The sequence below is a fragment of the Megalopta genalis genome, chromosome 9 (assembly GCF_051020955.1).
Source record: "Megalopta genalis isolate 19385.01 chromosome 9, iyMegGena1_principal, whole genome shotgun sequence".
NCBI classification, from domain to species: Eukaryota; Metazoa; Arthropoda; class Insecta; order Hymenoptera; family Halictidae; genus Megalopta; species Megalopta genalis.
This window is the reverse complement of record NC_135021.1, coordinates 16,092,966-16,654,466: the sequence shown is the minus strand read 5'-3', so window position 1 is coordinate 16,654,466 and position 561,501 is coordinate 16,092,966. Positions and strand designations below refer to the sequence as shown.

Here is a 561,501-nt window from a genome sequence, read left to right as displayed (position 1 = left end):
CTTCATTAATTCTTTGTTTCTTTTTTCTAAGATGTTTGTCGGGTCTCTCGGTGATGCACGACTCAAAAACGACGCGTGCGCGTGCACGCGTTTCTTGGCGTATGACTGATGTATGTTAGGTACGAGATTACCTGTCACGGTTGTCTTATTGTCTATGCACAAATATATTTTGATATAAAAAAAAAAATCGCACGACTACTTTGTTCAATCCGTTTCTCTTCCCACCTCGATCCAAATTCCTCGGGTGTTCGAATCGAAAATATGTTACAGAAAAAAAATCGCCCGGATTTTTATTTCCCCCTACGTTTTTATTTCCCGTTTCGACGATAACGAATATGTCCATTCCTTAATTTTCATACACGTTTGCATTATTTACGTAATTTTAATAGCTTCGAAAAAATAAAAGTGACCCAAAAGTGTACTAAATCTTGAATTATATTATTACATATATATTATATATATATTATTATTATATATATAATTAATATAAATTAATAATTATATATATATATATATATATATATATATATAATTAAATAGTAATATAGTAATATAGTAAAAAATATATTTATATAAAATAAATAAAATATATATATTTTTTTTTACTATGTAGCATCGCTTTTCCAATCGTTGCTTGTTCATAAAGGTTTCCCAGAAGACGAAGAAAAAATGCCGAGCCGCCGCCCCGGCTCCGCAGTCCCGCCAAAAAATGTTTACATCTGGCAGTCACCGCGTGAAAACAAAACGATCGATCAAAACTTTTCCACGTTTCTTCCGCGACGATAGCGAAAGCAAACACGAGACACCGCGCGGACAATGAAACAGGATCACGCGCCGGTTAGAAAGGAGCTTTGCTCCTTCGACGAGAGGGCGAGAGGGTGGGGGTAGGTAACGCATCAATAAAGCTGTCGTCCGATAAAAATCTCGTCCTGCACGTATCATACATGCATGTAGGTACACGTGCGCACGCGGAAAGCAATCAGAACCGTCGGTCGCGCGAATCCATCGAGTAATGAGTCACAAGATAAGTTCGTTGTTAGTCAGATAAATAGATTAACACCATTGTGACGATCATGGCGTTCCTTTTGTGCTCGCGGTGAACAGGATTCGAATTTCTACGCGTTCCTCGATCTTGCCCATGCCGCGTGGTCACGCGTTAAGTTGACGGCCTTGCGGCACGACCAATTACATCAATTTTTCGTACGTGGGAATTTGGTATTTACTTTTGGTTTTCTAATCAGAACCAATGAATGCACTTGCGACGATAATTCGAAAGTTTGATCTTCGTGTTTGGCCATCGTTCTCCAGCTTCTCCTTGTCTCCTGCTAGATCTTTCGTATAATTATATAGGATGTTCCACTAAAACAAACCATGTAATCATCTTCGCTTGCTGCGATGATACACGAAGTGTTCCTTTTGCGATTTCAAGGAATAAATCAATAAAACGGCAGAAATCAATAAAACCGTAAAATCTGGCAATCAGGAAACATTGGAAGAATAGGCACGATTGTTTCGATGAAAATATATCAACGAAGTTTTATTTAAAAAATGTTCTCTTCTGTATATTTGATACAAAAATTTTCAGTAAAATATTTCTCTTCGTCTGAAAAGCAGTCTGGACTTGGCAGTGTGTAAACTGGAAATAATTTTGGTCCCCTAAGGGTTAAATAGAATCGACGTCTTTCTATAAATGTCATTTTCAATGCATCTTTCAAGATCTTCAATGATTTTGCTCACCGGTTTCCTCATCGTACATACATTACAATCAGCTGTTTACCCATCCATGATAATACAGTACGATCTGAAAAAATACCGCAGCCCCCCAAGCAATGCGAACGCACATAATCTCTGTTACGTACGTTCTGACCCGTCAATGCGATCAACAGGTTCTCCAAGTTGGAGGGCAAACGCCGGAGTTTCCTCGCGCGCGCGCGCGTTCGCCTTCCAGCAATTGAGCCGTTTATTTTGAAAGTGGCATAAGTCACTTTACCGTAATGAAAAGTGGTGATTTTTTAATGTTTACACGAAATTATTTATACCGAGAAAAATATCAGTATCCCGAGATAACAAATACGAGTAAATCTTCTTGAAAGTTAGCATCCATATTTTTAAACGGTGTTAAAACGCGAACCCTTAAATGTATCGACTCAAAAACAACGTGACTTATGCCACTTTCAAACTAAACGGCTCAATTTCAAATATAGTTCGAAGATGCTCAACGACGCGTTACCGTTGATAACCGATTAGGCGTATTCGGGGCTCGCATTACTGGCATTCGTCGACAGAAATTGCGCGATTTATGCGCGCGAATATTACGTTAGAGACTGGTGTCGGATAAATATGTAAATAATCGTGATAAGCGACGGCTACTGTCCTTCCTTAGACACCCTCGATATTCGAGAGCCGTCAGAGCCAGTAGTAAAAGGCACGCCACGACGCGGTGGAACGTTTCGCGAATGGATCTTATCGAGCAAGTGAAAGTGACGAGCCCGTGGGTCTATATTTGACTTCGATAAATCGTCGATGGACAACGGTTACGGCATGACGCGCTGCTTTCCCAAAAGTTTCGACCGGGGAACGTGCCTCGGAGGTACCATTAAGTACCTACGCATTCCGAGGCTGCATGAACTTGTGAGCAAAGTCCTCAAACTTGGCGGTGAGTGGTTTCTATATTTATAGACTTTGACAAATTCAGAGGCTTACGAATTTCGGTGCCTGGGAGTCTTCGAAACTTGGAACGAAGAACATCGTGATCGAGATCGGATTCATTCAAATACCATCGTGCACCGATCTTCTTCCGATTATTTTTCGACCTGATTCATCGAGATCAAGCTCACACCGGATAGCCAACGATTTAAATCGAGTGCTAACAAATTTAGGATCCAGAGATAAGACGCTAGAAACTCTGCTAAACCCAGGCGCTGCATTAGAAATCACGAAGTCGACGACGTCAGAGAATTCCGACGGAATTAGGAGCCGAGAGTCGAAGAGCCCAAGAATTTTGGAACCTGGAAAACTCCGAAGAAACTCGGGCCAAGAGACTCGAAGCCTCGTAACTTTGGGAGGCCTCCGAGATAGCGGAAGATTCCTGCTCGCATGAATTCGAAAAGAGTTAGGAGCCGCTAAACTTAGAACGCCTTAGAATCTCGGGACCTCTCGATGCGCATAGGCCTCCGAAGATAGGGCTGAAGACGTTAGGGTGGACTCCGCGAAAGTTACGGTTCACTTGGCACCGCGTCACGATCCACCGTTAAGAGGGTAACATAATTAGTCGCCGGCTTACGTCAATCTGTCTCAGGGCTGAAGACCGCCCCGGGTTATAAATATGCGGCCGCCGCGAAAAACGTTTCCGGAGTGGTCGACCTTCCGCTGTCCAGGACGAGCTTTCCTGGCCGAGTAGAACGACCGGGAAGAGGCTACCGCGGCGAACGTGGTCGGGTGTGCCTGTTCCAGCGTGCCCGGCGACGGTTCCGCGAGGAAAACGAGCAACGTTGACACACCTGCCGCGGACTAATCGATACTTTAATTACCCGGAGGCGTTGCATAATCGCAGCGCCGATGTTCCGAGGATCGAGTCAGTCTGCCAGCGCTAGATAAGTCGCTCCACACAGTCTGGTCGTCCCGGTGACGGAACAGAAGCGAAACGAACGCGCTTCCGCTCCGCGTTAGGAGGCAGAAGGACAACGAATGCGGATTGTGTGGCTCGACGCCGCGTTCGAACTATGACATAATGCACCGAGTTTTGACGCCGGTGTGTCTGCGTGCACATGTCTCGGTCGTCGCTAGTTTTAGACACAAGCTCTGCCAAACGACGGTCGCTCGGCCGATGCGCGGACGCTCGCCGGACTCGCTAGATTAACTGAGAATAAACGTCAGACTCGAATACGCGACGAGGATCGCGAAATATTCGCGGTCGGCGTCGCGGAAATCACGTTCCGGATGTGCTTCCTGATCGATTGCTCCAGATACCGACTTCCTAACGGGCGAGCCGCTCGCCGTTGATCTCCGTCAAATGTTTCACGGAAGAACGGTCTCCACCCCTGTTGTCGAAAACGCTTTTCCTCCGGCCGGAATCGCCGGGTTCTGACAGTGTCGTTGTTATTAGCGACACACTGGCAACGGGTACTCTCTGTTATACCTTACCTACACCCCCCCTGTTATGCGTCTCTATTCTGGCTCCGACGGTATATGGGTTAGGGCCAGCTCCACCAACACCGTTCCTCACCCACGCGTCCGCGCCCGCTTCTTTCCCTCGCGCTCGAAGAGGAACACGCATTATCTCGCGCGACCGAGCCCGTTCACGCTTCATCTGAGACACGCATAATTTCACCGAGCAATTGGAAAATACGCGCAAAGGACAAATCCCGTTCCCCTTTTAAGTTCGCGACCGGCGGCTCTGTTGTCTCTGTACAAATTAATCCGGTTATATTTCGTTGAATCGAAACCACTTTCCTATTGTCTGGAACATCAAAATACGGTAATGTCAATGATGATCCTTGCGGATCATTTTTATAGTTACGAATTGTCAACAAGTATAAAAAAGAGTTGCAACGCTCGAATAACGGTATCTCCTCTTACCAAATTGCCCGTTTTTGTGCGCGATCTGAGCGTCAATTAGGGAGGCATTACTGTATGTTGCCTTATTTCACTTTATTTCAACAAGTACAGTAATGTCTCCCTAACTGACCCACAGATTGTGCACAAAAATGGACAATTTGGGAAAAGGAAATACGATTATTCGAGTCTTGTTGTACGTTTTTTATAGTTGTTGACAACTCGTAACTGTAAAAACGGACCGCAAGGCTCGAATAATCGTGTCTCCACTTCCCAAATTGTCTATTTTTGTAGACAATCTGAGCGCCAATTAGAGAGACATTACTGTACCAACTGTTCCTCACAAATTGTATCAACCCTAGATCCCTTGTACCGGAAGGTTTCAGATCTGCTTAAGAGAGGGTCATCTTGTATCGACGTAAGAAAAAGTGCTATAAATATAACTTTTTCGCTGCAAAGATAAAATATAAAAGATTTGCGAAGAAAGATTGTTAGGACGAATACGCAAGCTTTCGCGACGACCGATTCTATTCTGTGGCCATTTTTAACTATCCTTTAAGTATGCTAAGGCTAATAGTAAGAAAAAGTGCTATAAATATAACTTTTTCTCTGCAAAGATAAAATATAAAAGATCTATGAAGAAACATTGTTAGAACGAATATGCAAGTTTTCGCGACGACCGATTCGATTTTGAGACCATTTTTTAGCTATCCTTTAAGTATGCTAAGGCTAATAGTAAGAAAAAGTGCTATAAAAAAATATAACTTTTTCTCTGCAAAGATAAAATATAAAAGATTTACGAAGAAACATTGTTAGGACGAATAAGCAACTTTTCGCGACGACCGATTCGATTCTGTGGCCATTTTTAACTATCTTTTAAGTATGCTAAGGCTAATAGTAAGAAAAAGTGCTATAAATATAACTTTTTCTCTGCAAAGATAAAATATAAAAGATTTACGAAGAAACATCGTTAGGACGAATAAGCAACTTTTCGCGACGACCGATTCGATTCTGTGGCCATTTTTAACTATCCTTTAAGCATGCTAGGGTTAATAAATCGATTACGCTTTATGCGTTTCTGGGTTGCACACCGTTTGCAATTCTTCGATGGCCGAAAGTCTAGAAACTTGAACCATGCGCTATTATCTTGAACATCGCATAGCAGAAGAGATGTTCCCAAAAGTAAACGATTCGACCGGCGACCAACTAAAACTCGGAGCTGCCGTTTAATCTATTAGATAATTCACGGACGGTTAAATAGACGCCGAGCAAATTTCTACAGTCATTAAACCGTTCGATATCGTTCTATTTATCGTTACAATCATCAACGACGATAAGATCGGCAAGCAGACCAGGCGAATCCCTAGATTGTCCGTCGTGTCAACGAAACCGGGGAGCCTTGACTACCGAAGCATATCGTCGTCCCTCGAATATCGCCGACAGCAGACTGCGAATGTTCTCGAATCATCCTGCGAGGCAAATTTGCAATGGCCGCATGGTGGGGTACAAGCGTTCCTTTCAGCAGCCTAGCCGAGGAACCTCCGGAGAACACCGGGTTCTCCGTTCTTGTTCCCCTCGCCTGGATTTCCCTGGTCTCGCGCGTCGGATTGAAAAGTATCTGGCCCGGAGTTAAAAGGGGAGTCTCGTAGATCGGCATCGCGGTTCACTGCTGCGAGCACGATGTGGGTGTGACCTGGTTTCCGAGAGTTTCACTTTCCTGTAACATCGTTGCACGGAGGAGGTAAGGAGGATTCGACCCCAGGAGTTACGTCATGCATTGTTATGCCGGCCGTAACGGGTCGTAGACATATGTGCGGTACTCCGCGGGAATTAAAATAAGTGAACGACTATTTCGCTCGGCTAGATGAAAATCGTTCCTCTGTGCTCGGCTGGCTGCCGGACGACGCGGGTTCCGATTCGTCAGAACCATTCCCCGTGGCCGTTCGGTGAGTCAGAAAAACGAAAAGCCGGAGCACGTATGCATGTACCCGGCGAAGCGTTCCCGGCCGATCGATCCGGCTCCCTCTCAATTCGCTCGAAGAAAAATCGACTGTCTCGATCGGTCAAGCTTGCACAACTTTTGCCACGATGTTTCATTTTCAAGGTAACGATCGATTCGCGGCACGCTAAATGCGCAGTTCCTTTTTTTTTTCATGAAAAAGTAATCCGACGTCCTCCGAATCTTTGCGATACCTTTTCCGTTGAAAAGTTTCGATCTGGTTGTTCGAAACTAGATCTTTCTATCGAACGAACACTATTTGATGAGTCGCTTTTTTATGGTATTTTAGATGGACGCGTATGAAATGTCGGATCTTTGTTACGTGCAAATGTTTGTCTCCCGCAAATGAAGATAATATTAACATTTCTATGGCCAAGTTTATCTGTTCGAAAGACGAGACATTTTTAACAGATGACATTTGTACCTTAACCCTTTGCACTCGAAGCTGTTTTAGCTTGAAAACTATGGTATTTCCTCCAACCTATGGTACCTTGATTTTTTTATTAGTTTTGTATCGCACGGATATAAAATTGACCGACTGAATTATTTCCTGATAAATACTTTTTCATCTTTAACAACACTTTAAATATAAAGCCATGTAAAAACTACTTGGAAAAATGGTGTAGCAATTTTCAGCGACGCCTCAGGGTCGCCATTCGAGGGCAAAGGGTTAAAATTTCATTGGAAAAAATGTATCGAAGCGATTAGGTGACACTTGGATCAAATAAATATTTATCAAAAATGATATGGAGTTATTACTATTCGTTTAACAATCGGACATTTCGTATGCACCAACCTGATAGATGCGAAAATGAACATGCTTGCTAAATAGAGGAGAGGATACTGTTATGTGTATATAACTGTTATACAATTATATTATATAATTATATAAATACATATATAACAGTGTATAATATATAATTCATATAATTCAAAAAACTTTACGTAATTATATAACAGTATACATACTACATATACTATAGTATAGTGTATAGTGTATAGTATAGTATATATATACTATAATATAGTGTATAGTATAGTATATATATACTATAATATAACAATATATATATATATATATATATATATATATATATATATATATATATATATAACAGTGTATATAACAGTGTATACATAATTCATATAAATCAAATAACTTTACGTAATTATATAACAATATATATATTGTTATATTATAGTATATATATACTATATAGTATATATATATATATATATATATATATATATAATAGTTATATAATATAATTGTATATATATATATATATATATACTGTTATATACTGTTACATAATTACGTAAAGTTCTTTGAATACAGAGAACTGTGAGACAATCGACGAACGAGGAACCGCAGGAACTCCGAATACCAAGAGACATCCGAAAGAAGCGCGACAGTCTTCGAAAAACCGCGTGTGTGCTCGAACGGTAAGTTGCGCAGACCTCGTTCGCTTGTTAATGACGTGGATAGAAATTATACACCTGTCGGGAAATATGTGACAACAATCTCTTATGGAAATTCGCGGCGTCGCGTACCACGTGACGCCGGTAGCGATAGTATATAAGGTAAAGATCCGATAATGAAGTTTATTCTCTTCCTTCCTTTCACTTGACCGTCGGGCCTTCCGCCGTTCGACGGCTCTCTCGGCGGTACACTTCGCCGGCTAAGTTCAGTGTTTTCGCCGCGGAGCTTTTAATTAAGCGCCGAGCACCGCGCCGCAGCCGCGGCCGCGGCCGCGCCGGTTCCCGACGCGTTCGCGCGCGCGCGGCCCGGCGACGCGCAACGACGACCGCGTTAACAAATTCATAACGCGTCCGATGCGTAATGCACGACACGACGACGTGACGTGTTTTCGGCGTCTTCGTCTCCGTCTTCGTCTTCGTCGTCGCCGTGCACGCTCGCGATCGCGCGATCTTGCGTGCGCGCGCGCGCGCGTGCGCCCGCCTTCGCCACGATCCACGAGCGTGTGGCGGCATATATAAAAGAGCGTTCTAGCGTGCGACCTATATTCCACGCCTGCATTGCTATATTAGACGCGCGCGACGCATCAGGGACGCGGACGGACGTGCCTTCCCCGCTTCGCCCGACGCCAATCAAACACCGAACCACGGAATAATTCGGCGACGCTCCATTGTTCCTGCCGCATAATCCCTCGGATTCGTCAGCCGCGACAGAGTATGCAGATACGATGATTATGCATGGCGCCGCGTCGTGCACGTCGATCGACTTTTAACGCTGAAAATGCCAGCCGGCTCAATGTGGATCATTTTCAGCCTTTTATCGTTATGCGGGTTTATTCGGCTTCGTAACCAGGAAGTAGTAATCATCGACTGTGTTTCACTCGTGCCTGCTCTTTGATTTCACCTTCTTTCCCATCTTATACCTATTCTACCTATCTTACACCCATCATTATGACCTACTGTTATAATAATCCTGCACCTATTGCGCCGTTTCGTATTAATTGCAATCTTCGATGCAGCATTTCATCTTTCGTTTGCTGTACTTTTCTGGTCGTTTCACTATCTTTCAGTCCATTTGCTTCTCATCGTGTCGTCCAGCTTACGCCTTTGCTGATCAGGATTTTTTGAAGTTGTGGAGATGCGAACGGTTCATCCTAATCCTCAAGGTTATCGTATTTGTATTCGCTCCTTTGTATTGCTCCTTTGCTATTCCGGCAAATAAATAAGATATACAATCGGACGGATATTAATGAATATTATGTTATAATTTCGGAAATGGCGGGATCCTCGGATCATTTGAAGCAACTTCTTCCTTTACAAAGATTGTCTCCGATGCACCGTTAACGAGTTATTAACGAAAAACAGTGACCAATAAGAATCGAGTACGGCTGACGCGAGGCGGCCCAGCCAACCAGCGCGCGAAGCCCAGTTCCGCTCATTGGCTCGGTCGCCTCGCGCCAGCCGAGCTCGCCTCTCATTGGTCACTGTTTTTCGTTAAGAACTCGTTAATGGTGCCTCGGAGAACATTTTTGTAAAGGAAAAAGTTGCTTCAAATGACCCGAGGAACCCGCCACTTTCGGATTGCGAGACATTTTTGGGACACCCTGTACATTAATCGTGCAATAGAATATAGGATTCGCGCATTTATCAGAAAATAATCGTGAAAATAAATTCGATAGGCTCGAAAAAGGAGAAATAAGGAAATAGTAGTAATACGATGCAATTACTGATCAAAACATGCAATTTACGGCGTTTTCCATTGCAGCCACAGATGCCAGTCTTTCATTTTCCCTAAAACAATTATTTCTAAATATAAAGCCTGCACAGATATTTGCAGTTTTTGTGTCGGATAGAAATCTATCCCACGAAACCGTTTACTTGCTTGCAAGTTCTGGAATCAGGCATGTATAGTTCTGACGTCGATATGTCAGCATTCGTTCCGAAAGGGTTAACGCCAACATCCATTTCAACGATAGAATAATAACGAAAAAAAATGTAAAATAATGGTACCTTACTCTTGCTATATTTTCGGTTTCTTCGATTCTTTGAGAAAAATAAATTTTTCTAATTTTTTCAATGCGATATTCTTGCTTATCTAACGTTTTTACATAGTGACTAAGCATTTAGAATCGTCCGAAACACTTATTTCGTATACTTTACTCTAGCTCGGTACAATACGTTCGTTCGCTTATTTTCGATTTTTCGGAAAAATAAATTTTTCTAATTTTTTTCTCCTACATATCTGAGCTCTACGTTCGATTTTACACAGGCATTAAGCATTTAGAACGATAGAAAGTGAAATATTCAAACACGTTGCATATGATGTAGACAATATTTAAAATGATCGAACGCCGTAAGGTGAAGGGACCCGGGAACGCGCTGAATGGAAAATAGGGTATTATTTACAAATCGAAGCAGATGCAGACGCGACTTTGAACAGCAGCCAGCTCTAGCGATTCATCCGTCCGAGACCCGCATACGCGGCATGTAGCGTCCCGTCCGCGGCTCTCTTGTGTTGGTTCACGCACCCACGCGCCACGAGGAAGTCAAGCATTTATTTTTATCGCGATTCTTCCGCACGGCTGAACGACGCTTTTCGTCCACTCGATCGATGGACCGGCGACACCGTCCTTCGCCGACCGCGAATTAGGCTCTGATAACCCGACTAATCGCTCTATAGCACCTTGCCCTTTCGTGTACAAACAGAAGAGCGTTCGCGCGTTTGCAGACGCATTCGTCGTGCAAATACAGATGATCAAACACGAAAGATTGTTCCATCCGCGGCGGGCGCCACCGCAATGCCGCGAGAATTGCAACTCCTTCCCGTCGAATCTCCAATATTTATCGCGACGGCCGTAGAAGTTTGCATTGCGGAATCCTATCCGCGATAAATGGAACGCGAAATGTGTCTCGTTAATATCTAAGCAGCCGTCCTTTTCTAGTACGGACGATCTCGAGATCGCTACACTATCCCGGCAAATGTTTATTAGCTTTAGCCGCCGAGCAGATAAAACGAAAAGACACGGAGAGTCTCTTTCCTGGCTGCGATGTAAAAAATAATTAGATTCTATTCTCGTTGCGCACTGTTCAGAGATTGTGTCTTAAAAGCCACGAGCGCATGCTTCTTCTTCTTCTTCTAAAGCGAATTTTTCTCTTCAACATCTCTGTTCAGCATTGAGACTCGCATCTTACTATACACCTACATTTCTTTGCCGTGATTATGATCGCATGCTCTATCTACTCCGACCAACGACCTTCGGTCAGCGTTGCATTGTTGCAGACATATTATTTATTCACAAAATCATCAATAGCCGACTGTTCTGATCAAATATGTTCATTATTTTATATTCTTAATTATTTCCATCTTTCGGACACTCTACTCTATTGCTTCTGCTTCTAATTACGATCTAATTTTTTTTTAATATTTCCCCTATGTTTTCTTAATCTCTCTTTTGCATTTCTTACTTTTGCATACCTGGTAATCTTTCGCTTATTAGTATATTATGTTATTATATATTATATTTATTATATTTATTTAATATATATTTATATATGATATTATATTATATTATATTTATTATATTTATATATGATATTATATTATATTATATTATATTTATTATATTTATATATGATATTATATTATATTATATTTATTATATTTATATATAATATTATATTATATTATATATATATTCATTACATCTACTATATATTTATTAAATATACTACACAATTTCTTACCTCTTCTTTTTCCTATTTGCATTTGATCATTACATATCGTATCATTTTCATCATACTCGTGCGACGACTATACAAAATCTTCTCTTTTTTTAAACAAACGATTACCTTACCCGTACACACGAATAAAATGATCATTGGCATTATTATGAAACAATTGCCGCCTCTGTTACGATGAACATAATCGAGAGAAAAGAAATAACATCGAAATGATTAATCGACGTGACGGGCAGAATAATCCGGAAACCTCGACCGATTATCGGGACAAGGGTTAAATAGCCGCGACGAGGTCTACAACAATCGCGGAGGGAGTCCTTGTCGGAGAACAATACGCGGGACAAACCGAAGAAAAAGACGTGCTCGCCGAGGAAGGGGGAAAGTCCGGAAAGACCGTGGAGCACAGTGTTGCCCGTAGATCGATAGCTCGATGCCGCGATATCGTTGATCAACGTCGATCGGTCCTATTGGCAAGCAGCTTGCACGGACGATTCGGGCTGGCGCGCGGCGCGATATTAATAACCGCGGCGAGAAAGAAACGCGACGATTCCGTTCGCCATATGGTCAACCTAAATTCTAAGAGCCCGTCGTAACTAGCATAACCGGGATAACCTACATAAAGAGCGCGGCGAGAGAAAGAGACAAAGAGAGTGGATAGTGGGAAAGAGATGCGGCGAGGGAAAAGAGAGGAGGAGAGACGCGCACCGTGCGCTCTGGAACGGCTGCGAGCCAGCGAATGGACGAACGAATCCGCACAGTGACTACTGTAACATATGTACAGCGAATGTCGAGAATTCCTTCGGCGTGCCACGCCGCGGTAAAAACTGAATGAAACGTCCGGCATAGCGATGCCGGAGATCCCTGACGCTTAGCCGAAGATCGGCTTATTAGAGCGTCCGTCGACACCGATCTTATCGCGGGGCCTGTTCGGCCCGAAAAAGGCGGCGACACGAGTCCCCGGGTCTTCCGGGTCGGGATCACGATACCGGGGGCGAACGGTCGCGATCGCCGGGGCGCGGCGAAAGGGGAGGAAAATCGGGGATTCGCGAGATTACGCGATTACGGATCGTCAAACCGTGCGACATCGTTTCGACCGCGATTCCGCGAAACGCGGTGGACAAGCGGGACAAAGCCGTAGCTCGCCGTTTCGATGATCAGCTGCACTGTCGTTGTCCTCCTATGGGCTGCGGTCGAGACTTCTCCCATTAAATCACAAATGAATGACATTAGCGGTGCTATAATATCGTACCACTATTACCGTGACGGGTATTACGTGTCACGAGGCGCGCTCGGTCGGTCGGTCGGTCGTTCGTTCCCTCTCGTCTCCTTCCTCTTTGCTCGCTCGCTCGCTAACCGCGCGCGATTCCTCCGTCTCGGTCCCTCGACTCGGCGACTCTCTCTTTCCATCTCCCTCCGCCAGTCTCTGGAAACACTCTTACCGTTGCATGCAAGGAATCAGGTCACTGCGCTGCAAGAAAGCAAAAGCGGTGCTACGAGCCGCGGATTAGTATTATCGAATATATACATATATACCTATATCCTCCGGAAAAGGACGATGACTAAGGCGTCGTTTCGACAGAACTTTCGCGTACACGTACGGCCGAGCATTGCCGCGGACAACGGCCGGCTCGAGCATATGTTTCGACCGAACGACTTTGTTTGTTTGAACCGTTGCTGTCGTTGCTGACGACGGGAACAAAGGTCTCCCCGGAGGATCCAGACGGCATCGGCCAGGATTTCTAGCGTAACTTGGGTTTTTCTGTCTCGGTCGTGCGTCGATTAGGCGCACCGAATTGGCGAAACTGCTCGCCCGAATGTACCCGAAGCAGACAAAAATCCTGGGCATTGGGTTAACCAGTTAGCTGCGGCGCCTCCATTTCAGGGCGCGCACCTATATGTGACGCGAGAATCAAGCGACGACGAGTATACTCGTCGAACACGATGTAAGCGTCGCTGTTAAAATATTGGATCGAAAAGACGGTTTTATTTGATAAAATTAACTATTTTATTGCTAATATTTACTTATTCGCTTGACGTTGACATATACCATATATATAATAAACGAAAAACCCAGGGATAATCGAATACTTATAAAAGTTAAACATTCAAATTGCTGCTGTAGAGAGAGTGGTATTTAGCAAAGCAAGGAACAATGTATAATGGCACTTTGCACGTCGAACACCGATACCGTGATTCTTTTCTAATTTTATTTTTATAACAATGTAAACGACTTCGTGCAGGATCGGCCTCAAAATATTCTGAACATCTTGGAATTTGAGAATATGTTTTTGTTCTCCTTAAAATTACAATTTCAATAGCCAATGGTCACTACTTCTTACGCACGACGAGTATACTCGTCGTGTCACAAAATATTGCCGTTTCTCCATGACGAGTACCATTCAACAAAGCAAGGCATAATGGCACATTTCACGTCGAACACCAATATCGTGATTCTTTTCTAATCTTATTTTTATAACAATGTAAATACCTTCACGTAGGACTGGTCTCAAAATATTCTAAACTTCTTGAAATTTCTCAGAATATGTTTTTGTTTTCCTTAAAATTACAATTTAAATAGCCAATGGTCACTACTTTTTACATACGACGAGTATACTCGTCGCGTCACAAAATATTGCCGCTTCTCCATGACGAGTATACTCGTCGAACACAGCCAACTGGTTATTGATATCGAAGCGGAAAGGTTCGAGATTAGGGGTGGAGATAGACATCGACTCGTGACGAGTAGACCGCGGATCTTTGTGCAAAAACGAAAGTTTGCTGGATCAGTTGTGGAAAACAAAAGTTGAATAAGAAAGTTTGTACTGCTTCTTTCAACAATTTCGTCGAGGACGGAGAATGTAAGAACGTTCTTAAATTCTTCGAACGCCTGAATGTCGGTTGCTACTTCATCTAGCCGATGTTATCACGAATGCACGAAATCCGCAGTCTAATGACGAGTTTTATCGTTCTTCGTGCCATCATTGATCGCATACTCGGCCATCAAATATTATTGCGTACAGTTGGGGAAATTCATTTTTGTGCCGACGGATCGATTGTACCAAAAGCCGATCGACGAAACGCGAGAGAATCGAGATGCTGATCGATATCGGATCAATCCTCAATTTTTATCTTATTAGATAAATAGTTTTAATTTTAGCTAATTCTTGTGCTCGATTGTATCGCTAGGTACAGTATAATGTCTCCCTAATTGACGCTCAGATCGTGCACGAAAATGGGAAATTTTAAGGAATCGATTATTCGAGCTTTGCAGCTCGTTTTTATAGTTGCTAACAATCGATAACCATAAAAAACGAGTCACAAGGTTCGAGAACAATCGTATCTTCTCTTCCAAAATTATCCATTTTTCTGGACAATCTGAGCGTCAATTAGAGAGACATTATTACTGTATCGCAGATGGTTCTATGACATTAGTGTTATCCGATCGAGTCGCAGTTCAATGTCGCAGTTCGCGATTGTCACGTAACCTGCGACGCGATCTGATACGACATAATAGGAGAAAATAACGTGCAGTAATAAAGAGAACGTTGTGCCTGCCGTAACTTTCGGTTCTGCGTTAATGAACGACAATCGAACCGCGGAGTTAACGAGTGACCCCAAACCTATGGGATACCGTCTATTTAAAGTTCACACGATTACGAAACAGGATCATATCAGCTGGACTAGGTGAGCGTAATGCGGTTGGCTCGATGCAACGTGTGTTAACGAAGTTCGTGCCTCCCGGCACAGTGCGTGAACGCTATAATTAATTAGAGAAGCGAAGCAATTACATCCTTCCGCAACGGCCCGAGTTTCCCGACGCTATATCCCGTGTAATCGACTTATCACTATTTTACTTCAATTAACATTCTTTAATTCTATTAGCGGCTATGGATAAGCCCGCGGATATTTTGCCGATGGCTTTTAACGGATTAATCAATTTCTGTTCCCGGAAAATCATCGAATCTTTATTATTCGCTGTTATTTATTCGAAACTTGGCATCCGAGCAAAAAGTTGCTAGCTCCTTAGCCGACGGAATTGTAATGATTTTTTTGGAGTGCAGGAATATAGAGAGCGATACAAGGCGCGGATCAGTAGATTATGCTGCACACGGACGACAGTCTGGCCATGGCCGTCCTTTTCCACGCATTGTACGAGTTGCATATTGTCGCAGCTTACACGCTTCCTTCCAATTTATGCCTGTTTCCATTACGATATCTTCCGTTGTTAACTACAGAATGTACAAACAGCTTCGCTCTACGCTAAATAATAAGATGAAATAGAAGTAAGATTAAAAACAAGAAAAGAAGAAAATTGTGTGTTGTGTCACTGTGTAGAAGCAATTTCAGTGTAGTCATGTAGATAAGGTGCGGCTAACGTCTGTTTATAAACTCTATCTAAAATGATAAACCGAATTCAATTACGCAGAAAGAAGGGGAACACGTATCGCTAAAGAGAGGAAGAAGATTGTTTTTACGGATCAAGCAGAGTAATGTTCGAATCGTTTCGCACAAACGACATCTGACAACGGTATGCTTGAAATTGCCGAGACTGATCGGTAAGGAATGATTAACCCTTTCGCTACGGGCGGATTTTCCGCCGCGGTACTTCTGCTGGACGGCGCGCTGCGACATCGCTGCACGCTACAAGACGCCGATCGTTGCGGGGGTACCGCAGCGGAGAACCCGCCCGTAGCAAAAGGGTTAATCCAAATAAAGTTGAACAAAATTGAAAGAAATAAGGCATATCTATCTATCCGTTGTTGAGAGAAAAATAAGGTGAATTATCTTTCTGCAGTAAGCACTGACTTTATTCGCTACAAACGATCGAACTTATGGAGGGCCACTATAGTGACCCGTAGTACCTCAGTCGCATTTTATGGAGGGCCACTTTAGTGGCCCATAGTACCTCGGTGGCATCTTATGGAGGGCCACTATAGTGGCTCGTAGTACCTCGATGGCATCTTATGGACGGCCACTATAGTGGCCCGTAGTACCTCGGTGGCATCTTATGGAGGGCCACTATAGTGGCCCGTAGTACCTCGGTGGCATCTTATGGAGGGCCACTATAGTGGCTCGTAGTATCGAAAGGGTTAATAAGACGAAAATCAAGAGAATCGTATCGAAGTCTCCGTCAAGTCGCATCGGTATCCATAATCGGTTTCCATGATCAGTCGAACTGAGAAAACGGTCAGAAGGAAAATTGCTTGCGGCAACGAAACGAGCCGAATATGAAGAACGTCGCAATTCGACTCTTGCACCCCTGACAGTGGTGTTGTCCCACTTATTTCCTATTGTAGGCATAAGCGAAAATCCGAGGCCGATCCATAGGCAGCTATTCAACCACTAAATATAGAATGTTGCAAATGCAATTCTTGGTGCGCGACCCTCCGGTCTTTCGCAAGTTTGCGAATTCGCTCGCGGAACAAAGGACCGATATCGCCGAGTCGACGAAAATCCAACGCTGTTCAAGTAGGCACCATCGCGAGCCGTTTCGTGGTTCATCGAACCGTCCGTTGCAATCACCCAGCTGAGCGTACGGTTCTTCCGACGCGCGCGTCACCAAACTCACGGGTCTCCTCTCCTGTTTTCGTGCGCGACTCGGCACCTATTTGCATCCGGCGGATCCCGTAACAGTACAACGGCGCACGGTGTGAATTTGCGTCAATTCAGGCGCCGGCATGTAAATCTAAACGTGCGGGACACATTTCCCTTCCAAAAACTGTGGCTCGAACACGGTCGAGGATCCGGCATTTAAAATGCAGAATTCGGCATTATTCGAATTGTTTCGAATAACTATTCATCTGAAATAATCGTTCGAATGAATTCTTTTCGGTCGAATATATATTATCGAAATAACAATTGTTCGTTACTCGTAACAAATTATTCATCTATTTAGTCGGGCGATTCTTCACTTTTTTTATTCGAATGATTTCTAGTTTCTCATTTGAATAATTCTTCGATAAACGTAGTTCGATTTGCATCGTGATCGGACTCATTTTAATCGGAAGAAACTCGGGAATCCATCGATGCTACGATCATAAATGTAAAAAAAAAAAAACGATAATTACTAGAAATAAAATTGTTCTCCTTGCACGTTAGCTTTATCCTTGTCTATCGAGATGCGAAGTCTCGACGAGCTCGCGGCACTGCGACGAGAGAAACGTGTACGCCGACTTGTGCGGATTTTGTGTAAATTTAACCGTGCACCGTCGTATCGGGGTGGCAGAAATGGGACAAAATGGAGGACCGGTTAGAACGGCGTCGAGCCGGCACGCTGACGTTTCTAATTTTTCCGCGAGAAATTCCCTCGAGCGACTTCCCGGATTCCATTCCGCAAGGACGAGCGGATCTCATCCTTCGAGGCTTCTAGATCTTCCTCTTGCGTCGCTGCGCCCAGTCACGCCGATGGCATGATTCTCTTTGTTCCCTCGATGGCTCGCGGATCATGCTCGCGAGCTTCGACGCGGTCACATTTTTTCGCTCGGTCCTGCGACTCGTCAGCAAATACCCGGCTTGTTCCCGTTTCTTTTCGCTCGCCGACGACACAAAGACGCGCGATTTTTCACGCTGCTGAGCGCGAGCGGACGGCAAACCCCGCGAGAATCCGCGTCGCGTCGCGGCGCGGCGCGGAGCGGAGCGGCGCGTTCCGTCCGCTCGCAATCGCCGGCCGATGCTAATCGGAATCGGAATAGAAAGCTGCAGAAAAAAGCCGGTCCCGATCGCGCCGCTCTCGGGTCAATTCGGCACAGCGCGGCGCGGCGCGGCGATAGCAAATTGCTCGCGTAATTAGTTGCAATCGAGCGAACAACCCGGATTACGATAGATACCGGCGCAGCGGGGCCTACAATCGACAATCGCGGTAATGATGGCGACTGCGACGACAACGCGATCATAATAATTATTGCATAATGACGCCGGCGAGGCTGCCTACTGCCGAACGCCACGGCAGTCACTTTCCTTTTTCAGTGGCCTGGATCATCCTATCTTCCTCTCTCGCCGCTGCGATTTCTATCGTTCCCCCTTGCACCGACACTCCCATGTACACGCCTTCGACGATTCGGTGGTGTAACATTGCCAGGGGTGGATTCACCGGGAAATTAAACGTTTGCTGTATTCCGACGAGTCTGACTCGCGATAGAGATGTCTAGTAATCATCTGTTAGGTATTCTATTATCTATCTGCTATTTTATTCCGTTCCTCCAAGTTGGAATAAAACTCGGTTCATCTAGTTCATCTGTTCTGTAATTATAGGGGCATGATAAATATTTTGCTGTTTCTTTTAAGAAATTATTAATCCTTAGCGCTCCGTTCGCTCCGCTATGGAGACATCCGTCATTTTTCCGTAAATCCGTTTTTGTCGACGTTGGCAATTGTTATTTGTAGTGAAAACGTGCTTAGCGTGTGTACCATTACGATTAAAACATTCTATGCCCATTTTTTTATACTTAGCAACATAAAATGAATAAAATCAAACGCTTTTCCGCTCAAAATAAGACTTTCTTTATCTCAGGCGTTTTGCTACAAAAATGTGCCGGAGTTGCTGGTAGTGACATTTTTCAGAAAAACGCTGTTCAACTTTAATTTAGAACGTGCGAAGAATATTTACTAATTTTTAATTTAATTTAATTATCAATCGAGCCGATTCCAGTGAAGATTAACGATACAAAAATTCCGGCGAACTCGCGCGAAAGATATTTTTGTTTCAACAATTCCGTATCCAAACATAATTCAACGGACGATTCGCGATGCTAATTTTATAATAAATCGCGTCAAAGAACACGAGGGATATATTTATTTAAGAATTGCGAAGAATATCATTAATAGTAAATTTACCCATTTCGATGAGGATGCATTTGCTGCTTGGAAATTTCGGTGACAATTCACGATGTCGATGCACCGACCTCGCACAATGTTAAGTAGATACCATTACGATTAAAACATTTTTCGCTCATTTTTATACTTAGCAACATAAAATGAATAAAATCAAACGCTTTCGCAAGGACGTGTAATCTTTTCCGCTCACAATAAGACTTCCTTTATCTCAGGCGCTTTGCTCCAAAAATGTGCCGGAGTTGCTGGTAACGAGAAGCGCTAAGGGTTAAACGGAAAAAGTTCTAATCATCGCGATTGCAACGAAAATGGTACCACAACGGAACCGAAGATTTTGAACACTCGTTGGTGTCTTAAAAATTCACAGAAGAGCGTGAAGTAATATTTAAACTACTGGTCTCCCTTTATGGGAATTTCCATTTCGTTAATATATTTTATGAAAGTCCGAAGCGTTGTTTCGTCATCCGACAAGTTGACGTAGAAAGTCAAATAAATGTACCAGTAGGTATCGTAGATTGCGTATCTTTATGCTAATTTCCTTCCAAGGAATTTCTAGAAGATTACTTTCAGTGAACGTACATTAGAATAATTTTTTTGTTTCGCATGACAATCTAACACAATATTCTTAATTGTTGTTCTAACTGTAATTTATCTGCCGTCATGTTTCCATTGTACCTAATGCCACCGACTACATTATTCAGTATTGATCGTAACTGTGAATCACACATGTCAGTGAACACGTTAATCAATCAAGTTGCGTTTCGCTCATAATTTCATACTTTGCAGTAATTTTCTTTCCCGACGGTCGAATGATAGTAATTTATATGCCGGCACAAATTGGCTCGAACGTATGATCCAATTTTGAAACCGGTAACGCTCTGTTCTGAAAAACGATGACATCAGAATCCATCGCGACGCTTACGGATAAAGTCTTATACCCATACTAAATTAAGATAACGAAATTTTTATCGTGCGAATTTCGCAATAAATGAAACTGGATTAGCACACCGAAAATTGTTTTCCAATGCGAACGATGTTTTGAATTGGACTTTTTCCATTTCGTCGGAACATCGTCCCAACAACGTACAACGATCGAAGTTCTGATTTAGACATTAAACAACCGCGTCAGAATTTTTATTAGACACCAACAGGTATTACTTCACCGGCAGTAAAAATAATAAAGATAATGAGACCGCGGCTGCGGGCGCAAACTTTAATCCGTGTCTTATATCATCTAACATTAATCGTCTATCATAAAGAGTGACCAACGGTATAAATTCCAGAAATCTCCTTTCACATTCTATTTTATTATTAGTATCCAATGGCTCGTAAAATTCAGTCCCGCAAATGGTTGCATATATCTATCGGCACCGTTCGAGAGAAAAGGAAATATTTCGGAGAGAGAAATCAGAGCTTCGTAGATTCCGTTGTGACTCATCAAAATCTACAACCCGACCGGATACCATCGCATTGACGAAGACCTTGAAGGGACGGGGCACAGCGTCGTATGGTTTCCACGAAATCAGGAAAACTGCGGACCGGTCAGCAGCCGAGCCGTTTTCACGCGGCCGAAGAAACCCGTAACGAGTGATCAAGGATCGAGTGACATCGTGCATCCATTTCGCTCTTCCCGGCCACGTGTCCATGAAACAACATACACGTAGCCGTAAAAGCTGTACGCGCACACAGCACCGTACGACTCGCGGGAGCTGCGTGCGCGTACAGCTTTTATACCGGCCGCGTTTCCGAGAGGAATACTAATGCAGACTTGGCAGAGTCGCCCTAAGTAGCGGTTCCCGAACTGGCAGCTTCCGGTCACGTCACCGGTACAATGAAAAGTCCTTTGCAGGAAATCATCCGCCGCTTTGGAAAACCTTGGAATTTTCACGGTGGAAAATAAAGACGTACAGTAATGTCTCCCTTATTGACGCTCGGATTGTCCACAAAAATGGACAGTTTGGGAAGAGGAGAAACGATTATTCGAGCCTCGCAACTCCTTTTTCATAGTTCCTGACAATTCGTAGCTATGAAAACGAACAGCAAGGCTCGAATAATCGTATCTCCTCTTCTGAAATCGTCCATTTCTGTGAACAATTTGTGCGTCAATTAGAGAGAGACATTACTGTAGTACTTTACGTAAATCATTGAGAGAGATAACGGATCCCTGCGTGCAGTTAACCCTTACTCCGCGCGTTTCTCGAGTACTGCCTACCAGCAACTCCGGCACATTTTTCGAGCGGAGTGCCTGAAATAAAGGAAGTCTTATCTTGAGCGGAAAAGATTACACGTCCTTGCGAATGCATTTGATTTGATTTATTTTATAAATATACATTTTCCTATTGCAAATAAAAGATAAATTTTAAATTCTGTAATTCACCATGGTGCGATATCTTTGGTAACAATCTCCCATGTGCATTCTGGGTTTACTTGGACAAGCGTCACAGTATTCACTTTGTCAAATAGAGTTACCAGATATCTCTTTCAAGTTTAGAACATTTTCTGCGTAACTGTTGGTTTCCTTTATAATTTCATTCACCAATTCGTCCGTGAAAAATAATTTAAAATATTGTATCGGCTGTTCAACGTTTGTAGGAACTTGTGGTCCAATGACCTGTGGCAACACGCTAAAAGGTATTCTATCTGGAATATGTAATTCTTCTGTAACGTCGCGCCATTCATCTGAGTCTTGTAACGAATCTTCGCTTTCACTTTCAATAATTCTCATTCTTCGTCTCTTTGGTAGTATAATTTCGCTACTGCTACTCGAAGTGTCGGAATCGTAACCAACATTGTCTTCCACGATGTCTTTTAACTCTTCAAAATCAAGTACGTCTTCGGTATCACTCGGCTCTAAATTCTCATCGTAATATTTATTTTTCTCCATGCTGCTAACCATAGAAAAGGTCCAAAAATGGTTTAATCGCAATGGTACAGACTTGGCACGTTTTAACTACGGATAACAATTGCTAACGCCGACGATAACGTATGCTAAAAACATTTGGCTCCGCAGCGGAACGCTAAGGGTTAAACAAATATTGTTCGACAATCCATCTAGGATTCCCTTCATGTCAGAATCTTTGATTTTTTGTAGTCCTTAAGTCATGCTTCAAAGAGATCATCAGATTCCTGTGGTCATCGCTATGAAACATGATTTCGGGATTAATCTTGATCTTGAGTTATGAAGCGATTGGAACTTTCTCTAGAAAAAAAAAGTATGAAAAGAGACATTAAAAGTTTGATCCTGTGACGAATGTATGGTGTTCGATTCCTGAGCTTAAGCAATTGAGTTTTTCTGTGTACCAACTTTGTTGTAGATCACGGCAACAACACAAGATCCTACGAGCTACCATTTCGGAGTCATACATTTTTCGACTACCACTACGACCTGAAATTATACACTCTGTTATATCTCTACCGGAGTTACGGAACAAATGACAAATGTCTCCGTAGCGGAGCCTTCGGAGCGCTAAGGGTTAATAAAACATTAATATTCTTCAATTCTTTTTCTTATAATCGAGCGATCTTGTTCCGACAAGCGAACCGTTAACACGTACACTGGCATTTCACAAAGACGTACAAGCCACGGTGGAAATCGGTGATCTCGTAAACGTTGTTACACAAATTAGCTTACAATGCATCCCGCGGCAAAAGAGTTTACGTGCACCGTTCCGCGGCGCAACCGCGAGTCGCCGAAAAGCAAAACAGCGCCGTGTTATCCGCGATTCGCAGTTCCTGCACGATGACTAATGATTCCATCCGGAGGGCGGAGAAGGCGCGGGAGGTATTGTTATCGATAACGGTCTCGATCGGTGGCGAATTTCCGTCGAGATCAGCGGAATCCGACTCGATGGTCCGCGAGCGGCGCAACGAAAACAAAGATCGCGATTTTCAAAACATAACGCGACACGGCCTTGGGCTGGGATCCGCATCGCTCCGGCTTATTTAGGTTATTCGTCTTGTTTAATCGGCAAACAATACCAGCGTGGAACGCCGTCGTCTCGCTGTTCGCGATGGGAAAAACGGTATCGCGGCAAGCCTTCGAGGAATTCGTGCAATATCCTACAAGCGACGAGACTTTACGAACTTCGCTGCATCATTCGAAGTCAAGTGTCTTTTGCAGCCGCCTCTTGGTGCATAATTTTCGTCGCAAAGAAACATCGTGCGTTAATCGACGCGATTCAAAAGTGCATCTGTTTATAAATTGTCTTAATTCTTGGTCGTTTCGTTGAATCGTTCTTTATTTTATAACGGAATGTATTGTAGATGTATTGTGCACAAAATGGGCTAGCAATTTATAACAGTAATGTTTATAAAATTATTAAGTATAATTGTTAACGGTAACGACTTTAACATAACACATTTTTATGCAAATATTGGGAAGTTTGATGCGAATCTCGTAGAAAAATAATGAATATTACTGAATAGTAATATATGATTTTCTTATTGTTAGCCATTCTGTCGAATCGCTGTTTATGTCATGCATTAGGTATAAAATAGACTAACATTTTTGTTACAAATATATAGGTACAAAGTCTAACTACATGTTGGTACAAATTCTGGGTAGCCTAACGCGAATTTGGCAGACAAATAATGAGGATTACATACAACATTCGAAGCAGTGCACTGTTTAGTTAATTAAAATTGTATAGGACGCGTTATGATCTCCTCAGAAAATCAGGTTAGTGAATGAAAATTAGTAACCCAAGGTTGAATCTAAGGGCTAAATCTCATCGTTATGGTACAACGTAGCATCTGCTCCGTTCCCTGCGATCTCTTCCTGAAAATAGACTAACATTTTTGTTACAAATATATAGGTACAAAGTCTAACTACATGTTGGTACAAATTCTGGGAAGCCTGACGCGAATCTGGTATACAAATAATAAAGATTACATACAACTTTCGAAGCAGTGCACTGTTTAGTTAATTAAAATTGTATAGGAGTTATGATTTCCTCAAAAAATCAAAATAGTGAATAAAAATTAGTAACCCAAGGTTGAATCTAAGGGCTAAATCTCATCGTTATGGTACAACATAGCATCTGCTCCGTTCCCTGCGATCTCTTCCTGAAAATAGACTAACATTTTTGTTACAAATATATAGGTACAAAGTCTAACTACATGTTGGTACAAATTCTGGGAAGCCTGACGCGAATTTGATAGACTTATAATGAAGATTACATACAACTTTCGAAGCAGTGCACTGTTTAGTTAATTAAAATTGTATAGGACGCGTTATGATTTCCTCAAAAAATCAAGATAGTGAATAAAAATTGGTAACCCAAGGTTGAATCTAAGGGCTAAATCTCATCGTTATGGTACAACGTAGCATCTGCTCCGTTCCCTGCGATCTCTTCCTGAAAAGTGTGGGCTGACCAGGTAGGGGACCGATCGACAAATTATTTCGGAGAGCCGTAGCCGCTCGATCCTTTCCCTAGCGTCGCGTGGTTCTCGTTCGAGGCTCGGCAAGTGGGTCAGCCAGATACGAAGAAGCGTAGGAGAGGAACACGCCAGCTCCGTGAACAAACGGCCACGGAGAACTTTCGAGTTTCCATTCCTGGGAATTTCCCCCTTCGTTCTCCCCCTCCGATAACGACTTCATCAACGTATCAAAAGCCGTTCGTGAACCCGGTGCAACAGGTGCGTTCCTCCTCGAAAATGTTGCATCGATCGGGCACGAGCGGCCGCGCGGCTTCGACCGATGCGACAGATAATTCGCCGGGTAATTGGAATCGACGTGACTTGTCGTCGAACCATCTTGATGACGAGTACAAATCACTTTCTTCCTGGTAAGTTCGATCGCGTGAAAAAGGTTCGGAATGATATCATTCCGCATTCTTCGACTCTCTTCCTGTTTCATTGCGCCCGCGACGCCTTTAATTTGCCGTGCAAGGATTTTAGACGGAGGAAACGGAAATAGAATTATTCACTAAATTATTAAAATTTCATCAACTAAACGCACCATCGTCGGTCGGTTCACCAGTTCACAATTTTCTACTTTAGGATTATCGAAATGTTAAAGATACTTTTACAGAAGAACGTTAACTAAATTTCTTTATTCCAGTCTATATAGTTACAAGGTTACGACTTTTTTGAAGATTCTTCAGATTTTTACGATCTGAAAGTAAAACTGATTTTGCTAGCGGGTCTTTCTTTCTTCAGCACAACATTTGAACATCATGGAAGTATAACAGGAAATGTTCCGGATAGTGGAGCCGGTTACTGTGGGGTGACCAATTGCTATGCCTTTCCTTTGTTTTCGAGCATGATTAACCCTTTGCACTCGGATGTCGCCGATACGGCGACACGACACATTCGTGTCAAAGTGGCGTCTCTTTTTAATCATTAATTTCTTTCATACCGCGAGGTAATCGCGCGAAATGCACAAATAAAAACACAAAATCCTTCATTCATCACAGTTCCCATAAAATGTTCGAGCAGAACGATACTTTATTCAATTCAATTCTGTATAACGAAATCTAAATGTTTGCAAAATCTGCTCCGAGCGCGAAGGATTAACTTTATATTTATCGAATGAGACGCGTTCAATTTTTGTATTAACCCTCAGGGGACCAAAACTATTTATTTCCAGTTTACGCACTGCCAAGTTCAGACTGTTTTTCAGACGAAGAGAAATTTTTTACTGAAAATTTTTCTATCAAATACAGAGAAGAGACATTCATTTCTTAAATAAAACTTCGTTGATACATTTTCATCGCAACAATCGTGTCTATTCTTCCAATGTTTCCTGTTAGATTTTACGGTTTTATTGATTTCTGCCGCGTGTATGGCGGCATTGGACCGTGAAGGGTTAACAAGTAAAATAAAAGAATTCGAGAAGCTGATGCAAAATCCGTTGTCCAGCGATCAAAGTGTGATCTGTCGCTGCGTCTAAGGCGGAATAACCGACGAGTGTTGATAACAAGCTCTGGAGCAAAACGCTTTCATTTCTCTCGGCTTGTACCGCAAATAAGCCGGCAAGAACGCGCGGAACAAAATACGAGTTCGTAAAAACGAGAGAGAAAAGCAAGGACTGCCACATGTATCACGTACACGCGGCATGGATTAGAGAAACGAACTGCGTAAAAGTTGTCGAATAGTCACGATTAACCGAAGGAAAAAAAAAGAGCGACGCAGATAGGTGAGTGGAAGAAGCAACGGCGGAGATAACGAGGAAGAAATAAAAATGATAAGAACTCGCGTGCTCTTCTTTATCGGTGGACAAGCCGGCGATCGCCGTGACCCGTACTATTTCTGGTCTATCCGGTATTTACGCGCGGCCCCATGAAATAATTCCATTCTTAACGATCCCAGACGCTGATTCCATGACGCGTCCTCGGCGAATTCGCGCGTCGGTCGCGCGCTCGGCGAATCTTTGCCCGGAAACGCTCGCGAACGGCCGCGGACGCCGTCGAACCTCTCGCAGTTTCCTGTCGTTCGAGCGCTTTACAGCGGCATAAAACGCGGCCGCTTCGATCCCTGGATCCCATAAAATCTCACGGTGGTCGACGTAATTCGCGGCGAGGGGGCCCTCGTAACCGGCCAGACATCCGGAAACGAGTATCGAAGCGCCTTTGACAAATCGATAACTCCGAGTGATTTAGCAGAGATACCGTGCCGCGAAGCGTACAGTCTGCGGCGACGAACGATATTTGCACGCCGAGTCTGTTTTCCCTGGCCAGATAAACGTATTTGCCGATCATTACCGTCGGCTTTGCATAGGCTCTCCTTCGCTCTTCCTGCGCGACGCGTATCGCCGATTACGAGGGACCGCGACGAACCGTGCATACACCCGCCAGACGGTCCCTTCATCGCCGATTGCCAGAATTCGCGGGCAACGCGTCTGAGATCTATCCAACGATATCGTTGAAATATTGTCCCGTCGCACCTGTAAACAAATATTTTTCCTACGGATATACGACACGCTGCCGCGGCCGCCGAATGTCTAATTGGATGCAGAATAATTAATGAAAAACTCAAGTCACACTTGTGCTATCAATCGGACAATGTTGTTCGTTAGCGCTTCTTTTTTTTTTGTCGTCGACAGGTTCCTACGAGCGAAAGACGTTTACAGTAACGTGCAAAAGTCTCCGATCGCTTTTCAAACTCGATACAACTTTTCTCAAACTCGACCAAAACGACTCCGATGTTTTCCCAGATGATAGAATGGCTCGTCCATTAGACAATGACTAAGATACTTTTCTTTCGAATTTCGCTGTTATTTGGAACGACGAGAAAGATAAGACACTCGTTCTTTTTTTTTAACTTCTTTATCCGAGCCTCTGCATAAACACTATGCTGTCCGCAGATCTTAGATACATACATAACACGGAAATGTTGGATTTAAAAAAAAATTTCGAAGATCGCGGTAACATAAATTCCTAAAATTGAGACAAGTCATCCAAGAATTTTCGTACTTAATTCTTAATTAAATAAGCACAGTGCTGTAGTTAGTTCGCTGCCTTTTTAACAGCCAAGAAATATAGTTCAAATGTTATTTCAGGTTTTTAAAATGGCACCAAAATGGTATCACCGGCATACAACAGATAGTTTTTGCATGGCACCAGCACGGTGCCACCGGACGGCATAGTGTTAATTGTAATGACCGTGCGTCGACAGAGGAATAATTAAGTTTCGTTTCGTTTTGAGGATGAATAACAATTCGTATTCTGTAAATTACGTTCGAGATAATCAGCCTGACACGATGTTACAGTGCGAGTGGCTGAGCGAAATATACGAAAGGCTCGTTACTTCTGTAATATGTATATGTTTGTGTCGGTAGAGCGTGTAATTCCTATCACAGAATTAGTGCAGTGTCACTGTTAATACAAAATATAGGTCACACCCCTGCAATCTATCTAACGATATCATTGCAAACGTCGGCCGTGTAAACAAATTTTTTAAGAACCGATACGCTGCCAGTAGAATGTCCATGTCGTCGTAGCGCAGATTAGTACAGAATCATTATTAATGTAAAATATGAGTCACGCTTGTGCTACCTATGTCATGATATCGTTAAAGTGAAATACTGTCTCGACGGAAGTGTAAACAAATTCTTAAACGGGCTTAAGACCCGCTGATACACTGTGTCGCGCTCATAGAATGCCTAACGCGCCTGCTGTGTACATTTAGCACACAGTTGTGCTTCTAATAAAGATACTGCAACTTTATCCGGAGTCGCGAGAAAAATCCTCGGGATCGCGTATTCCTCGGACTGGAAAGTCACGACGGAATTCCGGCAACGATTAATAAGAATATTAGACCCGTCTTTCGGTCACGCTTACAACGGATCATGCGTGTAAGTTTCTCGGGCGATATCGTAATCTCGTGTCGAAGTAAATAAAAATCGTACGGTTTTATTGATGTCTTTCCTCGGGCTCGAGTTAATTTTAGAAGGCCGAAATCGCGAGAGGGTTCTTTGCTCTCTATGAACCGATTGCCATTATCGCCAGTTAATTATTAGCTTCGTTTACGGTCTCGATCTGGTAGTATCGTCGCCGGCGAAACAGGCGACACAGCTAAATGGAATCCTCCGGCACGATAAATGCCGATAACAATCGATAACCTAGCGGTAAGAATCTTCTTTACAGCGTCGGTCTATCATTTTTGTGACCTTATCGAGCGCGTGCAGATATAACCTTCGATTGATTAGACCTATCGAAAGGCGTTCTATCATTTTTCGTGCCACCCGCCGCGGCACGCTGATTCATGTTTATGCAACATATCAAAAATGTAGCCGGTGCTCGATCGATCGCCGACGGCTTCGAAACATTTTTGCAATCGATTGGCGGAATCTGCTGTCCCTGATACGGGTCACAAAGCGCGCTTCCAATCTCGAGCACAAGATACAACGGGCACAAAAATGGTGCGCATTCTTTCGCTCGCTGGAGCAGCATTATGTAACAACAACACTAGTTAATACTTTAACTGCCACCAACGTGTATCGCTATCTAACTGACCGTGCATATAGATAGCATATTCTCTCGCCACGTGGATATTCCATCTCAATCTAAACCAGAGCCTGCCGCTCTCGGTTTCGTCGCGTTCTCCGTCGATGCAACTCGGAACATAGTACGGGTTTGCACATTATTATCGAACTACTGACTTTTGTGTCCCTGGAATTTGCTTCTTTTTTGATAGTCCAATACGTTCTACTCGAATCAAAAGTTAAAAGTATAACTGGATATTCCATCTCAATCTAAACCAAACCCTGCCGCTCTCGGTTTCGTTGCGTCCTCCGTCGATGCAACGCGGAACATAGTACGAGTTTGCACATTATTATCGAACTACTGACTTTTGTGTCCCTGGAATTTGCTTCTTTTTTAATAGTCCAATACATTCTACTCGAATCAAAAGTTAAAAGTATAACTGGATATTCCATCTCAATCTAAATCAAAGCTTGCCGCTCTCGGTTTCGTTGCGTTCGCCGATGCAACGCGGAACATAGTACGAGTTTGCACATTATTATCGAGCTACTGACTTTTGTGTCCCTCGAATTTGCTTCTTTTTTAATAGTCCAATACATTCTACTCGAATCAAAAGTTAAAAGTAACTGGATATTCCATCTCAATCTAAACCAAAGCCTGCCGCTCTCGGTTTCGTCGCGTCCTCCGTCGATGCAACGCGGAACATAGTACGAGTTTGCACATTATTATCGAACTACTGACTTTTGTGTCCCTGGAATTTGCTTCTTTTTTGATAGTCCAATACATTCTACTCGTATCAAAAGTTAAAAGTATATATATATAACTGGATATTTCATCTCAAACTAAATCAAAGCTTGCCGCTCTCGGTTTCGTTGCGTTCGCCGATGCAACGCGGAACATAGTACGAGTTTGCCCATTATTATCGAACTACTGACTTTTGTGTCCCTGGAATTTGCTTCTTTTTTAATAGTCCAATACATTCTACGCGTATCAAAAGTTAAAATTAACTGAGACGATTTTTCTTATAAAAACGGGACGATCGAATTTATTTAGATTTCGCGCGATCTTTATTAGGAAATGTGTTCGAACAGAGACATTTGTTACATCGTTTTCCATCGAAACATCAATGATCGTGAAATAAAAACTCGACCGGCATTGATAGGTACAGAAAAATGGACAATTTGGGAAGAGGAGACACGATTACTCGAGCCATGCAGTTCGTTTTTATAGTTGTTGACAATCGATGATCATAAAAGAACGAGCCACGAGGCTCGAACAATCGTATCTCCTCTTCCAAAATTGTCCATTTTTGTGGACAATCTGTGCGTCAATTCGAGAGACATTACTGTACAGCATTATAAAACAAGTCTGTTTCCAGATGCGCTGAAACGATGTATAACCGGCAGCTGCATCAACGTTAACAGAAGCAACTGAAAATGTCACACTTTCAATTGCCACCACGCGGCAGAAAAGGTTTCATTAAGGATAATTAAGGATTCGTTGTGGTCGAACATTTCAGACCGCGATGAAAAAGCCTACAAAATGCGACTTCCCTAGAATCGTAATCCCGCGGCAGACTCGGACCGGAATCCCGGTTGACTCCTCTACGATCATGATACAGAATTAACCTTCGCGCTTGTAACATCGTATTCTGCCGATTGAAAATTAGAAAGGCGCTAATCTATCGATTGCGCAATAGAATGAATAGCAGCTGCGCCTGCCTAGACGATTTGCTACCGGATCTCGGAAAAAGTTTCGCGCGTGGGGGGGAGGGGGGCGCCGTTCTCTGCGCTATTATAGAAACAAATATCTTGAATATTCCGTGGTAGCATCGAGGATCTAGCCGGCAAGTTCTCTGCGGAGGCCCTCGCGATCGGCGAATCGCTCGGATCCTTTCACCGATTCGCGGAGAACGACGCGCGGCGCATTCGAAACGCGCTCGATCGACCGGCTGCGAATAAATTAAGCGAACGGCCAGGGCCACTGCTACGAGATCTAATTATGCCAGCGGGAGTAATTCTTGCCGGATTCCCCAAGAGAGGAAGGAACGGGCAACGCGAGTGCGAACACGCGCACACGCACTGTACGGCGCACACCCGCGTTCTCTGAGGCCGTTATTCGCGCGTGGCTCGCAAGGTCGTGCAATGTGCATCGCAAGACCGCGCGCTGGAGTGCATTACGAGCGCGAGCGCGAGCGCGCGCGCGCGTGCACACGCGTAGCTCGCGTTACAGTTCGGTCGCGTTCCCTTCCTCCCGGCAAGCTCTTCCCCCTTTCTTTTCGCGTTCCCTCTTCGACATCTTCCGCGACACTTCGAGCGGTCCGGATGCGAACAGCGTGAACGGGCGGGAAGATGACGTAAAGTGACCCTCGCTTATGTCACGTTACGCTGCCGGGTATTTATAGTCGCAGAAAGAGCGTCGGTGGAGCCGAGCCGAACGTCACCGTCGTCGACGGAACATCGGTATTTCATTGAAGGGGACTTGTTTCTCGCCGACGCGTCGACGCGATCGCGCCCAGCCTCGTCGAACGGGGTGGCACAGGGGAACGGGCAGGTGAGGCTTCGATCGCTGATCGATCCCGCAGGTGGAACCGTGGAATTCATTGCAGAAACGTTGTAAGGGAAAATGTAAATATATAGGCGACCCTCTTATTTTTTCGTACGTACCTCGGGAACGTGTTTTACAACAGTTAACCAGTCAGCTGTGGCGCCTCCATTTCAGGGTGCGCACCTATATGTGTCGCGAGAATCAAGCGACGACGAGTATACTCGTCGAACACAACGCAAGTGTCGCTGTTAAAATATTGGATCGAAAAGACGGTTTTATTTGATAAAATTAACTATTTTATTGCTAATATTTACTTATTCGCTTGACGTTAACATATACCATATACATAATAAACGAAAAACCCAGGGATAATCAAGTACTTGTGAAAGTTAAAAATTCAAATTGCTGCTGTGGAGAGAGTGGTATTTAGCAAAGCAAGGAACAATGTATAATGGCACTTTGCACGTCGAACACCGATACCGTGATTCTTTTCTAATTTTATTTTTATAACAATGTAAACGACTTCGTGCAGGATCGGCCTCAAAATATTCTGAACATCTTGAAATTTGAGAATATGTTTTTGTTCTCCTTAAAATTACAATTTCAATAGCCAATGGTCACTAATTCTTACGCACGACGAGTATACTCGTCGTGTCACAAAATATTGCCGTTTCTCCATGACGAGTACCATTCAACAAAGCAAGGCATAATGGCACATTTCACGTCGAACACCAATATCGTGATTCTTTTCTAATCTTATTTTTATAACAATGTAAACACCTTCACGTAGGACTGGTCTCAAAATATTCGAAACTTCTTGAAATTTCAGAATATGTTTTTGTTTTCCTTAAAATTACAATTTAAATAGCCAATGGTCACTACTTTTTACATACGACGAGTACGCTCGTCGTGACACAAAATACTGTCACTTCTCTGTGACAAGTATACTCGTCAAACACAGCTAACTGGTTAAACTGTGACTGAAATGTTATATAAGAAGAAGTCCGTAAACGCTTTTGTTGAGAAGTTATGATAAAAATAAAAAAATGCGAAAGATATGATAACGGCAACGTACAAGAGACGAATTCACTGCAAGAATCAACATCGCCTGCGACGAGATTAGACAAAATCGCAACCAACTGAAATCAACAATAAATTCAATAACTCGTCGATGTCAAAGTGTCAACAAAGACGGACGCCTCTTTGAAGTGGAGATACAGATATGCTTAGCAGCGTTTAAATCATATTTTTTGTATTTCTGTCATAAATTCTTAACAAAGCGTTTATGTATTTTTTTGTTATATAACATTTTAGAGTTATTTTTACTTAGCGGTGAGTTTGGCATATTTGCACACAGTGTTGCTAGATTTCAATCAAGAATTTAGAAACTGTCTGTTTGTGATTCACTGACTCTGTGAGTGTGTATAAATAAATATCGATTATATATAAATAAATAATAATATAGATAATATATATATATAGATATAATATATAATATATAATATACATAATAATGATAATATATAAATAAATATCGATTCAAAGTTGCGATGGACCGTCCTGTTATCAGTCAGAAAAATTGGCAAATAAGAGAAGTTCTTCTATCTCTACGAAACGTTTCTAAACATTTTCTACGTATCTACAAGCTTCTAAATATTTTATGTTGTGTGTGTAAATGTTTCTGTGTATAAAGTATTGGTATAGCGACTCTAAATCACATTTTCGAAAATCCTGACTTACGTCTTAATATATAATCTCTACATACGAAAATGTACTTAACTCCAAATTATCTTGACAATAAGTTTGGTCAGTAAACAGTACGCATGTTAGTAAACAATAATACTCCTTGATTCTCGCAATGAGGAAAATGTGACTTACGCAACTATGATTCTAGCCTACTCATATATGTATTCGAGGAAATCTTTGTAACCATTTGTGACGACCAGACTGCGAATCTTTTTATGCAAACCAAACATTCTTTGCGTCAATTGCAAAGGGCTGAAGCCAAACAGAGCTTTCATTCGCCCTTTTAATAATTTTCATAAGCTTTCACTAATACATTAATATTCTTAAATTCATTTGATCTGTCCATTGGCAATCTGTCCATTATCGATTATAAATGCATAAAATCTGTAATCTAACGATTAACAGTGTCACAAAATAACTGCGAAGAATGATTTTTCTGTATGATGAACTTAAACAATTTAAAGCGAATCGATACAATAACTTTAAATAATATTGATGCTAGAACGACCCCCAAAAATGTTTAATTTACCTGAAAACGTAATATAAACATATAAAAATAAATAATAAATGTATAAATATTAAACATTGAAGTTTCTATCAAGAAACAACAAAAATTTTTTTACTGCGTGTTTAATTTCTGGCTTTTTATGTTTTGAAAATAAATAGTATTTTCGTTACTAAGATTTGATATTAGGTCGCAATACAGTGATGTCTCCCTGATTGACGCTCAGATTGTGTAGAAAAATGAACAATTATTAATATTAACTCGTTTAAAGTTGCGTGGAACCCCTGCGACCACCATAATCCCGTTAAGGGTTAACCCTTTGCACTCGAAGCCATTTTGACTATAAATCTAAATTCATTCTTCTGACTATTTCCATTCTATATGACAAAGTGCATTTTATGCATATAAAATTTAGTCTTGCGACTCATACAACAATTAGACTTTTAACAATTCTTTGTGTATCTATGCTTTTATAATATAAAAGTTATCTTGGAAGGTGATGTAACAATTTTAGTGGTGCCTGACTCGAGAGAGATTTCACGAACTAAATAATTACATTAACGTATATTAACTCGTTTAAAGTTGCGTGGAACCCCTGCGACCACCATAATCCTGTTAAGGGTTAACCCTTTGCACTCGAAGCCATTTTGACTATAAATCTAAATTCATTCTTCTGACTATTTCCATTCTATATGACAAAGTGCATTTTATATATATATATATATATATATATATATATATATATATATATGCATATAAAATTTAGTCTTGTGACTCATACAACAATTAGACTTTTAACAATACTTTGTATCTATGCTTTTATAATATAAAAGTTATCTTGGAAGGTGATGTAACAATTTTAGTGGTGCCTGACTCGAGAGAGATTTCACGAACTAAATTATTACATTAACGTATATTAACTCGTTTAAAGTTGCGTGGAACCCCTGCGGCCACCATAATCCCGTTAAGGGTTACCCCTTTGCACTCGAAGCCATTTGAACTATAAATCTAAAATCATTCATCATTTAGTTACGAATTGTCAACAATTATAAAAACAAACCGCAAGCCTCGAATAATCGTATCTCCTGTCCCCAAATCGTCCAGTTTTGTGCACAGCGTCAGTTAGGGAGACATTACGGTACCGCGATGCAACTTATGCCGAAAAATTACAAATGCTTGTCCTTGGGTTAATCATTTCGTATGCGAAGGTAAGGACCATCGGGGTAAACGAACCGAAGGAATCGCAGCACGTTCGTAACGTATAATTCTTCGGGCAGAGCGCGCACAGAGAGCGAGAGCAGCCGCAGATACTTTGTTGATAATTCCCACAAATTAATCACCGCGCTAATGGGAGAAGACCTTTCGCGAGGCATTGATCGGAACAGCAGATAAGCGGCTAGGTAGAGTCCATTGTTTCGTGGGCCGACACGTCGCGCGGGGCCCGGATCAAAGCGATCGTACCACAGATTGTTAAACGACCGCGTCTGACAAACGTGGGCAGCCGAGGTTCGCCGATTCGCGGATTTGTCCGCGTTTCAGGAGGCATCGTTCGGCAGCCGCGAAGTTTCGCTCGGTATCGGGGACAAACGAAGACGGAAGTGCCCGACGTTACCGTTTCGAAAGATCGCGCTAGACAGGTACGTCGGAACCACGGCGTTTCTCGTTCGACGAAGGGGGAATGGGGGGCAGAAACTGCACGTGCCGAAAGTGAGTCATCGAATTGCTGAAAGGTAAGTAATATGGAGGCCGTTGGCACGCCGTTGATGACCGCTCGCGGGAATCGTCCCCGTTTGCGAACCGAAATTTCCACAGAACACCGACAAATGCGACGTCCAAGGTTCATCCGTTCGTCAGATTGCTTTCTTCAATGAATCAACGGCTCTCCGGATCGCGTACGGTGATCCGCAGAATTTTGCCCGGCCGATTGCCGCACGTGGAAAAATTGATACGCAGATCGACGAGTCCAGGAAAGAGAAAGAGAAGATAAAAACGATCGGCTGTCGCGTTAAGAAATACGCGGACGTGTGTCGCGGAAACAAACGATAACGAGAAAAGTCGCACGAGCCGTGATCGCCGTTGAAAGGCGGACCGATTGATCGGTGATTCTCGCCGTTTGTTTGTTTGTTTGCATTTTAGAGAACACAGCGTGACGCGGTCGTAAATAATCAGCATTCAGAGTCGTTACTAATTTCCATAGGATTATGGGCCGTGCTCGTGCATTTTGATTAGTCACACAAAGCTTTAGCTATCTGCGCGTATTTCGCGGCTGAAACGAAACGCGTCCCGCAACTGCGAAGGTCGCAGGAGAGATGCAGGTATGTATTAGATCTACCGGAAAGTTCCGTCCGTTTTTGAATTGAAATATAACACAATTCTCATACGTTTGATAATATTTTTATTGTAGAATATACTTTCCATCGTTACTTACGACTTCTCGCCATGGCAACTTGTAAATGCCATTTTTAAGAAATGATTTATTTTTAGAGGCGAAGAACTCGACCAGTGCTTGGTCGACGTCAGCTTCGGTTTTGAATTTTTTTTCCTGTAAAAAGTTTTGCAAAGAGAGAAACAAGTGATAATCGGAGGATGCTAAGACAGAATTTCCCAGCCTAGCTCTGCGATTTTCCGACGAGTCGCCGAAGCAGCATGTGGTCCGGCATTATCATCGGTAGCCATGTTTTCACGATCGCGTCTCGCTTAATAGCGACACGAGACATCTTTGTTTCAGTTTATTTAGGAGAGTACACGTGCGTAAATGCAATGATAAAGAGGGATAGTCATACATGTCTCAAATCAACATGTGCATATGGATTGAAACTCGAAGTGACACTATCGGACAGAACTTTCCGGTAGACCTAATACAAAGTTGCCCCCCATTCCTGTTGAAAATGACAAGGAAGCCGCTCCCGTGATTCACAGACCCTTTAATTTTTGATTAATAGAGCCGCGGATCGCGGGAACGCTTCGGCGGATAACATCGCGCCGGAATTCACCGTGGATGAATTAATCGACGTGACAGAGATCGCGTGGGTGCCCGGCTCGGCCCACGTCCTGGCCCACGTGCATCTTCCATCGTGCTTTTAATTCAGCCATCGCTTCCAACGCTAATTACCTGACGTGCGCTCAACAGCGAAATCACAATCGTTCGATGATATCATAAACGAGGTCGTCAAACTCCCGCTATCTCTGTCCGACACCGAACGTCGACGGCGAACTCCCCCGTTTCTGTGCGCGACATTCGACCGTGGATCGGGAAGGAAAAACGCGGATGTGGGATTATTTTTATCGGCGCGACGACGCACGGCGAGGGGCACGGCGGCTGCTCCTTGCGTTGCCCGACACGATGCGCCGATAGTTGCACACCAACGCCGCGGAAATGCACGAGTACCTAAACCCGTTCGAAGAAAACGGAGCCGACTCATCCTTTTCCACGAATCCACCTGACGCCGCTCGTCTCTCGAGCTTTCATAAGCCGATAACTTTTGTGCATCGGCGAATCTCTGCGTCATCGAAGCAGGAACGTTCATGGCAGTCGTAGGAGATAATGCAAAAAAAGAAAAGAATGTGACAGAACTCGTGAACAAGTGAAATTGATATTTCTCGCGACCAACTCGGGCAATTTGTCTTTCGCGCAATGATCCGATAATTAGATTTTTCGACAACGTCGCGATCGATATTCGATTCGAATGCCGAATAAGTATTCGAAGATTTACAAGTCGACTTTATTGTTCTCATAAAACTATTTAGTTCACAGAAGTATGTATAAATATAGTTCTTATATAATAATATAATAGTTTTATATTATTAATAGTACTTATATAAATAAAAGTACTATAGATAATATAAAATTATTATAATGTCACTATTCTTGTCACTAATAAAAGTACTATTTAGTCCCACAAAACTATATTTAAATAAAAGTACTGTAAATAATATAAAATTATTATAATGTCACTATTCATGTCACTAATAAAAGTACTATTTAGTCCCACAAAACTATTTAGTTCACAAAAGTATATTTAAATAAAAGTACTATAAACAATATAAAATTATTATAATGTCACTATTCATGTCACTAATAAAAGTACTATTTAGTCTCGCTTTAGAACAATAAAGTCGACTTGTAGATCTTCGAATTGCACGAACGACAAATTGTCTGATTTGGTTGCGAGAAATATAAATTGGTTGAAAACGTTCGTTCTCTTTCAATAATTGCAATGAATTCTAAATAACGTAACAATCCCTTTAAATTCTTCTTATGCTATTTTCAGTATTGTATACGACCTTATCATAAATGCATAGAGGCCGCAATCCGATTATCTATGAATTGGGTCCTTGCACCGACTTTTAACCGTCTCTGTTCCATAAGCATGCGAATATGCTCGTGTAAAAATAACAGTATGCGAATATATACTTTTAGAGTCCCGGTTACTTCGAGCTGAGACACACTGCAAATTCGCGATTACGCGAATTCAATTTCGCCGAACATAATTCCGACGTACTTCTGCTATTTTGAATCACAAATATTGATTTAATATGTAACGAGCATTTCATATTTGAGACGATTGCATCATACACGGTGGTTCTTCGGTGTTCCTGTTCACGTCGATAAACATGAAGCGGTTCGAGATGAGATAGGACTCGGCGCTTATCATTCGACCGTCTAGAGCAGGTGCCTCTGACACACTTACATGAATTGTTTTCGGTGTTTATTGTGGGATCGGGGATCGGGGCGATCATGGACAAACAGTGAACGATCGTTCTAGTAGATAACGCTTTTCGCTCCGTTTTCTTGCATATCTACGCTATCATTCCGAATTATTTGGACGCAAGGAAATCATTCGTGTTTCATGATGACATATACAGATGGAATAATAAAATTCAGCATTTGACCGTGGTCCTTCGTGCGTATACAATATTTATAAGTTAAAATAAGAGCAAAAATGTTATCTTAATAAAGAAGGCTATCGAGACTTTGCACAAGGATCTATCGGATCTTTAACAAGTACAGTAATGTCTCCCTTACTGACGCTGAAAAGTGGACAATCTTGGAAGAGGAGATACGATTATTCGAGCCTCGCGGCTCGTTTCTATAATTCTTGACAATCGACAACCATAAAAAAACGAGCCACAAGGCTCGAATAATCGTATCTCCTCTTCCTAAATTGTCCATTTTTGTGGACAATCTAAGCGTCAATCAGAGAGACATTACTGTACATTCTTTCTTCTATTTGACAAAGATAGTTCAATATCTCGAACGATCTCAAACTTCTTGCAAATTCATCTATCCATTAAACTAATGATCTACTAATCACTTCGTTACTTTTGTTTACCAACTCATCATCGGCTTGCATGAAAATGTGAAACTTCGTTCGCTCGTAGACTTTGACACTGACCGCTCGAAAGATCGATCTATTAACCAAAAGAATCGATTCGAAAGGCCGAACTATTAACACGTTCCGTGCCACGTGTACCATCGATGGTACACGCTTGCATGTTTACTTAGTGAACTGAACAAATTGTTTACAAGAAATTTAGAACCGAAGAATCAATTTCCACCGCAAGAATGGGCGTTGATAAGTTTTTGTTACGTTGTTATGTGTACGAGAATTAATAATTGCACGTGATACATCAAGTTTTAGTCAAATATCAAAGTGTGAAGATTCGAGTAAAAAAAGCTCGGCACGGAACGTGTTAACCAAAATAGTCAATTTTCTAAAGAACCGAATTCGAATCGAACGCCACGTTTGTCGGCATCGTGACTACTCAGCTGTACAATCAAGAATTAATGTTCTATCATTAGAGCATATCGCCGCATTATCTTCGGCATACTATTTGCGCATAAAGTTTTAAATGGAATACCGTAAATTCTCCTTAATCGACGCACACAAAAATGGACAATTAGGAAGAATTGACTGTAATCTCATGCCTGCCATTTTATCGCGTTTTCCTTCAAGTGTTATCATCGGTAGCTCTTAGACACCGCCCGATCCTCTCCGAAGAATTACATAGTACATTTCGTGGGGCCGATTTGACTCCTTAAATCGTATCCTCTCGTCGACGTGAATCGTTTTAAAGATTCGCTCGATTTTTCTATCGCATTCGCACGTTTCAGAGACACCTTTTTATGTATTTCGCGACATTGCGAAATCTCGCTCATTCAGCCTTGTGATTCTTCTTGTACCGATGACTCACGCCCGTTAATTAATAAACGATAATAATAATAATAATAATAATGATAACAATCGCTAACTGGCACCATTATCCGCCACGAAAAATGAATATATTTAATTTAACGACCGGCGGACACGCGCGAGACGCTGGAATAATGCGAACAATAATTCTGGCTAAAAAGTACCTAATTAAAGATTCCGTCCTCGGAACGATTCCGGAAAAAATTCTCGCTACGTGATTCCCGACTCCGCGGCTTTCCGTCTCTAGGAAAATTCGCTATCTCGCGCGTAACAGGGATCCGCGCGTGCTGGTTTTACCCGTACGCGCGCCGATCGCGGGCCATTATCGAGCGTCTTGTATTTATGAAGCGTGGCATCGCGCCGCGGCCCGTTCCGTTGCAAAACAACGGAAGACCGGCTCGCTTTCATAATATCGTGCGAATAATCTCGCTGGAATAAAACCGCTAAAATTAGCCGCGCCGCGGAGTCGTAACCGCGTGCAATTAAGCGTGCAATTATCGCTCGAACCGCCGTCACAGAATTTCCTACTTCGTGTTTCCATTAGTCGGACGGAGCGTGTCGGGCGATCGTCGTCACGTAGGCGACGGTTACTTTCGGCGTCGTGTAAGCGTCGGAACGACGCGACGCGACGCGGCGCGACGCTGGTCCGCGTCCCGACGCGACGCGTCTCGCCGCGCACGTGTCCCCCTGAACTCATGAATGAACGCGCAGCGGAAAACGCGCCAGCGCGGCCTCGCGGGCGCGCTGGATGCGCGCGTAATCCGCGGCTATTTTTAAGTGGAACGCAGACGATTATCAGTGATTCTCGCGAGATACCGCGGGCAGCTCGGTTTATCGATAGGAACGCGCATGCCCGACAACGCGTGTGTATGACTAAGAGAAAACAAAGGCTTTCCACGCGTTCTTCCGCGGTTCGATTCGAAAAAAAAAAAGAATAGGGACACACGATTTCGTACACCGCCGGCGCTGTTTATCTTCGCGCGGTTTATCTTTGTTTCCAACGCGCCGACTGCGCTTTCTATTATCAGACGATAGATATCTTTAACCCCCGCTCGAATCTCAAGGTGAGGATTCACCTATATTCCGCTCCCAGACCGCGTGAATCGCTCGAATTCTGTCTGTTTGCCTTGTTGGAAAGCAACTTTTTAGCTGGGACGTTCGATTACGATTCTTCGGAAAATCGATTCTTCTGATCGAAAGAGGCCGGAAAAATCGAAGGTTTGGTATTCGATTTTTCTCGCACAAACAATTCTTCGATGTAAGAATCGAAAACCGATTTTTGTCCTCCGCAAAGAATTTTGTCCTCCCTATATTTGAACGAGATCCGAGTTACCTAAACGTATCACAATAAAAACTTAAAATGATTCTAATAACTTGAAATTCTATGTAGAAAAATGGACAATTTAATTGTTGACAATTCGTAACTGTAAAAACAAACCGCAACGCTCGAATAATCGTGTCTCCTCTTCCCAAATTGTCCAGTTTTGTGGACAGTCTGAGCGTCAGTTAGGGAGACATTACTGTACTGCAATGCAACTTATGCCGAAATGAATGTTATATGAATGTTATAGCATTCATTGAATGTTAACGCGTCGATCGTCGGAGCTGCCATCCCGAAAATCACAGCCGATGGAACTGAAACTGGGAAGTTGAAAGTGGCCGATAGTCGCGTTTATGTTCGTTCTAGATCCGTGAAATTTGAACGAGATCCGAGTTACCCAAACGTATCACAGTAAAAACTGAAAATGATTCTAATAACTTGAAATTCTATAATTTAGACAGGAATTTGTATTAATGCAACTTGTGTGCATACTGTTCGACGTTGGAAGTTGAACTGCAAAGTTAACTGAAATATTATCATTCAAAAAGTATGTATAGTTATCTTTAATGTTCCTCGAGATATTGCATCTTTTCTTCAAGAGATTTCGCGAACTAAATAATTACATTAACGTATGTTAACTCGTTTAAAGTTGCGTGGAACCCCTGCGGCCACCATAATCCCGTTAAGGGTTAACCCTTTGCACTCGAAGCCATTTTGACTATAAATCTAAATTCATTCTCCTGACTATTTCCATTTTATATGACAAAGTGCATTTTATGCATATAAAATTTAGTCTTGCGACTCATACAACAATTAGACTTTTAACAATATTTTGTATCTATGCTTTTATAATCTAAAAGCTATCTTGGAACGTGATGTAACAATTTTAGTGGTGCCTCAGGATCACCACTCGGGTGCATATTGTGCCTGACTCGTTGCGAAAATTTGGAACACGATCTACTAAACGTGGACGTTATTCGATTTATTATTATTATTATTATATTTAAATCGAAGTGAAACTCTATCTTGCTGTTATCAATATTTAAACGTTCAAGTAAAGGTTAACAAAGAATAAATATGAAGCATCTGTTTGGCGTAGAAATTTATTAGTGACAAACACGTGCTAACCGCCGTAGCTTAAGAAGAATCGATTGTTTCGTGTCGATTCGTCTCTCGTCGATTTTTGCAGAATCCACTCTTTGATTTAGTTCTTAAGATTCAATTCTTTCACGAATATCCTTAATTGTTAGTATTTTAGGAAGTCTCAGCTACCAGACGAAACGATTAGATAACGTTATTTAGATTCGATGATTTACGATTGAAATCGCCACTGTTGGTAGCGACGATCTAGCATCGATCATTATCATAAACTAATGTTGGGATACAGGTTGATACACTCCGATGTACATAGGCTCTGACTCGTTTATCAGGGTGACTCGATCTAGTGCATTATTTTCTTTGTGACAGAACAATATAATGACGGTGCTCACAAATATGTAGATACAATATCTGTGCGAAGGCACGATGTAAAGAAAAAGCGTTTCTATCTTGCAAACAAAGCATTTCCTATGGCCTTCTTTCATCCGGAGAACCGCGATACGCAATTCGCGCTAAAAAGTTTACCTTCTCGGCTTGCTCTATCGTTTTATCTATGCGTAGCAACGCCGAATATACAGGGTGTCCCAAAATTATGATATTTCCGGGAAATGAGGGGTTCTTCAGGAGATTTGAAGCAACTTTTTCCTTAGCGAAAATGCAATCCGCAGTTTTGTTTACGAGTTATTAACAGAAAGCAACGACCAATGAGGGGCGAGCTCGCCTGGCGCTAGGCGGCCGAGCCAATGAGCGGAACTGGGCTTCGCGCGCTCGTTGGCTGGGCCGCCTCGTGCCAGCCGAGCTCGCCTCTCATTGGTCAGCGTTTTTCGTTAATAATTCATCAACGATGCCTCGGAGAAAATTTGTGTAAAGGAAAAAGTTGCCTCGAATAACCTCAGGAATCTCTAAATTGCCGGACGTACCATAATTTTGGGACACCATGTATACACGGTATCCGGATGCACCGAGGCAAATAAAAATCTGGCGGAGACAACCGGGCCCAATTAGATCGGGATTCGAAAGGATAAGAGAATTACCTAATCCACTTAATCCGTTACTCAATCCGTTGCATCATGATAAGACGAACGGCCCAAAAGCTGCGTGAACAGAACTCGGTGAAACTCGGTGAAACGCGAGTCGGTCTAGCTGGCCTCGGGGAGGGGCGACGTGAAAACGATTTCGGTCCGAAATTTCTCGCCGTTGCCTGCGATCCACGGTGACAAAAAATCATCTGTCAAGCAGCGCTAAACCACCGCGACCACGTTCGCACTTTCACTGTGTTTGATTCAGGAAACGATCCCTCTCGGTCTTTTTTCCTTGCGTTTCTTCGATCGTCCGATCACGCGCGACCGCGTCCAAAACGCAGGTGTTTGCGTTTTTGTGGACACGGCGTGTGGCACAATCGTCGGAGATCGCGTTAAGATGCCGATAGTACCTCGTTCCAAGATAATTGTTATATTATCCAAGTTTAGGTATAAAAAGTTGTTAACAGTCTAACTGATGTATGAGTCACACGACTAAATTTTTAGGATTGCTGGTGAACAGTTCTGCTTGTGTTTTAACGGTTTTGAAATGTTGGGGAACTGTTCGCTGTGTTCAAAGAGTCTGTGTATCTTTGACATCTCGTAGAACATTGACACGTTCTATCGTTAATTATTGTTTGTCTCTTTGTTTCCTTAGTTGCCCAAATTCTATGCTACAGAAATATTGATATTCGATGCTTTCTCCAGTTTTCGAGGATTAACTCTTTGCACTCGAGTGGTGATTCTGAGGCACCACTAAAAAATTGTTACATCACCTTCCAAGATAACTTTTATATTATAAAAGCACAGATACAAAGTATAGTTAAAAGTCTAATTGTTGTATGAGTCGCAAGACTAAATTTTATATGCATAAAATGCACTTTGTCATATAGAATGGAAATAGTCAGAAGAATGAATTTAGATTTATAGTAAAAATGGCTTCGAGTGCAAAGGGTTAACCCTTAACCGGATTATGGTGGCCGCAGGGGTTCCACGCAACTTTAAACGAGTTAATATACGTTAATGTAATAATTTAGTTCGTGAAATCTCTCTCGAGTCAGGTACCACTGAAATTGTTACATCACCTTCCAAGATAACTTTTATATTATAAAAGCATAGATACACAAAGTATTGTTAAAAGTCTAATTGTTGTATGAGTCGCAAGACTAAATTTTATATGCGTAAAATGCACTTTGTCATATAAAATAGAAATAGTCAGGAGAATGAATTTAGATTTATAGTCAAAATGGCTTCGAGTGCAAAGGGTTAACCCTTAACCGGATTATGGTGACCTCAGGGGTTCCACGCAACTTTAAACGAGTTAACATACGTTAATGTAATTATTTAGTTCGCGAAATCTCTTGAAAAAAAGATGCAATTTCTCGAGGAGCATTAAAGATAACTATACGTACTTTTTGAATGATAATATTTCAGTTAACTTTGCAGTTCAACTTCCAACGTCGAACAGTATGCACACAAGTTGCATTAATACAAATTCCTGTCTAAATTATAGGATTTCAAGTTATTAGAATCATTTTCAGTTTTTACTGTGACATGTTTGGGTAACTCGGATCTCGTTCAAATTTCACGGATCTAGAACGAACATAAACGCGACTATCGGCCACTTTCAACTTCCCAGTTTCAGTTCTATCGGCTGTGATTATCGGGTGGCAGCTCCGACGATCGACGCGTTAACATTCAATGAATGCTATAACATTCATATAACATTCATTTCGGCATAAGTTGCATTGCAGTACAGTAATGTCTCCCTAACTGACGGACTGTCCACAAAACTGGACAATTTGGGAAGAGGAGACACGATTATTCGAGCGTTGCGGTTTGTTTTTACGGTTACCAATTGTCAACATTTAAATTGTCCATTTTTCTACATAGAATTTCAAGTTATTAGAATCATTTTCAGTTTTTACTGTGACATGTTTGGGTTACTCGGATCTCGTTCAAATTTCACGGATCTAGAACGAACATAAACGCGACTATCGGTCACTTTCAACTTCCCAGTTTCAGTTCCATCGGCTGTGATTTTCGGGTTGGCAGCTCCGACGATCGACGCGTTAACGTTCGTATAAAGAAAAAGATCGCATTAAGCCGATCGAAGTCGTCGATCGCGTGATAGCCGTCAACGACCGAATATTGCGGCAAGAATACCTCGTATCGCCGCTGATGGCAATTAAAATATCGTTAACGACGATCGGAGTCTGTACTTTCTCCTCGCATTCTCGACCGTCGGTGGACTAGAAGCGGCGGGTTTAACGTTCTTTGTCTTGGGAGCACCGCCGCCACGAATTTTCCCCGGCACAGGGGAGACGAACGAGAAGTCGACGGAAGAAGTCGCCGGAAGATAAGTGTTTAATGACCGTAGATACGGTCGATCGACTGCCAAGACTGTTCCCAAATACAGTTATCGCGAGTGGACACGATTTTGCAGTAAACATGTTCACGGAAACGGATTCGCTGGGAACGCGTACGTGCGTGAATCATCGAGTGCGTTACGAGGTAGATTGTGGACGCAGAATAAAAATTGTCTAAGTTAATCTAAAGAAATGTATGTTCGATGAATTCGATGAATTTCCTCTTATAATCATTTTAATAAATTAGTATTCCGCCCGAATCGAAACGATTGTCCTATCTGCATAAATTATTTGTATCGAAATGATTGTGTCCCATTTTAAAACCTGCTCCATCATTCATTTCAACGGGTAAGCATAATTTATCAAGTATGATACAGCTGTACGAGTATAATAACTGTTTATATAACTTTTATTTTCTATAATAAAAATAGAAGCTTCTATCTCTTAATTCGATGCACATTTATACGTAGATCGGACAATCGTTTCGATACGGAGGTGGTAAACAACAGGAAGTTCTTTTAATGACTTCGAAGTTTTGTATTCGATCTAGTCAATTTTGTGAAAAATTCAAGTTGGAATTCATACGAACTCCGACAGGCATTTCTATCTTTCTTTCAGTGTTTCTATCAGAATCGTTTCTATAAGAACTGCAGAAGTACCTACGCAAAACTGTACGAAAGTAGTTATTTCAGTTCTGTTATCAAACTTTGCGGATTTGCATCATGTAGCTCGTAAGTATTTGCGAAGTATGACAAACGTCGTTTCCAGTCGTTAAGAAGTTCTAATGTTCGAAATATCTTGCAAACGAGCATAGCTAAGCATTGGAAGTTTTCGGTTTGTGTTCGTCCAACTATAGTAATGTCTTCCTAATCTAATTTAATCTTTCTTTCAGTGTTCCTATCAGAATCGTTTCTATAAGAACTGCAGAAGTACCTACGCAAAACTGTACGAAAGTAGTTATTTCAGTTCTGTTATCAAACTTTGCGGATTTGCATCATGTAGCTTCTAAGTACTTGCGAAGTATGACAAACTTCGTTTTCAGTCGTTAAGAAGTTCTAATGTTCGAAATATCTTGCAAATGAGCGTAGCTAAGCATTGGAAGTTTTCGGTTTGTGTTCGTCCAACTATAGTAATGTCTTCCTAATCTAATTTAATCTTTCTTTCAGTGTTTCTATCAGAATCGTGTGTTTCTATAAGAACTGCAGAAGTACCTACGCAAAACTGTACGAAAGTAGTTATTTCAGTTCTGTTATCAAACTTTGCGGATTTGCATCATGTAGCTCGTAAGTACTTGCGAAGTATGACAAACTTCGTTTTCATACATATATTTTGAAAAACGAGCGTAGCTAAGCATTGGAAGTTTTCGGTTTGTGTTCGTCCAACTACAGTAATGTCTTCCTAATCGACGCTCAGATTCTGCATAAAAATGGACAATTTGCGAAGATGAGATACCATTATTCGAGCCTTCTAACTCTTCTTTATAGTTGTTGACAATTCGTAACAATAAAAATGAGCCGCAAGGATCGAATAATCGTATCTCCTCTTCCCAAATTGTCCACTTTTGTTTATAAGCTGAGGGACAATTGGAGAGAATTTACTGCACATCATGCAATTTATAAATTAAATTAAATCTACAAAGATTTTGAGACGAAAAAAAAATTATTGGTTAATTGTATAAGTTTGAATTATTACACGAATTGTTTTCTGGAGTCTTAATAACTACAATTGCAGTAAATTCTCCCCGATTGATGCTCAGATCGTGCACAAAAATGGACAATTTGTTTTTATAGTTACCGATTGTCAACAATTATACGAGCGAGGCTCGAACAATCTTATCTCCTCTTCCCAAGTTGTCGATTGTTGTTTACAAGCTGAAGGAAAATTAGGGAGAATTTGTATTCCGAAAAGGGAACAGGGAAAGTGTTTCCGAAAAGTACAATCCGAGTCACAATCAATTACAGAGACATTACCATACGTTTTAAATCAGAAACATCTACGATAAAATCGCGCGCGATATCGATTCGAGCAAAAGGGACGTCTGGATCGTAGCAATCCGCTCTAAGACGATTTATTAAGACAGCGACTTCCCTGGTTAATTTCGCGTGCACCCATCGCAATCTCGCGCCTGGGCCGCGATAAAACCGAAATCGTTTTGTCTCGAGACTGTGAGCTCGTTCACGCGCGTTTAAGATTTCCGACGAATCGATTTGGTACAGCAACGAATAACGAAACCGCCGAATAAGGAAACTTTGTTAGTTCGCCCGGAGCGCGGGATCTTTCATAAAATCGTACAGGTTCCGTCCGGGCGCTTCGGATCGGTGTGTACCAGACGAAAGCGAAACCGAGCAAAAGCGGCGCGAAGCGCGCCAACGACGCCAGGAAAAGTAAGGAGCCCGTAAAGAAGAAGGAGGCACTTCTGCCTCCGCGGTTATGTAACCGAGCGATTCTCGGAGCCAGCCGCAGCTTGAGCGTGTGCACGCTCGCGCTCGCGCTCGTGCTCGCACGCGCGCAGCTGAGGTCAATTTGCTTTGGAGCTCATCGGGCGCTGGCTAAGCGATGTGTCGCGCGTGCACGCGTGCGCGAGTCGCTGGACGAACAGGATAGGACAAATTCGAATTATCTACGGAAGGAACAACACCGATGGATTTCGGAGAGAGACATTTTTTTTCCTCTCCGATCGACGTCAGCGTTCCCGACCGCATAAACGCGCGCGCGCGCGGGCGTGCTCGCCGCGTATGAGTCAAATTCAGCCGCGTGAGAATCGCAGAAGAAGGTATAAGCCGTAAGGAAAGTCATTACCGTGAGAAGGGGACGGTTATTGGCACTTACACATATGAATTACGCGCGCAGCGTGGTACGCGTCCGGATACACCGGCGCGCGTGAGCAGAGTCACGTGGGCCGGCCCGCGTTAATGTCGGTCGAGGTGTTCGATAGGAACTCCTCTTCCCCGATGAAGCGAAAGTGAGGGCTACGAGTGCCTGGCCCGCCGTTCGAGCGTTCCCAGCACCATTTCGGAGACGAAACGACAGTTGTAATTATACACGATTTTGTCCCGAGGGACCCGCGGTTCCGCCGACGGTCCGCAATCGCGACCGACATACGGCCGAGTCCATGTAGCACTTCATTACCGCATGTACTTTCTACCTCTGAAGAAGCAGAGCCTCATTGAGAATGAAACGCACGGACGGGGAATAAGAGGGATACGTGATTTCACTGAAACGATCTCGAGTGCCAACCCTGCTGCAACCATCGGCCTAGCTGCGAGCATTTCCAACTAAATCCTAATGTCGCACGCGATCGTAACAGCGTCGATGAAGACGATTAAATGTCCACTGTTCGTTATGGTAGCGAAGCCGGTTACCGTACGGTGACCAATTGCTGAGCCTTTGCTTTGTTTTCGGGCATAATTAACTTCGTATTTATCGAATAACGCGTTTCATTCGGTAATAAACGAAATAAAGGAGTGACAAAAGCCCGCAATAATCGGCTGCGCTACTCTAATTAGGTGGTCTAGGTCTGCAGAACCCGTCGAAATGGCGGGTCACCGATTTTTAGTTCACGAAATAGGAGAATGACAAAAGCCCGCAATAATCGGCTGCACTATTCTAATTAGGTAATCTAGGTCTACAGAATCCGTCAAAATGGTGGGTCACTGATTTTTAGTTCACGAAATAGAAGAATGACAAAAGCCCGCAATAATCGACTGTGCTACTCTAATTAGGTGGTCTAGGTCTACAGAACCCGTCGAAATGGCGGGTCACCGATTTTTAGTTCACGAAATAGGAGAATGACAAAAGCCCGCAATAATCGGCTGCACTATTTTAATTAGGTAATCTAGGTCTACAGAATCCGTCAAAATGGTGGGTCACTGATTTTTAGTTCACGAAATGGAAGAATGACAAAAGCCCGCAATAATCGACTGTGCTACTCCAATTAGGTAATCTAGGTCTACAGAATCCGTCAAAATGGCGGGGCACCGATTTTTAGTTCACGAAATAGAAGAATGACAAAAGCCCGCAATAATCGGCTGCGCTACTCTAATTAGGTAATCTAGGTCTACAGAACCCGTCAAAATGGCGGGTCACCGTTTTTAAGTCCACAAAATAAAAGAACGACAAAAGCCCGCAATAATCGGCTGCGCTACTCTAATTAGGTAATCTAGGTCTGCAGAACCCGTCGAAATGGCGGGTCACCGATTTTAAGTTCACGATTATTCAAATCGTGAAGATACATTTATAAGTTATTTATTCAATATACGCGTTACTTGCGGCAAATATTACAGCAACGCTCGCTAAATATCAGAACGAATGTCTCACTGTTACTTTTACAAATGAACACGAAGCGGCTGCTTTTGGCGATCCGTAAACCTATCGTTAACGTTTGTCACAATTTTCTATCTCTTGCCGGCGACTGGCACGATCGTAAGTGCGAATCGCACGCGATGCCCGGTACAGCGGCCGCGTCGACAAGCCAATCGGCAATTAGACCCTGCTGGAAGACGAATCCATCGGTTCCGGGCGGCCCGCAAAAGCTCGGGCGAAGCTTTAGGTATGCGCGGTATGACTTCTAAGTTAATCAAACGGAACAGTGAAAAGAAGCCAGAGAAAGGAAGGCGGGGGGAGGAAGAGAGAGAAGAGCGAACGAGAGGACAGGCACGGCGGGGAGGAGGTCGGTCGGATCGTCTGTGTGTGGATCGGCCGACCGCGGAACCGTGTACGGAGCGGAGTTGGAGCGGCGTGGAAGCGGACTCGAGCCGAGTCGAGTCGAATCGAGTCGAGCCGCGCCGGGTCGAATCGAGTTGAGTCGGGCCGAGTCGCGTTGAGTCGAGTCGAGCCGACACGAAGTGGAGTGGAGTGGAGTGGAGTGGAGTGGAGTGGAGTGGCGTGGAGTGGAGCGGCGTGGGGTTGCGCCGGTAAGTGTGCCAAGGTGCACTTCTCGAGAAAGCCGGACCGACCGGACCACTACCGCCGCGCGGCGTGCCCCGACTATCCCAAGTCGCGAGCGCCGATTCGATCCTATTCCATCCTGTCCTGTCTCGATACACCGGTCTCGATACGCTCCCTATCCTGCGCCGACCCGATCCGATCCGATCGGACGATATTCCCGCGGTGAACGGATTTCTCGGTGCCGCCGCGCCGCATCTCGCTAGGGGACACGAGGATCGATCCTCGCTCGATCCAGCCGAGCCGAGCCGAGCCGAGCTGTGCTGTGCCGAGCCGCCGCCACGCCGCTGATCTTTGATCTCTTACGAGCGGACAATTAACGCTCGGCCGGCTTGCTTCATCTAGGAATAGATTGCGATCGATGGTTTCAGGTTGTTACCTGAAACGATGCATAACTCCTGTGCAAGAGATACCGATGCTGATGGAGCAGTCTCAGCAGCAGGACGCCGGCTGCCGAAGGGGGCACCCAGAGGAGGACAATTGGCAGCTGCTCATGAAAGTATCCGAACGCTAAATTTCCGGTGTTCAGATTGTGCACAGAAATGAAGATTTTGGGATAATTGAGAACTATAATTGACAGATAATTGAGGTAGTTGAGAATTTGGGAAGAGGAGATATAATTAGATTGTACGATGACGCTCAGATTGTGCACAGAAATGAAGATTTTGGGAGAATTGATAATTTGAATAATTGAGAATTATAATTATTAGATAATTGAGGTAATTGAGAATTTTTGGGAAGAGCAGATACGATTATTCGAGCCTTGCAGCTCGTTTTTATATAGTTGTTGACAGTTCGTAACTATAAAAACCGAACCGAAAGGCTCGAACAATCGTATCTCCTTTTCCCAAATTGTCCATCTTCGTGGACAAACTGAGCGTCAATTGGAGAGACATTACCGTACTACGTCTTCGCAATGGACCTGAATTCGGTTTCAAGCTCGAAATCCCGAGTCTTTCTGCGGATACTGGACGATATTATGGAATGTCCTGTATCGATATTTGACCAAAATTACGGATCGCTTCAAACTAAGTTTAATCATTTACCGCTCAAAGGGACACGCGCGATAGATATTATTTTTGCTCGCAAGATACTTAATGGCTTCGTTGTCTGTCCCGAATTCGTGGCTTTATTTTGCTTAAGTTTCGCGTCTGTTCGATCGAAAATACTTCCTCGACGAGAACACCATCGTAAAACTTTATGGCAAACAGAATTGTATAAATCGCGTCTTCATCAATGAGTGAATACATTCGAACGGCAATTGCGCTTTGCGCTCTATCTGTCAGCGAACGTCTCTATAAAGTTCACTGCAAACAGATTATTAAATAAATAAATAAATAAATAAATAACTAAAATTAAATAACTAGGTTTTCGAAAAAGAAAACGATAATTAACCTGACATGACGCAGCAACGTCGGCCTGGCGCCAATTTACATCCGAAACGACCACCCTCGCCAAAAGATGTTCCACCGATAAGTATCCGCCATCACACATTCGTTGGAACATGCTTGGAAGACGAAGACACTTTCAGACGATTTTTAACCTTGTTCCAATCGGTCGCGAGAAGAAAATCGACGTTGTTCGTTATCCTATCGAATAATAACGGAAGTATGTACGCGAAGATCCGAAGAAGAAAACGGACCTCACCTGGAAGAGCCGTTCGGCTGGCGGAAAGGCTAAAAAAAGAGGAAAGCTCCGAGCCGTCGAGGGGAAAGAGAACACAGCCGACTTCCGTCGGGGTTGATTCCGTTCGGCCCGATTCCGCTCGATTTTCTAAATATACCGGCGTTTCGGGTCTGCGAGCGTTTTCGAGTCCCTGGTCCGAGGAACGTCGAGAAGCCTCTTGCTCCTGCTCGGCGGCCTAGGCCAGGCTGACCGGTCCTCCTCGCGTGCATCGTCGTCGCCCCCTAGGCCCTCGCTATACATAGGTGTGTGCGCGGCCGCACACACACGCCGGCCGACGCATGTGCGTACACGCTGAATATAGATGCCGGTATTGAGGGCAGCTACCCTAATAATAGAAGTCGAGAAAATTTTTAGCCCTTGATGCCGGCTGGTTACACGAGATAGAATTCGATTTGGGTCTCGCGCATGGACGAACCCGTTCCCCGACCGGCGGCTCCGATAACAGGGCAGAAAGGTCGCAAGGGCGAGAGGCCGACGACGCGGCGGGAGGAAGCCGGAAGGTTCGGCTCGCGCGGGGAAACCAGCGCCGCCGGCCGTGATTTAATTCGATAATTAACGATAGCAGCGATAGCCGTTATCAGTGCACCGTGACCGTGTCAACAAAAGATTACGGCGTGTTTCGCGAGAGCGTAAAAATAATTTTCATTGCCAGCCCGACTTATTGACGGCACCAGCTACGACGACGACGCTCCGATCGCGCGTATATTTCGTCTTCGATGCAGCACCGCCGGCGCCACGAACTTCTTTTTTTATCAAGCGGAGGCGATATCCGCCGCGATAACGTGGCCCCAAAAGGAAAAATTCAATCATTCTAAGAGAGCGACGTATTTACGAGAATCTGTTCGGGATACGTGCACGCGCGTCCACGTATCTAGCCTCCGAGCGTCGACTCTACGAGAAGAATTCGAGTTCGTTGTTTGCCGAGCCGGCCCGATCTTCTCGGCGGACACTCGAAATCCGCTCGGATCGCGCCGGATGTCGTTACACTCGCGCGCGCGTTTCGCCCAGAATCGTCGGAATCCAGCGTCGCGTCTGCACCGTTTGTTCCGATTCCTGCGAGATACCCCGCCGTGATAAGATAACGGCTGACGCGGTGGAAATAAGAAGATAAATCGGGCCAGCTCTTACGATGCGCGATCGTCGACGCTTACGCGGGCTCCCTGGAATCGTCGTCACTCCCGTGAAACGTCATGTCACGAAAATGGGTAACTCCTTTTTCAGGGAACACGCGATATTCGGCAAGATAGGTGTGGGACGTCACGCGTGGCCTTTGCACGCCACTCGAGCCTCGATACATCTCGAATCATGATTCTGATCGAGCAGCTCCGCTGTACGATCCTCGATTATCGGCATGAATTCTTCGTACTGAAAGAGCTCCGTCGAGCATTCGCAACGAATTCGGAGTCCGCTGCTATTACTAATGTCGCGCTTCATCATTTTTAACACTAGACCTACCAAGCAGTAATACTAACTGTAGATTTTGAACAATATTTTTGCGAGGTTTTCAGCTTGACACTTTACTTATCGGAAGCCTAATTCGTTTCTCAACGACTGAACTGCGTCTAAGAGAAGTTCGATCATTCTCTTTTAAATAAGAATTTCAATACAATTGTGTCAATATAAATAATTCGGTGGATCGTGGATGAGATTATTGTAGATTCTGAACAATATTTTTGCGAGGTTTTCAGCTGTCGGTCTTCAATTTTTAGAGGAATATTAGAAAATTGCCGGTGGATGAAGCGTTGACTAGCGTTAGAATTTCAATACAATTGTGTCAATATAAATAATTCGGTGGATCGTGGATGAGATTATTGTAGATTCTGAACAATATTTTTGCGAAATTTTCAGCTGTCGGTCCTCAATTTTAAGAGAAATGTTAGAAAATTGCCGGTGGATGAAGCGTTGACTAGCGTTAGAATTCCAATACAATTGTGTTAATATAAATAATTCGGTGAATCGTGGATGAGATTATTGTAGATTCTGAACAATATTTTTGCGAAGTTTTCAGCTGTCGGTCTTCAATTTTAAGAGAAATATTAGAAAATTGCCGATGAATGAAACATTGACTAGCGTTAGAATTTCAATACAATTGTGTCAATATAAATAATTCGGCGGATCGTGGAAGAGATTATTGTAGATTTTGAACAATATTTTTGCGAAGTTTTCAGCTGTCGGTCCTCAATTTTTAGAGGAATATTAGAAAATTGCCGGTGGATGAAGCGTTGACTAGCGTTAGAATTACTAACTGGCATGTACTGCTTCACAAAAGTGAGAAGACCGAATTTATTTAGAATTTGTAAAGTTTTTATTATAAAACTCGCTCCGATAATATAACTTATTATTAATTATTAATATAACTTATTATTGTGTGCAAAATAAGAAAACGGTCACTTTGACCGCGGTAGATTTAGTATTAACCAGCTAAGCGCGTTTGTTGTGTCTTTCTTGTTTACGTATTTGATTATTATTTGAGAATCGTTAAGTTTATGGTAACAATAACTTTTCAGAAATAAATTGTTAAGTTTTCGTTTTTCGTAAAATTTGTAACAGGACCATTTTGCCCTGCGTTCGTCGTGTATACACGTCGTCGCTTGATTTTGATTCCGCACACTGTGAGGGGCTTTTTAAAACAAAATTCGACGCTTAACTGGTTAAAGGACGATCTCCGCTATTTTCTTCACGATTCCGACCAAAGGCATTTACAGTAATGTCTCCCTAATTGACGCTCAGATTGTCCACAAAAATAGACAGTTTAGGAAGAGGAGATACGATTATTCGAGCCTTGCGGCTCGTTTTTATCGTTACGAATTGTCAGCGATTATAAAAACATGGTGCAAAGCCGGAATAATCGTATCTCCTGTTCCCAAATTGTCCATTTGTCTGCAGAATCTATGCGTCAGTAAGGGAGACATTACTGTGCTCGCTTTTCTTCGGTTAGTAAACTGATCCTTCGAACATTTCGTAACAATTGAAGTCGCTCGATCGAATCGGCCAGATTTTCGTATATTGTTGGCTGAAGAGCGTATGTCTGTTTGTGTAAACCACGGTACGTCACGAAATAACGACCTTTGATGGGAAGATATTGAAGGAATACTTCACGTTGATGAGCTAAACATGATCGAACGAAAGTTCATAGCATATTAATAACCGGAACGACTTTCTAATACTGTTCCAGGTAAATTGTCTGAAATGAACCGCGTACGGTGTGTGTGTGTGTGTGTGAAGAAATTTATTCTGTTTCAAACGGTGTTCCAAAAAATGTCTCGCACTTAACTTTTCTTCGAAATTTAACCTGCAACAATCGTGTTTATCGATCTTCGAGATCGGATTTTCGAATCAAATCAATTAGCGGCCGAAGAATCGATCGTGAAATTTGGAAGCTACCCTCGGAAGTCCCATTATGGTAGCAATCGATCGAAAACAAAACGTTCGCCTGTCTGGTAAAATAAATATAACAGTCACGAAGATGGATGTCGCCGGATGCAGGTCGCGAACGCGTTAATCCACTCCCGAGCTCCCATTGACGAGAAATGAATCGCCTTGAACGAGGAGTCAGAAAATGAAATGGTCGCCTGCGGTGTATCGCTGCAGGTGTATTTCCGCCGCTGCTGCGGCCGCGGACACCGTGGGATCTAGTGTCTCACGGCTCGATCCTCCGGCATGCCGCGGAGCACAGATTCCCCTCGAGTTACGTGTACTTTTTTAGAGTTAATTGTAAGGCGATCGCACGGCCATTTAATTGGGATACGAGCCTCGCGCGCTTGGGCCAAGAGGCCTCGTCGTCTATTCATAGTCGTACTAGAACTAGATTCGAAGGTGTCGCGACTTTGATCCGAAGCCTCGTTCCGAGCCTCGCCATTATTCCCATCGTCGCGCAGTCGCCAAAATTCCTCGGTCCAGCTGGACAAAAATAACGGCACCCGACCACCCTTTCACTGGAAAAAGAAAGCTACGAGTACCTTGCAGGAGTTCCGTGTTATCTAACGCGAGCGAAATCTGTCGGTCCAATGGAAGACCTTGGTAGGCGTGGGAATTAGACAGGACCAATTTTCGATCAAATTCTACTTGACGAAGCTTCTGATATTAAACAACTCGGACTTGACACTTCACTTATCGGAACGACTGAACTGCGTCTAAGAGAAGTTCGATCATTCTATTTCAAATAAGAATCTCAATACAATTGTGTCAATATAAATAATTCGGCGGATCGTGGAAGATATTATTGTAGATTTTGAACAATCTTTTTGCCAAGTTTTCAGCTGCTGGTCTTCAATTTTAAGAGAAATATTAGAAAATTGCCAGTGGATGTTGACTAGCGTTAGAATTTCAATACAATTGTGTCAACATAAATAATTCGGTGGATCGTGGATGAGATTATTGTAGACTTTGAACAATATTTTTGCCAAGTTTTCAGCTGTCGGTCTTCAATTTTAAGAGAAATGTTAGAAAATTGCCGATGAATGAAACATTGATTAGCGTTAGAATTTCAATATAATTGTGTCAATATAAATAATTCGGTGGATCGTGGATGAGATTATTGTAGATTTTGAACAATATTTTTGCGAGGTTTTCAGCTGTCGGTCTTCAATTTTTAGAGAAATGTTAGAAAATTGCCGGTGGATGAAACGTTGACTAGCGTTAGAATTTCAATACAATTGTGTCAACATAAATAATTCGGTGGATCGTGGATGAGATTATTGTAGATTTTGAACAATATTTTTGCGAAGTTTTCAGCTGTCGGTCTTCAATTTTAAGAGAAATATTAGAAAATTGCCGATGAATGAAACATTGACTAGCGTTAGAATTTCAATACAATTGTGTCAATATAAATAATTCAGTGGATCGTGGAAGAGATTATTGTAGATTTTGAACAATCTTTTTGCGAAGTTTCCAGCTGTTAGTCCTCAATTTTAAGAGAAATATTAGAAAATTGCCGATGAATGAAACATTGACTAGCGTTAGAATTTCAATACAATTATGTCAACATAAATAATTCGGTGGATCATGGACGACATTATTGTAGATTTTGAACAATCTTTTTGCGAAGTTTTCAGCTGTTAGTCCTCAATTTTAAGAGAAATATTAGAAAATTGCTGATGAATGAAACGTTGACTATCGTTTACAGCAAAACCGTCAATTTCGTCCGAGACAAGAATTGCCTTGTGCGAACTTTCCACGCAAGTACTAAAACTGATTAGCATAATACATTCGAGTGAAATTGAATCTGCATCGTTGATCATCATACGCCGCAGCGATACTGAAACTACGAACTCGTGAAACCTCTTTAAGAACCACTTAAAAGGGTCTGCAGGTACGCCGGAGTAGAAGAAAATGTTAATTCGTTACACGCGCACGTTCCCGCGACGTATAATTTCTCATCGAATGAATAATTTTCGTACGGAGGTTTTCTGTCCGGCTCGATCATTAATTTCACCCGCGATACCTCGTTAAAAACCTCGGATCCTGTCTGTGGGTTAGTCAAATTTCGTTTGGAACGTATGGGACCGCTGGGAGACGGTTAGCACGGTGCAGGAACAGAACCAGCCGGCCCTTTTCGGGTTAATCGAGTACAGGCGCGAGAATGAACAGGCACATAATTCACTTTCTCGTCCTTGATCGCGCCGGGAAGGCACAAAAGCGTTTCAGTTCCGGCTGCCGGTGAACGCGGATTTCGTGAAGGCCCACGAACCAACGAGGAACCAAAGTGGGTCGTGGTTTGGAGATTATTCGACGATACGCACGACCCAGTTCGTTACGAGCGGAGAAAACTTTTCGGGCAAGATTATCGTCGCGACCGTGGAAACTCTGTTTTCATTGATTAATCCACGATGGATCTTCGTTGCACTAGTAAAAAGCTCTGCCAGAGTAATATATTATTATTATATCCTGTATGCAAGCTTGCTTTCCTTTCTGGAATTTATTTCTGGAATTTGTTTATTTATTTATTCGTGGAATTTATTTTAGAAGATGCCCTAAAGTTGCGTGTTATATCCTTTAACATTTAGATTTTTTGATAGTGAAAGATAAGTATGTGTTTTAACCCTTTGCACTCGAAACCATTCTAACTGTAAATCTAAATTAACTTTCCCGACTTATAGTATCTCCATTTTATACGACAAAGTGCATTTCGTGCGTATGAAATTGAGTCTTGTGACTCATACAACAGTTAGACTTTTAACAATATTTTTATATCAAAACTTTGATAATATATATATTATCTTGGAGCGTGATGTAACAATTTTAGTGGTGCTTCGGAGTCACCACTCGAGTGCAAAGGGTCAAGATATACGTTTTAAAACTATTAACATATGAAAACTCAGGTTTAACTCCTTGTCGTGCCATTTTCATCACAATTTGATTACAACTTCTTCGATTCTAATAATTTCTTAAAAGAAACAAAAAATTTACATTTACCGCGTGTCTACCCTTGCTGGAACGCTTCAATATTGATGGAAAAAGAACAGTATTTTTTCCCGAATCCAATGAACGGTAAACTTCCATGATCGGCAGATTATTACTGTAAATCCTCGTCGGATTAAGTCTATTAAGTGGCTACAACACTTTATCAATATATCGATTAACGCTGCCACGTATTGATTAATACGCTGAAGAGTGTATTTGTTAAAGACGCGAGGAGCAATAATAGCGAAAAATCAATTTGTACCTCACGGATCGAAACGCGGTGATACGAACACAAAATCCCCGCACTTAGGCGCCGTGAATAGCGTCTAATAGCGCGTGTAAAGAACCATAAATCATGAGGGAGCATGAACAAGTATCGGATTTAGACTAAGTACAAGTACAACTTAATGACTTCTGCACATAGGATAATTCGCTCTACACACTCCTATGTCGTAAGTGTGAAATGTACGGTCAGCTATTTTTGTCAAGCAAAGTCAGACCACAGTCGATGTTCATTCATTCGTTCGTTCGTTCATAAACGAACGTAAAATAAAAAAATCAATATGATATAATCAATAATTTACGCAAGAATTCTCCACGAAATCCGTTCGTCTAACGCCCACAAAAGCTACCCGAAGAAATCATCCTTACGAAACGTTTGCTCGGAGCAAAACAAGTCGACCGGCAACCGGCGAGACAAAACCGAAATGATCGATACCTGCCGGTAGTAAACAAGTTAGGGAACGAGAAAAACCTGGCGGGAAGAGGCACGAGCAGAAGGTTCACGACCGTTTCCAAGGATCCGTCGCATTTCGGGCGCAAGGCTGCGTCCCGGAAGAGGCTGGCCGATCCGACCAAGAAGAAAAAGAGCCCCGGCTGGTGTCCCGCGGGTCGAGGAGGAATTCGAGCGGCCGCCCCCGTCGCCGCTCTAAATTTACCCGCGAACACCTAGAGGTATTTCAGCCGATCGAGGGATGCCATTCAAGTATTTTCAATTAGGACAGTTCGCCGAAGCCGGTCAGACGATCTTAGGAAAGAGGAGGAGGGGAACGGGCGAAGCCATGGCGTCGCCACGGAAAGAAAACGTGACCACCCTGGCCGTGTCCTTAGATGGAACAGCTGGAAATTAAAAGAAACCCGCGTCGATTGGACGGCGAGGGAAACCGACGGGGCAGAAGGACCCGAGGAGTCGTCTTCAGGGACGGCGACGCAAAAGCGACGCCGCTCTGCTCCGCTTTGGGTCGCGACGCTGCTCTCTGCGACGCGACGCGACGCGACGCGCAACCAAGCGAATTTCCATAATTTCCAATTAGTAATCAGTCGGTGGCTGCACCTATATTGCCTTCACCTCATCACCGCCGCTGCCAACTCTCCGCCACGGCGCGGCGCGCCGCGCCGCGACTCGGGTTTGCTCGGCTCGGCTCGGCTCGCCTCGGCACGACACGGCAGAACTATTCGCCTGGATACGCAGCGTGCGTTAACGCGCGCGCGCGCACACGCGTCACGTAGGCATGCACGAACACGCAGCCGCGAGGCTCGTGCGTGTGGGTGAACGACGGTGGCGGCGGGCCGTGCCGTGCCTGACCAGTGTGCCACTTTCACTAGCTCGTATTTGGGTCATCGCATCCACTTTAACGGCTCCTCACCTCCCTCTCGCGCGCTCTCCTCTCGAGGGGGTTGGAAAGGGGCACGGTGTGTTGTTGTTAGCGGTTCTGTTACACCTACGTCCTACGCTCTATCCGTCTTTCGCTGGGGACCTCTCCGGGGGATAGCCCGAAGAGCCGTTTCTCGTTAACCCTTGCGCGCGGCGAATGTTCGACTTCTTCCGGGACCAGTTTCTACGGCATCAGCCGGACGATTTCAGTTTCTTCGGAATTTGCGGAGCGGTTTTTAGGCTGCCGGTCGGAGTGCTGAATTATGGGGAACGTGACGTCGAAGTGATCTGTTGCGGAAATGATAATTGAAAAGTTAACCCTTTGTAGTCGAAACCGTTCTAGCTCTATATTCTATATAAGATCTATAGTATTAGATCTGTAGTATAAGATCTATAGTATTAGATCTGTAGTATAAGATCTATAGTATTAGATCTGTAGTATAAGATCTGTAGTATAAGATCTATAGTATTAGATCTGTAGTATAAGATCTGTAGTATAAGATCTATAGTATTAGATCTGTAGTATAAGATTTATAGTATTAGATCTGTAGTATAAGATCTGTAGTATAAGATCTATAGTATTAGGTCTGTAGTATAAGATCTATAGAGTATTAGATCTGTAGTATAAGATCTGTAGTATAAGATCTATAGTATTAGATCTGTAGTATAAGATTTATAGTATTAGATCTGTAGTATAAGATCTGTAGTATAAGATCTATAGTATTAGGTCTGTAGTATAAGATCTATAGAGTATTAGATCTGTAGTATAAGATCTGTAGTATAAGATCTATAGTATTAGATCTGTAGTATAAGATTTATAGTATTAGATCTGTAGTATAAGATCTGTAGTATAAGATCTATAGTATTAGGTCTGTAGTATAAGATCTATAGAGTATTAGATCTGTAGTATAAGATCTGTAGTATAAGATCTATAGTATTAGATCTGTAGTATAAGATTTATAGTATTAGATCTGTAGTATAAGATCTATAGTATTAGATCTGTAGTATAAGATCTATAGTATTAGATCTGTAGTATAAAATCCATGGGGTATAAGATCTGTAGTATAAGATCTATAGTATTAGGTTGGAAACTATGAAACGGACGTTTCTGTTTAGTCTGTGTTCAGCTGCAACTGTGTTCATTGTAATGCGCGCTCGATATTTTTATATATAAATTTTAAAGGTATTCTTCTTATTCATTTCGTACAATTTTTTTCATCTTTGTATCCCATTTCTTGGAATCATTTGTGATGTCATTTGGTCGACATTCGTTCGAAAAGGGTTAAGATGTATGGTGGTGAGTAGTCTTTCAATCGTCTTGCATTCTGAAAATCCTAGACAAATTTGACGCACGCGATGTATTTCGTACCAGCATTGCTGTCAGTTTTTAGGGGTTTGTGCACTGTTACCTATCAATATCACAGGAATGTTTGCATATCTTTTTACTATCCTTTTTATTTCCTTTCCGTTTCCAAGTTTAAGAATCTGAACGGTACGATCAGTTTTCGAACTTTCGGTATAAATCGTGCGCATCATTTTCAACGTATCATCCGCAAACTATGTTCGAAGCATGTGGTTTCATACGGCACACGAACTGCGTCTTCCAATCTTTCGGTGCGTGTAGGCGGCTGCAGGAATTCACTTCAGCTGGTCTTTCGATTTTACTTCGAATTCTTCTGGCGCCTCGAAACGATACTTCTTTAGAATGCATGGGACCGATAAAACCAACTTACGTCTGTGTGTACATGCACATATGTAGCCAGATGAAGTCGGTGCACATTTCAAAGAAGTACGAACGAAATTATTTGAAAATGCAACGAATAGGAATGGATATATTATCCCAAATGCAGTCCGACGCGTGTATTCTCATTTGTATGAACACAGGTATAGACTAATAACAGCGACTGACAAAGTAGCTAAGGAGGCACTATTATTCGAAATCGTCGATTATCCGAACAGCCTAGTTGTCAGACAGGTTTGAACGAACGAGCCACTACTGTATAGCGTGTAAGGACTATAATTTTTCTGGAAGAAAGTGAAATAATGCAACGGAGGAATAGCTGTCTAACGTTCAGTGTCCCATGCATTATAATCGCGTCTGTTTCGCTGCGTTCAATGCGTCACGTTCGATCCTCAATGTTAAGCGCATGACTTTTATTTTAACAAGATGTTTTTCATCTGTAGTTTGACCATCTAAAGAAATACTTTTTACAACAGGAACACAATGAAAACGAAGATCCGAGGGTATTCGTGAACAGGAAATTAGCGGATCTTCGTTCTAAAGAACGTTTCAGGGTAAACACATATGCGACATAAGACCGACGCGTATGATTCGAAAAGAAACCGATGTGTAAAGCAGATAGAATAGATAAAAACTCAGTGGTCGAAGGAATAATGGAGGTACGACGATAGATGGTTGACGATAAGTGGACATTTAAATGCTTTATGAGACGTGTGACAGCAGTTCACGCCACAACCATGGATAGCGAACACGGTAAGTATGCAAACTTAACCCTTTGCAATCGATTAGTGACTCCGAGGCGCCACTAAACATTTCTATGTCATGATTCTTCGAGTTGCGTGAGTCCACTTTGACCCAGAATTACAAGCGTCCCATCAAATTCTAGTATTCAGGGTGTCTTAAAATTATGGTATTTCCGGAAAATGAGGAGTTCCTGAGATGATTTGAAGTAACTTTTTCCTTTACAAAAATGTTTTCCGAGGCATCGTTTACGAGTTATTGAGGAAAAACAATGACCAATGAGGGGCGAGCTCGCCTGGCGCTAGGCGGCCGAGCCAATGAGCGGAACTGGGCTTCGTGCGCTCGTTGGCTCGGCCGCTTCGCGTCAATCGAGCTCGCCTCTCATTGGTCAGCGTTTTCCGTTAATAACTCGTTAACGATGCCTCGGAGAAAATTTTTGTAAAGGAAAAAGTTGCTTCGAATGGCCTCGGTAATCTCTAATTTCCCGGAAGTGCCATAATTTTGGGACACCCTGTATACAGTAATTTCTTCCTATTAGGCGCTCAGATCGCGCACAGAAATGGACAATTTGGGAAGAGGAGATACGATTATTCGAGCCTCGCAACTCTTTTTTATACTTGTTGACGATTCGTAACCATAAAATAAATCCGCAAGGTTCGAATAATCGTATCTCCTCTTTCCAAATTCTCCATTTTTGTGCGAAATCTGAGAAATGGATACATGGAAGAATATACAGATATATCTTATTATATAAATAAAAAATCCTTCCTATATATAAATATATAGGAAGAAATGATTTTTTTTATTAAAGTTAATCCTTCGACGATGATTGTCGACAGACCATTTGATCGCGTATGTAACAAAAGAATAGAATACAATTTAGTTTTACGAGGCAAATATTCTTAGTACAGCAAAACTCCATTCCTGTGAACTCGTCGGAACACAAGCAGTTCATATAATTATATAATCCATATAATAGGAGTCGACCGACTGCCCCCACCACTTGCCACTTTGCGTCCAAATAACTGGAGTTCGCTTTGGAGTTCGTTCGTTGCGCCCAAAGCTGGGCATTGACGAAAATTTCCGTCGCATAAATGAAGTTCCATTGTGTTATACGACGAAAAATACTAATCCTCAAAGAATTGAAGCAGCTTCGAGCGTTTCCCGGCAGATCTAACGCGATCCTAGGAACCAAAGCCAGCGTTCGGCTCGGTTGTTCGCCGGCTGAAAAACGCGTTTGAGGTACATAGAAGAGGAAAGAGACCTACCCGACGAGGGTCAGAGATTTGTAGTCTGTTCGCGAAACGGCAAAACAGCGTCGTCGACGAGCGGCGGATAAGAAACCGCGGCGGCTCGTGCCGGCGAACCTTTTACGAATTCGTGAGCCTGCTTCGCCTGTTCGCTCGGTTCGCTTGCTCGCCTCGGCTTCGCCGCGCCGCGCCGCGCCGCGCCGGTAGGGGCCTAGCTAGTTTCAGCTCGAGAGACACAGAACCGCGCGGCGAGCCGGCACACCGACACACCGCTAAGCCGTCACGCCGGTGGTGCAGGCGCAGATTGTGGTTCTCCCATTTACCCAGTTCCCCTCGCGCTCGCGCGCACCAACGTACACGGGTTATGTAACCAAGTGAAAGTGGCACAAGCACCGAGCGCGCACACCGAGAGGACCGACATCGGCATCGACGTCGACTCGCGCGAACAACCACCATCCACCATCCGCTGTGCCTACAAACCCACCTCCAGCACCCATCCGACCAGATACGATCCTGTTCCACGACTTCGACAATAATCCGCGTCGCTTCCTAAAGAGTATCGTCGGCACGGCTGTCGCTCGATTCGGGAAAAACCGTCGTACGATCGTCTAACATTGTTCCCCGCCGGACCAACCTGAAAAAGACAGCATTGCTACCATTCGGTTCTTTGCGACGCGACTTATAGACCACGATGAACCGTATGCAAACTTTACCTTTCGGCGAGACTCGATCGCCTAGAGCATGCGATTATTCGGCATATTTTTATAATTGCCGATCGTCAACAATTATAAAAACGAGGTGCAATGCTCGAATAATTGAATCTCCTCTATCCAAATTGTTCATTTTTGTTTCGAAGCTGAGCGTCAATTACGGAGAATTTGCTGTAATTCTCCCAAATTGACGCTCAACTTCGAAACAAAAGTGGACAATTTATGAAGAGTAGATGCGATTATTCGGCATATTTTTATAATTGCCGATCGTCAACAATTATAAAATCGAGGTGCAATGCTCGAATAATTGAATCTCCTCTATCCAAATTGTTCATTTTTGTTTCGAAGCTGAGCGTCAATTACGGAGAATTTGCTGTAATTCTCCCAAATTGACGCTCAACTTCGAAACAAAAGTGGACAATTTATGAAGAGTAGATGCGATTATTCGGCATATTTTTATAATTGCCGATCGTCAACAATTATAAAAACGAGGTGCAATGCTCGAATAATTGAATCTCCTCTTCGCAAATTGTTCATTTTTGTTTCTAAACTGAGCATCAATTACGGAGAATTTGCTGTAATTCTCCCAAATTGACGCTCAACTTCGAAACAAAAGTGGACAATTTATGAAGAGTAGATGCGATTATTCGGCATATTTTTATAATTGCCGATCGTCAACAATTATAAAAACGAGGTGCAATGCTCGAATAATTGAATCTCCTCTACCCAAATTGTTCACTTCTGTTTCGAAGCTGAGCGTCAATTACGGAGAATTTGCTGTAATTCTCCCAAATTGACGCTCAACTTCGAAACAAAAGTGGACAATTTATGAAGAGTAGATGCGATTATTCGGCATATTTTTATAATTGCCGATCGTCAACAATTATAAAAACGAGGTGCAATGCTCGAATAATTGAATCTCCTCTACCCAAATTGTTCACTTCTGTTTCGAAGCTGAGCGTCAATTACGGAGAATTTGCTGTAGATGCTGCTACGAGTTGCCAATGTAACAATCTACGAATGGTACGTGACCATTTGAAGGGTAGAAATACGATTCGTGTCATTGAAAACTGACAAAACAACGTGCCCGACATACTAATACCTGTCCAGGATCGGAGAAACGCGTGCCGAAGGGTCAATGTTGCTGTGACCTGAAGCAACGATTGTGCAACGTTGATCGAATAGAATCCGCGTGAAACAGTTTCCAGGAAATTGTCGAGGGAAAACGATGAATTTTACGATGAACGTTCGATCATCTAGGTCAGGTGTGCTAGCCGTTCTTTCGCCGTGGCACCTGTTCACTGAAAATCGTTCACCGCGCGAACATATTTGCATGTTAATCGTCGATAATTCCATATACTGAATAATTCAAGCGGCTTTTCCGAACAAATTGCTCGGACGCCTTTCATAAAATTCCAGCCGATAGTTGTAAAGCCTCTCCGGCGTTAACGCGTTACGTTATTACATATTCCCGCGTGTAAGTTCCCCGGACGTTTACGCTCGCGTTACGTCCGCGATCGGCGTTCTTCAACAGCCTTGTACCGACGCCACCGGCGAAAGGGTTAAACATTGTTTCAACTACACGTTGCAAGAGCATCGAGCTCCTTCGCTGTCCACAGATTAATATCCGAAGGTGATTCTCGTAGATTAGACAGAAAGTTTCGTGGTTCCTGATCGCTCGGTGTCAAAGAGAAGCAAAATCGTCCGAAGCGGATTATATCACCGATAAAATCATCTCTGAAATCTTTGATCTACAACTCGAAACCTAACACCGGTACTACAGTTAGCCGACGTTCACGAACAGTGTTCCACGCATCCACCGGCTATCAATCATGCTTCTCATCCTGTTTCTCGCGGCTGCACCACCGAACGTCTTCCAGCGGTATCGTCTAACAATTTATTACTCTTTCTGCATTCTATAATCCACGCGGTAAATACGTTGAGCAGGGAACGAGCACTTGTCGTAGCCGCAGCACAGTGTGGATAATTAAGACGTTGTTAAAAATTGCGTTAATTCATCGATGGAACCTTTCACTTTTCATTACAATTTCATTAATTACGGTGGGAAACGATTTATAAGAGCATCAATTACGAGACGGACACTTCGGGCGGGTTCGATAAGGAACAGTCATCGGTGTTGACTTTATGAGCGGAATAGAGATTGAAGTGTTTCCTTTTATCTCCATCCAGGTGACTCTTCGATCCCCAGAATCCACTGGCAACGCCATATATGGGCCGCCTAAGCTGAACGCTTCTTTCGGTCCGCAGTTCGCAGGTAAATCCGAAAACAGAGCGCTAGGAGAACGGGAAAATCAGGTTCTCGAAGGATTACCGGAATAGCAAAAACAAAGCGTCGGCTTTTAGCAGCTAGCTAAGAGCGTGCGCCGATAGTAGTACAATCGTTGTGTCTATTGTTTATCATTGGACACAATGAGATTCTTTTTGGCAGCCGGTCGACGCGTTATCCTCCGGCAGGGCCGTGAAAGTATCAATCGGACGTCGAATCATTATCGCCCACGTACATCCCGATAACCGTGGAACCGTTTGTTCTTTTAAACTGTCTATTATTTCGTTATCTCTCTCGCCTCTTACTAGATGCTGTGTTACGAGACCGTCTTATCTAGCTCGCCTATAAATGCCGTACCATTACAATACCGATTACTCTATTTATGTGTACCGATAGTTTTAATTTCTCGACAGCTGAACTTGCTGGTCCTATTCTTGGCCCCAAACCGCGCCAGGTACGGTAATGTCTCTCTAATTGACGCTCGGATTGTCCACGAAAATGGACAATTTAGGGAGAGGGGATACGATTATTCGATCCTTGCGGTTCATTTTTATAATCGCGAATTGTCAACAACTATAAAAACGAGTCGCAAGACTCGAATAATCGTATCTCCTCTTCCCAAATTGTCCATTTTTTTTGCGCAATCTGAGCGCCAATTAGGGAGATATTGTACTCTAATAATAATATTACTGTACAGTAATGTCTCTCTAATTTACACTCAGATCGTCCACAAAAGTGGGCAATTTAGGGAGAGGAGATACGATTATTCGATCCTTGCGGTTCATTTTTATAATCACGAATTGTCAACAACTATAAAAACGAGTCGCAAGGCTCGAATAATCGCATCTCCTCTTCCCAAATTGTCCATTTTTGTGCGCAATCTGAGCGCCAATTAGGGAGATATTGTACTCTAATAATAATATTACTGTACAGTAATGTCTCTCTAATTTACACTCAGATCGTCCACAAAAGTGGGCAATTTAGGGAGAGAGGAGATACGATTATTCGATCCTTGCGGTTCATTTTTATAATCGCGAATTGTCGACAACTATAAAAACGAGTCGCAAGGCACGAATAATCGTATCTCCTATTCCAAAATTCTCCATTTTTGTGCGCAATCTGAGCGCCAATTAGGGAGATATTGTACTCTAATAATAATATTACTGTACAGTAATGTCTCTCTAATTTACACTCAGATCGTCCACGAAAGTGGGCAATTTAGGGAGAGGAGATACGATTATTCGATCCTTGCGGTTCATTTTTATAATCGCGAATTGTCAATAACTGTAAAAATGAGCTGCAAGCCTGGAAAAATCGTATCTCCTCTTCCCAAATTGTCCATTTTTGTGTACAGTCTATGCGTCAGGTAGGGAGACATTACTGTACAGTCGTAATTATTTTAACAGAATCCGCGACTAATTTGCGAATTGTGCATCAACTCTGTGCCCATTCCAAAATTTATTGCGAATTTCTTTTGGAAAGAAATCTTTTCAAGAAGAAATCTTCTCCTGTGTTACTGTCGCAAATCTCTTTGGCACTTCGCACAGCGAGAAACAAAACTGAAAACGCTTTCTAAAACTGTATAACTTTTTCAAAACTGTATTAAAACATTATTTATATTTAGAAATAATCTTTTTAGGCAATAGGAGAACTAGTATGCTGTGGACGAGTAAAATACTTTCTTAAATTTTGCTATTACAGTAAATTCTGCCTAATCTTGTGCGTCTCGTTTTTAGAATCATTGTTAATCGGCAACTGCACAAATGAGCCGCAAGCCTGGAAAAATCGTATCTGCTCTTCCCAAAATGTCCATTTTTATATACAAGTTGAAGGAAAATTGGGGAGAATTTGCTGTACTTGGAACGACCGAAAGAAATAAAAGTGCTCGTTTTTTTTCAACTTTTTCGTTTGAGCTGACAATTTAAAAAATGTATCTTGCAGAAAATAATGATGGAACCGAACTAAGATTTTCGCTATCATCAAAATCGAGGGAATCGTGGGACAAGGAGCCACCGTTTCGTTTCCCTGCAGTTCTCGGTTCGATAAGACTTTCGATAGTCTCTCGAAATCTAAGATCAACGCGTTGCTAGCTGCTCAGGACGAAAAGTGGACCAGCTCGCCGCGTGCAACAACAAACCCGTCTTTGCATTCCCGCTGCAGGCAGAAAAACGTTTCGTGGTCGCGAGAGTACGTAGCCAACCTCCAGTGTAAACAGACAGTGTCGTAATGCTTCTCAGCCGGTCTGGCTCGATCAGCCATTCAGATAGACAGGGTACAGTGGGTTGAAAAAGTATTGGCACACCTGTCTTTTTGGAATATCTTAGAAAATTCGAATAAATCAGTCATGGTATGCTAACACCGACTACGTTCCTCGCGGTATCTTCGAAATTGCAGAGGTAGCCGCTACCTGTATTCTTTAGCGCAACGTAACGTTGCGGCAAATTAAGCTAATAGTACGAACTGCAAAGGAAAATATTTTTACTATCCGTTCTCTAAATTATATTTCTCTTGCTTGCATAATTGCTCATAAAAAACGAAAGATCGAGAGAACATAAAATATTTCTTCCAGCAAATATACACTGATTTTCGATAAGCGACGATAATCGCGTGAAATTGAAACGTGTCCAGCTAGTTCAAACTGGTGATCGCACGTTGCTAGTGGGATACAGTCGAAATGTTTTACCAAAAAACACAGCGTCCTCATAGATACGTCCTAATAGATAGATTATTCGAGCCTTGCGTTCTTATAGTTATTGACAATTGGTAACTATAAAAACGAGCCCGCAAAGCTCGAATAATCGTATCTCCTCTTCCCAAATTGTCCATTTTCTTGTACAATCTAAGCGCCAATTCGGGAGAATTTACTGAACAGTAATGTCCCCCTAACTGATGTTCAGATTCTGCACAAAAAGGGAGAATTTCGGTAACTATAAAAACGAGTTGCAAGGCTCGAATAATGATATCTCCAAAATTGTCCATTTTTCTGCACAATCCGAGCGTCAATTAGATAGACATCACTGTATGTATTTTGAAAATAAGCAAGGCACGATTAACCCTTCGCACTCGAAGCTATTTTAACTCTAAATATGAAATCATTTTTCTAACTTATAATATTTCTATTGTATATGACAAAATGCATTTTATGCAAATGAAATTGACACTTACACAATTACACTTTTAACAATTTTTTAAATCTAAACTTTTTTAATATAAAAGTTATCTTAAAGCTATCTTAAATTAACAAATTTTAGTGGTGCTTCAGAGTCACCGTTCGAGCGCAAAGGGTTAAAATTGAATGCGATACAGGCTGCATAATACACGATACAAGTAAACTGATTGCGCTTAAAGATTGTTCCGTGGACTGATTTAGATCCCTGTATAACTAACTTATGCTATTAAATTTCCTACGTAAAGTATCAACAACAGAGAAAATTATGGAAGATTATTACCAATCATTCCGAACTCGGCACACCTTGGAAATGATCGTGAACAGGATCCACAGAAAGAAAACGGTCGTCGATCGTCGTCGTTCGCCTGGCAGCCGAATTTTTTCGAGTCTGCGCAAACCAGAGAGAGAGAGAGCATAGATACGTCCTAATAGATAGATTATTCTATTTTTATAACTATAAAAGATTATTTTTTTTACACTTATTGACAATCGGTAACTGTAAAATCGAGCCCGCAAAGCTCGAACAATCGTATCTCCTCCTCCCAAATTGTCCACTTTTGTGCGCCATCCACGCTCGAATCGAGGAGAAATTACCGTATTTCGAGTTCTTTAGATTTCGTAGCTACCGCTGTACTCTCGAGAGCGAAAGGAATTCGCTGTTTTGTCGGGAGAACGTAAGAAAAAGGGAAAGGGCGATCAGTCGATTAGATATGCATTACGATCGGGCCGAGGCAGTGCGCGGACGCGGTTCGCCATTTTGTGGTTTGGCAGCGCGACGTCCTTCCTAGATCCGCGGGGATCGTCGGGATCCCTGGAAGATCTAGACGTGTAAGCGCTACCGGGAAGGTTACTAAGCGCTCTGGAATGCTTCGCCGCGGACGTTGAATGTTTTATAGACAGCGAAAATGGCGCCAAGTAGCCTGCTATCTGCGCACGCCAATATCCTGATAGTTATTATCTATCAATAAGATGCTTATCGTTAATAGACGACGGAATGGATTTTAGAAGCTGCACGGTGAAGTCGTGTTTAGCATAATCGTTCGATCGTGGAACCGGTTGCGATCCTGGTGCCATAACAATTACAAACGGACCGTGTGCGTCCGGTGGTAAAGGTCGGCCGTGTTTCGCGCAAAAGATGTTTATGAAACGTCTGATCAATTACCAGTTGTCGGAGTTGTGTTCGCAGCATTTTCGAAATTCTGTAGACGCGGAGGCTTCTTTTCAAACCTACGCGGCGACGGCAGCCGCGCGCAATTCTGGTCTGAGATTGAAGGAGAGAAGAGAGTTAATTGTTCAAGCGACACGCGAATATTTTTTGATGCTTGCTAATTTAACCCTAGAAAGATAACCATATGACAACGTACGTAAAAGATAACCATACGCTTCAGAGGCGCATGCTTTTCTAAGGCGTCAATTTTATACTAACAATGGATATTTATTTAAGTTAATCTAGTCATTTTAAAGGTTTGGCATTATTGTAAAAATAAAATGCATTTATATTATATTTTTTTATATTTTAAGTAATTTTAAACTTAAATCACTAGACCTCTATGAAAACGGTGCAGTCAGTTGTTTATTTCGCAGGCGCCTCTGCGACGTAGGTTATCTTTCTCGGGTTAAGACAAATGGCGTATACATTTCCTTTTTATTGTTTAGACAGCTCTTGCCGAATCCAGTTACAGTTTAAAGCAATTGAAATTCTATTCGGTTAGTTCGCTTATTGATAAATCACGATAGACAACGACTTGTTTCGATTCCTCAAATAAGAATACGAATGGATTTATCCACAGGTGAAATGAGATTGTCGAAAGCGTCCGTCTCATACGTGTCAATGAAAACAGCGATCTAATTCGAGAAGCCGTAAGTCGGAAAGATAGATGTCCAGAAACATAAATCAACTGGAAGACCGATGGACGGAGCTGGGTCTCGGTGTTCTAGAGCGATTAATTAAGATTATTGACGCGAAACCTAGTGGATCGCTCGACGGTGAGAAGAATCATTCGATTCTTTCGACGAAAGTCTCCGTTTAACTGAACACTGAAAAAAGACAAAGAAAACAGAAGCCGGCTCGGGAAGCGAAACTGCGATTAGTATTGTCCGCAGGGGGTGGAAAGGTGGTGCAACGAGCACACACCCTGCCCGTTCCAGAACTACGTCGCGGCGAGTGGCGCCGTGTCGAGACACCGCGGCCTATGAACTCCGTTTCAACCGGTTATATAACGGCTTAATTACTCTGCCCCATTTTCACGAGGCATTGTCTCGATGGGGCACTTACTTTCGAACCTCGCGCCTCGGACGAGGCGTGCAGCGGTTTAGACGCTTAGAAGAGACTGCGGCACTCCACGAGTACGGCTAACCGCAGTCGAGTGGCTTCTTGCGCAAGAAGCCTCTCGCTTTTTTTTTGCCTTTTCGTTTGTACCTTTTGTCGAAGTTGCCGGAAGTGAGGCTGCCCCGCTGCTGATTTCGATGCCCGTCGCGTTTCACCCTCTGCGACCCCGAACCGTTTCGTGACGCGCCCACGGGAAACGGAGACGTTGTCGAAATCAGAGCAGAAACGCGGTCGGTCGACGGTAAACGGTCTCGCAAAATAATCAAGTGGCAACTGTGCCTTTGTCGAGAAAATGGCCAAGCGAAATGGTCCTGTTTCGATCGAGATTTTAGGAGAAGCAGATCGCTAAGAAGCTATTTCTGACATATTTTTGGACAGGCTGTGAAATTAATTAATTAACGATCTGTCAGAAATATTTTGTATTATACATCTCATGTTACACAAACGTATGTATTTAATTTTACCGTCAAGGTTACTTATGTATTTACTTTCACCGTCAAGGTTACATACGTATTTACTTTTACCGTCTGATTCGCGATGGAGATTCACGGTAGTAATCTATTAACCCTTTGCACTGGAATGGCGAGTCTGAGATGCCGCTAAAAATTGCTATATAATATATAGCAACATGTATATAGTAATATAAAAATATATAGTAATACACTACATAAAATATATGCTAAAAAATATGTAGTAATATATAGCAATATATTAAGTCTGCCGGAAAGTTCTGTCTAATAATGTCATTGCAAATTTCAACAGATATGCACATATTCATTTGAGACATATATTTTTGAAAAATGTTGCTCACAAATTGCCATCACGCTGGCAAGAGGTCATAAGTAACGACGGAAATTATATTGTACAATAATATTACTAAATTTATGAAAAATCTATTATTTCCTTTCATTTCTCTTAAACGGACAGAACTTTCCGGTAGACCTAATACTATATAAAATATATACTAAAAAATATATAATAATATATAGTAATATACTATATAAAATATATAGTAATATATAGTAATATATAGTAATATACTATATAAAATTTATAGTAATATATAGTAATATACTATATAAAATATATAGTAATATATAGTAATATACTATATAAAATATATAGTAATATATAGTAGTATATATATAATTAGCTATATATATTTAATAAATTTGTTTACATTGAAAGAATGATTAAAAGTGTAGTTATTGTACGAGCGAGTAAACTGACTTTCATATGCAAACAATACAAAAATAATGCAACATTGAAAGGGGGGAATATTTTAGTCTTAAAGTTAAAATAGCTTCGAGTGCAAAGGGTTAAGTATGAACGTTATGCCGTACCTTCAGGTCTTTGTTTCTTAAGTAAGTTTTTATTTTAATTTCTGTTGTTCTTTACAAAATAATCACAATTGAAAGAATTATAGTTATACGGCGATAATGACGACGACCCGTTCCGCGCAGGCTGTCGTTTAGACGACTAAAACAGTGGGTTTCCGATGCGCCACAGCGTCGTAGTCTCTCGAGATTCTTCAAGAGACTTCTCGACGAAGTCTTGGACCCGAGCGCGTCAAGAAAACACCTATCGCGAATTAGCCTGACACTGTTTCCCCTGCATTGCGAAATCGATGTAGTAGCATCGATCGGCTCTCCAAAGTTCATTAGAATAGAACGCGCCTTCGCGGCAGGATGCATTGTGGTTTGCTGAATACAATTAACCACAATTCGTCATATCCTCCGCCTATCGGGATTCGCATAAATTCCCTGGAAAATCTGTAGCGTCGGTGGCGGGCAGACGTGGGTGGAATTGACTCACCCGTAGAGTCGGTCGCCGTGAAGAGGCACTTTTCTGTTCGCGGAAAGTTTTCTGGTGCCCTCTCCGCGTGGCCACTTCCTGCGAGCAGCAGCGAGCAGAACGCGATCTCTCGCCGGGACTCGATTCGATTCGATTCGATGTAACAGGCTGAAACCGCAGCCTCGCTCGCGGCTATCAGTCATAGAACCGCTAATGTCCGATTTTTCTAACTCGCGCGTCATTCCCGCGGTATCGTTAAACGGCCGAGCTGGATTTTACAGCGAAGCCGACCGGGTAATCCGGTCGGCGAGAAGAATTTTTCTCGGCCGATCAGAATTTTTCATTCGCGGAAACTCGTTTCGAAAGAGGTGCACACGCCGTTTACCTCATGCCGTTTTACCGATGGAATAATTCATCGTTTTGTTACGGATCCTGGCTGGTATCCTTCGCGCAAGGACGACCGTCGAGCACCGATCCCTCTCTCAAGGAGATCGTCGATACGCGCGCGCGCGCACCGTGCACACCGTCGTTTCGATGATCGTTATTTCATCGGCCGATACATTTCAAATCGCGAAAGGTTACAATCGATGCCGCGCGACAGATAGATACGCCGCGCGCTGCACGGTAATTGCTGGTATCTGGTGAGGGGAGGAGGAAGGGGGTTATGTTTAATTGACTGGAGTGCGGCCATAATTAACGCGAATATCGGCCAGGATCGCGCGATGGAAAGGGAGAGGATAGGGAGTACGTACGTACGTACGTACGCGCTTACGCGGATCGGCACTAAACGTAATTGCCGGAATTGCTCAATCCGGTATGCCGCTACTAGATTTCACCCCACCGCACCCTGACGTTTCATACGGCGGAGCGGTGTTTTTCTTCCGCCGCGTATCAATTAAATCCTATCGTGTCGATGATTTCACAATCATCGACAGCAGCTGTCGGATTTTTATGCATTTCGCTGCATTTCAATGGGATATCCAGTTTTACGGCGGCCACGTCTTCGATCATCGGATTCGAGAGTCTCGTTAGATCTCGATCGTTAACATGGATTACGCTGAATCATTTTACAAGTAGCCTCGATTCGGGATGGGTATCTTCGAAAAATTTCTAATTAACCCTAGAAAGATAACCATATGACAACGTCATAACCATACGCTTCAGAGACGCATGCTTTTCTAAGGCGTCAATTTTATACTAACAATGGGTATTTATTTAAGTTAATCTAGTCATTTTAAAGGTTTGGCATTATTGTAAAAATAAAATGCATTTATATTATATTTTTTGATATTTTAAGTAATTTTAAACTTAAATCACTAGACCTCTATGAAAAATTAACAAAAATCAACAGTCTTCGCAGGCGCCTCTGCGACGTAGGTTATCTTTCTCGGGTTAAGGAAGAATCAACCCTCTATAGTAACTTCCAAGTCACAAGCTGATATATCCACATTTTACCAAATAGTTTTAGCTTTTTTCATAAGATGATGTGTACGTCTTAATTATGTCTTAATTACAAAATGCCTCTGAAATAACCGATAACAATATTGACGACGGTTGGCAGCACCATCAACCTGAAATATCAAAATAAATACCTCGCAAGTTGTCTGCAGACAGAAACCAAAGGGACCATCTTGTGCAATTGAGATTACTTGTGCTTTTGTCGGTGTTTACTGAATAAAGAAAAGCGTATATAATAGCTCCGGGTTCGTATATCAATAACAATTTATTTATTTGCATTGCAATAATCATTTTGTTACTATTCGTATACGATACAGTTTTGTAACTTTCAGGTTACATTGGGATATTGTGGTAGATTCGAGTGTGTTTAGGATAATAGTTGTGCTTTCTTCAATTTTCAAATTTATGTATCAAATACCTCCAAAATATGGATACAAAATCATAGAAAGATAAAAGAGGAATTAGAATTAGACGCGTCAGCGGTAACAGATCCGAAGATTCTTTATTAGATTCTGAGTCCGATGAAGGTCATCCAGTAGCATTTACCAGACGACGCATAAATGTTATTGCCAGTGACGATGAATTTAGTACCGAATTATCGTCGGATGAGGAACAATCAGAAAAACTATTCGGCAACCAGTTCCAAATGCAACGTACATCAATGTTTAACGCCAAACTCAAACTGTTTTATGGAATCTCGCGCTTAAGCATTTATGCACAGAAGTGGAAACATTGTAAGCCGTTGTTACTTCAAAGTTACAAATTGAATCAATTATAATAAAGTTGTTTGAACCGTTGAATATTTTTTCAATCAGCATATATAGGTTTATAATAATAGATTTTCCGTTGCATCAATTTTTGTATATTTAAGAAAAAAAATTCGGCCCGTAGAGGGTTAATTAGTGCTCGAGTAGACTCGAGCCAAAGGGATGCAAAAATGTTAACACTCCAATGTGATCCCAATAATCTTGACATAATAGTGTTCGAAAAATTGATCGCTATGCAAATATACATATAGCTGAATATCGTGTGAAAAGATTGTGAACGTGACGACACGTTGCATGACATCTTACATGTTACATTCGGTAACTTGTAAACCAACGATTGAGGTTCGTAAAAAGTCTCGTGTACGTTTTCTTGGCTAAAAGACAAGTATCAGAATCTGAGTGAACATCGTTTGCGGTCGGTGCAGCATTCGATCCGGTAAGCAAATGTCGCGTGTTTGGCGGCACTCGTTCAGAATGGGTTAGCATTGTCCCACCTGTTGGACCCGGCCGTGCATCGGTGAAATGTTTCGAACGCGCACGCGTATTTAGTGCAGCGGGTTGCTTATCAAATAGATTAGAACGAACGTCTGGAGAACGATTTTCGATGTGATTCATACGCTATATCGAAACCTTTGCTATTCCCCGAGCACGCGATGTCCGAGGGCTCCGTATGCCGTCATCACTGCATATAGGATTCCTTCGATCATGACTATCGTTCGAACATGCTATCCTATCGTTACTTTCAACTTTTTCGAATTGTTTCTGGTTACCTCGGTTACGTAGACGCGGAAAGACTCGTCCGATGCGTTCGAAATCCAAAATCGAAGATCATCGCCTCAGTACGGATCTCTGTACAAATGCATTTGAAATAGCAATCTACAGCAATCGCGAACTTCGCATCACGACAGAAATCGTAGCCTACGTTCTTAATTTTCGAATCGTTCGGAAACGCATCTTTTCCGTTCCAATTAGTTGCGAGGCAAAACGTTCGAATCATCGTCGTCGAGCAAAAGTCGCAGAATGTAGCTGTAAAAACGGTGCGAAACGCTTAAAAATCACTCTCTTCGAGCGGAATAGAAGGCAATAGCCGCATCTTATCAAGCTCTATCGAATTATTGATGAAAATCCTAGTCGAAAAAAATTATAATGATAAAATTTACTACTTTTTAGTTTTTTCTTGATTGAAGATGCTTTTCTCGATTGGACGCTGCTGCATACTTCGCTAGAACATGATAAGAACCATCTCTTCTACTCGCTCGCATGCGAGAACTATCGTTTTTAACACGTTCTACCCGGTGTGGACCACCGGTAGTCCACAGGCATTGTTTTCATCTGGCGGCGTGGACCACCGGGGGTCCACAAATGTTTATAATTTTATTTCAAAACCATACTTTGAATTAGATACCTGGGAAGGGACAAAGTGATAATAAACATTGGGAAATAAAGAATATCTATTTGTCTTAGTTGTTTTCAATATAAATAAAATGTAGAGACATCGAAATTCAATATAAATAAAATTTAGAGACATTAAAATCATAGAGACACCGAAAAAATGCGCCGAGTAGAACGTGTGAAACTTTTTACAGTGGATTATAGCTTTTTCGACTTTTTTCCAATCGAAGATAACTTGGATCTCGCATTTCGGCTTCTTGTCGACCGTTCGTTGTCTTCTACGTTTAGCAGATCCGTCGCCTAACCGCGCAGCCCGTCGATACAGTCGAAAAATCAATTAGCTCGGGCCGATCGCGGTACGGCAATCCACTTTCGATGATCGGTGAAATCTGCCCGAACTTTCTTTCGACCAGCCTAATCGTTGTGCGATCCTATCGGCGGGCACGATCAACCGGAAAACCGGGGAGTTCATTCGAAGGCGAGCCACGGACTCGGCAGCGGAGCGCGTTTTCGGGCGTCGTCGTCGTCGTCGGCCGCGAGCGCAATTTAACGGGCCGGCTTCCAGGTGAAAACGAGCCCTTTCCCGAACTGGAAGGTCCGTGCACGTGTCAACGGGGGTCGAGCCCGAGATCCGCCCGGTCTCGGAGAGCCGAGAGCCCCCACGGAGACCGAAGTGTCTGGTCGCGGCGGTGAAGGCAATCGCTGTGACTGGCTTGGCAGCGTTCACGATCCGTGACGCTCCGTGACTCGGGATCTAGGCCGATTGTATAATGCCGCGAACGTTTCACTAAAATCGTTAAATAACAGCCTACTTTAGTCGGATCGCTCGGTTCTCTGCTCGCTTGCCTTGCTTCGGATTGCCTTGCCTTGCCTAGCCTCAATCTCTCTCTCTCCTTCTCCTCCTCTCTCTTCCTCTCTTCCTCTCTCCCTATTTCTCTCTTTCTCTCTCTTTCGCTCTTTATCTCTCTCTCTTTTTCCTCCTCTCTCTTTCTCTCTCCCTATTTCTCTCTTTCTCTCTCTTTCGCTCTTTATCTCTCTCTCTTTTTCCTCCTCTCTCTTTCTCTCTCCCTATTTCTCTCTTTCTCCCTCTTTCGCTCTTTCTCTCTCACTCTCGCTTTCTCTCTCTCTCGCTTTTTCTCTCCTTCTCTCTCCGTCCCTCTCTCTCTCCGTGCCTCTTTTTCTCTTTCTCTCTCTTCTGCCGTCACTCTCTCTTTTTCTCTTTCTCTACGACAAGGTACTATGCTCGGCCGCTTAGTCATCGTCCATCGGCCCGCTCTCTCGTCCTCTCTTCGCTGCTTCGTCGAATAAATCAATTTTCGCTTTCGGTATGCACGGCCCGTCATGTTCTGCTCGGACGGTGCCGGGTTTCGCGTGTCCACGCTCCACGACGACGATTTTCAACTGATCCCTCTCCCCCCTCTCCCTGAAAGCCACCCGACGACGATCACGCTCGGCCTGTGAAACTGTACATCCGACGCGGATAACGGACGGCTTATGCATGCGCATAACTTCCAGCCGGGAGAAAAACCGAGCGGCCTTCGTCGCCCTTTGAAATGCCTAAGATCGATGGGATTTACGTTCGCCGCGGCTTACTTGTCTTCTCGGACCATACATGATATATGCGCGATGAAGTCGATGAAGTTTTTCTTCTTGATCGACACCGTATTGACACGATGCTAATGACATTTTTTTCTTTCGATTTTTACACATTCTGCGATCGCAAAGTAAGCAATTGAAACAAGTGTAACGTATATCGTTCAACGTATTGCGCTATTATTACTTTCTCGACAGCTTTGGCTAGCAATTCTTTGTCCTTAATAATTTCTCCAATAGAACGAGGCAATCTTTGCTTTTTGTAGCTCTCCATTTAATCTCGATGCTTAGATTTTTATAACAGAAGAATCCGATATGGTCTCGATTTAGAGGAAATATTACAGGGTGTCCCAAAATTATGGTATTTACGAGAAACGAGGGATTCCTGAGGTGATCTGAAGCAACTTTCTCCTTTACAAAAATGTTCTCCGAGGCATCGTTAACGAATTATTCATGAAAAACACTGACCAATCAGGGGCGAGTTCGCTCGGCGCTAGGCGACCGAGCCAATGAGCGGAACCGAGCACCGTGCGCTCGTTGGCTCGGCCGCCGCGCGCCGGCCAAGCTCGCCTCCCATTGGTCACTGTTTTTCGTTAATAACTCGCGAACAAAGCCGCGGATTGCATTTTCGCTGAGAAAAAAGTTACTCCGAATAACCTCGGGAACCTCTCATTTCCCGGAAGTACCATAATTTTGGGACACCTTGTATAACGTTAACATTCGATTCGCCGCCGTTCTAACAAACGAACGACCGATATCCGCAATCCGGGAAGGGCCGATCGAAGTTTTCCCGTCCACGTCGGTACCGTTCAGCTGTGCGTCAACGCTTGTCCAGGTTTTTCTCTCGAAATCGGCGGGGATCGGCGATCGTTCCTTTCCACGCGGGTAAACAACGGATTACTTCACTCGTTAATTCGTTTCGCGAACCACGGATCCCTGAAATAAATGTTATTGCCAAAGATCTCGTGCGCAGCGAATCGTTGCTGCTCGCACGCCACGCAGGCATCTATCATTTACAATTCCGCCGCGATCGGGCCCTGCTTATCGATACTTTGCCGTTTACGTAACGGCAATTATTCCCCGGTCGCTTCGCGGCGATCTTCGCGCCCGTTTCGGATCCGGGAAAAGTGACACGACCAGTCAGTCCGCCACCGGTAAAAACCGCGTCCCGGTTCCACCGCTCGAAAGTATTTGGAAAGTGACATAATGCGTCACATCTGACCCTTAAACCAGAACCTGAACGTAACTACACGCGGTACCGGTTCTACGTCCGACACGAACTTAACCCTCCGTGACTCGCGCGCGCTCGAAACCTCCTCCAGTTGAATTATACATTTCGAGAATATACGCGGACTGTTTCGACAAAGTTCTAATTCGTTCTACATCGGAACGGAACGCGTAATTTATGGAGCACCTGTTGCGGACCCGACAAGGTACAGCGATGTCTCTCTAATCGACGCTCAGTTTGTGCAGAAAAAATGGACAGTTCGGGAAGAGGAGATGCGATTATTCGAACCTTGCGGTTCATTTTTATAGTTCAGAATCGTTAACAAGTATAAGAAAGAGTTGCAAGGCTCGGATAATGGTATCTCCTCTTCCCAAATTGTCCATTTCTGTGCGCGATCTGAGCGTCAATTATGGTGATATTACTGTATATTGCTTTATTTCACTTTATTTCAACAAGTAGAGTAATGTCTCCCTAACTGACGCACGGATTGGGCAAAAGAAATGGACAGTTTTGGAAGAGGAAATCGATTATTCGAGCCTTGTTGCTCGTTTTATTATAGTTGTTGACAACTCGTAATTATAAAAACGACCCGCAAGACTCGAATAATCGTATCTCCTCTTCCCATATCGTCCATTTCTGTGCACAATTTGAGCGTCAATTATGGTGATATTACTGTATATTGCTTTATTTCACTTTATTTCAACAAGAGAGTAGTACATGTAATGTCTCCCTAACTGACGCACAGATTGGGCAAAAGAAATGGACAGTTTTGGAAGAGGAGATACGATTATTCGAGCCTTGTTGCTCGTTTTATTATAGTTGTTGACAATTTGTAATTATAAAAACGATCCGCAAGACTCGAATAATCGTATCTCCTCTTCCCATATCGTCCATTTCTGTGCACAATTTGAGCGTCAATTATGGTGATATTACTGTATATTGCTTTATTTCACTTTATTTCAACAAGTACATGTAATGTCTCCCTAACTGACGCACAGATTATACAAAAAAATGGACAGTTTGAGAAAAGGAAATCGATTATTCGAGCCTTATTGCTCGTTTTATTATAGTTGTTGACAACTCGTAACTATAAAAACGACCCGCAAAGTTCGACTAATTATATCTCCTCTTCCCATATTGTCCACATTTGTGCACCATCTGAGCGTCAATTAGAGAGACATTACTGCACTTGGAAATTCCTTCTTTTCACTATGGCTGAAACACTAATGTCTGTTCCCGACATTATTATTGCTATCTGCATTCCGCATGAATCAGAAGCAGCATTGTACCGTAACTTCTCATTTACACCGACGATCATATCTGCAGCATTATGCCGTTGGTACTGTTTGTAATCTTGCTTAAAACTGTCTACGGTTGTACTTACAACGCGACAAAACAGACTAAATTGCGTAATAAAGACGGATGGCTATCTCTGGTTTGGCGAACTGTGATGTTAAATACGCATAGTTCCGAGGGGGGTGATCATTAGCCGTCTTATGGGTGCGCTATTATTTATAGCTTCGAACGAACCCTTTGCGTTCCAAACATGCTTCATCAAAATGCTAACGCGTTTCAAAACCGCGCGCGTTACATTGTAAACTTCGTTCGTCGCGTGTACCCACGCCCGCGCGACCGACAAAATTTTGTATGCTTCGAAAGCAGGTAATGCGAGTTTCCTTTCACGTTTGTGGAAGATGGAGCCGAACAATGCAACCATATGTTGTCTTACGGAAGCTGAGGTGAAACATGTACAGAAGATTATCAACTGCGATCGATCGCGTAACTCATTGAATGACCTATTATTTAGAGCAGAGATAACAAGTAAATGCTGCAACGCTGGCTAATAATAAAAAGAAGAAAAAAGAACTCGAACGAAGATCTCCCAAGAATTGATCGAAAAATTTCGATCACGATCGAGAACGAAATTCGAATCTCGAGGGAAAGTTTTCAGCCGAGCCGCAGGAAAATTGCGTTCGATCCGCCACGGTTTTTTCTACGGTCCCGCGAAAGATCGATGGACATCGGAGCATAACGTCGATCGATTACGCAAAGCGGTAGAGAATCGACGGATCGATTTCCTCAGCCGACTTATCCGGTCCCGAGCGTTTGATCGGCAGCCGGAGCCAGTCGCGGCACTTCTCCCTCGGAAACCAACGAAAGAAAAGACAAGACAAAAAAAGAAAAAGAAAAAAGAAAACAGAAACGAGATGGAAAATCAGTGTCGCGGGAGCCTTTTCGCGCCGCCTCGGCCGACCCACTTACCCGAAATTTCCTGCTCTCCGACCGAGGCGGCGCGTAGATAGCTGTTACGCAATAGGTGCAGCTTCGCGACGAGAACGAGTCGGGCAAGACGCGGGAGTACGAGGATGAGAGACCGGCCGTGCACCGATCGCATTTTATTTGCACTCGACGTAGACCCGGTGACACACTTTGGCAGCGCGCGCGCTCCGGGAAGCGCTGCTAGCAGGGAAAGTGACAGCATCGGCGTGTCCAGCCGATCGTAACCGCGGTTACGTGGCCCGATGATGCGCCCCGCGCAACCATAACATCACGGAGGACGGCGCGAGCTAGCGATGGCTAGAACTGCTACTTTTGAATCATCGGCGATTCGATCACGTCCGTCCCCAATCGCGGTCATTTCTCGCAGCGAGTTTTCGTGAATGCCTCTGAAGCACCGAAGAGCACAACTGCTTAGTCAATTCAAATGGGCTGTAATTCTAGCCTGTAATTACATGCGAATCAACTAGCTCCGGAAATGGCGGGTTCCTCGGATCATTTGAAGCAACTTCTTCCTTTACAAAAATTGTCTCCGAGGCACCGTTAACGAGTTATCAACGAAAAACAGTGACCAGTAAGAATCGGAGTACGGCTGACGCGAGGCGGCCCAGCCAACCAGCGCGCGAAGCCCAGTCCCGCTCATTGGCTCGGTCGCCACGCGCAGGCCGAGCTCGCCTCTCATTGGTCACTGTTTTTCGTTAATAACTCGTTAACGATGCCTCGGAGAAAATTGTTGTAAAGGAAAAGGTTGCTTCAAATGACCCGAGGAACCCGTCACTTTCGGATTGCGAGACATTTTTGGGACATCCTGTGGAATATTCTATAGAATATGTAGCGTTATTTAAATTCATGCTTGTATACATTTCTTCGTAGCATCTTCTGTTTTTATAAGATTTATACACTTTTCATTAAAATGTAAACATCGTTCCATTGCAACGATTGCAACGAGGAAACATGTGCAAGCATGAATTTAAACAATGCTACATATTATATACAATATTCTATGATTATAAAAAAATATTATATTATGTATAATATAATATTATGTATAATATAATAATATATTAATATAATAATATATTAATATAATAAAATATTATATTATATCGATTATATTATATTCTTGCTATTGATTCAAATAGCACGCGTGTGCATGCTTACATCATATAAAAGTAACTGTTTGCACTTTTATGCGCCATTTGAACGAATATCTGTTACTATTTACTGTTGCGAAAACGGGTCGAAGAATCAATTTCACTTCTTAAAAGGTTGGAATGGTGTAGGATGAGGAGAGCAAAATTCAGTCAGCTTTCATTTTTCAATCGAAACAAGAACGTCACGATCACGGTCGTGAACGAAGTTGAATCACGACCGTGATCGTGATTCTACGATCACAGTGATAAATCACGGTTAGCGACTATTCACGCCATCTCGAGTACGAGCCACGCGTTTCGATATTTAAATCGTTCCCAAGCAGATCGAACGACAATTAGTGACCATGAGATAAAGGGGAATCTGACGGATGAACTTTGCGACGGTAGAAACGTCGAGCAAGCGTTTACGCTTCTCTATCGAGGAACGAGGCGATTGATTTTTCCTCGAGTCGCGCGAAAAAAGCCATTGAGAATATCCAGTCGAGAGGAAATTTTAATCATCCTTATAAGAGAGAGTGTTGCATCGAAGAATTTTCTCCAGCGTGTTCAGATTGTAGACAAATTTTTGCTACGCATCGTTTTCAACAGCAATTACTTCGTCGACTGATGTCTCCATAGCGGAGCCAACGGAGCGCTAAGGGTTAAAAGGCTAACCGTAAGAAAGAATGAAATTATATGAAAGTATCTGTCGCATTCCGTCCGATCTCTACAAATTACAAATCCACGCAAATCCACGGTTTAATAGCAATCCCAAGGACGATCCAAAGGACCGTTCCGACACGATCGCTGCACTGCCGTTCCCGAGGAGAAAGCATTCAGAATACGACCGTCGCAACGACGCGGTCGCGTTCCGAGGCTAAAATAAAGAAATCCCTCGACGAAGTCGCTAATATTATATTCAAACGCCGTCGTTATCGACAGCACGATCGCCGGTCGTCGACGGAGGAGAGAGACACAGAAACGAAATCACCGGTCTGAAATATCGTGCAGCGTGCGGCAGGCCGAGCGGGGATAGTAGCGAAATTCCCGTCTTTTCGGAGCTGAAATCGAAAGTTCGTGTCTCTTGGCAGAAGAAATCTCCTCGAATGCGTGTCAGTGGGTCCCTCTCTCCCTCTCCCCGAGACGTTACATCAGAGAGAGGATTCGCTTCCGTCACGGAGCGGAGATTCCCCGGCGCGGATGAGAAACACGCCGGCAATTATTCCCATGCCCCGGCGATTACTTCACGCTCGCGAGTTCGCGATAAACGAAGACAAAGTCTGGTGGCTCGATACCGCGGAAGTTTAACCCCTCCGGCGACCAATTTATGCTACCGCCACCTTTCGCCTTTATTTACTCGAAAATTGTTCAAACGATACGTACCTTCGAGTTAGAACACTTCTCGCAGACTTTGAATGAAATTTCAATAATTTGCGCGCTATTTTTGCTTGTACAACCCCTTAATGAGAGTTTTTTTAATCTTTTTTTATCGTTCCAAGTAATGATAGAATTAAAGGAAAAGTATTCTTGTCATCGTACGTTAAACTTGTCCCTTTAACATTTAAAAAAATGCACGTTCTTCGGTCCAGTTTGAAGAAAGCTATCGCGTTTTAATAGACGTTCGAAAGTACTTTTTAGTTTTCGAAAAGTATTCGAACGTCTATTAAAACGCGATAGCTTTTTCAAAACTGGACCGAATAACGTGCATTTTTTTTTTTTAATGTTAAAGGGACAAGTTTAACGTACGATGACTAGAATACTTTTCCTTTAATTTTATTATCACTTGGAACGATAAAAAAAGATTAAAAAACTCTGATTTCATAACATTTTTATCCGAACTCGGTAACTTATATGCGTACTGAAAATTTCATTGAAATCTGAGAAATCGAGATTTTCTGCGAACCGATTTTCTTGAATTTTTGTGATAAAATGTTCCATGAACATTAATATTGTTGCGAACCTCTCTGCTTTTCTCGCGTCGTGGCATTTTATTTACATTTAATATAGAATATAACACAACACGATTCAATTATATAACAGATCTTTGAATTCGTAGAATTCGCATAATTATTCCGCGGCAACCCCTGTCTTCCATTATTTTCTAAGGAGTCGCTCGCAACAGGGCAGTTTCACATTGCAGCGACTTGATTTGGACAAATCGTCGTAACAATATTGATATACAAATCGCGGGCTGTTCGGTTTCCACGGATCGTCGAACAATTTAAGCGACTCGCAGACGAGGAATCTACTCTGCTATCTTTGTTTACAATGTGTGTTCTTTCAACTATTTCCTGGTATTATACGTCAGTCAAAAAGAAAGAGAATGGATACCATGCGCGTGTGACGGAAAACGTTCTTTGGAACTAAATGCGATAACTCCGAGTTTTGGCATCGCTTCATAGCATTCCGCGGAAGACATCAAAGAAGTAATAATTATAAGTCCCGCCTGAGATCCAAACAGCGGTGTCCCACAATAGTATTTTGAAGTACAGCGGCCCGCAACAGTAGTGCCGGTACACAACGACGAGATGTGCTGAATTTCATTAATAAAAGTGAAGTTCTTAGCCAGACTGTGTATCTCAAAATAAATGTTTACCGAAGCGGTTCTCGTCTCCGCTGTTAGTTAACTGTGTTTGCATAAATTAATGTTACCGTTTTGCAACGTGCTCCGAGGCTACTCTTTTTACTCTGTGTTTACCTGTTTTCTAACACCTTGGACGAGATCGTCGATATTAGCAGCTCGAAAAGTTCTATTTCAAAGCCGCCACTTCTGTTCTAAGCTTGTTCCCATTTTTTGTTTACTTTAATCGAGAAATCAGCCCTTTTTTATCCGAACCGACCCTTCTAAGTGTGTGCTTGTACATCGCGAAATGATATCCGAAGATTGTTCAAATAAAAGTTACATCATACTTTCGAGCCCATAATCTGTACGAAAGTCTCTCCGAAGAGATGATCGATTTTTTACGAAAAGTAGAAGAACGCGACTTTTGAAACTGAGAACGCGATACAACTTTTATTCGTCATATTTCTGGGTAGCTTTCGCGTTTACGATTCGTAAATTCGTACGTAGAAGGACGGGATGATCTCTTAACACTTTGAGCAATCTTAACAAATTTCAGCAACTTAAAACATTTCACGAAACCAAAGCGTTTTATTTCACCAAATTAAAACGACAGCTTTTTACTTTTTCCAAATTCTTACGTTTTCCGGATCCTGATCAAATCGGGAAGATATAATCGATTGGCGTGCAAACGAATTTTCAGTGTTAAAGTGTTCAGCGTTAAAAAGTGAATCGAAGTGTTACAGTTCAAAGCGGTCGCGAACGTAATATGACTAAATGTTTAGATCAGATCTACCAAACATTGTACAAGGTTCCATCGAAATTAAGATTCAAAAGTTAAATTATACGACAGCTATTACTTTTTCCAAATTCTTACGTTTTCCGGATCCTACTAAAATCGGGAAGATATAATCGATTGGCAAACGAATTTTCAGTGTTAAATTGTTCAGCGTTAAAAACTGAATCAAGGCAGTCACGAACGTAATATTGGCTAAATGTTTAGATCAGATCGACCAAACATTGTACAAGGTTCCATCGAAATTAAGATTCAAAAGTTAAATTATACGACAGCTATTACTTTTTCCAAATTCTTACGTTTTCCGGATCCTAATAAAATCGGGAAGATATAATCGATTGCCAAATGAATTTTCAGTGTTAAATTGTTCAGCGTTAAAAACTGAATCAAGGCAGTCACGAACGTAATATTGGCTAAATGTTTAGATCAGATCGACCAAACATTGTGCAAGGCTCCATCGAAATCGGCGCGCATCGCGAGGATTCCATGCAAGTCGGACCAACCAACCTCACTCTGATTCGCGAGCACATTGTCGAGCGGCAGCAAGTGCTACAAAGTATCGGCGAAGGGTTAAAAATAAAAGCGGCGTGGCTGCGCGCCGGCTCATACCTAATGAGCCGCCTGCAATTAGCGTGCGATGAATACGTATACCTGTGCGCCGCCGTACGAAGGAGTTTCACTTTCCTTCTCGTTGGCTGGCTCTTCCGCCGCGCCGGTTATTTTCGTACCTTGGCGTATACGCCATGTGGCCCGACCGTGGATCGTCCGTCACAAAGGCCGAGCCCGCGTCGTCCTCGCGGAGAAAGTCCGAAAATTTCGAAGGCCCCTGGGATCGTCCGTTCGCCATGGCCACGGTGATCCATGGACGGTACACGGTGCGATCCAAGCCATGGAATCGAAGCCACGGGGACTCTTCGCACGTACCTACACGTGTCTCCCGGCCGCCCTGAATGGGGAAAGGGCTCGCCGAATGCGGGAACAGGAACAGCATACTATCGAGTACCTATGCCGGCGATGCGTTGCGACGCGCGACGGCGCTCTCCGCGGGCTTTAGGTCTCGTACGCGAGCAACAGGTGGTCTGAATGCGCAGCCGCGCCGGAACTCGGGCCGCTACACTTGCGGCGAGAGTGTTCATTCGGGAAATTACTTAACCAGGAACGTGGGAATCCGAGAACTCAATTTGCTGGGACACGCGGCTCAGGGTCCCTAAGACCGTCGTTCGACCTTCTTGTCGCACAACGCGTGTTTGTTTGGAGAGGCACCGAAATGTTTCTAACGCGACGTTCTTCTCGAATCTGATCAGCTGGAGTCACTGCAGATCTCGCGTTGAACGCGAGTTGGAGATGGATTTCCTGACAGCCTCGATTGTGTTTTTCTTTCTTTTTTTATTATTGGCTCTAACCGATTCCGCGATCAACTTCATTTCTTTTGCAACTGTTATTCTTCCTTCGAGCTTACTTCGTTCAGCCAAGTCTACATTTCCGATCACACGATCAAATTATGTGTGTTACTTATGCTTCTTTTCTTTTCTTATATATCCGAGTTTTCTTTAGCTAAGTTTTATACTTTAGTTTTTATACTTTATACATCCTAACCGATACTGTGATCAACTTGGATTTCTTTTACGACTGTTATTCTTCCTTCATGCTTACTTCATTCAGCTAAGTCTTCATTTCCGATCACATGATCAAATTATACATATTAATTTTATATAATTTATATATATTATTAAATATATCTTATATATTATTATTATTATTATTATATATTATATATATATATATCTATATTATTAAATATATATATATATATTTAATTTAATATATTAATAAAATATAATATTAATAATATTAATTAAATATATTAATTCTAAATTTTAAATATATATATATATATATATTTCTTCTTTTTCTTTTCTTTTTTAGATCCTTTTAGCTAAAAAAAACTTGAATATAAAAAAAGAAAAGAATAATATATATATTATTCTTCTCTTTTTTTTATATCCAAGTTCTTTTTATAATATATAAGAAAATATATATATATTATTCTTTTCTTTTTTCATATCCAAGTTTTTTTTAGTTTGTACACTTTATCCGTCCTTGTGTGACTGCTACATTATCATTACCTCCTCTCGCATTTCTTCTGTCGATACACGAAGTTATTATTATAATTATTATAATAAATCTTTTGGAAAAATGAAAGTTTCGATGGTTGAACTTCTGATACGTACACGAGCAATAACGTGCTGTCTTATTGTCACGTGAACGCGATCTTATTTATTATCGTTCGGAGTAGATTTACACCGATGTTTACCTTTCAGCTTCTTTGATCGAGTCTTCAGAAGGGGCGTTTTATAAGATTCACACGCCCAAGCATCTGGCAGCCGGCTGAGTACAAAAGCCCACGGCTGACTACTGCAAACGCCTTCTACTTGTACAGGACGTTTTGGAAAGAGTTACCAAGTCGAACGTTTAATTTCCCTAACAATGCCGAAGAAGGAAAATCTCGATCTCAACGTGGACGGTCCATCGTCCAAGATTTAAAGCGAAACTTTCGTTGAAGCGACGCGCTTCGTTCGCTCGAAGCGAAACTTTTAAGGCTGGGAAAGTTCAAGAACAATTTCTGCGGTTGCGTAACAACGGTGTCAAATACTGTGCAGCAACGATTCCAATATATTCCATTCCACGAGGCAAGGTAACACTAATTTACGGAAAGGAAGGTGTTCACGCGCCCGTAATGAAAGATCGAACAGCGCGAGTCGTTCCTCGATCCCACGAGGCACTCTGAAAGTTCTGCCTAACGTTGTTACATAACCCGTTGCCGATTACAATAATGATTTACGACAACAGGCCGGAATTTTTCTCGCGATCGTCGATTTTCGTCGGGGAAACGGCGACAGGATCGGTCGACACGGATCGCGTCTATGTTTCATTTTCCCGCGTGGACGTTCACCGTCGGCACGGGCAGGCTCTCGCGAGCGTGAAAATTAGGCTGTAGCCGAGCATTTAAAAGAGCGACGCGTTCGAGGCCGCGGCAGCTCGAGCCGACGGGCTCTCGAACTCTTTCAAAAACGAAAGTCCCGCCTCTTCCCGTATTCCAAGCTCGTGTCGCCCCGGCGAGTTTCACCGGCGAACATATTCGCTATGTACGCGCGCGTTTAGCGGGCATCCACGAAGAATTCAAAAGTCACGTCGCCGGGAAACAAGGAAGGAGAGAAAAGGAATCGGTCCGCGGGGCCAATGGGGAGAACCAAGGGGGAGAGAAAGGATAAGCGTTTGACATTACCGAGACACGCCGATCCGTCCTCGGAAACCGGGAATACGCTTCGGCCCTAAGGAACGCGGAATTTTTAGAGACGGTGCTCGTGTTTCGGCTTGAAACATGTTGCACGGTAGAATCTCGATTGGATCGGTCCATCGATTCTCTGTTGTGTCCGGATACGTTTCACGTGCGATTAACCAGTTAGCTGTGGCGCCTGCTTTTCAGAGCGCGCACCCATGTGTGTCGCGAGAGTCATGCGACGACGAGTATACTCGTCGAACACAACGTAAGTGTCGCTGTTAAAATATTGGATCGAAAAGACGGTTTTATTTGATAAAGTTAACAATTTTATTACTAATATTTACTTATTCATTTGACGTTAACATATACCATATACGTAATAAACGAAAAACCCAGGGATAAGAAAATACTTGTGAAAGTTAAAAATGCAAATTGCTGCTGCGGAGAGAGTGGTATTTAGCAAAGCAAGGAACAATATATAATGGCACTTTGCACGTCGGACACCGAAACCGTGATTCTTTTCTAATTTTATTTTTATAACAATGTAAACGACTTCGTGCAGGATCGGCCTCGAAATATTCTGAACATCTTGAGATTTGAGAATATGTTTTTGTTCTCCTTAAAATTACAATTTAAATAGCCAACGGTCGCTACTTCCTACGCACGACGAGTATACTCGTCGTGTCACAAAATATTGCCGTTTCTCCATGACGAGTACCATTCAACAAAGCAAGGCATAATGGCACATTTCACGTCGAACACTAATATCGTGATTCTTTTCTAATCTTATTTTTATAACAATGTAAACACCTTCATGTAGGATCGGCCTCAAAATATCCTAAACTTCTTGAAATTTGAGAATATGTTTTTAATTTCACTAAAATTACAATTTAAATAGCCAACGGTCGCTACTTTTTACGCACGACGAGTATACTCGTCATGACAACAAAATACTGCCACTTCTCCATGACGAGTATACTCGTTGAACACACCTAACTGGTTGAATCAATCTAAGGCAACACATGCGCGCGACAAATGACTGGACAAATCCGCAAAGACGAGATCGGACGCTGTAAATAAGTAACCGAATGATCTATTATCCGAATATTCGTGATACTCGGCTTCGTTAGGATAATCGAGGTTCCAATGTATGTATACAGGGTGTCCCAAAAATGTCTCGCAATCCGAGAATGGGAGGTTCCTGAGGTAATTTGAAGTAAGTTTGTCCTTGGCGAAAATGCAATCCACGGCTTTGTTTACGAGTTATTAACGAAAAAGAGTGACCAATGAGAGGCGAGATATGCTGGCGCAACACGGCCGAGCCAATGAGCGGAACTGGGCTTCGTGCGCTCATTGGCTCGGCCGACGAACGCTAGGCGAGCTCGCCTCTCATTGGTCAGTGTTTTTCCTTAATAACTCGTAAACAAAGCCGTGAATTGCATTTTCGCTAAGGAAAAAGTTACTTCAAACGATCGCAGGAACTTCTCATTTCTCATCCGGTTTGCGAGACATTTTTGGGACAGCCTGTATGCAGAAACCACTTGGAAGAATTCGTAGCTAGATGCCTATGGTTTCTTAGCTTCGCAGTGTAAAACCCATAAAACTGTCAGTCCTTCGAATACAGCATCTGGCATCTCATTCTACCGAATTGAGACTAATCGTAAGTGCTGGTTCAGCATTTGGCTTGGTTTTTTTTATCCGTCTTTAATCATTTTCTTTCTTGAAGTCGGAATCAGATCCTCTTTGTCCGTTATGTCAGTACCTTGTCCCTTAGTCGTCGGAATTAAAACAGGTATAAAACAAATCTGCCACTTCTTAATGTTTAAAAAATTTATTCAAAAAATTTTCAATATCAAAGTTGTACAGAAATCGTATAGGAAATGGCGAAGGTTCCATAAATACGCAAAACTATCCTCATAAGTACTTCGCAATTAAGTACTCGAAGTCTAGGAATGAACCCAATCTAATCTCGGAATACACGCCCATAAAGGATTACCCTTCCCTGTACTCGGTAAACCATGGAAATACGTACCTAACTCCGGAACTATCAGACCCGTCAAAATGACTCACGTTCATTATTCTATAATTACGATGGGGCATCCTACAACGAACTGAATGCTACGGCGAACGGTTTTTCTCATTAAATCAAAGTGCTACAACGAACGCGGGGAACTACAATAAGAGTAGAATCGATGACTCATCTCCTTCGTATTTATCATAATTTTTTATAAATCCACACACATAAGTACGTCCAACGTTTAAAATTTAGATACAGTAACGTAAATTTATAGTATGTATATTTGCATGTTCTTATATTTTTTATCTTATATTAAATTTATCCTACTTCGTGTGAAATTGTAATCATTGTAATCAATAATAACTATTGCTTGATAGCAATATTCGGCAATAGGTATATATACAATGATTTCACACGAAGTAAGATAAATTTAATATAATATTTCATATATTTCTATATTTGTACATAATACATTTTAATATTTGTTATTTTATATTAAATTATCTTAGATAATTTATATAAATTATATTAAATGTCTTAATATTTCATATTAAGTTATCTATATTAAATTATCTTGTATACTGAACATGGTTACTTAAGAAGTAATTACTTGATAAATTAATTACGTAATAAATACATTGATATATATATATATATATTTATAATGTATAATAATGTATTTATTACGTAATCAATTTATTAAGTAATTATGTCTTGATAAATGTTGTTTCCGTTCATACAAATTAATCATAGTTAGTCATATATAAAAAAAATATATATATATTTATTTATAATATATAATAATGTATTTATTACGTAATCAATTTATTAAGTAATTATGTCTTGATAAACGTTGTTTCCGTTCATACAAATTGATCATAGTTCAGTTAATTCTCGCGCCAATAGGATCGACGCGTCGAGCCGCCCTAAGCTGGTCAATCTGAATAATTAGGGTGAAAAAGAAGGATCGCAGGAATTCGTGGTTGAAATGATGATTCGGTCGGTCAACGTGCTGCCCTTCGTCGCGCGGAGAAGCTGTTCGAAGATAATTGGAAGAGGAGGAGCCGAGATCCCAAAACGATTCCTCGTATTCACCGGAATACGTCCGTAGCCGAGCCGTAAGCTCGCGTGCGTGCCTACGCGGCTCCGCGCTCAGCGCCGGGACGAGCGTCGACGCTAGACGAGCCGATCAACCTCCCGATGATCGCGGAGCGTGGCGTCGAACGCTGAAAAAGTGAAACTCGGCTCGCTGCGCGTGTAACCTAGAAACGACCAAGCGGTGCTCAACTCTGCGGGCGCCCGTACATCTACGACCGACTTGGCCCGGACGATTAATCGACTCGTTATCTGGAAATACGCGTCGAACAATCTGTTTCCCGCTGACACAGAGCCACGTTCCCGACCGGACGAAGGATCGCGCTCCGCTCTCCGTCGACGAGCTCGCGAAACGTCTGGCCATGGCTGGCATATTTCCCTGCGCGACCTATTTCACTTCGCGCTTCACGCGGCCCGCCTAAAGCTTCGATATCGATGTGCGCGAAATTTCGACGGTTCCGCTAAGCTCGTCTACTCGGCCCTTCCGTTTCCGTTAATTAAGCTTGCTTCGTAATCTTGCAGTCGAAAGTAACGGAGATTACGTCATTCCAGAGGTGTCATTGGTTTCTTAAGCTTTAATTGATCGGCCGGTTAACGATGCGCTTTCATATCTCGGGCGGATTGAAATTATCTTTGGAAAATATTTCAAGCTGTAGTTTGGTTCGTGTGCTAAAGCGATGTTATTCGTAGCAATTTTACGTTGGGGCTCCTGGAGCCTTTTGTACTTCGGAGCGTGAATATTGTTAATTGACTATCTGGTTTCTGACAACAACAAATTTCTCTCGATGCTCGCGTCTGTAGAAAAGCCTAACGTGTCTAGAAGGGGAACTTTGACAAATATGTTGGACAAAATTGATAAACGATTAATATCGTTTTAGTTGTTATTAATATATTTGTTTATTATTTATTTATATATTTATTATATAATATATATTTATAACCCTTTGCGCTCGACACCATTTTCACAACTGTAAATGTAAAATAATTTCTCTGACTTACGGTATTTCCATTTTATACGACAAAGTGCATTTTATGCATATGAAATTGCATCTTACGGTGATTCGTATAACAGTTACACTTTCAACGATTTTTTCAATCTAAACTTTGTTCATATAAAAATTATCTTGGAACGTGATACGACAATTTTAATGGTGTCTCGGAGTCACCACTCGAGCGCGAGGGGTTAATATATGTAATATATATTTATTTATTATTTGTATATTTATTTATTGTATGTATTTATTTATTATTAATATATTAACCCTTAACGGTCCAATGCCGCCATACACGTGGCAGAAATCAATAAAACCGTAAAATCTGGCAGGAAACATTGGAAAAATAGGCACGATTGTTTCGATGAAAATATATCAACGAAGTTTTATTTCAAAAAATGAATATCTCTTCTCTATATTTGACACAAAAATTTTCAGTAAAAAATTTCTCTTCGTCTGAAAAACAATCTAGACTTGGCAGTGTGTAAACTGGAAATAAATAGTTTCGATCCCCTAAGAGTTAATGTTAATAATGATACTAAACATACTCGGCCATATTCTTCTCAAAAAGGCCCACCGTTCTAGTGTTAAAAAATATCTGAATAATATTCTCGAAGACTCTACTCCTAACAAAAGACATTTCGAAGGATGACTAACGAACGTTTTATCTATCGCACATCAAAGCAACGACACACGAACACTCGACGAGGGGTGAATCGAAAATTTATCCATGGGGTATTCTTCTTCTTCTGCACGAATATTCCACCGCGTTCGCGAATACAGTAATGTCTCTCTAATTGACGCCCAGATTACGCACGAAAATGGACAATTCGGGAAGAGGAGATACGATTGTTCGAACATTGCGGTTCACTTATATAGTTATAAATTGTCCACAATTGTAAAAACGAGCCGCGAGGCTCGAACAATCGTATCTCCTCTCCCCAAATTATCCAATTTAACTCTTTGCGGTCGAAACCATTCGAATTCGAAATCCAAAACATGATTTCCGATCTACGGTAGTTCTATTTTATATCATTTATTGCGACTTGTGCACATGAAATTGAGCCTGCTGACAAGTACAACGCAATTTTAATAGTTTCTTTTCAAGCAGAAACGAGTCCGATGCTCTTACAATGATTTTGAAAAGTAGTACACCAATTTTTAGCGGCGCCTCGGAGTCGCCATTCGAGTGCAAAGGGTTAATGGACAATCCGAGCGTCGGTAAGGGAGACATTACCGTAATCGGATGTTAAGCGACAAAGTCGATCCGCGAGGAGGAGAACCGTGCGTCGCGGCCATAAAAGAAGAAAGTACCGAAAAGTGGAAAGGTAAATGTCAGGCAGTTATCTGGCCGGATCGGGCTCGATAAGAGCGACGTGGCGTCACAAAGAGGAGAGGAAAGAAAGAGGAGGGAACCAGTTGAGAACCCGTTCTAAGCTCGGTCTAGCTAAGCGAGCATAATGCACGAGGTACGTGTACGAGCACGGTCGGGATAGGACAGGACAGTACAAGACAGGATAGAGTACTTAGTGAAAGTAGCGAGTAGCAACGAGCTCGGCCGACTTCGAGCGACTCTAGCGCCAAGGATCAAGGCCGGCCGCTTAGACGACGACGGCGACGACGGCGACGACGAGCGCGGAACGCAGGCAGGCAGACGCTCGTCTTTTCTATGCCGTTCTATTTCGACTGCGAAGCCGGGGCGACAGACGTCGAAGATGTCGTTATTACCGGCCGTTTCCGAGTGCGTGCCGCAATCCAATTACGAATAGCAGATCGATCCGAGCGTCTAACGAGCGGTCGCGCACTCGGACAAACGTAACTTGCCTTTGTATCGGCTTACAAAATAAGAAAACCGCGCTGCCCAGCCGCAGAACCTCTTGCCGGCGAGCCTCAGCGTCGGATGTCATTCCGCTGGCTGTTCTCGCTCGGTTAATCCTATCTAGCCTATTCCTTTCTCTCTGTGTTACAGCCAGTTCGGACGCGGCTGGACCGCTAGACGATGGCGCAACACCACTGTCCTCAAGCACCGTCTCCGCCGCCATTTTTACGGCCCGCCGAAAAATCCTCGTCCGAGTATTAACTCGGAGGATAATTAAGGCGGGGATAATTAATCCCCCCTCGAAAGCTAAAATGGATAGGGCTCAACGCGATACAGTAATGTCTCTCCAATTGACGCTCGGATCGTCCACAGAAATGGACAATTTGGGAAGAGCAGATGCGATTGTTCGAGCTTGGCGGTACGTTTTTACGGTCACGAATTGTCAACAATTATAAGAGAACCAGCTACAAGGCTCGAATAATCGTGTACCCTCTTTCCAAATTGTCCATTTTTGGGGTTTGAGGCTCCTTTCCGGGGGCTTCGGCGGGTGAGCTGCGCATGGTACAGCTCGGGCACCGTCCTCCAAAGACGGTAGAGCGTGGAAAGTCGCTCGGCACCACCGGTTGTCTGCTCACAGGACCTACATCCTGGGAGTATACCGGTAGTCCCTCGAGGACCCGCTGATTGGGCGTTATCCCAATCCCGCGCCCATGGGGGCCGTGTGGATAAGCCTTTAGGCAGGAGCCGCACGTTAAATCACTAGAGACTTAATGTCCATTTTTGGGGACAATCTGTGCGTCAATTAGAGAGATATTACTGTAGAGTAATATTATTATTATTATTATTAGAGTACAATATCTCCCTAATTTACGCTCAGATTGCGCACAAAAATGGACAATTTGGGAAGAGGAGATACGATTGTTCGAGCCTTGCAACTCGTTTTTATAGTTGTTGACAATACGTGACTATAAATATGAACCGCATCGGACAATCGTATCTCTTCTCCCTAAATTGTCCACTTTTGTGGACAACTTGTGGGTCAATTAAAGAGACATTACTGTAGCTTTTTTTTAGAGACATTACTGTGCTTCGAGACTTCAGTCTGTTCGTTACCGAACCGGTGGATCGAAATATTCTGCAAAGTTAGAGTAACTCCATCTTGGATAGTCGAAGTAGCTAGTGGACTGCGGGTTTTATGCGTTTATGTCAGAAATGAGTAGATCGAATGCAAAATAGCGAAATCGTTGAAACAATTTGAAGATGTTATTGCATCGCTGTCGACTTGCTAAAATTATTAAGAAAAGGAACAAATGTCTACGTAGTTCCCGTATCTTGCAATTAATGGAGACTGATTTTATCTTGCACAAAGATCCGCGGTCTAGTAATTAGTTTACGCAACGAATGTAGCATAATTGTTCGTTTGAGCGCATGAAATTTTGTGCCGATACATTCGTTGTATCAAAGATCGGGATTTGCGAAATCTAAGATCTTAAACCCCTTCTAGGATTTAAAAATAATCCTTTCAATGCCACACAATCGATATATCGTTCATATTCGTTAATTACAATCGAGAAAACGTTGTTCTCTTAATGTTTTTAATAAATAGTTTTATTTCTTATTTCTTCCTCGTTTTCGAATTTTCTAATTATCCGGCTTCGCATCATTGTTATAATCCCTGATCAAACAAGCTTCGTATATTTCGCCCGAGTACAGGCGACACTTTTGGTCGCCACTAAAAGGGTTAAATATTCTAAATCGATGTGCGAACGCGAATCTTCCAGAAATAAAATGACTGCAAAATTTCCAATTTTCAATATACCCATGCAGACAACTTGTCGAACAATTTCTCTGTGCAACGAATACATGAGAAGATTTACCGTATCTTCGTCTACCAAAATAGAAATGACAGCGAGAAAGTATGTACCGGCGATTTCGTTGAATTTGCGACAAGTCGTACGTAACCGGTCCTCCACACCAACCCCTATTATCTTTCCTCCGGCACAGCCATTTTCTCGCAACAAAATCGATTGTGTTTTATCACAGTCGGCGTATCCCGCCGCCATGTTTCATTTATAACTTCATTTCGCTCGTAAATAAACTGCAGCGGTGAACAGTGCCGGACCTCTAACCGATGTCGCAACACCGACGGTAGCATTGTGCAGCCGACATCGTCCGGACAGCGACGTGGAACAACCAATGCTGCCCGGTGAAAAGAAAACTACAGTTGGCTGGCTCGCGTAGATCGATCGCCTCCCCCTCGGATTCGAATCGTTTTTGATTCACGTTAATAAATTCGAGCGACCGCGATAGCCGATCCCTGATAAAAAAAGAATCGTCGTCTCGGACCGTTTACAGACAGTCTCGGCCAAGATTACGGGGACGGGCCTCGGGAAAGGGATTCAATTTTACTTTCGAGACACGATCCTAACGCCGAGACCTTCTTCTCGCCCCCGTTCCACACCTAATGCCGCCTACATCGCGCTCCTTCGCGCGTATCTGGTACGCGTGTGCGCGCGCTACGAGGCGGTCATTCGGCGTGAGAATTTACCGCACGATTGTGCGTACCACGCCTCGGTTTCCTACGCATTTTTCCCTTTCCACCGATGGCAAAGATCGGCCGCGATTTCAGCGATCGCTACGCCTTTTCGCGGCCTCGATCGAAAAACCGGGATCCGCATCCGGAAAAGTTGGAGGCCTCGAGCCGACCGATCAAGAAGGGACCGCAGTAATGTCTCCCTTACTGACCATTGTCCACTAAATTGGACCATTTGGGAAGAGGAGACACGATTGTTCGAGCCTCGCGACTCGTTTTTATAATTGTGGACAATTTAGAACTGTACAAACAAACCGCAAGGCTCGAACAATCGTATCTCCGCTTCCCAAATTGTCCATTTTTATGCACAATTTTGGGCGACGATTAGGGAGACATTACTCTGTACCTTGTAGCTCCGCGGTTTCGATCTTTAGCATCGACGTGGCGATAAATTACATAGGCGTGGGACTAGCACAGGGAAATTCGCAGAAACCCGAAATTTGGCATTTCCGGGAGACATTACTGTAACGCGATTTTGATTTCGAACAAGAGCAGGACTTGAGGCTGATATGAAACACGTACGGAACGGACGTTTGATCTTTTAAGTAAAATTTTGCCCGCGGCACAAACGGCGGGACGATTATCGTTGTCGCAGTTTCGAGTTTAGAGATTGAAAATTATCTGTGTTCCTTCTCCAGTGGCCGCGTGGATTCGATTCCTCCTCCTCGCTGGAACTCTCGCTTTCGATCAGGTCGGAACTGAAATAACACTCCCCGGAGCCGTACTTCGTAAAGTAATGGACCACCGCGAATTGTATCATAGTGGCGAATATGAACGCGAACGAAAGGAAAACGAAGAAATCTAGGGCAGTGGGGTAAGGAACTTTTCGGCAGATCGGTTCGTGCATCCAATCCCAAAATTGCCATCGTCAACACGGTCGTTACTCCATAATCAAACGCGGACAGCTCTCTTTCATAGTCATTCTTCTAAATGGGAGATCGTTATCAGAGGGAAATTGTGTTTATATATGATACATGAGTATTATATGCTACCATACTCGTACAGAAAGTATCTCGATAATGTGGTCGAACGAAATCTCCGACATTTGAACTTGAAACTTGGAACTTAGAAGGATGTAAAAAACCTAAGTGCAGACGATGGCACTTTCCAGTCGATAATCGTGCAGAACGAGCCACAAGTCTCGAACAATCGTATCTCCTCTTCCAAAATTGTCCAGTTTTGTGGACAATCTGAGCGTCAATTGGAGAGACATTACTGTACACGCGAAACTCGTTCGAAGAAATTCTTTGACACGCATTTCTTCGCGTCGATGTAAAGCGGGAGCAATATAAAGCGGAAGGAGCGTGCTCTCAAACATTTTTCATCTTTTCTACACATCTTTTGCACACGTCTTCTACACGTCTCCCAGACGTCTTAAGGACGTCCAGTTTAGGTCGTAACACGTTCGGACCTAAAATGGACGCGAAATGGCCGTCGTTGCGACATCGTGTGCTATCTGCGTTATGGTTCAGTCGAATCATTACAATTTTGTCGAGGTAATGTACCAAAAATGTTTATATCAAACAGATGTTTTTTTCTGATTCAAAGATGTCTCTATAGATTCTGTATTGTTCACAGTTACCTGGAAAAAGAATGAAGAACATCTGTCAGCGTCCTTCCAGAGAGTGGAAAGATGGTTTAATCGGAAGTCGATCGAGCATCGGGCATTCGAACAATGCGGCTCGAGGTGTGATCTGCAATTCCGAGGCAGACCGATGCAGTCTTCGATACCTCAGACATCCGAGTAACGTGGCTCGAGTCGTCCCGTGACGTACTCCTCTGAGACATTTTCGCGGAAGTTAAGCAGACGCCTTTTAGCCGGATGTCCACTGTCTGAATGTCATATGGAAATCGGCTCCCAAGCAGGTGCCGAGCTTTCGTTGTAAAATGCATTCGGCGCACTCCCTTATCGAGATCTCCAGGACGAAAGAAATGATGCTGTTAGCCAAGAAGTGTTGTTGTTAGTCAACAATTTCTGATAAATTGCCCGTTAATGCTGGACTTTTTCTACAGCTTCCATTTCGACAAAGCATTTTCAATGTACAGTAATGTCTCCCTAACTGACGCTCAGATTCTGCACGAAAATGGAGAATTTGGGAAGAGGAGATACGATTATTCGAGCCATGCGGCACGTTCTCATAATTGTTGACAATCGGTAACTATAAAAATGAGTATCCTATCTTCCGAAATTGTCCATTTTCGTGTACAATCTAAGCGTCAATTAGGGAGAATTTACCGTACCACTATACGAATAAGCAATCGATCATTTTGCCGAATAATAATCGCTAAAGGATCCCGCAAAATCGGAACAATTGAATCGACGAATACAAAATTAAAAAGCTAAAGTATATTAAAGATATCCTAATATTTAATAATAATATTAATTATTATTATTATTATTAATATCATATGCTAATGAATTACAGAACGTAGAATTAACTACTCGCCCTATATAATATCATGTCATACTCGTTACAAAGATTTGGAAACATGGTTATGAAATGTGGATGTTTCTCACGTCTTATAAATCGAAATAATATTCCACTCTTCTGTTATCAATATTTAAATATCGAAATAAAGCTTGGCGTACAATAAATATAAATTATCTGTCTCGCGTAGGAATTTATTAGTGACAATAAGTTTTGATCAACGTACCTGTAAAAGAAATCACAAAAATTGATCATTCTAGAGTACGTTTTTTTAGAAGACCATGGGACGATTTAGGAGATAAGTATTTTATATATAATTTTTTGAATAATTCAGACGCTATATGCATTTTCATAATAATTATTTATCATTTAGAAGATACCTGGGTCGATGTCTACTAACATTGGTTGCTTCCTTACATTTCATAATACAGTAATATCTCCCTAACTGGCGCACAGATCGTGCAGAAAAATGGAGAATTTGGGAAGAGAAGATACGATTATTCAAGCCTTGCGATTCATTTTTATAGTTACGAATTGTCAACAAGTATAAAAAAGAGTTTCAAGGCTCGAATAATGGTATCTCCTCTTCCCAAATTGCCCATTTTTCTGCCCAATCTGAGCGTCAATTAGGGAGATATTACTGTATATTGCCTTATTTCACTTTATTTCAACAAGTACAGTAATGTCTCCCTAACTGACGCACAGATCGTGCAGAAAAATGGACAATTTGGGAAAGGAAATACGATTATTCGAGCCTCGCAACTCGTTTTTTAATAGTTGTCGACAATTCGTAACTATAAAAATGAGCGACAAGGCTCGAGCAATCGTATCTTCTCTTCCCGAATTGTCCATTTTTGTGAACAATCTGTGCGTCAATTAGGGAGATATTACTGTATATTGCCTTATTTCACTTTATTTCAACAAGTACAGTAATGTCTCCCTAACTGACGCACAGATCGTGCAGAAAAATGGACAATTTGGGAAAGGAAATACGATTATTCGAGCCTCGCAACTCGTTTTTTAATAGTTGTCGACAATTTGTAACTATAAAAATGAGCGACAAGGCTCGAGCAATCGTATCTTCTCTTCCCGAATTGTCCATTTTTGTGAACAATCTGTGCGTCAATTAGAGAGACATTACTGTAAGTTTAACAACTCCATTGAAATCCCATCTACGCAAAATTGACCGCGCGCGTAAGCATTTTAGTATAATAACGCTTGGAAGAATTTTCGTGGCTCCCTGGCGTCGGGGATCCTACGGGTTTCGGATTCCAGTGAGAAACGTTCTGAGCCCCGTGTTTCGTCGACTTTCTTCCTGGAGATCGAAGCGCTGCGCCGATCCGGCGATCCGTGCCGCGACCCGAGATCTTTTCGTATAGGTCACGTACGATCTTTCCTCCTACAAGATCGTGACACGCGGCGGCCTTGGTGACTCGAGGGAGAAAAAGCGCGCTTGATCGTGACCTTTGGCGCGAGCCGCTACCGTTCGAACTCTCGAACGCACGCGTGTACACGCGTGCTGCGTGCTTGCGTTCACGAGCCCAAAGTATTGCATGTCACGGAGCGAATTCGATTGCGTAATCGCGCGGGTTACGTGGCGGTGGTAAGCATTACGTGGACGACGACGGCCTGATCTTTGCCGGGCCGTTGTAGCAGCATCCTGGATCCACGGGCGCCCTCGAATTCCGTGGCAATTATCCTCCCAATTTCCAACCCACTTATGCGAAAAGCGTTCTTCCATTCTGGTTCATAGAACCCGTCCTGGAACCTCTGCAATTATCCCTCGCCCGTGTAATTTATTTACGATATTCTTTATTCAGTTTCTCTATCTGTCGTTCTTCGTTCGCTCAGAAAAGGCACGAGAATAGCTACAGGATGCAGGAGGACTTGTGAAATGGAAAATGTGACGCAGAGTTCGAACAATGGTTCTCCGAAGCCGCGTTCCTCTGTCAACCCCTTGCCATACTTTGACCTGTTCTTTTCTATTGCTCCGTTCTTTTATTAATTAGTTAACCGTTTTTGCTACCTATTTGCATAGTGTGCACCTACGTATGTCGCAAAGGTGAGCGACCGTGAATATTGTATGTATCATTTTTTATGTAATTCAGGCAGTTCATATGCGTTTTCATAATAATGATTTATAACTTTTTACTCGTTCATTTTATTTCATCTTGGCCTCCGAATATTCAAAATACAGTAGAATCTTCATTATCCGGTCCTCCGATATCAGGATCATCTGTAATTTGAATGCTTTCTTTTGCTGTAATCAGCTCAGTCAAGGGCGAGTCATATAGAAAACGCTGTATTGAACAAATTAATAATAATGACATCTTGCACTTTAACTAAGTAACTGTTCTATTATCTAAACGTTTATACCACTCTGCTTAGACCGGATAATCGAGGTTAAATTACTGTTAAATCTACTGTATCTTAAAATTTACGAATATATTTTGGGGTTCTTACTAAAATTTCAATTTTCGACAGTAAATTTTCCTGCATGACGAATATGCTTGTTGTAACACAAAATATAGCAGCTAACTGATGAAATCACAATAAAATTCTGTTCCCTTGTCATCGATATTTAAGCACTCGAGTAAATGTGGACACGCAATAAATATCAACTTTCTCGCCCTTCTAAGGAATTACTACGAAAATTATAATCGAAAAGGTTCCAATCATTGTAACTGTGAAATGAAAAAGGTGCCAATCGAAAAGAAAGCTGATAAATCGAAGAAGTGACTTTATTGCCAATAAATAAAAATTATCGATGCGTTATGTTACTGTTCACAGGCTAGTTGAAAGCTTCTATTTGATTTGACACAGCTGAACCACGGTTTTAGGCAAACCATGGGCCCACGGGTAAATTTTCCTGCAAGACGAATATGCTTGTCGTAACGCAAAATATAGCAGCTAACTGATGAAATCACAATAAAATTCTGTTCCCTTGTCATCAATATTTAAGCACTCGAGTAAATGTGGACACGCAATAAATATCAACTTTCTCGCTCTTCTAAGGAATTACTACGAAAATTATAATCGAAAAGGTTCCAATCATTGTAACTGTGAAATGATAAAGGTGCCAATCAAAAAGAAAGCTGATAAATCGAAGAAGTAACTTTATTGCTAATAAATAAAAATTGTCGATGCGTTATGTTACTGCTCGCAGGCTAGTATTCTTCAATAGTATTAATAAAAGCTTCTATTTGATTTGATACAGCTGAAGCACAGTTTTAGGCAAACCACGGGCCCGAAGTCTGTTCTACTTGGAAAGAGGAAGGGCGCCGTGAAAGGGTCTACAAGTTTGGGGTCACTATCCCGTTGCGATGCGAATTTCTCGGATATAATTTGTGGCAGGTCGTTTTCTGGGCACTGGAATTAGGAAGCAGAGTATACCTTCCAGAAATAGCAGGTCTCGACTGGATTGGGTAGCCGCGAGGTGTTCCCGGTACAGAAATTAAAGAGTCGAACCCGCGGACTAGGTAGTAGCACTATAAACACAGCCGAGAATGCTCGAAGATAATAGAAATTCTTGAAGAATGATATGCAGATGTTTCCTTGTGCTCTAATTCTTTTGTTCCGAAGTAGACGTTAGTTTAATATTAACATCAATATATTTAATTAAAGATTATTTCATAGTAATAATTTTAGTCGAATTAAATTTCTGATTCTTTCAATGATAATTATAAAGATTATTAGTATGGTTATTTTATAGTAATGATTTTATTTTAATTAAATGTATTAATAAATTAAATTTTTAGAGACGATTTCTCTTATCTTCGGACAATCCGGATGATCAAAGAAAGCCATTCATCACGTATGAAGTATTATTTTTAATGTAGCCATTCTCTTCGTTCTTCGAGTTGCATCATTCAGGAATAACAAAGCGAAGAGGTGCATAGAGTATGGCAAATGTGTCGATTACCGTGCTCCCCTCTGGTTACTGTGCCTTTACAATAATTTTACTTACCTTACTATACTTACATTATATTATACTATACTTTATTTTCCTTGATCTTGTTAAAAAACTTTAGAAACGCGTTGAAAAAACGCGTAAAATATCGTAAAAAACGATAAAAAAAGTACGAAAATGGTGCTTTCCGAAACAAAAGTAAACTATTATATTCATAAGACTCGGCCAAATTATACAATCATTAGAATATCATCAGTATAATCATTATAATAACATAATCGACTTCTTGGATATATTTTTTGATGTAAAGTAATTCGGTAAGTGAAATCAATTTACATCTTGGATTAAGTTTTCACGTCTTTTTCGATGCATGCGTTGATTACTGAGCGACCTCTTTAATGCAAACGCGTTACATCCGATCATACTAATTTAGGCCGTGAAATATGTGTACGTGATTTTCTTTCCTTGTTTTGTATTATGCTAAATAATTAAATACGGAACATTACAGGGGTTTTTACATTTTTCTTGTAGAATTATTTACTTATAACGGATCGCAGTAATTGAAGCACACTAATTAGATCAGCGTACAGAAATTGACACGCAGTAATCAGAAATGGCTCGGTAACCGACAAACAGTAATGAACTTTTCGTATCTTTAAGGACAGAGTAACTCGCTCAAAAACTGTTACGTATATTTTATCTAATATTTCGTGTTATTTATATATATATTTCTCTCTCTCTCTCTCACTTACGAAAACATTCGTACTTACATGAAAAATTATATCTCAAAACATGTAATTGAAGCGTTTCAGCAGGTGCGACATGGGTAAAAAAGACTATTTAATTTGTCGAAAACTTCGGACGTTATTCCAATGAGCACGGTAATCGATACACTTAATATAATAATAATTAACAATTATAATAACATAATAATAATTCTCCAGAAGCAGTTTTCAGTCCGTCGAGCTGGTCCACGGAACGAACAAGCTTCGAGAGACCACGAGTGCTCTGCAGGTATCGTCTGCAGCCTGAATCCGTAAAATTGAAGGAGGACTCGCGTCGCAGCTCCTCGCGTCGGGCCTCGAGAGGGGCCATAAATCGTTGCGAAACGGGAGCACCGGTGCAAGTAAAAACGAAAGGAAAGAGACGAGGCGGCGGTAAATTCCGAGCGTTGCGGTTTCCCTCGGCCCATCCCGGAGAAAGGATATCGCGGATAACAACAGTTACAGCTCTCGTGATCCAGGAATGACGTAAACACGGCGGGCTCGGCAAGATCGGCCGGGGCGGGCATAAAGGACCGGGCCTCGGGTAGCGGTGCGGATATTTGCGAGCCGAGTACGTAACGTTTCGCGCTCGCATGTGGGTTGGGTTAGGCCTAACAGCTGTTTCGCGAAACCTTGACCTTGGTTGGCTCGCGCCGCCTGTATGTACGGCCTACGCCAAACAGACAGGCCAGTCAGCCACGGCTAATCAGCCAGCCAGTTAGCCAGTCAGTCAGTCAGTCAGCGAGGCAGTTGGGCGAGCAAACGGATTTTCGCAATCGACGTTACTGACCTACGGACTTACGGTTACGTCCTACGGCTGAAACAATGCCTCGTTGCTCACACCTCGTACCGTTTCCTCTTGTGCTCAGCCGCGGTGTCGATGCTCTTTGGATCGGGTTGCGTCACCAACAACCGAGTTATGCTCGCGTTTTAGTCAAACTTTACACGTCACCCGATACACGGCCTCGATGGCACGTGAACTCGCTACGCGGACGATTCGTCCTCCTATCGATAACCATTTCATTTTTCCCTGGTCGGACCCAAACGATTAGCGATTTAGACCGAATACGGTAATGTCTCTCTAATTGACGCTTAGATCGCCCACGAAAATGGACAATTTGGGGAGGGGAGATACGATTATTCCGAGCCTTGCTGCTCGTTTTTATAGTTACAAACCGTCAACAGCTATAAAAACGAACCGCAAGGATCGAATAATCGCGTGTCCTCTACCCAAATTGTTCATTCTTCTGCGCAATCTGTACGTCAGTTAGGGAGACATTACTGTATATTGCCTTATTTCACTTTATTTCAACAAGTACAGTTTTTTATGCTTGTTGACGATTCGTAACTATAAAAATGAACCGCAAAGCTCGAATAATCGCGTCTCCTCTCCCCAAATTGTTCTTTTTTCTGCACAATCTGAGCGCCAATTAGGAAAATATTACTGTTCATTGCCTTATTTCACTTTATTTCAACAAGTACAGTTTTTTACACTTGTTGACGATTCGTAACTATAAAAATGAACCGCCAGGCTCGAATAATCGCGTCTCCTCTCCCCAAATTGTTCATTTTTCTGCGCAATCTGAGCGTCAGTTAGGAAGATATTACTGTACATTGCCTTATTTCACTTTATTTCAACAAGTACAGTTTTTTACACTTGTTGACGATTCGTAACTATAAAAATGAACCGCAAGGCTCGAATAATCGCATCTCCTCTCCCCAAATTGTTCTTTTTTCTGCGCAATCTGAGCGTCAGTTAGGGAGACATTACTGTGCATAGAAAATTCGGAGCAGCGTCAAGCGAATGTTTCGAAAACTTGAACACTGGAAGGCGAAGAACCATTTGACTTTATGGAAGCATTAGGAAACTTCAAACTGATGACTATGACAGAGTTCACTGTCCTGATTGATACTGCGCGAATTATGTTACAACCCAAGAGCACCGACCTCGGATATTTGTATGGATGGAGGTTGATGACTTTGATGAATGAAACCAGGTATCCCTGAGAATATTCGTAGAAACGGTATTTGCAACGGTCATCTAATTAACCCCTTGCACCACGACTTCTTTCATAGCCACGTTGATTAGCACTTCTCCGTCTTTTTCGTTTCCTTAATAGAAGGAGACAATTTTTCCTTCTTCTTCGGAAGAAGAATCGAATTTTGTTTCCGTTCGGAAGAAACGAAGAACATTTATTAGTCAGTATATGTGTTCAATACATTTATGGCATGGATCATTCGATGCTACCTTTAGGAGTTGGTTTTATACGCAAACATAATACGTCGTCGTCATAGTTTTCGTAACTTTACGGAGTACAGTAAATTCTTCCTAATTGATGCTTAGATTGTACACGAAAATGGACAATTTCGGAAGGGAGAATACGATTATTCGAGCTTTGCGGCTCGTTTTTATAGTTACCGATTGTCAACAGCTATAAAAAAAGGGCCGCAAGGCTCGAATAATCGTATTTTCTCTTCCCAAATTCTCCATTTTTGTGCAGAATCTGAGCGTCAGTTAGGGAGTCATTATTATACAGTAAATTCTCCCTAATTGACGCTTAGATCGTACACGAAAATGGACAATTTCGGAAGGGAGAATACGATTATTCGAGCTTTGCGGCTCGCTTTTATAGTTACCGATTGTCAACAACTATAAAACAAAGGCCACAATTTGACCATGTTCGTGTACAATCTGAGCGTCGATTAGGGAGAATTTAATGTACGTACTTTACAATTACTTCTAATCATTAAATGAACGAACAATTTTGAAATTAGTCCAATAGATTTGCTGTCAACTAAATATTTATAGCGAACAGCGAATGACAATTACGCCTGTAGGTCCAAAAGCTGCTTCATTAAGGGAAGAAACAAGGTGCGCCCGGCGAACTCTGGCGCTTTGTTTCCTCATTTTTCGCGCGAGTGTGAACGTTCGCAGGCATATCGTAGGTCGGGAAACCGGGTAAAAATAACTCGCGACGAACAACACGCGCGAAATAGGATCTCCTTCGATCGGAGCAAACGTTCCCATGATTCCGTCGTTCGGTGTCTAATCAGCGGCGAGAACGTCGCGCGGGGACTATCACTTAATCAACGCATTTGGGAACCGAAGTGGTGCACGTGAGACACATTTACGTTTCCACTTGTTGGTACTTTCTCCTAATCGAACGTCGTTCGCTATCATTTATTTATCCAATGATTAATTCGGTGATTCATTCTAACAGCGTGAAAATATTGTTCCAAAGGTCGACAAATTGCCGCGCAAATATTTGAAATAAGCGTAAAAGGGGATGCAAATGCAATGTCATTATTGTCTCTAGAAGTATCGTTTACAACAAACCTCGATGCAAAATAAAGATTGTCCGCATCGATTGCAAAAGACAGAACACAAATGCGAGCGTATTTCCCCCTGTGACGGGTTAAATAAATTTAAATGTATCGTTTACAACAGACCTCGCTGCAAAATAAAGTTTTTCTGTATCGATTGCAAAAGACAGAACACAAATGCGAGCGTATTTCCCCCTGTGATGGGTTAAATAAATTTAAATGTATCGTTTACAACAGACCTCGATGCAAAATAAAGATTGTCCGCATCGATAGTAAAAGACAGAACCCAAATGGGAACGCATTTGCCTCTGTGACGGTTTAAACGAATTTAAGAAAATATAACAACATTCTGAAAAATTCTTCTCGACGCGAGAAAAATGCCACTTGCATCTCGATGTTCCAAATGCCTCGTCATTGCTGATCGTCGGATATCCGAGCCTTAGGAGATTTCTTTCGTCCGACTATGCATCGCAATAGCTTTTTCCCCGGGCCGCCTACGTGTCCAATAGACGAGTGACTCGTTATCGCCGGTTTTCCAAGAATCGCTGAGGCGAACGGTCGCCGGAGACGCGGCAAAAAGAACGCAGCGGAAGCACGCGGGAAAAAATCGCGTGAAATGTGCCGCTTGGCGGGAACGAGCATAGCCGGCGACGAATGGTAGCGACGAATGGCAGCCAAGTTCGACACGAGCAGACTCGGTTCCGCGTAAACGAGCGACCGCACATGTACGAAAACGTGACCGCGGCTCGCGAAAACGTCAGCTTTCGCGTGCCCCGGCTATCAGTCGCGGAAGAAGTCGCGCTCTTCCCACTCCGACGACCAACACCCCACCCTCGCCCCGATGTCAACGACGCTTGTGAATCGATTGATCGCGTATTCGCTGATCCGTGTGAAAAGTTTCTAATTAACCTGCTAACTGCGGAGGACCGGTCGTTCGCATCCGGTCGTATTAATCATCGGTTCTCCTGTTCCTGTCTCCGCTTTCGATCGTTTCGCCATTTAACCTTAGATTATTTCGTACGCGTTGATTTACGGCTGCCATGCCGTTGCCGTGTCCAAAAGTAGCTTAATTGTAATTCTCTTTCGATCGACAGCCAGAAGAAACGATACGAAGACGTCTCGTTGGTGCGCGAACCACGTTGCTATCGCTGCGGAACAATTTATTAAATAATTCTTGACCGTTGATCTTTAATTTTTAGAGGACTGTTAGATAGCTGTCGGGCTGATAATACTAACGCATATCAATTTTTATTAACACCGCAGCATGTCATATCGGAATCACAGAATTATCCAGACTTGCGAATCAATCTCTAGAAGTTGTTCCGCGAACTGAAACTGCTTGTATCAAATTTTCCGTCTTTTCGCAAGCCTTCTTGCGACTGCGGAAAAATCCTGAAGAATATTAACCCTTTGCAGTCGAGTGGTGGGTCTGTGGCGCCGCTAAAATTTGTTATATCACGTTTTAAGATAACTTTTACATTAAAAAAGTTTAGATTTTAAAAATTGTTAAGAGCGTAACTGTTGCATGAGTCCCAAGAGTCAATTTCATAAGCATAAAATGCATTTTATCATATAGTATAAAAATACTATAAGTGAGAAAAATGATTTTATATTTACAGTTCCACTCGAATGGCGATTTCAAGGCGCCATTAAAAATTGTTACGTCACCTTCCTAAATTATCTTATCGATCAAATTTGTTCATATTCGAAGAACTGTTGAAAGGATAACATCAATCACAAAATTCAATTTCATACTATATTAAATAAACTATACTATATTACTATAATATATAATAAACTATACTATATACTATATTAAAAAACTACATTAAATTTAAACTATATTAAAAATTGGTATACTATTTTTCAAAATCATTCTGAGAGCATCAGACTCGTTTGTATATTTAAAAAACTATTAAAATTGCATTGTACTTGCTGCAATAGGCTCAATTTCATATGCGTAAATCGCAATAAATTATATAAAATAGAAATACCGTAGATCAGAAATCATGTTTTGGATTTCGAGTTCAAACAGCTCCGACTGCAAAGGGTTAATATTCGCATGTGATCAAACGATTCCGCGGCTCATGTATTGTACGACAAGCAAGAAAGCCGTTTTCGGTACCGTGTAGAGGGCACGAAATGTCGATCGCTAGATCGCCGTACTCGTCGATGCTATAGATCCGCGGCGGCGAACCGGCGTGCGCTAGTGCACGAACGTGTACTAGCACATATCTCCGTTTATTTATGCACAAAGCAAGCTTGGCCGGTAGCCAAAAATGTACACGGCGATGGACGCACGAAAACTAGCTGCCAGCCGTTTCTGCCGGGTGATTAGGGGTACGCGTTTCGGCCCGCCTCCGCCGCCCTGTTATTCCGTCTCGGAATCGAGCCGCGCGCACCTTTCCTATTTTCCAGGAACCTGGCAGAAGAGGCTGAGGCCCTTTTAGAGGACGATTTCGATGCGCGGCTCGAACCCGAACCGGGCCGTCGACCTTCCACGCGCTCCGAACACGCGGACCTCCGCGGCGCGTGTTTGACCACCGTTCTCAAACAAAGGATCTACGGGGAAGAGGCTCCGGGAAGATCCTCCGGGACTCGTTGCCCTCGTCCCTCGCACGTGCGCGCGAGAGCGTCGACGATTCTCCGCGGTGGATAAGGTTAATTCGGATGTTAGCCTCGGTCGCGGAAAAATATACGGTTCCAATAATCTAGCGGGGTATTAAATTGTTTGTCGACCGGAGCCCGAGCGTCTTAACGCGAGTTCCCGGATCAATTCTCTGTCGCCTTTTAATTCTACGATAAGTAAGCCGACGCTGTATAGAGTTGAATGGAAACGAGAAACGTAGCAACCGATCGTAGGATGCGTCGTTCGTTTCTGCGCCGAAGATGTTGCCAAGTATTAAATTAGTTGCTGATAGTATTACAATCGAATACTGGGTCGGCGTGCACAAATTCAATCGGCTGAATTTCTAGTTCCTTTCGATGCACTGGAAGCGAACGTCGCGTCGCTCGTACGTCGGACACGTTATCGCGCGTCTTCCATCGTTGGAGAGGAAATATATTATTTATATATTATTGTATATTATATGTAATTATTGTGTTATTTTAGAAGGCATATTATTTGGGAAGAGAATAATCATTGTAGGAGAATAAATATTATTTTAGAGATTAACTTGACGCGATTAACAATTACTTGGTAAAACGACTTTTACAAATTGACGTTTGGCACCGCAAATTTTTCACAATATTAGAAATATTCCGCGCTTTCTCCAGTATTTTGAAATCAATATTAATCCTGCAATGCTGGATTTTATTTATATTATATATTATATATAATTATTATATTATTTTAGAAGAATTATTATTGTATTATTTTAGAAGAATAATTATTGTAGGAGAATAAATATTATTTTAGAGATTAACTTGACGCGATTAACAATTACTTGGTAAAACGATTTTTACAAATTGACGTTTGGCACCGTAAATTGTCCACAATATTAGAAATATTCCGCACTTTCTCCAGCATTTTGAAATCAATATTAATCCTGCAATGCTGGATTTTATTTATATTATATATAATATATTATTATATATTATATATAATTATTATATTATTTTAGAAGAATAATTATTGTAGGAGAATAAATATTATTTTAGAGATTAACTTGTGTGACGCGATTAACAATTACTTGGTAAAACGACTTTTACAAATTGACCCTTGGCACCGCAAATTGTCCACAATATTAGAAATATTCCGCACTTTCTCCAGCATTTTGAAATCAATATTAATCCTGCAATGCTGGATTTTATTTCGGTTTCGTACCATTTCGATTGCGATGTGTACGCACACACGATAGCGACGGATTTGGTGGTAATTAAAATGTACAATTGGCTACGACGGCGAAAAAACGAATTTGAAAGCGACGCGATGTTTCTATTTCTGTAATCGCTTCGAAAACGTCTTTCTAACATTCTGTTTTGAATCGGCGAGACGATATCGCGTTCTCTGTTGTGCAAATCTACGCAGAATCATAATAACCTACGCAGAACATCTATAACCTTGTTCGACTGTTGCTCTCGGCAAGAACAGCGAATCTGCGAGAGCAGCTACTGTTACCGAAGATGGTTCTCTGTTGTCGCGTAGACAGCAATTTTCGAATGAACGTCGCACGACGCTGAATCCTGTTTTTACACTACGCCGTAGTGACCACGGTCACGACAATGGAGACGCTCGGATGGTATCGAATTAATGATGAGCACAGATCAAATGGCAGGACGCGATTGACGAAAACATGTTTCAACGAAAACAATTCCGATTTCGTCGCAAGACTCAACGATCCGAGCGTCGGAACATCTCAGGCACGATTTTCGTCGAGTATTTCCTTGGACAAGTTTCCTCCGAGTTCACTTGTTTACTGTTTCCAGATAGTTTGAAGTGTTCGATTGTTTTCTGATCGCGTTGTGACTCGATTATAATACGAAAATCGATTAACAAGGTTGGGAAAATCATTGCAACCAATTGCAATTTTTGTAAAAATCCCTTCACTCGTTGTCTCTCTAATATCTCGACAAAATTTAAATTAATTGGTCCAAATTCACAAAAGTTATTACATTTTAAAAGCTGTATTAAAAAAGTAGGTGAGTGGTTTTCTCGTTACAGGAGCATTTTATAATATTTTTAATAATATTTGAATAATATTGGTACTATTAGATGTATAGATATGTATAATTATTGACATTGGATACTTGTTGCTGCTCCAAAAATTGTGCTTTAGATTTTATTATTACTTTTAGAATGAAAAATACAGGTACTGCAGACAAGTAGCTGTACCATTGACGATGTTTATAACAATTCTGAGCTTTATTCAACAATTTTCCAAAACGTATTTCCCGCAAATTTATCAGCCTTTCTGTCGTTCCTTATATAAGAACAATTTATTTGATTTAATCGCCGAATAATTAAGTGAACGATTTAACCCGAGAAAGATAACCTACGTCGCAGAGGCGCCTGCGAAGACTGTTGATTTTTGTTAATTTTTCATAGAGGTCTAGTGATTTAAGTTTAAAATTACTTAAAATATCAAAAAATATAATATAAATGCATTTTATTTTTACAATAATGCCAAACCTTTAAAATGACTAGATTAACTTAAATAAATATCCATTGTTAGTATAAAATTGACGCCTTAGAAAAGCATGCGCCTCTGAAGCGTATGGTTATCTTTTACGTACGTTGTCATATGGTTATCTTTCTAGGGTTAAATACTCCGGGTAAAAATTGACACAACCACCGTCTCGCGAGGGTTAAGAAGGTCTCCTTAAGTCAACACAGGGCGGTACGGTCCTCCAGCCGTGCTTCCTAGTCTTTTATTAGGTTTCGATGATCGGAAAGTCGAGCGCTGTAGAAACGATTAAAATGACGGAAGCAGCAACTATTTTAGTAGAAGGTCCGCCACGGTGGCGTGTGACGGGTCGTTGGCCTGCATGAGCATACAGCAAGACAAGCAAACAAGCAGACATGATCCCCCTGCAGGTCCCGCCGATAGAGAGAGAGGCGTTCCTCATTGGGCCTCACCTGCACCAAATTCCTAGCTAGCCGAGCCCGGTCGTTGACCCTCGAGGAGGAACACGCGAGGTACCCGATCCCTGCACTATATGACTACAAGAAACGAGATATCGTCCGGCCAGCCGACGTCCAGGTAGAATCGTGCACTAACGACCCGAGTACATTCGGAATTTAATATCGAGCCGGTGTCGCTCCAAGTACCCGCTATTCGCCTTCCACCAGTTAGCCTAACTCCATTCTTGAGATAGAACTGCCGAGCGCTAATGTGAAACGTGGCATATATTGTTGACAAGCAAATATGATACACTGGAATAGAAATGATTTCTTTAGAATTTAGACGTTGTTCCGTGAAATCAAATTGCTTGTGTCCAATCTTGACCTTTTTTCGTAGGTTTCTTATATAATTGCAGAAAAATCCAGAAAACCATTAACATCTTGACTGTCGCGTCACCCATATATGGGTGACAGAATTATTTGTTTACATTTGAAAATTAACTTGCACGTTGAGAACGTGAATGTTGCAAACATAATTGATGTCGTACAAAACTTAACTTTTCAATTTGATTTCGATCGAATAAAAGATTTTTCGTGAAATATTTCAGACGGTTGCGGCACGGCGATTAGTGTTCTAAATGGGCTATGATTGGATAATTCGTTCTGCACGAAAATGGTACACGTTCAATGTTTCTTGCTCCGTGAGATATTTATTATTATTTATTATTTATTATTTCGTTCAACACTGAACTTCTGTCATCTAAAATTTTATATCAGAGCATCCGTCATTTTCGTAAGAGAATTTTTTAACAAATTCTGATCTTCGACCTTCGCGTTTACCATGTCGAGTAAAGTCTCTATATCGCGCTTTTACGATTGCATTATATTTGATGTGACAATTGTACAATATATTTACAAATACAGTAGAACCTCCGATTATCCCGATTGCCAATGTCTGATTAGTTATCCTGATTCATTCCACATGATAAACAATTCAATCTAAAGCGATGCATCGCAACCGAATTAATTATACGACACAGTAAAAATGTCAGATGGTCATCTAACTCAGTAACTGTTTCATTATCCGAACATTTAACTATCCAAGACTGGCCGGGAAACCCGAGGTTCTTCTGTATTTGCAAGTCATTTTGACTGCTTAGTATATCTATCGGATCGTTCGGAAAGCTGTTTCGTTCTTTTACGAAAAAATGAAAGACGAATTTTGAACGTTCAGATTTAAAAAAAAAAAAGATGAAAGTTTTTGGACATTTTTCTGATTGCTTCCAAATTTTATGCTTGAACAAATTCTAAATATGTTTTATTGTTTATTATTATATACTGTATCGAGTGCTTTTTTAACACGTTTACAAAACGAAATTTTTTGTAAAAACGAAACGTCTTTCCGAACGACCCAATACTTCGATTCAGAATTTAGTCGAACACTCGACATGAATCCATTATGTAGTTGTAATCATGTAATCATCAATCCATCCATCATCCTGGCTCCCATAAATTCGTAAACGTTCCGATAACCGCACAACAAGTGCCACAACTAATCTAATCACAACATTTATTTAGCGTAATAAATAGACTTCTATTTCATCCGAACATCGTTAGCCGACGAATCTGCCATTAAAAAATAATTAGAACAGAGATTTCGACCGATTCGAGACATCTTGGAAATGAGGATACGAAAAATTGAGCAAGACCTCCCTGTAGTAGTTCAACCCTTTGCACACGGACGTCGCCGATACAGCGACACTAAATTATTATTTCTTAAAGTAATCGCGTAAAATACACGAAGAATGGCACAAGATCGTTTATTAATTAGTTCCTGTAAAATCGGACGGCAGTACAATGATTTTCATTTCAATTCAATTTTGCACCGCGAAATCGCAATTTTTGCAATATTTATTCCGATTATCACCGAATTTATAATTTATAATTTATCACCGAATTTTAATCGATCCCCGAAGAATCGGGGAAACGTTGAAACGCGGTTGATATTTATTGTGCCGCGTATCTAGGTGTTTCTATTTTTGAAGCGATTAAAACCTGTTGTCACACTGCGTCATCACAGCTATGCAAGTATGATCGACGGACGGAGAAGCAGAGGAGAGACATCGATGCGTACGGAGCCGAGCACGACGATCTCGGGATGGAAATCGTTCATGGAAATTCTTGAGGAAAATTAACAGGAATCCCCGGTGAATCGTCGCTGATGTCACGCGAACTCCGTTGCATAATTAATGACAATGGACCCCGGCGAAGGTCACGAGCGAGTTACGCTCGAAGGAAATCCCACGAGTGTAAGAAAGTATCGGCGTGCAACGCCGGCCGGTTCTTATTATTTCATTTCTTATTGTTCGAAGCCACTCGGTCGGATCGTGGCGCAAAACAGATCCTTAAGCGACCGATTACAGCATCCAGCCGCTCGATACTCGCCGGAGGTGCCAGCCTGTAACTGGAATTGTAACATGACAGGACCCGAGGATCGTGCGAAAATTGTAACAGCCATTGTTCCGTCTTGAACCAGTTACGGAGAATTCGAGTGCCGGCAATTAATCTGCGCGAGTCGATCGGTTTTCGCGTGATCATCGGTAACAACGCCGGCTCTGCTTTACCTGTAATTAACACGGAACGTATGATCTTTCTGTTCTATTCAACTAGGAGCAGTGCAGCCGATGCCAGTGATTTGCAACAATTTCGCCGTAATAGTATAAAACAACCGGAAAACCGCTACCTTCGCAGGAGAATATTCAATCAAAATTGTGTGATTTTCGCGGACGAATGGAACGAGCCACGAAACTCGCCATTTAGAAATACGAAGTACAGTAATGTCTCTCTAATTGACGCTTAGATTGTACACGAAAATGGAGAATTTTGGAAAAGGAGATACGATTGTTCGAGCCTCGTGGCTCGTTCTTTATGGTTATCGATTGTCAACAACTATAAAAACGAGTTGCAAGGCTCGAATAATGGTATCTTTTCTCTTCCAAAATTGTCCATTTTTGCGCATAATCTGAGCGTCAATTAGAGAGACATTACTCTGTAATACACTGTCCGCCAATGCGACGCAGACCTTGAGTAGCCTTTTAACAGGTCGACTGTTAACTCGACAGCCTCGAAAATTCCATAAAATTGAAGTATTTTACGATAACGTGCACACTTTCGACCGTTTTGCTTTTTGCCGATCCTCGTCAAGGAAAAAAGTATACAATATATTATCGCGCAGAAATTCATTTCGAATTTGGAGAAATAATTCAAACGTGATTCAACGATATGTTTTCTATTCGATGAAATCAGACTTTTTATTTATTAATCTCGTTTCTCATTTCACGATGGATTTCGGTTGAGAACCGAGTAGACAGACAACTTGGCAGCATGGACGAGTGCCAGTGTCAAAAGGTGTGCAAGTCCAGAATACACGCCTCTGTGCATCGATGAACAATGTTCGAGCTGGGCGGTGCCTGGTTCGGAACCGTAGCCCGAGTGGAAGAAGCGCGTTCGAGCGAGCACGCGTCGTAATGCGAACCGATCTATCGAAAGGAAAGTTGTATCGCTAAAAGCGAATCTCATTGTGAACCTGGGAGTGCATCATAAGTTATGTAACCGACTCATTGGCGGCTAGATACCGGTAACACCGGTACCGGCCGAACAACGATTCAAATGCCAGAACCCACATATCTCGGCCCTGGGAAGTTATCGGTGGATCTTCGATCCACGTGTAAACGCGGCTTTTCTTCGTAACCGATTTGCACGTTGACCGCACTGTAACCGCAACAATAAGATAAGAATCGAATAATTTGTGAAAATCGTTACTCGAATAGAAATAATCAGGAAAACCAGCATAGAACGTACAGCGATGGTTGAAAATTTCATTAAAAATATATATAATAATTAATTAATTGATTCAATAGTACCGTGGAGAAGATAGAATCTAGACGAATTAGTTAATCTAGCTTTGTCCAAGGATTAGTTACAATTTCTCACTGAAATTCATGTTTTGAAGTGAACGGTCGGAGGAAGAGGCCGAAGTGCAATAAATCGGTAAGTCGGAATAATTTGTGAAAATCGATACTCGAATAGAAATAATCAGGAAAACCAACATAGAACGTACAGCGATGTACTCTAAGGTTGAAAATTTGATTAGAAATATATATAATAATTAATTAATTGATTCAATAGTACCGTGGAGAAGATAGAATCTAGACGAATTAGTTAGTCTATCTTTGTCCAAGGATTAGTTACAATTTCTCACTGAAATTCATGTTTTGAAGTGAACGGTCGGACGAAAAGGCCGAAGTGCAATAAATCGGTAAGTAAGAATAATTTATGAAAATCGTTACTCGAATAGAAATAATCAGGAAAACCAACATAGAACGTACAGCGATGGTTGAAAATTTGATTAAAAATATATATAATAATTAATTAATTGATTAAATAGTACCGTGGAGAAGATAGAATCTAGGCGAATTAGTTAGTCTATCTTTGTCCAAGGATTAGTTACAATTTCTCACTAAAATTCATGTTTTGAAGTGAACGGTCGGAGGAAGAGGCCGAAGTGCAATAAATCGGTAAGTAGGAATAATTTGTGAAAATCGTTACTCGAATAGAAATAATCAGGAAAACCAACATAGAACGTACAGCGATGGTTGAAAATTTGATTAGAAATATATATAATAATTAATTAATTGATTAAATAATGCCGTGGGGAAGATAAAATCTAGACGAATTAGTTAATCTAGCTTTGTCCAAGGATTAGTTACAATTTCTCATTAAAATTCATGTTTTGAAGTGAACGGTCGGAGGAAGAGGCCGAAGTGCAATAAATCGGTAAGTAGGAATAATTTGTGAAAATCGATACTCGAATAGAAATAATCAGGAAAACCAACATAGAACGTACAGCGATGGTTGAAAATTTGATTAAAAATATATATAATAATTAATTAATTGATTAAATAGTACCGTGGAGAAGATAGAATCTAGGCGAATTAGTTAGTCTATCTTTGTCCAAGGATTAGTTACAATTTCTCACTAAAATTCATGTTTTGAAGTGAACGGTCGGAGGAAAAGGCCGAAGTGCAATAAAACGTTAAGTCGGCCGGGTCATGGCCGACAATAAAATTTTATAACTTCGATAATTATCAGTCTTCCAGTATGTAATTTACGTGGCACGAAGGAAGATCCATTACAGACGCTGCAGAAAATATTTCGAATCGTATTCCGTCACGGGAATTGTATACATATCTTGCCAAAAGGACAGCAGCGCGATTATTACGGTGAACGGTGTCCTTCTTGCGAAAAAACAGTGAATTCAATCGAGACTTCGAATTTTCTTCGTAAAGTCCGTTCGCGACGAAACGATCAACGCGTTTCTTTGTCTCCCCGGAACGTTTTAAAACCATCTTCTCGGTCCCGAAAGAGTGTGACGCGTTACGGACGTTGGACACCGAAATTAGCCAGCGAGAAAGCGCCGGAACAAAGGACGATGAAGCAGGTGCCGGGTATTTACGGTTTCGGTGTTTTTTCTCCCCGTTGAATTCGGCATGGTTCCCCGGCCGGCGACGAATAATCTCGCCGCTGAGAATCACTGCAACTGCGAGGCTTCCTAAACAATACACGACTTACTTTCACTTTGTCCCCCACCGGTCGGCTAAGCCCGTCGTCGTCGTCGTCGTTCGCGGTCCTCTCGTCATCGTCATCGTCACACTCGCTCGATTATGCGTAAAATGTAAATCACGCTTTTGATATCGATTAATTACAAGATCGCTAGACGTGCATCGTCGTGGAGGGCGGCCGATGGTGGGGGCCGGCGATACCGCGATTTCCCGACGCTCGAGACGTTGACATTCGGTTTTTGCGAAATTATTCCGTGGATTTGTTCGAGCGATAACCGCGGCGCGTGCGGCGAGTCCGATATCGCGAAATCCACGTGCTCGTTGGTTCAAGGCAAAAACAGCTCTGATTATTCAGAGCGGAGATTATCGGCGAAGGAGATCCGAAAATGCATCCAACGCTTTTCTCTCTTATATTTCTCGGATTTCTATGCGCTCGGAACACGTACGAAATTTCCTTTCGCACGTACGTATCATCGTTTGACGCTGTCCGACAGCGAGATACTTGAAAACATTCAGCATCGTCGATTTATTAGAAAAAAAGAAAAAACAAAAAGTATTTCGTACTTACCCCGTAACACCTATTAAAACTTACGTAATCGCTATTAGCGGTCTCACAGACCGCTAATGTTTGTTGCGTTATTGACGTAAAAGTGGTAATAGCGAAGGGGTCGAAGTTCGATCGAATAGAAGCAGGTGTATTAACCCTTCGCACTCGAAGCCATCTTAACTGTAAATCTAAATTAATTTTTTTGACTTATGGTATTTCTTTAGACTCTATTTATTTAGACTCTTAACACTTAGCCAACCGAATGGGGAGATCTCCCCGTTTTAAATTCGATCGATCGATGACCGATTGGGGAAATCTTCCGCGTCTAATTCGAAATGACTGTTTAATTTGATTAAGATTTGCAAAAAGTACGAATGTTGAAGGAGCAATTGATGCTACATAAGCTTGCTTCGTAATTTTTGTTTAATCGAATGAAATACTTTAATTTTGGGAAATTTTTGAGATTTCTGGCGCGGTCGCGAAAGTGTTAATAATTTTGTATATCTAAACTTCGATAATATCAAAATTATCTTGGAACGTGATATAACAATTTCAGTGCTGCCTCAGAGTCACCACTCGACTGCAAAGGGTTAAAAATGCGACATTTTTTCACAATTTCCCTTACAATTATATTATCACCGAGCACGAAAAAAATAATTAGTAGCGGCCTCGCAGACCGACAATAGTAGTCAAGGGTTAACGATAAATAGAACGAAAGCGTTGCAACACCTGGTAATAATTGCTGGAAACGACATCCATCCGCACTTCCATAGATTTCAATGTTTCAGGGACCAGAGTTCGAAACTGTCTATGATGGAATTTATTATTATTAAGGGTTAACGATAAATAGAACGAAAGGGTTGCAACACCTGGTAATAATTACTGGAAACGACATCCATCCGCACTTCCATAGATTTCAATGTTTCAGGGACCAGAGTTCGAAACTGTCTATGATGGAATTTATTATTATTAAGGGTTAACGATAAATAGAACGAAAGGGTTGCAACACCTGGTAATAATTACTGGAAACGACATCCATCCGCACTTCCATTGATTTCAATGTTTCAGGGACCAGAGTTCGAAACTGTCTATGATGGAATTTATTATTATTAAGGGTTAACGATAAATAGTACGAAAGGGTTGCAACACCTGGTAATAATTGCTGGAAACGACATCCATCCGCACTTCCATAGATTTCAATGTTTCAGGGACCAGAGTTCGAAACTGTTTATCATGGAATTTATTATCTTTTTTCGATGCTACACGAAAGGAAGCGGTTGCCGACCCATGATCCACCGACCTCCGATCATTCCTATAAAGGCTGGAATGCATTATTGCTTCGAGCAGTTATTTTACGGTCACCGTGTACAACAGTGGCTAGCGCGGCGACCGATAACAGACCGACGATGCTGGCCTATTAATTCAACACGGCCGATCGAGATTCGCGACGCGCAATTAATCGCAATACGATTAACCTTTTCCGTGTAAATATTCATCGCGCATTATCGGGCACAATGGGAGCAAACCGGCGTGGAACGCGGACGATTAAGCGGCGGCGGATTAAGTGGAAGCGTGCCCATATGTATTCCCGCGACGCAGAATCGGCGATAACACCTGGCCGGAGACGGGTCGTAACGATAACGATCGCGATAACGAAGATTCGCCGGTTATTAGTGACGAGCGGCGACTCTCGACGTGCACCGGCCGAAATGAATCGCGATCGAACGAATCGTCATCATCCGTTCTATCGCCGATGACAAACGAATCTTCCTCGTCGCGGCCAGACAGCGCGGTCTCCCGCGCGCCGCTCGTTAAACAAAAGAACGTTAATTATTATAATAGAGGGAAGCGAGCTCGTCCCACGGTGCTCCGACGGAATATGATTATAGAAATATCTGGAGCCATTTCGCAAGGATCTGTACCGGATTCGCAACGTCGCTCATTGTTTCGCGAACATTTGTCGGGCGTCCCTTCTGAAGCGTCGATCGGCGCGCGCGCGCGCGCGCGGGCTAGAGTCGAGCCTGGGAAGATTGCAAAAGCGGAATTCTTACACCGGCGACTACAATGGAACGGGCGACCGTCGAATCCGCTCCAGATTCGCGGGACGAGCCGATCCGCATCTCCCGGCCCGTTGCGACAATTAACCAGTTAGCTGTGGCGCCTCCATTTCAGAGCGCGGCACCTATATGTGTCGCGAGGATCAAGCGACGACGAGTATACTCGTCGAACACGATGTAAGCGTCGCTGTTAAAATATTGGGTCGAAAGGACGGTTTTATTTGATGAAATTAACAATTTTATTGCTAATATTTATTTATTCGCTTGACGTTGACATATACCATGCGCATAATAAACGAAAATCCCAGGGATAATCAAGTACTTGTGAAAGTTAAACATTCAAATTGCTGCTGTAGAGAGAGCGGTATTTAGCAAAGCAAGGAACAATGTATAATGGCACTTTGCACGTCGAACACCGACACCGTGATTCTTTTCGAATTTTATTTTTATAACAATGTAAACGACTTCGTGCAGGATCGGCCTCGAAATATTCTGAACATCTTGAGATTTGAGAATATGTTTTTGTTCTCCTTAAAATTACAATTTCAATAGCCAATGGCCGCTACTTCTTACGCACGACGAGTATACTCGTCGTGTCACAAAATATTGCCATTTCTCCATGACGAGTACCATTCAACAAAGCAAGGCATAATGGCACATTTCACGTCGAACACTAATATCGTGATTCTTTTCTAATCTTATTTTTATAACAATGTAAACACCTTCATGTAGGATCGGCCTCAAAATATCCTAAACTTCTTGAAATTTGAGAATATGTTTTTAATTTCACTAAAATTACAATTTCAATAGCCAATGGTCACTACTTCTTACGCACGACGAGTATACTCGTCGTGTCACAAAATATTGCCATTTCTCCATGACGAGTACCATTCAACAAAGCAAGGCATAATGGCACATTTCACGTCGAACACTAATATCGTGATTCTTTTCTAATCTTATTTTTATAACAATGTAAACGACTTCGTGCAGGATCGGCCTCAAAATATCCTAAACTTCTTGAAATTTGAGAATATGTTTTTGTTCTCCTTAAAATTACAATTTCAATAGCCAATGGTCGCTACTTCTTACGCACGACGAGTATACTCGTCGTGTCACAAAATATTGCCATTTCTCCGCGACGAGTATACTCGTCGAACACAGCTAACTGGTTAATCTACCCCGTTCGCCGTTCCAAAAGTCGAGGGGACCGATCGAGTCTAGGGAACTTTCCCTCTCTCGCGTCGTTTCTCTCTTAATCCTAAGAAATCTGGAGCTCTCCGTTCAACAACTTTTTGCCCATTCCATATACATACACTCTATCAGAAAATGAAATCATCCTTTCGCAACGTGTTCAGGCAAGAGATGAATATATATGAAGCAAGTTTTTCTCTGTTCACGCAGAAACATCGTACACGCGTTCTTTTCTTTCGCGCGATGCGCAGTCACGCGGATAATAATTTCACTTAGAAATATCAATTCTATATATGTAATTATAATTCGAACTCGCAACCTTTAGCCGACTTAGTTTCTAGGCTATGATAATTACGCTTCTTATTAACAGTAACAATGTGCTGTCTAGTATAAATATGTTTCCATATCTGCAAGTCTAATAGATGGAACGAGTGACATCGTTATAGACCTGTTTGTTATCGTCGAGAATCGCGAAACGGCTGCGTAACCGCCAGAGAGACACGCGTTATCCACCCCTTTCTCGGTCTTCAACAATACATATTGTTACGGGGGCTCTTGTTCAAATCAAGTCGCTGCAATTGTAAACAAAGATAGCAGAGTAGATTCCTCGTCTACGAGTCGCTTAAATGGCTCGACGATCCGTGGAAACCGAACAGTCCACGATTTGGATATCAATATTGTTACGACGACTTGTCCTAATCAAGTCGCTGCAATGTGAAACTGCCCTGTTGCGAGCAACTCCTTAGAAAATAATGGAAGATAGGGGTTGCCGCGGAATAATTATGCGAATTCTACGAATTCAAAGATCTGTTATATAATTGAATCGTGTTGTGTTATATTCTATATTAAATGTAAATAAAATGAGTGGATTATTATCAGCGATAGAGTAGAGATTCCTCATCTACGAGCCGCTGAAATTGGTCGACGAGCCTGCGGAAACCGAACAGTCCACGATTTGGATATCAATATTGTTACGACGACTTGTCCTAATCAAGTCGCTGCAATGTGAAACTGCCCTGTTGCGAACAACTCCTTAGAAAATAATGGAAGACAGGGGTTGCCGCGGAATAATTATGCGAATTCTACGAATTCAAAGATCTGTTATATAATTGAATCGTGTTGTGTTATATTCTATATTAAATGTAAATAAAATGAGTGGATTATTATCAGCGATAGAGTAGAGATTCCTCATCTACGAGCCGCTGAAATTGGTCGACGAGCCTGCGGAAACCGAACAGTCCACGATTTGGATATCAATATTGTTACGGCGGCTTGTCCAAATCAAGTCGCTGTAATGCTGTATTGATGAATGTAACCGTCGAACGATCAACATTTCAAATTCAACGGTCTGTAATATAATTGAATCGAGTTGTATCATAGTTCATATTCTTTATTGTAAATATATATAAAATGCCGCGACGCGCGAGAGAAACAGTGAGGTTCGCAACAATATCTACAAATTTGTCGATTTGTTTGTTGTTCGACTGGTTGAATGGAGCCGAAAGCGTTGCCATCCGTAAAAGCTGAGGGCAAACAAACCGGTGGTCGCTTCCCCTCGGCCGCGAAATTTGTTGACAGTTCCCTGTCCAGGGACCAACATCGGCGGCCACAATGCTGCGCGAACGTTTTTGTCGGTTTTCCAGCTACCGGGCCATATCAGAAGCATTTTGTCCCGGTTACTCTAGCGGAATGGTGTCAGTTACATAAGGACTCCTGCCGTGCCCAGAAGTGTCGAGGGTTGCTGGAGGGGGATCACCGAGATATCGTCGATAGAGCGTGGAGGGGGGCTGAGGGGGCAGGGGCGTACCGGGGAACAGAGGAAGAGAGAGGATTCTTGGAGAGTGAAAGGGAGAGAGAGAGAGAGAGCGAGAGAGAGAGAGAGAGAGGAGAGGAGAGGAGGAGGACCGACGCAGGAGGGAGAGAGAGGCACGGGCTTGAAGAGCGACGGAAGAGAGCCGCAGAGAAAGAGAAAGAAAGAAAGAGAGAGAGAGAGAGAGAGAGAGAGAGAGAGAAAGACGCGAAAGAGACACCGAGGGGAGGGAGGAACCCAATGAACGAAGAGATCCAACGAAAATCGACCAATGGCGACGTGGTACCGCCATGGTGGTTTTTACGAGCCGCGCGCAAGGGGTGGGGTGAAGAGACGAAAAAAGTGAAAGTTCGCGCCAACACCAACGGCACAGCCAACACCTTGTACCCTCCGCACTCTTCCCGGCCGCGATCTCAGCCCTTCTTCAATTTTTCCTCCCGTGCCCCCACCGCGCCCCACGCCCGCGAGACCATCCATCCCTGTCCACTCGTAAATCTTAAAACCTTTCGGAACGTTTTTCACGAGCTGTTTCGCCGCCGCCGCGGATTTTCGAAAAGCTGGCGAACTGGATTTCTGTCGGCGGGGCCGCGCTCGGGTCCACGAACGGAAGGTTTCGCATTCGGAAGTTATCGCACCGGTGCGATGCGGTGGCTCGACTCGGTCGGCAGCCGTTCGCGGTTTATTTCGCGTTGTCTGTCCGAAGTACATAACTCTTTGCCGAAGCTGGTAACGGTGGTGGCGATGGCGGTGGTGGGGCACCGCGGTGAAGCGAAGAGCCGAGCAGCCGAGCAAGCACTCTGGCGCCCTCGATTTCACTTTCATTACGAGGCCAAAGGAGCGCTTCGCTTACGCTCATTCACTCTCGTTCCTTCATAGCCCCGTACTTATACACGCGTAATAGTGCGCACTTAGTATGTACCGGGCAGTTTTACCGCTGTGGCTCGGATACCCTGGCGAAACTAGAAACGCATGGTTCTCTACGAACTGGCGCGTCGACCGCCACACACGATCAACGAGGACAACGATGGTCGTTCGTCGGTCAAAATTTGTCAGTTGGTTAAGACGAGACGAGTGTCGGCGAGTAGACAACGATGACCACCATAAGCAATTCGTTAATCCCTTGCGCTATCACCGGTCGAGAGTCGCGGTGAAGATTTCGTATTTACTAAAATCGAAAGAAAACTCGGATCTTTTGTTAGCAAAATCTAGGAACGAATGTATATGAAGACGTGGGATACTGGAGACGGTTATCGTGGGCTGACCAATTGCTGTGTCTTCAGTCCGTTTTCCGGCGTAATTAACTTCATATTTGTCAAATAAGATATAGTCAACTTTTTGTATTCTTTTATTTTGTTTATTTCTTTATGAAAGAATTTTGTATTCTTTCGTCTTGATTATTTTTTAGTAAAAAGAATTTGTTATCCTTTTACTTTGTTTATTTTTTAATAAAAGAATTTGCTTATTCTTTCGTTTCGTATAATTTGTAATACGAAAATTTAATATATCTTATTCTTATATAATATTAATTATATTAATGTAATTAATATTGTATAAGATTATATACACAATATAATTATAAGATAATATAATTAATATTATATAATTATATTAATTATTCTTATAAGAATAATTAAGAATGTAAGATTATATGTGATATAATTATATTAATATAATTAATATTATATAAGATTATATACAATATAATTATAAGATAATAATTTAAGATAACATAATTAATATTATATAATTATATTAATATCAATTGTGTATTAATTATTCTTATATTAGATATTATTATATATGTATCTCATAGTAAATGTAAAGATAATTATGCTCGAAATTACACCACGTGAAACAGAAATTTCCGCGCCCGTTCGGGGAATTATCAAGAACGAGGGGGTGCCTAATCAGCGTAGCTGCGAGAAAAATCGTAGTGCATGGATTTAATAAATTACGCGCAACGCCAACAACATGCGGGAAGTACATCATCGATAACATCGATTAATATTTTACATCGAGTAAAAGTGACAAACGATCTCGAAGTCGGACGCGTGCGTCCGTGACGATCGGAGAAGTACGACATCCGATCGACACGCAGACGGAATGTAACAATGCCAAAACGAAGCCGTGAGCCACGATAGCTAATACCGTAATTAGCACGAATTACGAGAAGACGGGCAGAAACGGTTATCTGGATGCGTAAATTACTTCGCGCACAGGACGTCGTTGGAAGATAATTGAGAAGATTGCGGCCGAAAACGTCGCCCATTTTTCTTTCCCAGCGGTTTCAGCATCAAGCCAGAAATTAATACGTCCGACAGGCTGCTCTCTTCCAATTCCAGCGGGGAGCGATCTCGACGCTTCCATTAGTCCTTTTCTCTTACATTTTTGTCCGACTACCGTGGCAATCCTCGCCGGGGCCCCGAGATAAGAAGCAATTATTTCGGCGCGCGATACCTACCTGAATTACCATTGAAAAACCTCGGCGCGCAATCTGCTACAGCCGCAGAGAACGAGAAGTCGCCAATTACACATTGCGGCCCGGGACCGCGAATCTCGTGATTAGGCAACGGCTGTGTTCGCGCCGGACTTCATTCTTAAAGCGCAATCGTGAAGTTGTATCGCGAAGTTCTTTCAGTCTCTGCGAAGAAGGCGCCTACGCACCTTATCGTCGCCGGTGATTGACTTCGCTGCAAGGCCACGAAGCATTATCAATCGAAGAACGACCAATTAATATTTTAATTGTTCGTTCCTTTTTATCTTAATTATTACTTCGTTGAAAAACTCTGCGAAACAGTTCTGAGAATGGTTTTCTTTTTTTTTAAATAACTCAGCGGCTCGCGCAGATTGCGCCGCGCAGCAGTCATAAGACAATGATGTTCAAGCTCGGTTCTACGCACATTGTGTAACCGTCGCTTATTTATTTATAAACATCGGACAAGTCAGGATCGGGCAGAAAATATTATTCCCGCGCGAATCCAAAGTCAATCGTGTTTCGTCCGACGAATTGCGACACGGTCGCAATTTAACCATCGCGATTCTTTTCGCGTTAATCGTTCGTCCGTTACTTACGCACGATGCCGTTGCAGACGAAAGCTCTATCGGGAGCTTCTGATAAAATCGTTAATCTCAATCACCGTCGGGTAAACGGAAAGCAAAGGAGTCAGAAGAGAAGAAGCGATTATGGCATGCTTGTGCGATGAACGGATCCGTGAAGATCAAGTTACCGGTGGCCAGTTGTGCTCGCTTTCCGCGAGATCAAAAATCGGATCCGGATGCCAGAGGATGTATCTCTCGGCGTCCCGGTGATCCCTGTGTACACTGACCGTCGAAATTAACTTTGAATTTGGCGGAGCATCGGCCAGACAACAGGGACGGAACTCCCTCTCTCTCGAGAGAGAGAGAGAGAGATTCGTCAGCGGGAGAGGGTACATTTCGTAATGTCAACGAAGAAACGCGGTGGCTGCCAGGAATTGACATAATCGGTGAAAGTACGTACCCACTACCTTGGCCTTAGGTTACGAGTTGCGCTTAGGATAAACGAGCGAGCATTTGTGCGCGCGTACCGCGCGCGCGTGTCTGTGCATGTACGTGTGTCGGGATCGCGGGACCGTATACGCCATAACGGGGCACGTATCGCGTAGATCGACCGGGTCGTTTAACGCCTTGTCACTTTTACCGTGCTCCACATACGAGCGAGCGCAACCAAAGTGGGCTGGCTCTCGCGCAACAAGGCGTTCTCGCACATGCGATTCGCTTCGGGCGACAGCACCGCGCTCGTGCACGCCGTTTCAAAACGAAGGCCAAGGTCGGTATCACCGTCCTCATCGCGGACACCCTCCGTTGCTGCGCAAATTAGCCGTGCAGGGGCCATCGGCGACCCCGACGACGCCCATCGGATCGGCTTACTTCCTGTAAACCACCGCGAAACTCGCTTCTTCCGCGCGTCCTCTTCGCCCTCCTCTTAGCCATGCTGCTGAAATCAATACGCGCCCACGAAACTAAGCCGAATCGAACGCGTCGATTCACACCGGTCGCGGAACACCGACACTGGTGCTCATGATTGATGGTGATCGGCTGTACGCGTATGTCCGAAGTACTCCTAAATCCTGCCACTTTGCTCGGATTAGTAAGCGAAGAAGACGTTGAAACGTCACGTAATAATGGCCCATGAGTGAAACCAAGCCAAATCCAATGCATCAACCCACCGTACACAGAACTCGATTGCCGCTCGTCGTTGATGATGCTCAGCTGAATGTATATGCCCCGAGTATTATACATAAGTCCCCGTAAACCCAACAACTTGTACTTGGATTTTTCAGTTAAGAAGTTAAAATGTAACGTGACAGAGAGAGTGATTCATAAATGTGTTAGACAACTGCGCGCTAGATACGCGCTCAGATTGTGTAGAAAAATGGACAATTTAGGGAAGAGGAGATGCGATTATTCTCGATCCTTGCGGTTCATTTTTATAGTTGCGAATTGTCGACAAGTATAAAAAAGAGTTGCAAGGCTCGAATAATGGTATCTCCTCTTCTCAAATTGTCCACTTTTCTGCACAATCTGAGCGCCGATTTGGGAGATATTACTGTATATTGCCTTATTTCACTTTATTTCAACAAGTACAGTAATGTCTCCCTAACTGACGCACAGATTGTGCAGAAAAATGGACAATTCGGGAAGAGAAGACACGATTATTCGAGCCTTGTTGCTCGTTTTATTATAGTTGTTGACAATTCGTAACTACAAAAACGAGTTGCAAGGCTCGAATAATGATATCTCCCAGATTGTCCATTTTTCTGCACGATCTGAGCGTCAATTAGGGAGACATCACTGTATGTACTTTGAAAATAAGCAAGGCATCGCACGATTAACCCTTCGCGCTCGAAGCTATTTTAACTCTAAATATAAAATCATTTTTCTAACTTATAATATTTCATTTTATATGACAAAATGCATTTTATGCACATGAAATTGACACTTGAGACTCGCACAACGAGTCACTTTTAATGACGGTTACACTTTTAACAATTTTTAAGATCTAAACTTTTTTAATATATAAAAGTTATCCTAAAGCATGATATAACAAGTTTTAGTGGTGCTTCAGAGTCACCATTCGAGTGCAAAGGGTTAAAATTGAATGCGATACAGGCTGCATAATACACGATACAAGTGAACTGATTGCGCTTAATGATTGTCTCGTGGACTGATTCAAAAGATCCTCGTTAAGGAATCTGATATGGACTTGTCTAATTTAGATTCCCACATAACTAACTTATGCTATATTAAATTTCCTACGTAAAGTATCAACAAGAGAGAAAATTAAGGAAGATTATTATGAATCATTCCGAACTCGGCACTTCAACACCTTAGAAATGATCGTAAACAGGATTTACAGAAGGAAAAGAGTTGTCGATCGTCGTCGTTCGCCTGACCGCCGAATTTCTCCGTGTCTGCGCAAAAACCGGGGAGAGCATCTCTCAGTTTCCAAAACAATTCAATTCGAGAGAGAAAATTAAGGAAGATTATTATGAATCATTCCGAACTCGGCACACCTCGGAAATGATCGTGAACAGGATCTACAGTGAGGAAGAGTCGTCGATCGTCGTGGTTCGCCTGACCGCCGAATTTCTCCGTGTCTGCGCAAAAACCGGGGAGAGCATCTCTCAGTTTCCAAAACAATTCAATTCGACAGAGAAAATTAAGGAAGATTATTATGAATCATTCCGAACTCGGCACACCTCGGAAATGATCGTGAACAGGATCTACAGTGAGGAAGAGTCGTCGATCGTCGTGGTTCGCCTGACCGCCGAATTTCTCCGTGTCTGCGCAAAAACCAGGGAGAGCATCTCTCAGTTTCCGAAACAATTCTCTAAACACATCCGAAGACTGCGCACGGGTCTGGTCGAAGTTCAAGACGAATGGAAGAGAGGCTCGATAGAGTCGGAGCGATAACGGGCCATCGGAGGAGCGTCGGTAATTTAGACTCGGTGTATTTTTATCTGACCCCGTGTGATCTCTCGAAAATCTGTTCGAGGAGGGAAAGGTCGGGCAATTCGGTGACCCCCGCGGAAGGATCCACGCGAGCCTCGCGAGGCCCGTCTGCGGAGCATCGATATCTCTTCCGATTTCCCGCGTTGGAAAAGGGTTCGTAGTCGGCGAGCTACGTGCGTGGTCCACGGGTGATATCTGCAGCTAGCTGCTCTGACGACAAGTCAGCTAGTAATGCCGTGACCTTGACTCTGGCTAGCCAAGCAGCTGGCTGCTCGGCCAGGAATAAGCTTGATGCGCGGTTACCATGTTGCCACGCTAATATTAGCGTACACAGCCGCGTGCACCACGAGTGACCGAGTGACCGAGTGACGGACCAGAGAGTTCCTGGTGCATCCGTTTCATTGCTCGCCGCATCCCGGTGCCGGGGCAAAACCATCGAGATTCGCCTCGCGTCTCGACGAACCCCTTTATCACGCTCCGCGCGCTCCCTTATCTCGGGACCGATCGGACGAATGAACGAAGAATCTCCATTGATGCGCGGGAACGATCCGATTCGACCACGGAAATACGTAGTCGGGAACAGATTCGAGCTATCATCGACGGACTGTCAGATAAGCGAAAGCTTGTTACGACCGATGTCGTATCCGCGCGTCCTTAAACTAAAAATAGTTCTCGCGCGGCCGTGCGAGGGACCACTGTGATCCGGATCCGCGAAAACGCGAATCGAACTCGGACACTCGATTCTATTGTTTCGGAGAGTTCCTTGGCTCGTGTTCGCCTCTCTCTCTCTCTCTCTCTCTCTCTCTCTCTCTCTCTCTCGTAGCTAGGTCTCTCCATTCCTTCGCTCGAGAGGAGTTTCGATTCGAGCATCCTTTCGAAAGCAGCTTTGAGAGTTTCGTACTGTTAGGAAAGTGTTGGATGATCAGCGGCATTAACATCCGCGTTAAATATTCTTGAACATTGAGTCATCCTAGCGTGCTAGTCGCAGAAAGGAGCTATAACTCTGCGAGACGACGCAGAAATGCGTTACCAGTGGTAGGTTACGAACCTTCGTTAACCCCTTTGCAATCGAGTGGCGACTCTGAGGCGCCGCTAAAAATTGGTGTAATATTTTTCAAAATCATTGTAAGAGCATCAGACTCGTTTGTATTTTTAAACGAACTGTTAAAATTGCGTTGTACTTGCCAGTAGGATCAATTCCATGCGCGTAAATCGCAATAAATGATATAAAATAGAGACACTGTAGATCGGAAATCATGTTTTGGATTTCGAATTTGAATGGCTTCGACTGCGAAAGGTTAATTTTCACTTGCGATGATACGATTTATATGTTTTCTGGTGATCGACTCGAATGTTTTATTATTTATTACCAGGCTGCGGATCTTCGTGCAAAGGAAGATCCTCGGTTTCGTTGTGTCCGTCGATGCAACCCGGAATATAGTACGAGTTTGCACATTATTATCGAATCGCTACCGATTTTTGTGTCCCTGGTATTTGCTTTTTTTGACTAGTCCAATAAATTCTGCTCGTATCTAAAGTTAAAAGTAACTGGAACGATTTTCCTTGTAAAAACGAGACGATCGAATTTATTTAGATTTCGCGCGATCTTTATTAGAAAATGTGTTCGAACAGAGACATTTGTTACATCATTTTCCATAGAAACATCAATAATCGTGAAATAAAAACTCAACCGGCGTTGATAGGTACAGTAATGTCTCCCTTACTGGCGCTCGGATTGTGCAGAAAAATGGACAATTTGGGAGGAGGAGATACCATTATTCGAGCTTTGCAGCTCGTTTTGATAGTTGTCGACAATTCGTGACTATAAAAATGAACTGCAAGGATCGAGAATAATCGCATCTCCTTTCCCTAAATTGTCCATTCTTGTGGACAATCTAAGCGTCAATTTGAGAGACATTACTGTAGTCGTTGTCTATTCTTCTACAGCAGTTGCTATATAAGTTCTTGTGAACTAATCTATAAATATACAGATCAGTCCACAGTATTAGTCTACAATTTATAAATCTATAAGATTTTGTGGTCAATCTAAGCGTCAATTAGAGAGAGATATTACTGTCTATTCTTCTATAGCAATTGTCTCCATCCAAGGGCAGTGTCTGCAAACATTAAATTTGCGAAGTATATGAATATATCAAAAATAACGCGACACTGTACTTGAATTCGTTTACAGTCTTTTTAGTTTTGCATTTCACCATTTGCTATAAAATGCATAAACGTCGAACCTAGGCATCGCTAGCCGATATGTCAAGGGTCGAGCGCGTGGTTCACCGTTTCGACGCGCGTTCGAAATGTTTCCCTTCGGATAGATGCACGACGAATGAAGAATCTGTCGAATTATGTTAAACGGTCATGGAACAGTACACATTGATCACGGAACACGCCGAGCGGAGTATTACAGTAAGCGTCGGCGTAAACGCTGACCAGTGGAATTATTCCGGAGGTCAGAGGGTAGGCTAGTATATAGCTGATTAAATCTGCTAATTATATTCTTTCGTGCCGGCGGTCGACTGGCTTGTGGCAAAAGAGACCAAAGCGCCACGAACTATTTTTCCCGGGGACTCGTTGTACCGCGGAACGTTCGTGTATGCAAATATTCGACGATAACGTGGTGATTCCCCGTGTTTACACCGGCTCGATCAAATTTCGGTACAACGGAATTTTTCAGCGAGATTCGCTTCGTGAAGCCGCAGCGTCGACTGCACCGCTGCACGATACTTTTAATTTTGTAACTGCTATATTTCTTATCCCGCAAGCTTTTGACCTTCTAGCTGTCGTCAAGCGACACGAGCACGAAGGCAGAAGAAAGATCTCTCCGTGACTCCTCCGTAGCTGCAACCCGTATCATCCGAGTCGATTATTGTTATGTAGCCATCCGAAGGAATGTCGATGATGTTCGATCGTACCAACCACGTTCCCTTCCACGATTGTTATTCCTATGATTCTCGTCCGATTCGTTTCTTCCGTCTTCCCTCAAGAAACCGATAACGCTTAATCAGGGACGTTTGCGACCATTAGGTCGCACAGAAAGCTCCGCGGATCACACGCAAACTGCTCCGACTTACGTTGTGTTTATAGTCTCTGCGGTTGCTATCTTTTGTTTTTCACAGATTAGGTATTCTGGAGTATGTAAACAGTCTATAGTTTTCAGATTTCACTGAAAATAGCTCTATAAACTGTGCGATTCCGAACGTAACCTGAACAAGAACATCGGAAGGCCATCGGAATTGAAAACAGGCATCGTTGCTGTAGCCGTTGAAAGAAGCACAATCGGCGAACGAGTTTGTGAAACAGCTTGGATATAAGCGTTGTTGCCGTTTAGAGACGACTCGAACAATTGGAAAAAGCACCGTCGTCGAGTGATCACCACGTTGGATAAATGATGCGTAGACTTTCATAATTATCATTGAAGTTAAACGAAAGGATTCATCGTTTTAATAAAAAACTTTCAGAATCGTGAATTTATTCAATCGAGCTTGAAACGAATTTATTCGATTGATTCAATCGAGCTTGAAACGAATTTATTCAATAATTTCAATCGAACAAAAAATCGCAAACCAAACACTGCAATGTTTTAATAAAGACAGTAACGAGCCTGGTAAAAATCCTTTTACAGCCTTGACATCGAACCAAACAGATCAGATCGATACTACTTCACGATCGGCAAAGATCGAGCCAAAAGTCGATCGTTCGTCGATCACGATCGCGAGATAGAATCTTATTTCGAAATACAGTAATATCTCTCTAATTGACGCTCAGATTGTCCACAAAAATGGACAATTTCGGAAAAGGAGATACGATTTTTCGAGCATGTGGCTCGTTTTTTATAGTTACCGATTGTCAACAACCATAAAAACGAGTTGCAAAACTCGAATAATCGTATCTCCTCTTCCCAAATTGTCCATTTTTGTGCAGCTATCTGAGCGTCAGTAAAGGAAACATTACTGTACAGTAATGTCTCTCTAATTGACGCTTAGATTGTCCACAAGAATGGACAATTTAGGGAAGGGAGATGCGATTATTCTCGATCCTTGCAGTTTATTTTTATAGTCACGAATTGTCGACAACTATCAAAACGAGCTGCAAGGCGCGAATAATGGTATCTCCTCCTCCCAAATTGTCCATTTTTCTGCACAATCCGAGCGTCAGTAAGGGAGACATTACTGTACCTATCAACGCCGGTTGAGTTTTTATTTCACGATTATTGATGTTCCTATGGAAAACGATGTAACAAATGTCTCTGTTCGAACACATTTTCTAATAAAGATCGCGCGAAATCTAAATAAATTCGATCGTCTCGTTTTTACAAGGAAAATCGTTCCAGTTACTTTTAACTTTAGATACGAGCAGAATTGATTGATCCAGTCAAAAAAAGCAATTACCAGGGACACAAAAATCGGTAGCGATTCGATAATAATGTGCAAACTCGTACTATATTCCGCGTTGCATCGTCGGACACAACGAAACCGAGGATCTTCCTTTGCACGAAGATCCGCAGTCTGGTAATAAATAATAAAACATTCGAGTCGATCACCAGAAAACATATAAATCGTATCTTCGCAAGTGAAAATTAACCTTTTGGAGTCGAAGCCATTCAAATTCGAAATCCAAAACATGATTTCCGATCTACAGTATCTCTATTTTATATCATTTATCGCGATTTACGCGCATGAAATTGATCCTACTGGCAAGTACAATGCAATTTTAACAGTTTCTTTAAAAATACAAACGAGTCTGATGCTCTTACAATGATTTTGAAAAATAGTACACTGATTTATATACGAATAATCGTATCTCCTCTATCCAAACTGTCCATTTTTCTGCACAATCCGAGCGTCAGTAAGGGAGACATTACTGTACCGCTGAACCAGAAAACTCGGCGGCCCGTTTATCGGTCCAGGATGGGACCATGGAAAAATCTCCAAAAGCTGGGTGCAAAGGTGAAGGTCAAGCAAAATCGTTCCTGAGCGTTTCGCGACGTGATCTCGCGTACAGCCGAACGAGGAAGATATCGTTGCGGAGAGTTATTATCGTTCGATGGAACGACGAAGAAACGCGCGGGTGAAAATGTTTGATAACCCCGGATTGGAACTAACTCTGAGGTCGCGTCATTACTGGACTACTGACGCAATTCCATCGCGATACGAGTCGCAGGGGGTCCTGGCATCGTTGTTATTATTGTTTTCCACTTTGAACGTTGCTCTTGCAACCCGTGGTGTCAGAGCCTCTCTTTCTTTCTTTCCCCGTATCGAGCTGGTCCGGCCTCGTCGCTCCCCCTCGATTTTCTATTTGCGATGCTCTGTTTTCTTTTTCAAACGCGTAAACATTGCTCGCGCAATCATCGAACTACAACGTCAGCGGCACGAGCTTCTTCGCGAAGAGACGCTCGCTGATGAAACTTCGCCATTTAGTTACTTCGTGCCCGCATTGGCCACCGCGAAATTTTAACGCGTGCGAGTCGAACCCCCCCGCGTCTCGCCGCCCGCGCGACGTTTCCACTGATATTTTTCTGCCGCCGGAACTGATTAAGAGCTCCGCTCTGGCATTCGACGATAATTAGTAATGCATGGTCTCTAGGAATAAATGTTCGTTTTCTACTCTGGTTACAAATTGGAAGGCTTTATCGCGGACAGATGACGAATGGAGAGATTTCATTGCATTTATAGTTTAAATACGACGCTGTGCAAAAATTTGAAGTCGTTGAAGTCATTTTATACGTTCATCGAGCTGAAACGTTTTGCTAATTACTGCTGGAAATCTGCTGCGCCATCGGTTACCCCCGGCGTTCGATTCTAATCGTTACGATTCCAAGATATTAGAAGAGACGCGGAACGAGAGATTGCCAAAAAGATGGCCTTTTGCGAGACCAACGAAAGCACCGAACTGATACGCGCGTTCAATGCTTTTTATAGAAACCAACGAGTTAATTTCACTAAGCGAACAACGAAATAATTGGTGTAACTCGTTACAAGGTGCAAGAATGGACGAGAGCGCGCGATAGCAGCGCGCGGACCATGGACGAAAATGTCTCGATAGCCCTACAGCACTGATAACCCTTTTCCCAGTCGGCCGATAGCCACGAGCTGGAATAATGAATTTTAATCCTCCGGCCAAGGTTAAATTCTCTTGTCTCGATACTTTTTTCTCGTTAATACACGGTGTATTGTGTCTGAACGCGTCGATACTCGTATCACTTTCGAAGGAATGTCCGCCGGCCGACTCGTGCAGTAACGTCTTCATCGACGGTCTTTCACTGGCTTGCTCGCCTCGGAATGATTTAATTATTTACGAGGAAAATTTCGACGACTTGCTCGAGTCTTTATTAAACTGCACTGTTTGCGGCTGACTCATTAGAATTCCCCTCGGACGAGCTACCGACCGGCGCTTGAACAGAATCTTCTCCATTTCTCCAAACAATATCCGTGCAGTAGTGCGATCTGATTCAAATCTGTTAACCCTTTACACTCGAATGACGACTCGGAGGAGAAGGTAATTTCTACGTGATTAAATTGACCTATTTTTAACGAATTGTTAAATTCATACGCGCGCGATACGAAAATAATACACAATCGGAAACTTCACTTTGGAAGACATAGTTTCGTTTCGAAGTTAAAATAGCTTCGAGCACAAATTGTTGACATTATAATTATGTTTCTCGGTCTACCCAAATACATTAAACTCTCTCGAATCTGGCTTGTAAGCAAAAATGAATAATTTGGGAAGAGGAGATGCGATTATTCGTGTCTTTCGTGTTTTTATAGTTGTTGACAATTGATAACTATAAAAGGCTTGAACAATCGTATCTCCTCTTTCCAAATTTTCCATTTTTATTTCCTAGCTGAGTGAAAGTTAGGAAGAATTTACTGTGCTTTAAATAGCAAATTTTAGCGAATTTTATTTTCTCAATGATTGTTACCATTCAATGGTATTATTACATGGTAATGCAGCTGGAAGAGTACAGCAATCAGCTGGGGCCTATATCATTGTGTGCCTATATTTACGCGCATGCTTAAATATTAATTACAATGGAACAGAACTTTATTCCAGCTTAAGAAAAACTGAAAAACATTTATATTTAACAAGATGTTACGAAAAATCTCCTCCACGAGTCAGATACCTTAAAATATGGCAAGAGGTTAAAACGGCTTCGAGTGCAAAGGGTTAAGAATCGAGAGAAGCAGGGGTAGCTTTTCTGACCTCGAACTATCTAATTTAGCCTGCTAGCCTGCGAATTTAAAATTAATCTTTCGTAGCTTGTTTCGTGAAAATTGGAACGAGGAAAACGTTATGTCCGAGGATTTCTCTTCTAATCAAAACAGAGGAATACATTTGCGTAAATCACAGCGGCGTACTTAAAAGTTCTCGTGTTTGAAAGTACAATAAATTCTCTCGAATTGTCTCTCGGCTTGTAAATAAAAATGGACAATTTGGGAAGAGGAGATACGATTATACGAGCCTCGCAGCTCGTTTTTATAGTTGCCCAGGCTCGAGGCTCGAATAATCGTATCTCCTCTTCCCAAATTGTCCATTTTTATTTACAAGCCGAGAGACAATTCGAGAGAATTGAGAATTTATATTATTATATATAATTCGAGAGAAATATATTCTTCTGTTTCGATTAGAAGAGAAATCCTCGGACATAACGTTTTCCTCGTTCCAGTTTCGAGCCTGGGCAACTATAAAAACGAGCTGCGAGGCTCGTATAATCGTATCTCCTCTTCCCAAATTGTCCATTTTTATTTACAAGCCGAGAGACAATTCGCGAGAATTGAGAATTTATATTATTATATATAATTCGAGAGAAATATATTCTTCTGTTTCGATTAGAAGAGAAATCCTCGGACATAACGTTTTCCTCGTTCCAATTTCGAGCCTGGGCAACTATAAAAACGAGCTGCGAGGCTCGTACAATCGTATCTCCTCTTCCCAAATTATCCATTTTAGTGGACAATCCGAGCGTCAGTAAGGGAGACATTACTGTACGACGATACCAACGGCTATCACGGCAGACGTTCGGTTGCAGGTTGCTTCTTCGTGCAATCGGAGTCAAAGTTAAATGACGAAATTAATACGAAGGAGCGACGGAAGGGGCTCCACGGAATTAGAACACCGCAGAAACACTTTTCGATTTCTGATGACCGCACGAATTCCAAAGGATCACCCCGCTCTCCCGTGTCACGATCTACCCGTACAAAAGTGGGTTACGGTTCTCGTTGTTTCCTCGTGGAACCCCCTACGTGCATACTCGCGCACCTACTTTTATCCAAGCCCACTCTCGAGCCTACCACGTTCCAGCGAGTGGGCTCGCTCGTGTACGAGTCCGCTTGTGCGACGAGTCAGCGGTAACCGAGATTTCGACACGGACAACGGACGTCAGGTAATATCCCCTGATAAAGCTCCCTTCGAAAAAAGAAAACAAAAAAAAACGGGACGTCCGAGGATACCCCGCGGCAGGATGCTCGAGTTTCCCCGTTCCGATGGCGATACGCTTCCTCGTTCCGAGCGACATCGATAAATTTCCTCGTTAGATTAGCTTCTATGAAACGCCTTCCTCAATCTTCGCCGATAATTGTAAGTTGTAATACCGAGCTTTTCTGACGTTCTTTAAAGAAAGATAACGGTTGCGGAACCGAGGAATCTCCATTCGGAAGTATGTGTTCGCTAAGCCGGCTTACGGAGAACGCCAACTTTGAATCGACATTGCGTCAGCTGCCACAGTTGACCACGCAAACGTTACACATTGTTTGGTAAATCTGAATGCCGCGATTACCTCGACAGCACTATTTATAATTGTCAACCATTTACGCCCTAACGATTAATCTCGAGTTCCTTATTGTTTTAATAATAAACGTTATGTTAAGCCTATTAAGCATAAACACGATGCCCGATGTGAAAGAAGCAGAACATTAGCGAAGATAACAATGTGAAAGTCTTTAATAACTAATCGCTTTCCTTAAAACGACGTCTCAGAGACGTCGTGTGACTTTTACAGCCGTTATTCGCATGTATACTATTTTTTCTCTGTTTCGCGTTCGCTATCATTTTCAAGAAAAATGCATCAAATTTACAGTCCACTAGCGACGGATGAATAAATTCGGAATCAAAGTCGTTCGACACCATCTTCTTAATTATCTTAGCGATCTGCCCCCATTTTAACGATTAATCTCGAGTTCCTTATTATTTTAATAATAAACGTTATGTTAAGCCTATTAAGCATAAAAGCGATGCCCGATGTGAAAGAAGCAGAACATTAGCGAAGATAACAATGTGAAGGTCTTTAATAACTAATCGCTTTCCTTAAAACGACGTCTCAGAGACGTCGTGTGACTTTTACAGCCGTTATTCGCATGTATACTATTTTTTCTCTGTTTCGCGTTCGCTATCATTTTCAAGAAAAATGCATCAAATTTACAGTCCACTAGCGACGGATGAATAAATTCGGAATCAAAACCGTTCGACAGCATCTTCTTAACACTATGCCGTCCGGTGGTACCACTTTGGTGCCATTTAAAAAACACTGAAATAACATTTGAACTATATTTCTTGGGTGCTAAAAGGCTGCAAACTAACCACAGCATTGTGCTTAATTAACTAAGAATTCAGTACGAAAATTCTCGAATGACTTATCTCAATTTCCGGAATTTATATTACCGCCATCTTCGAAATTTCTTTGAAAATCTAACATTTCCAAGCTATTATGCCGGCGTCAAACGAAAGAATCGTATCTAAGATCTGCGGACGGCACGGTGTTAATTATCTTAGCGGTCTGCCCGCATTTTGCGCAGAATTCGGTCGGGATAGAAACGATTTCTGGTAACAACAGCTCGTTTCGCAATCGTCTCGGAATGACCACGGTCGATCAATTTCCATCGCGAAAGGTGAAAAATGATCGATCCACGGGAACAACGATGTAACCACGGTCGTTGGTCCTTGCTGTTCGGTTTTCCACCCACGGTAGCACGAATCGGCTGCAAGTTTATGCCACGGCGGGCCGCTACTTACTCTCGCCGCTAACTGCTCACCTTCACCTCGTCTCTTACTCAACGATCGTGCCGAGTTCTACCCCCGTTGCGTAATTACCGCCGCACGATCATTACCGAGTCGAATCGTCACTCGAGCGGAATAAGTGCGTATGCCGGCCAATGTAAAATTATGCCTCCGCGGCACGGCGGCGGCCTGTGTGCACGACCGGGCCAACGACGGTGTGAACCGTGAAACGAGCGTCCCCGCAAACATGCCATCAGACAAGGCATAGTCGAGGGGTAGCTGACGATGCAACGTTTCCCTCTTAATGCAACAACAATCGCAATCACGTCCTCCGCCCCGCGATCCCGCCGGTAACGAGAGTAAACGAACGCAAAGCCGATACCGAATTGTTTATTATTATTTATAATAGTTATATATATTTATAGCATTTGACTGCGTTTGACTATATATATATAATATATAATAATTCGGTATCGGCTTTGCGTTCGTTTAGTTAATTATAATAGTTAGTAGCATCTGACTGCGTTTGACTATATATATATATAGTCTCACTAACTATAACTCACTTTGACTATATATATATAGTCAAACGCAGTCAAATGCTACTAACTGTTATACATATAAAAAGCATATCGACACAAATAATAAAGGGAATATATATATAATAATATATTATATTATATTATTATTATAATAATATAATATAATAATAATAATAATAATAATATATATATATAATATTCCTTTGGTATACGATGATTGATTATCAATTAATCACAGGTGGTTAGGATATTAAACGCCTAAAAGTAGTCTCTGAATAAGTCGATCGATTTAGAATATTTGTGGACATCTAATCGTCATCCTATCGATGTAATAGAATTGGCCGAAAAGCGATGTGTCACGCGAGCAAGAAAAAGTGTGATCACCGAGTAGACGACATCGACGAATTTAATCTGAACAGACCTAAGAATCTAGAGGCTTAGGTTGAGGAGACCAAGGGTCTTAAGGACAATGCCGGTTGTATTCATCATGCGCTTAACGAAGCAAAGATCGAATGAAATAATAACACCGAGATATCGCGTATTTCATTAACCGATGCTAACGGCCATTTATTTAGAGAATAATCGTAAGGTCTAATGCGCTTTTTATGCAATAGAACGAAATGGAAAATGTGCAGCATGTTTTGCCCCGTACTCGGAATAGTGCATCGGAGATTGTTCTGATGTCGCAAAAGACGCGCATGAGGATTGACGAGCGATGGAAAAGATTCGTAGACGGTCGGAACGTATTAGCGGAGGGACAGGTGGTACAATGGAAAAATGACAATGACTATTAAGAATGGGGAAAGTTCGATTATAAGACCGATGAAATATTATCCTCGGGATCTTTCTACAAATCCAATCGGATCGGTTGCTAGAAAACTCGCCGAACAATCCTCGTGCAGCCTGATCAGCATGATCGCAAACGATACCGCACTCTCGCACGTGTCCAAATGAGTCCAAGTCGCATAATTGCGTAACGTGAACCCAATAATCCGCGGAACGGGAGGGCCCCGCGCGGAAATCAGTACGGCGGCTGTCCGAGCCCAACTTTTTTCGAATTAACCTCAGATAGCTCTGCGAGTTCCGAGGAGATTACCGCGGCGGCGGAGATACCGCGGTTTAATTTTAGAGTTTCTGCGGAGAGAGACGCTAATGATTCGCGTGCGACAAAAAGGAAACCGGAGAGCGCGCAATAGAAGTCGGCACACGTGTAGGTGCCAGCAGCCGAGGACCTGATTTCTACGATTCTCTTGCTCTGCATTCATTCTTTCCTGTCGGACCACTCGGTTCTGATAAGAGAGACGCTTTCCAGCTTTTCCGCGCGTGTTCGAGGCAAAGAGGCAAAGCTCGCGCGTCCTTGCGCGGATTGAACGTTGATCTCCGTCGACGACGACTATAACGACGACGACTATGACGACGACGACAACGATGACGACGATGACGACGACTATTATGACTATGACGACGACAATGACTATTATGACAACGACGACGACTATAACGACGATTATTATGACGATGACGACTATGACGACGACGACAACTATTATGACAACGACGACTATGACGATGACTATTATGACGACGACGATGACTATAACGACGACTATGACGACGACGACGACTATTATGACGAATATGACGACGACGACGACTATTATGACGACTATGACGACGACGACGATGACTATTATGACAACGACGACGGCGACTATTATGACGACTATGACGACGACGATGACGACTATCATGACAACGACGATGACGACTATTATGACGACTATGACGACTATGACGACTATGACGACGACGATGACGACTATTATGACGACGACGATGACTGTTATGACAACGACGATGACTATTATGACAACGACGATGACGACGACTATAACGACGATTATTATGACGACGACGACGACTATTATGACGACTATGATGTCGACGACTATGACGACGACGACTATTATGACAACGATGACGACGACGACTATGACGACGACGACAACGTCGACGACTATGACAACGACGACGACGACGACGACGATTATGACGACTATGACGACGGGAATCGCTTTCCGTACGGCGATCATGAATCATTGACTGATCAGTTGCATGCAAACGCGGCTTCGATCATCGCAGACGTTTGTGAAAGTGCACCCCGCCGCACGAGTCGTAGGACACTTACAAATGAGAATAGCTCTCTGTTAGGCCCCCGACAATATTTTTCAACCACGGAAGACGGATGATCTTGTTACACAGTCGGCGTTGCTTAGCTCCGTTTAGACCGTTGCTTATTAAATTATGTTCTAGAAGCCACTTCTTCCAATTCAGCTTCATCGACCGCTAATGATCGATTGTTCGACGACTGTCGAGTACACCGATACGCAAATACTTATTTCTCCATTTTGAAATCAACATCCAAAATTGTGAATCTCCAGGCCTCCGCGATCTAGCAAATTAAACGGCTATGGCTCCACAACGAGACAGCAAAGGAGGAACCAATAGGGAGTGCGCTTATCATTGGGCAGCTCGATAAGGAGCCGCGGCTTTAAGGAAAAACTGTTTTAAACAAAAAGATATCAGAACCGGCCGTTAATGTGTGTTCGATCGACCACGAAAAAAAGCCACGGTGACACGCGAATCGAGATATCGGAGAACCATAAACCGCAACAACACCCACCCGAGAAAACATGTTTTGTTCGTGTCGAAGTTCGCGCGCGTGAATCAACACGATCGGTTATTTTGTTTGTTCGCCGCGATACAGTGCTTCCGAGTCGAGTATTATCGAGCGTTCCCTCGTGCCGGCTCCGCGATTTTTTCTTCTGCGGCCCGTGTGACGCGCGAAAAGGACGACGGAGGAGATACGCGGATCGATCCCATGATCGATGGATCAATGGGAGCGTCGGGGACTCGGCAGGGGACGCGATGGGGAAGCACCGAGGAAAATCGTGATCGAGAGAGTCTACGAGAAGTCATGGAAGAGAGGCGTTAGAATACGAAAACTGCTTTAACTTATCGAATCTTGCGTCGTACCATCGACCTCGCCGACCCTCAAAACCCGATAAAACGACGACCGGCTTCTGGTCGAACGTCGAATCCGCTCGCTTCTTATCGAACTCGTCCGGCGGTCTTGTAAACGGAGCGGTCTTTGGGGATGTGCGACGGTCACGAAGTTGCTCGACCCCTACCTGCATCGGATTTCACGGAATGCAGTGATGTCTCCCGAACTGACGCTCAGATTGCGCACAAAAATGGACAATTTGGGAAGAGGAGATACGATTGTTCGAGCCGTGCAGCACGTTTTTATAGTTGTTGACAATTCGTGACTATAAATATGAACCGCAAGATTCGAATAATCGCATCTCCTCTCTCTAAATTGTCCATTTTTGGGGACAATCTGTGCGTCAATTAGAGAGATATTACTGTAGAGTAATATTATTATTATTATTATTAGAGTACAATATCTCCCTAATTGACGCTCAGACTGCGCACAAAAATTGACAATTTGGGAAGAGAAGATACGATTGTTCGAGCCGTGCAGCACGTTTTTATAGTTGTTGACAATTCGTGACTATAAATATGAACCGCAAGATTCGAATAATCGCATCTCCTCTCTCTAAATTGTCCATTTTTGGGGACAATCTGTGCGTCAATTAGAGAGATATTACTGTAGAGTAATATTATTATTATTATTATTAGAGTACAATATCTCCCTAATTTACGCTCAGATTGCGCACAAAAATTGACAATTTGGGAAGAGAAGATACGATTATTCGAGCCTTGCAACTCGTTTTTATAGTTGTTGACAATACGTGACTATAAATATGAACCGCATCGGACAATCGTATCTCTTCTCCCTAAATTGTCCACTTTTGTGGACAACTTGTGGGTCAATTAAAGAGACATTACTGTACAGTAATATTATTATTATTATTAGAATACAATATCTCCCTAATTGACGCTCAGACTGCGCACAAAAATTGACAATTTGGGAAGAGAAGATACGATTATTCGAGCCTTGCAGCACGTTTTTATAGTTGTTGACAATTCGTGACCATAAATATGAACCGCAAGATTCGAATAATCGCATCTCCTCCCCCTAAATTGTCCACTTTTGTGGACAACCTGTGGGTCAATTAAAGAGACATTACTGTACAGTAATATTATTATTAGAGTACAATATCTCCCTAATTGACGCTCAGACTGCGCACAAAAATTGACAATTTGGGAAGAGGAGATACGATTATTCGAGCCTTGTAGCACGTTTTTATAGTTGTTGACAATTCGTGACTATAAATATGAACCGCATCGGACAATCGTATCTCTTCTCCCTAAATTGTCCACTTTTGTGGACAACTTGGGGGTCAATTAGAGAGACATTACTGTACAGTAATATTATTATTATTATTAGAGTACAATATCTCCCTAATTGACGCTCAGACTGCGCACAAAAATTGACAATTTGGGAAGAGAAAATACGATTATTCGAGCCTTGCAGCACGTTTTTATAGTTGTTGACAATTCGTGACTATAAATATGAACCGCAAGATTCGAATAATCGCATCTCCTCCCCCTAAATTGTCCACTTTTGTGGACAATCTGAGCGTCAATTAGACAGACATTACTGTAACGAGTGCAAAGAGTTGCAACGAACTGATTCATTGACCATGGAATCTATTCGGACACCATTAATCTGTAAAAAATTTAATTCCACCGAAAGGTGAAAAGATTCAAGGCTATAGACTGCGAGGTTAGACAAATTTTCTATTTGAAAAAACTATTACCAATCGACAGATACGTTGCGATAAAAATAAAATTAACGTGTTATATTAATCTTGCCAAATTTTTGTGCCATGAAGTAAAAGTCCGCGTATTCCAATCGAACGTTCATAGAAGAACTCACGCGGGATTTCGATGACATGGAAAAGAGGGTTCCTATATTTCCAAGTTTCGTGAATGTTTTGCTTTGTCGCTGGCGATCTCTTATCGTCCACACGTATTTATGATCACTAATCAACAGCCCGAGGCTATCATCCTCATAAAACACTTAGTGAACTCGGCTGGCCTCGGCCACGCAATTAGATTCAGCTCGAATTAAATGAGAATGGACGATTTGTGTTTTATCTCGTGGATATTCCGACGCTCGACTCGGTTTCGATTCGGATGCTGGAGATCGCCCTGCGTAAACTCGGATCGAAGAAACAGGGGAGAAGAAGAAACTGCTGTTCGGGCCGAAACGATCCGTGAGATCAGGCCTGAATTATGCATGTATCGTAGAGCCGTGATCCGATCAGAATTCGATGGCGACTCGCGTATAATGCGAGATCATTATCGTCTCTTATCAGTGATACCAGCTTGTGCTGGTGCTCCTCTACTCTATCGTTGCTAGGCCACTAGCGCGGAACCGCAACAATAAACGAAAAAAAAAAGAGAGGAAAGTGGAGAAAATGCGAGATGATAATGGCGCTTGACGTAATACCGGAGCGATTACATTCGAGCAACTCTACTGTGACAGCCGCGAGCTCGATACCGGATTTCGTTCGTTCTTCGCTCTCCTGGGAAACCTGAACCGCCTCTGTCGTGCTTTCCTCGAATTTTCTTATTGCTCTGAAACTGACTTTTAGATCCACGACCTACTTTCCTGCTTCCACGAATTGAAAGATTACTATTCGAGGACTCTGAACACTCTGCCGCGAGAATTCCTCGGCTTCCGATCGTCTTATATTACGACTAGACAGATGCTTTCGATGAATCGAAGAAATTCGATTACGAGCTGTCCTTCTTTTCTCTTAACATTCTGCGAGTCCAGTTTCTGAGATTTTTGTTCAGCTTATTGGATTCTTTTTTATGTTTATAAATCATTGCACCAAGCACGGGAGAGTGGAAAATCTTGAAAGAATTTATAAATATTATTACATCATTTTCAACTTGTTGAAATGATTGAAATGAATAATTAAATATTGATGATAAATTGAAATGAATAATTAAATATTGATGATAAATTGAAATGAATAATTAAATGTTGATGATAAATTGAAATGAATAATTAAATATTGATGATAAATTGAAATGAATAATTAAATATTGATGATAAATTGAAATGAATAATTAAATATTGATGATAAATTGAAATGAATAATTAAATATTGATGATAAATTGAAATGAATAATTAAATATTGATGATAAATTGAAATGAATAATTAAATATTGATGATAAATTGAAATGAATAATTAAATATTGATGATAAATTGAAATGAATAATTAAATGTTGATGATAAATTGAAATGAATAATTAAATATTGATGATAAATTGAAATGAATAATTAAATATTGATGATAAATTGAAATGAATAATTAAATATTGATGATAAATTGAAATGAATAATTAAATATTGATGATAAATTGAAATGAATAATTAAATATTGATGATAAATTGAAATGAATAATTAAATATTGATGATAAATTGAAATGAATAATTAAATATTGATGATAAATTGAAATGAATAATTAAATATTGATGATAAATTGAAATGAATAATTAAATATTGATGATAAATTGAAATGAATAATTAAATATTGATGATAAATTGAAATTAATAATTAAATATTAATAATAAATATTAATAAGATAATCGTTAAAATTGCAGTTGTTCCGGTAAAGTAAAAATTTCGCATGCAAATCCGCACTCTAGCTATATATCATAAACTTTATCTGCTTCAGCTTTTTAACTTACGTGTGCTTACAGGCTTACTATCGGAATTGCTATCATTAAAAATAAATAGTTGTAGCTAGTCGGATAACCTCGATTGAATAGCACTTCGCAGAGCACAAAACCGCTTTTTTAGTCTTGTCGGATTAAGCAAAATATTACTTAAAAGCAAAATTTCAATACATTTTCCAAACAATATTATCGCCAATTCGTACAAAAAAAAAAAGAAAGAGGATTAAATACGGTCGCTTAAGATTTGCCCACTAACGGCTGTAGAACCGTGTCTCGATTAGCACATGTCCGGAACATTGGTCGAAAATAAAGGTGCACCCACCCTGATCGCTGTGAAATAAATGCAGAAGTCACCGAGGTCTCGGAACGAGTACGCGACCTGTCCGAATCGTTCGAAGACGCCCGCGGTTTCGGAAAAGGGATCGCTCGACGATGATAACTGGCGCTGGAGAAGGGTGGAGAAGGCGTTATCGTTATCGGTGTACCGTGACAGGCAAACATCGACCGCCTTACCAAGAGGATCGCGAAAGAAAATATGCAATTATACTTTATCGTTATTTCGGGATAACGTTGCACGACTTATGGGTGGTGCGATCTCGAAGCGGACCAATCGCTGCGCGCCGAATGGTGCCTTACCCCTTTAGCGTGACCCGTCCTACGTCATCATAACCCCGCGAGAAGCAAAACAATACGCGATGCTGATAGCCGAGGAACGCGTTGCCCCGAAACGGCGTGACGTAAAACGTGTTTTCTGCTCCGTCGGTATAAAAATGCGGCGTGCCCTCGCTTTTGATTATCTTACCGCTATAAATCATACGATACATGGACCGTGGAGTACGCCTCCACGTGGAACGATACGTCAACCGGGCTTGGACCAGCGTTCAGAGAGGCTTTTCCCTTCGTTTCGTTCTCCCGAGCTTGCAGAAGGGTGCTCCTGACATTGGATGCTTAATATATGTATTTTTTTATTTTCAGATGTATACAGGTGGTCCCAAAAATGTCTCGCAAACCGGAAATGAGAAGTTCCTGGGATCGTTCGAAGTAACTTTCTCCTTAGCGAAAATGCAACCCGTGGCTTCGTTTACGAGTTATTCACGAAAAACACTGACCAATGAGAGGCGAGAGCTCGCCTAGCGCTTGGCGGCCGAGCCAATGACCGCACGAAGCCCAGTTCCGCTCATTGGCTCGGCCGCCTTGCGCCGGCATATCTCGCCTCTCATTGGTCACTCTTTTTCGTGAATAACTCGTAAACAAAGCCGTGGATTGCATTTTCGCCAAGGACGAACTTACTTCAAATTACCTGAGGGACCTCCCATTCTCGGATTGCGAGACATTTTTGGGACACCCTGTATATCAGGGGAGGCTGAATTTTTTATTGCTGCGGACGATCTGCTTCTTTTTTTTTAATTATAGGCGGCGGTCTACCAACGTCGGATGCGTTAAGTGATCATGAGAAGAATAATGGTAATTTAAAGGTGGGACACCCTGTATAGAAATGAAATATATATATATAATAAATAAATAATAATAATAATAATAATAATAATATAATATATAATATATATAATATAATATATAATAAATAATAATATAATAATAATAATAATATATATAATATAATATATATATATATGCTAGGATGTGTAGAAATGAAATGGCGTCTTAAAATGAACGTATGCATTATATGCACAACATTCATCATCCCCTTCTTTTCAACTCAAGAACTGTGTAAGTAAATCAGTGTCTTTAGTAACAGCATTCGTTAAAAATAAATTTCACTTCTAAATAGAAGTATAAGTTGATAAGTCCTTATACCTAAGCTTGTATTATTCGTTTCGTTTTCTTTATTCTTTCGAGACTGGTCAAATTACGTTGGTCCCTTTGCTCCACCAATGATAAAATCTTCCGGTTATGTCTTAACTATACAAAACGATGCTAGCGTGCGTTAAACGAACTCTTCCTACACATTTATCGTTCTCGATACGAGCATACCGTACGGCAATAGAAAGGCAAAGATTTTAAATTGTTGCAAGCAGTTTCACTTATGTTTTGTAAGCATAAAAATACAGGAGCATAATTGTTAACTATATGTACCTAATTTCGAAGATTGATCAAATAAAGGGAGCTATGTATTATAAGACTTATGATCGTGATTATGCTGTCGCAGTTCATCTTTTAAAAATGTTGAATGGACGTTTCGTAAAGTGAGTTATTTTCTTCCGGAACGATGGATATGTGCATTTCGAATCGGTTACCCGCGATATTAGAGTACACCTCGCGCCATCAGTCGTCAATGCTTGCAACCTCGTCTATAGTGCTAATCCTATATCTCGTCTGTGGCGCTAAGTCTAACCCTATATATCGCCTCTGCTCTCATCTCTAGAGACTGTCTGCCTTGCCGACTTAATGTTTTACCGATTGAAAGGCTAGACTCCCTAGCGAGGAGATAACGGTAGCGAACACAGTTACCGACAAAATTAGACAAAAACACGCGACACTAATTACCATATTGCGCTATCACGATCCTTGTTACTTATAGTTGATGTATACATCGTTAAAACTGCCTGAACTATGAAATTGTTACATTTTTGTACAGATGTGGGAAAAATTTGGGAAGCAAATCCAACATTTTTTCGACGCTTTTATTTCCATTTTCAGTACCTAAATAACAATGTTTATCTTCGTGAGCCTCCAAACATGTGCATTCTTAAACAGAAACTTCGAATTAGCGAACACCGTCACAAATCGTTCGCATTGTTCTTATTTCCGTTTTCAATAATTAAAATGTTATGATTATAATTGGGAAATCTTTGAACATACGCAATGGAAAATAGAAATTTGCAGCTATACAATCGCCTACTTATACATCACTTTTTCCAGCTTTATCAGACCATCGCTCGCAGCACGGAGAGAAACGCCATGGAAGATTTTACAATCTGTTAAGGAAAAGGCTGGATATCATTTCTGCGTAATTTTACTAAACACGTGTCGGCGAATATTCTTTGTTTTATCAGTTAACAGGAACAAGCGATAGTGCTTACATCGCTGAAGCCAAAAAGCGTAAATCTATAATATTTCCCGGCCGTTAAATACTCGGCTTTTTGTCCGTTTATTAAACAGATTGCCAAAGATCTTCTGTTACTGTTCGTGATGTTCGTCCAATCGGTATCGTAAAACGCTTCGCCCACTTGCAGTGACTAAATTGTCATGGTCGTTTTTTTATTCGCTTTTTCATCCGCATTTTTTGACGATTGAAATAAATAAATATACGAACCTCGTGAACAAGCTGTTCCCCAATGTAGGAGTACAGATACAACCAGGATACCACGATGATGGAATACATAATATAGTTAATAGCGGCCACCGTATCTTTCGCAAGAGTCTGTGTTATGAAAAAAGTGTTAAAAGAAAAATTAACATTACGTTCTCACAAGCAAATCAGAATTTTGAAATCGTGTCCTCCTATTTTATAATGCTAGATATTAAAAAAAATATCGAACATCGTCCACGCAACAAACATATTTCTTATTAAGAATTTTTGTCGTTCTTTTCTTTTTATTTGTCTTCCAAACGTATTTTTCTTATTAATTCATATTATCAAGTGAATTTTGCATAACAAATATTATGATCTTAAACAGCATAATAAATTCTACGGCTGCTATTCGTTATTTTCATTGTCTTGCATTAGTGTATGTGCCTTAAAGAGATTCGATTACATACGATTATCACCACGTACATAGAAATGCCCAATCTGAAACTACAGTTCAGATATTCTATCAGAAGGATATGGTGGAAACAGTCGTTTAGACTGTTTGAAAACCTGAAATACATGCAGATACAATTACTATGTGTATACGTATAGGCGTGAGACTTCTACGCATTTATTGTCATTTATTATTATTTGTCATCTACGCATTTGTCATTTCACAGCAATAGTTGAGAATTATCCAATTATCCATCATGCACCATTTCAGACAATTGGCACCTCTTGTAGTAAAATTTCGAACTACATATATTTACGGAGTCCGTACAGCGCTAAAGCACGAAGTGAGAAAATGCCCAAACTGTTTGCAGAAATCATCTACTGATGGTAATCTTGGGGATTCCAAAATTTCCGTGAAGATGACGACAATGTTTTAAACCGCTAAAAATTCTGTTTCATTCCCGCGATGGCGGAATCGTGAAACCTCGAAATTGCCATTTGTGAATAATTTTTACGAACAGTTCAAGCGTTTCCAAATTACGTGGTTTGTCACTACGCGCACCCTATAACGCTAGTTCGAAATGCCACCACCGGCGTCGCCACTTTCTCAAATGGCGCTATTTTAAAGTTTTCAAGAAGAGATTATGCCTTGCAAATTTTTTAAACTGAGAATTATCCAATTATCCAGCATGCTCGGAATGGAGACAATGTCGAACGATCAAATACACTTAGGCAATTTGACTCTATATTCTTCTTCACTGTCGCTGCGACTATAATATGCGAGTTGAAATAATGAACGAATGTTTTGATGACACAGAAATTTCCACCACAGACGTTTGCTACGTCCGTTTATGGTTACAGAAATCTATTTATTACTGACAAAATAGAGAACATTCCGTAGTTGATACAGCTACACATGTATTCTTGACGAGTTAACAAATAAAAAAGTACATGAGAGAGTATCTCCTATATCTGTACCCCACCTAAACGGAGTATATTCATTGTTGAGAAACAAGAGAACAATGTAAAATCTGAAGAGAACATTCCGCTATTGCAAACTTAAAATACACGCGCTACCATTTAAGACAAGTGGCGTCACTTGTGATCAAATTTCGAACTGGAGTTACCAAACTCGTATGGTGCTATAGCACTATAACTGTTCACCTAAATTATCTACCGGTGATAATTTCTAGAATTTCAAGATTTCTGTAGACATGACGCTCACTGTTTTTTTTAAAAAGGCCGACCAAAAAAATCAATTTTGTTTAATGTAAAAAAAACACAATTTAGAACGTTGTCTTGGCAAGAAAATTACAAAAGTACAAAAATAATCAAAATTTTTATTGCAATTTTGGACTTTGATAACATTGTAGAAAGTAGTCGAATATTGTAATATTACACTACATCGACTTTTTTTATCTTTCATTTCGAATTCCCATTTCAGAATAAACATTATTATCAGTAAAAATATTTATTTATACTTTTAAAACATAAATAACAACAATACTAGTATTTATAATATTTATTATTATATTTATATATATATTATTATTTATATTTTATTTTACATTATATTTTGGTAAGATATAGTAGAAAAAGGATATATTTTATACTTGAATAAGTAAATGTTATAGCTTACAATCCCATGTAAATGATAAATATAAATAAAACGTTTTTTTTTTTTGTTTCCACATTGTTATTTTCAATTCTCGATTGCATTCGAGTGTGCAAAATTATAGCAACATAAAGTACAACGCCGCTCGAATTATCTCGAGTGTGCACAGTTTGGCCAGTTTAGCGCGCTCGAGTTAACTCGATTTCAATGGCTTAGAAATATGTTATAAAGTGCGGTATTCTGAACAACTTTCTCTTTTTCCATTTAGGGTCGCTCGGCTTTAGTTTTCGAGATACTAAGGAAAAACTAAATGCTACTACTACATTGAATTCTGTCATATTGAAATCACTGTAATCTCTGAGGCTTTCTACAACTTCACCGCCGACTGTGTTGAAACCTCAAAGTAAACATTTGTGAATAATTTTTTGGTGAACAGTTTAAACGTTTTCTCACTCTATGCTTTGCACTGCACGGATCCCGTAATGCCAGTTCGAAATTTCGCTGCAAATTCTCAAATAGCGCTATCTTCAAATTTTCAACAATAGATCGCTTCTCACAGATTGTATAAGTTGCTCACGTTATTTTCAATAACGAATAAACTTTGCTTACATGGATTATATACAGGAGTGTTTCTTGAACGTTTTCGTATTCTCTGAATATTCTTTTAGCCATAAATGTATCTAAAAAACTAAAATCCGAATACAGTAGAATTTCGATGGCCAGCACACTCGGAATAAAGACCAATGCCGGTTTCGTCACGGAGTGTGACAAGCGTGCATCTTGGCGAAATTATTTAGCTTTTGAATCAGAGAAAAATTTACGTACTCACTCCAACAACTCCAGATGCTCGATCACTATAGTTTTCATCCGGTGCTGAAAATGTCCCGAAGATTGCGTTAGGGACATTCGTATTCGGCACGCCAGCACCGACAATTTTCCACAAACGTGTAGCGTCGACGTGACGATCAGGCTAACTTCGGCTGCATGGTACACTGCCGCAAACGCAATAGGAAATTGGTAGATGTACAACATAGTGTATATTTTAGCGTTATAGTGGTAGTCGAGAAACATATGAGCCCGAAATGGTAGCACGTACGGCTGCGTGTTGTTGTCTTCATCTATAACAACGTCGTCACTCGAAGAAACACAACTGTTTATTCTCAGAAATAGAACACTACTATCTGTGTGAACACTGAATTCCGTTACGATTACCTGTACCAGAATGAACCAGCAGGCCTATCAAGGGGCGAACGTATATCATGTAAGCGACGACGAATCCATACAGCGACACATATTTGCCGAAATAAACGGATATGTTGTTGTACTTTTGATAACGTCGTTTCTCCTCGTCGTTCCCGAACGATATCGCGCCCTTTATATCTCTTTGGATTCTGTCGATCACCGCTGGCAATTTCTTGTTCGTGCGAATAAGAACGAGAACTATCGTTGCCGAAAGCGAGACAGGCCATTCCGTCGCGCTAACCACCAACAGCTCAAAATCGTGGAAAATGTCGCACGTGTCCCAAACTTGCATCAGTATTACAGAAAAGAAATATAATACTATCAGCTTGAACAGTTTCGGAGTGTCTTGCTGTGGCATCACACCGCCTATCGCAAATATTCGCCGACAGTACGCGAGAGAGTCTCCAATTTGGCTGTAATCGCTGCTCTACAACATTTATGACGAACCAATTCCCACACGTGAGAAATCCGATGTTAATCATTTACCTACCAACGATGGTCCGTTTGGTTTTCAAAGGACAATAGTTATCAATTGGGGATTTTGTAATAGAGGTCTCAATACCAATGGCAAATTTTCACTCGTGAACGAACTTAGTAAAAAGCTTAGGAGTAAGCTTAACATTAAGCTTCCGATAAGCAAAGTGTCAACGTTAAACATTGTTACGTGTGAAAGGCTTGCTCGTTAGAACACTTCGATTTCTCGTTTGCACGATTCATTGACGAATTTCCAAAAAATTCCTATTCTCTGCTTCCGAACAAAACGCGACGTCTTTAAAAAATTGTATGTTATGAATTAGGTTGATTTCAACAAGCGTTTCACATGGAACAGCCACGAGCAAATCGCACCGCCTCGCTTACTGTCATCGCGCTTCTATTCTTGATCCCGTTCTTGAAACGACAACGCTATGGCAAGTGTTTTTTTTTTTACGCGATTTCAAGCAATCAACGGACACAATTACACATGGTATTTCAAGCGACCGAATAAAAGCGAACTAAATCCAACCTTTCCCGTCGATGTGAGTAATTACTGTGTAGCTTTGTAGTCTTTCGGTCATTTTTATTTGCCCCCCGCGATGCTACATGCGCATAGTTTTTTCTAATAGGTTTGAAACTTCGCAAATCTATGGTTAGAGAAAGGTAACAAAGATAATTGTACCAGTGATTTGTGCGCGAGAATTGTGCAACGGCACATCGTTTTGGTAGAATTATTTATCGTACTGAACCGAGGGTGGACGATGAAATAAGAGCGATCGATTGGTCCGCAGTTGCATTTTGTGAACCTCAAATAGTGCAAAGAATTGTTGACAACTGAAAGTATCTCCCGGATTTCGCCTTCGAAAGTTTGTCACCATTTTGATGTAAACTTGGAGTTTTATCGTAATGTTAATCAACATATTGCACTACACGACGATCCTGGCTACTTATAGTTGATAAAACATCGTGAACGCTGCATGGACTATGAAATTGTCATACTTTTGTGCAAATGCGGGAAAAATCTAGTAAGTAAACCTAACATTCTCTGGATACCTTTATTTTTATTTTCGATAGCTAAATATTCTGTTCGTCTTCACGAGTCTTGAAACACGTGCATTAATGGACAGAAACTTCAAGTTAGACGACCGGCGCCAGCTTTATTCGACTCTTGTTCGTAATACGGACAAAAAAGCCATGGAAGTTTTCATGATCTGTTAAAAAAACAATGGATCTTCCCTGTATAATTTTATCATGAGATACAGTATTCCTGTTGAATACTTAAAAGTTCGTGATTATGTATCCGTCAGAAACGTTTGCGGATACTTGCTTTTTAAAAATTAGTTACCAGGAACAGATTGTTCTACTTACATCGCAGAAACCAAAAAGCGTGAATCTGTAAAACTTCCCAGCCATTAAATATTGAGGTCTTTGTCCGTTTATTAAACACATTACTAAAGATCTTTTATCCTGGTTCTTCAAGTCAGTCCAAACGGTGTGGTAAAATGCTTCACCAACTTTCTGTGACTGGATATCATAGTTGCCTCGATATTAGTGTATATTTTACGTAAGATTGCAATTTAAAATGGAAGGAAATGGAGATAGAGAGGCGTTTTCAAGACAATCGAATTTTCGAAATTGTCTCGTTAAAAAAAGGATTATAGACAATGAACGGTACAAACCTCGTGAAGAAGCTGCTCACCAATATAAGAATACAAGTATAACCAGATTGCCACAATTATGGTATATAAAATAAAATTAATAGCAGCCATCGTATCCCTCCCAAACGTCTATGTAATTTAAAAGATAGTGAAAACAAGAACATAACGTTCTCACAAGTAAAAATATGTTTAGGTGGTGTTCCGCGTCTTAACGCATGTGCTTTAAAAAGATTCGGTTACATACCATTAACACCACGTACATGGTAACGGCAAATCTGAAGCTACAATTCAAATATTCTATCAGAAGAATATGGCGGAAACAGTCGTTTAAAAAATCCGCCAACCTGAAATAAACCTACGTACAATTAGTTCCGTTTCCTTCCAACAAGTAGTCTAACAAGAATTTACGTATTCACTCCATCAACTCCAAATGCTCCATCACCATTGTTTTCATCCTCTGCCGGAAGTGCGCCGGAGATTTCGTTAGGGACATTCGAATTCGGCACGCCAACATCGACAGTTTTCCGCAAACGTGTAACGTCGCGGTGACGATGAGACTAACTTCCGCTGCATGATACATTCCTACCAATCCAACGGGAAACTGGTAGAGATATAACAGAGTGTACACTTTTAGGTCATAGCGATAGTCGAAGAACACATGAGACCGAAACGGTAGCACGTAAGGTCTTGTGTCGTTGCCCTGATCTAGAACAAAGTTCGCACACTGAAAAACACAATTGCTCGAGCTTACGAATTGGCCATTACTTTTGTCACAGGATACAATTTTTAATGTCTCTTCTCGTACTTTTTTCTAAAAGGAAGTCTATGTTCAGTTTTCCGATCATTTCATTATTAAAGATCAAGATTAATCCTGAGATTATGTTTCAAAGTGATGACCTCAGGAAACTGATGATCTCTTTGAAACACGATATAAGGATTGTGAACATCGAAGTTTCTGACATGAAAACGAGTCTAGCTGGATTTTTGAACGATATCTTTCGGATATAGTTTTTATGATGTTGATACATGAAATTCCTCTTCATTCACACGATGCAACGATTTAAAATGTATACTGCAAAACAATGGGTCAAAATAAATATTTATGTCTGAACAATGGTTACCTGCGAAAGAATTGATCAGCGGATCTATCAACGGGCGGACGTATATCATGTAACTGATGACGAATTCTAACGCAGACACAAATTTGCCGAAATGAAAGGATATATTGTTGTACTTTTGATATAATCGTTTCTCTTCGTCGTCCGCGAGCAATATCGCGCCATTTATATCTCTTCGGATTTTCTCGATCACTATTAACAGCTTCTTGTTCGTTCGAATAAGAACAAGCGCGAACAACATCGAAAGCGTGAGAGGCAATACTAACGCGCACTCTATCACCGCGTCGAAATCACGCAGAACGTCGCATAAGTCCCAGACTTGCAAAATTGACAGATGGAAAAAATATAACACCACGATCTTGAACAGTTTTCCTCCGCCGTTGCCGGGCTGTGGTAATACATCACCGGTAGCGAATATGCGCTCACAATACAAGAGAGAGTCTTTGATTTCGACTGGATCGTTGCTCTGCAACATTTTAGACGAATTTTTCAGTTATGACAAACAAAATCAGTATGACGACACTTGCATACCGATCTAATTCTATTCCCAATCTAATTCATACTCATCTAATAGTCCTTCCAAAGTCGGAGGTGAACAATTTTCAATAAATATATTAATGCTGCAGGAAATTTCCTTCGTAAACCAACAGGTTATTTTTAACATCGTAGACGACTAATTTTCCTTCTAAGATTATCATTTCAAAGATACTTGTTAAGATTCTTTTTGATCATAGCATAGGTAGTAAAAAGTCTTTTAATATTCTTCCCGTAGATCAAGTATTAATATTAACACTGTCACGTATGAAACGCTTCCGCGTTAAGGCAAGTCGAATCTTAATTTTCACTTGTCATTCGACGCAGGATAACTATTTCTCTCAATGATAAGTTCTCTTTTTTATACTGAAAATATACAAAATTTCGCAGGATTGCAGATAAAACTGTCCAAAAGTTCGTCCTCCCGACTTGGAACAAACGATTCATACGGAACGATCCGTAGCAAACCACGTCAACTCTCTTACTGCCATTGTCAGTCTATCCTTGATCTTGAAATTGAAACAACAACGATGTGGCAACTGTTTTTATACGATCGCATGCAATCAGCGGACACAGTTGCCTACGTGGCAATTCAAGCGCAGAGTAACAGCGAACCGAATCGCCACCGTCCCTTCGGTGAAAGTAATTATCGTAAAGCTTCCTAGCGCCCCGTTCATTTTTTATTTGTTCAAGACTGTATCGCCGAACTGCGAAGGGAAAACGCGGACGAAGATAATTGAACCGGCGATATTTGCTCGAAGATTGACCAAAATGCTAAAGCAGAATTATTTATTCTACCGAACCGAGGATGGCAGAAGAAATAAGCGTGATCGATAAGTCTGCAGTTGCGTTCTGTAAACTTCAAATAGTGTAAAGAATTGCTGACTGCTGGAAGTGTCTACCGGATTTCTCTCGAAAGAGTTTTATCGCTGTAATCGTAATTTATAATTTCATCACACCATTAATCGCCGTATTACACTACCACGAACCTGGCTACTTATAGTTGACGAAACATCGTTACAACTGCATGAGCTATGAAATGGTTACATTTTTGCGCAGATACAGGAACAATCTAGTAAGTAGATCTAATATTATCTGGACACTTTTATTTTCATCAACGGTAGCTAATTACTATGTTTGCCTTCGTGAGCCTTGAAACATGTGCATTAATAGACGGAAACTTTAAGTTAGACGACCAGCACCAGAGCTTTATTCCACTCTTGTTCGTAATACGGACAAAAGAGCCATGGAAGTTTTTATGATCTGTTAAAAAAATGGATCTTCCCTGTATAATTTTATCATGAAATACAGTATTCCTGTCGAATACTCAAAAGTCCGTCATTGTATAATCGATAGAAACGTTTGCGGATATTCCCTTTTTAAATTAGTTGAACAGATTGTTCTACTTACATCGCTGAAACCAAAAAGCGTGAATCTGTAAAACTTCCCAGCCATTAAATATTGAGGTTTTTGTCCGTTTATTAAACAGATTACTAAAGATCTTTTATCCTGGTTTGTTATGTCTGTCCAAACAGTATGGTAAAAGGCTTCGCCAACATTCTGCGACTAGACATCATAGTTGTTCAATGGAAGGAAATCGAGATAAAAATGCGTCGAGATGGTTTCTCGAACACTCAGATTTTCAAAATTATCTCATGAAAAATCAACAATCGGCAGTACAAACCTCATAAACAAGTTGCTCACCGATGTAAGAGTACAAGTACAGCCAGGCTGCCACAATTATGGTACATAAAATAAAATTAATAGCGGCCATCATATCGCTCCCCAACGTCTGTATAATTTAAAAGATAGTGAAAAGAAGAACATAAAATGCTTAGATGGTGTTTTGCGTCTTTATGTATGTGCTTTACAAACATTCGATTACATACCACTAACACCACGTACATGGTAACGGCCAATCTGAAGCTACAATTCAGATATTCTAACAGAAGAATATGGTGGAAACAGTCATTTAAAAAATCCACCAACCTGAAATAGAGCTACATATAATTATCGTTTCCTTTCAACGAGTAATCTAACAAGAATTTACGTATTCACTCCATCAACTCCAAATGCTCCATCACCATTGTTTTCATCCTCTGCCGGAAGTGCGCCGGAGATTTCGTTAGGGACATTCGAATTCGGCACGCCAACATCGACAGTTTTCCGCAAACGTGTAACGTCGCGGTGACGATGAGACTAACTTCCGCTGCATGATACATTCCTACCAATCCAACGGGAAACTGGTAGAGATATAACAGAGTGTACACTTTTAGGTCATAGCGATAGTCGAAGAACACATGAGACCGAAACGGTAGAACGTAAGGTCTTGTGTTGTTGTCCTGATCTAGAACAAAGTTCGCACACTGAAAAACACAATTGCTTGAGCTTACGAATTGGCCATTACTTTTGTCACAGGATACAATTTTTAATGTCTCTTCTCGTACTTTTTTCTAAAAGGAGGTCTATGTTCAGTTTTACGATCATTTCATTATTAAAGATCAAGATTAATCCTGAGATTATGTTTCAAAGTGATGACCTCAGGAAACTGATGATCTCTTTGAAACACGATATAAGGATTGTGAACATCGAAGTTTCTGACATGAAAACGAGTGTAGCTGGATTTTTGAATAAAGATATTTATCCGATATCTTTCGGATAAAGTTCTTATGATGTTTATACACGAAATTCCCCTCTTCATTCACGCGATGCAACGATTTAAAATGTATATTACAAAACAATGGGTCAAGATAAATATTTATGGCTGATTAATGATTACCAGTGCGAGAGTTGATCAGCAGGCCTATCAAGGGGCGAACGTATATCATGTAACTGACGACGAATGTAAACGCGGTCACAAATTTGCCGAAGAAAACTGACATATTGTTGTACTTTTGATATAGTCGTTTCTCTTCGTCGTTCGCGAGTAATATGGCACCATTTATATCTCTCCGGATTTCTTCGATCACCACCACCAGCTTCTTGTTCGTTCGAATAAGAACAAGCGCGAACAACATCGAAAGCGTGAGAGGCAATACTAACACACCCTCTATCATCGCATCGAAATCACGCAGAACGTCGCATAAGTCCCAGACTTGCACAATTGACAGATGGAAGAAATAGATCACCACGATCTTGTACAATTTCCCCTTGTCGTTGTCTTGCTGCGGTAATATATCACCGGTAGCGAATATACGTTCACAGAACATGAGAGAGTCTTTGATTTCGACTGCATCGTTGTACTGCAACATTTTAGACGAATTCTCCAGTTACGACACACGCAACACCTTCATACTGATCTAATTCTACTCCCCCAATCTAATTCATACTCATCTAATAGTCCTTCGAAATTCGGAGGTTAACAATTTCCAAATTCTCTATAAATATATTAATACTGCAGGAAATTTCCTTCGTAAACCAACAGGTTATTTTTAACATCGTAGCCGACTGATTTTCCTTTTAAGATTGTCATTTCAAAGATACTTGTTAAGATTCTTTTTGATCATAGCATAGGTAGTAAAAAGTCTTTTAATATTCTTCCCGTAGATCAAGTATTAATATTAACACTGTCACGTATGAAACGTTTCTGCGTTAAGGCAATTCGAATTTTAATTTTCACTTGTCATTCGACGCAGGATAACTATTTCTCTCAATGATAAGTTCTCTTTTTTATACTGAAAATATACAAAATTTCGCAGGATTGCAGATAAAACTGTCCAAAAGTTCGTCCTCCCGACTTGGAACAAACGTTTCATACGGAACGATCCGTAGCAAACCACGTCAACTCTCTTACTGCCATTGTCAGTCTATCCTTGATCTTGAAATTGAAACAACAACGATGTGGCAACTGTTTTTATACGATCGCATGCAATCAGCGGACACAGTTGCTTACGTGACAATTCAAGCGCAGAGTAACAGCGAACCGAATCGCAACCGTCCCTTCGGTGAAAGTAATTATAGTATAGCTTCCTAGCGCCCCGTTCATTTTTTATTTGTTCAAGACTGTATCGCCGAACTGTGAAGAGAAAATAATAATTGAACTATCTTCTGTCGAAGATAATTGAACCGGCGAACTTGACCAAAACGCTAAAACAGAATTATTCATTATACTGAACTGAGGGTGGCAGAAGAAATAAGCGAGATCGATTAGTCTGCAGTTGCATTCTGTAAACCTCAAATAGTGTAAAGAATTGCTGACTGCTGGAAGTGTCTACCGTATTTCTCTCGAGAGAGTTTTATCACTGTAATCTTAATTTCTAGTTTTACCATACCATACTGCATCCACCATACCGCGCTACCACGATCTATGCTACTTGTAGTTGATGGTAACATCGTCAAAACTGCGTGAACTATGAAGTTGTTACATTTTTGCACAGATGTGGGAAAAATTTAGTAAGTAACTCCATGATTTGTTGAACATTTTTATTTCCATTTTCAATACCTAAATAACTATGTTTATCTTCGTGAGTCTTCAAACATGTGCACTATAAAACAGAAACTGTAAATTATTTGCACCGTTCTTATTTCCGCTTCCAATAAACCAAATGTTACGCTTATGTTTGGGAATCTTTGAACACATGCAATGAAAAATAGAAAATTGCAGCTAGACGATCATCTACTTATATACCACTTTCTCGAGCTTTATCGGACTGTTGCTCTCAATAAGGAGAGAAACGCCATGGAAGATTTTACAATCTGTTAAAGAAAAACATTTGACATCATTTCTGTATAATTTTAACTTTTACTATACATTTACTATAATATTCTTTGTGTTTTATCATTTAATAGTAACAAGCGGTACTGCTTACATCGCTGAAGCCAAAAAGAGTGAATCTATAATATTTCCCAGCCTTTAAATACTCGGCTTTTTGTCCGTTTATTAAACAGATTGCCAAAGATTTTCTGTCACTGTTCGTGACGTTCGTCCAATCGGTATCGTAAAACGCTTCACCCACTTGCTGCGACTAAATATATATAAATATAAATAACGGTTGTTTTGTAATTAGTGGATACTTCACAGACACACTACAACATTATTAACACGTTCCGTGCCACGTGTACCATCGATGGTACACGCTTGCATGTTTACTTAGTGAACTGAACAAATTGTTTACAAGAAATTTAGAACCGAAGAATCAATTTCCACCGCAAGAATGGGCGTTGATAAGTTTTTGTTACGTTGTTATGTGTACGAGAATTAATAATTGCACGTAATACATCAAGTTTTAGTCAAATATCAAAGTGTGAAGATTCGAGTAAAAAAAGCTCGGCACGGAACGTGTTAAGGATTGCAATGTATAAATACGAACCTCGTGAGCAAGTTGTTCGCCGATGTAGGAATACAACCACAACGAGGCTGCCACGATGATGGCATACAAAATATAATCAACAGCAGCCACCGTATCTTTCCCAATCATCTGTATCATAAAAAGCGTGTTGAAAGAAATATTAACGTCACGTTTATCGCAAGTAAAAGAATTTTCAAATCATTTCTTCTTATTTTCTAATGCTAGATATTAAAAAAATATCGAATATCGTTTACGGAACATGTTTCTTATCGATCGTGATTATCAAACTAATTTTCACAATAAACATTGTAATCTTGAAACAGCATAATCAATCTTGCGGCTGTTATTCGTTATTTTCATTGCCTTGCATTAGTGTATGTGCCTTAGAGAGATTCGATTACATACGATTATCACCACGTACATAGAAATTCCCAATCTGAAACTACAGTTCAGATATTCTATCAGAAGGATATGGCGGAAACTGTCGTTTAGAATATTTGACAACCTGAAATTCATGCAGATACAATTACTATTATATAGGTGGAGACTTCTACGTGCTTATTAATCTTTGCCAGCCACTTTCTATCCACAAGGTTCGTTACTTTTACGGCATTTGTCATTTCGCAGCGGCAGCTGCGAAATGGCCCTAATTAACCCCTTAATGCACAGTTTTTTTGAAAAAGGCCGGCCAAAAAAATCGATTTTGTTTAATGTAAAAAGAACACAATTTAGAACGTTGTCTTGGCAAGAAAATTACAAAAATACAAAAATAATCAAAATTTTTATTGCAATTTTGGATTTTGATAAATCATTATTATTATTGTTATTATTATTATTGTTGTTATTGTTATTATTATTATTATTATTATTATATTGTATTTTACATTATATTTTAGTAAAGTATATATTGAAAAATGAGCGAATCAGAATCTGAATATGAATACGCTGTCGGAAAGCGGCTCACAAGGAAGAGATAAGTCGTAAGTGATAAGTAGAAAAAGGATATATTTTATACTTGAATAAGTAAGTGTTATATAACTTACAATCCCATGTAAATGATAAATATCAATAAATTGCTTTTTAAAAAATTATAGCAACATAGCAACATAAAGTGCAACGCCGCTCGAATTATCTCGAGTGTGCACAGTTTGGTCAGTTTAGCGCGCTCGAGTTAACTCGAGCGTGCACGTTAAGGGGTTAAAGTAGGATACCAATTATCCAGCATGCTCGGTATCGAGCAGTGTCGGATAAACAAATATACCAGATAATTCGACTCTATACTGTTCCTCGTCATCGCTGCGACAAAAATATGGTAATCGAGACGATAGAAGAATGTTTTGAAGACAGATATTTAACTACATTCGTTTTATGCTACGGAAATCTATTTATTGCTGTTGATGCAATTACAGACGTATTCTTGCCGAGTTAACAATGAAAAGAATATATGAAGAAGTCTCCCCCCTACATTTCTGCCACATAAACGGAGCGTATTCATTGTTGAAAAACAAGATAACAATGTACATTGCGAAAAAAATAATCGGCCTCTGCAAATTTGACAATAGCGTCATTTGAGACAAGTGGCGCCGCCAAAGCACGCAGTGAGAAAACGCTCAAACTGTTCATCAAAATTATCTACTGCTGATGATTTTGAGACTTTCGAGATTTCCATAAATATGGCGGCCCTGCACGACAAAATTTTGACGAACGGTTCATGGGTTTTCACATTACATGGTTTGACGCCACATGGGCCACATGAAGCTAGTTCGAAATTTCACCACGAATTCTCGAATAACGCTATTTTCAAATTTTCAAAAACAAATTATTTTTCACGCATTTTAAGTTGCTCACGTTATCTTCAATAACAAATAAACTTCGTTTACATGGTTTATATACAGGAGAGTTTCTCGAACGTTTTTGTATCCTCTGAATACTTTTTTAGCCATAAATGTATCTAAAAACTAAAATTCAAATATAGCAGAACTTCGATGGGCGTCATACTCGGAATAAGTACGGTACCGGATGATCAAATATGCCTAACAATTCGGCCGAAGTAGGACAAGTTTACATCTTTGCAGAAATTTCATAGCTTCTGAATCACAAGAAAATTTACGTACTCACTCCAACAACTCCAGATGCTCGATCACTATAGTTTTCATCCTGTGCTGAAAATGCCCCGGAGATTGCGTTAGGGACATTCGTATTCGGCACGCCAGCACCGACAATTTTCCGCAAATGTGTAGCGTCGAGGTGACGACCAGACTAACTTCGGCTGCATGGTACACTGCCACAAACGGCGTAGGAAATTGGTAGATGTATAACATAGTGTATATTTTAGCATTGTGCTGGTAGTCGAAAAACATATGAGCCCGAAATGGTAGCACGTAGGGCTTCGTGTTATTGTCTGGAACAATGTTGAAAATTAATCGCTACTGTTGGAGAATACTGAATACGGTAATGCCTCTCTAATTGACGCTCGGATTGTCCACAAAAATGGACAATTTGGGAAGAATATTTTTAATTAATAATAAGATTCAATTAATTAAAATTTAATTAATATCTTTAATTTAATTTGGGAAGATTATTCGAGTCTTGCGGTTTATCGTTATAGTTATAAATTGTCCACAATTATAACAACGAGTCGCAAGACTTCAACAATCGTATCTTCACTTCCCAAATTTTCCATTTTTGTGAACAGTCTGAGCGTCAGTAAGGGAGACATTACTGTACAGTAGTGTCTCTCTAATTGACGCTCGGACTGTCCACAAAAATGGATAATTTTGGAAGAGGAAAAACGTAGGGCTTTGTGTTATTATCTGGAAGAATGTTGAAAATTAATCGCTACTGTTGGAGAATAATCGAATAATCGTATCTCCACTCCCAAATTTTCCATTTTTGTGCGCAATCTGAGCGTCGATTAGGGAGACATTACTGTATGTGCCGCTTAAGCTTACCTGTATCAGGATCAGTCAGTAAGCTTATTAACGGACGGGCGTACACCATGTAAGCGGCGACGAATGCATACACCGACGCGTACTTGCCGAAATAAACGGATATGTTGTTATACTTTTGATAACGTCGTTTCTCCTCGTCGTTCTCGAACGATATCGCGCCATTTATATCATTTTGGATTTTGTCGATCACCACTGGCAATTTCTTGTTCGTGCGAATAAGGACAAGAATTAACGTTACCGAAACCGAGACAGGCCATTCCGTCGCGCTAAACACCAACGTCTCAAAACTGTGCAAAAAATCGTACGTATCCCAAGCTTGCATCAGTATTAGGAAAAGGAAATATAATACTATCAGCTTGAACAGTTTCGGGCTATCTTGCTGTGGCATCACTCCGCCTATCGCAAATATTCGCCGACAGTACGCGAGAGAGTCGCCGATTTCGTTGGAATCGCTGCTCTATAACATTTTCGGCGAACCAATTCCCATACGTGAAAAATTCAACGTCAACGATTTATCTACCAGCGACGAGTCGTTTGTCTTTTGAAAGCCAATAGTCAAGAATTTAGGCCGTTGTGATAAATGATTCAATACCAATGGTGAATTTTCACTTGTGAACGAACTTGGCAAATAAGCTTAGAAATAAGCTTAACAATGTGCTTAACAATAAGCTTTCAGTAGGCAAAGTGTCAACGTAGACGTTGTTACGAGTGAAACGCTTGCTAGTTAAAACAATGCGATCTTTCATTTCCACGATTCAATCAGAGCAGTAAACGATCTCTTCGTTTCTACGTTAGAAAAGTTCCCAAAAATTGTAACCGAATACAATGTCTTCAAGACAATTTTATTATACGATTTTGGTTGACTTAGACAAGCGTTCCACATGGAACAACCAGGAGCAAATCGCATCGTCTCGCTTACTGTCATCGCGCTTCTATTCTTGATCTCGGTACTGAAACGGCAACGGCATGGCAAGCGTTTTTTACGCGGTATCAAGCAATCAACGGACACAGTTGCACATGGTAATTCAAGCAAGGGAATACAAGCGAACTAAATTGCAAACATTCGGTCGCTGTGGATAATTACAGTGAAGCTGTCTAGAGTTACGAACATTTTCGCTCATTTTGATCATTCATTCAGCACCTACGATGGTACGTGCGCAAGATTGTTTCTAATAGGGACGTAGCTTCGCAAATCCGTGATTGGAAAAAGATAACAAAGATAATTGGAACCAGCGATTTGTGCGCGAAAATTGTGCAACAGTGAATCGCTCTTGTAGAATTATTTATCATACTGAACTGAGGGTGGAAGAAGAAGTAAGCGAGATCGATAAGTCTCAAGTTGCATTCTGTGAACTCCGAATAGTGTAAAGAATTGCTGACAGCTGAAAGTATCTCCTGGACTTCTCTTTCGAAAGTTTTATCATATTGATCAAAACTTGAAATATTGTAACATATATATAAGATATATATATATAACATAATCAACACATTGCATTATCACGATCCTTGGCCATTATACATAGTTGATGGAACATCGTTAACATTCCACGAACTATGAAATTGTTACATTTTTGTGCAGACGCAGAAAGTTTTAGTAAGTAAACCTAACATTTTTTGGTCACTTTTATTTCCATTTTCAGTAACTGAATACTATGTTTGCTTCATGAATCTTGAAACATTTGCATTGATAGATAGAAACTTCGAGTTAGACGGCAACCACCAGCTTTATGCGACTCTTGCTCGTAATACGGACAAAAAGGCCATGGAAGTTTTCACGATCTGTTAAAGAAATGGATAGATATCTTTTCTATGTAATTTTATCGTGAAATATAGTAGTGTTATTCAATATAAAGGTCTGTCATTGCGTGACTGATAGAATATTCGTGGATATTGTTTTTCTTAATTAGTCAATAAGAACAGATTGCGCTACTTACATCAGTGAAACCAAAGAGCGTGAATCTGTAAAACTTGCCAAACATTAAATATTGAGGTTTTTGCCCGTTCAGTAAGCAGATTATTAAAGATTTTTTATCCTGGTTTGTTATTTCTGTCCAAACGGTGTTGTAAAATGCTTCACCCACTTCCTGCGACTAGATATCATAGTTGTTTCAATATTATTATGTATAATAATATTGTACTATAATAATAGTGCCACAGCACGATGGCTTTTCAAACATGCAAATTTTTCAAAATGAATCAAAAGAGATAATGGACAAACAACAGTACAAACCTCCTGAGCGAGTTGCTCGCCAATGTAAGAGTACAAGTACAACCAGGCTGCCACGATTATACTATATAAAATAAAATTAATAGCAGCCACCGTATCCCTGCCAAACGTCTGTGTAATATAAAAGATAGTAAAAATGAACATAACAGAACGTTTTCACAAAAGAAAAACTGTTTAGATGGTGTTTAGTGTGTTAACGCATGTGCTTTAAAAAAGATTCGTTTACATACGACTAACACCACGTACATCGTAATGCTCAATCTAAAGCTACAATTCAGGTATTCTAACAAAAGAATATGGTGGAAACAGTCATTTAAAAAATCTGTCAATCTGAAATAAACCGCCATATAATTATCGTGTCCTTTAAACAAATAATCTAACAAAGAATTTATGTATTCACTCCATCAACTCCAAATGCTCCGTCACCATTGTTTTCATCCTTCGCCGGAAATGCGTCGGAGATTTCGTTAGGGACATCCGAATTCGGTACGCCAACATCGACAATTTTCCGCAAACGTGTAGCGTCGAGGTAACGATGAGACTAGCTTCCGCTGCGTGATACAATCCTGCGAACCCAGCGGGAAGCTGGTAGAAATATAACAGAGTGTATAATTTCAGGTCGTAGTGGTAGTCGAAAAATGTATGACTCCGAAATGGTAGCTCGTAGGATCTTGTGTTGTTGCCGTGATCTACAACAAAGTTGGTACACAGAAAAACTCAATTGCTTAAGCTCAGGAATCGAACACCACACATTCGTCACAGGATCAAACTTTTAATGTCTCTTTTCATACTTTTTTTTTCTAGAGAAAGTTCCAATCGCTTCATAACTCAAGATCAAGATTAATCCCGAAATCATGTTTCATAGTGATGACCACAGGAATCTGATGATCTCTTTGAAGCATGACTTAAGGACTACAAAAAATCAAAGATTCTGACATGAAGGGAATCCTAGATGGATTGTCGAACAATATTTGTTTAACCCTTAGCGTTCCGCTACGGAGCCAAATGTTTTTAGCATACGTTATCGTCGGCGTTAGCAATTGTTATCTGTAGTTAAAACGTGCCAAGTCTGTACCATTGCGATTAAACCATTTTTTGACCTTTTCTATGGTTAGCAACATGGAGAAAAATAAATATTACGATGAGAATTTAGAGCCGAGTGATAACGAAGACGTATTTGATTTTGAAGAGTTAAAAGACATTGTGGAAGACAATGTGGGTTATGATTCCGACACTTCGAGTAATAGTAGCGAAATTATACTACCAAAGAGACGAAGAATGAGAATTATTGAAAGTGAAAGCGAAGATTCGTTACAAGACTCGGATGAATGGCGCGATGTTACGGAAGAATTACATATTCCAGATAGAATACCTTTTAGTGTATTGCCACAGGTCATTGGACCACAAGTTCCTACAAACGTTGAACAGCCGATACAATATTTTAAATTATTTTTCACGGACGAATCGGTAAATGAAATTATAAAGGAAACCAACAGTTACGCAGAAAATGTTCTAAACGTGAAAGAAATATCTAGTAACTCTATTTGGCAAAGCGAATACTGTGACACTTGTCCAAGCAAACCCAGAATGCACATGGGAGATTGTTACCAAAGATATCACACCCTGGTGAATTACAAAATTTAAAATTTATCTTTCATTTACAATAGGAAAATGTATATTTATGAAATAAATCAAATCAAATGCATTCGCAAGGACGTGTAATCTTTACCGCTCAAAATAAGACTTCCTTTATCTCAGGCGCTCCGCTCCAAAAATGTGCCGGAGTTGCTGGTAAGCAGTACTCGAGAAACGCGCGGAGCGCTAAGGGCTAATACAGTTTTCATTCTTCACATTTATACATGATATATTCATATCATCATTCAGTTACTCTTTTCATTCATCACGCTCTGATTGAAAATGTATGTTAGAAAGCATTGGATCACGATAACTATACATATATCACTGGTTAAAGATTACCTGCGAGAGAATAGACCACCAGACCTATCAAGGGGCGAACGTACAACAAGTAAGTGTTGACGAGTGTAAACATGGACACATATTTGCTGAAATAAAAGGATATATTGTTGTACTTTTGATAAAGTCGTTTCTCCTCGTCATTCTCGAACAATATCGCGCCATTTATATCTCCTCGGATTTTCTTGATCACCACTAGCAGCTTCTTGTTCGTTCGAATAAGGACAAGCGCGAACGGTATCGTAATGGTGAGAGGCAATACCGACATGTTCTCTATGATCGCATCGAAATCATGCAGAACGTCGAATAAGTCCCAAAGCTGCAATATTGCCAGTTGGATGAAATAGAACACTACGATCTTGAATAGCGCCGTGCTATCGTGTAGCGGCAACACACCCCCGATGGCGAATATTCGCTGACAGTACATGAGCGAGTCTTTGATTTCGACATGATGGTCGCTCTGCAACATTCGAGATCAATTTCCCAGACGTGACAAACACGATCATAATACTTCACGTATCGGTGCTGATCGAGTAGCATTTTGAAAATCGAAAGTTAGCTATTTCGAGCTTTTCGTTAAATATTTCAATACCGCTACAGGTTATGGTTAAAATCATAATCGAATCATTTTGATTGAGATTGCTATTTGAAAGACAATTATTAAGATTCCCCTCGATATAACGTGGATATTAAACAATCTTTTAATAAGATAAAAAATCTTTTTCAAGCCTTCGATAGATAAAGTGTTAACATTAACATTGTCACGTATGAAACGCTTGTGCGTTAATTTAATTCGAATTTTCATTTCCACGATTCAATCGACGCAGAGTAGAAAATTCTATGCTTTATATCCATTTTAGACAGGAAATATTCAAAGTTCGATTGCAGATAAAAATATCCAAAAACCGACAAACGGTTCATACGGATTGATCCGTAGCAAATCACGTCAACACTCTTACTGTCATTGTCAGTCTGTTCTTGATCTTGAAATTCAAGGTACAACGATGTGGTAACTGGCTTTATAAGATTGCGCATGCAATCAGCGGGCACAGTTGCACGTGACAATTCAAGCGCAGAGTAATAACAAACTGAATCGCAACCGTCCCTTCGGCGAAGGTAATTATAGTAAAGCTTCGTAGCGCCCCGTTCATTTTTTATTTGTTCAAGACTGTTTCGCCGAACTGTGAAGAGAAAACGCTGCCGAAGATAATTGAACCGACGATATTTGCTCGAAAACTGACCAAAACGCTAACACAGAATTATTCATCATACTGAACTGAGGGTGGCAGAAGAAATAAGCGAGATCGATAAGTCTGCAGTTGCATTCTGTAAACTTCAAATAGTGTGAAGAATTGCTGACTGCTGGAAGTGTTACCAGATTTCTCTCTCTCGAGAGAGAGAGACTTTTATCAGTGTGATCTTAACTTCTAATTTAATAATACTATTAATCATCATATTTGTACTACCACAAAATCCTTGTTGTTTATAGTTGATGGAAAATCGTTGAAAATGTACGACGTATGAAACCGTTACATCTTTGCGCAGATGCAGGAAATATTTAGTAAGTAATCCTAAAATTATTTGGACACATTTATTTCACTAGCTAAATATTATATAAAGCATTGAACAGTTGTTTGATGTTAGACGACCATTGTACGCAAAACGGACAAAAATGCCATAGCAGTTTTCACGATCTGTTAAAGAAGTTGATGGATACCTTTTGTGTATAATTTCATAATGAAATATAGTATTCTTATTGAATGTTTAAACATCCGTCATTGCAGAACTGACAGAATCTTTTCGGGATATACTCTATTCAAATTGATTAATAGTAACAGATTGCTTTTACTTACATCGCTGAAACCAAAAAGGGTGAATCTGTAGAACTTCCCAGCCATTAAATATTGAGGTTTTTGTCCGTTTATCAAACAGATTACCAAGGATCTTCTATCTTGGCTCGTTATGTCTGTCCAGTCCGTGTTGTAAAAGGCTTCGCCCACTTCCTGTGACTAGATATCATGGTCAGATTCAATATTAGTGTCTATGTTACATAACATTGTTATTTTACATTGAAGAAAACAAAGACGGAGCTGCGACAAGATGTGAAATGTTCAAGTAATATTCAAGAAACGTTCAAATGTTTCAAAATTGATACATGAAAAGAGAAATAATAGACAGCCGACATTACAAACCTCATGAACAAGTTGCTCACCAATGTAAGAGTACAAGTACAGCCAGGCTGCCACGATTATGGTATATAAAATATAATTGATAGCTGCCATCATATCTTTTCGAAGTGTCTGTATAATGTAAAAAATAGTCGGAAAAAGGATATCACGTCTTCGCAAGTGAAAAGATTTCGAGGTGGTGTGTTGTGTGTTAACGCATGTGCTTTAAACAGATTCGATTACATACGATTAGCACCACGTACATAGTAATGGCCAATCTGAAGCTGCAGTTCAGATATTCTACCAGAAGGATATGATGGAAACAGTTATTTAAGAAATTGGTCAGCCTGAAATAAAAACGCATACATTTATAGTTTCCCATGAAGAATTATAATCTAACAAGATTATATATTATATATTCACTCATTATTAAGTAAGTGATATATATTATATAAGTTATATAATTTATATAATTTTATATATTAATTTATATAATATATATAATTTATATAAATTATATAAAATTTATATATAATATATGTACAATTTATATATGACTATATACATATATACATAAATATTATATATATATATATATATTATATATATAATAGTTATATATAATTATATGACTAGATAACTATATATATATATATATGAAACTATATAATTATATAACTAATATATATATATTATATTTATATATTAAATAAGTTATATAATTCACTGATTATTATATATTCACTTTGTCAACTCCAAATGCTCCATCACCATTGTTCTCATCCTCTGCCGGAAATGCACCGGATATTTCGTCAGTGACTTTCGAATTCGGCTAGCCAGCATCGACATTTTTGCGCAAATATGTAGCGTCGAGGTGACGATCAGACTAACTTCCGCTGCGTGATACACTCCCAGGAACGCAACGGGCAATTGATAAAGGTAAATCAGTGTGTATACTTTAGTGTCATAGCGATAGTCGAAAAACATATGAGAACGAAACGGTAACACGTAGGGTCTTGTGTTGTTGTCCTGAGCTACAACAGAGATGGTACTCGGAATAATACAGTTGCTAATACTCATGAATTGGACGCTGCGCCGTTGTCGCCGATATATTTTCTAATGTCTCCATTTTGTGGGACTTGGAGCGCGGGTTCGACGCCTCTCGAATCGTGTTATGTTATGTGAAAACGATCTGCGAATGTTATATCTTCGCATGGGTGGTGTCGAACGACAAGGTCGTTGCTAAGTCGTGTGAAGAAGTTGTAGCGCCAAGTTACATGCGCAAGAGTAACAGTCACTCCGCACAACAAGTGTCATTCAATGAACAGACCTACCCACAAAGTCATTGGCAGCGATAATGTTGACGAGGACGCATGCCACGGACCGATGGATAAGAGTTAACCGTTTGAGTCCCAGGGGTTATTCAGTAAACACGGTCGAAAAGTGGCGACCAGCGTAATAGCGCTTGTCTTAATTGATTGCGAAGAGAACCAAGCGGCGCGATAGCGCTCGTCAAGATTGACAAACAAAACGAAAAGAAAAAAGATTTAGAAAAGCAGCTATGCGATGTACGTGCGTCACTAAAGTTCGATCGCGATACAAGATCTAAACAGCGCGATCGCGTTGCTTGGGACTCAAACGGGGTTAACACGTTCCGTGCCACGTGTACCATCGATGGTACACGCTTGCATGTTTACTTAGTGAACTGAACAAATTGTTTACAAGAAATTTAGAACCGAAGAATCAATTTCCACCGCAAGAATGGGCGTTGATAAGTTTTTGTTACGTTGTTATGTGTACGAGAATGAATAATTGCACGTAATACATCAAGTTTTAGTAAAATATCAAAGTGTGAAGATTCGAGTAAAAAAAGCTCGGCACGGAACGTGTTAAGGATCGCAAAAATTAAAGTTTCACAGTTGAAAACGAAGCTAAACGGATTGTAAAATACAATGTTTTCTTTTTAATGTAGTTCCTTCTCATTGATATCGCGCAACGATCGAAAAGATATATAGCAAAACAACGGGTCAAAATAAATAGTTATGACTGCAAGAAAGATTACCTGCGCGAGAATGGATCAGAAGATCTATCAAGGGGGTTGCGTACAGGAAGTAAGAGATGAAGAATGCGAACATCGATATATATTTGCCGAAATAGAAGGATATGTTGTTGTACTTTTGATAAGCTCGTTTCTCCTCGTCGTTCTCGAACAATAGCGCGCCCTTAACGTCGCTTTGGATTCTCTCGACCACCACTATCAGCTTCTTGTTCGTTCCGATAAGAACAAGCCCGAACAGTATCGAAAGCGTGAGAGGCAATTCTGTCGCGACCTCTATCAACGCGTTGAAATCGTGCAGAACATCGTACAAGTCCCACAGTTGCAACATTGCCAACTGGAAGAAATAGAACACTACGATCTTGAACAGTTTTCTCTGATCGTTGCCGTGTTTCGGTAATATATCGCCGGTGGCGAATATTCGCTGGCAGTACATGAGAGAGTCTTTGATATCGACAGGATGATCCCTCTGAAACATTTTAGACCAATTTCCCAGACACGACAAACATGATAATACCTAATACTTTACCTACCAGTGATCATCTAATAGCCCTTCGAAAGTCGGAGAGATTAACAATTTTGAACATCTCATTAAATATATCACTACTGCTGGCAGTTTCATTCGTAAACCAACATGTTATTTTTAATGTCATAGCCGACTTATTCTCCTTCCGATTTTCATTTCAAAGACACTTGTTAAGGTCCTTCTTGATATAGCATAAATATTAAAAAGCTGTTAATAAGCTCCCGGTAGATAAAGTGTTAATGTTAACATCGTCACGCATGAAACGCTTGTGCACTAAAACAATTCGAATGTTCATTACCAAAATGAATTTTCATTCATTGGACATAGAACGAAAATTTCTCCGAATGGTAAGTTCTCATTTTTACACTGGAAACATACAAAGTCTCGCAGGGTAAAAAGATAAAAATATCGAGAAAAACACTTAAGACAGCCTCCCGACGTGGAACAAACGTTTCATACGGAACGATCCGTAGCAGACCACGTCAACTCTCTTACTGTCATTGTCAATCTGTTTTCGATCTTGAAATTGAAACGACTCGGTGCGGTATCTGTTTTTATATGATCGCATGCAATCAGCGGGCACAGTTGCACGTAACAATTCAAGCGCAGAGTAATAGCGAACTAAATCGTAACCGTCCCTTCGATGAAAGTAATTGTAGTAAAGCTTCCTAGCGCCCCGTTTATTTTTTATTTGTGCAAGACTTTGTTTCGGCGTCGTGTGTTCCGTGAAAGGAAAACGCTGTCGAAGGTAATTGAACCGGCGAAGTTGACCAAAATGGTGAAGCAGAATTATTTATCATACCGAACTGAGGGTGATAGGAGAAATAAGCGTGATCGATAAGTCTGCCGTTACATTCTGTAAACTTCAAATAGTGTAAAGAATTGCTGACTGCTGTGGAAGTGTCTACCGGACTTCTCTCTCGAGCGAGAGAGATTTATCACTGTAATCTTAATTTCTAGTTTTATCATATCATTAATCATCATGTTGCAGTACTACGATCCCTGCTTTTCCTTGATGGAAAATCGTTGAAAATATACGAAGCATGAAGTCGTTATATCTTTGTGCAGGTGCAAGAAAAATGTTGTAAGTAATCCTAAAATTATTTGGACACTTCTATTTCCATTTTCAGTAGCTAAATACTAAGTTTATGTTCGTGAGTCTTCGAACGTGTTTGTTAATAGACAAAAATTTGATGTTAGATGATTACTACTTGTTCGCGTAACACGGACAGAAATGTCATGGTAGTATTCACGATCTGTTAAAGAAATGAATGGATATGTTTTCTGTATAATTTTATCATGGAATACAGCGTACAGTAAATTCTCCTGATTGTCCCTCAGCTTGTAAAAAAAAAATGGACAATTTCGGAAGAGGTGATACGATTATTCGAGCCTCGCGACTCTTGTTGTAATTGTTGATAATCTATAAAACGAGGTGCAAGTAATCGTATTCCCCCTTCTCAAGTTGTCCATTTTTGTTTACAAGCTGAGGTAAATTGGGGAGAATTAACTAATATATCCGTCGCATGATCATACTGAGAAATGCTTCGAAGATGACTATCGTTTTGATGTTTAGTCGGGACGACGAGAATTGTTATGACGTTGCATACATTCATATTCCGTTTATGTGGAAATTGTACCTTGAAAATAGACTTCTGTTGTGTAAATATGTATTTTATTCTAACTCTCATAGAGAATTACGCAAAACACATGCATAACAAATATTTATTTCATGTATCAATCAACAGAACAATGCAGACGTGCGGAAAGAATGCATACGTGCAGGAACAGTGCAGAAATGGCATAAGTGCACAAAGATCGGTGGCTTAATAATTAGAGAAATTACGTGAATACTTTTATTATCACTTCTACCAGTACGTAAACTTTGCAGAAACATACAATTTATAGGATCTTAGTACAGATTTACGGAATGGAAATTGCAATTGACGATAAGCCAATCACTATTTTATATACTTAATTATCATAGTGTAATTGAAGCATTATTGCGTCATCGTTGTTTTACGCTTCTATTCTTGCTCTCAACATAGAGAAGAACGCCATGGAAAATTTGAAAATCTATACAACAAATTGATATGAATAAAAATTAATATTCCTATTCATTATTTTCTTGTGTGGGTGGGTTCGGTAAAGAGAGGATTACCTTGAAACAACCTTGACATAACCTTGACATAACCTTGACATAACCTTGACATAACCTTGACATAACCTTGAAATAACTTTGAAATAACATATCAAGGTTATAATATTATCAATAACCTTGACATAACCTTGAAATAACCTTGAAATAACATATCAAGGTTATAATATTATCAATAACCTTGACATAACCTTGAAATAACCTTGATATATGTCAAGGTTATATCAAGGTCATGTCAAGGTCATGTCAAGGTTATGTCAAGGTTATGTCAAGGTTATATCAAGGTTATATCAAGGTTATGAAAGTATTCTATTTTCATGGCAGTGCTCCCCTACATATCAGCTTCTGGTTGTTAACGTCGTTAACTATTTCACGAACTGTTAAAATTGATATAATAAAGGAAAGATGATACGTACCTTAGTAAACCCGAACAATGAGAATTCATAAAATTTTCCAGCTGTTAAGCACTCTGTTTTTTGTCCGTTCGTCATACATATCAACAGAACTCTTCTATCTTTATCTGTCACTTCTTGCCATTCGATATTGTACAGCGCATCACCTATATTCTCTGACTAAATGTTATGGTTCTATCAGTATTAAGTTCAATGTAAATTCTATCGCTTTTGAAATCGATCAAGGTGAATTGTATAACCAAAATTTGAATTACTCTTTGTCATACTAAATCGAACACAAACCTCGCAACGAAGTTGTTCACCGATGTAGGAATACAAATACAAATAAGCAGTCACGTCCAGCGTGTACATTACAAAATTGGCAGCGGCTACCGGATCTGTATTAAGCGTCTGTAAAATATATTTAAAAAATAATTAAAACCTGATCCAAGAGGATTCGTACGCATTCCCGATTTTCGAAAATAAGAGAAGGTAGTGGTACAATTATTCTTTCTCGCGAAATTCTGACCATTTAAATATTGAAAATTTCTCGGAAATCGGAAATTTAGTGTTCAAGTAATTTTTGGAACCAGTGCGTGTCGACTTCGCGAATCAACCCTTGTTCGACAACTGGGTCATGCTCGAATCTGTCATGTATCTCTTTTTCGTGCCAATCTAATCTATGTTTTCGGAACAAAGTCAATTCACTACATACGGTTAAAACAACATACATAGAAAGGCTCAGGCGAGAGGAGCAACTGACGTATTCTATCAGAAGGAGCAGGTAGAAGCTGTTATTTAGAATTTCTGACATCCTGAAACACCCATAGACGATGTTACTATACCGTTACTTTCACAGCACGACCAATTATTTATTATGCGTGTACGTTTATGAAAAAAAAGAATGAGTAGACGATATTTAAAAGAATTTAAGAATATCCTTACATTACATCTGTCAAAAGATCTTCTACGTTCTCATGTTCCATTTCGAAGATGGAACAACTTTTTGTTCTTAATCGCATTTAAACATTTCAATGTGTACAATATACAAATATGAACGTTTTCTCTTGCAGCATTATCATGACACAAGTGAACGAGTAACCAAGACGAGAAATATTAACGTAACAAAAACTCCTGTACTCACTTTCTCAACTCCAAATGCTGGTTCACCACGCTTTTAATGTTCTTCTGGAAAAGACTCGACGACTTCGTGGTCACGTTTCGGATACGAAAACATAAAATAGAGAACTTCCCGCAAAGATGTAAGACCATGGTGACGATAAAGCTGACCTCTGCTATATGAAACATGGCCACGTACATCAAAGGCACCTGGTATACGTATAGAATAAAATAGATCATGATGTTGTTTTGGTAATCGAAGAAGATATGAGCCCGAAATGGTAGTGTATAGAAAATCGTTGCATTACTTTCTCCTGCAAAAATACGATAATAACAATACAATAAATCGCACGAGTGGGTAACGAATTACACGAATGGTTACCTGCATAAGACTGCACCGACAGATGTATCAACGGACGAAAGAACATCAGAATGATGAGAGCAAATTGAAACACCGTCGCATATTTCCCAAATTTCCAAGAGATGTTGTTGTATTTGTAATACAGCCGCTTCTCGTCTACGTTCTTCAGATACACGCCATTCTGCATCTCTCTCCTGGCTTCGTCGACGACTGATTTCAAATCATCGCTTAACCAAACGAGAGAAGTCTCGAATATAATAGACATTATTATAATCGACTCCATCAGGTTGAAGATCATCAATTGGAGATCGTCCTGTACATCATACGCAGCCCAAGTAGACAGTGCCATGGACCAGGACAAGTAAAACACTGCCATCTTGAACAACACGGGGATGCGTTGCTGTGGCCATATACCGCCGCACAAAAAAGTGCGCCGACTATACACGAAAGCGTCTTTGATTTCGATCGATTCGCCGCTCTACAAAATTTCTCATCAGCCATTTCCTCCTCCGCGCGCAAAAGTCCGACGAAAGCGGCAAAATTGTCGCGTATGAAACACGTTTGTCCTCGAACACGCCCTGAACTTTAGTGAAATGGTTGTTCCAGAGAGCGTCTATCAAACCCTAGCAGCGAACAGTACCAATCTTGTTGAGCTACGATCACTTTTTGGCTTCGATTTCGATCGAAAGAGTTTCGTCGGTGAAAAGTATGCGAAACACGCGTTTCATACGGAACAAAATACAGTGGCTCGCATTAATATTCGGACACGATATTGTTAGAAGAATTATTGCTCCTTTTTATTGTTTTCGATAGTATTATTGAATCAATTGTTTTCTCATATAATAAAGCACTTCTTAAAGTAAGTAGAAACATACATTTTGTTTAATTATTGCGCATGTTCTTTTGTATAATAAGCGATAAACAAGACTGTGACAAAATTTAACGTCGCAAAGATATTCGGACAGCGAATGAATTACATTAATTTTGTATAAAATGAAAATCTTTTTAATCATGTTATCATAATATTAATATTTTGTCGGTTGACCCTTTCGTTTTGTTACTTCGTGTAATCGCTTGGGCTTGTTACAGATGATTTTATTTAAATATTCCGGTGTAATCCGTTTCCATTCGTCTAACAAACGTTGTTTTATCTCTGTTGTTGTCTTTGCAGGTGTTGTACGAATTCTGCGGTCCAATTGATCCCATCAATTTTCAATTGGATTTAAATCAGACGATCGAGGAGGAGAATGCAGTACTTTTGGACAATTGTATAATAAATATCCCTGTACAATTCTGGCCTTGTATTTAGGATCATTGTCCTGATGAAACTTAAAACTGTACGTATACCCATATTTATAGCACTCGTAATTAAATTTCTTTTAAAAAATGTCCAAATACTTCATTTTGTCCATAATACCAACGATAAAAACTAGTTCACCCACACCTACAGACGAGATGTAACCCCACACTATTACATTCCTACCACCGTGTTTCACTGTCGGTCTTAAATTTGCAAAAGAATATTTTCGCAAAGACAACTGGTGGTGGAATGATGTAATATTTTCGGATGAAAGCAAATTTAATCTTCACGGATCCGACAGTGAAAAAATGGTGTGGCGTAAAGTAAATACAGAATTAAACATTTCAAATTCGAACAATATCGTGTCCGAATATTAATGCGAGTCCACTGTATGTCGCGCAGCACTTTGTTCGTCTTACTGCCATCGTGATCCTCTCCCCGGGTCCCATTCGCGATTGTCTTCGTGAAGTTTCTTCGCCGAGCTATGACCAGTCAATAAATTCAGATATTCAAGTGCAATCAATTTTCGTTCGTCTGTCGCGTAACGCCGGGCTCCTCCGCTACCATGGGTTTCTCATTATTAATAGAGTTCGAACGGTGATTATTGTTGAAAAGTGGCTACGGATCGCTTGTTCGCCATTGAAATTGCGAAGTGAAATTATTTATTGTCGGCGCGGCGGGAGAAAAAGAGAACGATCGATGCACCATGCATTCTTTAAGCGTCAAACAATTATGGAAGCTTCTGTTGACCGAAGAGCAAAAAAATGGGATTTCTTATAGTCCGCAGGCTCGTGGAAGGTGCCTCGCGACGATTAGTAACGTACGATGGCCTCAGAATTCGTGCAGATTGCAGCGGCGAGCATTTCCACCATGGAGGACAGTTTCGAAATGGCAAGACAAAGGGAGAAGCATTCTGTCGAAATAAATGGATCGCGACCTGTGTTTCTGAGGAACTGAACAGGATAAATCTCAGCAGCACACTTGTTGCGTCAATTGAAGGTAAGTATTGTGCGAGCTTCGGTATTCTGATTTCAAGCTATAATAATTTCACTGCTCTTAAATTTGACGTTTTATTTTACGCAAGTAATATATAAATTCAACGATTAAAATAAATAATTACAACTAGCAATATTTTCTGAATCGAGAATGATGCCGATTTACTCGGAAAATTTTACATAAGGGCTTAACTTACTTACGTAAACATTGCCGCTAATTCTAAGGTCTTAATTTAATTACGTAAATTTTGCCGCTGATTCTAAGGCCTTAACTTACTTAAAATTAGCTTAGATTAACTACTTTTAACTACGCGTTTTAGAATAACGCATCTCTCGGTGGATGATTATCCCTCGGCGAATATAAGCTCTTTATTGGACATAATCTTCAATCTTCGTGTCGTCGAGAAATTACGTTTCTCGAAAGCGAGAATCTAACATCAGCGTACAATGGGTCTCAATACAACCCCGCCTCCTCGTGGTGAGACCCGGGCAACGCCATTTGGCGGCTAAAGGGGCTCTGGTCTTCATAAGATTTGGAGTTGGAGAAAGTTTTCAGAATTTTAGTTAATATTGAAACGGAATTACATTTACTTCAAGTTGAAGAGAATTTAACAAATTTTAGTTAAATCTGAACGAATTGATTATGTAAAGTTTATTTAAGGCGACAATGTGTCTCCCCTCTCGAGAGGAGATACGATTATTCGAGCCTTGCGACTCGTTTCCATAGTGGCCGATTGTCAGTGACTATGAAAAACGAGTCGCAAGGCTCGAATAATCGTGCCTCCTCTTCCCAAATTGTCCAGTTTTGTGCAATCTGAGCGTCAATTAGGAGAAGAGTTCACTGTACAGTAATGTCTCTCTAATTGACGCCCAGATTGTCCACAAAAATGGACAATTTTGGAAGAGGAGATACGATTTGTAGCGACCAGTCGTGCGCACAATAAGATCTTCAGTCCTCGTGCAAACGGCCAGCGTAATTTATGACTCTCCTTCGAAGAAGCTATTTTTGAGAAGACAAGTTCCAAACCTTAATAGCACATGTTTGCGATAGAGTCTTTTAACACGTTCCGTGCCGAGCTTTTTTTACTCGAATCTTCACACTTTGATATTTGACTAAAACTTGATGTATTACGTGCAATTATTAATTCTCGTACACATAACAACGTAACAAAAACTTATCAACGCCCATTCTTGCGGTGGAAATTGATTCTTCGGTTCTAAATTTCTTGTAAACAATTTGTTCAGTTCACTAAGTAAACATGCAAGCGTGTACCATCGATGGTACACGTGGCACGGAACGTGTTAAGAAATTCCTCAATAGCTAAAGAGACCGTCATAAATTAGGAGAGTTTCCGAAGGGTACTCGAAGCGGACCCAGCGACCCAAAGGCCATGTGGTCCGACGCGGGTGACCCGGAGGAAAAGTTCCACACGTTGTCACGTACAACTCATCATCCCCTCCGATTACCATGCCGTCCCGAAAATACGCAAAGAGCGTAAGGGGCGGGCGGTAAAAAGGACAAAATGAGCAACGCTGATTGGAAAGGCCCAACGCGTGGGGTTGACCAATCAGGGTTGTTCAAGAATTTTACCAGGGCAAACGGCGAAACGATTAATCAAACTCGATCACTGCATCGCGACTCGTCCGCAGACATAGTCCGCGAAATAAAGAACTTTCTACCACCGCACGCGAGAGTACTATTGATTCCGAACAAATCCTACCCGAAAGATTATTCGAGCCTTGCGGCTCGTTTTTATAATCGTTGACAATTCGTAACTATAAAAACAAACCGCAAGGCACGAATAATCGTGTCTCCCCTTCCCAAATTGTCCATTTTCGTGTACAATCTGAGCGTCAGTTAGGGAGACATTACTGTATCCCCACTACTGGCTTACGTGTCCGAACCGATGCGCGATCACAGAAAGACCTTCCATTTTTTTTTTAAATATTAAACTTTTAGAAAACGCTGAAACTATTATTTATCTATAGAAAAAACGAATGCAGAATCAAACTTTTATATTTTCCAGACGTGCAAGGATTCCTGTACGAAAGAAAAAGCAAGAAACGTATACGTATGCAACGAACAGTTGCATAGAATTTACATTGACATACAAATCATGGTATACCTACTTTATTTAACGATATAATTGATCATGTTAACTGTCGGTGATCTTCTATAATAAACTTTATTTATAATTCTACAGTATCGTATTTTATAAGTTCCACTTTGATCCTCTAGTCATGCGTACCGTATGAACGTATGGCATCAAAATCATTGAGTCCTAAAACATGCTGCAATGCAAATGAGATATACGGAATACTCGATTCTCACTACGAAGCTTAACCCTTAAATGCATGATTTTTTATTTTGAATTTTAAAAAATCGTTTTCTATAGGAATGTAGTCATAGGTTACGTGAAAAATAAATAAAAAAATTTAGGTAATAATATTGAGTATTTATTTTGAAAAAAAGTTGTACGCAGACTTTTGACAACGATATGCGTTTATTGCTAAAATTATCGTAGACGTAAACGAATGGTCACGTATTTATATTATCTATTAGTACAGGAATTTTCACATTATTTATAAATGAAATGCGGCAAAGCGATTGCGATTTTTGTTGCGACACGAAGCAACCTTGCATTCGATGCGCTCGGTCCGTGAAAATCCTTTGCAACCTGGAAGTTATCACCCACCGCATTCAAATGTCAAAAAACATATAACTTACTCGCCAAAAGTAATGTCAAGTCTTTTATTTCACACACGGTCTATCGTCTATTGTTATCAACGTGTGTTCGGAAACGCGCATACTCAGGTTTTTGAATAAAATTCAGTGGAACTGGAATGTAGACAATTGGCAACAATATGCATTTAAGGGTTAAACATTGAAATAACGACAACGACGAGTGCGGCACGGAAATGGTAACTGAATAAAAATTAGATGATGCAATAAAAAGGCGCATTGGGTCTACTCCTATAGCTCGTTTATGATAAGATGTCTGAACAGTTGCGCTTGCCTTGCCCGTCACAGAAAGTCAATGTGCATAGTCATCACCCGATGATAAACTAACGTGTCGGCCGGTGCATTACTGTCAGTCGACAAGAGTTCTATTCGAAAATGCTACTGTACCAACTCGTTTGCAAAGCCTTAGAAAACTGTATTGATCGCGGCGGACGCATGCGTGCGGTATAATTGGATCACATGCGGGAGTATAATGTGCATCGGGGAGACAGCAGTGGAAACAACTACGCTACATTCGCAGTGCACGGTCCGAACTCAAGTGGTTGCGGTGCCAAGAATTGTTCGTCGTCAGACACGTGTCCCAAAGTGATCGTGACAGAACCGCGCCTGACATCCTCGACCGAACATTTTCTTCACCACTGAACGGTATTTAAGCATCTGCTTGTTATCATTGCAGTAACAAATATATTTGAATTAAACGACAACATGGTCAGCATCGTGAAACTACGTAAAGAGCATCAAAGAAATATACATTTTCCTATACGAAACGTCGAAGTGCAATGATATTCTTGTTATTTTCGAAAATCATATCTAATGCTTGCCTCTTTTGTCCTGATTGTGTTAGAACTTAATTGAAGTCAGTAAGGCGTGTAAAAAAGAAAATCGGAATTTGTTATATTGGCGATCGAGAACGAGAACGGGAACGATAAGGAAAATATTTACCTCGGAAAAACAAACATAATTTCGCCTGACGTTTCGCAGGCATACTCTGCGATTTGGCAATTTGAGTAATGCCCAGTATGGTGCAGAGTGGCACAGTATAGGCAAAGCTGCATTGCAGTAATATCCTGGTAGTGTGTACCCATCATGTTTTCAGCGAAGTCAGTCGATCGTTTGTTAACGATACAATCGCATTCGGTTCTTTATCGGGGCTCAATCGACCCGCAAACTGATTCCCTTTTCATTGTCCATCATTATCATAAGGATCATTCGGAACTGCATTTCTAAAGAACCAGAGCGTAAACGCAATGCGAACATTTTCAGAGCTCTAAATTGCCTGCATCAAAATATCCATCCACATTTCTGCAACATATTGCTTGTCCATATGTAAATATTTCCAGGTATATACTGCAATTGTTTGACTATTACATTATTGTTAAATTCGACGAGACCTCGATTGTTATATTTGCGACTGGATTGGTAGAACCGGAGGCCGAAGAACATTCGCAAAATTGCAGTTAGAATTCCAATAGCCTTGGCATGCTTGTTGCTCGATATTGCATCCGCCTCATCGCCACCTCCACAAATGTTTGTGGGTAAGTTAATTTGAAATTCTCGCGGCACCGAACAATGAATGAGGATGTTGGCACGATCGATGATCCGCTCATAGATACGTTCAATAGTTTTCAAGGAAGTTTCGATCCTGGGGAAATTTGGAACCACAGATATCTCTCATAGCAATACATCAAACACAATGAAACGTGTATGAAACATGCGTTAACGAAACGCATTAATTTTATTACTATTATTATTGTCGTTGTCCTAATTGAAGTATCCATAAATACTTGCATTCTAATTTGTACAAAATCATTTGTAAGTACAGCAGATTTGCATACAGATACGTCGGCTGCTCATAACATATGGCGCCATCGTGAAGCTGTCAGCTATCTTTGCAAAAACAAATAAAACATATATCATAGAACAAAATTTCCGTATTCGATATTTTAATTATAAAAGTTTACGTAAAATTCAACGTTTGTTAGGCAGGTGAAAAATAAATTCAGAATTTTAACTGTATCTCTCTCTCTCTCTCTCTCTCTCTCTCTCTCTCTCTCTCTCTCTCTCTCGTGCTCTTTTTGGATCTAATATTAACCCAATTGAGATATTTTTGTTACACTATTAGACTGCAAACCGTTGTGCAACTGTCCTTTTATAAAATACGGGATGAGAATAAGAGTGGTTTCGCGGATCAGAATATTTTTCACGACGAATGTAAAGTTTCGATTCTGTAAATCCTGTGACTGCGTGAAGATCCACGTGTCACAGGACTGTCACAGGTGTAGTCGTCATAACTGAAAGGCGGCTTAATTTACGTGAGATCGATATAGTTTCAGTGAAAACAACATTCTGCACACAGTGACAATAGGAGTCAAGGTCGACGTAACCAGAAGAACGAAAAGTCCTTCTTTTCTATAATTATCAATCATACAGTGGTTCGTATCGATGTTGTAACGAATGCGGTTTCGGCAATGTAAGTTATCTGGCAGAACATCCGCTTTGTATCGTGAGCGCTAATTACTAAGGCCTCATTCACTTCGTCTACGTGTAATGAACGCGCGATAACGATAACGTAACGGTAGACGATTGTTGCGTGCACAAACACATGCGCGAACACTAAAAAAGTTACGTCACGTTGAACGGGCAAAATTGAAGGAAAAAACGACAAAAATTACTATTTTTCGGAAGGAAACCGACGGAAACTTCACGCTTAACTTTTGCTGCTTCATTTCCTTGCGCACAAAGATCGTTTCGTTTTTAGTGGACTGCTTGCCCCGCTAGTAATCGCACGCTATCCCCAGCTGTTCTCGAAATCAATTCGGGCTTTACGGCTTCTCTGTATCTCACTCGTAATCGATGTCTTTCACTCTACTTCCCGGCCCATTCAGAAGCTTCCAAGCCGAAGAATACTGTCGATTATTTCTGGAACTCTACCTTCGTCGATAGATCTATCCTCATTATCGATAATGCTCCGAATTGTATATCTTGAACGAAATATATATTGTTAACCATTAAATTTCCTCCTGTAAGAAATGTGGGAAATTTATTTTTTTTCCTGTAAGAATCATAGGAAATCTTATCAAAGTTCTGATAAGGAACTGAAGCTGCGAAGAAAGCGATTAAACATTAAACCTGCACTGGACGAGTCAACATATTTTGTATCTGACTTCTTCCTTTGCAGAGAATGAAATTGTTGTTATTGGAATTCTAGAATTGAAAGTTCATAAAACAAGCATGCTATTGAATAGATGCCGGCCGATTGTCTGTTCATGACTGAACGTTCTCACTTCCAATTCTTAACAGAGTTGACTATCGGTTTATTTTTTCACGCGAAACCATCTTTTTATTAGTTGTACAATGTATACTGAGCAAACTAACCTTTTTTTTTTATTCGATAACAAGTTATTAGAAGACACAAGTTTTTGCTAGGGAATGCGGAAGTCTTTAAACTATATGATCTAATAAACTATACGATATAATAGTATGTCCGAAGTTCATTATAAATTCCAAATGTCGTGCAATAATGTATCTAGAGTGATGCATTTTTGACTGTCTAATTATAATGGTATACCTACACGTGTCGCCTTATCGTGTTTGAAATATTGTGTGACTTTTCGTTACTGACATTGCAACGATAAATTCAGGAACTTTGAAGAAGGTTACACAACATTATATAAGCTGGTTAACAAATAATTTTGGGTATTAGCTGTGCTGATACTAAACAAATCATAAATATTTACTGCCAATATTACGTCATACTCTTGCTAATAGTATATATACTATAATCTGAAACCACGATTATGCAATCATTACGTGGATCGTTAATTCGCTTCCGTTTAATTAACAGCAAAAGCCATAAATAGTTGTAAAGGATTAAATAGGATGACTGTAAATACCATTGGCAGTTGCTGATAACTGTCATCGGAAATAAAATAGAATTGCAATACGTCTAATTGCAAATATAAAAACGGAATATCTGTGAATATCAAATTCTTATATTAATTTTTGTTTCCTTTTGACTGAATGAGTAAATGTTTTTATCGAAAACTGTCGAAAATTGCTTAACCAAGGTATTCGAAAAGTCCGAATCTTAATATGTATAACTGAATGTTGTTACAAATATTCAGCGTTATGAATGCCATTTTAGGATCGATATCTCCTTCTTTTGTTGTCAACTTTATCGCTTTCCGTACAATGCTCAGATATTACGTTAACACCTATCCATGCATATCGACATACAATAAACGTCCATGTATAGTGACCTACATACGATGCCGCTGGAAATTTTTATTCTAATCTGAAATTATTGCTTTCTTTGTTATCACGAAAACATTTAAAGATAAAAACCGCGTACGAAAATTTATTCTGGACGTTAATATTAAACATCCGCGATTGAACGACTTTTTTTTAAAATACATTTTTACACTTTACTTCGATTCCAATTTGTTTTATAAAAAAGGAAAAGAATTCTTGCGCATGATTAAAGTCGTCTAACAACAGCTCAAGAGTTGCAGCAATTTTACTAGCTAGTTTTCGACCACTCATCCTCTACCCTTGACCTACTGCCTAGTGATTATCAGTTTTTCTGCATTTCAAACAACGCTTTACATCGTGCGGCTTTCAAAATAATGAGAAATCGCTCGAACAGCTTTATAGCTTAAATCACAGACGGAAAAACTTGTCAACACCGACTGCAGCTTTGTCTGTTGTATATTTGTTTCGAATATCCGTTCTTCCCTATTTCTGCAGGCACACGAAAAGACTAGGCAATAAAATTGAAACACCTAGATACTTTCCTATAGTGAATTTTTTGCATTTAAGCAACGGTTGAATCATCAATATTCATAGAATCATACGTTGATAGTTGTAACATACCTGTTGAAGTTCATAAGAATGTAACAACCAACCAACAAAGAATGTGTTAAGATATAGAAAGATACATATATGTATGTATAGCCTTCCAGCTATGTCGACAAACCACTTTAATTTGTTATCCATTTTTTATTCGGTTTCATATCCTATGCCTTATAATGATGTTGTTGACCTTTGACGATGCTTGTTGCACATATTTGTTGCAGAAGATGGTAGACGTGACAACGGCTTTACCATCCACCGGTGGAGCGACCCTAATTGGGCGTACCAGAGGTGCACTCAAGTCTGTCAGGTCCGCGCTGGGAGGCAGCGGAGAGTATCTTCAGGGTCTGGGGAACAGGATAGGCTCGGCTCTAAGTAGCAGTTTAGAAGAAAGTGAAATGACCACGACCCCGTCGACGCCGCCCTCTTCGCCGCAAGCACCACCTCAGACTTCTAAACAGGAGGACCACCTGGCCAGAAGGAAATTGAGGCTCCCCAAGTACATTTCTGTCTAACGAATTCTGTCCCACGAATTCCGTCTCATTTCTGTCCCGCGAACCGGACGTGACAAAAAGCGAAACCTGACGTTACATACCCGACACATTATGGTGCATACTCGAAAGCACATTAAGAACATCGAAACAAATGAAATTAAATGAAGCCAACGCTTTTTCACTTCCGATGATCGCCGCCGTGTAAGACCCAAGAACGAAAGCAAAGCAGAAATGTGTAAATTCGACTTAACACACGTTCGCTGTTCCATATATCGAATGCGGAGTTACGGTCGATATCGGGTAACGTTGATCCAAAACGTATCGTCGATGGTAAAAGATGCAACGGTGCGATAACAACAGATTCGATTCAATTCACGCTCATACGGCTTTAAACAAAGAGCGAAGATCGATAAGAAAAAAATGTACTGTTCATGTTCGGTTTGTAGAAGATTCTCAGGAGTTTCACAGACTTTATTGTTCTTTCACTTGCCGTTTGTAGATGAAATATTATATTAGGCGACGAATTATATTTAGCGAATCGCGCGATAGAAATGAATAAAATTGCACGCGAAAGAATGTTATTCGAAGGATCCTTCATTTGTCACTGTCGTCCGCCGACAGATTCGGGGCTGGATTATCGTACGAAGATTACGAGGCAATGGCAAGGCACAAATTGGAGCGTCAGGGTAGCGCGAATATGTCAAGATGTTCGAGGAAGTACCCGCCGGGCATGACGTACGAGGAAATAGCATCCTCGAGATCAGCCACGAACAAAAAACAGGACAATAAAATCGAGGAAGATAATAGCCCGGATAGAGACAGCCAGGAGAGTATAGAACCACTAGAGGAAAAGGATATCAAAGCCACAGGACCGGATCCATTTGATAAATTAAATTACAGAGCAGGTGAGTGTCAAAGCGAACAATATTTCATTAAAATGATTACACCTAGATACACACCCAGGAGAACATGTACACTAGGCGTTTTAACGACGTGGCTCTTATTTTCCATATTTTCTAAAATATTAATTTCAATCTGCGTGCAATCCTGTAGCATTATAAAGAAAAATGTTAATATTCTAGTAAAATAATCAATAAATAGTATAGTGAAAAGATTGTAGACTAAAGATTGTAGATTATCAATTACTTCAAAACGCATTCGTAATCTTCTTGGAAATATTTGATTCATTGAAACTCACGAAACGGATATATAATCTCTGCATTTTACATCTGTTTTTGTACACACGGAGCCAATTACTCAAACATACACATTATTTTCGACGAGAAATATCGTTTTTTCATGGTTATTTAGCGTGACACCGATTTTATTTTACAATATAACATATTTCATTGTTTTTTGTCACAAAGCCAGGGCCCCGACCCGCTATCAGACGGTCGTTTTTCGTTTAGGTAAATGAACGTTGATGTGAATGTATTGTGAACCACAGCAGGCGTCATTCGTATGCCACAAAATCCTTGTGTCAACCTTCTTCCTACTGCACTGAAGGAAAAGTTTCATTCAAAATCTTATCAACGGGATAATTTCAGCACAGCACGCGTATCTATCTCATGATATTCGTATTGTATCCGCGCGAAGCATTTCGTAGCTTTCGCTTGTATCTCGAGTTTCGTTTCGTTTCATGCACGGGCGAGAAAATATCGAAGCTTTCTCTTCAGTGCGAATACAATAGCGTCTATTTAGACTTATGCTGATCTCGTGGAAAATGTTTTCCCTTGACGAAAGGATGCTTTTGGACGCTTTCACGTGAACTCACCCTCTGCATAAAGATGTTGTTTTACATTCTACCGCTCGTTGTTGAGTAATTCTGAGCTGTAGTCAGAATTTTGGGAAATCACACGCTTCTTAGTACAACATAGTCAAATCCGCGTAAAACGTAATTATCAAAACGACGTATTAAACATCTGGAAGATGTACGATTCGTTGTTAAACCATTTTCAAACGAATTAATTCATAATAAGCGATAAAAAAGAACAGAGAAATATTTGATTTCCGTAACGTTGAATCTGCCTGAATAAAGATCAATGAACAATTTCTCAAAGGAACCCATCTAAATGAAACATTGTTTATAATTTATTCATATACGTTCAAATTTGAATTTTGCTTTTTCTAGGAGCATCGCGTGCCCCAAATTGTTCGAACCATAGCAAAACTTGCGCTTTTTATGCCACTCATCGTGTATCCCAAATTGTTCAGACGCAGAAATTTGTGCTTCCGTACAATCCGCCGCGTACCCTAAATTATTTGAACGTAAATATTTGCGCTTTTATACGATCCACATCTTGAAAATGTGCGATTAGATCCTTACTGTGCCATGGTAGGGTAGCATCACTGTGCCCTTCTCGTTTCTGTAGGCGTCTCTGCTTAGATGCGTCCTTGAAGGTGTTTAAGTAACGATAATGTGACATCCTTTAATGTGATACACGCACTATGTTTGAGTATCGATTAGAAAAGTAGTGGTCATGCTAATAAAAAGATAGAAGAGTGTTTCCTGTAGAATGTTATTTCAGATATGCCTTGTAGCAGCGACTCGACGAGCGACCAAGATGGCTACGGACCTAGCACGAGTCTAGATTCGAATATGGACGGTCGCAGAATGTGGCATAGATCAGGTAAAAAATCTGTAATTGATGAAATCGCATTGTGTGTCACAGATTACAATTGTATTGGTTCAAATCCAGGCTCATCGGGATCAGTTCAATCTTGGGCTTCCAGTTTGTCGGCAGACAGCCAATCGGAAGAGGCTGCTGCAGACTTCATGAAATCGTTTGTACCTCTTCTGTTCGATGCTCCGAATACCATCGAGCAAGAACAAAAAGCAAATTTTGGACAAATGGTTCTCGTATGTATTGATAGATCGTTTAACGTACCAAATATCTTAACTAGAAGATTAAGCAACGTGTTTGTGGATATTTTACAGACAGAATCTGGTAGAATATGGTTCTCTCGGGTGGTAAATGCAAGAAGGGCCCGTCCTTGCGTCACAGAAGCTTCATTTTATTCCTTAGCGCAACATTTCGCAGTGGCGCTTTTCGAATGCCATGAGGCTGATGATTTTGCACCAGCAAAAAGTCTTATGAATATGTGCTTCACGTTCTACCACGAAGGTATCCAAATTTTCGTGTCCCATTTTATTAAACAAACAATTAACTTTCGTTTACTTTGGCTGCATATTTCGTATAGTTAATAATATTGGAAGGAAACATTGACATTTTATTTCTCTGCGGATGAATTAGTACAACGGCGCACCGCACATAGCCTAAAAGTCATTAATTTTCTAAGGTATTCTGAGATGATTTTTGGGCTGAGTGCGTTTCACTATTGTGCAGATATTAACGTGGTCTTGGTAGTGTACATATTAAATTGTGTAATTTTTCTGAATAAAAGTTGAAGTACCGGGCCTAGAACCGTATCGAGAATATTTGTACACGCATCTACGGGTGCAACCTATTTGGACATCGATGAGATTCTGGACTGCAGCATTTTTCGATGCAGTGCAATGCGAAAGAGCTTCGAAACCAGTTCCGCCGAGACCTAAATCTCTTGATCAGGAAGCCATCGCTGCCGAAGATCGCAGGTTCCAGGCGAACATCGTGTTCGGTCAATTAGGGTAGCTATAGATGGCTATTAGACCATTAGACAACAGTTTAGAACTCCGTTGATGTTTCGATTTTCCGTAGTTTTAATTTTGAATTTGTCGATTTTTTAGAACATTCACGTGTAACATGCACGCATTCGGCCTATCACGAACTCTGTGCTTAGAATTTCTTAGGAAGCAGTGTGTAATTGCTAATTTAACAAAAGGTAAGACCATCATTGAACAAGTGTTTGAAATTATCTATCCAACTGTGTGCCATTACAGTTTTTCGCTAAAATTGATTTAAACATTACACACATCTTCACAATTTATATTTACCACTTTCTTGTAATCGTTAATCATTTCTTTTTATTAAATGTAGCAGACAATAAGTAACTACTTTAACTGTACATCAATTCCCATTCTGTAGTACATTGATTCCTATTCTGAAGTAATTCGTTCTTTTTTTCATATCATATGTATGAATTTTGTCTTATGTAGTCAAATGTGAGTAGCGAAACTCGAAATCGTTTAATACTTTTAAAATGGTATGATAAATACCAGAATATTTTAATGCTTTTTCTCAATATAATTAGGTATTTTTATTTACGTTATTATTTATATTCTAGTAACATTTCCATACTTTCAGACTGTTACGTTATACACAGTGTTTTTTGATTTTACAGACCAAGAGAAAATGTTACGTGACAACATAGAAAGAATGTATAACGAGACGGAACCATGGCGGTAGTTACGTTTATCCAAAGGTTCATTAGTTGCGATTTGCGGACAACATCCACGCGGAGTCAATTACAAGGCAACTCCAATATGAAGGGAAACATTCGATTGTTAAGAGAAAATGTCAATTTCAATGAGTGATTACAGTCACAACTGGAACGAAACAATGTAAATTAATCCTGAGTTTGAAGTGCAGAAGGTTCCTAACATTTTACGTGTATAGAATTGTGGAAATTTTATTAAAACTAGAATCTTTAATCAACTATGAAAGTCGTTTCATGATTTTGAATTAGATTTCACTTATTATTAGGTAATATTTAATTATTAACAAGTTCAGACTCGCTTTTATACTACTGTTTGTAAAAATGAATTTAACCGATTGTCTTGCTTAAAATTTGACTAACCATTTAATTAAATCCCAAGAATTCGAGCCACGCGATAGACGAACGAAGAAGAAATCTTGAATCGACAATTCTGGAATAAAGAGGATCGACGACATTATTTAAACAAAGGATAAAACTTCCATGTCCCGAATTTACGTATATTCTAAGTATAAACGGACAATAAATTGCGCGAATTAAAGACGTAATGATAATTGTTTCAAAATAATAATCGACGATAAAATATATTTCTGTATCAGCGATAAATAAGATGAATGCTTCTCTGATCACTGTACATGGTTTTTTGTGATATCACGATTTATGGTGTTCGACAAATGATGGCTAATTGAAAACAAGATTTGCAGCTTTCATTAAATTTTTTAACATTAGATAGCGACAAATTAGATTATTAAGTATTTACCAGGGCAACGGAAATTTATAAAATTATTAGTATTATGCAAGAGGCTTCAAATAATATAGTTAGCATATAAATATTTATTGACGATGTTATAACATTACGTTCTAGTAAAAAGATTTTACAAATATCTAAATTACATTACGCAATTTTATCTCAGATACTAATTTTAACAGTTTTATTGAAACACTGCTATAAACATAAACTTCACAGAAATAAGACAAATTACTATACTGTAAAGCTACATACATACTCCTATAACGAGGAGCAAAAATGTTCTTATGTGGTTAATTCTGAATATAAATTTATTACGAGCTAAGCGTGTTCTGTGATCACTATAACGTTATCCTTTTCTAAACATTTATCAACAACATATGGTAAGCAAAACTTCTTTTGCAACACTCATGTAAATACATAAATCACAAGTGTATATTTAAAGACATATCACTGAATCAAAACAGCACCGTACTTTATTTTGTATATTGGTCTGCACGTCATTGAAAGATTGTTAGCGAACAAAGAGAACGATTAATAAACCTCATGGACATGAAAATAGTTATTGTTAATAAAAAGAAAACATTTCCTTAGAAATTTCTAAGTTTTGCACTTCTGGAATCAAAGCTGGAAAATCGCACTTTATGGTGGATCCACTTAGAATTACCTATTTCTTTCAATTACAATTAAATAAATAAAATCATAAATAAAATAAAACGTAAATAAATTATAAGTAAATGAAACACTTTTTTTCTAAAACAGGAATACATTTTATTTGCTTAACCCTTTACAAATCTTATATTCTTTTATTATAGACTCGTACATTTTTTCTGCTTTCTAATATTGTTCCTGTAAATGGTGTTTCTGTTAGCTTGATTAGTGGGAAGAGGATATAAAGGCGGTAAAGTAGACAGTTAGTGTATCTATTCTTTTATATCGTCTGTAGTTTATCTACTAGTTTGAGCGTTTTGCCACTACATACATAATAAATATTGCTAAAACCAGATTTGAGCGAGTTATCTTTGTCAGTATTTGCCAATGATAAGCAGTTACCATGGACCTACGAATGTATGAACGGAGCGTTAGGTTGAGAGAGGGGTGAGATTCGCGATAAGGAAGACTATATGCATTTCGGTGTTGCGAATGATTCCAAGTCAAACCGAACTTAGGTGCATGGTTCCGAGTGATTCCGAATCAAACCGAATACAGTCGAAACGCATGTAGTCCCCTTTGTCCAAAGTCATGGTACTCTATGGCTCCACTGTAATGTTAGTAAATAATATTTATTACATTTGTACGGAACGGTACGGAAGCAAGAGTATAATATGAACAATTAAAAAGTTTATTTGTGTATCTGTATGAAAAAAAAACAAAATTAGCAATAAACTATTAAATAAATAATCAAAAAGTGACTTTAATGCTATACATACCGAAAACCTATGACAATGAAACGAATTTTAAGGTTATGACGTAAAATACTTAAAAACATATTCTTCCGTTGAAATGAGTTCGAAATCCGAATATAATAAGTTTAAATATAAGTATGAGCACAAGAAACATAGAAAAAGTAATTACTCTAATGAGTCAACATCGTCCAAAATACATACAATTGATTCTAGAGAAAAACGTCTCCATCAAGAAATTGATATTAACTCAGAGAAGGATAATGAAAACTTTTGTTTTAGTAAGTACAAATACGAGTGCAATAAAGTATTTTCAAAAAATTTGAATGTAGTACAAGATACAGAAGATTTTTGGAAATTTGTTAATAAATATGAAGCTCTACAAAAAAAACTTACTACACCTGATACATCCCCTAATTTTGCTTTAAATGAATTTGGTATACCAGAAGTATACCATAGGCTGCATTGCATTAATTTTAAATTAAGTCTCAGCTTCAATGAATTATTTGCATGGATTCCACCTACTGAAGCATTATCGAAAGAGAGATTATTAAAATTTCAAAGTATTATTATTTTATATTTGGATTTCAAACAAAAGGAAAAATACACAAAATTAAAAAAACTTCGAGAAACCCAAGCAAATTTACCTGTTAGTCAGTATAAAAATGAGATTATTGAAGCAATAAAAAATGAACGAGTAGTTATCATAGCTGGTGATACTGGCTGTGGTAAATCTACACAAGTACCTCAATATTTATATGCAACTAATTATCAAAAAATTGGTAAGTCCAATCATATTTACGATCATTGGCGTTCTCTTTTTCAATACAGATTAATAATTAATTTTATTAATACTTATAGCATGTACTCAACCCAGAAGAATAGCATGTATATCTTTAGCTAAACGTGTTGCTTTTGAAACATTAACAGAGAATCGTAATGATGTTGGTTATCAAATTCGTTTTGAGAAACAAAGAAATCAAGATACCAGAATTACTTTTATAACAGAAGGTCTTCTCCTAAGACAGGTAAATATAAGATTCCAATAAATAATAATTGATTATTAAATAATATATTAAACAAGAATAAATGTGAATATATATTTTGTACAGTTATCTGGCGAATCTGAATCATTACCTTATGAAGTTGTTGTTTTGGATGAAGTACATGAGCGTCATTTACATGGTGATTTTCTCCTTGGCATTATGAAATGTATTATCAATCAAAATCATAATGTAAAATTGGTGCTTATGTCTGCTACAATTAATATTGAACTATTTAGCAACTACTTTGCAAAAGAAGATGTTAGAGTAATACAAGTATGTTCTAAAGAAAATTTATCCTCTAATAATATTTAAAGGTAGAAATAAGTGTTATAAATACTTCTTAACATATAGGTTCCTGGGAGATTGTATCCAATACAGCTAATATATAGACCTGTTTGCATAGAAGATATCAGATATAAAAATGATAGATTCAATCCAAGTCCTTATATACAAATAATGCAACTAATTGACCAAAAATATGGAGGTAAAAAATATCTCATGCATGAAGCTCAATTTTTTGTTGTACTATAATTTATTATATTAACAATGTACATTTTCAGTAAATGAAAAGGGTGATTTATTAATATTTCTAAGTGGAATGAGTGAAATTACTGCAGTTGTAGATGCTGCAAAAGAATACAGCCAGAAAAAAAATAATTGGATCGTTTTACCACTTCATAGTACTCTATCTATTAATGAACAAGACAAAGTAAAATTTTATAATCATTTTTCTCTTAATTAACATATGCATAAAATCACATATTGCCTTACATTTAATAGGTATTCGATTTTACTCCCGACGATGTGAGAAAATGTATTGTTTCCACTAATATCGCAGAAACCTCAATTACTATAGATGGAATCAGATTTGTTGCTGATAGTGGAAAAGTAAAAGAAATGAATTATGATCCATCATGTAAAATGCAACGGCTTAAAGAATTCTGGATCAGTAAAGCCAGTGCAGAGCAGAGAAAAGGAAGAGCTGGTAGAACAGGACCGGGTATATGTTACAGGTATGTATACATATACTTTGATAAATGTAATAAATTGTATGCAATGTTTTCATAATTTCGTAACAAAAATATTTTCATTTAGGTTGTATTCTGAAGAAGAATATATGGCTTTAGAAAAATATTCAACACCAGAATTGCAACGTGTGCCTTTAGATTCATTACTTTTACAAATGATAGCAATGGGACTTCCAGATACAAGAAAATTTCCATTTATAGAACCACCACCAGCTGAAAGCATAGAAAATTCTATTTTGTCTCTGAAAGAGCACGTTAGTATTGCTTAAACATTATTAACAACCACGTCATAATTATGCTGTATATTTCTTATTTCAGGGTGCACTTACAGATAATGAAAAAATAACATGTATTGGAAAAACACTTGCACGTTTACCAGTTGACATATCAATAGGCAAAATGTTAATAATGGGCTCAATTTTCCATCAAGTGGAACCAGTATTGTCATTAGCTGCTGCTTTAAGTATACAAACACCATTTACAAACAGAGCATATAGAGATTCAGAGTGTGAAGTAATAATATATACTTTACACATATATTCTAATTCTGAAAAATCATGTTTTTTATATGTATATTGATTAAAAATTTTTGAAGACATCTAGGAAATCATTGGAATCTGATCATGGTGATCCGATAACATTATTAAATGCATTCAGAGAATGGCTAGAAGTGAAACAGCAAAGTTCTCAAGAATCTAGAGGTAGTGGAAGTAGCAGTAGAAAGTGGTGTAGAAGAAGAGGTTTAGAAGAGCAAAGATTTTATGAAATGACAAAGTTAAGAACACAATTTAAAGAACTACTTCAGGTAATTCCACATTTTTAGTAATAAATGTTTACATTTATTGACAAACGTATGGTTCTATAACAAAATTATTTATATTTTATAGGATTGCAATTTATTAAAAAGTCTCCCTGAAGTAAACTCTTCTATGTCCAGTGCAGATCGTGCTATAAGACACGGGGAACTGAAACTTTTGAAATCGTTGAAAAGAACTTATAAACAAAGTGCACCTAGAAAGCGAAAACAATTAAAACTGGAGTCGTTCAATATTCGTTTAGAAGATGATGATCATGACGACGATGAAGGAATCGATATCAAGGATATTGAATTTCGAATGAAAAACGATCCAAGTCAAGTCCAAAATTTATTAACCGCAGCCACTGCATATAGTTACAAAGATTTAACAATGTTGAAAATAATATTATGCAGTGGTTTGTATCCACAATTCGCGTCTGCAGATGAGTTCAATTATTGCAAGGTAACGTCATTTTAGTTACTTTAATTAAATAATCCTTTTTCAAAAATAATACATGATTTTGTAGTCAATGAACGAGCAACTATTTCATACAAAAGCAAAGCCATATATAGCGTTACATCCAATGAGTTTCTTTGGAAATCATCCACAAGTATTACAATTAGAAGAAACAGATATTATTTCTATACCAGAATACAAAAGCAAAACTCCCGTTAGTTCGAAACATACAATATTAGCGTATTTGTAAGTTTCAAATCAGAAAGATAAATAACAATTTTATTATAATTCTTTAAGTACATGTTTATGATTTGTAGATCTCTTTTGGAAACAACAAAACCTTATTTGGTGAACACGATTAGAATGCCTGCCGTACAGACATTATTTTTGTTTGCAAATGAAATTCACACAAACAGTACATTTTCAATGTAAGTACATATTAATGTAAGTTTAACTAAAAAAATTTCTAATATTTAAATGTCACTTCAATTTTGCAGTATTGTATGTGATTCATGGCTAGCATTAGAATTTCCAGTACCTGACAGTGGTCAAACTTTACTGTTAAAAGCCACTAAATTGCGAAATAAATGGGATTTTTTATTGAATCAACAATTGCAAGGTATACAAAATAGAAAATGCATAAGGATTGATAATTTTAAAACTTAACAACTCTTAAAGTGATACGTTATAATTACTTTTTTTTATAGATTTAAATAATAGTAATGAAGATAAGCAAGATTTTAATGAAGTCGAATATACACTTACTCAAGAATTGATTGAATATATGCACACAACAATTCCTTATACAATAAAGCGATTGTTACCAGCTGATCTTAAAACCATGTACGTAGGAAGGGAAGATAATGTTATAGATATAGATCCAAATCCTTTTCAATCTGACTTCACAGCAGTTCCTAATACAGTTAAAGGAGGTGTTCAAGTGTCCAACATAATTACGTATAATTGGTAAGTCATTAATTACTGTTTTTTTTGCTCATTCAAATAAGTAATAAATTGTAACTTTTATTTTTTAGTTTAAACGAAACCGAATGGAGTCGAAAACTTTCTATAGAGATGTTAGAAAATGAATGGCACTGCCAAAACTGTAACATGCAAGCAATTCTTACTAGCATAGAAAAATTACAACATCAAGAGTCTTGTACAAAACAAGACCGGAAGAATACAAAAGAAAATTGTAACAACGTAAAACATAAATCTAACACACAGATATATGAATGTCCCTCTTGTGCACAGACATTATATTTAACACCAATCGAAATACTTAAACACAAGAAGTCGCATATTAAATAATTATTATAGAAGTAGTGTGTATTATACAATAATATATATATTTTACATTTGTAAACAATTTTATTATTACTTAATATATGATATAAATTTCACGTTTATGTAAATAACAATTATTTTTACAGTCGTGTATTTATATCGGCAATACACGTCACAATAAATTGACTAAATTTAAACAACATAATATATATATATATACAAAGTAGATACATATAAATTATGTCCATGGTAAAAAGTTTGAAAACATGAAGCATCCTACAATTGCATATCCTAAAAAGTAAGTTAATATGAGTTTATCCTTCCAAGTATATTCTTTTTGCGTGAAAAAAAATACTTTCCATTTTGAGTACATATTTTCAATACATTCACATCCTCTCTTCTCATTACAATGTGATGCACAACACATAGTTGAAGCACAATACCAATAGATTAATGGACTTGCTGAACATAGTAAACGTGTACTCACTTGAATATGCACGAAAAAGATACAGAATATTGTCATAAATAAACCATGGAAAATGAACACTAACATTTCAGTCGGATATTTCTTTACTTTGGCACATATTTCTATCTTATCAGCTCTTTGAACAAATCCCAACGTACAAAAGTATTTAGTGTGTTCAATAACATATTCTATCATACATGTAATCATAATGTATAAGATTGGAAGTGCTAAGATAAAATTTGGTATTTGTTTAACTGTGTAGTATTTAAAAAATCCTATATTCCAGTATTTTTTTTGTACATAAGAATAAGCTACTGGAAGCATAGTATCACACCATTCTACATTACTGCTACCTGGTAATTCGAAATTGTTTATTGTGCCATGATTTAAAATATGTTGCGGAATGAGCATTTCATTTGACTGAGAAACGCAAAATATGATATAATTATATATTTGTAACAAAACAAATGGGGCTATTGATATAATTACCGTATTACACATTAAACAAATACTTTTCAATGTGGTCATTTTAAATAAAAATTGACATAGAGTACTTAATGAAAATTTTCCATACTTAGTCACAAAATCATTGTACAATCGTCTTAATTGAAAATACATAGGGAAACCAATATTAACCATACCATTTGATCTTGTAAGAATAGATAGACTTATTGGGAAAGCTACATAAATATCCAGATCAATAGATTTTAACATACTGTAATATGTTAAATAAGCAAATAAAGACTCTGAGTAAATAGCAGAGAAAAATATAGTAGCCGGATTAATACAATAAAGTACTGCTGCTTTGTAAGCTGTATTAGTGTTCTTTAGCACTACTTTACTGAGATCATAAAATATTATAGCTGATTTTACGAAACATATGCCATTAATTAATATGGCAGCAGTAATTATAGAACTATTAACATTCAACGAATAAAATACTTTTCTAATACAAGCAGCACTAAATCGAATTAATGTAGGATACAATGGATAGAATGCTAAAGTATTTTCATAAGTGTAACCATATTTAGCAATATGTATAAAGTATTGGCCATCCCATCGTGTAAGACCATTAAATAATAATGTTATTATATTATCATACACTGATACTCTCTCAGATTTATCTCTAGGACTTCTAAATGCATCTGCATAATGATCAGGACAGAGAATATTGAAAATAAATTGCAAACTTAACACTGTTATTCTACTGGTTACTGCAAACCAAAAGATCTTCCTTCGTGGTCCATACATTGTTAATATATTGCATACAAGTGTACAAATTTAATGTTTTACATAATTACACTTCGTCTATATTAGACTTATTAGACAGTAATTTTAATACTACTAAAATACATCCTCGGTTATTTGATAAAAATGTGGTTCATTCCTTTCGGTTTCCTGTGTGTTCTTATCATGTCAGGATGAAGAGATTATGAATTTATCACATATGTATGGTGTTTTTTTTCCTGTCCACAATTTTTACTTTATAAGAGTGCACAGCTAGAACAGACAATTCAATCACAGAGTGTTAAAGAATCTCTTATTAGTGTTCTTTAGCATTATTATTATTCATTTTTATTCATTTTTATGTTTGAAAAAAATGATGTATGCTCTGTTTTATGTAATTGTTATTTACTATTGTGTTATATTCAACTATGTTAATAGTGAAATATCATCAAACTGTAAGTGTGTATATCCTACATAATGATTGTTATATAGTTTCATAGTTAAAATAACATAAATTATCTGAAAATATTTTGGTCAAAGGTGACAAGCCAACAAATTATAACAAACAAAAAGAGATATTATTAGATTGGTTATTTACTGGAAGTTGGGGATGTTGGGGAAAAGATTGTACAAAAAATGGTTTTGAAAATAAAGCAACAGAATATCCTGGTTATGATGGATGGTACAATAATATTGGACGGCCAGAGTTAGGAGCCGTTGATACTCCTTTACTGAGAAGATGGCCAGCTGCTTATGAAGATGGTGTATACAAACCTTCGGGTTTGAGTAGACCAAATCCAATAGAACTTAGTGAAAAACTACTTAAAGGTGATATTAGCTCTGTCTCCAAAACCGGAAGAAATACATTGCTTGTATTTTTTGGTATGTTATAAAATAATAGATCATTCAAAAAAATTTATTTCCTAGTAATTCTCATAAATATTACATCTACAGGACAACATGTTGTAGAAGAAATTTTGGATGCACAAAGACCTGCATGTCCACCAGAATACTTTAACATTAAGATTCCATCTTCTCATGATTACGTAAATATAACTAAACATCATGAAATGCCAGTATTACGTACACGTTATGATACAAGAACTGGACATTCTCCTAGTAACCCGCGTCAACAGGTTTTCAATCTTACATTAATGCACAATTGTTTTCTTAATATAAAAAATATACAGACATAGCTAATAAGAATTTTCATCTAAAATAGTTTTTTATTATTAAAGCAATCTAATAGAATATTTTATGTAAACTCACTGTATATATACATACAAATAATGCATAAATATTATAGTTAAATGAAATAACTCCATTTCTGGATGGTGGACTCATTTATGGTACTTCAAAGGCATGGTCAAATTTTTTAAGAACCTACTCAGATGGTACCTTTGATCAAAATGGATTATTAGCAAGTAGTTACAACAACTCATATCCTGCATATAATACTGAAAAATTGCCTATGTCTAATCCACCACCTCCAATTGGTCATGATGACTACATTGCACAACATTATACAGAAAAAGTTGATCGATTCTTTAGTGAGTAGAATTTTATTTTCGATATACAAAATGTATTTATATATTCATGCCACAAATTTTCTTAGCAAACTCTGCAATGTGATGGTCTTTGGGTGTACATTCGTATTCAATATTTTCCGCGTAAGGCATAGGTACATCAATACCTGTGCAGCGTACAGCAGGGGCATCAAGCTGGAAAAATATTGGATTTTCCATAACAGTAGCTACTATTTCAGATCCTACTCCACATCTAGGCCATCCCAATTCAACTGTCATTAATCTGTGTGTTTTTGAAATCGACTTAAAAATTGTATCCCAATCTAGTGGTCTGAGAGAACGTAAATTTATAACTTCTGCTTCTATTCCTTCTCCTGCTAGAATTTCAGCTGCTTGCAATGTGTAGAATGTAGCTTGACCATGTGATGTTAGTGTAATATGTTTACCCAGCTTTTCAATTTTAGCTTTACCAAATGGTATCATGAAATCCTTATCCATAGCTTCATCAGATACAGGAAATGTAAAATTATAGAGTACTTCACTTTCTAAAATTACAACCGGATCAGGATCTCGAACAGCAGCTTTTAAACATCCTCTATAATCTTCACACGTTGTAGGTGATGTTACTTTCAAACCAGGACAACTCATATACCATGCCCCAAAACACTGAGAGTGTTGTGCTGCTAAACCTTTAGCGTTCCCATTTGGACCACGAAACACAATGGGTACATTATACCTTCCTGCAGTCATATAAAAATTTTTAGCTGCTCCATTTACAACACGATCTATGGCTTGCAACGAAAAATTGAATGTCATAAATTCGCATATTGGTTTTAAGCCAGCTAGTGCTGCACCAATAGCTATACCACAAAATCCGGCCTCTGTAATAGGCGTGTCAATCATTCTTTTATCTCCATATTTTTTCCAAAGACCTTTTGTTACTTTATAAGCACCATCATATTGAGCAACTTCTTCCCCTATAATAAATACCTTTTCATCTCTTGCTAATTCTTCATCAAGAGCTGCATTCAATGCATCTCTTACAGTCATTTTTTGTACAAATCTGTATTGTTTTTTATGAAAAATATGAGATATTTTTGACAATATTACATGTCTTAAGCAATGTAAAATATGCATTTCCAGGATGATGTATGTAATGATTAAAATACATGTATTGCACTCATATGTTGTAGAGTTAGGAAATCCAAGAGGGAATGAAAACCCATTTCTTCTCACTTTTGGTATAATTTGGTTTAGATGGCATAATCATATATCAAATTACATAAAAAGTCGACAACCTAACTGGTCTGGTGAAAAAGTTTACAATGAAGCTCGTAAGTGGGTAATAGCAACACAGCAACACATTATCACAAATGAATGGTTACCTGAATGGTTGGGTAAAGAACTTCCTATGTACAATGGTAATCAATTTAAAACATTGAAGTTAATAGAATTCATTAATTAATCTTTCTTTATTTAGATTTTATGTAACTTTTTATAATTTTTTGAAAGGTTACGATCCAAGTATTGACCCACAAATTGATCAATTTTTTCAAGCTGCTGCTTTTCGTTTTGGTCATACCCTAGTTCCATCAGGTACTTTCCAAAACACTTTTATTAAATTTATCTTCAGCATATCAACTTTTATATGTATTATAAATTAATATCAGTGATTATAGATGAGAGACAACATGTAACGATTCATAGCCTACTTCAACATCTATTGTTATTTTTTATTAAAAAGAATGTCAATTTTTGCAAAATAGAAACATCATACATGCTTTGTAAAATGTGATTACAAAAGAGGTGTAATTAAATAATTCTTTTTAATAGGTGTATATTTACGAGACTATGGTAGAGAGGGTTGCAAATTAGAACAGAATGATAGAGCAATTAGAACATGTAATAACTATTGGATGTCAAAGGTATATAAATACATGGTAAATTATCAATTGTTTACATTATTTAAAAATAACTGATTTGTTTGTGTAGAATTCTATTTATGAAAATATGACAAAGGTGCAAGGAATTATTGATATAGAAAAATTGATTATGGGAATGGCTGTTCAACTATGCGCAGAAGAAGATCATAAAATAGTAGATGACTTAAGGGGCAGTTTGTTTGGTCCACTTGAATTCTCAAGAAGAGACTTAATGGCACTCAATATTCAAAGAGGTCGTGATCATGGACTTCCAGATTATAATACTGCTCGAATAGCATATAATCTAACTAAAATCAATAATATATCTCACTTCAGTAATGTTGATATGGATGTACGTACAAAAAATATTAGTCTTAATTAAACTACCTGATTTCATAGCACAAAAAAATGATATTACTATTCAATATTTCATGGCAAGATCAAGAACGAATTTATGAAACTGCATAACAATTCTTTTGATAATATTGATATATGGGTGGGAGGTATATTAGAAACTGATCATGGACCTGGAGAATTATTTCAAGCTATCATAATTGATCAGTTTCAACGAATACGTGCTGGAGATAGATTTTGGTATAGAAATAAAAATAATAAGTAAGTTATTTTTATCTAAAAAAAACATTATTTTCATAATTCTATGTTCTTCATTATTCACATTCAAATTTACAATAATCTATGCTAGTCTTTTCACTATTGATGAAATTGAAAGATTGGAATGTCTTTCATTTTACGATATATTAATATCTGTTACTGCCATGGATCATGATGATATTCCACAAAATCCTTTTAAAGTTCCTATGTCAGGTATGTTTGATCCTACCCTATTATTAAAATTTGATCTCTATATTAATATAAGCTTTCTTTCGGTTGCAGAAAATGATATCAGTGATGCGTGCATCAATGTTTCGATCTTTCAGGGAAACTGTGGAAACAATAATAATATGAGCTGCTATCATGCTAAGCCCATCACTATCAAAAATGTTGAAAACTGTACAGATGCTGCAACATACGATTACTTTAACAATAGTGCTACGTCATTCATTTCAACATTCGTGGGATTATCTACTATTTTCTTTTGTAATATGTGCACATATCTAAATACATTTCTTACAGTATTACAGAAGTAATTTAAATACATTACAAAACTTTTTAACAGGTTTTATTATACTACTCCATAGTCGAATAACATCGAAATCAAGCAAACAATTTCAATATCCACCTAATTGGACTAAATCGCACTTCATAAAAGAAGATAAAAATACTGCAATTCTTACAGGTAAATTTCCAAATACTGATGGTACGATTTAAATGCATATCTTTAATATTTTTTATTTTTAGTAAATGAATGGCAAGATAAAATATTGCCATTGAGACCTGTAATTATTGTTCTAAATGTGGTGAAAAAACAATTGGAAGTAAGAAATTATTTAGGACATATCACACGAGCAATAGATATGTTACAGTATGCAATAATAACGGTATATTCAATACACAGATAAAAATTTTATAAAATGAAATATTTATTTTATAAACTAGATTATATTATTCAACAGATGCATATTCCTACTGATAGTACCTATGTTATGATCAGGGTAGAACATAATTATGATTTAGTCTTAAAATTTGACACGAATTACTTGAGAGACTTATTTCTTCAAGCTATGAAACAATTTGCTACTGAATTAAATACAATTTCAATCAAAGAAATCCCGAATATCACGACCAAAGAATTATTAAAGCAAGCTGTTACTAAAAGAAGTCGACAAAAGAAGTTAGAACAATTTTTTCGTGTTGTTTTTTCACAGGTATAATAAAATACAACTAGAAATTGTATAATGTTACAATGCAATCATTATATAGACATAGACATTCTTAATAACACCATATTTTATTCTTTACAGGCACTTCACATTACACATACAGAAGAAGAAATTTTAAAAATAGATGCAGCAGTAGCAAAAGATGTGATTCATACTGAATTGACAATAATAGAATTTTCTGAAGCATTGAGTATGCATCCAGATTCAGAATTTATTAAGAAGGTAGCAATATTAAAATGCTTACACATGAAACTATTTAACACATTTAAAATTTTCATTAATAATTTTTAGATATTCGATTTAATTGATAAAGACAAAAACAGTTTCATATCATTTAGAGAATTCCTTGATATGTTAGTTCTATTTTTAAAAGGTTCTGCAGAAGATAAAGTAAAATTTATGTTTGATATGTATGACATAAATGGAACAGGGAGATTGACAAAAAATGATTTCAAAAATATGTTAAGGTAAAAAATTTAAATAAACTTTGTGTACTATATTTGATAATATTATTACATTGTTTCCATGATGTTGTTAGGTCACTTATGGAAACAGTTAATGCAGATGTAACTGATAATAATTTAGAAACTTTGATGCATTCAATGATGGAACATGCAAATATTGTAACAAAAGAAACTATAGATTTGCAAGATTTTAAACAAATTCTAAGTGATTTCAATAATAAGTTTAATTATGCAGAATTAGAATTTAATATTAATACTACTGGGAAATGTAAAAAATTACATATTAGTGCATCTACATCTACATCTCGACCAACGTATATGGGAATAGTACAAACAATAGTGGAAAGTCTGTATGAAGATCCAAGTGAATTACGAAGAAGAATTGGTGGTGATACAAAGATAGAAACGCACAATATACATGAGATAGAAAAAATTGTTGATGATGTTCAACATGTTCAAGATTATTGGTATCCTATAATGAAATATCTTGCAAATAAAAAGTTACAAATATTCTGGCTATGTTTATATACTTTCATTCTTTTTGCTATTTCTGCAGAGAGATTTTATTGTAAGTATACTTTTAACTTTTCTAAAGTTGTTTGTATATGTTACTAACATTATTGCAGACTATTCTGTGGAACGTGAACACTCTGGTTTAAGACATATTTTAGGATATGGGATAGCAATTACTAGAGGAGCAGCATCTGGAATAATGTTTACATATTCAACTCTTTTAATTACAATGTGTAATAATACAATTACACTTCTAAGAGATACTATTTTACAGTTGTACATACCATTTGAATCTATGATTGAAATGCATAAATACATTGCTTGTTGTGGATTGGTTTTTACAGGTAAACAATAGACATATAATGTATTTTAAAGTTTAAATAAAATATTAATTATTTAATCTATATTAATATCTACTTTTAACAAAATTTCAGTACTACATGTAATTGGTCATGGATTTAACTTCTATCATATTTCAACACAAAGTGCTGATGACTTAACATGTCTTTTTCCTAATTATTTTCATGCGTAAGTAATTCATAGTCGATTCTATATAAATTAATACTAATCGGAAACTTATATTTTAGCACACATGAATTGCCCAAATTCCACTACTGGAGTTTTCAGACAATAACAGGATTAAGTGGAATCCTTTTAACCATCATAACAGCATTGATATACCTGTGTACTTTACCAAACGTTCGCAGACTACTTTATAATTGGTTTCGATTAACACACTCTTTATATCCTGTTTTCTATGTTTTAATAATAATACATGGAGCAGGAAGATTAGTTCAAGTATTAATTTTATATAAAATTAATATATAAATACAATTTGTTTTTAGAATTATTATACTACAATATTTAATGTATAACAGGAACCACATTTTCATTATTTTTTTTTGGGTCCGTTAACACTATTTATTTTTGATAAAATTATTACTGTGACAAGGAAAACTATTGAAATACCTATATTAAAAGCAGATATACTACCATCAGGTAAATTTATAATTTATCACATATGGGAATTATAAAGCATAGTAGATACATATTTGTTTCAGATGTGGTTTGTATTGTATTCTCCAAGCCTCAAAATTTTAATTACAAATCTGGACAATGGATTAGGATTGCATGTCCTACATTACAAACGAATGAATATCATCCTTTCACATTATCGTCTGCACCTCATGAATCAAATTTAACTGTACATATTAGAACAGTTGGATCTTGGACTACTAAAATTAGAACTAGATTAGATCCCACTATAAAATTTGATCAACGATTACCAATGGTATGCAAATATTAGAGTCTTAAATAGTTACCTATTTTATAATTTGTTTATTTTCAATAGATTCATATAGATGGTCCTTATGGTGAGTGCCATCAAGATTGGTATAAATATGATGTAAGTATATTGATAGGAAGTGGAGTAGGAGTTACTCCTTTTGCATCAATTTTAAAAGATGCTGTATACAAATTAAATCATGATTTGAATTTGGAATGCAAAAAGGTAATATTAACATAAATACAATTTCAATATAAATTCTAGACATTAATCTTGACATTAATATATAGGTATATTTTCTTTGGATAACGAGAACGCAAAAACAATTTGAATGGATGGTTGATATAATAAGAAATGTTGAAAATGCTGATTTTAATGCTACTATATTGTCTCATATTTTTATTACACAATTTTACCAGAAATTTGATTTAAGAACTATATTATTGGTAAACTATAAATACACACATAATTTTATTAATTTTTTAATTCATGAGAAATCACAAAATAAATGTCAATACTTTTTCAGTACATCTGTGAACGACACTTTCAAAAAATTTCAAATAAATCTTTATTTACTGGTTTAAGAGCAACAACTCATTTTGGAAAGCCCAATTTTCTGAGATTTTTCATGTCTGTTCAAAAATTACATCCCACAGTAAGTAATGTTAATGTCTCTACTTGCTTCTAATATTATTATATCATTAAAATTTTACAAAACATAGTAATTATATTGTATAAAATGTTTTCATTTTAGATTAACAAGATTGGTGTTTTTAGTTGTGGTTCACCATCTGTAACACAAGCTGTGGATGCTGCTTGTAAGTCTATAACTTTAAATGAAAAACTAAATGTTCTATTCCAACATTATTATAAAAGTTTCTAAACATGTAATTAATTATCTCTGAAAATATGTTAATAAATTTCAAACAATTAATATATTCTCTTTCCAACCGCTATAAAATATATATAGTATCGGACAAATTTATCTTAATTGTAAAAATCATAGGAATGTAACTTACAAAATATTTTATATAATCATAAATAATGGATGTACAAAATAACCATTACTTAACCTCAAGAAAATATGTAATAATATTATGAATAATTACAAAACGAAAATTTAAAAAATTACCTTTCGTATATCGAATTATTGTAGAATGCTTCATCGCAAATAGAAAGAACAATTGTTGTTATCACAAACAAACTTATACCTCAGATAACTCCATAGCGGAAATGATGACAGTGAGAATGAGAGTGAATATTCAAGCTTTATGCTCCTCAACTGCACTCAACTGCTCAACTAATACTCAACCAGGGTGCGTCAACTCTATAGGGAAAATTAGAGACACTTTTTGAGCTAGCTGAGACACACCATCTGAGCTAGCTGCAAACTTGGACGAACTAAAATTCAATATGGCTGCTCACTCGCACGTGCATTTGGTGGACTATGGTAGATCATGTGCCGACCCAACGCCATTCCCGCCATTCTGAGCGAATAAGCCACACTTATTTTTATTTCCTATAGTATCTTATATCTTTATAATAGTATTTAGAATACATATATATTTTTTGCAGCCTATCATCGACAATGTAGCAGCGAGGATAGGAGGACAGAACATCAGAGCCAGGAGCGGCAAAAAGATATCGGAGCGGATAAATCAATTTAATAAACACGTGTACGTACATGCTTCATTAGAAATAGATTTTTTGCTGTATACCACTATAAAAAAGAAAATAAAAAATTTGTTTCCTATATTAGATTTTAACTTTGATTATTTTCTTTTTCCCTGCTTCTTTTAGTCGTCCAAGTTTACAGCTAGTTCAGGTGGCAGTCAAAATAGTACTCTAAAAATTTACTAAGAGTCGAGCCCCCCACCCCACCCCCTGTACTCAACTCAACCAATATTCAACGCAACTCAAAGTTTCTAATGGTTCTATGCCTATATCTCCAACTCAACACAAACTATTTTTGCTGGCGATAGTGCTACCCCAAACGGAAAAAGAGCGTAATTAGTACATACTACATTTATTAGAATATGTAGGCTAGCCTGCTTGCAATTATGTATGTATATATACATACGTGCATACATACATATTTAGATTTTAGAATTTTAGATAGAAGGTATTAGAAACTACTTCTATAGTTTGTAATTTTACGCTACATACAATACAATAAAAATACAGATAGTTACAAAATATTACAATGCTTTGCTTTATTGTGAAAATGTAAATTAATCGCGTTTAATTAGTTTATATAATCAATGAAAAAGTTGGGAACCCAATAAATTTGAAATATGAAAATATCTATGAATCTCCTATAATATTATCTATACTATTCAGAATTAAATAACGCATGATAGAATGATAACAGCATATTACATTCATTTAATTGCAGAATGTTTACAGTATATAATTTTTCTACTGAAATTACATACAATTTTAAAAAAGTAATGAAGAATTAATTTATTTTAATGAAAGACTGTTTAATAATTATCAAATTGTAGCATGTTATTTTGTGCAGAGTATTTAATAATCCTAAATACAAGTTCCAAATTTGCATTGCTTCACATATTTTACAGCAAAAACTTTAAAACAGTACATTTTTTCTAAATAAAACTAGTGATAGTACCAGTTTTTGAATTTTCACAAAGATCATATTATTGTTTATGTAAAGTTACCACTCATGTACATATTGTTTGAAGAAATAGAAAAATAGATCGATTTTAGTTATAGATGATATTTGCAACCTGTTTAGTGAGTAGTTAAATCTTCTTTAAGATTATTAAAATTTACTTGCTGAGTGTAACCAATTTTGATATATTTCTAAATTTAAAAAGAGATTCAGTTTTATCTATATATATAATTTTGCAAAAAGTCGATTATCGAAATACTCAATTATTAAAAAAATAGGGAATTTACTTCAACTTTGTTTTTATACCAGTTGCGTAAATCAGTCTCTCGTCCCAATAAGGCCCATTTTGAGATCCATAAATTTCATGCTCGAAACTGTCAATTGAACGCAGTTTATATAGACTTTCATCTGTTTCATTGCAGTTAAGCAGTCCTTGACAAATTTTTAAACATTCTTATGGATCATTCAATTAAAAACATTTCATTTAATAATAGTAATAATAATAATAAAATACATAAATATATATATTATACAATATTATATAATAATATTGTATACATAATTGACAAAGAAACTGACAGATAAAACTGTTTGTACAATTCGATTTAATGTATTAAATTTTGAAAGACAATGAAGCTGATTAAAGGAATGTCATTATTATGTACATGAGTCATTAAGTGTAAAATATAAGCTCAGGAATTTGTCCTTCCTCTGTAGACGTTCCATTATTATCACCTGTCTCAATACTAAATTCAAACTTAACTTTTCCATTTCCTGTATCACTATCTACCATAACAGTTTCTAAACCCTTAGTTCCATAATGAGAACAAGGACCCTGCAAGGATCACGATGCTCGATTAGTATTCAATGTCTGGTTGTCTATAGATTCATATTGTCAAAACACAAACCTGAAATGTTGCTGATGCTGTATAAATTGTATCTGGTAAAATCTCTGCTAATTCTTTGAACATTAGGCGATAAGTGTATGTTGAACCATCACAGCTAAAACTTGATGAATTTGTAGCAATTACTTTTCCAGAAGCAGTATGTATTAATTCTATTAATACTTCATATATTGCAGGGCCATGCGTACTACCATAAACTCCATAGCCAATAAGAAATATTCGTCTATCAACGCTAAATCTATAATAAAATTTGATTAAATTTTATAGAATATTACAGAAGTATAAGCATATAAGCATATGCATACCTAATACGATCGCTTGTTCCATAATATCCCCATCTGCTTTTAGTATGTTGAAACCTACATACAGTTTGTTCCTTACCAGTCATACAACAACGAGGCATTGTTTGAAATCCAACTACTGGTTTTGGATTTAGTATAAAATATGAAAATAAGGAAAGAACCTAAAACCCATGTCATTAATTAGTCAGCTTACAAAAACGTTCACTAAATTGTATTTTCGTGATATCAACCTCTGCATAATTCAAAAGTCCAGATTGTGCTGCACCAGCAGTAAATTCTTCTTTAGACATTAGAGGAAAACGAATCAATGAGAAAGCACTACCCAACACAAAACGTTGATTTTCTGGAGTTAGGGGTAGCTGGTGTCTTACACATTCCGCCTCTGACCATCTGTTGAAGCAACACAAAAATAATGTTATGTATACCAGGCAGATGATAAAAGCATGTTCACACACCTTAGAACTGCTTGAAATATTTTAGATTCTCTAACACGAAGAGTATCTCTCTCCAAAACAATCTTCAGTGTATCAATATCTATATCTGTAAAACCATCTGCATTTAATGCTTCGGTAGTAAATCTATCTATGGTATTCAAACAGACTGCAGCCAGTTGAGGCTCATCGAATAAACGAGCTTGCGTTAAGAGTAAGAAAGCATTATCACTGGTTAAATTACTCTTTAGATATTCAACACAGTGCTTCTCTAAAGCTGATACTGCATACTTCTTAGCTGTATATAACGTCATCATCACACTCTCAGGATCTATTTCTATTTTATCAGTGTATAAAAAAAGAAGCACTGCTAAAAAAGCAACTGGTTCTACATCAGGTACTTCTATTTCTGAAGAAGTTGTAGCAAGTGTTCCATTGAACATTGCATCAAAAACAGCACTTCCAGAAGATAGGACTAGTTTATGAGCTGGTATACGCTGTTTTTGTGCTCCTCTCCCCACTATGAAGCTCACATCAGACAATATTTCATTATTAAACAGAAAGACAATCCTTTCACGCATTGTAGCTTTTGTACCCTGCCAATTATATGCAACAGTAGTTTGACTATTCGTGGATGCATTTTCCAAGGCAACATTACTCTGAGGTCGTCCCTCTAAATGCAATGTATTTGCTGCATTTGTCGGAGGCCTACTAAAACATCAATACCAATGGAATTAGTAAATTGAATTATTACACATTTTAAAAGATTAGAATGTATTCATTCAAAATGTGATGTACACTTTATATGGATACTTACTTATCTCCATTAGAAAATGAAGATTCCCCGCTTCTAGCCATAGAGGTTGTTGGTTGATCTTCATCGTAAACAAAATTAAGTGCACGTCTAGCCCGTGAGAGTGTGACATTACCAATCGGTTGGGTATTTCGAATAGTCTCTGGAGACGAGTCTCCAGATGCAACATGATTTACACTTGCATTTGGTTGGGGATCATCTCCATCTTCCTGACTTAAGCGCAAATTATGCAGTCTCGATACGACATTTGGCACATCATTCCGGGAAGTCTCTGAGGACATTTTCAAGCATGCAACGTAATATTTCTCGACGTACTGCCCCGTTTCATCTAATTACAGTGTATCGTGTCAGGAAAGGCGGCACGAACGTTGGTAGTTCGCCCGCCTTGTTTTTATCCTTTAGCGAGCTCCACACACGTAGGTCAAGATTTCAATGAGAAATTACTACAGGTATCTGGTAAAAGGCACGAACATCATCGTGCTGTGACAATGTCTTCGTCTCTCTGTTGGCAGGTGCCAGACGAAAAATCTACATACACGTGTCTCAGAGAATGGCACCTGATCGGAATGTGCTCCGAATTAAATTGTGCTTCCCCCCACCCCACCCTTGACTATATGTAGTGGCATATTAGTACACTATGCAGACCTCCCAGCATCCTGACCGCTTTATGACTTTCTTCCAGGAAAGTAGAAGTGGGAGAATTACCTATCACAAATGGGATTGGATGATGCCAATAGATTTCCATTGGCAACCCATTGGAATCGTCCAATCCTATTTGTGAGGTCTTCTCTCCGCCATTTGGAGCAGATTCCGAGCAGAATCCCTGACATCATTGAACCAATAGACATACTGTCCTTGAGTGGAAATTCCAAGAACGGTCAGGAGCCAGAAAGCTCTGTTAATAATTCTAAGCCAGTGGCCCCTGCATCGGCTTATTCTAATGAGGCACTACTGTAGTTATTCACGCAAGAATTTGATTATTAAAATGTAAATTTGTGTCTGAACGAATAAATTTTCCAAAGACACGTTATTCATAAAATTGTATATAAGTAACAACGAATAATATTGTTTTGCGTCCACTGTGACAATAAAGACTTATAAAAAATTTAAAGTATATCTACATATATAATTGATTGAATTTAGGGTTTCTTGATGTTTAAGCAGCATTTGCAGAGGACACTCTAAAGGCGGGTGTTCATCTGAGGGTAAAACTCTCGACAGTTGCTCTATTGTCCCGTATATGCGGGCCCCGTCAGGTACTTTAAGTCTGCTGCTTGAATGTCCTAAAATTATAATACTTCCGGGAAATGAGAAATTCCTGAGGTTATTTGAAGTAACTTTTTCCTTAGCGAAAATGAAATCCGCGGCTTTGTTTACGAGTTATTCACGAGAAACTGCCTAGTTCAGCTCATTGGCTCAGCCGCCTCGCGCCAACTGATCTCGCCTCTCATTGGTCACTGTTCTTTGTTAATAACTCATAAACAAAACGGCAGATTGCATTTGCACTAAGGAAAAAGTTACTTCAAATGACCTCAGGAATCCCTCATTTCCCGGAAATACCATAATTTTGGGACACCCTGTATATGCTCCGTCCATACATATATGTATTCTTAGCATTCTTAGGTCCATGGTGAATTGAGATCTTTGAGGTGGATTTACAATGACACAAACTACTTAAGCAAATTGCACAGTAAAGTGCACACACCTACAGGCCGCAGCTTGATCCGTTAGCGAATATCGGTATAGAAATTTTCGTTATTCTGATGGGCTGACGATTCACTGCTGAGGCAAGATCTACTGCGGATTGGATGCGTATAAAATGGTGGGGACGTGCGCGCCAGTGTAGAGAGTAAAAAAAAGCGTGTAGGAGTAGTAAATCACATTATTGTATTAAAATGAGACATTCATTAAAGTTAAATATGCTTGTCGATAGATACATGTTTCTCTCTCTTCCGTGTCTGATGTGATTGTATCACAATGAATGATGCACTGTGTACTTATGTACATACTTATCTGCATGTTCATATTTAAAATATATTATTATTATATATAATTATTAAATAATTATAAAAATATTTATTATATTATATCATATATTTATATCGTAAATATTATTTAAAACCGCCGTAAATATACAATTATAACGCCGAATAAACAATTGTTAATGAATAATATGAACTTCTCAGTTATCGGTTTACATTTTTATATCTGAAATGACCAAATAAGTTATGTAGTAATAAGATAAATAATATGATAAAAATGGTAAAACAAAATTAATAAGACAGTAGGAAGTATTGAAACTTTTTTCATTTTTAAATCTAGAAAAAATTGCCTTTCATGCGCACCCGCCAATACTCAAAAATATAATTTGAGAACGCAAATTATTACGTCACTTACCTGATTGGTGTTCTCACAGTTTATGAAAGACATGCTCCTCTCATTGGTCTATTCGAGCAACGCTTCTAACGTATCGCCAGCTGTTAAAGTTACATTTGTTTGAAATCAAACGGCAACTGAAGTTTGTTCGGTTGCTTGGAGCTTCGAAATTAGATCTGCCATGTATGGACAATAGACTTGGCTGTAACAAGAAAAGGGCATGTTAAGTGTCTAAAAAAGAAGAATAATACCTCGGGAAGAAGAAATATTTGATTAATATATATATATATATATACATATTTATATATATATATATATTTTTTACATATATAAGTGTAACACTAGTAGAAAATTCAAATCCAAATAATGGCCACGATTCGAGTACACGAGGATCAAGAAAATCGTATTGCCGATATTCGCCGTGGTAAAGAGAATATCACTATACCTCTTCAAACTAAAACGCTGCAACAATCAAAACGTGCAGTTCTGGGTGTTATTCACAATAATTGCAATCGCAATTCGAAAGTGGTATGTACTCCATTTTTTTCATCTTACCTCCCGCGTTTTTTCTACTCAGATAGTCATCGTTTCTCTCCTTCATCCTTTAATAATTATCGTAGTTTCTCGTAAAAAATATAGAATGAACCTGTTCGGAAATTATTTAGTGCACGCCTTATTTACTAGGAAAAAATTTTAAACTGTTCATGTTATATTCACTACAGCAACTCTTACCTGTCTTGCTCCTTTTTTAGCAGGAAATTTATAAAGATGAGAAGCTTGCAAAGACAAAAGCAGTTATTCCCACACAGTTTGAACAATTTAAGATCTATGAAGAGAGAAAGGAGGAAGTTCTATTTAAGATATATGAGGATAAATTAGAAGAAGAAACTTCCGTTGCTTTGAGGGACACGAAGGACAAAAAAGAGCAGAAGAATAAACAAGATGTTGTGCCTGAAAGACAGAAGCCAAGATTAGAGGTGAATCCTATAAATATAACGAATTTGCCAACATTTTGCAATGATAATATTCAAAATGTACACCAAAAGAAGCAAAATGAAGAGATTTTTCAACATGATAGTCCAATGTCTTTGGAGAAAACTGTTCCTTACACATCTTCTTCAAAAAAAGAATTACAAAGAAGACAGTGTTCCACGAAGGAAATGAGAATGAGCTTTTTTGATGTGAATGAATATAGGGCTGATATATTTTATTATTTACGTGTTACAGAGGTATAGTAGTTAATTAACCAAAATAGTATTTATTGTGGTAGCTGTTGTATACTTTTGTTATAAATATTCACAACATTACTTTCAGACGCAACATAGACCAAAACCAGGTTATATGAAGAAGCAACCTGATATAACATACTCCATGAGGTCTATACTTGTAGATTGGCTTGTCGACGTAGCTGAAGAATATCAATTACAAACTGAGACTCTCTACTTAGCTGTTTCATATATAGATCGCTTTTTGTCATATATGAGTGTTGTAAGAGCAAAGTTACAACTTGTTGGTACAACTGCTATGTTTATTGCTGCGTAAGACACGTTTTTGCAGTAATTAATGTTTCTAATCTAATAAACAATACACATTGGTTATATTAATTACAGAAAATACGAAGAGGTTTATGCACCAGACGTTGGAGAATTTGTATACATCACAAATGAAACCTATACGAAAAAACAGGTACTACGAATGGAGCATTTAATCCTGAGGGTTTTGTCTTTTGATTTATCTGTTCCTACAACTCTTACATTTCTTATCGATTATTGTATGTGCAATAATCTCCCTGAAAAAATTAAATTTTTAGCAATGGTGAGCAAATGAATTTTAATTATTAATTAATTGTTATGGTGTTATAATGTTTTAATTTTTTGTATACTGTTTCAGTACTTGTGTGAATTATCAATGCTAGAAGGTGATCCATATCTACAGTTCTTGCCTAGTCATTTAGCAGCATCTGCATTGGCACTTGCACACCATACATTATTGGAGGAGATGTGGCCACAGGAATTGGAACTGACAACAGGATACTGTTTAAAGGATCTTAAAGAATGCATTATATTCCTAAATAAAACATTTTGCAATGCATTAAATATTCAACAACAAGCTATCCAAGACAAATACAAAAGCAGCAAGTAAGTTCGGAAATCTAATATTAATTTGTTTTATGATATTTTCAACTGAGAGTCGATTGTATATTCTTATCTAGATATGGACATGTAGCATTGTTATTACCACGACGTATCGATTATGTAACATTGACATCTGAAGATGAAGAAGATAATGCTTAATATTTAACAAGCATTGAGTAAAAACATAGAAGAATCATTAAATTTATACATACATATTTGGAGATAACGAACCTCCCACAATAAATCCCGTTTGAAAAGAACAGGAGGGGATTAAGGGCAAGACTGACCTATTGTTTCACGAATGAAATGTATGAGTTTATTATCTATTAACACGTTGAGTTAGTATACATTGCCAGAGCAAACATGCTGACTTTACTCCACACGTTTCACTGTCACCTATACTTATTGTAGGTTGTAGGTAAAAATTTTAATAACGTTTTTAGAGCTGCGTCATATTAACGAATGAAGCTCTAAATTATGTTATTTAGGAATTGTATTTTTATAAGTATTTTTTAGACGATTATTAAACAGAACATTTACTCTACATACATGACACCTAAATTTTATTGCTAGTGATCTGTCATATTAATAGGAAATGTATGAATAATAACTGTATTTATTACTGACATTGTACTAGAAATACACTTTATTATGATGGAAACATTTCTACGCGTGAAAATGATTGTGACGTTTGCATGTGTACGAGAATCGTACAATTATTTATTTACATTACTCTAAACTATCATAATGGTCATGTTTATTCGAATACAATATATTCTACAAATATTTTGTAGGTCATGCAATCGAATTAATTTATATGCAATTTTTCAAAATTTATTGCCGTATAGTATAATTTAAATTTTGTATAAAAGATTTTGTCATGATGAAGTACATATTGTCTAATGCGTGATCTTTGAAATCAACTTTTGATATAAATGGAAGTACTTGGTACTTGGTAATATAGACAGGTCTATATAATATCATGTTTTTTGTTACGAAACCAATTTACATAAAGTCTCCGTTGAAAATAGTTAATATATAAGATATAAAATATATGATCCATTGTATAATACGTTTGACAAATACATAATTGAAATTCTAAATTAAAACATCTATGGAATTGAACAAATTTTACCAAAAGTTAGAAAAGCAAATTGCAAGGTTCAATTAAATGAATACATTCTATAAAAAGTATTATAAAATGCTTTATTTTATTTTGTTATCATTAAAATATCAATGGGTATTATAGTTATTAAATTAATAATTTGTTTCTGTTTTATAATATAATCTCAAATAAATCGAAAAAAAGTTTTCTTTAACTTCAATTTATTATTAACGTATTCATTATAATTGTGCGTTATTATTATTATTATTATTATTATTATTATTATACAGATGTATGTAATCCCAAAGAAGAAATGAGTATCCCGTCCACGTTTGTTGTGGAATGCGTGCTACTGTCATACCTCACCATAGTAAGCATTTTTATCCCTACCATTTTTTTTTTAATGCGCATCTAGGTCTGCGTATTTGCTTTAGAAAGAGAACGGGTGATGATCAAAGAACATAGAACGAAATCAGTGGGCTCTATGCTGCTGAGTGTCAACACGGATAAGAAACCTGGGCCGTTTCATTGATAATTACTGATAATTAAATATTTTTTGCAATTATAAAACAATAAATTTTCAACACTATTTTCTATTACAACAAAATTGTTTAAATGTAATTATACAAACTACTTTTTACTTTCTAAATATGTATGTATATGAAAACAACAAGCGCACACATATATATATAAGATAAGATACACATGTATATATATATATATATGTGTGCGCTTGTTGCTTTCGTCGATGCTTCTTGTTTTCGTCACAGACAGCGCTACTATCATCTAACAAGCAACTAATTCAACAAAAAAGCCGCGCAACATAATTTGAAATTGAATCGCAAAACACTAATTTCGCTATATGTAATGCTTTAAAGAACGTTCTTTTGAAGGTAAATAATATTTTTGAACTTAAAATATTTTACACTTTTAGATATACGTTTTATACATTACGTTTTTAGATTTACGCATTTGATAAGACGCCAGTTTTATGTAGAGTACATTGCAGTGACCAACAATGACAGGACGAAGGACGTTTATGAATTCTTCAGATTCATTTTTACGAGATAGGAACAATGAACTGAGAAGGACGATTTTCTCTAATAATATCGTAAACAGTGATGAGCCAGATATACAAAAACTAAGTCCAAGTAAATTTTTGTATCCTTACAAATTACAGTAATTTCTCTCTAATTCGCACTCATATTGCGCACAAAAACGGACAATTTGGGAAAATGAGATACGATTACTCGAGCTTTGCGGCTCGTTTTTATAGTTACCGACTGTCAACAACTATCATCTCATTTTCCCAAATTGTCCGTTTTTGTGCGCAATATAAGCGCAAATTAGAGAGAAATTACTGTATATAGGTGGTAAAAGTTTAGTAACTATTAATTGCACCAACTGATTGCTTTGTTTATAGATATAATATTTTCTGATGATGTTACTAGAAGAACATTACTTCAAGAATCAAATATTAGCAATAGATCAAATGATAATCATAATGCTGTTAACGATGATGACGATGACGATGAATTTTTTAAAAAAATAAAGCTTGACATTGATAGAGATCTTTTACTGTAAGAACATGTGTCGTTATTTTAAGATATTGATAAATGTTGATTATATTGTTTAACATATTTTTTCAAATTTAGACAGTCAAAAAAAAACCACAAGCCTAACAGTATCCAACAAAATATTTTCTCATTAAGAAAGAAAAGACCCATAATTGATGAAGAAACATTAAATATTATTAAGAGATTCAAAAAAGATATAAGTACAGTTCATACAAATTCTATTAAGACACCAACTAATATAAGTACCAGTCAGTCTAATTCTTTTATTGACACTACCATGAGAAAAATACCTGAGAAAAAACAAAGTTATCCTTGGAAATTATCAACAAATATAAGCACCAGTCAGTCTAATACTTCTATGGACACTACCATGAGAGAAATACCTAATAAGAAGCAAAGGTATCTTTGGGAAGCATCAACAAATATAAATGCTCAAAATTGTGTGAAGGAACAAAATGGTACAAGATGTGTATGTAATGTACCAACAAGTATAAATAATGGTGGAAATATTCTGAAACAACGAAACATATTTACATCTAATGTTGTAAATACACACATTAGGTATTCTTAGATACTGTTATATCATTGTTTGCATGTTATATTCTTTTAAAAATTAAATTCATATATAATAATTAACGAAAATATGTTAGATCGAGCCGTAAGGAATTTCTGGAATTTTCTGATTCTACCTAATATTTGGTATACATATGCATGATTTCAGAAATCCTGATAGATGTGGGTGTCAAATGAGTACGAAGATAATAAAGGACAACACTTTACCACTGTTTGAAACGGAAACAACGGTGCTCGCACAAAACAATTTTTTTTTTTATACGACATACATTCAGCGTCTGCAGGAATAAGTCCGTGCAAAAGTAATTAAAATTCAAAAACTCAGGATACTAAAGTTCTACATAATCTTAAATAATGTTATTTAAAGATGATTGTTTTAATTCTATCATTCGTTCTTAGTGAAAAATGTTTATTTTCTGTAATATCTTTCAATTTATAATAATAAAATCCTTAAATAATTATTAATTCAACTATGCAATAGGCTGTATATGTATGTATGTATTTAAATAATTTAAGATCAGTTAATAAGTTTTAAACGAGGGCGCGTCATTCATTTAAGTCAGACCGGCATGTGTGCGTCAGAAGTTTCAAACAATCTCAAATCAGTGACTGCTGTTAATGATGAATGTTTTTACATACTGTCAATATTTATGTTAATATAGATATTAATGGAATTATTTTCTGCTTAAGGTAAGTATGTAGTTCGTTTAATGTTCCTTTAGAATGCCAATGCCAATGCCAATATCTTTATACATAACCTAGCTTGATATATAATTTTTAACCAATTGCGTTTACGTTAATTTTCATTGTAGAAGAACGTGCAAACAGATTCAACAAAAGCTTCCTTTGTAAATGCATTGTTCGAATGTACCAATGGTATCAGCAACTTCAAATGCAATCGCAGTATCATAAAAAATTGTTTATGTCAACTATATAATGGTTGTTATTTAGTAAAAAGCCATGAGTGAATTTAAATTGCATCATTTAGTGATTGAACTAATAGGACTGTTGGGGTAAGCAATAATGAAATATCTATAACAAAGCTATATATAACAGTATAAACATTTAGAAATTATATATTGATCTGTAGGTCAACTTCCGCACCTGAAAAGCACATAGAAAGGTTACAAAATGAGGGTATACCAACAAGTGCGAGTGCTTTAACTATAGTTGCATCGCAAAGTTGCATTCGTAATTTGGCAAAAAGTTCTCCTGTTCCTGAACTTTTTATTCAAAAATATGAGGAATTGAAAGCAAAGAAGTTGGTATCATTATGTGTTCCCTGATTTGAACCAAATTAATTTTATTAATACACATGTTTACAATTTCTCAGGATAGATCTATTAGGTTTATTTGCACAAGTCTTGGAATTTATATCTGAAGATAAAGATTTGAAAAGTTATTTAGGCAAACAAGCAACCACAGTGACTTCAACTTCAAGCAAAAATGCTGCTATCACCACAAAAGACTTACCACAGGTTGTATTTTTTTCTGAAAAATTAATATAACTTTTTCACTGTTCTATTTATTATTTATAATTATATCACAGATTTGTAAAAACGTGATTAAAGCTGCTGTGGAAGGAGAAAAGAAGTTAACTCAACAAATAAATGCTATTGTAAAGAAAACAGAACCACCTGGGGTAAAACATTATTGGGCTCATGAGAGGCCACGGATGAGCTGGGACTTCTATAATGAACCAAATGTCTCACCATGCCAGAGTAAGAATCTTTTCAAGCTAATATTGACATACTAGTAGATGATTCGCTAAATAAAAGTTTTTGCAGAGGTTGTACCAACTGTGTCTCAGGAATCTATTTTGCTTTGGGACATTCTGAACTGTCTGAAGGGTATAGATGGATCTTACATTGTTTCTGAACCTTTAACTACTCCATACGCAGTGAAAACATTCAAAATATCCCCAGATGTCTGTAAGGAGCATCAAGATCATTTATTTCTATTATATAGAATGTAAAATATTGTAATTTTATACAGCTATATTGTTTAAAGGCATATCTTACAAGCAAATGGCACAGCAAATATTACCTCTCGCTTCTCATTATTCCATGACGGCGAGATTTGTCGAAGAAAAAGTCGTATCAGAAGATGGTCAAGTTAATCATGCTTTAAGAGGAGCCATAAAAAGTCTGTTAAAGGATTATTTAGTAGGTGTTTCATCTAAATTTTAATTCAAATATTTGATCGACATACTATCAAATAATTAAATACTTTTTAGTTATTCGTTGTACAATTGGAAATGGAGCACATTCGTGGTAAATTGAATTTGCAGAAATTGTGGTTCTTCATACAGCCTACTATAATCGCAATGTCTGTTCTCTTCCAAATAACGTCCACGATATGTAAAGTGAGTTAAACATCACAGTTACATTCTTTAAATTCTTTTTATAAATTGTTACATGATAAAACTGTTTATTTGAGGCGAATGCAAAAGGTGGAAAGGTACTCAGTCTTTTACATGAGCAAGCGAATAATATAAGTGGTGAGGCAAAGTTCAAAGAACTATGCATGTTTCTGATACAAACCGCAAGCGTACCTTACATGCAAATACTTGAAAAATGGGTATACAAAGGTGTAATATGCGATCCATACGAAGAGGTAAGTACAAACTTTATTCATTAGTTCCATTTGTCCAGAGTATATTAAACACTCTTCTTGTATTTTACAGTTTTTTGTAGAGGATAATGAATTAATTCATAGGGAAGAGCTACCGGTAGATTATTCCGCGGATTATTGGGAGAAAAGGTATACTATGAGGTCAGAGAGAATCCCCACATTCCTCAATGAACAGGCAAACACTATTTTAAGAACTGGGAAATACTTTAATGTAATCCGACAATGTGGTATGTATTATCTTACGCATATACAGAGTAATTGCTATATGTAGACAGAAGTATTACCAATATAAGTTTATAGGTAAGACTGTTCAGTGGGGAAAACAAGAACCGCTCATCTATCAGCATCAAGGTCAGAAATATATTGCCACTATCGATAGAGCATATTCTGAAGCTGCGAAAACTTTATTAGAGGTCCTTATACACGAAAGCGATTTAATGGGGCGACTTCGTAGTGTAAAAAGTTATTTCCTTCTTGCCCAAGGTGATTTTGTGGTAAGTTCTTTTATTATTTTCTATGTCCATAACATAGAAGTGGTGCAAACAGCTGTGGCATTTTAGAAAATTCGCTAAGAGAGTTCATAATTTAATTGTAGGTACAATTTTTGAATTTGTGCGAAGCAGAATTAAATAAAAATATGTATGATATCGTGACCCATCGTTTGGCCTCTCTTCTGGAAGTTGCGTTGCGTATGTCCACTGCGGATTCAGATCCGTACAAAGATGATTTGAAACCTGAACTTTTACCGTACGATCTTCAGTTTCAAATGTTCAGAATACTCTCCATTCAAACCAGAGAAGAAGAAGGTAGATCCATACGTCTTTATTGAAATCACTAACATTAATGTACAACCAGACGCTTTTTTACAGAGTATTGCTTTAAAAATGATAAAACTTTAACTGGTTTGGAAGCATTTGTGTTCAACTATGACGTCAAGTGGCCTGTTTCCTTGATACTGAATAGAAAAGCGATCGCTTGTTATCAGATGTTGTTTAGGCACTTATTTTACTGCAAGTACATTGAAAGACGTTTATGCAGGTTGGTATAGCAATTTTACAATCATTTGATTGTTAATTTTAATTGAACATTTATTCGATATCAGGGTATGGGTTAGCAATAAAATTGCCAAAACATTCACCCACAACGTGGCGATGTCTTACAGAAAAGCATTTTCGTTGCGTCAACGAATGCTCGATTGTATTCAGCATCTGGCGTACTACATGATGGTTGAAGTAATAGAGCCAAATTGGCTAACGTTCATAAATAAAATGAGTAAAGTATGATCAGCTTTTAGAAGCATAATTTAAATGCCGAAAGATATTCAAAATTTCTACTACCAAAACTTCAAACTAGGTCAGTAATGTGGATGACGTCCTGAGTGTACATCAAGATTTGCAAGACAGTTATTTGAAAGAATGCATGTTGACCGATCCAGATCTTCTTGCCTGCATTACGGATATATGCGCCGCTTGTATCGATTTTTGCGATTTCATGGAGGTAAGCTCTTGTTGCTCAATTAATAAACGAATGAATATGCACAGGTAACTGAACGTTTATACAGTCGTGCATACGGTACACATACATACACCAAATAAGGATCAAACACTTTTTCTGAGTTGCATACTTTGCTTTTATTAATTAATATAATACAAAATAGATACCTCAGGTATTTTAAACTTAATATACAGGTGATTATCAAAGAATTTTTTGTTAAATGTTACGGATTTAATAGCTGAATAAATAAATACCTTCTATCGAGATCTAGTTCTGGTGCAATATTTTCTGTGTTAAATATTATGAAACAAAAGAAACGTGACAATTAGTAGTAAATTGAACGTTAATTTTTTACTAATGTTAAGCGTATGAGCCCATACTACATTGACGCCGAATTGACGTCCATGATTGGCGCCTATCAGGAAGATGTCTATGATTCTGAGGTATATTCCAAAAGTTCTAACTTCGCTTTCATGCATTTTACGTAGTTCTTAGAATCACAAAGCTTCTCTTTTTTAGCGAATAAAAATCAGTATAGAAGTCATATTTCCTGTTCACACTGAGAATATTTTCTCAAATTCGCATGGAAATTTGTATATACAATATTTGGACATTATGGATTCGTCGATAAAATAAAATTTTTGTATGTTAATAGTTTGTAAATAATACGGACTGAATGAACGTAATTAATAAATTACGCTTTTAATAAATTTCGTTGAAACTATATAAACATTATTCATAAACTTATACATACATATATATAGAAAAAACATACATTAATTATTATTATTGACAATTGCATTGAGAACATAGACGGATGTAAGCGAATAGTTTTATAATACATTTTCTAATCGAATCATGTGGTACATGTACACGCTATACAGATATTTAATAACACAAATAATACACGAGTAAGATCTAAAATGTACATTCTTTTTGACAAATGTTGCAAGCATAATAGAGTCCATACTATTAAAAATATAAAATATTCTGATCTGTAGATGCGTAATGTCTCTTAGTTCTAAAAATTTTATGTCTAATTATGTAGCAATATTCTACTTCTTAGTGTAGCATGCAAATTTCGTATAAAATGTGAATATTATATTGCGATGTAATTTATGATATGTTTTAAAGTGTATTTTTTATTTATTTGAAGTTACACCTCAATGTTTGTAATTGGTATTTAAATATCATTCAGACATAGCATGGTACTCGATTTATGCGTTTAAACATTTTAATATATGTATAGTTGTATTCATAGCGATAGTGAGATCTCATTTTTACATTGCAGGTACGTGAAATTCAAGCAATAAGATGCATTCGCTTTACAAATTTTTAGCTTGCCATCCACATGTGTACGTCAGTGGGTGGCATATTTCAGATATCATTGTGTACATTACATTAATTTTCAATAATGTATGCTCTTCTTAATCATAGTTCTACAAGGGGTTTATTAGAATGTATCGAATTAAATTTAAATATAATCAGTTTATTTCTGTCTATTTTGTTAGAACGAAAACGGAGACACATTGAAAGAGAATGCAGGAAGCTTTGAAGAAACAATTGTATCGCTGGACGATAAATTTACGCAAGTATTAACACGTCTTCTGGACAGAATCTGTGATCTAGGAAGTGATAACAATAATGAAAAACTGTTGAATGTATTCTGTAGGTGAGTCGTTGATTTACAAATGTTAAAATTTGATAATCATATTGACATGAATGTTAAATTTTTTTTCAGGCTAGATTTCAATCTATTTTATACCGACATTTTAATACGACGTGGGAAAGAGAAGGCAACCACTCAAGAGGAGGTCTCCGGTTGACTGTTAAATATTCGTATACAGTAAAATTAATTTATAAACGCACATGCGTATACACAATTGCATCACGAATTAAATAATAAGTGGCATCGAGTAATTATGTACCGATCTTAAATCGAAAATTCGCACTTTGAACAAATGTACTTTAATTTGTTATCCTTAGTAGTTCAATTGTTTTATTTATTTGCACAATTATCACGATCGATTCACTATCATGTACACAAAAGAATGTGATGCGTTTAGTCACCAAAATTTTATATCAACTAATGGCACTGCGGTAAAAGCAATACATACAACTTATTTATCGTACAATGTTCATACTCCAACAATGACGCATCGCACTTAATTTCTATGAAATTTAAATATTTAATTCGATAAAATTATTGCTTTGTTTATAGTCTGGAATATAAAATTCTTTAAATAGTTTAATCATAAGTATAAAAATCTTCGAACATCTTAATCGTAAGTCAACAAATTATAAACAACATATAAAGTCGAAGATTATAGATGATTTTTTTGTAAAACTAAATAACTTAATTAGAATTGAGAACAACAGCGTAGCTACTACGAAATGATATATCACTTTTCTATTTTTCTATTTTATCGGCATCAGTGCTGATGGAACAATGTATCATTGAACATCAATGATCCTTGACGTTTGTAAGCGAAAGAAATTAGAAAAATACATATATAGCTGAAAGTCTTCAAGAAGGAGTGCTATCATCTGTTCTATTATTGTTGTCGAGGCCCTGCCTTAGGGCATTCAGCGAAACATCGATCAAAGCCAGCCTATCTTTCACTTTGTCTAATTCACCGATGATTCTTTCAGTGTCCGATTCCCGATCTTTCCTTGAAAGAATCTCTCTAGCTCGTTTGATAATACCGGAGTCCATCTTGGATCTATTGTAAAGCTCAACACTGAGCGTACCTTTCCTTAAATACTCCGGGAACACAAGGACCTGGCTCGTCAGGAAAGCGAGAGGTTTGCACGGCCAGTTACAAAGACAATAATGCGATAGCCGGCAATGCGGTGAGTGATCGTAGACCGAGTTGGTTACTATATTTTCAACGTAAGAGATCAACCTGATCCTGGAAATCAGGCCAATCAACTCGGCCTTGCCGAGAATCTCGGTTGTGTCGTTCACCGCCAGACCATTTAGAAGATTGAGCAGTACTATGGCGATCAGAAAGACGAACAAGACGAAAACCAGATGGCTCATGTATGGATAAGATTTGAATGGTATTTCGTCTGCATCGAATTCGCCGGTAAGCATGATAATGGTTTTGAACATTGACTGACCAAGGTCCAGGAAATTCTCGTTTTGCTGAAACAGGACGAAGAAGGCTAACGCGAACGCGAAAATGAGGAGCGCGTAGACGGCCAAGAACCGCAGAAACTTCCAGGATACCGTCTTGAATATTTCAATGTCCGCGGACAGCCAGGAGTACTGGCCCATCATGACCACCAAATGCCAAGCGGACAGCAGTGTCACTGGAGCAGCCAAGCTATCAGGGCCCACGTCGTATAGTACTAGGAACTCAAGAAACACCAACACCAGTTCGCACCAGTTCCCAAAATTCGATACGTAACAGCACGGCGACGTGACTAGCTGGAACAGCTTCCAAAACGCAAGTATTGACAGGACAATGCTGGCAAGTGTTCTGAAAATAATAACAGCGGGTGGTATCTCTGGTAACGCTTCGGAAATTTGATTGTCAGGTTTTGTGAATGTTCTTGTCCCCGCTGCACCAATGATATATGCGTTCAGTAGAACGTAGAGAAGCAAATGGAAAGCGAAGCTCGCACGGAGGACGAGGCGTATTTTCTGCCACTTCAGATAGATGAACGAGGACAGCAGGGGATGCTTCAGCAGATGTTTCAAACCGGTGTTGCCGGCGATATACTGAAAGAGATCCATCTCCCGTCTGTGTTGTTTCGGATCAGTATTGTGAGGATTCAAGCATCTGTAGTCGAACTCGATTAGATACTCGTTTGTATGTTCTCTTCTGGCTTGGATGCAGTCGTCGAAGTATTGAGACAGTGTGGACGCGGGTATGTCGGCTACTGCTGGCGAGCCGAACGCGTTCACATGGCCAATGTAGCTTCCCTTTGCCAGCAGCATCGCCATCGCTTCGCGGCTGTCGGCTCTTGCCGCATAGTGAAGAGGAGTATTTCCTTTCCCTAGAACAAAATAATACGTTTTAAGTCATTGTCATCTGTACATACTAATGTACAAAATTCAAGGAAACCGTCTTTACCGTCGGTACAACGAACGTTTACTTGGTCCCTCTCGAGGACCAATCTGAGACATTCGAGGCGATTCAACGTGTCCTGCGAGCCACCACTACCGGGGATTCCTAGGTCGATACAAACGGTGAATAGTAGCCTGTTCGCAGCCTCGACGTCCATATCAGCGAAGTTGTTCAGTAAGAGACGGAGAATATGCGGCGAGTTCTTCTGGATCGCTATGTCTGCGGCTTTCTCTAAGTTATAACTGACAGGTCGTCTCTTAAACAATTCGGAGATCGCGTTCTCGAAGTTTCGCTGGGCGGCCATCGCGATCAGATTCTCGGCATCGATCTCCGCATTGTTCGAAATATTTTTTAGACACTCCAGGAAACTCTTCTCGTCGTTTGCGGTCAGGTGGTATTTGAGAAGGTTCACATCCGGACGCCTATCTACGGGAGGAGGTAGCAATAGGTCCGGTAGCAGCCTCTTTAGAACATCCCTCGTAGTCTCTTTGTTGTAATCCTTGTAGCTGTCCAGGTCTGGGGCGAGTGTCGCTTTATCCAAGATCAATTCCACCATAGCTCTTTGCTTCCTCATAGCCGCCATATGAAGCGGGGTCAGACCTTTGCTGTTAACCACGTTCGGACTAGCCCCCTTCTCCAGTAATAGTGCCGCGCATACCAGGTTGTTGTTACTCACTGCTATGTGCAGAGCGGTTTGAGAAGCAGCCTGCAGATTGGGATTGACCATAGGGTTCTCCAGCAGCACCTGTCGATGACAACTTGTCCTTGATAGCATTCTAAAGTGTTCAAAGTTGCCGTAGTATTAAATTCGAATATCTGACGTACCCGTAGAACATCCTCGTGACCTTGTTCCATGGCGTAGTGGATCGCGGCATAGTTCGCATCTTCGTTGATCCTGTTCACGTTGGCCCCCTTCTCCAAGAGAATTGGAACGAAGTCCGTGAGACCTTCCATGCAGGCGATATCCAGGCAGGTCTCCCCCGGCTCGCCGGGGTACACGCGGTTTATGTCGACGCCACTTTTTGAGATTTGCTCGAGCAGACTTGCGAAGAGCTTGATGTTCCTCGACCGCAGACTGTCCAAAAGCTGTTCGTGCAGTCGAGTTCTCGTGAAAGACGAACGGTAGTCTCGCAACAGGTGCATCTGCAGAACCTCATCCTCTCGATCCATTTTTCTGAAAAAAAATAGATTGTTAAAATGGCATGGTCTGTAACTTGAAAATTTTTTCGCTACTTTGATCATTCAAACGTTGAATAGAGAAATCGATAAAAGTGATTTACCTGGCAATTCGAAGATGTTAGATTTCGGTGCTTGCCGTGACTGCGTATCATTCGATATAGACGTTTGGAATGGAAAGAAACGTTGTCCGGATGCGTTTCCTGTTGTCAGCGCTGGCTCGAGTTCGAGTGAATAGGAATGCCGGTGGTAGCCAGCGTGCTGCGTGCTTCTTTGCGTCCGCGCGGTTCTTACCACCTGTAGAATAATCGGATAGATATAAAGTAATTCAATCGGTTCGCGATATTCGAGGAACGTGGTCGATAGTAATAACCGGAATAATGATCTTATCTAATTGCAATTCGGCTTGGCGAGTTCATCGTCGTGAAACAATCTCGGGATTAATGGAACGCCTGTATTGAAATGTTAAAGGAAATGTGAAGAATATCCAAAATTATTTCTAATTACATACTATCAAATCGATACGTGCACGATCAACTTGTTGCACGGATCGTATCTAGCAAATATTCAGTGATCTATATGATCGACAGAATCTCTGGAATGACGGACAAGAAATTTCGGATCTTACCATCGATCACTTTCCTACTCGATAATGGAACGATTCGACTTGGTTGTACATTACAAGTTCTCTCACGACTCAATGAGCCGCTCTGCTGACCGGTTCTCCACATCGTGATGTCAGCGTGGCAAGAGTGGGGCACGATTAAATGTCCGACAGTGTTCCGAACGCCGCTGCGCTCCCGACAGTGTGACTGGATGAATTAATACGACTCCTCCTCGCTGTACTGACGCATAGCGGATCGGATGGCTCTCAGAAAGCTGACTAAAACGAATTTATACGGTAGAATACAGTTGGATGTGATGTAATGTAATCATGTTATGAAATTTCACTGTAAAGAAATAAATCTGCAGTGCATTATTTTATATTACCCGCGTCGAAGTACATTTCATTTTAGTGGAAAATGTTGTATCCAATTGGGGACAAATGTTCGTGTTGGTCCATTTAAAACGAGCTTGCTTTGTGCTCTAAGTCGGAAACTACTCGTTAACGGATTCGAAGGTAATAGATGCCTATTTAGAATGTCACTGTTACAAGCTTGAAAATTTTCTTGTACTGTCTTCATATCCGTTCAAACTACAAACAAAAAACTACACCGTTTTTAATCTTTTGATAGTCGAGGGACATATAGAAATGTACTTTTTGAAAATGCTAATCAGAAGGACATGGTAACATTGGAAGTACATTCGATGCATTTTCTGACAGCATTCTCTTTGGTTTAATGCTAAAATTAAGATTTGACCTAGGATTTATAAAAATCTAAGAGCATGGTCAGAAGCGGAAGCAGGCCTCGCAGTCGCTTTCTCGTCATTATCCGCGAGAACGTGAGTCCCTAATTTTAGCTGGCTATTACTCCGGGCTCAGGACGCGGCAAGGTCAAAAGTCCAGTGTCGAGGATCACTACCAAGATCGTTGGGGTGCGTGGGTTGTGAAATCAAGAGTTCCGAATAAGGGAGCCAAGGCGATACGTTCGCGATAACCATCTCCGATGTATCGTCACCTGTGCAGGCCTCTCTTCTCAAACGTATTCCATCGAAGACAATTTTGAACGCACAATTATTCTCGGCACTTAGCGTAGAAACCATCCATCAGTAGAATCGACTGCTTTATATCTATGAAAAAAAGAACACAAGATTGCATTTATCCAAATTTTGCAAATATATTGACCAAACCCCATAAATAGTGGTATTGGATACACATTCACCCGGTGTGAATCAATGGAAAAACTGAACAATTCAGATCTGTGATTACATTGCGGAATCTGTGCATTCATGAGAAATATAGGATAATGAATACATCGAAAAATTATTGATATTTACGAATATTGTTACGTTATTCTAATGTAAGAGCACTATTAACCCTTCGTACTCGAAGCCGTATTAACTGTAAATTGACTGTGACTCATACAACAGTTAGACTTTCAACAATTCTTTATATTTTATATATTCTTTGATATTATAAAAATTATCTTGGAACGTGGTGTAATAATTTTTTTACTGGTGCCTCAGTTTCACCACTCGAGTGCAAAGGTTTAAAAGAAGAAATCTGCGCAATTCGCGCAGAAAAATTTTAAAACGCGCCCAACCCAGGTCGGTAGCGTTATCCTAGAATAACGGTGAGCTGCGCATGCGTCGACATTCTGAATCACTGCCGGGATCTATGTAGAGTGGGGATCGAGGGACGCGGATCGGCACTGTGCGCGATTACCGCCTGATTTGATCCTCAGTCAGGAACGCGTCTTCGGTGCGAGCAGATCTATAGGTGGTCGGTTTTTCCGTAATGCTCCACGAATAGTTCGAACGATTAAATCTGTGATTCAATTAGTTACCTTGCTGCTCCTCCACATCATCCTTGCACCATTTAAGGGAGCACAGCTGCTACATAATATACACAGGTGATTCGAACTTACATAAATTGTAAATCCAATAGCATGCAGAAGTATTCGTAGAAGTATTTCAAAGCAAACGATTTAAAGATGCTACAAACCCTTTTTCATTCGAAAATTGTCTGATATTTTCTTATTCGTTGAATTTTGTGCAATTCGCATTTCATTCGTGTATCTTTCAATACGAACTCGTGACGACCATAATATTCCCGAATAAGTCGGGAATAATATTTTAACTACATATTACAGAGTAATAATTAATTAATGAAATTATATTGTATAAGTGACGTATAAAATATCTCGAACTTAACGATAATTTTTAACTGCAAAATGATATGCTTTAATATTGCATCTTAAATATGTACTCACGGCATTCCTCGAAGATAAAAACTAATTTATCGTAAGTTTGAGAACGTAAAACGTTGATATTTCGCAACTCAACATACATACTACGGACTTGAATACGATTGTCACTTGTAATCCGTAAAGAAACCAAACAAGTTCATTACCCAGATTTGAATCTACTCGAGGATTTAGATTCAAGTTTCGTACGCTTCAGCAGTTGGATTTAAGTTCGACTACTTTTAGTAGTCAGATTCAAACCTGAATACTTCCATACTTCGGTGTCCAGGTTAAATACTCAAATTCGATTGCTCGGATGAAGTTTCGATTACGCCAATACTGCAATTCGAATTTATACCACTAAAGCTTGAAACCCATTTGGATTCTTGACAAGACGATCGAATTAGGAATAAATCGATCTATATGTAAGATTCTATTTAAATTTATTCGGAAAATGAATATTTTCACAGAACGGGAAACGGATCGCGTGAAATTGCCGGTGGATCGCTATGTTCCCCATTTCCGCGAATCAGTTGACTGATTCGCGGTCACCCCAAGGTCATACGTCAAAAGCACGCCAAGGAAGCGTTATTACCCCGGTTACGTCAAAGGAACGTGTTTCTTTCGCTCCCCGGTGTCGCCGAGATTGGCTTTTGGGGTGGAGGACACGCCAAGGTCACCCCAAGGAAGCGTTATTACTCCGGTTACGTCAAAGGAACGAGTAAAATTGAATTTGTAATCAAAGAAGTTAGCACAGTCTAGTTATTGCAATGAAATAAACGAAATGTTTTCCTTGACAGGAAAACAGACCTGACGGTCTTGTGCATTGATCCGGCACAAAATACAATGAACCGAAGATTACAGTGTAGCTTCGGTTTTGGTAAATTTTTCATCCAATCGAAGGATGAAGATTGAATTTAACCATAGCAATCGGGAATCAATTAAGGATTTTTCGTAGGAGAATTTGTAGATTGGTAGCTTTCAATTGAATCGCATGCACAATAGCGTGTTCCGTGGGAGGATCGATAAAAGGTGAACGCGGGACGAAAGATAACCGGCAGTACACGCGACTAGGTTGAAAAGGAACTGCGACATCGAGGGTAAGGCAGAAAAGTAAAAAGCCGATGAAGGAACAATGGGAGAGGTGACACTGTTTTTCGTTAATAACTCGTTAACGGTGCCTCGGAGAAAATTTTCGTAAAGGAAGAAGTTGCTTCAAATGATCTGAGGAACTCGCCATTTCCGGATTGCGAGACATTTTTGGGACACCCTGTATATTCGCATGTGACCGTTTGATCGATCGAACTGACAGATCACCGTTGATCCTAGTGCTGCATGCTAATCAGAGGAAATTAAGAACGACTCAACTTGTTTCTTCTCTAACCGCAGGTGAAACTCGAAGTAAATTCTTAAAAAGAAATTGTTAAGTCGTTACGGCAGAAGCTATGAAATTGGCTTCTTGGGAAGATCGATGAACTAAGATGATCAAACGAGGATTGTTTCACACATTAACATATGCTCCTTAATCATAGTTTCACAAGGGGTCTATTAGAATGTATCGAATGAAACTTAAATATAATCAGTTTATTTCTGTCTATTTTGTTAGAACGAAAACGGAGACGCATTGAAAGAGAATGCAGGAAGCTTTGAAGAAACAATTGTATCGCTGGACGATAAATTTACGCAAGTATTAACGCGTCTTCTGGACAGAATCTGTGATCTAGGAAGTGATAACAATAATGAAAAACTGTTGAATGTATTCTTTAGGTGAGTCGTTGATTTACAAATGTTAAAATTTGATAATCATATTGACATGAATGTTAAATTTTTTTCAGGCTAGATTTCAATCTGTTTTATACCGACATTTTAATACGACGTGGGAAAGAGAAGGCAACCACTCAAGAGGAGGTCTCCGGATGACTGTTAAATATTCGTATACAGTAAAATTAATTTATAAACGCACATGCGTATACACAATTGCATCACGAATTAAATAATAAGTGGCATCGAGTAATTATGTACCGATCTTAAATCGAAAATTCGCACTTTGAACAAATGTACTTTAATTTGTTATCCTTAGTAGTTTAATTGTTTTATTTATTTGCACAATTATCACGATCGATTCACTATCATGTACACAAAAGAATGTGATGCGTTTAGTCACCAAAATTTTATATCAACTAATGGCACTGCGGTAAAAGCAATACATACAACTTATTTATCGTACAATGTTCATACTCCAACAATGACGCATCGCACTTAATTTCTATGAAATTTAAATATTTAATTCGATAAAATTATTGCTTTGTTTATAGTCTGGAATATAAAATTCTTTAAATAGTTTAATCATAAGTATAAAAATCTTCGAACATCTTAATCGTAAGTCAACAAATTATAAACAACATATAAAGTCGAAGATTATAGATGATTTTTTTGTAAAACTAAATAACTTAATTAGAATTGAGAACAACAGCGTAGCTACTACGAAATGATATATCACTTTTCTATTTTTCTATTTTATCGGCATCAGTGCTGATGGAACAATGTATCATTGAACATCAATGATCCTTGACGTTTGTAAGCGAAAGAAATTAGAAAAATACATATATAGCTAAAAGTCTTCAAGAAGGAGTGCTATCATCTGTCCTATTATTGTTGTCGAGGCCCTGCCTTAGGGCATTCGGCGAAACATCGATCAAAACCAGCCTTTCTTTCACTTTGTTTAATTCACCGATGATTCTTTCAGTGTACGATTCCCGATCTTTCCTTGAAAGAATCACCCTAGCTCGTTTGATAATACCGGAGTCCATCTTGGAGCTATCGTAAGGCTCAATACTGAGCGTACCATTATTTAAATGCCCCGGGAACATAAGGACCTTGGGCGCCAAGAAAACGAGAGGATTGCACTGCCAGTTATGAAGACAGCAATTCGGTAGCCAGCAATGCGGTGCGTGATCGTAGTCCGTGTTGATTATTGTATTTTCAACGTAAGAAATCAACCTGACCCTGGAAATCAGGCGAATCAACTCGGCCTTGCCGAGAATCTCGGTTGTGTCGTTCACCGCCAGACCATTTAGAAGATTGAGCAGTACTATGACGATCAGAAAGACGAACAAGACGAAAACCAGACGGCTCATGTATGGATAAGATTTGAATGGTATTTCGTCTGCATCGAATTCGCCGGTAAGCATGATAATGGTTTTGAACATTGACTGACCAAGGTCCAGGAAATTCTCGTTGTGCTGGAACAAGATGAAGAAGGCTAACGCGAACGCGAAAATGAGGAGCGCGTAGACGGCCAAGAACCGCAGGAACTTCCAGAATACCGTCTTGAATATTTCAATGTCCGCGGACAGCCAGGAGTACTGGCTCATCATGACCACCAAGTGCCAAGCGGACAGCAGTGTCACTAAAGCAGCCATGCTATCAGGGCCCACGTCGTATAATACTAGGAACTCAAGAACCACCAACACCAGTTCGCACCAGTTCCCAAAATTCGATAAGTAACAGCACGGCGACGTAACTAGCTGTAACAGCTTCCAAAACGCAAGTATTGACAGGACAATGCTGGCAAGTGTTCTGAAAATAATAACAGCGGGTGGTATCTCTGGTAACGCTTCGGAAATTTGATTGTCAGATTTTGTGAATGTTCTTGTCCCCGCTGCACCAATGATATATGCGTTCAGTAGAACGTAAAGAAGCAAATGGAAGGCGAAGCTCGCACGGAGGACGAGGCGTATTTTCTGCCACTTCAGATAGATGAACGAGGACAGCAGAGGATGCATCAGCAGATGTTTCAAATCGGCGTTGCCGGCGATATACTGGAAGAGGTTCATCTCTCGTCTGCGTTGTTCCGGATCAGTATTGTGAGGATTCAAGCATCTGTAGTCGAACTTGATTACACGGATGTTTGTATGTTCTTTTTTATCGGCTTGGATGCAGTCGTCGAAGTATTGAGACAGTATGGACGCGGATATGTCGTAGACTGCTGGCGAACCGAATTTGTTCACGTGGCCAATGTAGCTCCCCTTTGCCAGCAGCATCGCCATCGCTTCGCGACTGTCGGCTCTTGCCGCATAGTGAAGAGGAGTATTTCCTTTCCCTAGAACAAAATAATACGTTTTAAGTCATTGTCATCTGTACATACTAATGTACAAAATTCAAGGAAACCGTCTTTACCGTCGGTACAACGAACGTTTACTTGGTCCCTCTCGAGGACCAATCTGAGACATTCGAGGCGATTCAACGTGTCCTGCGAGCCACCACTACCGGGGATTCCTAGGTCGATACAAACGGTGAATAGTAGCCTGTTCGCAGCCTCGACGTCCATATCAGCGAAGTTGTTCAGTAAGAGACGGAGAATATGCGGCGAGTTCTTCTGGATCGCTATGTCTGCGGCTTTCTCTAAGTTATAACTGACCGGTAGTCTCTTAAACAATTCGGAGATCGCGTTCTCGAAGTTTCGCTGGGCGGCCATCGCGATCAGATTCTCGGCATCGATCTCCGCATTGTTCGAAATATTTTTTAGACACTCCAGGAAACTCTTATCGTCGTTTGCGGTAAGGTGGTATTGGAGAAGGTGCACATCCGGACGTCTATCTACGGGAGGAGGTAGCTTTAGGTTCCATTGCAGCCTCTTTAGAACATCCCTCGTAGTCTCTTTGTTGTAATCCTTGTAGCTGTCCAGGTCTGGGGCGAGTGTCGCTTTATCCAAGATCAATTCCACCATATCTCTTTGCTTCCTCATAGCCGCCATATGAAGCGGGGTCAGACCTTTGCTGTTAACCACGTTCGGACTAGCCCCCTTCTCCAGTAATAGTTCCGCGCATACCAGGTTGTCGTTACTCACTGCTATGTGTAGAGCGGTTTGAGAAGCAGCCTGCAGATTGGGATTGACCATAGGGTTCTCCAGCAGCACCTGTCGATGACAACATGTCCTTGATAGCATTCTAAAGTGTTCAAAGTTGCCGTAGTATTAAATTCGAATATCTGACGTACCCGTAGAACACCCTCGTGACCTTTTTTCGTGGCGTAGTGGATCGCGGCATAGTTCGCATCTTCGTTGATCCTGTTCACGTCGGCCCCCTTCTCCAAGAGAATTCGAACGAAGTCCGTGAGACCTTCCTTGCAGGCGATATCCAGGCAGGTCACCCTCTGCTTGCCGGGGTGCATGCGGTTTATGTCGACGCCACTTTTTGAGATTTTCTCGAGCAGACTTGCAAAGAGCTTGATGTTCCTTGACCGCGGACTGCCCAAAAGCTGTTCGTGCAGTTCAGTTCTCGTGCTGGACGAACCGTAGTCTCGCAACAGGTGCATCTGCAGAACCTCATCCTCTCGATCCATTTTTCTGAAAAAAAATAGATTGTTAAAATGGCATGGTCTGTAACTTGAGAAGTTTTTCGCTACTTTGATCATTCAAACGTTGAATAGAGAAATCGATAAAAGTGATTTACCTGGCAATTCGAAGATGTTAGATTTCGGTGCTTGCCGTGACTGCGTATCATTCGATATAGACGTTTGGAATGGAAGGAAACGTTGAAATAATGATTAGATTATCGATTAGATGATGATTAGATATGATATCTAATTGCAAATCGGCTTGGCAAGTTCATCGTCGTGAAACAATCTCGGGATTAATGGAACGCCTGTATTGAAATGTTAAAGGAAATGCGAAGAATATCCAAAATTATTTCTAATTACATACTATCAAATCGATACGTGCACGATCAACTTGTTGCACGGATCGTATCTAGCAAATATTCTGTGATCTATATGATCGACAGAATCTCTGGAATGACGGACAAGAAATTTCGGATTTTACCATCGATCACCTTCCTACTCGATAATGGAACGATTCGACTTGGTTGTACATTACAAGTTCTCTCACGACTCAATGAGCCGCTCTGCTGACCGGTTCTCCACATCGTGATGTCAGCGTGGCAAGAGTGGGGCACGATTAAATGTCCGACAGTGTTCCGAACGCCGCTGCGCTCCCGACAGTGTGACTGGATGAATTAATACGACTCCTCCTCGCTGTACTGACGCATAGCGGATCGGATGGCTCCCAGAAAGCTGACTAAAACGAATTTATACGGTAGAATACAGTTGGATGTGATGTAATGTAATCATGTTATGAAATTTCACTGTAAAGAAATAAATCTGCAGTGCATTATTTTATATTACCCGCGTCGAAGTACATTTCATTTTAGTGGAAAATGTTGTATCCAATTGGGGACAAATGTTCGTGTTGGTCCATTTAAAACGAGCTTGCTTTGTGCTCTAAGTCGGAAACTACTCGTTAACGGATTCGAAGGTAATAGATGCCTATTTAGAATGTCACTGTTACAAGCTTGAAAATTTTCTTGTACTGTCTTCATATCCGTTCAAACTACAAACAAAAAACTACACCGTTTTTAATCTTTTGATAGTCGAGGGACATATAGAAATGTACTTTTTGAAAATGCTAATCAGAAGGACATGGTAACATTGGAAGTACATTCGATGCATTTTCTGACAGCATTCTCTTTGGTTTAATGCTAAAATTAAGATTTTACCTAGGATTTATAAAAATCTAAGAGCATGGTCAGAAGCGGAAGCAGGCCTCGCAGTCGCTTTCTCGTCATTATGCGCGAGAACGTGAGGCCCTAATTTTAGCTGGCTATTACTCCGGGCTCAGGACGCGGCAAGGTCGAATGTCCAGTGTCGAGGATCACTACCAAGATCGTTGGGGTGCGTGGGTTGTGAAATCAAGAGTTCCGAATAAGGGAGCCAAGGCGATACGTTCGCGATAACCATCTCCGATGTATCGTCACCTGTGCAGGCCTCTCTTCTCAAACGTATTCCATCGAAGACAATTTTGAACGCACAATTATTCTCGGCACTTAGCGTAGAAACCATCCATCAGTAAAATCGACTGCTTTATATCTATGAAAAAAAGAACACAAGATTGCATTTATCCAAATTTTGCAAATATATTGACCAAACCCCATAAATAGTGGTATTGGATACACATTCACCCGGTGTGAATCAATGGAAAAATTGAACAATTCAGATCTGTGATTACATTGCGGAATCTGTGCATTCACATGAGAAATATAGGATAATGAATACATCGAAAAATTATTGATATTTACGAATATTGTTACGTTATTCTAATGTAAGAGCACTATTAACCCTTCGCACTCGAAACCGTAATAACTCTAAATTGACTGTGACTCATACAACAGTTAGACTTTCAACAATTCTTTATATTTTATATATTCTTTGATATTATAAAAATTATCTTGGAACGTGGTGTAATAATTTTTTTTACTGGTGCCTCAGATTCACCACTCGAGTGTAAAGGTTTAAAAGAAGAAATCTGCGCAATTCGCGCAAAAAAATTTTGAAACGCGCCCAACTCAGGACGGTAGCGTTATCCTAGAATAACGGTGAGCTGCGCATGCGTCGACATTCTGAATCACTGCCGGGATCTATGTAGAGTGGGGATCGAGGGACGCGGATCGGCACTGTGCGCGATTACCGCCTGATTTGATCCTCAGTCAGGAACGCGTCTTCGGTGCGAGCAGATCTATAGGTGGTCGGTGTTTCCGTAATGCTCCACGAATAGTTCGAACGATTAAATCTGTGATTCAATTAGTTACCTTGCTGCTCCTCCACATCATCCTTGCACCATTTAAGGGAGCACAGCTGCTACATAATATACACAGGTGATTCGAACTTACATAAATTGTAAATCCAATATTATTTCAAGTTAATACATATTAAATTATGTGCAAAGATTGCAGTGAGAGATTCATGCAGAAGTATTCGTAGAAGTATTTTAAAGCAAACGATTTAAAGATGCTACAAACCCTTTTTCATTCGAAAATTGTCTGATATTTTCTTATTCGTTGAATTTTGTGCAATTCGCATTTCATTCGTGTATCTTTCAATACGAACTCGTGACGACCATAATATTCCCGAATAAGTCGGGAATAATATTTTAACTACATATTACAGAGTAATAATTAATTAATGAAATTATATTGTATAAGTGACGTATAAAATATCTCGAACTTAACGATAATTCGAACTGCAAAATGATATGCTTTAATCTTGCATCTTAAATATGTACTCACGGCATTCCTCGAAGATAAAAAGTAATTTATCGTTAGTTTGAGAACGTAAAACGTTGATATTTCGCAGCTCAACATACATACTACGGACTTGAATACGATTGTCACTTGTAATCCGTAAAGAAACCAAACAAGTTCATTACCAAGATTTGAATCTACTCGAGGATTTAGATTCAAGTTTCGTACACTTCAGCAGTTGGATTTAAGTTCGACTACTTTTAGTAGTCAGATTCAAGCTTGACTACTTCCATACTTCGGTGCCCAGGTTAAATACTCAAATTCGATTGCTCGGATGAAGTTTCGATTACGCCAATACTGCAATTCGAATTTATACCACTAAAGCTTGAAACCCATTTGGATTCTTGACAGAACGATCGAATTAGGAATAAATCGATTCGTAAGATTCTATTTAAATTTACTACGAATCATTCGAATAAAATACTATTCGCCTGGTGAACAAGCGTCATCGTGTGACGAAAGTGTACGGCTTCAATTAACGCGGAAATCGACGACACATCGATTATTGATTCAATGACTCGTTGCGCGCTGTTCCACAGGATTAGCAAAATTTGTGATTTCGTAATTCTCGCGTCCGCGTTATCAATCAAATACCCGAGCACCTTTCAGCGACACCTGAAAGAGTTTCGGTGTCACCGCGTTATCGAATTATCCGAGTGGGTTAACCACAAGGCACCGTGAGTCATCGAATTATTACGAACAATAATAGACGAAGTAAGATAAATTGCCATTTATGTCTTTCCGATCCCGACCGACGCGCGACGCGATCCGACACCGAGTACGCGGTGACATAATATTTGTTTACGGCGATAGCTCCATTATACAGAATTACTCATCGCCCTTCTTTACGGTAAAGGTGTAACCGATGCCGAAATACCCATGACGGTAGCGCGTTACACTATGAATGAAATTTCAGATTCCATTGTTTACTTGTTTACTATATACGACCGAATTTCTCGCCAGTTCTTCAACTTTCGAAATTCAGTCGTTCGTACTCTTTTCATCGATCGACTGGAACACACGAAAAAGATATTATTATCGTTATTTAAACAGCGCTAAGCCGACTTAACAGCGCGATCGCCGCGCTTTCTCTTTATAATGCACCGCAGAATAAATATCCAAAGACACTGGCATTCACTAATTTCTACGTTTCGCCGCGATGAACACGCACGCTGCAAGCAAACGCTTTCCCCGCGACGGTACATGCAATTCCTCGAGATCTGATTTATACCACGGCGACGGATTTCCCTCGGGTAAAATCGGCGGGAAAAGATGCGGGGAACGCGTCGGCGCAGCTTAAAAGGCGATGATTTTCGTCTTCCACGAATCATTCTTGCACTCGTTTTGGTCATGCCGGTGTGTGCACGCCGGCCGTTCTCTGGCCTGCGTCCTCGCCGTATTCGGCAAATGAATATCTTCACCTATGCAAATCGGGATCGTGCGATTGCTCGTTATTGTTCGAGCCGTTTCGCAACCGGTCGGTGCAACGATCCGTGGACAGGAAACGGGTACCTGGTCGCGTGAAATTGCCGGTGGATCGCTACGATCCCCATTTCCAGCGGCTTCTGTCAGTTGACTGATTCGCGGTCGACTTTCTGTCTGGAGCCGGTCTGGCTCTGGTCTGGTGTAAATGTACAGGAGCCAGAGGCAAGCAGGTTTTAATCCGTGGAAATTGATACCGCTACCTGAGGGGACCAAACGACTGAGACTCGAGGCTTCACTCTTAGATCCGATTTGTATTCCGTTCGAGTTCTACGAAGGTTTTCCTCAGGATTCAACGGCTGCGCAAACATTCGTATCGCATCATTCGAAACGTTTAGGAATGACGATAACCAAGGGCAACGTGTTGCTGGCAATTTGCTGGAGAAACAGGAGGATGCTCCACGATGTCACCGCGAAATTCACAGCGATGATATTAGGCACGCGGCATAGAGTTGTTCGCGCGCGATATCGTCGCGAGATAATCGCATAAATCACCATAACTCTGATCCGGCTCGAGGATCGCTCCAAATGCAATGATTATCGTGGCGATACACGCGAGTACAAAGGTACCATAACGTTGTAAAAGTAGGCCGTGAGTCATCCCGTTCGGGCCGTATTTATTCGGGTTGTTTTTCAACGCCGTACAATTTGTGATATTCATGTTTTATTCAGTCCAATGCCGAATGGTGGGCGACTTCTGGCTACCCACCATGGACATACTCTTATATGGAACTTCGTGAGTCGGTTTCTGTGGCCCGGCTTTCGAAGGCCGACGCTGAAGTTGCGCAATCCCGAGGAAAGCTTGCTGCCACCCATTGCTACCTCGCGAAGGGAAAAAGGACAGCGTGACAAGCTCCTTGAGGTTCCCATTCGGTGTTTTATCTCGTATGTTCGCGTCGATCGGGAATAGCCGGGGACAACTGGCACGGTTTCGATTTAGAAGCTGCCGGTTCGGTCGGCAAATCGATCGTCGGGAAAGATCGTTTTCGAGCTAATTAAACCGTTAATCGATTGGATCGATCGTACCGGATCAAGAGCCAATTGAAATGGACTCGATTGGCTTTCGATGGAGATTCAGGCGTCGACAGAGATATCATATTAATGGTGCGATGAACCTGTCGAATCTGAACCCATTTCCACCCCTTGCTAGATTATTATCTTCATTCTTTTCGATATTTATTTATTTATCGTAAACGATTTATTTATTTATTTATTTAGTGTAAAAGTCATGCTCTGTCCTAGCTTAAAGGCTGCAAATTTGATATGTTACTTTGTTATTGCTTCTCTTGAATCTGAACCCATTTCCACCCCTTGCTAGATTATCTTGATTCTTTTCGATATTTATTTATTTATTGTAAACGATTTATTTATTTATTTATTTAGTGTAAAAGTCATGCTCTATCCTAGCTTAAAGGCTGCAAATTTAATATGCTATTTTGTTATTGCTTCTTTTGAATCTGAACCCATTTCCACCCCTTGCTAGATTATTATCTTGATTCTCTTCGATATTTATTTATTTATTTATTGTAAACGATTTATTAATTTATTTATTTAGAGTAAAAGTCATGCTCTGTCCTAGCTTAAAGGCTGCAAATTTAATATGCTATTTTGTTATTGCTTCTCTTGAATCTGAACCCATTTCCACCCCTTGCTAGATTATCTTCATTCTTTTCGATATTTATTTATTTATTTAGTGTAAAAGTCATGCTCTGTTCTATCTTAAAGGCTGCAAATTTGATATGCTATTTTGTTACTGCTTCTCCGATTCAGAAAACGATAACTTATTGCGAGGAGAATGGGCGGTATAACGCAGAGGCCCTGGACACCAACGAAAAGACGAGGTCCCATCGCGGCAGAATACACCAGTCCTGGTCCAGCCTGTGTCACCCTGCCACCATTGATTGGTATTTACGATTGTTCGATTTCCTTAGCATCGCCAAGCTCGAGAGATGAATATTGACAATTGAGCTTTCAGGAAAGACCGTTCCCGACTCGAAGCGAGGCAGAGCTCCGGCCTTCTCTTTCGGAAGCAGGTAGCAGAAGCTATCGTAGAAATCGATCGTGTAACGTACTAATATCTATTTTTATAATAATTCGAAGGCATTCTGCCAAAAACGACAGCCCTGGACCAGGTCCCGGACAATACAACGTTTCCGGGCTCAGCGCGAAAGGTAATTTCTCGCGTGTTTCTCTCACTTCGCGGCTATTCGATCTTCGAGGATTGCAGAACAATTGGACGAATTTCGGAAAAGAGTTTGCTATTCGTTTCGATAAATTCGCGAATCTACTTTTCGATCCACTGCTCGATATAATGTCAATCTATCAACAAATGTAACGTTTCTATCCGTCGGGTCAGTCTAAGAATCTGTCGATACGAGAGGCTATTCATCGATCTAATAAGTCTATCAGGGGATCGCTACGTTTGCAGAACAGTGTCCTCTGAAAGTGTAACTCGGTCGGAGCGATGATATTGCGAGCGTCGCTATTCAGCGTACAGAAGCACAGATGTATCGATCAAACTAACGGAGCAGCGATATTTCGCAACAGCGTAGGCCTCTTTTAATGGACGTCGTTCACGAAATTCCTTCGCCCTCGGGGCCGATAATTTGTGCGATATCACGTCGACAAAATTTTTTCATCCCCGTTATTTGACTTCGGAGCGATCGGAACTCTTGCTAGACACTCTTGCTATATTTTCCTAATTATTAAATTGTTCGGATGAAAAGAGCTTCATTGAATTCATATGAAAGATTTGAAACGCGAACTTGAATTTGCATTTTCATCAAAGTTCACGATCCAATCGGTGGTTACTTCGATGGTCAGAAATTCAGAAAAATTCGTAGCAGTTCATTGGAATCCGTGCGGTTGCTTGAAAATGCCACGAGTCTGATTTCATGTTCGACTGCTATGAATTTCAAGGGAAGGATGCAGCGCCTGCATCGTCGTTGCACGGCCGCAGCAAGTCATCGCGGCAGGAGTCGACGCCGGCGCCTGGCGATTACAATCCAGAAAAAGCGGAGAAGATCATTCTGGACAGCTCGCCGAAGTACTCTTTCGGCATTAAAACGCAAACCGAAAAAGTTAGCTGCACACCTGGTAAGCGTCTCGTTCGATTCTACAATGTACATCGGACTTCCGTCACGAAAATAGTAAAAATTCAAAGAGAAATCCAGCTTGCGACAAGTGCTGCGAACTTGTCGGAATTAATCTAATTGCATCTTGATCGTAGCACCGAGCGACTATTGCACCGAAAAAGTGAATCTCGACAAAACCCCCGAGTATAGTTTCGGCTTAAAGCCGCAGTTGGAGAAACCGAACGATGCTCCTGGTAATTACAAATCACAAAGCCTAGCGCAAACCCCTCCGCCTCGGAACGCTAATTGACAAGTTATTGGTTGAACATACTAATTGCAATCGAAAGCGGAACACGAATTTGCTACCTGAAATCGCTGATAATTTTAACAAATAAACGGCATTATAATATTCTTTCGATATTAATACTAGACCTATCGAATCGAGACAAATGTACAGGGTGTCCCAAAAATGTCTCGCAATCCGAAAGTGGCGGATTCCTCGGGTCATTCGAAGCAACTTTTTCCTATGCACAAATTCCCTCCGAGCAACCATTAGCGAGTTATTAACGAAAAACAGTGACCAATGAGAGGCGAGCTCGGCTGGCGCGAGGCGACCGAGCCAATGAGCGGAACTGGACTTCGTGCGCTGGGCCGCCTCGCGTCAGCCGTACTCGATTCTTATTGGTCACTGTTTTTCGTTAATAACTCGTCAACGGTGCCTCGGAGAAAATTTTCGTAAAGGAAGAAGCTGCTTCAAATGATCCGAGGCACTCGCCATTTGCGGATTACGAGACATTTTTGGGACATCCTGTATTTTCGCATGTGATCGTTTGATCGAACGAACTGACAGATCACCGTTGATTCTAGTGCTGCGTGCTAATCAGAGGAAATTAAGAACGACTCAACTTGTTTCTTCTCTAACCGCAGGTTAAACTCGAAGTAAATTCTTAAAAAGAAATTGTTAAGTCGTTACGGCAGAAGCTATGAAATTGGCGTCTTGGGAAGATCGATGAGCTAAGATGAACAAACGAGGAATAAAGCCTCGTTAAGCGCTTTAGGTATTCGAATGTTAATTTCGTTATGATTTTGAGAATGATCTCCGGTAGATACCTACTACTTTTGCGCAGTTCTGCAACCTTTTCATCGGCTACCTGTTTCATTTCGCAGCTTGATAAACTATTAATTCTTCTTGCTCGCTGTTCGAGACTTCCTCTTTGATGTAGACTATTAATAATCTTGTAGGTAGTACCGTTTCGATCAACAGTGCATGAACCGAAACGTTTGGATCGCATGCGTTACGCTTACTAAGAATTTGTTCACTGTAAACAGAGAGTGTCGGCGTAATCTACTCTCAATGATACACTATTGCCAATTTCAGCCAGAAATAATTTCTGTTTCGAATTATTCGGTTAAGAGTAGCGCAGTAGTCTCTAGTTATTTTTCGAAATTTCTAACGGAAGTTATTGATGGCTCAACGGGGAACGGGCGGTTAACATTTCTAAATATTTACTCTGGTACACAGCGCCTGGAGCTTATTGCCCGGAAAAGGTAAGACTGGACAACGCTCCGCAATTCAGCTTCGGGCTGAGGCCTGCTCTCGAGAAGCCGAATGACACCCCAGGTAATCATTTCAATTATTTGCTGAATTAGCGCTTCGCCGACCAAAGCGTCGCTCGAAAGACTCTCGACGCGAAAGCAATCGAAGAGCTCGATATTCCGCGCATTTTTTGATACCGAAATACGACACACGAACGCGACTCTTGTGTCAACGATATTACAAAAACCGAATAACAGACTGTTCGAACTTATTTACCAATCACTCTACGCGTCGTCAAGGTCTGATTTGTCAGAGACCATTGAACAGGATTCTGAGAACACGTTGAAATTTCCGACGGGAACACGAAACGTAAACATTCCGTTCTGCTTACTTTTGACACTTTCGGCTGGACTCTGGTCAACGAAGCGACAAAACGTTTTCGTCACAAAAAGATATTTCCTTTGTCTTATCCCCGTACCGTCTTTGTTATTCTTCCCTACAAATGTGTGCCACAAACAGGCTGCTTTTTTCTATCTACATATCGAGTGTCCCAAAAATGTCTCGTATTACGGAAATGGGGGGGGGGGGATAGCTGAGGTCATTCTAAGTAACTTGTTCCTTTGCGAAAATGCAATCCGCGGCTTTGTTTACGAGTTATTGATACCATGCAACTTTTGTGTGTCTGAAACATTTTTCTGTATTATGACAATATCTTTGGAAATACTTTCATGTTCATATATGACCCACACATATCCATCTTTCCATCTATTCACCTATAAATCAATCGATCAATCATCGATCAATCCGTCCATCTACACATCGATCAGTCTATCAGTCAATGTGATGGTATCAACGAAACGTGTTCGCGTCAAACAAAACGTTCTATGGAATCGCGTGCACAAATTCTTGCATGTTGATTTTTGTAGCGCCTGGCACCTACAGCCCGGAGAAGGTGAACTTGAACAAAGGTCCTCAATACAGCCTCGCGGGCAAAGGACGCGCGGAGAAAGCCCACGACACACCTGGTACGCGAGTCTTTTCCTTATAGCGTCTGCTCTTGAAAAAGACCGAATCGATCGAACTTAATAGAGACATAATTATTCTCAGCACCAGGTACGTATTGCCCGGAAAAAGTGAAGCTGGACAGCGCGCCGCAGTTTACGTTTGGACTCAGAACGTCGCTCGAGAAGGTGAACGACACTCCAGGTGAGATGATCGTTCGACAGATGTGCTATTTTCTGGGGAGCAGCTGACAGATCCGTGTATTTTCGCAGCTCCTGGCGCTTACAGTCCAGAGAAGATTAACTTAGACAGGGGTCCGCAGTACAGCTTAAGCGGTAAGGCTGCGCATGAGAAACCGGATGACACACCAGGTTTGTAGTCCTCTGTATTGCAATACAGTCGGGGTGAAACGGAGATCTTATTTAATTTACAACGACTTACAGCACCTGGAGCATACTCCCCTGAGAAGGTAAATCTTAACAAATCGCCTGAGTATAGTTTTGGACTGAGAACTTCGCTCGACAAACCGAACAGCAATCCAGGTAAAGAACTATATGATAAAATAAAAAAAAAACTGTTTTCATTAATATAGAAATAAATGCGGGACTTTTTCTAGCACCTGGGGATTACTGTCCGGAAAGAGTGAACTTAAATAAGGGTCCGGAATATAGTTTAAGTGGTAAGGGCCCATCTGAGAAACTAAGTGACACCCCAGGTTGGTATGAGAAATCTTTCGTCTCCGCGGTACACAAAATTTTGTTCTTATTTTACTTTTACTTTTTGTACCTTAGCACCAGGAACTTATAGCCCCGAGAAAGTAAATTTACATAAGGGTCCGGAGTATAGTTTGAGTGGTAAGGGGCCATCTGAGAAACTAAGTGACACCCCAGGTTGGTATGAGAAATCTTTCGTCTCCGCGGTACACAAAATTTTGTTCTTATTTTACTTTTACTTTTTGTACCTTAGCACCAGGAGCTTATAGCCCTGAGAAAGTAAATTTACATAAGGGTCCGGAGTATAGTTTGAGTGGTAAAGGACCCTCTGAGAAACCAAGTGATACTCCAGGTTGGTATAAAATATTTGTAATTTCTACAGTAAGCGAAATTTGATCTTCTTCTGTGTATCTCAGCACCAGGAACTTACAGTCCCGAGAAAGTAAACCTAAATAGAGGTCCACAATACAGTTTGTCTGGGAAGGGGAAGCCAGAAAAACCGAACGAAAATCCAGGTGACTAGTAAAAAAGATAAATAATAATAATTCCCGTAGCGGATAATATTTATATACATATCATACTTGTTATGGCAGCACCTGGCACATACAGCCCTGAGAAGGTAAATTTGGATCGAGGCCCTCAGTATAGTTTATCTGGCAAAGGATCACCGGATAAGTTCAATGATAATCCAGGTAGTTATCATAAGATATATGAAGGTTTATCGTAGAGTATACTAATTTATATGAGTATTGCACCTGTTGCTATAGCACCAGGGACATACAGTCCTGAGAAAGTAAATTTGGACAGAGGTCCTGAATACAGTCTATCTGGCAAAGGATCGCCTGAAAAAATCAATGATAATCCAGGTAAGTAACGTAACAAACATGAAGATACTAAATGAATTAACATTATATTAATTATTGTAGCCCCAGGAACGTATAGTCCTGAGAAAGTAAATCTAAATAAAGGACCCCAATATAGCCTATCCGGGAAAGGGTCGCCAGAAAAGCCCAATAACAATCCAGGTGAATTGATTTGAACTGTTGCTGGAGCTTGTTACTTTGGAAAATTCAGTTGGTATAGGTTTAACAGTTGGTATACTCGAATACTAATGTTTTGATTGCCTTGGTAGGCCCTGCTGATTACTATCCAGAGAAAATAGTAAATCTGGAACATAAACCTTATTTCAGTTTTGGTAACAGAAAACCATTGGATATACCTAGGGATACGCCAGGTAATGGTGTGGATTAATAACCAACTAACGACGTTCCCTTTAGAGCTTATCATCTATTTAACGTTGGTGCAGCCGTCGATAACAATTAGAGTTTTTACTACTCGGAGATTTTTTTGCTTTATGAAGATGTCTCAGGAACGCTAAGAAACCTCATTCGAGAAGTAGTACAAGCCCTAATTAGAACACGTAATGCTTTTCAAGTGTGTTAAAAGAGGATACTCTAGCCTTCTAGATTTCTTCTTTGCTTCTATTCCCTGCACCTCTTACACATAACAGTTTTACTATGAACATGTCTTTCACTTAGATTCAGATACAATTATGCAAATTAAAGACATTGACAACATATTAGCATTGTGTCTTTAATTTTGTAGCTCCTGGCACTTATTCTCCAGAAAAAGTCAATTTAGATAAGTCTCCAGAGTATTCGTTTGGCGTGAAGGCATACGTCGAGAAACCCAATAATCTTCCAGGTAATAAATATTTTTTTAAATCTTTATCATTGTTAATCTAGTATGAAATGAGGTGTCCATTCAGTAAGTGTAAAACATTTTTGTATTGAATGCAGCACCTGGAAGTTATCACCCAGAAAAGGTAAACCTAAACAAATCTCCACAGTACAGCTTTGGACTCAGGACTAGTGTACATGAAACTAATTCGACACCAGGTATAGATACAGACACTCTAGAACTTATTTTCTCGTATCTTCTTGTGGCATTCAATAAGTATACCTCGTTTAAAGGTCCAGGCGAGTACAGTCCAGAAAAAGCTATGCTTTTGTTGGAAAAAGCATTGCGGTTTACATTTGGTTTTAGGACGAACGTAGACAGACCAAACGATATTCCAGGTACTGCTTCTTTGACATCGTTTTGCTGTATACCGTCAATACAGTCTCTGGGAATATCAGACTCTGTTTCGTTAACTTATACAAGGAGAGTCGTTTAACTGCCACCTAATTTGACTTGGAAACTATTTCATTTGAAACAGTTTTTAATATAATTTTTTAATACATTTTTTTACTTCTATAGCGTAGAAGTAAATTTAGGTGATGCTGTAACGATTTCTTAGAATTATGTTTCCTCTTCTCTAATCTGTTCCAGCCCCAAACGTTTATAACATTCCATCCACACTCGGTGGGACGAAGGAGGGAAACAAAAAAACAGCACCAGCTTATTCGATTTCTGGTAGGCAGAAAGTGTTCACCGACGATAGAGTTTTGGTCCCCGGACCTGGCACCTATGAAGCCGTGAAACCGGACGCTGTTAGAGTGAAAAGTCCCGCTTACAGCATGAGCGCTCGATTTCAGTTGCCTGACGATCATTCGCAAATCCCAGGACCCGGAGCACATTGTCCGGAAAAAGTATTAACAATTTCTCTACAGCATAGACAATCGTGGACAGCCTTCCGAAAATATTTTCTACTGATCTAAAAACTTTCATCTTTTTATACATATATCACCCTTTTCAATCTTTTTGTTATTTCATTAAAACTCTACGAAATTCTTTTTATTTTCTTTTTTATTGTTGAGTTTCAGAAAGTTGTTTAAAATTCACGGAAATTGTCGTTTGCAGGTAGTTCTTGATATTCCTCCGGCACATTCATTTGGCATTAGACACTCACCATACATATGCAACCTGAAGGACGTTGTTTATTAACATAAGTGTCTTACTGGAGCCGATGTTCGTCATTATCCTATTCTGAGATAAAGAATCGCATAGCATCGACGTAACAGTAAATAATATCTCATTCTAAAAGCGGCGATTTTACGCGCGAGCAATCATTTCCCTTTAACGCTTTGCAAAACTGATTGCAAAACTTGACGCTGCTAACTAATTAAATATGCTATTGAAACGACGTTTGTACTTTCATGCAAAACAGTTCAGTAATATGACTGTGTGCTATAAACTGTAATAATTGTGTTAGTACGAGTACTAACGATTGTCCTTTTTACTGTATGTACGTACTATGTTTCACAACATAAAAATATGACAAATAACTTATGTAACTTTTGTAATAAAATTTGCATTTTCGTGTAACATGTACATATATTTATTGTGTTCAATAAACCATTGATTACTTGGGAAAATGATAGGACATTCTGGAAGTCTCGCATATGAAAAAGCTTCAGCTTATAAAATAAACGTTAGTTTATTGATCAACAATCGAGCCTTTTTTATCATTCAATACAATAGAACTAAGAAACATTGTTCTTTTATATATGTATATAAGTTCATATATGTGTATATAAGTAGAAAAAAGTGACTGATATTTATGCTGAAGTACTTTGTCAATTATATTAGCACCAGACTATAAGTGATACGAAAATCCTGCGGATTAACAATATCTTCGGAAGTATGAAATATATAAAATATATCTTTTAGTTTGTATATAAAATTGGACGTGATTACGGTATACAAATAAGTAGATGAATACTTTTATGGCTAGAGCAATATTCACAGCCATTCTTCTTTTATATAAAATACGTATTTTGATGTAGGCATTTGAAATGGATACAATCACACTCCGTATTACTGACCATTTTCGAAACACTTACTTTTGTAAACGCATTCACCGGAAATCCACGTAGACAGTAGGTCCAAATTGTCGTCTAACAATACTAAATCTGCGTCTGCACCATAGTTCAAGACTCCTTTTGTTTTCTCAATGCCAAGAGTCCTTGCTGGGTGAAGAGTCGCAGCTTCCAAAGCCTCCACTATCGAACAGTCTACAAAAATAGATAAAAACATGTTATAACGTATTTATATATATTATAAAAATATGTTAGACGAACGTTGAAGTACCCGTTGCTTCTTTGAAGAGACGAACACATTTCGACATCTCTGCCGTACTACCGCATAAAGTATTTGTTCCAGCGATGTATGCCCGACCTGCCCGCATTTCTATATCTAATTGCCCTAACTGGTGTATGCCTTCCTCTAATCCTAGTGCTGATATTGCATCAGTTACCAAAACAAGTCCTAAAAAAGTGGAATAAATTATAACCATAAGATACAAAAAAAGGTTCCGCAATATTGAAAAAAAACACAACCTTCTGGGTGTGTCCTATGAGCTATACGCAATGCGGCAGGATGAGTATGAATACCATCCGCGATTATACCATAATGAATGTTCCTTCCTTCTGGAATTTTGTTGGAAGTTAGAAGTCCAACTAGCCCTGGATCTCTATGATGGAACTGTAAACACAAATTTCAAATTTATGACTTTTATGTCGTTTGTTCAATTTGTAGAAAATAATTGATCTTAATTTGTACGGTATAATTACCGGTAACATTGCATTGAAAAGATGGGTGATAAACGAAGCCCCACTTTTCACAGCAGCTTCACCTTCATGTAAGTTGCCTACAGAGTGTCCTGTAATTTTTCATTTTTTAATAGTAATAATAACATTAGCAACAATAAACTGTCTCACCAAGGGAAACCCTAATGTTCTGTTTACATAATTCTTCAATGACGCTTTGAACATTGGGAAGTTCTGGAGCCAAAGTAACCAGGGATACATTCTCTAAAGTTCCATACATATTGAGTAAGGACTCGAAACCCTAAAATACAAACTGGTATGTTTAAATCTAAATACATAATAAGTCTGTAATCAAAAAATAAGTAACTACATTTGCTAAAAAAAAAATTCGAAAAAACTTGCCTTTTCTAAAGTTTTAATATAATTTTCTGGATGAGCACCTTTTTTCAAAGGACTAATAAATGGTCCTTCCAAGTGAATACCCAAAATAGATGCTCCTTGCATTCCACCATTTTTCCTCTTCATTTTTGGCAGTATTTCATGATACGTCTTACTGGGTGATGTTACCAGTGTTGGACAAAACGATGTCACACCAAATTCCAATAATTTTTTTGATACCTTATCTAGTCCTTCTTGTACTGTGTCGACATTGTGTGTGAAATCTACACCGAAGCCACCTGAGTAAAAAAGGATTGCACATTTCAAATTTCTTTTTTCTTGACAATACAAATGTAACAAAATTAAGTTTTTACAATTTGAATTTGTTAAATTTGAATTGAAAAACTTATAAAATATTGTGATGTACTTGCATCAAATACCATTAATTTGAAGATCAATATATCCAGGTGAAATTATTGCTCCGTCACAGTCAATTCGAATATCCGGTTTTATTTTTTCGTCGAAGAAGATTTTTTCCGGATCGACGATTTTGCCATCGCGTACCCATAGGTCCTCGAGCCAGATTTTGCCATTACGTACAATCCGACAATTGTGGAACTGTTTCAAAATTCCTTGACTCCTCTGTGTCATGTTGACACGATGGAAAATTGTTCCTGTATTTCTAAACCTCTCCTCACGAAAAGCTAATTATCAATGTAGTGCAACACCCTGTTTTGCATTATCAGTCACGCGTAGTTGTTATCAAATAATGGAAAACAGAAAGGCGCGTCAAGTGGCACTGACCGGATGATTTTTTAAAGATGTCGCTCAAACGAGCGTTTCGCATGAAGAAAAACAATTCAAAAATTTGGCGGTTATGATGACTGCTATTTGAATCTTCCAGTTTTTATATTTTTCCCAATATTAATTGTAAAATTGATAAAGCATTCGGACACAACTAAATAAATATTAAACTTAATACCGAAATATTTTTCTTTATGAAATAGCAAAAATACTCTTTATTTTTTGTTCAAATTTACAATTTGATAGTTTCCCCTTGAACTCCAAAGGGTACAAAATATTAATTTTTACAAAAATAACGTATATACGAATTTGGTACTTACCTACATGTACGAACTTACATAAAATTACTAAAACATGTAAATGTGAACCAGAAAATTATTATGTACACACATTTGCGAAATGACTGATTCCTTCTCTTTACCAGTATACGGGATTTAACGAAAAGATTGAAAATAGAGTATTAAAGGAAAACATTACAATATCTTTGCGTGAGAGTAGATCGAGGAAATAACAACAAAGAGCTATCTCCAGTTTTCACAAGTTTTATATTAAAAATGCTTTAACAGTACCGAAAAATTTATCCATAAGTCAACGTGCGTTTTGAAAAAAATTCAACTATCTTCTTCGTATATAAACGTAACAATATAGTATAAAATGAAGCAATTAAAAATGACAATGATTATTTGTATAGAGCTGAGAGCGCATTTCGTTTGTTTTTTGTTTGTTTGTATATATCTATACGACAATCATAGCTGTCAATAAGCCGTATTTCTTTTCACCGTCAATGTTGGATAAAGGGAGGGTACGCATAATTTTGTCATTGGTATGTTGAAGAGTTTTAAGCTTGATCTGGAATAGGAAATATGATATGATTAGATGACTGATACAAACAGGGATTACTTTGGAACCACAGGTGCAGGATATCTAGGCAGTTATCGGTCAGGTTTTGTTAGTGTTTCTTTTTGCTTTTTTCTTTTTGTTTTCTTACTATACGCACGAACGATCTTTTTCTTATTTTGAATTTGTTAGAGTATTCTACTGTGTTTTACACTCGGAAAGGTCATTGCCTTGTTGTTTCCCACCTGATGGCGCATTGGTTAGTGAGAACTCCTCGTCATCTTCATTCTCCTCGTCGGGATCATCCTCATCACCTTCCTCTTCTTCGTAATCTTCATCTTCATCTTCCAAGGCTTCTCCTAAAATAAGATACAAATTTTTATAAAAATTTTATTACTTAACAAAAATTTATATAACACATGTGAACATTTTAAAATAAGAAGTACCTGTATAGTATAGTACGGCTCTAGGAACTATACGTTCTCTAATATAATGACCAATTTCAAAATCACTTGCCAATAAAGCTTGTGTTTCTTCATCTAATTCTGTTTCCGTATCATCTGGCACTAGAATCAATAATAATGAATTACATTAATGTAAACTCTATATTGTAGATTAGTATTAAAAAAAGGAAGTATTGCTTGCTCTTACCAACTGGTGGACTGAAAAAGTTGAAGAAAGAATCGTTTTGAACGGTTTTTGTTACAGTTCGTACGGATCCTAAGGATTTATGTTTCTGATTTTTCTTAATTGTTTTGACAGTAACATTCTTTCCCTTTTTCCAGTTAATTACACATCCCTATTAGAAAAAGATACAGAGTTTGTTAGAGATTTTTTCACACACTCAGAAAAAAGAGAAAAATGTTTCTTATGTTGAACTCTATAGTGCCACAGAATCTATATCGCCTTTTGATTACGTTAATGATTATACTGATTATGTTAACCTACTAATTTTGTAATATAATTATGTTGACCTAACTAACGTTTGGCAAATTGAAAACACTCACCTTACACTTGTAGATTTCAGGACCTTCAAAACTGAATGGATCATTTGCATCGGGAGTACATTTCATAATGTATTCTTTAGTTAGAGTAGTGTTGGTGAAATATTCATTTGATTCAAAATAGAACTCAAGAATAAAGCCCTACAAAAAAACTCATTATCTTTCAATTCAATAAATTTCCACAATCTACATTATCACTGATTGTGTCATTTATACAATTATTATATAATCATATCAGAATTCAATATTTTCCTGCAGTATACAACTTACCATTGGATTAGATTCAAAGAATTTAACTTTAATATCATACAAATGTTTTAATATCGGTTCATCGTGCTCCTGAACCATGTCAGCCAGTGGTGCAACATTTTTAAATATTGTCAACCAAAATTCGGGGATTCCTTTAACGTCTTCTTTCTCGCTTCTAAAATGGTAAACGATCATTAAATAAAAAACATTCTCACTAATTATGTCATTTATACTCCTTCAAATGTGTTCTTCAAGTACTTATTCTTTATAAGACGAAACTGAACAAATTAAATGAAGTGTGAATATATCTAGTGAGTGAACTTGAGTGAAAATATTGAAAAGAAACATGAAATAAATAATAGAACGAACGTAATGCTAAATAGAAATAAAAAAAAAGCATACTCTTCTTTCTTTTGCTCTTTATCTTCTTCGAGATTCGCTTTTGTTTTCATATCATTAGCTAATGCTTCTTCATCCTCATCACTTTCCCATTCGCATTGTTCATCAGTTGGTTCATAATCGCCCGATATTATTTCTTTCCTCATGTCATAAAGAGGAATACACATTTTGTGATAAGCACATTCTAGAGCATGTACCTCCTCATAGAACTTCGCTTCAATATTTGTTGTAAGAACTTGCAACTTTTTTAAAGCTTTGATTCTGCGTTTTACTGTTGCTGGAAGAGACTGCATTTGCTAAAAATTAAAAACATTACATAAAATAAAATTTTCATTACAGAATTTAATATAATGTCTAAGTATTTAATAGATTTTCTATTCTTGAAGTTAAAAAATCTAAACCTAAGAAAAAATAAAAGCAGAGTTTGATAATGATTTTTTTGTGACTTGGGTAACAATTTGGAAAATGTACATTTTTTCATTTTGATTGAGTAAGCAACATATAATGCACTCGTAATTCTACGAATCACAAACTAATCTAATGAAGTGCATGATACTAACAGCTAAATAGACAATAATACAACACAAAAGAAGTTTTTACATTATTAAATTAATATTGATATAGTAAGCAAGGTATGTTAACTGAGAATTCCATAAATGATAAAATATACCTAATGATATTTCTAATGAGATGTGTATGGAATTTTTTAATATTAAGATTTTAAAAATCTGTGGTCAATAATTACTGAAGAGAAGCAGTATACTGATCACCGAAGTACTGACTATAAAGTTGAACAAAAATTACATATATTAGAAAGTAACAAACTATTTTATTGTTTTCATCTTATTACAACCCGGAAATTTAACTACCTAGTCTCTGTATTATAAAAATGTATTTTTATAATTCACACGATATTTGAATACCTCTATCCCTGGTGCAGAGATACGACCTCGCAGAGCAGCTAACAAGTCTGTAGGAATCTCTGTGGTTTCATTATCATCTTCATCTTCAACAGATTCCATATCACTGTTATCACCAGCGCGTTTTGTATCAGTTGTCATAGTACTACAATTCAGATTTGTTTCGCTCTTAGAACTGAACCTTTCATGGATAGTATAAGGGAAGAACAAAGTTTTTTAACTATTAAGGGTAGTCACAAATAAAAGTACTATATTAGAATTTTATTTGATATTGAATGCAATTTAAATTGAGAAATCTAAAATTTGCTTAATTTGTATAAATTTTATTTCATTCAGTTCGCTATTCAAATCAATAATTTTATTTTTAAATTAAGTAAAAATAATAACAATAAAGTTCTCGGTTTTAACGGTAACCGAATTAAAATGTATTTGTTCTTGTCAGACACGATTTAGAGAACGTGACGAACGAAAGAATTTACAGAATAAAGCGACTAAAGTTATGAACGTATGTATGCACATGAGAAAAGAATGGAGAAAGAAAAATAATCAGAACGAATTTTATATAGGAACGAATAGCATGAAAACACTGAAACAATAATTCGGCAAGTGTGTCGGAATTCGGTTGCACGTTGCCATTTCAACCTCTGTCCTTGCGTGCATCAGCGAATATCCTTGAATCTCGGTAGCGTGCACGCGTGCGGTATAAGATAATCGTTTTAGAAGTTGAAAAACGCATATTTCTCACGAATGTCTTGTGATTTCGCCGAAATTTTTAACGCGACATTAAACTGACATTTGAAAGTCACCATACTTGCGACGGAGAAAGGTTATTCGTTGGGTCATACAGAGATCGGTGGTAAAAGAGCGGAGGATATTACTGATTTTTTTATTGTCCGGTTAATTCGATTGTATTGTTCTCAATGTGCTCGCGGCGAATTGTACGCTTTGTTATTAATTACGAAGGATAAAGATGCGGAGATCGGCAAACACTGTTGCATTAATTCGATGTCTTTCGGGGCATAAAAATTGCGTGCACATGGGATAGATGAAAAAAAGCAACGATTTCCGGGGTTATAAATGTGTGGAAAATTATAAAGAAATCGAAATATGACTGCTTTTGAGGGAAAGCGTTAATTGATATTGTTTGAATGGAAACGCAGAATTATGTCCGTTTTAAGTGCAAGACTTACCTTTCGAATTCGAAGCAGATTACAAAAGATGAAAGGAACCACGGAACGAACAACGAACCGGCCGTTGTGTCGGTAGTTTCGTGCAGTAATTCGCACAATACGAAATTCGTTCCTTTTCTATCCTTTTCTGCTCACAGCAAGTGCTGCTATCTTCCGATCGTGAAATTCCCTAACGTTTTTTTAGAATGGCGAATTCTAATCAAAAAAACAAAAGTGAATATTACGTTCACGCACGGATCCACGATAGTGAGTTATTCGAAGCAGATATATAAATATACACATACATACATACAAAATTGCATATATAAAATATTTTCAAAATAATACAAGGATTATAAAAAAAACAACAATTATTTGTTTAAGTTGTAGACTATGTAGATATAAAATTATCTCTACAATATGTTTTAAAAAAATTTGTGGTTTTTGTTTTTTCTCGGACTACAAAAAATATTAAAATTTTCAAAGTCTCATTTTAACAAAAAAGCGTTTTTTCAAGTTGGTAGCACTGTTGATCTCGCGCGCTTTTTGCTGTCATAGAGTACATATATCCAAGATACAGGCACATAAAGTACATAAACTTTGTCTTGTATACGTAAAGCGTTGCCTATCTCTTGCTTATATCGATTTACTGTTGAAAAGCATGCAAAAGTTGTCCAAAGATTTTACACATTTTGAGATTTTACACAAAATTTTACACAAACGTTGATGTACATATCTGTTACTTAAGCTAGGAAGGTATTTCAAATACTTGTTTGTTTGTATTTGTAAAGCAAGAAAATTGAACCAGCGTTAATAATTGATCTTATTCTTAGAAAATAATTGGGGATGAAAATCATTCCAGACAATTATGGTATTATCCACGGTAGAAAGAACAAATTTCTATTCATTTAATACCACATTTATATTGCTACATGTTACAGGATTTATTTGATTTGTAATGTATATGAATAAAAAAAATCACTTGAAACGAATTTAGTGGCTTTTAAAAAAGAATATTTATAATTAACTAACTACGTAATTGAAGAATTTCGTACTTGTCAACTCTAATAAAAAAAATGCAATTAAAATGACTAATGTATTATACAAGGCAAGTTTATATTAATTTAATTAGAGGTTGTAAAGATACATTTATCCACATTCAAATATTTGTGGTCTAATCTTCTAAGATCGCACCATGTAACCATTATCTTCGTACAATTGTTGATTCATCTTAAGATTCATTTCTTTCAGAAGACGAACAAAAATACAAATATCATTTAACAAGCATGGCATATATTCTTTTAAAGATGAAGCTCGCGCTTTTTTCGAAAATCACTTCTACGCGCGCATGCGTGGTCCTTTGTTTTAAAAAAATCACAAGTGATATCTGTGGGAATATTCGAACTCTATACATACTTTGAGTGCGAGTTTCGTATCCCTGTGGATAACAGCTATCAAATGCCATGGTTCAATAGAAACCATATTCCAAGGAATCACCTAAACATCAAACCGATGAAAATCGTTATTTATAAGATATAAACAAGAGTGAAGAAAGATTGAAAAATGCAAAAATTGAAGAATGCCGAGAGAAAAGAAAACTGTGAGCGGCTAGTTTTCGATACAAAGTCAAACATGTGTACGCATGCGCTCTTGAGTACGGAGCATCAAGGCTACGTTCACGAAGGATTTACTTAAGGGCGCATGCGTGCTGGAAATTGGTTACGGGGGAAAACAGCGGCATTTCAACTCCGTAAGAATCGTTTGCGGTCGCGGTTTACGATGGGCCGACAATAGCAAATACAATAGGAACGTGGCTTAACAACAGGCATGCGCACGGCACGAACAAACGGTTTCGCACGAAACCGTACGGGCAGCGACAGATGTCGCGCGAGTGCCGCCGGAGTAGGATGCGCCTCTACCGGCAAGTGTTACGATCAATTCAAACAAACGGTGCGCCACTGGCGAGGGGAGTCCCGAACCGTTTCGAAAGTAAAAATACTGCGCGACCCGGGATTTCGTTTGCACGGTTACGACGAGGGTAAAAAAGCGGAGGCGCATACGGTGGTGTAGTCGGGGCAACGCGGTGTTCCGGCCGCGTAAAATGACGTAGAGAGTGTGCGTGCAGGGTGTGCCGCCGCGCGGTGCGAGAGGTTGTGTGGCAGCAGCGGAAACGGTGTCGCGGTTGTGTAGGGTCGGCGCTGCTCGTAGGCTATCGGTGTACACGGGGGAAATTGGCCGTGGCTTCGCCAATGGATGCCAGGCAGGAGGAGACGCCATTTTGATATACGGGCGCACGTCAAGCGTTCGCTCCAAGGGAAACGCGCTCTGCTCGCGAGAACTGCTCCGGTCTGTGCAGCCGCGTCCGGTCCGCCGCGCTCGAAATCGTTGATACGGTCGACGCTCGACGCTCGACGGGTTATCGTGAGTAATAGGCGCGCGTGGCCGCGACGTATACCGAGCCGAGGCGTTTCGTTGACAAGTGACAGGTGAATCGATCGCGGTCCGCGGGCCCGCGAGGAAACTCGCGTTGCGGCCCGCCGTGTTTCGCTCTCTCTCGCGCGCGGTCGATCGGCAGTGAACTACTGTGTGTGGAACCTACTACGTGTACGCCACGAACCGAGGATTCGGATTTTTCCCCACGCGTGGCCAGTTCACGGCGCGAGGGCTACACGCACCGTACCTAGTCCCAGTGTGTGTGTGCCTGAGTGTGTGTGCGTGCGTGTGTATATATATATATATATTTATATATATATATGTACGCCAGTATATATATATACATACATATATATATATATATATATAAATAAAAAAAACGTATATCGGTGCACCAAATTTCCCGGTGTGTGTATACGGCAACCAAAAGACAGGGAAAACGAAGAAGCGGCGGTTTTGTTTCGCGCGCGCGACAGAGAGGCCACCGGCCGACACTTCGGGCCAGGACAAGACGACCCGATGTCGGGAGCGGGTCGCGACCCCGTGTCGACCCGCGGTCGTCCTCGTCCTCGTCCTCTCCTGTCCATCGTCGCCACCTCCTCCTGCCTCGTGCCACCAGGACGCTCCTGGCGTAAATGTGCTCTCATGAGCGCCCATGTGCTGCTGCGCCTATTTCTCCGACCGCTGCCCCTGCGTGCCCTGTAAACCCAGAGCACACCCCGATTAGCACGCCCACGCACTCTACTCGCTCGCGAACATGGCCAAGATCCTCAACAAGGACCCCGTCACCTACGAGAGGGAGAGGGAGAACTTCCTGAAGGACCTACGTCACTTTCATGAGACCAGAGGGTAAGGGACACCGTCGTTTTTCTGCATCTCGCTTTCTATACTCTCGGGACCGGAGTCGATTCCCGTTATTGTGTACGTTATTTACGCGAAAATTACTGTTGTTCCTCTTCATCGCACGACTCTCTGCCCGCCCGGAGAACTATTTTCACGCGAAGAAAGTTCTCGGTTTAACCATTCGAAAGTAAAGCGACTTTGGCGTTTCTGTATAGAATGTGAACACAGAGTTGAGGTTATGTACGGTTCGAGTCTCGAGTTTTCCAGGGACCCTGTCGCCTCTTTGTGGCTCCGCGCTATTTGTTTACACGTGTCTCGCGTGTTTTCTTTGTCGACGATGCGTATCTCGCTGTGATTGAGGTTAGGAGTTCGATTGAATCTACCGATATTACGATGAACTTGCTGATTTTTTTCTCTCTTTCTATCCCTCTCTCTCTCTCTGTGTGTGTGTGTGTCTCTCTTCCTCACAGATTCTCTCTCTCTCTTCTCTTTCTGCTTTTGCTTTGTGCGTGTGTGTATCTGTTTGGCGATTTGTGCGTCTCCCAGTTGTTTTGTTCATTATAAACGCACGTTCTCCCCCTCTCCCTCTATCTTTGGATTTTGATACACCTATGTGTAGGTTCGAACGGACGAATAAACTAAAATCGTTTCACGCGAAGACGCTACCGTTTATTACGTCATTGTTCGCGTGTTTTACTCGATTCGGAAATGGAAACAAAGCGTTCTGAATTGCAGGCATGTAATCATGGTTTCAGCGAGGATTCGAATAACATCATTTGAGAAAATGAAGTAGTCGGCAGTGTCTGCATTGACGTCGCATTAAAAGTGAAATACTTTTCTCACAACATCGATGGACATTTCATTTACTGCTAGTGTATTTAAAATCATATTTCGACTGTATAATACATTTAGTGTCCGTTGGACTATGTAAATGTGCTGTTGCACACTGGCAGCCATATTGTTTGCATATCGTTTTAGCAATATTAAATGTTTAGTGTTCGTAGACGAATTAACGATCGTATACGCGCGAGATATGTTTCTATTTATGGAATCATTGTTTTTATTATTCTTGCGGGTACGTGATTTTATTAATTGCTTTCTCTAATTTTCAGAACTTCATTCAAGAAATGCCCAAAAATCAACGGGAAAGATATAGATCTGTACTTGCTGTACGTTGTCGTCACTGCCCACGGAGGATGGATAAAGGTGAGTCCATTTATTTGAATTCTTTTACCGCCCTTTATCTTATCGCGAACAATTATTAATGTTTTTCTTACTGGACACTTATTAATATGTTAATGTGTTGTTACATTTAAAAGAAACTTGAAAATTGCCATCGGGTTATCTTTTGTCACATACCACAAATATCTTTGGTGGTCTAGAATTTTTCTGATTAGCAAATATCGTTCTGCATCGAGGGTTAATCTTTTGCAGGAAGAAATTTCATTTGACCGCCAACTTAGCGAACACGTTCAATCGCGTGTAGATCGCCCGCGTGTGTGATTAAGGTTGGAAGAATGCGAGAAACGACACAGAAACGCGGGAAAACGATTGTTCCGTGAAACGGCCGAGTCCAGTGTTGAACTGTGTTCTCGAAGAACGCGCCAGAATCGATCGGTCGAGCGTTATCTCTGTTGCCGGGAACATCTTTGCGCAAGGAAAAAAGAAACAGAGGAAACTTTTGTCCTATTTTGGTTACGCACTACCTGCTTCTTTCGTTCCTTTATCAACATAAAGTTTTCTAATATCTGATTCGTACAGAACAAATTTCTTAATTCTTTGATACTACAATGTTTATATGCAAAGACTAGATATATGTACTACCTGCTTCTTTCGTTCCTTTATCAACATAAAGTTTTCTAATATCTGATTCGTACAGAACAAATTTCTTAATTCTTTAATACTACAGTGTTTATATGCAAAGACTAGATATATAATATAATATATAATATAATAATATTATAATATATAATATTATAATGTTATAATATATAATATTATAATGTTATAATATATAATATTATAATGTTATAATATATAATATTATAATATTTAATATTGTAATATAATATATGAGACTGAAATTTATGAATACAAAGTGAAAGGCATACGATTTTTGTAGAAGCGGAAATAATTTGGAAACTGTCACAGTTCCACGCCCAACTCGTAAATTTTTTCTAGTCGTTGTTAAGCTATCGATTATCCCAAGCGTGTATTGGGTTACATTCGGTTTTGTTGCTGCCCGTTTGCGTCACACACCAGTTATTTAACTATTGTATTCGAAACACGTTCAAGTTATATTTTTCGCATTTAAAGTCAAGGTACTCCCAGTCGGTCTCCCGCTTAAGATAATTCATTGGGAACGTGATTTTTATGTAGGAACGCCTGCAGTGTTACCACTCACCGAAACTATTCTCCGTAAAGAGAAACCAAGGATATCGGTTTTTTTTCCCACTTAACCGGGGTTTTCTTTTGCAATCATGGAAGGAACGTGTGCTCCTTAGAATTTAAGCCACAATCTCTTTCACGTAAATAAATCCCAGCAAATAATAATATTAACCGAGGGAAAATTGATGAATCTAAAAATACTGTAACGATTGCACGGTTTAAATTGAAAATGCAGGATCGGACGACGTCGAAATTTCGAGAGAAGTCTCCCCGGTTAAGAGCCACTGCTTCACGCTAGATCTTGATGCGAATATTCTCTAAAAATATGAAAATTTCACTGTGTGGCCGCCACTGACAAAGTGACTGGTACGCACACGGCGATCGTTCCTTCCACCAGGTTACGAACCACTGGTCTATGTTTTCTTAAGAGCCGAACGACGGTTCGACGGTCATGTATTTATGTACTGGTATGTGTGCACATAAACGGCCGTATATACCGCCGGTAGCTCAGTGGTGGCGGAGCTTTTCACCTCTTCTTTCCCTTCACATCTATCCGTCGGCTTAACTCATCGAGTGTCAATGTGTGTTCTTATTTTCGCTAGCGTTCACTTATCCGTCTCGTTTTGACGCTAATAGTGAACTAAGAACTAGCGATAACAATTTCACGGGCCGAATAAAAAAGGCTTCTTAGTTCAATTCGAATCTTTTTCATGTAGGCTGCAAGCTTTAATTTCCAAGTCTTCATGGGGAATACGTGAATAGGTAGAGTTCACCGCGAAAAGCCGATCTGTAGAACGCATTCCGCACAATGAAGAAGCGTCTGGCTTCTTACCTCGTGCTTCAAATCTCTTCTTTCAGCTCGCGGCGAACGCCGATGAAAAAGCTCAGGCATATAGAGGCAAGTAACCTCGCCAGTCCGTCATCGAAGTTATCGTCAAGGGTATAACCCCTTGAGAGACGAACATAATCCATACCAGTGGCTCCCAAAGGAGCGGCCATGATGGAATTCTTAAAGAAATCGGAAAAATTCGTCTGACAGAATATCTTCACGAATAGATGTGTATATATTTACGTGTAAAGATCATTTTCTGGCAGCAGAAATGACCTCGAAAATGAAAATCTGTACAAAGGTAAAAACTTAAAGTAATCAATATGTACATACACCACATGTGCATAATTTTCAACTGTACCATGTACCATTCGCTACAACAGTTCAAAACCGTTGGTACATACTAGGTATGCTTTTGCACCGGTGATGCCTGGCATGCTTACGCACCTGACACGCGTTACAATGCGTTAGCACTTGATTCGACAATTCGAACCGTTACATCGTTCGACGCGTACGTATTTTTGGGAAATCTTACAAGCAAAGGTTACTCGGTCTTGCAAGAATTCTGTAAATCTGTAAAAAAGAAAAAAAAGAAAAAGAAATATGCTATCCGGTTGTAATTTACACGCCAGTGCTAACTGCCTCGCAGTTCACTCATCGGCCAACGATCGAGCACCGGTTTTACGTGTACAATGTTCACGCGAACCGTACGAAACTGTGGCCGCCCAGCCAGCCGGCTGCACTCGGTTTTCAAAACCGTCGGATTCGTCCGAAATCCGCGTACGGAGACAATACGGAAGTTGACGCAAGGTCAGGGTCACTTGCAGAGGCACTGTTCGAGGGGTGGGAGATAGATCATGAACCGAAGGTGGGAAGAAGGTGCGCGCGGGACTGAATGTAGGGGGAAAGTGATCACGGGAGTGAGAGAAAGGAACGATGGGAAAGGGAAATAGAGAGAGAGAGAGAGGGTGAGATAGAGAGAATGCGGAGGTGAGGAGGCGGTGGTGGTGGACGTAGTGCTGGTCGAGGGCTTCCCCTCAACAAGTGTGATCGAAGCTTGCTAGACTATATAACCTGCAGCCGGGTCGCGACTACGCTCAGAATGCGTCGCGGAGTGCGGTTCTCCGATTCGTGGAAGCTGACGTCACTTTTTTGCCGGACGACCGGCAGAACACGCGGAACAGAAACTTGGTCGCGTTCGTCGTCGCGGCGATGACTCACGGGGAAAGTCCTTAGATTCGCGGACGACTTGCGTTGACAGAGATTGCGAATTCGGTCGCCGATTCCTTGAGACCTTCCCGTGTCGTTTGCGCGGGACGGAAAGGATCGACTTCTGTTCAACGTGTGGCGGACAGTGTGAGATTTTCTCCGATCTAGCTAGATAAATTTCGATAATGATCCAGATGTACGAAGTCACATTCGAAATCAATATTTAGTAAAATATATATTTTATCAGAACATACAAGTTATGATGATCTTAACAATAGAGTTAACTTACTAGACTTAACAATAGAGTTATAAATACCTCATTTGTACCCAACGAATTCATATAATAATGGAGATTCGATTAATTGGAAAATAATATTCCTTTGATGCGACTATTTTCTCCCGTTGAATCGTTAAAATATCGCACGCCAGTTGCGACATTTTTAACATTGGAAGGTCGATTTGTAGGTTCATCACTGATTCCGATTAGGATAAAGAGTATAGGAAGATCGAAAGCAGTCGGGAATGCTTTTCGGCCGCGTTTGCCTGACAGGCAAACGGGAGGGAAACGACCACGCGCGTTTACAAATCGAATTTATCGCGGCGTCGCCAGGCAAAGTCACTCTAGTTAGCGGTAATCACCGCGAAGTGAAAGTGTGCAGGTAGAAATTATTGGCAGAGCCGATGTATGTAGAATGTTCTTATGATGGTAAAACGATTAGATAACGCTGGGTTCGCTTCCTTCAAAGGTATAGAATGAAGAAGGAGGAAACAGAAATCTGTTGTTACAATAATAATCGCCGCTGTTAACTTTTAATGTACGTAGTATTTCTGGGATAAGTATGTCCTTATATCGAGCCAACGTGGCGGTACAAAAAATTGACAGGAATGTGTGGTGTTCGCTGAAGGTCACCGGGATGTTCATAGTAATAATCCAATCGCAGAAATGGCGGCAATATTATTACACGTATGACGGTAGCCACACCTAGATTAAAATGCAGTCTATTGATTCCGGAGATGAAACGGAACGCGCTTTCTCGTAATTGGTAATAAATTCTCATTCAATGTGAGAAACGAGGACGATTACAGAAGAAAACACAATAAACAGAAATATATGCGATACGATGCGCTTTTAAAAAATTCATGAACGTGGAAGTTTGTGACTTCGAACGTTCTCAAAGACCGCCTTATTATTTCAGTTACAAAAATATTTCCGCCATATTGAAATGTGTTGCGCTATTTATACCCAGACGAACAGATGGAAACGGTAAATGTCGATCAAATTCGCGCACGAGCCGGACTCGTAGTTCCGGCAACGGTAATAAATTTTCAGCGAAATGATTAATATACGGACACGATTTTAATCAAATATTTTACGGAGAATTATAAATAGACCGTGAACGTTCGTACCCTTGGTATAAATGACTGTAAAATGTAAGGTAAATCGAATACGATATTGTGTTTACGCGCCGCGAGCATTAATCTACGAAAGTCATTAATAGAGGAAATCGAATTGTGTGCAATTTCGTTCCGTGGAAATTTATTTTCAACGCAAATATTACTCAAGAATATAAACGACGACATTAAAAAAAGAAAATGCTGGTATCCGTTCTCGGACGGGATTATTCATGTAGAAAAAAAAAAATGGTCCCGCATAGTCGCGCACAGCAAAGCGCCGAAAGCCCAGAAATATTCGAGGCGCACGTTTTGCCTGCTCACATGTCGGTTCACTGTTGCATACCAAGCGGCGGCGTCGAGTTCGTCAGGCTCGCGCGTTCTCCAGCCCTAATCTAAATATTTTATCTTAAACTCTCGAAACCGCTGGCTGGCTAGAAAATTAGTCTGCCTTACAATTCCTTTGCCACGGCGAACGAATGCGTATAACACAACCGAAGATGAAACTTTGCGCGCACTTTGTCGGGTCTAGCGTTTACATGCGGCGTTCGTTCGTCGGGCAAGTGAACCGGCTGCTGAAAGCTGAGAGCTTAGGTTCACAGACCACGCTCGAACCTATTACGATACATCGCGGTACAAGTTCCGGGATCGTTTACCTTTCCCGAAACGATAGTACGCTCCTCTCTGTGTATAAAATTCACGATTCCCCGCGTCAGAGTCGGTAATCGGTCGAAAACATAGGCGTAGACTTAGCGGAAAATAAGCCCGTCGAAGAGCCCCGCGTTCCGCCGCGCCGGTGTGTAACGACTTGTCAAAGACCCAATGGGGGAACGTTCTACCGGTTCCGCTAAAAAAAAAAGAGAAAAGAAAGACAAGACTAGAAAGGCGCCGATAGGGGATGAGTAGGAGAGAGAAAAAGGAAAGAAAGAAGAAAAACAGAGGACAGAAGGTAAAGAGCGGTTCTCGAGGAAAGGAACCGGAGGATTGGCGGCAAGGATCCGATCGTCTTGGATCCGCAGAAAGAAAGAGCCAGCAGGAGGGAAAGCGTTGACGGTTCACGCGGAGTGTCCGAGGCTCGCTCGTTCAAGGGCGCGACTAGTAATACGAAGTGTTCGGCGGCGGTCGAATGGGCACGCACCGTAGTCTGGCATTGGTCTGCTCGCTCTGCTCAGTGCGTGTTGCGAAGACACCGCGACGAAGTCGGTAATGCTGACTCAGTCAGGTGCTGCGGCGCCTTGCATCGTTTCGAAGTGCCTGTAGAAAGAAAACGAACCAGAGAGAAAAAAAGAAAGAAAGAGAGAGAGAGGGAGAGAGAGCACAGGAGGAGGAAAGACGATAAAGCGTCCTAAAGGTATATGCACGTATACAGGGTGTTCAACCAAGAAATCGAAAGAGACGAAATTGCTACGGGGGCTCTGTTACCATGCTGCCGTAAGCGTATCCGATCCGCTAGCTACGCGCACAATGGATCTGAGAACCGATCCGGTATCGGCAGATTTGTAATCGATGATAACTTTAGGTCTCGTTTCGAGTCATCAATCCCCGGAATATCTATCGCGTGTAGTCCGACACCCTGTATAGCGAGAAAGAAATGCTCTGCGAGGGAGAACAGAGAGAAAAGGGACGGTATAGCGCGAAAAAGAACGGAGAAGATCGACGAGAGAGAAGAGAGCTGCAGGAAATATAAAAAGGAGAATGGAACGGACAGAGAGAGAGCGGAACTTCGGGCTGCTGGGAGGAGTGGAGACGTCGGCGGGGCTTGCTCGTTCGCTTGCTCGTTCGCTCGCTCGCTCCCCGGCGGTGAGGCACGGTCGATATGGCAACGCCGCGCCCTGCCGCACGCATACCGGCATCGCCGGCCTCCCAGCCGTCGCACAGTCGGCAACACTGCGCCGCTAGAGTGCGGGGGAGAGGGTAGCCGGACTCTCACACATCGAACGACGAGGAGAGCGACCTCATGCCCTGCACACATGTGTACCCGGGGACACCGAAGCTCTGAGACGCCTGGTTGGCCGTTCGCAGCCCGTGCTGCTTGTGCTGCCTGTGCTGGCCTATGCTGGCTTGCTCGCTCGTGCTTTCTGCTTTCTTGCCCGACTCCGACTCCGACTCTGACTCTTCGACTGCCCCACGCACGCGCTTCAACCACCAACACCACCGCCGCCGTGTCCAAATTGGCGATGTACTTTTCACTTGGAGATTCTTTCTTTCACTCGCCGCAAAAAATAGGCATCTGTTCTACCCCCACTCTGTTTCCTCCATGATAGTAGTCACCGTACGCTCTGAACTAGGGGATTATGACGAACATTTTTGTCACGTAATATTTATATAATAGTGAACGCCGATCGTATTCACATCCGATGTAGCCCGCTTGTTCTTGGAAAGTTTTTGGAAAGTCCAGGGGTGTTGATGTCTAGCTTCGTTACGAGGCTCGACAATTTGTTCGGATAGGTCCTTGAAGATGATTAGTTTGTAGATTTTACACTGAGCTACTAGACTTCTTTTGTATTGTGAAATTGTAAATGTACCATAATTTGTTGTCTTAAAGTAGCGAAAATGGATGCATCGTTATCGTAGGATTTGTTGTGTAATTATTTCTGAGGAGGTGAACATATTATATGCGAGATGTGCGCTATTTATATGTATTTTATAAAATAATGATGGTTTCCATGATAATTTCAATGTTGAGATATCTTCTATGGAACGATTCACTCCTATGTTGCAAGTATCGAGTATCACAATGTATGTTTTAATAAGCTACAGTTTACATATTAACCGAAGCGGTTTTTGGGAGCGATTTATAGCATAGTCAAAATCATCAGAAGCTGGATCATACACGATGTGTTAAGTTTTTAAAAACTGATAGACTGCTGAAAAAATTTGTTTCTTTCTATCGTCTGATGGTTTTAGCATGATGCTTCTCCGGGAATCTGGGTCACGTCCAATCGGAACGTCTAGAACATTTGTCGTTTAATTGGAACGCTTTTCGAGAATAATTGTTGTTAACGGTTTTCCGTTAAAAACAATTTTAGTAACGCCGGAACCACGCAACGATAAAAGTACTTTATAATAATCTTATCATCTAATCAAATTTAAATGATGCTGCATAATTCTTCATTGTGATGCATGGCTTGAAATACTACGTCGAGAGAACGTCTGTTGAACAAAAGCAATTTCAAGAATATCAGTGTCCAGCTAAACAATCAATCACAGTTATTAATAACTTTTACCTGTCGTCGACGCGAGTGTATTCGACAAAACGGAAAAAATGAAAAAATCACGACTAATCGTTTTACCGTCGATTCTCTAAATTTTTCACCTCGGGTCTATCTAAAAAGCGAACCGCATTTACGTAAGTGCAACATTTCTTACGAACTGCATCCAATCCAGTTGCCGCAGCTCTAACCGTCGCTTCGTCCGCGGTACAATTTTTCATCTACAGGGTGTCTTCGTGGTGCCTGACATTCCAAGCAGCGGTGCTAACCAAAGCAAGGAGAACTAACTAACAGCAGCCGAGGAACGGCTCCGGCTTTGTTTCTAAGTTATTACTGGTTAACGAGATCCTCCAATAGCTGACGGTAGAATTGGGTCTCCGTCAGAGTTGGGACACCCTATATAACGAACACCTTCTTATGGATACCGTGTTTCTTTTACCTCGCAGCGATGGAATACCGCACAATGATCTGAGCCGATAAAAATAATGTTTTTACAAATGTTGTTTGCTATGAGGCAAGTTGTCGCATGCATAAACTGTATTCCATCAGATCGAGTGGCGGAGGACATTTAAAAGTTAAATTCCGTTTTCCTCCTATTCTATGCCACAAGATTTCCGTGCATATTTTCTGAATGGACGAATCATTGACGTGTGTCTGAGCCAGCCTAACAGTTCCGCGAACAATGAAGTACAAAGAAAACCGAGTACCTGGTACAAGTACGCGTTTTCTTGTGTTTAACGAGCACGCAGACGCGAAGAATGTGCCCGCAGAACCGTGTGGTCTACGTCGCGAGATATCTCAGCAGCCCGAGATAAAGGAAACACCCTATATATCCTTGGTGGAAACGAAGCAGACGTAGAAGCCCATAACCTCGTTCCAGCTCGAGCATCGGAGAGACCGCCACCGCAATATCGCCTGGACGATTCGTCTTTCGCACTGGAAACATTCCTCTTTTTTACTCGTCCCTCGGTCGTAGCTAACGACACCTACTACCTCCTTCGCGATTGTCGCGCGAAAGAGCATTGCCGTGCAACGCGTGCAACGAAGACGCTCGGTGTCGCGGTAACGGGCGGGGAGGGGGAACCTTGGCGAGGGAAGGGGAGGAAAACGTAGGTCGAGGGGCGGAGCAGAGGGAACGGGGTAACGCGGCGCGACGTTGCCGTTTCCTTCGGCAGAGAGCCGACCGCTTCCGAGAGCACGCCTCGCGCCGGCACGCGGATGGCAACGTCGCGCGGATCAAACAGAGACGGAGACAGAGCATAAGCGGTACACGCTGCTTCTGTCCCGGCGTAAGATGGGCTCACCGTTAGTCGGCGAAGGAGTGAGACGGATAAAGGACAGCCAAAGGAAAGCGCATCACCTCAATTCGAACCTGTCGATCGGCCCGGTACATACTTCTCTCTTCGGCGAAAATGTCTGTCGCAATGTTTCGCTGGTGGCCGCGTCGATGGTTCCATGTTTCGTTACATTTGCTATTGTTCGCATGATTTGTCGTAGATCCGGTGTGATTTTTCATTAGGATCGGGCGAACGATTCGTTCAGCTTGAGCGGCGTTTAAACGTCGCTTTATATTCTGTGCTGATATGTTAGAAGTTGTAGCTTCCAAGTATAGGATAGTCACAATTAGTAACGATTAAGAGTATTCGAATTCCGTGTATCCTCTTTCGAATCCTCCCGCGTTAGGGCTGGGTCTGCATAGCAACCAAGCTGACACGTTACAGAATGATTTGGCACTGTGTCATCTTCGCCGATTGCTATTTTTCGAAATGGAAGGCTACGATTTTCTTGATGTTATCGACAACTTTGAAGGTCCGCTAGGAAGTAGACTGGACAAACGACGGACAGGATGAGTCGGGGGGAGGTGGAGGCTGGTTCTACCCCTCGCCAGTGCTCCTAACGAACCTAGAAATTCGATTTCCTGCGGAAGGCACATCGATTTCCCATAACCGCTCGCGTAAAGATACCTCGTTCCATCATTTGGTCGCGGGGAACGTAATAAGGTAGAGATGAACGCCGGAGATCTATATACGTACGTACGCCGGACAAGTAGACTAATATTGATTCGATGGAGGAGCGGCAACAGAGAAAAGGTGCAGTGACCTCCGGTGATGGCTCGTGCTCGAATGATGGCTTACCAAGTGGCACTGTCGTCGGCCAAGGCCATTAATGTCGACGTCTCCGGCCGGTCGCAGGCAAATGCGAAAGAAAGGACGAACAGGATCCGCTTCGTTGCCCCATACGGCATACGGTCTTTCCACGCTGTACGTGCCAGCCAATGAGATTTAGGAACGGATTTCTACCATTTGTTCAAACAGATTTCAGTAGATTCGACTTCTGTAGTATAGCTTCGGAGATGGTCGCTATCGTTCTAGGTATTAAATGTAAATTTGATGTTGACGATGGCACCCTTGTAATCAGAAAGGTCTCTAATGCCGTTCCATGCACTTATAGTGACTTATAGTAGACTTGCATAGCTTCTGCGAACTTCTGAAATTCGCGCCAACGGCTTAAATTTGGTTAAGGAACGGATTTCTACCATTTGCTCAAACAGATTTCAGTAGATTCGACTTCTGTAGTATAGTTTCGGATATGGTCGCTATCGTTCTAGGTATTAAATGTAAATTTGATGTTGACGATGGCACCCTTGTAATCAGAAAGGTCTCTAATGCCGTTCCATGCACTTATAGTGACTTATAGTAGACTTGCATAGCTTCTGCGAACTTCTGAAATTCGCGCCAACGGCTTAAATTTGGTTAAGGAACGGATTTCTACCATTTGTTCAAACAGATTTCAGTAGATTCGACTTCTGTAGTATAGCTTCGGAGATGGTTGCTATCGTTCTAGGTATTAAATGTAAATTTGATATTGACGATGGCACCCTTGTAATCAGAAAGGTCACTAATGCCGTTCCGTGCATTTATAGACTTGCATAGCCTCTGCGATCGAAGCAGGCGAACTTCTGAAATTCGCGCCAATGGCTTAAATTTTTTAATTAAACGGTGCCGGTTAATGGAGGAACAGTGCCGCGGGAAAAAAAGAAACACGCTCGTGGGCGTCCTGCCGTAACAAGTTAGCTCCGGCGGAGCCGCGATATCTCATCGGAGCAGTCGTCACGTCGGGACTTTGCTGTAGATTAGTTTATCTTATGTAACGGGTTAACGCGGAGACAGAAAAGAGAGTGGCCATTGTTTGGCCGGCCAACGGCTGATGAGAGGGCAACGTGGCGCCCGCATACGTTCGCTCGTTTTTCCGCGCATACTAGAAATGGCGCTCAGACAAGAAACAAGAATGAAAAACACGGTGGAAACACTGAAACGATAGATAGCAGCCGTACACACATGCATACGCTCGGTCGGGTAAATTTCAGTGCGGCCCGTGCAAATAGTCCTCATGCAAATGCTCGCCGCATTCCTCGGATAAAACGGCTGCTCAGATGACGATCGTAAGGCTACCTACACCGTGGTCAAATAACAATGAGTCAGTGCACGATAACGGCTGTAGACAGTACCATTTTTTTCTTATTAAACGTATCGATCAATTTACAATCATTTTGAATCCTTCGCGGTTGTTTAGAAAATATGTACAGCGATGTCTCTCTAATTGACGCCCAGATCGCGCACGAAAATGGACAATCCGGGAAGAGAAGATACGATTGTTCGAGCCTCGCGGTTTATTTTTGTAGTTCTAAATTGTCCACAATTATGAAAACGAGCCGCGAGGCTCGAACGATCGTGCCTCCTCTTCCCAAAATTATCCAATTTAGTGGACAATCTGAGCGTCGGTAAGGGAGACATTACCGTACAATGTTTCTGTATCGTATACTAACATAAAATAACCAACGTTTGGTAACCGACCAACATTTATATACATATAAATGTGAGCAAACCGAGATTGGCCAGCCACGCAACTACATTGTTACAATCTTGCGGCTTCCTATTTTTGCTTTGGATTACATTATTGACTGGAATGTTGCGCCTGGTGCACCGAATTCGGCGTTCATTCGAAACCGCTACTCTTGCCCTCGTGCACGCGTACGCCAGGTCCGCATTGTTGTATCGAGTCGCAAAGCTGGTCGCCGGCGGGACAGGATTTTCGTCGCCATATACGAAGCGCGGGCTCCCAAACCTCCGACACTGAATACGCATCGGATTATTTTCAAGCCTAATCATCCTCGTGGCAGAGCGCGCAAAGTCGACTCGTTACAACAAATGTTTGCGTCTGGTATATTTCATTCGAAATTGCACGCTGTCCCGGCGCGACGCGCGCGTCGGCGCAAGTTATCCGTGGACCGGGGGGACGAAGGGGATATCTTGCCAAGAAATGTTTGCTTCCCCGAGTCTTCGGGTCGGAACATCAAACTGGCGCTTCTATAAATACGGACACGCTCGACACTGAACCATGCAACGTTGTACAATTGTGTAACAATCAGTTTCCTCTAGCGGACACATTGTGCTTCACGTATTTTCGGCTTCTCCGGTCAACTGGACCTCGTGAACCGAAGTTATTGCAGACATCGAGGCAACTCGAGAGCCTCCGCCGTACACAGCTACACCAGGATATCGATCATTTTTTAATAAGCTCGTCCGAATAAATTCTTTATACATTAAACAACGAGAACCGATTCTATGCACGGTTATCTACAGTCTCCAATGAAATAAAAATTGCGTCGCTAGAATATCACGATGTAAAATTATTACGCGGCCATTGCGTATAGGGCAATGGGTCAAATATTTCTATGAAATGTGTAAATTATGTTTAGAGCTCACCAGATGCTCCTCCTTTGCAAAAGCGAATCCACAGTCAACGGTCCGTTGCCACATCGCCGCAGTCGTCTCCAGCGGTACGAGGAGCTCGCCCGTTCTTCTGTGGCGCGTTACATGCTCCCCCGGCAGCGTATCGCGTGTTCAATTGTCGCTGATTACATGCACGCTTATTAGAAGCGTGCACCGTGCATACGCGGCCGAGCCGCGCGAGTCGCGGCTGTTAATCGACCGTTTTGCGCACCGCGGGAGAGGGACACCTAATTAACCGTAATTACCGACGTTCTTCGGCCGATCAGGAACGAAGAAAGTAGGCGTTCTGTCGCGTCCCTGTACCGTTAATTAACATCGCACAGTAGACTCTAGGCGCAATCTTTTTGTCGATGCAATGTCTAATTTTAAAAGCGTTGATCCTTCACGTTGACAAGCTACGCGTACTCTAGCGAGTTACCAAAGAGTAGGTGATCGTGGGGTGCGGTCTCGCAATTCAATGATAAATCGAGGACAAGATATGAAGGAAATAAAGCAATAAGCAACTTGAAACCTCGACAAATCCTGAAACCTCGCGGTAAGAACTGGCATCTGCTTTCGGCAGTTTATACTCTATTCAATTTCTAAACGACCCAGGGATGCAAACTCGTAAGGTATAGTCCAGCAGCGATAAAAGTCAGTTGTCGACCGATGGACCAGGTGGAAAGACGTTCATCCTCGATCTTATCTGCTAGAGAAGGATGCGGAGGAGGAGGAGGATTGCCACCGAGCCCACGTGGTCATCCTGGTCTCCGTCCTGGGCCACTTCCACTGATACTAAACGCTCGTTCGCTCCCTCGCGAGTGCTCTGGCGCATAGTTAGGCAGGCACGCGCGCATCTCTCTCTCCCTCTCCCCCTCTCTTTGGCTCTCTCTTGCTCTCTCTCCCTCTCTCCCCCTCCCCCGCGAGCTAGCGAGCGAGCGAACCGGGGCTCCCTATACGTGTACGCACGCGAAGACTTCTTCATCCGCGTTCGTTCATTCAGAGTTCACAGTCAGTCAGTCACCAGCACACCTCCACCGATCAGCTGATCCGGACGACGACGGCAGACTGCGCGTCGCCAACCCCTCCGCCCTCCTTCCCTTCGTCTATAACCGACCCCTCCTCCTCCTCCACCTCCTACACCCTGTCGTCCACCTCCACCACCTCCTCGTGCTACTGCTGCTGCTGCTGCTGCTACTATTGCTACTGGTGGTGGTGCTGCTGGTCTGTTGCCCCCTCGCCCTCCCAGTGGACGATCAGCTGACTGGGAACTGTCAGTCGTGTGCGGTGCGCTGCCATGCCGTGGGCCTTCGAGAACTCACGTGACCGTGGAGCTCTCTCCACAATCCGAGCCGCTTTCTGATCCGCCGGGCCGTCGCGGCGCCTCGGCGAGGTATCTCGCCGACTCCGCGATTTCGGGCCGCCCCGTCAGGCTTTTCCCTCGTCTTCCAGCCGGTTGAACATCCGCCGGAGCGCAGGCAGCCTCCCTCGTGCTCTTCTCTTTGGGACACTTTGCCACCGACGATGACTAACTTGGCTAGCTAGCAACGGTCTAATTCTAATGGAACCGGTAATTGCTGTTCTTATTGCTGCTCTAAGAAAGTTACACAATAGCTCAATCTGAAACGTCCGTCTCCATCCGATTAACCCTGCGAAGGTCGCGACGCAGCGACGCTTTAAACCGTGATCGTTCTCCTTGTATCGTAGGCGTAAACACCGCGAGGGTAACCTCGGAACACCGAAGAATCTGCCGACCGCAAAGCGGGACCATCAATTTTGTTGCGACCTGTACACGCGGAATTACTATTCCGCCATCGAAATCGCTGTACGTTGTTTCTCAACCTCTACGTCTCTTTCTCTCTCGCTCTCGCTCTCGCTCGCTCTTCGGGGCTGCGGTCGGAATTACAAACGGGAGAACGCATTTATCCTCTGATCGACGATTAAGCAAAACCAGTATCTAGCATGCGCTCGTGCGCCACTCGTAACGTTCGAAAGTAGCGGCGGGCAAGGTGCATAAGCGGAAAAGAAGATAAATCGTTGCGGGTGTCGAACGATATTGATGACGTTGCAGGCGGAGTGCATCAACGATATTAACGTGATGGGGGTGATGCCTGAAGAAGCGGTCGTTCAGACGGCAGATCGATCCGATGATTACAACTTCCGATGTTGCATTCCCTGGAAGTCTGCCGGCGGAGTCGCCGAAGACGTTGAATAAGTGGTTCCGCAAAAATCGTGGCTTGCTTATAGGTTATCAGAAGAAGATCAGAATTCGCTGAATTACTTCGATTATATTTTTCCGAAGCGGTTTCCGTGGAATCCGCGCGCCTAGATCGTTCTAAACGCGTTCTAAATTTCGCGAGAAGCGCGGACCGTTGATAATAAATCCACCAGTTCCACTGAACTATGCGATCCACGGATCAAGACGATACACGGTTCGCTCGGTTATTACGAATTCCAAAGGCGACGATCCAAAATAAACAGCTAGGAGGTAGCCAAGAACCCTGTTCCAAGAATACCGCCAAGTAGCGATGCCTCGGTTCGATCCGTTCTGCAGCAAGTTTTCATGATCGATCGTTTCGAATCGATGATCCTGTTAATGAAGAAACGCGCGGATCCATTTTCCTGTCACCCCTTTCAGCCTTAACGGACAAAACTGTACAAATTATAAACCGCGAAAATCCCGACAACCTTATTAATTAATTTTTATCGTTTATTGCTCGATGCCCGGCTTATAGCATACATCGCATAATTAGATGGTGCGAGGTCAGAGGTAGGCAGGAAATAGGTTACATGATCTGATCGTCGAGAGAAAGAAGGGGCAACGAATTGGTAAATTGATTCTGACATTTGATCTTTACACGCGGTCCAACAATTTCGTTTAATAATTTAACTGTTTTCTCCGTGTTTTATACAGTTTCCTGAATATTCGAGACACTGAGTTCTCGAAGGAAGATACCTGGCAGCGTTTTTTAATGTCCGCGAGGGTTGCTAATTAGCGTGGCTCAGTGTGCATCCGTAACGTCTCTCGTTCGAGCACCACATGTGGCCGACAATGTCTTTATAAAGCCCGGTTCCCGGAACCAGACGCAACACCGTCCAGCCGTCGATGATGTCACTGGAATTTACATGTTGCGACGCAATCGTCGATTCATAAAGGCGGCGCGAGCGGACAATTTGCACGGCGCGGCGCGGAACTATGTATTCGAGCGAAGTTTTCCTGCGCGCCGTTACATCATTCGTTGTCTCGCCGTTTCCTGCGGCGACCCCGAAGATCGGCGGAAAGGTGGGGGGTGTGGACGCGACGATTGTCTCGTTCCGGTTGAACAACCCTCGCCGGCTAACTTCGCTATCGAACGAGTCGCGGCTTCATTCTCGAAGAAGTTGCTCCTGCCCTCGGAACTTTGCTCGCAGCTGACTTTGCTAACCGAGCAATCGTGAATGCATTATGTTCGTGTTATTCATCGCGAACTTGACAATACAAAGAGAATCCTACGATAACTTCTTGTCCGCCGCGACTGGATCAAGAAACGGTTCGAAGCGAAATTTCTCGTATTTAAAGATGTCACGCGGTTTCGGATATAACCTATAATATGTAGTAATAATAGATAAGATTCATAACAGATCGCCTTTTGTCTTATAAATTTCTAACGGTATAGCACGAGGTGTGGTAGCAAACTTTCCTTGATCCTAGAACAAATAGTACTCGTATCTACTACGGGTAACATTATGGGATTGCGGGCAATCCAGAATAAAATCTTAATGCTTAAAATATTATTTATAATTTTCGAGATACGATAATAATAATAATAATTATTATTATTGTTATTATTGTATCTTGAAAATTATAATAATAATACTAATAATTATTATTATATCTTGAAAATTATAATAATACTAATAATTATTATTATATCTTGAAAATTATAATAATACTAATAATTATTATTATATCTTGAAAATTATAATAATAATACTAATAATTATTATTATATCTTGAAAATTATAATAATACCAATAATTATTATTATATCTTGAAAATTATAATAATACTAATAATTATTATTATATCTTGAAAATTATAATAATACTAGTAATTATTATTATATCTTGAAAATTATAATAATACTAATAATTATTATCATATCTTGAAAATTATAATAATAATACTAATAATTATTATTATTTCTTGAAAATTATAATAATACTAATAATTATTATTACATCTTGAAAATTATAATAATAATTATTATTATTATTGTTATTGTATCTTGAAAATTATAATAATATTATTATTATTATTGTATCTTGAAAGTTATAAATAATATTTCAAGCATTAACATTTTATTCTGGATTGCCCGCAATTCCATAATGTTACTTGTAGTAGGTACGAGTACTATTTGTTCTAGGATTAAAGAAGGTTCGCTATCTCGTGCTATACTGATAGAAATTTATAAAGCAAAACGCGATCTATTATGAATCTTGTGATACCGAGGATTACCCGAGGAAAGTTCTGGGGTAAGTGCCGAGAGGTCAATCATGGTTCTCTCACCAGAAGACGTCGCCTTCCCCACTCCCTGGCCAGGTCCTACAGGAACAAGGTCGCAATTCTTTGACAAGGCGGCGTCGAGCCACTTGCCTTCTTCAGACATACGTTGTCTCAATCAGCGATCTCTGATGCCCGATAGCCGGAAGACCCAACGTGGTCTCCAATCGTCGTCCGTCTGTTTAGATTCACTTACTCTTCAACGGTCGTAAAACTGTTAAAGACTGTCGGTCATTCTTTCCTCTTTCTAAAACGCGTTGCCGCTAACATATCGTTAAATTCGAACTGTATCAACAATTCATACGAGCGCGATGTTTAGGTAGAAATTGTTGCTGAAGAGAAATTCGCGAAAATTCCGATGATCAGGCAGGGGCAAGCGGGATGACGCAGCTTGAATGATTGTTGCCGATGACCAATCGGAAGTAAACGGGTCGAGCGGTACGAATCAATCGGGCGTCGTCTAACAGGCTTAAAACCGTACCGAGAAATTGGCCAATCGAATTACGAGCCTCGCATCGCGAATCCACTTCGAAGCAATGGCTTGCTCGCGTGCAATCGCGACAGTTTTCTGTGCCGAGCATTACGCGGGAGCCAGGGCCGCGGCAAACGTTCGCCGAAACGATCGGAGCAATACGCCGCGTTAATTACGATCGATGAAATTAATTCGGCCGCCGGTACACCATCCGCGGAATTTTATTATCGCGTCCGGGTTAATTGCTGCGCCGCAACTGACTCTGCGAACGTTTGATCGTATGGTACAGCGATTCCCAACCCTCGGATGTACGGGTACAAGATTCGTAATGGTGAAAAGAGTTTTTTTTTTAACGAATCGGGGAAACATATAATCAGGAAAAACAGTAAGATACAGGGTGCGACTAAAATTAATCACGTAAATCACTCTATATGGTTCTGAAACAACTTTAAACGAATTGTCCGTCTCACCGAATTGTTTATCATAGATATATATATATATATATATGTCACTTTTAACACCTTGTACTCGGATGTCGTCGATACGACGACGCTAAATTATTAATAATAAAAGGTAATCGTGTAAAATACATAAATGCAAACACAAAATCTTTTATTTATTAATTCCTATGAAATGTCACAGCAGTATAATGATTTGTGTGTATCTGAATTCAATTTTTGGTATATTAACAAACATACCAAATATATTAATAAACATATCCTTTGGTATAACGATTAACAAACTGTCTCACGAAACTTATCGATTGTAGACTAGATCCAGAGCAAATCGAGAATCGCCGGTATAGTTGATGTCGCAGCGAAACGATGGCTCCCTGGGTAATTGCAACGAATCGATCAGCCACGGGCGAATGCATAGTGCCTAGTGCCGGGCAATAGTGCCTCGCACTGCAATGAAAACGTACAATTGTGTCTTGGTCGTTCGAGTGCTTCGCATCACTCTGTTGCTTTTATCCCTTCGATGATGATGGCCGGGTTTCCGTCGATCCAGTGCTTCAGAAGCATCGTCTGTTCAACTTCCGACGAGTAATGAATACGAAGTGCAACGAAACAGACGAAGGTTGAGACGACGGCAAAGCAGTTGTTGACAACGTCCGCGTTCCGAGGGTTAATTTGCACGATAGGGCGCCGGCCACCGGTAACCCCCGCGGCATGCGACGCTCTAACACGTGCTACCGCGCGCGAGTTCCGGTCACACCGTCTCGAAACAAGGCGCCGACCGGCTCGATCGAGTTCACCGACGATAGAAACGGAGCGATCCATCGATCCAAGTTGGAGGAGAGCAATGGGGTGACGCGCGGCATTCTCGAAATACGAAAAATCGGCGATAGAAACGCGCCGGAGGAAACCGGAGGAAACGGAATCAGCGCACGCAGAGGACAGGAGAGGCGATGAGCGAAGAAGAGAGGAGAGGAGAGGAGAGCAGAGTTGCATAGTCGGATCTCGCGCGCGCGTTTGCCGGAGGGGGGAAGCGGACGCTGGTTGCAGCTCGCCAGGCGGTCGGTCGGTCGGTCGGTTGGAAGGGCGGCAAGGGGGAGGGGGAGAGAAGCAGGAGAGGAGCGCGAGAGGGGTGGGAGAGAGAGTAAGAGAGACCATGTCCTACCCCAACGAGACCACGTGGCGGCAAAGACACTTTCATCATGTAGTCCCTCGCCGGAGAGCCGAACACGTGGATACGTTCGACGCTCCCGAAGAACGTCCTCCCTGCGCGCGTGCGCGGTGTAATTCATACTGTCAAGGTCAAGCAAAGTCGCGCGATTACGGCCGAGACACCGGGGATCCGCCGCCGCGTGTTGCCCCGCCGCTACCTAATCGCGCTGACAGCCGCTCGCGCCGCTTATCCACAGCTTCGCGCCACTCTGCCACCGATATACCGACCGGTTCTAGATCGCCTCTTCCGTTTCGATCCGGGATCGAGGACTTCCGGTTGACACAGGTGCTTTGTCCGCTAAGTCTAACTCCGGCAGGTTGCTCCAGCGTTCGTTCTGCTCCCAAGTGTTCGCCTCCTCGCGCCACCTTTTTTTTCAGTTCCCTGTTCCCTTTGATGGCTGACCTTGTGGACGTCGCTGGCGGTGCCCGGGTCCGCTTTGACCCGCCCTTTGCATACCGCCTCGAACTCCGAAGCAACGGAAGAGAGGGTTTGTCGAGAAGGCCACGGTGGTTAATCGACGAGAATAATTTGCTGATAGACAAGTTTCGCCGGATGCCAATCAGAAATTTTCGTTTTCCAAGAGTTAGGGCTATACTTGATCGGCGACAAGAACAATAGGATCATGCGACGAAACGACTATTCGAGCACTTGTGACGCGGGCAGACGGGCCGGGTGCACTTTAATAGTACACCGCCGAGGCCCATTCGCATTAATAGCAGCGCTATTAATTTCAGCTTCCCGCGCGTTAAATGTCGCGCCAGTTTTCACAGTGGCGGTCCACAGAATGTCGAGCAGCAGCAGCACTGATTTTCCCCCACCTCATCTCTGTGGTTCCGCTGAAATTTATCGTAACACCTTAGCCCGGCAAAGTAGCGTCCGGACGAACCCAACGTTCGCCAGTAGTCCAAGCACTTGTCGATGAACGGTTCACGAATCGTGACCAGAGAGTTCTTTCATGTTCTCCCTTACTGTTTTCGGAATCCTTCTTACTGTATCAACAAAGACGATATACCCGGTGGCTTATCGTTCGATACGATACAAGCTCGTGTTACCATTATTTTGAATTCCGTGAACAGATGGTGATTAATCGCTTATCTAAGCCCGATGGACATGCTCGCCGGCGGAGATTATCGGCGATCCACTACCATACTTTCGTAGCGAGAGTTTTTTTTTGTTACAGTAACAGGATGTGTCGCCGGGAGAATTCGAAATTCTAAGCCACGAAGGCTAACGAAGTGGACGAAACTATTTTCTGACTCGCTCCTATTTTTATTGCTCCAACATGTCGACCACCAAAAGCCTGAACCGCCGTCCTCAGTGAAAAATGTCTTTATCTACGAATTTGCCACTTTTCAGAACATTTTAAAGTATTTCGTACACCACGCGCGCCTTTCACCTTTCAAGCAAGGCTAAAATATTCTACACGCTTCATAGAGTTCCAAATGTAATTCCCTTTACTTGTCTCCAAAAATGGTTTTATTAATTTCACGCGTCATTCTTTCAATGATTAGAAATGTGTTAGTTCGGACAATTCGACCAAGGAAAGGGCAGCATAATCTTTCTAACGATTGTATCACGACCACCGGAAAGTTCTGTCCGTTTGTAAAATGAAAAAGAAGATAATAAACTTTTCATATACACGTTTAATAATATTTATTGTACAATATAATTTCCGTCGTTACGATCTCTTGCCAGCGCGATGGCAATTTGTAAACACCATTTTCGAAAAAATCTATCTCACAAATGAACTAGTGCGCACATATTGAAACTTGACATGACATTATCAGACAGAACCTTCCGGTAGACTTGATGTTACATTGAAAGATGGTACGGAAAGAATGAGCGCATCGTCTGTGAAAGAGAAGTTCGAAAATCGCTGTTCTACTTCAACCCCCCTCCCAAGCTTCTAAAATCCTATCTGGGGGAAGGTCCAACCGGCCGAAGCGAAAGAGGCGGGAAATCCGAAAATCCTGATCGCGTGGCGTTCGATCCCGCGGAACAGGTTCATTGACTGTCTTCGTAGATAGCGGGAGAGGGGTTTCGTATCAGTTTTCCTGTAGAGGGGCGCGGGGCAGGGTAGGTTTTCGACGAGACAACGCGACGGTGTCGCGAGGTCGGCCACAGTGGGGCGCCACATTCTCGATTCATAAGGTTGAGCGTCGCGCGTCGCGGCGACGAGAATAGCAAAGAAACGGGCGCGGATCCAGAGAGCACTGACCCAGTATGTCCGTCCGTCGTCGATTTTACGACTTCTCGTCGTTTCTCCCTCTCCCACTGCCTCGTTCCGCTCCCCCCTCCCCCCGTGTCCCGCGCCGGCAATCCACCTCTCTCTACCCTGTTGCCCCCTACCCCCTCCATCGCTAGTTTTCGCTGCCGGCGACAAGTGCGACGTGTAATACCGACAACCAGGCAGCAACACAGCCCTACGTGCCGACGATATTTCATTACGTCTACGGTTATCGCTCGGCACGTACCATCTGCCGACGGTTCATTGAATTTTATTTTCCTCGAATAATTAATACAGCGCGACGGCACGGGACAGTCGTGGCGCCACGTCCTGTACACCCCTTTTCCTGAGATCCCACCCCCGAGACAGGATTAAACCCCTTGGTCATTTATGCTGGGATCAGCGCCGGGACGGTAACACGCATGTTCCTGGCAACGTTGAACAATATTTAATATTAGGTCGAACGAGTGGTTCAATTGGGAATCGCAGTGGTACACGAGAAAAAGCCGAAGCCAAGATTTCTTGTGTGCGAGCAAACGAAAATCGCGCGCAGCGTTTTAAAACGGGCCTCCGACCCCGTTCAAAAATATATATTTCATATTAGAAACAGATAGATCGTGGAAAGTAAGTTAGATCAGTGATAATTACGACGTTGTAGAATTATTTTCTACAAAAATTTGAAATATTCAAAGTAAAAGCTTACAATTTGCCGTGGTTGTTTCTTTTTTCTTTTTTTGTTTCAATCGTAAGGGAGTGTATCGTATAACTCTTGTTTGAAAACACATGAAAAATATTTAAAAAAAAATGCTAGACTTGCATTATAGGATCAAATAATCATCTTTACCAATCCGTACCGATTTGAATAGTTCTACTTCAGAAATCAAACTTAGATCGTGTCATAAATAACTTCTGATGCAGTTTAGGTAGACTCTACTGTTCGTATCTACCCACTTTGAGTCACCGGGACGAACGAGTTTTTGCTTTCACTAAGTAGGTTCAAAATGAACAAAAAAGAAAAAAAAGAAACGAAATAAATCTCTGACAACAAATGTTATTTATGATTCGATCTAACATAATCGTTAGAAGTTCGATCATTTTCGAGCGTATGTTCCGGAATGTCTACTCAGTTCTTTCCATTTCTCAGTTGTAAATCTAAATGTGCGCAGTTTTCGCTACAGTCTCTGAAATTTATAACGTTACAATAATTAGAGAAAAGAGACCATTGGATGATATTATTCAAGACAGAATAATTTTCAGAAACAAATAACAGCCCTTACGATCGTTGGTGATTTTAGAAGCATGAAAACATCGAAAGTTGCGTAACAGAAAATGATCGAAATCGAGCCTTTTTCGCAGTCGGATTCCCGTTTTAAAGCGCTGTGCGCGGCGCGACGCAGGCACGCACCCTCTTGATCCGTCCATAAACACGCGACACATGTGCGCGCGTAACCGGAGTTTCTGCGGTTATTTTTCCAACGCGCCCCACAGAACAAATTTATATCCCGGCGGTGGAGCTCGCGTTTTATCTCGGCTCTTCTCACTACCAGGAATTCTCGAGGAACTGTGTGTTGCTGCTCTCGCCGAGCCTCGGTATTCATCTTCGCTCTCGGTATATTCGGTACAACGCGTTTGGCGACGCGTCCGCCGAAAACAGAAGCCATTGGCCCGCGGTGGCCTCGATGCAGAGTCTTGAAGACGTTTTGCCAACAAACAATTTTCCTCCAATTTAAATAGCCGATAATTCCAACCGGCTGCTAGAAGATTAGAATTTAGATAGAGCATTTTGTAACACCGACCAAAATTGTCTCAATGCCCGCCGTTCGAAGGCGAAGCACCGTTTTTTTTAAAGCTACGCCGCGTTTGAAGCACAGTCGTTTTCGAAGGAATTCAGCTGTTTTTATTTTTTACATCGATTCTAAAAATTTGTTTTATTTTCATTTTCAATTAATTATATGTACATTTATTATTATTATTATTATTATTATTATTTAATAATTATATATTATAATTATATATTATATATATAATATATAATATAATATAATAATTATATATTATAATTATAATTATATATAATATAATAATTATATATTATTATTATTATTTAATCACTATTTATTTATTTAATTATTATTATTATCGTAAAGTTTTATTTTCTGTTTATAACAAAAGATTCTTCATCCGTATATACACACAGACGAGTACAAATTTCACAAATACAAAAGTCGTCATAGGGTGGCGGAGCTGGTTAAATTTTCATATTCTTTCATCTTGTTTATGTTTGCAAAAAAACGTGTAATATCTCTTATTCGATTAATATAAAGTACATTATGTCGAAGAACAAAGCAAACGCGCAGCAATTGGTCACCCCGCAGTAACAGGCTCCGCTACCCCACGAGGTTAAAACTTCGTTTGGATATTTAGTCGCCCAGCGGTCGCGGTAAGATTTGGTTCACTTGATCAAAATCAAATCGAAGATTTTGGCCTTTGAATAGGTTAATGTCGCCCCTGTGCGATCGATACGACGGAGTCAACATGCAGAGACCGGGGGCTCTTAGCGCGCTTAGGTTCACCGTTCGGTTCGAAGAAGCCTGGCGTCGTACGGTTCACGAGCACGCTCCAATTATAAATAGTACGCTATAAGCCTACGTTCGAAAGGTATAAATAGGTCACCTGAAATACATTCACGAGCCGTCGAACAATCTCTCGGAGACTCCCTTCGCGGCGCGTGGGAGGACTTATGGGGGGAAAAAATGAAAGCAGCGGAGAAGTTAGTGGCGACGGTTCATTCACGTTTCTGATAAGGGACCGTGTATCGATCGCAGTTATCAGGAGCTCGTTATCGAGCCTGATGACTGCCGTAACAGACGCGGCGGTGTTTATCGAAGTGTTTGTGAAAATGAAAAAAGCGCATTAATGAAAAGTAAACAATGGCTCGCCCCGCGAACAAAGACATTCATTTTGCTCTGTTCCCCCAAGGTGGCCACCGCGGACTGTGCGAGTCTTCTGTTTCGATTGCATTCTCTGTTTAAGTAAGAATCAAATTTCCTGGTATCCTCCTGTGAAATTTCACCCCTGCCTCATCCTTTCATCCGCGCCGCGGTTCAAAGAGACAGTCGGCTATAAATAATAGGGTCTATAAATAGCCGCGTAAGTCCTTCCGTGGTTGCAAAACGAGCCCCCGTTAACGAATATCGAGAGCAATTAGGCGGATCATAAATTTCGACAAACGTTCGTCCCAACATTATTAGCTTCTACCACCCGCAGATTTATTTTCTTATTTACGGAGACATTTTTTACGTTCACGGAGACTCTTCCTAATCTTTTCTTCACGACCCTTAATTTTCCGACGAGCGTAGTATAAGGGGTCTTTTGATCAGGGAAAAGAGTCGCCCTTTTTCGAACCAATGCGGCTGGTAATACAATTCTGAGAAACCTGATATTTGAACCATGCATTGGTAGGCACATTTTACATATATTATTATTATTATTATTATTATTATTATTATTATTATATTTGGTAATATCTTAGAATCGATACCTGCGTTTGTACCGGCGAGAATCGCGCATAGGCCTTCTGACTTGCCCTGTCTGCCGACTGCTCTGTGAAAACACTTCATATTTAAGCACTTCTAAGGTCCTAATTCACTGGGTAGTATGCCTAAGTATAGTGTTGGGTCTTAGTCTATCGAGTTAACTCAATTTTCTTTCAATTCGCATCCTCTTACCGATTTCAGTTACTAGTACAGTGATGTCTCCCTTATCGACGCTGAGATTGCCCAGAAAATTTGGACAATTTGGGAAGCGGAGATGCAATTATTCGAGCTTCGCGGTTTATTTTTATAGTCACGAATTGTCAACGATCATAAAAACGAGAGCTGCAGGGCTCGAACAATCGTGTCTCCTTTTCCCAAACTGTCCATTTTTGTGCGCAATCCGAGCGTCAGTAAGGGAGACATTACTGTATCAAGCTCGCCACGTTGCACTTTTGCCGCACGAAGTGCACACCGTCTTAAGAAGTGTTACGAGGCTAAACTAACAATTCCCTATACCTTTTCCTCCCCTCGTGGGTCCCGGCGGCGAATCAAACGCCGGCTCATCCACGTGTACCTACCACTTGCGGGTTCCGACGGTGAAGCAAACGTCGGCTCGTCCGCAAGTACCTCTTCCCATGGATCCCGGTGGCGAAACAAACATCGCGGCTCGTCCGCAACTAACAAACTCTTTCTTTGTCTCAATCGAATGATTCCTCGGTCACGCATCACCGCCTCAGCCCCTCGGCTCGTAACAATTTCGACGTTATTTCACAATCGCTTCGCCAACAATGCAAACTTCCTTTCGCGAAGGATGCGAACACTTCCAGACACGAAATAGAATTCTCATTGCTCGCGGAATGCAACGCTGAATTTCGTGACGGCGGCGGTGCCCGCCTCGCCCTCGGTTATTTAGAGATGCCTACGCGACCGTTTAGCGCTAACAGCTCCGATCTGGCACTAATTAGCACCTCTACATATCCTGCCTCTCCGTTAATTCTTCTCTACCTTGTACGGCTTCGAAATCCTCATTCCATCGCTATTAGCGCCTCTGTTTCTGTAAAGCCACTGCTCTATCTCCAGCTGTCCCCTACTCCATTTTCATTAGTCCCCTCTATCCCCGCCTCATTTATCTCTCCGCTAGATCCCTCTCTACATCAGCTCCTTCAGATTCTAGTGGAGGATGTCTTACTCAAGTGCTCCTATCTCCGAACAACGCTGACCTACGACAATGCTCAACGAAAGTAGCGGCTCTACGAGTCTGTCCAAATTGACCCGACTTTCGCGCATCAAACTGAGTCCCGATGCAACTTAAACCCTCCGCTGGCGACCTGGGTCTTCAAGTGCCCACGCGACATTTTTATCTTCGAATATCTTCGAAGCGGAAGGGTCGGACTACCCGGTCCTCCCACCTAAAACAAAAACTCAATTATCAATTGTACATTGAAGCGGAGACTTCGCTAAGTGTTCCAGGGTTTTTCAAACGTTTTTAAAGCCTGAAACAATGAAAGAATCAAGTTCGGCGATCAACCGCTCGACGGCGAAGGGTTAATCGTTCCCGTTCGTCCGGTAGAATTTTCATATCTTCTTCAGAACCGATCGGACAGTTTATATCGTGTTACATTTAGCCAGCCTGCGATAGCGCATCCACGAAAAACCCTATTACACCGATATCACATCTATCTCAAGCGAGACTCTTCCCCCAGAACAATGATATTAATTGCCCGTTTCGTTTTCAGGTAAATACGAGGAACGAGTGGGCCACGCTATGCGAACAATTCCATCTGCCTGGCGGCTGCGTGAACAGCGGGGTCGGCCTTAAACAAATTTACCTTAGGTGAGTATCCGATCATCATCTTATTTCAAACACGGTCTCTTCCCATTACCACGTCCATCGCTCGCGAACCAGGCGAATCGTTCGTGTGGCGCGGAATTTTTTCTTTTCTTAACCATGAATCGATGTCATTTTTAATTGACATCGGGCTTAAAATTTCAGATCCGAATATACCCTAAACCCTATTTTAAATCGTTCGAACCCTATTTTCCTGGATGTTTCATTACATGTTTATTACATGTTTTAACCCTTTGCAGTCGAAGCTATTTGAATTCGAAATCCAAAACATGATTTCTGATCCACAGTATTTCTATTTTATATCATTTATTGCGATTCATGCGTATGAAATTGAGCCTACTGGCAAGTACAATGCAATTTTAATAGTTTTTTTTTTAAGTATAAAAGAGTCTGATGCTCTTAGAATGATTTTGAAAAATAGTATACCAATTTGTAGTGGCGCCTCAGAGTCGCCATTCGAGCGCAAAGGGTTAATTACGGCGTTTACTGATAAATAATAATATTTGTTGGTATTCGTGATGGTTTATTTATGCAATACAAATATGATACAGTGTTTAACAAAGCACCTAGCGGATATAAAATGTACTTTCTGTGACGAAGAGTAACTGTATGCGAAGTCGCGGAGATACTGTCTGGACTGATCGTCTTCTAGGCTGACGAACGCCTCTGTAGTTCTATGGGAAGCAGCGTGTCTCGCACTGGAACGTGCAGTCCTTTTATACTATTCCTTCTGAAGACCGGGCTTGCATTTATGAAGCTCGGGCTTGCACCTTTATTTATTTAGACATGTGTATGTGTGTTTGTGTGTGAGTATCGTTGTATATACCAACAATATTGAATACAGTTGTTAGATTAGGAAAAGTCGCTGTGTGTGTGTATCGTTGTATATGTTACAGTGAAACACCGAAATCTGGAGAATGTCGACTTTCACCGGTGAATGTCAACATTCACATAGTCGCTTGGTCTATGTCCGAAATATTTGCTAAATACCCTTATTTCTGACTTACACCGGTAAATGTTGACATTTTCCATGCACTAATGGTGAATGTTGAACATGTTGGAGATTTATGTTTTCTTCTCCGTAATTCAGTCGCTATAAAACGCCACAAGGGTGACGTAACTTTTTCGCCTCTCTTTCTGAAAGGAATGACCAAGAATTTAAAATACACGGTACATTCTACATGAGAAAAGAAAATAACAGTAATAAAAAAATTACTTACTTATGCGATTCAAATCTTATGTATTGCAACAACTTAAACTATTATGACACTTTGGATTGCACAAGAGTCCCTTGCTTTTACAACTGCATTTATTTGTGGAACACTTCCTTTTGCAATGACAGATTTTGGACCTCCCACCAGAGCATATCTGTGATTGTCGACACACACACCGGAGAGGGTCCGAATGTACAACAATGTAATGAAATATTCGATCTTTCACCGACGTATTTGGTATCTGTCGACATTCACCGGTGAAAGTCGACATTCTCCAATTTCGGTCATTCACGGTAACATATATACCAACGATATCGAATACAGTTGTTAGATTAGGAAAAGTCGCTGTGTCTAGTCACACCGGTTACTAGTCTACAGTTGTTCCGCTGTTTCTGGGAAACGGCCAGACCGTAAATAAGTCACTAGGCTGGAGAGGTGACTCTGGAGCGAAGAAGCCAGAACAGGGAAATCATCCCTCAGTTTCCAACCACCCCCGCCTGAAAAGAGGAGGAGCACCTTGATAGGCGAGACCGACCGGTCGAAATGCAAATGGTTCATGGCAGGTCTCCCGGTTCGAGTGGCGCCCTCATCGCCCCCGCTACCGCCCCTGCCCCCTTTCATTGTGATCGTGACACGATGTTCCATTGTGTCTGGCAGTCCGCGAGCGTCTGCAAGAGTAGAACGGCGACGTTTTACCGCACGGTGCCGGCACCGCGTATCGGCACTGGTACCTACGTTCCCCCTCCCCACCATCGCACCATTTTCCGTATCGTATAGTACGTTACGTTCGTCGGTTCGCCGCGTTCGTTCGCGTTCATTCATACTCTCTGGCCTCGCTGACGAGCCACGTGGTTCCTGAGCCGCCGTCCTCTCTCTCGCTCTCTCTCCCGGTTAAGCTCTCTGTGCAACCTTGTTACCGTGCGTCGCTTGCGGAACAAGGACGCGGTCAATTCTTCGCCGCCGTCGTCGCGCGCGTCCTTCGTTCGCGTCTCTTCGGCGTCCTCTCTCCTCGACTCGTCAACGCAAGACCCCGCCAACGGGTCGCGTACTTTTCGATGATCAAAATACGTATTTGCACGCATTCCTGCTGCCGATAATTAGTCCTTTGCTGTTGCGGTATCGGAAGCGTTGTTGCCTTCGAAAACTGGAAGTTGAATGGAACGGATTGCAAGCTGGCCCAAAGTCACGGTGCAAGAAGAAATGGCGGACCCACTTCGTTTCTGTCCCTATAATCTTAACACTTTCACAACCGCTGACGCCACTGTGGCGTCACGGGCAGGCCAGTCGTTGTATGCCGGTGACACTCGTGTGGTGTCATTGGTAGACCAGTCGTTATTTGCCGGTGACACTCGCGTGGTACCATTGATAGGCCAGTCGCTATTTGCCGGTGACTCCCGCGTGGTACCAGTGGCAAGCCATTTGCAAAACTTTTCTTAACCCGAGAAAGATAACCTACGTCGCAGAGGCGCCTGCGAAGACTGTTGATTTTTGTTAATTTTTCATAGAGGTCTAGTGATTTAAGTTTAAAATTACTTAAAATATAAAAAAATATAATATAAATGCATTTTATTTTTACGATAATGCCAAACCTTTAAAATGACTAGATTAACTTAAATAAATATCCATTGTTAGTATAAAATTGACGCCTTAGAAAAGCATGCGCCTCTGAAGCGTATGGTTATCTTTTACGTACGTTGTCATATGGTTATCTTTCTAGGGTTAATAACATGCGGTTGTGAAAGTGTTAAAGGTTTACTTCTGATACAGCATACAGGTGCTCTGTGAAATTTTCGTGTACCCGCTATAGTAACACGACTGTAGCAGTATCACACTTGTAGAAATATAATTGAAAAAAGTAATTTATCGGCGAGCACCGATGGGAACATCTGCGCCTCCCGGGGGAACTCGTGGCAAGTAAACTTTTAGCGTCACAGAAATTTTGCGGCGGGGTAAACCGTAGACGGTTCGCCTTTCCTTCTCAAAGGCTTCTTTCGACTGGCTCGGCCTTGTCACGCAGCCTAAGCCGCGTGGCTCTGCCACCGGAATGAGCCGATACTTGTAAAATATGCGTTTCCACTGCGCCGATCAGGCAGGGGAGTAGGCAATGATAAACAAGTTCGAAGCGTTTCGTATCTCTTCAGTGTCATTTCAGAAGGGCACGGTTACACTTGAAAGGCCGAACGCTATGCCGATTCATTTTCTATCTGATGTCGGTGAAAGATCGAAAGGAAATCGTGCCAAGCGAAGTCAAGACATCGTCGAGGTCAAGAGGAACAGATTCAGTCCTGAAGTAGAATCTAGGACAAAATTAATAAGTCCTAAAATTCTCTTCGAAAATACCGCTAGCTCGTATAATGATCTAACAATTGATGAAAGGAATACGGTTAAACAAAGTTTAGAACATTGTGTATCTTCATGACAATACTGGTTAACCCTTTGCACTCGAAGCCACTTCAACTGTGAATCTAAAACAATTTTTCTGCCTTACCGTATGTCCATTTTATATAACGAAGTGCATTTTATGTATACGAAACTGAGTCTCGCCATTCATACAAGAGTTACGCTTTTAATGATTTTCAAGAAATGCGAACTTTGATAATATACAAATGATCTTGGAACGTGATGCAACACTCTTGGCGCTGCCTCAGAGTCGCCACTCCAGTGCAAAGGGTTAATATTTTCATTTTGTACAAATTCGAGCAAATAAAGTCGCCTTCGAAGTAAAGTTTAACCCATAGCGCTCTGTTGGTTCCGCTATGGAGACATCCGTCACTTGTTGTTCCGTAAATCCGAAGGATTTATTTATTTTATTGCTGTGGAGCCCAATGATTTTAGCATGATTACACCGAAGATGCTACGTTCTTGTCGACGTTGACAATTGTTATTTGCAGTGAAAACGTGCTTAGCGCGTGTACCATTACGATTCAAACATTTTTTGCCCATTTTTATACTTAGCGACATAAAATGAATAAAATCGAACGCTTTCGCAAGGACGTGCAATCTTTTCCGCTCAAAACAAGACTTCCTTTATCTCAGGCGCTTTGCTCCAAAAATGTGCCGGAGCTGCTGATAATGATATTTTTCAGAAAAACGCTGTTCAACTTTATTTTAGAACGTCCGAAGAATATTTATTAATTTTTAATTCAATTTAATTATCAATCGAGCCGATTCCAGTGAAGATTAACGATACAAAAATTCCGGCAAACTCGCGCAAAAGATATTTTTGTTTCAATAATTCCGTATCCAAACAGAATTCAACGGACGATTCGCGATGCTAATTTTATAATAAATCGCGTCAAAGAACACGAGGTATATATTTATTTAAGAATTGCGAAGAATATCGTTAATAGTAAATTTACCCATTTCGATGAGGATGCATTTGCTGCTTGGAAATTTCGGTGACAATTCACGATGTCGATGCACCGACCTCGCACAATGTTAAGTAGATACCATTACGATTAAAACATTTTTCGCTCATTTGTATACTTAGCGACATAAAATGAATAAAATCGAACGCTTTCGCAAGGACGTGCAATCTTTTCCGCTCAAAACAAGACTTCCTTTATCTCAGACGCTTTGCTCCAAAAATGTGCCGGAGCTGCTGATAGTGATATTTTTCAGAAAAACGCTGTTCAACTTTATTTTAGAACGTCCGAAGAATATTTACTAATTTTTAATTTAATTTAATTACCAATCGAGCCGATTCCAGTGAAGATTAACGATACAAAAATTCCGGCAAACTCGCGCAAAAGATATTTTTGTTTCGATAATTCCGTATCCAAACAGAATTCAACGGACGATTCGCGATGCTAATTTTATAATAAATCGCGTCAAAGAACACGAGGTATATATTTATTTAAGAATTGCGAAGAATATCGTTAATAGTAAATTTACCCATTTCGATGAGGATGCATTTGCTGCTTGGAAATTTCGGTGACAATTCACGATGTCGATGCACCGACCTCGCACAATGTTAAGTAGATACCATTACGATTAAAACATTTTTCGCCCATTTTTATACTTAGCAATATAACATGAATAAAATCAAACGCTTTCGCAAGGACGTGCAATCTTTTCCGCTCAAAACAAGACTTCCTTTATCTCAGGCGCTTTGCTCCAAAAATGTGCCGGAGCTGCTGATAATAATATTTTTCAGAAAAACGCTGTTCAACTTTATTTTAGAACGTCCGAAGAATATTTACTAATTTTTAATTCAATTTAATTACCAATCGAGCCGATTCCAGTGAAGATTAACGATACAAAAATTCCGGCAAACTCGCGCAAAAGATATTTTTGTTTCAATAATTCCGTATCCGAACAGAATTCAACGGACGATTCGCGATGCTAATTTTATAATAAATCGCGTCAAAGAACACGAGGTATATATTTATTTAAGAATTGCGAAGAATATCGTTAATAGTAAATTTACCCATTTCGATGAGGATGCATTTGCTGCTTGGAAATTTCGGTGACAATTCACGATGTCGATGCACCGACCTCGCACAATGTTAAGTAGATACCATTACGATTAAAACATTTTTCGCCCATTTTTATACTTAGCAATATAACATGAATAAAATCAAACGCTTTCGCAAGGACGTGCAATCTTTTCCGCTCAAAACAAGACTTCCTTTATCTCAGGCGCTTTGCTCCAAAAATGTGCCGGAGCTGCTGATAATAATATTTTTCAGAAAAACGCTGTTCAACTTTATTTTAGAACGTCCGAAGAATATTTACTAATTTTTAATTCAATTTAATTACCAATCGAGCCGATTCCAGTGAAGATTAACGATACAAAAATTCCGGCAAACTCGCGCAAAAGATATTTTTGTTTCAATAATTCCGTATCCGAACAGAATTCAACGGACGATTCGCGATGCTAATTTTATAATAAATCGCGTCAAAGAACACGAGGTATATATTTATTTAAGAATTGCGAAGAATATCGTTAATAGTAAATTTACCCATTTCGATGAGGATGCATTTGCTGCTTGGAAATTTCGGTGACAATTCACGATGTCGATGCACCGACCTCGCACAATGTTAAGTAGATACCATTACGATTAAAACATTTTTCGCTCATTTGTATACTTAGCAACATAAAATGAATAAAATCGAACGCTTTCGCAAGGACGTGCAATCTTTTCCGCTCAAAACAAGACTTCCTTTATCTCAGACGCTTTGCTCCAAAAATGTGCCGGAGTTGCTGGCAGGTAGTACTCGAGAAACGCGTGGAGCGCTAAGGGTTAAAGTGTTTACAAGTAGAACTTATGTACCATTCTTACGCGAGAAGAAGGCACGGCCCATTTCTGCTGCAGACTGCTGTCCCTCCTATAATCGCAAGCAATGGTCGATGACGGTGACAAAGGTCAACGACGGGTACTAGCGAGGCCGAGTGAGAGCGGATAATGACAGTAAACGGAAAAATGACCGCCTCACTCGGCCTCGCTGCTACCCGTCGTTGACCTTTGCCACCTCCTACGACCAATATCGATCACCGCCTGCGATCATAAGAGGAACACCGAATACACGAATGTCTCCCTAACTGACGCTTAGATTGTGCAGAAAAATGGACAATTTGGGAACAGGAGATACGATTATTCCGGCTTTGCAGCATGTTTGTTCACAATCGTTGACAATCGGCAATTATAAAAACAAGTCGCAAGGCTCGAATTGGCAAGGCTCCTCTTCCCAAATTGTCCATTTTAGCGGAGAATCTGAGCGTCGGTAAGGGAGACATTATTGTAGCAGCTGAAGTTTATTCGTACGGTACCTCCGATGACGGAAGGGGAGGAGCGAGGAAGTGAAACGCACGATCATCGAAGAATACCGATTTCCTTCGACTTCTCAAGCCGTTCGGCATCGACTGAAGCCAACCGCGCCGGCATCCCTGATCGGCGAAAGTCGAGCCAGTGGAAACGAAGCTTTACACGTTGGTCAAAGTAGACGAAATCGATACCATAGCGTTCGAAGCTGAGGACACTGCTCGGTGATTTGTACACGTGGGGCACAAGTGTTGGTAAGCAATTATATCTCGGCTAATCAAGGATGATTCCTCCGTGTATTCGTTTCGTAATTAATGCGGTAGGTCGCGTCGCCAGCTATACCGCCCTGAATGCATTAACACAACGACACGTTCAATTAAGATTGGATTTAGATAATTAGGTGAATCGGTAGGCCGGTCAGGATTCGATCGATTCGGTACACAGGATTCATGCTCGACGAAAGATCGGTTTCCAACAAAAGACAATAGAGATTGCAAATCATATTTTTACACGTCTGTCGTTCCTTAACCCTTTCGCTACGGGCGGATTTTCCGCCGCGGTACTTCTGCTGGACGGCGCGCTGCGACATCGCTGCACGCTACAAGACGTCGATCGTTGCGGGGGTACCGCAGCGGAGAAACCGCCCGTAGCAAAAGGGTTAATCCAAATAAAGTTAAACAAAATTGAAAGAAAAAATAAAGGCATATCTATTTATCCCTTGTTGAGAGAAAAATAAGGTGAATTATCTTTCTGCAGTAAGCACTGACTTTATTCGCTACAAACGATCGAACTTATGGAGGGCCACTATAGTGACCCGTAGTACCTCAGTCGCATTTTATGGAGGGCCACTTTAGTGGCCCGTAGTACCTCGGTGGCATCTTATGGAGGGCCACTATAGTGGCTCGTAGTATCGAAAGGGTTAACGGTAAATTGTCTGACTCGGCCGAGTTAGGCGCGATTCGATAGCCTTGCTTGAGAATCTTCGTACGATCGTTTGCCGGAGCCGATTGCAGAAAAAAAGATGGTATCTCCTAAGACGGCTCGTTACATAAGTATATACCGATAGCTAGCTAGTCGGCATTGGAGTCCCCAAGACTGACTTCTGTGCCGTGTCTTCGACGCGAATCTGCGGTTTCCTTAGCTTGCTCAAGTATTTAGCGCGTTGGAACTGTTTTTCATCGCGAGCGACGCAGTCGCAAGAATGTTGTCCCCGGCGAGATCCACCGATAGAGTTTCTACGTAAAATAAAAAAGAAAGGCGAATACGTAAGAACCAAAATTTCTCATTCGAGTTTGAAAGTGCAGCGTGTCGAGGTTCCCGTGGATAGTACAAACGGGTCCCAGTTATTTCTTTCCCAGTGTTACAATTTACCCGATCGAGCGATGGAAGCCAGGGCTATTCGATCAGATTCTGTTCTTTCGGTCCGGCCTCGCATAAGCGGGGCTGCCTCGGGCGAGCGGAATCCACTGTATCCGCAAGAAGTGGAACCGGTCGGTCATGGTCAGACGGCCGAGCCGGTTCCCATTCGGTGGCACGCGCGCTCGCCGAATTTTGTGAACTCGTTTCTCTCGAAAACGAAGCCTCGAACGGGAAAGCTTCATTCCACATTTTCAAGTTGCCTCTTCGGGTAGAATCAGAAGACCCCCTCCACGGTCCCGTCACCGACAGTGTTACCCGACAGTCCTATACCGATTCTCCGCAGATCGAATCCCGTCGGGCCCGCCGAGCACCGTTCGGTGATTCGAATCGGCGGGTGTTTCCCGGCGACGTCGGTGTCTCGTGGATCCAAAAGCGGGTTCATTCATGAGCGGGCGACGCGCGTCGCGGCCGGTACACGTGACTCTGCCGGACCCTACAGTCGCACACCGTTCACGGCATGGCACCGCTAGTAGAAGAGCAGCGGCAGCTTCCTACTCGCGATCTATACGACGTGTGTACACGTCTGTGTGCGTGCGTGCGTGTGTGTATGCTCTTCTCTCTCCCTCGCGCGCGCGCCTTGTGTGTTTGCGCGTGTGTGTCCGAGTGTTTGTGGCAGCGAAGGACCGGCAGAGCCGCGGCCACAGTAGCAGCCGAAGCGTCTGTGCTCAGTCTGCAGCCAGCAACGGCCAATCAGGCTCTGGCTGGGTGCTCCAACGCCTGCACCTTCCGTACTCTACGTTGGTGCATGAATGGATCCACTACACCTACCCCCACCATACTTTCTTTCGCCCACCCACGACTCCCTGTCCTCCCCCTCTCTCTCTCTCTCTCTCCCTCTCTCTCTCTCTCTCTCTCTCTCCCTCTCTCTCTCTCTCTCTCCAGCCCCTCTCCACCCTTCCTGCACCCCTCTCTTTTCTTCTTCTACTTCGTATTATTATTGTCTCTCTTCCGCGGACACATCTCTCCCCCACCCCACCGCGGCTTCTCTTTTCTTCCCCTCTCTTTCTTTAGTCTTATTATCGTCGCTCTTTCTTGCGCAACCATGCGCATCTTTCTCTCTCTCTCTCTCTCTCTCTCTCTCTCCCTCTCTCTCTCTCTTTCGCAGCTACCCCATTCGAGTGGTGGTCCCGAGTTCGTCGCACTCTCTCGAGGTTCAGTCGGTCGGTCGGTCGATCCGGCGGTCGCTCGTGTGGTCGTTGTCGTCGCTGCGAAGTTCAGTTGCAGCCGCGGTTACCTGCATTGTTCCATAGATCGTGCTCGGCAGAGAACTCGGGCACAGTGTGCGGACGATCGCGATATATGGTACAGGGTGATCGGGATGGCGGACGATCCGGGACGTTGGTCTGGGAAGAAGTTTCTCGCTACTTTCCTGCTGCAGGAAAAGGTTCGTTTGGATCGTATTGGCTGCGGAAGGTTCGACGCGATTTAAGAGGAAGTTCAGTGCGACACCGTGGACGTAGAGAGTCAGCCGGTTTCTCGGATCGCTGTTCTTTGGGAAGGAAGTATCGTTTGATTTCATTGCTCCGGGAGGAAGTTGTCGATCGTAGAAACGGATGTTGATCGGAAACGACATTATTCTGTTATGCTCGTTTCTTGGATTTTCGCGTGCCCCCCGCCCTAATCGGACGTTTGAAATGGTGAACTAAACGGAAGAGGCGGTGTTTAACAACAACAAAATTCGTACACGATTAAGATCCCACACACCGTTATCGATCATCCTGTTCGGTAGCCGAAACACGGGTTTCAGGTTTCGGTACCCTCGAACACACAAGCCTCTCCCCCCCGTATCGGTTTCACCGCACTATACGCCTCGTCCTGACGTCAAAGGCATCCTCCTGGTGGTATTTTCATAGCCGATTACCATTACTCTCGAGAAACGGAGGATCACGCGTGGATTCGTATTCCGCTGGTCGTTGTCCAGAGTATCCTGAAGCAGAAGACGGTCGCTAACCGACGGTAGAAGCAGCGACTGTTCTTGCCGATTTTGTCAATATGCCATCGACCTTTAGGCGTCCATATTATTTTTATTCGTGTTATTATTGTATAATATTATACCGATATATGATATTATATATCGGTGCACGAATGAAAATAATATGGACGCCTAAAAGTCGGTGGCATATTATTATATATATTATTATTACATTGTTATAATATTATATATATATATAAATAATAAAATAAAATATAAAATATAATAAAATAATATGGACGCCTAAAAGTCGGTGCCATATTATTATTATTATTATTATTATTATTATTATTATTATTATTATTATTATTATTATTATTATTATTATTATTATATATAAAATATGCCACCGACTTTTAGACGCCCATATTATTTTTATTCGTGTACCGATATATAATATCATATATCGGTATAATATTATATAATCTTATATATATATGCAAACTACCATTTGCGCAAATGTAGGATGGTTTATACACGTCAGTTTAAAATAAGATTTAATAAAAATAATAATTAGACTGTGGATTTTATGCGTTTATGATAAAAATTACTAAGTCAATTTTAAAACCGTAGTCAGATTAAAAGGAATTAACAAGTGTCATTATATTATTTTCAAGTCGTTAAAATTGTTAAAGGAAGAAAGAGCATTCTACCTTGACAACTGGTTGTCACGATTCGCAAATACAATTTTCATTTTGCATAAAGAGATCCGCAGTCTAACATTAATATTATAAACATGACCATATAGAAGGAAATTACGCAAACGTTCCGGGTCAACGACTCGCCTCTGATTGCCATTCGACCCCGCACGTCTCCAGGAATTTTCAATTTTCATTCTCGCGTCCATCAAGCGTTGTCGAGAATCGTCGTATATTACCGCCATTGTGCCCGCATAAATTAATTTAGTAAACAGAAATTGGTCCAACCAAGTGGAACGTTCGTGTCGCGACGAAAAGTCGAATGAATTTCTCGTTAATTTCCTGCGAAAAGCGTGTTCGTGTGACACGAAGGCTCGGAATTACAGGAGAAGCAGATCCGATCGATTTCGTTGTTACAGGTACCTGGACAGGTACGAGAAGGTGCACTTCCTAGGGGAGGATGGACAGCAAGCCGACGACGACGACGAGGACTCCAGACATAGAAAATGGTCCGCCAGGGCATTACACTCCGTTCCTCTTACATATAATCATCATCAACACAATGTCGCAGGTAATCGCTAATTACGTTCAACATTATCTGCGGACTCGTTCTGTGACGTCACCGGGCTCCGGAATTGCCCCGAGGGCCAGCGTTTATCGCTGCCCGACCAGTGCATCTAATTGCAGTGTCGGCGCACGGGCAATAAGATCGGAGCGTTTTAACGTCGCGCTATCCAATTAGATTTTTGTCACGCAACCGGCCGGATCGCGTTCCTCGTTGCCGGCGCCGTTGAGTTTACGATCGCTCTCTCGCGATCGTTCTCGATCAACCGTTTTTACCAACTTCGCTCGGCCGCGACGCATTTCGCATGCACGCCCGCACGCTCGAACGACTTTCAAATGCGTTTACCGCCGCCCGGCCATTGTTCCTCTCTGTTTTTCTTCTCGTTCCCGCCGATACGTGCTCTCCTCTCGCGTGGTCACGCGAGAACGCTGACACACACACACACACACACACACACACACACACACACACACACACACACACACACAGAGAGAGAGAGAGAGAGAGAGAGAGAGAGAGAGAGAGACAGACAGAGAGAGAGAGAGAGAGAGAGAGAGAGAGAGAGAGAGAGAGAGAGAGAGAGAGAGAGAGAGACACACACACACGGGCACACATACACACACGGACACGCGTGCAACACGCGGAGAACGTGTGTCCGGCGCACGCCACGGTTCAATAATTCGCCGTGTTCGCGATTTCCGTTTGTCGAGGGGCCATTTTCTTTCTTCTCGTTGACAACAACTTCTGGCCCCGTTTTCGTGTGCACGGTAACACCGTCTATGCCGGCTCTCGAATCAAGTGTCCCCGGCTCCGCAATGTACTGTCGCCTACCAGTTGCTTTCCTCGTCCATCGGTGGGGGTCCTTTCGAGCTATAAAGAATCGCGATCTCGTCGATCCATGTTCTTTATTAGTTCCGCGGCAACGTAAGCATTTCTAATATCAACGAATGCGATTGTACAGTTTGTAACGCAATCTACGATAATGTCTCTCGAATTGATGCTCAGATTGTCCGCAAAAATAGGCAATTTCAGAAGAGGAGATACGATTGTTCGAGACTTGTTGCAGCTCGTTTTTATAGCTGTTGACAATTCGTCGCTATAAGGACGAACCGCAAGGCTCGAATAATATCGTATCTTCTCTTCCTGAATTTTCCACTTTTTATGGAGAAATCTGAGCGTCAGTTAGGGAGACATAACTGTATTTGCTGGAAGATTGGCACGTTTAGATCGTGATTTATTCGGTTGTTGCGCATGGAATGACGGATTTCTATAAGCAGATATACAATATTATTGAATGTAATATAATATAACATAGCGCATATTCCACACTCTGTTTACAGTATTACACGTTCGCTACTACCATTCATTCTCGAGATGTTTACTCTTGTTACCTTGATGATACCCCGTAGTTTACAAAATATTCGTCACCTTATTACTCTCACGGAACGATTTCGGTAAACAATCGCACAGCAGGAGAGAAGTTGTCGAAGTTGTCGAGTGACGTGTGAGGCATAATCGTTAGTCAATCGGTATGCGGCATATTTAAATCGAAATTAACACCGCACGAACTTATGCATCGGCTCATTAAAATTCACTCAATCCTGTCTTTACACGGTATTTTTTTGCACGATTTTGACGTATCATGGCCGAAAGAAATTAATTCAATTTTCTTTTCACACGCGGTTTCATTCGAGATTCAGCGCGATTATCAAAAATCATTCGATCGAAACGTTGCGGACAATTATTTCCATTAACCGCGATTTTCTAGATACATTTAGGGCTGGTGCGACCGTTTTTCTATGTACAGTAATGTCTCTCTAATTGACGCCCAGACTGCGCACGAAAATGGACAATTTGGGAAGAGGAGATGCGATTATTTGAACCTCGCGGTTTAATTTTATAGTTATAAATTGTCCAGAATTATAAAAACGAGCCGCAAGGCTCGAGTAATCGTATCTCCTCTTCCCAAATTATCCATTTTAGTGGACAATCAGCGCGTCAGTAAGGGGGACATTAAAATGGACAATTTGGGAAAAGGAAATGCGATTGTTCGAGCCTTGCGGCTCATTTTTATAATCGTTGATAATTCATAACTATAAAAACAAACCGCAAAGCTCGAATAATCGCATCTCCTCTTCCCAAATTATCCATTTTAGTGGACAATCAGCGCGTCAGTAAGGGGGACATTAAAATGGACAATTTGGGAAAAGGAGATACGATTGTTCGAGCCTCGCGGCTCATTTTTATAATTGTGGACAATTTATAACTATAAAAATAAACCGCAAGGTTCGAGTAATCGTATCTCCTCTTCCCAAATTATCCATTTTAGTGGACAATCTGAGCGTCAGTAAGGGGGACATTAAAATGGACAATTTGGGAAAAGGAGATACGATTGTTCGAGCCTTGCGGCTCATTTTTATAATTGTGGACAATTTATAGCTACAAAAATAAACCGCAAGGCTCGAATAATCGCATCTCCTCTTCCAAAATTATCCATTTTAGTGGACAATCAGCGCGTCAGTAAGGGGGACATTAAAATGGACAATTTGGGAAAAGGAGATACGATTGTTCGAGCCTTGCGGCTCATTTTTATAATTGTGGACAATTTATAACTATAAAAATAAACCGCAAGGCTCGAGTAATCGTATCTCCTCTTCCCAAATTATCCATTTTAGTGGACAATCAGCGCGTCAGTAAGGGGGACATTAAAATGGACAATTTGGGAAAAGGAAATACGATTGTTCGAGCCTCGCGGCTCATTTTTATAATTGTGGACAATTTATAACTATAAAAATAAACCGCAAGGCTCGAGTAATCGTATCTCCTCTTCCCAAATTATCCATTTTAGTGGACAATCTGAGCGTCAGTAAGGGGGAAATTAAAATGGACAATTTAGGAAGAGGAGACACGATTTTTCGAGTTTTGAGGCACATTTATATAGTTGCCGATTGTCAACAATTATAAAAAACGAGGCGCAAGACTCAAATAATCGCATCTCCTGTTCCCAAATTGTCCTTTTCTGCGTACAGTAATGTCTCTCCAATTGACGTTCAGATTGTCCACAGAAATGGACAATTTGTGAAGAGGAGACACGATTGTTCGAGCCTCGCGGCTCATTTTTATAATTCTGGACAATTCGTAACTATAAAAATAAACCGCAAGTCTCGAGTAATCGTAACTCCTCTTCCCAAATTACCCATTTTAGTGGACAAAATCTGAGCGTCAGTAAGGGAGACATCACTGTACACGGTTTTCTTCTGAAACGTATCCACCGCGCAAAAACAGAATTGGTTGTACCGTACTGGAATTTTCGCGCGAGGTCGCAACGCGTGAACTTCTCGGTTTGTCGAAGATGATCGCGTGCCATGTGTTCATAAAAGCCCTCGATTTAGTAATTATCGCGCATTCCACCCCCATTAGCTCCTGTCGCTATTGTGTTCCCGACGGTCCCCGATTTACAATGGTATTTAATAATCCGCGATGAAATACGCGAAGGGTGAGGCAAAGGAAAATAAGTGGACAAGGATGTGCGAGGGTGTGGGGCGGGCAGAGCGTGCGTGATGGAAACGCGGAGAGAAACCTGAGCGCGGTCCTCTTCGTGCCGGTCTCTCCCCGGGTGGAGGATCGCGAAGCTCTGTGGAAACAGGTGAAAGCCCCCGAAACTCGTTTCATAAAAAAAGCATCGGGGGTGTGCGCGCGTGTGCGAGCGTGTGCGTGCGCTCGCTCGCTTGCGAGGATCACATGTGCGATGTGTGCAATGTGTGCGATGTGCGCTAAACGCGCTATATGCAGCACGTCGAGGCGGCAACGGGTTATTGACGTGCTTCTGTGGAGCTGTTGTCGGCCGAGAGAGGGATACACAGATAGAGAGCCGGTCTGGCTGCGAATAAACGCGCATACGTGCGCGCGATACCTAGATGCATCGTGTCGGACGCGTACAGGGTGTTTCCAAAATACACCGACGATCGCGGCCGAGACAGAGAGTATCGGCAGTTTTCAAGCTATTCTGACTTTCTGCGACAAATTGGAAGGTTTACAGTAATGTCTCTCTAATTGACGCCCAGATTGGCCACAAAAATGGACGATTTAGGAAGAGAAGATACGATCATTCGAGCCTTGCGGTTTATTTTTATAGTTATAAATTGTCCACAATTATAAAAACGAGCCGCAAGGCTAGAACAATCGTATCTCCTCTTCCCAAATTGTCCATTTTAGTGGACAATCCGAGCGTCGGTAAGGGAGACATTACTGTATTTAACCCCTTGCCGTACTTTGACGAGGCCGACTCGTCACGCAAATTTCTGGTAATAACTTGTTAAACATAAATGTTATTCGGTCCGTTAAAATTGGAATAAAATTCTGATCTTTTGTCATCGATATTTAAGCATTCGTGTGAATTTAGGCACACTGTAAACATCAATTTCCTTCTCCTTCTAAAAAATTATTGCAACTGAAGGATTTCTGATCGCAGTGACTGTGAAGAAAATGGCACATCAAGGGGTTAATAGAGTAAAGAACTGATTTTCTTTCATTTGTCGTGTCAGTTGTTTCTGTTGCTGCAAGGATGAACGCCGCAGGTCACATGTTTCCACCTCCGAGATATGGTCGTTTGAAGTTCTGATCGCTAATGCTTCGTGTTAGTAGTGTTTCAAATTGCATTTCTTATTTCGAGTTTATAGCATTTGTCTTCACCACGTCCTTTTTTTTCCTAATAAATACGTGAATCCTTTATGCTATAGTGCAATGAATGCGTTAACTTACGATATAATATAACATCTTTGTAATTGTGACTTGCGGTATTTTTCCTCATGGCCACAGATTTTTGTGTATACAGATGCTTTTGGATAGGCAAACGGTGAAAGAACAAAGACGGCGTGTTCAAGGAAATGTTTCGCAGGCTCGTGTGCAGTTCGAAAGATTTTTATTGCGGATGAAATTTACACGGGCTTGTGTTATAGATTCGAATTTCTTCTTCAGAATTAGTACAGATACTTTGACATGCGCGTGGTTGTTGCCGTCTTGTCGTATTTCGTACGGAAATTGTGTCCGAATTCGTCCAACAACGGGGGTCGAATTTTTGCAATTTCCGAAGTGCAAGCAAAGGGTACAATGCACAAAATACAACGCGCAACATATAGTGAACAGAATGTAAAATACACAGTGCACATAACGCCACACTGTGCGTTCTACATAACATGTATACGAGGTGCAATGTACGATGCAGCTCATAGGACAGGGAGCATACAATGTACGCATTGGCGGATATAAAATGCATAATACACAATAATGCGATAAAATGCATAAGAGGCGTCGCGTGTGGCGATGCGCCGTGTGTGCAAGCAGCAACGCGTGCATTCGCATGCATTCGCGCGCGGCGTGTGTCAGTCGGCGGTGATCGTAGTAGAGCGCGCGCAACGTGCGCAACATGCGCGAGATAATTTAATGGGCAATAATCATGACACACATAGAACCGCGCATACACCTCCGTGGCCGCGGTCCGACTGTCGGAACTCGGGTCTATATTTCGCGCGCACGCGTACCGTAGCTTATCGCAGCTTCTCTCTCTCTCTCTCTCTCTCGCTCTCTCTCTCGCGCGCGCTCTCTCTCGCTCTCTCTCTTTCTCTCGCGCGCTCGCTCTCTCTCTCGCGCGCTCTCTCTCTCTTTCTCTCGCGCGCTCGCTCTCTCTCTCTCGCGCGCTCCCTCTCTTTCTCTCGCGCGCTCTCTCTCTCGCTCTCTCTCTCGTTCTCTCTCTCCCTCTCTGCTTCTCCCTCTCTGTCTCTCGCTCTCTCTCGCTCTCTTTCTCTCTCTCTCGTTCCGCTTCTCCCTCTCCGTCTCTCTTGCACACCCGCAGCTTTCTTTCTGCACACCAACCCCACCTTGCCTGCTCGTTCTTACGCGAACATGTCTCTTCTGCACCTCGCCGCCGACGAGAGACGGGAAACGATCCTGCGATGACGAACCGTCGCACGGTAGGCGAAAACGCGAAGAGGCTGGCTGAAGTATTTATCCGGACTACAATATCGTTAAATATATATTTCTAAAGGTCGTTTATATTGGTTTTCTTTTCGGGTCGCCGATCACGAATTTAATATCAGATTAATGTTTCAATTGGTCTTTTATAATAGCTTGTTAATAGAAATTTATAATCGTTTGTTAATAGAAGGTAAATTTCATACGGAAAAAAGTAATTATTCGGAAAGTTTGCACGTGCCTGGCATGGAAAACAAATGGGAGTATAGTTTTCATATTAACTCTAGAAATTCTCCACATAGAAACGTAGACTGTTACCTTTCATAAAACGGTGAAACTTTATCGTTGCATTTATCCGGAAACGTTGTTATGTAAATAATAATAATAATACGCAATTTAACTGTTTATCTAATCGTAAAAGTATCATTTTCAATAGAAAATAATAAATAATATTTACACGTTCGTTAATTCATCTAATCATTTATCTAATCGTAAAAAAAGTATCATTTTCAATAGAAAATGATAAATAATATTCACACGTTCGTTAATTCAAGAATGTATTTTTTCGTTGTAGTAAATTTAAGACGAGAAGGTATTTAAAGAGTCGAGGCTTATTTTTCTGTTTTTATTAAAATATTGTTACCGTTATATTTATTTAAATTGTATAAGAATTAGTATTCCTCGGTGACATTATTAAATAGTATAATACTTGATTAGATTCCATTGACTATGGAATATTATTTTCTATGTGCATATTATTTTAGACACATTAACGGCTGCTTTCCGTGCAAAATCAGCGTGCAGGCAGGTGACGTTCATCATTTTATTGCGAATGAAACGTAGTATAAGTGAACTCTTTATCTAATCATAAAAGTATCATTTTCAATAAGGGAGCGGCTGCCGAATTATGCAGATTAAAGATAATCTCACAACAAAACCATGCTATAACTTACGCTATCTAAACCAGTAAATATGGAAATGAAATCATGATTTGACACTTTTGTAATTACTTTCTTATGCTAATTTGTATTGTTTTTCGTACTTCGAAGTCTTTTATTTAAAGATATTGTAACTCATTTAAAACGTATTCGTTGCTTCGAAAAGTTAAGAGTTCGGCCAGCTTTTTTCGCGTTTTAGTCTGCCGTGTCTCTCGTCTGATTCTTTTTCTTTTTTTCTTTTTTTTTTACAGAAAACGCACGAAATTTTATAATCTCGCCAGATGTTACCAATGTATTATTTATATTATTTATTATATTATTATATTATTATTATTTATATTATTTATTATATTATTATATTATTATTATTTATATTATTTATTATATTATTATATTATTATTATTTATATTATTTATTATATTATTATATATATAACATATATAGTATTATAAATAATCTCCGACACTCGGGCGTCGCCGTTCGGCTTCTTTCTCGACCATTTGGGCGCACAGGTTTGGCACGGTTTTCTCCGAGTTTCAGCGTAGTGCAAGGGGTTAATCAATTTCGAATCTTTGAGAATTTGCCCTATCATTATCTCAGTTACTGCTCGAGCAAATTTCTGACAAGTGCTTCGAACGATTATAAAATTTGGTTGGTCACCACCTTGAAATAGCATTTCAGCCGTCGCTGCTATTAGATCGCCGTTAAATTTAATTGGGTATTAGCTACCACTATTAACGATAGTCTGTTGACTATCAGTAAACCGATCACGAGAATTTGTAGGTCATCGGAAACGAGCATAAATTGCCGTCGCGACGAATTAATCCGGCGTGGAAGGAACGGAAGCCGGGAACCGACTCGTGAGAGGTGCAAATTCAACGACTGCGCGTCGTGAATCGCCCCCCGGCGCGAATCACGCGAGCTTCAACCGTTTCGCAGCCACAATGCTGCAAACGGCGCGTTACGGCCGGACGAACCCAACATTCAAGCTCGAAAAAACACATCGAAGATATTTCGGGGTGAATAAAAAGAACGAACGGGAACAGAAATTCTTTTGAAAAAAAAAGAAAAAAAAAATGTTTCGGTTCTTCTCTCTATTTAGTACAGTAAATGTCTCCCTTACTGACGCTCAGATTGTGTACAGAAATTGACAATTTGGGAAGAGGCGATACGATTGTTTGAGCCTTGCGGCTCATTTTTATAATTCTGGACAATTTATAACTATAAAAATAAACCGCAAGACTCGAACAATCGTATCTCCTCTTCCCAAATTGTCCATTTTAGTGGACAATCTGAGCGTCAGTAAGGGAGACATTAAAATGGACAATTTGGGAAGAGGAGACACGATTTTTCGAGTTTTGAGGCACATTTATATAGTTGCCGATTGTCAACAATTATAAAAAACGAGGCACAAGACTCAAATAATCGCATCTCCTGTTCCCAAATTGTCCTTTTCTGCGTACAGTAATGTCTCTCCAATTGACGTTCAGATTGTCCACAGAAATGGACAATTTGGGAAGAGGAGACACGATTGTTCGAGCCTCGCGGCTCGTTTTTATAATTGTGGACAATTTATAACTAGAAAAATAAACCGCAAGGCTCGAGTAATCGTACCTTCTCTTCCCAAATTATCCATTTTAGTGGACAATCTGAGCGTCAGTAAGGGAGACATTAAAATGGACAATTTTGGAAAAGGAGATACGATTGTTCGAGCCTTGCGGCTCATTTTTATAATTCTGGACAATTTATAACTATAAAAATAAACCGCAAGACTCGAACAATCGTACCTTCTCTTCCAAAATTATCCATTTTAGTGGACAATCTGAGCGTCAGTAAGGGAGACATTAAAATGGACAATTTTAGAAAAGGAGACACGATTGTTCGAGCCTCGCGGCTCGTTTTTATAATTGTGGACAATTTATAACTAGAAAAATAAACCGCAAGACTCGAACAATCGTACCTTCTCTTCCAAAATTATCCATTTTAGTGGACAATCTGAGCGTCAGTAAGGGAGACATTTCTGTACCTCGCTTTCCTGGTCCACGATTCGAAAGTTACGCACGATCGGACCAGAATTTTGCGCCAGCTCCTTAAACGTGGCATCGATTTTGCACACGCCCATTATTTCATCACTGTCAGTGACATCTCGCTGGAGGAAATTCGTCCCGATAGGGTGACACGCAAAACTGATTCGACCCACAGTCAGGCGTCGCTGGACGTCTGCAGCGTTTCCAAGAAACCGGAGTCAAATGTAAATTTCGTTCTCTTTTTTTCTGTAACCCTACCAAGCTGAACAGAATAAACCAACATTCTTAAATCATTCGAATTCTACCGATTTACATCTCATCCAGTCATTTTCATCGCGAATACGTTCAAACTAGCATTCCTAAAATGACGCTGCTCAACCTCCTATTTAACACTCCGACGACGCAATCTCTACGTCTCGCAAATTCTCGTAAATACCGATCATATATTTTACCCAGCCTCGATCTTCAACATATTCAATAGCCGATAGGAAATAAAATTTCCGACATTGCGACGAGTAGTCTCGGCGCTCTCCAGCTGTTTCCGGCATGAAACGATTCTCTAGGGGTCCCGGAACACAGCAGTCCATTCTGTCTATAGTCGGAGAAACACAGTGTTTCGAAAATAGCGAACCCGTCGATGTCCGTTTCGTGTGGACCGGTGCAGAAAACAACCCCCGAAACGCGGCCTCCCGCGCGACACACGGAGCTCCCCCGGAAAAAAAACCACTTCGTTACCGGACGCGGCCGAGTCCGTGATAACGGGGAAACCCGGCAAAAAAGCGTCAAAGAGGTTACTGAAAGAAAGGAACTGAAAAAGAGTCGAAACAAACAGAGAGAGAGAGAGAGAGAGGGAGAGAGAGAGAGAGAGAGAGAGAGAGAGAGAGAGTGAGAGAGAGGTAGAGGAAGAGGGTGGTCGGGTAACAAGCAAGCGAGCAAGCAAGCAAGCAACTCAGGGTTGCAGGAAAAAGAGCAAACGCGATCCCCGGGATGGAAAAGGAGAGAGGTCGGACTGCGAGAGACACGATGCGAGAGTCACAATCAATAAGCGTTTGCGGGGGATAGGTGTTCCGCGAGTCCTCGATCCTCTCTCCCGGCGTAATACGGCGGTTCTCGGCGCCTGCGTGATGTGCCCCGTAACTCCCGATCCCGGCCCCGACCAACCTTTCCAGCTCTTCGCTTCCAGTTCTCCAGTTCTCCGCTACCCTTCCCACCACGGGTCGTTGCGTCCCGCCTCGTCGCGTCCCGTCGCATCCCGTCGCGTCTCTCGTCGCCCGAATCCTGCCGTCATCTAGGGAGAAAACCAGACCGCGCCGCCGATTGCTGACGTTTAGACCGCGTGCCATCGATGCACCCTCTTCCAACCCTGTGTCCCAACCCCCACTTAAACTTTCCCACTTTGCCTGCGCCGCACATGCGACAGAGCGTGTATTGCAGCGTTACACAGCGATCCCCGAGAGCCAATCGTCGCCTCTTTCTTCGGCTGCTTCGAAAGCGCTGCGTCGAAATGGATCTTGGCGTCAACATCCAAGCTTCGTCGGTTCTCTTTGATTTTTGGGGGATTATTCGGGGCTGTGCGCGGTTTAAGGATCAACTATCGAGTAGACCGCATAGCTCGCCACCGGTGTTCGCGAGCACAATAGCGTTTCAATTACATTTGATTCGGTTATCGGCGCCCGTTTTAAGGCCGTTGATTTGAACGCCGCCGCGTTACGGGAGGCGCGGAAGAAAAAGGAGTGCGCGCCGGTGCGTTCTACCCCTTGTCATTTTGCAGGGTGTTCCAAAAACGCTAATTGACTAATTATTGGTTAAACTTACTAATTGCAATCGAAAGCGAAACGAATTTGCTACCTGAAATCGCTGATAATAATATGTCCCAGAAATGTCTCGCAATCCGAAAGTGGCGGGTTCCTCGGGTCATTTGAAGCAACTTTTTCCTTTACAAAAATGTTCTCCGAGGCACCGTTAATGAGTTATTGACGAAAAACACTGACCAATAAGAGGCGAGCTCGGCTGGCGCGCGACGGCCCAGCCAACCAGCGCACGGAGCCCAGTACCACTATTGACCCGGCCGTCTCGCGCCAAATGATCTCGCCTCTGATTGGTCGCTGTTTTTCGTTAATAACTCGTAAACGAAGCCGCGGATTGCATTTTCGCTAAGGAAAAAGTTGCTTCAAATGACCTCAGGAATCCCCTACTTTCGGATTGCGAGACATTTTTGGGACATCCTGTAGATGCCGCCAAGTACCGAAGTAACTTCCGGGTCCCGTCGAGTAAATGGTAATTCGATCGGACGTTGTTATTTCGCATCTCATTTAAAGTCGAATGCCGCGTCCGCCGAAGCGGCGAAGTGGATGTAAGCAACGTAATCGTGGATGATAGGTGTTATAGGAGAAGCAATTGCGGTTGTTGAACGTGACCTCTGTTTCTTCATCCAACGATTCGCCATTGTCACCAGGTTAAATACCGAGTTTCATTTTATTTCGATAAATCAGGGCACGTTGCACTAATCCGAGGCGTCGTAGTCTTCGCTCTCGATCGGCGCGTGTATTTCACATTAAAAGAAGCTTCGTATCTGACAATAGTTCGTAGCATATAGTGGGTCGTTCCGGCGACTTGTTTCGTTTTGCAACCAAAATTTCGTTTCGTAAGGGTGTTAAAAAAAGTACTTGATTCAGTATCATCGATCATAAAATAAGATGTCTACGAGCACAAGAGTTCGAAGTTACCGGAAGAATGTCAGTCTCATTTTTACTCCGGACATTAAAAGATCGTCTTTCATTATCTCGCGAAAGAACGAAGCAACTTTCCGAACGACCCAATACTTTGTACTTGAGAATGTCCATTGTACTGTTGCAAGACATGTTTCTGAGCCTAATCCAAGGTTAATTTGTGCGATAAACATGGGTATAGCTGGCGCTGCACCGACGCATTTTGCTCTAACCGAAAAAGTATCCAGTTCCATGGGAAATTTTCGCGGGCTCTTCCCGGTCCTCCTCCGAGAAAGGGACGAGATAGTACAAAGCCGGAGAGCTCTATGCTTTCATCAACCGTTCAATCTTTACGTTAATCTGAAATACCTCGTTTGCTCTAATCCACGGTTGCTTGCACTAATCCAGGGTGTACCCTTTGCACTAAATCGGGGCATATTTCTCCCATTAATCTTGGACGCACACTTCGCCCTAATCCGGAGGTCTCTACCGTGCTCTAATTCCGACATCCGCGCGCATCCGAGTTCGAGCGAAGTAAAACGCGTGCGTTTTCTCGATGTAAGTTTTTGGTTCGGTCAGCGTTTCTTTACCGGCGGAGGAGCGCCGTAAATACCGCCAAAAGGCAACATTTCACCCGGGACGCGATATTGATCGCGGTTCTGCGGCTAAAAAGATTACCGCGAATCGCGATGATATTGCTCTACGGCCGGCAATTCGGGCCCATTTTCCCCATAATGTTCCGCGCTTCTTCCGAGAGCTATGCGTTCCGAGCCTCGTGCACCGAGGAACGAGCGTGTTCGACCAATCCGCGGTTAAAATGATCAATCGATGCCAACGCGTCGTTTCCGTATCGGAGCGAGTTACGATTATTATTTCCTCGTTCGTAATTGTCTAACGTTATTGTCCGTGATCGCTTATTTAGCAATCGATAGCGCGTGTGACAGTAATGTCTCCCCAACTGACGCTCGTATTGTGCAGAAAAATGGACAATTTCGGAAGAGGAGACACGATTTTTCGAGTCTTGAGGCACATTTATATAATTGTGGACAATTTATAACTATAAAAATAAACCGCAAGGCTCGAGTAATCGTATCTCCTCTTCCCAAATTATCCATTTTAGTGGACAATCTGAGCGTCAGTAAGGGGGACATTAAAATGGACAATTTGGGAAAAGGAGACACGATTTTTCGAGTCTTGAGGCACATTTATATAGTTGCCGATTGTCAACAATTGTAAAAAACGAGGCGCAAGTCTCAAATAATCGCATCTCCTGTTCCCAAATTGTCCTTTTCTGTGTACAGTAATGTCTCTCCAATTGACGTTCAGATTGTCCACAGAAATGGACAGTTTGGGAAGAGGAGACACGATTGTTCGAGCTTCGCGGCTCATTTTTATAATTGTGGACAATTTATAACTATAAAAATAAACCGCAAGGCTCGAGTAATCGTACCTCCTCTTCCCAAATTATCCATTTTAGTGGACAATCAGAGCGTCAGTAAGGGGGACATTAAAATGGACAATTTGGGAAGAGGAGACACGATTGTTCGAGCCTCGCGGCTCGTTTTTATAATTGTTGATAATTCGTAACTATAAAAATAAACCGCAAAGCTCGAATAATCGCATCTCCTCTTCCCAAATTATCCATTTTAGTGGACAATCAGAGCGTCAGTAAGGGGGACATAAAAATGGACAACTTGGGAAGAGGAGATACGATTGTTCGAGTCTTGCAACTCGTTTTTATAATTGTTGATAATCGATAACCATAAAAAACGAGCCACAAGGCTCGGACAATCGTATCTCCTTCTCCAAAATTATCCATTTTAGTGGACAATCCGAGCGTCAGTTAGGGAGACATTACAGTGCAATCTGAGCGTCAATTAGAGAGACGTTACTGTATTCGTAATAAATCCCCTCGCGACGGATTCAGGATTTACCGCATTATAATTTTAACGGTTTCGTATTCGGAATTTCGTTACACGGTTCGATGCGAATTTCGCGTTGTCATTCATATTCCGCCACGGCGCGCGCCGACTTTTTTATCCGTCGTGTTTGCTCGACTAAATTAATCAGCCGGCCAACTGTTTCGTTAAGGAGCCCACCGCTCGGACAGAAAATTTTGTCCACAAACAATGCCGACGTTGTTAAGCATCGCGCGTGACGATCGATTAAATCGAGTTAGGTGAAAGTCAGGCGAAAAATTGTTTTGCCCGCTCGAGATATTTTCGTTGCTTAGTTGGAGCCTCTGACCCTGACCGGGCACAACCTACTTACACTCGTGATTTGTCGATCACACCAGTTGCACGGGGCGGTGGTGGTCGTAGGTCGGCCAGACTTGCATCTTTGCTTCGTCCCTTACGCGCGGTACGATCGTCCGCGCCCTCCGAAGCAATTCGACCTGCACAAAAATTGATTTCACTGTTAACACGTCGAATGCCACGCCGGTTTTACAGAAATTGTCCGTGGCGCCACGATGAATTTTCTTTTATGCGATACATGTAATGCTGAAATATTATCTGCAATAGATAAGTTACGGTGTACAACCATGTTTGACATGTTAATTGCGACAGGGCTCACCGTTTGAATCGACGATGGTAATAATACCAAATTTTGGATACTGACATTTGTTTCAAATTATATATATTTCTATCAATTTAGGCGCGCCGGCCACCGGTGGCCCCCATGGCGTCACCGCCAAGTTAAGCGCCGGTCACCGGTGACCCCCGTGGCATTCAACGTGTTGGAAAACCGAACTTTCGTTATAGCCACTCGATAAACGGCCATTCGATTGTCTCTTCTGGTTCCCCGCGACCTTGATCGTTTAGCTGCATAGACCCGCTGCATCGAACAACACGCAGAGAAGGGGATATACTCTCTTCTAGAATTATACGAATTTGAAACCCGTCCGTTTTCGATGCTGTCGCGTACCAGAGAAGCTATTGCGTCACTAAGAGAGCATTTTCGTTTCGTTTGCAGAATCTCTTCGTGAATACAACGGCCTCTCTTCGGATCTTTACAAGCCATCTAACTACGATAAGCTCGCGCTCTCTCTACTGTCGCCGCTGCCGAACGAACAGGATTTCGCGATCAACGTTTGCACGTTGCTGTCGAACGAGGGTAAACACATCCTCCGGCTGGACAAGTACCCCCGTCTGGTGAACATCCTACTAGCGCACGCGGGCGTGTTCGACTCGCCAGGCACAAGGCAGCTCTTCATCGAGGTCTACTCCCGGGTGAGGAACTACTCGATCAACTCGTTCTGGTCGGACGTGCTCGACTGCCAGGACGTGATAGATCTCACGAACGAGAGGACGTTCATGAAGAAACCGGCCACCAGTCCGCAGACATTCTCCAGGCGGAAAATCTTGGAGAAGCAGAACAAAAGCGCCGCCCAGATCGAGAACGATGAGCCCTCAACGTCGATGGACGTCGACGGGGTAAGGCCAACCAATCAATTCAGTTTCTCCCCGTGGACTAGCTCTCTCTCTCTCTCTCTCTCTCTCTCTCTCTCTCTCTCTCTCTCTCTCAGATATTCCTTTAAAAGGAAACTTGATTTCGTTCGCCCTCGAAAACATCGATTTTTCCAACGAATAACGCTAATCGCGATATTGCATAAAAAGGAAGAGATATCTTTGAAATGAAATTCTAAAAACGTTCACGTACACTGAAACGCTTGAACGATAAGAAACATCTCTAATCCTGAAACAAGCGTGCGGCGGATGATTTTTGACAAGACGATTTTATCACCAGGTGCTTCCGGATTGCTCGAGGCTAGACCCACATCAGGACGAGAACTTGAAAGACCAGAACCAAAACTCCATCAAGTTCGAGGAGGAGGACAGAGACCTGTTTTGCGTCGGGCGAACGCTGGGCACGCAGGACCCGTACGGCCAGCGTGTTCTGCAGATAGCGTCGATCCTACGGAATCTCAGCTTCACGCCGGAGAACGCCGCAGTGCTCGGGAGGAATCGGTGTTTCTTAAGATTCGTGTTACTGTGCGTGAGGGCGAGGTGGAGCAATCTGCATCAGCTCGGCTTCGACATACTAGGGAACATAGCGAACGAAATAATCTTAAAAGAGGCCGGGGAGAGGATAACGGACGTCGTGTTGTCATGCGTCGCGAGGGGTGTCGAATCCCAGGACAGGTTTATCGTTATATCCTGTTTGGAGGTGCTTAATAAAATTAGCCAACAAGACAGCAACGAAGAAGTCGTCACATTTGGGTTGGAGGACAGTGTGTACGAACTTATATGCAGGTAAATGGATGATGCGGGGGGTGTTTGTAACGTCGACGGTTCCAAAAATTGCGTCTCTTAAAGTCAAGGTCTTTGGTGATTGTTGGGCTAGTTTTCATGTTCTAAACTGCGTTTCCTCCTACACGGTCGGGGATATTTAAACGATTCGTCTTAATATCGGGCATAGATGACAAAAAGGATGCGGTGTCTTTTCGCAGGTTTCTGGCACTGAACGACATAGCGCTTTTAGTATACACCTTGGAATGTTTGTACGCGTTGACATCGTTGGGTGAGCGGCCATGCACTAGCGTCGCGAGGGTACGCGGGGCTATTGACACGTTGGTCGCCCTTGTGACGGTGGAAGCACAGAGTTATGGGCCGAAGGCTTGCATCTTGATGCGAGTGATCGAGACAGTGTCCACCGTAACTACACCGCCGAGCACTACCCAGAACACTCCGGTTACTGCCGCTGCACCAGCTGCGACAGTGTCACCGTCGGTGCCAACCATACCAGCCACTATCACTGCAGCACCAGCTCCAGTCAGTCCGGCTCCTGCGAGACCAACCACTCCAGCTGCAACCGCAGCAAAATCTGCAACGCACAGTACGTGTCCCCTTGCGATTGGGCCGAGTTAAACGGGAAACCCTGAAAACCCCGGAAACCCTAGACGAGAGTCGAAGCGATATGAAAAGTTTTCTAAAGTCTCTTTCCTCTTGATCTCTATACAGAAGCGGTGGAGACAAGCAGTTCGATACAACAGCAACACGCTCATCAGCAAATTATACAAGAAAACGAGCAATTTGCCCTCGGCTGGTTGAGAGCAACATTTGAATTGGCACCAGGTGTGCGTATAGAGCAAGAAGAATTGTACAAGAAGTATCTCGGTTGTTGCACAAAGATTGGCAGGAGGGGAGTGATCGCTCCGCTTCATTTTCCAAGATGTGTTAGGTGGGTAATCGTATCCTCAAATCATATACGCAATTCATCTGATAGAGTCAGTTTTGTTCGACAGGTGAACAGGAGCATTGAACTCTATTGGATTGGTCCGTTTCAGATCCGTGTTTGGTGGAAGCGTTGGACCAAATCCATTGAAAGGTGAAACAACTGGTACTCAGTATTACGAAGGAATCAGAGTACGGGCCACACCTCCCCAAGTAACTTATCCGAGCCAAACCGCAGTTGGGACTAACACAGCTCCAATTCCAGCGATCAACACAACTCCAGTAAAGGTGCTTCCCGTACAACAGCGTACAATCAAGAGTATTAGTCCTGCTCCTGATAGCACGGCCCTAGACAATCCTGCATCTGGGCCTCAAAAACTCCCCATCCCAGCGTCACCTATCCTGAAAGCCCAATTATCTGCCCCACCGAAACCACCATCCAGTGCATCAAACACTTGTTCAACTCAATCCCAAAATCCAGTCACCAAGGTTGATTCTAAAAGTCAGGTGGGTCCGAGTCCTAGCTTTCTACCATTCTCTCTACCACTCATGACCTATTATTTTGGTTATGGTTTCACGATATGGCTACTGTAATATGGGCTTTCCTTAACAATATTACATTTTGCATGACTCAAGTCCCTGTGTACTCCCATCGCTATCGTAATGCATGCAGATAAGTAAGAACCTGCGTGACGTGGTCCATCTTATTCGAAACACTTTCAGAAAAAAAAACAAATTTTATGATTTTATTGGCGATTCTTGTGATTATTAGTACAAACAGCTAATTAAAGTTTAATATCTAGTACAAAGTATTGAACAGTGTTACCTTCTTTGAAACTTGTTAAAAACATGATGAACTCGCAGGAAAAATGAAACAGATTTTACTATTTGTTTCGAATAAGCTGGACGTGTCTGTGATTTATATAAAATATAAGTATCAAGTGTGATATCGATTCAAAGATAAACATTGAATACATGACTTTTCGATTCATGAGTCTTCCGTTACTATGTGTGATACGAAACATTAATTTTTATGAATTAAATTTTCTATAACATAGAGAAACTCATTCGTGAGAGACATACGATTTGCTTCATATCTTTCATTTTTATAAGTTTAGTTACAGTTTTAGCCTTCATATATTTTTTCTCAGTGATTATTATTATGAGTCTGATATTAGCTATGAGATTTTATTGCTGCATGATTAAAGTAGACCGTACGTTTCTTCTATATGTGTATTTTCGGATTCCTTGTCATACAACTGCAATTTGTATCATGCGATATTTCAACTGTCTTACACTATTATAACAAACAATATTATAATTAATATTTAAGCTACCGAGTTTAACTTGTCTTACTTGATCCATGCTTAGCAATAAATACAACGCTATGAACAGTGTCTTAACTATTACTACAGCTCGACTTTTTTAAAAAACACAAAAACGAAAATAGTTGTATATTTTCTAGTAGAAGTTCTTATCTATGACAAGTAAAAGATCATTAACATTAATTCAATTGCATTATTGGAAATAATATCTAGGTACTTAAGAGCCTCTTCTTCTACTATTAATATTTAAAAATATATACGTAGGAATCATAAGAATGTTTTTATTTGTCTGAACAATCGATTCATCTTTGGGTAACGATTGTTGATTAGGTGTCAGTGTCACATCCTCACTTGAGTCAAGCGTTACTATCCAGCGGGTCCCAGACACAACCGCTGCAGCCGCAGCTGGTGCAGCAACAGTCGCAAACTATTCAGGTAGTTGCGAAGGATGATAATCGAAGTGGTACCACATCCAGTTCCATAATAAAAAGCCTACTGGCTACTAAGGTAACGGTCAGCAGCGACTGCATGCCCAGTACTGCTGCGACTTGTGTGTCTACTCCTACTGCCTGTGTAACAAACACTACTGCTAGCATCGCATCCAGCATCAGTGCGAACCAGCTAATAACCAGCAACCAGGTATCATTGTTGTATATTAACAATGAAAAACTGTAGTATTACTTTATCTTTTTTTGCTGTTATATTGAGTTTGTAGGCTGTCCAGTGTGATATTCTGTTTGACAATAGTCTTGTCTTGTAAAATAGCTGATGCCGAAGTACCACTAAAAGAGTAGAGATAAATAGAAAGACATAATTTTCAAATAATTCAGTAAAGACATAGTAAATTTATGAAACATTCAAAGAAATGCTAACGTAAAAGTTGTAGAGACAAAGTATAAGTTTGATGGAACGCTTCAGCTCTTTTAGAGGATAAGATCAGACCTGAAAATGTTTTTTTGTTGTACGACTTTTTATTTTTGAACATGCATTCAAGCAAAACGATTTCTAATTTGTTTATTCTTACCGTATTGTTTATTCAATAATTAAATTCAGTAATACTTAACAAAATAATTACTTTTCACATGAACAAAGACGTTCATGATTGAAATTTTACTAACAAAAAGCATGGTGTGTTCGATTTCGAAATGATTTTGCCCCAACGATAGTAAAGAAAGAGTATAAACTGTGAGGTTGTGTTCTTCCATAGAACAGTAAAGTGTCATATTTTAGTTTGCTTAAATTACATTTGGTTGGTAGGTTGCGCAACGACAACAGCAGCAGAGGCTACTGCAGCAACAATTAACTAACGTATCACAGCCACCCGCAACCACAACAGCCGCATCTGCAATACTCCCAAAGACTTATGTCAACTCGAAGCAACAAAAGCCAGCTATTACACCCATTCCTGCCAAAAAGATACAAAGGCTTAATGGAGCCAAGTTTATCCTGACTAATAATTGTGACAAGGTATGTTATCGTCATTTTCTTATAATAATTTAATCCTGAAAAGACCAAGATACCCTTTCCAGGGCTAACATTTATCCAGCATGTTAGACGAATAACAAACAATTATCTTTCAGACTGAAGTAAACGATAACGAGAACATCAACCAAATTTCAATATCGACGATCGCTTCCCCACTGTTGCTGAACTCCACAGAGAATCACATATCGTCCACGATCAAACTGTGTCGGCCTCCAATGACGACAGTGACGACCGCTAATAAGACAACGCAGCGGTCGACGTGCACGTCAATCGCAGAGGACTCGGACTCAACCAACAATTCTTTAGCGTCTAGTAGCGGAATCGGTGGCAGCAGGGACTGTTCAGGGGTTGGTGTCGAAGAGGATAACTCCCTAACAAGTTTCGAAGGTATTTTATTGAACGGTGCGCCGAGCAACATGGACATCGATGCGCAGGACGATGGCTCGTCAAAGGACTCTTCTAGCGTTACATCCAAGGAAAAACCGTTGCAAAGCATGATGTTGGCGGATCTCTTAGAGAGAAAGGTGGAGAAAGAACCTATCTTGAACGGCGTTCTAGGGAAAAACTCCATTAACGAGAAAGGCATCGACTTAGTAGAGAACCACATCAAGAAAGTGCTGAAAGAATCTCCAACCGACATAAAAATAAAGACGGAGGTGGAAGAGGGAAATGTTTTACAGACAGAGGTCTCCGAAGACACGTTGATAGAGGCGCCAAGGGGAATAAAGAGGGCCGCCAGCGATTCCGACGATGTAGATGCAAAGAAACCGAAGTACTCTAATGGTACAATGTCGCCAGATCCGGCGGTAGATTCGACGACGGCGGAGTCAACAGTCTCGAGCATAAAATCCGAGGAGCAGGACGACGACAAGGACAGCGAGAAGGCGACGGTCTCATCCACTGCTGCCAACTTGTACGCAGCTCTAGCCGCAGATTGTATGGAGGATGAGACAGATCTTGACGAAAACGTGAATGTGACGAAAGAAGAGCCAGCTGCGACGATAAAAGAGGAACCACATATATTCGTCAATCAGATTAGTCAGACACCTCAGCCACCTCAACAACAATCTCAGCAACATCCTCCACAGCTCCAACATCCTCCACAGCTCCAACAGCCTTCGCAACTCCAACAGCCACCGCAGCTCCAACAGCCATCGCAGCTTCAACAGCCACCACAACTACCACAACTCCAACAGCCTCAGCAACCCCCTCAACCGCAGCCTCAGCCACCGCCACAACCGCCTCCTCAATTGCAGCAGCATCAGCAGCAACAACAGCTGATAGTCGCAGCTCCTAGACAGACACTAGTGGTGCAACAGACGATCCAGCCTAATAATCAGATGATCATACCTGCTGCATCGATGAAGGCTAGACAGGCGCAACCTCAGCCGCAAGTTCTGTTGCAACAGAGTGCAGGGGGGCAGCTGCAATATGTAGTTTCCGGTGGCGTACCGGGCCAGAACTATGTCTTGGCTCAACCTCAGACTACCTTGGTCCAGGGACAGGCACAGACTGTTTTAGTGGCACAGACGACGCAGCAGCAGGGGACTGGCGCGAAGACTATCATTATCCTGCAGCCGCAAGCAGCTGCTCCGCCTACTCAGCAAAAAATGGTAGCTGTCACGCCTCAAGGGCAACAGGTGGTCGTCACTCAGGTTTCGAGACCTATTCTGCAGAGTCCTGCGCTAGGGAATATACCACCTCCGCTTGTTCCAACGTCGGGAACGATACCCCAGACTTCCATCATTGTGAACAGTTCGATGGCGCAGTCTAATCCTAATACCGTGACAGTTACGATCCCAGCAATGGCTCAGCAGACCCCAGTGTCCACTAGTGTGCCCTCAAGGGTCGTGACACCCACCCCGGCATCGACACCACCACCTACAAGGCCGACGACTCCACATCAAGCCGCTGCTACGCATGGACTGCCCGCGAAACAACCCTCGAAAATCATGAAGACTGTCAGTTCCTGTACCTCCACCGAACCCGAGTTGAAACCGTCGACCAGCCAGATCCAACCAGAGAATAAAACCATCACGATCAAGATTGATCCTAATGCCTTTCTATGCGAGTGGCGGGGATGCTTGAGGTAATTTAAAACTAACTCTCGTAGCTCATTTTTTAAGGAAATGATTACCTTGTCGTCATCCATGACTTCTTTCAAACTTTTCATTCTGACAGGCAATTTTATCGTGTTTTCAGGCAATTCAAAACATCGCACGAGGTTTACTTGCACGTATGCGAAGCGCATTGTCCAATCGGTGGGGAGGAAATATTGTGTCTCTGGGCGAGTTGCGATGCCCTGAAGAGGCGTAGGTTTTCCTTGATGACACACTTGTATGATAGGCATTGCAATGCGGAGGTTGGTCGAACGATCATGCAGTATTTGTCAAGTAATGGTGGAATTTTGAGCAGTTCAAGTAATGCATTTTGTTCACAGACGATGTACACGAGGAGGAAACAGTTAACGGTGACCGGAAAGACTGAAGTTTCGACGTCGACGCCACCAACTCCTCATCATCCTGGCTATGCACCAAACGCAGCATTCCATGCTATTAAGCGGCACGCCTTGGAATTCGTTAATCCAAAAGAGCTGATGGTTAGTAGAAAATTTGTTAATCATATTTATCCAGCGAACAACAATATACTCTACTCGCTTCACCAAAGCGATAAATGAAAGAAAGAGTGTCTAGCTAGAGCAGAAAGCGCCATCTCTGTCACGGTTGTAACAATTGAATATTCTATTAGATTGATGTGAGAAATATACTCCGCGCAGATTTCGCAGAATCCTTTTTAGCCCCACGGTTTCTAGAGTCGATAGAGTTTTGTTAATGTAATGAAATTTCTCTGATTTTCTCTCTTGGCGAAGCAGCAAAGGCCGACCAAGCCCGCTGCAGCCACCTCAAGCTCTTCTTCCCCAAGACCTGGGCAAAATCCTCCGCCAGAACAGGTAAAAACAAACGTGTTCAGAAAAGTAGAGGATTCATGATCCATTCCACAGCCACAGCCCCTGTGCGCTGTTAACCTGTCGCATATATCTTTGTTTTGTGCTTTACTTTTTCGTTTTCGCACCGTGCTGAGTTTTTATTTTTAATTCTTGTACCTCCTTCGATACATGAGATACGTGTGCCTCTGAAGCGATTCATCCGATGCAGCTAATCCATTTTTAATATTTCAAGAATTTATCTAGAAGAATTCTTAATTATTAGAACAGAAATTGAATTGTTTAAGTAGGTCTGATTTCTTGGATAACTTTTTGTGATAGGGAAAATGAATCAGTGGCTTGGGATGAAATGCTTCAGTGATTCATCCTATATAGATTTCAATAAATATTTTAGCATGGAGTTCATTTGACTTTCATTTTGGTAGCTAGAGCAGCTGTAATTTATGTGTTTTATGCCGTTCAAGTGCTCATGATGGGCAGGGTGTTGGTATAATTTTTATTTAAAAGGGAGACGCAAAGTAGAACACATTTGTTGTGCTTACGATGTATAGATGTGATATCTTAAACGATTAATGTCTGACTCGAGAATATATAATCACAGTTGTGCTAATTGAATTAGATGGTATTATATGTTATCATTGATTGGTAATTAAGGGAGACCCATTCGACCTTGTACTTGAACATAAAATTTTTGTCGTTATATTTAATTCAATTTTAATATTTGACGAGACTTTAGATTAACTAGATTAATTTAATTAGTTTTTTGTTTATTGTGTGGAACCGTTTGTCCGATAATCAAAGTATGAGGCGTAGTGACAATTGTTACTTTTAAAATAAGTAAATATACTAGTGTATGTTTTGAAAAATTAAGTATCTGAAATTTAATTAAAAACATTAAGTGTATATATTCGCAAGGTTTTCATGTGTATTTTTGCAAACGATTACAAGCCAAAATTTTCCTTTTGCTACCTTACACAGCATGCTGTAGTCTCACTTTGTTTTTTTAAGAATTAGAAACCCATTGCGTGACATGCTTATATTTTAATGTTTGCAGCATCGTTTTATAAATAATTTTCTTAAAATTTTCTTGAAATTTCAAATCAGTGACTCCATTTTGTTTTCCTGATCATATCTGACTAATGTGTTCAAGGTGTTGCAATTCATTAATTCGAACATCATTAAACAATTGTCATACTTGTGTACACATAATATTTGTTGATTAAAACAGTGTGATTAGTTAATTCGATATGTATGTTTCTTTTATATACATTTATTTTTCATCGTGTAGTTGTAAACAGTCACGCTTGGAATTCATAAAATGCTTTACGCTTTCTCAACAGGACGACAACGAAGGTCCAGTGACCAAAAGTATTCGCTTGACAGCAGCTCTAATTCTCAGAAACCTAGTCATATATTCAACACATGGCAGAAGGTGAGATTATACTCCTAATTATTCTATTAAAAGGACCATGATAATAGACTGAAACCTATTCCTAAAAAGATTATATAGGATTTCATTATTTATTATTGGGTGACCCACCCAAGTGAAGCACTTTAAATATCTCTTACAAATGATAATGGTAAAGACTATCAGAGGAAAACATAATTAGGTTTAAAGGAGCAAATATCTTCCAAATTCAGAGGAGCAAAATAATAAGGAGCGCCAGTAAATTTATTAATATCTTAATCCTTTAACCATTTTATCCTAACCCAGATCGTAGATATTTGCGATAATAATTGTGGCCCAATTTTAATTTTGTGGTTCTGTTTTGTAGGCACCTTAGAGCATACGAACCACATCTGGCGGGTGTGGCATTAAGTAACGTTGAATCATCAAGAACAATCGCACAAGTTCTATACGATATGAACGATCAAAGCAGCAGTCACCATAGGTGACCTCTTGAACCAGGCCTCTAAGAGAAAGCTCTTTAAATGTTCTCCGAGCACCGATCAACCTGTTTTACTTTGAATTTTAGTGTAAAGTGAAAGAGTAAAGAGAGAGAAAGCGAATATGGTAGAGAATGATAGGGAGAGAGAGAAAGAAAGAGAGAGAGAGAGAGAGCATGACCGAAAGTGAGAATGAGAACCAGAAAAGTAATAATGTAAGATTATGACTTTTGCAATAAATTGCAAAAATATAAAAGCAAAGAAAAATGTGTGACTGTGCGGTAAAGGAAGGAACAGTGGCAAAAGGCGAAGAGAAAAGTAGGAAAAGAAGGTGATGAAGAAGAAGAGTATGACACGGCAATGTTCCATATTAATTAAAAAGAGGCCTATAAACTTACTAGGCAAGCCAATTTGCCGATTTAGACTATAATAATGTACTGAAAATAAAAACTAGTAAACCACGAAACGAAAGACAGTAGTTGAAGTGATGATGCAGAGAATCAGTGATACAAAACAAAACGTGAGAAAAAACGCAGAAAAGAAGAAAAACAAGAACGAGAATAATATTTCAAATTTAATATTAATATTTATTTTCTCAACAAGAAAGCGGAAGAAATGTTTTTAGTAATCTTGTACAAAAAATAACTGAATGGGCGAAGAAAAATACTTTATGGACGTTATAGTTAATTACGAATCAATATTATATTATTATTATATTATATTATTATTATTAATTATTATTATTATTATTATTGTATGTTTTTCATAAGTCACCAAGAAAGAAAAAACCTAGATTATAAAGAAACCTTTTTATGAAATGTATTTGTTAGGAATTTATCATCATTTCTCTTTTTTTCTTTTCGCTTATATAATTGCATATTGCAGTTACATGGCTATATATTATTGTCTCTCTTTTTTGTTTTATTGTCGCATAATCTTGTTGCCGGAAATGTGACGTTGAGGCAACACATATAGATATACATAGGATGAACCGTATCAAAACATTGGCCGAGAACTATAGTCCGTCTAAAAAATCTAAGAATTCTTCTCCTACTTCAAATCAGTTTCTAGGTAAAAAGAAAGATAAATTCGAACGGATTTTTACGCTTTTTCGAAAAAATGTATAATGTTCAATCTTGTAGGGGTTTTGGACCATAAAGCCAACAGCTTTTTATGCAAGGGGTCCAAAAATTTCTACCATTTGAAACAATTGTCAAATGGAACATGGTACGAAACAATGTATGCACGGAACATAAATATTGCGACCCATTTAAAAAAGTAATGCGACCTATAAATGATCTTCAAATCTACATTTAATGTTTCTACATTTTTTCGTATCATATACTTTCTATCCGACAATTGTTTCAAAAGGCAAAAATTTGTAGACATCGCGAGAGACCAGTTACCATCGTTTCTAATACACCAATCAACTGGGAATTTTATAACTTCAAATGTACTGATCCAATTTGACAATCATCTGATCCGAGTTAACTCTAGTCGCCGTTTGTTTCTTCCACAGAAAATTGTCTGTCACGAAAAAACATTGATTTCGCTTAGAAAAAAATACTAGTTTTATCTTGGAGTCTCGAAACCGTCAAATATTGAAGTTTGGTTCTTTTAAATATTGCCCTAGGATGGCAGAGAGGTAACCGTAGCAGACAGAACTTTTGGATCTGTACGCAGGGTGTCCCATTATTCGCAAGATAGGGTAATTTTGTAAGGAAAATTGAGTTGGAAACGTACAATATAATTTTTTCTATAAGGCTTTCTTTTCCAGAATTTTCAAACTGGGCCTCGTATGGAAACATTATGTTCTAACTACATTTTTGGCTCATTTTTCTAATGTGAAAAAAAAGGTATCTTTTAAGTGATACAGATTTTTCTCAAGAACTGAGATGATATCTAACAGAATTTTATTGTATATTTTTTAGTTGATTTTTGCAGAATACTAGGGCACTCTGTTATGGAAATCGCCGCGCACCCTTAACTCCAAAACTTCCTATAAGCTCTAACATTGCACTTTTAGCGCATCGTGTTGCAACTAAGTCGTTCGTTTCTCGATGGTCTACGCACGTGAGACAAAAAGGAAATGTTTTTCTTCGGTGTGTGCGAGTTGCGGAACTCTTTGAGAAAAACGACGAGGCGGCAACCACCAAACAGAAAGCAACAGCTTCGATTCGATCGGGTTAGAAAATGATCAATTGTTCGTGTGTTCTAGACACAGTCGTAAGTATATTTATACTTGATATTAGCAAAGGCCTAAACTTCGTTGAAGCCAGTGGTTTTCAAATTTTCAGAACTAAAGTGGATGGACCTTGTTAGGACGCAATCGTTCCCGATAATACTCGTTTTAACAGTTTTCTCTTCAATTTAACCAGCGAAATGCTTCTTAAAGAAGAAATAACCGCTGAATGACTTTGCATGGATATTCCGATAAAATTCTACGAACCAGAATTCTGTAATTTATCATTCCATTCATCAACAATTCATTATTATATTCGCAAGTAGAACTCTTCCTAACTGAATCTTCGAGTACTCAGGTACTATGATCTACCCGTAAATCAATGCAATAGTAAAAAGCCTCAGTTACAATTGATAATTTTGTTGGGGCTTTCTACATTTCTTCTAAGCTAATTTTAATTTGAAACACGTCTTTCGATTTTGAATAGCTTGACCCTTTCAAACTAAGAATTTTGAACGAGATCTTTTACAGAAATCTTGAAAAGAAGAACACGACTTGTAATTAATAGTTGTTAGATTTTTCTCATCTCCTCGCATTGATCTACTTTTTTTTTTTAAACTTAGAATTATATTGTCTACTATTTTGTATTATAAGCTGTACAAACAGAAACGAACATTAGATAAAAGAAGTCTACTATGAAAGAGTAATTTCGATTGCTCCGTGTTATGGATTAGATAATGGAAAAAGTCAACCAACTTCGTTTCTTTTCCTACATAGTTTTTAATTTCTTTTGTCCGATTGATGCACGTGAAACATCATTTTTCAGCGTATCATTAAACAAACAACGTTTCTTTCTTTCTTCAATATAATCATTCAGTTTGTGAATGTTATTCAGCAAAATTTGCTCTAGGGGACTAATTATTTAATTTACTTTCTTGAGAGGCGCTACCCAATGACTCTCTCTCCAATTTTTTTTTACCCACCATACGAAACAAGTGATCAAAATTAGGGGCGCATCGATCTCTTTTTCTTGAAAACCATTAATTCTAGAAAGTGTATGCAAGAATCAATTAGAAAATGTTTTCTAATTCTTTTTGTAATGTATACAATAATTGTTTCTTATTTGAAGTTTAATTTAATTTTGTAGAAAAATTATATGATGTCTCGTGTGCGCCAATTAAATGGAACATTCGTTTTTGTTTCTAGGACTATCAATGAACTAATTGAAAATTTCACCGTGATCAGATGTCGGTATCAGTTGCGTTTGTGTGGGAAACTCGCATTTGCCGAACGTGTGTGTATGTGTATTGTTCGCGAGTTACCCCCGGTACTCGTCCATGTCCGTGAAGTTACGATTTAAGACGATCATACTTGGAGTAAAAGTAAAGGAAAGAAACTATCTTATACATATATACATATATGTATAATTATAAATATTTGTACATAATGCCTGTATTTCATTTATGATGTTAACGAGCTCTGTATAAATTTCTTATTAAGGGTGTAAGATTATTAGACGTTTAGAAGCGTCAAGTGGAAGCGAGAAAGTTCTTGTATTATATTAGTTTATGACAAAACGTAGGAAGTTGCAAGGTGTGAGATCTTTTTGTAATTATTGAATTGATGAACCAGTGGACGTCAACCGAGAGAGAAAGAGAGAATGAAAGATACAGGGAGAGAGAGAAAGAGAGAGAGAGAGAGAGAGAGAGAGAGTGACAGAGTGTATGAAATAAAAAAAGTACTGGCTGACACCGATTGTAAACGAAAAAGCCGATACCTTTATTATTAAAAACTCGTAAAACTTGTAAAACTTTGCGCGAGCCTCTATTATGTATTTTATATATAAATTATATGCACACACAGGAGACACATACGTATATATATAAAATACATATATAAGTATACATATACATAATATACATAAATCAAATTGAATAGCTGAACGTTTAGGATCGAAGAAGAGAAAAGAGAATCTTATCGAGAGGCTTTTTATTTTTATTATTTGTAATTACCTAGTTTACATGTTCAACGTTTCGTACGATCATCGAGATCATAAACGTATGTGTAAAGGAATAAAAGAATGATATATAATAAATTACTGAATACGAAGGAGAAACACTATTAAAAACTGAACATACAAATCGTTTGGATATTGTTTATTCTATTTCTTTAGACTTGTCGCTGATGGACAAATAATTTTAATACATTATCTACTGATGTGTGGTTATTTAATAGTACTTCAATGAATTTTTTCATAGATTGCTTAATAACGAGAGCAACTTTATTCAGAAATCAATAAATTATCTCTGGCTACACTGTGTCTCTAACAGCAATTTTACTCAACATAAACCCTCAGTTCAGTTTTTGAAAAATTTAATTTGCTTTAATTCTAATAGTAAAAGGATATTAACGTTAAGTTCGAATTTGTTGAATCATTGAAAAGCTAATATTAATAATCTCCCGGTAGCTGAAGTATTACGATACCTAATAGACCTTTTTCTCGTGGTTATGAAATATTCTTAAATCAACTTTCTTAGGTTTTTACTTCGAAAAAGATAACTGTGTCTGAAAAAGTACAGTTTAATTCATTTTCTTATTCCATGAACAAATTACGTTATTATTTGCTGAACAAGTAAATATAAAACCTAGTACAATAGAAAATATGCTACGCCCTTAATCTATCAGTCATGGCTACTATACAGTAACAATTACTTTAATATAGTCTTATAATTTATTCGTTCAACATGTACAATTATTCCTCCAGATTATGGCCATTACTACAGTTTCCATGTTCACAGATTAAGCTATTAAACATCATCGTACACATTAAACATATTCCTTCTTACTTTATAGTATTAGTACTGTAAATTCGTTTACCACGAATTTATAAAATAATTATTCACAAATACAAGTTCAGTCTTCGTTCGGCGACAATTGACATTTTTTATTTGTACAAATACTTCGAATAAGCTAAAAACTAAACCCTTAAGACAAATTCCTCTTAATACTATAAATACCATAAATTTCACTTTACTTTTAACTTAATACACATATGCCAGATTTGTCTGCTCTCTCTTTAGCGCAATTATCTAAATTGCTTGCGAAACTAACACGAGAAACTGAGGTGGCAGATGTGATGTACAAATTGGACGATTGTGTGCAAGCAGTCGTCCACAAATTGGATATTTTACAATTTGATTGACTTCTAATATGACTGCAAATATTTTCAGTATTCTCTGTCGATTCTAAACACTTTTCAATTTTACACTTTACAGGCTTCAACTGTTTGAACATTGTAGGCACTTGCATTCTGCGCTTCTTTAATATTTCATCGCTTTTACTATTCATTTTATTTATTAAGCATTTAGGTTTAAAATTTTCCAATTCCATCCTTTTGTACCTGGACTTTAAATACGAGTTGTTCACCCCTCTAGTTAAAAATAACATTGTAATAGTCTTCTCTGAACGATTGCAACATTCCTGTAACCGTTCTATGTTTCCTAAACTAACGGTATGATCTTCTCTCTTTAAAGGGTGGCTTATTAATCCACTTAATTTAATCCTTTTTTCCTGTAGTCTTATCAAATTTCTATTGGAAAAGATACTTGTCTGATCAGGAAAAGGACAGAGACACATCTTTTCGCTTAATAAATTTTTGTCGTTGCTTGTGGAGGCTATAAGTGGTTTGAAATTTGAAGAATCAGAGGTGTAATTTGTATTTTCTACAGTTTTTAAGGTGTATGACTGTTCTGTATTGAACTTATCTTTGTTTTCAGATCTGTGAAACATTTTCTTAGTTCTGTAAATTTTTTCTCGTTCATTGCAACATTTAGTTTCTCCATGAACATTTTCTAGCTTCTTAATATCTTTATTACTTTGTTGCAAAAGGTTGTCTGGCAATTTATTTAGTTTTAAATCCACATGAGTACACTTAACAAATTTAAAATCTTTGACGCTAGGCTCTTGTATGCAAATATTTTCCTTCTCTGGTTCCTGCGTAACTATATCTTTCCGCTGTCTACTTTTCTTAGCTTTTATATTTTTGTTCATAATTGTCAGCTGTTCTTCCAATGTTTTTGTGCACTCTTTGATCTCCTCCAGCATTCTTATGCATTCTGGCCTCATACAGTCCACTGAATTTATGTTTGCCGCTACATTGCAATCAATATTTTTACGACTTACACTACTATGCGGATAATTTTGCATGCCATACTTTATCTTGTACTTATCATTATAGTTTTTTATTCCCACTAGCATTCCTTCAAGTATGTTCATTGTAGTGTTGGCTGCTGCTTTAGATCCCTGTTCAAATCTAGTGTGATACAAATTCTTGTCTGTAAACAAGGAATTGTCAGTGACTGTGCCAATTGATTTGCAGCTTACTGTCGAATTCACGCATTTAGTTCCTCGCCCTGCTAAACGACGATGATTGGGATCACAATTTTTGTTCGTGCAACAATTGGGAACTTTCGTCACGTTTTGGGAAACAGTTTCATTTTCTGGAGCAATACGATAAGAAATTTTAGTGTTAGAATCATCAACAGGCTTTACTGATCTGAAATTGATTGTAGAATAGTTACTCGAATCACAATTTATGTTAGAACAATAACTTGGAATATTTGCAGTTAATAAACCTTTAGAAACCGCACTTTTTTGTTTCGGTGTGCTGGTAAAAAATTTAACTGCATTGCCTTCAATGAAATTTTCATACTTGGTTTCTTGACCCATCTTAAACTTAGAATACCCCATAGAATTATAATTTATACTAGATTTAAGTTCTTGTTCTACATTTAATGCAGTACGATTAATCGAATCACGGTCAACATTAGTGCAACAATTCTCTTCTTTTTCACCGGTATCAATAGTTTTAGATACAATTTTATCAAATATATCTTCCTCATACTTAAACGGTGCTTTATATTTTTGATCATATTTATTACAACTGCATAAATATCCTAACTGATCATGCTCTGCTTGTGAATTTGCTCCTACGAAAGTCGAGATATCTTTTTTTAAAAGCTCTTCAGCTCTTTTCGATCTCGTAGAAGTTATTTCACCTTCATACACTCTTCCTGGAGCCTTTTCTAATTTTGTTACTGGTAAAGTTTCCCATGCTGCTTCTCTATAATACCTAATATGATCTGCAATCTTTTGTTCAGTTTTATTAACATCTGCTACAACTCTACCATCTTCATTTGAATCTTCTGTCAGCTTTGTGCTAACCATTCTTGTATCCATAGTCATTGTATCGTTATCAGAATACATCAACTTCTTTCTAACCAGTTCGATTGGATTTTTAGCAATATCTGGTACTTCATTAGAGTATTTAATACTATAAGAAGGCAACTCATCGCTCATGTAAGGACTCGTTTGAATATTATTAAAAACCAATGTGGACTCACATTGGGCTTTAACAGATGGCAATGAATGGAATTGTTTCTCCGTGCTTATATTAATTTGTTCATATCTTCTCTGAGGAGAACTCTGATTCCTATTCTCATTCTGACTGTCATCTTTCTGTGTACAATTATACTGAGTGGATTTCATAGTGCTGTCTGACCGCAGTATTATATTTATACAAGGAACGCCTCTGTAAATTTCATTCGTTGTTTGCATTCTGTTGATTGCAGGACTGTGATCTTCACTCTGCAAAGATCTATTGATCGGTAGATATTAAATGATATACTCTTATATTACGACATTTAAATCTACGTTAAAACTGTCGGGTGTTGAGTTTAAAGACCTGTAAATAAAAAAAAAGAATCTCTTTGCAAACTATTTGTAACAGAACGATTCTACTAAACTGCTATCGATATTTTTATATAAGTTTACTCGTATTACTTCAATGACATTTGATTTATTTATATTTATTAATTTTTTATTTGAAACCAGTGAAATCATATATGCGACTGCAAATGTATTAAGACTGCCACTAAATGAACCGTTACAATTACTATTAATTTGTGCAAGCTCTAATGCATCATAACTCTGAACGTTTATTGGTATTGTTTTGCTTTGAAGCGACTGCTTTGTTGATTGCAGCAAAGGATGCAGTTGGCAATTTATTCGATGATGCGTTCTGTGAAGCCTTTTTCAGGGGCAAACACTTGCAATCCAACGGGAAGGAATGTCGCGCAGGTGTATGTGTATTGGAGTGTATGGAAATCGAGGAGTACGGTTTCTTCGGCCAGTCTACTTGCCTGGCAGGTTCAATTTTGTTTGTTAGTGTCGAGACTTGAGGAGATAAGATAATGCAAAAGTGGAGGAGACAGTTCCATTTCATGTTTGGTTTGCGAAGACAGATAAGTGAAAGAAATCAAATTTCATTCACGTCTTGTTAGAAGAATTTGGGTCCTCCATTTCTGCATTGGATCAGTTGTTAAGCAACTTAAATAGGATTACCTGCACACCGTACCATTGGAACCATTAGGAATTTTGTTATTGGGAGGTGAAAATCTATTTTGTTTGGATGAATCTTCGTCATGGGATTCTGGATATCTATGGAATCAATAGTTCTCGAGATCATATTCGATCCGCCACCTTTCCAATAGTATATATATATAAATTTTTTAAACAAATACCTCCGACTTTCTTCCTCCTTTCTAGCACGATCAAATCTCTCGTTCGTCATTTGTCTACGAAGTTCACTAATCTGTTTAGAATACTCGGCAGCCTGAGTTTGGTACTGTCGAAGCTTCGCCGATTCCGAGCTCCTGCAACAACAAACAAACTGCAATGAAAAATGCATTGAACATTGTAACAATCGAACAACTATCCCTTACAGTTTGCTTTGTAAGTCGGACATTTTTGTTCTCAATCTGGACATTTCATTTTGTAGTTCCTGATTATTAGTTTGCACAGTTATAGACTCCTGTCGGGCTTGATCTAGAAGCATTTCCAGGCGTTCTACAGTCGCGCGATCCCTGTTCATTTGGTCCTGAATTATTGTCTGTTCGGCTTTCAGTTTAGCAATTTGCATGTCATACTAAAAAAAAAAAAAAACGGAATAGTGTTCCCAGAGTGCTGTTAAATTATATATTGATATTTTACAACTAGAATTTTCTTCTATCTATTTACTTGTGCTTTAATCGAATCTTTGTCGTCCAACTGGTGCATAAGCGTGTCCTTCTGCTGGTCCAACTTCATGCAGAGATCTCTAACAGCAGTTAAGTCAGCCTCTGTTCTCTGCCTTTGGTCTCCCTGCTGGCGTAGCTGAGTTTCCATGCTGGCAACATTTTGAGTCAGCTCGCTGATCTAGGGAACTCAAATGTCAACAAAAATCAACAAACTCTTCCTAAACAATCTATTGCCTGCCGGCAGCCTACCTGAGTCTCATAGCCACTTATCAGACTCTCTTTATCGGCCAGCTGCCTTTCCAAGTCCAGCACACGATCCCTAGCTGTTTGAAGTGCTCCTCGCGCCTCTGCTGCCTCGGATTCCAAGCTGTGATTATTATTCTCCAAAACGGTTGCTTCCAAGCTTAAGCTTCTAAAATGGTTCAGCATCTCCGTTCTTTCATTTTCCTATAAAATGCATAATCATGCTACGTGAATCTACTTACAATTTTTCATTTTCATTCATCGTATCCGAAATAGAGGAAAATGTCACCTTTCTGTTGAGGAGCTCTTCAGCTCGGCGCACCTCGCTGACGTAAGTCTGCAGCTGCCTCTTCAGGTCGAAGGACTCGGCTCTCGACGCCTCTAATTCTCGTTGCATGTTTCTCACCTCGCAGGTACACGCTGCCAGATCATCCTGAATCCTGCGATTCTCTTGTATAGCGTTTTCCCGATCGTAGGTAGACGCCTGCAGCTGACGCTGACAATTCTCCAATTCTAACTGCATCGCCCTCGTCTGCCTTTCTTGTTCCGCAGCTCTCTCGATGGTCAATCTGTCGACAATCGCAATAAAAAGAAATCATATTTCTGCCAGATTTGTCACGCGTTTGGCTACCAGCCCGAAATGCGACGCTTCGACCCTGTCACATTTTCATGAAATAGCGACTGCAACATCATAGTATTAATATTCGTAATCGGCGTCTACCCGATTACGCGAATGGCATTGGCCATCCCTCGTGGCGCAAGAACCGTTCTCGAAAGAGGACAAGGACAAACGCGCCGGGTTTTATTCGACGACGAATTAGGCGGCTTGCTTAATCCTTCCTCGAAAACATATCTACGTGGCCAGATATCGATTCGCTTGTGGATCACGTAGCCCAGAGGACAACTTTATTAGGGGCTAAACGCTGAATACGTAAGGACAAGGTGGCATTGAACGGAAAGCCATCGGTGGCTGTCGAAGTTCTTGCTCGTATCCCCGATTTGGGACATGATGGATAAGGGTGTTCTCCGATTAAATGCCACGAAAATAAGTAAACTTCTGCAATTTATTGCAGAAACGATGTTGCAGACAAGTATTGACCGAATACGGTAATGTCTCCCTGATTGACGCTCAGATTGTCCACAAAAGTGGACAACTTTGGAAGAGGAGATACGATTGTTCGAGCCTTGTGGCTCGTTTTTTTATGGCTATCGATTGTCAACAACTATAAAAACAAGTTGCAAGGCTCGAATAATCGTATCTCCTTTTCCCAAATTGTCCATTTTTGTGCACAATCCGAGCATCAGTAAGGGAGACATTACTGTTACTGTGTTTTAAAGTCTTGCAACTCCAGACTGTCGAATCTGTAACAACCCCTCGCGTAACTGGTTCGAATGATTTCCGGTAATCCTGGGATCTTGTTCTGACTTTCGTGCGCGTAGAGGTAAAAAATATGGGAGAACCAGAACCGATAAGGAGCCTCGAAGGGAAGCTGCTGCCGCCGCGACGCCGAGGAAGGACGACGAGATGAGAGAAAGTCGTCTGTTCGGTGTGTTCAAACTTTTTCCTTTTGGTACCGCGTTACCGGTTACGTAATCGACGACAGCGTAATCGAGGGACCGAGGAGCATCCTCCGGAATGTCACTCTCGATTTCCGTAGAGATGCTCGCTCCATCAACATCGGAAATCGACGGATGAAGGAACAGATCAACCGGAAATCTGAACTAACTTTTGCGACTTATGGTATTAACATTTTACGTGACAAAGTGCATTTTGTGCATATGAAATCGAGTCTTGTGACTCATACAATAGTGAGACTTTGAACAAGCGCTTGTCTTAATTGATTGCGAAGAGAACCAAGCGGCGCGATAGCGCTCGTCAAGATTAACCCTTTACACTCGAAGCCATTTTAACTGTAAATCTAAATTAATTTTGTTGACTTATGGTATTTCCATTTTACGCGACAAAGTGTATTTTATGCATATGAAATTTAGTCTCGTGACTCATACAACAGTTAGACTTTTAGCAATTTTTTACATCTAAACTTTGATAATATCAAAATTACCTTGGAACGTGTGATGTAACGAATTTTAGTGGTGCCTCAGAGTCACCACTCGAGTGCAAAGGGTTAAGTTACCGACCAGTAACCGGAAAAGTTGAAACTGTCGCAAAATCGAAGCAATTGAAATCATCGGTTTGATTTTCGCCATCAATAAGTGCGACAAGCGCGCACGAAGAAATGCGCACAGTGTCTGTTCGTTAACATTGTCCTCGAAGCAGAACAATGTTAACGTTCGATCGGAAGTCGGAATCGTGTCACGGACCCAGCGAGCGAACTCGGCAAGAAGAATGCCTGCTTAGAATTAAATCCGACGGGTTGCGCAACCAATTAATAACTGGCATCGCTGCTACCTTTCTGTCACGCGATCATCTGCAATTATTATGTACGAGTGCGATGGCCTCAGCTGTTTGTAAACAGCGACTCTCTATCCTCCTCCTTCCTCTTCTCGCTATTACCCCAATTAGCAGTGGATTTTTACAAGCTGTTCGAGACACTCGCACCGATGAACTGGTCGATGCAGTTTTAAGATGCACCGCCAAAGTTCCTCGTGGCGTTATTTATGCGAGAGATATTTTTCAATGAAGAATTAAAGCATCTGTTGGAATTGAAATATTTTCCGAACAATGGTGAAGTAAAAAATATACGGTAAATTCTCCGTAATTTCCCTTCAGCTTGTAAACAAAAATGAACGATTTGGGGAGATACGGCGACACATTTTTAATTATTATTTTGCTTCATACTGTGTAAGGTGATCATATAAAATGCGTAATTGAAAACAATAGTTCTTTTTATTTATCAGTTCCTATAAAATTGTCGATTCAATTCAACTCTGTACAACGAAATCTCAATGTTTGAAAGATCCGTTCCGAGTGCAAAGGGTTAAGTTAATCTGCGAATCAGCGGTTCGAATGATCTACAGAGCGTATTCATCGTCCTTCAAGGATGAGAAAAGGATAATAGGAAATTATAGCAAAGTAATCGATAAGTACAGTAATTCACGCTCAGATCGCGCACAAAAATAGACAATTTTGGAAGAAGAGATACGATTGATTATTCGAGCCTTGCACTTCGTTTTTATAATTGTTGACAATCGGACACTGTACAAAAATATAAAGTGTCCAGTTTTGTTTACAAGCTGGCGGAAAATTTGGGAGAATTTGCTGTAGCGGAATTTTAAAAGCCACGCGGATCAGTCGGGATTTGAAGCGGTGCCTGAAATAGCTAACGACTGCATTTCCACTTCGCGAGATCGAGGAAGAAAGAAGCAGGTGAGCGACAACGCGGTACTAATGGTCTTCTGGACGGTGTATTTCATCAAAAGAGACTTTCCTGATGTTAATATGACTGAAAACGCGGAAGATTCGGCGGCATCTTACACACGCGGCTACCGTGAACACTTGTCAGCGTGAAAATCAGTTTATCTCGCTTCGTTCGCCGGCCATATCCGTGATTCTTTCTCCCTTTCGCCGTGGAATTTGCACAAGCCGAAGGAAAGTTAACTTCGTCCGCGGTGCCGGAGCGAGAGGAACGCGCGGGCAGCAGTCTCATAGAAAGTGTTATAGAAACTGCGGGTCTGGGTTGGGCAAAGTACTTTTGCCGGGTCGCAGACTAATCTGCATCGGCAATCGTTCCCATGCACGCGTTGGGATCGCTTCGAACCTCCCCCGATCGTTAAAATACGCGATCGATCGATAAAATTCACCGAAATGTATAATTAAGGTCGCAGACGTGTTCAAGAGACTCGAATAACCGTTACTGCGTTGGCGACAGCGACGCACGAAAATTCGCGAACGTAGCTAAAGATCGTGCGAAGAACTGTACAAAATTTCGTAACGATGTATGTTCGTTGGTTTATCGAAGCAAAATTCTCAAAAGTGGACTTTCGAAACTGAGAAGAAGCTGAGAAGAGAAGTACCACAATAAGCACAGTAATGTCTCCCTTACTGACGCTCAGATTGTGCACAAGAATGGACAATTTGGGAAGAGGAGACACGATTTTTCCAGTCTTGAGGCACATTTATATAGTTACCGATTGTCAACAATTATAAAAAACGAGGCGCAACGCTCAAATAATCGCATCTCCTGTTCCCAAATTGTCCTTTTCTGTGCACAGTAATGTCTCCCTTACTGACGCTCAGATTGTGCACAGAAATGGACAATTTGGGAAGAGGAGACACGATTTTTCCAGTCTTGAGGCACATTTATATAGTTACCGATTGTCAACAATTATAAAAAACGAGGCGCAACGCTCAAATAATCGCATCTCCTGTTCCCAAATTGTTCTTTTCTGTGCACAGTAATGTCTCCCTTACTGACGCACAGATTGTGCACAAGAATGGACAATTTGGAGCCTCGCAGCTCGTTTTTATAATCGTCGACAATTCGTGACTATAAAAACAAACCGCAAAGCTCGAATAAATTGTCTATTTTGTCTCTCCCCAAATTGTCCATTTTCATGCGCAATCTAAGCGTCAATAAGGGAGACATTACTGTATACACGTTCTTTCCAGTCCAGAAAAATCATCGCGGATCTCTGTTTTTTTGTTTAAAGTTAAAGTGCATGGTATGACTAACAATCCTAGCGTTGCATCGCTCGTAAATTTTAATGCTCCATCTCGGCCTGCGAGGTCAGCTCTGCCCTTTAGGTGCTCGGTGCTCGTCGAGATTTAGCTCGATTGACCTGTTTTTCGGGTCGATAATAATAAATAAAATGTACATAAATGCATAAATACGTGAAAAATCCATAAATAATAATAGCGATAAATAGACCGCGAATTTTATGAATTCATAATAAAAACGAGTAGAGAAAGATTCAGGAAAATTGACACTGACGATGGATTATTTTGAACTTATTAACCCTTTGCACTCGAGCGGCGACTCCGAGGCGCCATTAATATTTGTTACATCACCTTTTAGGATAATTTTGATGTTAACAAGGTTTACATTTGAAATATTGTTATGAGTGTAACTGTTGCGCGAGTCCCAAGAGTCGATTTTCATGCATAAAATGCATTTTCTCGTATAAATTAAGTTAGAAAAATGATTTTGTATTTTCAGTTGAAACAGCTTCGAGTGCAAAGAGGGTCAAGATTGTTAAAAAAAAGAAGAAGGGAACTTCGAACTGGCTACTGCTTTACTCACTGATTCTCGGCCATTCATCATAAATTATGGTTTTGCTTTTGTTATAAACATTGATGTTCACCCGTGCATACAAGTGAATATCTTTTTCACCGTTACAAGAGGGTGGTCTGCTCGATCATTGACTAGTTACCACAAATTTGACAATAGCGGTGTACGAAAATTCAAGAACGAAGCACAAAGTGGCGCGAAATCAATCTACGAAGTTTCGTAAAGTTGCGTTGCGTATTATAGTTCGTCCAAAGTAAATTCCCCGAGCACGGTGCTGGGAGATCTAGGACCGTAATCTCGGATCTAGACTCGAGATCCAGCTTCCGCGAAGGTGGGAGTCGATAAAACCCGAGAAAAACCGTATGATTTACGACGCACCCACGTGTCAGTCGGGTTCGGCCGTGGAACGATCGCGGAAGTTCACGCGGTATCCCCATTTCCACCGCGTTTAATTGCCCCGCCTGGAGAGTTCACTAATTTCCCTTGCCAGAGCCCACCGCTTTCATAAATGAGGATCGACAGCTCCGCGGTTACATATCGCGGACGCGAACCGGCAGCACCGAATTCCGAGGAAATGAATTGCGAATAAAAGAACCGTTGATCCTCGATCATAATCGAATCCGATTAAAGAAGCGAGGCGCTTTCTACGGAATACGAAAGTTAGAAAGACCCGCGCGCGTTCCCGTTCCTCCGGGTCGTTGCATAATGTTACGATTGCTCGCGAATTTCGTTCGGACCTAGATCCTAATCGATCCTCCTCGCTATCTACGATCAGCTCGCTCGGATACCGAATGATTATACTGACTAGACTGTCGTTCCGCTCTTATCTGATGTTGCTCGACGAACGGCAGCTCCGCGCATCTTTATTCATGCGATTTTTCTACCGCGTTCAGATTCAAGCTGTGTTTCAACGGACATTCCGAAATATTATGCTTCCTCTTTTATATAACACTTTAAGCGGAAAATAAATACTAAACGGTATTTGCTTACATTGTTATCAGATGTAAATCCTTGGGTTGTTGCAACATACAGTTGCGGGCAAAATTGAGTGGACAGACAGTGGAAATGGTTACAAATAAAATTTAGTCGAGCTGGTATTACATACATACGCACATTTTTGTCCCTGAGAAATTTGCTAACTTTGCCGTTAAGTACGATATATTTCTGTGTACAAAAGTATAAACATTAACTTGAGTTTTGCACAACATGTTCTATGTACCATAAGGACATGTGTAATATACAAAACTCGTGTGTATAGTAATAATACCAGTTCGACTAAATTTTATTTATAACCATTTCCACTGTCTGCCCACTCAATTTTGTCCGCAACTGTATGTAAATATCCACTAAACGGTATTTGCTTCCTTCTTGTGAATATTCGACGTTCATATTTCTGTTAAAGCCAACCATCGAACCGAATCGAATCGAATGCGTCGAGGATCGTCATCGCGCGTCCGTCTCTCGTCCCGTTAGAGTTAGAAGACCCCAGACTTAACCCAGCCATCGAGCAACTTGTACTTTCGTTCTCGTTCATCCCGCGGAATTTGTCCTCGAAGTTGAAACCCCGCGTTTCAGATTCCACGCTGCTGCAACAGCACGTCCTCGAGGACCTCCTCATTCCTCGAGGAGAACTTACGAAAGCGTTGCTGCATCCGGCTTTCGCACTTGGACTTTGTTTAACCCTTTTAGCGTCGAACAACGATACATCGTTGCTCGCAACACTTGCGAAAAGTGTCAACGACAACTTGCGAGGTATTTACATACAGGATGTCCCAAAATTATGGTACTTCCGGGACATTAGGGGGTTCCTGAGGTCATTCGAAGTAATTTTTTCCTTTACAGAAATGTTTACAGAAATCCCGGAAGTTGCATTTATGATATTAATTATTAATTAATTATTGTATTAAAGTTGCATTTATTGGTAACGTCGTAGATGAAAAAGGATTTCAGCTGCAAGCGACTGGCTTCGTCGATTAACGAATTCAAAATTGCCGAGTTTCAACCCTTAGCGCTCCACGCGTTTCTCGAGTACTACCCTCCTACCAGCAACTCCGGCACATTTTTGAAGCAAAGCGCCTGAGATAAAGGAAGTCTTATTTTCAGCGGAAAAGATTACACGTCCTTGTGAAAGCGTTCGATTGTATTCATGTTATGTTGCTAAAGTATACAAGTGGGCAAAAAATGTTTTAATCGTAATGGTATCTACTTAACATTGTGCGAGGTCGGTGCATCGACATCGTGAATTGTCACCGAAATTTCCAAGCAGCAAATGCATCCTCATCGAAATGGGTAAATTTACTATTAACGATATTCTTCGCAATTCTTAAATAAACATATCCCTCGTGTTCTTTGACGCGATTTATTATAAAATTAGCATCGCGAATCGTCCGTTGAATTCTGTTCGGATACGGAATTATTGAAACAAAAATATCTTTTGCGCGAGTTTGCCGGAATTTTGTTATCGTTAATCTTCACTGGAATCGGCTCGATTGATAATTAAATTAAATTAAAAATTAGTAAATATTCTTCGGACGTTCTAAAATAAAGTTGAACAGCGTTTTTCTGAAAAATATCATTATCAGCAACTCCGGCACATTTTTAAGTCTTATTTCGAGCGGAAAAGATTACACGTCCTTGTGAAAGCGTTTGATTCTATTCATTTTATGTTGTTAAGTATAAAAATGGGCAAAAAAATGTTTTTATCGTAATGGTACACACGCTAAGCACGTTTTTACTACAAATAACAATTGCCAACGTCGACAAAATCGTAGCATCTTCGGTGTAATCATGCTAAAATCATTGGGCTCCACAGCAATAAAATAAATAAATCCTTCGGATTTACGGAACAACAAGTGACGGATGTCTCCATAGCGGAGCCAACGGAGCGTTAAGGGTTAATGTAGGAAAATGGAAAGAACGTCGCAGTGGCTCTGAATCGAAAACTAAAACTGTGGAGGCGAGCCTAACTAATTGTCCGCTGACTCTGACCACGTCTCCGGATGTCAAAGCGTGGCCGCCCTTATCCAGGTGCCGTTCACCTTTACCGTTACAGGTAAAGGGCATTGCACGGTTCCTCGAAACTTCGATGCTACGCGCGTATCAGCGCGTGAGAGTGCCACGAACCAACGTAACAACCGTTGTAATCTCCTCAACGTTCCCGGACCTCTAGAGATTACGTGATCCTCGAGATACCTGGACCGTTGATGCTCCGGATTCTCCAGTGATTCATCGGAACAACGTTAACACAAGGTCTCCTAGACCCGTGCCGGGGCAATTCGGTACAAGGTGATTTAGATGATGCTAGAAGGTCCGGATGAAGTACCATCAAAAGTATACTGATCGCGAGTGCAAATGTTCGTCAAATAACGAGGATGAATGATCCGTTAACGAAAGACATTCGTGAACCAAGTCGACGTCTCCAACTGAACCTGCAGTTTCTCAACGGGTACTCGTTCCTTGGTCGAAACTATAGAGGGTGTCCCCGAAAAGATCGTATAAACATGGGTTGGGAAACTCTACGTTTTCGAGATACAGTAATGTCTCCCTAATTGGCGCTCAGATTGTCCATAAAAATGGACAATTTGGGAAGAGGAAATGCCATTATTCGAGCCTTGTGGCTCGTTTTTCATTGTTTTCAATAGTCAACAATTATAAAAACGAGCTGCAAGACTCGAATAATCGTATCTTCTCTTCCCAAATTGTCCATTTTTGTGGACAATCTGAGCGTCAATTAGGGAGACATTACTGTAAATACTTTTCGTTCGCGAGATTAGATTTCGAAGAGTTGCGATTTACTTAAAGAAATTGCTGAAATGAATCCGCATCTGCGCTTCATAGACTGCCGAATATTTTCAAAGAGCCCTGATGTTTCGAATTTTGCCACATGCCCCGACGATTAATGTTCTCTGCGTTGCGACATTGTCGATACCGCAATTTCTCCCTAATTCGCGTTGAAACTGCGCACAAAAATGGACAATTTTGGAAGAGGAGATACGATTATTCGAGACTTGGGACTTATTTTTATGGTTATCGATTGTCGACGACTATAAAAACGGGACGCAAGGCTCGAACAATCGTATCTCCTCTTCCAAGATTGTCCACTTTTGCGCGCAAACTGAGCGCGAATTAGGGAGGAATCACTGTACTTATTGATTACCTCGCTATAATTTGCTGTTATCTCGAAAACGAAGAATTTCCGGATCTATGTTTGTATGATGCGTTTCTCGTTCTTCGGAGATACAGAATATAATACCGAAGTCTGTTCACTTATTTCGGGGACGCCCAGTAGATTATTCGATCTGCTGATTTGCGACTAACATAACTCTTCGCACTCGGAACAGATTTTCCAAACACTGAGATGTAGTTGCACAGAGTCGAATCGAAAGAACAGTCATTATGCGGCTCGATAATTACATAGGAACTGATAAATAAAAAGATTTGGTGTTTCGGTGGACTCCGTGCGATCGTATGATGCAACATTGTGCCGTCACCGAGGGTCCGGCAACGACACGAGGCAGCGATCACGAGGCGGACCGACCTTTCGGAGGTCGACGCCGACGAAAGTGGTCCCCGTTTAGCGGAATCGGCGCGAAATTCTTTCGCAATCGGGGAATTTTCAAGGAAATCCGTCGACGGACAGATCCGCGAGTGCAATCGGAACGAAGGATTATGTAACATTGTAAAGCGAGCGCAAACCGGAGGCCCATGCAAGATCGTCCGGGATAGGGTTAAGACCGTATGAATTCCGACGCCGTGCTGTTGCGTCCGCTAACTTATTCGGGCATGATTTCATGCCTCATCGTGGAACGGCCGTTACGAAAGCCTACACGCGACAACCCGCGCGCGATCCGCTTTTTACCTCTCTCGATCTTTGGATCCGTGATCGAGGGAACTCGAGCCGGATGCTAGGCGCACAGCCGCACGGGTACCGTTTTCAGGAGACTTCTTTGACCGTGTGAACCGGTCAGCGGTTCCCGCGGGTCAATTGGATTTTACACAGAAGTTGAGAATATATGATCGAGCATGAGAACAGAGAGTTGTTCGAGCGAGAAGAAACTGCAGGTTCCGTGAATTTTTCGTGGCCGAAAGGTCCGCGCGAAGGTCGTGCTTCGATGAAATCGATAAAGAAGCGTTTTTGTGTACGATATAAAGCAGTTTTTCAGGTCACGGTGCAGCATGGTCGGGGCGGATTTTACATAATCGAGGAAACCCATAAGCCTCGTTAACTGCCCGCGATTTTTCCAAGCCGGACCGGCTCGGCTTGGTGTCGCCAAAAAAAAGGAAAGGAACGTGGAAAGAAGGAATGGAGGAAGGTGAACCGGGGGATCGATTCGGTTGTTGTCGCGGGGCGGTTAGGTAACCGAAGCGACAGCACCAAGAGAAGCCGCTTCGCCGAGTCCTCGGGACTCGGTGGTGTCAGTTTGAACGCGGCACTCGAACGGATAGCATCGTTTTATGGTCGCGTGTACTGCGACCGATACACGCGATATGTCGAGTAACCGAAGGACCCGGTGAAATTATTCTCCCAGGGGCGCTATGTCTGTGATGTGACAATTGTTCGTTTTATTTCATCCCTGTTTCCCTCCGCAAGATCGCCACCATGGAAATCGCTTCGTAAGTTTCTCGAAATCATTATTTTTGTGTGATCGGAACGAAAGAAGGATTACGATCGAGATAAAATAATACTTGAGGAATTATTTAGAAATACTGGACAAATTATTGTTTACGCGATCTGACATTTTATCGTGCTCGGCGTTGACTCGGAACATTTGTATGTCAGATCGTTCGAATAAACCGTTGATTCTTTTCCAAATTGCACGATTATCTCTGATGAAAATCTGTTGGTAACGCCGCTCTGGTCGCTCTTGACCTCGTTAAATAAAATTACGGTAACAATAAAATATGAAAGGGATGAATAAAAAAAAGGTCGCCCTTTCACCTTTTGAAATGCTCGGAATCGTCGACTCGATCGACTTCATCGGAGAGCATGTTCTTCCAGCAACAATCAGAAGACGGTTGCACGATTGCAATGACTAACTCGTAAAGGTCGTTTCGTTTCACCGGCATAAATGTCACGGCGTGATCTTCGCGATAGATTCTCTTTATGACTTACTGGAGAAGATCAATTCGATCTTCTCTCTTATTAATCGACTATGTCGGATTGCGTAACGTGTCTCGTTCCGTTCGAAACGGATCTAATAGAACACTCACTGTTTGCCAATGCGATCCTGTCCTAATAGCAGATGATCGGAGTTTATCGAATTACTCTGTTAGGACATGCGTACGCTATTCGTTTCGAATAAATTTCAGCTGTTTCGTAATGAAAGAGGAGCCACCGGTGTACCTTGACACTGTTTCTGTCTCCACTGGACAAAACCATCCTAAGCGGTCTCCTTGACTTAGACTTACTAATCGGTCGTGGTAGAAAGACTCCGTTTGCATCCCTTATAAAAATTCTTCTAGCGTTCGATCAAAATTGAATCGGCCGTTTGATCCGAAAATTCTCTGTCTAAATTCTACCAGAATTATTTTGGACGCTATCAGAACTGATTTAGATTCTCCAAACGAAAGTCCCTTATCTTTCACACTCACAATTTGGAGTCGGCTAAACATTATGAAAACTGTAAACGAATCGGGCTTGAGATTCTGCGCATCAATTTTTCGTTTCAATTATTTCAGAAGCTTCGAATATTTATGAAGAGACGATCTACGAAACGTTTGCTCCACATTGTAAAATAACAGAACCGACACGAATGACATAACGCCGGCGATTTTTATCGTTTATTACGCGGCCACCATTGCGCAACCGCTTGTAAAAACTGAGAGAGGGAATCTGGACGTGAAAGAAACCATGAAATGTTGAATACCTCGCGAAGAGTAGTCCGCCAAAGAGAGAAGAAGATTATAATAATTCGATGCGAATTTATTATAAAGCACGCATGATTTTGAACCTGTCGTTAGGAGTCCTTTATACATAGAGCCGCGATCGTCCAGGGTGTGCCTGTGTATTATACATAGTTTTCGGACACCGTATGTGCAATCCATTCGTCAACATCGGAATAAAGGAGCATCATATCGTACCTGTGTCGTCTGTCGTCGCCGCGACTGGAACAGCAATGCGAGCAAGCTTTCACGGAATCCATGCTTCCCATGCAAATAAATTTGCTGGACCGCAAATTTTCGTGCTCTTACACGGAATATGGATACAAAGAATACAATGATGCACAAGTATTACTTGCAGTGCAACGTCGTGATGTCAGAAACACCGACGAGACAAACATTTTTCTAACTTCATAAAGTATATCCAGAAAATTTTTGGTGTCGCATAAAGATCCACGGCCTTTCATAAGTTCATACTAATGATTCACGCGGACGGTTCTCTCTCTCGTCGTTTAAACATTTCTTCTTGTACTTAAACACCCAGACACGAAGAATTTTGCACGGATTACACGTCTGTCGTCATTATTGCAAACTATGTCGCCACGGCTACGATTTAACGACGCTCTATTGTCGACGGTAAATCGCGCTAAAAAAAAAGCTCGAACAACGTTACGTTCTTTAATGTTGCAATCGACTACTAATTAGCAAGCAAATAGCACGGGAAACGACTGTGAACAACAACGCGAACGTCCCAGCGGATGATTTGTACGGGAAATTGATCCTGATCGACGTGTATCTCGGTGATTAGCGGATTAAAACTCGGCGAAACGTGAAAGCAGTGATGTAACCATTGCTCCCGGTGGCCACGGTAATTAAATGATTGCGCAACGGGCAATTAGCTGGAGTACACCCGCGTCAAGGGAGATGATAACGAGGATCCCCGTTCGCTATGCTCCTATGAATATTCCAGGTCCCGGTCCGAACAATGGTCTACTTTTACTTCTCGTGTGCACGCGGCCACAATAAAGCAATTACATGGGAGGAAGGAACGCGCGAGCACACCTGTTGTAATCCCGCGCGAGCAGCACTCTCATTATCGAAGGGAGTCCCGAATTAAATCGTATTATCGTGATCGCCGATTTTCTCGACCGGCGCTATATATACAGGCTGCCCCAAAATTATGGTACTACCGGGAAACGAGGGATTCCTGATGTCATTTGAAGTAACTTTTTCCTTAGCGCAAATGCAATCTGCCGTTTCGTTTACGAGTTATTTACGAAAAACGGTGACCAATGAGAGGCGAGATCAGCTGACGCGAGGCGGCCGAGCCAATCAGCGAAATCGGGCTTCGTTCGTCCGTTGGCTCGGCTGGCGCAAGGCAGCCGAGCTCGCCTCTCATTGGTCACTGTTTTTTTTTGTCAATAACTCGTGAACGATGCCTCGGAGAAAATTTTTGTAAAGGAAAAAATTACTTCGAATTACCTCAGGAACCCCCTAATGTCCCGGAAGTACCATAATTTTGGGACACCCTGTATACTTCAAAGTGTACAGCAGGATAGCACTCGCTTTCGAGGCACTATTCTTTTCACAAGCTTCTTCTATGATTTTTCGATGATGAATTAACACCTGACTCGAGTACCCAAAATATCTACGAAACACGATTGGTCTTCGAGAAGAAAATGTATTACGATAAGCGAGAAAATCGTTTCAAGGTCGTAGTTCTGGCGACTTCAAGGTCATCGATATTTTCATCTCAATCGACATAATTGAGAAATTACTACAGTAATTATAGCATACGTTTAGAACGATTTTTCTTCCGAGATCCTGATCGTTGTTACTCTCACTTTTGATTCGCGTGAACAACCGGTTACACTGGTCTGACAGCGAACGACAATAATTGCAACCGGAAGGGGAAGCACGACGTTCTGCGACACACGCGGTAGTCCTCCATAACGGCACGCGACCTCTTCCCTATCGTCTACTCCGAAACGGCACGCGGCAAATTGCTGCTCGTTATATAGCAAGAACAACAAAAAATCAAATGGCGACCGTCGACCAGAATACGTTTCTACATGAAACTTCTCATCCTGGTCGATTAAACATTTTCAAAAGAGACCAAAAATTATTATAAAATGTAATGGTCTTTTAACACTATAATCATTTTAATCAACAAAACTATTCCCTGCTTGGCTCCCGTATAGTTATAAAACTGCTTAATTTACGATCAATGAGAAGGAAGAAAGTATTTGTAATGCTTTGGGAGTTGTGTTTATGTCTCATAGATTCGAGGTATATCTAAACGGAACTGTCTAAACGGAACTGTCCACCAATAAAGATCATTCGAATTGCAGAGCACATATGTAACTAGAGCACCGATCGAAAAAGTGTAATTAGTAAAACGATAACGAGGAGATCTACGAAACTAGTTCCGCAACTGCAATGGGAAAGTGTTGGAGAAAAGCTTGCCGCGGCAGCTGGTGTTCGAATTTAGATGCCAAGGTCCCTTGCATTCTGTATTCTATAAGAGAACCCCATCAAATCCTCGAAACATGCTTCGAATTCTGTGCACGAAAGATACAGAGTGTCCAAGACATTTTGATCAGCGATCACTTGTGCACTGTAAAGAAAAATCTATTACTTGGAGCAATGCATCTTCAGCTGCAAGACGTCTGAAAGGATTCATTGTATAATTGTACTTGAAAGATACAATCTCTCCTCCATCAAAGCCGTACACCGGATACCGCGTTCGAGTCACTAGCAACTTAGAATGCTCGGAGTCAATGAAAAAGAGGAAAGAGAAAAGTGTTTTTGCTTTCAGTTTGCAAGTCGTGAGGTAGTCGCGCGGGATGGTATTCTTATTTGACATGCGTGTCGTCATTCTGAGCCCTGCCGCCAGGGACAATGCCATTGCCATAGTGAAACAGTGAAAGTATGGTCATTTTATTTCTGCCTTGCTTTTGCTCCTCCCTGTCGTTCCCTCAATCCTAACACACGTGCGCACAGTTAGGAGATTTCTTATTAGAATTTTCACTTTTCTGCTTTTTTCACCGCGATCCATTAAATCGACGCGATCAAAATATATAAACCGAAAGAAACGCAACTTGTGTCTATGAATTTACTACTCGCGCCTATGATTTTGTTCGGGTTTTATTAACATAAGCATGTTTCAGCGCCCTGAAGCATCTGCTGGTCATCATCTGGTTCCTACCACTAAACGTTAGATCAGCAATTATGCCTCCACCATGGGCAGATCCCTCGAGCAATCCCTGTGCCGCCCAACCACGTGGCTGGCAATTGTTATTTTGGCCGGCGGATGGAAAGTGTTACAAAATATTCCAGGCAGGTGCTGCATTTCTCTTTCTAGGAAGACCATTGGGTGTTCTCTTGGTAGCTCATCCCTCCAAGAAGCCTCATACATTTCTCTTATGCTGTCACAGTGAAAATAAAGTATCTGAATTCTGTAGCTTAGTCGAAGAAGTTCAGAAGAACAAATGTGCACCTCCCAGAGAACCGATCAAATAAAAATATTGTTTTAATGCAGATTGGGCCTCCATGTCCAGAGACAATGGAGCTAGGACCTGCTGCAGGTGGAGGTGGAACTGTGGCAGAGTGCAGGTGTCCACCTGGTACGGCACAGTCACCTAGAGACGCACTTTGTCATTCGATATACTCAAGGGCGTCATGTCCGAAAGGCCAGTTCTTTGCACCAGTGCCCGAGACCTCTGGGAAATCTAGGTAGTATAGAATTTACGAAGTATATCAAGCATGTGTGCATGAGTCAAACAATTTTTGCTATCGAATGTCATATCAGCAATTTGTATGTTCCTTTAATAAAGATGGGGTGTCTGCCGCGATCCAGAACCATGTCCGGAAAAGAATGAAGTATATTGGCCAAGGGACGACAAGTGTTATCCAAAGCTTACCAGAGGACCATGTCCAAAGGGTGAACTCCTCATTAGAGATGAGGATGGCCTAACAGTGTGTTCCTGTTCGGGAACAGGTGAACTTGGCAGATACCACTGGTTGAGCAGTGTAGAAGGCTGTTACGAACACTACACTAAAGGACCATGCACAGAGCCTGGTGAGCTATTTCTGCCAGGTGGAGTGTGCGGTTGCAACCATGAATTACCTCATTATCACAAGCCGACTGGAATGTGCTATCAATTAGGTAAGACAAGCAAACCGTGAATTGAACGCTGACTTGGTCTACTGTGTTTACAATTGAAGTAATTTATAAATATCTCTCAACAGGCGGTATTGGTCCATGTTTGAAAGGCCATCACTTTGTTATCACAAATTCAGTGATCAGTGAAGACATCGTTCGAGCCCAGTGTGTGTGCAAACCGAACCATGTGCACTACACAGACGGATTCTGTTACAGACTTTATACTAGAGGACCTTGCGAACATGGTCACATGTTAGTGAACTCAACGACTTGTGCACTAGTGCCTTGCAAGCGAGGAAGACTCTATTTCCCTCAAGAGAAGACGTGTTACAAAGTGGGAACGAAAGGACCATGTTCACGTGGACAAATTGTTTTATACGATCATAGTGTGCGACCTTCTATCGATGGAATCAGCTATAACGGAGTTTGTGGCTGTACAAGCGCACTTAGGGGAACTGATAAGTGTTCTGAAGACGTTATCGATAGTTGTGAGTCCACGCCAGGCATGGTAGTGATGAATAGAACCTGTTACAAACTGTATACACAAGGCCCTTGCACCGCAGGGGAATGGTTAGTAGCGAGAAGAATACCGAAACCAACGTTGTGGAAAAACCAGGAGCCTGAATTGAAAGCTAGATGCGAGTGCAGACCTGGATATAAAAGGGTCACGGACAGCTTTGAAGTGTCCGAGCTGGAAAGCAACAGTCTCTTGTCGCCGGGAAATTGTCAACCACCAGCTGTCAGTTTGGCCAGGTTTCTTAACGAAAACATGAAGTCAATCAATTTCTAAGAACTGCTTTTATATGCTTACAAATATGTGTAAATAGAGTTGTACATATACTGTACGAAAATACTGTGCGCGTAATACTTTTACACGCTCGTTTAAGTGTCATAAGAATTCCTATTTATTTTAGTGCATTTTTCTAATGCAGTGTTCGGTATATTGAGTCCTGCGATATTGATTACTTCCTTCTCGATTCAAATTGAATATTACATCTAGGTCTATGTAAATACATGTAATTTATAACAAACGTTTCTAAAATTACGACGAATTTGTTTTTGATAAATGAAAGAAATGATACTCACTCGTTTTTGTGTTGCAATTCTCGGATCTGGTGATCGCATCCTACAACCTGTTGATCCTTCTGCATCATTTCCCTCTCTACCGCGGCTATTCTTTCTGTTTTCTCATCCAATACCATCTAACAATAATTATTTGATTTTATCATTTTATTATATATTAACAAATATGAATCACTCACCAGCAATTGATCCTTTTCATGGTCCAAGTGCGTCATGTTTGTCTTTAAATGATTAATTTCCTGCTGTAAATCCTTTATCTGATTTTCAAACTGTAACTGCTGTCGTTCCATTGTTCTATTGCGATCCAACACCTTATTTAATTCGGACTTCGATTGAGTTAATTGATTCTGAGTGTCACCCAGTGACTGATCGGTCTGGTCTTGTAGTGCTCTAAATACCCAATTTTTATATTAATTTGTTTAAGTTTAAAACAATATAAATTAATAATACAGATACAACTTATTCTAAAATGCAACATAACTACTTACTTTAATAAGTTTACAAATAAATAATTACTACGTTTTGCAGAAAATGCAGAAATACCTGAGTTGAAAATACTGGGTGCGTTGAGTGGACAATTCTTGTTTAGTTCGCTTTAGCTCCTCTCGTAGATCTTCCAATTGATCTTCTAATCCATTTATGGTTGCCCGTCGTGCTCCTTGGGTGAGCAAAAGCTCCTGTCGTTCTTTCTCTATCTGCTTCAAACGAGTTTCCACTTCGGACAATGTTTCTCTTAATCGACGCTGTTCGGACGTGTGTGCTTCTACTGCTATCTAACCATAAAATAATACAATGTTTTATTGATAATAGAAAAAAAAGTATCACAAGAAAAGTGTCATAATATTATACATATTAATGAAGAAGGTAATTACTTTCAATCTTTCTCGTAATGCATCACGCTCTTCCATCAATCGTTCAATATCTGCTCGGGCCATATCCCGTTCGTGTTCCAAACGTTCAATAATACCCTAAAAATATTCTTTTGTTATATAATATTCATCTTCTTAACTATTTACAGATTTTTACCTTTACTTTGTTAGTGTCCCTGAAAGTAGGAGAAGAACAATTGCATGAAATGCTGTGTTTGCATATATTGCAAGGTCGATGGGAGACTTTATGATCGGTTTTATAATTTTGCAATCGCCCCTCTAAATTAGTCTTCTCTCGAAATAGTTCATTTTTTTCTCGCTGTAATTCATCTATCATGGTCTCTTTCTCACTTAACTGGTATTTTAATTCACGAATTCTTGACCACAGATCATCCTATTTTTTAATTAAAAAAAAGATCTATATTTGTAATATACTTTAAAAGATTTAAAAAATGTAGTTAACAATTTAACATGTGCCTCACATGATCTTTTTCTATAGTTTTATTGTTACGATCTTTCACGTTATTGTATTCGTTCTTGTAAAAGTCCCTTTCTCTTCTCAGCTTTTCAACTCCTTGTTCTAACTGCAATAATTGTTAAATGCCACGTATCAAGTATTTTGCATATAATAATATGCATAATAACTTATTTATATTAAAATTCATACATTACTCAATCGAGTTTCTTTCTCATCCAATTGTTTGCGTATACTTTCATATTCAATACTGTTTATATTAATGTCTCTTCCTCTGCACATTTCTTGAATATTTATTCCGTTTTGTCCTACCACAAAAAAAGTTTTTATATTATTCAAAAAATAATACACAATAATTCACATGAATATTATTTATTCAACGTTATACCTCTATTGTAATCGTTCTTCTTCCCTTTTTCTTGAACCGATGCCAAAATTTCGGCATCAGCTTGCAATGATTCCTTCGTATGTATTTGTTCCTTTAATAATTTATTGCTATACTGTAATTGAATAACATCTTGTCTTTGCCTCTCGTTTTCGCTAGATAGTCTATCTATCTCATCGTTCAAATTTTTTTCTATAAAATCAGTTGTAAAACGTTCATTTAGTATAGCAATACCAATGTTATATTAATTACGAATTACTATTCGAAATTTCAAGTACCAATTATTGTCAGTTCATTTATCCTATCTATTATATGCTTCTTTTCATCCAACGTAGATTCTAAATTTCGTTGGATATTACGTTTCTCCAATCTGCAAGCCTCGAGGTCCGCTCTCAATTCCTGTACTTCCCTGCGTTCAACAATTAATTCACCTTCTAAAATATGTACTTGGGTCATGAGATCTTGCAACTTTTGCTAAGAGGAAATAAATAAAAATGTAAAATTTCTATAGAGTGCCAGCATTATTATAAATATTACAAAATTACCTGAAGCTTGGAAACTTTTTCGTTATTTTCTTTAACAGCAGAATTGCAGTCAGCTTCCACAGCTAAAGCTATGTGATCTATGTCTCGTAATTCTTTCTCTAATTCTTCATTACGGTCCGCAAGTTTTAGTGCTTGTGTCATCGCATCGTGTTGTTTATTTAAAGCTTCTGTAAAAAAATGTACTAGGTGAGCCATGTAAGGCTACAAGTTAAAATATTTCCAGATCTAGATTTCTCTGTTTACCTTTCAGTTGTTGCTCCAACTCTAATCTTTCTTTCTGGAGAATCTTTAACTCATGAAGATCTATCCCATCAGTAGACGTTATAAAATTACTTTCCATTTTCTTACAGGGACAATCCTTTGAAACTGCAGAATATGGTCTGCCGCCTTCTAATAATTTTTTCAACCTTATGATTTCTCTTTCCTTGTCAGTTAACTGCAAACGTAGTTGTATATGTATGATAATATCTAATTCTGAATATATATGAATTAAATAATATTTTTATTATCATCATTCCATAGTATTCACAAGCAAATGCATGCAATATAAGAGGAATTTTTCCAAAGTCATGCAAATATAAATTTCAGTAGTATACCTGACTTTCTAGCATTTGCGCATTGTCAGTCTGTAATAAAAGTTCTCCCTTTAGTTTTGTTACCTCATGAGTCAAACAATTCATTTTATGGTCTGCCATGTTTAACAAGTCAACAGTCTTCGGTTCCACTGTACTTAAACTTGGCAGAGGATTGACCTTAGTCCCTGTTTTTGGTAATGGTTCACTTTCTAAAACTGCTCTTCGAAGAGGATAACAAGGACGCTTCTTAGAAGCTGAAAAAAGTTGATAAAGTGAATAAGAAACTACATAGAACTTCAATAAAGTATATGCATTATTTTTACATGCTAACGAATATATACCTAGTCCAACATTACTAATTGTTGGCTTCAAACATTTCCCTTGCAATTCTAGGATCTTTTTAGATTTCCTAGAAGATTCTGTTTCTAACTCCTTAATTCTATGTAAATTACGAGAAGATGCCAGTTGAAGATCATTGCACTCACGCTCCAATTTATGTATCTCTCTCTTCAGATCCTTGATTTGCTTCTGATGATTTTCCTTTGCCTTTGACAAATCAAAGTGAAGACGGTTGCATTCATCTACCAATCTTGCATTGTCACATTTATAAGGATCAATTGCAGATTGTAACTGAGAATGTACCTAAATTAAGATCAAAAACAACAAATAACAAAAAACATTATGAAATTTATGTATAATTCTTTTTGTGATACTCCATCAAAATATATTGATCACTTTTCATAAATTCATTGATAGATTCTTGACAGTATATTATTTGTTTCATATAAAGGATGACATAGAAATACAATTTAGAATAAAATCAAATACATGTTATGTAAGTTCCATTTATTATTCAGAGCGAATGCCATAAAACAGGACATCTACATGACATCTAGAAGTGTTTTTTGTGGGTTTTTTTCACTTTATGATTTATATAAACTATTGGTCATACAAACCTCGATATTGTCTTGTGCAATGCTTTTAAAATGTTTCAAACTTTCTGTTGTTTGAAGAAGATCGGCTAACAATTTTTCTATCAGTGGCAATGAATCCAAAGCTATAGAGTGTTTATATCCCAGGCTATCCAAATGCTTACGAACAGTTCTATACCTAACTGCTACATTGTAGTCGTGTTCCGTATTCATTTTCATTAAATATGTAATTAATATTTTCTTTATTATGCTTTAAATATATATTATGTGACTGATTGTTTCATTAAAAGATACATAGATAAAATCTCTCGTATAACCAAGTTGTTGCAGAGATGTTTCAAATTTTGTCAAGGTAATATGTCTTTCAAGTTCATTTTTTGTGTTGAGAAAGTCATTATTTTCTTTATCATGGAAGCACATTTCTTCATTCTATATTTGATCACACACTATCAATTATTCAATAAATGATCACTACTACCTGCTTCAACAATAGACGCGTTCGCGTCAAGTACAAACATTATTCAAAAACGTTACCAACATCAGAGAAGTTAACTGACTTATATCAGTCAGTGATTCATTTTGGCGCCAGATACAAACTACGACAATATGGTACAGCATAGCGTCAAATGCAACACAATAACTTTGTAATTAATCAACATTTCTCTTTATTGCATATACATTTGTATATAGTTTATTTCTATTTTATTCATACGTTATAAATGATTTTATCTCCTTTATGTTCGTTCAGTTTCATCTAAAATATAAGTATTAGTATTCAATCTACTAATAGTTCAAGTTTCGCGCATATTGATAGGCTTGTAAATACTTCCAAATACTGTATACATACTTCGTAATATGACGTATAAGTTTGCAAAGGCTATTTGAATTATGCTTTATTGTTCATGAATATTAGAAAATGAGAATATATTTAAAAAATGTTAAATAATAATTACTATGCAAAAGTCTTTTTTCAAACTGTAAGGGCCAAACTACGAACAAGAATATTTTAAGTTTGATTAATGTTGCAATATATCATTCATTGTTCTACTATAATTGTATTTTTAATAAGTCTAGAATATTTCGTTATTATGCAAAGATGAATTTAATAATATACATATATTATGTAAATAGTAACTTTACTCGTATCTCGTAAATTTGAGCAGAGAAATTTTCACGAGACTGTTATACAAAAATTTGAATATTGCAGGAAATATTGCATAATTTAAACTTATTATTATCCTTTAATTGCACTTACTGACAACTCCAATCTTAAAAGAGAAATATTGCACTGTCATTGCGATATAACATATTAGACATACTATAAACTTCTACTATAATTAATCATGTACATATGTATGTATTAAAAGTTTTTAAATTATACCAACTCTGAGTCTGTTGACATATTTATATATCTTTACATTAGGAACTGTGTTTTACTCTTTTTAATTTTACAGTACAAAATATCGAACATCACGCGATTGTCTATTAAGTAAATACTGAGACAGTTCATATTCAGAAAACAATAGTTATAGAATTAATAATACACACATACATACATATGTACATGTAACATTAAATTGAATAAATAAAGTAACATTAGAACGCCAGCGTCCTTCTACCAATTAAATTTCGGCCAATGCTTACCATCTAATAAGCTCTTCTATTGCTTTCGAATTTAAAAAAATACTCATCCTATATATTCTATAAATTTTACTTTTTATAACAAAAATAATATTAAATTTCTAACTCCGAAGTTACATCAGTTCATCTTCATTTTCATCTTGAATATGACTTTCTGTATTTTTCAACTTCAATTTGACTATAGTGTCCCTTGACAAATTGTCGTGGGTTTGCATATAGATTTGCAGCACTTCTTGCTCGAAAGTGGGATCCATCAAAATAGCAATGCCTTTCATTCCTAAACGTTTGTTCTTTTGAAATATGACGTTAGAGGCTTCCCACAAATCACAATTTTCTTTCAGTATGTGAACTAGTGGTTGTAGCATGGAGAATAATGTGGCAAGATTACTATAAAAGAAAGTACAGAAGACAGTAAAATGATTTTAAGGCAACAAAATAGCTTGAGTACAATTACTATAAAAATATACTCACGTAAAAACTGGAATAACTATATTTGAAATAAACTGAACTTGAAGGTCTGGTATAGAGGCGCGTTCTCTGTCCATCATTTCTGTAGGACATATGCCCATACTCCTTTCTAAATCTCCTTGTGAGAAGAACTCCTCGTAAATACATTCCTGAAGTACAAAATCGGTGTTAGATAGAGTAATAATTATCTAAATATTGTACTTACTGCAGTCTTTTTCGAAACTGTCCAATGTTTAGTTTGATCACTAAGATCGCAACACGTCATAAGCATTTCAAAAAATAGTTTTCGCTGTTTGGAATCATTTTTAACATTATTATTATTGATCATTTGGTATTGCACTTCCGCAACGCGAAGATGAGCTGCCAAATCAGTCGCAAGAATATTATTTTTCAATAAATCCAATGCTTCATAGTATTCGTTGCTATTAAAATTTTCAAATATATTGCAACCTTCTGTATTCAAAATACACATAGTTTGTGCTAAGTGATGTCTCTGTCGAACAGTGTAAAATAGACATATTATCAAAAGTTGTTCCATTAACAGTTCATAGCACTTTCATCTTTGGAGATGCAAGCTTACCTCCATTACAGAACCTTCGGAACTATAAAGACTTGCCAGTACTGTGCTAGACACCATTTGAAATGAGTTACTGGTTCCTCTGTGGTCGATATCGTGACACAAGCAAGCCACTAAGAAAACTAAAGCTTGCAAATGCGTCATGTAGTTTTCAGAAATCAAATGCAGGTTTCTAATTAATAAATACCCAAAATGTGTTACAGAGAACGCATGTGGCCAATTGTGATAAGGTGCATCCCTATATCCCTTCTTCACGTATAATATAAACCTACACAATTTTTCAATTAATCATACATCGTTTCCTTTTTTCCTTAAAATACTTGACAATTTTATTACCTAGCTAATGTCGACTGTTTCAGCTTCCAATGCTTAGTAAGACCTAGATTATTGAACATTTTGATTGTGTAACACGGCATGTCCGCAAAAGGTACACGTCGCGGTGAAAAATGGAATTCATTAAAATCTTCTATATCAGAGCTGTGATTACAATTGATCAACGCTTGAACATCACTTTCTTCCACCTGCAAAGAATCATTTCATTTACTAAATTACAGTCTCAACAAAGTACAGCTAGTATTTGACGAGGTTCTACCATCATATGATACATCATAACTTCGTTGCTGAGTATGTTTCTCGCTCGGGCATCCTTCATCTTCTTGTAAATGATACTGTGCATTATGGAAAGTCCACAGTAGATACTGAACGCAGTTGCAACTTCTTCATCAAAGATGTCAAAGTACAATCCATCCTTTTTATTACAAAGCTGTGCAACACCTACAGTAGAAAACAGTTATAATAATGTATTTTTGTAACAAGTGACAAATGAACGTTTTACTCACCAACAATTCCTTCCTCATCTCTAATTGGGAAGCACAAAATATTTCTGGTTTTGAAGCCTGTAACCTCGTCTATACGACGATAGAAAAGAGGATGTTCATACGCGTTCCTAATGTTAAGTAATTTACCAGTAGTCGCAACGTGACCTGCTATACCCTTCCCTATCGGTATTCTCATTTCTTTCACAGACTAGAAACAATTAAATCTTAAGTTTTTATTTATCGGACATAATATTCTGTCTTGAAAACTTTCAACTTACTTCTTTCATAGCAATACCGTCAAATACTTTAGCAACTAGATCCTGTTGATCGGGATCCAGAAGAAATAACGAGCATCGCTCTGCGTTTGTTAGATTTCTTACTTCTGCCATAATCTCGCGCAAGAGATCGGAAAACTCTCCTGTTTATTAACATGGAATTGCAATATTATACATATATATGTAATCAATGCAAATACGTATATGAACACAATAATTTTATATTTATAAAATATTACCTAAATGACTAAATAGTTTTCTAGAAATGGCAAGTAATTTCTGGCATTGTTTCTTCTGACGAACTTCTTCATAACATGTGAACGAGTTCAACAAAAATCCCAAGCAAAATCTATACAAAACAGAAATGTATAATAGTTTTCATTGTTCGAAATTGTTAATCCACTTTTAATGCAGCAGAAAAAATATTTCACCGAAAACATTCTTGAACAATTTCTACATGCTTATCAGTTGTTCTATCATTGTTATCATCAATCAAAGAAACTACTACAGCTGTATAATCTTGCTTAGGATGTTTTATAGGAATCATTAAGAATGAACTTGGCATTGGACATTGGCATTGACATTGACATTGGATGCGGCGTATTATTTCCTCATCAACCAATGCGACATCTATAGTTGTTGGTGCCTTGTTTTGTATAGCCTTGTATAAAATGTTATTTAGTATCTGTAAAAAATATTTAAAGTTGCATAAATAAAACATGCAAAGTATAAACAATTATTTAAGCCTTTGCACTTTGATATGACAGCACTATTTTTCTTTGAAACTATGAAGTCACTCCTGAAGTGACATCACTTACTCCCTAGAATTTTTGAATCACTTCTGATATGATAACATTATTCTTCTCTAATATCCTTTAAGAAAGCAAGAATAGTACAAAGGATTAAATGTTGTTTATAATACCTAAGTTTAATGTTCATCTACCAGAATTATAACTTCTGCATGCAGCTTGTGCAAATCAACTATTATTTATTATCTTATCTGTAGGGCAAATAAAACTTTTTCATTTATGAACTAAAAATTAGGAATGTGTATATAATGATAAGTGGTATCTCCACTATTGGTAGTATTTTTCATCAGCCTAATATTATATCAATAGCAGCCTCATCTATGGCTTCCTCCATGTAGGTTTCTATGTATTCTATTTGAGGATTAAGCCATTGTCAGTCAACCAGACTGCATCACCAATGTAGGACAATCCTTAAAACTATTCTATGCCAAGCTCTAAATTTTATTTGAAATTGTATAATTAAATTTTATCTTAGACTTTCAATTTTTAAAATAAATTGAAAAATATCTGATAGAATGAGTGCATTAAAAGAAGCCTGTTGTTTTTAAATATTGCTTAAACATGTTTAAATATTTATAATGTTATTAAAATATATAGCACTGTATTTGGAACAATCTACAGAATTGTTTTATGCAAGAAATATTTGTATATCCTCTACAGCTAAACCAGAAAAAATTCTTAAAGTTGAGAATTTTAAATTAAATTTCCTAGAGATTGAGGATAATAGAGAAACTCAACTTCTAAATTCATATGGAGTGCTTAAAAATCTATAAAAAGATTGCTTATTGATTACCAAGATGCAGACAGATGTTGAACAGTGTTATACATATATAATGTAGATTACGTTACACTTACTCACAAGGATCTTTGTACACCTGTTACATTTCAAATGTTGATTAATTTTTTAGTTAAAACTACATAGATTTTTAAAAAAATGTCATTTCTTCAATTTATTTCCCTAAAAATATAAATAAATCAAGAACACACAAAGTAATAAAATTCACTGTATGTATAGCCAGATTAAGGATATTAAAATTCATAGAATTTACTCTTATGAATATTATTACAATATAGTTAATTTCAACTAAGGAGTTAATTAATATTCAGAACATGTGCTACAAAGCTTTGAATTTTCTCTTAAATATTCAAATTTTACAAGTAAATCAATAAATGTATATTTTTGTATTTCATTGTACTTGCAAATTAATACTTACAGGGAATCGTAATTCTCTTTCCAAAATTTGTTCTCCTATCACATGGATCACCATTTCTTCCGATTTATCGAGAAGAAGCACCAAAAACGTAACCCTTGTATTCGTTGCATTTTGTATCTGCAACATAAATTACACCATTAAAAATCCTACGGATAATTATAGTATACGTAACGCAACGTATTCGAACGGGGACTTGAATGCCGCCAAAAATTCTTGCGCACATGATAAAAATATTGACAGTATTACTGTAACTCACGAATCTGTTCAGCTTCTGCTGGACTTGTGGATACGATAGACCACAGAATTCCTCGAGAAGCGCAAGTATTTTCTCTGCATACGGCACGCTCGTGTTGAGTGAGGACATATTTTTTCGCTTTTCAAATGGCTTTTTCAGTGACAATTATTATTAGCCGTTTATCCGCGTGATATTGTGATGCATTGGCCGCGCTCGTACATAGTGGCATTGTTTATAGTCCATCATAAAATGAGAACATTTTTAGACACTTGCTTGAAAGTACTCTAAGTTTAAGGAACGGCTTAAGTGAAACATTTTTTTAATTTGAATACACGCTCGATGTACAAAATGGGAATGCTACAAGAACAACTGCGAACCTCCGCAGAGGTCTGCATTACGGCTCCTCAATCATGAATAAACAGGTGACGCGCGCAACCAGATTATATACCACAGAACTGTAGCTCGGATTCATTTATAGTGTATGGCGCGTCATTTTCAAAAATATCTATCCGTAGCATTATTTTACTTATTTGAGGGATAGATTATGTTGTACTTTCCTTAAAATTGTGCCCACATGTGTAAATTTTATGCAATTGTTGAACACATGTAAAATGCTTTTCTCGTTTATTCCTTTACAATGCTCCATACAAATCAGAATTTATAAACAATGATACAATTAAAAAGACACTATATCTTTCATGTTTGATATTGACTCGTACAGTTATAATTTATGTTGTATACAATACTAATTGGAGAATTTTTAAAAAAAATTTTGAAAAAGTGAATACGCCCGAACAGGGACTCGAACCCTGGACCCTTAGATTAAAAGTCTAATGCTCTACCGACTGAGCTATTCAGGCAAGTTGAAGTTCCATGACCTCTATATTCTAGTGCTTTTCTCTACTTTGTATTTATATAAAAATTATTTTAAACGTTATTTTAATGTAACTTTATACAGTATGTTTAGCACGATTTTTTATTTGTCATGTTTAAATACAGAAATTATGTGTGATCTGTTAAATAATATATTTTACGTGCATTGAAAATTCAGTATTTATACTAAATGACATCTATTGACAATGAACTCAGAGTGCAAGTTCAACTACATGCAAATATCTTGCATAAAATAATGAAAAAATCGGTTCAGCGTTCAAATTGATTACAACATCGACTAAATAAAATTATTGAATTATTATTAAAAATTAAACAGACGTTATCAATCAAAATCGATTGTTCCCTAACCTCATCTTTGCTACAGAATGTAATTATTTTCTTATTTACGATTAATTTACAATGCATTGAGACCGTACTGAAATAGTTTTTAATTTTAGTATCTAGATATTTTATGGAAAATGGACGTTGCTACTCCAACTCCTCAAGATCTACAGAGGAAATTATATTTCCTGGTAGAGCAACTTCAGCATATGGCTGGTGAACTTCCGCCTAAATATCAAATGAGGCTTCCATATGAACTACTATCTGGATTAGCCAACTCTCTATTAAATGATACGATATTTGAGATTGTTAAAGGCTTAATGGAAATTCAGCATGTTACAGAAAAGCATCTTTTCCAACAACGTCTTCAGTTACTAAATCAGCAGAAGATTGAAACGCAGGAGACAATAACGTCTACTTCCACAGATGAGGAGAGGATAGCAATAAAGACAGCATTGCATAAAAAACATAAAGACGAATTGAAGCAATTAGACATGAAGTTAGTTCTACAACTGGATCAAAAAGTAGCAGACCAGCAGAGCATTTTAGAAAAGGCTGGTGTACCTGGATTTTATGTTACAAACAATCCTATTGAAATTCAAGTGCAAATGAGATTGTGTGATTTTATAATCAGACTTAGCAAAATGGAAGTTCCTAGTTGACACAATGATAATTGATGCCAATAATATATATACCTACCAGTATTTTTCAATAAACTTAAGCTGTAATGGTGTCATTATCGCTATTTATTTGCATTTAATAAAAATTGTACATTCAATTTATAATATAGCTTCCCATACAAATGATTATTTGTTTATAAATGATTTAAAACAATAGAAATTATAATGTTCTGTAGGATTTCTACAAATCAGAATGTTACCAGTAACACACTCGTAGAAAAAATATTTCTTATATTAGTCAGAAGACCTTTAATGTTAACTTTCATCAATTATATACATTGTCTCTATATTTATTTAGAAAACGGTACTGTACGGTGCAAAACACAAGATTTTCTGCGTAAAAACGATAAAACTTATATACAACTCTGCTACAGTTGACATTAATTCTGATCACTAAATTATTACACCATACATGAAGAAAATGAACATTACTATATTGTATTTACGGTATCAGTTTTGTTTTAAAAAAGCAGCTATTATTGTCTCTTTTCGACAATCGAAGTGACTAGCGACTTCTGACATTGTTGAGTTCGTTAATTCCTCGATACGTTAAGTAAAAAAACGTTTTATTAATGAAATCTTTATCAAAATTTGTCTTAAAAAAGTAGATCAGTCAAGTTGACTCGACGAAGTTTACAGTTATGTTTCACCGACGTACTATTTCGAAAATAGTACGTATTCAAAGTATGCTTTGTAGTCTAATGATTTCGAATGGATCTGCGTTTTAAGTACTTAGTTTTTACGCGTCACTTTTACTTAGAAGCGGGGCAGCTTGTGGAGTTGAGATATTAAGATTTATAGGTTCGTGACTACTAATAATCTTAGATTCGTGATCCTCCATGAAACATATACGATATACATCGGCAAAAGTGGAAGCGAAATGAATCTCGAGACCGTCTGTGATGTATTTAGGCAAGTCGTTGTAGTCTTTCTTATTTTCGTCGGGTAGGATCACGCAATTTACACCAACTCGTTTTGCCTGTAAAAATATAGAATAACTTCATGATTAATGTCATTAACAATAGACGAGATATTTGAAATGCTAGAGTTAGTGGAACAACTGTGTGATGTATGAAATACTAATTGAAACTTAAATACTTACGGCAATTGTTTTCTCTTTGATACCACCAACGGGAAGAACCCTGCCCATGAGACTAAGTTCTCCAGTCATCGCGACATTTTGCCTGATCGCTTTATTCTTAGCAAGCGATATTAATGCTATCGCGATAGTTACACCAGCACTGGGACCATCCTTCGGTGTGGCACCTTCAGGTACGTGCAGATGTAAATGTGAATCGTAGAGGAAATTGTTATCAGGGTCTACTTTGCTCAAGAATTTCCTTGCCACTGTCATGGCTATCTGAATGGACTCCTTCATCACATCACCCAAGTGTCCAGTAACTTCAAAACTACCTTCAGATTTCTTTGTGATAGGTTTTCTAATTGTTGTTTCAATAAACAAAGTGGAGCCCCCCATGGCTGTCCATGCAAGGCCCATAACAACTCCGGGCGGTGTTATGTCGTACATTCTATCGTGAGTGAACACAGGTTTTCCTACAAATTCGTGTAAATTCTCTGCGGTGACGTTAACTTTTTCTGCTTCTTTCTTAACAACCTTAAATGCCACCTTCCGGTGGACTTTCTCTATGTGCTTTTGCAAATTTCGAACTCCTGATTCTCGACAATAAAATTTGATTAGTAAATTAAGCGCACTGTCGTCCATGTTAATTTGAAGATTAGAAAGGCCGGAATCGTTCATGGCTTGCGGTACTAAGTACTGTTTAGCGATTGCGACTTTTTCTTCTGCAACGTAGCCTGACATATCTATCATTTCCATACGGTCTCTAAGAGGCTCTGGAATCGTATCGATCACGTTCGCTGTACAAATAAAAAGAACTTTCGAGAGATCAACGGACACATCTAAATAGTGATCTAGGAAGTTCGCATTTTGCTCTGGGTCCAGCATTTCTAGGAGGGCGGACGCTGGGTCGCCTTGATGGCCTCTATAATACAACATTATATTTTGTAGCAATTTATGTTAATATCTTTATAGACATCATTTTATTTATTAAGAAAATAGCTTACTTTCCTATTTTATCAACCTCGTCTATAAGAACCAGTGGATTTTCAGTTTTCGTTTTCTTCAAGCATTGAATAATTTTGCCAGGCATTGCTCCAACGTATGTTCGCCTATGTCCCTTGATTTCTGCAACGTCTGTCATACCACCGACACTAAATCTGAAATATTCTCTATTAAGCGCGTGAGAAATCGATTTTGCTATTGACGTTTTTCCGACACCCGGTGGCCCATGGAAGCATAATATTTTTCCTTGTGTTGAACCTTTTAATTGACTAACAGCAATGAATTCTAAATTTAAGGAAAGAAAGAAAACGAAAGTAAATAAAAGGCATTATCAAAAAAATGTGGATAATTTGAATATTTAGTTACCTAAAATTCGTTTTTTTATGTCTTCCATTCCATAGTGATCTTTATCCAATATCTCGATCGCCTGTTGAAGATCTAAATTTTCTGAGCTTGTTACACCCCACGGTAAAGATGTGAGCCAATCCAAATAATTCCTTGTAACACTGAAAATAAAGTGATACTGCTATACAGATCACGTTTCATTACTTAAATTATGTAGGAATCATTCATTGTTATTTGTAAAAAATGAATATACTTGAATTCACTACTATGACTCTCTAAGAAATTCAATTTATTTAATTCTTCTTCAAGCACATCCATTACTGGTTTCGGAACCGTTTTCGATCTTATTCGTTCTCTATATTTTTCTGCTATCGCATCTTTGTCGTCCTTTTCTAATCCTAATTCTTTCTTTATGACTTTCAATTGTTCGTGGAGAATATACTTTCTATGTTGTTGTTTGACTTTTTCTTCTACTTCTCTACCAATTTTTTGTTGTAATTTACTTAATTCGTATTCTTTCTTTAGCAGCGCAAGCGATAGTCTTAGTCTCTTCGAAATCTACAAATAACATTAAGTTTACAATTGTGATCAATTTATATATTGACATCATCAAGATTCAATTTCACTCACATCCATTTCTTCCAACACCTGTTGCAGTTCCTGTGCATCTGCACCAGTTAGAGCTGCACCCAAATCACTCAAATAAACTGGATTATCTACAACCCTCTGACCTTGATGCAACATTTGTTGCAGAGACTCACGATATAATGGATTCATACTGATTATATCCCGAATTGTTTTGATTAATTCTTGTGTTAAAGCCTACATAATAAACATTGAATTAGTGACATTACTAATAGTTATTCAACGAGTATGCTGTTAATGGTTACCTTAATCTCTTCAGTCTGTCTAAATTTCTCGTGTGTAACATTTACTACTTCCACCATCAACAATGGCTGAGTACTGCCAATATGTGGCTGATTACTATCAGATTCTACTGGCTCAGTTTTTTCCTCTGTACTTTCTGTTGATTTTTCCGAGGCTACACTTTCGGATACGTTATTTGCTTCTTCAATCTTTTTAGTTTTCTCTGCTTCTACTATCTTATTTTCAGATTTCTTGCGCATTAATGATCTACGACTTGGTTTGCTAGTAGTTACTGTATCGTCTACAGGGACGTGAATTGTTGTATTTAGTAGTGGAAACGTCAGTTTCATCTCTGTGTATCAGGCAGTATAGTACATTTATATAGAAAATATTTGAATAATTACAAAAGAAAATACTTTATGCAATGTACAATAATACAATATCTTAATCAGGCTATGCAGAGTGGTAGTGTAACATACAATCCTAAGTGCTCTCAACATTATAGAACAGAATAAAAGTAAAAATATAAATATATAAGTATATCTCATTAAAATATGCTTCCATTACTTACCATGTATGGATTTTGGAGATATTTCTTCCAGAATCTGACCAACAATTTTAATTCTTCTGTGTGCCATCACAACTAATCTTAATCGATTTCCTAAATCTTGTACTTCATGTATTTGTGCAAATGTGCCAACAGGGTAAATATCGTTCAAATTTTGTACAACATCTGCTTCATTTCTAACAAAACAGTTATATTCAGAGATAAGTGTATATAAATTTTAATATTTACAGACACCAGGATCCTTGTTTAACTTACTCCTCTGACTTCTTTAAGAAAATGCCAATATAAGGTTGATTCAATTTAACTTTTCTACGAATTAGGTCCATGAGAATTGGATTACTAAGCTCGATAAGCTTTATAAATCTGGGGAACACAGGATTCCTATTAATTGCTATGACAGGCACATGGGGCCATACCTCTGGCACAACAACAGTTGCTGGTAATGAAGCTGGATCGTCACCTTGATCTCCATTAGATTCACTGAGAAATAAAAATATTTATTTACTCGGGTAATTCATGAATTAACAGTTCTAATCTGTACACATTGCAGGAAGTTGGAGAAGAGATTGAACTTACTTAGGCAGTTCCCTGTCATTGTATTTTTTGGTAGCAAACGATCTTATTGAAATAATAGCTGCGGAATGACGATAGTTACGCGTATTTCTGACGAATGATCCTAGATATTCGGCAAGGCCTGTCCTTCGGAATTGCGTAGGTCGTATATGAGCCGACAATTCTTGTACGTCCGAGTGACGATTTCTGCAGAATGATCGAATAACCGTCAAGCGGTACCGAAAGACAGGCAGTATCTTGAAATTAACGGTTGTCGTAAAACGCATCGTTCCAAAATATTTGCTAACGATTCACATTAAATAGATATTCGTTCGTTCGATCTATGTATGTACTACTTAGAATTCATGCGAGGTTAGAATCTCAGATCCGGCACTCGTGCACTTGAGCAAACTGATTGAAACTGATGAAACCTTGCTAACCTAGAGGAAATTGTTTTCGAAGCTTAATTTGCTGCTCGCGAGCATATTGTAAGAGAAAATCGAGATCATCGATTCGGTTTACGATCTCGACACAAATTCATATTTTTTCTTTCTCGTTTTACCTTGCAAAATTTTAATAAGATACCGGTGCACATAAAAAAGAATGTTGATATTCGTTTGTTGTAATAACACAATCAACGACGCATGCTTCCTGCTCTATTTATATACCCGTGACAGAGCAAAATATTTAAAAACTATTCTTGAGTTTAGATATACGGTATATTAATTAAATATTAATATGTACGACAGAATGAAAAGTCGAATATCTTTTAGGAATATTCTATCTTACATAGTAACTCGGATATCTTAAGATCATTTCTAGTAAAAGTTTTTAATAAAGTTGGTGTATGCAACGATTTCGATCATCATAGTATGTTTATACATGATAATTTCTAATTTTATTTCGAGTTCTTATAATTTAACAAATTGTGAGGGCTGCATTGCTTAGCTGTAAAGCATCAACCAATTAGAAGAGAAGCAGTTTCTCTACCTGCTTCATAATTCTAAGCCGGTTGCCCCCGCCTTGGTTTACTATGGTGAGGCACTACTATACTAATAGGTGCTGTCTCTGCTGACTCCAAACGGAACTTCTTAGTTTCGTCACAAGAGGAGCCACTATTAGTCTAGCAGCAATTGATTCATGCCAGATTACAGTACATATACATATATTATGAAGAAAGCGGCAAGAATCAACTGTTCTAAAATCAATGAATGGACCAAAGATCATCCCCGCAGACTTTTATTATTTCATAACTTTTTAATAATAGAAATCAGTTTAAGTATAAGCATTAATCCATTCGAATATTAAAACTAATGTATTATATCAGATTATCACTGATAATTTCACTACCCAACAGAAGTAATTGGATAAATAAATCATTGAACAGTGATAAACATAACCACAATGTCTGTTTCTCGCGTCGAAGAACTAATCAATTACTTTAAATCCCACAACAAAATCAGGGAACAACAAAGTCATTCTGCAAAAGTGCACAGTGTAGGATGGAGTTGTGATGGAAAACTTTTGGCTTCGGGTTCGTTTGATAAATCTGTATGCATCTTTTCCCTAGGACCGGATCGTTTGGTAAATAAACACAACATCTTTAACTGGCTTGTATTCACTATTTCTATTTTGTTTTTCTCAATTTTAGTGTGATATTTCATCATTTGAGATTCTTATACGCTTATCCATTAGTATACTTGATAATATTTATTCATTTTACAGACAGTTTTAGGGTTATGATTCAAATAAATATGTTGCAGAAACAAGAGACAACATTCAGGGGTCACGGTGGTAGCGTGGATCAGCTTTGCTGGCACGCATTTTATCCAGAATTGTTGTCCACTGCAAGTGGAGACAAAACTGTGCGGATATGGGATACAAGAACACAAAAGTGCACTGCAAATATCAGCACACGAGGAGAAAATATCAACATATCATGGTCTCCTGATGGCAATACAATAGCAGTGGGGAATAAAGAAGATCTGGTTACTTTCATCGATGCACGAGTGATGAGAATTCGTGCAGAAGAACAATTCAATTTTGAAGTAAATGAAATTTCATGGAACAAAGACTCTGATACATTTTACCTCACAAACGGGCAAGGCTGTGTACATATTCTTAGTTATCCAGATTTGGAGTTGTTACATGTAATCAAAGCGCATCCAGGGACTTGCATTTGTATAGAATTTGATCCCACTGGAAGATATTTTGCTACCGGTTCAGCCGATGCATTAGTTTCATTGTGGGATGCAGATGAATTATGCTGTTTAAGGACATTCTCAAGATTAGAATGGCCAGTTAGAACTATATCATTCTCTTACGATGGACAGTTGTTAGCAGCTGCATCTGAGGATCTTGTTATAGACATAGGTGAAGTTGAAACTGGAGAGAAGATTGCAGATATACCCGTGGAAGCAGCAACTTTCACAGTTGCTTGGCATCCGAAACAATATTTATTAGCATATGCATGTGATGATAAAGACACTTATGATAGGAAGCGAGATGCTGGCAGTTTGAAAGTATATGGATTTGCCAATGATTAAATGATTATTAATTTTAGACATTTTTACTAATATATATTACTCTGTATAAAAGCTGATCTGTTTTAGATATTGAAGTCTCCTTGCTCTGAAAAATGGTTTGTTTACTACAATGTTTGCTGTAGTATCTTTTTTATTATCAATAATAAGTGAAGTAAATGAGACAACTTGTATGTAATATTTAAAAAATTACAATTTATATTGAAACATTCTATTGAATTGTATATTGCCTTTTATAGTTGTGCTTGCTACTCATATATTAATTAATAATGTTTACTTAATATATACATACTCCACTGTTGTGACACAGTTTTGCCATGGCAACCAGAAGAAGCATGTACACACAGCATTCATTACTTGATTTTTGTAACTTGGAAATATCTTAGAGTTAGCTTTGTACGAATATTAATTTTTCTTTTCATCTCTATTAGTGCAATTTATTACCTTGTTGCTCAAAAGTAATGGGAACCAATTGTGAGTGTCAATATACATTGATGGTGATGAATGAAATAGTGCAAGAGCAGTTCTCCCAGACAAAGGACAATTTCAATTATGTTCCTAGTATTCATGAAGTGGATGAAGAAGATACTGATGAAGAATATGTTTATGATCAAGATTTCACAACTGCAAACGAAGTTCAACAAGATGCAGACATAGCAGGAAATATGATAGATGATGTTTCGATATATAGTAACGAATCATTCTGCTCTGACGAATCATCCGATGAGACCAATATTACAACAAGAACTTTGAACGGATCTCATATACCTAAAGAAACTGAACATGAGTGTGAAAAGGACTGTAAAGAAAAATGTGAGAGCCCAATACAAGACAGAGAAATTGTAAATTCACGTTGTTGTAGAAGTTCAATGTCTGATGATAAATCTACTATATTGAAAGCAGTCAAATGTAGAAGGAAGAACATGAGTTTCACAGATGAAGAGCTTAGAAAAATTGAATGGGAGAATCAACTCCTTCTGAGTAAGATAATGGCCCAACAAAAACCCAAGGAGAAAATACTTCATGAAAATGTATCACAATCCAAAATTAGCAGTTCAGCGATCAATAGAAAGAAGTTACAGAGAAAAATCGAAAGTGAAAATATAGTAGGTGCCAGTAAAAAGAAGAAGTTAAGTAAAAGGTTGAAATTTATTATGCTAATGTTGTTTACGATTGTAGTTGCTGCTCCAACGACTACAACAAACTAAATCACGTGTTATGAACGCTACAACAAAATCTGGATGCAGGCAGACGATTTTGTAATTTGTAGCAAAGAATTTTTCTACATATTTTACATGAATAAGATTTTATACTTTGATGTGATAAGATTTCTATACTTTATACTAACGGAATATGGTTTTAATCACGATTGTGATATATTTTATTCTTTGTGCCACTGAATAGGATATTGCAATTAAATGACATGCTTTTTGGAAATATGTGAAAATTCATAGGAATATATATTTATAACAAAATTATTGGTTGTAAACGATCTCACTTCTTTAATAGCACATATGTAAAACGAATAATCGGACCTATGTAAAAATAAGACGCACGCGATTAAAACACAGCAATTACCAGTCTTGAAGTGTAGGTACACATTTTTATTTTGTTTTGTATACATCACAACTTTGTAAAATGTTTTGAAAACTTACCGAAGAAATTTCTACAAGTCAAGACTATAAAAATCACAGTTCTCACTCGTTCCAAGTAACTTAATTATTACTTCATTTTGTGTAACACCAAAGACCAACGTTCTCTGAGTATTGTGATCACCTTTTTCTTTATATACGTTTTGTGTAGAAAGTACGACAGAAACGAAGACGGTAGAACCGAGAGGCAAAAGTTCATGAACCAGATACCTTATTTCGCCTTCTGGATTAATCTGTGCTTCAATTGCTGCAAAAAAATCTCACTTCGAATTCAGGTATGCGTTTTTTTCCAGTGCATCGATCGAACTTGAAGTCCCGAGAAATAGAAAAAAAGAAACAAAAATATTAAATGTGCGATCCTTCATCAACAAAAAGAATTTCAATGTATCACATTTAAGCCTCAATTAATAACACAGATTAACAAGTCACAACGTGAAGATTTAACAAGTACAAAGTAATTTTGACCGAAACGAATTATTCGGTGTTATTATGCGAGGTACTATTCAACAAAATATCACAAATCCGCAAAAACCATTGAAGAATAACAAAAACCAGCCAGTAGTTTTTCGTTTTAAGCGTTGTCGATCACCAAAAGTGTCGCTAATAAATACGTTATTACTTCTCGTATTAGAAAAGAAAAAAGTCGTTCAACCAAGTCTACGATATCACAAGGTATAATATCGGGAATTTTGGGAACAAAATTAGTCTTCGTGCTTCTTTTTCCATGATTCGGTGGATGACGGTGTCCATATTGTACTAAGAGAACGAAACGGATCGAAACCAGACCTTTCCTGTAATCATAGTTCAATTAATTAATTACATTTCTTTGATAATAACAAAGTATATCGACAGTATAAACAGATTTTAAGTTTTCACTTGAATGTTTTTTTTTACCTGTGTATCCGGCTCTATCGGCAAAGAGGATAGTTGTGAATTCACAGGTGGGGTAGCTGCCCCCCATGGACCTGCAGCCCATACACCACCTGTATTCACACCCCAAACGCAACTTCTTTCCTCCCCCACTGCAGCCCTTGTGTATAACGGTTCCCAATTTGTTTTAACAGCCATCCAATTGTCTGCAAGTCCAATACAAATATGTTGGTTGCTGAATTGTGATATTAAATTTGTAAAGTTATGACATGTTTCTTACCTCTTAATGTGTCCGCCAGCATCGAAGGTGGCTTCTCAACGGATTTCGATGATTCCAATTGATACCCGCTCGTGTTATCTGATAATAAATTATATACAGGACTATTATCCTCCCATAACTGACATCGCGTATCTTCTTCTGGACTCTCCAGTTCCATTAAGGGTTCGTCTGTCTCTGGAAGATCATCGTACGGCACCAATTCCCGTTCAAACTGAAATTACAGTTAAATTCATAGTAAAAAATGAATTGCATAGCTATGATGTGGTTGCTCGTGATCTATCGAAAGAATGATACAATCTAAAGTAATTCAAATATTTTGTCATTTACCGGCGGTTCTGTGAAAGCATTCATGAAATAGCTATTCGAATGCAGTAACGTGTTCTGTATTTTCAGAGGATCCTGATTAAGTGGCTTCTCCTCAATAGATTGAACACAGAGGGGTGGGGAATTTGATAATATTCTGTATTCGTTCGTGCTTTGCATCAACTCTTGACTCGACTGTTGTTTAGTATAATCTATATCTTTGGTATCGTTGCTGAAGACTGTCGACAGTGTATGCGTGGTCGTTTGTGGTTTGTGTAACTTGTTCAAGCTCGAGAACGGAGAGATGCTCTCTGGACTCCTTGCTACAACGTCGCTAAATCTGGCTCGATTTTCGCCCCAGCAGGATGGGGGTGGAGGTAATGGAGCAGATACTGCACCTAATGTTCGCGACGAGTCTTCTCTTTGGCTAGTGCTTCCATTTAACGATGTTACTGCAAAAGAACATTTGAATATTAAGCTTCAATTACTTCTTCTAGTTAGTGTTATATAGGAATAACATGGAGGATCGAATACCTTTTGCATGTGTTTTTTCCATTCCACGACGTTTCTGAGATCCTTTATCCTTTCTAGGAGGATTCTTGTTTTGTCGAGGTAGCTTGCATGATGACTCAACAGTGCGAGACGAGTGAATATGATGCTTTATAGTTGATCTTGTTGTACTCGTTTTCCACCTATTTGGATTATTATGCCTCTCTTTATCGTACTCGTCATCGTCGCAGTCCCCCTCATAATTATCCCTATAGTCCACACATGGCACAGGCGTAATCGATTGCGGTTTAGTTTTCTTGGTCACCGGCTTTCTTTGTAGCTTCTCAGACTTTCCGCACGGTTGATCAAAGTTCTACAACAGAGAAAACCTTAATAGAAACTTTTCCACGGTGGAGAAAGCTTTTAATAAAAATCAATTGCCGTACTTTGCACGGCGGTGGATCATCTTGAACAGAGCTCTCGGTCGTGGTAGAAGACGTCTCCTCTTCAGAAAGCTGAACACTCCTATGACTGTTATTCGACTCGAATTTCTTGAACGAAACGTGACTATTATTGCTATTCCCAACCGAGTTCTGCTTCCTTTTGCTATCCAGTTTACTGTTCCGGGTATTGCTCAGCAAACCCGTTGTGTCAACTTGAACCTCATGATCCACCAGTTTCGTTTCCTCCTTGATTATCTGATTAGCCTTCCCTTTCCTAGTAGTCACAGGACTCGACTTCATGTATGTGTTCATGCTATACTTTTTCTCTTGCGGTACCTGGATGTCCGGAAACACTGTCTCAGACAGACAATTATCCGTCTGCACTTCTTGCACGTTGTTCTGTTTCCTATTGTTCCTTTTCTTAGCCCCGAGCGCAATATTGTTCATCACATTACTACTGTTATCTAAAGACAACTCGTCACAGCGTTTGAATGACAGCAAGTCCTTCGTCTCGGTGTCCAGTTTGAACCTGCGTTCTTCATCTGCGGACCAGTCCGGAATCTTCAGCCCTTTCTGCGTATTTTCCTTCTCTTTGTACTTCTTCACATTCATCAGCGCCCAATCTGGATACGTGTCCTCTTTCTTTGTTGTTTTCTGCTTCTCTTCGTTTATTAACTTCTCTTTTAAAGGTACAACTGGTGTCGAATGCACTGGTATGTGCGACAGTAATCTTAAATCAAAAGGAGGCTGCATTGGACTCTCTCTAGAGAAGCTAGCTAGAGCCCCTCTTAGCACTCGGTCCGCTTCAAGGAACGAAATAGCGAGGATACAGATTAATAAGATTGACGAGAGGCTCACAGCTGCCCATTGGACTCCATACTCCCACGAGGGTCTTGTTAATGCGGCTCTACAGTCTTCCAAAGAATACGGTGGAAGGGTCGCCAGTAAATTTAGGGTTACCATGCCATTCTCTATATCGTTGTCCGACCCTAAGCTTGTGGATATCACGAGCTTTCTCTCGATTCGCGACAATGTGAAGTCTGGAGTGAAAGCTATTTCTATCTTCTTGGTTGCGTTAGGGTTAAGGCTGAATGGCATGCAGTTTAGTACTTTGAATCCATAACCCTCGCAGCGGAGACCATTTATGAAAAAGTCGTATATTTCTATTGGAAGTTCTCCCGTGTTTCTGGCCATGAATGACCTTTTTACTGTTAGGTTGGGCACAGGATTCCTTTTAAATCGTTCTCCTGTGATTAAGAAGTAAAATATCAGTATAGGTTACCCTGATTGAGACTAAAATTTATTTAAATAATCTTTTTTTACAAATGATCGGAAATGTTTGGAAAACGGTGGTTAGTCATATTGTAGAGAATAAAACTTATTGATGTTGTGTGTTGCTTAAACAGTAGCGCCAAGGTAAAGAAACGTACATACGTTCGCAATCTTTTAGGTGTTTGTCGGCGAGTTCGAAAAGTAAGGGTGTAGTGGAACCTGGTTTTCGGTTTCCAAATCTGAATTGTGCATTTGCCCCTTGACCCATCACACGTAATACCTCCAAAATCGTCATGTTGTTCCTAAAAGAAAAATAATGTCTTTAAACAACAGAATTCGTAGTAATTGACTTAGCTAATTTGTCTTATATCTGTTATAATATTTGCTCTTCGGTGGAAAATAACAAACAGTGTACCTAATGTATAAAAGAGCGGACGATAAAGTAGGAGAGAAGGGAGTGTATGACACTCGTATTGTTTTCGACTCCGAACGTTTCAAGTATAAAGGAATCGATCCAGGTGTTACCGAAACATCCCATTGTTTTTCAAACTGTTCTCTTTCCTCTACATTCTCCTCTAACTTAAACTCCTCCGCAACTGCAGTCCCGCAATCTACGCACGCGAATTTAAATCTGAGAACAGACATAACATTAGATATTTTGTAAATCGACGGTCTTTACAAAAGATTGAAAGCTACATACTTGGCTGGTAACGAATGATACAGCCTCGTTCCTTGCGGATAATTCCAATCCATTACCAACTGTATAAACAAAGGACTGGCACCAGGATTGTACACTTTAATTGATCTGTAAGACGTATTTCCAACTTGCGTTAATGGAAATACCACAACGACTTTATTCTTATTGTTACCGAAACCAGTCAATAGACTGGGCCAATACGGTTTAATGTTCAAGTAAAATTTGTGCCCGCGAACTTCGGTAGTGTCTAGACGCATTGTTATGTTCTCCCATGAACGACCGCCCGTCGAGTTAAGGAAACGCGTATATTTTGTGTTCAACAAATTCAAATCGGAGTCTCTTGTGTGCGATGGGAGAGCCAAAGTGTTTATCCACTGTTTGCCAGCTATAATAGAACGTTGTGTTATTAAACTATTGTAATATCATAAAAAGATTGCATTATTTTAATGCTTACCATTAGTGTCCAACGATAGACCTAAATAACAGTGATGTTTACAAGTCATTGACTGTTCGATCCTAACCGATCCAACATAACTTTCGCCTTTTGTTATAACTGGCATCGATGCCTCCTCCAAGGGAATATACTTTATTCTATTATCCTTGTAAACAGGTGCAAGTCGAGTCACCTGCATGGGTCTTACGAACGTCGAATACACCTTTACTTGTTGTACACAAATCGATCCCTGTATAGAAATACAATTTTACAAACTATTGAGAATTTGTTCATCTTAAAAGATATTTTGATCACTCACAGGGAAACAATCAGTAAAAATAAGTTTCTTCAACGAAAGTCTCCCGTATGCCACTCGCATGTAAACCGGTAAAATAAATCTTTCATAGGTGGTCCTAACAAAAACATCGCCCACAATGGTGTCCTCTTCGACCATTGGAGTTTTCACTTTAATCTTGAAGATCGCTAAGTAACCAGGCTTTATGTATTGCTGTAATTGTGTGAGGAATACTTCTCAATATATAGTTTTTTAAAATACTAAATTTAGATCAAAATATAATGTGATGTTCGTACATTGCCAGTATGACTGCACACAGTTATATTGCGAAGTTCTTTGTCCAGAAAATCGGCTGGGCCCCTATGGCATCCCATGAGCTCCAACACTGCTCCAGGCATATTCACACCCCATCCGTGCAGGTCTATATTAATAGGATTTTGATTTTCCAGAGCAAAAATAGCTTCGCTTTCAGTCCCGCTGCTGACTGTACCAAAATTCATCGTGCCTTCATCGGTTTCCCTTTCTTCTGGAATAATTTTCCTCACTTTTCCATCGTAACTGAGCAATGGAACTTCTGTCACGGATACATTTGAATGAATCAAAATCGACGACTCCATTTTCACATTATCTGTTTTCCTATCTTTGGCAAGTTGTAATGAAAAAATATTAACCTTCTGTTCTGGCTTTATCACCCTTGGAATAAAATTTTTTATCTAAAAAAATTCATGGAAAATAGATTATTTATGTGACAATTTTTCTGAAAGTAAGTGATTTTAGGAGTTTTAGTAATGCTTACCGTGAACAGTGACTTCACATGCGTTGACATTGTGACATTCGTGATAGCTAACGGTAATTTAAATTTATTAACGACGCTAAAATTTCGCGCCTGATTGGATTGAAGAGAGCAATAATGCGTAATTGATGCGTTTACTTCTAGACCACCCTGTAGAACTTGTGCTATCCATGGTATTGTTAGTTTCTGATTAGAACCGCCAGGACCTATTGCTTTAATTACTAGTTTTCCTTTAAAATGTTGTAGCTCTAAACCAGTCTTCCCTAAAAGACAAATATATACCCATAAACATTGTGTGAAAATAACTTGAAACCTACCACATGTGACGTTAAGCCACGTACAGTCATAAATTAGTGCTCCAATCGCAATAGGTATGTCGGTGTCTCCTGGAATTATCGCTTGCTCAAAGTGAAGTTTCAACGCTTTGGACACCGGCGTGCTAATTATATTCTGTGATAAAAATAGTATACCAGTTAGAACGATAATATAAAGATAAACAATTGTAAAATATGAAAAATGTTTACCATAATTTTAATTGGTTTCTTTGCTGAATTCTTCAAAGCAATGGGGTATTGAATGGGCGGCTGTAACGAACCACCCATACCTAAATTGATTACACCAGAGCTTCCACCCCAATGAAGACCAGACCCACTTTTTACTTCGACTTCGACTGTTACAACAAGCACTTCCGAAGTATTGTTTACTTTAAGCCTGTAATTCAAATAGTCAAAAAATAGATGTCCATTTTATCTGAAGAATAGTACAAACAATTTTGTTCAAACATAGAGGACAATGCAAAACTACAGACCTAATATACGTGGTATGATTTTTCTCTGTGTAAGCATTAAAATGTAGTCTTATGATAGGCTTTGTTTGATATGGTGGAATTTCCCATAGCTCACGCGAACCTTCCGCTTCTCCTGATGGTAATTCTAGCTGAAATTCTCCACCGCTACTATATACTTCTAGAACCTTTAAAAATAAAATGAAATACAATTTAAAGATAAGCAAACAAAATAATGAAATAACTGTATTTTAGTAGGGAATATATATGTATATACTTGTAAAGCTTCTGCATGTGGATTGTGCATATATATAAGTGGAGTAAATGTTGCATTTAAAGGTAATTTAACGCCCACTACAGGTCTCAGTCGATAAGGACTACTGACACTTATTCCTTTTACCTGAAACAGTAGATTTTAATATTAGCAAAAGAAACAATCATTGAAGTTATGGAATTAAAGGTGTCTTGAATTAGTTACTTGGTATTTTACAGTTCCATCCGTAGTATGTATAAAAAGATGCGTATCAATGTCGCCTTCTTCTCGACCGAGAAAAACAACATCAAATGTTGTGTTCCCAAGTGGTGGTATTACCTATGCAAATTAAATTATAATAATTATTTGTACTCTTAACATCTCATCATATTCTGCTTTTTAGATTAAATTATTTTGTTTGTACATACATAAATCGCACAAACTATATGATAGTTACATTTTTATTTTTTTGTATTACGGCATAAAGATTTTCAAATCTCTGATCAAATTAACTTGAAGAATTTTATTTTGTATATCAAGTAAGACTTACTTTACTTCGAAAGAACGATGAATGGAAATGTCGTGTATTTCCAGAAATCGATAAAAGATGGATCGTTTTGTTGTGATCTTTATTAAACAAGACCACAGTTTCTTGGTGGGGTATACCAAGTTGTCTATGAAAAAAAAATCCATTGTATGAAGATCTATTTGCAATAGTATAATTACTACTAACAGTCTGCTCACCTTTCTTTGAAGTCCAGAACATGTGGTTGGAAATAAACATGAGACAATGCATCTTGTGCTTTGTCTTCATCAGATGGGGCATCCCTTAAAAGATAGTTAAAAAATTTGAATAAATATGATAGGAATCATTACATGTACTTCTAATAGTGGAAATTGAAAATAGGAAAGGTACAAGAAAAATTAGTATAAGTGACCACAGTTAGTAAAGCAGTGTTTAGAATTCTAAAGCATTGTTCAGATATTGTACTATGATGAGATGATTATATATATAAATGATATTATTATATATATAATGATTAAATTACTGATGCAAATAATAAAGTTTCGTGAACGATTGTTTTATAAGATATTATTATTGTTTGTATTATTAAATTTACAAAAAGAAAAATAATTCTTGAGTTATATTTATTTTTAGTTTTATAAAAAATTGTTTTTATGTATCTGCACATAATCAAATCATCAACATGAGACTACAATAGTATGTATATATGTTTCAAGAGTAAGGAAGGAAATTTGTAATGAAAACCTTTCCTACTTCCACTCACCATTATTTTAATGAGTATTATGCTTACCCAGCCCCATGCACTGTATTGGTAAACTCCTAGAAAATAAATTACTCAATAAAATCATTACTAAATAAGTTTATTTAAATACAAGAAAGGTAATATAACTGACCTTATGCACAGACATAGGTATGTTGTCCAATAGGTATTGAACATCATTGTCATCTTGTACGAATGCTGAAAGGAAGAACATAATTTTCAATTAATTTATTGATAATAATATTGGGATAGTGTAAAAAACAACTGTGGTTCTTAAGTAAAACAGCAAAGTCATTTTTTATAAGACTAATCTATCTAATCTAATCTATCTTTTGCAATATATCAGGCAATGGAAAAGTTTGTGCTAAATTCAAATATAACTTTTATTTATTAAGGCATCAGAATTTTCTAGGAACATTTCTTCATTTAACAAAGTAATTTTATGTGAATGACAGCAGAATTTCTGTTGGAGTTTATCATTGACAGAAAAATTGTCCAAACTTTCTTAAATATCCAATAAACATACAGTGGATAACATTAAGATGTTACATTACACAATGTTGTCACAGAAGTTGCAGATTTCTGTCAGCACAACTAAATGAATACAATCCAACCATATAGAACTATTTAATGGGTAGTTAAGAGAATTAGGAAAAGAAAGTTATGATTCCCTGTATAAATGAAAATGTCTTTATGCGCTAATGACATAGAAAATTGTTGTCACTGTACACAAAAACATCAATATTTTTTTGCCTTGTAGACGTTTAGTAGCCACATAAAATGACAATTTCTTGACCTTTGGAAAATGAGAAACGAAACGTCGAAGCGGAAAAATCCTGATGCACATTAAAAACATCAGACTTTGCGTAAACTAACAATGCACTCGCATCGTTTCGACTGTGTATCGCTGCAGTGGAAGCAAAGAACGTTAAAATAGCGTAAATACGCTCTTACCATTATTGTGTCCATGTAAGGACGGTCGAATTTGTGACGTCAGTTCGAAAAACGTTAACAAGAGGAGGAAATAAAGTACTTTTAACTCGGTCATAATAATCGTTTTCACTGTGTTGTTTGCTGTTTTGTCTTTAGCAGAAATGAAAATCCGCTTTCGGCCATACTTTCGCCACTATCGAATTCTGGAGTATCGATTCTACTTCCGTCCGATTTGAAACCTTTCCACGAGCGAATTTTGTTGTGCGACCAATCTGACGGAGACAGATTATGTCCGCTTCTCGCATCTTTTATTATTATATCGATACACCGTTGATATTCGATGCTCGTCCATTAAATTCGTAGGTCTCTCGTACAGATCGTTTCCTCTTCGAATCGTTGTTCTCTCAATGGACAACTTTCGACGCTTCTGCGTCTATTTTCGTTGAATCAAATTCTTTTAAACTGGCCAAACGATCACTTTGCGACTGAGATTGATTCTCATTACAAAGTGTCCGTTGCTACTTTCATCCTTTCTATATATAAATTATAGTGTACTTTGTAATCACGGAGTTTGTAATGTGTAATGCGTGTATCGATTATGCAGCGTGCAATTAACAATGTTGCAAAATTTAAAAAAATGTTCATTTTGCATTCTATGTACACCTTTGTATTGAAGTTGATAGTTAATGTGTATAGAATTGTTTATGGCAAGTGTATTATTAATTTATTATAGTTCAATTTTATGTAGTTTATCCAATCCTATTGCGTTATCATGGAAAATGTCTGCACTTCATTATTTGTCTTAGTTTCATTATCTATATCAAATTCATAGTTCTTGCTTTATATGATCAATCGGAGGGCAGTAATCAGGGGGCTCGACTCTTAGTAAGTTTTTGGGGCACTGTTTTGACTGCCATCTGAACTAGCTACAAACTTCGACGAACTAAAATTCAATATGGCGGTTTAAAAGCGGTAATTCAAATTTTTGATTCTAGAGCCAAAATATTAAGTACATTTTTTTTAAATAGTTATGTACACCATCGTACAAACTAAAGAAAGCAAAATAATGGTATATATATAACCTAATTTCGAAAAAATGTACTTAATACATTATAACACAGGGGAAAGGAAAATGATCAAAGTTAAAAATTAATATAGGAAACAAAATTTGTTTTTTCCATTTTATAGTGGTATACAGCAAAAAATCCATTTCTAATGAAGTATATACGTACACGTGTTTATTAAATTGATTTATCCGCTCCGACGTCCTCGCTGCTCATGACTTCAATGTCCATGCTGCTATGTTATCGATGATAGAACGGATCAATGTAAAAGAATATTATAGATATAAGAGATTATGGAAAATAAAAATAATATGGCTTACTGCTTATGTCCAATATAGCTGCAAACTGCAGTTCGCTGGTTCGCTTGCGATCAGCTTGGCTTCGCTCATAATGGCGGGAATGCGTCTGCATATGTATGTATTCTGTCTCCGATTCTGTTAGATCGAATTCAGGCGATGATTTGACTAGTATCGAATTGCAAATCAACTCCTCCAACTGTGGTATATCTAGTAACCGATCTATGATGCATCGTTCTCGTATTAAACTTCTTCGTTTTTTGTCAACTGTCTGATCTACAGCTTTCAATAATTCGTCCACTGTCTGTGCGAAGGAATCTGTAAACAATCAAAATTTCATCGATTAGATGCTGACGATCATTTGTAAATATTAACGTACGCTCAAATGCTTATATGATTGCCTGAGAGATATCAAATGGTTCATTCATGGATGTATGCACGTATTTCATTAAGGCTATTTCTAAACCAGGCGCGGACAGATGGGGTGGTTGTACCAAGGGTAGGAGAATAGTGGGATCACTTTGCCGTTGGAGCATGGCGCAATAGTAAGCCGTACGATCACGAACCTCGTCGTCAGTGTCTAACTGACAACGTGACAATGAGACTTACACGTTTGGTAACAATGGACACTGCAGCGCTCTCCAAGAACACGCGATTATAAATGAAACGGATGTATCTGGATGGCTGCTTGGAAGTTGGCCCTTCTTGCCCAAGCAAATGCAAAATGTGAACAGCGAGGGAAATATGTTCGCAGTCTTCGATGAACTCGCAGAGATGTGCTAGACCTGCTTTTAAAACGTGAAGAAAGAATGTGGCTGGCTGGCAAATTGGAAGAAAAAGTGGAAACATACAATTCCTTGGTAAGCTTGACAATTGTGCACAATACATTTCTCATATAGACGTATCATTGTATCCGTAATTCTTGGATTTCTGAAAAGTATGTGAAAATTCTAAAACGGATTTCGCTTCTGACAGATTCGATTAAGGTTATGTCAAGGTTATGTACGCATTCAAAGAATGCAAGCAAATATTCTTTTCAACACAATTTTGTTTATTATTTTATTATTTTTATTTATGTTTATTATATTTATTATCTATTTATAGTAGGTATTATATAATAGTATTTATTAATTTATTATTTATTATCAGCGAAAAAATAAGTAGTCTTTTCAACAATTATCTCACACACATTGTTACCCTTTGACCACTTTCACAATTGCACTATCGACGGTGTTTATAATAATTCTGCGCCTTGTTCAACAAATATACAGTAATAGTCAAAGCTTTAGGAGAATTTAAAAATACTATTTTTATTATTTGCAACTTACGCGGACAATTTTCATTTTGCACAATGATCCATAAAAAGAGGTTTTGGGGACTTTTTAAAAAATATCACATCAATTATTGTTAATTCTTCCTTTTCTTAAAGTCCCATTTGTGATCAGTGAGAGTGAGATACTGTTTTTCGAAGAAAGTTTTAGTTATTTTAAAAGTATTCTATTTTTGTTCATTTGAAGCATGATTGACAAAACGAAATTACAGAAATATTATGTGCGTGCTAAAAGATCTTTGCCTTTATCGTACGATACTTTTGTGCAGGAAGTTTCTGCTTTATCATATTATCAATGAAAACAATCTAGCTTGAATAACTAATTTTCATATATGACAATTTTTTTTTCATACGTTTTCAACATGATAAACGCATAAAAAATTTTTCATGCGATTTTATACTGTAATATGGGATTTGTTGATAATAGGATGTTTTTCTACTATAAACAATATCAAAAAGTTGACGATGACCTTCACGTCAATACATCCATTTTGCAAAATATTCCGGGTACTAATATGATCGATTTTTTTCCATTTGATCACGTGCGCTTGAATTGCACAATAGCTTGATGTGTATGTTAATTACACAATAAAGGTGTACACAAAACAAATGCAAGCGTTTCTTAAAAAAACAGTCTTTTTTTCCTTTTTTACAGATGAAATATGTACAGATTTAATGTGTGTCACGTAATAAAGTAACATGACGAAATACATTCATTTTAATGTTGGATTGATTATAAGATACAGCGGGTCATACAACAAAACATCTCCCTATGTACGCATACGTAATTAAATAATGAAGATCTTAACGGACTCAGTTAAAATATAGTTTTATAATTAAATGTAGAAATAGAAACTGCTAATAATAGCTCCGTGTTTTTTTGTTAATGTAATCTTATTCTTATAATACTAAAAATATCGAAATGATGATGAGTGATGACATAGATTATCGTTATATGCATATATGTAGACTCGCTGACTCCGAAGTATGATGAAACACTTAGGTTTCGAATTATTCTACAGAAGAAATGATTAATTCTGCAACGTCCGGATCTGAACATAGAACCGTTAATTGCATTGTCACTTGAGTGCCGGATAATGCTAATCTTGCACGTGCAAGAATTTCTTTATCACCTCTGAAATAACCACCCAATAACAGATTGTGCGTAGTGGCGCCCGATTGAATTTGATTCGTTCGGTCTACCTGATCCAGGCCCAAAAATTCAGTGAGAATTTGAACGGCTCTCCCCAAGCTAGATGCAGATGCTAAAGCAAACGTTTCCTCCAATTTGGTGTATCCCTGTGCAGTGCCTGCTGCCCATGCAGTATTGAAATCTATACCCGGCTCTGACAATCCTCGAATTTGATCAGCTAGTGGCAACTCTACGATGTCCAACTAGAAACAAGCGAATACGCTCAAATATTGACTATTTGTTTTTTCTTTCCTAGTAGAAAGAGTAGAATGGCACACCATATACTCGTCCTTATATGGTGGAAGTCCCCCTCTGATAGGATGAAAGTCATAAGCCGTAAATCGCAGAGATGCGGGAAGTGTTGTGATGCTAGTTTGAAGATCTTTTGGATATTTTAATACTGTGTACGTTGCTTCTGGTTCATAATAACGTAGAGTTGGACACGGAATTTCGCAGACAACCGTATAACTAAAATCAATAGAATATTGTCACATCGAAAATGTTTTCTGTACTTTGTTATTCGAGTAAAGTATACAAAAATGTAATTACCCCTCATGAAGTAGCAAAAGATCTACCCTTACATCTTCTAAACACTGATGGGGAAGCGTATTTATACAAATGAATTCTAAAACAACAAGATCCGAAAATGTATGCTTGAAGCACTTTACTTGGTATTCTGTCTCCGATTCTGTTAGATCGAATTCAGGCGATGATTTGACTAGTATCGAATTGCATATTAACACCTCCAACTGTGGTATATCTAGTAACCGATCTATGACGCATCGTTCTCGTATTAAACTTCTTCGTTTTTTGTCAACTATCTGATCTACAGCTTTCAATAATTCGTCCACTGTCTGTGCCGAAGGAATCTGTAAACAATCAAAATTTCATCGATTAGATGCTGACGATCATTTGTAAATATTAACGTACGCTGAAATGCTTATATGATTACCTGAGAAATATCGAATGGTTCATTCATGGATGTATGCACGTATTTCATTAAGGCTATTTCTAAACCAGGCACGGACAGATGGGGAGGTTGTACCAAGTGTAGGAGAATAGTGGGATCACTTTGCTGTTGGAGTATGGCGCAATAGTAAGCCGCACGATCACGAACCTCGTCATCAGAGTCTAACTGACAACGTGACAATAAGACTAACACGTTTGGTAACAATGGAGGACACGCAGCAGCGAAACGTGCCAATGCGGTGACTGCAGCTGCTCGAACGCTGGCGCTCTCCAGGATCACGCGATTATAAATGAAACGGATGTATCTGGATGGCTGCTTGGAAGTTGGTCCTTCTTGCCCTAGCAAATGCAAAATGCGGACAGCGAGGGAAATATGTTCGCAGTCTTCGATGAACTCACAGAGATGTGCCAGACCTGCTTCCTTTGCCTCGGCGTTTGCTTCCATAACAGCAATTATTGTGTCCGCGATTGCTGCCTTGTATTCAAGGCCTCCCTCGTCTCTTAACATAGCAGACAGAAAATTCATAAGAACCACATGCTTGCGGGGGAACTTCTGACATAAAGCCCTACAAAAATTCAAATGAAGAATGAAATCGAATGAGATTCCTTATACCTCATCGAATTAAAGAGGAACGTGTTCATTGGTTACTAACCTTATGGCTTGAACAACTACGACCTTAAATTCATCCGAGATTTCGGATACGAAAGTAGCAATTTGTTTCATTAATCGATCTACCGAACTTTCTGCACCAGTTTTTAAAAGAGTGGTGATTGCTAGCGTAGCAATCGACCTGTTAGAATCTGTGATCAAATTTTCTAAGTCCAGGTTACAAGCTGTGACTTCCGCTGGGTGGAGCATTGTAACCTTATTCAGCGTTCTAACTGCTGCAAATCTTAAAGCTGGTTTAGGCGATCCGCAGAACAGTTGAAGAACACTAATGGCTGGAGCTATTTCCCTAGAAACGGCTCTGGTGAGGTTCACCAATCCATGCGCCGCCTCGTACACCACCATTTCCGATTTTTGTCGCAAACAGCATTCCAGGAAACTTACTAATTCTTCGCTTCCGTCCAGTATTTTACATGCCATTCTAATCAACATACAAACAGCATAAGGACTCTTTGGACTGGTTCTCATAAGTTTTGCAACTAACTTAACTACCGCATGTTTATCAGATTTTCGAGCTTGATATAAAACACCTAGAGCATGATACTGAACCATTACATTGTTGGAGTTTAATGCTTCTTGGGCTTCGTTTGCCCATCTGCGTGCCACATCTTCAGATACATTGGTCAAATGTAATGAGGAAACCAAGGCTGCGCTAGAAACTACAGGGGAACGATCTACGATAGCTTGCTTCATATATCGTTCAATAGCTGCTAACATTCCAACGTCTGTGATGGTACATAAAGCTCTTATGGCTGCAGCTCTATACAAATCTTCTTTTCCAGTCATATCTTTTGTTAGACTAGAGGTCACTATGATCACATCTTCCACCAAAGAACTGAGTTCTTTGATACCTAGATACACCAAACGTCTTAGCATAACATCCTTGGATTGAAACAATTTGGTCATAGCAAAAAACGCTTCTGTGGCCTCCATTGTCCCTAACTGTTCTCCTTGATTCAACAGGTACAATAGTTTTGTAAGAATGTGCGCGCATTTTATTGGATTAACTGGTGTATTATTAAAGGTACGTGCTTCCTGGAGAACAGTTGTCTTCTCCAAATTTTGGAAAGGATTCCCTCCACCTAAAAAAAAAGATTACGTTAAGTAAAACATAATAAAATCGACCATCTGAATGTCACTCGGGTAAGAGATACAGATGGAAAGATTTCAGTGAAGGAATACTACTGTTTCTTCGAACTTTTACGAAAAAGACGTCTCAACCTGTTCGGTAGGAACTGTCACAAGGATGTGGCTGACCCGTTTAGTTTCGATTACAACTTAAAATTGACATTAATAAGAGAGGTAAAGTACGTATGTTCATAGTTACCATCTTCCTCCTCCTTCTTATCCCGTTTAAATGTATTCATTTTACAAAACCACAGCCAAGAAACTGAAAAATAGGATAAACGTCAACTTAACTCTTTTATGTCGGAATGGTTGGAACCATTGCGCATCATTGTGTATATTGTGCATGAGATGAGAACACTGTTGTGTCTACGGTGGCGAGATATTGCAACTAAAAAGCCAGTATGTATATATATGTACTTTTGACTGCATTACAATTTTCTACATTACCTAACTTCGGTAACACGGTATTTAATTGAAAGTTATCCACTTACACCGTGAAGTTATTACAGAAGGATTATTACATAGTTAGAACGCTCCAAGCTCCAAACCTGAGACAGAAAAATACATAAGATGCAATGTCTGTCAGGTCTGTATAACAGCCGTCTTTTACACGGCTGTTCGCGTTTGATGGATAGCGACTATACGTGTAATTCAATGGGAGTGTTCATATGGCAATTCTCGCAAGTCCCATTTGAATCTAACTTCAAATACAGTGTATTGAACGTGAATCGCGACTCACAAATCGCCATGTAAAAGAGGTCTAAGCGTACAACTAGAATTGAGTTTAAATAAGGGAGAATTTTCTACATTTTATTACAGGTGGCACATTTGTTTGGCATAACCAGAATTAAATAAACCGCCATATTGAATTTTAGTCGAGTCCCCCTGATAGTACAACCACATTTCACCAAATGCGCATGCGGGTGGGCAGCCATTTGAATTTTAGTTCGTCAAAGTTTGTAGCTAACTCAGGTGGCAGTAAAAAATGTGCCACCAATTTTTCCTACAAAGTTGACGCCCTCTGGTAATAATGGGCTTGATTTAGATTTGACGGCAAATTTAAAATGTATGTTGAAAAAATCAATAATAATTAATTAACTGAATAATAATTAACTGATCAATATCAGTAATAAGGGGTAGTAAAATGAGAAAATTGTTTATATTTTCCTTCATCTATTTGAGACAAAATTTTAAAATGTCTTTTGTATTTTTCTACAAAGCACATAATACACATACATATTTAAAGTATTTATCCCAGCCATATCTCACCTTAGTAAACAATTCTGTGTGTGCATCACCATAGTGAGCATTATTATCCCCACCATTTTAATGCGCATCAAGACCCGGGCAGTTGCTTCAGAAGGAGAACGGGAGATGATCGAGAGAGACAGACGAATCCAGCGGGCTCTATGTGTGTGTCTACACGGACGAGAAATCTAGGACGTCTCACTTTACCGTGCTTGCGGTTTCACTCTTTTCGCGCATCCATACATCTGGCGCTCCATCTGAAACACGTGGCGGGATATTCGTCTTGTACTTTTCGCCCAGTAGGATTCTCGACCACATAGTCCAACATATTTACTAACGTCTTGAAACGGCGATCATTTTTACAATTATTAACATTTTCAAAGATCCGTAAGCTACATTTTAAATAATACTTTCTAGTTTTTCTATCCCCTTAGAAAGACTACACATTCATTGTAGACTACACAATTGAAGTTGAAGTTGAAAATAATGTTGACATAACCTTTACATAATCCTGACATAACGCTGACAAATTTGTCAGGGTTATGTCAAAGTTATGTCAGGATTATTTTCAACTTCAACTTCAATTTGAATTTCAGTTTCAATTTGTGACTTGTTTTGCTTGTGGTTGGGCTGATATCGTACTCTCTTGCTCACTCGCCACTTCCTCTGGCAGCACTGTTTAGCTGTGAACCGTCAACCAATCAGATTTCTCTACCTGATTCATGCTATTAAGCTGGTTGTCCCCGCTTCGCTCACTATGGTGTAAATAGCTGCGGCCTGGTAGTGTGCTGGAGGTGAGGTGTGCGTCATCTAGACAAGTAGTACACGCGGTCACCATTGATCAACATAACCTCAAGTTAAACAAGTATAACTTGCACCATGTGAATTTATTAAATAATTTGCATTTTATAAAGATTTATCTACCATTATATATAGTATATTCTATATAATATTGGAATATATTTATTACAGTAAATAATTAGACATTCTACTGCATTATTGTAAAAGTATTGGTTCAATATGCGGAATACAAAGTATAGTAAGTAATAACATCATGTTTATATCAACTTTTAAGTTTTGAATAAAGTTATTAATTACAATATTCTAATTTACGTTTATTCCTAATTCGACAGCGAATAAAGGCGACAAAAAGAAACTTTCTTGGATTTATCGAAAGAAAATAAAGACACAGAAAGCTAGTAGATCAGTACAGAGCTCAAGTGACAATGCAAATGACAATAAAAAGCCCAGAATTATTATTCGTAATCTCTCGTTTAAGGTGAGTATACTCTATGATGACGGATTATAAAAACCGAAATGAGATTAAAACATATTTATATTTTACTGACAGGCAACAACAGAGGATATTAAAACGTTGTATGAGCCATTTGGTCAGATAGAAGAAATAAATTTTCCAAAACGTGCTGATGGTTCACCTGTGGGATGCTGCTTTGTTCAGTTTAAACAATTAAAAGATGCATCAAAGGCAATATTTAACACAAATAAAAAGGAATTCCTTGGTAATAAAATATTCTTATAGTCTCTGTAATATTATTTATCAATTGCATTAAGTTAGAAAAATTTTATTTCAGGCAGAGTAATAAACAGTAGTTGGGCTATTTCAAAGTCTAAATACTGTGAAAAGTTAAAAAAGGATGCTGCAGAAAATGTAGATGAAGCAGTGAATCAAGATGAGGAAGATAACCAAAATAACGAAGTCAATGTAAGGAAAGAATTTAATCTAGGTGAAGATTTTGATCTAGGTGAAGATGATCAAGAAGCAGAAGAAGATTATCAAGATGAAGAAGGTGATCAAGAAGCAGAGGAAGTAAAACAGGAAGAATTGAAGCCAATAAAGAAAGAAAAAGATCTTTCTAAAAAAGAGGAAACAGTACAGATAAGGAACGAACGTAGAAAGTTAGCGAAGGAAAAAAACAGGAAGAGAAGAGCAAGGATAGTAATAAGAAATTTATCATTTGAGGTAAGGGAAAGTTTTCAAATAATTACATTTTCTTTAGTTTCGTTAATACAGCGTGGTTTAATTCATTTCAGGCCACTGAGAAACATCTAAGAAAATATTTTTCTCAGTATGGAGCAATAGAAGATGTAAACATCTTAAAACGAAATGATGGAAAAAACGTTGGCTGTGCATTCTTGCAATTTGAGCTTGTGCAAAGTGCAGCGAAAGCTATACATTATGCAAATCTGCAACCGCTTCTTAATAGACTCATGGTGGTTGATTGGGCAGTTCCTAAAAATAAATTTGCCATAAATGATAATAACATAGACGAAAATCAAGGAAAGGTGGAAGTTGAGGAAGGTAATGGAGAAAAATTGAAGGTTGAGAAAGATAGCCACACTAAAGACACACCTGCTGCAGAAACTGCAGAGAAATCAAATTCAAGTGAAGAAGTAAGTAGGTGAGTAATATACTTAGTAATATTAAATTTGATTAATATTTTCTCTAAAATATAGATTTATGGAAATTTCATTTAACAGCAATAGAGAACATGTAGAGGCTTCATCAGAATCAGATCAATCTGACAACGATGATGAAGAGGTAAACACTGAACTAGAAAATAAGGACGAAACCATTGATGAGGAATTACCTGAAGATGACAAAGAAGATATAAAAGAAATAGAGAAAGAAAATGATGTGGAAGAACAAAAACGGCCACGTTATGAGTCGCATGACGTTTCTGAGGGAAAGACGATCTTTTTAAAAAACGTGCCATTCTCTGTGAAGAACGAGCAATTAAAGGAATTCATGCAACAATTTGGACCCGTTTATTATGCTCTCGTGTGCATAGATCCACTTACTGAATACTCAAAGGGCACCGCATTTGTTAAATTTAAGGTAGATATTCACTTCTTACATTTAGTATATTATGGGACTTTTACTGTAAAATTGATTGCAGAACATTGAAGATGCTGAGAAGTGTTTGGCCGCAGGAACGGGTTTGGAAATAGATGATCAGATAATGGAAGCGCAAAGAGCGATAGACAGAAACGAGATTGAAAGTAAAGCGAAGTCGAAGCAACTGAAATATAAAGATACTCGGAATCTGTACCTTGTGAAAGAAGGCGGTATTGCTTACAAGAATTTTAATCTACACTGTTTTTATACTTTCTTAAAGACATTTGTACTATATAATTAATTTATTATTTAGTTATAATGGCAGGGAGTGCAGCTGCCAGTGGAGTTTCGGCAACAGATATGGCGAAACGATTGCAAATGGAGCAATGGAAGTCACAGATATTGCGCAATTTACACATGTTCGTGTCTAGAAGTAGGCTCATCATTCATAATCTACCATCTACATTAGACGATGCAAAACTTAGAAAAATCGCTGAACGTTATGCACCTACAGGAGCAATCGTTAGAGAGGTATCTTTAAATTCAAGTGTATTGCACAAAGTGTCTCAACTAACTTGAATATGTCTTTGGTCAAATTACGTAGGATACTTTTTACATGAGCAATTGCTATGAAATAGAAATGATTAAACTAATTGTTTTAGGCACGGGTCATGCGAGATCTCAGAAATGTCGACATGAAAGGAGTAGGCAAGTCCAAAGAACATGGATTCATTTCGTTTACAAGACACGAGGATGCACTCGAAGCATTGAGAAATATAAACAATAATCCAAAGATCTTTAATCCGAAGAGAGTATGTATTTTTGCTTTAAATTTATTACATACTTTCTATGAATTTTAATTTATAACGCTTTGATTATTTCTGTAGCGACCGATAGTATCCTTTTCAATAGAAAATCGAGTTATGCTGAATGCTAGACAGAAGAGAACTGAAAAGAGTCGTGAAAACAATCCTACTTGGCCAGGAAACAAAGCAAAAAGGAAAGGAGAAGAAACGAACGAGGGACCTCTGTTGAAGAAATCCAAATTCGGAAATTCGAGTAAAATCGAGAATAATGAGCCAAGAAAAAAACCATTTGTAGGAATGGTTGCTAAGCCTGGTGAAAATAAAATGCGATCGAAGTTCAAATTAAAAAATCAAGCTGCAGTACATCATCAGTCAGTGAAAAAAGAGAAAAAATTGAAAAAGTCTTCTCAAAAATTGAAAGAGAAACGAAGAAATAGAAGAGAAAATAAAAACGAAGTAAAAGTTAGTATTCTTAATTTATAATGCACATTTTATTGTTATTTTTTTACTAGTATTTTAATTTTGTATCTTCTTTACAGTCAAAACAGAAGATGAAAGTAAAAGCCGCAGATATGAATTTGGATAGACTTGTAAATAATTATAAAAATAAATTAAAGTCGATAGAATTAAAGAAGTCCAAGTGGTACGAATCATAAATATATGGTAAAAAACATTGGAACTGACATAATCTTCTTTCAAATTGTAAAAATAATAATATGAAGTCAAGGATGTAATTAGAAATATATGCCAGTATCTTACATCTTAATTTTTAATAATCCCGAAATGTATATGACTTATTATACATTAAAGATGGAATTGCATTAAAACTGATCACATTCTGTAAAACGTGTTTATATTTACCGATGATCACGTGGTACGCTGCAAACTCTCAAATCGCTAACGATTGGAGCATCTACGACCAATGGAAATCGTTCGCGATTTATGTAGTAGAAGAGGACTATCGAAGTAAGCGATTCAAAGATGCGGTATTCTTTGAACATGTAAATGATTCTTTTTTTTTGACTCTGTCGATCATTCAGTATAATCGGGCGTTGTAAACCGATTAATGGTGTTAACTGCTTTAGACGATAAGATTAGTCAGATTTTATGGAAATTCGACGACTGTTCCCCACCTCATTCTGTCCTCCCACTTGTTCTCATTCTTTACATCATGGTACTTAATAAGTGGCGGGAACCGTCAAAGAGTAAAAGTGCATCTGATATCTTGGACCCCGCTGTCAGTACATATTCACTCGGAAACGATTGATCGATGCACGATGCACGTGTACCTGAAACAAGGTGTACAATTAACAACCTAATAATTAACTCTAACGAACGCGGCTTACGAAAATCGAAAGTGAGTTCCCATTTAAATAGACACAGTGACAATTGCGTTTGTGCAGAGAGTGAAATCCGGGCGCGAGTGACAGTACACTAAACGATTGAAATTTCTCGCAAACGGAAATCAATTTTTAACTGCATCGTGGTAAGTGCTATGGTTTTTAATTCTGAACAATATACAATTATTTCGAAGCAGTCTATATTAACACGAAATATTATTAAGTATTATTCTTCTCCGTTAACTACTGTATGATTGCTAATAACTTCGTATGGGATTCAATGGCATAAATGAAAAGAAAAGTGTTCTATAAGATTACAATTATCGTGACAGTATTTGTGAATCGACCAAAATTACTATTAATTTACATTTATAGATCAAGTAAACGAAATATAAATAAATAAATGAATGCACGTGCTTTTATTTATTTCACAAGCATCGTCGACACAAGCAAATCAACATTAAAATCTAATAACAGGGAGAGAATTGCCGGACCGGAAATTTGGTCAAGGTAAACGTTTGAACGTGCTAACAGTACGACTATAATGTTTATCATTAGATCGTAAAGCTTTATGCGTTTATGGCTTAATTAAAAATATTAATATTAATTAATTTTAATAAACATTGAATAATTTATTTATACCTTTTCTTGAATGTAAAAACACTATATATATATATATATATATATATATTTGAAAAAATATCTACGTACTTTCTCTTCTGAACAAATAAAAATTGATTATAAATTTATGAAACACAAATAAATGATTTGGCGTCTTTACATTCGTTAAAAAATCTAAATAAATTATATTATATTATTATATTATTATATTATATTTTTTCAAATGATTCAGCTGGTGCCATTCTGATACAGCAATTGTTATTCAAGATTCTTGTTCGGCACCCGTTTGACGTCACAACTTCTCTGGCATACAAATACATAGAAATACATTTTTCAAACAGCGAAACGAGTTCCATGAACAATTCTAGCCGGTGAGCACGAAACGATCGTGCCGTAGTTTCACCTGAAAGAGTTTCCGTGGATCCCGCGGTGCAATTTGCTAATACACAACGGAACTATGTCTTTAGTATCGAATGTAGGCGTGCTGGAACACGAGTCACGTTCCACGAATGATTATAGTATTTAGCAGGATTATTTGTAGCGAACGATTATTTGAAGTCAAACGAAGTTTGAGTCATTGTTTCGCTGGTTGCAAATATTTTTGCAAAATATGAATCCATCGACGTAAATAGTTGCGATATGATTCAGTGTTTCAAATTGTACCGAGCACCGAGGATGGCCGGTTCTAAATAGTAACTGTCTTTGGAAAAGAAAAATTATGGGAAACAGGTCCAGCACGGTCTAGACACCAGAGTCTCCAAATCTCTCATTTGCATCTCATTGTTCGATTAATTTAAATGAATTATATAATTATATCTTTCGCACATTCCGTGTTACAGGAAGAAAAAGATGAGAATATTACATGGCAGGTTCGCCGGTTCGTTCGCGTGTTATTTTAAATTTAAACCATGGAGGAGTGCAGTCCGAGAGATCGAGACTTTGGCCACGGAAATCGAGGAGCAAGATTTGACTAGGTGTCGTCCATACACCGAAATTCCTGGGCCAAAACCTATTCCTCTTTTGGGCAACACGTGGCGATTCATACCGTTCATAGGTACGCACCGACTAACACTACCTGCCCTTAAACCTGAAACGAGACTGGAAACATTGTACTACCAGATGTCCTCTCTCATTTTTTCACTTCAACATCTCAGCTACCTGTTCAGCCATTAATCTTCGGACGGGCTCGTCTGGATCCGGCTTTTTGAATTTTTATTTGGAAAACCAATTGTCAGAGATCGTGTTGATCATTTCTTAATTTTGATCGGGATGGTTCAAGCCCGTCCTTAGCATCTTTCTCTTTATCGATAGCTCGATCGTGTAGCATTCAATAAAGATAAGAGTAAGAGTATGGATCACTGATTTATGGGCCACGATTACAGGTGACTTTCAGATCCAATCGGTGGATAAGGTGTCACGGAGGCTGTATGACGAATATGGTGATATTGTAAAGATGGAGGGCCTCCTCGGCAGGCCAGACATGGTCTTCATCTACGACGCGAACGAAATCGAACGTATCTTCAGACAAGAGGAGAGGATGCCTTACAGACCGTCGATGCCTTCTCTCAACTATTACAAGCACGTGCTTCGAAGGGATTTTTTTCGTGGTAACGCCGGCGTGATCGCTGTGTAAGCTTTCAACCGTTGCATTAACAGTTAATGTTTATATTACGCAAGGAAAACTTAAAAAAAAATCTTCTACATCAACCGTACAAAATATACGTGTGTTTCTTGCGTGAAAATTTGACAGTCTAAGGCAAAAATTTACTCCAATTTGGCAAATGCTAACGCAAAAGGATAAGTCCGCATTGAATTTTTCTATAAATGCATATATAGGCACCGCTTTCAAATTACATTTGCGTGTCTCTAAAACGTCCACCTGAAAATCTTGAAGTCATAGTCCGGTGATTGATACATGACTTTCGTCAGTCATACATGCAGTAGTATCGTCGGCTCGGAGAGGTCAATGGCACCTGTTATTTGGACCATAAAAGGGGTAGTTGAAAACGGCACGTAATTCTCGAGGAGTTCTCGAACAGTCAGAAAATTGTGCTACAATTATCCCCACCCGTTCATCTGACTGTGAAAACCGATACTTTTTGAGGCAGTGCAGTTTTACAATATTCAATGCTATAGTTCCGTTGAACATTTTATTGTTCCTTTTAATGTAATACATTCGAATCATTCAATTAATTAGTGTTCAATTAATATATAATATCTTTATCACTACGTGTACGAAATATATGTTTTATTATACGAGCACCCGCTGGCAATTACTCGCTCGTTAAATCGAGTGGCCAGCCACTTTCTTCTGTCATAGATCCGTGTTATTACCCACAATAGAGTTTTCACGTTGCCCTGCAACCCAGCCGATCAGAATACAAGGCAATTTGATATAGCGGGTCACTTAGTAACACTGACAGGCGCGTTGCAGGTTGTAGCACTTCCGGGCCAGACAGATCAGGCGTGGATAGATTCAATGGATGTCGTTACGATTGCACAAACAGCAATAGTCTTTTCAATCTCGATAGGCCTGACGATTACTTGAGGGTAAATGAAAGCGAACGGATGAAGTAATATCCCACAAATGGGAATCGCTGATTAATGCTGATTACAAAATGTCATTATACGTTGTCCAAGGATGAGTAGCATAAACGGTAGTTCCGGTTCATAGCGGTACAAATAGCGTGTTGAAACCTAAGTGTGTTCAAAGATTCGGTAAAATGAATTGGTAAAAACTGATCGGAACTTTGGGTTCAGTGGAACGACGTGTTTGCGATCGGACACGCGTCCTCGCGTTCTCGCAATCTCAAAATGTTTGCAGATGTTCCATTAGCACGCGTGTAATAGTTAAACATTGACTTTGCAGTTCGCAACGTGGTTAGGGGCGCAACCTCTTTTCGCTTGGCAAACACATCGCGTCGCAAATATTTGCGGCTGTCGTTGAACGCTGGACAAGTATAACGATGAGACGCATGTTCCCGTTGCACTTTCATTGTTAGATACGCTTCGGCTATGCTCGCTTTCCTTATAATCTCACGTTGCCATTTCTGTACCGAACGGAAAAACCGTTTGCTCTATTTTCATGTTCCTCCTACTTGCACGGTGCAGGACTAGATCGTGCAATGTTAACAGGCTTTGCAAAAGAACCTTGTGTGATGCATTTTTATCGTGGACGCTAATGAAAACAGCGAAACTATCGGAACACTATCTTCTTAAAATCAATGCGTTATCTCCAAATATTATTAATTAAAACAAAGCAGAAATTTCGTTCCTGCTTCTCGTTGTTCCCGCAGATAATTCTCATTTGCATAAAGAACCGCCGTGATTACCTACCTGTAGGCATTGGTCAATACTTGACGGATATAAGGAGTGATCCTCAGCGAATCAGGATTTAATTAGAATCAGGTATTGTCGACGTTTGTGCAAATATTGATATTTATAGAGGAATTTCAAGCAGAGTTACGAATGTGGAAATTTATGGAAATTTATGTAGCCGAGTTTAAAGGCAGCCGGATAATTGAATAATAATAGCCGGATAAATGAAAGTGCATACAAAAAAATGGAATAGATGAAATAAATGGTACAAATGTTTGCTCTAATATAATGTAATGTTATGCGTAAGTTCTTGTGGTCCGTCGGTAGCGTAACAATGCAATGACGATCGGTTGATGCACCCTGTAAAAGAGAAATCGGTATCTAGTTTAAAAGCAAAACACGACACCGCTGCATCGTGCGTCTCCGCTAAGGGTGTATATCGGTGAAAAGGGGGTCGTTGACACAATGCAATGTAATTGCAGCTCTAGTTGCCATGCAGGAAGCGAGAGTCTTAACCGGTGACGTAACCTTTCCTTTCATGCGGATCGCAAGAATGTATCGTTTACCACCGTTTTGGCACAACGCTCGTTTTGTTTGTCCCAATTTATTTGTACGTTTTTCTGGCAGACCGTCGAGACGGCTATAAGCACGGTAACCACTGCAAGCTTCCCAACATGGTCATTGCAGTCTCCAGCGGTTAAAATATCAATTTCTTTCCCTAATCCGTTAGGTTTCGATAAATCGTGATGGTTTCACTTATTTTATTTAGAATTCAATTGGATACTAAATTTACGAAATTGCCTTCGATCGAAGCGATTTGGATTTATCGTTTTAATGTAACTCACTCTTGTATGTTTATTTATAGTTGTTAATACGTCAGCAAAATCTCTCGTTCTTCTCGCGCGATGATCTACTCGCGTCGGAATTAGAAAGTTTAGTACTATCGCTTCTTTTTTTTTCATAACCATAGTTCAAGGCACACCGTTTGCTATGACCGATCCGCCTGCCGGGTTGGGATGATGAGATAATTCATAGTTTCCATTCGGCCTCACCTTTCACCGGATCATCATCTTATCGACGTTAGCAATGATTCCCGTATTTCGCAGCATTAAAGTGTACGCGGCACATCCGGTGTTGACATTTTCGATGCAGCATTTCCGGTTTCAAGCATTTCCTGCGTTTCGATTGCGGAGGCTGTAGAAACAATTTTTACATAAAACGATTCTGCACAGAATCGTCCAAATACAACGGTATATCTTTTACCGGTATCACAAACGTTCGGACATGATTAGAAATTGTTTAAACAAGCGTGTCACCACCGAAGCGCCAATTTTCTCAGACATTTCGCTTTAGAAAATTAGATACTTTCTGTACGCCACTTAAGTCGGGTGTCCATCTCAGAGTAAAACTACTCTCGCAAAACGAATTGGTTTCGTACTGTGCTAGTAGCTATCTGACAATGGCTCTCGTACGACTTTAACACCTGGTTCCCCGTATACTAAACTATAAAGCAACTGTCGGGAGTTTTACTCTCAGATGGACACTCGCCTTTAGTATTACCTAATACCACTATGCTGTTGCTGTGATAGCAACTGAGTACCCCGAAATACGACTACGAGGGTCCCAGATTTTTCTAACGAAAGTTTCTGTTCCAGACATGGCGAGGACTGGTACAACTTCCGGAGCAAGGTGCAACAGGTGATGCTGCAACCGCGGACCGCAAGAATGTACATTTCTTCCATCGAGGAGGCGAGTTTAGCATTCCTTCAAAGGTTCGCCGACAAACGGTCCCCGATTAGATCCGATTCCACGCGTCTGTGACTGATCGAGACTTTTCAACCTTTCACTCTCCTCTTCTCTTCCATCAATACAACCAGTGTCGACACCGCTAACGGAATCTCTCCCATTTTTCAGAATATCCGCTATACGAGACGAGAACAACGAGGTGCCCGACGATTTCCTCAACGAGGTTCACAAATGGTCCCTCGAGTGTGAGCAGAAAGCGATATTTCGTAATTCCTCACGGCCGATAGGCTTCGTCTTTTAAATATTTACAAATCATTCTGCATGGATTCCCTTCAGGTATTCTTGCACAAGGGAGCATTCGAGGTCTGTCGTTTGAGAAATAAAGTCTGTGGATCCCCGAATTGGATCCCGTTTCACCGTTCAAAATCATGACCATGAACTTCGCTCGTATAAAAAGATTCTTATGCTTTTTATGTTTGATAATCGCGCTGATCTGGAAATAATGGTGCAGCCCCGAGTTTTTATGTCTCCGATCACGCAAGTCACTTTCGTTAATAAGCGAAAGGTGTGCTGGATTCGGGTCCCCGCCTCAAGCAAAATTCAACCGAATGATTTTGGTTACTAGAACTATAAATAGCTAGAATCAACTACCAAAATAGCTGCAATATTTTTTTCACGGTCATTCTGGTTCCACTTTTCAGCCATAGCACGTGTAGCATTGGACGTTCGACTGGGTTGTATGGATGACAACGCGAATGCCGAAACCCAGAAGCTGATTGACGCTGTCTGCACTTTCTTCGTTAACGTGGGAGTGTTGGAACTGAAAATACCGTTCTGGAGGCTGTTCAACACACCTACGTGGCTACAATACGTAAACGCGTTGGACACTATCGTCGAGTACAGTCAATTTTATTGAAAAATCCGATAAATATTGATTGCCCTATGGGACAGTACCCTGGTGCAGTAAATTCTCCCTAATTCGTGCTCAGATTGTGCACAAAAATGGACAATTTGGGAAGAAGAGATACGATTATTCGTGCCTTGCGGCTCGTTTTTATAGTTACCGATTGTCAACAAATCTAGAAACGAGCTGCGAGGCTCAAATAATAATCTACTCTTCCCAAATTGTCTATTTTTGTGCACAATCTGAGTGCGAATTAGAGTGAATTTACTGTAGTTCCGTTGAGACTGTATTTATTTGGGGTAGATTATAAATAGTAGGAAGATTATAAATTGCAAATAGATTGCATTGTCTTGTTTTAGAGATAACTGCTTCCTGCTTCAACTAAAGTGGAGTAAATTTAATTCATTATTTATACAATTTTCAGCACTACTTCAAAGTACACTGAAGCTGCTCTTGCAAGAATTCGAAAGGCAAAGGATAACGACAAAGAACCTTCTCTGTTAGAAAGAGTGTTGACTCTTGAGAACGATACCAAACTGGCCACTATCCTCTCTCTGGACCTATTTTTGGTTGGAATAGATACAGTTAGTAAGATTTTCAAAGTTTAAATCTGCAATCAATAAATCTAACGCACTGAATTAATATATTTAACATTATTCATGAACGATGCTGTAGACTTCGAATTCTGTGGCATCGGTGCTTTATCAGCTGGCCCTGCACCCAAATAAGCAAGATTTAGCATACAAGGAAGTATGTAATGTGATACCAGGCGAGGATATGCAACTCGAAGGGAAACACTTGGATCAATTGAAGTACCTGAAGGCATGCATTAAAGAAACCCAAAGGTTCGTGTATACTTTTGTAGAATAGCTTGAATGTAGTCAGCAGTTATAAATTTCTCTTTTTAAATTTCCAGGTATGCAGAACCCTTTAACTCCTAAACTCTAAGAGAAAAGGGCCCTGGTCCCAATCGTTTGAACGTCGATGACAACCGGTAATCTTTAATCCTTTCGACCACAGTTTCTAACAGGATTCACAAGGATTCTAACAGCTCTGAGTATTTATCAAACAGTTTTTTTCACGCCTGAGGATTCACAAATTGTGTTAACATACCATCTTCCTGTTTCATAAATATGAACTGTATGTACTTCAAAGAAGAGCACACACACACATACACATACACATAAACAGTACGTCGAGTAAACTGCAAGACCTACTATACAGTTGCATAAGTTTCAATGTCTGATATATACGTTACGGTCAAAATGTAAACAAGGTTGGAGACAAGGCTAAATGAATTTATTGTTGTTACTGAGTAACGATGATCTCATTTTTTTCTCAGAATGTATCCGGTCGTTATCGGCAATGGACGCTGCATGACCAAGGACACGGTGATCAGTGGATACCAAGTACCTAAAGGAGTAAGAGAAACACATTCTCATATAAATGAAGCTTCGATGGAGATTCTATTAAATTTTTTTTATAAATCTGGATCAATGTGTTTTATTCATTTTATGCGATAAAAACGAGCAATTAAATCTCTCATTTGCCAGATGATCGTCAGGCGATGATAACATAATTAAGGCCTTAGAGAATTTAAGCGAACTGCTCTTTCATCGCGTCGCGTCGCAATTAAAAAGAACACAGTGAACAGAACGCGAACAAGAGGATTTCTCCTCAATTAACAATCATTGTCTCTACAATTAGGTCCAAGTGGTCTTTCAGCATTACGTGATAAGCAATCTGGACAAGTACTTTCCGCAAAGCAACGAATACCTTCCGGAACGGTGGCTGCAAGCTGATGGCGTGCGTCATAGTTTCGCATCGCTTCCTTTCGGTTATGGCAGGAGAATGTGTTTGGGTCGACGGTTCGCTGAACTGGAAATGCTGGTTGTCATTAGTAAGGTAATAAAATTGTAATCTAATTATCCGGATACTCCAGATTTTAGTTGGACGGTCATTCTATTTAATTAAGTCTGCGCTGCTACGACCATAAAGTTATGCGAACGGACAGTTATTATTCAGCGTTATAAAACAAACGATATCAGTTCTAGTTATATGCAAGGCACGTACACGGTGTCATATTTTTATCGAAGAAAAGAATTTTTCCAAGATTACCTATGAAGCAATCTAATCATAAGATAATCAAAATTTACAGTTCCACTCAAAAAATCCTTCGATTACCTTGAGATATTGAAAACTGTGACCTCGAGAAATATTCTTTGCATACCACATTCGCCATGTCAAATCTAATAATATGTTCTTTCGACGTTTTTTTTATACATATTATCAATAATAAGCGTGTTATTTGATGGAGGACCATTTTTAATTCCTCAAGGACGAGGTATATTATCGCGATTTGACTACACATATACACAGGAAGCGGTAGAGTATAGGGAGAAGGGACCGAGCCAGCATTTCGGAGTTTTATTACGATATAGCCGATGCCCACTTTAACTACAGTCCTGTTAGTTTCCTTGGTGGTCACGGCAAATGCTCACGAACAATAAACATCCGAGAATTCGCCGTTTATTGTGGGGGACAATTAGGCTCCTTGAGATGCCATCAATCTTGTCGTCTGAGCGCCGCCGAGCTACCTAGCTAACGCGAACCTTGAGTGCACATCTGATCCCAGTGACTTTATTTTCATCGAAAACGTTGTCATTACAATTTCCTCTGTTCTAACATTAAATAGGGATTGCGTATCTGACATTAGGCTGACCAAAAGACTAGCATTTTGTCTATCTGAACAATGTTTTATGTCGCAATCTCAGGACGTATAATTATTTTGTAAATATTTAAAATACCAGCTTACCTATATTATTGTATATGAAGTACTACAATCTTCTGAAGTATTTTATTTAAACAAAAAAACTGAGAATTTGTACGACATCAATTTTCAAATCTGTGGAAACAGCAAAATTTAAAATCTTTGACTGTGAAAGTGTTAAAGGGTAAGATACGACACTGAGATAAAATGAAGGGAAATATTCCTGTTCCCAGAATTTCCAAGAACAGCAATAAATTATTCAAATGGTTTCACGATATTCGAAACGTTCTTTTGCTGCTTCTAACAGCGTCAATAAAGATGGAAAATTCCTTTTACCGTCCAGAGGGGTAATAAATACAGGGTAGTTAAGGAACTTGGGATTTTCGAACGCTGTTTATTGCGCGTACTGTGTTCCTGCAGTGAAATTACCTGGGACGTCTCCTGAATTTTCTGACTACGTTGCAACGCATATTTCACTATTCTCGAATAATAACAATTTCGAACGTTTTCTTGGACTTAAAAATACTTGGGACGTCTCCTGAATTTTCTGACTAGGTTGCAACGCATATTTCACTATTCTCGAATAATAACAATTTCGAACGTTTTCTTGGACTTAAAAATACTTGGGACGCCTTCTGAATTTTCTGACTACGTTGCAACGCATATTTCATTACTCTTGAATAATAAAAATTTCATACATTTTCTTGGACTACAAAAACGGTCAGAACGGTGGTAAATGTGCAAGAGAAATTTCCGGCAGTAAAAAATGAGTTCGTGCTAGCTCTGTGCTCGCTTTCTAGTTCTTTGCCTTAAGAAATTTCACTTCATGTTTCCTCTATCGTTCTCCAGAAGCCCATTGATCATTGAGGTCACAGTATACGACGCACGAGGAACAGAGGAACATAATTGGGAGGAAAATAATGGCGAGAGAGCGTGCAGGAAATGTTGACACCCCTTGGTCAATTAGGTTTCGTATTTTTTCTTTCGTGAAATCTACAACGTTTGTAACAAAAAGATAATATTTATTTGGTACAACAGAACTATATACACAGTGGAGCAATTTTCGTTCACGAGTCTACCCACGATGTTTTTGTTAGGATTATGATTTAATATCCTAAGTGAATTCTTCTTCTAAACGATTCTCGTATTCGATCGGTGCAAAATATGGTTTTGTTTCAGATTCTTCAGCGTTACAAAATAGAATATCATTACGAGAAACTAGAATACCACATCAACCCTATGTATTCGCCAAAGGGACCTCTAAACTTGAAGTTCATCGACAGGTAGTTCACATTGAGGAAGCAGCGTGCGAACAATAAATTAGTTACGTATAGACTGAGAACTTTATATGCTACATATTTTATGTCATAAAACTGTGTTACAACGTGTAGGAAAGTCTCGTCAGTCTTATTCTATTCTTTGGGATATAATAGCACCCTTGATAGAAGAAACAAATTTTAAAAAATTCTAATTTGTGTAAAAATGTATATCTGCATAAGCATCGGCGGTCTAGTTATTTATTTTGATATGTACAAAAATAAATAGAAAACGAGTAAGTGCATGGTCTCGGTGAGCATGGTCTTTATTCATTATCTCCGCATCACCTTGAATTTCAGCTCACCGTCTGGGGCGTACATGAACGTAATTTTGTATTTGAGTGGTTCATGGTGGTACTCCAACTTGTAAGACCGTATTAACTGGAGCACAAGAAAAATATGTGAATGTTTAACCTTACAACAATCTATGTGAAATCTATCTAATAATACAGTGCGTCTTAATGAAAATGTTCTGCCTTTTCGACATTTGACATTTAAAGATCCATAATTTTTTCCTTACTTTGGCAAGTAGCACCTGCATCTCCAAATCGGCAAATCTTCTACCTAAGCACATGCGTGCACCATGACCGTAGGGCAGGGATGCAAAAGGGTGCAGTGTCTCTTTCGTAGATTCCTCGAGCCATCTCATGGGCCTAAATATTTTGGAATCTTTCACGTACCGTTCCATATTCCCTGTTACGACCGTTGGAAATACGACTTGTATCTGCAATCGATTAGACTGGCGTTAAATCTTACTCACGATCAGACCGCAATTGGAAGTACTGTCATTAAGAATGCGTTACTTACTCCCTTCGGTACTTTGTAGCCACAGATTACAGTGTCATTTTGTAATGTTCTGCCGTTCCCGATGACGGTAGAATATACCCTGAAACGCAGCATCATGTGCTTTTGACGTTCTATCTACTTGCATGTTTAACGAAGTATGGACTTTTCACTAATACACACCTAAACACCTCGCGTATAAAAGCTTTCATGTAGACGGCTTGATCGAGATGTTTCGTGGTGAGAGGAACAGATGGATCAGGGAGAATTTCTACGAGCTCCTCGTGAATTTTCTGCTGCTCTTCCGGTCTAGTTGCCAGCTGATACAATATCGAGCAAACGGCCATAGAAATCTGCAATACCATGGGACAATTAAATATCTGTTTTCCGTTACATTAGAAACAAAAGGTCGTCATTGCTAGTTTTATACGTACAGTATCTATACCAACTAGAATTAAATCCAATGCAAGGATGTATGCCATTTTAGGGTCAGTCTCTGTTGCTAGAATTCTCTCCATCAAGGATAGATCAGAGTCGTTGTCAGCTTGCTTGGTCTTCAACCTCTCAATTGCAGCATCGATGTACTTCATGCATACTCTGAGGAGTAGAATTATCATATAATATATAATAATAATAATAATAATAATAATAATAATAATAATAATAATAATATATAATATATGTAATATAAATAATAATAATATATATATAATATAAATAATAATATTATCATTGTGCAGTCATCCTACCTATTGCTGCCAAATGTAATTGTTCTATAGAAATTCAGTACGACTCACTCCATAAAGTAATCCATGTTGCGTACATATTTTGTCCACAGACGAGAAGGTAGGTACCTCCAAAAGGGAGCCTTCAACTCGAGAACTGCTACATTCCTCAGAGCAAACTTTGCAGCATCGATGATCTTCTGAGGCTCCGAGTCTGGAGTTAGAGTACCACCCAGGCAACCTAATCTTACATCGAGAGCCACTCGACCGATGCCTGCATATTATGAACGTAATTTCGATGTGTTAAGTAGATTAAGTACTGTAAGAATCGATGGAAACAGTGCAGACATTTTAGATCTACCAGAAAGTTCTAGTTTCAGTAATCGTACTTTCTGCTAAATCTATCGTGCTTCTGGCATAAAATGTATACGAACACTCTAGGGCCCATTTGTGTATCTCATTGTCAAAGTCTCCCGGCAGTTCTCCATCTTCTCCTTTAATTTCTTCAATCCTGAAACGAAATGTTAACAACTTTTAAGCTACATACGCGTCTAAAATTTGTATATGTTTCAGTAGCAATAGGATTAACATTTCCAAGGAAATTGTTGACAACTTATTGTAGCCTGCTAGTGAATAAAGCTTTAACACTCGAACGGCGGACTATTTTGACGAAAATCTAACCGAGTATAGTTCGGATTATTTATAATTTCATTTGTCAATCTTTTTTAAGGCACTTATTCTAGACGCGTCAATTTTTCCGTAGTCCTCATTGAAACACGTTAAAAATCAAAAATTAATTGTCACAAACTAGATACTGAAGTAACCATATTTGTAATCTGGTTCCAAACGGAGCCAGACCTCGTCGTTCGAGTGTTAAAAAGGTAGGACGACGATCACTAATTATAATAATGACCACTAATGAAATCTGCGATGCGTAAACTGTACTATAAAGTAAAATATTTGTCTTCTGGGAAAGGAGGAATTAGTCATCATTGAAGCAAGAGTTTGGCATTCGGGCTTGCCAAGGCTGGCGATCACGACACCACGGTCTCAAAGTGCAAGGTCACCCGAAATTACCTTTTTATAAAGTCGGCAGTGACCACCTCAATGGGCGTGATGTATTTTCGAACAGTCTGCGGCTGGAGCACTGGTTTCTGTACGCGTGTACGAAATTCTCGCCAAGGCTCTCCGTGTCTAGAATAAGCAAATATTTTATTATGTCATCTACGATAGCTCATTCGCGTCAGTCGAATGTTCGCGGCTTGTTTGAGGGCCAAGGAAAACCAGAGACGATCGTCCGCTCGATGTCGAATTTGTTCAATGCAGTCATACGGAGATTTCGAAGAATGATATGCGCGAACTATGTTGCAACGTAGAATAAGATAACACCTACTCATCCTGGCCACAAGTAGTTGTACTTGACAGCAAGTGCGTATTCCAACAAGAATGCAATTTTACAAGAACCGGATGACAACTTCACTGGCTTTCTGTTTCAAGTGTTTGTATTCTTTCTTTTAGTTTTTGTACTTCATCTGTTCTTGCGTGGCTACTATCATATTATCATCATTATCATCATTATCATCATTATCATCATTATCATCATTATCATTATTATTATTATTATTATTATTATTATTATTATTATTATTATTATTATTATTATTATTATTATTATTATTATTATTATTATTATTATTATTATTATTATTATTATTATGATTATTATTATTATTGTGGAGGATTCACCGAGTCCAAGGCTTCGATCCTCGGACCTACCCCTTAACCTCTCCCCCCCCCTTGCGAAGATAGTCCGCGAAACCAAAACCTCGCTAGCATTACTTCGATTCCGGGTCAGTGCTATTGGCACTAATAATAACAATAATATAATATTATATTATAATATACAATATATTATATTATATTATATTATATTATATTATATTATATTATATTATATTATATTATATTATATTATATTATATTATATTATTACATAATAATTATAATAATAACAATAATAATGATAATAATTATTGTTATTATATTTTAATGGGACGCATAGTACAAAGTTGGAGTGATCAGAAAGCTGTACGGTTGATTCATATATCATCGTGATTTAATAGAATCAATTGCCAACATTACTCAACGCATACTCGCGGAAGTACGCGATCGATTCAGATAAGAAAAGGTCTCGCGCATCATCGATCATACAAAGTTAAAACGGAACGATTTCGAATTCTACGTACACTCCAACAACGCCAGGCAGACTTCCAAAGAAATCCTTGCGCACGACGCCTTTGTAACGCACCAAACAGGGCATCGACGGCCTGAACGGCGTTGGCCCTTCCTGCCTGTAGATCTTCTCGATCTCGTCGGCGTCGTAGACGAAGAGAAGATCCGGTCGGCCGATCAATCCACTCAAGCGACAAATGATCCCGTACTCGTCGTGGAATATTTGTGACACTCTCGCCATGTCGGAGATCTGGTACTGACCGATCACCGGGAACAGTCTCCAGGTGTTCCCGAGGATCGGGATCGGTTTCGGACCCGGGATCTCATTGTACGGCCTCGCCTGGATCGATGTGTCGTGATCCAGGCTGTAAATCCGCGGCGAGGTCACCGTTCCCGCTCCTAAACGCACAATGGAGAAGCATGAAGACGCGCGTTGAATGCTTGATCGAGCACGATCGATTTCGATGCGCTTTCTTCGAGAGGAATTCAACACTTTTCCTTCATCTAGAAACGTAGACTATGGGCTTCCGCGCATTTATGAGAAAAATGGCGCAGAGAAACGTTACAAAAGTGTACCATTTTTATGTCGACTTATGGCAATCGATGTTTCTTCTGTGTAACAGATTGAAATTGTTATTCGAATTTTTACCTGTACAGAGATTGCGTTGAACTGCATCCCGCGCTCGCAGAAATTGACCTTTCAGGATGAACTGCAGCTGCCGATGCATTCTGCAAATCGTGCGAAATACATTACTATAGATAACGAAGTCGGGAACGCAACCGGCGAACATTAAAATGATGCTCTTCGGAAATTGTACGGTTGCTTTTACTTAGAGGCTAAGGATTTTGAGCGGGGGATTCGAGGCAAGCGGGATCGATATATTAGAATTATTCAAGGATCAAATTTTGATACAGTTCCAGTTGCGGAAAATTCTTCTTCTGTCTAAAAATTCGCGGTCTGTCGGCAATCGTTCGCTTGCTCTTATCCCCGATGAGCGTGCAACGATTTTAATAATTCTCCGATTTCGGTCACGAACGACTTCATCCTTGAACTATGTTCTTCTAGCATTTCGAAAACCGAGCGTACATAAATTTCCATAAGTTAGCAGTGTTCTTCTCTGAATTACACGCGTGCTATAAATTTCCACATTCCACTTCATCGTTCGGCCCGACTATCGATACACGGTTGATCGCTTAAGAATTATTGCTAATGATCTGCGATTTACAAGCTCACGTTCATAAAGTATGCGATGTCTTCGCAGGAGAAGATATATGTGTTCAGATCTCTATTTAAATATAATTATAATTAATATAATTATAAATTATATTAAAATACGAACTACAGTAATGTCTCCCCAACTGACGCTAAGATTGTGCACAGAAATGGACAATCTTGGAAGAGGAGATACGATCTCTATGACCTAACGTGTAATCCTATACGCGCGTCTATTTTTGCAAATTATATTAACATGCGAACTACAGTAATGTCTCCCCAACTGACGCTAAGATTGTGCACAAAAATGGACAATTTGGGAACAGGAGATACGATTATTCGAGCCTTGTAGCTCGCTTTTATAGTTGTTGACAATTCGTAACTATAAAAACGAACCGCAAGGCTCGAATAATCGTATCTCCTCTTTCCAAATTGTCCATTTCTGTGGACAACCTGAGCGTCAATTTTGGAGAGACATTACTGTAGTTCATTTATTTACATAACATACAGTCCACCAGAGCGATCGGGGAACGCAGTTACATGCTACCGTACATACTGTGCACGGTATATGCAATCTCTATTCGCAATTTCCACAAAATTGTGCGTTCCCGAACGGGAACGTACAGAGACCTGCAATTAGGCACCCAAATCGCACCCTTACCTGTAAATCATCGAAGACCCTCGTGACCCCTCCGGTTCCCCTTTGTCCGGTCGTTCTGTTATCCGCGTTTTCGTTTTCAGCTCTCAGCGTAGACAACGATCGTAAATTGGGCCTGACAGCGTTACCATCCTAATCGAGAATGGTCGCGGGACTCTTAGCACCTTTCCAGGGTCGCGAGGACTCGAACGGGGTCGCGGAAAACTCAACTCCGCGCGCCTTCTCGTAGACGCGCGCTCTTCACACGATACACCCGACAAATGGGACTAGTAGATCTGGCCGCGCTCAGACCCCTCTCCCGACTCTGCCCGATTGATCACCCGCCTCCCACCAGGTGGTTAACGGTCCGAATTCTCGGGCCGGTCGCTATTCCCGGGATTGCTACACGGAAGACTATCCACTGCCACTCGTGGCGGTCACTTTCACGTCGACAACAACCTCCATTTTAATCTTCACTCGACTTTCTTCGTTAGAATTCGGTTCATCTAATTTTTTCCGAACGACAGCCATTCTTGCGTAAATCGTCTCCGTTACCGAAATCGTAGCTACAAGCTGAAACAAACGGAGTTGTAAGAGAACAATTGTTTTGTCAACTATAGAACGTCTTTATAAATATAGTAAATTCTTTCTAATCCGCGCTCTGCTTGTACACAAAGTGGATAATTTTGTAAGCGGATTATTCGAGCCTTGCGGCTCGTTTTTACAATCACCGATTGTCAACAACGATAAATGCTGTATAACTGTAACAACTATAACTATTATATATATACTATATTATTATATATATGTTATATTATATATATATATATATATATATATATATATATATATATATATATATATACTATAACTATTATTAATAACTATTATTATAAATTCTAGCTGTGAAGCTAGAATAATTGTATCTTCTCTTTCCAAATTGTACATTTTTGTTTCCAAACGGTGCGTCAATTGGAGATCAATTAGGGATTAGCGGTCAATTAAGTCTTACTCCTGTGTTCATACAGAATCTTCTTGGCGGTGGTTGTTCTGCACGGAAAACAATGCCCTTTTCTCTCACCGGATCGGTAAAGTTCATGGCGAGAATTCGGTCTTCAAGAACAGACCCATTTATTAAAAAAATGGTATACAGTAAATTCTTCCTAATTCGCGCTCAGATTGCGCACAAAAATGGATAATTTTGAAAGGGGAGATACGATTATTCGAGCCATGCGTCTCGTTTTTATAGTTACCGATTGCCAACAACTATAAAAACGAGGGCCGCAAGCTTCAAATAATCGCACTTGCTCTTCCCAAATTGTCTATTTTTGTGCGCAATTTGAACGCGAATTGGGGAGAAATTACTGTACTTATTGATTACTATGCTATAATTTGCTATTATCTCGAAAGCGAAGAGTTTCCGGATCTATGTTAATATGATCCTTCTCTCATCCTTTAGGGGATCCAGAATACGATAACGAAATTCGTTCATCTATTTCGAGGACGCCGATCTGCTGACTTGCATATTAATATAGCTCTTTTCGCACTCGAAACAGACTTTTCAAACATCGAGATTTCGTTGTACAGAATCAAATGGAAGGAAAAATCATTATGCTGCCCGATAATGATCCATTTTTGTGCACAATCTGACCGCGAATTAGGGAGAAATTTACAGTATTTCGATATATTATTTTTAGACTTGTTCGTAAATATCTCGCGCATGCAACGAACAACATAGCGCATACCTCGATTAGCATAAAAAAAGAACAGGCATGGAATAATTTGAATCGCTTGATCTTCTTCCTCTGTGCGCTCCGGTGCGCGACGATGCGAAATGGCAGTGCGCACGTGGAGGAAATAATTGATATCTTGGCTGCTGTGGTTACTGTCAACCGCTCCGCGCTTAAGGAGTATTTCACGCTCATCGAAACTGTGATTTAAGTGGCAACAAACGTAATACGGAATGGTCGCGGTGTTTCACGCCTTCCGGTTTGCGAGCGGACAGACAGACAGGTAGACGTTTCCGAAGATGATTTGTCGCCTCCGATACCGTTGTCGGCCGTTTTACTCTGCCAGCTGTTTAGGCGACCGTGATTATCCTCAAGGACACCGTGGGTTCTTAAACACCATAATTATGCCCACGCGATGACCCATCCTTCCGAGATTTCCGGAAACGCGGTGGTGCGACTTTAGGGGCGTTGTTGATATACAGGGTGTTCCTAAAACAGGTGAACAAAAAATTTCAGTATCGTATTTTGCACCCTCGAAGGGTGAGGAAAGGTCATATAAATTCTTCGTTTTCGAGATAGATACTTATTTTTTAAACAGGTATGAACTTTTAAAGTACGATATCTGTACCGCGCAATTACAAACGTATTATTACTGTTAGTTCTTCCACGGAAAATGTCATCCGATTGTGTTTCAAGGTACAAGCCACAGATGTGGTAGAAATTTTTGTTTAATTTGAGTATCGATAACAGCGACTCGCATTAATATTCGGACACGATATCGTTGCAAGGATTATTGCACCTTTTTATTGTTTATGATAGTATTATTGAATGAATTGTTTTCTCATATAATAAAGCTCTTCTTAAAGTAAGTAGAAACATAAATTTGGTTTATTTATTGCACATGTTCTTTTGTATAATAAGCGATAAACAAGATTGCGACAAAATTTAACGTCGCAAAAATATTCGGACAGCGAATGAATTACATTAATTTTGTATAAAATGAAAATCTTTTTATTCGTGTTATCATAATATTAATATTTTGTCGGCTGACCCTTTTGTTTTATTACTTCGTGCAATCGCTTGGGCATGTTACAGATGATTTTATTTAAATATTCCGGCGAAATCCGTTTCCATTCGTCTAACAAACGTTGTTTTATCTCCGTTGTTGTCTTTGTAGGTGTTGTACGAATTCTGCGGTCCAATCGATCCCATGAATTTTCAATTGGATTTAAATCAGGCGATCGAGGAGGTGGATGCAGTACTTTTGGACAATTGTATAATAAATATCCCTGTACAATTCTTGGCCTTGTATTTAAGATCATTGTCCTGATAAAACTTAAAACTGTACGTATACCCATATTTATAGCTCTTGTAATTAAATTTCTTTTAAAAAATGTCCAAATACTTCATTTTGTCCATAATACCAACGATAAAAACTAGTTCACCTACACCTACAGACGAGATATAACCCCACACTATTACATTCCTACCACCGTGTTTCACTGTCGGTCTTAAATTTGCAAAAGAATATTTTTACAAAGACAACTGGTGGTGGAATGATGTAATATTTTCGGATGAAAGCAAATTTAATCTTTACGGATCCGACAGTGAAAAAATGGTGTGGCGTAAAGTAAATACAGAATTAAACATTCCAAATTTAAGACCGACAGTGAAACACGATGATGGCAGGAGTGTAATAGTGTGGGTTATAGTTATAGTGGTATCTCCTCTGTAAACTTGTAACAATATCGTGTCCGATTATTAATGCGAGTCACTGCACGACCAGATTACTCGAGTAAAACATGCAAAAAATAAATGTTTCCTTATTATTACGTAAAAGTTATTTTATGTTCTATTGACCATTCATTCATTGTGTATAATTGTCTATTACTTGTGGTCGAGTGGAAAAGTATATAACGTTTATTTAAAAAACGGTCATTTGTCTGCTTTCCGTAGAAACAGGTACGTGTTTAACAGTGTCGTTAGATTTGTTGCTAAATATCGTTGAACAAATTTGCAAAATTTTTGAAATGACAATTCCAACAGTTTTAGTTAAATCACCGCAAATTAATGTCGTTCAGGGAGAAGTTCCAAGACAAGAAGTTAAAAAATTAATGTTTTGACTAAAAATTAACGATACGCGATGTACGAAGCAACCCTCTGCAAGGTAAGAACGTACCAAACGTTGCACTAAGAATACCCCCACGCACCAAACGGAGTGGGGGTAGCTACCCCTGCGACTATATAATGAAGGCCGTCAGGGTTGATTAGTACATTTGCGGCAAACAGTTAGTGAAGTGTACGTCGGTTCACTCATTATCTGTGACTGAGAAAGGCACGGCTCGGTCGAACGGCAAAATGACGGAGACAATCTAACGACTTTATTTATGAACGCGCGTTTAATATCGAGCTGTTCGTAGTTCAACAAATAGAATTCAAAGTTGTGTTTAGCTAGCTCGTTGCTTTTATCTATATTTTTTAAGTCTTCGTTGTTAAAGTTTTATGAAAATGTCTGCGTCGACGGTGTGGATTAAGGATAATATGCTGCTCTATGACCAATGTGTAAGTGTTTGTTTAAGTATTGCTCGAAACAAATGGCAAAATTTGTTCAGCAACGCTGAACATAAAACGTGTCAGATAATCAAGTATTCGGATTTCTGGAACGAAGCATACTCTCTTCATAGATTGTTCGTATCGTCGTTTCTACGTGGATCATCGATTTGGACGTAATTTCTGTTTCTTTGAATAACGTTCATCTACTGATAGTTATGATCAGCAAAGTGTGGTTGCGGCTATTAAGCAAATTAATTCCGTAATTCGTAGATACACGTAAATCGAAATTGCTGGATTGTTTACTTGTGGTGGGACTCCGCGAGCACGCGCATAAAAACGTGCTCGCAGGGTTCAACGTGTTCGCGAGTTAAGTGATAAAAAAACAAACACGACGACAATGTTACTGTTCTCGTGGACGGTGTTTCGGTTTATTATAAAATAAACCTAAAAATAAATAAATTTATATAAAAAATAATATAATAATAATAATATAATAATATAAAAAATAATAAATTTATAAAATAAATAAATTGTTTAGAATAACGACCACCTCGCCAACTGTTTTACGCCTTTGCTCTATCGTGCGCGTGGATCGAGAATCTGCAAGGAAAAATGGTCTCGCCCTCTCTTTTCGTTTTCGCGACATAAAAGTTTATACATATTTGTATATTGGTTCGGCGAGAGTGTCAATGTACGAGTGGCACGGTACCGGCTTTTGACCTTGACACTTTGAACAATGTTTATCTATACATTTAACTGCCGCTCGGCCTTAGTTTTCGCGACATTATAGTAAGAAGCTGGCACGGTGTAACAGCTCGATTAATTCAAATGAAAGAAGGCAATAGACAACACCTGGCACGGCAGAGCTCGCCGAGTTCAGCGTGGAAGTATTCTTCCAATTAGGATTCTTCCAAGATGATGGGCGACATTCGGTCGGAGCGTTGTTTAACATTTTCGGTGGGCTCGACCGTTTGTCCGGCTACCAGTTCGGAATCGAGAGGTTCTTTATCGATCTCTGAACCTTCTGTTCAGCTTCCGTTAGCTGCCTCTCCTGTAAAAAGAACCATAATATACATTTTTACGTCTGAGAAAACGAGAAGGGTGCGACAATTTTTCGCTCAAGATTCTTAATCCACGCATCGGACAATACGATATAACAAAGGCAAAAGGATAAGACAAAATTGCCGAGTAGGACGTTATTCTAAACAATTACCGGTGTTTCGGTAAAAAGGAATTACGGCTAATCTACTTGGACAGAATCGTCCGATCAATTAATTTCCATCTAAATGTGCCAAAGTCCAGGTTTTTGTATCGCTTATGTTTATTTCTTTTTATCGCTCTTGTTTTGAATTTTTCCCCGAGATTATCTTCATCATTTTCAACGAAGAACCTCTTCTAACATTTTCTTTTTACAGGAGAGGCAGTTGACCGAAGCTGAACAGAAGGTTCAGAGGTCAATAAAGAACCTCTCGATTCCCGATTGGTACATGAAGAAGCGCACGAGTCCACCAAAAATTTTAAACAATATTCCGATCGAATGTCGTCCGCCATCATGGAAGAATCCTAACTGGAAGAATACTTCCACGGCGAGCTCTACTACATCAGGTGTTTATATTGCCTTCTTTCATTTCGATCAATAAAGCTATTGTACACTTTCATAACGATTCCGTATTTGTTCGAACTTTTTTTATTTTTTATAACCGAAACTATGAGCCGAAACGTCTGAAAAATTCGAAGGCTTTCGTCGATACAGCGTCGCATCGCTGTTGTTCGCATCATTTCTATAGAAATTTCGTATATTTCAAACGTTCTCGCGTCTTCCATCTTTTATCGCCGAGAGCCGAAATTTTCGATCAGGGAATTGTACGAATTTCCATCATGCTGAACGAGCTTTCAACGATCAGTTACAGATACACTGCCGTTGCCAAAATCGCCTAAAGAATCAGCGCCCAATAGTTCGACCACAGGCACCTACAAAGTCGCGCATCATCAAACGTCCCCGAAGAAAACGAAAGACGGAGTCGAATCCGAACCGAATGTATCCGGAAAGCTTGAAGACACGAAGATCCCAGAGGTGAAGCTGAGAGAGATCAGCAAGACGTTCCCAAAAATGTCGCCGTCCCGAAAAATTCAGAATATAAACATCGTTTTTCCACGGAGACCTTTGAAGGTGTCGAACGAATCCGACGTGAAACCAGAAGAGGACAAGACTCCAATTTCCAAGTACGACACGTTCCAAGTAAAACGGACCGGCGACGAGAACAAAATGACGGAGGACTGCGAGAAAACTCCGGAGAAGACGAACTCGCCGAAGAAGCAGGGAACAGACAGTCTAGCTGCCGCGATGATCGCCTGCACCCCGAGGACACCCAACGTAACTTCTACGTTCCCGGTCCGCGCAACTTCCACACCGAAATTCGCAGCAGCCGTCGATCTGTCCTCGTCGGCGATCTTCGAAGAGCCTCTTAAGACGAGGAAAATGCCATCGAAGAACATCCTGGATAAAATAACGCTCTTCGAAGACAGCTGGAGCAACACTAGCACGCTAAGCGAGAAAGGCTCGAAGAGCACGAGCGAGGAGACTTCTCACGACAGTTGGAACAAAGACGCGTCGTCGGGCAGCTACACGGAGACGCTAAAACCCAGCCAGAGACTGAAAAATTTGCTGGAGAAGAACATCCGATCCGTCGATCCCACCATTCTCGACACAGTAGACTCGGCTAACTCGTCGATCTCGGTTAAGCAAATCGTGAAGAATGTAGAGTCCTTCAGGACCGATCAGGACACTTCTGCGAAGCGATCCGCTCTCGAAAGGAACAAATCGAAGCAGACGAGCGAGCCGAAGATATTTTCGAAGATGCCGGTCCAGCAGAGGAACGATGCTAAAGCTGAGACGAAGAAGAACTTGGAGGCGCCGGTGACCAAGTTTCCGAGGATGCCGGTCCAGCAGAGGAACGACGCTAAAGCTGAGACGAAGAAGAACTTGGAGACGCCGGTGACCAAGTTCCCGAGGATGCCGGTCCAGCAGAGAAACGACGCTAAAGCTGAGACGAAGAAGAACTTGGAGACCCCGGTGACCAAGTTTCCGAGGATGCCGGTCCAGCAGAGAAACGACGCTAAAGCTGAGACGAAGAAGAACTTGGAGACGCCGGTGATCAAGTTTCCGAGGATGCCGGTCCAGCAGAGAAACGACGCTAAAGCTGAGATGAAGAAGAACTTGGAGACCCTGATAGCCAAGTTTTCGGAGAAGCCGGTTCAGCAGAGGAACGACATTAAAGCTGAGATGAAGAAGAACTTGGCGTCTCCGATGGCCAAGTTTTCGGAGAAGCCGATTCAGCAGAGAAACGACGCTAAAGCTGAGAAGAAGAAGAACTTGGAGTCCCCGGTAATGAAGTTCTTGACCACGAGGAGAAAATCAACGGAGTTGGAGAACGTTGTGAGGAGTAGCACGGTCCCCAGGGTGAAGAGCGTTGTTCGAGATATCATCGAAACTCTGGCAGAGAAAACTGCCAGCCAATATTCGCTACCGCGGCAGAACCGGGTCGACGGAATGCATCAGAGCTTCGTGAGAAGCGTGGTGAACACACTGGAGAAACGAAGCAAGTCGGTACTCGACGAAACGATTCGTTGCACCCAAAACGAAGAGGATCTGGGAAGCCGAATTGGAAGCGGAATTGGAAGCGGAGTTGGAAGCGGTAGTGGAAGCGGGAGCGGATACGAGTCCGAGGTGAAGTCTTGCACGACCTCCGTGTCCCCGAAGGACACCGACAGCAGCAGCGACACCGATCAAAAGTCTCCAACGCCGGAGAACGACGACAGCCACAGGACCACCGACTTCGATAGCACTTTGGGCAACAACATGAACACGCAGCTCAACGAACCCCAGGACGAGGACTCCGTTTACTGGATCCCCGTGTCAAGATGCAAACTGCCCAGATCGAGCTCGCTGCTGAGCATCATGTCGAAGCTGTCGGCTAACACGGTTCAGTTACCGAGTGTCAGCCCCATCAAGAGCGACAGCGAGCCGGAGAATGTTCAGTTTCCTTGGAACGCGACCTACAGGAGTACCCGACCTTTGACCAAGAAGCTGTTTCGGATCGACGAGACCGCCGTCATCGATTCTGGTTACTCGGATAAGTCCACTAGATCTGTTGTCGGTTCCTCGGTGGCTGATAGCACTTGGTCCGAGGACACGAAGAATGATAGTAGCGCCGAGGTTGGTAGCAACAGAGGCACGAGGACGTCTGCCAAGAAGCCTGTCATTGGAATTAGCTTCCGCGTGCAATATTAAGGCTTCTGACGGGACTGCCCTCTGGGAGGATATATCGTTTGTTCTCGTTCAAGTAGAGCTTTATTTTTTAGAACTGTATATAATTAAGAGAGCGAGAGAGAGAGCGAGAGAGAGAGAGCGAGAGAGAGAGAGCGAGAGAGCGAGAGAGCGAAAGAGAGCGAGAGAGAGAGCGAGAAAGAGGGCGAGAAAGAGAGAGAGAGAGCGAGCGAGAGAGAGAGAGAGAGAGAGAGCGAGCGAGAGAGAGCGAGAGAGAGAGAGAGGGAGAGAGAGAGAGAGAGGGAGAGCAGTCTCCGTTCTTCGATTGCCAGATTTTGTGATTCACTTGTGATATCGTTCTAAGACACGTTTTAGGTTTCATCGATGAACGGACCGCTGATTTAAATTAATGTTAATGTTTTAATAGGCGAAGATGGCTCAAATCGTCGTTTAAATTCGACAACCAGAAACGCAATTATCTATATATAAATAAGAAATTATCAAATAACAATTATCTATAGATCTAGAAAATAAAACTCTACTTGAACTCGACAAACGATACATTGGTATCTAAAGTGTTGATAAAGGCAATGTTGAATTTAAACGACGAGTGAAGCCATCTTCGTCGTTCGAAAATATGTGTACATACGTGTTCAACGAAACGCGATATTTGTCGATAGTCGTTCATGCTTGTCTGACAGCTATTTAGTGATAAATAGACACGCTCAGGAACGCATAATTATGCAAGCTTGCAAGAGCGGTGTCTCTCTTTCATTTGATCACTTTCTTTGTAAGAGGAGAGGAACATATTAATTTGTCCATAAAATTCACGTTTATCTATTAGCAGCAGGCCGAAGATTTTGCGCATTTATGATATTCTCTGGTTGGCGAAGATTTGCTCCCCGTTCTGATTTTAATAAAATTACATGGATCGCGTGTCGAATAGGAATTCATTTCTTCAAATCTGTCCATCGTAAATGCATCACGAATAATCATCACAAATATCCGCGGTGTATGTGTCATTGTTTTGTCCAAGATTTTATTTGACTTCTATTTCAAAGTTGTAATGGCTGGCGGAAACCGCGCGATCACCATTAGCGTGGCCATTGGGAAGTCAATAGGCGCTCGAAAGAAGCTTTCACTTTTTCTCGGAGCGTTGAAAATTCGTTTCATATCGTGAAAATGTCTCGCGTGTAATTTCGTTACTAGCGACTTCGTGATGCCTCTCTTCCGAACACAGAGCAACAGGTACGAAATTCGTCGTTCAATTTATAATGAATGAAAAATGATTTTATCGTTGACATATTTTCTGAACAGTGGATAATAATGCGCCGCAAAACCGGTGGAAAGTTTTGCGCGCGTGTGTTTGTAAAGCGATATACTTTGTAGTTATCCGAAGCTTCATTGCGATCATTAGTTGATGCGTGCGCGAGAACCGTGCGCTTCCGATTTTTAAACATCCAAGTTGTCCAAGAACAAGACAAGAATAAAGAACATATTTCTTGACCTTGAATGATGCGTTGCTTTCTTGTTCCACCGATGATAAAACAAATAACAGATCCATATAAATAAGCGTGATTTATTTACATCAAGTATTTACTGGTTTCTAGAAAAGAATTTCGATATTCGGATAGATACGAGTCGATTAATTTGTTGGTTTTTATAGTGAGGGAAAATCTTCAACGAGATCCCCGGGAACGGCTGACCGAGTCTCGAGGAATGCAGGGATCTTATCCACTAAAAAAACTCTCGGAACTGTTGATCACGTTATTTCAGGGATGAGTCGATTAATAGAGTTATTTATGCGGTTTACCACGGAATAATATTTTTCATTGAAAGATTACATCGGTTCTATTTCTGCGGGCTGTGTCAACAGATCCTTGTCTCTGCAACGGGCAATCAAGCGTAGCGAACAGATGTTTAACAATCGTGCCGCGCGTCGAATTGTCACTCAACCGAAGAAATTCCCGACTCGATTCGATGAATTAATCGTAGCTCGTTTCGCATGCTTGCAAGCGAAATGTTTAGGTGGACGCAAAACCAGCGACTCTAATCACAAAGGCTATGCATCGGAAAGATGACACGTTGACGAATGTTTAACACGTGCACAATTATATAATTTAGTATAAGAAAAGAATTATAATTTAGTATAAGAAAAGAAAGGATATGACAGTATACAGGATGTCCCATAATTATGGTACTTCCGGGAAATTAGAGATTCCTGAAGTTATTCGAAGCAACTTTTTCCTCTACAAAAATTTTCCCCGAGGCATCGTTAACGAATTATTAATGAAAAACACCGACCAATCAGAAGCGAGCTCGGCTGGCGTGAGGCGGCTCAGCCAACGAGCGCACGAAGCCCGAGTTCCGCTCATTGGCTCAGCCACCATTTCGTGGGAAATGATTGAATAAATTATGTTATTGGAGCGAGTTTTAAAACTAGGACCTTACAAAATTTAAATGAATTCTATCTTTTCACACTTATAAGTCAGTACATACCCGTCACCGTTACTTCTCGGTAGGTCCAGTGTTAAACAAAATATGAAGAAAATCAAATATGTGTGTCCCAAAATTATAGTATTTTCGGGAAATGAGGGGTTTCTGAGGTCATTTGAAGTAAGTTTTTCCTTTGCGAAAGTGTTCTGCGGAGCTTTGTTTACGAGTTATTAACGAAAAACACTGACCAATGAGATGCGAGCTCGCCCAGCACCAGGCGGCCGAGCCAATCAGCGGAACTCGGCTTCCACCGCTCGTTGGCTCGGCCCGCCTTGCGCCAGCCGAGCTGGCATCTCATTGGTCACTGTTTTTCGTTAATAACTCGTAAACGAAGTTGCGAATCGCATTTGCCCTAAGGAAGAAGTTACTTCAAATCACCTTAGGAACCCCTAATTTCCCGGAAATACCATAATTTTGGGACATCCTGTACATACCAACATGAAATAAAATACGTGACCTCCGAAACGGTAAAATTGGTTCGTGGCCAAACAGTTCCCGATTTTGCTTCGAAACTCGAAAAAAAGGATTAATCCGCTTCTCAGCTGCTATGTACACCGACGGTCCGACCTCTACGATATTTATCGCTCGACGGAGAATCAGTACAACTCTGTGAAACGGTCAGAAACGTTGCAGCGAATGTGTATACTATTAGCAATCGAAATTGGAATGAAACTAACAGTCGAACTGATTTAATTTCGTTCAGAGATCAGAGTCGATAAGAAACATGGCACTCCGTTCAGTGAATCGTCGTTTCAAATCAACGTCGGACATCTTCGACGAAGCGGTGAGCAACGAAATGTCGGATGGGGCGCAGGGTAATCCGAAGAATCGCTTCAGCACCTACACGTTCAAAGACCTTCAACAGGAAAGGCGGAAGTTCGTTAAGAAACGCGAGCCGAAGAAGTCTCAGAATTTTCTGAGGAGACTCCTCGCCTCTTTGGACAAGAAAAACGAAGCCTGTAAAGCGGACGACGAATTTGTCACCGAATATTACAGGAGAAATGACTATTCGAACCCGAATTCTGACTATTTAGATGCAACGCTGCAGAATTTCGAGGAAACGAACGAAAGTTCTCGACTTCTCGGAGCAAGATCTTTTCGGACCTTCACGATCGATCGGTGCAGACCCGATTTGGTTTCCAAAAGACAGTCGACTAATGCTGCGGATCACAGGGAAATTAGGACATTTTCGAGCGAAGACTTGAAAATGATCAAGAACAGTGCGGATTATGCAAAATCGCGACGATTTAGGAGGAACTCGAACGATTTGAGCCGATGCACTTTGGAGAGAATATTTACGAATGGTAAAGATGAGGAGAGAATCGAGCCGAAGAACGAGAAAGCGAAGCCCAGTCGGAAAAGGTCGTTGATAGATTTTTTGGGATTCATGATAAGATGGAGGAGATCGGACGAAAAGGAGAAACCACGATGTTTCGTGTCCTGTAATCGTTTGGTCAGTCAGACGAATAGTTTCTATTCGGAAAATGTTATGCAAATGTCCAGAACTTCTTCTGTCGACGCTATAGTGCCCGAGAAATGCGAGGAACCAACCATAATGCAGGTGAAGTATGCAAGTCGAAAGGTGGTTTTCGGAATGATCTAAAATATTTCAAAAATTGATGAAATAGGGATGGAATAATTTTATCGTTTGAATATTTTTATTCTCGAGAAAATTATATTTTCTGTGGGTAGGGAATGATCTAAAATATTTCAAAAAATTGATGAAATAGGGATGGAATATTTTTATCGTTTGAATATTTTTATTCTCGAGAAAATTATATTTTCTGTGGGTAGGGAATGATCTAAAATATTTCAAAAAATTGATGAAATAGGGATGGAATAATTTTATCGTTTGAATATTTTTATTCTCGAGAAAATTATATTTTCTGTGGGTAGGGAATGATCTAAAATATTTCAAAAAATTGATGAAATATGGATGGAATATTTTTATCGTTTGAATATTTTTATTCTCGAGAAAATTATATTTTCTGTGGGTAGGGAATGATCTAAAATATTTCAAAAAATTGATGAAATAGGGATGGAATATTTTTATCGTTTGAATATTTTTATTCTCGAGTGCATTTTCTTAATAAAATAAGGATAAGCAATGATTTAATACGGTGTCCGTTTTGTAGATTGGTAAGCAGAATGCGAGGATGCGACATATTTACAATGAGAAAACGCACGAACAACTTGTGGAGGTTCTCACGAAGAATAAGGAGAACCAACAGATTCTTCCAAGGAATAGAAGCGTGGAATACTTCGTCAAGCCTTCCGCAATTAAGGACATAGCGAAACGTCATCAGCAACTTCCGGAAAACTGGCAGCCTGACAGGAGAATAACAGCCCGTTGGAAATGATTATTAACGAAAGGAGAACGTTGCTGGAACGAGAACTGTTATTAGTAGACCGTGGATTCTATGAATCCGTATTGACTGGAACACGTAGTGCATGTAGACGTAGACGTGGTAAAAAGGTCGAGAGAATGTAACATGGTATTCGCTTTGTTTCGGTCCCGATTGTTTAATCGCGACTCCCGAAATGTAGTCCCGGACTACCGAAATGTGTTTCTAATCTTGAATTCGTCCATCGTAATTTACATTTGTACAGCTATTGAAGGAATTGCGTACACAAATTAATTCAATATCTGTTTTCATTATAAATTAAACCTATATTAGACGGTATAAACGAACATTTATTTCGCAAATCCTACATTCTCCATTTTTATCTTTATTAACACTTTGATGAAAGTACAGTAATGTAAGGGCTGAAAGTATATTCTGAGGATACAGAAATGTGTGGAGGACTCTACTTTAAAAATTGAATTATTATTGCAAATATCGAGAACAGATAATTCTTACCACTTCTGCTGTTAGAATCAATGCTAAATTCAGCACGAATCGTCCACTTTCTGGCGAAATTGAGAAGTTCCGTTAAGGGTCCATGCAGCGCCAATTAGTATGTGGCAAAATGCTGAAACTGCTGGCCAAAGTTAGTTCCGAATTCTAACATTGATGGCGCCACCATACAAGCGCCACCGCGATTGGGTCTTGTATGGGGACGCCATCCGTATTAGATGTTTGAACTATCTTTGGTCAGCAGTTTCAGCGTTTTGCCATGGTGTAATTGGCGCTGTACGGACCCCTAAGGAGCTTCCAGTTTTCACCGTGAGAGGCACCGCTATCGCCAAAATCATGTTATTCCTTGTGTACACATTGCAGGATCGCCGAAATTAATCATAACATAATTAAGGCAACAAGAAAGTTAACCATGGGCATCGAACTGTCCAGGAGAATCTGCGGCATTAATATAGTGTGGCAAATACAGATGACAACACCGCTAAACAATTATTTAACCCCTTAACGTGCACGCTCGAGTTAACACTCGAGATAATTCGAGCGGCATTGTACTTTATGTTGCTATAATTTTTCACACTCGAATGCAATCGAGACTTGAAAATAACAATGTGAAAGCAAAAAGAAAAACAATCGTTTTATTGATATTTATCATTTACATGGGATTCTAAGCTATAACACTTACTTATATATATTCAAGTATAAAATATATCCTTTTTCTACTTATCACTTACGACTTATCTCTTCCTTGTGAGCCGCTTTCCGACAGGGTATTCAGATTCAGATTCTGATTTTTCAATATATATTTTACTAAAATATAATGTAAAATAAAATAAAATATAATAATAATAATAATAATAATAATAACAATAATAATAATAATAGTAAAATCCAAAGTTGCAATAAAAATTTTGATTATTTTTGTATTATTGTAATTTTCTTGCCAAGACAACGTTCTAAATTGTGTTCTTTTACATTTAAAAAATTTGATTTTTTTTGGCCGGCCTTTTTCAAAAAATCTGTGCATTAAGGGGTTAACATAATAGTTGATCAGGCTTCAAAAACCAGTAAATTGCGTTCCGCAGCGTTGTCATTTGTATTTATCAATGACATCGATGCAGCAGATTCTCCTGACCAATCCTATATCCTTGATTTGCTTTCTTATGCTCCAATTTCCGCGTAATTAATTTATTTTCAAGGACTTTGTTAGTTCGGCGACTGTCACCACGTGGATGATAGTGCTCTACGATCCATATGAACCATAATTAGCGATAAAAACGCATAATTATGCCTAATTACATCTATGGTTAGAAATTGATGCGTAGCACCACCACAAACGTGTTAAGTCCAATAACATTAATTTCGAACTCTCTTGGTTACTTATAGATTTCTTTATTTATTTACAAAGTTACTTAGATTTTAGTTTCTTCCAGGAGGCTGGCGAAGACATCTCTGTTTCTCCGTGCTTTCAGATTATTCTTCAATTATTGTGACCACTGATAATAAAAATCTAAATTAGATTGTAGGTTCTTTTTACAGACCGTCTTGTCAGCTGTATCGTCAACGCAACCAAATAAATACAGATGCCAGCATTTCGTTTTACATTGTTTCGACATTTGTATGATTCATTCATTTGTTACAATACATTTGGAAAGTTCGCATCTCGTATATTTGTGGCGTGTGTGCTTAAGTTATCTCTGAATACATAAATTACATTATACGTATGTATGTATTTATGATATTCCTTTTTAATGTAAATGCACCGCTCTGTCTATATATGCAATTACATAAGGAGAAGCTCGTGTGCTTAGCTCGCGCTTGTTCAGTAATCCTGTTCCAAGATTAATCTTTCATTACTTGAAATAACGTTGCCTAGAAAAAAATATAGCCTGAACTAAGTTAACATTTCCTTGTGAACATGTATTATGAACAACAGAGCTTTATAGCCCGCGCAATAAACAACAAGCAAATAAATATTGTTTTCTTCTCTAATGGGAACGATAATTTTTCTACACATGATACATTGCAACGCAAACGCAGGGAAGCAAAAAATGAGAATCGGAAAATTCAGAAGGTTGTTATTACCAAGCAACAGCCTTTTAAAACATTCACCCAATGTCAAGGTTTTATTATTAAAGAAATATCGAATATCCATCGGTAAACACAGTCTGGTCTTCGAAGATAAATAATAATTATGGTAATTTGAACAGTATTTCAAAAATATCTTTCACTCGTTATGGCAATCGTAAATCGAACATCTGCGACAAACATGCCAATGAATGCATTATCATATCCCCCCACCCACTCCATTGCAAAATTACCAATAGCGGGACTATATAATTTCCAGATCGGCTCGATTCAATTATTATACCGATACACGTTTCAACAATGTGGAAATCGTTCGTTTTCGCAGGCTTCGCCTTCGCTCTCACCCTCGTCAAAGGTATAGTTGAACTCCTTTCTCGCTTCGTCTACGAGTCTGCGTTACGATATTCGTAGAAAGGACTGTACATACAGTAATGTCTCTCTAATCGACGCCCAGATCGATCACAAAAATGGACAATTTTGGAAAAGGAGATACGCTTCGAGCCTTGTGACTTGTTTTTTATGGTTATCGATTGTCAACAACTATAAAAACGAGTTGCAAGGCTCGAATAATCGTATCTCCTCTTCCCAAATTGTCCATTTTTCTGCACAATTTGAGCGTCAGTAAGGGAGACATTACTGTACAGTAATGTCTCTCTAATCGACGCCCAGATCGACCACAAAAGTGGACAATTTTGGAAAAGGAGATACGCTTCGAGCCTTGTGGCTCGTTTTTTATGGTTATCGATTGTCAACAACTATAAAAATGAGTTGAAAGGCTCGAATAATCGTATCTCCTCTTCCCGAAGCGTCCATTTTTGTGCAGAATGACAGCGTCAATTAGGGAGAGTTCACTGTACAGTAATGTCTCTTTAATCGACGCCCAGATCGACCACAAAAATGGACAATTTTGGAAAAGGAGATACGCTTCGAGCCTTGTGACTTGTTTTTTATGGTTATCGATTGTCAACGACTATAAAAACGAGTTTCCAGGCTCGAATAATCGTATCTTCTCTTCCCAAATTGTCCATTTTTCTGCACAATTTGAGCGTCAGTAAGGGAGACATTACTGTACAGTAATGTCTCTCTAATTGACGCCCAGATCGACCACAAAAATGGACAATTTGGGAAAAGGAGATACGCTTCGAGCCTTGTGACTTGTTTTTTATGGTTATCGATTGTCAACAACTATAAAAACGAGTCGCAAGGCTCGAATAATCGTATCTCCTCTTCCCACATTATCCATTTTAGTGGACAATCTGAGCGTCAGTAAGGGAGACATTACTGTATTCGGTGAAGGGTTTACTAGTAGATGAAGAAGGCTACGGGTTTGTAATAGTTCTAAAGCGTTGCATGTGTATAATATTTACTGATTTCAGGTGACAAACAATGCGTACCCTATACAGTGGATAACGAATTACTGGCGTGCGTTTGTAATGCAACTTATTGCGACGATTCGCTGAACCTTGAATCGCTTTTCCTAAACAGAGATAACTTTTTCCAATATGAAACGAACAAGGCTGGACTCAGGATGCAGTTGTCGGAGGGTACATTCAGCAGCTCTTTCGATGTACCTACGAACGTGACTTTGACGATAAATAGAGAGAAAATGTATCAAAAGATTCTTGGCTTCGGCGGTGCGTTCACCGATTCGACCGGTATAAACATGAAGAAGCTCAGCCCGGCTACGCAGATGCAACTGATGAGGTATACAACACGCAGAAAATCCTCATGAAATGTCTCGAATGTTGTCATAATTTCTCGTTCAATTGGAGCTCGCACCTTGTGCGGTCCAATTTGGGAGCAAATTGGACGACGGGAATTTATCGCAGCTATAACAGAAAATTGATTAGACGTTTACGATTATCTAAGCGTTTTATTTAATGCGCTCTCAATGATAGCACTCGCATGGAATAAATTTACCATGTCATGGAACAAAGTTACCATTTGCGATCTGCAAGTGCGAGCGTTCGGATTTCGAATGCTTCCGCGTCGACGCATGCTCGAGGACCGAATTCGCTTTACATTCGATTCGTGATACGTTCAAATTCGATTGTTCGCAGGGCATACTTCGATCCGCTAGTTGGAAGCAAATACAACTTGGCTCGGTTTCCAATTGGTGGCACCGACTTCTCGGTGAGACCTTACTCGTTGGACGACGTAGCCAACGATACATCGTTGGAGCATTTCTCCCTCGCGCCAGAGGATCTCAATTTCAAAATACCATACGCGAATATAGCTCGCGAATTAAATCCTTTCACGAAATTCTTTGCGTCCGCGTGGTCCGCTCCTGGCTGGATGAAAACCAACGGGGATTTCGCATCTTTCGGTAAGCATTTGCTCCAACAGTTTCATTCATCCATAAAATAACACTGCAATTAATTTTCCAATAGCGAGTTAACTTCAGTTTTTCTACTAGACCAAAGTTAATTATAGTTATCCGTGTACGTTATACGTTCAGGGTACTTGAAGAAGGAGTACTATCAGGTTTACGCGGACTATCTGGCTAAGTTTGCCGATGCATATAAGATGCACGACCTGGACATATGGGCGATTACGACAGGCAACGAACCGACGATCAACTCCCATATCAATTCCTCGAAAGTAATCTCTATGGGCTGGACACCCGAAAGCATGGCTGACTGGGTGGCCGAGAATCTGGGGCCGACTTTGGCTGCATCGGCCAGCCATAAGACGCGCGTCTTGGCCCTCGACGACGACAGAGATTTACTGCCACGTTGGGTCGAGCCGTTGTATAACAATGAAACAGCGTCGCAGTACACCGTAGGCACCGCCGTGCATTGGTACTTCGGCTTTCTAGCCCCCATTACGGTGCTGGACGAGACCCATGATTTGAGTCCCAATAAACTGATTCTCATGACCGAAGCGTCGCAAGGTGAGCCTTCCTTTCGCTTTGAAATTGCTGTCGTTTGCGATCTCCTATCGAATTCTGTATTTAGGCCCGACGTATTGGGGAAGATCGACTCTCGTGTCGGACATGTGGACCCTCGGGGAAGAATACATCTTGAGTATAATCGAGGTGAGAACAGTTTTCGTTCGCGGTCGGAGGAAATAGCAATCGGGGTGACGACCGTAACTCGTGCGATTTCAGCATTTGAATAATTGGGCGGTCGGCTGGGTGGACTGGAACTTGGTGTTGGATCAAGCTGGTGGACCAACTTGGATCAACAATACTCTGAACGCAGGCATCGTCGTAAATCCGGAAAGCGATGAATTCTTCAAGCTGTCGATGTATTATGCCATCGCGCATTTCAGCAAGTTCGTCGACAGAGATTCCGTCAGGATTAATATCACCGACACCGACACCGTCAAGTCTTCGGCCTTCGTAACGCCGACGGACGAAGTCGTCGTTGTACTCTATAACAAGTAACTGAATTCTTACCGAATTATTGTTGGACACATTGTTCCACAGATTGCAGTTCATCGCGGTGATCTGATTGATTTTTCGTCTCGTTGCAGAGCGTCCGAGCCCACTACCGTGACACTGCAGGACGCAGAGAGGGGTCTGGTGCAGGTGGGCTTGTCTCCGCTTTCTATGAACACCATAATATACAAGCAATAATTCTGGGTAGACTGCGAATTTCATGAACTTATCACAACAACGACAAACACTGAAAAGAAAACAAAACAAAAAAATTAAAGGGTATCAAACTTTATGTTTCATAAGGATTCGCAGTTAAATCATGTATATCAGATTTCCTATGGGTACATATACGTATTCTCGTTGAATTGTATTGTTCTGCGATAAAAATAAATGTGCACTGTTCGACAATGCAAGATTGAAGTTGCTTATCGACCTTCGAAACGATATACTGAACCGGAACAGATTATGGTTCCTTTTAACTATGGACCTGGCGCGTGGTCTACCATTGTAGACCACGCACGTTTGCCGTGTCATAGTTTCCTCTGTGCATTTTTTTGTACACGCGCTTCCTAATAGCCGTTAAATAGGTTGCACTCGATACTGTTAGCGTGTCATTGACTGTAGAGACCGCGCGACCGAGAACACGTGCGGTAAAAGCACTGCTATGCATAGGAACCCACGCCGATAATATCGTAAAGAAGACAAAAGAATGTTTCAATTTGCATAAGGATCATGTATTAAACATTTTCGCGTGGGAGCGAACCGCGTAGACGTGAATTATTTCTTCAACGCTAACTCGGAAACTATAAATACATGCAGTCACTTGCTCGCCTTCTGTCAGTTTGTTAGATTCATTCGACTTCGACATAGGGCAACGAATGCCTGAAAGCATGTGGAGAACATTCCTCGTTCTCGGTTTCTTCTCTGTCGCAGGTACTATACGTATGCGTATCGTTACATATTGATTAGGATCGCTAGATGTTAATCTTACCGAGATAGCGTTTCGATCGAATGAACAGCCGCGTGTTTCGCGAGACTTTTTAGAATATTTATTCGGCAATTAACGCGTTGCTCGTTCAACGCATTCGCGGCACTGCGATAGCGTAAACTACACACAGGATGTCGTTGTTGGATGCGCAGCTTGTGCGAAGGACTGCGTGCCTTATATCGTCGACAACGGTGTACTCGCGTGCGTTTGCAATTCCACATATTGCGACGACACCCCGGATGCTGAGCCAAAGATCCCGGAGAAAGGGAGCTTTTACTGGTACGTCTCGAACAAGGGAGGCGACAGATTGCGGATGTCGAGCGGAAAGTTTAGCCCGGATGAGAACCATTCACCCTCCGAGGAACATTTGGTTTTAAACAGGTCGAAGACGTATCAAACGATTCTCGGATTCGGAGGCGCCTTCACCGACTCCGTTGGCATAAACATAAAGAAACTTAGCCCCGCTACTCAGGATCAACTGATACGGTAATTTTTTGACGATGTATAAGTTCGATTCGAGTGTATAAACTATTAGGGTGTCCCATAAGTTCTTTCCGCGTTGGTGACAAAGTTCCTTATAAAATTTTTTCTACGCCGTTCAATATGGATAGCCAAAAGAAGCATTTGCGGCATGTTATGCTTCATTGCTTTAAAAAAAGTGATAGGGCAAAGGACACTGCAAACGAGATTTGTACCGTTTACGGTGATGGTTCTACGACTATTAGGACAGTCCGCAATTGATTTAAGAGTTTTAGAGCTGGCAATTACGATTTGAAAGATGAAGACCGCAGCGGCCGTCCAACAACGACGGATGCGGACCTTATCGAAGATATGCTCGCTGATAGCGGATTGCCACTAACATACCCAGGACAACGGTGCATAAGCATTTAATCAAGATGGGATATGTGAATCGATTCGAAGTTCCACACCGTCAATAGTCCCTCAATCGTTGCGAGGGCCAGGACTTCATCCGAAGAAAGTTCTTTTGTGCATTTAGTGGGACCGGAAAGGTGTGGTCTACTACGAGCTCCTTCCTCAAGTTGAAACGATCAATTCAGCTAAATATTGTAATCGACTCGATGAATTGAAAGCCGCCGTAGCAGAGAAACGGCCGGAATTGGCGAACCGACGCGGCCTCGTTTTCCATCGCGACAACGCAAAATCGCATGTCGCGTTGATCATAAGACAAAAAATTATTGCAGTTCGATTGGGACGTTCTACCTCATCCTCCGTACTCCCCAGACATTGCTCCATCCGATTATTACTTGTTCTTCTCGTTAAAAAAATTCTCTCCGTGAAAAACGGTTTAAATTCGTAAGCGAGATAAAAACGCGCCTTGATCGATATTTTGCAAATAAGCCTCAACAATTTTGGAAAGGCGGCACAATGAGGCTTCCTGAAAGATGGACGAAGGTAATAGAGCAGAACGGTTCATATATAACTCGATAAATCAACTTTAAACAACAAATATCGTGTAATCATTTCGCATCAGAAAAAAGGAAAGAACTTATGGGACACCCTAATATAAAAATATCGATTAGGTACAGTAATGTCTCCCTAATTGACGCTCAGGTTGTCTAGAAAAATGGACAATTTAGGAAGAGGAGATACGATTATTCGAGTCTTGCTCTTCGTTTTTATAGTTACGAATTGTCAACAACTAGAAGAACTCGAATAATCGTATCTCCTCTTCCCAAATTTTCCATTTTTGTGTCAGTTAGTCCATTTTTGTCCAATCTCAGCGTCAGTTAGGGAGACATTACTGTGGTAGGTATACCGTGTGAACGATCGCGTACTTAATCAAGTATGGGGCGTATAAGGGATGACTCGCCCTCAAAACTCCCGGCGTTCTAGACTCTAAAGTGTAGAACTACGAATGAAGTTTACGGACAATTACATGATAGTTTATTGTTTTTAACGCATGCAGCACGTACTACGACCCGAAAGTGGGCAGCAGGTACAATTTAGGTCGCGTGCCGATCGCTGGTACCGACTTCTCTACGAGAGGCTACACCTACGACGAGGACGAGAACGACACTTCGCTGGAACACTTTGCACTCTCGAAAGAAGATCACGAATACAAGATACCATTCGTGAAGAAAGCTCGCGAATTAAATCCCGACGTAAAACTGGTCAGCGCTGCGTGGACAGCTCCGATATGGATGAAGACTAACAAACAATACAATGGATTTGGTAACGACGGAGGTCATCTTAAAAATGTCGCTATGAGATAAAATCTTCCGGTGCCAACGCGATACGGTAATGTCTCCCTAATTGACGCTCGGATTGTCCACAAAAATGGACAATTTGGGAAGAGGAGCCTTGCGACTTGTTTTTATGGTCACCGATTGTCAACGATTATAAAAACATGGCGCAAAGCCGGGATAATCGTATCTCCTGTTCCCAAATTGTCCATTTTTCTGCACAATCTAAGCGTCAGTTAGGGAGACATTGCTGTATCTGTTTTGCGGGGAAGATTGTACTTTTGGCGACTTTGAATAGGGACTCTTGTCACATCGTTGGAAGAAAGTGACCAAAGTGAATCAACTAATGGCATTCCGTTACAGGTTTCTTGAAGAAAGAATACTATCAGACTTATGCCGACTACATAATAAAATTTCTGGATGCGTACAAAGAGAACGGTCTCGATATATGGGCCGTTTCGACGGGCAACGAGCCGCTAAATGCTTTTAATCCTGGCTTCCCTCTTACCACCATGGGCTGGACCCCCGAAATGCTGACCAATTGGGTTGGCAATTTTATGGGCCCAACGTTGGCGTCGTCGGTGCACAATGAAACACTGATTCTGCTTCTGGATGACAACAGGATCGTGTTGCCTTGGTTCGTCACGCCGACGTTTGCGGACGAGAAGGCGTCGAAGTACGCTGCTGGAACCGCTGTGCATTTTTATATGGACTCTGTGATGCCTGCAACGGTGTTGGATTGGGTCCACGATGACTATCCGGATAAAATTATTCTAATGACGGAAGCATCTACAGGTGACGTTTCTCTAGCGCTCGAGAAGCTGAAAAGCTAGTAGTGGCGGCGAAGTCTCAGTTGTTTTCTCTATATCTGTTTAGTACCGAGTTCATGGGGAAGTCCGCGCGTCGTGTCGAAAATATGGAGCAGAGCCGAGACATATGCTTCGAGCATAATCGAGGTAGAGAAATATGAGAACAGAGCAACCGTATTCTTATTATAATTTCTAACGGGAACATCTTTCTTGAAGTACATGAATCACTGGACCGTTGGATGGATGGACTGGAATTTGGTTCTCGACGACAAAGGAGGGCCGAACTGGCTTAACAATACCAACGATGTCGGCGTTATTGTGAACCCGAGCAAGGATGAATTTTACAAAACGGGCATATACTACGCCATCAAACATTTTAGTCGATTCGTTGACAGAAACTCTGTTAGGGTATCGGTCACCGATACCGCCATCATTAGGGCTACAGCCTTCGTTACACCGTCGAAAGAAATTGTTGCTGTGCTGTGCAATAGGTAAACAAAAATCCAAAAACTAAATAAGAATGAAATTAATTTCTATTGCACTTTTATTTATGCATTCTAGGAACAAATCGTCGAAGACTGTGATCATAACTGATGTGGACAGAGGTACCATGCGCTTGGAACTATCGCCTAATTCGATTAATACCGTGATATATCAATAAATAACGTTACTATGATACTAATATTATAATAGCAAACAATTCATTTTAAAAAAGAGATCTATTATATAAAGAGCATATTAAATTTACATTTAGTCGGATCGTATAGGCGTATAATGCAGTAGTAGATCATCGAAAAGTTAATATAATTTACCTCGTTGTCAGTATCGAATATAGCATAAAAAGAAATATTACAATCACGACAAGATAATCAACGTATAATAAATGGTTTTATTTGAACTTCAGAAAAACATTTTACGCATCCGGGTAATACGTTTTCGCCCATCGGCCTATTTGTCTCTTACTCGGATTTTCTCGATGGCATCTAGGTATATAAATTGGTTTATGATCGTCCATTCTTCGTTTAAATGGATTATAACCGAACTGCCATGGATCCCGTTTCTTATCCATGGGTCGAGTTTCATGTTGGATTAAATACAATTTGTGCCAATTAGGTATTTCAGGTATTTTGCTGTAAAACAGAAAGAAATTGATAGTTATGCATAATCTATTGTACAACTATCGATATAATTCGTTACGTACAAATGTCTCGATCGATTCGTCATAATATACTTGAATGAATTTTCCAGCCATGTTCTCCGAGCGGTATCTGAAATATCAGCAAGATATTTCACAGATTCTCCCAAATAAGGCTTCATATTTAGATCGGTCCTTTCTTCGGGCGTGTTAATATAAAATTTGATCAACGTTTTTAACACGTCTTCATTGAAACCATGAATTTGTTCGTTCTCCACTGAATCAAATAATTTCATGGGTTTGGTTATCCAGCATATATTGCTCGTAGGATTCTCTTCTATGAATGGTGATTGCAATAATATCGTATTTAATTGATAGGTACAGAATGACCAAGATTGACCATCCGTTAGAACAGTCTGTGTTACCAGTGGATATGTGAGTTCATTGACTGTAGTAAAACCTAAACTCGTAGTCAATATTTTATTATTTAAATGTGTTCGTTTACTAGGAAATATAAGAAAGTTAATATGTACATAGTAATGTATACCTTGATAACAAGCCTGAGACAATAACCAGCTGAAAGAGGCAAATATAGCTTGCACTGAGATCACATCCAATGTATCATCAAAAGACGGTTTTCTAAATACTAGGTTACAGTAATTTTGGTAAGATAGCAACCCAAATTCTGATGGATCACCAGGCCAAAATCCGGGTATATTAGTAGCATGCTTATATTCAAGCCTATACCCTAATATGTAAGGGTCTTGATGAAATTTGGGATACTCAAATTTGAAGTTATTACATTCTCTCTCAGAAAGAATTTCTTTCAACGGTAATCTGTTCCTCAGTTGCAGAATGGGAAAACCATAGTATTGAATGGGAACATCCTTTAGCACTTCAGTTGAATACATTCTGGGTTTTTTCGCTTCTGTATCTTGTTTTGGATCATAACTTTTTCCCCGAAGCCAGAAAGCTTCGATTCTTGGTTCAATATCTACTTCTACCTCCATTAAATGTGGGTACAACAAAGCCAGTGCAGTTAATATTATTCTATTAATTTGATAAATGACTGCATTTGCGGTAGTGCGTAGTTTTGCTTCTGGTTCCTTTTCTATATTATCTTCCCTCCTACATTACAAGCAACTATTTAATTATTACAATCAGCGAGCGAAAGAAATTATGAATGTTACAATAAATAATACTCACAATCTGTTAGAATACTCAAAAATAATTGTATCTTCTATGGGCTTCTTTATGCTTTGTACCAAAACATCTAATTGCTCCGACGTACATAATTTATCATAAAGGTCTGGTAATTTATTGTCATTTACTAGATGGGTTTTTGTAATACATTGAGCATGTTCCAATGAGTTATAAGGGATCCATCCCTCATTCAATAATAAAGAATGCCAACCATAATAATAAGGCATATTTAGTCCAAACAATTTTTCCTCCACGGTTTCTAACTTTCTAATTTTATTGCTCCATTCCTCTTTCTCTCTTCTCTTCACCCCGTTTTTAGAGATATCCAAAATTGGTGGATAAACTGAGTTTTTTGAATGTCTGATCGCTGGGAGAGCATAATTACGTGCGGGATTCTTTATGACAGCGGTAGGATAAATAAATGCGGATTTTCGCAATCCAGCAAACATTCTTCAGAATTAGTAAAAATGTTTAAATAAACACTTGTTTCCACTGTTGAGGTTATAAACCAAGAGGTTATGATCGTGTTACTTTTAGTCTTTTGACAGATTAACTTTATGACATAGCTTATCTATAATATAATGCGATGAATCGTATGAATTTAGAAATGAAACTTAACATTACTCACGTTCAACGCTACGATATAAGTATATAAACATCAGAAATAATTATCATATGTGCAAGCGAGAATAATTCTCACGATAATATGTACCATATGTATACACATATATAGATTGTGCCATGCCGGTAACAACAAGCAAGCAAGATTCGTTTCTTATATAGAAAACAGTTCGTGTAGTGACTTTATCTGTGGAGCAAATCTAATGATATGTAGTTGCACGATTTTTCGCGGTTAGTGTTCGTATCTACAAGTTACATAGATCGACGGAAGAATTGACATATGTATATGTATTGTAAATTGTAAATACATCATGGGAAAATTAAATGTTACAATGTTAAGATATTTAACGCGGGACGATTTCCGTGTTTTAACCGCTGTAAGTATTCTCCTGTAATTAACTATTTAAAATTAATCTCACACCTTAATGTATTGTACATTTAAACTTTATCGAACGCATTTTAATGTAAGGTTATGTTCTCTTATTTTGTATCTTACATTCGATATGGTTTATATTTTATAGATGCCACTTAAATATTCAACTTTTAGACGTTGATGAAAATTTTCATCTTGACTTTAGTTAAGATTTTCTTTGGACTGCAGTCCAATGTATGTGTATTAAGGTTATGTTCCCTTAGTTAATATTTTTCGTTCTAGGTTCTTTAAAGATTAAATGTTTTTCTGTTCGTTATTTTATCTTGGATCCTCTCAATATTGAAGATTGCACTCAAATAATTGACTTTTAAACATCGATAAATTATTTTAATTTTCGTTAACAACAGTAATGTACATTTCATTTTATTACAGATCGAGATGGGAATGAAAAATCACGAGCTCGTTCCTGCGTCACTGGCAGCTCAAATAGCTAATTTGCGGTATGGAGGAGTTCACAAATTAATGAAGGAATTATGTAAACACAGGCTTCTCAGTTATGAACGTGGCAAACACTGTTCGTATAATTTCAATATTTACATTAGTTACAAAATGATCCTTTCGTGGGAAAAGAAACTGAATGGTAAAAAATAAAATTTAATTACCTTTGTAGATGATGGTTATCGGTTGACAAATTCTGGTTATGATTACTTGGCTTTGAAAGTGTTGGCGCAAAGGGGTGTCGTTGCATCTTTTGGCAACCAAATTGGAGTAGGCAAAGAGTCTAACATCTACATTGTTGCCAACGAAGAAGGAGAATCAGTATGTTTAAAACTACACAGATTAGGAAGAACGTGTTTCCGAAATATTAAAGGCAAAAGAGATTATCACCAGCATAGAAAATCAATGTCATGGTTATACTTGTCGAGAATATCTGCAACAAGAGAATTCGCTTATATGAAAGCTCTCTTCGACAGGGGATTTCCAGTACCGAAACCGATCGATCTCAACAGGCACTGCGTTGTCATGGAATTAGTGGAAGGTGGACCTCTGTAAGAAGAAATTCACTCCCATGCATCACATTTGAAAATTGTTTTTTCCCATTGATTGTGTCTTTTTCCATTTAGCTGCGGTATAAGAGAACTGGAAGACGTCGAATCCCTTTATGACGAATTAATGAATTTAATCGTAAAGCTTGGAAATCACGGAGTTATTCACGGGGATTTCAACGAGTTTAATATTATGATTACAAACAGTGGAAAACCAATTCTCATTGATTTTCCACAAATGATTTCCACCGAGCATGTTGACGCTAAACTCCATTTTGAAAGGGATGTAAATTGTGTGCGAGATTTCTTTAAGAGGCGTTTTGCATACGAGAGCGAGTTGTTTCCAACATTCGACGACATTTCGTAAGCACATCGCAATGAACATCGATAGTAAAAAAGATTTAATTTTGATTTGACGCTGTTATTATTTTATTTAGGAGAGAAGATTGCATAGACGCAGAGATCAAGGCCAGTGGTTTGACGAGACAGATGGAGAAGGACTTGTTAAAGGAAATGGGAATGGTTGAGGAATATGACGAGGAAATTGAATCAACAGAAAACGAATCGGACGACGCGAGTGAGGATGAAGTCAGTCGTTTGCAGCTTGGAGTTGAAAATTCTATTAACGAGTTAGCGATTTCTCGCGACGTTCAGGACTCCTCTGCACCAGAGACAGAGGAGTCGAAAAGTGCAGTGCATACGCGTTTGGAAAGTGCAGTTGTTGTCAGTGATGGAGGAAAAGATGTTAATGTGAACAGTATCTCAGAAATTCAAACGAACGAACGGTTATCCGACGTACAAGCAGATAACGATAGGGAATCCACCGATTCGTTCGATTCTACTAAACAAAACTTCGATACGGAGGAGGAGCGCCCGAACATCAGCAAATCACGATTCGATTCGAGAAGTGTCTACAGTACGACAACCACCGCTACGATTCCTCCAGAAATGATTAAAGCGAAAGTAAAGACTGCGTTGCAGAAGCGAGCGAAAGCACAACAGAGCAGAAGAGTTCTCGTCAAAGGAGAAGCGAACGCGACCACCAGAATTCGAAGAGAGAACAGAGACACCGTGAAGCAATCGACGGGAATATGGGGATGGGAGTAACATTTGAAAATTCAACAACAATCACCGAAAATAAAATGATGTTTTGCGTTGACGTTGTAGATCATTTTTTTTCCTAAACGCTGCGCCTCTGTTGTAATATCTCAGACGTTACGAGGTTTATCTTTTGTTACGATAAGGCGATGCAGCATCGCGAAAAAATATTTGTATTATTTCTTACTGTAATAATAACTCATTCATTTAATCGCCGACGATTCGATTACATTATTACCGATTTAAACATTAATCGAATAAACGTGGCAAAGGCGTACATTAAATAGAATTTCCATTGAAAAGATAGATTAAAAAATATTACTTATGCACTTCACTCCCTTTCCGTTTCCAGCTAATACCTTTTTTCTCTTCTCCTGTATCCCCTCTTCTTCCCTATATCTTTCCAGTAGGTGCTCCCATGTTTCTGTTTCGCCTCCGCATTTTCTGCACCGTCTGTCATCTTTCTCCCAGTATCTCCCCTCTTATTCAATATCTTTCTCTCTCTCTCCCTCATTTCTTTCTTCATTGCCGGCTCTCCATTAACGATAAACAATAATTATTTTTAACCGGTACTTGATCATTAATATCTATAATCGATACTTGACCATTAATATCTAATAATTGGTAACGACGTTGATGATTGCTTCATCTAAGTGAAATCAACTGTCTTAACGTTTAATATATTTTTTATCAGAAAAATTCCAATTAAGTCATTCCAATAATAATAATAATAATAATAATAAGTTATTCCATAACATTCCAATTCATTCCAAATAAGATTTTAATCGGTAATTGCCAAATTCTAGTTCAACGCATATACACGCTTTTGGAATATTTTCCGAATTATACATCGAAATTTATGAGTCAGAGATAAGATAACGCTTGGCTTGTTTGAAGTTAGATACGGGGGCAAAAAACTTTTAATCCCCCCCATTAAGAGACGGGATTTCGAATTTCGATTATTACGTACACAACTGTCCGCATTTATCGTTTACCGTGCTGTATACGCAAGCAAGCTATCTCGTCTGGCTTGATCATTTTTTCTAGATTAAAATCCAAGAACCGCTAAACAAGTTGCCGATAGCGAAACGTATGAGAAAAAGCACTTTTACTATCAGCATTGCATTTCTCGATTCAAGTACCACAATTTGCATCACGAATAATGATTATTTATATCTTGAAATTGATGTAACGTTTATCTATCGTCTCGACAAGCGACGTTTTGCGCAAGTGTTCTTTCTTTTTTCACGCCTCCGAGACGCCTGACTCGACGCAGTTCGCCAGATTTATGAACGCCCTTCGACGGAACACGCTAATCAGCAAGTTCCGATAAACGGCGTTAAAAAGGAATCGCGCTCGTAACAATTTTCATAGATAGCCAGTTGTGTAGAGGCGTTGCGAAATTTTCATCGGTTTCCGAAGCAGCGGAGGACTGCGCAACAGATCAGTGGATTCTGAACTTTGAACCGAAACAAGAACGATACACTAGCTGAATCGAAGTTTGGAAAAGTACCGTTCCGAGGAGCATTTTGATTTGTTAATCGGTGAACGCGCAAGCAACACGAAATCCAGGTCGAAATCGTGGTCGAAGTGTAACATATCTTTGGGGAGGGTAGCCCGTTTTGGGAGAAAAGAGAGGGGGAGTAAGATAGAGAGAAACAGAGAGAGAGAGGGGGGGAGAGAAAGACGAATTGGCCTATCCGCAGGAGTCGCGTTGTTTGTCGAAGGAGAGAACAATTTTGTAGGGTGCCGCTGATAATGCAACTCGCTGCGGTGATAGCGAGAACTAATCGTACGTATACGCTTCTACATATATCTATAGACGCGGTATATCTATATATAATGGAGACCGCGCGCTCTTCTTTCCCTGATTTGAGTTTTGCTCCAGCAGTCCGCGGTGGAACTTTTCTTTCCCGTTTCGATCCGAATCGTTCGATCTGCACGTTCGTCGCGTCGCGTCGTGATCAATCATGGCCCAGGACAATCTCACCGCAATTCTCTACGGCATAAACGATATTAGGCTGGTCTGTATGCATTTCTGAAACCGTAACTCGGTACCACCCTGCCATCGAAAAGTCGTGATTTTCAATTCCGAGGACGATTGTTTCGTCGGCCGCGATCCAAAGTATCGTCTCGTTTTTCTTTCTTTTCTTTTTCTTTTCGTCGCGCCGACACGTTACACCGGGAAATAGGCCGAATCGAAGGGCGAACAGAGGTCATTCGAGAGAGCTGTCAATTACGGTTTTCCTTTGCCGTTCTTTTTGGAAGTGTTACTTAACGAGAACAATACGAGTGGTTCGCCTATAGCTGAAAGCTCAATCAGTGCCCGGCTTGTTCACCTCGTTGGCCAGCGATTAATTGGAATTAGACGGTTGCGATTAGTCTGATTAAGCGAGCGTCGAGCAACGTCAATAACGAGCGGATCGAAACTAAACGGGACGCGACGGAACGAGACGCGGTATCGCGCGACGCGACGGATCGTTCGTGCAAGGACAAGGTTGTCTATTTCTGTCACAGTTCGTTCGTTATATGCCAGTACCTGTACGCGTTCGATCTCTTCCGCGTTATTACCCGCGTTAATGCTGAATCTAGCCGGTGTCCCAGGAAAATAGGACGCCTCAACGGGACCGATAGCAACGGCACCGTTGCTATTTGTATTTTTTTCATTCGGTCCGACGCTGTATTTTGTTGTCAATCTGCGCCAGGTTTAGTCACCTTCTCATTCTTCTCTTTCCTCTTCTTGTCCCCCTTCTTCTTCTTCCTCTCCTCCTCCTTTTCTTCTTCTTCTTCCTCTCCTCCTCCTTTTCTTCTTCTTCTTCCTCTCCTCCTCCTTTTTCTTCTTCCTCTCCTCCTCCTTTTTCTTCTTCTTCTCCTCCTCCTCCTCTTTCTTCTTCTTCTTCTTCCTCTCCTCCTCCTTTTTCTTCTTCCTCTCCTCCTCCTTTTTCTTCTTCCTCTCCTCCTCCTTTTTCTTCTTCTTCTCCTCCTCCTCCTCTTTCTTCTTCTTCTTCTTCCTCTCCTCCTCCTCCTCCTCCTCCTTCTTCTTCTTCTTCTTCTTCTTCTTCTTCTTCTTCTCCTTCTCCTTCTTCTTCTTTTTCTTCTTCTTCCTCACCTTCAATCATCGTACGGAGTTTATACAAATTGGCCAAATGATCGCGGTTCCCATTAGGTGACACTAAAAATAGCCTCTTTTTGTATGAACTTGTTACGACGCGTGGGCTTGTTATATCACAAAAGTTCATAAATGATAATACAGCGGTAACATTATTATATTCGCTCAATTCGACATAAGCTATGCTTCTGTTTTTGTTGTTTCAATAATAGCCGTTTACTCGTTAATAAATATACAAATAAACAGATGAATGAAAAGCGAACGACGTTAGTTCGTAAACGAATCAATGTGAAAGATGAAATTTGTACTAAGCGCGTATCTCTTTTTTATTCCAGGAACAAACTCCTATCGAAGAGCCCGGCGACAATGGTAAATAACCGTGTTTGTATTCGCATTGATCTGTGACTCGTCGAAATCGAAACGAAACACATATGTATAAGACTTTAACGAAACCAGCAACGAAAATATTCTTCGATCGATGCAAATGTAATATTTATTCTTGCGGAAGTACTAAACGAACATCGAATTTGCCTCGCAGATTCGAAACGGCGGCGAAGTAGTTCAAGCTTAATTTAAATCTTCAAATGGTTACGTCTACGCAAAGTAGACAATTGTTAGCGTAAATTTAAATAGGACTATGACGGCCTCAATCGTCGGCGTCGGGCTGTGCATTCGATGGGCCCGAAGCGAAATACAATTTTAGAGCGGCAGCTGGCATTTAGTTTTTCTGTTCTTAAACTGTTATCATTTCGAAGCATCTGAATAAACTCTTACGAAATTTTTTCGAAAGATCGCCGCCTATCGTGGCTACGTATGTAATCTGAGGGAATAGAGTATGACGATATACTCTGCATGGGACGTTATGCTTGAAAAGAGAAGCAAAAAAGAAATGCAGAATTTTTCATTCTTATCTTAAATTTTGTTAGCGATAGAATCGACGTAAACGTAATTGTATACGGGAAGATGAAACACATAAATTCTATCAATGTTGATCTTACCCCGAACGAATCGGATCAATTTGCTTGTGCGTTTGCAGAGGTGCTGATCAAAATGGCCTGCGTCGGCATCTGCGGTTCCGACGTCCACTATTTGGTAAATGGAAAAATCGGTGACTTCGTGGTGCGCAAGCCGATGATCATCGGCCACGAAGCTGCCGGCGTGGTGGCCAAGCTAGGAAAAGGTGTGAAACATCTGAAGGTACGCAAACGAGTCGTCCGAATTGGCAGTGGCATCGTTGGTTCATTTTCGCTTCCCATAATTCACGTTTCATCTTCGACGCTTCGCGTTTACCATTTTCACGCAGTACAGTAATGTCTCTCTAATTGACGCTCAGATTGAAGAAATGGACAATTTTGGAGGAGAAGATACGATTGTTCGTGCCTTGTGGCTCGTCTTTTATGCTTATCGATTGCCAACAATTATAAAAACGAGCTGCAAGGCTCGAACAATCGTGTCTCCTCTTCCCAAATTGTCCATTTTCGTGCACAATCCGAGCGTCAATTCGGGAGACATGACTGTACACCCGCTTCGATTCAGGTTGGCGACCGCGTGGCCATCGAACCCGGGGTGCCATGTAGATTCTGCAAATTCTGCAAGGAGGGCCGTTACAATTTGTGCAAAGAAATGGTGTTCTGCGCCACGCCACCGGTGCACGGCAACTTGAGACGCTACTACAAACACGCCGCCGACTTTTGCTTCAAGTAAGTAAAATCGTCGCGTGCGATTTCATAGTCACTCGAGGTTTTCACCGACCGAGTTTTGTGCTATCGAGGTTTCCGGATGGGAATTGTATCAGGGTGTCCCATAAGTTCTTTCTGCGCCGCGCTGTAAATGACTCTAACTGGTTGTGTTTATTGTATAAACTCAAACACTCAATACAATCGAACTCAAACTCATCTCTTGGCTGTTAGGGTATCGGTTTCAATCGTCCCAGAGCTCTTTCAGAGTACGTTTCGTTGGTGACAAAGTTCCTTATAACATTTTTTCTGCGCCGTTCAATATGGATAGCCAAAAGAAGCACACATTTGCGGCATGTTATGCTTCATTGCTTTAAAAAAAAAGTGATAGGGCAAAGGACACTGCGAACGAGATTTGTACCGTTTACGGTGATGGTTCTACGACTATTAGGACAGTCCGCAATTGATTTAAGAGTTTTAGAGCTGGCAATTTCGATTTGAAAGATGAAGACCGCGGCGGCCGTCCAACAACGACGGATGCGGACCTTATCAAAGATATGCTCGCTGATAGCGGATTGCCACTAACATACCCAGGACAACGGTGCATAAGCATTTAATCAAGATGGGATGTGTGAATCGATTCGAAGTTCCACACCGTCAATAGTCCCTCAATCGTTGCGAGGGCCAGGACTTCATCAGAAGAAAGTTCTTTTGTGCATTTAGTGGGACCGGAAAGGTGTGGTCTACTACGAGCTCCTTCCTCGAGTTGAAACGATCAATTCAGCTAAATATTGTAATCAACTCGATGAATTGAAAGCCGCCGTAGCAGAGAAACGGCCGGAATTGGCGAACCGACGCGGCCTCGTTTTCCATCGCGACAACGCAAAATCGCATGTCGCGTTGATCATAAGACAAAAAATTATTGCAGTTCGATTGGGACGTTCTACCTCATCCCCCGTACTCCCCAGATATTGCTCCATCCGATTATTACTGGTTCTTCTCGTTAAAAAAATTCTCTCCGTGAAAAACGGTTTAAATTCGTCAGCGAAATAAAAACGCGCCTTGATCGATATTTTGCAAATAAGCCTCAGCAATCTTGGAAAGGCGGCACAATGAGGCTTCCTAAAAGATGGACGAAGGTAATAGAGCAGAACGGTTCATATGAGCCGTTTATTTTGAAAGCGGCATAAGCCATTTTACCGTAATGAAAAGTGGTGATTTTTTAATGTTTATACGAAATTATTTATACTGAAAAAAATATCAGTATCTTGAGATAACAAATACAAGTAAATCTTCTCGAAAGTTAGCATCCATATTTTTAAACGCGTTAAAACGCAAACCCTTAAATATATCGACTTAAAAACAAAGTGACTTAAAATAAACGGCTCATATATAGCTCAATGAATCAACCTTGAACAACGAATATCGCGTAATCATTTCGCATCAAAAAAAAGGAAAGAACTTATGGGACACCCCAGTACAATGCACGGTGTACGTATTATCCCGGGGTAATATATTTTAGCCCCTGGTCTAACTAGAAACCTGAACAAATGTGTCGATGGAAACGGACAAGGATAATTTGTAACTCTTCGATGGCGATAAGAATGGTCATTTCATCACAGGTTGCCGGACGACGTGTCGCTGGAAGAAGGGGCGTTGATGGAGCCATTGTCGGTCGGCGTGCACGCTTGCAAGCGAGCCAACATCGGTATCGAATCGTCGGTGCTGATTTTGGGAGCAGGCCCGATCGGGCTCGTAAGCCTGCTGACAGCTAAAGCAATGGGTGCCAGAAAAGTCATAATCCTCGGTACGCTGAGAAAGAATCTTCGCCCGCAGCTGCAATAGAAAAGCTGAAGTCGAACGTTTTCTTTAGATCTGGTGCAAGAAAGGTTGGAGGTCGCGAAGAAGTTGGGCGCCGACGAGACGCTCGTCATCAACAGGGAGAAGTGCAACGAAACTGAGATCACGAAGAAGATTCACGATCTTCTCGGAGAAGAGCCTGACAAGACGATCGACGCAACCGGCGCGCAGTCGATGATCCGCTTGGCGATTCTCGTGAGTTTTCACCCCCGGTTTTTCTCTTCTCCTTCTTTCATCCACTCGCACTATAGACATAAAGCATCGACTCGCGTTTGCAGGCAACCAGATCCGGCGGAGTAGCAGTTCTGGTGGGCATGGGCGCACCGGAGGTGCAAATTCCACTGTTCGACGCACTCAGCAGGGAGGTGGACATCAGGGGCGTGTTCCGATACGTGAACGAGTACGTTTCTACTACTGTTTTACCAATGAAACATTTGCCGCAGAACTCGGCGAATAGCGTGGACAACCGTTCGATCATGTTTCCTTCTCTCGTTTCCCGCAGTTACGCCGACGCCCTGAATCTTCTGGCTACGAAAAAGATAGACGTGACGCCGCTCATAACACACCATTTCAACATAGAGGACACCGTGGCAGCGTTCGACGCTGCGAAATCGGGACAGACCGACGTGATCAAGGTCATGATACATTGCAAGTAGGACGGACGATCGTCGAACCAAGGGGACGCTTGACTTTTTCACGCAACGACGTAACAATCGGCGAACGTCGATCTGTCGCGGAAGCTGAACGAAAACGATATTCCAACGGATCATTCCACTTGTCATACTTGTTTCGAGCCAAAAAAAGAGACATCAACGAATTCGAGCTAATTGTCGATTACCAAGGACCAAGTTTCTCTCGGTGTAGGTGCTAGTCACGCGTATGTACAGTAATGTCTCCCTTACTGACGCTCAGGCTGCGTACGGAAATGGACAGTTTGGGAAGAGCAGATACGACTTATTCGAACCTTGCGACTCGTTTTCATAGTTGTTGACAATCGATAACCATAAAAAAAAACCGAGCAACAAGGCTCGAACTATCGTATCTTCTCTTCCAAAATAGTCCATTTTTGTGGACAATCTGAGCGTCGATTAGAGAGACATTACTGTATCTGGTATTTGCTTTAAGCTTAAGTTTTATAAGTTGTGTTCAACGAGGAACTTGAAAGCTTCCACAGCATGAAAGAGACACTGACTCGAGTTTCGTGGTTTGTTAATAAAGGAAAGTCTTTCTCTATCCACCTTGCCTGGACAGTTTTCATTATTTCATGTTTTCTAGCCTTCCGTGGTCGTAGCGTTCGAGGATGTTGCGTTACAAAACGCATTGTCCCGGAGTCGGTGCTATCGCGTAGCCATTTTTCAGCCAGCGTTTCGAGATCGTTGTCCGTCGGATGGAAATGATAAAACGGCTCCGATCCACAGAATCGAGGAACGTACCTGCGGAAAAGCATACGGGAGCAGGTAATTAATATGCTCGCTGCGCGATCGGCCCGACGAGAGTTTACGGTCCGGCTTTCCCGTTCTGCCACCGAATTGAAATTGATTGGTCAGGGCATCCGGTTAGGGTCGGTCTCGTCTTGACCGCAACACCGCATCGTAAATACGGGAAGACGTTCCACGTCGCTTCCGCGATCTCCGTTCGCCGCGACCGCGTTTCCTTCCGCTTTCGTGGAGCATCTACCCGCCTTGCTGAAATATCATGGCCCCGCACGTGTTCCACAAAAACCGCAAAGTGAAAGCGAATCTACGAATCTGTGGTCTGCAAAACTTACACGCCACGGGGCCCGTGAAGCTTCGCCTTGCGCGCCATGTATCGTGTTACCATCGTTGGGAAACGTAGCGCTGCCGCAATTATTTTTCAACGTTCGCGAGCCCTTTCAGGGCTAATGACTACAGGCTACAGGCGAAAGTTTCCTGACGCGTTTGTTCTGCATTATTCATCGCTTGTCTTCGTTCTTTATCTGTGTCCACGTTGCCATGCGTCACAGAAAATGTTCGGCTACTGGCAGCTAGAACAACGATACTGTTTGTACTTTACTGTAAGCATGCAGATCCACAGACCTATGGGCTTCGAGAGTAGCCTAACATCCAGAAAGTTCAGAAAGTCCAGAAGTTCCAGATGTTCCAGAAGTTCCAGAAGTTCCAGAAAGTCCAGAAGTTCCAGATGTTCCAGGAGTTCCAGAAAGTCCAGAAGTTCCAGAAGTTCCAGAAAGTCCAGAAAGTCCAGAAGTTCCAAAAAGTCCAAAAAGTCCAGAAGTTCCAGAAGTTCCAGAAGTTCTAGAAGTTCCAGAAAGTCCAGAAAGTTCAGAAGTTCCAGAAGTTCCAGAAAGTCCAGAAAGTCCAGAAGTTCCAGAAGTTCCAGAAAGTCCAGAATGTCCAGAAGTTCCAGAAAGTCCAGAAGTTCCAGAAGTTCTAGAAGTTCCAGAAAGTCCAGAAGTTCCAGTAATTCCATAATTTCCAGAAGGTTCAAATGTTTGAATTTCCAGTGTACCGTCTATTTTCACGAAGATATTGGTTAATATTATCATATTGAACAAATTCGTGCAAGTAATGTCGCCTTTAAGGTGAAGTTTCAAGTACGTCAGAAGTAGAACTAATGCACCACTCCTGAAAGAAACAATCGAGCTATTAGTTTCGGAACAATGTTCGTAATATATGTACACAAATCGAGGCGGATCGGTTATTTGCTGGAAAGGAGAATCCATTTGGCGGAGAGGGCAGGCGGTTGCACCCCTCACCTGCAAAGCAGCGGCATTAGGAATTAGGAGACTCCGGCTGTGCGTGAGTGCGTACTCTTGTGTACTTACTCGGAGGAAGCGTCTAGCGAGCGCGAACGACAACATCAATCTGAACGTCGACGACGATTCTCTCGAGGGAAACGCACCGATGTCGGTTATGTTTGCATCGTAGACCAAACCGAATATACCGAAATGTTCCAGTCGGCCGAACCGAATCCGCCCCAGCGGTTGCTCGCCACGATTGCCTCGCTCGATTCGCTCGCCTCGCTCGCCTCGTCCGACCGAATTTCTGTTTACATTCTCGTTCCCACTCTAATTAATTATCCTCCGTCCCCGATAATGTACACCGGCCGCCGCGCCCGCTTTTCATTCCTGCCACCGTTCGAACTACATCTCTTCTCGGCCTCGTCCTTCTCCCGTTCCTTCTCCCCCCCCCCCCCCCTCGTTTTTCGTCGATACGTTTTAATGAAACGTCGACGATTGCCTTCGGGGATCTATGCCACTTTTGAACCACGCGACAGCCACGGAACGGTGGACGATCACTCGCACGTAATCGCGCTAGCAAATGACTAGGTGTAGCAATGTTAATAGTAAAATATTGATTAATCCGCGTGTGGCCGATACCAGGGAGAACGGGACCACGCGGCAATCAGAATTTTGCGGCTGCCGTCGCGCGAATGAAAAGTGCTCGGCTGGAAATGGTAGCGCCGAGGGAAATGAGTTCGATGTATCCGATGTCGCTTCGTAGTTCGGGAGAGGAAAACAGAGATAGAGAAAGAGGGAGAGAGAGGGCGAGAGGAGAGAGAGAGAGAGAGAGAAAGAGAGAGAGAGAGAGAGAGAGAGAGAGAGAGAGAGAGAGAGACGTGTCCTATGCGAGCGTGAAGCATCCTTCGAGAATAGCAAAGAATGGGACTCGAGTGCAGACGCGCGGTTCGAAAACAGACTGCGCGCTTCGAGTACCTCTCGAGTAACGTAGAAGGCTAATAGAAGAAGTCATGCGGCGTCATTGTTAGCAGACAACATCGCAGATGGTTGGGCCAGCGCGCCGCTGAATAGTTCTGATTCATAGAATCGTTGAAAAGCACCACTCGACATTCCTGTCGCGGTGCACCTTCCGCCGCGCGCCATTTTATTTTCAACGGAATAACCCGATCGCGGTCGAATTATCCCTAGGCGATCCTACGGTCAACGAGATTTCACTCTTTCGCAATTACAATCACAATTACGAATTATATTGTATAATTATATATATTACAATATTAAATTAATTATTAAATGATATTAAATTATATATTATATAATTATATAATTACGATTACAATTACAATTACGAATTATATTATATAATTATATATTACAATATCAAATTAATTATTAAATAATATTAAATTGTATATTATATAATTATATAATTACGATTACAATTACAATTACGAATTATATTATATAATTATATATTACAATATTAAATTAATTATTAAATAATATTAAATTATATATTATATAATTATATAATTACGATTACAATTACAATTACGATTACAATTATAATTACGATTACAATTATGATTACGATTACAATTATAATTACGATTACAATTACAATTGTGATATCAGTTACGACGTTGGCCAACTGTTACAACAGCGTTCCGTTTTCGAAAGAGAAAGATCGTCGACGATCGTTTCGATCGACGTGCCCGACTTACACGAGTATCGAAATCGCGGTAATGCAATCAGCCGGTAAGTAATCCATTTTCCCGAGGCAAGAAGCAGGTCGTAGAGAGGTGGACGTAATTGCGTTAGAGTAATTACGTTATAACGGTACGTATAGCACTTTTCCGAATAACGGCGGCGAACAGCGTGTCGCAACAGCCGCGATTTTTACATCAGCGATGAAACTTGCGCGTAACGTTGTTTGATTAACATTAACACCTGGGAGAAAGATGCACAAGTCATCGATTCGGTCTTGTTAACCTTTCGACTGCCCGGATGACGGAATATGGTGTCACTAACGTTGTACCCTATTTTGGAGAGTATGTGTCATCTTTCATCCGACTTGATTCGCGAGGAAAAATATTTAGGAAACCCAATATCTTGTTAAATGGTGTCCGCGGGGCTGTAAATAATTTTTCTCATAAATCGAGTCGGATGAAACAGAATTATCTATTCTTCAAAGATAAGATAAATATAATATAATATAAATATATAGATATAATATAATATAATATCAATATATAAATATAATATAATATAAATATATAAATATATAAATGTAATATAATATAAATCTATAACTATAATATAATATAATATAAATCTATAACTATAATATAATATAAATATATAAATATAATATAATATAATATAATATAAATATATAAATATAATATAAATATTAGTGCAGTAAATTCTCCCTAATTCGCGCTCAGATTTTGCAGAAAAATGAACAATTTTGGAAGAGAAGACACGTTTATTCGAGCCTTGCGACCCGTTTTTATAATTCTTGAAAATCGGTAACCATAAAAGCAATGCGCAAGGCTCGAATAATCGTGTCTCCTCTTCCCAAATTGCCCATTCTTGCGCATAATCTAAGCGCGAATTAGGGAGAATTTACTGTACATCCAAATGACACCGTGCCGACAGTCGAAAGGTTAAACGTCGACGCAGATGTACTTGGTTTTTTCCGCGTACGTTCAACAAGAGGGCCGACAACCGGAGGAACGAACGGGGTTGGCAGAGGGTTGGCCAAATCAGGATGCATATTTGGAGCGGAGGACGAGAGTAGGCAGAGCGGGTGAAGCGGGCGAAACGAGGAACGGCATGGCAAATGTGAACGCAAACGCGGACGCGGAGGCGAACGCGAACGCGAACGCAAACGCAAACGGGAACGACGAACAGTAAGCGGTAAGCGGCAAACGGTAAGCGGCAAGCGGCGCTCGAACCGGAAAAGGTGGAAGGGTGGTAGTTATCTCGCGAGTTCGCGTGGGAGGTCACGCCGGATAGGGGGTAGGTGAGCCGACCCACGACCTTCGACCAATCACGATCGTTGCTTGAAACTGGCCTGCCAATAGGAATACCGGCGGGGTGACCCCGTGCGCGATTCTCCTTGCACTTTATCACCGAGAAACCACCCCCACGATGCTAAAGGTGAAACCTCACCTTTTCGCAGTCGCACAGACACTCTGTCCGGGCTCTACCGTTCGCAACGACGCCTCCCTCCGAAGCCTGTCACGCGAAATGCATTCGAATTTCCAATTTACCCCCCCCTCGCGATTCTACGTTCTTCGACGCGTTCGTTTAGATTACAGCATCCCGAAAGATTTCTCTAAACAAATCCCTCCGCAAGATTTCCCTAGAAAAAACAACCTCCACAAAATTGCTCTGCAAAATTTCTCCGAAAAATCCCTCTAGAAAATTAACGCTAAAAAATGAGATCCCTCTAAAATATTCCACGACAGAATTTCGAAGGCATTCGCTTCTTTGAAATTCTCGGCGGCGAAAACTCTCGGCGAGACTTTTCGAAGACTTTCACGGATGATACTCCCCTCGCACGATCCGACGTTTCATTAGTCCTCTAATGTGTCTGGTAATCCTGCGGGCCGTTGTTGCGCTCCGAGAGGATCGCGCTTCTTCCTTTTTTCTTTCGCCGGAACGGCCAAGATGCGAAAGGGAACATAATATGCCGGCAGTGTGTCGGAGTGACTGATGAACCGCCGGCTAATTACCTTCTCTGTGAGCCTCGTAATACGAACGTATTAATAACCCGCGTTTATATATCCGTGAAAAATGGCCGTTTCGCTCGCGTCTCGGACCTGTAAAACCGCCGTTCGATTATGTTTCTATACGACCGTGTGCAGAGAATACACACGTGTGCGTGCGTATCTGGAGACGCGTCGTGGAACGTGTTAAAAGACGGTACTCCTCCGGTGTAGCCGCTCGAAAAGTCGATATTTCTTCGTACGTTCTTCGTATCCGTTCGATCGACAACTTTATCGACATCCTAGAAATCGCTGCAGTTTTAGCAAATCTTGTTGCACCGCGTGTTAACAAATGTTGCGAATCGATCGACTTATTCTGGCCTGAGACTAATTTTAGACGAAATATTTTTAACCCCTTGCCGCTCTCGTTTAAAGGCCCACTGCTAGGATAGGATGATCGTATTTTTATAAATGGACATTCGAATTTACTGATTTGGATGGAGTTTGATATCTAGTCAAAGGAAGAAAATTTTGTTGCACCGCGTGTTAACAAATATTGCGAATCGATCGACTTATTCTGGCCTGAGACTAATTTTAGACGAAATATTTTTAACCCCTTGCCGCTCTCGTTTAAAGGCCCACTGCTAGGATAGGATGATCGCGTTTTCGTAAATGGACATTCAAATTTACTAATTCTGAATGGAATTCAATGTCAAATCAAAAAAAGAAAATCATAAGACGTACACTATGAGAGTTATCATTGAAATTACCATTTTCTCTAATTCTTAACGAATTTATGCATAAAACAATCTATTAGACCCTAATCTATGAATCTATAACGTAATAGGAATTCCAATGTACCAATTCGAATAAAGCAAGATCGTTTCGGGGAGTTCAGACAAGCGGCGGACATTTAACCCTTTGCACTCGAACCCATTTTATCTGTAAATCTAAAATAATTTTTCTGACTTGTGTTATTTTCATTTTACACGGCAAAGTGTATTTTATGCGTACGAAATCGAGTGTTCTGATTCACGCAACAGCTACACCTTCAGTAATGTTTAAAATCTAAGCTTTGATAACATAAAAATTATCTTAGAACGTGATGTAACATTTTTAGTGGTGCCTCAGAATCACCACTAGAGCGCAAAGGGTTAAATTTCAAGCGCCTTGGAGCGTTAGCAAAGGATTAATGTCCCACCTACCCTTAATTAATTGGTGATCGATCACCGTACACTAAAGGGTTTTTTATCCGCAAATAAGAGCAAATAAATAAAAAAAAATAAATAAGAGACGCGACGTTCGTAACAGACACATTTCTCGTAGATAGATCGCGCCGATCCGCCGAGCCACAGAAGGATCCTCGTCGCACGCGGTACGTTTTTCACCGTTCGGTTTTGATTCGCGTCTCGTCTCGTCTCGTTCCCGTCTCGTCCCGTCTCGTCGCAGCATGGAATAACGCGATAAAGCGTAAAAGATAGAGCTCGCGCTTGTCGCCGACGTGTAGAGCATCGACCGAGATTAAAATCGTTTCGCGTGTACAATTTAATCGCGAGGAGAGGATCCGTGTACAAGCGTTCGCGCGCTAATCTTCGTAAACCGGTGGATCCGGAGCGACGCTTCGAAAGATCAAAGCAGCCGGAGAACGCCGACATGCGACGTTCGTTCTATTTCAGTTTCGATCGAATCAAACGGAGACGAAGGGAGGGAGAGGGAGGCAAAGAGAGAGAAAGAGAGAGAGAGAGAGAGAGAGAGAGGGAGAAGGGAAGAAAAAGGGAAAGGTACGCGTACTTTTTCCAGGCGAATGCACCCAACAGTCGGCAGAATCCTGAAAGTAAAACGACGACCGTCTGAAAATCTTTCCGGCGAACAGCGACGATAATCGTGCACCCCGGATATATTCTGTCGGCGCGCGGCGTTTAATCGGCCTCCGGTCGCTCTTGCGGACAATTTTCAGCAACGATTAAGCTCCGCGGATCCTATCGGCGCCACGCCGGAATGTCATCCGCTATGGTAATTCATAATTCAGTCGGTTTTTCGCGGAGCACTTTGGAAATATTAAACGCGCGGTAGACGAGCGAGCGCGCAAGGGATGCGGCGACAAAGCCGCGGCGAGCTCAAAGCGTTCGCTCTTAACCCTGTATTTTTGTTCTCCTCCTCGTCCCGGTGCGCGGCGTGCTTCCCCGAGCCATACTTGGACACGTTTCGCAGCGAACCTGGTCTCATCATTTACAGATTGCCCGATTTCAAAACCGTTGGAAAAAAGCCGTTCCTCCGCGGGGAACGGTCGCTTCGATCGGCGCAGTTTCACGGCGTTTCACCGATTCCCTCGGAAACGTGGAAAAGCTTGCCTCTCCGCGGAGGTTTCGCCGCGAAGCCGATTACACGCGAGTACCATCGTGGCATGCAAAATTGCACGGTGTGGTCGGGTGCGACACAATCGTGACCTGGACACCTGTCTCGCTCGCCGAAATCGCGATCCCCGTTCGCAACGTTCCGGATACGGAACGGAAAATAGTTAAGTCGTCGTTTTTTATTCTAGCACTACTATGCATCCCTTTGCACTCGGAACAGAGTTTTCAAACACTGAGATTTAGTTGTACAGAGTCGCGAATCGAAAGAAAAGTCATTATGCTGCTCGATAATTATATAGGAACTGATAAATAAAAAGATTTGGTGTTTTTAATTATGCCGTACATTATGGAGGAAAATGATAATTAAAAAGAGATGCCACACTTTCACGCGAGTACATTGTGTCGCCGTGTCGGCGACATTCAAGCGCAAAGGATTAAGAGTGCATCTATTAACCCTTTGCACTAGAGTGGCGACCCTGAGGCGCCGTCGAAAATTGTTATATCACGTTTCAAAATAATTTTAACATTATCGACGTTGTTTATATTTAATGTACACCGGCATGTGGTCGCCGAATTGCCTTCGAATTGTCTTCGGATTGTGTCATGTCGCCTCTGAATTGCCTTTAAATTTAAATCGTGACATGTGCCCTCCGAATTGCCTTCGAATCGCGTCATGTGGCCTCCGAATTGCCTTTAAATCGTGTTATGTGACCTCCGAATTGTCTTTAAATCGTGACATGTGGCCTCCGAATTGCCTTCGAATCGCGTTATGTGGCCTCCGAATTGTCTTCGAATCGTGGCAAAAGATTAGAAATAAAAATGTTAAGTCGTCATTTTTATCCTAACATTACTATGTATTCATATTAATGTACACCGGCATGCTGGCCGCTGCCTTTTTTGCCGACTGCCCCGAGTTTCTATAAAAACGAGCCACGAGGCCCGAGGAATCGCGACTTAGTACTCTCAGATCTGCCGGTTTCAATTCCGACCTCCGAACATTTCTGGGCGAAATTATTGTACTTCGACCGAACCAGACATCGATGCCTCGGTTTCTCAAATCCATTGCCAAATCTCGCATTAATTTAATGACTTCTAGTTGCCCTCGTAATTACAAATAAAACACATAACGAAATTTTACATATAAAATTCCAGATAAAATGTCTAGAGCAACGTCAAGCTAACTCCGCGTCGCGGAGTCTTTATAATAAAAAAAGATTCTAAATTAATAAATTTCAAATCACAAACTCGTCAACTACGCAGGGTGTCCCAAAATTATAGTACATCCGGGAAATGAGGGGTTCCTGAGATCATTCGAAGTAACTTTTTTCGCAACTAGGCGAACGACTGGCCGGAAGTAATTAGCTTCGTATTCAAAGTTTCCCCCCGGAAACGCGGACTCTCGGACGGGTAACGCGAGGGTCGAATGGGAGACGTATCTCGTTTTGGCCTGCGATCGCGGCAAACCGCAACGTAGGGGAGGATCGGTTCCCGAAACATTTTTCGTGGAAAAGAAAGGTCTCGTCCGAGCGATACGCGCGATGGTTGATTCGAATCATGCAAATGGGACGAAAAGAAACGAGCTTCCGTCTATTCTCAATCGTCGTCTCGACGAGGTCGCGAGAACGTAGCGAGTTACACGTCGGCCGTTGCGATTCTCAGCACGCCGCGATGGATCGCAACGTTTCCGGCTCCGGCGTGAAAAAAAAAATGGGACGAAACGTTGAGGGAATACTCGAAGCGACTACCGAAGTTTGCATACCGAGGTAACGAGACGGAGGACTTCTTTCACCCCCGCCTCGCGGCGAGCTCTCGGTCTCCTTCTCTTTCAGACGAGACGGAATATCTCCTCTTTCCGATAACTTTTTATCAGCGACGACTTTCGCGCAAGAAATATGAATTGTTAATAGATGGTAAAAGCAATTTGGTGTAGTCTACATAACGCCGCCGATGTATTCTTATTGTTAGAAGAGCGGTCTTCCCTGTTGCTCGTCCCAAGGTGGATCGACGCGATGGCCGCGTCGTCGCCCCGCGTGGACTATGGAAATCGCTGGAGTCGTTCGTCCTCGCGGAACCACCGCTCACCCACCGCACCCCGCCACCCGCAGCGATCCGCATACATTAGTTTTTATCTCGTTTCTCTATGAGTCTCCGGCTCGCTCTCGTCTTCTCGATTCTTCCGCCGCGTTTCCCGCCCTGCTCCCGCTAATCGAGCAGCGTAGCCCCGGGACTCGTGATTTCCGAGCTAATCAGGAGAAAGCGTATCGATTTCGGCAGTCCGAGGCGCGGCGATAGAACCGGACCGACGTTTATCCGACGGGGGAGAGAACTAGTTTCGCGGTAAGGTGCGAACAAAGCAACGGCGGGCGGCAAAAATTTAATAGAACCAGCCGAATGATCGATGTAAGATAGTTGACACGAAATAGCAAAGATTACGAGGAGGGTGTTGGTTGAGTGGTTGGTTGCCAACGGCGCATCGGACGCGCCGTGAACAAACGCTATTCCGAGATGAGCGATCGTCCCCCGGAGACCAGACGGGACTAGACTAAACGAGAAGAGACGAGACCGGGACGAGAGTCTGGGCGGAACAGTGGCGGCCGGAACGGAGACGAGAAACACGGACCGCGAAGGTTCGCCGTTTTGGCACCCCATCGAAACTCGCCGCTCGCCTTATCTTTGGACGGCGGTCCGCCGCGCCGACCGCGCTAATGGAACGATACCGCGCGAATCTCGAGAAGATCCGAAAGATATATTGGCGAGCGTACGGGCTTACGGCCGCCGTAATCTGGGCTTCGGATCGGTTACGCTTCGACACGGGCGAACGCGTTTCGAAAAGTTTGGAAAACGAGCAGGTGGAATCGCGCCGCGTCCCGGAAGCCCGCGCGCGCGCTAGATTCAGGTGTCCGCGCGAGGCGAAGCGAGCAGAGGCGAGGCAGGGGCGAGGAGAAGCGCGGGAATCCGTGAATCGGGCCGAATCACAAACGAACGAATCTCGAATGGCATCTGCGAGGGCTACGAGTCCCCAACGTGACAATCGCGTCGCGTCCGTCAACGAGAAGGGAATAAAAAGAACCGGGAGGGTTTGGCTCGGTGGGCGGGGGCGAGGGCCAGCAGAGAGACCGGCGAATCGACACAGGGTGTTTTAAAACGAGTGCTATCGATAATCGAAATCGCTTCGGGGGTTGCGGTTGCCCGGAGCTCTGGGGTAAATCTCTCTGCTCTCGCCCCCTTCCATTCGCGCGGTCGCGTAAAGTCTACACCGCGTGTGTATGTGTGTGTGTGCACAATGCACGAAGCACGATGCACGAAGCACGGTGCACGGTGCACGGCGAATGGTGCACGCGGTGCTTGGTGTAACGTCCACGGATAGCCCGTCGCGTGCTGGCGTCCGTGTGCGCGCATTCGTACGTGTTACACGCGAATCGAACCTCGACGAACGGTCGCGACATCGCGACGGAAAGAAGTGGTTCGGCATGGGATGGCGACAATCGCCTCCGACCAGCTCCATTCCATTCGCGAAACAAGACCCGGTCCAAACGCTCGCTGCGCGGATTTTCTAGAATTTTTGCAAGCCGCGGATCTAACCCGGCCGTCCGATCGATCCCGACCCAGATCCGAATTAGAATAGCGACGCGAACACCGTTCGATCGGCTGCCAGCTATTCCAGGTGAAATCGAGCGAGCAAACAGGTGGCTCGATCGTCGAGTCCCGGAACGATGTTGTTCCAAGTTCCAAGTGGACAGAAATCGCTCGGGGAGGACAGTCCGACGACGTGACTCGCTACGCTAATGCGGTGAATTCTCCCTAATTCGCGCTCAGATTGTGCACGAAACTAGACAATTTGGGAAGAGGAGATACGATTATCTTTATCGCGTTCTCCCCTTCCCAAATTGCCCATTTTTGTGGACAATCTGAGCGTCAATTAGACAGACATTACTGTACAGTAAATTCTCCCTAATTCGCGCTCGGATTGTGCATGAAAATGGACAACTTGGGAAGGGGAGATACGATTACTTTTTGGGGGTTTCTTTTTTTAGTTTTTATAGTTGTTGTCAATCGGTAACTGTAAAGGCGAACCGCAAGACTCGAATAATCGCGTTCCCCCTTTCCCAAATTGTCCATTTTTGTGCGCGATCCGAGCGTCAATTAGAGAAACATTACTGTACAGTAAATTCTCCCTAATTCGCGCTGAGATTATGCACGAAAATGGACAATTTGGGAAGAGGAGATACGATCATTTCTTTTTGGTTTCTTTTTCTAGTTTTCATAGTAGTTGTCAATCGGTGACTATAAAGGCGAACTACAAGGCTCGAATAATCGTGTTCTTCCCTTCCCAAATTGTCCATTTTTGTGCGCGATCCGAGCGTCAATTAGAGAAACATTACGGTACAGTAAATTCTCCCTAATTCGCGCTCAGATTGTGCACAAAAACAGACAATTTGGGAAGAGGAGATACGATTATCTTTTTTCGGTTTATTTTTCTAGTTTTTCTAGTTGTTGTCAATCGGTGACTATAAAGGCGAACCGCAAGGCTCGAATAATCGCGTTCTCCCCTTCCCAAATTGTCCATTTTTGTGCGCGATCCGAGCGTCAATTAGAGAAACATTACTGTATATTAAATTCTCTCTAATTCGCGCTGAGATTATGCACGAAAATGGACAATTTGGGAAGAGGAGATACGATCTTTTTTTTTGGTTTCTTTTTCTAGTTTTCATAGTAGTTGTCAATCGGTGACTATAAAGGCGAACCACAAGGCTCGAATAATCGCGTTCTCCCCTTCCCAAATTGTCCATTTTTGTGCGCGATCCGAGCGTCAATTAGGGAGAATTTACTCTAATCACGTTTCTATCCATTGTAGGATCCTTATTTCGCGCATACGTCAAAGAGGGTAGCGAACATAGAAAGTCCGGAAAAGGTGTTTGCGTGCCGACAAAGATCGAAAAGCCACGAACAAGGTGCGTCGCGTCCGTCGAAACCGCGCGTGCACGCATTCGCGTACGAGTACAGCCCGATCGGACTGGCCACAGGTTTGCCACAGGTTTGCCACAGGTTTGCGGAATCACCGCGCGTGACCGCACTCTGATTTTTAACCGAACATCTGTTTCGATGATTATCGGGTAAAAGAGCAACCCGCGATCGTTACGGTCGCACGGTCGCACGGTCGACAGTCGATCGGAAACTGTTGTTCGCAGGTGATCGCAACGTTCGCGATCCCTCCGATCGCGAACACGCCTTTGTTCCATCTTTTCAATGATATTTCCACGCTTATCGCGCTTCCTGCCGAAATATCTTTCCGTGCACGCAGAAACGCGCTATCGGTCGGCACATCCGGTTTTTACGAAGCACGGCAACCGTTACGTCGCCGCGATTCGACCTTATACGATTTCATTAAAGAGATTCTCGTCAACCTTTATTTTTCATTGGATCGAAACTCTTACGCAGATTTTCATTAACACGATCTATCAATTGGACGAATATTGAGTGACTTTCGTTCGAAAGATTTGTTTCAACAATTTTGCATTAGTGCCTGAAAATTCGTTGCGATCGTTTCTCATATAAGGGTTTGATATTTATATATTTGATTATTTTATACTATTTTTTAATTATATTATTATTTTTATTATTTATTATCATTATTATTATTATTATTATTATTATTATTATATTACTATTTTTTAATATTATTATTTATAAGGGTTATGGCTACGTATGTAGTTAAATAACTCGGAAGATTGATTTCAAAATCTTTTTAGAAAAAGGTTTCTATAATATCAGAATGATGAATATGTTCGTGTAAGAATCCCAGGCTATTTTGAGCCGTTTTTTCTTTTTAAACAGAAACCTTACCCGAAGTGTTAGTAAATAAATCGAACTTAATTCTCATCATTCGTAAATCGAACTTATTTCATTTCGGGTCAATGATGGCCCGGCCATCATTTTCTACGATGATAACTTTGTAAAGTAGCCTTTTGTTCACAAGACAATGTAAATAAACCGCGTTGTAAACTAACGTGCCGTTCGATCTTCCTGCCATTCGCTCGGAGAACTCGCTCGAAATTAATCTCCTGTTCAATTTTCGAACACTCCACTGCTAGATACGATTATTTAGACATTTGAACACGTCGCACACGTAGTTTCGAACAGAAGCAGCAACATTTTCGAATTGTTCTCCCATTGACGGCCGCGCCGCGCGCCGCCGCGACGACTCTCGTCGGGTTAATTTCCCGGGCGCGTTTACACCGCGGAAAAGCTTGCGATCCGACAGGGAGGGCTGCCCCGCGCCGTTCGCAACCCTATTTCGTCCCTTCCGAAAAGTTCCAGCGAGCGAAAATTCTCCGTCTCGGGGCGTCGTTTGTTTCGTATTGTCCCGAGGACCGAGCAGGTCCGGGTTAAATGTACCGAACCCGAGATAATAAACAACAATAATACGTTCTCGAAATATATAACGGTGGGCAGATACCGCGAGAATACGAAATCGTTCCGACGGCGCGCGGGGCCGCGATCGTCCGTCATTTTTGACTGTCGTTTTATGGCGAAACGGCGAAACGGCGAAATCGATAAGCCGCGAAAGGATACGCCGTGTCTGTGAACTTCGTCCCCGTGGTATGCGAGCGCGGGGAGCGCGCGAACCACGGGCGAGGAGGAGAGAGAAAAATTGAAAAAACGCAGCCAAGTTTTCGATAGACCGGCTCCCACGCTCGCCGATCGTTACCGCGTTCCTCTGCGTTCGTCGTCCCGACGATCTCGAGACGGATCCGCGGCTCGAGCCGGGGCCGCGTGGGGAAACGCGGAAGCGTGGAAAACCGGCGAAGAAGTCGGCGCGATGCGACGCGACGGTAAAGAGACGGAAGTCGGGACAGGGACGCGAATCCAGACGCAAAGAGAGAAGCAACGCGGTTCAATTTGACGAGGTGTAGGTAAACAAGGGAGATCCGCGAAGTTTGTTCGGGTAGAGGCAACTGCGCGACGTCCTTTAATTTGCGGTCCTTCTTCGATATCGGTGTGCGCCCACCGCGAAGCTCGAGTATACAGGGTGGTCCATAATTCGGATGGCGAGTTCGGGGAGGTCTTAAAGATTTTTGGAGATTTCAATTTAATTGAAGTTATTTGTATATGCGGATAAAAGTTCACTTTTTACGAAATACGGAACTAGAAGCTGATATTAACACTTCAGTGACATTATTAACATTCAGTTAACATTAGACTTGTTGTATTAAATGTGTTGTTATTGTTGTTGTTTCTGTTTCATGTGTGTACTCGCACATGTTGAATTATTTCATGAATTTACGTAAATATCGCCGAATTCTTGCGACGTTTGACTGTGTAGACGTGCAGCCGTTAAAGTGTTAATATAAATAATTTTTATAATAATATAAATAATATTAATATATATATTGTATAATATAATATAATATGATTAAAGTAATATATATATAATATAATATAATATAATTAAATTAATATACATTGTATAATTAATATAATTAATATATATTAGTTTATATTGTACTATATAAATAATATTAATATTTCGAATCTGCGAATCAGCGGTTAGTCGAGCAGTTTATGCAAACTAATTCTTATATCAGCTGCAAATGCGTCTAATTTGTCGCTATCGTCGTTGACAATTTGAAGTGTCCTGCAAAAAGGATCGGTCGTGGTAAATCACGATTTTGTTATTTTATGCCTCGAGAGAAGACAAGAGCCACGAAACGCCATCCGATACTTTTCAGTCGAATAGGCAGACATTTTGTCGTTCGCGAATTTCGCGTTGTTCTTCGAGTCATGGAGGAACAGCACTTTGACTTCGTTTGCGGCGCAAGGTTATTTGGTCTGTGAACGTCTGTTCCGCAAGGGGTAGCTTCCGAACGGCAACGGATACGTTAACAGCGACGCAACCATCCTCGATCGTCTTGGAGCGAGTCGTGTTTTCAGCCTGTCCGGGCAAACAGGAAGGGTGGCCTTCGGCAAATAGTTATTGTTTGACGCGCTGTTTGACGTACGTACACCGGGGTGTCCGTTTGCGGATCTCCGCCTGTTTCGATATAGGCATATCGTTGATACACGCGGAGCGTGTCCGATGACTCGAGTACATTCGGTGTCACGGATCCCAAAGCCGCGCGCCGTTTTCGCTGACCGCATCGCGGCGGAATCTTTCCCGCGAGACCGACGGAAACAGCTTAAGCACGATTATCGTTCGAGAAAAATCGTTCCGTAAATGCGTCCCGACCGACGCATTCGACGCGTCCCCTTTTAAAGAACGCAGCACAGGAAGGACTCGCCTCCATCGTCGGGAAAATCCTGCCTATAAAGGAGAAAGCTTAACCGCGCTCGGCTCTTCGAATGACCGAAGGACTCTGTGTCTTAAAGGGACCGCGACCAACGGCGACGGAGAAAGAGAGGGAGAACGCTTTGGGGGACGAGTAGAAAACGAAGGAGGAAAGGTAAAGGAAAAAGAAGAAGAAGAAGAAGAGGAGGAGGAGAGGGAGGTAGAAAAAGAGGAGATAAAAGGTGGGAAGCGTGCGAGAGCTCGCGCGCGCGTATCTTACATTCAAAAGAGCAGGGATAAGGCTAAGCTTCGGGATACGCGAGGATGACAGAGGCTGCGGTGGCTGCGGTTGCGGCTACAACGATGGGCTACGGCGATGGCTACGTCGACGAGAGGCAAAAGGGGCGGGGGCGCGCCGGCAGAAGAAGTCGAAAGTCTACCGCGGGGGAAAATCCGGAAGGTGGGGTACGCAGGTTGTAACATGCAAATTTGAACCTTAAGGGTTTTATGTCGGCCGATATCTCTGAATCATCTCCCCTTCTCTCGCCGAGCCCGTCCGTCCCCGTGCCCTTCTTCCCTTTGATCGCGTCGATGGTGGCCCTCGGAGGATTTCGACCGATTTTATCCGGGCCAGAATTGTCTGTCGCGTTTCGAAAAGAAAGGGGAAGAACACACCTAGCCGCGCTCGTTTCCTCTTTCGGAAATCCGAGCAATCCGTCGCGCGAGCTATCTCTCGTCCCCGTTCCGACGATCGCCCGATATCGCGGCCGCAAAGATGGTTCCCGGCACCCTGGCCGCGCGCGGCGCTTTCATTCTCTGTTTCCGTCGGATTCGGATCCGGAGCGATCGGCGCCCGCAAACGCGCGCTCGCTCCGCGAGTGCGCAGCATGTTTATGAAAGCGACGCGACAGGACTCTCGTATCCGATTCAATTTAGATTGCGATCTCGATCGGCGCGTTCCAATAAAAATACCCGGTCCGACCGCATCGTCGCATGAATTACGAGGCGCCGTATTAAAATGGCTCGCGATTCCGTATCTGATCCGCCGTCCCGCGCTTTCCGCGCCGCCCGGGCTTCCCGCTGTATAAGCAGCTCATTTTTTCCGGCGCGTTGATTTTCCGGAAAAATCCTGTTATCGCGAGAGACGATCGTCGAGCGGTGTTCATCGGATCGAAGTGCCACGTCGCGACGCAACGACGCGAGGACACCCAAGGCCGAGAGAGCAAACGGAAACGACGACGATCGGGCGATAGATACGTACAGTAACGTCTCTCTAATTGTCGCTGAGATTGTCCACGAAACTGGACAATTTCAGAAGAGAAGATACGACTCGTTTCTATAGTTACGAATTCTGAACAACTATAAAAATGAGCTGCAAGACTTGAATAACCGTATCACCTCTTCCGAAATTGTCCGTTCCTCTGCACGATCTGAGCGTCGGTAAGGGAGACATTACCGTAGTTGCGTCGATGCTAAATGAAATCTCGTCCATTCGACGATGCACTGTCGAAAGGGACCACCGAACTCGGACACACTTTTTCAACGGACCGTGTATTTTCGACGGGAAAGATGTCGCGCGGCGGAGGTGATGGGAACGGTTTCGGTTCTTGTTCGCGAGCATCTGCGTATCGTTGCCGCACGACGGAGATCGATCATGCGGATTTTAATATCTCGGCCCACATTGGCCAGGCGTTTGGTAGTCACGAGGCACTTTGCCCATTCATCATGGTAACGTAGTAGGTTACGGCACGGAGGGCGCGCGATTAGAATCAGTTACCCTTTACTTGCGCGCGCGAGAGCGAGCGAGCGAGCGAGCGCGAACGCGTCCGTTTGCCGTCCCCGCGGTGATGGGTAACCCTTGATATCCTGGACAAGGATATCCCCTCGGGTGCCATCTGCCAAGGTTCGCTCCTTCTATCTCTCCTACCGTTCTCCTGCCTTCTATTTCGCCGCTGCGCCGCGTAGTCCTCGTACGCCCCCCTCGGCTCGACTCGAACCATCTAAAACCGTTCTCGAAAAATTAATAAGCCGAACAGAGGCCAGCTCTCTCTCTCTTCTCTCGTTCACCAGCTCTCTCTCGCGCTCTCGCTCTCTTACTCTCGCTCTCCCATTTTCGAGTCGACCTTAACGAGCGACGGCCAGGCCAGATAGCGATCGTATCCGCGTACCGACAACTGAAACTGTTATGAAAACGCAGGTTCCGATTTTAATTAACGTTCGCTTTGCATTAAAAACGAAAGGGTGCCGGATGAAACGGTGAATAATCTTTTCACAAGGATCGCCCGCTCGTGCGTGCTACTCGGCCGGACCCTGCAATCTGTAGATTGTAGACCGTAGAATGTAGACCAGGACTGTCCAATTTGTGGCCAAAAGCAAGTATCGATGTTGTACAAGAAGCGAGCGCGATGCGAAAGAAATATCAATAGCCCACCGCGATGATTCATTTTGCATGTTGCATGTTTACTGTCGCGATGGGATTGCCTCTTTGTTGGACTTTTATAAATCATACCTGGCCAGAGATAAGTATCGCTTGAGTCACGATCGTGCGTTATTTACGTTATCATGGGACACCCTGTCCCATATTCCACTTCCGGGAAAAATGAGGGTGTCCTGAGATCATTTGAAGTAATTCTTTCCTTTACAAAAATTTTCTCCGAGGCATCGTTTACGAGTTATCGAGGAAAAACACTGACCAATGAGGGGCAAGCTCGCCTGGCGCTAGACGGCCGAGCCAATGAGCGGAACTGGGCTTCGCGTGCCCGTTGGCTCGGCCGCCTCGCGCCAGCCGAGCACGCCTCTCATTGGCCAGTGTTTTTCGTTAATAACTCGTCAACGATGCGTCGGAGAAAATTTTTGTAAAGGACAAAGTTGCTTCGAATGATCTCAGTAATCTCTAATTCCCCGGAAATACCATAATTTTGGGACACTCTGTATATTCCACGTCATCTTGCTCATCAGCTACCGTTAGCGTTCGGTATATCTTCCGAGGCCCGAAACAACTCTTCTTCCGAATGTGACCGAAAGAATCTAAAAGGTTGGCGATCCCTGCCGTAGGCTGTAGACCGTACAGAAAAATGTACGCGAATCCACGGTGTCCTGCGCAAAGAAAGTACCGTATAAGATGTCCCATGGCTCGTGGACGGGGATGCTGGCTCGCGGCAAGGACCAAGAACGCGCAGTTGCTTCGGAAAAGGATCCCCGGGCTCGGGTAATCGACACGACCCGTCGTCCGACTCCTGGCCGGAGGAACCCTTCTGTTGCCGTTCCGGCGTTGCCGTCGCCGCGACGGTAACCACTCCATGCGGCAGCGCACTAATTGCAGCCACGGATGCCGGTTACTGCTTCCCGGGGTTAATCCGCAGCGGCGTAACACCGAGAAACATCGAGCGAGAAACAGCCGGCGCGGCGACGCGGGGCAGGTGTGCCAGTTTCAGCGGCGGTTGCTACGACGATGCGCGGTCAAACCGCTGCGGCACGCTCGGCAGTCGTTCGCGGCGGTACAACTTGCTCGGTAATTAACCGTGATTAATACCGCCAATTAAAGAAACGCTGGTGGAAACGCTCGAAACGAGTGTCGTGACTCCTCCCGACGTCCTTTTCCCTCCCCGGCGAAACCCTGCCCCTCCCCCGGCGACGTGCAGGTTGCCGGCGGAGACGGAAACGGAAACGGAAACGAGGCGTTTCGAACGGTCGACCGCGCCGTAGGATACTCGGATACCGATCCTCCGACCGGCGTGTCCCGATCGCCGTGAAATCCTCGCGAAGTTACCGCGCGAGCGCGAACGGGTCTTACGACTTCAAGTTTCAAGCACGAAGCGACGGGTCCGACGACACCGAACGCGAGCAGAGACATAGCGTTTCGAAAGATCGGAGAGAACGAAAACACTTGTTGGACGATGATTCTCCTTGGCGCGCGGCGACGCGAACATAATGGGATATTTTCGAGAGTAATCTCTGCCCGCTCCCGGAAAAAAATCGTTCGCTCGGATCGGCGCAACCCCGTGCTCCCCGGGCTTGAGAATTTATGCGCGTTTTCAAGGGGAACCGAGCCGTCGAAGGAGCGAAGGGGATCTCCGACGCGAGACGGCCCATCGTTTACCCGTTATTTATTTCCCGAAATTTGAAAATTATACCGCATTTAATACACATCGGCCCCCGCTTCCTCCGCTCCTTTTCATCCCCGTCGAATAGGTCCCCGTGTTTTATTCATGTCGCAATAAATAAGGAACAAAAGAGCAGTTTGTGAAAAACTCTGACGCGGGCGGCCACGACGAAGCTCGGCGAGTTACGAGCGTGCACGCGTATCGCGCCGCCGCGGGGATTGAAAATCGTAACGGCAACCGGCCGGGGATCTTTTGTCTATCCGGACGACAGTTTTGACCGGCGCGAGGCGACCCTTTCGCGGCCATTTCCGCGGATATCGTCGCGGCAACGAACGATTGGCCGAACTTTGAACGGGTCACCCTCTAGAACTGTGCGCGGGAGCGCGCGCCCGTGTCGTCTACGCGAGAATCGATCGGAAGGCGATCGAAGGGAAAAAGGCAAGAATTCGGAAACTGGCGGGAAGGTGGAAAGGCGGGATGAGGGCTAGGTAATACACGGCAGGAGTATCGATGCGTGGTTGCGTGTCGAAGGGTTGGTGGGACAGAGCGGCGAGACAGAATCGGCTCGGCTCGGCTCGGCGACAGGACGAGGGCTGGCTTTAACGAGACTACCGCGCATTAGCCCGCGTACTGCAATATTAAGCAGTGCACGAGTGTTTTGCACCGAACTTGGGTTCGGCCATGCTGGATATCGATTTCGACCCACGGACCGGACGAGGTCGCCGTCTCGTTACGTCCACGCCGATTTTCCTTCTTTTTCTAGACCCAATCGGACCAGCTTTCCGCGACTTGTTTGTAATTCTCGGTTGCTCTAAATCGGCGCGTCCGCTATGGAGAAGGCTGCTCGAGAGGAGAACAGTGTTTGTGTGTGACAGAAAAAGAGAGAGAGAATACGGAAGAAGGAAAGACAATTTTTCTTAAATCCTCGTAGACCCGTGCCGTTTCGCGAAGGAAAGTTCTCGTACGTAGATCGTAGATCGTCTTAGCCGATGGAAAGGGGTTGATCGGCAAGGTCGAAACCTTGCTTCGAAGGAGGCAAAGATTTCTTCGGTGGAGGCAGGGTAGTTTGAGCAGCGAGGCGCGCACAGCGCACACTGTACCGAATCGGACGGGTTGAAGCAGGGTTCGCGTCGCCACGGGAAGAGCAGATTAAATATTCAAACGCTTTCCATTAACGGACCGGACCGGTTTATACTTATTGAGGATAAAGTCAAAGGGGTGGTTCGGCTAGTCACGGTTCGAATGAGAAATAAAGGGTAATTATTGTTGCGCGACGCCCACGATATTGTTTCTCGGGCGACGAAGGTTGGTTAAGGTTGCCCCATCGGCTGCCGGTAGGCCGACGATATCGAAAAAGACGCTTTTCTTCTTCTTCTTCTTCTTCTTTTTCTTCTACTACTTCTACTTCCTTACCGACGAATAGTCTGCGAATTTTATGGATTTTTGACGAAAATGACTGGGTCAAAAACACGAAAGAAAACTCTAAAAGCGTCAGAAGAATGAGAAAATATTGTTGCGAACCTCTCTGTTTTTCTCGCGTCGCGGCATTTTATTTGCAATTAATATAGTCTATAATGCAACACAAATCAATTATATTACAGATCTTTGAATTTGTAATTTGTTGATCGTTCGACGGTCCGATCCTCGACTCTTCGATTGTCCGTTGGTATAACTACAGTGATGTCTCCCTAACTGACGCTCAGATTGTACACAAAAATGGAGGCTTTGGGAAGAGGAGATACGATTGTCAACAATTATACCAATTGTTAACGATTATAAAAACGAGCCGCAATCTTCTCTTCTGAAATTGTCCATTTTTATGCCGAATCTGAGCGTCAATTAGGGAGACTTTACTGTATTCCTTGGCAACCCCTATCTTCCATTATCTTTTTAAGAAGTTGTTCACAACAGGGTAGATTCACATTGCAGCGACTTGATCTGGACAAGTCGCCGTAACAATATGTTTATGTTACATACAACTCACTTAAAAGATTATTAAAAGGGGAAGACATTTTTGTTTCATTTTCAGGGGAAGACATTTTTAATTTACGTTTCTTACAATTAACATCGACGATTCTTATTCTGCATAAAAATCCGCAGTCTGTCGACGAACAACGAAACTATAAGAAAGTTTTTCTCGGAGCAAAGAGTACAATGCTGTATATCCGACACGCTTTGAATTTCGGTCTTTTTCAACGATACCGATAAGGACACCGAAATAGGGGTGTGTAGAGCTAACCGAGCTATTTACCGCGTCTCGTCTCGTCTCGACGCGCGTGCTACCCATACGGTTGTAACGATTTAATTCATATGTAAATGGGGTGGGGAAGCGCGGGATAAAAGTCACGGAGCTAGGTGGAAAGGGCGCGGCAACGATTCGTGAGCGCGTACGACCCACCTCGTAAATCTGTAACAGGATACTCGAGCAATTAGAATTACGCGGTCGGGTGCCAACGCCATTAGTCCTGCCCACTTTTTATCGGCCCGCGATGTTTCGTCTCATCTTAGAACCAAGCTCCTAATCCCGGCTTTCGCTGCTTCTCTTAACGATCTCGCAGAGACATACACGTTAACGATGGTTTATTTTTAATCTTCAAGTTACCCTTCTGCCCGGTTTTAACCTTCATTTTTAATCACTAGCTTTAACCCTTTGTCGTACTTTAACGTGTCTAACTCTCTTAATAAAGATTTCTGGTAGCAACCTGTTAAGTACGAATGTTATTCCGTTCATTCGAGTTCGTCTAAAATTCTGTTCTCTTCTCCACAGTATTTAAACATTTCAAGAAATGCAGGCACGCGATAAACATAAATTTTCTTCTCCTTCTGAGAAATTCTTATAATCAAGAAACTTCTGGTCATTATGACTGTAAAGAAAATGGCACGTCAAGGGGTTAACACCACTAGTGGTAATGCGACGTTAAATTCACTCCTTACCAATAACGGTGTACCGATGCCAAATTGACTCCGTATCAATAATGGCGACCATCAGCGTATCAATAGACTCCCTATCAATAACAGTAGCTCGATGTCAAACAGCAGACCTCGTATCAATAGCAGAACCAGCGATACAGGATCAATTTGTCGTCGAGTCACTATTAACTCACAACAGACCGAAACGACCTCGAGTCACCACGATCGATGCGGAGTCAATTTGACTTCAAATGATCGTTATATGATACGAAGTCGGATCGCCGTCGAGTCACCGCGCGAAGATTACCGGGCTCTTCCAACGGAGCCGAGGCACGCTAACTAATTCGTCCAGAAGTATCGAGAGATCGTGCGGACAATTTGCCGGCGACGACGACGACGACTAAAATGGGCGAAAGAGGAAACGAAGAAGATGTAAACGGGTGAAAAAGGACGACGCACGAGGAAGAAGGGAGGATCGAGGGAGGTCCCCCGACGGTGTCGCCGGGAAATTGGTAGCGTGCGACGAAGCGGATCGGAATCGGGGTGGTCCTGTCGAGCGGCAATTAGTCTAGCCGAGCAGCTAGCGCGCCGTCCGGATCATCGTCGACAGAGAGTTTCGCGTAGGTTCGACCGGCCGCGTCGGTCCCGTATTCCGTGATTTATGTTTGCCATACATTACCCACCGAATAATCCCACGAAAGGGTATACCCCGTTCGAGACATCCCCCCTCCCCCGACCTCGACGCCTGCGGACTGTTGCGAACTGTTGCGGACCATGGTCCGTGGACATCGGTGTCCCCGTGTCCCAACGGGCGCGAGGGTCCGCGCGCGTAGGCTACGCCTGCCACCCGGCGTTTAACCGCTACTCGCTGATCGCTCTATCTGTTTCAATTAAAACCGTGCTCCCCGCGCGCGGGGACAATATACTCGAGGCAGTCGCCTGTCGCGATGCCGCCCGTCGCTGGCACCGCGACCCTGGACGAACAACCGACGACTCGAAACGATCCGAATCAGTCTCTCATTAATCGCGACACGCATTCCCCGGATTCCAAGGAACCTGCGGGGCCACTCGACCGTCTTCCGGAACACCTTGCTAACGGATAGAACGGAAAGCAGCTATCCTGTCGCGTATCCCGCCCCTATTTCTTCCTCCGACACGCCATTTGGCTCTGGCAACTGTGTCAGCTTCTTGGGAGTCGCGGCTCGAAAATGCGGGGCGCGCCGGGCGTCGCGGACCGGAGGAGCTCGTTCGGCTCGCAGAAAGGAGTATTGTCCCTTTGTCGTCCGTTTCGCGGGAGCGGGACAGCCATTATCGTCTGGATTAGGCTCTCGGTTGAAGACCGAGGTGCGAGGCGCGACGCCGTTACGCTCTCTAAATGGCTTCGCGCTCGGCGGAACCAGTCATTTGCGATAAGGGCTTGTTCGGAGTTGTCGCGCGCCTCGCCTCGCCTCGCGCGAGAGGGTGAGAGAGAGAGAGAGATGGAGAGACCATCGCGCTCCTTTCCGTCCGAGAGGAGCCGACACGGCACCGAAAGGGAGAGGCAACCCGAAGGGAGGCTCGAGATTGCGACAGATCGAAGAAAGAGGAAAGACGAGCCTCTCTTCCCCTCGCTCGAGGACCCGGAGGTGGAAAGACGGTGCGCGAGACGGGGCAGGGTGCGGCGAGCCGAGGCGACGCGTGGCTTGGAGCGCCGGGGAGGGACGAGGCGTGGGAGGACCGGCAAAGAACCGCGGTAACGGGAGCGATAGCGGGGCGGAACTGAATAGCGACGTTACAATCAAAGCTTAATGCCTTTCAGAGCGAGCCAGACGATTCGAGATTCGCGCGCGAGTTCACCTTCAAGATGGTAATTTTCTAGAGAACGGCGTGCCACCGGGATCCACCGTCGCGAGCCTCCGTCGTCGATAATCGAACCGAGGTTCGTCGATTCCAAGACCCTGCTGTCCTTCTCGCTCGCTGTATGTGCTTGCCGAGCGTGGCGTTTCACGGGCCTGGACATCGATCGCGGCAGGGTACGTAAATCACGATGACGAGAAGGAGCGTGGCGTCGCGATGCGAGCCGATGCGAGATGATGCGAGCTGGTGCGAGGCGGTGCGAAGCGACGCGAAGCGGGGAGAGGCGACCCAGCCAAGGCGCTAGGGAGCAATTCCCTTAAATGCCCTGTCGGCCGCAAAAAGCCACTCCGTCTAAAAAACAGCCTGGTGCGTCGCATCCCCTCTCGTCCCCTCTCATCCCATCACAGCCGCTCGCTCCTTCTCTCTCTCTCTCTCCATCGCGTCCTCTCTCATCCCAGGCTCGCACTCGTATACGCTTGTCGACACCCGCCGCTGCCACTCGATCTATCGCGCTTCGGTTTCGGCCGGTCTTTTTCCTTCTCCGGATTATATTGGTCTTTATGGCACCGATAAAGTGCACCGTCGATTCCGCCACCCTCCGCGCCTCGACCCTACCCTCGTGGCCGCGACCTCTCCCTTTTAGGTGCCGGCCTGAATTTGACGTCTTACCCCCGCCGCTTTCTTCTCGCGCTTTCTTCTCCCACTCGCGAGAATCGTGGCCGAGATCGCAGCGCGGCATCGGTACGAGAACAACCGGTCGTTTTGATCGTTGCTCTTCGATCATCGGAGGCGCCTTCGACACGATCTCCCGGAACGCATGCGAGCCGCGACGATGCCTCGCGCCGTGCGTCGCGCGTCGCCTCGCGCCGCGGGATAATCGTCGGTTCGCTTGCCGATCATGTGTGCGCGTACCTAGATCGATCGTTTTGCCCGCGAGCCGAGGACACCGAATTTTATTGATCGAACAGGATCGTCGAAATTCGGACGGCGAACCGCTCGGCAGCCGTTGACAACCGCGGCGCGGCCCGCCGCGCCGGTTTTTCATGTTTATAAAATCGTATCGCATCGCGAAATCTCGCGGCACATTGGACGGGCTCCGCGATATTTCCAATATTTGAAGCGACGACGGAAGTTGCAGTCGCTGCAGGAAATGAAACGCGTGTCTAATTTCCAATGCCTCTCGTTCTCGGTACGCGCGCCGCCGTTCGCTGCTCCTCGCTGCAGCCGACTGCTGCCGACTGCTGCTGGCTTGCTGCTAGGCTGCTGCCGACTGGTTATACTGTCGCCGCTGGTCGGCCGATCTTTCCGTGCTCTGCTTTTCTTTTCGCATTCCCGCGACAATCGCCGACCCCGATCGGAGCACCGGATTTAAGCAGTCGCTGAATTTCGAAGACCGGCGTTGGGCTCTCCTTGGTGTCGAACGAATGTGGAGATGATTTGATTTGTTCTGTGGCGTCGCATTCCTCTACCTGAGCGCGGCCGCTGGCAATAAAACAAGTACCGTTCCTAATCCTCAAAATTCCCTAAAAATCACGCACCCTTAATAAAACAATTCTCCTCACATCTGGACACCTCGACCCGCACGGGACTTTCCCAACTTTCTCCTTTCCTACGAAAGTCCATCTATTCCTTTCTTCTCTTCCACTATAAAAGCGACAAACGCGCAACTCAAAAAGCTCAGTCTGTCCTAAGTTGCTAGTCCTACGACACCACGCTAGTCGCGCCCGCGCTCATCGATAGCAATTCAATAAACTGCATTAATAGTAACCTTAAACACGCTCTCCGATTCGCTTACCTTCCCTTCAGTGCTAAAGTTCCGATTACGACTACGTGTAATGTTATAAATAAATACATATAAATAAATAATAATATCTGTTTGATCAACGGGAACAATGTGTTACGGGATCCTGTGTTACAATTGTACGACTGTGTGTCGCGCGAGCAACAAATTAAAAGAAGCAAAGAAAAGAGATGATATTATAGAAGAAAAGACATAAACGAAGATAAGGCAGGTGATCAAGCGGGGTTATCAAGAAGGGGAAGATCGAGTTGCGATGATAGCAGAGGTTTTAAACGGCAGAAAGAGCCTAGTGTGTGGAAATGTAGTAATGTCTCCCTAACTGGCGCTCAGATCGCGCACAAAAATGCACAATTTGGGAAGAAGAGACGTGATTATTCGATCTTTACAACTCGTTTTTACAGTTGTTGAATAAAAACGAACCGCATGACTCGAATAATCGTATCTCCTCTTCCCAAATTGTCCATTTTTTTTTTGGACAATCTGAGCGTGAATTAGGGAGAATTTGCTGCAGTAATATTTATATTATATTTATATATTGATATTATATTATATTTATATATTGATATTATATTATATTTATATATTGATATTATATTATATTTATATTATATTATATCTATATATTTATATCATATTATATTTATAATATTATTGAAGAATATGATTTATGAGAAAAATTATTTACAGCCCAGCGAACACCATTTAACAAGACAGTTAAAGTTAGGGAGACATTACTGTACTGGTTGGGAATTAAGAGAAATCTATTGAGGCGATTATAGTAACCATAAAGTGTGCGGTGAGTTTCAGGGAGAAAGAAAAAATGCCTTCTGATTATTATTGAGTGGGAGGATAGAAAGAGAGCTCTTCGAGAATAGTAGTGCAAGAAATGATGTGGTCAATTCGTTTATAAACAAAAAGCAGATCAGTCATGGGTCGGCGGAAATAAAGGGTACATCCTTCGACAATTTGAGTTCGGTCTGTTGAGTATGAGGAGATCCACGAAAGAAAAGAACCACGTAGACCAAGAGCGTAAAGTTTGGCTAGGAGGATGGAATGAGCTACAGTGTGGAAGGCCTTGCCATAGTCAGCGTATACAGAGTCAATCTGAAGACCTCCTTCAACACACCGAGAGAGAAAATGTCTATAAATGTCCTCTTGAATTGGTTAACGTTGAACAACCGGACATAAAATCATGTTGTTCTGATCAAATTTTTGTATAGGAAGGATAATTTGTTGGTAATTTGTTATACTATTTAATATATATTTGTTGTTAATTTTTTGATAATTTGTTATACTCACAAATAGTTGAGCCGTTTATTTTGAAAGTGGCATAAGACACTTTACCGTAATGAAAAGTGGTGATTTTTTCATGTTTATACGAAATTATTTATACTGAGAAAAATATCAGTATCCTGAGATAACAAATACAAGTACAAATCTTCTCGAAAGTTAGCATCCATATTTTGAAACGTGTCAAAACGCAAATCCTTAAATATATCGACTTAAAAACAAAGTGACTTGTGCCACTTTCAAAATAAATGGCTCAGTTTTAGCATTATATTTTGGAGACAGATGGGTGGTAGTGTATTAACACCATCTTTAACGATGGGAAAAACGATACAAGTTTCCCGTAGACAGGAAAAGGAACCGACGGCAAGAGACCGTTGAAGAGGATAAAAAGCATTCGCGACAGCGATGAAGATACATGATTCGAAAAAAGAGGACGGATTCCATCAGTGTCGGGCATTTTGTTAGTGCATAACTGATTTGATTTGAGAGAAGAAGTCAATATTCGCTATCGTCGCAGCGACTTCGGCTTCTTTCGGACACTTTTTAAATAATTCGTCGGTGTCGGTCCATCGATACAGAAGAAAAGACGGACGAACGACGGAGAAACGGTGCCTCCTCTCTCTCTCTCTCTCTCTCTCTCTCTCTCTCTCTCTCTCTCTCTCTCTCTCCCTCTTCTCTCCGGTTTCCGATTTCTCGCGATCCTCTTCGAGGCTGGGTCCTCGGTGCTTTGTCTCGAAACACGCGGAAAACTTTGACTCGGGAAAGAGCTCGGTTTCTTGCGGCCCGCGCGCGCCTATGTTCGTGGACAATGCACGAACTTCTGTAATTAAAGTTATGTTCCCGCGTCGAGACTAAGTTACACGGAAAGTTCTGCCGACGCCGCCTCAACCGACGACGCCGCCTCCGCAGCCACCGCGGTGCCTCTTTGGTCCGCGACGTCGTCCATGGACCGCTTGTCTCTTATAAACTGTCAGGTTCGTTTCAAATCTTATCTGAACCCGTGAAAAGAGTCTCGCGGAGGACCCAACCGAGTCAGCGCCGCAACAGTCCCGCCTCTGGCTCCTCGGCCGAGGAGACACACTCTCCTCGTATTAGCGGGCTTAGAACCGATAAGGACGCGGAAAACAAAGAGATAAGATGGCAGACGGTGTCCCAACGTCGTTCGGAGGCAAAAATGACGGGGACTTTCCGTGTACACAGCATCGAAGACAAAAATCTGCATCGCACGATCAGTGTCGTCGGACGATTCGAGGTTTCGACCGCGGTCGGTCCGCAAATAGAATTCGCATCGATGCGATTGATCTCTCGAGATTTATGGAGCGTCAAGATATAACAAGAATGAACGTTTACGATTTGATCGTACAGCAAAACATTTCGGGGATGTTCATTCTTCTTAACTCGACGCCCCCGTTTTATTAGTCGCGCGAAACGATTAAGTAAAATTAAGCTTTTCAATAATAAAATGTTCCTTTATCAACAGCTTAATTACATCGCCGAAAGGCTGTAGAATTCCTAATACGCCAACTTTATTAGGTCCTCTTCGATTTTGAATATAACCCAAAATGTTACGCTCGAATAAAGTTAAGAAAGCTAATCTAATTAATATCATTAATAACAATAAAGCAAGATAAACGATCGTATGAATAATTAATTATTAATATTACTATTTATAAATTACTACATATTTAAATCCTAAATTTAACGCACTTCATTCTGCCAAGATAGTACGTTTAGACGTCATTAGACCTCAATACGTCTAATGACGTATTTGACATATAATTATTATATTATATTTGGCATACAATTATATTGTGCTTCGGATCAGTCGCGGCAAATTTAAATCGAAATTAAAGCCGCCGCGGGCTTATGGACCTAATAATCGAGAAAGTTTCTTAATCGAAATACGTCTTGCAATTCGATTTCGATGCGACGGATTCTCGGTCGATTCTCGGTCGGCTGCCGGACCAGAGGTGGCGAGAACCAAGAAACGAGACCAGGGTAAGGAAGTGGGACAGGAAGGTGGACCGCGAGAAATGGTATTTGAGAGATAACGCCGCGGAACGAGATAAGGGCATTCGTTAGAGTCTCGTAGGAGTACGTCTTTTACCCTCGCGCGAACGCTCGCATGAAACGAGCGAAATCGTCAACTCGGTCGACCATGGGGACCATGGGGACTATAAGGACAAACGTTTTGTCGTTGCTAACATTTCGCGACGATATCGCGGAACAGTCTAGAATGGGGGAGGTTCTTAAACTTCGTGATCTCGAGAGCACCTTCGATGCGATGCACATTTACAACCTACTAATTTCTCACCATATCAAATTCTACGATCTCGAGTTTAGCTCGCGAAGTTTGCAGAAACTCGGTCAGCATTAATATTATATGTTCTTGTTATTTATCGTGAAGCTGGTTTCAATAGCCGCGCGTTACATGTATAAATAAATTAAATTAAATTAAAAACCAGCTTCGTTGATAACAGAAATATGTACAAAGCCACGGCACAGTTACGACATTTTTTCGAAAAGCGAAACACATGTTTTTGTTAATGTTTGCTATACGTATGGAGAATGGTATTGCAAAACAGCGTAGATTTGAAAAGACGTTGTTCATTTTCTATATTGTCTACTCCGGAGAATGGGAGGAGGAGATGCACTCCTCTTATTTAAGTTTATTAATAATGTTATTTGTCCAGCGTTACTTAATTTAATTAACTTTCATGTCCCTGCGCGTACCGTATGCTCACGCTCATTACAGTAATGTCTCTCTAATTGACGCTCAGATTGTCCACAAAAATGGACAATTTAGAGAGAATAGGTACGATTATTCGATCCTTGCGGTTCATATTTATAGTCACGAATTGTCAGCAACTATAAAAATAAACTGCAAGGCTCGAATAATTGTATCTCCTCTTCCCAAATTGTCCATTTTAGTGGACAATCTGAGCGTCAGTTAGGGAGACATTACTGTATTCGCTACACCGAAATTTGAAACCGATCTTAGGTCCTGTGATCCCATCGCCAGAATCTGCATTTACGTTAATGCAATCACTGAGAAAAATCGATTTTTCTCAGTGGCCATGTCTGCAATTGTAAAATGATATCACATAACATGCGGATGGTCGCCTAGCAAGGTTGGAAGAAGCTAGATTTTTGAAATAGTAAATAAACTATAAATATCTTTATCTTCTCAAGTAATAAAGAATTTGGCGAATAAACTTCTCTTGAGATAGTAGCTACATATGGATATCACGATAGTTAAATATATTTGAAATGCTATTTCAAAAACAGTTACTTGCCAAATTCTGTATTACATGGATCAAAATATTTACCGTTTATTTACCATTTCAAAAATCTATTTTTCCCCAGCACTGCCGCCTTGCGACCTAAATTCTATGTCATACGTCATGTACGTTCCAGATACAGTAAATTCTCCCTAATTGACTGATCGCTAATTGAATTCCCCCTAATTGATCGTGCACAAAGATGCACAATTTGAGAAGAGAAGATACGATTATTATTATCATAGTTGTTGACAATCGGCGACTACAAAAACGAGCCGCGAGGCTCGAATAATCGTATCTCCTCTCCCGAAATTGTCCATTTTTGCGTGAAAATTTACTATATCTTCAAATTTCTCCATTCTCCGTACGTTACATCATTCTCGGACCCGTTATTTCAATAAATAAATGAATCTTCAATCTCGGCTCTTCTCGTATTTGACTATTTATGCAAGTGTAAGTTCCCCGGGGTCCGCGGACCTCGTTTAGAACGTTCGGCGTTTATTCGAGCGAACGCAGAACAACGCGAATCACATGTTTTTCACGATAGTTTCGACTCCATTTCCACGATCTCGCGTGCGCCCGCGCGCGCGCCGGTAATTCTAGGAACAAGCCCGAAACTTCGGCTCGGTTGGTGTTTAGTATAGGTTGGCGGTTGGGTTGGTCTTGCAGAATAACGATATTCCGTGGCGGGTGTCGGTCAACGGGCGGAAAATCTGGCCGGCTTCCGATCGAGCAACCATCGAGCGGCGCGAACCGGAGTCGATAGAAAAGCGGAGAGACGAGAGTGAGAACGAGAGCGAGAACGAGAACGAGAGCGAGAGCGAGAGCGAAAGCGAGATCGAGAGCAGGAGAGACCGAGAGACCGAGGGACCGAGAGCGAAACAAGAGTAACAAGAAAAAATAGAAAGCGAGGAAACGAGGGAGGGTGGCGGAGGCAGGCGGCGGACGGCGGGCGGCGTGCGGCGAGCGGCGGGTGAGCAGGGTTGGGGGTGGCTAAGGAGAGAAGTAAAGGTGAAAGAAGGCAAGGAAAAGGTTGGTTGACGCGGTAAGGCGGAGCGTGGAGGTGGCGAAGGCGGGGCGAACAAAGTTTCAGAGGCGTGATGTATCGACAGAATTCCAAAGTCGGAACTCGCGTGCACCGGGAGGTTCTCTCCTATCGAACGAAATCGCGATTCGCCGGATCCGCTTGGATAACGCAACCTTCCATTCGCTTCGAGCGTTCTCGTCGCTCTCGTCGCTGGTTTCGCGCTGTCGCGTCCCGCTTCCCCGCTCTCGAAATCCGGAAACGAGAAGCCGGGAATCGTCGCGGGGACAACGACCGCGTTTCGATGCCCGTTGTTGGCCCGTCGAGGAACCCTCGCTATCGATAACCGGCAATTTAACGATTTCGGAGGAGAGCAGGAGAGGAGCGAAGGTAACCGCGCGGCCGAGGCGAAGATAAGAATACGATGCATAATCCATCGGACCGGAGAGGAGGAGAGATCGAGGACCGAGCATGTTGGGGTGCGAATGGTCGAAACGATCCGGCGCTGGTCGACGGTGTTCCGTTCGGCGATCCAGGGAGAGAAAAAGGCCGATGGAAGAGGTCCGGAGGAAACGGGAGGAACGGCGGAGGAACGAGAGAGGAGCAGGAGCCGCGATCCATCAAGAAGACAAGAGGGTTTGGGGTGATGTATCCGAGGATAGGTTGACCTCTGCGCCGGACACTATAAAATCACCCTTAAACATTCCTTCCGAAAACGATCGAGCTCTCCCCGACGGAGAAGCGATTTTTTTGGATTCGGCTGCGCGGCTCGGATTCCCTAGCCGTGGCGGCGGCGGTGGCAGTAGCTGCAAGCAGCTCTCGAAAAAGAACTCCGTTCCCGTCGCTAGAAATTCCGTGACGAACGAAACATCTGGCCGGAGAGGGTACGACAGCGACAACGACACCGACTACGACGACTACGAGACCACGAGAGATTCAGGTCCCGAGCAGAAGAAAGAAAAAAAAACTGAATCTCCGCGTGTATGCGAGGCGAACGCGTCGAAATATCGGATGGCGTTTCACTGTATCGGTTCGCGTTCCATTGAAAATCACCACCCACCCTCCTAGAGAAATGTCACGGAACGTCGGAAATTGGAAAGCTTATTCATATTTTTTCGATAGACGATAATGCGCGCGGCTGCGGATCGGGCACTTTCATTCCGCATACGTAATGCGAGAAGAGAGCGCGGGCGCGCGAGAGAGAGGGAGAGAGAGAAAGAGAGAGAGAGAGAGAGAGAGAGAGGGAGAGAGAGAAAAAGAGAGAAAGAGAGGGAGAGAGAGAAAAAGAGAGAAAGAGAGGGAGAGAGAGAAAAAGAGAGAAAGAGACAGAGATTCTCTGCTGGGCGACGGATGCGAATTTCTCGATGCGCAACCCCAACCCCAACCCCAACCTCGGTCGCAGCCCCAGCCTCTGCTCCCATGCGTAGCTCACGGCCCACGGCTCACGGCATACAACTCACGGTCTACCACGATCTACCCGCTGCCACCCACCACACAACCACCGCAACCACCGCAACGACAACTACCACCACCATCGGCTCCCCTTCCATCGAACGAGCCGGCTTCACGGTATTTCGTAGTTGGTCTTTTCATTTTCTCCGAACGCGAATCGAAACCAAGATATACGCTCTAGTCAACGAAATTCTGGAACACCCTGAAAGCGTCGCCGCTCAAACGCTCGGTTTCCGACTTTTCGTTTAACCTCGTTTTTTTTGCCGTGCCATTTAGTTAGTCCATTCTAGGTTCGTTTCTCGTAAACGCCGATCGATCTGGTTCGGCGACGTTCGATCTAACTTAATCGAAGTATGAAATAGCGGAGCTTCTTCGGCCGAGTACAAAACGATCGGTTCGGTCTTAATCTGCTCGAGCACGCGCGCGAACAACTTCTTTTTCCCCGCAGAGTTACAAATGCCTGCAAGAACGGTAGGGAGCCTGGCAAATGGTCGCATCGTTTTCCCACGCGACACTTTCTTCGTCGATACGGGCCGAGGCGAAGGAAGAGAAGGCGGAGAAGGATGAGAAGGATGAGGAGGAGAAGAAAGAGAAGGAGGAGGCGGAGGAGGAGGAGAAGGAGCTCGTCCGATACGAGTTGACATAAGCACGCGACCAACAAAAACCCGAGTCCCGGAGCTCCTACGGTACTCTTAATTATCTTGTTAGTCGAAGAGTCCGCAGCCGCCGCACCTAAATGCCAACACGTTCTCTTGTCGTCGCTCCTACTAGACCTGCTCTGCTCGCTTCGCCACCGGATTCCACTTTTTCCCTTTCATTCTTCGCCGATTTTGACGACAGAAGAAACCTCCGAGAGGTCATAGCTATCCGTCTCGGTTTTCTAGTCTCCGTAGTTTTAAAGAGACGAGTGCGATTCCGCGCGGAACGTCGAGCCAGAAACAATTCGCTGCCGGCGACTTAACTGTTTAACTGTTGCGCGACGGACCGGACGGATGATTTTTCGGCGAACGATAGACGACGGGCTGCGCATCGGGACGCAAACCCTCGCGTCATTAAACGGTTGACTCAATTCAAGAGCAAATTGCCGGACAAAGAACTTAAGTCGACCGCTTGGTAACACGCGGACCACCGTGGACCATCGAGGACCACCCAAAGTGTTTTAGCTCGGGAGACGAGAAAGGTCTTCCAGATCCGTCGATCTATCGCCGCGGACGAACGATACAAGATACAAGAATCCACGGCCGCTGCCAACTCGGGAATTTCGTTCGCGCGTTCACGGTCTCGATAGGTTGCTTCGATTACGAGATCGTTCGAGCGGGATCGTTTGAAGAAAAAAGGAGCGCGGCGATCGAGATGCTGGTAAGAAAATGAATCGGAGCAAACGATCGTCGCCGCGACGACATAGGGGTACAAGATCGGTCGCGTTCGTGCGTCTTCTCACGACCGATTGTCGGGCCGCCAAGCTTTTCGACGAGCGGCTCGCTTAATCGATTGATTAACAACGTATGCGGGATCGACCTAAAAATCATCCCGAACCGCCGCGTTCGGCTCGTTCATTCGGGTCGGAATCTAATTCGGCCGGCTCCGGCGACGACGCGCTTATCGCCGCGAAATAGAGAACGCTTTTTGGTCTCTCTTTCGAGGGACAATTTACCTTGAACGTACCCGGCTCGACGCGAGGGTGAGAGGAGGCGGAGAGGAAAGAGAGAGAGAGAGAGAGATAGGAAACGGTTCGAGCGAAACCGGGCTTGGAAATCGAGGATGGTTTTAGGAGTATTCTCGTGTAACCTGCCAGCACGAATCCGAGTCAACTTTCAAAGCTCCCCAGAGTCCGTTCTTCTTTTACTTTTCCCAAATAAACCGACAGCTAATCGATAGCGCGTCAACTCCTCCGGTCCTCTGGTTTCGCTCCCGTTCCCGCCTCGCCCCGCCGCGCTTTTTTCTTCCACGGACCGATTACTTTTTTCGGAGCGTCTCATTTTTTTCCCCCTCCCCCCCCCCCCCGCCGGCACGATCATCGAGCAACGACGAGCCGCGTCGACGGACGAGGGAACCGGGGAAAAACTTGGAGAAGAGCGAGAACTCTCGAGGAAACGGAGGAACGAAAAAACGGCGGAGGCGCGGAGAACAGGGAGAAGAGGCGCGCAACGAGTAATCGTGGATTCGTAGGTAGACAGGTTTACGAGCGTGCCGTATGGATAGGGCGTTGGGTGAGCTAAGCGCGATGGGTGAACACGCCACGTTGTCTAGATGCGATTGGACAGATGCGATATTGGCATCGTAGCCGAAGTTGGCTCCTTGACGTCTTCCGTCGCTCGTATCCTACCCTGTCCTCCCCCTTCGACAGCGGCGTTTTAACGCCGCCGTAGCGAGTCTCGGGCTAATTCCCATCGCTGCGAATAACACGATCGTTTCGAAGCAGCGGCTCGACGCGCTCCGATCCAAGACCGGGCCGATTTCTAGCGCGCTGTCCTTTGTGATATGCCCCGAGACCAATTCTAGACCAATTTGTCCAGGGCAGCGATCCGGAGGCGTCGACGGGCCACAAGCTGCGCTCGAGGAAAATCGGGAATGCTTGTCGAACGACGGCGAAACGAGGAAAGGTGGAACAATCGGGGACAGGCTCGGGGCAGCTGGATCGGAAGCTGGATCGGAGTGCGTCGAAAGTCGACGGGATCTCGTGGGCGTGTACCTCGTGGGTCAAAGTTGCCGCGTATCGCGTAACGAGGGTCAAACTAGTTCCGAATACGACGGGACAATGCGAGCCAACCGACGTCCAGCCATCGATGACAATGGAACGAACACGGCAGAGGCACAACGCGCCGCCGCCGCGCCTCCTCGCCGATCCGTCGAAAGAGAGCCGAGAGAGAAAGAGAGAGAGAGAGAGAGAGCAACGAACCACGAAACTATCGTATCGAATGAAACGCGCTCGTGCCGGCTCGGACGCGCGTTTCAAACGATCGTAAACGTCTCACTTTGCCGGAGTCACGCCCCGGTGCGACGAGCCGGTTAATCGTTCCTTTCAACGGAACAATGCGTCCGAGCGACACGCGGAAACCGAGCGGACGATCTCTCGTTTTCTTCTGGCGGTCGCGTCGGTCTTTCACCGACGACTTTCCCATCGGGCAGCCAAAGAAGAATCGTGTCTTCCTCTTATACGACCCTTGCGACGAGGCTCCGGCGTTTTGCGACCACCGGCCGACACGGTGTCTTCGCGGGACGATTTTCACGAGCTTGAGATCGAGGTGAAAACGCACCGGTGGATCGGGGAGATGATCGTTGTCTAAGGAATCAGGCCTTGATATATCGGACCCGTGTGTAGCCGAACAGCCTGCACGTATGTACGTGGCCCTCGAGTGCGTGCGACATGCCGACGAGATTGGGAGGACGGACGAGCCTAGCCATAAAACACGGCGAATCCGGAGCTTTATTTTATTTCATTCAATTCTTCACGGGCGACAAGCACCGCGGGAATATGGAATCGAGTTGTTAGGCGGCAGCTCGCGGCTGCTCGCGGCGCCGGATCACCGGATAGAGGAGGGTAGCTTGGATATCGGTAGTTTCGCTAGCTGGGGACGATTCCGCGCGACACGCTCCGCATAACCAAGCGGCCGGGACCGGAGAGAGGCGAGTACGCGAGTCCCGAGCGGGCACGCGCTACCGCTACGCGCTCGCGACAACTATTCCAGGCATCCGACGCTTCTTCCCCGGTTCGCATCTTTTTCTTTCTCTGCCCCTTCCCATCTAACGGGCCCCCGGTTCCCCGAGTCTGGTTCGGTTCCTGGTCCTTCGGTTTCGGAGATCGATTTCGACCGGCCAAACATGTAGGTATGCGCGCGAGCCGAGCACCCCGGAGTATGTTACCCGCGCCAAAGAGATACAACGCGATAGAATACTTCGCTCGGTGGCATGTCCGCGGAATTAATCGCGCGCGACGTCGAAACGTGCGTCGTCGTTTCCTCCTGCAACTGTATTTCGTGTATATACTATTTCTATTCCTGTTTAGAGTAATGTCTCCCTAATTGACGCCGAAATTGTGCACAAAAATGGACAATTTGGGAAGAGGAGATACGATTGTTCGAGCCTTGCAGCTCGTTTTTATAGTTGTTGGCAATCGATAATCATAAAAACGAGACACGAGGTTCGAACAATCGTAGCTCCTCTTCCAAAATTGTCTAGTTTTGTGGACAGTCCGAGCGTCAATTAGAGAGACATTACTGTATTTCTCTCCTATACAGTAAGGCTTGTTTATTTCGCTGACGAATTTAAACCGTTTTTTACGGAGGAAATTTTTTCACGAGAAGAACAAGTTATAATCGGGATGGAGCAATGTCTGGGGAGTACGGAGGATGAGGTAGAACGTTCCAATCAAACGGCAATAATTTTTGTCTTACGATCAACGCAACACGCGGTTTTGCGTTGTCGCGATGAAAAACGACGCCGCGTCGGTTCGCCAATTCCGGCCGTTTTTGTGCTATGGCGGCGAACAATTCGTCGAGTTGATTACAATATTTAGCTGAATTGATCGTTTCACCTCGAGGAAGGAGCTCGTAGTAGACTACGCCTTTCCAGTCCCACCAAATGCACGAAAGAACTTTCTTCGGACGAAGTCCTAGCTTCGCAACGATTGAGGGACTATTTCCTTTCGACCAAGTTCGTTTTCGATGCACATTTCGGTATAAAATCCAAGTCTCGTCTCCAGTGACAAGCCTCTTTAGGAAAGGATTTCTTCCATGTCGTTGGAGAAGCAAATCGCACGTAGAGACGCGGTTCATAAGGCTGGTTTCAACACCAATCGACGGTGTGGAACTTCGAATCGATTCACATATCTCATCTCGATTAAATGCTTATGTACCGTTGTCCTGGGTATGTTAGTGGCATCCGCTATCTCGCACACACTATATCGCGGATTTTTAGCGATAATCCCCATCCGTCTTTGTTGGACGGCCGCTGCGGTCTTCGTCTTTCAAATCAAAATTGCCAGCTCTATCTCTCAAACCAATTTCGGACTGTCCTAATAGTCGTGGAACCATCACTGTAAACGGTACAAATCTCGTTTGCAGTGTCGTTTGCCCTATCACTTTTTTTAAAGCAATGAAGCATAACATGCCGCAAGTGCTTATTTTGGCTATCCATATCGAACGGCGCAGAAAAGATTTGATAAGGAACTTTGTCACCAATGAAACATACTCTAAAAGAGCTCTAGGACGACTGAAACCGATACCCTAAACAGCCACGAGATAAGCCTGCGTGTTTATATAAACACGTGTTTATATAGTTAAAGTCGTTCGTAGCACGACGCGGAAAGAACTTATGGGACACCCTAATATATTCAAATATTCTAATAAATGCTGTCACAACATGTTCTTAAATATTATTTGATTTATAAGAACAGAACAATAGACGATATTGACCTTAAATAATTGTATCAAACAAAAAAATAATGACTGCGAAATATTTACTTACCTGGTATGTGACTACTGTCTTGCCTGAAACTACGCAAACCGTTGACGCGGGAACTACTAAAATAGTTGACGGCGTGGCGCGATCGATCCACGCTTTCAAAGCAATTGGAGAAGCATAACACGATTCCTTTTTATTTGAAATATATTATTACCGTCGGAACAACTTTCCTCGGAGCTTCTAGCCTCGGTCTCCCGTCGGTGTATTATACACGCGCATGTATACGTAAATAAATGATTATTATTATTATTTCTATACCATACCTAGTAGAAGGCTAGAAGCGTGAAAGGTGGATGGGACGGTGGCAGAGGCGAAAGAGTCCCGAAGGATCGACACAGGGGAGCCGAAGCGGCGGATCGTCGAAGCGGTCTGAGGAGAAACAGGGTGGGAGTGGGCGCAGGAAAAAAGCGATGCCGTAAAGCACTCAGCGGGGAGCGTGATCCGCTTACGAAAGTCAGGTGAGCGCCTGCGTTACCGCGTTACCAAGTTACCGCTTTACCGAGCTGTCCGGACTACATCTATATGTATGCTGTATGTACGTGTAACGATGTGGGACCATGACAGTGTTTTACTTTTAGCAGCAGCTACAAAATTCCCTGGCACTACGCTTCTCCGCCCGCTCCCTCCCCCCCACTCCGCTCTTCGCGGCGCTGTCGCCGGCGGCGAATCGAAGAATGAGAAAAATATTGTTTGTCTTGATGGTTACTCCGCGCCGTTACACGATATCGCGGGTCACGAGCTTCCTCGGACGCGGTGCGACGCAGGGCGACGCTTTTCGAAGCCGCTCGAAAGGCGAGAGATCGTGTCGTGTAATAAGTTAAGCGACGGCAACGCCGACGACGCAGCTGCTCGTCTTAATGAAACATTAGCTCGTATCGGCTTGGAACTTGACGCAACGTTGCGCCACCGCGGCGCTCCTCTCGCCTCGCCCCCGCTGCCCCGCTCTGCTCCCCGCCCGGTCGTGTCGTCTTCCATGTTTTCGCGCTAGTTACTTCACGCGGGAAATAGTGCTTAATTGTTCTCGTTCGCGGGGCGATGCCGCCTGGAATGGGAAATCTCGAGGATCCTTTTGCACACACAGCGACCGGATGGCTGCGCGTATCCGCTGCTCCTGTTTTTCACCTTGATCGTTACCGATTCGCGATCGATAACGGATCCAGCACGACGGTACGTCGGGCTCTGAATTTTCCATCGACGGACCCAGAGAATTACGTTCTCGTTCGCAGAGAACTACGCGTTCGATCGTCGACGGAGATGCAACGGACCGCGTCATCCGACCGTGCCGATTGTCCGTGTGCGTCGGACGCGCGCGAATCTCGGTGACCTTATAGAAGAAAAAGTACGTACGTTGCGCGCAATCGGAGATAAAGGCCGCGTGTATTGCTAGCCATTTTCGATTATTTTTGCGTCCGCGACCGTCTCGTTCGAACGCGACGTAATGAAACGGTTTTAACCCTTTTTTTACGATTTTACTAGGATTTGAAAAAAGGCTCGTAAGAACCAAACGAAAAGCAGTATTTACGTAATTCAAAAAGCAGCGTGTTAAGGACAAAATAGAGAATAAAACAGTGATGCTTATTTTTTTATATTCATTGAAAATTACATAAATAACGAAGGTATAAGTAAACAAGAAAAAAAATAGAAAAATTGAGTTCTCTGTTTCAAAACGTAATTGCACATAGGAAAAGTCATCTTTTTATCATGACTTTATATAGACCGTTTATTGCAAAGTATATACTTTAAATTTACAATATATTTTTTAACAAGATAAGTAATATTGCACAAGAAACGGATAAAACAACTCCAAGGCACATGGTAGGCGCCGGATGGATTATCTCATCCGAAACAAATAATTGTTATGGGTAATATAACATTGCTGAAACAAAATTATGTTATAATAAATATATTTGTGATATAATTTTGCACATTCATTATAATAACATAAATATTTATATCTAGATATTGTAAATGTGTAACATTTTGTTACTATAACATAGCTAAATAATCTATTTAGCATTCAATCTATTGCATCTACTGCAAATATGCGATATATCGGCCTCCGGCACTAAAAGGGTTAATGACGTCTTTTCTACCTAGCGGAATTTACTATAGTCAGATTTATTAAGTTTATTATTATTGGGTTGTTGCTAAAGTAATTTCGGTTTTTTCGTTAACTATCTATTTGGAGAACCGAGCTTTACAACAATACAACTTATTAACACTTATTAACTCATTAAGCGCCGCGTCGGTCAAATATGGGTGACACTAATTGTTGACCAGAAAATTAATTTCCATTGTAATATATTCGAACAAACTGAATTTGACAAGGATGCTTCGGACGCGGAAGAGTTCTAATATCATCCACTGTGATCAATTTTAACTTTCTAGTTTCGGTTTAATTAATTCAATTGCTTTAATTTGTTCTAAATTGCTCATAGTAATTTCAGTGATCGATTGTGAGCGCTGAACGCGTTGATGGATTACTCCCGTAGAAGAATAAATAAATAAACAAACAAACAAATAAATAAATAAATAAATAAATAAATAAATAAATAAATAAATAAATAAAAAGAACCTATTTCGGTGAACTCGTTGAGACACAGGCAGCTCGTATAACCATGTATGTGTGTGTGTGTGTGTATGTAGTTCATACAGGGTGTCCCACAATTATTTTAACAGCCGAAAATGAGGGGTAGCTGAGGTCATTTGAAGTAACTTTTTCCTTTGCGAAAATGCAATCCGCGGCTTTGTTTACGAGTTATTAACGAAAAACACTGGCCAATGAGAGGTGACGGTGCGAGAGAGAGGGTCCGCAAGAGAGTCCGCAGCACGAGGCTTTGACAGAAGGTCGGGACGGACTCGAGCCGCGTTCGAAGTATTGAACAAGTCACGAAGCGAGAACTTTCCGGATTTTTTTAACTACATAACAGTGATATTTTTAAGAAAAACGCTGTTCACCTTTACTTTAGAACGTCTGAAGAATATTTACTAATTTTTCGGACCCGAAATAATATGAAGTTTAACCGTGACAGCTGTTTTAATTTTCTGGTGTGCATGGCACCTCGTGTGTACCATATGAAATTTTTATGCAAGGTGTACAGTGAAGATTAACGAATGATTTGCAAAGCTGATTTAATAATAAATAAGGGACGTAAATATAACGTAAATATAATAAAAATATTGTCAGTAAGAAACTCACCCATTTAGTTGAGGATGCATTTGCTGGCTGAAATTCATGATGTCGAAGGGCACTGACCTTGTACAACGTACAGCTGATCTTTCACTGCACTGTCACTAAACACTGATCACTTAATTAATCACTGATAATCCGAATCACTTGTGGATATTAAGAAAAATCACTGAGACTCGTTCGCGGATAATCGTTTATTCGACGCGTTCGTTCGGAAGTCGACGTTTCACTGCCAAAAAATCGAGGCCTCGACCGTGGGCCCTTGTCGTTCGTCTTTCGGCCGTCCGAGGAAATAACAATACTATTTTCTTCGAAGCGCAGGGTACCGCCAAATGAAATAAACAAGATATGCCGAGACGTAAACTGTGTCCGACCCGCTGTCACCCTGCGCTCTTAGAACGTAATTAATGGCCGTGCGAAGAAAATGGTATCGAGTGTCATTTCCTCGGACGGCCGAACGAAGAACAACAAGGACCCACAGTCAAGGCCTGAATTTTTCGGCAGTGAAACGTCGACTTCCGAACGAACGCGTCGAATAAACGATTATCCGCGAACGAGTCTCAGTGATCTTTCTTAAATATCCACAAGTGATTCGGATTATCAGTGATTAAATAACTGATCAGTGTTTGGTGACAGTGCAGTGTAAGTGAACTTCGCAAATAACCATACCAGAGGTTCCACCGACAGTATCCCTCGAATGTTGCGGTCATCGACCTGGGATCAGCTGTTCGTTGTACGAGGTCAGTACGTACGAGTCAGCAAATGCATCCTCAATTAAATGGGTGAGTTTCTTATCGATAATATTTTTCATATTTCTCTAAAAAACAAATCCTTTACGTACCTTAACGCGATTATTTATTATTAAATCAGCTTTGCGAATCATTCGTTGAATTCTGTTCGTACACGGAATTATTTAAATTAAAATATCATTTACGAACTTTGTTAATCTTCACTGTACACCTTGCATAAAAATTTCATATGGTACACATAAGGTGTCATGCACACCAGAAAATTAAAACGACTGTCACGGTTAAACTACATATTATTTCGAGTCCGAAAAATTAGTGAATATTCTTCAGACGTTCTAAAGTAAAGGTGAACAGCGTTTTTCTTAAAAATATCACTGTTATGTAGTTAAAAAAATCCGGAAAGTTCTCGCTTCGTGACTTGTTCAATACTTCGAACGCGGCTCGAGTCCGTCCCGACCTTCTGTCAAAGCCTCGTGCTGCGGACTCTCTCGCGGACCCTCTCTCTCGCACCGTCACCTCTCATTGGCCAGTGTTTTTCGTTAATAACTCGTAAACAAAGCCGCGGATTGCATTTTCGCAAAGGAAAAAGTTACTTCAAATGACCTCAGCTACCCCTCATTTTCGGCTGTTAAAATAATTGTGGGACACCCTGTATAATAGAAGTCGACCGACTACTTTCAACCCGCAACTTCCAACTACGCGTTCAAATTACCGTAGTTCAAGTTTCGGATACGTTGGTACCCGGGGCGCTAGGGTTCGCGAAACCGAGCATTGACGAAAATTTCGTTCGCATAAATCGAGTTCTATCCGTAGGTCTCAAAGTTGTCCGTAGGCGGCGTTCGCGCGAGCAAGGGTTCAGCTAGGTCAAACGGTACGTAGCGCGAGAAACTAAAGGACGAAAAAGATCGCGAGACGAAAGTTCGTTGTAGCGGACAGCGAGGAGAGATAAGATTGCCGGCGAGATAGTTCGATAAGAGAGCGTATTGGCGAGCGGCAGGCATCGACTCGTCCCGGTTTTTTCCGTTCGGCCGTTCTCGGCTGTATTATTGCTGTTACCGGCTCGCGGCGGCGGCGACTGCGGCGGCTCGCGGCGGCGGCTCGCGGCGCGGTATCGCAAGCACTCGTTCGTCGCGGCTCGCATAAAGGCGGCGTGTACAGGCGACCAGTCTATTCAGAATGTAATTAAAAGGCATTCATACGGTGTCCAGCCGTCCTCTCTCCGCGAGCTTTTCCTTCGCGACGGACTTTCTGGAAGTCAACCACAATAATGCTTCTCTTCTCGCTGCCCATTGTCCCGTGCCGTGACATCTTTGTCTTTTTTACTACCACTGGAGTCGGCGTCGGTGTCGGCGTCGATGTCGGCGTCGGCGTCGGCGACGGCGTCGGTGTCGCCGCGTTTATCGCCACGATTCGAAGCGGAGCGCGTTGAGCGGCGTTCCGCGCGAGAAAGAACAACTCGTTGACGACCGGACAGCGGGGGAGGCCGGACAGAGTGCAAGCACCACCCGTGTTCGTTCGATTCATCCGCTCCGTCGCCATCCAGCCCCAAGCGGCTCGATTGTCTTTCGAATTGCAAAAAGTTCGCGCCAACGCTTTTCCGCGCCGCTTTCGTTTCGTCCATCCGTTTCGGGTCAGTCGATACCGTCTATCGACGTCCCGCCGCGCGTCCAGCCGAGGAAACGGGCTTCGAACGAAATCGTAACCACCGGCTTTCGGAGCCAGCCTCCGCGAATCTCGGCGAATTAGGCGAAAAAAAAATTAGCTGAAAATTTGTCGATCCGAACGATATCTAGGTACAGCGATTTCTCTCGCATTGCCGCTCGGCGACCGAAAATGCGAACGAAAATGAACAACTTGGAAATGGGAGATGCGATTGTTCGAGCCTTGCGGCTCGTTTCTTTTTCACAGTTGTTGACAACTTGTCCATTTTCATTTGCAAGCTGCGGAACGATGCGAGAGAAATGACTGTGTAATATGAGCCATTTATTTTGAAAATGGCATAAGTCGCTTCGTTTTTAAGTCGGTCGCTTTGTTCTTAAGTCGATATATTTAAGGGTTCGCGTTTTAAGACGTTTAAAAATACGGATGCTAACATTCGAGAAGATTTGCTTGTATTTGTTACATCTCAGGATACCGATATTTTTCTCAGTATAAATAATTTCGTATAAACACGAAAAAAATCACCGCTTTTCATTACGGTGAAGTGACTTACGCCACTTTCGAAGTAAACGGCTCGTATCGTATTCGGGGAAAGTCGGTTGACGACTTCAAATGACGACGTAAAATCTTAGTTGACGCGCCTCGCGATGACAGACGGACAATCAGAACCGCCGACCCGTTTTTACTTTGCCGGGGGAAGCCGGTCGAGTGGATCAACGCGGAATCAGACTGGATCAAAGTGCCAAGAGATCAAATACCTCTAGCCGAGCAAACGCTCGCGGAAGAGGAAAAGGAGGAAAATGTGGGAAACGGGGAGAAATGGGGGGACAAGAGCGGCGATCGCCGGACGAGCCATCGTCCGAGTACCCGGATAAGTCTATGGATGACATCAGCATATGCATGAAAGTAGGGAAGATGCGCCGTCGATGTAGCTGTTCCCTATCGATTGCCATCCGAGTCCTGCTCGCCCCGCCGTTTTAACGTCCTCGCGGACACCTCGGTGCTCCGACGACCGACGACGACGACCTACGACCGACGAGATCGAACGCCGAGCCCCGTGAACGATCGAGAAGATTGTGCGCCTCTCGCGCGAAGATTCTTCTTGGGCGCCGTCTTACCTCGACCGTGCCCGACGATTCCTCGCGACGAGAACAATTCTTATATTCACGTTTCGAGGTTCTCCGTCGACGAGTAATTAGAAAGAAGTCGATTTATATTTATGAGGGCCGGATTCAACGAGTGCCGACCAATTACGAGGCTCTTCGTTAAGGAGACAGGGATTCTTTAACCATCGCTCCGCGGATGCTGGGTCCGTCGGGACCCGTGAAGAGAAGAGATCAGATATTTTTATATTTATTCGATCACCGAAGAATCTTTTTGGGCAACAGATAAAAGTAATGCAACTGTTCATGGAAGATGATAACGTTTCGAAAAATTCTATGCATAGTAAATTCTCTCCAATTGACGCACAGATTGCACACAAAAATGGACAATTTGGGAAGAAGAGGTACGATTAATTTAACCCTGCGGCTCGTTCTTATAGTTGGCGATTGTTAACGATCATTAAAACGAGGCGAAAATTCTCTTCCCAAATTGTCTATTCTTGTGCACAATCTGAGCGTCAATTAGGGAGAATTTACCGTGAACTGTCGCTGTCGCCGTATAATGTGGCATGATTCCCTTGCTCTGAAATGTTACGGTGACTGATCGATGGATGCTCGAGATGAGATAAAATAAGAATAGTCTAGTAATAATGGGCACGAGATGGACCCACCGATGACTTTGAATGCAAATAAGAGATCGAGTAAAGTATGGCACGTTTTCGTTTGAGCATAGGTTAGTAGTCCTATTCAAGGAATAGCGGTTATCTTATTATTATACTATATATTCAACCCTTTGCACTCGAAGCCATTTTTTAACTGTAAATCGAAAATAATATCTCCGACTTACAGTATTTCCATTTTGCAGGACAAAGTGCATTTGATGCATACGAAATTGAGTCTCGCGATTCATACAACAGTTACACTTTTAATAATGTTTAAAATTTAAGCTTCGATGAGATATCAAAATGATCTTAGAACGTGATATAACAATTTTAGTGGTGCCTCAGGGTCACCACTCGAGTGCAAAGGGTTAACCTCTGTACTTTTTTGTATTTTTTTACTTGTACTTTTCTAATTTTCTAACTAACGGCTAGCTTCCCGAATATATTCGACAAACGAATAAATAAATAAATAATTATGGTCAACAGATGCCATTGGACAGCCCACGCGGAGGGTACATACAGTAATGTCTCTCTAATTGACGCACAGATTGACCACGAAAATGGACAATTTAGGGAGAAGAGAGACGATTATTCGAGCCTTCTGGTTTATTTTTATAGTTATAAATCGTCCACAATTATAAGAACGAGCAGCAAGACTCGAATAATCGTATCTCCTCTTCCCAAATTGTCCAATTTAGCGGACAATCTGAGCGTCAGTAAGGGAGACATTGTAATCGCAAAAATCGACGTTGAATACAGTAATGTCTCTCTAATTGACGCACAGATTGTCCACGAAAATGGACAATTTAGGGAGAAGAGGGACGATTATTCGAGCCTTCTGGTTTATTTTTATAGTCATAAATCGTCCACAATTATAAGAACGAGCAGCAAGACTCGAATAATCGTATCTCCTCTTCCCAAATTGTCCAATTTAGCGGACAATCTGAGCGTCAGTAAAGGAGACATTGTAATCGCAAAAATCGACGTTGAATACAGTAATGTCTCTCTAATTGACGCACAGATTGTCCACGAAAATGGACAATTTAGGGAGAAGAGGGACGATTATTCGAGCCTTCTGGTTTATTTTTATAGTCATAAATCGTCCACAATTATAAGAACGAGCAGCAAGACTCGAATAATCGTATCTCCTCTTCCCAAATTGTCCAATTTAGCGGACAATCTGAGCGTCAGTAAGGGAGACATTGTAATCGCAAAAATCGACGTTGAATACAGTAATGTCTCTCTAATTGACGCACAGATTGTCCACGAAAATGGACAATTTAGGGAGAAGAGAGTCGATTATTGCCTATACTATTGCCTATACGATTATTACCATAACCTTACGGTTCATTTTTATAGTCATGAATCATCAACAACTATAAAAACAAGCTGCAAGGCTCGAATAATGGTACCTCATCTTCCCAAATTGTCCATTTTTGTGCACGATCTGAGCGTCAGTAAGGGAGACATTACTGTATTTCCGATCTCCGGCGACCAGACGACCGAGCAGCACCCGAAGGGAGACGGAACGAGCGATACGTATGGGTAACTCGCAGTCGAGACATCTTAAAAATTTCGTTACTTATTCGTAATGCACGTTAACGAAACATGGAAACCACATTCGATTCGAATCGACGGGGATTATGGCTGGATTTAGAGAGGACTAGGACGCGCGGCGAGCAGCGAGCCTTTTCGAAGGATGCGATAGCAGTCTCGACTGTATCATCGTTTCCAGCGCGGGTCACAAAGTTGCAGCGGGATGAAAAGAGGCGAACAAAGATACACGCGAAAGGAAACGAAAGGGAACGAAACGGAGGAAAGGGAAAAGACGGAGCCCTCGGCTCTCCCGCGGCGTTCAGCCGGTTGGTCGACCGTCGGTCTCTGTTCTCTCGTCCTCTCGTTCCTTCGTTACGTATGCGAGTTACGTAGATCGTCGGCACGGGAGATGCGGTGTGATATAATTTTCTAGCGGCTGTCCCTTCTTCCCCGAGAACTCGGGGCCCGAGTCCGCGCGTCCGTGCGCGGCTGAAACTCGTTCCAATCGCGCGATTACCGGGATCCTCGATCGCCGATCGAAGGAGAATGGTTTCCCGCGTAGGTTCGAAGGTGCGTGGCGGTTTCAGCCGGCTAAGCGGCACGCAGCTGCGCGATCAAACGAGCGAACGACCGTACGACCGATTACGCCGAGACGTTATCGCGCGGATCGAGGGCCGGGCCGAAGGTATCGCGCGTCGTCGCAGCGTCCCGCGTTGACGCGCGCCCCGCGAAATAACCTCGTTCAAGATGCGAACCTTGTCCTTTCGACTTCCCCCTTCGGTCCCCTCGTCTCACTTCCCCACCCCCTATCTGTTCGCGTCCTCTCTCTGTCGCCGGTTCTCCCCTCTTTCGGTGAAATTAGCCGTAAAGTTCCGAGGATGTTTTCTCATGCGCGGTAATTAGTCTACCCTTCGGAACGAGCTCGGTGAATTAACGTTACGCCGCCACCTGCGCTCCGAGAACTGGATTTAATTTGTCGCGTAGCGCGTCACCGATGCGACGCGACGCGACGCGCGACGTTTCGACCGGATCGGGCTCGCACGAGCAACCAAACGGGCGAAGTTCTCTCCCGCGATGCTACCCCGAGATCCTCGAGATCCTCGAGATCCTCTAGATCCCCGAAATCGCCGGGTTTCCAAGCTGGATCGTCGCACGATCTCGTCGCGATCGCGAGCAAGACGGTCATCGTACTCGAAAAAATGTGAGCCTCTCTCTCTCTCTCTCTCTCTCTCTCTCTCTTTCTCTCTCTGCTGCTCGTTTTCGTCCACCTAACCATCTCCGGATCTTTATAGCGTCATTAAAAGCTTGGCTCGTGGTTTCGAGATATCCCGTCCTCCGCTCGGTTACGCTCGCTCGTCGGGCAACTCGCGCCGTGCCACCTATTCGTTACGCAGATAGTCCAGATCTCGCGTGAGAACTAGATCGCGGTCTCGACGTAGACGTGAAAGTCGTTTCGGCCGACCGTTACCACGCGAATGGATGCCTCCAAATGAAAACCAACGACTCCGGCCGCGAGACGCGGGACCGTTACGCTAATCCACGGCCGGCAAGACGGAGCACATGCGTCAGCGATGAAACTTTTTGGCAACGCTGGTCGATGGATCGAGAATACTGCCCTCGCGGTCTGCTCTCAACGTTGGGGAAAGACTTTAGTCTCAGTTTTACAAATTAGCGCAAACGCCGTTGCCGTCGAATCCGTCGCAAAGAAGGAAATCGCGGGGGACGCTTGCTCTCTGATTTCCTTTTGATCGCAACCGTAACATACAAGTCGTTTGGACTTATTAATAAAGCAAAATAAACCAAATGAGAGAATACAATAATTTTTTTCTATTCAGAAGTCATCCAAATGAAAGAGTACAATTTCTCTATTCGGAAATAAGCCAAGTAAGAGAATGCAAAGGTTTGTTTACTGAAAAATAAACGAAACAAGAGGATACAAATATTTTTTTAATTAAAAAATAAACAAGATAAAAGAGTGCAACGATTCTTCTATTCAGAAATACACTAAATAGAAAAGAGTACAACAATTTCTCTATTCGAAAATAAGCCAAATAAAAGAATAGACAAATTTGTTTACTGAAAAATAAACGAAACAAAAGGGCACAAATATTTTTTTAATTAAAAAATAAACAAAATAAAAGAATACAACGATTCTTCTATTCAGAAACAAACCAAATGTAAGAGTACAACAAGTTTTCTATTCGAAAGTAAGCCGAATAAAAGAATACAGACATTTTCCTATTACGAACAAATAAAACAAAAGGATACAAACACTTCTTAGATAAAAAATAAACAAACTGAAAGAGTATAACGATTCTTCTATTCGGAAACAAACCAAATGAAAGAATACAAGTTTTCTATTCGAAAGTAAGCCGACTAAAAGAATGCAAAAACATTTCCTATTCAAACCAAACAAAACAAAAGGATACAAACATTCTTCTAACGAAAAAAATAAACACAATAAAAGAATCCAAGGAGCATTTATTAAAAAAAGCGAACACGACGAAAGAACAACAGAATTTCGTGTTAAAAAAGCGAACGAAACAAAATTCGATAAAGTTAATTACCCAGAGAAACAAACCGAGGGCGCAGCAATTGGTCGGCCGGCAAGAACCGAGTCCGCAACCCTGCGTCGAAGACGGACGGAAACGGTTCCTCGGGTTGGCAAACTGGCAAACACCGGCAAAAAGAAGAGGAGTAGGTTGGTGGCCGGTGGTGGGTCGGCGATCGTTCGGTACTTGGCTGCCGCGACCGCTGCCACGGCCAAGTCGTGTTTGTCGTTCCCCGAGTCCCGAGTCCCGAGTCCCGAGTTCCGAGTCCCGAGTCCCGAGTCCCGAGTGCGAGTTCGGTGGTAGGAGACGGTGAATCGAGCGGCGGTACCGGCGCGGCGGGGCCAGGCCGCCGGAGCACAGGCCGGAGCACAGGCCGGACAAAGGTCACCGGGGTCGTTGCACCCGAAGCCGGGGCATATCTCTCGACGATGCCCTAGCTCGGCTCGCCTCGAGTGCCGTTGCCGTAGCCGTAGCCGCTGCCGTAGCTCCGAACGCTACACGAACCCGGCTTCCTTCGTACCCCTATCCTGCACCCGTGCCCAGACTCGTGCACCTTCCAACCCGTATCCGCGTCGTCTTTCATTCCGACCTGTCCCGTTCCGTTCGGGACGGGCCAAAATCGCGGTACCTTACCAACCGCTTCGGCCACGTTTTTCGTGGAAATCTCGCACGTACGAGGGAAATTTCGCACGCGGCCTTGATCGCGAACAGATCCTACAGCTCCTTTCGGACGAGATCCTTATAGATCGTCCGTGGGCCGCGTCCGAGCAGCGCGACGAAGCGAGTTCCGATCGAACGAATAATCACGAATACGCCGCGGTTTCTCGGTCGCGTTCCGCGATCGGCGTTTCGCGATCCACGAGGAGAGTTCGCAGCGGCGCGGGCTCGAGAAGCGTAGCCCGACCCGGCCCGAGAGCGGCCGGAACGGTACGCGGTGCGGCGCGGCGAGTCGCGTCGTGCCTGGCCGCGCCGCGGGAGGTGCACGATTCGACGGAAGGAATCTAGCGTGCGGCAGAAGAAAGCAGAAGAAAAGAAACGCTGCGGCCGAAAGCCCCGAAAGAGAACGGGAAGGACTGGCGGAGCGAGGGGGAGGAGCGGAGGAGGAGAGAGGACAAGGGACACTGAAAAAAGAAAGATCGTAGGTAAAAAGCCAGCCAGCCACGGTGGTGGTTCCTGGGTCCCGAAGACACGAGTCGTGGCAACAAAGGGCAATCTTATCTCTTGCACGCATCAAAACCGGAACACGAGCCGACATAGCGAGCATATTCAACATACCGCGTGTCACATAGCGCGCGCCCGAGCGAGCGAGCGAGCGAGCGAGCATACGCTTCTCCCCGCACAAGATCTCTTCCAATACGTTCGAGTTACGTACGGGGTCTTATTGTACTCTGGAATCTCCAATGCCCGCATCCTATACAACCCGTTCGTCCGCCAGAATTCTGCGCCCGCGAGCCGCGTTATCGCTCGCCGTCGCTCGAGGCGTCCCGGACGGGACTCGAAATTTCCGAAAAGTCCGACGCGACTCGATCGCGGGTATACGCGCATAAATTATTATTAGCGACAGTGGGCAGAGCGGATCGGCCGGGCAGCCGGTCTCGTCGCGCGGACGAGAGCCAACTTGGACGGAAACGCGTCGCGTCGATGTTAGTTGGGCTTCGCGAGCGTGGTGTTCATTTTTTTTCGTTTTTTCTTCTTTTTTTTTCTGCTCGTTCCCAGCGATGGAAAATGCCACGGACGATGGGAGTTACGGCAAATTAGCGGAAAGCACTGGGTCACAGCTGGCCGAGCGCGCCCCAATCTACGTCCCGTGATTTAGTAGCGTGCGGCCGCATGCGCGCGCGCGCCAACCAACCGACCGCCCCCGCCCCCGCCCTCTCGCCGTCGAACGATCCCCTCGGCACCGCGGCCCCTCGCCCAACCAACCCCCCTCGTTCCCCATCCCCCGCGCCTCGCACAGACTTCATTACTAAATTACACACTGGCCCAGCCGTCGGCGAATCAATTTTTTCGTGGTCTCGCCGAAGAGCCCCGTTCGCTCCGGTCGCCACGATTCGCGGTTAATCGATGGTACGTACGCGCTCGAAAATTTACGAGCATGATTTTTCTCGCCGTGCGCCCTTCGAGACGAACGCTTTGCTATCCCCGCGAAACGCAAACCCACCGCCGGAAATAAAGCATCCGTTTGCCAATTGGTAATTCCCGTACGAGCCGCCGCCGTCGTGTCGTCGTTCAACCACCATTGTTCCGACCGAAAAACGCGTTACGATCCCCTTTCTTGACCCATCTCGGCGAGAGTCCCGGAACATCTGGTTTCCGTCGGAAAATATTAGCCGACGCTTTCGTGGCCGACACGGAAACGCGTCGAACGGAACAGACGAGCGGTGGGCTTTTGCATGCGAAAAGTATAGAGTATAGGCGATCGCTGATCGGTATTCCATGCACGAGAGACTGCGGCGGGCGAGTATCGATGCTCGGCGGCGGAGACAGTTGATACTACTCGTGTTTGGCAGAGTTCGGGCTTCCAGGTTCGATGTCGGGAACGGGAAGCGGATAGACGAAGGACGAAGAGGACGAAGGACGAAGGGGGTGCGCGGGACGCGAGGTTCGCGGCGACTTCGGGGTGCACGGTGTACGGCTACGACCACGGATAGGCATGGGATACGGGGCACGGGCTACGGGGTACGGGGTTGGTGCAGAGGGAGCCACACGGGTATTAGCATATTAATTTCGCAGAGACTGCGACGCGCAGATAAAGCATCTTAGGTAGGCGAACTTCAGTGATGAATCAAGCTCGTAGCGACGGTAATTATTCAGAAAGTTCATCGCCGGCGGGCGAACCGCGCGCGCCGCGAAACGAAACAAAAATATTTTTCCTTCTAGGACCTCGGAAGCGTTGCTCGCCGCTGCCCGTCTGCTCCTCGGATTCGAGGACTTACCTCCTCCCCTCGCCGCTGCTTCCACCCTCGCTTCTCGTTGGCAAAAATTCTCGAGCGTTCGACGGAAATGTTCGCACCTTTCCGGGATCCGGGATCCAGGATTCGCGCGGATCGGTTGCAAGGACGAGGACGCCGGTGCAAGCGTCCGCGCGATTCGACGCGGGCTCGCAATTTGCTCCGTAGAAGCGACGTTAATATATTTATCGGTCGACGTACCCTTCCTTCCCCTGCGCCAAAAACTCCAATTTCAACCGTCTTTATCAAGCTCGTATTTCATCAGGGGCGTCCGATTATGAGGGAACAAGAAATTAACTTTTTCGCTAATTAACTCCCCCGAGCCGCTAACGAACCGCGACGACCGACTCGAGTATTGCCCTTTCTTCGTCCTTTTTCCTTTTTTCGTGCCAGCGCCGAGGAAAACAGGAAAGACCGCCACTTTTCCATCAGCCGGGGAAAAGAGGGCGAAGAAATTTTCGGAGAAGTAAATTGTGTTCCTGCGACGTCCTCCCCGGAAAGAGTTTCGCGAGCCTGCCTCCGTCGCCGACGGTCTCGTCGGAGCCGATCGATGGCGAACCACGCGGCGAATTGCCTTCTTTTTTTTCTTCGCGAAACTTGCAGCGATTATTATTGCCTCTTGTCTTCGGAGCATTACTCGGCGCGATGCGATCGATTCGATCTCTCCGCGAAAAGAAAGTCGCTTTCCGCCGTGTCCGGGCAACTCGCAGCGAGCGGAAGGACGAAGCTTCCATTCGGAGGCGCGAGGCTGATCGCATATCGACCGAGGATCCAAATTCTCTCACGATCCTTGAGGCTCGGTCGCGTTGCGCCGCGTCGATGGAAAGGCGAGCACGGTGCCGGCCGAGCTGCTGGCTTCTATCTCGGTCGTCTGATCGGTCGGGAAAGTCTTTGTCGTGGGTCAACGCGTTGCCGTCGCGTAAATCACCCGGGGAAGACACCGAACGCGACTCGTTACGTTTCGTCCCGGCCCGGCCCGCGTGCTCGTAACGCGCGGCCTTAATTAAACGGCCGAGCGAAGACTCCTCCGGCGCGATCTCGATCAAACGCGACACGTCGCGTACACGTCCTTCTTTTTATTTTTTTCTTTTATCGTGGAACACACAGCGATTATGAAACCGACCCGGGGTTTTCCCGTCGCCCGTTAACCCGTCGCCGACGGGACGACGCGAGACGACGCGGCTCTCGCGATCCTCGGGAGGTGTTCAACTTTGACATTTCTACTTCGACACGAGCGAGCTATATCCGTCTGGCCGCGCGCGCTATCCAGCCTGTCTCTTTTGGGTCGCGAGCGTTCGTTAACAAAAGCCGACACACGCGTTGAAATCGAGCCACGACGGACGTCGAGCGGACGCCGTGACGCCCGGACGATTCCGTCGATTTTGATTTCTGCGAAGGCGGTCGTTACGACGAGGGGGAATCGTTAGCACGGCGAACACGGCGAATACGGCGGGGAGGGGAAAAATATCTCCGCGCGCGGAACAAAGAATCGAAAGAATGCGCGCAGCAGGCCGGATACCTGTCGACGATGGACCGTCCCGTCGAGAGGTCCGCGGCGCAGGACGGCCCCTCTTTTACATATCGGTGAACTGTACGCTCGCGATAGATGCGATACCGTGATATCGTTGCCGGCGCCAACCACCCTGCACCCGCATCCTCCGACCAGCCAGCGCGGCGTACGAGGGCCGGGAGGGGGCCGGGGGGACCCGAGAGTCGAGAGAGAATCGAGAGAGGAACCGGTGGAGAACGAGGGAACAACGGAGACCGAGAAAAACGGCTAAAAGTCCGATGAACGCGCGTGTGGAAGCCAACCAAAGGAAACTAAAAGGAACGGGGGAGGCTGAAGATTGCGAGGGTAGATGGTGCGAAGATCGTTCCATTGTTTGCTTTCCGACAGCGATAAGTTCGCAATAAAGTTACATTCGTTTCCAAGTGTCGGTTCTCGCGTCCGCGTCCGCGTCTTCTTCGTTTTAGCCCCTCGCGATATTCCATCTCGGTCGCATTCTCGTCGCATCGTGTACCGTGGCACGCAAGCCACGGTTGCGGTGACATACTACTTAGAACTATTCCCCGTTGTCGCGCGCGCCTTCTACTTTTTACTCCTCTTCGCTCGTGTCGCGCGCACCAGCGATGGCTTCGTCCCCGATACGTCGCATCGTACGCGAACGGTGTACGTGTGTGTACTATTCGAGAGACCCTCGGACTGAATTATTGTTATTTATTTATTAACAGGTGTGCTGCCCTTTATGCGTTGACTTTTATTAGTGGTAATAGCACAGCGATAGGGTGAAGTTGTCTATTACGAGGACCTCTCCTAATACGAGTCTCTAGCTTAATCCAATAATACAGGGTGATTCCTTAGGTGATTCGAAATAACTTTTTCCTTAGCGAAAATGTAATCCGTGGCTTCGTTTACGAGTTATTCGCGAAAAACGCTAGCCAATGGGAAGCGAGCTCAGTTGGCGCGAGGCGGCCGAGCCAACGAGCGGCCGAAGCCCAGTTCCGCTGATTGGCTCGGCCGCTTAGCGCTAGGCGAGCTCGCCTCCCATTGGTCACTGTTTTTCGTTAATAACTCGTAAACGAAGCCGCGGATTGCATTTTCGCTAAGGAAAAAGTTACTTCAAATCATCTCAGGAATCATCTCTTTCCGGGTGTTGACATAATTATCGAATACTCTGTAGATGTTTCGTCCGCTTGTTGACGTCTAGATTAGTGTAGCATCGTTGGCAATCATGGTTGCAAAATACGTTGCGAAACGTTTTCGAAGGAGTTCGATTATATTACGAATACGTGGACATTCTTGCTGGCTGCGTGGCAAGTGTATAATTATCTGCATAAATACTATCGTATAGTGCATTCAATGAAGTTTAAGATTGATTATTTTATATGCCCAACGTGTGAAGAAAGGGCAGAAATAATAACTTTGCAGAAAAGGATGAACCGAGCCTCATATTGGGAACTCGTTTATCAAATCTGCGAATTTGCATACTTTTAGTTTTTCCTTTATTAAATATTTCACTTTTTAAATGTGTAATATACTTTTCATATAATTGTCTTTAATCGATTTCTATGATTTAAAAACGAAATACGACTCATATTAAATACTTACACCCTATATGCACAGGAAATACATTAAACACGTAACGGAGGACGTTCTAGTTCTAAACGACAAAATAATACGTGTATCTGTAAAACATTCTTCCACAGTCGATTGTCGAAATATCGCAGCGAACCAAAGAAAAAATCGTGATAATACGATTGATCGGACTATCCAGGCCATAATTCTGTGGCCGCAAGGAAGAACGCCGCAAGTCACATGTCTTCGCTTCCGTGATATTGCCGCTCGAAGTTCCGATCGCTAATGCTCCGCATTAGTGGGAGTTTCAAATTACACAATTTTCTTGAATCTCTAGACTTTGTTTACACGATGTTATTTTCCGATAAACTACGTAAGTCCTACACGCAACGGTTCAATTATTGCGTTGACTTAAATCTTTTGAAATCGCGGCTTACGTCATTTTTCCTTACATCAACAGAACTAGTTCTGCATTCTTGAAATCATGATATTGGATTATTTTCTCTCTTTTGAGTACTCAGAAGTTTTTCCTTCTAGCATATAAGTTACAAAAACGGATCGACGCCGAGAGTCTCGCCAGAGTATCATTAGATAAACAATGATTTCATATGTATATAGAACAGAGTGCTCTTTGTCTTTAGGTGACGTTTTTGGTTTCGTCTTTGTGAATAGTCTTCAGTCTCCTGGAGCAATCAGGAGAGTAAAGGCGGTCCTTCCTCGTACATCAAATTAATGAACTAAAAGGGATAAGTTTAATTCACTGCGTTTTACTTTTATTTATCTACCCATTTCCAATACATGATTTGCGAGGTTTTTCCTTATTTCAACAGAATTCGTTCTGCATACGGCTGAAAACGAGAATCGATCCGTGGTCGTAGAAAGTTCGCGGATTTTTCGTTTCGATCGATCGTTGCTGCTCGGATGCGGCGAGGAAAGGAACGTCCACGGAGCTATCTCGCTGGCTTTCAGGCACGATCGAGCCAGGGATCGGCCGCGACATCGTTACTCTCGACGATTCGTGGCTGGTCGGACCGCGTCTTAAGTTCACGGGTTCAGACAGATGCGAGCAGAGCGTTAACAAGAACAATTAGGAGTTCTACTTTGCGCGAGCTCGGCTCCCTCTAAAAATAAACACGGCCACTTAATGACTCGGTCTGTCATAACTCGCGCAGATGCGAGCCCTTTTTAAATTATTCCCACGAACGACCGTTTGCTTCTCGGAATGCGTCGACCGCTCCGAAACTCGCTTGCGACTGCTCCGCGGCTACCTCGCCTTTCCTCGCTCACCTTTCCGACACCCGACGACCCGGCTCGCAGAGGTTGAACGGCACAGTGAAAGAAAACTTGGTAGCTCGGTAACGATCGAATAAAATCTACGCCGCGGCCCGCGATCCTTGCGAGACGCAATTTTTCAAGATAAGACGTGTCTATCGCAGATTACAGTAATGTCTCCCCAATCGACCCTCAGATTCTGCACAAAAATGGACAATTTGGGAAGAGGAGATACGATTATTCGAGCTTTGGGACTCGTTTTTATAGTTGTTGACAATTCGTAACTATAAAAATGAACGGGAAGGATCGAATAATCGTATCTCCTCTTCCTGCATTGTCCATTTTTGTGGACGATCTGAGCGTCAATTAGAGAGACATTACTGTAAATGTTCTACTAATTTTCTTAAAAATTTTGATCCTATATTCTTGCGTCTAACTTTGTCCAAATTGAGTCGCCCTAAGTCTCATCGGAATCATCGCTATAAAATTATAGCGAGCCTTGGGACTCGTTTTTATAGTTGTTGACAATTCGTAACTATGAAAATGAATCCGAAGGATCGAATAATCGTATCTCCTCTTCCTGCATTGTCCATTTTTGTGGACGATCTGAGCGTCAATTAGAGAGACATTACTGTAAATGTTCTACTAATTTTCTTAAAAGTTTCGATCCTATAGTTTTGCGTCTAACTTTGTCCAAATTGAGTCGCCCTAAGTCTCATGGGAATCATCGCTATAAAATTATAGCGAGCCTTGGGACTCGTTTTTATAGTTGTTGACAATTCGTAACTATAAAAATGAACGGGAAGGATCGAATAATCGTATCTCCTCTTCCTACATTGTCCATTTTTGTGGACGATCTGAGCGTCAATTAGAGAGACATTACTGTAAATGTTCTACTAATTTTCTTAAAAGTTTCGATCCTATAGTTTTGCGTCTAACTTTGTCCAAATTGAGTCGCCCTAAGTCTCATGGGAATCATCGCTATAAAATTATAGCGAGCCTTGGGACTCGTTTTTATAGTTGTTGACAATTCGTAACTATAAAAATGAACGGGAAGGATCGAATAATCGTATCTCCTCTTCCTGCATTGTCCATTTTTGTGGACGATCTGAGCGTCAATTAGAGAGACATTACTGTAAATGTTCTACTAATTTTCTTAAAAGTTTCGATCCTATAGTTTTGCGTCTAACTTTGTCCAAATTGAGTCGCCCTAAGTCTCATGGGAATCATCGCTATAAAATTATAGCGAGCCTTGGGACTCGTTTTTATAGTTGTTAACAATTCGTAACTATAAAAATGAACGGGAAAGATCGAATAATCGTATCTCCTCTTCCTGCATTGTCCATTTTTGTGGACGATCTGAGCGTCAATTAGAGAGACATTACTGTAAATGTTCTACTAATTTTCTTAAAAGTTTCGATCCTATAGTTTTGCGTCTAACTTTGTCCAAATTGAGTCGCCCTAAGTCTCATGGGAATCATCGCTATAAAATTATAGCGAGCCTTGGGACTCGTTTTTATAGTTGTTAACAATTCGTAACTATAAAAATGAACGGGAAAGATCGAATAATCGTATCTCCTCTTCCTGCATTGTCCATTTTTGTGGACGATCTGAGCGTCAATTAGAGAGACATTACTGTAAATGTTCTACTAATTTTCTTAAAAGTTTCGATCCTATAGTTTTGCGTCTAACTTTGTCCAAATTGAGTCGCCCTAAGTCTCATGGGAATCATCGCTATAAAATTATAGCGAGCCTTGGGACTCGTTTTTATAGTTGTTAACAATTCGTAACTATAAAAATGAACGGGAAAGATCGAATAATCGTATCTCCTCTTCCTGCATTGTCCATTTTTGTGGACGATCTGAGCGTCAATTAGAGAGACATTACTGTAAATGTTCTACTAATTTTCTTAAAAGTTTCGATCCTATAGTTTTGCGTCTAACTTCGTCCAAATTGAGTCGCCCTAAGTCTCATCGGAATCATCGCTATAAAATTATAGCGAGCCTTGAGACTCGTTTTTATAGTTGTTGACAATTCGTAACTATGAAAATGAATCCGAAGGATCGAATAATCGTATCTCCTCTTCCTGCATTGTCCATTTTTGTGGACGATCTGAGCGTCAATTAGAGAGACATTACTGTAAATGTTCTACTAATTTTCTTAAAAGTTTCGATCCTATAGTTTCGCGTCTAACTTTGTCCAAATTGAGTCGCCTTAAGTCTCATCGGAATCATCGCTATAAAATTATAGCGAGCCTTGGGACTCGTTTTTATAGTTGTTGACAATTCGTAACTATAAAAACGAACCGCAAGCCTTGAATAATCGTATCTCCTCTTCTCAAATTGTCCATTTTTGGGCAGAATTTGAACGCTTTGCAAGGAGTTCGCCACAGTTAACTGGTTAAAATCAGAGTCTACAATCTATGCGTAATTTTGCATTTTAGTATCCATTTTATCACGTCCGATGCACAACTCGCGTTGTTCCATTACATTTCTGTCTTTTTCTATAAATTCAATTCTCCATCGCAACTGAACAAATGACTTTCTATATTGTATACTAATTTTGTCCGCACAGTTTAATCTGTTTATGCACACGGGTAAACACACAGCAATTTTTACGATAACAGAACAAAAACACATCTTTAGACTGGCCGAGAATCGGCGTATCGATAAAATTAAGTAAACAGCTCGTGGAACTTGTTTTGAATTTCGCGATATTGGCCCCGCATAATGAATAAATCAAGTGAAGTGAAATAAATGGAATGAAATCAAAATTCAACATAAAAATACCAAAAAAGCAATAAAATAAAGTAAAATAAAATAAAATAAAATAAAATCAAATAAAATAAAATAAAATCAAATCAAATCAAATTCCAGACCGAACCGAAACGCCACGGCGAAGACGAGGATTTTTTAGTCACGGTCCGTCGCAATGTCGTTTCGCCTCGTCTTCTTAAAATAACAAATAGACTCGAACGGGAGGCGTGGTTCGAACGAATGCGATCGCGAGGAAAGGGTAGAAGAATCGGGGCAAGGAGGGCCAACTCGGTGCTCTCGTGTCTTCGCGAAGGCCCCGCTATGCTTGGAATGCGTACTTAACTGTCCGTTTAATTGAGGCTAATGGAGCGATATTAAGAGTACGCGCACGGGTGTTACGCGCACGGGCGCCTAACGGCTCGGAGTGTCGGGTATCCGAGTACATATGTATGCACGTATGTACATATCTCGTCTCCTCACGGTGCGTTCGAAACGTCGGCACCGGCCAGCTTCGAAAGTTCTGCTTGCGGGGAGAAAAACGATCGCGGACGCGCGTTTCCCGATCGGCGTCGAGATCGGCGAGAGCAACCCCTGGAACGGGCCACGTGGCTTTACACGTCGCAATAAACCGAACGCGACGATCGCATTTCGCACGGCTACCGTGCAGGGAAAAAAAAGACGGATTTTCTATTTACGATGACCATTTGGATTTTCTGCGGCCGGTGGAGGGGTGCCAGAGCCAAGGGAAACTGGCTGGCTGCGATTTTGCCAGCTTTATACTAAATTTTCCCGCGCGCGAGGGGAGAGCTTACCTAAAGGAGACACCCCTCGGGTTTACGCTATTATTACGTATGCAAGTGCGACTCGGTTCTACCCTACGGCCCATAGACGGCACAATATCCGTCCGTCCCGATCCGTTCGAGACCGACCGATGATTTAGTATAGGCAACCGGCATTCCACGGGAATCAGAAACGCGGGCCCTTCTTGCATACGTTTCCACGGAGTTTGCTTCGCTCGCCGATGGCTGCCGGTCTCGTTCGAACAGCAGAATTCTCGTTCGAACAGCAGAAGTTCCCGTTCGAAACGAAAGATAATGTCTCCCTTACTGACGCTCGGATTGTCCACTAAAATGGATAATTTGGGAAGAGGAGATACGATTGTTCGAGCCTTGCGGCTCGTCTTTATAATTGTGGACAATTTATAACTATAAAAATAAACCGCGAGGCTCGAATAATCGTATCTCCTCTTCCCAAATTATCCATTTTAGTTTTCTTCCTCCGGGAAGAGGAGATACGATTGTTCGAGCCTTGCGGCTCGTTTTTATAATTGTGGACAATTTATAACTATAAAACTAAACCGCGAGGCTCGAATAATCGTATCTCCTCTTCCCGAATTTTCTATTTTTGCGCGCAATCTGGGCTTCAATTAGAGAAACATTACTGTAGTAGTTCGAGCGAGTGGAAACACGCGTAATATCGTACAGAGGAGCCGCGGCTCGTCGCTCTCGGGTCAGACCAGTGAACAGTTAGCCAACGTGGTCGGATTAACGCTGGATTATCGCTGGTAATCGTTACGTCGTTTATGCGTTTACGACGTCTATATGGAGGGTCTAAAAGGACTGCGAGCTTCGAGCGTCCGGCAAATTTTCCCGCGGACGAAACACACAGCCGACGCGGACACACATAGACACGGAGAGCACAATGAAACAACGAACGCGAGGCGACGCGACACGACGGACGAACCTTCGTTCTTTCCGCATGGCCGTGCGCCGTGTGCCGTGCGTGTCACGCCCAAAATAAAACGTCGGGCTCTGCCTGGGATATATCGCGAGGAGGTCGGGTCAGTCCGTTCTCGACGGGTCGGCCGCTCGACCGGTGCACCAACTAGTACACTCGGACACAAAGTGTTCACCGTGCGGAATATTCGATGGGCCGAATGAAATTAGGGCAGGGGTCGATGGAAGGCCCCTCGAATCTAATTCTTGACCGGTCGAGGCAAAGGTGGACGTTCCGACGACGGAAAAGACGAGTCCCGACGTTTCGCGGGATCATCCGGAGCCAATAGAACAATCACCTGCTCCCTTGACATTAAGAATGCCTAGAAAATTAGGGGCGTCCAGCGTGAGCCTGTTCGCTTCGTTGCCCTTCGAAATAGGTCAGCCGTTTTCGCGAATGTTCCACGTCCTTTAACCCTTAGCGCTCCGAAGGCTCCGCTACGGAGACATTTGTCATTTGTTCCGTAACTCCGAAGGCTCCGCTGCGGAGCCAAATGGTTTTAGCATACGCTATCGTCGGCGTTAGCAATTGTTATCCGTAGTTAAAACGTGCTAAGTCTGTACCGTTACGATTAAACCATTTGTTGACCTTTTCTATGGTCAGCAACATGGAGAAAAGTAAATATTACGATGAGAATTTAGAGCCGAGCGATACCGAAGAGGTATTTGATTTTGAAGAGTTAACACGTTCCGTGCCACGTGTACCATCCATGGTACACGCTTGCATGTTTACTTAGTGAACTGAACAAATTGTTTACAAGAAATTTAGAACCGAAGAATCAATTTCCACCGCAAGAATGGGCGTTGATACGTTTTTGTTACGTTGTTATGTGTACGAGAATTAATAATTGCACGTAATACATCAAGTTTTAGTCAAATATCAAAGTGTGAAGATTCGAGTAAAAAAAGCTCGGCACGGAACGTGTTAAAAGACATCGTGGAAGACAATGTTGGTTACGATTCCGACACTTCGAGTAGCAGTAGCGAAATTATACTACCGAAGAGACGAAGAATGAGAATGATTGAAAGTGAAAGCGAAGATTCGTTACAAGACTTGGATCGCGATTTAGCGCGATTAATACTTTTTACATGACACTTCAAATCGTTAACGACAAAATAGACATATCGGCAGTCAATATCGCAAAATTCAGAACGATTTTACGTAAACTGTTCGCTTGAATCGGTGATTCGCAGATTTTGTATTATATTAATATCATATTAGTATTACAGCGTTCGAAGCCATTTTTTAACTGAAAGTTTAAAATAATTTCTCTGACTCGCAGTATTTCCATTTTACACGACAAAGTGCATTTTGTGCATACAAAGGGTTGTACGAGTGCAAAGGGTTAATAGTATTATATTATATATTATATTATATATTAATTAGTATTATATGAATATAATATTAATATTATATTAGTCCTGTGTTATAAAAAAAATGTGTTTCTACCCGTAAGTACAAATGAATGAAATTAAATTAAATTTTGTCTCGTCGCTATCTCCGACGATCATCCACCGTCGTACCAACGTGTTGCGCACTCAACTGATGGCGAAAAATTAAAGAACCCTTTATTTTCGTTGGAAACGCCTCGAATGCGCTATGCGATGCCCGCGTCGACCTAACCAATTATACATGCACGCAACACTATCGGAGACCGGTGCGTTCACGAATGACCGTAAAACAACCGAATCGTTTCGTTTCTTCTTTCTTTTCCCATAGGAATCGTCATTTTTTTCGGTATCTCGACGAAGGTCGAAGGGTTCGGCCAGGTAAACGACTCGTAGATTTTTCATCTAGATACTCGTAAAAGGGAACGCGATCGCGGGCCGAACGATCCCGTGGAAACGATAAAGATTAGATTTTACGCGCGCGAAGAAGAGAATCGGCCACGGGGCAGGCCGCGACGATTTCCGGCATGAATATGCATAGCGGACAGCGGATAGTGGAACAGCAGCGGACGCATAAGAACAAGAACAAGGACGCAAACATGCCGGATCGACAGCACGAGACTAACGAAAATTTCGAGTGGAACGCGCGCGGTTCGTTCGCTTTCTCATCGGGCGGATATTGTTCCGCAAGTTCGAGCAGAAGGAAACAGAATGTGCGGCGATATACCGCGCGGTAAAAAGGCAAAAGGTTCGAGGGAAAACCAGTGCCGAGTGCGGAGAATCGAGAATCGAAGCCCCCTCCTCGGGGGGGGGGGGGGGAGCGGATGAACCGCGATCCCTGGATAGATCGGAGAGGAAAAGTTTCGGAGGAAAGAGCGCCCCGAGTCGAGTCGAGTCTGAGTCGAGTTAAATCGGATTGAATCGAATCGAATCGAGCCGAGTCGAACCGGACCGGATCCGGTCGGACCTGGTCGGACCTGACCGGACCGGGCGGGCCGACTATTATTCGAGATTTCGGGCTGGTCGCCGGAGATATCGTGAATTATGCATGGTCAGGGCTACGTCACGCCGGTGTCCCCGTCCTTTCCCATGCATACCATGCATATGTCGAATGATAGATGGACGTGTCAATTTCATCGGGATCCTCTATCGATGCGGGTTATCTTCATCGCCGCGAGATTACTATCCCCCTCCCGAGAAATTCGCCGTTCCCGACGATATCCCCCGATCGTCCCGCAATCGTTAACTTTTACGATTCCTCGGCTAGACCCGCGGCGCGCAAAAACGTCCCAGCAAACACCGCCCAGTCCGGCGGGAAAATACGGTGGGCCGGGTGCGTTTAAAAACCGGCGCGCGTCCTCCGTCCGCGTAAATATACAGTAATGTCTCCCTAACTGACGCTCGGATTGTGCACAGAAATGGACAATTTGGGAACAGGAGACCCGATTTTTCGAGTCTTGAGGCACATTTGTACAGGGTGTCCCAAAAATGTCTCCCAATCCTAAATTAGGGGATTCCTGAGGTCGTTCGAAGCAACTTTTTCCTTAGCGAAAATGCGATCCGCGGCTTCGTTTACGAGTTATTAACGAAAAACAGTGACCAATCAGGGGCGAGATCATTTGGCGCGAGACGGCCGAGCCAATGAGCGGAACCGGGCTCCGTGCACTCGTTGGCTGGGCCGCCGCGCGCCAGCCGAGCTCGCCTCTTATTGGTCAGCGTTTTTCGTTAATAACTCGTAAACGAAGCCTCGGAGAAAATGTTCGCGAAGGAAAAAGTTGCTCCAAATGACCTCAAGATCCTCCAATTTCCGGATTACGAGACATTTTCGGGTATATATATTATATTTCGGGTATATATATTTCCTGTATAGTTGCCCATTATCAACAATTATAAAAACGAGGTGCAAGACTCAAATAATCGCATCTCGTCCTTTTCTGTGTACAATCTGAGCGTCAATCGGAGAGACATTACCGTATACCGCGTCGTCGTCTCGCGCCCGGCGGATCATCCCAGACCGCACGTTCGCGGACGGGTTTTCGCTCGAGATCGAAAAATCGAATCTGTAGATACACATACAGGTACACGCGTGCTCGGTCGCGCGGGGCGCGTCTAATCGACGATTAGCGGTATTTTCGAGTTCGCAGTCCGGGTCGATCGAGTTCGGACGAGTCACGAGCGAGAGCCATCGAGTGCCGGTCGCCGCCACGAGATTCCGCTTAGGGCACGGACACGCGATTAACCGCGGGCTATATTCTTCCGACGAGAGATGCGAGGGCCAAGAGCACCGGGACGGAGGAGGGCACCGGTCAAGATAGAGGGAACCAACGAGGGGGGAACCAACTAAGGGGGGTGGAGAGGAAGGAGCGAGAAACGAGAAGCGAGAAGCGGGAACGAAACGGAGAGAATCGAAGGCAGAAGAGAGGTCAGCGATTCTCAGCGCGAACCTGGTTCGCGCGTTCGATCCTGGTCGATTAGTGGCCCGTAGTCGAAGCCCCTCGAAGGCGCCGTAAAGAAAGAGAATCGCGGCGGTGGCCGACGCGGACGGCTCCAAAGATACCACCACCACCGCCGCCGCCGCCGCCATCGCCATCACCACCGCTCATCCTCCATAAAGGCTTCCATGCGTGTCAAGCGTTATACGACCACGTTACTATTAAATACGTCAAAGCTTCGTATGTTTATTGCATATTGGATGCCGTGCACTTCGGCTTTCTCCGCCGGTCACTATAACCCATAACCCGTAACCCGTAACCCATAACCCACAACCCGTAACCCGAACCGATCGGCATTGTCGTGCACGGATCCATAGGCGTGTTAGCGGCCGCGCCGCTTCGTTGTTGCTATTTTCGATCTGTCTTCTCGCCGCTTTCCGCCGTAAGATTAATCTCGCGCACGTTTCCGCGAAAGGTGAAAACCACGCGGGAGACAACCCTCCGAGACAACCACCCTCGCTCGAGGCGACAAATTCCTGGCCCGTTTCACGATGCCGCTCGAAACATCCTCGGTCCGATGTCGCGGTTCTCCTTCGGCGGGGAACGAGGGCCAACCGATAGACGATAGACCGTGTGTGCAGCGCTGTGCCAGCGTTACGAGCGATCGCGTTTACGAATCGTTTGAAACTCGTCTATCGCGACGTTCGGCAGTTCTTCAGCCGGCAGGCACAATCCCGGCGATCGACGCGTCAACAGAGAAGACCCGACACGATTTGCGATCGTCTATTTCGGAACGAAACGGAACGAAACGAAACGAAGCGATGCGACGCGAAATGAAAACGAGCTGGGAATTGCGTGGCTGTCACGGAGTCGACGCAGGTTTCCAGAATGTCGCGTAACGTTTCCCTTTATGCGCGCGAGGTGATTACGCGGGCACGAATCAGCGAGCGAACGAGACCAAACCAGACGAGATGGGACGGGACGGGGTACGGGGGCGGGAGCGGGGGAGGCGGGACGAACGGAAGCGAAGGGAAACTTGACGAAACGATACGAAGCGAAACGAAACGAAACGAAACGAAGAATGGGCGAACGTGTTACCGAACGGTGTTTCAATCTCCATAATGACCGCTCTGTTCCCTTTCGGAGTGTGCAGAGTGCGCGCCACATGGACGCAGACACAAGGAAACCGAGTAGATGCTAATAACGGAGAAGCTCCATACCGTCCGTAGGCATCGCTCATTCAGAGACTTCTTTTGCATCCGCGTTTGTTCATCCTGAAAGAGAAAGCTAGCTGGAGCACGCGCGGCTTCTCTCGGCGATTCCCCGTCGCGTCGCCGCGCCGTATCGTACGCGCGGCCGCCGCGCTTTCCTTCGGCTTTTCCGCGTCCATCTTCCGCTCGAGAGAGTTCTGCTTCGCCGAACAAATCGGTCGCGCCTTCAACGATCGCGAAATAAACACCCTAAGATCCCCTGCGATCCCCTGCGGTCTCCTGTTGCTGCCTTCGCTCGATACCCAGTTTCGGCGTTAACGAACGCAGACGCGATTCGTTGCAAGAAGCTCGACGAAGAGAGGAGAGGAGAGAGCCGCGCGACTCCCGACATTTTTCGCTGCCGCGCGGATAGATTCCTCTTTCGTCCCGCTGCTTTCCCATTCGCCGAACAACGGAGCCAGCCTTTCGGCAGCGTTCGAGAAACTTTTGCAACCAGCCCTCGTCGCATTCCGATCCGTCGCGGACGCTCCGCGCAAGGACGGAGCTCCTCGGAACGGTTAGATCTCGCGCGAGCGGAAAATTCATCGAACGTTCCCCCCGCGAGCGGCCGCATTTTCAGCCGACAAATTAATTAATCCGGAGAAGCTTGATGAAGAGCGATCCGGCCGGAGCGAAACTCGGAGCGTTCGCCTCTCTTTCTTCCGTGCTGCGACAATCGATTCGTGTAATTCTCCGTGCACCCCGGTCTCTCTCTCTCTCTCTCTCTCTCTCTCTCTATCTCTCTTTCACATACACGTACATGTATACAGGCACACACACATACTGCTTCCGTTTCCCTCGGATTTGGCGTCTCTGTCCGATCGCGGGAACGCGCGCGTTCCTTTTCATTGAAACGAGCAATTCTCGAAAAGCGTACACGTAGACGCGACGGTAAACAGAGGACGACACGGGCCGGTGAGCGTACAATGTGTCGGGGAGGCTGGAAAGACAACGCGAATCCATCATCTAGGAAGAGAGGCTGAAAGGGCTTTGCGGCACCGCACTCTGTGTAATTGTGGTCCCGGCCCCTGGTGGCCCGAACTACCGCACCCCCTTACTGGCTTACCGAGATACCTACGGCACGGCTACGGCAACGGGCAACGGGCTACGGCCACGGGCTACAGCCACGGCTGCTGCCCGGCAACCTCCATCCATCCCCATCTCCACCTCCGCCCTCCTCCGTCCACCTCCGTCCACCTCCATCTACTCGACCGTGCATCGTCCACTCGCCCATTCGCTTTTCACTGCCCGGCCAACCGACTTTGCCTACCGTTTCTATCGCCCGAGCTCGCGGAGCCGCCCAGAAACTTTTTCAAACCCGGGATTCCGATCCGACGGTGCATCCCGGTGATTCCGAAAGCGCCGAAACTAAACCCCAAGGACGCTTCGATGGCCGATAAACCGTGCGGCCGCGCTGTGCGTCGCCGCGGCGTATTTTCTTCCAGCCGATTTTCTTCACCAGGTGTCGTTAACCCTTTCCTTACGGCAGCCCGCTCCGGAGTAACGTCGCTGAACGGGCCACCGCGCCGCGAAGCGTGCACTTCGCGCGTCGATAGTCTTCGATGTTTTCGGACTTGCGTCTTTCAACGGCGTTTTGTGATTGTCTTGTGTATGTACACCAGGGCTGTCAAACTCAAATGCTAACTTGGGCCAAATAAACAATGCTTAACTTTAGGTGGGCCGCAAAAAAAGAATCAATGTTCATAGAAACAAATATTTTGATTTTGACTAGTACATTGTAATAAACATGTATAAAGTTAAATTATTGTTTACGTTCTGATACTTGACGTCTCTCTCTTCTCTGATACTATCTTTCCTATTTCGGGAGAGATTTTATTGGCCGAGACTATTTCTATTTTATTTTTACTTTGCGTCGGATATATTGACTGGGTCGCAAAAATGCTCATCTCGGGCCGCATGCGGCCCGCGGGCCGCGAGTTTGACACCCCTGATGTACACTTTTTTAAGAGCTACGTAACAACTGTTTCAGTGTATTATATGGAAAACATGAAAATGAGTGTATTGTGTGAATATTAACCGTTTGCACTCGAGTGGTGACTCCGAGGCACCATAGAAAATTGTTATGTCGTGTTACAAAATCATTTTTACGTTATCGCGTTTGTTTATATTTAAAAGATTGTTGAAAGGGCGACTGTTCTATAAATTACAAGACTCGATTTTATGTGCATAAACTGCACTAAGTCATGTAAAGTAGGAACAGCGTAGGTCAAAAATAGCTATCTTGGATTTGGAGATGAAATGGCTTCGAGTGCAAAGGGTTAACCCTTTCTTTTTATTAACCATTAAAATTGTAATGTAGGTATCTGCGTTGACCATTGTTTTACAATATACCATACTGAATGAAATTACTAAGAATTATAATTTGATGGTCTAACTACCTAAAATTGTATTTTTATTTATAATAATAGCAGTTTCTAAATATGTAGATAACTTAACCCTTTGCACTGGAAGCTATTTTAACCGTAGATCTAAAATAATTCTCATTTATAGTATCTCCATTTTATACGACAAAGCGCATTTTGTGCACGCGAAATTGAGCCTTGCGATGACTCGTATGACAGTGAAACTTTTAACAATTTTTGAAAAGTTTAAACTTTGTTAATATAAAAATGATCTTGTTAACGTGAATTAAGAATTTTAGTGGTGTCTCATAGTCACCGCTCGAGTGCAAAGGGTCGACAGATCGTCGCGCGAACGCCGATTATAGTCGGCACCCGTAACGAAAGGGTTAATTCTACGACGAGTCTCTGTCGCGCACACGACGTACGCGATCTACGTAGTTGCGTAATCTCGCTTGTCACGAGACGTTTCAAGCGAAAGAAGCCGCTCTGCGATGATAATACGATCGTCGCGAGCGCAGGCGCCGGCGAAGCGCGATTGCGACGACGACGCGTCGCGTGTCGCGGCGCCCAAAAGTGACACGGGGGTGAGACCCTGGGTGCCCTGCGGTGGCCCGCGATGCCCTGCGGAGACCCAGGTCCCCGATTGCGTGGTTCTTCCTTATACTCGTTCGCGTAACCGGACGAGATTCGCGCTCTTCCTCTCCCCGTGGCCGCGGCTCGCTAGACAGCATGGCTGCGAAGCCCGAGATAGAAGCAACGGTTTACGTGGCCCCGTATTCCCCGGCCAATCGCACATTCTTCTTCTCGTTTCACTCCGCCACGTTCCACGAGGGGAAGCTCTTTCGCTGTGAAAAGTACGCGGGTTCCGCGGCGGAGTCCGATTCTCCTCTCTTGGCCCGCGTTCTTCCTCCGATCACGTGGACCTCGCGGACCTCGTGGATCTCGTGGACCTCGTGGTCCCGACGGGCTCACCGATCGGTTTGTTCCTGTTGTCGGCTGCGGCTCCGACTCGGCTTGGCTCGGCTCGGCTCGGCTCGAAGCAGCGCGGATATGTACGCGGATATACCGGCGGGGTTCGAGACTACCACGCCGGCCCGCCGAGATAGATGGGAGAGTTTCGTGGTGCGCGCCCACATAGCGGCAATGTAAGTCATGCTTCTTTATGGGCCGGCCCGTGACCCCGCTACTTGTAAACCGACTAAAGATTCAGAAATAGCCGTCGCCGCACCGTATCTCCTCCCCCCGTCCCACCGCCGTCGCCGCAGCCGCCGCAGCAACCACCGCCACCATCGACTGCACCCTCCACGGAACAGGCCTCGCTTGCTCGCCTCTTTCTTTCCATCTGTCTCGGACGCAGCCACCGACACCGACACCGACAATGGGAGATCGTTGCCGTAACTTATGTACCGTAATACGATCGAAACGACGGAATCGCTGGCAGCTACGCCGGACGATCCGCGACTGCCCCGTCTCCGCCGATGCTAGACTCGCGCGCCCATAAAAAACGCGCTCGTCCCGCGAAATTTCGCGGTGGAACTCGCTCGTTTTGTCCACGGCGGGCCGTTGCCTGTAACAACAGCGGAGAGAACAGCCAGAGTCTGTTTGTCTAATAAGGAGAGCGCGAGGCCTTGGGGTCATCAATTTTCTGGAGGCTCCGTGCATTGGTGTCATTGCAGGGTCGGACAATCGATAGTGTTTTGGATATTTATGATTGAAGTTTCATCGTTTTAATGAAATTCTGGTGGCGGCGGCAGTGAACTCGGGGGTTGGCGGCAGCTCGTGGACACCGGTTGCCTGAATATTACTGCGACAATGGGATTTTAAATGGAAATATCTGGAGAAGCTATTGATTGTCTTACTCTATAATGTTACGATTTAATTTAACCCTTAAATGCACCACTTTTTTGTTTTGAATTTCTATTTAGCAAACCTTACTGAAAGGTGTGGGTATATTACGGGAAAAATAAAGAAAAAAATTGTATCTTTAGGAAAATAGTTTGAGTGCCTCACCCTATAATGTTACAATTTAATTTAACCCTTAAATGCACGACTTTTTGTTTTCAATTTCTATTTAGCAGACTATAATGTAACAATTTAATTTAACCCTTAAATGCACGACTTTTTTGTTTTCAATTTCTATTTAGCAAACTTTACTGAAAAATGCGGGTATATTAAGGGAAAAATAAAGTAAAAAATTATATTTTTAGGAAAATAGTTTGATTGTCTCACCCTATAATGTTGCAATTTAATTTAACCCTTAAATGCACGACTTTTTTGTTTTCAATTTCTATTTAGCTAACTCTACTAAAAAATGCGGGTATATTAAGGGAAAAATAAAGAAAAATATTGTATCTTCAAGAAAATAGTTTTTCATTACAAAATTATCGTATGTAGTCAATCGGTTACAAAACAAAATATTCTTCTAGATACGCTGTATATATCTATATGTTGCCAAATGGCAGCACGATGCATTTAAGGGTCAATTTAGTTTTCTTTATACGTACAGGCGACCCATTTTTACAATAACAGAAGCGAAAACGTAACTTCTTTGACTGGCGGAGAATCAGTAAATTAGGTAATAACAGTTTGTGAAGTCTTGTTTACAATTTTGTAACATTGACTGCAAATCTATCTTGTCTCTATCGTTGTCGCTAATTTGAGATATCCTATAAAACGTGTCAATATGAACAAATCTAAGTATTTTATATATATTAACCCTTTGACATACCATTTTCTTCGCAGTTACAGCGACTAGAAATTTTTCGACTGCAATAATTTCTTGGAAGGGAAAGAAAAATTGATACTTATCGTGTACCTAAATTTACTCGAACGCTTAAATATTGATGACAAGTGATCAGAATGTTATACCAATTTTAAAGAACAGAATAATAATTCAATAAGTTATTATTAGAAATTTTCACGACGAGCCGCACTCGTCGAAGTACGGCAAGGGGTTAATAAACATAAGAATTCGCTCTATAAACGTACAAAGTCTCGACAAAATTAGTGACAGCAAGATCTTTCGCTCTCGTTATAGCACGAGATTTTTAAATATTCGTGCGTCGAGATCGCCGATTCCGACCCATCGTGCTGCATTTTCGTCCGGCGACGAGAGTCGAGCTTATCGGCGGGACGGGAACCGGGAAAGCAACAAACAGGGAAGAAAGGGTCGGTCCTCTCGCCGCGATCGGAGATCGAACGGCTGGCGGCTCACAATGGGCTTGTTCTTCGCGCGGCCGATGCGCCGCGTCTCGCATTTTCGATTGAAACCGGCGACTGGCCGAACGTCGATCAAGCGCGGAGCGGAGGAAAGACGCTCGCGTCGGCGAGCCGCGCGGCGAATGGAATCGAAGTCGGAATCCCGATCGGAATATGTGTCGGTAGCGAAGAATCAATGCCGCGATGGGAATAATATTACCGGCCGCTATCGGCGTCGCAACGCGCGTCAAACCTATTCGCGATCAATGATATCTCTCTCGCCTCGCCTCGCGCGCGGAGACGCGCGAACGGTCTTGATTATTCAGCCGCTCTTGCGTATCGGAGATCGCCGATCGGGGGAGGCAGCCGGTCGTCGAAACGGCCGCAGCGCGTGTATCGGGCCGCGTCGGGCGTCGCGCGTCGCGTTCGCCGACAGGGTGCTGCGGGGGTGGAGCAACTCGAACGAGAACAAGAGGGCCGTCGTATCGGAGGGACGGTCGACGAGGTCGCGTGTCCCGTGTCCCGTGATCGCGTCACGAACGAGTGCTCCGGTGCTCTCGTTGAAAAAGCCAGGTGAGCATCGCAAGCTCGTTGTCCTAATCCGCGTCATCAGCAGCCTCGAGTGCTCCTCTCCGCGGCGCTACGTGTCAAACGATCTCGAAAGGTATCGAGCATGCGGGCGGTTCACGGTGCGTCGAGCCGAGGGTTACCGACAAAAATCAAACTTCGAGGGGCTCTTACGCGTTCAACTGATCGGCGTAGCTTTAGGGTGGTAGTGCAGCCGGTTGCTGTCGATGGGAATAAACAGAAAGCAGTGCCGCGTATCCAGTTAAATGATGATATATATTTTAGTCGAAGTATGTACACGCGCTTCGTCGTCGTTCCGCGACCATGCTGTTGTCACTGGTTCGGGATTTTCGAGCTTAATAATGTCCTATAATTTTTCTTTGATCAACAAGAGTTCAACTTTCTAACTCCACACTGAATAATTGTCACTGTTTAGTTTTTGAATCGAAAAATGAACACTTCCGCCGTTTTCCATTTTTATTTCACTTTAATGTTCTTTAATTGTCTCTAAAAAATACCTTATTCACTATTCACTGGGTTCTGGGCCCATAACCCGATGGAAATAAACAAAAAGCAATACCGCGTATCCAGTTAAATAATGATATATATATATTTGTTTATTCGAAGTATGTACACGTGCTATTTTATGTCCTTTATATACGTTTATGTAACTGCGACAGACTGTCTAGAACGCGCTGTTTGTCCCGAACAACTGAAACAAAAAATTCAACGCACACAAAATAACTGTCGAGGAGTGACGATGCCTCTGGGCACCAAGGAGAACTATGATCGTTGAATGCCAACAACTGTGGGGTGACCAATTGCTCTGCCTTCGGTTCGTTCCTGTAATTAACTTTATTCTTGTCGAATATGACATGTTACATATTTTTTTTATTATTAAAAAATACGCGAAATAACGATCAAATTTCGCTGCAAATTCTGCCATTAAAAACTGCAATCTACGGCCACACTTTGTATACTAATAGCCATTTTATCTATACGAAGAGAATTTTGTGGTCCTATTATTTCGATTTTTGTTCAACTCTGTTCGCTATCACGAACGAACAAATGCCTCTCAAGACTGTGAACTAATGGACTTTTCGACCGCATAATGAACAAATACATGACAAAATAAAAACCTTTAATATTTCTTTTTCGATAAGTAGAAAGTTAATTATGCCCGAGAATAAACGAAAGACGTCGCAATTGTTCACCACACAGTAACCGGCGCCACCACCCTACTATCCCGAGCCACGTTTCGTTCGCTCCGTAGTGTCGCGTTTTTCTAAAAATGTCCCTTTCCGTGGCTTTCGAAAAGTCTGTCGTTGACTAGATAGAGTCCGCGGGGTTACACCGCAGGAATGCCCGAAAATGGAGAAGGGAGAGAGCGAAGGGAGCTAGGCGAAGTCGGTGGAGATATCTCGGCGATTCGGCAATATCGCGCGGTCGACAAATTAGCGTTAATCCTGGGTCGTTAGCAAGATTGATGCCAGGATTTCACTTAAGGGCGCAGTCGAAGGGAAAGTTTCGAGGGAATAGTGCTCGTAGACGCAGTCGTAGCAGCATCCTCGCTGTCATTGTCGTTCTCATCCTCGTCCTCGTCCCCGTTGGGCGGCTGTAATGAAGTGGGTGGACCGGTGACTGGCTGGTATAACACGAGCCCCGAGCCCCTGAGTACCGCCGGGCGAAATACCTATACATATGCGTTCCTGTTCCCGTTCCCGTTCCCGTTCTCGTTCTCGGAGACGTCGAGCTAGGAGACACGAAGGAGCCGAGACGAAGCGCTCGAACCAGCGCGGAGGGTTGCCGAGCCAGAGGGTAGCGAAGGAAAACGAGCAAAGGGAGATGTCGGACGAGAGCACTAGAGAGAGAGAGAGAGAGAGAGAGAGAGAGAGCAGCGAAGCGAGGAGAAGAGGATCGTCCGATGGTCTAGATCGAGGGAGTTGCACGATGACCACGGATCAATCCACCGGAGGGTGCTCCGTTGTCCACCCTTGGCTCGAGGTTGTCGCCTTCTTCCCCCCCTCGGTCGAAAGGTCCGCCACGGCCGGACTTTCCGTGGCGGTCCACCGGTTGATTATCGACTGGAGCCCGGTATCTAAAAGTTTCAAGGCGATTGATTTATTCCGCAGTGGGGTCTCTCGTTGTCGAGCGGCCCGTCCCGGCCACGGGTGAAACGGGGCCAGTTTTCATCTAGACGGCAAATCGGTTGCGCGTCGTAAAAATCCGGAGCCGCCGGATCGGTTTGCCACGCTCGAAGGTGATCCCGATCTATTCGACGAGTCGACGCGTCGACGCGGAACGTCGAACTCTCTCGCATCGACGAATTCGACACGGTCGCTCGGAGGATGACGAGAACAGCGAACCGATGACACGCCGCCTCGGGCCCGAATCTCCGAGAGCCGTGGGGCGAGATCGGTCCGAGCCTGTGCTCGTCCCTTTTACTTTTTACCCTTTCCTCCTTCCTCCTGCCTCCCGCCTCCTTCCTCTTTCCTTTACCGTCTCGGCTTACTTCTATTCTCCACCCTCGCTGTCTCCTTTCCCTTCTCTTCGCCGACCGCCTCGCTCCCTCTCTCTCTCTCTCTCTCTCTCCCTCTTTCTTTCTTTCTTTCTTACTCTCTCGCTCGAGCCCTCTTCTTCTCTGCTCATCGTTCGAAAGCGTTCTCTTTGGTCGTTCGTTCGCTCCAACTTTTACGAGCACCTTCAACCGAGGAGCCCCGTAATTGCCTCTTTAGCGGTAACCCCCCGGCCGACTCTTCCTCCCGGTACCAGACCGCGTTCCAACCGTCGAACCGTCGAACCTTCAAACCGTCGCGTCGAGTGCTTCTTTCGTACCTTTCCACCTCCTCCGCCTCTTCCACCTCCGCCGGTTCTTTCCTTCCCGTTTCGCAGTCTTCCTTTTCCACCCTCGATAGCACGGCGGCAATCGATCTTTCTTCGCCGCGCGAATTTTGCGAGAGGTTCGTTTCGATTGGTTTTGTTTCGGATGCTTTTAACGTTTAGCAGGTTACTACGGTAAGCTTTTAGTTACATCAAAAGTAAAGAAGCGCGTAGTTCTCCTCTGGAATAACAATTTAATCGTTCGAGTCTCAGGAGTTATTCAGAAAACACGGTCGAAAAGTGGCGAACAGCGTGACAGCGCTTGCTTTAATCGATCGCGAAGAGAACCAAGCGGCGCGACAGCGCCCGTCAAGATTGACAAACGAAACGAAAAGAAAAAAAAATGAAAAAAAGCAGCTATGTACGTGCGTCATTAAAGTTTGATCGCGGCACAAGATCTGAACAGCGCGATCGCGCTGCTTGGGACTCAAACGGTGAACCTGTAAAGAGCCGGGCTTTTTTTAAGTCGGTGGCTTTATTCTAAAAAGTATTGTAAGTATGAGTGAGAGGTATTTTTTTCACAAACTTACTGTCACGAGTCGGGCCAATATAATCGCTTCCCGGTTCTATAAAGGTTAATCGGTAGAGTTTGCAGGTGCGTCGGCGTCGACAATGGACGACGCGGCTCGCCGCGACGCTGCGCGCACAGAACGCATGGCATGGAGCAGCTAAGGGCTCGGGACACAGGATTCGTGTGCAAGCGTGCAAGCGTGCCGGTTGCTCCATATCTGTCTCGAGCGCTTCACGAGTCACGTTTACGGCCACTCGTAACGGTCGTACGTGCTCCACTCGTAATTGATTCGTCTTGCTCCAGCCTCGGGATCGTGACGACATCTTTGAGAACGGCGATGATTCGCGTTCGCCGATCTCGCCAATCTCGCGGCGTTGCGCGATGGAGGGTGTTCCGTGACAAAGAGAGCGCAGAGAGAGAGAGAGAGAGAGAGAGAGCGATATGCGAAATTATGGTATTTCCGGGAAATAGGGGGTTCCTGAGATCATTTGAAGCAGCTTTTTCCTTCACAAAAATATTCTACGAGGCTTCGTTCACGAGTTATTAACGAAAAACAGTGACCAATGAGAGGCGAGCTCGATCGGCGCGAGGCGGCCGAGCCAACGAGCGGTCGACGCCCAGATCCGCTGATTGGCTGGGCTGCCTCGCGCCAGTCGAGCGCTTCTCTCATTGGTCAGCGTTTTTCGTTAATACCTCGTAAACGAAGCCTCGTAGAACATTTGCGCTAAGGAAAAAGTTGCTACAAATGACCCCAGGAACCCGTCATTTCCCGCGAACACCATAATTTTGGGACACCCTGTACAGAGAGAAAGAGAGCATACGAGCGGATAATGGAGAACGCGCCGAATGTAGTTACAAATTCTCGGAAGGAGCCAACTCGCCGTTCGAAAAAGTTGCGACGAGTTCTCGGCACCGCGACGGCGGGAGGAGCGGGAGCGAAGGGGAAAGATCGTTCGCAGACTCTTTTCGAACCGAAAGGTTTACTCGGAATCGATACGAAACGTCAAAGTGGACGGTGAAACTGCAACTGTTGAACGTTGCGCCGAAATCCTGAGAAGCAGCGTTACGACGCGCGACGGTGCGCTTTGACGTCGTTTCGCGGACTCGGCTGTATTTTCGCGAAGGGTCGCGACTTTTCGTGTCGCGCGTCCATATGTATTCTTCGCGGAAGCAGTAAAAAATCTGCTTCGCGCCGGCCCCGTCGAGGAGCGTGCGATCGAACGGTCGCGCGCGTTGCACGGATGCTGAAGCGAGCGAAGAGAGAGAGAGAGGAACGAAAGAAAAGGGAAACGGATTCGCGCGAATCGTCGGACGATCTGTGTCGCGAATATAATCCGTATCGCGGCCGAGGAGAGCCTTAATCGCCCCGAAGATATTAGTCGGCTCGGTCGACGCCGGTGGCTGGGGTGAATATGCAAAGTACGTTTTTCCTCGAACAGCTTACTCGATGGCGAGTTCGAGGGTGTCGTTGGAGGAACGGCGAAGGAGAAAGGGGGACGGGAATCCGGAGGGGAGGGGATTTCGTCTCGGTCTTGGAATCGGTTTACGAGGCTCGTTAAAATATTAGTCGGGCGTAAGTTCTTGGTGACACGCGGCGCGGCAAGGCGCGCGGCGAGGCTCCGCAAGCCGCGTCGCGGCGCGGCGTGGCGCGATTCGCGCTTCCAGCCTCGAGAGAACGCTGTCGTCTATGCAAAATAATCGTTTCTTAATTGCAGAGTAATTGCAAATTCGGAAGGGAACCGGGCTCCTTCTTCCCGGCGAAGCTCTCTTAAACTGTCGCCGTCTGCCGCCTCCATTATTCTCGACACCTTCGACTTAACCCGGCAAACGCGCCGCTTCGCTCTGCTCCGCTCCACTCCGCTCCGCTCCGCTCTCTGCTCGGCAGAGCTACCCGCCGCGCCGGCCGTAATTACATATTCTAAATCGATCTTCGCGGGTCGCGCCGGATCTTTCGATGTTGAAACGCGCGACGCGTCTCCGGTTTGCGACTTCGAGCCCGATACGGGCCTCGACGGGCCTCTACCGGCACCGACCGCTGCATCGGGTCCCCTCTGCGAGGAGAAACTCCTCTCTGCCTCTCCGCCTTGCCACCCTATCCTCTTCTCTTTTCCTGGCGCGGATAACACGTTGCAGTCCTTCATGCCGGTCGGCAGGAACCCCGTGAACAAACGGGCCGCCAACCGGCCTTATCTCAAGACGCTTTAATGTGTTTAACCCAGCGAAGATAGTGGACAATTTATTGCTCCCTATTTTAGGCGCACTCTCTCCCTTTCTCTTTCCATCTTCCCGTCCACCCCTCGTCCCCGCCTCTTCGCCGTTCTCGCTGCCATGCCCGACTTGTTTCGGTCCGTTCCTCTCTCTCTCTCTCTCTCTTTTCTTCTCCTTCGTATTCTCTCGGATACGTACTCTGCTCCTCGCTTGTTCGTTTCCTTTCGTTTCGATGCGATTCGATTCGAGCTCGAGCGATCTCGCACGTCGAACGCCGCAGAATTCAACGCGGAATCGGCTCGATCTCGCGGAACACGGCGCGTGTTGTCTGATCGTCGTCGGTACGCGTCGCGTGCTCGCGCGATTACGATCGACCGGCTGTAGACCGTGGACACGTGGGCCAGTCGCAGGGTGCGACGACACCGGCCGCGCAACCACGATTATTTGCTAGCGTTAATATTAATTTAAGGCCATCGGCGACAGATGTTTCGCGTCGAACGAGCCCGGGTCAACGGGATTCCGAGCTGTCCGAACGCGATTTATTAACCGTTCGTAACGCTGGAAACCACGAGGATCCGAGAGCTCGCGGCTACTACCGTGCAACCCCGTGGCCCCTCGCTTCGACCCTTCGCTCCAGTAGAAACCGGAGATTTCTTTTCTATTTTTTCGTCGATTCGTCCTAGCTTCTTCCCTTTCGTAACGCCGGAGACAATATCTTCGGACAGCTGCTCCGTGACTATTTTTAGAGGGAACATCTTAAATGCCTCAACTATAATTAATCGATAATGCCAACCGTTGTATATGCTGAAGGATTTTTTTATCCGTTAATAGCGAACTTTACCGAACTTTACCGTTTCCTTGCCGATTACGAGTGATCGAACTCCTTATTCATACAATAAACATACGTACAATGAAATGAAATAGATCAAATAAAACAAGAAAATATGATAAAATAAAGTAGAATAGAATAAAATGCAATAAATCAATCTCGAGTAAAATACAAAAATTATACTCAAATAAAATGGGATAAATTAGACACGAATAAAATACAATAATTTATACAACGATTTTATCCGTTGATAAAGGAATACAGGGTGTCCCAAAATTATGGTACTTCCGGGAAATGAGGGGTTCCTGAGATCATTCGAAGTAACTTTTTCCTTAGCGAAATTGCAATCCGCGGCTTCGTTTACGAGTTATTAACGAAAAACACTGTCCAATGAGAGGAGCGCTTGACTGGCGCGAGGCAGCCCAGCCAATCAGCGGATCTGGACTTCGCGCGCTCGGCCGCCTCGCGCCAGCCGAGCTCGCCTCTCATTGGCCACTGTTTTCCGTTAATAACTCGTGAACGAAGCCTCGTAGAATATTTTTGTAAAGGAAAAAGTTGCTTCGAATGATCTCAGGAATCCCTCATTTCTCGGAAATACCACAATTTTCGGACACCCTGTATAATAGATTTGTGTCCAGAGAATCCTGTGGAAAAGCGCATTGAACAAACAACGCATCGAACGATCGTCCATGATTTCGCATTCGTCCTTGGATCGTTCGTCCTTGTTTGCTTGCAACGCGACCGAACGCGTTGCTTCCAGTGGCCTAGCATTTTCCACGGTTACGCGGGGTCGTGGTCTCCGTTATTACGAAATTCGCGACTTTATTGCGAACTCGACCGTGTAACGTATGCGAGGACCCGGCCGGGCCCTTTCGGAGCAAAATGGAAAGCAGAGTGACGGGATTGTCCGGCAGGCAGCGAGGGTTAACGTTCGGTGCACTTTGACCCGGCTCGTAAAAATCTTCGATTTACCGGGCCGTTGCAGCTGCAACCGACGCAAATGTTCCCAGCGCGGACAAGTTTGACGCGCCGGCGATTCGACCTGCGATACGGAAAGCCGAAAAGTGGAGTCGGGACGGTCGCGTTTCGAGACGATTATTCGGACGTGGAACCGGTAGGGAGCGGAGCCAAGCCTAGCGCCGCTACTTGTACGTGGACAATGCAAACTGTGAAATGTAAAAGGTAGAAAATTTAGAGAGTGTACGTTCTCTGATTAACAGTAATTTCTGATGTTCTATTAAACACGCGATTAAATCATGTATATACGCTTGACGCTAATTAGCTGCTCTATCTGACGAAAATGTTAAAACCGCAGATTATTTTGCAGACAACGTGTAATAATGAGGTCTTTTGGTAAAGATGTCAGAACCAACCCCTGTCTCGTCTACTACTTGTATGCCGGATAATTTTAGACTTGTAGTAATTCCCATATCTTACTTTACCTTCTCACTTTATTTAATTTAATTTAATTTAATTTAATTTAATTTAATTTAATTTATTTACTAAGCAAACGAAGTGGACCCCTTGTTACAGAAAGTGTACTTGTTAATAGCGAGCACGAGTGTGTAATAACCATAACAAGAATAATAATGCTGGTAATCACGGTTACATTAACGACAAGAATTAAGGATGGTTGCATACACTGGTCTTTTATTTATTAAGCTATGATATTATGATATATTTTATAATATATTATTACAAAATTACTAGTACATATGCAATATATTATACAATATTATTACAAAATTACTAGTACATGTACAATATATTATACAATATTATTACAAAATTACTAGTACATGTGCAATATATTATACAATATTATTACAAAATTACTAGTACATATGCAATATATTATACAATATTATTCAAAATTACTATTACATATACAATATATTATACAATATTATTACAAAATTACTAGTACATATGCAATATATTATACAATATTATTACAAAATTACTAGTACATGTGCAATATATTATACAATATTATTCAAAATTACTATTACATATGCAATATATTATACAATATTATTACAAAACTACTAATACATATGCAATATATTATACAATATTATATTATAATTTTATACAATATAAAATTATGACATTATAATTATAATTATAATATTACAATGATATGTGATAAATTCTTAGTGGCTTGTACAGAGAATTTTCTGTTGTACGCCCTACCATTAGCTGCTTTCCTCTACATTCTATACAATAATAATAATTATTATTATTTTGTATTAATTATTTAATAATAATAATTATTATTATATAGAATGTAGAGGAAAGCAGCTAATGGGGTAGCGCGCACAACAGAAAATCCTCCGTACAAGCCACCAAGAATTTATCGAATGTCATTGTTGCTAATCGATCGAAACAAATCAGAGATTCTTCTCGGTCTTCTGGACATATAGAAGAAGGAGAGGTCGGCGAAAAGAAGGGGGCTCGCGGTGTCGAGCAGGTGCGCGTTAACGAGGTGCGCTCGAGTCGAATCAAAGCCAAGCACCGCGTGTAGGCCGAGCGACCGGTGATCGGGTGAACGGGTGAATGGGTGATCGCGCGGCACGATATTGCACATAATAACACGTATACTAAGTCCTATTCGGCAAGTTCGCTCGTGCTTCGATTTTCCTTGTAAAATTCGCTAGGTACACGGGCGCGCATCGCGTGCACGATGCACCAAGTGCACATATTGTACAGCAGTCGTTAACATTTAGCGTAGATGCACTCGTATGCGTGCGCGATACGGAAAGCGGAGGCCGCGGTTGTCGTGTCGGATCGGATTTTTCCGTGAACGGTTCTTTCCCGCGATTAGATATTTGCTCGTTCGGGTTGCCGCATCGTCGCCACCGATCGTTATGGCTCCGAATACAAAACGCGTGGCACGTGACTCGGTCTGATTAAAATGTTAATCAGAGGGTCCCCGTTCTCTCTTTTCCTTGCTCTCTCTCTCTCTCTCTCTTTCTCTCTCGCGGGCTCTCTCGGTCTCTCTCGGTCTCTGTCAATCCCCCTTGTTTCTCTGTTCGACTGTCTCTCGCCGGGCCGAGTTCCCCTCTCTTATCCGATACCCTTTCAATAACTCGGTCCAGAGTTTCGTCGGTGAATGAACCGGCCCTGTGGGTCCCGGTGCGCCCATACGCGTCTCCGGTTACCTCTGCGGATTAATTATGGGGTAGATCAAAAGAGCATGCGACCACAAAGCGGGTAATGCAACGTGTGGTTCGTTTTCGAAGAGGCGCGTTCCCGTTTAAACGTCGCACGCGTTCGGCTCGACTCGACGAGTCTCTCTCTCTCTCTCTCTCTCTCTCTCTGTCGCTTCTCGCTTCCCGCTTTTCACGTATCTCGCATCTCGCTTCGCCTCTCTTTGCAGGCGCACCCACGCCACAGAAATGTTCACCCGCGAATCAAACAAGACGAAACGCGTCGCACGAATTTAACCATCTTCCTAACGATACCTTATATCTTTGTGCCATTCGCGCGGCTGAAATTACCGTAATGTTGCTCGATCCTTCAACGCGACCGCCGAAAAGGCGGCAATTTTCTGTCGTTGAAACGATAAAAGCGTTGCACGCGTCGCAAGTGCGATTTTCTGTTCATCCACGGGTCAGTCATTTTAACAATTCGCGATCTTTTGCGAGAGCCCGTCGAGTTTTTGGGTCTCGTCGCTGTGTCTTTTTGTTTTCTTTATACCGATCCTTTGGTCGGTTCATTGGTCACAGGTTCTCGTTAATAATTCGTAAACGAAACCGCAGATTGCATTTTCGCTAAGGAAACAGTTTGCTTCGAATGACCTCAGCTATCCTACATTTTCGTATCGCGAGACATTTTTGGGACACCTTGTATAACGCTTGTACTAACGACGTTGATTTGTTTATTGACGATTTTTGACACTAGATTTACGGAACCCGTCAAAATTAATGACATAATAGTTAACCTTTTAATTTGCGATTATTTATATCGTAAAGATACATTTATGAGTTATTTATTCAATTTATATGTTACTTACGGCAAATGTTACAATGACACTTGTTACAAATCCGAACAAATGTCTTATTGTTACTTTTATAAACTAATATAAAATAACTGTTTTTTGTGCTCTCTGAATCTAGTGTTAATAAATTAAAAAATTAAATATAATCATGTAGTTAACTATAATTACATAGTTAACTACAATTATATAGTTAACTATAATTATATATTCATTATCAGAAGCTAGGATATTTAGTTTGTGTTTTAACTATAATTATATAGTTAACTACAATTATATAGTTAACTATAATTATATATTAATTATCAGAAGCTAAGATATTTAGTTTGTGTTTATGTTCAGTTTGCGTTTTAACTACAATTATATAGTTAACTATAATTATATATTAATTATCAGAAACTAAGATATTTAGTTTGTGTTTGTGTTTAGTTTGCGTTTTAACTACAATTATATAGTTAAGTATAATTATATAATAATTATCAGAAATTAAGATATTTAGTTTGCGTTTTAACTCTAATTATATAATTAACTACAATTATATATTAATTATCAGAAGCTAGAATATTTAGTTTGCGTTTGCTTCGTACATCGTAATCGTACTGTCTCTTCGTTTTCATTTTTGCTGTTATTCCGTTGGTATTGCTATTATTATTATTATTATCATCATCATTATTATTACATTGAATTTAATTAGAAAAATTAAAATACCCGTTTACGCTAAATAAATGAAATTTCACCCGGCCCCGAATAAACGATTCGTTTCTAGTTCTAGCTTCGTCGATCGCCTCTCGCTCCACCCTCCCTCCCGCCCCCTCTCGCGCCCGGTATATCTGGGCCTCTCCATCTCTCGCCGTTTCTCCCTCCTAGCCGTCGCGTTCGCGTTCGCCGTGGATTATCGAAGTCTCGGGACTTTGGCGCGAACGAGTACCCTTGACTGTTGGGTTATCGAAAGAGGTCGAAAGGTCGCACGATACGTTCGAAGACTAGAACGAAAAATCGTTCCGAAGACTTTTCTGGTGGACGCTTATTTACGAGTCGCGCGCGCGATGCGGCGAGCTGATCCGAGCGGATCGTGGCGCTCGCGCCATGTACATACATACATACATACATACATACATACATACGTGCCCCGGCTATGCACGACACCCGTCGAAAATTCCGCAGAAATTTTTTCCGCAAAAGTTCCACGGCCGCGAAATAAAACCGCGGGAAAGCGGCCCCGAAAGCGAACTACCGGCAGTAACTCTGTTCCGCGATAGGAGCAGCAGGATTTTCACTTTCGGGATTAGGGCGGAATATTATTTTTGCTCGCAACGCGCAGCGTCTCCACGCGAACGCGGAAAGTTCCTGCGCGACTCGCCGTTTTCTATTCTCTCTTCCCTCTTTTATTTTCCTCTTTTTTTTTTGTTCGCTTCACCGGCAGACGTTCGTTCGGCCCGTCCAGCTTTCGTCGGGATTCGCGCGGCTCCGTCGGAAGAACGTCGATAAAAAGTCTCGTACGCGTCGGGATTTTTCTATCCGTTACCGCGTCGAAACCCCGTCGCCGATCGTTCCGAGAAGAACGCGAAACGAAGCTGCGCGCGACGTCGCGCGAATTCTTCTTATTTCCTTCACGCGCGAGCCAGCGATAAACGGAGCGAGCGTCGCGGCGACGTATCGCTGCCGCGGTGTTTGTTTCTCGGTTTATTTCGAACATCGCGGCAGATAGCGTAAACAAATATTTTGCCGAGTAACGTATCCGTGTTCGGCGCGGGTACACGGGAGTCGTTATCGGCGAAATAAACGATTTCGTAAGTTGTGTTGAAACGGAGCCGAGCGGAGAAACGCGCGTCAGCGCGTCGGGGCGCTGTGCGCCGACGTCGATGGAACGGTGGCAGTCGCTCGGTGACGAAACCTCGTATTTTTGCATCGATGTCCGCGTCGATACTTTTATAATTCGCCGGGAGGCTGCGAGGCAGAGAGCTGGAAACTGGGAAGCCGGGAGGTGTCCGCGTGGCTCGACTCGGCGGGAAATCTCTCGATGGATATTCACCGGGGAGCAAAGGCGAACGCCTCCAGGCGTATTTATGAATTCATGCCGCAGATGCGCATAATGGCGCTGATTCGTGACATTTGATTAGAGCATTGTCGCGACTCACCCCACCGACCACTCCCGTCGTTTTCTACCTCTTCGCAACCGCGCCGCGGTGCTGCGACGCGGCGCAGCGCTGCCGATGGTTCAACCACCGGGCTGCTGTAAACACCGATCGCGCACCCTTCGTACCCGCGTCTCCTATACGAACCCCCGTGCACGCCCATTATTTTCTGTGCCACCGATCCCAACGATTTTCTGGGCAACCTCTTGCCCCCGGCATGCGACGTCTCGTTTCGAAATCGCGCGCCGTCTGCCGAGGCTCGAGACGACGTTGCCTTGCACCCTTCGCCCTCGTCGCGGCTTCCGTTTACGAGCGTGTCATCGTCGTCTCGTGTTTCCTTTTAGGGCGACCGCTCGACCAATGAATTATACCCAGCAGAAAATTCTCGATCAACGTTTACTACGGTCGCTGGCTGGTCAGCAAGTTACGTTTACGCGTCGTGATTACGCGTTCGCATGCCGATCGCAAACTGGTTCCCGTGAACTTTTCGCGGCAATTTCGCAGTTGTCGCAGTTCTTCGTTGCTTTAGACCAGTTTATGCTTTCCTATAAAACGCGCTGTTTCAAACATTCGAACGCGATTTATTTATTTTTGTTTCTATTTTGTTTTCGATATTTCGACGGGGCGCGCCGTTTCTGTTACAAATTGCCCGAGAAAGCAAAGAAAAGTAGATCGTTGTCCATACTAACGCGTTTCCTGGGCGTTGAAGGTTACCTTTTTTTCAATCTTTCACGTACGAACAAAGACCCTAGATTACGATTCTTATAAAAAAAAAAACATATACCTCAATTTTATTATTTTCTCCATTGCTCGCATCTCGCTGTGCGTCGCGTCACCTCGATTCCGCAAAGAGACGAACGAACGAGTCTTACCATTTTCTCCATCTCTCTCTCTCTCTCTCTCATCTTCTCTCTGACTCGTTCGCCGAGGCTATACCACGAACCGTCCACGAGTCTGTTTCGTGCATCCATTCGGCCGTCGCCCGTCCATCTATTCCGAGTGCTCGTGCCTCGTGCTCAGACACGAGACATGAGAATCGAGAAGCGAGAAGCGATCTCTCTGCTTGTTCGCCTCTTCGTCTCGGCGGCGTTCGAGGGCCGTGCAGCGTAGTGCCGGCAAGAGAGAAGGCGAGAAGAGCGTATCCTCGCGTTATAGTTGGGGTAGTCGCATCGCCCGCGGGTTGGTAACGAGGTTACGGACTCATCTCCTACTCGACCGACGACTCGAGCCGAGCCCTCGGTTCATCAGGCCACAATATTACTAATCAGCGCGAGAATTGGTCCGGGCGGTAAGTGCCCTACGGATTGCCAATTCACGCTTCTACGAGCAACCTGCGCCGCGAGAACCAACGCGGGAACCAACGCGGGAACCAACGCGGAAACCGGCTGCAACGCGAGGCACGCTCGCCGCACTCGAAATCGATCGTTCTACGATTTTTCTCGTAGCCCGCGTTTTTCTTCGCCCGCCGTCCGTTCTGCTTCCTTCCTCCTCGCTCTCCTCCCTTCCTCCTCGTCGTCCTCGTCGAGGCTGAGACGCTGCCAGATCGCGGAAGCCGCCGAGCAAAGATACTATTATAGATGCCATCTGACGTCTTAATGAATTGTCGGCTAGGGGATCGTTAGACGCAACTAGAGGCACATCAATTCCTTCGCCGATCTGATTACGCGCCGCCTAATTATGGCGTATCAGGAGCGTAATTAATAGTTCGGCCCGCGCTCCGACCGGACGTCTTGTCGCAGGGCGTCGCATCGCCGCAAGAATATTCGATTTAGCGGCGTTTTAACGCGGATTCCAGCGGCGCGGCTCTTTTCTTCTTTTCTTTTTAGTTTTCGGCAGCGATCCGCGTCCGCGCCGTTCGCCCGATGCGCGCTTACAAAACCTGTTAACCGGAGAATGCGAGCCGACCGCGTCGTTCGCATTCGCCGCGAACCTCTTAGCAACTCATCCTTTGATTTTTAACCTCGTCAAGGTAAAATACTCTTAGAGCACTGGATCGTTCATTGGTTCGACGACGATTAAAATACTGCCCCCATCGTACGGCGGCCATATCGCAGAAAGCAATTCTCCAAAAGCGAAACCGTGCAACATCGATTCGAACGTGGACGTCGAACGCCTTATCGTGATCGTAATTGTCGCTGCCGATATTTGTTTCATTTCTAATTTTATAAAACTGCGCCACAGGGGCGACTAGGATTGCAAACGAGTTCGGCGAATGACTCGATTTCTTCGGGAGCACCCTGATCTGTGTTTTAATAATTCCGTTACAGTAATGTCTCTGTAATTGACGCTCTGTGATTGTCCACAAGAATGGACTATTTTGGAAGAGGAGATACGATTATTCGAGCCTTGGAGGTTAGTTTTTATAGTTACCGATTGTCAAGGTTATGTACAACAACTATAAAAACGTGCTGCAAGGCTCGAATAATCGTATCTCCTCTTCCCAAATTGTCCATTTTTCTCCAGAATTTCGGCGTCAATTAGGGAGACATTACTGTATATCTGTTATGAAATTTTGTATTTTCTAATATTTATTTTATTCGGACTATATGTATTTTATTTTTATGATTTAAAAGGATCTCGTAGCCGGCAAATCAATATTAATAATAAAATAATAATTATATCAGCTGCGATGGATAACTAACTTTATGTAAATGAATAATAATAATAATAATAATAAAATAATAATTATATCAGCTGTGATGGATAACTAACTTTATGTAAATGAATAATAATAATAATAATAAAATAATTATTATATCAGCTATGATGGATAACTAACTTTATGTAAATGAATAATAATAATAATAATAAAATAATAATTATATCAGCTATGATGGATAACTAACTTTATGTAAATGAATAATAATAATAATAATAATAAAATAATAATTATATCAGCTATGATGGATAACTAAATTTATGTACCAAAAGATCTATACCCGTTAATAAATAAACAAAAAAATAAGTAAACCTCGTCTCTATAAACGACTCTACAGTTTCCAAAGTCGAATCGCCAGGAAACGGAGTCTGCCATTGGCAGTTTCGACTCACCGTCGACCGCGCAGCAACCATCGCGACGGGAAGAACTCTAGGACGGTGCTCGTCGTATTCGTTTCGAATACGAGACGATCCGAGACTTTCCGTATCTTGCAGCAGCCTGGAACGTTATCATCGGCGCACCGTATACGTGCACGTGCGCATACACATACGGGCGCGGGCACACAGCGGCGTCCGTCGCGAAGCGGCTGCAACGAGATAACGGAATGAGTTACGACATCGATAAAATCGATATCTCGTGTGCTCGTAAACTGGTAGCCCGACTTCGTTATTTCGAAGATTACGGCGATCGCTTTCGATAATTAGCAGGGATGAGAAGCGCGGGGGCGTAAGACGCGTTTCGGGTTTTCCCTATCGACGCTATCGAGCGTGATTTATAATACACGAGAAGCAACAAAAAAGAAAGAAAAAAACGAAAAAAGAGAAAGAACTAGCGCGTGGTCGATGATCCAGCGACCGAGTTCTATCCTGGATATCCGTTCGAAAGAAACTAGCAGTGGGTCGAGGTTACCGAGAATTTCGAGAAGAGATTCGGTATTAACAGCTCGAACGATAACGCGATAAAGCTGGACCTTCGAAGAAACGTGTGGTCGATACGGGTTCGTTCGTCGACGCGTTGCCCCGTTTCGGGACAACGCACAGCGACCGTACAGAATTATTCCTCGGAAACAAGGAGCGGATTCGAACGGGCCGAGGAAGGATAATGATCGCGTAAAGGATAAACTCCGCAACGAATTCTCTTTGGCAATGTCTACTCGATCCGCGCGCGGATAATCGTTTTCCACGATTATTCCCTTTATCATCGATTCCGTTCGTTTCGTCGAATTGATTAACACGATTGCGGTTCGCTGTCCGAAGGCTAAAAGCCGGCGGTTCGTTACTCGGCGATGCACGTGGCCGGAAATACTGTATACAGTCAATTCTCTGCAATTGTCCCTCAGCTTGCAAACAAAAGTGGACAATTTCGGAAGAGGAATTCGGATCGCAATACAATAACGTTCGCAATGCAGTAAATTCTCTCCAATTGTCCCACAGCTTGCAAACAAAAGTGGACAATTTCGGAAGAGGAATACAGTTCGCAATACAATAAAGTTCGCAATAATGTTTGCAATACAGTAAATTCTTTCAAATTGTCACTCAGTTTGCAAACAAAAATGGACAATTTCGGAAGAGGAATACAGTTTGCAATACAATAACGTTCGCAATACTGTAAATTCTCTCCAATTGTCCCTCAGCTTGCAAGCAAAAATGGACAATTTCGGAAAAGGAATACAGTTTGCAATACAGTAAATTCTCTCCAATTGTCCCTCAGCTTGCAAACAAAAGTGGACAATTTCGGAAGAGGAATACAGTTCGCAATACAATAAAGTTCGCAATAATGTTTGCAATACAGTAAATTCTTTCAAATTGTCCCTCAATTTGCAAACAAAAATGGACAATTTCGGAAGAGGAATACAGTTTGCAATATAATAACGTTCGCAATACTGTAAATTCTCTCCGATTATCCCTCAGCTTGCAAGCAAAAGTGGACAATTTCGGAAGAGGAATACAGTTCGTAATACAATAAAGTTCGCAATACAGTAAATTCTCTCCAATTGTCCCTCAATTTGCAAGCAAAAATGGACAATTTCGGAAGAGGAATACAGTTTGCAATACAGTAAATTCTCTCCAATTGTCCCTCAGTTTGCAAACAAAAGTGGACAATTTCGGAAGAGGAATTCGGTTCGCAATACAATAACGTTCGCAATGCAGTAAATTCTCTCCAATTGTCCCTCAGCTTGCAAACAAAAGTGGACAATTTCGGAAGAGGAATATAGTTTGCAATACAATAACGTTCGCAATACAGTAAATACTCTTCAAATTGTTCCACAGCTTGCAAACTAAAATGGACAATTTCGGAAGAGGAATTCAGTTTGCAATACAATAACGTCCACAATACAGTAAATTCTCCCCAAATTGTTCCACAGCTTGCAAACAGAAATGGACAATTTCGAAAGAGGAATACAGTTCGCAATACAATAAAGTTCGCAATAATGTTCGCAACACAATAGATTCTCCCTAAATCGTCCCTCAGCTTGCAAACAAAAATGAACAATTTCGAAAAAAGAATACAGTTCTCAATAACGTTCGCAATACAGTAAAGTCTCCTCAAATTGTCCCTCAGCTTGCGAACAAAAATGGGCAACTTCGGCAGAGAAGCTACGATTATTCAAAGTCTCGCGGCTCGTTTCGATAGTCGCCGTTCGTCAACAACTATAAAAACGAGCCGCGAGGCTCGAATAATCGTGTCTCCCCGTCCCAAATTGACCATTTACGTTTACAATCCGAGGGACGATCGCAGAGAATTTACTGTCCGCGTATAACCGAGCCGAGCAGGTTTCCAGATTCGGAAAGCTTGGGAAAGTTCCGGGTCCGGTCATCGGTTGCGATTTGCGGCGAAGCACAAACGGGCCGGACCGAAAACCGGCCGTTTCGCTGTAATAATGGTATGCGAACCGAAGCGACGCGACGCGACGCGACAACGACACGACACGACACGACACGATTCGTTGCGACGCGACGCAACGAAACAGAACGCGCAGCGGCACAACAAAACGGGGTGTGCAGTGTACGGTCGTGTATTAAATTTCGGATAATCCAGAAGGATCGTCCCGGAGCGGGGTAATTAATGTGCGTTGGGGATCCGTCGAGGAAGCGGAACGAGAAAGAGGGACCGCGAAACGAAGAAGGAGGGTGAAAGGAAGACAAAGCGGAAAGGCAACGAAAGAAGGGACCCTAAGGATTGGTTTTCTCACAGTGAGTTGTCGTCCCGTGGCCGAAAACCGGACATCTGGACGTGGGACAGCTGCGTGACCACGGCCGAGGCTCCTACGAGCCGAGTCTCCTCGAACCAAGGGAGGTTTTCACGGGGGCGATCGTCCCTCGGCCGAGCCGAGGCCCTTCGCTGTCGTCTTTGCTCGTATCCGAGCTCATTTGCGCGCCTCTGCATCCACGGACAAGTGGAGTTACGAGCGTTTCTCGAGAGAGAGAGAGAGAGAGAGAGAGAGAGAGAGAGAGACCGCGCGACGAGAGACACTCGGAATTTGGTTGCGCTCTCGAATCGGTCTCGCTTCGAAATACGCGCCGCGACCAATACGGCAGACTTCTGTTCTCGCGACATTGGAGACAGTCTCGGGGAAGAGGGGAGAACCCAAATACCCGTGAGAAGACCGGGCAAATCGAGCTTTCAGAAGTTTTTCGAATTTTAGTGACGGCCCGTCCGATCCATTCCGGCATGCGAACGGTCCCATAGTGGTCCGAATCGAACTTGTCATCGATTCTCAAAGGGCAACGGAGCCGGTCACTGTGGGCTGATCCGTTGCCGTGGATTGTTTTCGGTCATGATTATTAGTATTAGCTTTTTATTTTGCGAACTCTATATGCGCTTTTAAACTACAGTTTAGACGGAGGTATATTATGAAAAAATAAAATTAATATAATAAATATTCTAGTTGTACAGTTTTGGTATCCTAGAGGGATTTCGTTGTTGTCGCTTCGATGTTGCGGAGCAACTTAGATAATGCTTTCAGTTTAACACTAGATTTACGGAGCACAAAACGCAGCTGTTTTATATTAGTTTATAGAACCAACGATAAGATATTTATTCTGATTTTTAACAAGTGTTATTTTAACATTTGTCGTAAATATGTAATCTATAAAATGAATAAATAACTCATAAATGTATCTTTACGATACGAATAATCGTAAAGTAAAAAATTAGTGACCCGTCATTTTGATAGGTTCCGTAAATCTAGTGTTAAGAAGTTCTAATATGAGCGACCAATCAATTATGCTACTTATGGTTTCGAATAAAAAGAGCAAACCCGCAATTGGTTCCTCTGTGTTCGAGTGTAGACGTGCCTAGACGTAACTAAAATTATGTTTATCGAATAAGATATTCAATTTTTGTATTCTTTTATTTTGTTTCTTTACGAATGAAAAGTAAATCTAGTGTTAACTAAAGACGCTATTATGGTCAATGAATGTCCTGTACAATACCCTATAAAACGGATCAGTATTTATTCGTTATACGGGAAAAAGACCCGTCTGTAGAAAACATAGAAACACATTTGTTCAGTTACGAACAAAGTTTACAAGAAAGGGAAAGAAATGCAATGGAACCACAAAATTGCGCATCGAGCAAGATAAAATGGATTTTAATATAGTCACAGATTTAATTTAGTCAGAAATTGTAAACTAGCTTTTTAAAGGAGGCTGTTCAATCGTTTATTCTCGAATACAAAAATTTAATATGTCTTATTTTTTTACTAATTTATTTTGTTTCCTTTCGAATGAAAAGATGTAATTCGTCTTACTTTGTTGTTCTTTTATTAGATTTATTTTTGAATAAAAGAAAATTAATATGTCTTATTTTGTCCATTTTCGCATAACAAAATGTAATATATCCTATTATTTATTCTCTTATTTCTTTATTCTTGAGCGACAAAGTATAACACGTCTTATTCGATAAATAAGAAGTTAATTGTGCCCGAAAGCGACCCAGAGGCATAGCAATTGATCGGCCAACAGACTCCGCTACCCTACGTGTTCTCACTTTTTCCGGAGCACCGCGCGTCGACTTCCTCGGCCAAGAAGAGGGAAAAAGTCGCGCGACGAAGGAAACGAGAAAGAGACGGATGAACAAATCTGAAACTCGAGACGAAAACGTTCGCTGGCCCGTAAAGTGGTACTCGGTCCGATCGACACCGAGCAACCGACCAACCGACAACCGACAGCGACAGGGTTCCGGTTCCCGATTTCCGATGTACTTACGTCGTCGGTCGGGTGCAGCCGGTTCCGCTCGCTTTTAACCGCGAACGCCTCGCCACTTGTCCGCCCACGCGTCACGGTCACCGCAAGGTGTCCCATTACGTTGCTTCGCTCCTGCGTTCACCTTTTCATCGACGCCATCGATCGCGCATCGTTCGCGGATCAAACGCGCCGAACCGGACAGCGTCGCGTTCCGGGCCCGGGCCCGGGACGAGGGGGGACGGAGGTCGTTTTCTAACCGGCTCGTGGGATCGTGCGACCCGCAGAAACTCGATTTCCTAGGCCGATCGCCGCGAAAACCCGTATTCCCGACCAGATCCGAGCAGATTCGAGCAGGTTCCTGCTGTATGGGAAATCCTGAGAACCGGCGCCGGTCACCGGCCACTGGTCACCGGCCACCGGCCACCGTGCTCGTCGAAACAGTCGACGCTACGAATTACGAGGGCCGAAACGGTCCGGTTTCACCGAGCGGTTTTCCGCGTTGGCCCGTTTCTCCTGGTAAAACGACTCTGCCACGGATCTCGGGGTTCCCATTACTCCGACAGGATTCCGGTCTTCGGATTGCTCCCCCGAAAGAAACGCTTGGGCTCGCTGCGCTCGTCGAATCGAACCGTCAAAAGCAGACCGCACACGGACACCGAAACCGTAAATCTTGGGCCACGCATGCGTCCGAGCCGAACGAAAATCCATCCGGGACTCGAAGTTCGCGACGGGATGGACGCCGCGTCGAACCTTCCGATGACTTTGAATTTACGTCGGTTTTCGCTCGGTTAGGAGCCGCGCCGGGGCTAATGTCGCGGAAGAAGAGCGAGCCGAGTGCGGCCGAGGGGGATGAAAGTGGAATCGAGTAGCGCGAGCAGATCGTGGGAGTGTATCGTTCTCCTATTTAACGTCGCGCTCGAGTTTTCGGGCAGGAGGGTTCTCGCCCTCTTCCACCGTGTCGGCGATCGCCGACCAGTTTCGAATTCCAGCGGAGCAGCACGTGGGTGTAGAAACAGCCGGACGGCCGGGGGATGTTGCGAAGAGGTCCGTCCGCGTAACGTCGAACTTGCGGTTCTCTCCGGCAATGGTCACCGGGCCACTTTGTCCTGGACCCTCCCAAAGTGGACACGATGTTTGTTTGTTCCGGCCTCGGTGTCACAACACACCCACTACAGACCGCAGTAGGGTGCTAACTGCTATTATATGTACTATTACCTGAGCACCCCCGCCGAACGCGACCTCTCCTGCCTACCGCCTTTTGTCGAGCACGCTGGGAGAACACGGCCGGGTCGCACAGCCGGAACGCCGAGCCTCGAGGCGCCGATCTTTACGATCGCTATCAATCACACCTACCCTTTCGCGTTGCCTGATTTATAAAATCGGCTTCTCGCCGTTTCGTTGATTTCGCGGCGGAGGCATGCGGGCGTAAATTCACGCACAGGGTGGCCAATCTCAATCGGAACAGTCGAATGTCTTGTGGAACCGTTGATGATGCTGAAAAATGTTTCAAGTAAAAGGCGAATGGTTATAAGATTATGGTTATAAGATATTGATAAGGTTTTTCTAGGTCAACGCGTAAGGTAGATACAAAGGTCAATTTCAATTTTTCATATGGAATCCCTCAGTTTTTGTTATACCGACCGACGCAGCTCGTTATTTTCTACATGGAAGTACCAAACTATTTATTTTCGAAAGATCATTTGTTCAGTAGACATTTTAAGTTTAACCCTTAGCGCTCCGCGCGTTTCTCGAGTACTGCCTACCAGCAACTCCAGCACATTTTTCGAGCGGAGCACCTGAGATAAAGACAGTCTTATTTTGAGTGGAAAATAATAATAATAATAATAATAATAATAATAATAATAATAATAATAATAATAATAATTTGATTTGATTTATTCTATAAATATACATTTTCCTATTGTAAATAAAAGATAAATTTTAAATTTTATAATTCACCATGGTGCGATATCTTTGGTAACAATCTCCCATGTACAACAATCCCACAGTATTCACTTTGCCAAATAGAGTTAATAGATATTTCTTTCAAGTTTAGAACATTTTCTGCGTAATCGTTGATTTCATTTATAATTTCATTTACCAATTCGTCCGTGAGAAATAATTTAAAATATTGTATCGGCTGTTCAATGTTTGTAGGAACTTGTGGTCCAATGACCTGTGGCAATATGAGACTGAGACGTCTCGTTCCAATGGGGATGAAAAATAACGTCCAAGGAAAACCTTGTTGATATCAGATTATGTGCCCCCGGAAACCGTTCAAACTGTTACTTGAAACATTTTTGCGGTATAGTCAACGGTTTGCGAGATGTTCGACTGGATCGATCCGAATGGATCACCCCTGTACACGCACATACATGTTAGCAACATTCGAATCTCTGATTTTCGAGAGTCATCGTCGAGGAAGAAAGACGAGAGGCAGCAGAATAAGGGTGCGAGAACAGCGGCGACCGTGCACGCCGTCGAGATTCGGGGAGGTCGAGGGAGAGGGAAAATCTGATTTCCATCCGGAAGAAATTTATTAGGTATGTGGTCGGATATGGGAAGATCGGTGGGTCCTTTCCACCCTGCCTTACCACCCTGCGGCCCGAGTCGCCGGATCTCGTTGTCCGGCTGCGCAAACTTGGGGCCGGTGCCGGTGCACCTCTCGTGGGATCGAGGCGAGCACCCTCGGACACGGATCATAAACGTTTTAAACGAAATTCGGGAAAATTTAAATTCGAAGAAAGAGGGAGCCGTGGATAGGACAGGGGGAGGGAGAGGGGCACGGAGCAGGGGTTGCGGTCTCAGAGCGAACAGAGACAACCTGCGGTTCACCGTTGCCAGCGGACGTCGCCGGCCGGGGGTAGTTGTCGATTTTAATTCCGGACGCAGTGACCGCGCCCGTTCGGCGACCCTATTCTTCGCAATGCACTTTATATGGACTAGCGGTGCAGCGATGCGAGACGAAACCGAGCTGAAGTTCCGCGTCGAGCAGCTCGCCGATCGTTCGTTATAATCTTGCGTTATGATCTTTAGATTGTGCATGTTTTCGAAATTGACGTTTTGCTCGAAGAGATTTATCTTTCCTTTTCCTCGGTAGCTTCACCCTTCGAGAACGATCAAACGTTCTAACGCGAACTCGCGTTCCATAAAATAGTCCAGATCGTCTGTCCTTCGGATGACGTTAATTCGGATTCCGTCGTAGACTATCCTACGTGTCGTATCGTTCATTTTAAGATATTAATATTTACTTACTGATCTATTATGTACGAATCGAAATGGTATGCTACCCAGTTCCGTCTCAGTGTCTACGATATCTATGGTTTTGATTATAATTTTAACTTTGTCTCGTCCTTCTTTTTACTGTATTTCTTACCCTTTTTATCTGTATCTTGTGACATTTTTTAATTCCATATATGGCTTTTATTTCTATTTTTATTGTTATTTGTTACTCTCTACTATTCCGCCACAGACTGCCGTACGTATTATATCTCGTCCATTTTAAAATATTAATATTTACTTACTAGTCTATTATGTACGAATCGAAATGGTCTGCTACCCAGCTTTGCCTCAATGTCCACGATATCTGGATAGTTACAATTATAATTTTATTTTTTTCTTGTATATTTTATATATTGTTATATTATATTATTATATTAATTATATAATTTAATATAATTACTATAATTGCTATATTATATTATTATATTAATTATATAATTTAATATAATTACTATAATTGTTATATTATATTATTATATTAATTATATAATTTAATATAATTACTATAATTATTATATAATATTATATAATCACTTTATAAAATATAATTTATTTATTTTAACTTATTTGTATAAAATATAATATTATATATTATTATATTTTATATATATATTTTTTTATATATTATTTTGTTATACAACTTTTTCTTATACACATAAATTTTCTTATATCATAAATAACGTTTCTTCTTTCCTTTCACTGTATTTCTCACTCTCTTCATTCGCATCTCGTGACACTTTTTCATTCTATTTACTCCTTCCATCTCTATTTTTATTGTTATTTGTTACTCCCTATTATCGTCTCAGCAACAACAAAGCATCCTCCACCGTCGATCGCAATACAAAAAAAAGGAAAACAAACCAATTAACTAATTGATAAAACAATGGGCCGTGATCGAGCGACTCGAACGGAACGAGCGGCGAGAATATCAATTCGGCGAATCGCCGGAAATCTTAGAGGGTTCCGTCGCGCGCGAATAAATTTTATCTCGCTCTCGATGGCAATCACTGGAGTATTCACGCGAGCCGAACAATCGAATTACAATCTCTGGTACCCACCGTCTCGCCGTCGCTAGCCCGTCCTGCTCTTCGTTAACATCTTTGTTCGCGGCTTGTCCGTTCGTTTTCGCATCGGGAACCCGTCAATTAGGCACGCGAACCAGTCGAAAACCGTCACCACCGTCTAGCTTTCGTACCGCGAGCCTGGCACAAAGCCGTTCGGCGACGTCCAAGCGGTCCGCGCGTTCCGTTTCCATCGACGGATCGACGACGATCGTGTAATTTTTCGCGTATCGTCGTATCGCCGTGTCGCGAAATCAGGCAGCGACGGCGTCGCGCGCGAGCATTTCGCCGGAGGATTCGGCGCCGCGAAGCCGATCCCCGGTTCCCGATTCCCAATTCCCGATTCCGGCTGGGGAGGGTTATACCCGTTACAAAGTACTCGTTCGACTCTTAATAATGCACTTTGCTGCGCGTCGGGAGATTTCGAGCGAGAGAGCCGATCGCTCGAGAATGGAGCCGAATGGTTCGTCGCCGTCGCGCGCGCTCTCATCGCCGTAGCAACGACACACAACCACCGCGTGTACGGCCACCGTACGGCCACCACCGTGCCACGACCACACGCAGAACCCCGCCGGCGTGCAACCACCGACGCCGGTGTCGGCGTGCGCTCTTCACGAAACGGCGAAACAGTTCGGTGTGGGGGAGCGGGCATTATGTCGGATCTCGCGGGATGCCGCGAGAGAGTAGAGAGTAGAATACGCTACGTTTCGAGTGGCTCGCATCCTTGTCGAGAGGCGACCGACCGAGCTGCGGCAAACTCGCATCGAACTTGACGCCCCACTGTAAACGAGCCGAAGAGCTTCGTGGGTTCCGCGCGAGGGAATCGGGGGGACGAACGAGCAGGGAGACAACGCGCGCGATCCATTCCGCTCCGCTCGGCTCGGCTCGGCTCGGCGAGTCGCGCCGCAACGCAACGCCAACGCGGCGCGGCGCGGCGCGGCGCGACGCGAGAGCGCGGAACGGGACCGAGAGACGCGAGGGGTCAGAGCGCGTCGCGTCGCGTCGCGTCGGACCGGAGAGAGCGAAACAGCGAACGAAACGGGATCCCGGACCAAGGAGGACGCAGGATCGTGGACCGAGGAGACGGAGGGTGAAGGGTGAACGCTCGAGGATGGAGGGAGGTTAGAGGGGTTGCTCGGGAATCGGGGACCGCGGAGAATCGAGGGCCGAACCTGTACGCGTTTCGTCGCTCTCCCGGCGTTTCATGAACGACGACACATTGATGGAGAGCAACCGACCGAGCCGGATTAATTCTGCCGGATTAGCGGCTTTGCGGCGAATTAGGCACCGTTACCGGCTAATACGATCGCCGAGCCGTGCGCCCGTTGCTTCGCGGTGCCCGGCCGACCGCGCCGCCAACGAATCCGCTTCGGCGGCTCGCCGCGACTCGGCGACTTCGAATACAACATACTCGACGCGAAGAAACCGAGGCGTCGCCTACGAACCGCGCGCGACTCCGTAGTTTCCGACGGTTCGTCGGAAACGCGGCCAATTTTTGTAGGAGCCCGGCTGTCGCGCTGTGGATCGAAGAACTCGCTATTCTTTATCCTTCGTGCTCCGTCCTCCACGCGTTTTTCCAGCGGATCCCCCCGAGCGTGACACTGCGCGAACCTAAACGACGTCCGCGACGGTTTTTGCCGCGGCCCGCAAGGAGCAAAGTCGAACCACACGGTCCCGACCAATTTTCCACCGAACGGTTCTACGGCCCGCGCGGACTTCATTATTCGTAGCCGACGTTTGTCGCGCCACCGAAAAACCTCCGCCCGATCTGAACCGCTCGGCGAAGACGCGCGCGTCCGATCGCCGACATTCCGCGAGCCATCGGTTCTCAACGGACTTGGTCGCGAGCAATTCAACCTTGTGCCGTCGATGCCGGATTGCTGTTTTCGACGAGTATACTCGTTATGAGATAGAAACGTTGCCGTTTCTTCGTCGCGAGTATATTCGTCGAAAACAGCTAGCTGGCTAAGACTAGGTTTACGGAGCAAAAAGAAACAGCTGTTTTATATTAGTTTATAAGAGTAGCAATAAGGCATTTATCCTGATTTTGTTACTTGAGATTTACGGAGCACGAAAAACAGCTGTTTTATATTAATTTATAAGAGCAACAGTAAGGCATTTATCCTGATTTTGTTACTTAAGATTCACGGAGCACGAAAAACAGCTGTTTTATATCAGTTTATAAAAGTAACAATAAGACAACTATAACCTTCATTAAAACTCGATATCTCGCTTCCAAATATGTCGAATGTAATTGTTCACTTCATTCTTCGAAAACAAAAAGATGGCACATTTTCAGCCAGCGCGACAACGGTGTTTTAAACGAAACAGAGATCGCAAAGAGATTGCAGCATCCGGTCGGTTAAACGGTCGCGAATTTCTTCGAAACCGTAGAGGTTGCGTGAAAAACGACGCTAAATCCTTCGATCTAGCCACCGCGTGGCAGCGGATTCGCGGCGACGCGGGGAGGACGAGCGCGGAAAGGACGGAACACGACGTCGCCGAGCGACGACCGACGAGAGCGGAGAGAGAGGAGAGAGGAGAGAGACGAGCGCGGCGCGGGGTGTGGGACGCGGACCAGGGACCAGAGACCAAAGACCATGGACCAGGGGCAAGGGGCAAGGGGGAGAAGAGAGCTTCGTTTTTCATTTCTTTCCGCGAGCGCGACGGACAAAGGCCATTGTAGAGGATCCCATTGTGGAGGATTAACGTATGCGCGCATACTGGGTCGCTAGCGTTTAGCCTGCGAGATCTATTCGAACGCGTGCGAGCCGATATGCCCGTGTCGGATTTTCACCGTAGATCGGACGCCGAGTCGCCTAGGAAGCCGCCGCGGCGCGTTGCATATTCATTGTACCGAAAAAAAACAACGCGTTTCTATTGGTCGGTGTACCAACTCGCGCCGCGAGTCGCCGCCTCGACGGGATTCTCCGAAACCCGGCGACATCGTTCGAGATTTTTCAAGAAAATCGGGGGAAGCGTTTGCGAGCGATATATCGGCGAGGATCGGTCGCGGAAGCGCGCGTTTAACCCTTAGCGCTCCGTTTAACCCTTAACCCTTAGCGCTCTTTCATCCCCATTGGAACGAGACGTCTCAGATGCGATGCGTATTAGTTATTTCTTAATATTAACCCTTACAGCTCCGAAGGCTCCGCTACGAAGACATTTGTCATTTGTTCCGTAACTCCGAAGGCTCCGCTGCGGAGCCAAATGGTTTTAGCATACGCTATCGTCGGCGTTAGCAATTGTTATCCGTAGTTAAAACGTGCTATAAGTCTTGTACCATTACGATTAAACCATTTTTTGACCTTTTCTATGGTCAGCAACATGGAGAAAAATAAATATTACGATGAGAATTTAGAGCCGAGCGATACCGAAGACGTACTTGATTCTGAAGAGTTAAAAGACATCGTGGAAGACAATGTTGGTTACGATTCCGACACTTCGAGTAGCAGTAGCGAAATTATACTACCAAAGAGACGAAGAATGAGAATTATTGAAAGTGAAAGCGAAGATTCGTTACAAGACTCGGATGAATGGCGCGACGTTACGGAAGAATTACATATTCCAGATAGAATACCTTTTAGCGTATTGCCACAGGTCATTGGGCCACAAGTTCCTACAAACGTTGAACAGCCGATACAATATTTTAAATTATTTCTCACGGACGAATTGGTAAATGAAATTATAAAGGAAACCAACGATTACGCAGAAAATGTTCTAAACTCGAAAGAAATATCTGGTAACTCTATTTGGCAATGCGAATACTGTGACACTTGTCCAAGTAGACCCAGAATGCACATGGGAGATTGTTACCAAAGATATCGCACCGTGGTGAATTACAAAATTGAAAATTTATCTTTTATTTACAATAGGAAAATGTATATTCATAAAATAAATCAAATCAAATGCATTCGCAAGGACGTGTAATCTTTTCCGCTGAAAATAAGACTCCCTTTATCTCAGGCGCTCCGCTCCAAAAATGTGCCGGAGTTGCTGGCCAAATGGTCAAATTATTATTATTATATATTATATATTATATATATTATTATTATATATATCAAAATTATTTTCCGCTCAAAACAAGACTTTCTTTATCTCAGGTGCTCCGCTCGAAAAATGTGCCGGAGTTGCTGGCCAAATGGTCAAATTATTATTATTATATATTATATATTATATATATATTATTATTATATATATCAAAATTATTTTCCGCTCAAAACAAGACTTTCTTTATCTCAGGTGCTCCGCTCGAAAAATGTGCCGGAGTTGCTGGCCAAATGGTCAAATTATTATTATTATATATTATATATTATATATATATTATTATTATATATATCAAAATTATTTTCCGCTCAAAATAAGACTTTCTTTATCTCAGGCGCTCCGCTCGAAAAATGTGCCGGAGTTGCTGGCCAAATGGTCAAATTATTATTATTATATATTATATATTATATATATATATTATTATTATATATATCAAAATTATTTTCCGCTCAAAATAAGACTTTCTTTATCTCAGGCGCTCCGCTCGAAAAATGTGCCGGAGTTGCTGGCCAAATGGTCAAATTATTATTATTATATATTATATATTATATATATATTATTATTATATATATCAAAATTATTTTCCGCTCAAAATAAGACTTTCTTTATCTCAGGCGCTCCGCTCCAAAAATGTGCCGGAGTTGCTGGCCAAATGGTCAAATTATTATTATTATATATTATATATTATATATATATATATATTATTATTATATATATCAAAATTATTTTCCGCTCAAAACAAGACTTTCTTTATCTCAGGCGCTCCGCTCGAAAAATGTGCCGGAGTTGCTGGTAGGCAGTACTCGAGAAACGGGCGGAGCGCTGAGGGTTAATGGAATCGGGGTCCGTCGTTTAGCGACGGTAACGCGGTTTTCCATAGGAATGCCATGGATCGCCGTAATCGCGGATGTAATACTAGGAAAGATTACGCGAGCGCGCGCGCGCGATCTCGCGCGAAAGACGAGATTGCCGGGGTCTGGTTTTGCGGCAAGCCTGGCTGGCATTCAACTATTCGGTAGAGTGTGGACGTGGAGTCGCGAAACGTTAGGGAGCCTCGGCGCTATCCCGACAACCACCGAGCCTAGCGAACGAGTAAACGAACGGACCAGCCAGCGGACGAACCAACGAACGTACCAACGAACGGATGGATGGACGGACAGGAGTGCAGGACGCGCGGAGAACAGCGTGCCACGGCGTATGCCATATGGCTAATGGCTTCCGCGTTGCTAAGCATCATTGATAGCACCAACGCGGCATGAAGCGGCATGAAGCGGCATGAAGCGGCATGAAGCGCGGCGCGGCGCGGCACGGCACGGCACGGCACGGCACACCGGCACAGTGTCAAGGATCGCATTCGTGGTTCTCGTTACCGCACCGGTACCCGTGTCCGAGAGGAGCGATCGCTCGAGTTGGACGCGGGCCGATGTATCAACGAAAAATTCTGCCTTCGATCGCTGAACCACACACAGCACAGCCCCGCGTCCCACGGGCTCTCGAGTCGTCGTCCAACGTCCGAGCTACGATTTTCTCGTTTGCCCGCCGTAATCTCGGCGTAATCTCGGCGTAATCTCGCGATATCGAATCGCAACGGGTAGCGGACGCGTGATCGCCGGAATCGAGCCGTTCAATGTTCTAACATCGGGATCCGGTAGATGCCGGTGGACCGAGATTGGTTGCTGCGTGCATCTTACTTTTCAGCTCGGGACGCGGCGATGTAAATGTATTTATTTAATGGGACGAGTACTTTGAAGTACACACAGAAATATATATAGCATCTAGTTGTATATATTGTATATGTATATTCTATATATTCTATATATTGTAAATATTGTATATATTATTTTACATATTGTACATATTGTATATATTGTATATATTGTATATATTTTATATAGTGCATATATTGTATATATTGTATATGTATATTCTATATATTCTATATATTGTAAATATTGTATATATTATTTTACATATTGTACATATTGTATATATTGTATATATTTTATATAGTGCATATATTATATATATTGGATATGTATTGCATATATTGCATATATTGTATATCAAACAACAAATGAAACAACAACAAGATTATACTAATTAATCTTCGCTAAACTATATAACTAGACTGCGTAATTTATATATTTATAGTAAAAATTGCTGGATGAGCTATAAATTTGTGAAAAGATTAAAAGACATTAAGAATGTTGACGTATTAATGTCAACTTATTACAGAATTATTTCAGGTGCAGCAAATATTGTACTTGGCGCCTACGTTCTGCAATTAATGCAGATATTTTTTATTTCGCAGAAAGATCCGCAATCTATACGTAACGTTCTCAAGTTCATTCGAAAAGTGTCGAAGACGCCGGAAAAATTGAATATTGATTGCAATATTAATTTACATTCGCGACGATTTTGTTCACTGTGAAGCGTACGATGAAATTCCTGCACAAGAATACAATCTATCCTCGTAGACGAGCGAGACTAATGTAGTCGAAAAAGAACGCTGATTACGGGATTGTCTACATGCCCGTTTAATGTTCTCTACGCAAAGAATGAGCGGTGTTGCAATCCACGGTTCAGTGACATAAGGTACGAGCGACTCAGGATCGCCGATTAGTCATGACTAGACCGAGGATTTTATACATTTACGGTAAAAATGGACAGGTGAAACATGAAGCGGTGAAAAGATTGATCGCAACTCAGAACGTTGATATATTAATTCCAGCTTATTCGAATTATTTGAGGAAGGAAAAATGTTGCACTTGGCTCTTGCGTCTTACAATTGATGCAGATAATTCTTATTTTGCATAGGGAGATCCGCAGTGTGGGTGCGCGAGATATTAGGTGCGCGAAAATCCAGGTACAGTAATGTCTCTCTAACTGACGCTCAAATTGTGTAGGAAAATGGACAATCTGAGCGCCAATTAGGGAGAATTTATACTATACAGTAATGCCTCTCTAATTGACGCTTAGATTGTACACAAATATGGACAATTTGGGAAGGGGAGTTTTTATAGTTGCTGACAATCGGTAATTATAAAAGCTATAGTTATCGGTAACTATAAAAACTCTTCCCAAATTATCCATTTTTGTGGACAATCAGAGCACCAATTAGGGAGAATTTACTATACAGTAATGCCTCTCTAATTGACGCTGAGATTGTCCAGAAAAATGGAGAATTTGGGAAGAGGAGATATGATTGTTCGAGCCTTGCGGTTCGTTTTTATAGTTTCGAATTGTCAACTATAAGGACTCGAATGATCGTATCTCGTCTTCCCGAATTGTCCATTTTTCTCCACAATCTGAGCGTCAGTTAGGGAGACATTACTGTACCTTGGAGCTGCGGCACGGCGATTAGCCATCTGCGGGTCAAGGAACGTCGCGTCGAGGTTGATCCGGAACGAAACTAGGATAGCCGACAAGGGAAAGGAATGCCGGAGTAGGGAAGGGCGGGTTGAACGCGTACGGGCTCGGCGGGGCAGGGGGGGAAACGACGGGACAGCCCGGTGAGGGAGCGGGAGATTAATCCTCTGGCATTAATCCGCGTTTCAATTAATTATCCCGGTATGACGCGGGGGCTTGGCTTCCCCTAATTAGCCGTGTCCGCCAGTCTCGCGCGCTCCAATGTCGAAACCTTGCACCGTTTTCGTACTCGTCGTGGCTGGTACTCGTTGCCGGATCTCGCAACGATACTAGAAACTCGCCAATTTGCTAACGCGACACCACCGGGCGCGTCGAGGCTCGCATTTATAACGGTAATGTTTCAGAGCCGCTCCGTCCGGGCCGCGTAACATCTTCGAGACGAAGACTCGCGGTCGCGATATTTGCGATCCCCGGTCTCCGCGGCGAAACGACCTCTTCTCGTCCGAGCGCGGACCATTCTCTATTCGCCGACCGTCGCGCACAGTGGTGTGGCCAAGAAGCGTTCAGACGGCAAGCGGTCGAAATTCAATTTCTTATGTTTAACACGCTGTGTGCGCGGGTGAGAGATTAAACCTTCGTCAAGGACAAGCGCAGCGGCCTTCCATAAAATAACCGTAAGCCTCGCAACAACGCTGAAATAATTTCGGTCGCAGAAATCGAATTCTTAGACCGCTTCGCGTCGACGGCTATCCTGCTAAATCGAGTATACAGAGTGCCCCAAAAATGTCTCGCAATCCGAAAGTGGCGGATTCCTCGGGTCGTTTGAAGCAACTTTTTCCTTTTCAAAAATTTTCTCCGAGACACCATTAACGAGTTATCAACGAAAAACACTGACCAATGAGAGGCGAGCTCAGCTAGCGCGAGGCGACCGAGCCAATGAGCGGAACTAGGCTTCGTACGCTGGTTGGCTGAGCCGCCTCGCGTCAGCCGTACTCGATTCTTATTGGCCACTGTTTTTCGTTAATAACTCGTTAACGGTGCCTCGGAGAACATTTTTGTAAAGGGAGAAGTTGCTTCAAATGATCCGAGGAAGCCGCCATTTCCGGATTGCAAGACATTTTTGGGACACCCTGGATAAAGTCGTAAAACATTCTGTTTCTCGTTTCGCCGAATACACTCTACAGCAGGAATTTGAATTTTCAACTTTTACAAGTATTTGATTTTTCCCGCGCTTTTCGTTTATCATGTACGCAGTATATGTTAATCTTAAGCGAACAAGTAGATATTAGTAATAGAATTGTTAATTTCATCAAATAAAATCGTCTTCTTGCTCCAACATTTTAACAGCGACACTTTCTCTGTGTTCGTCGAATAGACTCGTCGTCGCTTGATCGTCGCGACACGCATAGATACGGAGACGCCACAGTTAACTGGTTAACACTAAGCCTACCGCAGTCAAAGTGACCGCTTTCTTTCAAGTTCCGACACTCTTTCGTGGAGAACGCTTGAATAAGTTACATTATTGGAACAAGTTTCATAATAAAAACTTTACAAATTCTAAATAAATTCGGTCTTCTCACTTTTGTGAAGCAGTGTACATGCCAGTTAGTATCATTGCTGGGCGGGTTTAGCGTTAAAGTACAAGCCGGAGATCGACGAGAGAAAGAAAGACTCGGAAAGATCGGCAGGATTTTCGACCGGCGGACTATTTATGGTAATCCAGTCGATGCGTTTTATCGGCGATAACGGGACGATACCGCAAGTATTAAAAGCCTCCTCTCTGTCAACCCTTTCTCGGAGCCCTCGGTCTCGGGGGATGCACCCTATCATCGGTATACTCTCGGTCGTTCCCCGGGGAGAGAACGATGCCCCGCGCCACGGTTCTCTCTCGTCCCCCCCTCCCAACCCCCCGTGTCCCCATCGACTCCCTCGTCGTCCCCCGGCTCCCTCGACGGTCCCAGCCTCGTTTCTTCGTTCGCCGCCACTCCCTTGCCCGCTCTCGGATCTCAATCGCTCGCAAAAAATCTCATTTATCCATTGTGCGTCGCGTTACCCGTCGCGCGAGAACGGTAAGTAGCGGAGAGAAGAGTCGAGGAGAGCGAGCGGAAAGAAGAGGGACTCGGGGATAGAACGGATCTACCTGTTTTTCTGGCCGCATCCGCGCCCTGTAGGTACACGGCAACGCATGACA

At 41.4% G+C, this 561,501-nt stretch overlaps 38 protein-coding genes, 3 long non-coding RNA genes and 1 other non-coding gene across 95 annotated transcripts; 21 read left to right on the top strand and 21 right to left on the bottom strand.

The window, feature by feature from the left end:
- Nucleotides 1-153,141: 153,141 nt before the first annotated feature.
- Nucleotides 153,142-158,599, bottom strand: LOC117217353 (odorant receptor 10-like). 5 transcript variants are annotated; one of them, XR_013034125.1, is made up of 7 exons: nt 157,937-158,599; nt 157,049-157,505; nt 156,666-156,954; nt 154,255-154,338; nt 153,793-153,900; nt 153,560-153,715; nt 153,142-153,454 (listed from the first exon to the last, which is right to left on the bottom strand). XR_013034125.1 is itself a non-coding variant. In XM_076524529.1 (7 exons), the coding sequence occupies exons 2-7, from the start codon at nt 157,434-157,436 to the stop codon at nt 153,404-153,406; spliced, it is 1,092 nt and encodes a 363-aa protein (XP_076380644.1). In that variant the 5' UTR covers nt 157,437-157,505; nt 157,569-158,599; the 3' UTR covers nt 153,142-153,403. The 5 variants fall into 5 exon arrangements, 4 of the variants coding, with proteins under 4 accessions (XP_076380644.1, XP_076380643.1, XP_076380645.1 ...); XM_076524529.1 differs by having other exon boundaries at nt 154,239-154,338; nt 157,569-158,599; XM_076524528.1 differs by having other exon boundaries at nt 154,239-154,338.
- On the bottom strand, nt 157,231-161,820 carry LOC143260019 (odorant receptor 9a-like). 2 transcript variants are annotated; one of them, XM_076524525.1, is made up of 8 exons: nt 161,348-161,820; nt 160,332-160,794; nt 159,627-159,915; nt 159,455-159,554; nt 159,232-159,339; nt 158,921-159,076; nt 158,606-158,763; nt 157,231-157,363 (listed from the first exon to the last, which is right to left on the bottom strand). In XM_076524525.1, exons 1-7 carry the CDS (start codon nt 161,351-161,353, stop codon nt 158,710-158,712), a joined length of 1,176 nt encoding a protein of 391 aa, XP_076380640.1. In that variant the 5' UTR covers nt 161,354-161,820; the 3' UTR covers nt 157,231-157,363; nt 158,606-158,709. The 2 variants fall into 2 exon arrangements, with proteins under 2 accessions (XP_076380640.1, XP_076380639.1); XM_076524524.1 differs by having other exon boundaries at nt 160,332-161,820.
- Nucleotides 161,821-161,953: 133 nt separating this feature from the next.
- On the bottom strand, nt 161,954-164,811 carry LOC143260020 (putative odorant receptor 65b). Its single transcript, XM_076524526.1, has 7 exons — nt 164,656-164,811; nt 163,642-164,104; nt 162,921-163,209; nt 162,752-162,851; nt 162,547-162,654; nt 162,273-162,428; nt 161,954-162,125 (listed from the first exon to the last, which is right to left on the bottom strand). Exons 1-7 carry the CDS (start codon nt 164,659-164,661, stop codon nt 162,072-162,074), a joined length of 1,176 nt encoding a protein of 391 aa, XP_076380641.1. The 5' UTR covers nt 164,662-164,811; the 3' UTR covers nt 161,954-162,071.
- A 458-nt stretch (nt 164,812-165,269) lies between these two features.
- Nucleotides 165,270-179,400, bottom strand: LOC117217337 (uncharacterized). The gene is made up of 19 exons (XM_076524573.1): nt 178,548-179,400; nt 177,533-177,995; nt 176,216-176,504; nt 175,718-175,817; nt 175,495-175,602; nt 175,156-175,311; nt 173,306-173,762; nt 171,729-172,017; nt 171,559-171,658; nt 171,332-171,439; nt 171,036-171,191; nt 170,836-170,880; nt 170,021-170,149; nt 169,102-169,558; nt 168,269-168,551; nt 166,556-166,655; nt 166,172-166,279; nt 165,671-165,826; nt 165,270-165,557 (listed from the first exon to the last, which is right to left on the bottom strand). Exons 1-19 carry the CDS (start codon nt 178,551-178,553, stop codon nt 165,504-165,506), a joined length of 3,564 nt encoding a protein of 1,187 aa, XP_076380688.1. The 5' UTR covers nt 178,554-179,400; the 3' UTR covers nt 165,270-165,503.
- A 494-nt stretch (nt 179,401-179,894) lies between these two features.
- Nucleotides 179,895-183,956, bottom strand: LOC117217338 (uncharacterized). Its single transcript, XM_076524523.1, has 7 exons — nt 183,802-183,956; nt 182,104-182,560; nt 181,747-182,035; nt 181,318-181,417; nt 180,906-181,013; nt 180,627-180,782; nt 179,895-180,128 (listed from the first exon to the last, which is right to left on the bottom strand). The coding sequence occupies exons 1-7, from the start codon at nt 183,829-183,831 to the stop codon at nt 180,072-180,074; spliced, it is 1,197 nt and encodes a 398-aa protein (XP_076380638.1). The 5' UTR covers nt 183,832-183,956; the 3' UTR covers nt 179,895-180,071.
- A 3,426-nt stretch (nt 183,957-187,382) lies between these two features.
- Nucleotides 187,383-197,912, top strand: LOC117217382 (uncharacterized protein KIAA0513). 7 transcript variants are annotated; one of them, XM_076524522.1, is made up of 11 exons: nt 187,383-187,765; nt 188,544-188,655; nt 192,199-192,470; nt 193,087-193,370; nt 193,833-193,874; nt 194,994-195,095; nt 195,165-195,325; nt 195,404-195,590; nt 195,871-196,093; nt 196,193-196,287; nt 196,747-197,912. In XM_076524522.1, the coding sequence occupies exons 3-11, from the start codon at nt 192,199-192,201 to the stop codon at nt 196,809-196,811; spliced, it is 1,431 nt and encodes a 476-aa protein (XP_076380637.1). In that variant the 5' UTR covers nt 187,383-187,765; nt 188,544-188,655; the 3' UTR covers nt 196,812-197,912. The 7 variants fall into 7 exon arrangements, with proteins under 7 accessions (XP_076380637.1, XP_033320845.1, XP_076380636.1 ...); XM_033464954.2 differs by having other exon boundaries at nt 188,461-188,655; XM_076524521.1 differs by having other exon boundaries at nt 187,384-187,765; nt 192,196-192,470.
- A 386-nt stretch (nt 197,913-198,298) lies between these two features.
- Nucleotides 198,299-203,720, top strand: LOC117217383 (putative ATP-dependent RNA helicase DHX34). Its single transcript, XM_033464956.2, has 15 exons — nt 198,299-199,772; nt 199,852-200,018; nt 200,103-200,309; nt 200,388-200,520; nt 200,597-200,745; nt 200,817-201,049; nt 201,132-201,318; nt 201,383-201,577; nt 201,660-201,869; nt 201,952-202,323; nt 202,388-202,563; nt 202,635-202,745; nt 202,815-202,936; nt 203,025-203,283; nt 203,352-203,720. The coding sequence occupies exons 1-15, from the start codon at nt 199,091-199,093 to the stop codon at nt 203,626-203,628; spliced, it is 3,480 nt and encodes a 1,159-aa protein (XP_033320847.1). The 5' UTR covers nt 198,299-199,090; the 3' UTR covers nt 203,629-203,720.
- On the bottom strand, nt 203,669-205,336 carry PIG-V (phosphatidylinositol glycan anchor biosynthesis class V). Its single transcript, XM_076524519.1, has one exon. It carries the CDS (start codon nt 205,319-205,321, stop codon nt 203,843-203,845), a length of 1,479 nt encoding a protein of 492 aa, XP_076380634.1. The 5' UTR covers nt 205,322-205,336; the 3' UTR covers nt 203,669-203,842.
- Nucleotides 205,306-218,578, bottom strand: LOC117230094 (BTB/POZ domain-containing protein 1). Of its 2 annotated transcripts, none has more exons than XM_076524518.1 (7): nt 217,936-218,578; nt 217,143-217,826; nt 216,918-217,077; nt 216,691-216,848; nt 216,389-216,623; nt 213,981-216,315; nt 205,306-205,570 (listed from the first exon to the last, which is right to left on the bottom strand). In XM_076524518.1, the coding sequence occupies exons 1-6, from the start codon at nt 218,211-218,213 to the stop codon at nt 216,154-216,156; spliced, it is 1,677 nt and encodes a 558-aa protein (XP_076380633.1). In that variant the 5' UTR covers nt 218,214-218,578; the 3' UTR covers nt 205,306-205,570; nt 213,981-216,153. The 2 variants fall into 2 exon arrangements, with proteins under 2 accessions (XP_076380633.1, XP_033343078.2); XM_033487187.2 differs by having other exon boundaries at nt 217,143-217,829; nt 217,936-218,576.
- LOC117217339 (dual oxidase 1) lies at nt 205,528-213,782 on the top strand. Of its 4 annotated transcripts, XM_076524516.1 has the most exons (26): nt 205,528-205,752; nt 205,838-206,179; nt 206,252-206,433; nt 206,604-206,847; nt 208,017-208,244; nt 208,336-208,419; nt 208,657-208,748; nt 208,816-209,097; nt 209,185-209,360; nt 209,449-209,570; nt 209,640-209,843; nt 209,923-210,042; nt 210,105-210,244; nt 210,320-210,571; nt 210,668-210,808; nt 210,878-211,053; nt 211,125-211,618; nt 211,677-211,907; nt 211,998-212,091; nt 212,151-212,361; nt 212,442-212,562; nt 212,625-212,854; nt 212,915-213,073; nt 213,139-213,294; nt 213,375-213,503; nt 213,603-213,782. In XM_076524516.1, exons 1-26 carry the CDS (start codon nt 205,671-205,673, stop codon nt 213,729-213,731), a joined length of 4,821 nt encoding a protein of 1,606 aa, XP_076380631.1. In that variant the 5' UTR covers nt 205,528-205,670; the 3' UTR covers nt 213,732-213,782. The 4 variants fall into 4 exon arrangements, 3 of the variants coding, with proteins under 3 accessions (XP_076380631.1, XP_076380630.1, XP_076380632.1); XM_076524515.1 differs by having other exon boundaries at nt 209,449-209,843; XR_013034124.1 differs by lacking the exons at nt 213,139-213,294; nt 213,375-213,503; nt 213,603-213,782 and having other exon boundaries at nt 209,449-209,843; nt 212,608-212,854; nt 212,915-213,054.
- A 1,218-nt stretch (nt 218,579-219,796) lies between the features above and the next one.
- Nucleotides 219,797-221,657, bottom strand: LOC117217350 (uncharacterized). Its single transcript, XR_004489526.2, has 4 exons — nt 221,041-221,657; nt 220,864-220,954; nt 220,330-220,510; nt 219,797-220,140 (listed from the first exon to the last, which is right to left on the bottom strand). It is a non-coding gene; the product is annotated as an uncharacterized LOC117217350 (long non-coding RNA).
- Nucleotides 220,445-223,104, top strand: CycA (cyclin A). 2 transcript variants are annotated; one of them, XM_076524506.1, is made up of 6 exons: nt 220,445-220,836; nt 221,064-221,537; nt 221,623-221,846; nt 221,919-222,123; nt 222,199-222,446; nt 222,521-223,104. In XM_076524506.1, the coding sequence occupies exons 1-6, from the start codon at nt 220,675-220,677 to the stop codon at nt 222,600-222,602; spliced, it is 1,395 nt and encodes a 464-aa protein (XP_076380621.1). In that variant the 5' UTR covers nt 220,445-220,674; the 3' UTR covers nt 222,603-223,104. The 2 variants fall into 2 exon arrangements, with proteins under 2 accessions (XP_076380621.1, XP_033320775.2); XM_033464884.2 differs by having other exon boundaries at nt 220,449-220,836; nt 221,061-221,537.
- A 575-nt stretch (nt 223,105-223,679) lies between these two features.
- Nucleotides 223,680-226,168, top strand: LOC143260018 (uncharacterized). 4 transcript variants are annotated; one of them, XM_076524512.1, is made up of 6 exons: nt 223,680-224,165; nt 224,319-224,441; nt 224,558-224,699; nt 224,972-225,128; nt 225,204-225,686; nt 225,847-226,168. In XM_076524512.1, exons 3-6 carry the CDS (start codon nt 224,567-224,569, stop codon nt 225,986-225,988), a joined length of 915 nt encoding a protein of 304 aa, XP_076380627.1. In that variant the 5' UTR covers nt 223,680-224,165; nt 224,319-224,441; nt 224,558-224,566; the 3' UTR covers nt 225,989-226,168. The 4 variants fall into 4 exon arrangements, with proteins under 4 accessions (XP_076380627.1, XP_076380626.1, XP_076380629.1 ...); XM_076524511.1 differs by having other exon boundaries at nt 224,511-224,699; XM_076524514.1 differs by lacking the exon at nt 224,319-224,441.
- Nucleotides 226,169-226,245: 77 nt separating this feature from the next.
- Nucleotides 226,246-240,006, top strand: LOC117230097 (gamma-tubulin complex component 2). Of its 3 annotated transcripts, none has more exons than XM_076524497.1 (18): nt 226,246-226,388; nt 226,511-226,711; nt 226,789-226,959; nt 227,032-227,176; nt 227,248-227,419; nt 227,486-227,629; nt 227,709-227,863; nt 227,935-228,063; nt 228,138-228,314; nt 228,385-228,559; nt 228,633-228,826; nt 228,928-229,138; nt 229,202-229,370; nt 229,435-229,609; nt 229,686-229,829; nt 230,192-230,269; nt 239,531-239,691; nt 239,760-240,006. In XM_076524497.1, exons 2-18 carry the CDS (start codon nt 226,659-226,661, stop codon nt 239,842-239,844), a joined length of 2,538 nt encoding a protein of 845 aa, XP_076380612.1. In that variant the 5' UTR covers nt 226,246-226,388; nt 226,511-226,658; the 3' UTR covers nt 239,845-240,006. The 3 variants fall into 3 exon arrangements, with proteins under 3 accessions (XP_076380612.1, XP_033343085.2, XP_076380613.1); XM_033487194.2 differs by lacking the exons at nt 239,531-239,691; nt 239,760-240,006 and adding exons at nt 231,338-231,498; nt 231,568-232,360 and having other exon boundaries at nt 226,248-226,388; XM_076524498.1 differs by lacking the exons at nt 230,192-230,269; nt 239,531-239,691; nt 239,760-240,006 and adding exons at nt 231,338-231,498; nt 231,568-232,360 and having other exon boundaries at nt 226,249-226,388.
- LOC117230095 (painless) lies at nt 231,295-235,801 on the bottom strand. Its single transcript, XM_076524496.1, has 5 exons — nt 235,707-235,801; nt 235,183-235,375; nt 234,728-235,076; nt 233,909-234,647; nt 231,295-233,831 (listed from the first exon to the last, which is right to left on the bottom strand). Exons 3-5 carry the CDS (start codon nt 235,070-235,072, stop codon nt 232,354-232,356), a joined length of 2,562 nt encoding a protein of 853 aa, XP_076380611.1. The 5' UTR covers nt 235,073-235,076; nt 235,183-235,375; nt 235,707-235,801; the 3' UTR covers nt 231,295-232,353.
- On the bottom strand, nt 235,991-259,586 carry LOC117217363 (N-acetylglucosamine-6-phosphate deacetylase). 2 transcript variants are annotated; one of them, XM_076524507.1, is made up of 8 exons: nt 259,176-259,586; nt 258,760-259,034; nt 258,529-258,658; nt 258,382-258,470; nt 258,148-258,292; nt 257,900-258,076; nt 257,653-257,823; nt 235,991-236,809 (listed from the first exon to the last, which is right to left on the bottom strand). In XM_076524507.1, exons 1-8 carry the CDS (start codon nt 259,384-259,386, stop codon nt 236,754-236,756), a joined length of 1,254 nt encoding a protein of 417 aa, XP_076380622.1. In that variant the 5' UTR covers nt 259,387-259,586; the 3' UTR covers nt 235,991-236,753. The 2 variants fall into 2 exon arrangements, with proteins under 2 accessions (XP_076380622.1, XP_033320809.2); XM_033464918.2 differs by lacking the exon at nt 235,991-236,809 and adding an exon at nt 244,030-244,848.
- Nucleotides 239,494-244,617, bottom strand: LOC117217341 (transient receptor potential cation channel protein painless-like). Its single transcript, XM_076524495.1, has 5 exons — nt 244,479-244,617; nt 243,378-244,000; nt 242,923-243,271; nt 242,104-242,842; nt 239,494-242,026 (listed from the first exon to the last, which is right to left on the bottom strand). Exons 3-5 carry the CDS (start codon nt 243,265-243,267, stop codon nt 240,546-240,548), a joined length of 2,565 nt encoding a protein of 854 aa, XP_076380610.1. The 5' UTR covers nt 243,268-243,271; nt 243,378-244,000; nt 244,479-244,617; the 3' UTR covers nt 239,494-240,545.
- On the top strand, nt 245,454-257,134 carry LOC117217359 (uncharacterized). Of its 5 annotated transcripts, XM_076524499.1 has the most exons (24): nt 245,454-245,633; nt 249,312-249,445; nt 249,517-249,574; nt 249,642-249,712; nt 250,461-250,637; nt 250,771-250,869; nt 252,138-252,236; nt 253,079-253,177; nt 253,260-253,358; nt 253,427-253,525; nt 253,598-253,696; nt 253,771-253,869; nt 253,946-254,044; nt 254,121-254,219; nt 254,284-254,382; nt 254,461-254,559; nt 254,635-254,733; nt 254,794-254,892; nt 255,000-255,101; nt 255,473-255,571; nt 255,667-255,765; nt 255,841-255,945; nt 256,199-256,458; nt 256,670-257,134. In XM_076524499.1, the coding sequence occupies exons 2-24, from the start codon at nt 249,337-249,339 to the stop codon at nt 256,751-256,753; spliced, it is 2,451 nt and encodes an 816-aa protein (XP_076380614.1). In that variant the 5' UTR covers nt 245,454-245,633; nt 249,312-249,336; the 3' UTR covers nt 256,754-257,134. The 5 variants fall into 5 exon arrangements, with proteins under 5 accessions (XP_076380614.1, XP_076380615.1, XP_076380616.1 ...); XM_076524500.1 differs by lacking the exon at nt 255,000-255,101; XM_076524501.1 differs by lacking the exons at nt 254,794-254,892; nt 255,000-255,101.
- Nucleotides 259,587-260,065: 479 nt separating the features above from the next.
- Nap1 (Nucleosome assembly protein 1) lies at nt 260,066-264,294 on the bottom strand. Of its 4 annotated transcripts, none has more exons than XM_033464919.2 (8): nt 264,139-264,294; nt 262,952-263,093; nt 262,032-262,324; nt 261,651-261,804; nt 261,384-261,521; nt 261,028-261,175; nt 260,823-260,942; nt 260,066-260,735 (listed from the first exon to the last, which is right to left on the bottom strand). In XM_033464919.2, exons 2-8 carry the CDS (start codon nt 263,087-263,089, stop codon nt 260,575-260,577), a joined length of 1,152 nt encoding a protein of 383 aa, XP_033320810.1. In that variant the 5' UTR covers nt 263,090-263,093; nt 264,139-264,294; the 3' UTR covers nt 260,066-260,574. The 4 variants fall into 4 exon arrangements, with proteins under 4 accessions (XP_033320810.1, XP_076380625.1, XP_033320813.1 ...); XM_076524510.1 differs by lacking the exon at nt 264,139-264,294 and having other exon boundaries at nt 260,066-260,388; nt 260,622-260,735; XM_033464922.2 differs by lacking the exon at nt 262,952-263,093 and having other exon boundaries at nt 264,139-264,286.
- A 1,729-nt stretch (nt 264,295-266,023) lies between these two features.
- Nucleotides 266,024-335,845, top strand: Bap170 (Brahma associated protein 170kD). 8 transcript variants are annotated; one of them, XR_013034121.1, is made up of 18 exons: nt 266,027-267,399; nt 268,506-268,599; nt 295,378-295,475; nt 306,918-307,069; nt 321,681-322,141; nt 322,455-322,960; nt 323,158-323,543; nt 323,669-323,888; nt 323,995-324,388; nt 325,537-325,845; nt 326,464-326,673; nt 326,787-328,780; nt 328,894-329,053; nt 329,132-329,290; nt 329,564-329,641; nt 330,976-331,067; nt 331,411-333,378; nt 333,454-335,845. XR_013034121.1 is itself a non-coding variant. In XM_076524491.1 (17 exons), exons 1-17 carry the CDS (start codon nt 267,308-267,310, stop codon nt 331,529-331,531), a joined length of 5,394 nt encoding a protein of 1,797 aa, XP_076380606.1. In that variant the 5' UTR covers nt 266,025-267,307; the 3' UTR covers nt 331,532-335,845. The 8 variants fall into 8 exon arrangements, 5 of the variants coding, with proteins under 5 accessions (XP_076380608.1, XP_076380606.1, XP_033320784.2 ...); XR_004489529.2 differs by having other exon boundaries at nt 331,411-333,748; nt 333,828-335,845; XR_004489528.2 differs by having other exon boundaries at nt 331,411-333,748; nt 333,820-335,845.
- On the top strand, nt 281,736-284,815 carry LOC117217369 (uncharacterized). Of its 2 annotated transcripts, XR_013034123.1 has the most exons (3): nt 281,736-282,765; nt 282,903-284,024; nt 284,110-284,815. It is a non-coding gene; the product is annotated as an uncharacterized LOC117217369 (long non-coding RNA). The 2 variants fall into 2 exon arrangements; XR_013034122.1 differs by having other exon boundaries at nt 281,736-284,024.
- A 3,461-nt stretch (nt 335,846-339,306) lies between the features above and the next one.
- On the bottom strand, nt 339,307-362,655 carry LOC117217356 (Centrosomal protein 135kDa). Of its 3 annotated transcripts, none has more exons than XM_033464899.2 (21): nt 362,145-362,655; nt 361,530-361,830; nt 361,210-361,442; nt 360,857-361,049; nt 360,614-360,780; nt 360,347-360,542; nt 360,072-360,260; nt 359,876-359,991; nt 359,691-359,792; nt 359,366-359,602; nt 359,212-359,307; nt 358,883-359,112; nt 358,519-358,729; nt 358,343-358,458; nt 341,313-341,592; nt 341,030-341,227; nt 340,782-340,958; nt 340,487-340,689; nt 340,286-340,417; nt 340,107-340,202; nt 339,311-339,447 (listed from the first exon to the last, which is right to left on the bottom strand). In XM_033464899.2, exons 1-21 carry the CDS (start codon nt 362,337-362,339, stop codon nt 339,393-339,395), a joined length of 3,723 nt encoding a protein of 1,240 aa, XP_033320790.2. In that variant the 5' UTR covers nt 362,340-362,655; the 3' UTR covers nt 339,311-339,392. The 3 variants fall into 3 exon arrangements, with proteins under 3 accessions (XP_033320791.2, XP_033320790.2, XP_033320789.2); XM_033464898.2 differs by lacking the exon at nt 339,311-339,447 and adding an exon at nt 339,542-339,904; XM_033464900.2 differs by lacking the exon at nt 340,107-340,202 and having other exon boundaries at nt 339,307-339,447.
- Nucleotides 351,562-358,341, top strand: LOC117217362 (uncharacterized). The gene is made up of 5 exons (XM_033464916.2): nt 351,562-351,825; nt 356,262-356,430; nt 356,633-356,826; nt 356,928-357,259; nt 357,343-358,341. The coding sequence occupies exons 1-5, from the start codon at nt 351,812-351,814 to the stop codon at nt 358,044-358,046; spliced, it is 1,413 nt and encodes a 470-aa protein (XP_033320807.1). The 5' UTR covers nt 351,562-351,811; the 3' UTR covers nt 358,047-358,341.
- A 106-nt stretch (nt 362,656-362,761) lies between the features above and the next one.
- Nucleotides 362,762-368,311, bottom strand: LOC117217361 (cGMP-dependent 3',5'-cyclic phosphodiesterase). 2 transcript variants are annotated; one of them, XM_076524504.1, is made up of 12 exons: nt 368,179-368,311; nt 367,923-368,039; nt 366,331-366,584; nt 366,139-366,248; nt 365,903-366,042; nt 365,646-365,832; nt 365,399-365,580; nt 365,143-365,327; nt 364,810-365,074; nt 364,435-364,722; nt 364,233-364,378; nt 362,762-364,148 (listed from the first exon to the last, which is right to left on the bottom strand). In XM_076524504.1, the coding sequence occupies exons 1-12, from the start codon at nt 368,284-368,286 to the stop codon at nt 363,875-363,877; spliced, it is 2,256 nt and encodes a 751-aa protein (XP_076380619.1). In that variant the 5' UTR covers nt 368,287-368,311; the 3' UTR covers nt 362,762-363,874. The 2 variants fall into 2 exon arrangements, with proteins under 2 accessions (XP_076380619.1, XP_076380620.1); XM_076524505.1 differs by lacking the exons at nt 367,923-368,039; nt 368,179-368,311 and adding an exon at nt 367,568-367,654.
- A 633-nt stretch (nt 368,312-368,944) lies between these two features.
- Nucleotides 368,945-369,017, bottom strand: TRNAK-UUU (transfer RNA lysine (anticodon UUU)). The gene has a single exon. It is a non-coding gene; the product is annotated as a tRNA-Lys (tRNA).
- On the top strand, nt 369,001-370,178 carry gdl (gonadal protein gdl). The gene is made up of 2 exons (XM_033464926.2): nt 369,001-369,418; nt 369,489-370,178. Exon 2 carries the CDS (start codon nt 369,510-369,512, stop codon nt 370,032-370,034), a length of 525 nt encoding a protein of 174 aa, XP_033320817.1. The 5' UTR covers nt 369,001-369,418; nt 369,489-369,509; the 3' UTR covers nt 370,035-370,178.
- Lon (lon protease homolog, mitochondrial) lies at nt 370,101-375,225 on the bottom strand. 3 transcript variants are annotated; one of them, XM_033464901.2, is made up of 11 exons: nt 375,030-375,225; nt 374,492-374,907; nt 374,171-374,395; nt 373,919-374,091; nt 373,371-373,699; nt 373,111-373,302; nt 372,734-373,038; nt 372,502-372,641; nt 372,138-372,420; nt 371,155-372,055; nt 370,101-371,031 (listed from the first exon to the last, which is right to left on the bottom strand). In XM_033464901.2, exons 2-11 carry the CDS (start codon nt 374,752-374,754, stop codon nt 370,792-370,794), a joined length of 3,051 nt encoding a protein of 1,016 aa, XP_033320792.2. In that variant the 5' UTR covers nt 374,755-374,907; nt 375,030-375,225; the 3' UTR covers nt 370,101-370,791. The 3 variants fall into 3 exon arrangements, with proteins under 3 accessions (XP_033320792.2, XP_076380609.1, XP_033320793.2); XM_076524494.1 differs by lacking the exon at nt 375,030-375,225 and having other exon boundaries at nt 374,492-375,022; XM_033464902.2 differs by lacking the exon at nt 375,030-375,225 and having other exon boundaries at nt 373,371-373,648; nt 374,492-375,021.
- A 364-nt stretch (nt 375,226-375,589) lies between these two features.
- On the top strand, nt 375,590-377,222 carry tex (THO complex 3 homolog tex). Its single transcript, XM_033464924.2, has 2 exons — nt 375,590-376,051; nt 376,231-377,222. The coding sequence occupies exons 1-2, from the start codon at nt 375,872-375,874 to the stop codon at nt 377,011-377,013; spliced, it is 963 nt and encodes a 320-aa protein (XP_033320815.1). The 5' UTR covers nt 375,590-375,871; the 3' UTR covers nt 377,014-377,222.
- Nucleotides 377,223-377,374: 152 nt separating this feature from the next.
- LOC117217367 (uncharacterized) lies at nt 377,375-379,537 on the top strand. Its single transcript, XM_033464925.2, has 2 exons — nt 377,375-378,116; nt 378,190-379,537. The coding sequence occupies exons 1-2, from the start codon at nt 377,472-377,474 to the stop codon at nt 378,271-378,273; spliced, it is 729 nt and encodes a 242-aa protein (XP_033320816.2). The 5' UTR covers nt 377,375-377,471; the 3' UTR covers nt 378,274-379,537.
- On the bottom strand, nt 378,585-388,328 carry Tmem131 (Transmembrane protein 131). The gene is made up of 23 exons (XM_033464897.2): nt 387,815-388,328; nt 386,994-387,058; nt 386,891-386,919; nt 386,319-386,402; nt 386,125-386,248; nt 385,800-385,913; nt 385,599-385,721; nt 385,346-385,509; nt 385,062-385,248; nt 384,879-384,987; nt 384,541-384,800; nt 384,041-384,457; nt 383,769-383,957; nt 383,471-383,699; nt 383,020-383,401; nt 382,735-382,950; nt 382,482-382,621; nt 381,051-382,294; nt 380,650-380,977; nt 380,140-380,567; nt 379,813-380,023; nt 379,557-379,738; nt 378,585-379,453 (listed from the first exon to the last, which is right to left on the bottom strand). Exons 1-23 carry the CDS (start codon nt 387,906-387,908, stop codon nt 379,364-379,366), a joined length of 5,409 nt encoding a protein of 1,802 aa, XP_033320788.2. The 5' UTR covers nt 387,909-388,328; the 3' UTR covers nt 378,585-379,363.
- A 614-nt stretch (nt 388,329-388,942) lies between these two features.
- On the bottom strand, nt 388,943-389,659 carry LOC117230110 (uncharacterized). The gene is made up of 3 exons (XR_004492711.2): nt 389,533-389,659; nt 389,178-389,471; nt 388,943-389,092 (listed from the first exon to the last, which is right to left on the bottom strand). It is a non-coding gene; the product is annotated as an uncharacterized LOC117230110 (long non-coding RNA).
- A 119-nt stretch (nt 389,660-389,778) lies between these two features.
- Nucleotides 389,779-400,196, top strand: LOC117230106 (RNA-binding protein 28). 3 transcript variants are annotated; one of them, XM_033487214.2, is made up of 12 exons: nt 389,779-390,013; nt 396,660-396,726; nt 396,821-396,966; nt 397,039-397,207; nt 397,280-397,668; nt 397,740-398,107; nt 398,187-398,544; nt 398,606-398,774; nt 398,858-399,075; nt 399,207-399,356; nt 399,432-399,812; nt 399,890-400,196. In XM_033487214.2, the coding sequence occupies exons 2-12, from the start codon at nt 396,708-396,710 to the stop codon at nt 400,004-400,006; spliced, it is 2,484 nt and encodes an 827-aa protein (XP_033343105.2). In that variant the 5' UTR covers nt 389,779-390,013; nt 396,660-396,707; the 3' UTR covers nt 400,007-400,196. The 3 variants fall into 3 exon arrangements, with proteins under 3 accessions (XP_033343105.2, XP_033343104.2, XP_076380698.1); XM_033487213.2 differs by lacking the exon at nt 389,779-390,013 and adding an exon at nt 394,703-394,838; XM_076524583.1 differs by lacking the exon at nt 389,779-390,013 and adding an exon at nt 396,284-396,552.
- LOC117230105 (coatomer subunit gamma-like) lies at nt 391,102-395,284 on the bottom strand. 3 transcript variants are annotated; one of them, XM_033487207.2, is made up of 7 exons: nt 394,931-395,284; nt 394,639-394,701; nt 393,298-394,393; nt 392,628-393,210; nt 392,225-392,544; nt 391,954-392,143; nt 391,102-391,878 (listed from the first exon to the last, which is right to left on the bottom strand). In XM_033487207.2, exons 2-7 carry the CDS (start codon nt 394,676-394,678, stop codon nt 391,495-391,497), a joined length of 2,613 nt encoding a protein of 870 aa, XP_033343098.2. In that variant the 5' UTR covers nt 394,679-394,701; nt 394,931-395,284; the 3' UTR covers nt 391,102-391,494. The 3 variants fall into 3 exon arrangements, with proteins under 3 accessions (XP_033343098.2, XP_033343101.2, XP_076380697.1); XM_033487210.2 differs by lacking the exon at nt 394,931-395,284 and having other exon boundaries at nt 392,225-392,268; nt 392,344-392,544; nt 394,639-394,820; XM_076524582.1 differs by lacking the exon at nt 394,931-395,284 and having other exon boundaries at nt 391,491-391,618; nt 391,687-391,878; nt 394,639-394,820.
- Nucleotides 400,197-400,330: 134 nt separating the features above from the next.
- LOC117230109 (putative cytochrome P450 301a1, mitochondrial) lies at nt 400,331-411,622 on the top strand. 3 transcript variants are annotated; one of them, XM_033487217.2, is made up of 12 exons: nt 400,331-400,836; nt 401,066-401,200; nt 402,151-402,365; nt 402,694-402,940; nt 406,285-406,401; nt 406,544-406,620; nt 407,077-407,272; nt 407,704-407,863; nt 407,955-408,124; nt 408,622-408,700; nt 408,987-409,184; nt 411,229-411,622. In XM_033487217.2, the coding sequence occupies exons 2-12, from the start codon at nt 401,094-401,096 to the stop codon at nt 411,334-411,336; spliced, it is 1,674 nt and encodes a 557-aa protein (XP_033343108.2). In that variant the 5' UTR covers nt 400,331-400,836; nt 401,066-401,093; the 3' UTR covers nt 411,337-411,622. The 3 variants fall into 3 exon arrangements, with proteins under 3 accessions (XP_033343108.2, XP_076380699.1, XP_076380700.1); XM_076524584.1 differs by having other exon boundaries at nt 406,544-406,641; XM_076524585.1 differs by lacking the exon at nt 401,066-401,200 and having other exon boundaries at nt 406,544-406,641.
- Nucleotides 411,551-417,263, bottom strand: Cyp301a1 (Probable cytochrome P450 301a1, mitochondrial). The gene is made up of 11 exons (XM_033487215.2): nt 416,980-417,263; nt 415,755-415,834; nt 415,120-415,504; nt 413,951-414,067; nt 413,308-413,384; nt 412,946-413,147; nt 412,583-412,745; nt 412,332-412,501; nt 412,173-412,251; nt 411,886-412,089; nt 411,551-411,746 (listed from the first exon to the last, which is right to left on the bottom strand). The coding sequence occupies exons 1-11, from the start codon at nt 416,988-416,990 to the stop codon at nt 411,639-411,641; spliced, it is 1,596 nt and encodes a 531-aa protein (XP_033343106.2). The 5' UTR covers nt 416,991-417,263; the 3' UTR covers nt 411,551-411,638.
- A 3,703-nt stretch (nt 417,264-420,966) lies between these two features.
- LOC117217352 (uncharacterized) lies at nt 420,967-427,018 on the top strand. Of its 3 annotated transcripts, none has more exons than XM_033464887.2 (3): nt 420,967-421,247; nt 422,654-422,843; nt 423,143-427,018. In XM_033464887.2, exons 1-3 carry the CDS (start codon nt 421,188-421,190, stop codon nt 425,527-425,529), a joined length of 2,637 nt encoding a protein of 878 aa, XP_033320778.2. In that variant the 5' UTR covers nt 420,967-421,187; the 3' UTR covers nt 425,530-427,018. The 3 variants fall into 3 exon arrangements, with proteins under 3 accessions (XP_033320778.2, XP_033320781.2, XP_033320780.2); XM_033464889.2 differs by lacking the exon at nt 420,967-421,247 and adding an exon at nt 422,017-422,540; XM_033464890.2 differs by lacking the exon at nt 422,654-422,843.
- A 1,489-nt stretch (nt 427,019-428,507) lies between these two features.
- LOC117230113 (uncharacterized) lies at nt 428,508-430,689 on the top strand. The gene is made up of 2 exons (XM_033487221.2): nt 428,508-429,562; nt 430,137-430,689. The coding sequence occupies exons 1-2, from the start codon at nt 428,726-428,728 to the stop codon at nt 430,359-430,361; spliced, it is 1,062 nt and encodes a 353-aa protein (XP_033343112.1). The 5' UTR covers nt 428,508-428,725; the 3' UTR covers nt 430,362-430,689.
- Nucleotides 430,690-433,230: 2,541 nt separating this feature from the next.
- LOC117217345 (lysosomal acid glucosylceramidase) lies at nt 433,231-436,739 on the top strand. The gene is made up of 7 exons (XM_033464882.2): nt 433,231-433,299; nt 434,321-434,648; nt 435,005-435,270; nt 435,403-435,837; nt 435,902-435,981; nt 436,054-436,328; nt 436,422-436,739. Exons 1-7 carry the CDS (start codon nt 433,245-433,247, stop codon nt 436,522-436,524), a joined length of 1,542 nt encoding a protein of 513 aa, XP_033320773.2. The 5' UTR covers nt 433,231-433,244; the 3' UTR covers nt 436,525-436,739.
- Nucleotides 436,740-437,144: 405 nt separating this feature from the next.
- LOC117230101 (lysosomal acid glucosylceramidase) lies at nt 437,145-441,225 on the top strand. Of its 2 annotated transcripts, none has more exons than XM_033487204.2 (7): nt 437,145-437,259; nt 437,467-437,800; nt 439,242-439,507; nt 439,882-440,313; nt 440,395-440,474; nt 440,544-440,818; nt 440,889-441,225. In XM_033487204.2, the coding sequence occupies exons 1-7, from the start codon at nt 437,205-437,207 to the stop codon at nt 440,986-440,988; spliced, it is 1,542 nt and encodes a 513-aa protein (XP_033343095.2). In that variant the 5' UTR covers nt 437,145-437,204; the 3' UTR covers nt 440,989-441,225. The 2 variants fall into 2 exon arrangements, with proteins under 2 accessions (XP_033343095.2, XP_033343094.2); XM_033487203.2 differs by having other exon boundaries at nt 439,242-439,519.
- On the bottom strand, nt 441,197-443,392 carry mRpS30 (mitochondrial ribosomal protein S30). Of its 2 annotated transcripts, XM_033487201.2 has the most exons (5): nt 443,294-443,387; nt 442,669-443,236; nt 442,010-442,590; nt 441,529-441,922; nt 441,197-441,457 (listed from the first exon to the last, which is right to left on the bottom strand). In XM_033487201.2, the coding sequence occupies exons 2-5, from the start codon at nt 443,112-443,114 to the stop codon at nt 441,241-441,243; spliced, it is 1,638 nt and encodes a 545-aa protein (XP_033343092.2). In that variant the 5' UTR covers nt 443,115-443,236; nt 443,294-443,387; the 3' UTR covers nt 441,197-441,240. The 2 variants fall into 2 exon arrangements, with proteins under 2 accessions (XP_033343092.2, XP_033343091.2); XM_033487200.2 differs by having other exon boundaries at nt 442,669-443,392.
- A 154-nt stretch (nt 443,393-443,546) lies between these two features.
- On the top strand, nt 443,547-446,105 carry RIOK2 (RIO kinase 2). Its single transcript, XM_033487205.2, has 5 exons — nt 443,547-443,663; nt 444,092-444,233; nt 444,330-444,708; nt 444,784-445,068; nt 445,143-446,105. The coding sequence occupies exons 1-5, from the start codon at nt 443,598-443,600 to the stop codon at nt 445,810-445,812; spliced, it is 1,542 nt and encodes a 513-aa protein (XP_033343096.2). The 5' UTR covers nt 443,547-443,597; the 3' UTR covers nt 445,813-446,105.
- Nucleotides 446,106-447,575: 1,470 nt separating this feature from the next.
- LOC117230104 (sorbitol dehydrogenase) lies at nt 447,576-453,685 on the top strand. 2 transcript variants are annotated; one of them, XM_076524581.1, is made up of 8 exons: nt 447,576-447,595; nt 449,248-449,281; nt 449,949-450,109; nt 450,449-450,612; nt 452,211-452,395; nt 452,462-452,643; nt 452,727-452,848; nt 452,951-453,685. In XM_076524581.1, the coding sequence occupies exons 3-8, from the start codon at nt 449,963-449,965 to the stop codon at nt 453,102-453,104; spliced, it is 954 nt and encodes a 317-aa protein (XP_076380696.1). In that variant the 5' UTR covers nt 447,576-447,595; nt 449,248-449,281; nt 449,949-449,962; the 3' UTR covers nt 453,105-453,685. The 2 variants fall into 2 exon arrangements, with proteins under 2 accessions (XP_076380696.1, XP_033343097.2); XM_033487206.2 differs by lacking the exon at nt 447,576-447,595 and adding an exon at nt 447,664-447,827.
- Nucleotides 453,686-561,501: the final 107,816 nt, after the last annotated feature.

What these genes read in the sequence shown, in the direction of transcription:
- LOC117217353 (XM_076524528.1), bottom strand. An exon ending in GCTGGTTCATTCTGGTACAG is followed by an intron (nt 156,955 to 157,048) that starts GTAATCGTAACG and finishes ACGTTGTTATAG; the next exon opens with ATGAAGACAACAACACGCAG. An exon ending in CTATGTACGTGGTGATAATC is followed by an intron (nt 153,901 to 154,238) that starts GTATGTAATCGA and finishes TTCATAACACAG; the next exon opens with ACTCTTGCGAAAGATACGGT.
- LOC143260019 (XM_076524524.1), bottom strand. Translation starts at nt 160,803, where the DNA reads ATGTTGCAGAGCAACGATCCAGTCGAAATCAAAGACTCTCTCTTGTAT. An exon ending in GCTGATCAATTCTTTCGCAG is followed by an intron (nt 159,916 to 160,331) that starts GTAACCATTGTT and finishes ACTTTGTTCTAG; the next exon opens with ATCAGGGCAACGACACAAGA. An exon ending in GTGAGCAGCTTCTTCACGAG is followed by an intron (nt 159,077 to 159,231) that starts GTTTGTACCGTT and finishes TATGATATCCAG; the next exon opens with TCACAGAAAGTTGGTGAAGC.
- LOC143260020 (XM_076524526.1), bottom strand. An exon ending in GCTGATCAACTCTCGCACTG is followed by an intron (nt 163,210 to 163,641) that starts GTAATCATTAAT and finishes ACTTTGTTCTAG; the next exon opens with ATCAGGACAACAACACAAGA. An exon ending in GAGCATTTGGAGTTGATGGA is followed by an intron (nt 162,852 to 162,920) that starts GTGAATACGTAA and finishes GCTCTATTTCAG; the next exon opens with GTTGGTGGATTTTTTAAATG.
- LOC117217337 (XM_076524573.1), bottom strand. An exon ending in CCCTTTTTGGTTTCAGCGAT is followed by an intron (nt 173,763 to 175,155) that starts GTAAGTAAAAGC and finishes CGAATGTTGCAG; the next exon opens with AGCGACCATCATGTCGAAAT. An exon ending in GGTGGTCTATTCTCTCGCAG is followed by an intron (nt 172,018 to 173,305) that starts GTAATCTTTAAC and finishes ACTTTGTTGTAG; the next exon opens with ATCACGGCAACAACACAAGA.
- LOC117217338 (XM_076524523.1), bottom strand. Translation starts at nt 183,831, where the DNA reads ATGGGACCCGGGGAGAGGATCACGATGGCA. An exon ending in GGGAGAGGATCACGATGGCA is followed by an intron (nt 182,561 to 183,801) that starts GTAAGACGAACA and finishes GAAATTTTGTAG; the next exon opens with AGCGGCGAATCGATCGAAAT. An exon ending in GTGAACAACTTCGTTGCGAG is followed by an intron (nt 180,783 to 180,905) that starts GTTTGTGTTCGA and finishes CATAACATTTAG; the next exon opens with TCAGAGAATATAGGTGATGC.
- LOC117217382 (XM_076524522.1), top strand. Translation starts at nt 192,199, where the DNA reads ATGGTAGACGTGACAACGGCTTTACCATCCACCGGTGGAGCGACCCTA. An exon ending in CTTCACGTTCTACCACGAAG is followed by an intron (nt 195,591 to 195,870) that starts GTATCCAAATTT and finishes TCTGAATAAAAG; the next exon opens with TTGAAGTACCGGGCCTAGAA. An exon ending in AATTGCTAATTTAACAAAAG is followed by an intron (nt 196,288 to 196,746) that starts GTAAGACCATCA and finishes TTGATTTTACAG; the next exon opens with ACCAAGAGAAAATGTTACGT.
- LOC117217383 (XM_033464956.2), top strand. Translation starts at nt 199,091, where the DNA reads ATGAGTTCGAAATCCGAATATAATAAGTTTAAATATAAGTATGAGCAC. An exon ending in ATGAGTTCAATTATTGCAAG is followed by an intron (nt 202,324 to 202,387) that starts GTAACGTCATTT and finishes ATGATTTTGTAG; the next exon opens with TCAATGAACGAGCAACTATT. An exon ending in ATTGAATCAACAATTGCAAG is followed by an intron (nt 202,937 to 203,024) that starts GTATACAAAATA and finishes TTTTTTTTATAG; the next exon opens with ATTTAAATAATAGTAATGAA.
- PIG-V (XM_076524519.1), bottom strand. Translation starts at nt 205,321, where the DNA reads ATGTATGGACCACGAAGGAAGATCTTTTGGTTTGCAGTAACCAGTAGA.
- LOC117217339 (XM_076524515.1), top strand. Translation starts at nt 205,671, where the DNA reads ATGATGTATGCTCTGTTTTATGTAATTGTTATTTACTATTGTGTTATA. An exon ending in TCAGTAATGTTGATATGGAT is followed by an intron (nt 209,098 to 209,184) that starts GTACGTACAAAA and finishes TTTCATGGCAAG; the next exon opens with ATCAAGAACGAATTTATGAA. An exon ending in TTGTGGATTGGTTTTTACAG is followed by an intron (nt 211,908 to 211,997) that starts GTAAACAATAGA and finishes ACAAAATTTCAG; the next exon opens with TACTACATGTAATTGGTCAT.
- LOC117230094 (XM_033487187.2), bottom strand. Translation starts at nt 218,213, where the DNA reads ATGTCCTCAGAGACTTCCCGGAATGATGTGCCAAATGTCGTATCGAGA. An exon ending in TCATTTTCTAATGGAGATAA is followed by an intron (nt 217,830 to 217,935) that starts GTAAGTATCCAT and finishes TTGATGTTTTAG; the next exon opens with TAGGCCTCCGACAAATGCAG. An exon ending in CAGCATCAGCAACATTTCAG is followed by an intron (nt 216,316 to 216,388) that starts GTTTGTGTTTTG and finishes TGATCCTTGCAG; the next exon opens with GGTCCTTGTTCTCATTATGG.
- CycA (XM_033464884.2), top strand. Translation starts at nt 220,675, where the DNA reads ATGGCCACGATTCGAGTACACGAGGATCAAGAAAATCGTATTGCCGAT. An exon ending in GCAATCGCAATTCGAAAGTG is followed by an intron (nt 220,837 to 221,060) that starts GTATGTACTCCA and finishes CTCCTTTTTTAG; the next exon opens with CAGGAAATTTATAAAGATGA. An exon ending in ACTGCTATGTTTATTGCTGC is followed by an intron (nt 221,847 to 221,918) that starts GTAAGACACGTT and finishes TATTAATTACAG; the next exon opens with AAAATACGAAGAGGTTTATG.
- LOC143260018 (XM_076524514.1), top strand. Translation starts at nt 224,567, where the DNA reads ATGACAGGACGAAGGACGTTTATGAATTCTTCAGATTCATTTTTACGA. An exon ending in TATACAAAAACTAAGTCCAA is followed by an intron (nt 224,700 to 224,971) that starts GTAAATTTTTGT and finishes CTTTGTTTATAG; the next exon opens with ATATAATATTTTCTGATGAT. An exon ending in GTTGTAAATACACACATTAG is followed by an intron (nt 225,687 to 225,846) that starts GTATTCTTAGAT and finishes GCATGATTTCAG; the next exon opens with AAATCCTGATAGATGTGGGT.
- LOC117230097 (XM_076524497.1), top strand. Translation starts at nt 226,659, where the DNA reads ATGAGTGAATTTAAATTGCATCATTTAGTGATTGAACTAATAGGACTG. An exon ending in GTCTGTTAAAGGATTATTTA is followed by an intron (nt 227,864 to 227,934) that starts GTAGGTGTTTCA and finishes AATACTTTTTAG; the next exon opens with TTATTCGTTGTACAATTGGA. An exon ending in ATTGAAAGACGTTTATGCAG is followed by an intron (nt 229,371 to 229,434) that starts GTTGGTATAGCA and finishes ATTCGATATCAG; the next exon opens with GGTATGGGTTAGCAATAAAA.
- LOC117230095 (XM_076524496.1), bottom strand. Translation starts at nt 235,072, where the DNA reads ATGGATCGAGAGGATGAGGTTCTGCAGATGCACCTGTTGCGAGACTAC. An exon ending in GTCACGAGGATGTTCTACGG is followed by an intron (nt 234,648 to 234,727) that starts GTACGTCAGATA and finishes TGTCATCGACAG; the next exon opens with GTGCTGCTGGAGAACCCTAT. An exon ending in AAACGTTCGTTGTACCGACG is followed by an intron (nt 233,832 to 233,908) that starts GTAAAGACGGTT and finishes ATTTTGTTCTAG; the next exon opens with GGAAAGGAAATACTCCTCTT.
- LOC117217341 (XM_076524495.1), bottom strand. Translation starts at nt 243,267, where the DNA reads ATGGATCGAGAGGATGAGGTTCTGCAGATGCACCTGTTGCGAGACTAC. An exon ending in GTCACGAGGGTGTTCTACGG is followed by an intron (nt 242,843 to 242,922) that starts GTACGTCAGATA and finishes TGTCATCGACAG; the next exon opens with GTGCTGCTGGAGAACCCTAT. An exon ending in AAACGTTCGTTGTACCGACG is followed by an intron (nt 242,027 to 242,103) that starts GTAAAGACGGTT and finishes ATTTTGTTCTAG; the next exon opens with GGAAAGGAAATACTCCTCTT.
- LOC117217359 (XM_076524499.1), top strand. Translation starts at nt 249,337, where the DNA reads ATGGGCGGTATAACGCAGAGGCCCTGGACACCAACGAAAAGACGAGGT. An exon ending in CAAACCGAACAGCAATCCAG is followed by an intron (nt 253,697 to 253,770) that starts GTAAAGAACTAT and finishes GACTTTTTCTAG; the next exon opens with CACCTGGGGATTACTGTCCG. An exon ending in TATACCTAGGGATACGCCAG is followed by an intron (nt 255,102 to 255,472) that starts GTAATGGTGTGG and finishes TTAATTTTGTAG; the next exon opens with CTCCTGGCACTTATTCTCCA.
- LOC117217363 (XM_076524507.1), bottom strand. Translation starts at nt 259,386, where the DNA reads ATGACACAGAGGAGTCAAGGAATTTTGAAACAGTTCCACAATTGTCGG. An exon ending in ATATTAAAACTTTAGAAAAG is followed by an intron (nt 258,659 to 258,759) that starts GCAAGTTTTTTC and finishes TTTGTATTTTAG; the next exon opens with GGTTTCGAGTCCTTACTCAA. An exon ending in TTTTCAATGCAATGTTACCG is followed by an intron (nt 258,293 to 258,381) that starts GTAATTATACCG and finishes TTGTGTTTACAG; the next exon opens with TTCCATCATAGAGATCCAGG.
- Nap1 (XM_033464919.2), bottom strand. Translation starts at nt 263,089, where the DNA reads ATGACAACTGATACAAAACGCGCTGGTGATAACAGTGATATGGAATCT. An exon ending in TCTCTGCACCAGGGATAGAG is followed by an intron (nt 262,325 to 262,951) that starts GTATTCAAATAT and finishes TTTAATTTTTAG; the next exon opens with CAAATGCAGTCTCTTCCAGC. An exon ending in TCTTTGAATCTAATCCAATG is followed by an intron (nt 261,522 to 261,650) that starts GTAAGTTGTATA and finishes GTTTTTTTGTAG; the next exon opens with GGCTTTATTCTTGAGTTCTA.
- Bap170 (XM_033464891.2), top strand. Translation starts at nt 267,308, where the DNA reads ATGGCCAAGATCCTCAACAAGGACCCCGTCACCTACGAGAGGGAGAGG. An exon ending in ATAGGCATTGCAATGCGGAG is followed by an intron (nt 329,054 to 329,131) that starts GTTGGTCGAACG and finishes TTTTGTTCACAG; the next exon opens with ACGATGTACACGAGGAGGAA. An exon ending in TTAATCCAAAAGAGCTGATG is followed by an intron (nt 329,291 to 329,563) that starts GTTAGTAGAAAA and finishes TTGGCGAAGCAG; the next exon opens with CAAAGGCCGACCAAGCCCGC.
- LOC117217362 (XM_033464916.2), top strand. An exon ending in AGTGTTACAAAATATTCCAG is followed by an intron (nt 356,431 to 356,632) that starts GCAGGTGCTGCA and finishes GTTTTAATGCAG; the next exon opens with ATTGGGCCTCCATGTCCAGA. An exon ending in GAGACCTCTGGGAAATCTAG is followed by an intron (nt 356,827 to 356,927) that starts GTAGTATAGAAT and finishes CCTTTAATAAAG; the next exon opens with ATGGGGTGTCTGCCGCGATC.
- LOC117217356 (XM_033464898.2), bottom strand. Translation starts at nt 362,339, where the DNA reads ATGAAAATGAATACGGAACACGACTACAATGTAGCAGTTAGGTATAGA. An exon ending in AATTAGTAATGTTGGACTAG is followed by an intron (nt 361,443 to 361,529) that starts GTATATATTCGT and finishes AACTTTTTTCAG; the next exon opens with CTTCTAAGAAGCGTCCTTGT. An exon ending in AAGGAGGAAGAAAGTCGGAG is followed by an intron (nt 340,203 to 340,285) that starts GTATTTGTTTAA and finishes TTGATTCCATAG; the next exon opens with ATATCCAGAATCCCATGACG.
- LOC117217361 (XM_076524504.1), bottom strand. Translation starts at nt 368,286, where the DNA reads ATGTCCTCACTCAACACGAGCGTGCCGTATGCAGAGAAAATACTTGCG. An exon ending in AAAGAGAATTACGATTCCCT is followed by an intron (nt 366,585 to 367,922) that starts GTAAGTATTAAT and finishes TATTTTTTACAG; the next exon opens with ATACTAAATAACATTTTATA. An exon ending in AAACAGTCGACATTAGCTAG is followed by an intron (nt 365,075 to 365,142) that starts GTAATAAAATTG and finishes AAAATTGTGTAG; the next exon opens with GTTTATATTATACGTGAAGA.
- gdl (XM_033464926.2), top strand. Translation starts at nt 369,510, where the DNA reads ATGGACGTTGCTACTCCAACTCCTCAAGATCTACAGAGGAAATTATAT.
- Lon (XM_033464901.2), bottom strand. Translation starts at nt 374,754, where the DNA reads ATGCGTTTTACGACAACCGTTAATTTCAAGATACTGCCTGTCTTTCGG. An exon ending in AGGTGTTGGAAGAAATGGAT is followed by an intron (nt 373,039 to 373,110) that starts GTGAGTGAAATT and finishes TGTTATTTGTAG; the next exon opens with ATTTCGAAGAGACTAAGACT. An exon ending in GAGGTTGATAAAATAGGAAA is followed by an intron (nt 372,056 to 372,137) that starts GTAAGCTATTTT and finishes GTTGTATTATAG; the next exon opens with AGGCCATCAAGGCGACCCAG.
- tex (XM_033464924.2), top strand. Translation starts at nt 375,872, where the DNA reads ATGTCTGTTTCTCGCGTCGAAGAACTAATCAATTACTTTAAATCCCAC. An exon ending in CCCTAGGACCGGATCGTTTG is followed by an intron (nt 376,052 to 376,230) that starts GTAAATAAACAC and finishes AATATGTTGCAG; the next exon opens with AAACAAGAGACAACATTCAG.
- LOC117217367 (XM_033464925.2), top strand. Translation starts at nt 377,472, where the DNA reads ATGGGAACCAATTGTGAGTGTCAATATACATTGATGGTGATGAATGAA. An exon ending in AAATCGAAAGTGAAAATATA is followed by an intron (nt 378,117 to 378,189) that starts GTAGGTGCCAGT and finishes TTACGATTGTAG; the next exon opens with TTGCTGCTCCAACGACTACA.
- Tmem131 (XM_033464897.2), bottom strand. Translation starts at nt 387,908, where the DNA reads ATGACCGAGTTAAAAGTACTTTATTTCCTCCTCTTGTTAACGTTTTTC. An exon ending in AATCATACCACGTATATTAG is followed by an intron (nt 385,249 to 385,345) that starts GTCTGTAGTTTT and finishes TTTGAATTACAG; the next exon opens with GCTTAAAGTAAACAATACTT. An exon ending in TCTATCGTTGGACACTAATG is followed by an intron (nt 383,402 to 383,470) that starts GTAAGCATTAAA and finishes GTTCTATTATAG; the next exon opens with CTGGCAAACAGTGGATAAAC.
- LOC117230105 (XM_033487207.2), bottom strand. Translation starts at nt 394,678, where the DNA reads ATGAATACATTTAAACGGGATAAGAAGGAGGAGGAAGATG. An exon ending in AACCATTCGATATTTCTCAG is followed by an intron (nt 392,545 to 392,627) that starts GTAATCATATAA and finishes GATTGTTTACAG; the next exon opens with ATTCCTTCGGCACAGACAGT. An exon ending in CATATAAGGACGAGTATATG is followed by an intron (nt 391,879 to 391,953) that starts GTGTGCCATTCT and finishes GCTTGTTTCTAG; the next exon opens with TTGGACATCGTAGAGTTGCC.
- LOC117230106 (XM_033487214.2), top strand. An exon ending in TAAGAAATTTATCATTTGAG is followed by an intron (nt 397,669 to 397,739) that starts GTAAGGGAAAGT and finishes AATTCATTTCAG; the next exon opens with GCCACTGAGAAACATCTAAG. An exon ending in AAAATAAAAACGAAGTAAAA is followed by an intron (nt 399,813 to 399,889) that starts GTTAGTATTCTT and finishes TCTTCTTTACAG; the next exon opens with TCAAAACAGAAGATGAAAGT.
- LOC117230109 (XM_076524584.1), top strand. Translation starts at nt 401,094, where the DNA reads ATGAATGCACGTGCTTTTATTTATTTCACAAGCATCGTCGACACAAGC. An exon ending in AGTTTAGCATTCCTTCAAAG is followed by an intron (nt 406,402 to 406,543) that starts GTTCGCCGACAA and finishes CCCATTTTTCAG; the next exon opens with AATATCCGCTATACGAGACG. An exon ending in GCGTTGGACACTATCGTCGA is followed by an intron (nt 407,273 to 407,703) that starts GTACAGTCAATT and finishes TACAATTTTCAG; the next exon opens with CACTACTTCAAAGTACACTG.
- Cyp301a1 (XM_033487215.2), bottom strand. An exon ending in ACACAAATGGGCCCTAGAGT is followed by an intron (nt 413,148 to 413,307) that starts GTTCGTATACAT and finishes CATAATATGCAG; the next exon opens with GCATCGGTCGAGTGGCTCTC. An exon ending in TGCAGGTGCTACTTGCCAAA is followed by an intron (nt 411,747 to 411,885) that starts GTAAGGAAAAAA and finishes CTTGTGCTCCAG; the next exon opens with TTAATACGGTCTTACAAGTT.
- LOC117217352 (XM_033464887.2), top strand. Translation starts at nt 421,188, where the DNA reads ATGAAAATGTCTGCGTCGACGGTGTGGATTAAGGATAATATGCTGCTC. An exon ending in TGCTGCTCTATGACCAATGT is followed by an intron (nt 421,248 to 422,653) that starts GTAAGTGTTTGT and finishes TTCTTTTTACAG; the next exon opens with GAGAGGCAGTTGACCGAAGC. An exon ending in GGCGAGCTCTACTACATCAG is followed by an intron (nt 422,844 to 423,142) that starts GTGTTTATATTG and finishes TTCAACGATCAG; the next exon opens with TTACAGATACACTGCCGTTG.
- LOC117230113 (XM_033487221.2), top strand. Translation starts at nt 428,726, where the DNA reads ATGGCACTCCGTTCAGTGAATCGTCGTTTCAAATCAACGTCGGACATC. An exon ending in AGGAACCAACCATAATGCAG is followed by an intron (nt 429,563 to 430,136) that starts GTGAAGTATGCA and finishes TCCGTTTTGTAG; the next exon opens with ATTGGTAAGCAGAATGCGAG.
- LOC117217345 (XM_033464882.2), top strand. Translation starts at nt 433,245, where the DNA reads ATGTGGAAATCGTTCGTTTTCGCAGGCTTCGCCTTCGCTCTCACCCTC. An exon ending in CGCTCTCACCCTCGTCAAAG is followed by an intron (nt 433,300 to 434,320) that starts GTATAGTTGAAC and finishes TACTGATTTCAG; the next exon opens with GTGACAAACAATGCGTACCC. An exon ending in ACGCAGATGCAACTGATGAG is followed by an intron (nt 434,649 to 435,004) that starts GTATACAACACG and finishes GATTGTTCGCAG; the next exon opens with GGCATACTTCGATCCGCTAG.
- LOC117230101 (XM_033487203.2), top strand. Translation starts at nt 437,205, where the DNA reads ATGCCTGAAAGCATGTGGAGAACATTCCTCGTTCTCGGTTTCTTCTCT. An exon ending in ACTCAGGATCAACTGATACG is followed by an intron (nt 437,801 to 439,241) that starts GTAATTTTTTGA and finishes TAACGCATGCAG; the next exon opens with CACGTACTACGACCCGAAAG. An exon ending in TGGATTTGGTAACGACGGAG is followed by an intron (nt 439,520 to 439,881) that starts GTCATCTTAAAA and finishes ATTCCGTTACAG; the next exon opens with GTTTCTTGAAGAAAGAATAC.
- mRpS30 (XM_033487200.2), bottom strand. Translation starts at nt 443,114, where the DNA reads ATGTTTGCTGGATTGCGAAAATCCGCATTTATTTATCCTACCGCTGTC. An exon ending in TTTGAGTATTCTAACAGATT is followed by an intron (nt 442,591 to 442,668) that starts GTGAGTATTATT and finishes CTTGTAATGTAG; the next exon opens with GAGGGAAGATAATATAGAAA. An exon ending in ACGAATCGATCGAGACATTT is followed by an intron (nt 441,458 to 441,528) that starts GTACGTAACGAA and finishes TCTGTTTTACAG; the next exon opens with CAAAATACCTGAAATACCTA.
- RIOK2 (XM_033487205.2), top strand. Translation starts at nt 443,598, where the DNA reads ATGGGAAAATTAAATGTTACAATGTTAAGATATTTAACGCGGGACGAT. An exon ending in TTAGTGGAAGGTGGACCTCT is followed by an intron (nt 444,709 to 444,783) that starts GTAAGAAGAAAT and finishes TTTTCCATTTAG; the next exon opens with CTGCGGTATAAGAGAACTGG. An exon ending in CCAACATTCGACGACATTTC is followed by an intron (nt 445,069 to 445,142) that starts GTAAGCACATCG and finishes TATTTTATTTAG; the next exon opens with GAGAGAAGATTGCATAGACG.
- LOC117230104 (XM_033487206.2), top strand. Translation starts at nt 447,774, where the DNA reads ATGGCCCAGGACAATCTCACCGCAATTCTCTACGGCATAAACGATATT. An exon ending in CGAAGAGCCCGGCGACAATG is followed by an intron (nt 449,282 to 449,948) that starts GTAAATAACCGT and finishes GTGCGTTTGCAG; the next exon opens with AGGTGCTGATCAAAATGGCC. An exon ending in AAGGTGTGAAACATCTGAAG is followed by an intron (nt 450,110 to 450,448) that starts GTACGCAAACGA and finishes GCTTCGATTCAG; the next exon opens with GTTGGCGACCGCGTGGCCAT.